Source organism: Battus philenor, unplaced genomic scaffold, assembly GCF_028537555.1.
Source record: "Battus philenor isolate CCGP_79_NKW_IND1 unplaced genomic scaffold, ilBatPhil1.0.hap1 SCAF_23, whole genome shotgun sequence".
NCBI classification, from domain to species: domain Eukaryota; kingdom Metazoa; phylum Arthropoda; class Insecta; order Lepidoptera; family Papilionidae; genus Battus; species Battus philenor.
In genome coordinates this window covers 5820758-6397473 of record NW_027181686.1, presented here as the reverse complement: position 1 = coordinate 6397473, position 576716 = coordinate 5820758, and the positions used below count along the sequence as shown (strand labels likewise).

At 32.4% G+C, this 576716-nt stretch overlaps 30 protein-coding genes across 42 annotated transcripts; 15 read left to right on the top strand and 15 right to left on the bottom strand.

The window, feature by feature from the left end:
* Positions 1-9820: 9820 nt before the first annotated feature.
* On the top strand, positions 9821-88217 carry LOC137924050 (zinc finger CCCH domain-containing protein 13). Of its 3 annotated transcripts, none has more exons than XM_068767362.1 (7): positions 9821-10100; positions 19337-19368; positions 64445-64640; positions 65836-66017; positions 78776-79032; positions 79427-79654; positions 86312-88217. In XM_068767362.1, exons 3-7 carry the CDS (start codon positions 64476-64478, stop codon positions 87433-87435), a joined length of 1956 nt encoding a protein of 651 aa, XP_068623463.1. In that variant the 5' UTR covers positions 9821-10100; positions 19337-19368; positions 64445-64475; the 3' UTR covers positions 87436-88217. The 3 variants fall into 3 exon arrangements, with proteins under 3 accessions (XP_068623463.1, XP_068623461.1, XP_068623462.1); XM_068767360.1 differs by having other exon boundaries at positions 78776-79047; XM_068767361.1 differs by lacking the exon at positions 19337-19368 and having other exon boundaries at positions 78776-79047.
* A 3301-nt stretch (positions 88218-91518) lies between these two features.
* On the bottom strand, positions 91519-99830 carry LOC137924111 (uncharacterized). The gene is made up of 6 exons (XM_068767436.1): positions 99624-99830; positions 97823-99198; positions 96436-97254; positions 94989-95195; positions 92721-92860; positions 91519-92052 (listed from the first exon to the last, which is right to left on the bottom strand). Exons 1-6 carry the CDS (start codon positions 99828-99830, stop codon positions 91802-91804), a joined length of 3000 nt encoding a protein of 999 aa, XP_068623537.1. The 3' UTR covers positions 91519-91801.
* A 41223-nt stretch (positions 99831-141053) lies between these two features.
* LOC137924167 (uncharacterized) lies at positions 141054-175207 on the bottom strand. Of its 2 annotated transcripts, XM_068767517.1 has the most exons (3): positions 173879-175206; positions 142378-142511; positions 141054-141508 (listed from the first exon to the last, which is right to left on the bottom strand). In XM_068767517.1, exons 1-3 carry the CDS (start codon positions 175067-175069, stop codon positions 141505-141507), a joined length of 1329 nt encoding a protein of 442 aa, XP_068623618.1. In that variant the 5' UTR covers positions 175070-175206; the 3' UTR covers positions 141054-141504. The 2 variants fall into 2 exon arrangements, with proteins under 2 accessions (XP_068623618.1, XP_068623619.1); XM_068767518.1 differs by lacking the exon at positions 141054-141508 and having other exon boundaries at positions 142374-142511; positions 173879-175207.
* Positions 175208-181253: 6046 nt separating this feature from the next.
* On the bottom strand, positions 181254-192783 carry beag (IC cytokine homolog beag). The gene is made up of 11 exons (XM_068767426.1): positions 192451-192783; positions 191181-191378; positions 189990-190053; positions 189651-189725; positions 189161-189268; positions 187847-187911; positions 185916-186159; positions 184482-184629; positions 183875-184078; positions 182738-182904; positions 181254-181513 (listed from the first exon to the last, which is right to left on the bottom strand). The coding sequence occupies exons 1-11, from the start codon at positions 192597-192599 to the stop codon at positions 181439-181441; spliced, it is 1497 nt and encodes a 498-aa protein (XP_068623527.1). The 5' UTR covers positions 192600-192783; the 3' UTR covers positions 181254-181438.
* Positions 192784-196831: 4048 nt separating this feature from the next.
* On the bottom strand, positions 196832-199534 carry LOC137924194 (macrophage migration inhibitory factor-like). The gene is made up of 3 exons (XM_068767558.1): positions 199288-199534; positions 198553-198725; positions 196832-197045 (listed from the first exon to the last, which is right to left on the bottom strand). The coding sequence occupies exons 1-3, from the start codon at positions 199393-199395 to the stop codon at positions 196967-196969; spliced, it is 360 nt and encodes a 119-aa protein (XP_068623659.1). The 5' UTR covers positions 199396-199534; the 3' UTR covers positions 196832-196966.
* Positions 199535-200543: 1009 nt separating this feature from the next.
* LOC137924106 (E3 ubiquitin-protein ligase sina-like) lies at positions 200544-209226 on the top strand. Of its 2 annotated transcripts, none has more exons than XM_068767430.1 (9): positions 200544-200799; positions 202452-202523; positions 204082-204297; positions 204370-204420; positions 204909-205124; positions 205197-205247; positions 206723-206984; positions 207072-207231; positions 207910-209226. In XM_068767430.1, the coding sequence occupies exons 1-9, from the start codon at positions 200762-200764 to the stop codon at positions 208392-208394; spliced, it is 1551 nt and encodes a 516-aa protein (XP_068623531.1). In that variant the 5' UTR covers positions 200544-200761; the 3' UTR covers positions 208395-209226. The 2 variants fall into 2 exon arrangements, with proteins under 2 accessions (XP_068623531.1, XP_068623530.1); XM_068767429.1 differs by having other exon boundaries at positions 202422-202523.
* A 4972-nt stretch (positions 209227-214198) lies between these two features.
* unc-119 (unc-119 lipid binding chaperone) lies at positions 214199-215996 on the bottom strand. Its single transcript, XM_068767283.1, has 3 exons — positions 215478-215996; positions 215019-215191; positions 214199-214554 (listed from the first exon to the last, which is right to left on the bottom strand). The coding sequence occupies exons 1-3, from the start codon at positions 215828-215830 to the stop codon at positions 214436-214438; spliced, it is 645 nt and encodes a 214-aa protein (XP_068623384.1). The 5' UTR covers positions 215831-215996; the 3' UTR covers positions 214199-214435.
* Positions 215997-216386: 390 nt separating this feature from the next.
* On the top strand, positions 216387-238048 carry vib (phosphatidylinositol transfer protein vib). Its single transcript, XM_068767162.1, has 8 exons — positions 216387-216571; positions 216878-216908; positions 221481-221592; positions 225025-225176; positions 227284-227361; positions 233656-233886; positions 234664-234722; positions 235745-238048. The coding sequence occupies exons 1-8, from the start codon at positions 216555-216557 to the stop codon at positions 235881-235883; spliced, it is 819 nt and encodes a 272-aa protein (XP_068623263.1). The 5' UTR covers positions 216387-216554; the 3' UTR covers positions 235884-238048.
* A 2953-nt stretch (positions 238049-241001) lies between these two features.
* On the bottom strand, positions 241002-249788 carry PIG-L (phosphatidylinositol glycan anchor biosynthesis class L). The gene is made up of 4 exons (XM_068767217.1): positions 249341-249788; positions 248234-248524; positions 246630-246723; positions 241002-245926 (listed from the first exon to the last, which is right to left on the bottom strand). The coding sequence occupies exons 1-4, from the start codon at positions 249654-249656 to the stop codon at positions 245752-245754; spliced, it is 876 nt and encodes a 291-aa protein (XP_068623318.1). The 5' UTR covers positions 249657-249788; the 3' UTR covers positions 241002-245751.
* A 451-nt stretch (positions 249789-250239) lies between these two features.
* On the top strand, positions 250240-254278 carry Vps37B (vacuolar protein sorting 37B). The gene is made up of 3 exons (XM_068767457.1): positions 250240-250577; positions 251601-251772; positions 252335-254278. Exons 1-3 carry the CDS (start codon positions 250458-250460, stop codon positions 252685-252687), a joined length of 645 nt encoding a protein of 214 aa, XP_068623558.1. The 5' UTR covers positions 250240-250457; the 3' UTR covers positions 252688-254278.
* Positions 254279-256666: 2388 nt separating this feature from the next.
* Positions 256667-259972, bottom strand: LOC137924245 (dnaJ homolog subfamily C member 30, mitochondrial-like). Its single transcript, XM_068767625.1, has 5 exons — positions 259857-259972; positions 259601-259777; positions 258847-258934; positions 258003-258156; positions 256667-257192 (listed from the first exon to the last, which is right to left on the bottom strand). The coding sequence occupies exons 1-5, from the start codon at positions 259881-259883 to the stop codon at positions 256925-256927; spliced, it is 714 nt and encodes a 237-aa protein (XP_068623726.1). The 5' UTR covers positions 259884-259972; the 3' UTR covers positions 256667-256924.
* Positions 259973-260385: 413 nt separating this feature from the next.
* sqh (Myosin regulatory light chain sqh) lies at positions 260386-263817 on the top strand. 2 transcript variants are annotated; one of them, XM_068767442.1, is made up of 4 exons: positions 260386-260494; positions 261045-261237; positions 262029-262167; positions 262864-263815. In XM_068767442.1, the coding sequence occupies exons 2-4, from the start codon at positions 261048-261050 to the stop codon at positions 263057-263059; spliced, it is 525 nt and encodes a 174-aa protein (XP_068623543.1). In that variant the 5' UTR covers positions 260386-260494; positions 261045-261047; the 3' UTR covers positions 263060-263815. The 2 variants fall into 2 exon arrangements, with proteins under 2 accessions (XP_068623543.1, XP_068623544.1); XM_068767443.1 differs by lacking the exon at positions 260386-260494 and adding an exon at positions 260770-260888 and having other exon boundaries at positions 262864-263817.
* A 485-nt stretch (positions 263818-264302) lies between these two features.
* On the bottom strand, positions 264303-285998 carry LOC137924373 (glucose dehydrogenase [FAD, quinone]-like). Its single transcript, XM_068767768.1, has 11 exons — positions 285642-285998; positions 275885-276127; positions 273286-273457; positions 272318-272505; positions 270014-270141; positions 269222-269399; positions 267818-268075; positions 266496-266647; positions 266254-266419; positions 265654-265843; positions 264303-264940 (listed from the first exon to the last, which is right to left on the bottom strand). The coding sequence occupies exons 1-11, from the start codon at positions 285996-285998 to the stop codon at positions 264816-264818; spliced, it is 2157 nt and encodes a 718-aa protein (XP_068623869.1). The 3' UTR covers positions 264303-264815.
* Positions 285999-286013: 15 nt separating this feature from the next.
* Positions 286014-310148, top strand: LOC137924372 (uncharacterized). Its single transcript, XM_068767767.1, has 12 exons — positions 286014-286025; positions 295563-296181; positions 296256-296328; positions 296407-296475; positions 296553-296633; positions 296715-297587; positions 298687-298778; positions 300550-300680; positions 306682-306734; positions 306808-307622; positions 308482-308744; positions 309926-310148. The coding sequence occupies exons 1-12, from the start codon at positions 286014-286016 to the stop codon at positions 310058-310060; spliced, it is 3216 nt and encodes a 1071-aa protein (XP_068623868.1). The 3' UTR covers positions 310061-310148.
* Positions 310149-311408: 1260 nt separating this feature from the next.
* On the top strand, positions 311409-314140 carry LOC137923979 (large ribosomal subunit protein mL44-like). Its single transcript, XM_068767260.1, has 6 exons — positions 311409-311556; positions 311639-311917; positions 312663-312823; positions 313210-313336; positions 313493-313666; positions 313926-314140. The coding sequence occupies exons 1-6, from the start codon at positions 311487-311489 to the stop codon at positions 314081-314083; spliced, it is 969 nt and encodes a 322-aa protein (XP_068623361.1). The 5' UTR covers positions 311409-311486; the 3' UTR covers positions 314084-314140.
* Positions 314141-314163: 23 nt separating this feature from the next.
* On the bottom strand, positions 314164-318522 carry LOC137923978 (uncharacterized). Its single transcript, XM_068767259.1, has 3 exons — positions 315284-318522; positions 314661-314865; positions 314164-314458 (listed from the first exon to the last, which is right to left on the bottom strand). The coding sequence occupies exons 1-3, from the start codon at positions 318460-318462 to the stop codon at positions 314327-314329; spliced, it is 3516 nt and encodes a 1171-aa protein (XP_068623360.1). The 5' UTR covers positions 318463-318522; the 3' UTR covers positions 314164-314326.
* A 386-nt stretch (positions 318523-318908) lies between these two features.
* LOC137923977 (nardilysin-like) lies at positions 318909-348173 on the top strand. Its single transcript, XM_068767257.1, has 24 exons — positions 318909-319141; positions 319501-319711; positions 328288-328428; positions 328748-328916; positions 331743-331951; positions 332615-332785; positions 333546-333667; positions 334862-334982; positions 335829-335906; positions 336007-336147; positions 336606-336735; positions 337692-337950; positions 338027-338161; positions 338869-338917; positions 339005-339106; positions 340179-340312; positions 341551-341680; positions 342348-342452; positions 343119-343262; positions 344563-344699; positions 344889-345033; positions 346883-346945; positions 347075-347176; positions 347259-348173. The coding sequence occupies exons 1-24, from the start codon at positions 318909-318911 to the stop codon at positions 347463-347465; spliced, it is 3438 nt and encodes a 1145-aa protein (XP_068623358.1). The 3' UTR covers positions 347466-348173.
* Positions 348174-350144: 1971 nt separating this feature from the next.
* Positions 350145-358276, bottom strand: LOC137924207 (apyrase-like). The gene is made up of 11 exons (XM_068767575.1): positions 358170-358276; positions 357743-357962; positions 356406-356597; positions 355950-356080; positions 354520-354664; positions 354316-354442; positions 354006-354160; positions 353581-353671; positions 352359-352517; positions 351206-351372; positions 350145-350270 (listed from the first exon to the last, which is right to left on the bottom strand). The coding sequence occupies exons 1-11, from the start codon at positions 358274-358276 to the stop codon at positions 350145-350147; spliced, it is 1620 nt and encodes a 539-aa protein (XP_068623676.1).
* A 4744-nt stretch (positions 358277-363020) lies between these two features.
* Positions 363021-372656, bottom strand: Cdc50 (cell cycle control protein 50A). Its single transcript, XM_068767453.1, has 9 exons — positions 372455-372656; positions 372249-372382; positions 371067-371269; positions 369237-369373; positions 368971-369090; positions 368313-368398; positions 367316-367451; positions 366624-366789; positions 363021-363758 (listed from the first exon to the last, which is right to left on the bottom strand). Exons 1-9 carry the CDS (start codon positions 372507-372509, stop codon positions 363713-363715), a joined length of 1083 nt encoding a protein of 360 aa, XP_068623554.1. The 5' UTR covers positions 372510-372656; the 3' UTR covers positions 363021-363712.
* Positions 372657-373222: 566 nt separating this feature from the next.
* Positions 373223-385004, top strand: Septin1 (Septin 1). Its single transcript, XM_068767480.1, has 11 exons — positions 373223-373417; positions 374297-374489; positions 376021-376151; positions 376280-376407; positions 377085-377202; positions 378298-378384; positions 378818-378978; positions 379979-380080; positions 380496-380589; positions 380803-380910; positions 381499-385004. The coding sequence occupies exons 1-10, from the start codon at positions 373394-373396 to the stop codon at positions 380890-380892; spliced, it is 1128 nt and encodes a 375-aa protein (XP_068623581.1). The 5' UTR covers positions 373223-373393; the 3' UTR covers positions 380893-380910; positions 381499-385004.
* A 665-nt stretch (positions 385005-385669) lies between these two features.
* On the top strand, positions 385670-398680 carry Rnp4F (RNA-binding protein 4F). 4 transcript variants are annotated; one of them, XM_068767204.1, is made up of 17 exons: positions 385670-385843; positions 386191-386300; positions 386466-386641; positions 387348-387519; positions 388401-388551; positions 388793-388869; positions 388950-389055; positions 389808-389933; positions 390436-390609; positions 390679-390790; positions 391900-392114; positions 392712-392994; positions 393157-393256; positions 393978-394098; positions 394676-394908; positions 395674-395868; positions 396705-398680. In XM_068767204.1, the coding sequence occupies exons 1-17, from the start codon at positions 385739-385741 to the stop codon at positions 396850-396852; spliced, it is 2604 nt and encodes an 867-aa protein (XP_068623305.1). In that variant the 5' UTR covers positions 385670-385738; the 3' UTR covers positions 396853-398680. The 4 variants fall into 4 exon arrangements, with proteins under 4 accessions (XP_068623305.1, XP_068623302.1, XP_068623306.1 ...); XM_068767201.1 differs by having other exon boundaries at positions 389724-389933; XM_068767205.1 differs by lacking the exon at positions 386191-386300 and having other exon boundaries at positions 389724-389933.
* Positions 398681-400918: 2238 nt separating this feature from the next.
* LOC137924035 (protein ABHD18) lies at positions 400919-409137 on the bottom strand. Of its 2 annotated transcripts, none has more exons than XM_068767335.1 (10): positions 408924-409137; positions 408722-408806; positions 408280-408462; positions 406501-406613; positions 406099-406237; positions 405489-405578; positions 404238-404778; positions 403622-404008; positions 402882-403017; positions 400919-401787 (listed from the first exon to the last, which is right to left on the bottom strand). In XM_068767335.1, exons 1-10 carry the CDS (start codon positions 409013-409015, stop codon positions 401721-401723), a joined length of 1833 nt encoding a protein of 610 aa, XP_068623436.1. In that variant the 5' UTR covers positions 409016-409137; the 3' UTR covers positions 400919-401720. The 2 variants fall into 2 exon arrangements, with proteins under 2 accessions (XP_068623436.1, XP_068623438.1); XM_068767337.1 differs by having other exon boundaries at positions 404361-404778.
* A 5898-nt stretch (positions 409138-415035) lies between these two features.
* On the top strand, positions 415036-426314 carry aspr (asperous). 2 transcript variants are annotated; one of them, XM_068767433.1, is made up of 11 exons: positions 415036-415076; positions 416266-416332; positions 419312-419524; positions 420939-421030; positions 421652-421733; positions 422153-422244; positions 423216-423380; positions 423901-424123; positions 424429-424562; positions 425529-425676; positions 425998-426314. In XM_068767433.1, the coding sequence occupies exons 2-11, from the start codon at positions 416266-416268 to the stop codon at positions 426243-426245; spliced, it is 1464 nt and encodes a 487-aa protein (XP_068623534.1). In that variant the 5' UTR covers positions 415036-415076; the 3' UTR covers positions 426246-426314. The 2 variants fall into 2 exon arrangements, with proteins under 2 accessions (XP_068623534.1, XP_068623535.1); XM_068767434.1 differs by lacking the exon at positions 415036-415076 and adding an exon at positions 415296-415314.
* Positions 426315-427337: 1023 nt separating this feature from the next.
* Positions 427338-429623, top strand: Exo84 (exocyst 84). 2 transcript variants are annotated; one of them, XM_068767469.1, is made up of 2 exons: positions 427338-429194; positions 429286-429484. In XM_068767469.1, the coding sequence occupies exons 1-2, from the start codon at positions 427431-427433 to the stop codon at positions 429394-429396; spliced, it is 1875 nt and encodes a 624-aa protein (XP_068623570.1). In that variant the 5' UTR covers positions 427338-427430; the 3' UTR covers positions 429397-429484. The 2 variants fall into 2 exon arrangements, with proteins under 2 accessions (XP_068623570.1, XP_068623569.1); XM_068767468.1 differs by having other exon boundaries at positions 427338-429623.
* A 964-nt stretch (positions 429624-430587) lies between these two features.
* Positions 430588-444178, bottom strand: car (vacuolar protein sorting-associated protein 33A). The gene is made up of 11 exons (XM_068767373.1): positions 443982-444178; positions 443622-443821; positions 443203-443382; positions 441988-442108; positions 441468-441621; positions 440352-440515; positions 438470-438640; positions 436741-436866; positions 435620-435805; positions 434431-434554; positions 430588-430972 (listed from the first exon to the last, which is right to left on the bottom strand). Exons 1-11 carry the CDS (start codon positions 444096-444098, stop codon positions 430689-430691), a joined length of 1827 nt encoding a protein of 608 aa, XP_068623474.1. The 5' UTR covers positions 444099-444178; the 3' UTR covers positions 430588-430688.
* Positions 444179-446211: 2033 nt separating this feature from the next.
* On the top strand, positions 446212-508193 carry LOC137924203 (small G protein signaling modulator 2-like). The gene is made up of 23 exons (XM_068767572.1): positions 446212-446243; positions 453703-453815; positions 454674-454826; positions 483270-483433; positions 495015-495234; positions 495720-495837; positions 496511-496617; positions 496946-497070; positions 497778-497894; positions 499986-500122; positions 500867-500964; positions 501295-501433; positions 502160-502338; positions 502532-502676; positions 502979-503138; positions 503590-503782; positions 503877-504402; positions 504594-504751; positions 504852-504976; positions 505628-505807; positions 506474-506600; positions 507014-507164; positions 507759-508193. Exons 1-23 carry the CDS (start codon positions 446225-446227, stop codon positions 507845-507847), a joined length of 3543 nt encoding a protein of 1180 aa, XP_068623673.1. The 5' UTR covers positions 446212-446224; the 3' UTR covers positions 507848-508193.
* Positions 508194-515958: 7765 nt separating this feature from the next.
* Positions 515959-527059, bottom strand: LOC137923996 (peptidoglycan-recognition protein LB-like). Of its 2 annotated transcripts, XM_068767284.1 has the most exons (6): positions 526903-527059; positions 525191-525283; positions 523909-524140; positions 517578-517696; positions 517110-517212; positions 515959-516201 (listed from the first exon to the last, which is right to left on the bottom strand). In XM_068767284.1, the coding sequence occupies exons 2-6, from the start codon at positions 525258-525260 to the stop codon at positions 516033-516035; spliced, it is 693 nt and encodes a 230-aa protein (XP_068623385.1). In that variant the 5' UTR covers positions 525261-525283; positions 526903-527059; the 3' UTR covers positions 515959-516032. The 2 variants fall into 2 exon arrangements, with proteins under 2 accessions (XP_068623385.1, XP_068623386.1); XM_068767285.1 differs by lacking the exon at positions 526903-527059 and having other exon boundaries at positions 523909-524151; positions 525191-525269.
* Positions 527060-531715: 4656 nt separating this feature from the next.
* LOC137924031 (peptidoglycan-recognition protein LB-like) lies at positions 531716-536068 on the bottom strand. Its single transcript, XM_068767331.1, has 4 exons — positions 535917-536068; positions 534862-535072; positions 532231-532349; positions 531716-532049 (listed from the first exon to the last, which is right to left on the bottom strand). Exons 1-4 carry the CDS (start codon positions 536005-536007, stop codon positions 531847-531849), a joined length of 624 nt encoding a protein of 207 aa, XP_068623432.1. The 5' UTR covers positions 536008-536068; the 3' UTR covers positions 531716-531846.
* An 18740-nt stretch (positions 536069-554808) lies between these two features.
* Positions 554809-557721, top strand: LOC137923923 (peptidoglycan-recognition protein LB-like). Its single transcript, XM_068767163.1, has 4 exons — positions 554809-554914; positions 555476-555683; positions 556686-556804; positions 557268-557721. The coding sequence occupies exons 1-4, from the start codon at positions 554845-554847 to the stop codon at positions 557465-557467; spliced, it is 597 nt and encodes a 198-aa protein (XP_068623264.1). The 5' UTR covers positions 554809-554844; the 3' UTR covers positions 557468-557721.
* A 7778-nt stretch (positions 557722-565499) lies between these two features.
* On the top strand, positions 565500-571243 carry LOC137924003 (peptidoglycan-recognition protein LB-like). Its single transcript, XM_068767291.1, has 5 exons — positions 565500-565603; positions 567273-567355; positions 568392-568599; positions 569865-569983; positions 570993-571243. The coding sequence occupies exons 2-5, from the start codon at positions 567277-567279 to the stop codon at positions 571181-571183; spliced, it is 597 nt and encodes a 198-aa protein (XP_068623392.1). The 5' UTR covers positions 565500-565603; positions 567273-567276; the 3' UTR covers positions 571184-571243.
* The last annotated feature ends 5473 nt before the right edge of the window (positions 571244-576716 follow it).

The following is a 576716-nucleotide window of genomic DNA, read 5'->3' as shown; positions in this document are numbered from 1 at the left end:
AGGGAACACTTTCTGTTTTATAATCATATACTCTTAACATATACCTTATAATCATATGTAAGTTTTGTGTTATCATGTATTACACTTTAAATGTAAGAGACAAACATTCAAAAAGAAATTTATAAATTGACACTGTCAAAATTATTAAAAAAATGTTTACACTTGTTGTTTTATTTATATCCTTACTATTTAAGTAACTTACTGCAAGTCAGAGATAAATGTATTTTGAAGGTTTCGTGTATTGGAGAAATTAAGGTCCTTTACAGCTGACAAATTATTTAGAACAAATAATAAACATTATAGGATAATTTCTGCCGTTAGACGTCTACTGTACTGGACTCAGAACCTCATTCATAGATTTCCAGAAGGACTTTTTGAATTCTTTATCGGATTCGATGTGTCATTTTGACATACAAAATCTGAAGTAAGAATTTCGTATTATGCGAGTTTAAGACCATAAGAATTTTTCTAGCATTTTTGTAATAGAGACATTACTATACTGTAGAAGTGCCCGGCACCTAAAGCGTCAAGTAAGAATTCTCTAGTAAATATATCTGGTACACGCCAAAAACCCTTTCCTTAAAATTCCTTTTTGCTGCATGAACAGCTAATTGAGGAGTTATCCTAAGATATAGTGGTGACATTATCATTGTATATTGCCATTTACATCGATCAGGGAGAACAAGAATTGACATGATTTTGTTAGTTCTTTACACGTTATTCCACGAACTTAGTTTTTCTTAACTTCTCACACTTGCACAAATGTTCATTAAATAAGATCCGGAAAATAAATTCGTAACGTCTAAACTTCGCCCAAAAGCTAAATTCTTCATTGGTTTGAGTGTACGCAAAAGTTTTGCGTTATATCTTAGACCTTTATTTTTTTTAGTTTTAAATCTAAAATTAATAGTATATATTGGTTTATTCTTTAATTATTTCTTATTATTTAAGGTTTTTGGTTGATCGAAAGGAAAGGAACTCGTTTTTTGACTCACTTTCTTTGTTTTAAAATGTGTACAAAAACTATTAAATTTCATTTAAAATTTACAAATTAACAGTCATGGCCTTAGGAAAGGGTAGCGGAGAAAAAAGGGTATGAACGAAACCGCCGCGAGTGATGACGGTGGACTTAAGGAGCAGACTCATCCCTCCTAGCCGCGTTAGCTCCTTCAAGGCGCGTTGCAGTGGATTTGATTACACACTAAGCGTTTGCTTAGATCTTGCCTCTTTTCAACGGTTTCTGCTTCGTCTGATGGAAGAGGTGAATTCTTACATTACAGCTCTTAGTGTACTAGTAGATGAGTATATTTCTATTACGAAGGTCTTAAACGTCTTTTTTATTTGGTCGCCGCTATCAGGGACCTCTCCTTCCACCTCTATTTTTGTGGAACAGGGTTTTATATATCTTTATTAATCGTAAACATCTTGTAACCTTTAGCCATGACTTGATTATCGACATCTATAAAAGCGTTGCTAAAAACCTCTGAAACTTACTGGCTATATCGGGAGAAAGCTGCAACAACATGAAATTGACGGACATAGCAAAGGTATGTGTACGAATTTTAGCAACATAGAAAAACTTTAATGTGAATATATACATACATTTAAAAGCTTAAGTCATCATCACCATCATTGACGTTCATTGTTGGACTTATCATATAGATTTCTAATATGACCAATTGGAAGCGGCTTGCATCCAGCGTTTTCTTTAAAAAGGATGGACACCTACGCTATGCAAGAAATTTGTGTTTTAATATTAATTTTAAAGATAAAAAAATCATGTCACGTGTTTTATTCTCCCTGATTACATCTAAACATGATATGCAAAAAATTGACATGATTATGCTTTTGTTTACGTTAAACCAGTAAGTAATCTTATGTTATTATAGGCAATTTGAATTATGAGTCGGAATAAAAACATAATTTATAACGACGAAAGGCAAGAACGAAAAAGAATGTTAGTTTTCCACATTGTATACGCTATAAAAAAAACAAGTAGCTGTCACTTTTCGTGCTGCGCAACGATAACATCTCATGTTTAATTTTTGGTATTAACACTTATCAACGTCAAGAACCGGCTGGAGTATGTTCACGGCAGGTTATGACCCACATAGAAAGCTTTCTTCAGACATTTAAAACTGATCTGCCCGGTTGACATTTTGAATAATTCTTAGCGCCCCGGGCTCTAAGCAATCCGTTATTTGACCGGACCATCACTATTTCAATTAAACTGATGCCTACATGTCATATAAAGAACGATTTAATGAGAAAATGATACAGCAATAATAAATGCAATGAAAAAATAACCTATAGGTTTCTGATCGGTACTACAATAGTTGTGGTACATAAAAATGTGCTCGTAATAATTGAATCGATGGTAATCAAAGATATACAGGGTTATAATGTTTCTGTTTGATATATTTTATTCGATCTCAAAGTTTACAGGGTGTTGTACTATACACTCGAATAAGATAATTCCCAAAAAATGCAGAACATTAATGAAATTGCTTAGTAATAAAGATTAGAATGAATTTACACGTACGCAAAATGCCAGTCAAACATACATACATCTCTTTTTACTGATATAGAGTGATTGCTTATAGGTGTTTAAAGTTTAAGTTATCACTGAAATATGTTACATTAAGTTATTTTTCTATTGGAATGCGCCAGGCCAATAATCTCTGTCAGTACAAAGTCTGCAGATACAGATAATAAACACAAATTCATTTTATTACGTGATATCCGAATTTTAAATACTGTTTTTCTAATTGTATTACCATTATGTTATTTAAAACTTTTGAAATTATTGATGTTTGAATAGTGTACCAAATATTAATAGCCAGCAAATGAGTTATACATTCATTATTTTAAAATTTTTATACCAGTCATCCTCTACAAGTAACTTGTGATTAAAACATGTCCTGGAGGTCGTAGTACCAAAATATATTACTTGGAAGATGAAATAGAAAATTTGTTGATCCTGACAGTGTATTAGGTGTTGATGTTTTTTATTGTATTAGAAATATTAATATGCTGCTAATAGTCGACTATATATTACCATCTGTCCGTTTCGGTGGCCTACTCTCACAGAGTCACTTTATTAACGCTACCAGACGATTATTATAGCATTTAAATTGCTGGTGGGCTTGTCAATATTTCTATACCAGAAAGTGAGAACATGACGGAGGCATTAACATAATAGAGTCAACCCTTTATAACAATGCGGTACTAAACAAAGACCTTCAATACAGATTTGATGATTGATAAATCAGAGCACAGATATTTTTACGTTTCCTTTTTGACATCTGTCATAAATATTTAAAAATTAATCGAAAAATAGTGAAACGTCAGTGCAACGAAAGTATATTGATTTATCTTAAATGAGAAATATAACTCCCAAAATATTTGCAGTTATTTTCATTCTGTTTTTTTTTTGGTTTGGTTATATTTCTTTTTAGTTACTTTGTATAAAATAACATAGACAATACTCATGATACACTACAAGGTTAAAAGCAAAATAATCCAATGGTTAATTTGATCACGAACAAGTTTGTCCTTGATAACTTGACTAAAAATTACTCGAATAGAAATACAAAAAAATAAATGTTTCGTTTCCTGTGTCTAGTGAGGCATGAAGTAAGATTGGGTTGTTGAAACCTGTAACCTATTTCAACATTATACGTTTATTACGTATATTCTAATGGTTTTATCTATAGACTATGCTGTAACGTTTCAGCTAATATTATCGACAAAGCTAACGAATATTAAAATATAATCTTACATAAGCAGTTTTCTTATGAAATGTATAAAAGGATATCTTGGATATAGTTTTACGTAACTATGAGAAAACACGGAATATCCTTCGTATTAGTTAATGAACATTAATATTTATCAAATATGGTACTCTTCGAATTCGTACAAATGACAAAGTGACCATAAATTTACATACAAGAGATTTCCACCTATGTCCTAACTCAACGCGATATCTCTCGGACTATATGGGTTAGAGACTTGAAATTATGTAGAAACATTCCTTTTCGCGGGGTAGAAGTTAGCTAAGAACGAATTTTATGAAATTCTACCTATTAGGGTAATAGAAGTGAGGGGTGGTCGTTAGTACGAGCCCCTCGTCCCGTAATAGATAATTCCATGTAAAGAAAAACACTTGCCGGATAGTTAAAATTATAATGTCGCAGAACAATAAATCTCACTCGCCACAGAAGACTCTCTTTAAATTCGCAAACCGAGCGATGAATTGCTGTTTTATATATTTTACAATGAAAAAATATTATTTTTATTGAAAATGAAATTGAAAAAATGAAAAGTAATGAATTTGACGTGTAATAAGATACTGTGTTATTTTGTTTGGCATTGACAAATGCGGTCCGTCCGATGGCCGTCATTGGGTTTGAGGTGAAAGAGTGCTGAAGGCGTTAGGCTATATTTTAGTAAAATAAAAAGTGAGGAGGCTATTTTTTATTTATTTAGAATAATCAAGTTTTTGTGTTTGTTATGTTGGTGCACGCAACTTAACTTTCTCCTTCAACCTGCGCGACAAATATTTGTTGAGAATGCACCCGATAACCTACTTAACAACACTAAAAGTTTTCAATATTTACTTCACCCAAATTAAGTCGAAAATTTACACTATCTTTGTTATCTTGAAAGTATAATGAAATTTCGGTTTGCGAAGGCTTTATATATATACATACACTAAAAAGTGATTTAATTTTTTTATATCCTACTAATATCATTTTAAATAAAACCGCCCATAGGCTCTTGCCTCAACCATTGCCTGATTTATTATCATATTGTAATTGATATAATTAATACAAAAATTGTTATTAGATTGTAATTAAATGACATAATTTGTAATCTTTAATGTTGTAGTAATGAATATGTAATTAAAAACCATATTACACGGTAGAGATTGCTCAATATTACGGTATCAAGATGTAGCAACCGTGAGTAATTTATGTCTAAACTGTTATTTTTTATATTGTAATCGGTGTAGTGTATGGATAACTATTCAATTTTATCGACTTAATAATTCAAAAAGTCTTAATGGATGTTGTATATAAATGTTTATTTAATTATTCACGTTAATTGTGCAAAACATTTGAAACAATTTAAACGTTAGGAGTGAAACGGTATCTGTAGCGCAATCTTCGGACGCTAAATAGTGGCAAGAAATATTAATATGTATGCACTCTTTCATAATTCTTTCTTCAGACATAAACTAGTATTTTCTTAATCAAAAATTATTGGATGGCTAAGACGATTACTAAATTATTGTCGAAACAGTCATTTACGACTTTATTTATAAACAAGTAAATCTTGCAACTTATTATAGATTGAAATTAATAAAAGTAATAAAATAGTGAGTTATGATCGTGAGTATCGTTATCAGTCAAACACATTGCACGTAAGGAAGTATCGCAAAAAGCATGGTATTATTTGTGATTAAAATATATATATATATATCATCTTTTAAGCCATAGGACATTACTGCAGGGCAAAGACATTCCCATAGACATCCAACGGGAACGGCTGGAAGCTGTCTGAATCTAGAGCCTTCCGACGAACTTTACAAGGTTGTGGCCGTAGCATGTGGCGGGACGTGCTTGGTAGAGTTTGCCATAAGTTATAAAGTAATAAAGTAAGTAAAAAATAATTTTATTTTAGAGTTTTACATGTGATTATGTAGAGTGAAAAAGATATGTTAACGTACTAAACTAGTAATTCAAAGTGTCTACCCTTAGCTTTGACGCACGCTTTTAAACGGTCGGACCATGCGTCGATGGATTTACGAACGGTTTCCATTGGAAACTTGGTCACTGCTGCCTCCAAAGATTTCTTGAGCGACTCAATATTTGGCTGACGCTTAGAGCAGACCATGTCCTCAAGCACAGACCACAATTTAGAGTTCAAAGGTTTATATCCGGACTAGCTGAAGGCCCATCATAGAAGAAGTCTGGAACATTTTGTTCATGCCAAATTTGGGTAGTGCGCTATGTGACCCGGGGCTGAATCCTGTTGGAATATCCACACTTCATTTATGAATATGGTGTTGTTAAGAGATTTAACTAACGCTTCGAACACGGTATGTTCATACACTTTGGCTGAAGTTTTCACTCCTTTTTCGCAAAAATGGAGTTTTGTAACCCCTTGGTATGAGACACACCACCAAACCTTGACGTATGCTGGATGATAGCCTCCCTGAACTTTGGACCTCGGAAGCTTCTTTAGAGCTGTGTGCATATACTCGATTATTTTGTTTGTTGTAGTGCTCCTCGATTATAATTTTTTTTCATCGGTAAAGATAATTTTTCTGTTTTTCGACCGCGTATCGAAGTTACAACTGTTTTAATCTTTCAACTTTCTTTTGTTTTAGTGCCTGATTAAGGTTATGTCCTGTGTATCTTCAGTAAGCCCCTAGATCTAAGTCTTTTTTGATAATCTGAATGTAGGTGGGATTTTCATTTCTCTGGAAAGGATTTTCTGCTTCCTAATGGGATTTCGACGAATTTAGACCTTGACTGCGTTAACCGCCCGGTTTGTTCGAATAGATCGCTTTCGGCCGGATCTCTCATATTCATCAGTAGACATGGTTTTAGTGTACCTTTGGATGGTACAATACACAAACATTCGGCTAATCCCTAGCTTTTTCAATGCATCAAAAATGTCGGCTGGCTTCTTTCCTACAACGTACTGTGCAATCCTATTCTCTTTAGTGCTCCACTCCATTTTCAAAACAAATAATTTCTAAACAAAAAATATAATAGAATGCCGGGAAAGAAGTCTTTTTCTAATCGTAGAAGCTATAGTTCGAAATTCAAATTAATATTTTTTTAAATGTACGAGTATGTAAACAGCCAGTAACAGAATTTATGGCTAGACTAGGTATTTTCGTCCGAAGCGTACTCGCAATTCTTTAAGAGTTTAAGTTTTTACGTAGCTGCCATATTGCAATGTCTCCATTAATTAGTAAATATTATACTTGCATATAAAACTCAGGTGTGAGAGTGTGAAAAAAGTAAACTCAAATATTTGATACAAACACTAACAACTCTTTAAGACATCTAATTATTTTTTCGAAAAAATCCTTTTTTTGTATTAAGTAATTTAAAAAGTGCTTTCATAAAATGAAGGAATCAAAAGCATGTTACAATATATTTTACGCGTGATGAATATATATAAATCTTTTGTAACATTTAATTTAAATAAATTTATTCATAAGACTGTCAGTTGCTCAAGATATAATTATAGTATCGACGAGAATTTGCTGAGCGTGTTACTAAAATGATCGAGATTGATCGTCTAAGGTACAGAGCTACTTATAACTCAATAATGATAACAGTATTTTGTGAGGTTCGGCCCACAAGTTAGATTAGTTGCAACAAATCGGAATTTTTCAATACACAACTTTTGTCTATATATTGTGAAGGGCAGTCTAGAATTTTTATCTTATTTATTTATACTTACACACATATTTAAAGTGTCTAGGTTCCCCCAATATATATTTATATATATTAGGACTGTTAAATGTAGGACCTCGTGAAGATCGTTACAAATTAACTATTTAAAAATTTTAATGGAAAAAAAACGATATTTTGTTTAAAAATTTGCAAGTTGTCAAATATTTTGAAAATGCCACGTTGTGAAAAATATTAATAATAATTATTTGATATACGATTTAGCCTGATGGCCTTTTAACCTTTTGATATAAGGACAATTTAATCAATTTTAAATACCTTTTTTATGACCAGCTCAAGAATTATAAACTCAAGAATAATAATCACAGGGTTTGGTTGGGTCTCACAGTCGACGAATCAAGGAAAGAGGAATGCTTGAATTCCTCTACAAGGTCGCATTAGGGTAAAAAGATTCTTAGATGAACTAAGGTAAGCGACCTATCTCAGTGGATTGGCAAGTTGACGTAACAGTAGTCAAGCCGCATTGAGCTGATAGTCACAAGGGCCTTTAGGAAATCGCAGCGATCGCACGAGGACTCACGAGGACACACGAGGACTCACGAGATAGACATTGTAATGTTGTTGACTTCTGGTCACATCCACCCTGTACTTGTGGAAATCTATAGGAAGGCCAATGTCGAGTCGGGTATTACCCTTTCCGACTACTCATCTCGACTAATCGTAATGGTAAATACTTTTTAACCGCGACAGTCCAAGTAGAGATACCCTTGCTAGAGCTTTTACTCTTTTTCCTATAGAGCAGTTAGCAATGCGATTCATGAAGTAATATAAGATTTTTTTTGTAATATCTACAGTGATAATAAGTGTCAGTTATATATAGACACTGGGTTATTTAATTTTAAGGTGATATCATTTACATATTTGTTAATTTATGTTAATGTATATATAGCTAATAATAGTAGTCAACGTGCAGCCATACAAACGACTTGTCGAAATGTATTTCTGTGGTAAATGAATAAAAAAGGTAAGCTGCTAGATCGCGTAGTTATCTCAAAATTGGTGACTCTGTAAATGTAAACGCCAAAAAGCTTTAAATAATAAAAAATTACAGGAAATTGTATTTCTAAATTGTCGGTGGAGTACTATTTACAATTATCCTGTCTATGATTTTAATAAATTAATAAAGAGCAACTGTTTTACTTTTATTTTATAATTTACTTTTCAAAAAGAATTCATGGACAATAATAGGTCTTTGCAGACTTTGGGACGTAAAAAGGCATGTAATAATTGAGGTAATTTCATTAAAAAAGCTCGCAATCTATAGTTATGAACCTCAGCACTTTTTTATAAATTTTATTAATAATTTTTTCACGGCCTTTTATTTTTTTTAGAATTTTTTAATAAATATTTATTGTATAAATCTTCGAGAGTGATTAACTTAAAATAATCTACAGTATATATAAAGTTGTTTTCAATAATTTCCTTTGTTGGAACTGGAAATCAAACCACTTATGTACTTATAAGGAGAACCTTGACAAACTACACCTTTCTATTATTTACTAAATTACCTAAGCTATTTGCAATTAGTGAAATATTTATTGATAATTAGTCTAATCGTAACCCCATCAGTGTATGTAAATGTTGAAAATATAGCTTGATAAACGTTAAAAGTAACATCGTCAAATCGCTGTAGGTTGTGAGTAGTTTTAAGTGAAAGTATATCAAGACATTGAGTTCAAAGGAACCAAGACGCGCTGAATTTAAGTTTAAGGCGTTTAATGAACATTTATTTAATTAATAACTTATCTTGACGAGTTTAGGAATACATTTCCAATGTTAAAGTACATTTTGACCAACACAGGTTTATTAAAATTACTTTATAAATAAATAAGAAAAATAATATTTTTTTTGTTTGATATGTAGTAGCCAGTCTTTTCTAAACAGTTCTAGCGGAACGCGTATATTAGTAATCGTTAGATGGAGTGTCGAAGTATGCGTGCGAAGATGAGTGTGTGCGTATGTTGTCTGAATATCGAGGTCGTGCCACGAGATGTCAGTGTTGCATTCGGAATTATCTAGATGCTTGATTACGGATTTAAAGTTTTAATAATTTTTATATATACCATTTACCTTACTTGTAACAATTTAAATATGTAAAAGTAAGGGTAATTTTTCATTAGTCAAGGAACACGTCTCAAAACATTAACAGTTATTTAAAGTAACTTATTGTATTTACATGTATAAGTATTTGATTTCTTACACATTCTCAAAGCATCAAATTTTGTAAGCACCGTATAAAACATAGTAAGTAAAGGTAAGCGAGGCGCGGGCGCAGCGAGTGACGTGTCGCTTCTCACTTCTCTTCCTCCAGTGAACCGCGAACCTCGGTGCGAGTAAGACGTGTCGTACGCATTACCGCATCTATCAACAGTAAAGTAATTACTACTAATTGGTGTTACATTCAACGTTGTGTGGGATCGCGTACTAACTTCCACAAGATTCGTTTAATGCGATTAGAAATCAAACTCTTCGCCTTAGACACGAAGTAAGCTTTTGATCACAAGGACAGTGTTTTGAAAGTTCGACTGCTGGATAGAAATAAAGTGTCTAACAAATTGGTGTTTTACGGGATTGTCGCGTGCAGGTTAACGGATCGATCGACGGGTGAGTGGCGTTCGTTGCTAATTGCATTTTATCAGGGTATCTAACCATTTTGATAGTTATGCTCACTTTCAATGTTTCAAAGGAAATCCACGGTTGAAGTATGACGGCATCGTTTTTGTAAATTGGACGTTTGCACCGTAATATTGGTATATTCAACATGCAAAAGGAAAATAATAGTCAAGAAAAGCTCGCAGATATTTCTGTACAACCGATGCATCAACAGTAAACTGTTTATTGATGGACGCAATTATGATAGCGAATAAGCCTTTCTATTTCTTGTAACTACAATGTTTTACATCAAATTATCTTTTTTAATTTATTACTTAAAATTACATCAAAAACTTTAAAGTGATTTTTTTTTATTTCGTGTATCTTGGGTTACGTCATTCTCAGTTTAACTACCTAAAATTTTATTGCGTAGTTGTACTTTTAACATTGACTTTTGCTAACATATTCTAGAGATATTCTAAAGTTATGTATTTATGGATAAAGATAATAACCACTATATTGTTTATACCAAATAGTATATAGTATTGTAAAATAGTACTAGGCTTTTAGCAATTAATAAAAGGAAGAAGAGATTACTAAATTGAGTAGAGAATGATTATAAAATATTTAGTCAGCAATTACAAATATGATAAAAAGGGTAAATAAATAGATTTAAGAAAACGACTTATGTGTTTCTTATCAAAACAATGTATTAAATAGTTTTTGATTACAAGTTTGTGATTAAAAATACTAACAATAAATTTGTTTATTAATAAAACATGTTTCTTTTTTTAAATTAAACGAGGGACTTAAAATAGTTTAAAGTACAAAATTGGTTCGCAGTTACTTTACAGGTTAATCCTTTAACCCGTCAAATTTTAAGAGGATTAAGTCATCCTAATATTGGATGTCCTGCATTTTATAGCATATTACTTTCCTAGGTATTTTAATCTTTACACATTGGAGATTATTTCACTACACACTATTATACTTTTGTCCAAGGATTTGAAATTTTTAAAAGCATTTAACGTCGTCCCTTATGCCATGTGTAACGTGTTGAAGTAGCAAAAATGTTCTCACCTATGTTATATATAACAAAATATTTGTGCAAATAACTAAGTCGTTTTCGATAGGTTAAAGAAATATGAAAATGTTTCTTTATCATCTCCTTTAGTACCAACTAGAATGTTGAAAACTGAGAAATATCGAGTTGTCATCATTGTTTTTTTTTTTATCTTTAACTTTAAAAACTTACGTTTGACTAAAAGTTATTTATAAAATTATGCCGTTAATCTTGCATGAGGTCGAATGAGAAGAAAGCAATAACGAATCTAACAAACCCTACATGATTATGTTTCTTAACACTATCATGGTGAAAAAAATATAAACAGTACAACCTTAGGTAATAAAAAAATATTCAAAAAAAGATATAAAACATTCAATCATATGACGAAACGGTATAAGAATGTTGTTGTATTAGTCGATATCAGAAGTTTTTATTGGGCATTGTTTTCCCTGATTCAATTATGAATGCGTTCAACAAACATCAAACGTTGATTGTACTGTTTGTTTGTTTATAGTCTGTGCCGGTAATAAACAATAATATTTCTGATATCCATCAATATCTTTTATGAAACGGTGAACATGATTTACCGTCTCGAAATGGCTAATACTATAACAATTCATATTATGATTAAAAACTAATTTTTCCACATTTTTAAAATTACTCCGGTGGTCTATATAAATAAAAATAAATATTTGGTTCGTGTAATTCTTTTATATTTGTGTAAGTCGATATGAGGCAGTAATTATTATAAACATGTATGAGGTAATTAGGAAAAGATCTATACAAAAGACATCAACGAGTTTTACAGTACATCTAAGTTAATGTTCAAAACTGTGCGACAGTTTTACTAATAATTATATAAAAGTGTACCCTGAAAATTGCACAACGAATTTCGTATATATCTTTTATAATGTCATATGATATCTAGTACTAGAACTTAAAGGGAAGTCATGTGCATACCTGAAACGTAAATCAAATTTAATTCTTGTACTAACACCATAACATCTAAAGTAATTTAACGAGACAATACCAACTATTACCTGACCACCCATAACATACGCAATCGTCTTTATTTTTTATTTCTTCATAATTACATTATAAATGCAGTGATTTTAAAGTCATTTACACTTCTACAATATTCATGTAAGCTCGAGTCTTATTTCTTGTGTCATAGTGTAGACAGTCATTCAAATTATTATCGCCCAAAGCGTCATTTAATCTACAAACGTCTTATGTTAATGTAAGTAAGCTTACCTTTCCGTGTTCCTGATGTGAGGGCTAATAAAATAATCTCTTTAATGCTATAAGTACGACATGACACTACAAAATGACGTTATATTTCTTCGATATATGTTCATATATCATATTTATTCGTTATAGTTCTATCAATTTTAAAGACCAAACGAAACAAAGTTTATTTATTTTATCGTTTCATTGATAAATGCTGTTTGCTGGTATTAACAGTTTCGCAGGCTTTGACGTAACAGAGCGTTAAAGGCGATTAGGTTACACCTCTTTATAAAACCTTATATCTATAAAACCTGCAGCGGGAGGCTCGGCTTGGCTGGTCTATATATTTCAATGAATTAGCAGGAGACTCAAAAATATTTACAGTACTGAAAAAAAGATATTGCAATAAAAACAAAGCGATTTGTTGTTGTCGTTCTTTCAGCGCTTAGATTTCCACTGCAAGGTATAAGCTTCCACCAAAGATATCTATGGGGAAATCTACGATAATCGCTATTCTTGGCATGCGGGGATTCCCGGGTTGTTCCTGCGATACAATGCGATGTATCGCGGGAATCAAACCTGCGATTGCAAGTCGCAGTCCTCTACCGCTAGGCTACCACAACTAGAAGCGATTATTCGTTATAAATATTTACTGTTGATAAATATGTGTTTTCTTACTGTAGAAATCTCAACAAAAGCAGTTACATTACTTTTTTCAACAAAGAAAACAAATAAGGAGACTAAAAAGCCGTTTCGTAAACTAGAGGTACGCTTAGAGACCAAGTTTTTGTGCACCGGACAGGGTCTACCTTAAGACTTTTTAAAATTTATTTAACTACGTATCTTTTTATGTTGTGTATTTGTAGTAGTAGTGTATTGTGTAGGTACTTATTATATTGCAAGAGTATTATTACGAAAGCATGGATTTTTTTAATTTCGAACTTTATTAATTTATGTATGTTATGCATGAAAATCATCGTTTTTCATAAATATTTACTATTTACTATGTGTGACTGATTCCAAAATTGAATTTGTGTATTTATGTGAGTTACACGCTCATGTATTATTTTAATGACGAAGAATAGAGGATTCCATAGGCTACATAATCTTAAAACTGCCTGAATTTTGGAGTGACTTTAATAATTGATTATATTAGTGTTGTTTTCATCACATTAGAAAAGATCTTGCGATTCCATTAATATTGGTATGAACAGTTTTTTTTGTTTATTTTCTTCTTTAACATGCTACAGATATCTTTCTTATCGGTGTTTAGTGTGGGTACGTCTCTAAATAGATATCGTCGGCGTTACCCGACGACACCCACGGGAAAAGGGTTGTTGCACTAACCGGTACTGCTCGGTCCAAACTGGTCACGTTGTCACTGATTGTGGCAGCGCTGATTACGTTTCTCTTATGTTCTAATATGCTGAAGTAAGTTAATGCTTTAGTTAGAGAAATTTGCTCCTTTTGATTTAAAGTATGTACCAAATATTTTATTTTATTAATGAAAGTTAATATTTTCTTTCATATTCTATATCCTGTATGATTTAAGGAATAAAAAAGACGAAAGAATTAAGATAACAGCAGAAACACTAAGTTGTGTCTTTATTTATATTTCTACAACGATGACATATTTGATTTTATGGTTTATTTTTGGTATAAAATGAGTATTTATACCTAAATAGCGATTAAGTAATATACTTTTTCAAATAAAGTTAATACACCCCGTGATTTATTAACACAAAGTAGCTACAAGATTATTAATATCATATAATTTTAGAGATATAAAAATGAATTGCTAAATGTGTTGTTCAGCACAAAAATTGAGATCGGTTGGACTAATTCGACAAATTTTTTCATACTTTATTTTATATTGTATATAGAAAATTTTAAAACAACACCAAAATAATAAGTAAAAACAACACTTTAGTATTGAAAGCACCAGGTTTAAAATACATGTCGTCGGTTGTCAAAAATTTTACGTCAATCCAAACCAAAAAGGACTTGTCTGGATGTATTCAAACAACAATATTACTATTAACGTATCATAAAGTATTACAATATATATATTCATTATTCATAGGTAGAGATTAATAAGTTAATAATAAAAGAGTGTATACGCTTAAAAACGTTTTATTTATTTTTTATTTCAAATAGTACTGACACAGACCAATGGACAAATGAAAACTTTTAATAGAACAAAGTCTGTTTGGACTGGTAATAAATAAAAATGATTGTTTTACAAGGTGCACGTTGCGTCAGTAAAATATTCATAGACCGTTTTATTAGAACAGTTTTGCAATACAACTTTCAGTTGGAACTGAACGCGGAATTAATCACGTAAAGTGTTACGCAACTCGCGAGTAAAACGAGATAAGTCGAAAAGTACTTACGCTTATGAAGAAGCATTGTTCCGTTCGCACCTTCAGTGGTTCATTATGACCCCCACACGAGTCGCGCAATTGGATTCGCCTTAAAATCTTTTTATACAGAATGATACATCGTACAATAATACTACAAAAGATAAACATCTACTTTTATTTCGTATACATAGACTTCTCAAAAAAAAACAAAAATTTAATTTGTAACACAGTTTTAAATGATGCTAATGATCTTTTTCATGTACAAAAATTTTGAGCAAGAAAGTTAAAAAAATAAAATTTCTATTATAGAAAAAAAATATTAACGATAACTCTATTAATATTGTATTGTCTCTCAAACTACGATATAATATAATAATACACCAAGTTTTCTTTTGCATTGTTGAAAATTCGATACATAAGAGCCAAGTGGTATTTTTATTTACCTTAATATTTAATTTCAGTTAAATGTATTACAGACATGTTAAATATAAATTTGAATTCTTTTCTAAAAATTGTAATAAGTTACGTCTTTTTATAATTTCTATTTATCGTAACACCGAATTCAATAAAATATAAAAAATCTAGAAAATACTTAACGTCCAATTGTATTAGTTACGTATTTTGTATATATACAATTTTTTTAATACCATCGAAATTTTGATCTTGTACATAGGTAACTCATTTCACAGACTTGGAAGTCTGCTTGTGACTTTACTATTTTTTCATTAAGCACTTTTTCATAGCAAGCGAGTGGTATCAAAGCAAGCATTGCCTTATTTAGTTTTCAAGTAATGTTAAAAACAGAATCATAATTTAGATCGCACGCTTTACAACTTGTAGTTGCAAAACCCCTGCGGGCATTTAAGTGCATACCACGGACCAGATTCATGCACCTATGTGAGAGTTGAACATCTAAGCATTGGCTGAGCATTGGTAGTAGTCGAGGTGAGTGCTCGGTCACGCTAAATATAGAAACGGACTGGGTCTGCAGCACTCCGCACCAAAGGTACGCCGGATTACAATTAAATAAACAATGTAGTAAGGATTGTAGCATGTTATTCTGTGCAATATAGTACACTTGCTAAATGACTATACAATAGCCATAATAAATAAACATTTGTCTATTTATATCTATATCGACTATTATTTAAATACGCATAAAAATATTCGTTGCCTCATAAACTGCCTCGAAAACACAAAAATGCGTATTAAAATCGCTTTAAAGTGTGACATATTAAACACTTCACGTATAATTATATTTCAACATACACTAATACACTTGTAAAATTCACGTATTCTATAGTTGCCTATGTGTATTTTTTCCATCTAATTTTATTATTAGAGATTATGAACTAACTGACATCTTTGCTGATAGTATTAATGGAAGTTCCTGCGGTGCTCATAACACAAGCTAATTATTACCAGGAGCAGCAAGGGAGGTTACTACCTACTTTATTTATCCACACTTATGTCAATATCAATTGTTTAATGGAAATAAATACGATTTACCTCACTTTTATCTCTCTGGTCATTGTGGTGTGTTCTCAGCTTTTATTTGTCATTGATTTTAAAGTTTTGAAACTATATCTCTGTCTATACGCTTCTCTAAAAGATCGCCATGACGACAGGTCTAACGCTGCCCGCATTCAGTGATTTCCCGCCATCTTAACTGTCTTCGGCCCACCTTGTGGGGGACTTACCCACGCCGCGTCTACTGGCTCGTGGTCAACACTTAAGAACCTTTCAGCCCCAATGGACTGCTACTTCAGATGAGCAATTCTTTGAGCGTCATCCATGGTTTTTGATCTTCTGCGGATACCCTCATACATGAAACTAAATATTTCGTTTATATTTATCCTGAACTATCTACTTATTTAATTCGGTATAGAATCAGTGTAAAGATTGGTAGAGATTTTTCATGTTCAACATAAGTTAAATGTTACAATTACATACAAAACATCAAATTGGTACAGACTTTAAGCAAGTTAACTTATTACATATTTTTAACTAATATTGTCGCTAATATTTTGATGTTTTGGATTTATTTTAAAATATTAAACTAGTTAATTTGAACATTCTATTAGCCCTAACTTATTTAACATGTAAACAACCGTTCATGAAATATTTTGTGAATGTCGCCGAATACAGGTGCCCGGCGTTCGGTCAATACAAGGTCGTTGACTATAATTTTTATTAAAGCTATCGATGTTAGAAATCATATTCTATAAGATTAAATTTTATATATCAAATGGAATTTATAAGTTTATTAAATATAAATTTCCTTAAACCTGAAGAGTTCGACAAAAATTAAATGTAATAATATTTCTATTAACGTGGACAATGTATTGACAAGATTAAGTTGCCGTGGGCTAGCCACATTTCTCGCAGAATAGATGGCCGTTAGGGCCTCAAGACTTGGAGTGGAGATCAAGGACCGGCATGAGCATTTTTGATATACTACTGAGAAAAAATAAATTTCCTAAAGAACTAACGTTTATATACAAAACAGAACACAAATAATTTAGGAAGCTTCATATTTTTCAAATCTATAACATTAAAATTCTCAAATACATCAGTTCTTTTGTTAGAAAATGCTCCAGGTAAAGCTGAAAACAGTTTGTTTTTCTAATTATTACACTTTTTCTCAAATAGTCTCGTATATTTAGGTACTATCATTCGTCAAAAGGTGAACGCACTGATTGTTTCTTTAGAATGTTGAAGATAAAAAGTTACATTAAGACAGCCGTGTGGATTAATCTATATCACGTGATCATATTAATATTATTTTGACGTAGATCTGATGGTTTATGATATCTATTTACCTTTAATGTTATTTAAATTCCACGTCGACGTAAATTGGTTACTTTATAAAGTTTAGTAAAAAATATTAGTTGATTTGAATATTTCCTGTCTTTAGAAATATATTTTTCTATATAATGATTTACACTCAAAATTCCAAAAGAGCCCTTGTGGCTGTCAAGGAAGCTCAGTTCTAAAACGTATGTAATCAGATAAAATCGTTAATTGACAAATGTTAGCACAGCCCGAATTATTATCATATAGATTATATATTAATGATTGTTTTTGATACTTTTCAGTATGAACGTCATTAAAGAAATAAAGATGTAAACTATTTAGATGTTGATCTCTTTTGCTTGAAGTATCCGAGAGCGATAGAAAAAGAAGTATAAGTAGCAGCGTGATTGGTTGCGAGTTTAGATAATTTCGTAATGATAATTTTTTTTGTAACTTGTAAAGTGAAACGAAACGACGCACACTTTTAGCGATCTCAATGATTTTATAGCAATAATTATTACGATGTGATTAATGGTTACAGTTGACGTAGACCTTTACCAACCGTTCCTTTTAGAAACCCAGGAGGTCCAGCAGAGTGCAACCTACAGCTGAAACAAATGAAGGAAAAAAAACAATTATGACAACAATTTTCTTAAAAGTTAAAAATTTGAATGGTTTCCTGAAATTTGGGTGAAAACGAGATTTATTTATAAATCAAAAACTTAAAGTAACGACGATGAAAGTAAACAGACTTTTTCACTTCTTATCATCGAGGTCGAAGCCTCTAACAGTTAGAGACATCTTAAATATGCAGGAATGTTAAACACACCGCCTCACGCACCGGCTGTCGCCGTCGCTTGCTTGTAATCACTTGCCATCGCTAACTCGCTGCGAGCAAATCTGTGCGTAAAACGCGTTCGTCTGCTTTCACCTGCGGCGAGATGATTTCGACAGCGGTCATTCGTTCTTTTACGTCGTGTTGCCAGTCGAAATACTGGTCCCGCTATGCCTACTTATTTTTTTTAGTTGATGTTTTATAGCCATCGGGCAGTAATAAAATTGATAATAATTTATTTTGAGAATCTGAGATGCGTACGGACGTTAATTGTATTTAAATCGAGAATTTTTTGACACATTGCCTTAAAGTTATGGCTGCGTTGCATTGATTTATTTCTGAAAACTTTTCATTAAAACAACCATTAAACAAAAACTTGTAAAAATCCAATTATACTGTAAAAGATTTTTAAGTAATAATAAAGCTTGGGAATGAGTTGCTATACTACTGTATCGGTTGTATTTTTATGTGAATTTTTTTGGTTTCCTTTAAGATCAGGGTTTGCGTTTAGAAGCCTCGTATTTTTAAGTCGATGGCTAAGATTATCTGTATATAATTTTGCTATCTAAATTGAGTCTTCAGACATTTCAAGACGTATTCTAGTGTTCGTTCTGAATAATAATCCTTGGTGAATAATATTTAGATAAAATAATGATATTTCCTTTAGGACAATCTTCAATTTCTCTAAATTGCTCTTTTTAATGCAATATTACACTTTTTCTTATTTCATAGTTATCAAATCTTATCGCTGTGTAACTCCACTAAATCCTGTTTAAAGTCAATTTTAAGAAGATAAATTTGACAAGAGATTAAACATTGCGACTCGGATAAACTCGGAGATGAGGCTCCATGTTAATTATGTTCTTTATCTAATTACGTAAGCGAATTAAAACGACCTTTTCAAATAGCCTTGTAGTCTTATGAAATTTATACTAAAAACGAAATATTTTTTTTCCAGATTTCCTGGTCCACTATTCGGCATATGCTTTGGTAAGAATGTTGATACAGTTATATATGAATATATTTCGAAATGAATCCGTGAGCTCAATACCTACTTTATTGAAATAATATTTATTTCTTTGACGTAAATTCACGATTATTAAATCTATTTCGATGGAACGATCCAATATAGCCTCGTTTTGAAACCAATTTAGAATGTATGTGGTATTATAAATATGTTTTATTATAAAATAAAACTATTGAGAAAGTGTTTTTCTATTTCATGGAACTTATTTAAATTTAAATCTTATTTATATTCGTTAGATACACATTTGCATTCGTTTTTTAAATTCATAGCACTGATATAAATGGAAAATAAATCATTGGTGTCTTCGATATTTCTTTTTTTATATTATTGCCTTTTATTATTAATAAATAAAGTTATAAGGCCCCTAAATTTGAAACGCGTTACAGGAAATAACTATTTTAAAAACGAAAGGATTAGCAATGAAAATACCGCGGACAAAATTAAACTGTTTCTGTAGATAACCCATCAAAATTATTACCATGAATAAGTTTAATGAAGTGCTTTCATTTTATAATAAATTGTCTACTTTTGTAGTTACAGTATTATGTTTATATCATGTAATATATTTATCAAGTTTGTCGTTTCAACCCATACATGGCCAATGTAAGGCACAGGTCTCCCCCAAAAATATATATGGGAGGATATATCTTAATCTTCACACTTGGAAGGCTGTTTGTCCAACACATTGTGGTATTATGGTACGCAGAGAATGCAAATACCTATCACTTGGAAACTTGTTTGTGCGCCGTGGCAATTCTACGTTATTAATGCACAAAGTGTGAATTATATAAGATTGTATCGGGAATCGAATCCGCAATCTATGACTGCTAGTCTCAGTTCTCTACCGCTGAGCTACCACTGTTCATTCTTATAAAGTTCAATAAACAGAAACTCGTTAAAAATACCTTTTAAAGTGTGTAGGACTTTTTAGTGATAATAATGCTTGGGAATAAATTCATCTGGCTCTTGAATAAGGGACTCACCCAAAAGTGAGTGAGCGTTTTTTGCTCTGTTTGACGACCCGTGATCTCTTCTTTAGATACTTAAAGCCTCAGCGACCGTCTGTCCTGCGCGCTTTATGACCTGCCCACTCTCACATCAACTCGTCAATCCGCTTGGCTAAGTACAAATTATTTTAGTTGTACATTTTAAGTTTGAGGGTACTATAGTGAAGTTTAATGTAATTATATTTTCTTACGAATTATGCTATTTTTTCATTATTCTGGGAAAAAATCAGCAAAATTTTCTCGAACGATCACTAGGAACGATCCAAAGTAGACAATAATATGAAGTATATGATGTTCGTCACTTGGAGATATGAAATCAAACGTTCTATTTATTAAGTAATGATTTTATACTGCATCCTTAAAACCTGACCTAGTTGTTCTTCTACATTACTAGTTTATAGTTATACATTGGACTTGAGATTAATTGTGAAGTCGAGGAATATTTCGCAAAGTAGTATAATGTCATTTTTATTTGTTTTTTAAATAGTTTATAATTCCTCTAACAATGTTTCGCTGGTTATCTTCAGGCCTGATGTGTTTATTACCGGAAAACGTCATAGATTCAATTTGAATCGTCAATAAGAGATGTAATTTTATGACGGATTACATCCAGCCACTGCTAGCTGTTAACATGAGCTGTCTCCATTTTACTATTATGCAAACACATAACGCAATTGTATAGTTACTTTGAAAACGTGTGAAATGCAAACGCTAGGGAAAGTCGCCTTCAACAAACCGCAGAACATATGAATAAAATTGTGTGACGCTTTAGAATTGTATGCGACAAAAGTATTTAAACTGTGGTCGCCATAAAACCAGCTGTTGACAGTTCTATGTACACAAGATTGTAAGAGTAGTTGGAGCATTATAAAGTTAGATAAAACTCCATGTCATTTGTTTGATAATTAGAATTGTAAAGCGTACTAATAGTGTGAGAGTAATTTGTTCATAATCATTTAATTTAAAGAATCATTGCCTATCAAAATCTTATTAACAAAAAGTATTTAAAAAAAACAACAAAGATAAAAAAAAATTAAACTAAGGACTATGTAATAAGAAAATACAATATCGTATTACATTTAAACTACGTAATACGTTCGAAAAAAATATGCGAAGAAATCCCTTTAATTATTATAAAATTGATTCGCTGATTTTTTTTTATCAGCCTTTTTAAAATGAATTATTTTAATATATTTAATATCACTGTACTGAATAATTTATATATAAAAAACTTTTATTTTAATTATTTTTGGGTTAATTTTGAGGTTATCTATATGGATTGACATCTGTCAAATGATATCTTCGTCACATGTATATGAGTACGTAATCTAAATCCAACGAACACATTTCCACTTGCTGCTTACTTTCACGACCATGGTAATCCGAAATCTGTTAAACTTTTGAATGTTAATGTTCTTTTAAATGTCGCTCAAGTTATTTAAGCGTATGAATTGGCGTTTTTTTATACATGTCTCGGCCTTGGTACGTTTACGAAGGTTATTGTCGAAAAAATGTCAGTTTAATATGACACTAGATTATTACTCGAGGTAATTTGTAATGATTTTGTCTTGGTAATTCTTGTCATAATTTTTTTTAATTTAAGCAATACGTAATAATGAAAATCCGTGACAATTAATCCACCTATTGTTAAACGATCTCGGTCCAATATCAAATTAGTTCATTATATATATACCATTACTTTAAAATTTTTTAAATATTTCAGTAATTCATTTATAAAAATTTGTCACTGAACAGCCAATGCAACTCAAGCCTGTTCATTAAACGACATTAATGTAAACTTTATTGAAAGTCTAAACATTGTTGCACTGTCCTTTTTATGTAACATTAGGTGACGAGACCACGTTCACCTGATTTTTCTGGTGATGTAGCTGTTCAGCATCATGCAATATGTATTTCATAAATACCTGAATTTAATCCTAAAACTGGTAATTATATTGTATGAGTATATATATATAATTATATTATATGAGTATATATATATGTATATAATTATTTTATATGAGTTACATCATAGATCGGCAAATATTTCTACCGGGAAACAATTTTATGCAAACTATTTTAAGTTTGAAAGTACGGTATAGCTAAAATTACTCAACTAATAGTCTAGTTTTCGTTAGGCGATGCCAGACGAGGCGCTGAGCAGAATTTTTTTATTTAAAAAATCTTATAAATGTACACCGTATTCAAGACAAGCAATATCACGTGTAAAACCGTTAGTAGTATCATCAACTAAAATTTTTTATCAGCTTAACCGAACTGTAAGTTTGACTTTTGTTTATTATACTTACAGCAATTTCGATATCATTTTGCATGCATTTAAACCGAAACTTATCGGTGTTTTGAGTGCGTGTATGAATTCAGATTTATTGTATCTAGTTTGCAATAGTATGAAATATACATAATGAGATTTAAATGAAGATTTATAATTTATTTGTTGTGATAGACGAACAAAAGTAACGGACGGCCGCTGGGCCCTTAAGGGTCTGGAATGGAGACTCCGGGCCGCATGAAAATATTAATATAATCGGTGTGGCTGAAATGGTAGTCGTGATAATATTAATATTTTCGAACACGAAAGGAATTTGAAAACTGATATATTTTAAAATAAAAAAAGCGGCGATATACACCTTTAAAAATGTTTCTTTTATTGCTGTATCTATTTTTTTCTTTATTTTCAATTGTTACACGTATAGTACCGCATAATGTATGAGGCATGCTTTACAATTTTCTATTGAACTTGGCACGGTTGTACGCACGTAAATCGTGATTACACTTATCTTGTTTATACGAATGAATTACATTAAATCTAGGTGAAAACATGAGGCACTAGCTTTTGCTATGAAATATTCTGAGCTTGGATTCTATAGTAAATATTAAATAAAGAAGATTATGTAAATTTATTATCGCTGTTCGAAAATCCATGATATAATTATCATTTTATGCAGAAAGAACGTCTTTTTATATTATCCTTGCAATACTTGTACCTACCTCCATACTACCATGAATAGGCATCCAAAAGCGAACGTTTCTTTAACTAAAAATCCAAATAATAATTTATAACATCTCATTTAAAAAGTTTCCTGGTTTCAGGCTAAGACATACAAAAGCAAAGTTTTTTCGAATGTGGATTTACGTCTTAAGCGCAGAAAAGGTTAAAAAGTTATTCAGGAGGCTATTTTTAACTGTAATAAAAGCTTACTATTAATAATTATAAATGTAACTCCTTTATACAGTCGGAATACTAAAACACGATAACCTGTTTTAGCTAGAGATAGAAATCGCAGAGAAAATGGTTGTACGCTTTATGTTAAAATTTAACACGACTTCATAGATAATTTATCTAGTAATCGATCTCTAAGGAAATGGCAGCCTGTTAATTGAATAATGAATTATTTGTCTCTTATATTAAAAAAAATTAGATATGTCTATGTCTTTTTTTTATTTGTGCAGTGGTGGCCCAAAGACAGAGCACTGACAGCAAAGACTAGCGATTGTATGTCGCAGGTTCGATTCCCGAGACACGATCTTATATAATTCATACTTTTGGCATTAATTCTAAAGTGACTGCTAATAAACAAGTTTCCAGAGAATGGGCAGCAGCCTTTGGAAACTTTTTGCCAAGTTGCCAACCTCTGTGTATCAAAATACCACATTGCGTTCGTCAACCTGACAGCCAAGAGTGACGATTAAGGTATATCCCTCATAGATAGTCTTGTAGTAAGCATCTGTGGGCTCAAACAAAGATGTCATATATAGTTTAAAAAAACCTAGCGCGCAATAAAAATACTATGTAGCAGACGTGCGGCTCCCGAAAGAGTCCGCAGGCTTTGTTACCTCAAACGAGGCTCAGGTTATTCGTCCATTACGTTCTGTTCCCTTATATTTGTAAATGCTAGTAAGGTAAAAATAAAAATCCGACAATAAACTACAAAAAAATTAGTTCTAATTTAATAAAAAAAGTTAATTTTCATATTGTATGAGTATGTACCTTACGCTCTACATTATGCTTATATATCATTTACAAATAATTAAATGCATTGATTATAGAAAGTAAAGACGACACTAATTAAAACATAGTATCACTCTCATAAATCGTCTTTCTTAGAAAAGTTTATGCAAAACTATATTATCTAACGCATATCAAATGAACAAACGATCGGAAGACCACGCAAATAACTGCACAATTATGAAAACAACATAAGAAAGTCGGCACAAAACATTCGATCGACGCCCGATATCTCTCACGCAGCTGCTCTACTGCCAATGTTCGGTTTCTACGTATACTACGCTTTGAATGTCGATGAATCAGTTCTATTCGTTTTCCATATTTCTTTTCCTCGTTCTGGGAAACTGGGACAATTGTTAGGAAGCTATAAACTCCATATTAGTAGATATATACACGGAAGGAAGGAAGTTTAGCTATGTTTTTAAATGTCTCACATATAGTCTGTATACATTCAAGAAAGCTGTTTAAAAATATACCAAAAGTTTTTTGCATTAAAAAAGTAAATCATAGACAACGCGTTACTTGCCAGCAATAATTTTGCTATTGACGTAGACGAGTTATATATCTTTTGTAAAACTTCAGATGTGTTATTAAATATCAGAAAGCGTTTATGAGAAAAAAATGTTATGAATTATTATTTCGATTGTCATTTTTAAATAGTGGGCCATACAAAACACTTCATTATTTACTCTTTTAAAAATATTGCTTTGCAAATATATCGTGATAAATAGCTGACTAGACGCTACTTGCCTTCCAAAACAACTAGAGTATTAAGAGAAAAATGTTTGCAAATTATGCTACTATTTATTTCTCAAATGTTAAACATAAATATCAGATATAGGTCCCTGCGACAAAATTAACACAAAAAATGTATTTTATGAAACTAGTTATTTATACAATAATACAAAATTTAAAGTAAATATTCAAGAATTTTTGTATGCTATAGGTGACTACATTGTAAATGACTTCATAGAAGATAGCACACCTTGAATATATACAAAGTATATCTTTTTAAAATTTTAAAAAATGTTTAAGGCTCCGCTGAACTTCTTTCACCGCTACTTCTCAACTGGGAGGCATTTATCATCCGGACTTAACTTGACAGCAATAACACAGACAGTTTGACTAAACTTGACAGCAATAAGAGATATAATCTGACATAATGTTGAATAAAAATTGTTGGAATTTGAATTTAGAACCTCTAAAATCATACGTTAAATATTTCTATTTAGAAGTTTCTAGATAAGTAAAGAAATCTTAATACGTTTAAGAATATCATGATCATCTTCATTTCAGCCATAAGACGTACACTGCTGGGTATAGCCCCACAGAGATTTCTAATATGATTGGTTGGGAGCGGCACAGTTATACATAGAAGTTAAGTTAAGAAAATTATAAGTGCTCGTTGCTATAGTGTAACGGAAATTTTATTTCTGTATATAGTTAAAATGTTGTTATAATTTAAAGGCGGTAAAGGAAAATTATGCATATTTGTGCCAGTTTGGCTATCATCAAAATGTTTAGACGATTTTTTTAAGTGTTACTACTTACTTTCTGTAAAAAAATATTAATGATTTTGTTACCAAATTATGAACGACCGCTAATTATACAGTTCTAGGACACGTGTGCGGTTACAAATCATCATAACACGGTAGTACATTCTCCACAAAGCGTAATTAATACGCAACTTCGACTGTACTTTAGTTGATTCACTTTTACTATTAACATTCACGCGACGCGGTGAAAACAATCGCTCTGTCAATGTGTAAATGTATAATGTATACAGGTACACTTTCACCGTGTTCTGTTCAAAATATTTTAATACTTGACCCTACCTTGGATCCTGTTGCATTAATTCGCACGCCTATGCGTAGTCTTTGGATTTTGTTCTAAGTATTATCTCTGTCAGTAGAAGTCGTCTTGCTTGGTGATGTTATACATATTAAATATCAATCCGTGTAGTTTATTAATAAACATGCAATAATTTTTTTTTAAATATTTTTTTAATTGATCAAAGAACATTGGCGGAAAAAAATATTCATTATTTTTGTCACCATAACATATGTTTTTGAAATAAAATAAAACGCTTTTTACTAAAGGATCAAGTCATGCGTGCATTTAGATATGATGAGCGTTTTCTTTATCTCCATAAATTTTAACACGATATAGAAACATAAGGCTGAGAGACTTGAAATTTGGTAGGAATATTTCTTTCGTGGAGTTGAGTTTAAGAATTAATTTAACGAAATCCCATTCCAGAAGGTATTCATTAAAATGCATATTGTCAAATATAGGTCTTACAGGTCTAAAATTAGACCAAAATTTTTTTTTGGCTTGTTTAAAAAAAGTGACATATGAATGGAATTTTTAAATATTTTTTGCTTGTTGGGGAAAGCTAATGAACTTACACATGTTTTCTATGAAAAATACATTATAGGCAATCCTATAAACCTGTTATTAATATGCATTAACAAGTACTATTAAATGATTGGACCGGGGCGTATTAACACCGTTTCGCCGTACCGAAGAGGCCGTGCAAGGAGAGTCGATGGTTACTCTTGATTATAGTGATTTCGTTGACTTCTTGTTGTCGTTTATACTATAGCAAGCACTGAGAGCGGCCTCAAAGCGCGGACCCATTACAGTAATAAGCAATGTAACTAAATTTTCCAGTCAATTTGTGCTTACAAGAATAATGAGGTGCTATTGCAGCGAACATTGCTTATATTAGTGATAGGTTTATGCAAAATAGTTTTATTTTAATCAATTTCTTATGATTTATTGTTTTGCTCTACAGGATAAATATTTTTTTAACGATGATGGCTTATTTTTTTTCCTGAAGGCAAAGTGACGTAAAAATAGACTCAATAAATAAAGTCCAATAGTACAAGAATTTTACACATTAAGATTTAGAAGTATATTATATTTTTACGTGTACGTGTATCTATGTTCGTCTACGACCAATGTGTGTTCTCAATGATAACTGATGGCACTAAGATGTAGTCTCTTACTCAACCTTATAGGCAAGCACTTCACTTAATGCATCATAGAGACGGTCATGCTCAGAATTACTCTACAAGATCGAATCAGAAAAGAGGAGATTGGTATATGAACTAAAGTAACAGACAGTCTAGTGGGCTGTCGAGTTGAACAAACAGCCCCATACAGTTAACGTCTCTTACTCTAAAATGATGTCGATGATAATGTTTTAATAGGAATCGACCCACCTGTATTCTGTGATCACTGAGTTACACTTTGAACATATTGATGTGTGAAATCGTACAGTATAATTTGATGTAAATAAAAACTTTTTTAAAAACACGATTATAACGCTACGAATATTTCAAACAAAGTATATTGTACGATCGTATGCAATTGTATAAAAAATAAACTTGAGAGTTAAGTAATAAATGTTAAACGTAACGTTAGGTAACGGCAGTTATATATAATTAAATTTAATAACATCTATTGTAATCGATCATCAAAATTTGTTATGTAAATCAAAATATATTGTTAGAACTTTCATGTTTTCTGTGAAATGTACATATTTTTATTTTCCTGAATCATAAGATCATGTAAGCAAATTCTAATCAGTTCCCTTTCGAATTCTCTATGTTTAAAAACATACCGATATTAATTTTATGTCGATATTACATTCATGATAGTATTTCTACATAAAATCATACGTGTCGGATTTTGAGACCTCTTTTTCTTTGCAGCTATTTTTAGAACTTTCTGGTTTTTCTTATTGTAATAAATATCTGTGTATTAAAATATATGATAGAAAAAGGATCATACTAAAAGAGCAGCTAAGGAATGGATTTGCATTCCGAATTTAAAAATATTACTTAATACGAGATGGTAGCGCAGTTAAGTGCAAGATTAAAAAAAAAAATTAAGTCGCTAATTATAATTTTTTTATTTTACAAGTAATGGATAATAGAGATATCTTATATATTTTTAATACAAAATGTCAAATATAATGCTCCAAATCTAAAATTTATTTATTACACAACGGACATTCCTCAAAAGAGTACCTTTAAACAGGTTCGGCTTAGATCATAATATTTTTGTACAGTCGCAATCATAAATGTTTTGAAAATAAACCAATTATTTTAATTTAACGTCTTCTATGAAAATATCATTAAAAAGCAAATTACTTGTTTATTATAAAAAGTTATTAATTATGTATAATGAATTTTGGATATTTATGTTTTATTTTATATTTTTTAAACAGAATCTTCGATAACTGTAACATAAAAATTTTTTTGGCTTTCAAATAGTATTTAAATCGTCCAATGTCGATAACGAAATTCAAACAAATAAAAATAAGAAAGAAAAGAAGAAATAAAAAAATAAGAGTCCCTGATAGACTCCGTTTCGTTAAAAGTTATTACCTTGTTATTCAATAGAAAAAATATTAAATGTGTTACCTTATTGTTGACACTTTATTTATGTAATATATTAAATACGACTATAGAAATTATTGACATTTTTATAGTGTCTTATGACAGACGAAGGTGCAAATGTATTAAAATATTCTGTGATTTGAATAACTAAAGAAAATCGTGATTGTACAATCTTCTTTAAATTTTTAAGTTTTTCTTTCCATAAGAAACTTCTTCGTGCTTTAAGTATATAAGTTTAAAAATCAGAAGAATCGGTTAGGCTGTTCTCGATTTTAGCGCTTAGCAACATACTTTGTGAATATTTTTTTTAATAAATATCGACGATTTTAAATATTTTTATCAATTTTATTGTTGTTCCTTTAACCAAAATACTTTTTTTAATTTATTTATAAAACAAATTAAATTTGGCAGTGTATAACAACAATTATATCATGAAATATAAATAAGAACAACAAAGTATTACTTTTTCAGTTCTATTAGGAATTAAATATTTTTCTTCTTGTCTGTACGTACTATCGTCTTTTTTCGTAACGCGTGGGTGTGTATGGCACGTTAATGGCGCAGGTTCAATTCCCAATCACGAGCTTCATGTTCCGCTTTTTTGTATCCCGCTCGAAATTCCCTTTGTAGTTTTTACATCACTTTTTATAAAATATTATTTTGTTGGAAGGTGTTGTAAGTGAATTCAAGGGACTGTGTACAGCGTAAAACGTATTGTAGCATTGAAAATATTTTTAGCTGAATTATAAATCAGTTTGACTTATTCAATTACTTATTTAATTTACTTTATTGTAAGTGAAGGTAAAGGTAAGGTACATAATTAATATTTATATATATATATATTTATATATATATACATATATATATATATATATATATATATATATATATATATATATATATATATATATAGTATTCGTGTGGGCATTTATCCTTGTTTGGTCCTGTCAAAGTAATTGTGATCGTCATGAATATTCGCCATAACAACATTTGAAATATATTTTGGAGACAAGACGCCAATCTGCAAAATCGTTTAGCCGCTTCTAACTTAGGTAGGTAACAACAAAATTGCGCGGTACCTCATGATGATGCACATACTTGTGCATACCACACACACGACAATTACAAGAGTCCGATTTTTAAGAAAATTTATTAATAATAAAATAAATAAAAGCAAAATATGGTGTCTTTGCGTAAAATGTGATTTATTTCGCAATGGTCCCATTCACAATTTTGCTGACCCAGAATACACCGAATCGTCGCTCTTCGTGGCACTTGGCCGACAATCGGTACCGAGTCGCCAATTACAATAAATCGATTCTTCCGGAAAATCGATGTAAGCGCTTGCGTAATAGAATAACATTTTTACCACTAGCACTATCGTGAGTTGAATGGACTCATTTTTTTATCAGATAACTAGGGAAGTATGTTGTTCCCCCATACTGTCAAATTTAAGATTAGAGAAATATCGACTAAATAGGGCGAAAGAGATAAAACTGTTGTAGAGTACATATATAGATTAAACTTTTTAGCACAGATCAAGACTAGGCAGTCTGGTTTGCCGCGAATTTATCAAAAATATTTTATTGCCTTAATTTTAGGCCAAATTTAATTTTTTCGATATGTTACTTTCCACCAAAAATGATATACTTTCGCGTATGTTCTCCATATGATGCGATTACACAATGGTGGCTTACGAAATAATCATAAAACCAAATTAATAAATTAGTGCGAAATAACTCTCGACAAAATATGTTTTGTGACATAAAATTTCAACAAAGTATTAGTAAAATAAAATAATTTAATTATAAATTATGTAAAGACTCAAACGTTCGTTACATTTATCTTTAATATATTCGTTTTCAAGCGCAGATTTATTCAAATTTTATTGTTTACTTAGATAGGATAGAATGCGAGCTTTTACCTATAAAATTTACAATATTGTCGCAAGATAATGTTATGCATTAGTCTTAAGATATACTAAATTGGACTTTGTTATGAACCATATTGTAAATAAGATACTTTATATGATCCTATTAAGTACTTGGTTTACTGTTAATTAATTATTCATGTTAAAATACTTACAGATATAATCAGTTTTGCCATTGTTTTGGTTTTTGAGTTAATAACACTAATAAACATACACACATACAGTAATAGATTGCTAGAGACTTTATTATCTAATTATTAGTAAGATTCCGTTTTTTTTTACTTTCCCTTTACACTCACTTTCTAATCGTTTCTTCAATTGCTGAAGATGGTTGCTTTTTTAGGTTCTGTCAACTACTTCATCGGTAACGTCCTTGAAGTTATTTTTGGCGCTTAGACTAAACCTCGGTTTTTGTAGAAAAGCCCTCGCCTTCCTTAAGCCTCAACTCTAGTTGATACATATTTAACCACTGGATTGGTAGACTGAGCTCTTAGCTTTCTTTTTCGGGCTCCCAGGAGTAACCTGGTGCAAGGGCCCCCGAGATATGATCTGTAGTTTACGAGTTGTCCTCGCCGGCGAGAGCTCTTGCTGCGATTTATTTTATATAATTCTTGTCTTATTACAGTCATGTCATCCGAAAAATTAACAACCAGGTCTGCGTAGAAATCTCTTATTTTGTTTTCTTTTATTTTCTTTACTTATGTACGAAAATAGTGTGTTCCGGTTTACGATGGCCAAGTCTATCATGTTTTCAGTTTTTGTAACTACCACCTTTTGTTTGCAATTGCGTGTCAGTATCTAGGTCCTATAGCTGTTCAGGTCGATACGAAACAAAAGTACGCGTATTACTTTCAATTATTTGTAATCACCGCAACAACGTACTGCGTTCGTCTTAGCAAAATGGGGACTCAAGTTCGCAAAGCTAGTCATTTCTGCGTCTCGTGATAACTTGACCTATCCACCTTAGCGAAAGCCTCCGCAAAATTGAGGTGATTCACAACACTTGCTCACAGCAGTGCTTGCCGTGACATTTGCTTAATATAATAGCGATGTGCAAATTGTTTAATAGTGTTTATTGTGAATCCGGATTCTGTTTATTATTTGAAATTTCGCCTTTTTTTCATCAGTTTTCTGTAAATACATCTGAATTGTAAATTTAAAGATTTTTTGTAGTTATTGCAGTAAAGATTTTATTTTTCTGTAAATAAATTAATTTTCTTGCTTTTTAAGCGTAATTCTCCAAAGGCAATCGGTGAATAATTGTTTCTGTTTGAAATATGCTTATAACGTCTGCATTTTATATAAATAAATAATGGTCCAATTAGAAATTATTAAAGTGAAGCCTCTGTCCAGCAGTGGATGTTCTGCCACTGTAATTATAAAGATAATAGATCCGTGTTTGTGAAATGATGATTGATTCTTAAAATTTACCTTTATGAAACATTAGGTAAAAAATCACGATATAAATCATTTAATGGTGTTAGCAGCTACTCAATTGTAATTATTCCGCTTTAACTATATTAATATAGCTTGATAAATTGACTAAACACGCACATAATAGTACACAAGTGTAAGAAAACCTTTCTATTTTAAAGCAATCGAGATGAAAGTCAATCGTCGAGTCCTCGGAGGGGGACAAAGGAGAAACGCTTCTTCACCAGTAATTGGATCTTAATAACTCCTATTATTCTCGCGGTGCAGGTGAAGTGAGTGGCAAACACTTTGATCGATGTTCACAGTTAAAGTCGACACATGCACTTGTATTGAACATGTAACACGACCAAGGTTTTCAATAAAGCGTCTGGCAACATTTGATTATTCACACGACGTTGAATTGCTATTTTCGATGACCTTTGCCATTCGAAAGAATGTATCCGTCAATGCCGAGTTGATAGAAGCGTTGGAATGTGATCGGCTAAGCATAAATCGTACACTGTACTATATATATGAATACTATATCAAAATAATTAAACATTGTTCTTTTAAAGTAGGCGAGCCAGACACAAAAACTTAACACAAGGTAATCAAAAACTGATTTGTCTAAATTTATCGGCGTTTTCGTGAAAACTACTATTGAATTAAAAATTAACAAAGGATATCATCTATTTTAAAAGGCAGGAACATCCTTTAGCGACGGGGAACATGCTTTCTAATCAAAATAACCTTGAAAGTTTTTTTTTCAAAAACTTATTAGGCCACGTCGAACGGCCATCATTATCGTTTCAGCCGTAGATGTTCTCTTGCTGGACATATAATTCTCAAAAGGACCGCATGCAAACGACCTGTACTCAATATATTCCGATGAACCTAACGAGGTCGTCCACCTTGAAAGCGAAGGTCCTAAACCGAACTTACTAGTCTATGGTATCCACATCAGAACCTTTAATCCTACCCTCTAAAGCCACTCGCAACCGTCAACACTTCAGTCGAAGGACGTCATTTGCTGGATATAGGTCTCCACATAAATTTCCAATAAGGTCTGTTGGAAGCGACCTAGATCTAGAGCCTTCTGACAAAATTAATAAGGTCATCTGTTCATCTTGTGGGTGGACGCTGCTCTTGGTAGTGAGCTCGACTCCGAAACCATAAGGACCTGGGAGTCATCTGTTCTGCGCGCTATGTGACTTGCTATTTCAACTTACCTACCACCTGGAATGTATCAATTGCATAAGTGATGTGATTTCGCAGAGAAATCCCGGGCATAGTCCTCTCAGTGGATCGTCAAGCGACTATGAGCTGTGGAATCTTTTCTTATTAATGCTGATCGCATGACGGTTGAATTCCTATTTCCTATTAGTGATGCAGGGAAGTGTGTACGTGTGGCAACACAGCTTTCTATCCGCGTCCATATGCAACTTCGCTAAGATTGTAAATTACATAATATTTGCATATTTTGATGCAGTGCAAAATTTAATAACACGTAGCTCACAGATTGCTGATAATTTTATAGAAACTACAAGGCCATCAGGGATATGCAAATACTGTAAACAACTTATAAATCAAGGACCGGACATTTCTTGAATTAATAGGTGAAACCGATAATTACCTCGATGCAAATTATTGCGCATGTTTTTATATCATTAGTAAAGAATTTCCGCAAGTTAAGACATAATTCTTCTAATAGCACCTGGTTTTAATTGAACTAGTTATTTGAGAATTGTTATATAAAAACTCATATCCACAATTTAATTATTATTTGATAAAATTATAAGTAGGGCCTATGTAAAATTTACATTTAGAATAGTAGATCCTGGATTGTGGTTTAATTGATTATAATCTTCTGATTTCATTCGACGATGTTCCGGTTTATGTCCATAAAGGAATCAATTTGGTTATACTCCTATTGTGTAGTTTATTCATAATCTTTATCATTTCATAGTAGCACGTCGCTTACAGGACATAGGTATCCCATTATATTTACAATAAGACTGGTTTTATACAGCCTGCATCTAGCGTCTTCCGACGACCTTAACAAGTATGTTTGTCCATCGCTTGCCGGTCTACTCCAGAATCTAAAGGTCCCGGCCACCATCTGTTCTAAACGCTACATGGCTTGCCCACTGCCCATTCAACTTGCTAATGTACTGAACTATGCATGATACCTTTGTTCATCTAAAGGTTTCTTCAATCCTCATTCGATCTTGTAGATAATTTTCGACTTCTTTCTTCATATCTCATTGAGTCTACTTCAATTATTTACTAGGCTTTGTTGTTATGGGCCACACTTTTAATAGAACATAAATATCCATGCGGATATAAACTTGTCATTCCTCTTGTCTAATGTGAAAATCGATTTGAGATATGTTCGTTTATACTACATGTTGCTACGTGACAAACAGATATTCTGACGACATCAAAATGTCGTAAAACAAATAAAAATCGTCGTAAATTTAATTAACGTTTGAAAGGCAAACCAATTTAAAAAATGATCTGCGTTAAATATACATATAATGCTACATAAAATCACTAAATATATTGAAAACGAATGAAATGGTGATAAAGGCCACTTTCCTTTATTTGACCCGGCAGCGAGAATTTACTGTTTAAGTTTAAAGATCAGTGGAATACATAAAACTGGTCACAAATACTTGATGTCTTAGCATTCAGTTCTTCCACTTTCCCTCTTTATGGCTTTGCACACTTTTGCTTATTACTTTTTTAATAATTCTATGTTAATATTAACAGCAATGTAACTTTGTTTGATGTTTCTCGTATTGCAGACAAACTATAAGCGTAATAAAATATCCTACTCAATAACTTAAACGATTAAAATTATTTGGTTTTATTATGACTAAAGATATCACTAAAAAAGGATTCCGAGTTTTTTCTATTTTTAACCAATAAATGTAAAATATTACATTATTATATGTTGGGGATTCCCAAAATATACCTTATGGGTTGAACTTGGTTTAGCGGTCGTCATTAACAAAATTGAACTTTGGAAGCTATTTTAACGCCAATGAATTAACATAAATTCTTACTTGAAACTTTCGAGAACAAAACTCGTGTTACGTGTGCTAACCTGTTATAAAAATGACTAATAACAGGAAGTTTCATACTTGTTGTTATTGTTTGATAAAAAAAAAACAAGACGATTAGCGCAGTAGCGCATATGTTACTTCGAGCGAGATGAAAATCTCGGCAATTTAATAAGCGTGTACACGTATATACATACGTGCAAGGTGTACGAGTGAGCAGTGATAGCCCAGATGTAAAGAACAGAGACTTGCGATCATAGGTCGGAGGTTCCACTCTCGGGTTACAATCTTAAATAATTCAGACTTTGAGCGTTAATTGTATAGTATTGCCAATACATACAAAACAAATTTACAGAGGATGGGCAATAGCGTCTTCTGCGTACCATAATACCATGTTGCGATTGCCATCCCGCCTGCCAAGCGTGGCGATTATGTTATATCCCCGTATACATATCTTTTGGGGTGGGCCATACCTTGCAGTGTCTATGGAAACAAAAGACGAATGTGTACTAGCGGATAAGTTTTTCAGGCACGCTTATACTTGTTCGGTACTTGAAATAGTAAGTTGACTACAGTGATCCGATCCGGTTCATTTTCAAATAAGTTCTCTTTCCAAAAAATGTTTGCGAATTCCTGGTTTAACTTTTCATTAGTCACAAATGTAGGACATGCTATCTTCGTAAATATTTCATAATGTCTAACGGAACATGTCTACAAATTATGTCTGATTCTAATAACATACATAGGCATTGATAAGAAGACATGAATAAAACTATAATTTCAGAATTATACTTGAAAAATTCCAATTCTGTTTTATTTTAATAAAAATGTCAACTTTTCGAGTTAATTATCAATGATTGATTTAATATGAAAATATACGAGAAATCTAAAGAAGATAAAAACGGACTAAATTAAACTTTATGCAAGCCTTGACAGTCATTAAGTAGACATTTTATTTCCTTTTTAAATATTGAGTTGTTCTTTCATTTAAATACATTATAATATTGTATATATATTCGAAGCATTTGAAATTGACTTATTCCTAATATCAATTGAGTATTTTAAGTAAATAAGTGGACCGTGAGATGTGTTGTTCTATTTACATAGAAATATCACGACTTCGTCGACCTTCGCGCGGAATGCGGACATTTAGCCATATTAATGCAAATCACTACGATTTATATCTTGTTCTTTTTTTAAATAATGTCGCTTGTGACATATGAGAGTATATTTCGTTGGTGTAATAAATTTTACATTCTATTTTCTACGTGTTCTTATTTGGCTATATTTGACCAACTTTTTAACATTATATCAAATTTTTATGAAGACAGTTTATATATATAAGAAGCTTAGTAATATTTTTAATTTGTAAACACATCGTATATTGTCGTTGTACAAATAAAAAGTATTTTTACTACAATAGTGAGTATGCAGATAAAAGTAAACGTGTGAGATATTAGTTATATTATATTTGTTAAACAGTCAATTATATATTCTGCTCTGTGTATAATAATATCCATATAAACTTCAAAAGCTACCGCTGGCAATAACAAGTATACAGTACGCCTTGCGTCAATTCTTTGTTTGATATCGAATTTCATTCGCCTCCTCGACCATGTACGCTGTACTCCCATGATCGCACGTATAAGCTAGATCGAAAGTCCGAACCGGCCTAGCAAATCCTCCATTGTTTAGTCGAGCGGCTGCCCTCCATTCAAGGTGAGGCAGTTGAGTGACCGGTTGCATACCGCTTAAGTCATCGACTATTTTTGTCCAATACGCTGCGAATCTACAACGATTAAATGTCAACGTGAAGATGATTAAACAAGCAGCTTAAAGTACACTCTTTTGTTTTCGACAGGTCACTGGAACATCTTGTATTGCAGTAGCATAATTATAACTTTCTAAGATAATTACTCTTTATTGCTTGCATCGTTTTTTTACCAAAAGTCGTAACCCTTTTTTGAAAATTTATCACGGATTATGTTACAACATCTGTACCGGTCTTCGGCATTGTATATTGTTTCTGCTATTGTTGTATCGAGCGTGATAAAAATGGTTCCTAAGTTGTCATCGTTTTACTGGCTATGTGACCTAAAACCCGAATAGCCTTTAAGATATTTACGGGACCGTAATTTTTATTAACGCAATCGAAGCACTCAAATTTTTGTGATAGCTTGTTGCTTCAAACCACTCCAAATCTGTACAATTTTCGTGCTTCTTATCTTTAGAAGAGTAAGTTTTGCAATACATTACTAAAATGTAAGCCATATCTATTTCCACACTTTTACTCGTCTGTGACGGTAGAAGTTGTTAAAAGATCATTCATATAGACCAGAATCGAAAGTACTACGAATCATCGATAAAAATTGTATTTAAAGCTAAAAGCGAATGTCAATGCATTATAAAACGCTCTAAAAATCTTATCTCGTTGTATCGAATTTAGTATATTTTGATATTAAACCTGTGCATTACATATTCCGTAGTTGCAAGAGAACTCTAAAATATGTCAGTATATGTTTTACGTTTTTTTTTAATTACAGATAATTTTTTCTTAACAAATTGAACCAATTTTCAACATACTGTTGTGAATGCATGTGTTACACCAGACTTCTGCTATAGAAGCGTACAGTGTTGTGAAGAAATATTTTGTAACTACCGTCATATTGTCTATAATGTCGGGACGCTTACGAAAACTGACTGCGGTTTGTGGTCCGTGGCCGTCGATCACGTTATACCATTTTGCAGTTTACTTTCAGTAATCTAAAGGAAAAACATGACGTGAATAAATTCCATTTCAATAATAAATTTAGGGATATATCTTTTCATGTTATTCCAACATCACAAATACAGCGCAGCGTTCATAAAGGAAATGATTTTAGAATAGGTCCTAAAAAAATATCTGATTACTGAAGAGTATTTTGCCTAAAGGGCAGTGGCTAGAATTATGCTGGGAGTTTCGCCACGAGTATGAATCATAAATTGATCTTGATTCTTCGGTAAATCTACTCAGATTCACCGAAGAATCAAAATCATCAACGTAGATCTTGGAATTGCTTGTCTGAAGTGGTTATAAGCGGGGCACATCGCTCGATTAACCGGCAGCTGTTGATGTCGAAACGATCTGGAATGGCGACCACCAGCCGGTAGACGCGGCATGGGTGGGCCTGCCACTAGGTGGACCGAGGACATAGTTGAGCGGTCATAGTGGAGATCTTTTGGGAAGCCCTATGCCTATAAATGATAGGTGATGATATTATTGACTATGATTTTGCCACCCAAGATCAAATTGGAAAGTGGTTAACAAGACTAGCCTATATTCATTTAAAATATTTTTTATATCCTTTTAAAAGACGTGGCATTTGCGCCTAAGTTATTTTACCTTTGATGTCCCTAACACATTAAGATAGTTGCGAAAGCAGGCACCGCATGATATCTAACTGGACAGTTTTTCTGCGAAAAACATGTATAACAAAAGAAAACATTCGTGCAGTGAAAATTTACAAGGTACTCGACCACATCAATCTAGCCGAGCGCCCTAGAGATCTGGTATATACACACTTTAGCATTATACGAGTATATTATAAGATATATATAACATAAATACGCTTTCAAAATAATAGCATTATGTACAAGAGTACTGAAAGCAACAAATGTGTGTTTACTAAGTAATGAAGAGAAACGGATTGAGGGCTCTTGGTATAATTTCACATACTACAAAATCTTCTTACTTCCACGATACATGTTTGTATTGATGAACCGTGCCACGTACACCGTGTATTCAAAATATAAAATACTTTTAACTAAATTCTACAATAATTATAATCTACAATTTCATTAATAAAAGTAGTGTATGGAGAATTTCGTATTTGATTTGGCATTTGTTTATCATCGGAAATATTACTCTTTCGTAAATACAATCTGTTTTGACTATTCTATAACCATTATATACAAACATTATTATTATATAGTCTAGTTGAAAGCAATTGTGTTCATAAAGGAATAATATTTACGTAAGTAATAATTGAACCTGTCCCAAACCAATTTTTTGGATTCTTAAACATAATATTGATACATTTCATTAAAAATCCTAAGATACTTCTTGTTGTCGTATGAGAATCGAATCTCGTACTCTTGCTGCGGCGAACACGTAACGTCTTGACCAAGTATGCAGCTACTTTACAGTGAATTGCAAGCGGTTCTTATCTAAACGCGGAGAGAGTACGCAAGCTGGATATATTGCAGATGCTAATTGACTTTCATCTGCCCATGGAATACTATTAGATATTATCTAAGAGGAGAAACCCTGGGAGCCAATAGATATAAATTGTTCAAGTAAATATAGTATTTTTATAACATCTATCTAATGTTAATGTATATTTAATAAGTAATCATCGACATCATTTCAGCCATAGAACGTTCAATGCTGGACATGAAGGCTTCTCAGAACTAAGAGGTTAGTGTTCAGCGTCTTCCGACGACTCTAATAAGATCTACTGTCAACTTCAAACGTGAACGTCTTACCCGTTCATGTTTATTTCTACAGAATTCTAAAGCTACGGCAATCTATTTTGCACGCTATGTGGACTCAACAGCTTTATAAAGAAGTCACCGAAACGACTTTAGTGCGAGATTTTTGTTTTATGATATGTGTTATACTGAAAATAATTGTAGTGATACCATATGTATAACAGATATAAAACTTAGTAAACCTGTTTAGCAGATTCTGGCTAAGTAAATTTACATGTCGATGTTACAATGCAATATAAGTTGTGTTACGTGAGTCTATACAATAGTTTAACTCATAGCGAGACTGAAGTGTGAAACGAAATTTTAAATATTTTCAGTTTTACTTTCTCTTGTAGAAAAAGATGCTAGCGGTACAAGACCGACAGCCCTATTAATTTTTTAAATATTTTGTATCCATTTCAAAATAAATATTATACTAGTTTCCTTGGTTTACCGGAAAAAGTTATAATAATTTAAAAGTTTACCCAATGAATCCCTGAAAAAATAGCTGATATATTTGAGTTTTCACTAATTTCAGGGTTAGTCGTATTGAGTATCAATATAGCTGAACCTTGGTAACTCAGCAGATATCTAAGTAACCAAAGAGCCTGGTAGCAATTTAATGAAATAATGAAACAGCTCAATTCTAGGTTTACGTGAAAGCTTTCGAGAAAGATATATAAGCTCACTTTTTGTGTTAAGTGTTTATCGCTAAGTGTTAATGACAATAAAGCATAAAATCAAACCGCGTATATTTTTAGCGTAAATTAATGGAATGAATATATACAAATAAATATTTATTTAGCCAGTTATAACATTAATTATTAATAAATATTTCTCCTAAAAGACGAATGATCTGTTTAAGTATTAGGTGTAAATGTTGAACTTATGGCAATAACGTGATATTTATCTTTTAGCTCTTATGCAAATGTGCATTTATCTTAAAGCACTCTTTGGTTCATATTTGCTGAGCGTTTCATAAAGGGAGAGTCGAGTATACTCCATTGGTTGTGAAGCCACTTACGCACTGTCATGTGATAAGTAGAGGATATCACATTGGTTGGACGAGAGTTGTTTAAATATTGAATGATCTCAGAGCCTGGGTACGTTGGTACGGTATTACAAATACTCATTTATCTTTTACAGCTAAGATATTAAAAATTTATTTTTATGATTTTTAAAGACAAGTAAAATTTTAAATTTAAAAGAGCCGAAAACGATTTATATGTAAAACATTAACTTTATAAATCCAGATTCAAAAAAATATTACACCTTAATAACGTATTGATAACGAAGATACGATTATTTTTCTCTATATAAACCGATACACAAACACCTATATTTCGCCCATAAACCCCAATCATTACAATCAAAGTATATGTTTAAAATTACATTTTTAAAAATTATTAAAGAATGGTGTGTTTCAATTGTTCAATAACAAACAGACTTATTCAGGGAAACTTATTACATCTTTTCGAAAAGAATAGAGGTTCAATTAGGTGGATGCAACCGATGTTTTAGGAAATTTATGGGAGGTGCCTATGTCTACTTGTGATCTGAAATAACTATCAAGACGAGAAATAAAAATCAAAGAAAATATTCCAAAAACAGGAAAAATGTCTACTAACAATGTTCCACGAGATTAACGTAAATATATTAAAGCGCGTACGTGTTTACCTAAGCGTGTATGAAGTTCGTGACGACTTTCTAAAACTCTGCACATGTGGGTACCGCGCCTCGTTATTAACATGTCTTCCAACATAGCGATGTCTTGACTTGTTTCAGATATTTCGTATGTTTTCAATTTCTATTGACTGTTTAAATTTATTACAACAATAATTGTATATCTCCAGCTTCGGAAACTTAACCAACACCTCCTCAAACCCTCTTCCGGGTAAAATTTCATTCAAAGCTAACATCTACACGGTGAAAGGAATTTTGATTCTTAGGCTTATGGTTATAATTTCTATAGCAGGAAATCTTTCATTTATATTTACCAAATAGATAGTTAAAAATATATACATGATCATGGTGCTAAGGGATCGTCGCATAAACTATTTGAAATAGTCTAAGTATACATTTTGTTATGTTTAAACTTTTACGACGCTATTCACCATCGGCTTTAATTATCAGCGTATAAGATATTTTCGTACTCCTATTCATTTATTTATAAACATATTATAATCTGTATTAAGAATATGTAGAAGAGCCGAATTTAACAGAAGCTAGAATCAAATAGAGATCCACTGTAACGACTTATTTCACCTCAAATCTACTAGATTTTTAAAGCGCTAAATCAGAAAAATGTTTAAGTTTAATAAATTTTTTAAGTTTATTACATTATAATAGAGTGACATTACACGAGAATGTGCTGTAAAATTGTACACTTTCACATTGCATACATATATGCAATAAAATAGCATGCAATACATATGTGCATTAATTTTTCAAAAAGGTTCGGACTCGCACTTTCTTCTGTGGAACTAATGTTCCTTTGCGGTCTTACCCACTATTTGTGAATTTCTGTTCCAAGCTATTTGTAATACCATAATACTGCGGTATTAGGTGCCTAAAAAGTATATACAAATTAATTATGTACATACAAATAAATTCCAGTATTATTTCAAAGCTTAAAAATTAATAGTCTATATGGTTGTAACTAGTTTAAAAAGTTATACTGTATTATTTAAGTTATTTTAAAAATATATTATTAACATATGGAAAAATCGCTTACTACAAATATTTTCCTCGTTTAACTCAAGGACAAAACACAAACAGAATTTAAAAATTTTATTAAAATTTATCACTAATGTGAAAAAATATGTTAATTTTCATTATATCTAAATTGAAGAACTGCGTAAGAAGGAAAATTAGATATTATTAAAGTTTTACGAATGACTTAATTTAAAATATTTTAAAGAAGCAATGTCTTTTATTACTAATATATATAAAATTTACGTTGATATAAAGATGTGTGTAAATTATTTGTGTTATTGGTATAAAGAGTCGTATAAAAATATTTAAAATATTATAAAGTTCTTTTTGACATTATTAATTAGTGTTGATATAAACATTCTACGCATCACCGTTTTATGTCTGCCTTTTTGAAACAGACTGACATTTCTAGCAATTTTTTAAAAATCTATGCACATTCTTAGTGATAACATTAATGAGTCTATATTTTTCGAAAAGAATAGTATATGACGATATAACAAATCAGTTTTGGTTTTTAAACAGTAATGATTTTATTTAACAAAATTAATACAATACAGTAGAGATCTTTTTATTGATTATGCTGGCACCTTTCATTATAAATAAACGTGACGCAATTTTTCCATCATTTACTACATTTTTTTAACCTTTTATATATATATAACAGTGACTATATATTTTGGAAATAAAATTAAGATTAATTATTGTATTTTAATACTAATTAAATGAGAATAATTACTATATACGATTCACAGTTTAGTGTAACTTATTCCTTCCATTTAAAATTACCACTAGAGAATGTTGACAGAATAATTCCAGAAAATCCTATTTTGCAGAATCTGGTATCAAGTTGAAGTCCTTTATATCATTAATATCTCTCAACTTAAAGCTTCGCGTGGTAAAATTCACATTGATCTATATTTATTTTTATTTCTTTGTTCTCTTAATACTGTTGATAGGGCACGTTATTTTCAAGATTTAAAAACACTTAGGACTTTCTTACCATTATTATTGCAATTATTATTTCATAAACGTTTTATATTTATCAATATGAGCGCGTTCAAAAGTCACTACCAAAGGTTATTTGACAATGTTTAGTGGATGATAACTAATATATTGTTTATTAATTATATTGTTAATGCTTTGATTTGATTTTTTCTGACTTTGCTTTAACACTTACTATGTTTCTTGTATTTGATTATGATTATGTAAATTAAGTTGATGATCCTTACAAAATAAATAAATTATGATCACCGTCATCACCTTTTCAGTCGTGGGGCGTTCGCTACTGGACATAAGCCTCTCCGAAGATTATCAATAAGACCAGTTGCAAGCGGTCTCTACAAAGACGTTAAGCCTTTTGACGACTTTAATAAGAGCGTCTTTCCATCTTGTGAGTGAACGGTCTAAAAATATTTGAATAAAATAGAATAAATATTAGTGAACTATAGTATGAAACATTTCTTGTTCCCTTTTATAGGCTCTCGTAGATTTTGATCGTATGGTCCAATGACCTTGATACTGAAATGCACCAACCAGTTATTCTTATGCCCAATACTAAACGTCTATCTTCTTGTTATGCTAATAGAACAAGGTGTCCATTAGAGATAACAGGCGGCACTAAAACGAGATTTTCTCTCGCGTTCCTTCACTTTGAGGTCACGATGTTTAACGAAACAACAGTGAGGCAAGCGAATGCAAATCGTATGACCGACTGAGATAGGTATTCGTGTCGAGAGGCAAGGACAGAAACTCTGTTTGTGTGTAGGATTAATCCGAGATTCCGTTGCTATATGGTTAATAATATTCGCCGCTAGGACATTAAGATACTGTAAGTCTGAGGCGGAAAGAAAATTTTGTATAATAAGAGGAACGAATTTAAATAAATTGAAATTTTATGAATTGAGACGTGTTGGTTCATGTGATATGATTATTGTGATATTGACGATAAAATAGTCAGAACTTAATATCGTCTTTTGACAATAACAGAGTAACGTGAATGAAAAGCATTTCTGGCTCATGGCAGCAAGTCCATCTGCAAGGTGAACAGACTTGTTTAGGTCGGAAGATGCTGGATGGCCCCTGCCGACAGGTAGTATTAAAAATTTGTGTTGGAGTCTTATTCCTTAAAATACATAGCTGACCTCTATTTGGATGATTCCTACCAATTTCAAGTCTATAAGCCTTTCGATTCCAGAGATATCGTAATGAGACAGTATGTGGGCGTTAATCCCTTATTTACATGTAAATAAATAAATACGTATGTAACATGCTTAGACGAGAGCTAAACTTAGTTCTTTACCCTATTTTTGCAACTAAATATAGTAATAACAGCTTGTTTATAAAGTAATGTCTCTAAATTCCCACAACAGGTTAAAAAAAGTTAACAAATAAGTAATAAAATCATTTTTATGGAGTTTAAAAGAAAAAAAAAACTATTTATATATTAAATTATTTTACTAAGTAACTAGTTACTATGGTAATAAATAGATTTACATGTAATTATGCCAACGGATCTCGCTGTATGTAATTGAACGCCTAACTTCTGCCACTGCATAATGGGTTCGTGCGGTCTTCGCCTAGGCGTACATCGTGACTGTAAACTCTATGTAAGTTGAAACATTGTTTCAAGTGAAAAATCAGCGCCTACTTAAGTCACGTTCGCAGCAACATCGCTTGTCGTTAACATTTTCAATTGGTCGGCTTAAATCATTTAAATTATACGTAATTAAATTTTAAAGTGACTGCAAGTAATAATAAAGTTCGCCTGTGTTTGTTGTAGGCTCTTTTATGATTAAGGCTCGTTTAGAAACCTCTTAGTTTTAAGTTAAAGGACTATAGGGAAATTGAGCTCTTTGGACAATCTACTCATGACGTATACAAGTTGAAGATGACGTAAAAATAATATAATTAAATGAAGAGGTATTAATGTAGCAGTTCAATCTCAAATAATTAAAACTTAAATAACATGTGATTTTTGATTGTTTATTTATACCGGCATTTGCATTTTACGTACAAGCATTAACTTAATTTTTATACTAAGTTACCTATCAATATAGTTTTTAGTCTGTACATTCATAATTGTGTTATATATTTTTCAATTGGGAATATTTAAAAACGATACAAATACACTTTTCGCTAACACATTTAGTGTTAGAATATAGGGTAATTTTTGTTCGAGATTTAATAAGTATTTAATGCTTCCTTTTTTCTGGAAAGTGTATTTTTAATGAGATCATATACAATTTAACTAACGTAGCCTCCGAAAAAGATTTGTAATAAAACGTTAAGGCCAAGTTTAAATTGTTCAAGACAGTGAAGATTGGCTACATAGAAATTCCTGAGGCACAACTGGAGATCTGTACGTCCTCTGACGTTGTACCACGCTCATCTCCAACCTCTTTTTTTTACGGGAGCTAGAGGCTTCAGCAAATTTGAGGTAATCCGTCGCAAGTATATGCAGGTCCTGTGCTAGCGCGTGAGTTATCATTGCTTGCGGCTTTAAGATAATAGAGACTTTCCGCTCTCCCCTAAAATATTGTACCACTAGACCACCGCCGTTGCATAGCTTCAGTGGCGGTGGTCATAGTACGCGAAATGTGTCGGTGGTACGTAAAAGCATTTCTATAGTTTGGACAAAAGGCGTTTAAGGAAACCGTAGGCTTTTAATTGGTAGAAATTTAGCATTAGGATCTCATTGCCCCTGAGAAAGAAGAGAAAATCCTATGAGACAGAAGCAATAAAAATTTGTTAGTACAATTTATACAACGTTGACTAATACACATTGAAATGAACAGAGCATTCGCAGTTTTTAGATTTTGTCACACATACATATTAACTTTTTTCAACAATGAATAAAGTACAGATTTAAATTATAAAATCTATCGCCTGGTAGGTAATGTTTCCAATTTTAGTTAATTATCTGACCCTATTGATTTTTATATTCGGGTATAAAATAACAAATTAAGTTTAATTGCATTTAGATGACAAAATGAACTAATTAGGTTATTAATATAACCTAGATTTCTTTTAACATTAAGGTGAGAGGAAAATTACTTAAAACTCACATTATAATAGCGTTGTTCTTCGTTATCATTATGACTTACTTGCACACTCTACTATCATTACTACTATACCATTCTATGTAATACATCTACTACTACCTAATATTATATGCATTCAACTTTGCTAAACATAAAGTAAATATAAATGACAAAAAAAAAACGTTACATATGAAAGTCATCGATGCCCGCTTTGTGTTTTATTATTGATAAATAAGATTGACTCGTCTCTCTGTCGACTCTTTAAGTCTAATCACACAACTTCGGTGTTTTTAATTAAAGATATAATTAGCTACTTAAAATTGGAAGAAGTACCAAAGCGACGTCTTTTTTTCTAGTCATTTATTTACTTTACTGTACTTGAGCGGATAGCCAAGCGGTAGAGGACTGATACTTGCGATCATAGTCAATCATAATTTATATAGAATGCCACTGCTAACAAAACAAGTTTCCAAAGGATCGGCTGCAGCATCCTCTGTATTCAATTATACCTCACTGCGATTGCCATCCCGCCTACCAAGCGTGGCGACTATGGTATATCGCCCCTAGATTTCTTTAGGGGAGGCTAATCACTTGCCGTGGGAGTCTATTGACTGAAACATTGTACTGTACTGAGTGTTTGCTTTTCAATACACTAACTGCAGTAACTATTAATCTATATCGTGCTATATTTTGGCCTGATATCTTTTGAATTCGACTTTCCGGTCTCTCCAGTCCAACGCAGACTTCATCGATATTTATTTGTAGTGTATAAGAAATTACTTGACTAATGTTATACACTATTTGTACAAGTCAGTGTTTACCAAACTTTTTACGTTCATTTATTTCTAAATGAATCACGAAGCACCCTATTCCTGATAAATCCATTTTGCCTTAAAAATTGCAATTTTTTTTAAATTTTGGTCTAATACATAAAAAACTGAGTACTTTAAAATTTTTTGAGAACCACAGGTTGGGAAACGCTGGTCTAAACAGCGAGTGCAGGTGCGACGGTGTTTAGTACGTTGTGTAACAACCCAATACTACCCACTCATAACGCACTATGAGTGGGTCGAACCATTTACTACGAGACGATTCTCATGAAATCGACTCGTCACTTTCTAGTATAAAGGAAATATAATTATTTATAAGCGATTACTCAACTACATTCTCTTTCACATGAATGCTCACCTCCAAGGCTTGCGTATGCTAATACATGTTACATAAAACAAATATGGATGGAGAGGAAGGAACAAGATTTCACACAACGCCTGCATAAAATTACTGCGCCTTTTATTGATTATTAATCTTGTATCTTTTGCTATTAACGCATAAAACCGTATATTTATTCATTTTATTATGTTGATTTGCTGTTATAAATTTTAGCCAGTTGAATTGTCACAACTTTTTCTATCCGATTCCGAAATCTTGTAAATTTTTTACAGTTACAATGACACTTCACCAATGTACAAATTCCTTTTTTATCGTGGAATATGATGTTATTTTTGCGCATTATTTTTATATAGGATTGGCACTGTTCGCCAAGTTTTGAAAAAGATTTGAAAATTCTTCACAACAATGTAATTGTATCATGGATTACCCAGGTTTTACGTACAAATATGCATAACTAAGTAGTCCTTCATAATTTCAAATCTTTTTCGATAATCATTCATAAAGTTTGCTCTATTCGTACTCTATAAAACACGGATTTATATATACAGCCATTTTGATAAAGATTTACGTCTATATTTTTTATTGTTAGCATAAGAATGCGTTCTAATGAATAATTTATAGCATTTGCCTTAAGTGAAGATAAGTGAACGGACATGCGAAGGTGAAATCTAACCAGGAACTGTAGACAGTAAAGTTTTGTTTTCAATTACACTTGATATAATTAAAGATCTATCATCTTTTTGATAAAGGCAAAAAAATATTGTGTAACAAGAAATGTGTGGTTATGGTGAATATTACAAATAAATAAGCTAACCTAATAAAATGTGTATGCCTATTAAACTTAATTTGTATATTTGTTTTTCGAATTTCATTGAAATTCGGACATCAAAACGTAAAGACGTAACGAACGTAATTTTGTTACTACTTTTATGATGCAAACAGCTAATGAATGGAACAACTAACTGGCGTCATTGTTTCCAGTTAGCCATAAATTGAAAGTCTTCAAGTCAAGGGTGAATAAAGCATGTGCCATCGTAGACTTCATCATCGCCTTAAATCAGACGAGATATAAGTCAAATGTTATGCCTACAACCAATTTAAAAAAACTATTCAAAGTAAAAACATTAAAATTTATTTTATTGTTTACTCCGGTTAAGTTCCAATCATCGTTAACGTTACATTTTAGGAACAATAAACCTATTGCGTATTATTTTTTAATCGCAAATGTTCATACGTTCAAGAATAGATATTTTTATTTCTATGTCTAGTATTTGTCTGTATTTAACTTTCATATAAAATATAAATGTTTCAACTGTTTTTTTTTTATTTAGTCGGTTAAGGTTAGGCATTGAAAACTAACATTATTTTACATTTATATTCATCATTATAATTATTATGATTTTATTCGTAAAACATCCACTGACTTAGGCCGCCACCATAGATGTCCAATAAGGTTGAAAATTGTCTGCATCCATTTTACGACGACTTTAACAAAGTCATCTATTCACCTCGTCTCCACTCCAGAACCTTAATGTCCCAGTGGCCACCTTTTCTACGCGCTAAGTATGGTCTGTCCACTACTATTTTAATTTGCCAACCCGCTGGGTTATGTCGGTTTTTGCTTTCGTCTACGGATCTCCGTTTTGTTATTGCAAAGTAATGATAGAAATAATCGCACAAAATTTATCTTTATGGTCTAATTGTAACATGACCAACATCACGAGTAACTACTCAATGATGCCTTACAAATAATTTCCAAGAAAAAATACTCACCTAACAGGAAATCGAGCAGGATTCTCGGTCTACTATACACCATGTACATTAAAGTCCATCGTCCCGTTACCTGAGCCCTAGACCGGTCTAGACTTGTACAAGAGCTAGATTTGTTAGCAGGAAAACAACGATAGTTGGACCTTGAATTAGATAAAGTTGTTCAGTCATTTAACTCGGCAGAGTTGAATTTTCTGATAAATTGATTCAATTATCTTATAATGCAGATAATCTGGTAATGGTCAGTTGGTGCGAATTACGCCTAGTTATTCTGGTTATTAGCGAGCGTGAAATTGCGATTATTTATTAAATAAAGGTTATTTTCTGCGAATATTGTTTCTTCAAAAGCGTTGTACATTGATTTGTGATAGTCTATGTACTAACTTACTTGAATAATCCACTCTATTACAATATTATCTGAACTCTGTAACAGTTAGCACAGACTACGTGACCTGGATATTTGTCATGACCAGACCACCTCATTCAAAACAAAACTCCCCGATGTATATAGTTCCTCTTGTTTATTTTGCTTTTATTATTGTCTTATAGTCTTTATGTTGTTTTTTTTTGTTAATTATATATTCAAGAATGATATCTGTTTTGTTGCTAACTAATTTAAATAAGAATGTCGTGCACGTTTGCCGGTATTACATACACGTTGTGCTAAGATTTGCTCCAACATTTTTTTGTATGTGTTCGTGTTCACGCTGTTAATGTGCTTTTAACGTAAAATAAAAAAAAAACAAAAGTTCTTTGATATTTAAAAATATAGATATTAAATTAATAAATTCCTTAATTATTCAATTTAAGCCAATTTACACATGAATAAACATATATGTAAATGTTTTTATATTAAACGTTATTTTTGACGTTTTAAAATATTTTACCTGGCAGAGGTCCCTTTAGTTAAAAGTTTTACATTTTTATAATAATATATGTTTATTTTAAATTATTTTTGTATAAAGCAGTCAATCGAGCTGAGTTAGCTACCTCGACCACGATCAAGACGAAGTTTTCTTTCGAGGGCTTTTACGCTTTGACTCTATATGGAATTTAAAACGATCTGAGAGTCAGGCGACTTTCCTATCCGGCGAAATAAATAATGTAACATCCCGATGCTCTAGATAGGTTAGCGTTCGTATCACCTTCGCATCTACCACCACATATCCGAAGAAACTATTAATAGTCTGTTGGGACTGACAGCACATGCCAATCACCATCAATCTCTCATCGAATATTTCCATCAATTTGACCCTCGTAAGAGCATAAAAAGTAACGACGTTGACTATTACCGAAACCCTTATTGCATAAGCACTTTCCCTTTTACCGAATCACAAACAAGAACCACATCGTTTATAAACATTTTAATAAATGAAATATCGCCGAGTAATAACTGGTATTTATTAACTTGTTTTATTCAATTCAAATGCCTGAGGTTAAATATGAAGATGTGATACTTTCACAAATGCTTTTGTACGAATAATTACATTTTGTTTAACTTTAACGTTTGAATTTCGAATATGCTGTCAAAAACCACGTTAATTTTTTTTCTGATCTAGATTATTCCAAAAAGCTGAAGCTAAAATATTAATTATTCTCGATACACAAAGATATGATTAGTAGTTTTGTCATCTAACAAAAATGATAAGTTTTATCTGTAACAATTCAATTAGAACATTAAATCTAAAAATATAAATTTAAACCGGCATGTAAAAATATTGCAGAATTAAAAAAAGATTCTGTAATATAATATAATATAAAATAACATATAACCTTTCATTAGCTTTAATAACCGATGTAAAAAATTTGTTTATAAATATTTTTTTATCATTGCTAGTGAATTAGAATATCTAGTACATCGATTATCGGTTTGTATGCCTTTGTAACACGACCGGACGTCGTTGATTACTGCTTCGTGGCGAAAACAGACTTTTCAAACAACAAATCTCTATTCTCTATCATCTCCACTTGTTTCTAAATACACCGATAATATTATTTTACGCGTAGCTATGATTTTGCGTTTTTGCCAATGAATTAAAAAGAACCTTTTTAAGTAGACATGCAAGATAATTCCATACGACATACACATCACTCACCACGATACAGTTTAAGCTGTGGTGAAAAAAACATCAAATATTTTACGTGCACTGTAAAAGTTTCTTTATATTAGTATTTACATTAAAATAACATGGTGTCTTAATATTTGAATAAAATGTAAAGAATATATGACCTCACTAGAGGATGAGTAAAAAAGTTTCGCTTTCGATCCTAAAATTAAAACGTACTGTACGTAAAGTTACGTGCTTTAATGTGAGTACATAACAGATTATAATCATATTTGCGGTTGCTAATGTCATAGTTAAAGGAGAACAATATGAAAAGTGATTACATATTACATCCAAAGTGTATCTTATTGTCGTCAAAATACCGCGATGTGATTGGAAACTTTCACTGAATAGTTTTTACGTTGTCATTTTTTCTGTTTTTGCTGCCGGTTTCTTAAGTTTCGCGCCGCAGGCAACTGCCGATTTCAAGTTTGGACCATGATTACTTTTATTCTTAAATATAAAACGTTAAATACACAATCAATGATTATTTTAACTCCACACGACTACTGGCTGTCCTTCGCCTGCTTCGCGTGGCGATACTTCTCTTTGGGGTGGTAATTTCATAAAACCAATTCTTGGTAATTTTTAACATTTAAGAAGATGTTCTAGAAAAGTTAGGATCTATCGTTCACCCCTTCGACGTTCCCTCAACTCCTCAATTTTTGGAATTTCAAAAAGTCCGTTCTTAACTTAATTATAACTCGCAAAACAAATATATTTTTTTATAATTTGAGTTTTTAAACGTTATTGTTCTAGAGATATCTTGATGAGTCAGTATATACATGGAGATCTCCATGTATGAAGAGATAGTCTTTTGCAAAACCTTCTATCTTCATGGGCACTCAACGTACGATCAACCTGTGATTTAAATTAAAACACGTATGATGATTAACGAAATCTTTCAGAAATATGATTTCCACACTCGAGTTAGATTTATTTCTTTGGGCGCGGACATTGCAATAACAATGATTGCTAGGTACACGGTCGTTTCGGTACACGAAATGAATGGCAATTATATTTACGTTATGTATCACACAGTACAACGTGACTGAACCTTGGACTAATTGCAATCTTGATACAAACATCTGAATTACGCACGCTCTCTCATGTTCTCCGCTTTTCATTTTAACAGTACGGTTATCGTTAAAAATAATGTAAGCGTCACGTAATTTCAAAATTAATCAAAATATATTTTGAAAAGCTCTGTTATAAAATCATCAATTTGAAATTTAATTTAGGCCAAATGCATACTATTAATATTTATGAATGTAATCACCACAAAAAACAAATGCAGAAGTTGTAACAACACATTGGAGATATCGTGATATTTTAAAAATATCGTATATTACTTTCAAAATACACATATCATTTGACAATCATAAATTTTAAATAGGTATTCTTGAATACATTTTAATTAGCAATGTTGTAACTATATTAATTAATATTGTAAATTAATAATAGTAAAAGTTTCGGAGTAATAAATTATTAAATTCTAACATTACGTATACGAATATTTTTAAAGACATTACACGCATGACCTCTGTAATATGTCCTGTGTTAAACCATTGCCAGTCACAAAATGGCTAAAAGATTCAGACACAACTGCTAACATCTCTTTGTTTACTGTCTCATCTCTTTTTAATTTAATTTGGTAAGAAAAATTTGATAAACGAATTAGTAAATTCACTTTCAGCAAATGTTTAAGAATATACTATTCAAGGCATTAATATGCAATCTTATAAGTATATTTGAAGGTTAACCTTTCTAGATAAAGTATATTTCTCCTCTCTCTCTCTCCTTAACAGATAGACTCCCTCGGGAAATATACCATAGTCATCACGCTTGATTCCGTGAGTTCAATTTCGACGAAGCTGTACAAAGCCAAAACGGATACCAGCGTAAAATTACACATATCACATACTGTGTTGTTTCTATAGCGGAAATTTAAAAATGGAATTCTCTAATTTCAAATTAGCAATTTTCTATTATTAGCAATTATTCATATCAGCAAGAAGTTATAGAAAAAAATACACATAAATATGTGGATATGACCGTATTTAATAAGCAAAAATTTTGTTATTAATAATATAGGAAACATAACAAATATCAGTTTAAGAACGAATACTTTATACTATTAGACAAATTAAATCTTCACGAGATTTACACAGATCTATTACAAAATTTTAGACTAATTGACATAAAATTGTCTCTTCGAGTATATAGTCACTATAAAATTATTTAAAAGAAAGCTTTTCATTCTGAATACGAAGGTTAATCAACTATTTGAAAGTACGATATTAAAGAAGCATGAGCTATAATTGTGCCTATGAAATGCGATTAGAATTAACACCCGAGAATTGGCTCTATTCGAACACGTAAGTAATAATTTAACAAATTATAAATCGTCTATTTCTTTCGAGATTAAACTTACATTAAAGCGATATCAAGTGTGTTTGTATGTTAATAACAGCTTATCTCCAGTCAATGACCCCGGCGATAACTTAGTCCGTGTAGATTAATTTTCGATTGCAGCAAAGTGCAGGACGTTTCTGTGTTCCACCGTATAATTTTTCTTTATAATTTGTGACGCAGTTAACCAAGACCTAATTATTGGTAGTTTCCTCTTGACTAGAGTTTATATGCTATTATAAATATTTATAAATGAGTAGATCTGTACTAGATTCAAGAGCTAGACAAATATGCCAGCTTCAATTAGCAGTTGTAATATAAAATAATATTACTTAATAAAATAGATGTCTCCAAATAGAATTCTTTATGCAGATCGTTCCATATATCAAGTCGAAAGCAAATAATGGGACAGATAGTGGCTAATCTGAGACATTTTCCTTAAAAAAATAACTTCAAGTTCTACAATTTCTCGTACTTCAAACTCACTTCATTGTAATATGATTTTTTACGTCTTTTACAGATATTTATAATTATATTAATAAAATACCACGGCACGTATAATTCACTTACTTCGCTGAATGACAATAAGTTTAAGACAACTTGATATGGATTTTTTACCATAGTACCGATTACGACTTGACATTGATTTATGGGCCACTTGAAAAAAAAGCCTAAAAAAGTTAGGTGCATAAAAATTGTTTAAATTTATGTTCAATATCCCCAAGTTAAACTTTGGTATATACTAAAATATTGAATTGAAAATCATAAGATGCAACTATAATATGATACAATAAGGAGAAAGTTTTCTTTCATGTCACTTTTATGACCTCTCTAATGCATCTATAAAGCATTATTGAAATTGATAAGTGTCATAAAATTCAATATTATCACTTTCTAGATGTAACATACGAAGCTTATTAAAATTAACGTAAAACAAGAAGCAATCTGTACATATAAAACATTAAATATTTTACATTTATAACTTTCGCCTATAAATCATCATTAATATATAGTTGTTGTAGAGATGAAAGTAAACTTGTATCGTTATAGCCCACTAGATATGACGTCACGATACTTCCGTTCCTAGTTACGTCATTTTATATTTAATATGACTCTTAGATAAGTGTCAGATACTCGGTGCAAATGTTTAATAATTATGCATTAATAAAAATGCATGTTTCTCTTTATTATTAAAGCTGTTACAATTTTATTATAATTTTATTCTGTCTTCACGGAATTATATTAATATAATTTATATCAGAAAATTAAAAATTACATAAATAACTCTCACATATTAAGATGTTATGTATCATCAACCGACAGAATTTAAAGTTACACAAGTGTACTTTTGTCAAAAATATTACTCATAAATCATCATTATAATTTCAGCCATAGGACGTTCACTACTGGAGATATTACAAAACCATAGATTTTCTTAAAGTATCTGTTGGACTATCATCTGTCTTTCGTTGACCATAACAAGGTCTTCTGTCGTACTTTTGGGTGTACGTTCTACGCTGTTTGCCAGTTCGTGAACTCCACTTTAGAACCTTAAAGACCCAGGAGCAAGCCATTCGGACTTCAATCTCTGACAGAAATTCCAAGCCTAGCTCTCTTCATGGCTCATTGAAAGACTGTGAGCTTGCTAATGAGACCAAGACTGTTGATAAATGTCCAACGCAAATATTGAATGTATAAAGACAGCAAATGGAAGTAAAAGATAAAGTAAGCAATATTTACACGCGACAATAATTGAACTACTTTTTACGAGCACTCAATCATTTATACGTCGAGGGCTCTACAAGTTTACCTTCAGTGCTTTAGCAATCTAACGGGTACTAGCCATCCATATGTGGAAATGACACTTTACTCCACATCGCACTGGCTTTTGCAAACTTGACCTGAATGAATAGTAAATTTAATTGCGGATAAATATTTAAAAGGAAAGGTAATTGCAATTTAAATGGAGTTATAACAGTATGGAGTTTAAATAGATAACAATTTAATCGCATAATTTCGGACCTAATGTTTCTTCACAAAATTTAAAACAGAAAATTTATGTATAAAAATAGTTTTTAACGTCCCATTACACAAAACTAGTCTTAAATTTATATCCTCTATTCCCAGAATGTGTAACACATATCAGTTAAATGCAAAAATAACCAATTTGTACACTTTCAGTGTGAGTATAAAATTATCTATTACTTTATATGATCTTGTTTATAATTAGATTAATGATTATTTTTTGTAGCTCGTTTATTATTGTTATTTGAGCCTATTTATTGTATTTTTTATTTATATAAATGAATTTCTGATTCATCTGCGAATGTATATAGCGTAATTGTTGCTACGGCTGTGTACACTAGGCAAACATATTGTAAATTTTGCAATATTTTTAATAAGGGACTATAAGCAGAAAATACAATATTAGATAAACAAATTTAGTTAAAAAAATCTTTACATTTTTGTTTCATGTCTAATTAGTTGAATTAAATTTTGTATATTTTCGAGAATATACGGGATCTATTTATCTATTGGTACAATTAGTAATTTAGTATAACTATATATTTAACTACTAGCGTATTAAACATTAAAACATCTTGTTTGATCGTTATAATATAATAAAATTTTATTCAACACTTTCTAACATGATTTATTAAGTTTACTGTTTTAAAAGTTAAGTAATAATAAATATATAACATACGAATAATATTTGTGCTTAAATTTTCATAATAGCAATGATAATTTTGCGTGCGGACACCACTATCATACGTGAACTTGACTATCAAACATATTACTATTTTAATAATCATGCTTAGGGATCATATTTAGCATAAATAACATTGAGCTTATCTAAAATTTAAATTCTGTTTAAGAACACTAAATAGATAATGCATTTGTGTGCAAAAGAATCTGCGATTTGTAGCAACAATGTTTCTCTGTTCACTACGCACCTATAAACGGCAAGCTACGTCGCATAATCAACACAAAAAAAGAAAATGCAGCACGGAAGATAACAAATAGTGTGCATTATTGAAACGCTTAAAATCAATTAAGCATATAGGCATCGCAACGTTATGGTTAATTAGTTAATTAAAAGGAGAGGATTTCAACTGTTTCCGACTTTCGTTTCGTTGCAATTGCCGTGTATAATAAACATCAACGCGTTCAACCGTAACCACTTGAAACATTGAACACTGCTGACTTGCCGCAATTTGAATAGTCAATATATGGACTTTTAAAAAATAATACAAGACTAGTTAGTATTCTGACGTTTAATCAATAAAAACTAATAAATAAATATAAATCATATTCGTAATACTAAGCACAACGCCTTGTAGCAGCTCGGTTTATTTCGCAAATTCACAACGAAATTTTTCTTAGAAACTGTACGGACTTATTGATTATAGATGCAAAAGCTTTAAGGAGAATGCCTAGCTCAGTTGGCACCGAAAATCTATAAAGCTTTCACATCTATTCAAAATTATCCTCAATATCATATGAAATGTTACATTATTGTATTATTTGTATTGCAATGCGATAGGCCACTAATTTCGAGCAGTAAATAGTCTGCAAGGACAAATAGTATACGAAAATTAATGCGAACAGCTTTTAATACATAGTAATTCGAATTTTAAATTTCCTTACTATGGACAGTAGTGTCTTCTGCGTATACATACATAATATCATACTGTCATCGCCAACCCCCCTGCTAAGCGAGGTGATTTTGGTATATCCCCCCATAGATATCTTTAGGCGAGGCATATCCCTTGCAGTGGGCATGTGTGCCCACTTGCAGTGGCCTTGCAGTGTGCAGTGGACTGAAGCGGACAAATCTGAATTTCAATTACGCTTTTTCTTACTATATACGTTTTTATATACGTTTATTTTACCTATTTAAACCTTATACCTATTAACAGTCAACTTATAACGAAAATTAAAAGACATGTTTACTTTTAACGTCAATTATATTAAAGTAAAAATGGTGTAGTGACGTAAAACGAATTTTCCGTTTTTTTCATAATGAAAGTGTTGTTATTAAATATTTATAAAAATTATATAAGTACATAGCTACGGTATATATGTACGTAGGGGCATTTTAAAGGCAACATTAAAGTTGACAGAAATAAATGCCTTGATTTTATAATACATACCAAAGCTATTTTTAAAAATACCATTGGCAAACATTTTAATGCCATTAAGAGGCTCGGCTATTCTTGTATCTGTGATCACTCCTACCCACGCATCAAGCCCACGTGTCGTATTGATTTGAAACGCGAGAATAGATTACCGTAGCTTCTTCAAGGTTATTTCAGTAGCTTAGTTACATAACAGTTAACTACAAGGTTAACGGTAGGTCTGTCTGTGTGGCGGGTAACGGTGAGCGCAGGTCGCGTACCTCAGGCTGCAATTTTACGATTATTAGTTTTTACTACGCGCGGATCGCGACGTGTGCTATTTTGACCTTTATGTTCAAATAGCGGGTAACTTAAAACATGTATGAAACGGCAGAAACTGTCTCTACGAAAGAATTGTTTGCGAACACCGCTAAAAATATTCTGTTGAACATATTCTTTTCACTCAGAGGTTAAGCGTAAGTTTGATAATCATAACGCAAACATTAGATACGCAACGTATAAACTATGGTTTAAAATAAAACAATTACAATCTCGCTGTACAATTTAGCAATAAAGAAAATGTCGTGAGCGCAAGGTGTCGATATTTCAATTCAAGATACTCACTAATATCATCTTAAACAATTTTTAGGAATGTTAAACTAATGTGTACAAGTTTTGAAGAATTTCTACAACATAATGATTTTTAATTTATTGCACATATCACTGTATTCGCTTAGTATAAAATGATAATAATTATATTTTAGTAATTATTACTATATTGTCATGGACAGGAATACACTCAAGATTTCGTATTCAAGATCGAATCAGGAATGACAATATCCGTAGACGAACTTTAAAAATCTCAGCAGCTCAGTGGATTGGCAAACTGAAGTATCAGTGGGCAACCCACATATGTGCAGAACGGATGACCGCTAGAAGCCTTAGCGTTCTGGAGTAGAGACTACAGTCTAGGAAGCATATTAAAGGACCTCTGTTAAGATACAGGCCGATTCTAAAAGATCTTTTTTGAAAATTATGTCAGAGGCCTATGTCCGGCAACAGAATTCCTATGGCTGAAACGATGTTGGTTAATGTTCTACTTACAATTTTGGACTTTATTATAAATTCGACCATAAATTTCAAGACTTGTTTCAAATTATACAAATAACTATTGTATATTAATGTCTTATTATTCCATTGATCTAGTCTCTTGCTCTAGTTCGATTTGAAAAACAATAATAGACGCACGATACCAAAAGCAGTGTTCGCTATAAGGAGGTAACGGACAGTGGGGCGTTGGCCCTAATGCTTAGTCATTGACGCCTTAAAAACTAAGCCTTACAAGAAGAATTGGGTTGAACTGTACTATATAACTCTCTCTCTTTCATCGTTAATGCCTGTGATCCTACGATTTATTGCAGTATATACGTGTAGTGTATTGTTTGGGTGTAAAACAAAGTTCATAGGCAAAACTAAATTAAATCTAAATTGAGGATATTAGGTCGGTTGATATTACGGGCCTTTGTTCTCTGAACTTTGAAAATCGCTCTGTATCATTCTAATAGATCATCAAATGTCATTCGGTTCGTTTATGAAAGGTTACCATTTCAATATAAATGCTTATATTGATTTTCATATTTTTAGGAAATAATAATCATTTTGATTCGATTGGATTGATGTTGTTACAGTTTTAAAATTTGAAACAAGTAATTAAATAAATATAATTTAAAATAAGATACAAAACAGTTCATTTACCTGCTCTTCAAGTGGGCAATAAAATGAACTTGAAATTGAAACTGTTTGATGTTTAATTAATAAAAAGGTTATAAAAATATTGGCCGGTCATAACCATTTATTCCTTAAAAGAATAAAAAATAAAATGTTTATATTTTTAAATATACGTACAGAAATCATAACGATTTTGTTGAATTTTTTTTTTCATTTTAACTAATTAAATTTAAATCTATGGTATAACTTTCAACAGATAAATATTAATAGTTTGTCTACATACGTTTGAAGTGAGTTATTAAACCTGTAAGGAAATATTATTAAGAACTCTCCACACTCAATATCATTTACGCTCGGCCCGTAACTTTGCGAGATTACGTGTTTACGAGGCCAGTCTTAGATGAATTATAAAGATAAGTGTCGAACCATTTACAATGTTTGAAAAAGATTTCAACTTTGCAAATTAAAAATAAATACTTTAAATAGTCAACGGTCTACAAAAATACCATATTTTTTTGCTACTTATTTTATTAACATCTACTACATAAAATTAAAAGAAATTTCACTGGGATTTCCAAATACATTCTTTACATGATAATTTTAAAAGATACACAACAGTCGTGAGAACTGATAGTTTTTAAGTTGTACAACAAAGTTTTAATGGTAAAAAACGTACCATCAACGGTACATGCAGACAATTGTTTTTAAATTTCCTCCGCAAACATAGGAGCAGTGACCTCCTTCCGTCCGGACAGAGCTTACATATGACGTAATTTTGAATCCTCAGCCAACAATATTGCGCACATTTACCTTTTTCTAACTTTATTGTTAAGATAAATTAAAATTCTCTTAGGTAAATAATAATGTGTTAATGAAAAGGAATATTTTTTTTCTCCCTAAATATTTTGAGTTGGGAACGGTGACTTTATAGTTTTATCTAGTGTTGTTTTATCTAAAAACATGAATGTAATTGTAGAGGAATGAGAAGATAGAAAGATTATAAATAAAATAAAAAAACGAAACATATTATATATTTATCTTGAATTATGTGTAAATTTACAGCTCCTAAAAACCATAAAATAAATAAAACTTATAGAATAACACATAAATTCACAAGCGATTGCCACTATTCTGCGTGTAAATATACGTTTTGATGAACGAGTGATAGTTACTCGATCGATTTAGTAAGGGTCAAGACTTTGGGATAAAGGTGAAAAAGTGCAATATTTAAATATAGATAAATTATTATCTTACAGACTCGTTATTGTAAATATTGTGGTAACACTTAGTGCATTAATTATATGGGATTGCAACTGCTCACAAATAAATTTCAAAAAGATGAGCCACAGCGTCCTCGGCATCCTATATACTGCGATCGCCAACACGTCTGCCAAGCTTGGTGATTATGATATATGCAACCGTAGATGTCTTCAGGAGAGGCCTATGTCTTACTCTACTTTGGGCTAAAACGACGACCACGACGAAGTACGTTTTATAGTTTTACAGCAAAGCTATATGAAATTCTTCAGGTCTTCATAATTAGGTTGTCTTTCACTAGCATCTCAAAGATAATGAACGACATCATAACCGTTCTCGAATATAATATCGTAAAATTGTTTCTTAGCCGACTTCTATTCGGCTAAAGAAATATTCTTCCTAGTATTTTAAGTCCCAACATTACTGTGATGAGTTGCTATTGTATATATATATATATATATACATAAACTTACAATTTCTCATGAGCAATTTTTTAGTAACTATACGAAGAAATACATTGAAAGTAACACTAAGCACGTATCAATACAAGAATTAAAAAGTTTAAAAGTGTAGGCAGCAAAGTATCTCATATATGAGAACATTTTAACCGTGTAACCTATATTCTTTGAAATTACTTTTATTTCTCTATTCAAGCTGCATTGTTAAGAAGCAAGCGCTGCTAAATTATCGTTAGTAATAATTGTTAATTATTCTGTCATTGTTGGACGAAAAGCGTACGTACAATGGCCGCTGTATAATTTGTTGATATTTTTCGACTCACGAAAATTATCTTCCATTCATTCTCTTTGTTTGCGCTTGAGTCTGTGAAAATATTTCCCGTAAGCTAATTTCTAAAACTTGTCGACAATTATCATCTACGTTAAAACATTTAAAGTTAACGTTAAAAGTAAAAACTTCATAGAATCAAGTGATACACAGAGATCGTATATACCTAAATATTTACATAATGTAAAGATGAATATATATATTTATATATATTAGGGGGACCTGTTAAATGAAGGACCTCGTAAAGATCGTTACAAATTAACTATTTAAAAATAAAAAACAAAACAATGACTTGTTTAAAAATTTGCAAGTTGTCAAATATTTTGAAAATAATTATAAGGCCACGTTGTGAAAAATATTAATAATAATTATTTGATATATACGATTTAGCCTGGGTGGCCTTCTAACCCTTTGATTTAAGGACATTCGACCAGCTCAAGAATTGTAAACTCAAAACAACCCTGCATCCAGAGATTACCTTTTGATAGATGAAGATATTTATCCATTTTTGTGGCGATACGACATAATTATTTAAATTTTCGACTTTAAAACCAATTATCGGAATAGTGAAATAGATGAATATAACAGTGCGTAATTGGTTACATTCAAATCATTAAATTTATATTTTATTTCTTCGGTTTTTCTTATAAAATATTTGTTACATCAAAACATGGAAGCCCTTAACTGATGCGACCGGTACGCAAGCCCGTACGCCTCGTAATTAAAGAATGTACCGTGGGAAACAAACACATGCTCACATATCTTCGTCACAATCTGATGACAACACAAAAACAATTGCCTTCCTATTGTTTTTTATTTGTGCTTAGGCATTGACAATTATGACGCAAGAAATCGTACAATGACATATTGTCAAGTTACAACCAATCAACCACGTAACGGATATTAGATAACATGAATACGCTGAAGAAGCTAATGACAGATTGTAAGTGAGCATCGCCAATGTTACATCTCTATATCTTTACCAACGCATAAATGAATATATTAACTTTAAGTTAATCTTTATTTACTTTAGGATCTCAAGAACTTGCTGCGTTTAAAATTAATAAAAGTCCTATAAGAATAGTTACTTTGCAATAGACTTTATTTATGTCAGATAAACGCCTACAAAAGCTAGCTTCTCCCAAATATCGCCACTATGACCTATCTTACACTAATGTAAACGATAATGAAATAATAATCATTATTATTATCATGATTTAATACTATTATTTGTTCTACATCATAAAATTTTGATTATAGGTTGATATGTGTTTCATATTAATTACGATATACGTTATAGTATTATTAGAAATGATTATTCATTGCGAGCCTTTCTTCCAATAATTATGTCACATTATGATCATCATCATATTGTGAAAAGACGATCACTGCAAGGCATAGTCTTGCGCTGCCCGTATCCAGTGACTTTACGACCTTAGCTGTCTTCGGTTGTTTCTAATAGGGGAACTTACACACGTGTCTCTCGTGGTGATCAATAACACCACTTGTAATTCATTGAAAATATTAAACAAAATATATTTTAAAATTCACCTTATAAAATTCGTGAAATCAAACAAAACCATTTGTTCTATCTATCAATAAAAGTATATTTTTTTTATTATTTTTTCCTTTATATTGTTGCTTAGTAATAAAATAAAAATATTTTTGGATAAGTTACGGTTTAGTTTTTAAAATTATTTATTATGCAGTTTGAATAACATAGATAATAGATTTAAAAGGATAGGTTATAAAATATAAATACTTTTTATAAACAAACGTGACTGTTTAACATATAGGAGCACTATGTTTCTTCACGTCTGACTTGCATGCAAAAGTATTCGCCGCATATTTCTTGACTCGAGATACCAGTTAACATTTTATATATACACGTACGGTACGACTTTGATTTGAAATGTTTATTATATCTGACCATTTCTAGTCAGATTTTTTTGTCAAGTTATGTTTAATATTACACACTAAATTATTTTTTTAATAATAGAATGATTTATTTGTATGTATACATTTATATATATTTGTATACGTTTCTATTCTTCGTGATTTTCAACATGAAAAATATACTGGCCAAGTTAAATGTTTATAGGGACTAGAGTTGAAAAATATGTATTTTTTTTATTCCTAACGGCCTCTCAACCCCTTTGCAGATGGCATTTAGAATCCTTACTAATGAAAGTCAACTATCGTAAACATAGTCACATAATAAAACAGTTCAAGATTTCCACATTTTCATGCAACTAAAGCGCTAGACTTGCTTTAAATTTACGCTTGCCAATTTAAAAAGGTGTCAAGGTTTGAGAACGAATGAAGCAATAAGAGCGTGAGAGAATTTGTAAACATAAACAAATCCTTACAAACATACACAACCTAACTCAGACACGCGGTGATCAACAATCAAAATGAAACAAACTTTGCAATTTCAATAGCAAGCGATTCTATTCGAAAAATTCTTTACTTTATTTAAAATGGCATTTTCTACTTAATATAAAACATATTAATCATTTATCAAATATAACTTCATTTTTATAAATTGTTTCTCATGAAATAATTATTTTTGTTTCAGATATTTAACAATGACATAGAAGCCTAACAAGATGGCGTTAAGATTAAAAAAGGACATCAAGAAGGCGTCGTATTACGTGTGGTTCCTGGGAGCGCAGGAGTCGCGCGGGCTTCGGGGCGAAGAGTTCGCTATACCCGCTATTAGACTTTTGGAGGAACGCGCGAGAGACTTGGAACCGTTTAAGGTTACTCTACAGGTAAATATTTTTTCTTAAAAATCAAATTTACGTTACTCATTTTAAATATTTTAGACCTATTTCATATGTTGATAGTAAGGATTGTTATATTCTCGTTTATATTAGTCGAATTAATTATACATGCAAACTTATGTAATATTTGCAGAGTAATAGAAACTAACAGAATTTACTGTTTCCCGATAAACAAAAAAATACCTAAAACACATAACTAATACATACTGTCCTCCATGTGACCTCGTTAAGACGTAACATCGAAATCTGCTGGTGGATTTGTAAGATTGAAAGGCAGATAAGTAGGATTGATAGGATTACATAAAATTTGGTGAAAAGTGATGAACCTCCAACCTTTGCCAGGCCTCTCTTAATTTGGTTTGCGAATCTTCAGCCCCGAGTTTCACCTCCTCTTCTTACAATGCGAAGGACCAGAAACTCGCATGGTGATATAAAATGTTACGTTTTTAATTAATTCCCTCGGGATGATAAGCGCATATGGATTGATTGCCGAAGCCGAGATCCCTTCTTGAAGGTAGTAACCCCCCAGCCACTTTAAAGAACGTCTGCCTAAGCGTCCTGAGAGAGCTTCTCGGCCTCCCATGTTGACAGAATACGTAAATTAATATCCTGAGCCAAAACTCTGAAGCTTCACTATCATTTCCACCATAGGACGTCTAATGACAACCTAGACATAGCCCTGCTCCATATAAATACTATGAAAAAGGCAGGAAGCGGTTTGCATTTAGCGTTTTCTCACTATCTAGAAAAGGTTGTCTATCTTATCGGTAAACATCCTACTCTAGGCTATTGATTGCCGAAGCCGAGATCCCTTCTTGAAGGTAGTAACCCCCCAGCCACTTTAAAGAACGTCTGCCTAAGCGTCCTGAGAGAGCTTCTCGGCCTCCCATGTTGACAGAATACGTAAATTAATATCCTGAGCCAAAACTCTGAAGCTTCACTATCATTTCCACCATAGGACGTCTAATGACAACCTAGACATAGCCCTGCTCCATATAAATACTATGAAAAAGGCAGGAAGCGGTTTGCATTTAGCGTTTTCTCACTATCTAGAAAAGGTTGTCTATCTTATCGGTAAACATCCTACTCTAGGCTGTTTGGTCGACACTATAACCTTAACCTAATGATATCAATCGAGTTTGAATTGTAAGCTGTTTCTAATATTATAATATTACTTCTTCAGGTATCTCATAAAGGGCTTAAGATCATCCAGAATGTGACGGCCAAGGGCAAACAGCAGACGATCAAGCACTTCATCCCTCATGGCAGCATCACCAGCGCGGTCGTGCAGGGCGACGTGGTGGCCTGTGTCTTGTTGCTGTACAACCCTATCACCGGCTGCCCAGTACATGTGCACGCATACAGGTATATACCCAAACACAGCTATATTTATGTTAACTAAATAATATTAAAAAATTAAAGGTCTGTTTTGCAAATACACATAGAATATATATTTTGCTGTAGCTTTGATAAAAATATTAGGTAGTGAATTTGAATGCATTTTTAAACATTAATCGACCATATTTATTCATACATACACATATATCAAACGGAGCGCTAAATAAGACATTTGGTTGTTTCGTTGATACCTATAAAACGTCTGTTTATGAACTCATACTCTGCAACATGTTTATAATCGAAGTAAATGTAAAAAATTATTAAAATTCACTAAATCGTTCACATTTTTTTTAATAAATTTATCATTATTGCTTAAAAATTAGAAATTTTTTCTTGTACAATTTATTAAAATGTATAAAATATTTTCTTACTTAATGATAAATATAACAAATATTACTTAATACATATGTATTGTATAGAATTTATATATTATAAATAACAGAATCCAATTAAATAATTCCGTCAGTTTGACAAACGACAGCTTTTGGACCTTTACTTTGAATATGCAACGATTCTTTTACCTAATGATTAGCTAGGTTCAAATATTATGCTACCAAACCATAAAGCTTACATGAGTATTACATATTGTAGTGAATTGAAATATATTTTAGCGTGAAAGTTTTTAGAAAGTATGCAATATTTATTTCATGTTAAACGTTATTCATTGCTGTCTTCATATGTAATTTTTATACGAGTCACCCGCGTGATATATGACCAGTTACAGGCCATTTTTCAAGTTCATTGTATCACTTTCCTTCTTTTATTATAAAAAAGACCACGCGAATTTTTTTCAAAAGTTGTTGACAAATAAGTGTAGCGTTTATTTTAAAGTTGATGTTTTTGCCAAATATTTGTGCGAACTGCATATCTCTTTAAGGAAAAATTATAAAACCTATCTTTATTACATCTACAAAATGAAAATACTTGCACAACAAGATTTATATAAAACGTAAATTATAATTTCATGTAACATTTATTGCTCGAAATATTTTTTCGTATTATATTTTAGCTTAAATTAAAGATTTATAAAAAAAAACGTCTTAAAGATTTAATGGTACTCGGAGACGACAACTAAATTACTCTTCGCAAACATTTAACCCACCCAAATAAATCAAACAAATGTCATTTTTTTACATCCACTCGTAATTATCCGCCTAAATTGGAGGGTCCGCTTAAAGGACACATATTTTCATATTAATAATAAATATTTGGTTTTAAAATGCTAATATAACTCCGACTGTATAATAAACAACTTCAAACGTAAAAGTCACATCCTTCTCCTGTTTCTATATAATTCTTTATTAATAAATTAGTGAAATATGTTTAGTCTGCCGAAGTTTTTACTTTCAAGTCATGTAATTGTGTTTCTGTGGTCCTACTATTTTTGTATAAATCCTTTCGGTTATTGTATTTATTAGAATAAAAAGGAAATTTGTATTCATCGGCACAACCGTCTCCGGCTAACCTGAACGTCTATGTTTTTAAGTCACCCAACGGGCCTCTGACATTACACGACTTTTGTACATTTTGAATTATAACTGTTGTAGAATCTCAATCCTCACTGTAGATAATTTGTAATGTATTTTTTTCTCAAATGTATTTATTCAATCTTCTTATTGCTTTGGAAATAGTGTTTTTTGGAATGTGTTTTACGGAATTTTAAACAAGCTGCGTAATTTATAACACATATAATACCGTCATCTTGGCGATCTTTGTGAAAAAGCCTTGCAATAGACGTCAATCAGCTTACAATTATAATTATGTTTATCACCTTAGAATTTAAAATTTTTGTTTATTTAAATCAAATTTACTTTTTATGTAAAATCATTATTATTTGTAGTAGATAGCTATAGATATATACATTTAATACATTTTCAATGTCATTTTTAAACGCTTCAATTATTCATTAGACTTTTATAGCATTATATAGAGAAAATACGAATAGCTACCGTTTTAAACTCGTTGCACGTAGGTAGTTGGGTAAGCATGGACTGATATACGCTTCTGCCTTACAAGGCACGTAATGTATAGGCAACTCGCCAATTCTCGTTGCTTGAAAATTGCTGATAGGTTAAAGACCTAACCACCTAACTCTTTACGTGACCTTCAAATAAAAATGTTCAATTGTTGTGTTCAATTCAGTAATTGAAGATATTATACGTTTTTACGTCGGAGTTGTTTTTTTTTAAATCGGGTTTTTATTTACCAGTGCTAGTCTATAATTTTTTTTTGTTACTATAATAATTTTTTATTTAAAATCTGTCATAAAGCATATTTTCTCTTTCATAAACAACGCGTTGCATACTAAACTAAATCCATTTATATATTCAACGTGAAAAACCTACCAATATCAACACGAACTTGAGCAGGTAATAAAAGGTATAAAACTAACATTGTTGATTTATTACAACACTATTCTCGTACGTGTTAATTTCTGGCACAATAATCATAACGTTGTTTTATAATTACGAAATTTCTTGTGACTGCAACCATTTGTTACCAAACTCCTAAATTACAAAATTTTTGTAAAATATAACTCTGTTTCATATCAATCCGTCTTAATATTACGAAACGATATTAACTTTAGTTTCAAAAACATTTTTTTAATAAATTTCGTCAAAGTTAACATAATTTCGCAATGAAGTTGATTCCACGTATATATTTAATACAACTATTTACTACTAGACATAGTGCGTTGCGAGAAACTTACCAGTGACTAATTTCGTTAATAAATCTACAAAGAAAATGCTCTCATCTTTAATAATACTGAGGTAATTCTTAATAAATACATTACGTAATCATCATATTATTATTTCAGCCGTAAGACGTCCGCTATTGGACTTATGCGTCTGCTATAGATTACCAACAGGATCCTTTAAAAGCCTGAATCCCGGGTCTTTGAGTGACCTTAATAAGGTTGTATGTCCTTTAAGCCCCATTTGTTTTTCGAACTATGTAGACTTCGCTTATTGCGACTTCAACTTGCCAATACGCTGGGCCATATTCGTTACATTCTATAAAAAGATAAAAAGAGGTTTAGATTAAAGTATTTTTATTAACATTTTATCGGCGACATTATTTACAATTACATTTTTAACTACACGTAATATAATTACTACATTATTTACTAATTATGACTTTTAAGCTTTTGTCCTTTATCCTGTAAGACACCTGGCGTAACTAATTCAACATTAAGGATATTATTTTTAAAGCGTGATAAATGAAAAAATATCACATGTCCTTTTTAAATCTAGTGGATATCCTTGATTATAATGTATGGATATTTTTTAATCGAATAACATAAAACATAATTAAATACCAAATTTATATTAAAAACCACATGTTTTTGGTCACTCATACACAAATTCATTTAAATCATTAAAGAAAAATTAATTTTCTGTTTCAACTGAGTTCTTGTTGTTGGAACATTTTGTGATTGTATTTTTAAATTTAATTCTTATTCAAAACCCGGATTTCCGTAACTAAAGTTTACACCTATCACGGATAACCAGTAAACAAATTTTGTAGTTAAAATTATTACGTAGCTTTGATAAATATCTAACAAAGATATTTTGTTATTGACAAGTATTAATACTCAGCAGTATTTATGTCTTCATTAGGTTAAAAGTGACAACCCGCTGAAGATCAAAAATTTAGACCTCTTTATAGTAATTGGTTACTTTTACTAGTTTGAGCACGAGGTTTCCTCGGAAGCACTAGATCAGGCCATTGAATTATTTATTTCAATTAGGAAGTGACAGACTTATGTCGCTAAGCATGGCGGTCGCAGCTGTTCTAAAGCCAACCAGCCTCGACGAGATCGAAGTCAGTTCGTTTATCGTGGGAGTCGCCAACCCCCGATCATTCCATGTTCCAGATAAATAGAAAGTCTTCTCCGTGACTTCGTCACCTAGCATTAACGTTTTCCGAAGCATCCAGCCAAGCTGAGGTTCGACTCGTTCGGGCGCTCTTGAGGCGGAATGCTAATCGAAGGGATCCTTGAACCTGGTCATTTCATAGAGCAGTCGCGATAAGCGATCTAAGACAATGGCGACCTCCTAATTGTAGTACGTAGCCTGTGCAAAAGAGCCCACAAGCTTCGGTACCTTAAAAGAGATTAGGTTGAGCGCCCTATGGGGCCTGACCTCTTGGACCCGCAGGATTTGCCTGGATTGTAACTGAAAACAGTTTCAAAATTCTATTTATATATTTATTTTTTATATATTTTTATATCTTAATATAAGATAGGCCTGGTACAATATAAAATAATCAGTATTTCATCAGCTGTGTGCAGCAAAATACGTGTATGATTGTATGTATGTATGTATATGTATGTGTAAATATAAACGACATTCAATTAGGTAACACTCAAGGTGACGAACCGCACAAAGCACGTAGATACCCTTTGTGAAAAACGACGGAGAATACATCCTACGGCTGACATTTAACGCAAACACTAAGGCTTAGCTACACTATAGAACAACATAAGTACATTTCAATGACCTCAATAATTAAAATTAATTCTACCGACAAACTGTTAATTGATTATTAAGATTAATATCTATTAAATATTTTTGTAAAGATATTGTTAATAATTCGTTTGTAAATACAATGTTAAGTCACTACGTCAGCACGTCACGTATTTGACACAGAAATTTAATTAACTGACTAAGATATCGATATAAAATTCACGTACACAATAAATCGATATTATATTATAAAATAACATAAATTGGTATTAACATACGGAATATATTAGTAGTACAATAATGATTTTAGCGGGTCCATTGATAGGGAAAAAGAGAAAGAATGAAATCGCATCGACATCTTGAAGATATGATACTGCAGAAGAACGTTGTTAAAGTCATAATTAAATCTGGCACAAATATCTATATTCTCCAGAAGCTCAAAGTTAAGCATAGCCTCTGAACTTTTGTTTACTCTCCAATTTTGTCTTGCATAGACAAAAAAAAAATACGATTCGACGAAGAGACTTGATGTTTAAAAATACAAACAAAGGAAATACGATGGTCGGAGCAAGTGAAAGCTCCTACGGAATCACCCCTTTATTTGTGCGTGCGTAACGCATCACTGAGAGAGAAATGGCATGAGATGGTAAAAAAGTGCGTGCAACGAACCCAATAACCACGATTACTCCGCAAACAGAACATAGTATAGAAGAAGATATTAATGTTAATAATGTAGACTTCTTGAAACATCTTCGCATAGTGGCGTGAAATAAAAATTGCAATATTATGATTTTATTATAAGAAAACATAAACAGACATCGGTTAGGAGAATCTTTTTATAAATGTGCATATTGATGCGTGTAAGCGAATACGTTGTTACGGACAATCATGTAATTGTTTTACAAAGTCAAACAACTTCTTTTATTTAAGGAACAGAAAGAACTTTTAAAAACTTATATATTAATAACTATATTTCATATCTATAGGATGTTTTATGCAAACGATGTAATCTACGTGTAATGACTTTTGACATGTTATAACCAATACGAGTACACAAAACCGTTTTTGTTTGCGAAATTTGGTAGTAATATAAACAAGAAACTAAACTTTACTTGTGAAAATCTAAAAATCGATGATAAAGTTTTGTCAAAATTGGACAGTGTCAAAATATTAACTAAACGTGTATATATTTAATGTTATTTACTTTTTCTTTATCTCCCTCTCTCACTCTTTTTACTTGTTATTTGATTTCAATTTAGTATTTTAATAGACAGTCTAGTTGGAGCAAAGATAATGTTACTTACTATACATGTACATCAAGTTATGATATAGTAAGTGTATAAACCAACTTTGTAATTGTGTTAGAAACTTTGTAATTAAGTTTGTTTGCATATTGAGTCCTCGAAGCAATCAACGATACTTCCGGTGCGAAACCCTTCATTTGCGGTTTATGTTCTCTGTTTACGCTGTTGTTAATGCAAAAGTTTCGTTCTTTGTCCGTCTTTGTTAATTTTCACTTGTGAACTTGTTTTATTTCTTTTGAAAGTTGTCGTGAGTCTTGGATACTACGGAGTAAAATCTATGAAAATAACACACGTTTCTTTTCACTTGATTTAATTTATCGAAGTAATCAAGAAAATTATGAACTAGTTTGATATTTATGAACTATATTTTTTTACAAGAGCGCATGGTAAAGTAGCGAAATTTTAGAACATTTATTATTGAAAATTAGACAAATGAAAAGTAATTTGTTATAAAGACTAATGATGGGTATAAATAACGATACACGAAGTCACTAGTGACTCCTTCTTTCAACAACTGACTAGATATCTCTTAGTTTTTACAATACGTCTGCCGTCAGGACTGTCGTAGGTATTTCTTTTATATATTAGGTCACGAATTCTGGATCAAAAAGATCTAATTGCAATTATCTAATTATGCCGCAAGTAAGTAGCCGCATAAATCGCTGGAATATTAGGATCTCTCAAAAAGCTATAATGTCAATGACAAATAAGAGAATTCTCCGAACGTGTGTTGTGTTGTAAGTGTGTTGTAATCAACAAAATCATATTTGTGAAGTCGGTAAAGCTGACGTCGCACATTCCTTTCAAAAGTACTACCTCGACTATTTTCTTCGAAGTATAAACAAGATAATGTTAATTTTAACGACACAAAATAAAATAAAAAAACATAACGACAATTGAAGAAGAGTTAAATGGGCGGCAAGCTTGTCAATATTAATTACCACCAATTGTGTCGTAATATAGCCTCACACGTTGTTTGGCAACCCTGCGTTGGCATATCACGCATCGCATCCGGTGGGGTCGGACAGTGACACCTATCTCCGACTCGCCAGATATTTGTGACAAGGCCCGTTCTAATTGCTAGACCTGACTTGGCCTTTACCGATGCTATAGGAGTATATAAGAAATAATGATTTTTATTTCAATCTCGATTATAAAATTACATAATATGAATTTAACCTTTAAATATTGTCGCTTATTGTCAAAAGTTAGCTTCATTTGTACAATTGAAAAAGTGTCCATTTTTAAATACAATAGACATCTTTTTGTATTAAATTAATCGAAACTAGATCTAACACCATCACTATATCTATGTAAGGGTACTATATCTACGACGTGTATTTGAAAACAGATATTTTTGCTAAACGTCGACTATAAGCGATATTATTTTACATTTAAAGGTTACAATAGGCTATTCTATATTTCTATAGATTTTGTTTCAAGGATCAAAACTAATTTACTAATATGAAGTTAAAAGGAAATATTATAGGCTCTAACCACAAATAACCATATTCTTTATAAAGAAGACCTTCGCAGCTTATTCAAGTCATTTCCCAAGAGCCCTTGTGCTAACGGACAGAACCCTAGAACCTAGCGGCTTCCAAATCCTGACATATAAGTAATGACCCAATCCCTCAAGCTTCATTATTATATAAAGTTTTAGACTAATTGCCTCTAGTACGAAATTATCGAAATTAAAACTTATATATTAATAAAAATTTAGTTACCCAGAGACGTTTTAATTAATAATTTGATATATGTAATGTTGAATTACGTGAATATTATTATCGACAGTTGAATTTTGTTGAGTTGAGTTGAACATTTTAGCACTAAAGGTAAAAACTTTTAAAAATGAGAAAACAGTGTTTCGCCGGTGACAACTACTCAACTTCATAATTTGACCGGGTCACCGACATAAAGCTAACGGCTTTGATAAATTTAAAATACAAAACCATATTGAGACTATGCATATTTTGATTATATTATGCCATTTAAGTTTTGTGTTACTTCCAACAAGAACCGCAAAACTTTTGCTATGATATTTAAATATTTATTGTAAATGTTTAATATTTACAAGAAAAAGAAGTTTGGGGGTATCAGAAATAATTTAATGTCAAACTGTTGACTATTTTAAACGTAATTCCACCTTCAGAAGCCTAAGCATATTAAGTATTATTTAGGAAAGATGAATGTTTTTCGTTTTAACACAGACGCCCACTACAAGGTATAGACTTTCCTCAAAGATAGAGGGATGTATCAAAATAGCAGGTGGATTGATGATCGCAATCCCATATAATTAATACTCAAAGTGTGAATTATATAAGATTGTATCCCGGAAATCGAACCGGCGACCTACAATCGCAAGTCTAAGGTCTCCATCGCTGGGATACCACTGCAAATGTTTACATGACCTAATTATATAATATTAGTAACGACTTACATAAAATTAACAGCAGCATTCAATAATTCAAGTTATTACGTGTGCACTGTTGGAAATAAATATCAACAATTATGTAACCGAACAATCGCTTTCAAGATCTCCTGACCTTTAAAATATTCTGTAATTGATTAAAAATGTTGGAGCAAGCGAGGCAAAAATTCGCAACAAGTATATTTTTTATTAAAAAACGTAGGATGTGTGTTGTTTTAATACTAAACATATGTTTTACTCTCTTGCCGGACAGATGTCGATGTCGCTAGGGGCGTAGAGGGAGCGGCTCGGTACCTAGCTTCACTTAATTGCCAGTCCGAAGTTTAACTACACCAGTTAGTTTAGTGTATATTGTACAGGACATCACAATATACATGCACATGTATATAGTTTGTGTAGATTATTCGTCAAAAGCCAACGTGAGGGAGGTTATGAAGTTTTAATATATTTTGAGCTGTTCAGGTTTCGTTATCGCTCTAGCAATTTAGTTTATTATCATTTCAGTTAACAAACGCCCTTTGCTGGATATAGGCCTCCCAGAAACATTCATTATGACTGGTTGGAAGGGGGCATCCAACGTTTTAGGAATGGACGTTTGGAATTTTTGAACAGAATTCAATAACTCCAAATTATCATCACAATTGACTGCAATGTACCGATTGCCATGAAAATTGGTATAAAAATTTATAGCCCGCAAATCGATTATAAAAATTAAAAAAGAAATGTTGCCATCCAAAATTAAATTTTAAACATTAAATTTTCAACTTTATTCATTAAAGTATTTCCATTCTGATCGTAAATCAGTTTTAATTTATATTTAAGCAGTTCCTTGTGTCCAAATCACTGCTACATTTTTTTTAAAAAGTTATTAGTTGTTTTAAAACAATATGAATTCTTAGTTGCAATAAATAAACTATTAAGACTAACGGCTGGCATTGCCAATAACATCACCAAGCATCACCTGCGCGAGCTTATACGGAAATTAGCGCACGCAGGCCTTTCACCTCTTGTGTATCAACCACCTGCTATTTTCGCGCGTTTTGTCAGTTCCGTTTTTGACAGTTGTTTAAATATGGCGGGCGTGGTGTGTAAAAGAACGGAATAACTTTCACCGACGTTTGTCACCGGGTAGTCTTGTTGAAACACAGTCCGTGGGCGGCCATAAAACGTGTTTGACCGCCAGTACTTATGAATGGGTCTCTAATCAACAGATAAAAGTAAATTAACAATGTTGTTGACGTTGATAATTAATATTGTGATAATAAGAAAAGCTAGTGCGCTGTCCGAGTAGCCATAAATTACGATAATCAATTAACATTTCAAATTTTATTATGTAACCAATCGTTCATTAATTCTAATGACTTATTACATATACTACACGTTATACTCGGGAAAACCTTTTATTGCTAAAATATATCTGTATCAAGTAGTTTACTGTGGAAATTTTTTTTATTGATAAGGTCAAAGTATTTGACCTCTGTCTCGCCTGATGTCAAATAATGAAGAAGTCTACGGCGGTGCTTACGTAAAAAAATATAAAAGCCTTATTTTAATGTATATGATTTCTGAAATCACGCCTTTAGAATGATTGTAATCATTTTTTATAATATATGAAATTTTATAGTATTCATTTGTAAAGAAAGTTTTGTTCAAACTTTTGATTTCGATATACGATTTGCAATAAAAAAGGATAGTTACGAAGAAAAAATAGATTTGTTGTAAACAGTAAATTCAAATGAAAATATTACTACTTAAACTTTTAACACCACAAAAACATTAAAAATATTTCATTTATCAATTGTTTCATTAAAATAATTAATATTATATAAAAGTATACTTTAAATGTACCCAAAATTATTTTTAAAGTAGTGAATCATTTGCAACTATTTATTTATGATTGGTACAAATCTACTACCAGATTTTTCTTTGACCGTATATAACTTTTTAACATGTAAATAAAATAGAAATATCACTACTTTTTTATCAAAATCAAAAATAACTAAAAAATCGATAAAAGATTGAAATAAATTTTTACATAGCTGGGTAATATATCTTTATAACACTTTTAAATATTTTACCTATTAAATTATGCCAATTTTGAAACAAAAATATCGATAAATGTGATATAAAATATGTAAAACTTTAATTTATAACTGACTTCTAAGATCTCTTTCCGAGATATTTCGAAACATTAACTATCAAAATCAATAATCAAACTAACAGTTTTGTTGTTAGCTTATATATAGCATATTAATCATATGATTACCGAAATGTCGTTACCGCTGTGTCTGTGACTGTTCGAGATGTATTCTTTCAACAATACATGAGACAGATTCCACAGCTTCTGATCTAACACTGCTCAAGATTAAACCATATCGTCAATAAAATTAAAAATTATTTGCTTACGTATCGTAAACCTTGACTTTTAAGCCGAAACATATAATGAATCAGAAGAAGCAAACAGGATGTTACGTAGGTCAGATTTAAAATAATTGATTATTTATGTTGAATTTATTTTAATTCTCATTAGTAACAGCATTGTAAATCACTCTATATATTAATTACGTTTCGTTAATATGATGAAGTACAAAAACTATTAAAAGGCTTCTCGAGATGGTTAATTCCGTACAAAATCTGTTTTAAAAGATGATACACATTAATGTCCCACTCCAATGAGAAATCTAAGCCCACGTCGGATTCTTGAGGAAGCCATAGAGCTTCAATATCATCATGTCAGTCGTAGAACTTTCATTGTTAGTCATAAGTCTCCCCCATTAATTACTTAGTTACTGTAAAAAGATCTAAACTCTGCATCTTCAGTGTTTTATCCTTAAGTTGTAAATGGTTTGGTCTAATTGCCAAGCAAATATAACTTTATCTTAAAACAACTCATTAATTTGTAAATAAAATTTAAATTAGCTAAAAATTTCTCTACATTACCTAATCAGGATACCTGTTTTCTTTTGAAATAAATTAATAGCTTGAAAGGCGTCGTGAAGACTAGATTTTATTTTATAATCACGAATTTCGTAACAATGTAGTTACAACATATAACTGTCACTTTAAAACAAGAGTTATTATTAAAACTGATCGGCATTACGTCAATAACTGTAATAGTGGACATAATACGTGAGACAGAACACGTTAAGCGATAAATAAACATACAATTTAGTTATTATCCTAATGAAAATTATATGTTTGGCGTGTGCTTTGCGACATTTTATGTCATTTATCGTTTATTTATTTTAAATAATTTTCATCCCATCATTGTTTTATTCGACCACACCTTTTTAAACATTTTTTTTTTGTGTAATAACATTCTATTTTATTTGCACAACCAGTTTTGGATACCGGTATAATATTATTTTAATGTTAGCGTCTCAGAAAGACGTAGGTAAATTAAATAAATTATGCGTTATATTATCTAATAATAAAGTAACCATTACACGATGTTATTCAAATAGTATTTCATGCAAATACTAATTTAAGGGCTGCTACGCTTGTTTTACAAGTCATTTAGTTCTGCTTCATCCATATATAGTACCATGAATTATTAGTGATATATTTGCAACATTGAAGTATGGATTTTCCTTCATTAAAATGGTTCAAGTTTTTTTTAAATGCACTTTATTATTTACCTAACTGTTCGCGAAAGATCCATTAAACTTTTTAGATAATAATATTAATAATTTTCTTTCAATAAAATTCTGTACAAAGTAATCTATTTTTCGTGTCAATTATTTACCCTTGTGTATTTATTAACATATGTCTATTCTATTTTTAATTTGGTAATCAATAATGTATAAGGAAAATAGAAACAGATTATTGATTGTTAATTATTTACAAAGAAACTACGAGAATACGTTTATAAATATAAAACAAAGCATTAAAATATGTATTTTTTCTTTAACTAACGTTGCAGCACTACATTACTCTTGATATAAGATTCGCTATTTTCATTAAAGCAGAACCGACGATGCGATGCTAAGCTTGAAGTGACAAGTGGCCTTGTTGTGAATCTTTCAACTTTGACATTCTCACAGTAGGCTACACAATACCGTGGCATGCGGTGCTTGTCGCGGCATATAACCAGTAATAGTCGTCAACAGTTGAACAGCATTCTTAATGTATACTATACTATATATATATTATGACCACACAATCTTATTTAAACTTAAAGTAATTGATCTTAAAGGTCAAAGAGTTGAATCAAATGAACATTCTGAGTTTTCTCCTTTGTAAATATATTTTTAAATCTTATTCCCGTGATTGTAATGATATTATTAGTGATATATATTTTTATGAATAAATACTTAATGAAATATTTAAAAAAATAATTGATATGATGGTCACTTTAAAAGTTCGTGACTGATAAAACTACTTTAAAATAATAGCAAAACGAGTCTCTAATAACAATAAAACCTGATTACACGAAACACGTTTCCCTCGAAACGACATCCTCATTGGCGTTTTTAAATGTCACTAGATGTTCGATATTTTAAATTGATTCCGTTTCAACAGATGCGACTCGGACCACACCGCTGAGATGCTCTACACGCACTTGCAAGCCCTGATAGAGAGGCCTGAGAACCAAAAGAAATTCGCTGACATTGAAAGAAAGTTGCAAATGCGCGGAGCATTGCCATCGAAGAAGCCGCCGGATTCGTCCCTCGGAAGTGAAGTGTCCAGAGAATCAGATTCCGGTAGCAATGAAGAGCGATGCGTCGCCAATCTGTACGACAGTCTGGCTGCTGAATTGAAACAGAAGTTGTCAACAGGTAAAAAAGGACTAGGTCAGTGTGGATTTTGGATTTGTTTAGCTTAGTCCTCGCTTCCGTGCAAATGTCTTGCTCCAGCTTTTGTATTGGTTTGTACTCGTTACCACACTTTTATTTATTTATTTTATCGCACGTATTTTATCACTGATTACACCTACATAGATCTCAGAATGTCCTTATTATTAATTAAATATTAGCATGTAATCTATCAAAATATATACTACAATCTCGAAGCCTTTTAGAATATATTTAGCCTTATTTCACTTTTGTTATATATTTAGTATTGAAATATGTTAAATGCAAGTAGTTTAGCTTTACGCAGTAGATATTGTGATCAGTTAATTACAAAATATCTTTATACATTAGTTATATAATATTAAATTGTAATTTCCAGGCAAAAGCCCAATCCTGCTTCCACCAAGAGACTACGATACGGTACACCGTCAGAAAGGCAATCTTAGCAATATTGACACTCGTCGATGCCTGAATCAAAACATCGTAGGCGTCAACGCAAGACGCAAACTGGAGTCCTCGGGTGGCAGCTCTGGAATCGGCAGTGATTTGGCGCCTTCGCCCGAAAGGAATGACTACACGAGACAGCACGATAATCACAGTACAAGTGGTCAGTTCTTTCTTTTAAATCTTACAATATATGGTGTTTGTTTTATCATTTGAACTGTAGGATGTGCATCGCTGGACATAGGCCTCTTCGTAGATTTACAATAGGACGGGCTAGAAGCGACCTGCTCTCAGAGTTACGACAATAAAAAACTAACGTGTTGGTCTATATATCTTAAGGCTCCAGAGTGTCTATTACAGACGCTATTAGGCCTGCCCGCTGCCACTTTCACTTGGGACTTTATCACTTAAATATTTTTATCGCCAATTTAATATAGCGCATCAGGTTACCGATATGTTTTAAAGGGTTATAAAGACCTTAAAATTTGTCCAAAAACACTTATTCACTTCCATTTATAAATTTCATTTTTTCGTAATAAATGGATGGAAAAAAGTTGTTAATGACAATTTTCTTTTGATTTGATAAGAATGTCCACATTGGTTAACAAATGCTCATTTAGGTAAACCATCTCTTTCTTCATGTGATTTTTGATTACTGGTATTATAACCGAGTTCACAATTTTAGATTCCCAACGCTAAATGGTAATGCTGCATTTAGATACTAAAGGTCCCATGCAAATCATTATTAACCACAATTAAAGTGAAGCTATTGAATAGAACAATATGCTATCCATAAACGTAAAGCACGACTTAATATATTATATTCCTTTGTTTTTGTATGTCACGATCGCATAATATATTGTCAAAAAAACGTTCACGTTCCTAACCAAATTATTAAGTGGCTATTAAAACCTTTTTTTGTAATAAATTCTACCAAAGTAATGATTCATATGTAAAGTTTTAAGTGACATCATTTAGGACACCTGATAACTCTAAAATTAGGTTTAATTATTTATTGTCGTATTTATCGCTACGCTTGGCAGGCGGGTGACGAACGCAGTGTGGTATAATGGTACACAGAGGACCCCGATGCCAATCCTCTTGAAACTTATTTGTGAGTAGGGGCAATCCTGGATAAGTAATGCACAAAGTGTGAATAAGATTGTCTTCCGGGAATCGAACCCACGTCCTGCGATCGTAAGTCTCAATCCTCTACCTCTGCGCTTCCACTACTCTAGTAATATATTTCGCTGACCTCTTTCTTTATAAAAATATTATCGTTCATAAATAATTTTTATTCAAATACTCCGCCACAGTTTTTTTAATTTACTCTCGAAATTATTGCTTAATATTTGCTTTTACGACGATGGACTTAATTGTAAAGAACGATGTAAATTGTATCTATTTTTGATTTCCAAATTAGTTACCAATACGTGTGTTGCCTTGCAGCGATGGCTTCATCCAAGTCGTGACCTGTCTAATAGTTACGTCATGGTTATTGTAGGCATTTAAGTTGTACACATACGTACAAGCCATGCGTAATTGACGACCGGTGTCGCCTTTTATATACAACGATAGTTAATACCTTTTGTTAGGAACCACTTCTAGTATTGTGATTATAATAATTATTCATTACGAAACTGATGTTTTATCATACAATGCTCTTGATGTCTAAATGGTATTTGTGTTTGCATAATTGATGTTTATTTTATTTTTATCTGTACCAGATTTTTCTACCTTCCCAGTCTACAAATTTTTAAAAAAAATTATTAAGAAACGGTCATAGTTAAAAATAAACATAAATTTTATTTTGACTCAACTTTTATATAAATGTTCAAGTAAATCTTATTTTATGTACAATAATTCTTTAATATTTAATAAATCATAGAGAGGCTTTAAATCGACTATGAAAATAAACGATCGAAAAATAAAAGAAAATATATACGCAGTTGAAACTCAGGCTTAAACTAGTTTTATAGCAGTAAACCCTTTAATAGAAAGATGGAAAAATATCTTTCTTTTCTTACTGGAAATCACTGATTCTACTCCTATAATTATTTAAAACCATCCAATTGATTTTTACTACAAGTCTATATATATGTATATATCACATACTTATTATAAGTAATACAACCTTTTAGCTGTTTTCTAATACGCCAAATGAGTGTTATGAATTCGCTAACTAAGAATTAAATAACATTACATAACTATCATATCATTTATTAATTAAATTCCTCTATAATATTAAAATATATTTAAATAAATACAAAGTTAAATCTAATAATTTTAGAGAAATCGATTTCGATATTTCAATTTAATCAATTATGAAGCTCTAGTTTAATAAATTTTAATTAAAACGATTGTAGATTAAATTTACATTATAATAGAAACGGATATTTCGGTTCTTGGTGGGAATATTCTTACGTAATCAAAGAATCATTAATATCGTCATAGAGAAGAGAGATATCTGTCATTAAAATCGATGTTAAAATTTATTAATGATCATAGATAAATTTGTGAGCGCTGACTTGAAATAATGTAAAATTATTATAAAACTAGTTAATGCAACAAACTGACCACCAAAAAAAAAATTTAATTTAAAAAAAATTAAGTAATAATAATTGCGTATCAGTCAATAAAACCGTTTACAGACTTTGAATTGGGTTGGTTCGCAGACTATATAATTTTTCATACATGTACGTAAAAATGAAACGGGAATGTGAAAGAGACGGATATTGTACTGGTTGAAGGAACGAAAGAGATGATGAATAATGACAGACAGTACTGCGTAGTTAATCACGATATACGAAGAACGATATATTCTATGACATTTTCATTAAAACGAACTAAAGTTATGCCCTCCAGTGACCCTACTCGATCTTTACATTTATATAGATAATACGTGTATGACTCTATGTACTGATTCACCTTGATATCTCAAGAATCATAAAGTCTAGAGACTTGAAATTTTAGTATAAATATTCGTTTTGTTAATTAGAAGTTAGAACGGATTTTAAGAAATTCTACCCGCAAGGAGGTTGTGGGAGCATTGATTAGGTACACGGCGCGGGCAAAGGACAGCTATTCACTTGTATATGACAGTCAAGCATTGTTTTAGAATTAGGCTTTTTATTAGACTTGTCTTTCATATAAAATAACGTGTAAAGAAGGTTATCTATATTGACAAAACCTCGAAACTATCGCATGACAAGTATCAAGGTGTGTTGTTTTGTTCTGTCGCAAATTAAGTAATTAAATCAAAGAGGGACGAAATTGCATTATTAGAAAAACCTTTATACTGTCCACTACCGTTAAATAACCGTTACATTCGATGTTCGCAATTACAAACGATATCAAGCATCCTTACCGCTATCGTAAAGAAAAACTTTACGTAACCAATTTGCAATATTTAACACAATCTTTTCGTTCGCTATAAATATAAATGTTTAATTTTTATTCGTGTTTTCTATTCAATATGTTAATTAAGCTTTTACATCAAAAGTAATCGCTGTTTTACAATATACAGTGACGAGTTGATCGCAACGTTCACGTGATAGCAATTCAAATCTTATACGAAAAAAAGTAACATTAGACGAATATTTCTCTGACAGATTTACAGTACAAATCACCGTTGTTTATGCCCATAAACGCCCACGGCAAAGTCTAGGCCTCCCCCAAAGATATCAATGGGGATACACCGTAATCGCCCCGCCTGGCAGACTCGCATGTATAGTACGCAACGGAGGCTGCTGCCCATCCTCTAGGAACGTTTATGAGCAGTGGCATTCCTTTATATATAATTAATGCATAAAGTGTGAACTATATGAGCTGGTATCCCGGGAATTGAACCAGCGACCTACGATCACAAGTATTAGTCCTATACCGCTGGGTTACCATTGTTGAAGCCAAAAAAAATTGTATACCAACAACAGGACTTCAACTAGTTAGTAAATCTTACTATAAGCAAGGTAAACGGCTTTACTATAAGATTCTAGATAATTTTGAGAAAGTTTATTTTGCTATATTAAAAAAAATAACAATGTTTGTTATAAGAGTTAATTCTATACTGTAAATAACTTCATAAACGACACAATGAAAAAGGTATTCGTCTCCAATGAAATGTTTATTAAATATTTAACTTTATATTATTTAAAAAAAATATGTAGTCTCGCTATGTTTCTTTCGGCTGTTCTTATCAAATCTAATAGGTTGTATACTCTACCTAACGTGAATACCTGTCGTATAGATCTATCGTATGTGGAATAAAGATAACATACAATATATTTTTTTGTAAGAGATACAGGTAGGCGATGTCGAAATTTCTTCTGCGATTTTTCCATTGTTTTCGAAATAGTGGTCGACGTACCTACTTCTGCTCCTCTGCTGTCCTAATCATCTTTGAAGTAGGTACCCATCAGGCCCGGACTGGCCATCTATGATCCTGTTAGATTTAATAACAAAAAACAAACCTAGCCTATATAAACTTATCCTGAAATCGCTTCGGTGATATGTCTGTCGACTAAGCATCAACTGTCTTCCGACCTTATGTCCGTACAATTTTGTTTTGGTCTAAATTTTCGACTAATGTATGCCGATGGCACAGTTATCTACATCCTATATTTATTATCAATAAAAATCTTGGCATTTCGCAGAGAATACATCAATGAGAATTTTGGTGAGTTAGAGCACCTTTAAAAGCATCACCTCCATCGACACGCTCTTTTAGCAATCTAAGATTTTTTAGTTATTTTTCATATTTTGTCCAAATTTCTTTTTTTTTGTCAGGGATCAGAGTATATATTGCCCCTAGAATATTAAATACGATACTTCATAACAGTTTCGTCCTCGAGAAACAATGCAAGTTTGGATTAATTTTATAGCATCACATTACTGCTCTTTTAAAATTTATCACGTCCTACGTATAGCAGTGAATAGCAATGGATAGTCACTACTGGATATTGGCCTCTATCAAAGATTTCGCGGGGAAGCGGCTATTTTTTTCATGGGAAAATCCTATATGGTATAATCATCCCCTGTGGGGGCAACGAAAGGCTTATGCCGGACTCCTACCGGCTAAAACCCTACGGTCGACGCCTTTCGTCAAAACTACAGGAGCGCTTTCGCATACTACCATAGTTTCCACGGCGGTGGCCTAATGTCTCCACTCCTTAGACTAGAGCTACAGTCCCCCGCCCATCATAAATACGCGAGATTTAGTTCGCGTGCCACCGCAGACTTACTTGCAGCGGATCACCCCGAACCCGTCGCCAGGGCCTTGTTAAGCATAGAGAAGGGACGCAGTATAACACCCTCCGACGTCCAGGTCTGGACTGCGGATGGGGAGCTCAGATGTTCTTTCTCTCCGTATCTCCGCAGCCTCCTTCTGAAAAACGGTGAAGCGACCTTCATTAACTGTCTTTCTATTACTAATGTTTTAATTTAAATAAGATCATTTTGCGTACAAGACATAGTTAATTGTAAATACTATCTGGTAATCTTTATTTGCGATTCTGTAGTAATTTTGAAATGTCCTTGGTGCATACGCCTTGTTTTTTGTAGCTGTAAATGTACTGCTTTCTTATCTGTATAAACTTAATCTTCGCGGTACTGTTGCTCGAAACAATAGAATAAAAATGGTAATTATTTTAATGCAGCCCGAAGGGAATTCGTTTCAAAACAATAAAGCTAAAAGAATCACGAAACCTTAATCTCGGGCGCCGTGAGCTTCTATTTGTGGTAAAGCTATTGTTTTATTCGCAAGCGAGTTGGCGATAAATAAATACTTAAAAATTGTTTTCAACTTTTAATACGTGTTTCGTGAAAATTTAAGATTTATTAATTTTATACTTTTATGATATAAAAAGCTAAGACCTGTTTAAGAATTAATTTTTAAGTATTTTATTTTAATGATATATTGTAATAATATATTTAATGTTGTAAGTTTTTTTTTAGTAGCACTATATTTATAACTTTTATTTTATATACCAGCAATATATAACATAAGTTTATATTATTTTAAATTTAAACAAAGTACAAAATTATTTATGTTTGCCTATTGTAGGCGTACACAGCGCTAAATATTATTATGCCTATATATAAACGTTAAAAACTGATTAAAACTGAATGGCAAAGTTGTGAAATTATAAATCGATACATCAATTTTCAATATTTAAGATTTTAAAAGTTGACTATAAATCCGTTATGATAATAAACTAATAGTTTGTCATTAGTATTGGCACTACAACATCTCTATCCTAGACATTAGGCCATCGGCAGTAAAACTAAGATATTATGCGATGTTTGACTTTAGTCACAGGTGTCAATGTTTTTTGTTTTGGGACCACCTAACAAAAATTATGCCAATTAATAACGTAGACGGATTTTTTTTGTGTCGTCTTGTTGATCATACAAGCAATCTAAATGCATTGATATTTTCGAAAAGAACTAGCAGAATGTAAATAGGCTACATTATAACACAAAAAATAGATACAATGATTGTTTATTAAATATAATAAAGAGATTTGAGTTTTTTTTAAATAATTACTCTGCAAAATTAGTTTAATTCTCAAGATTTTCAGAGAAGTTATCTTTTGAGAAGCTTTACTTCTCAATAAAATTTATGTTGAAAGGAAAATTAATTACTTAGAAGTGATGGGACAAAAAGGCTTTTAATGTCAAAATTATAGAGTCATTTCTTCTCCCTAAACTTAAGGCATTGTAAGTTGATTAAGAAAATACATTAGTTCGAGTATTTCAACCTCGTAATTTAGTGAGAAAAAATCTTTATTACTATTGCTAACTATGTTATATTGTATTCCAGAGGAGGACTGGGCTGAGAGCACGGCGTACATGATGCACGAGGCGTTCGAAGCGTCACCACCGCGGCGGGCGCCCTCCCCGCGCCGCGTCTCACCCGCCCGCGTCAGCCCGCCGCCGCACCGCACGCTATCGCCGCGCAACTACGATCGCGGCTACAACGACGACTTCACCGAACCCTACCGCGATCAACTCGCTCCCTTCCGAGACGCAACCTTTGAACGACGATTCCGCCACGAGTCCCTTGAACGCGTCAGCAAAGACAAACCGGACAAATACCTGGAAGACACACCCAACTACAGACGGCGGTACGTTCCCGACACCAAACCCTCCAATCGAAGCATAGACAGGGTTGAAGATCGACGCTTCGGCAAACTCCAGCGTGGAGCCAGCGAAGGCAGCCTGAAAATTGCCGAAACGTCACCCAAGGACCGTTTTAATGTCGCAAAAGAAAAGTTTATGAACTTGGAGAGGGAGAGATTTAACCGAGAACTGGAACAACACATGGCAATTCGGAGAAGCATGCTGGAAAGGAATAGTCGCTCCACTTCTTCCCCCGAGGAAGAGGTAAGGGACGAGCGTCAAGAGCGTCACCGAGAATTGAGCTCCCGGCGAGAACCTGATCGTTCTCATCGGGATATAGAACGTTCTCACAGAGAGCCGGAGAGGCGCAAAGACATCGAACGTGTCCGCGACGTGGACACCACGGACATGGGTCACAGAGTAATAGAAAGACTCCCGCGTGTCAGCAGGAAACGCGATGATCCCAAGCGGTACGAATACGGCACGGAAGAATATTTGAACAGGATCGAGCCCAAACCAATCAGAGATGAATTTGACCGATACAGAGACAGGAGGGAATTAGATCGGCGCATAGACGAAGATGAAATCATTGAACCCGTCATGGAGGACAGGCGGAGGGAGTGGACGGACAGGCAGCGTGCCTTCAGCCGCTCGCGCCTGTTAGACGAGCAGCGCCAGTCCTTCCCGGAAGGGGATAGAGATAGGTACTATGATAGAGAATACAGAGACTTCCGTGATCTGGCCGACCGGCAGCCGACGAAATTCCGCCACAGTTACGCGGAGCCCATACCCAGAGGCCGCCTCGGCACGGTGAGACCTTATTAATATGCCATAATAGATCTATACTTAAGCTAAATGACGAGTTTAAGCCAGAAATCCATAAGCAACAATAAACTATGAGAAGATCTTAATATTCTACGAAAAATCAGAACCACTTTTTAAAATACTCGTGGATCGATAAAAAATATTCACTTGCCATAAAATTTAAACATTAATCGCAAATAAATTTTAGTTGTTACATTTGAAATTTGTTGTAACAATCACAGGAAATAATGTAAAATGTTTTCTTCTAACCTAATTTTTTTTTGAATGCGGGTCTTTATTGTTCCATCAATTGCCACAAAAAAAAATATTTTTTAAGTCTCTACTATTCGTCATTGTTTGATTCTCTCAATGCAAACTCTTTGCAGTAATTTGTTGATTATTCATGTATTTATAAACATAAATAAATGTCCAAACGAATTGTATTACATAAGCCTATGTTATTTAAAACTTTAAAACTAAATACTCATATTGGGCTCCGAGTTACTTTCATCTATATTTGTAAATAAAAGTTATATTATAGCTCTTCGTAACAAATAAATAAACTAAAAAATATCGTGTACTATATAAATACTTTCTTATTATACTCGTAAAGATTAGCTACTAACATAATGAATAAATAGAATGTTTAAATAGAAATTGTTATTAATTTAGTTATCTTTATAAAATTAAGGAAGATATAACAGATGAGATTTTATAAGTATAACGATTGTATGTACGAGTATTGTTATATTTAACTTTAGGATATATACTGTACCAGTGACGAAAATATGATTACACTGTATTTTATGGGATGTTAATAAATCTTTACTTTATTTTGATTACGACTTTATATTCGTATTTGAAAATTTTTAATACATCTTCGTACACTACTTTGCTCACTTTTTAAATACGTCTTATGCATTTACACTCACAGTACTTTGACTGACAGATAAGTGAACATAATGTTAATTCCATTTTTGACAATTTTCTGACGTAATTACTCAGTATTCTGTGGATACACAGTGCGAATGCCCGGTCTTATAAATACAATAGCAATGTAGAGAGAGTTGCCGAGTACAGCGCTTTATGCTAACGATTCGCGATGTATTGTAATGGTAATGCATGTAACGATTTGCATGCATTACCATTCACCTTCACCGATCAGACTCCTTTCTTTACGTTCTTCTGCTACTTCTCCTTTTCAGTTGAAAGAAGCCCAATGTAAAGTATAGATTTAGACCATGGATGCACAGACCGCGGCCCGCCGGTCGAATACAGGTGGCCCGCCGAGAGCAAAAATAATACTCTACATTGTATCTTGTCATATCTCCTACCATGGTGTTACAAAACTCCATTTTTGCGGGAAAGGAGTGAAATCTTCAGCCGAGGTGTATCGAGATACCGTATTCTAACAGCGGCAGTTAAACCTCTCAACTACACCTCATTCAATAACGAAGTGTGGACATTACAACAGCATTCAGCCCCAGGTCATAAGGCGCGTACTACCCAAATTTGTTTTGCGCAAAATGTTGCAGACTTCATAAAGGCTGATGTTGGGCCTTCGGCTAGTCCGGACTTAAACCCTTTTGACTAAAAATTGTAGTCTGTACTAGAGGACATGGTTTGCTCTAAGCGTCACCCAAATATTGAGTCGCTCAAGAAATCTTTGGAGGCAGCAGTAACCAAGTTTCCAATGGAAACCGTTCGTAAATCCATCGACGAATGGCCCGAACGTTTAAAAGCGTGCGTTAAAGCTAAGGGTAGACGATTTGAAGTACTGGTTTAGTACTAACATATCTTTTTCACTCTACATAATCGCACATAAAACTTTAAAATAAAATTATTTTTTTAAAAATTATCGGGTATATAGTTTGTAACAGAACTTGTGGCTAGACTAGGTAGTCCCTGTGTACCCAAGATAGGGGAAGTACGAGAGGCCCCCAAAAACGGGAACCATACTCAAAAATAAAAATAATAAATAATGTCTGTTCAATGCAGAATCAATGTTATGCTATTATCATAGTTACGTGACTATTTATATACACGCGAGAATAATATCGTAAAGACTGTCGAAAAATCCTTTGTAGTGGCAGTCTGTTAAAGCGCGGCGTCCTCTTGCAGCGACGTTCTTGAAGGCAAGGCGCATGTCAAACATCCTGTCGTGCCTGTCGTAGGTCGGAGCCCGCGGGTTGACAGGTGTAACAAAGGTGTGTAGTTTCTAGTGGGGCAGCTACATAATAAAATAAAACTAATAATCATTGTGTATAATTTATTTCATAGACAACTATTTACATATCGTTATTAAATTATTGCACACTGCAAGAGACTCGATGTTATCTAGGATAAACGAGTTCTATTCAATAAAGAGAAATATTGCACATTCAACAATACAAGACAAACGTTATATTAAAGTAGTTAAAAAATCTAATATTAATAACGAAACGAGTTCAATTAACTACATAAAACACGAATCAAGTAAAGATTTGAAATTTTAAATCATAACTCTATCTTATAGCATAAATACAAAGTTGCCATTATTTCCGCCGAAATTAACCAATTATTTATACTTTAACATGTAATTAGCAACATCGTTTCGTCATTGAATATCAAATTATTATAAACAAACCCGAATAACAATAACATTTTCACTTAAACATTACTTGACTCGACGTATTGCACCTATGTATAAAGGTTATTTTCGTTAATAAATAACTACATACATAGATTAATAATTAAGAGATATCTATATACCTAATTAAAATCCTTATTTATTATAATAAGGTGGTATATGTTTGAGATACAAATAGTACAACTAGATGTTTGAGTTAATTACGATTTACGTTTACCAACTATGATGTTGGAAAGAAATCACCCACGTCATTCAACTCTCCTTTATCGATTGCAATAATTATGTTGAAAATGCTAAGTATGCTCGTATGTATATCGCTTTATTAATGGATGACCAATTATGTATCACATTAAAATCAAAAATTTGAAAAATCATGTGCACATATCAATGGCACGCGAAAGTAAGAAAAGATTTACATTTATAATTAAAACAAAAACACAAACATATGTATGTTTTATGATAAAATGAAATGCATATGAAACAAATTAGAAATAAATTTTAAAACGAAGAAAGGAGACCTTATATTTAAAGAAAATTACAAGAAGCTTAAAGATTTGTAAAAAAAGATGTTTTTGAATTCAAATTAAAGAAAAAATCATAGAAAGTTTAAGATGATATTTAGTTCCTGATATCGAAAAAAATATATATGAAATCTGTATACATACTTATTCCGGCAATTTGATTGTATGCTTGGTATAAGTTGAAATGACAATTAGAATAACTTAATCCGGTTATAATAGTCGTCGGCCAACTTAACATCCAAAAGAGCCAAATATAAAAATAATACTAAACTTTAGCGATTCAAAGAAACATTACTTTAAAATAAACACTTTATTTTCAGGATTTCTTTCTACACAAGCTTGGTTTTAAAGACATTGTCTGCTTTAGCGTTATTTTAAATAAAACTTTTACTATATCCAGACGACACAATTTATAAAATTCAAATCGTCTAAAATAAACGATTTACTTAAAACGAAAATGTACTCAATTCACTTTTAGAGTAAGTTTCTGAATTATTTTAGTAGCTTGTGCCGATTATTTTGTGAGGGAGCTGCAAGAATGTAAATAAAAGACCACATCTAACTTGAGAACTATTGTTTGCCGATCCCTGGAAATTTAGTACATGAAGGAAAACGAGATGCTTCAATAAACTGTATATGCGTACTCACTTTGATCGCAGTTCTCGAGCAAGGCTTTTGTATTTTACATATTAAAAGTACAATATACTCGTATGTTGATAAGAAACGCATGCAACAATTGCAATAGGTATGTCAACATTTAATTCGATATGTTTTTGGTTCAATTAGTTAACTATTCACACACTAAAAAATTATAGACAAAAACTGCATGCGAAATTGCCTATATAACTCAACCGAATAAACCATGAATTGAACCGTAACCTTATAACAACGGGATATATACAATTTGAGACAATGCTTTTTTTCGTGCATTAAATAAATCAATTTCCCCTAAAGTCGAACTCATGATTGAATGTTTTCGCATGTAGGGCTCTTAAAATTTAGATCGTTTTATTAAGAAAATTAAGTAATTTTTGCAAGTATTAGTATTATAACTACGGTGGGTGTCACACAATGCTGTCATGTGATCACATTTACATATAGTATTAATAGGGAAATAATTATAATATTTAAATTTACGTCATTTACCTTAATATTCGTTGTAAAATATAAAGGACATGATTTCATTTAATTAGATGTTTCCAAAACTTATATTTTGCCAGTTAATTTAAAATTCAATCTACGGCAAATATCCCAAAGTATCTTCAAGACTAGCGTTTCTACTCAAAGGCATGTGATCGAACATGCGGGCCAGTTGAGGAGCAGCTCGAGGAGGGGTGGGAGGTAATGGTGGAGGTCGAGATCTTCGCCCTCCGGCTAATGATCGTACGTCAGTTCTCTGAGAAAGGCGGACGTCTGCGAAGAGTGCCGCCATTTCTGCTGATTTCTTGACACTTAATGCATCATGGGAACCTGCGCCGGTACTACGAACTGCAAACATAAGCAAATGTTTTTGTCACTAAAAAAATTAACCACAAAAATGCTTCAACTAAACTAACTTAAATATTACATAACATTAATTTCGAATCATTATTTAATAAGAACCCGTATAAAATAAAATTTGTTTTTAGTTACCAATATTTCAAGTATTTTGGAGTACACAAGGAAGTGTATAAAACTGAAGAATTGGATGCCCGCGTGTCATAGTTATGCTGATACCTCTAAACTTATAATAATTTTTGTTCGGCGTTGTTCCGATCTGCGCATAATACACTCACGGTTTCTTTAGAATATTGAAATAAATTAAGATTTAATCTGATAAAATATAATCTTATTTCATCAGTTCTAACTACATAAATTTATTTATTTTCTATATATATATATATATATATATATATATATATATATATATATGAATAATGTATAAATGTTAACGTTTGTTCTATATATATATATATATATACATGAATAATGTGTTAAGATTACGAATATTGTGTGGAAATCGACCTAGGTGAAACATAACTTTTTTGCGGAGTGTCGAGTTCGGCGGTTCATTGTAAAACCTCAAACTATAAAGTTATATTATCCACCAATCCGTACATGGCGTACGTGACGAACTGAGTAAATAGTACACAAAAACACAAATTGCCTTTACTTACCGGTTAGTCTTTGCATATTCCTAGTCCTTGTGTCTCGAGCCTTATTCTGAAGTAACAGCTCATAATCCAGAGCTAAGCTGTCGGAGCTACGTGCTCGTCTGTTGCGCTCGTCGCGCCGTCTACTAGATGCTGCACTGGATCTGGAAGTAAACATACTTTTACATCAACAGTAAGTTTAGATTAATATATAGGTTTTACCAAGTTATTACCTGTTACTTTTATTAAAGTGTAGTGTAAAAATAACCGTTCAAAGAAATTAAAAATCATATCTAACCGAAAAAAAATTATCAATAAATAAGAATAAATCATCACCGCGGCTTTTAAATTCAGTTAAAGGCTTCAGTTATCTATTTATAAATAGTAGCAGACCCGACAAGCTTCACAAAAAAATAATCCAATTTCAAACTGATCACTTCATTTATTACTTAAAGGAGAACAAAATACATTTATCATTTGATTGAAAAATACTGAGCAAAGCAATAAGTTTAAAAAGTTAATTATAATTCTAACTGTAATTCAAATTTTTAATAAGATTTCCTGAACATTTTTAAGTTTTTCTATTGACTTTCCTCACGATTTGGTGGATGAAATCGGTAAAGTTGTTCTCAAGTAACGGTTGTGGCTAAGGTGCACATGATTACATTTTATATATAAATTCTTGTAATTCAAATGTGGCAATTAAAGATAAGTTCTGACAACTGGCGACGCTTACGGTTACATTATATGTAGGGGTACGGAAATTTCGTATTTACGAAATAGATGCGAATAAATGCGAAAATTTCTTATAAATGCGAATAAATGCGAAATGTACGCAATTTTTCTGTTTTTCAAGATCATTTTTAAATGAGTTAATTGATGAATATACACACTTTCATAGGTAAATTCAGTGATGTCAACCCCGTATCATAGACCCCTAAGGCCTACGGGATATATTTCTTGGCTTACTTATCAGTTAAGAAGCTCTTTGTTTTGTGTAAAAGACCTCTGGTCAGTTGAAAATCCCTAATTTTTAGAAAAACGCCTTATCTTTTTTTCGAACTCTGCCATCAATGGGCTAATCCATAACTCATTAATAAAAATATAAATCATAATATGCATGACAATTTGTTGGCCGTCAAATGCAACTTTTCGTCCTTTGATGGAGCAGAATTTAATACAGAGTATTTGACATCCAACTTTACATAGTGGACGCTTAACTCATCTTTAAAATATACAATGTCGTCGTAACAAACTAAAAAAGAACGCTTAAGGTTGCGAATATTAATTTTTTTACGATTTTTTAATTAACTAAACTTGTCAAATGTTAAGGCATGCACCTTTAATTTTGAAAATTTTTTTTCGAAAAATGCCTATTACCCCAAATTTAATAAGTTTTAAAGTATAAATGCGAAATTAATGCGAAATTTGCAATGTTTGAAAAATTTAAATGCGAAATTGGTGATTTTTTTTTGCGAAAATTCCGTACCTCTAATTATATGCTAAAAATGAAACAATAATTATTCTCAGATTACCATAAATAATGAATCTTTTGTTTTATAGTTCGTCTGTCACTGTGAATATCACTGGTAATATATAAAAAAAAAATATCCTCGCATTAAATTGCTTCGATTCAATCCCGTAAATAAAACAAATAATTGTTAAAAAGTAGATGTGCTAAATAAAAATCTTTGCGATAGAATAACTTCGTAAACCTTAAGACTCCGAAAAGAATTGAATTACACAGTTAAGCTTCATATGTTATATAAGCTATCTTAATCTGTCACATTCTGGCATTAAAGTAAATACAGTATAACAGTTATTCATTTATTTATATATGTTATGAAAACATTCTATATTCACAGGGACCCCTTGTTTATGTTATGAGAAAAACCCTAGAAATAGATATTTTTATATTATTGATATAGCCTTTATTCATTCATTATATATAGCGTATAGTAGGTTTTAGGAGTTTTTCTTTAAAGAAATTTCATACAAAATAATTACTAATGTTATGTGTAAGTGTCAATCTTATGTATATCGCTATATTTCTGACATTAATTATTAGTCCTAGGCATATGGAAAACTATCACATAATAATTTTATATGTAGATTATATACCATCATAATCTTTTCTTCGCGAAACTTTTCTCAGAGGGTATCTATACACACAGTATCTCATGCCATAGATTACATGAACTGCTGTTTTGAATAAACAAGTATCGACCATTAATTACTTCAGCTACTATAAAATTAAACTATTTAAATATACTTAAATTCATGACGAATTACCTGGCTCTGGTTACTTTGGAGTCGTAATCATCAAATGCCCGCTTCATTCGATCTGAATATGTCCTTTGCGAAGGACTTCGTAAGTACTCGAGGCTTTGAGAGTTCTGCATTTTGGTTCGTCGAGGGCTGGTGCAATAACATTTGTTGCTATCGGCACAGCTCTCAGAATCACAGGAACAGTAACTGTAGTCGCCGTCATAAACCTCTCTGAAACGCCAAAAGCACATTGTATAAACGTTAAATTAATGTCAAATACAGACTTTATGTAATAACGAAACCTACACTATATTTAAAATTATTTCATTCAGATAAAAGATATAAAAATTATTCTAGTTTCGGTTGATATTTATATTAACAGTTGATGTAACGCAGTTGTAAATATAAAATTGTAATAATGTGCCATTTTAACTTTCTTACTGACAAGTCTAACGATAACAATCTCGATAAGTATAAACATTAATAATCGTATTAAAATGTTAATTTTTATGTTACGCAAATGTATAAGAAACCTCTTTAATAAGAAACTACTCCGAAAAGAATTAAAATATTACAAATTCATTGGAAACGCAAATTCAACAGAAACCTCTTTGATATAAACCTGCTACGAAAGGAATTAGAATGTTACAAATTCATTAGGAACCGGATTTATAGTTTAAAACAAGTAAAAAAATTAAAAACGTTTAGTCATTTGCTTTTTAAGAAAATGTTGTAGATAGTTAATACAATACAGTAATGAGGATAGTAAAATAGGTAAATACTTAATTCATAGTCAACTGTAAATAATTATAATTCGGTTCAGTTACTCATAAGGCGTCGCGAGCCGCGGACGTGCCATGCTCTGATAATCACCTCACACATTTCATTTCTTCGTGAAACCAGTAAAACGTATAATGAACCATAAATTTTAAATAAACAAGGTACAAATTCCTTTGCTCAAATTGCTAATGATTCTTTAAATGTAATTAAAACCGCACAATCTCTTCGCTAAGAGGCATTTCTGCTAGTTAAGTGAATTGTAAAACGCAAACGAATGAAAGTTGAGAAAAGTTATTCTGTACTAAAAGTAACATTTTAAAAATGTTTACAATTTTATTAGCTTGCATTATGCAGTTGTTTCACTATTTTCTATTGTCTGTTATGACTATGACTCATAATATTAATGAGACATTTATATAAAAAAAGGAATCAAGATTTCGAGTATTCATGAATAGAACTGAAAAGTAAATAAGTAAATAATATATTCATTATTATGTGAAAGAAGAATAATTGCGTCACTTACAACTAAAGTTTCAGTGCAAAATCTATATAAAATATTATGTATAATGTATTATTTGATTGTATTGTTTTACTAATATAGAAGCTATTAGTCTTTGTGTACCATTTCACAACAGTAATAATAATAAAAAACGTCCGTAAACAGCAAGAAGTGAACATAAATCGTACTCACTTGGAACAATCCTTACAGCTCCGGCTAATGAGTCGAGTCTTAGAGGAATCTTTACATGCATCGACGCCCGAACAGTAGCATTTTGTTTTGCATTCTCCTTTCAATGAGCAATAACAACGGTCTACGCAACTTTCTGAGTCGCATTCCGAACAAGACACATATCCACTTGAACTGTTACGATTTTGACAGCCAAGCCTATTGCTTAGAGTCAAAAAATCGGAATCTTCTGAAGTTGACGTTCTCTCACCGGGTCTTGACACTTTTCCATTTCTTTTTGAAACATGGACTACTTTGTCGGATCTTTTTCTTTGTTTCATTGATGTTCTCTTCGGTTGAGATATCGAAGGTGGAGTTTTCGGTTTGAATTGTCTCAAATCGTAACTAGATGTCGAAACTGAACTTTCAGACACTGGTACCTTATTGTCGAGATCTAAATCAGTCGAAATGAATGGTTTTCTAACGTCTTTCTTTCTAGTTTGTTTGCCAAAAGGTAGCCGAAAAACCATTTTAAGGCCACTAGAACCTCTGAAAATTTTTTTTCTTTTATTTTGGATAGTACTGTTACGTCTCAGGACCTTTTTCTTTTGCTTTTTCATTATAGCCTTGCTATGTTGGAATATTTCATCTTTAGTTAATGTTACTGCTAATTTTAATAGAAATTCTTTATATATTGGTTTTAAATCATTAAACGACATTCCTTCTGGATCTATTATAGCATTAAGGATCTCATCCATTGAATGTAAATTTTCCTGTACTTTAAATTCGTTAAAAAGTTCATTAAATCCTAAAGGTGATCCACCGCCTTTCTTTCCGTTGTTTCTGTAACAGTGTAAGAAATTTTTGATAAGGCATAATAAAAACTGATCGTAAATAAAAACTTACTTTTAATTACAAAGGTCGACAAAAACGCGACTGCTATATTGGATCAGAGGAATGTAGCGGATGCGGTTGCATTGGCACGCTTACCGGCATGCAACGTATCGAAACATTTTGCTAAGCATGGTTTACACGTTCCTGTTATTTAGTTATTTCAGTATTGAATTCAGCCAGTGAACTGTAAAATTATAACATTTGGTCGGCTCCGGTTTTTGTACTGAAATTCATGTGTTACAATTTCCTCTAATGTAAAAATAAAATAATATGAAAAAAAATTATTTTCTTTAACGAAATTATTTTGCAAATGACAATATTAGTGTGGCACTCAAATTTAAAAATTTTTATATTGAAAGGCGCCTTTTTATTTGAAATACGCATAGATTAGATTTTATGCTGGATATTTCATACAAAGCCACGTAAAATTTTAGATATATTATTTTAGATATATTTAGCTCAATCATAATACTTCATTTCGCTATAAAAACTAAAATAGGGTAATAAATCTACGTACCTATGTCCTATAGACTTGTAACGCGTAAGTCCTCCAGCATTTAAGAAACTGCCAGATCGCGGTATGGCAACTTTGGTCAAAATATCCCCAGATTCACTTAAAGATTTTCTTCCACTTTGTGTACGTCGTAAAGTTTCTTTCGGCGGATCCGGTGGAGGTTGTTGCGGTTTTAAAGGTATGGGTGGCGGCAAATTTGGTGGCCTTTGTATACTTTTCCGTCTCTCTAACTCTCTAAACAGTTCGATCTTCTCAGACACCTGATTGCGTACTGAAGATTCAGTACTGGGTTCCGCTTTTGGTACACTTACGTTATGTGATAAAGATTTTTTTGACTCTTGTGTATCACTTCCACTAGTGTCATGTTTTATCGAATCTAATTTCGCCTTTACCTCTTCTACCGTTATTCGCTTAGCTTCGAGTGGAAGAACTGGCTGTGAAGTAAATATAGAAATATTTTCCGAAGACACGGCGTTCCTTTCCAGCCTCTTATTCTCCCTAAATGACTCGCTCGCTGAAAAACCATCGGCCCTGTCGCTGTCACCACTCAAAGACGACGTACTTCGCTTCTTGCGAGGAGGTCTCACCGGGATTTCATGAGCTATGCTACTAGCTGCACTCATACAACTAATACCATTTCGATTTTTTAATTTATTGTTATCAGAATGCCCTTGTCTACTCATGTGTGACATAAGCGACTTGTATAATGTGGCGGCTATTACAATAGCATCCTCTGAAGTTTGACATACAAATCCATGACACTCCAGTTGTTTGGCCACCCCAATCTTCCGCATAACTACAGCGAACAAAGGTGAGTATGAATTTTCATTGTGTGAAAAAATATATTTTTTATCCCCCGGTTCTAGCTGTTTGAACAAGGCATGACGGTCAATGTTATCTGGATCAGTAATAAGAGGCACAAAAGCATAACTCATGTCATTTTTATTGTCTTGTGAAGATTGTACAACAAACTTTACTGCAGACCACACTGCAATCGTAGGGAATGGATTCAGTTGTTCTAAATCTCCTTTCTCCCCTTTATACCTTACTTTTAAACCTGTGTTTGATATTTCTAGCCGGCCTGTAAATGCATTTTTGTGACGAAAATTTCTTCTGTAGGTGAAATACAAATCTTTTAAAGGGGTTTGGAGTCCAGATAAACTGGTGACTTTATTATGAAGAGGCGTTGAGCCTAAATAATGTACACTAAAGACGTGGACGCCAATACTTTCAGTCGATTTTCTTATTTCACCTGACATATCTGCAAACATTTTTTCTATTCGGTCTTGTACCGTGTCGTTGGTTTTTTTGACCGTTGCTTGCAAGTAATCACTCTCATCTTCGTATATCGCCGCTTTGCTGTCATGTATTAAGCTTACCTGCAAAAAATTTAAATTTTGTTTTAATCAATATGAAATAAGTAATGGTTTTAATATTTTTGGAATTTTTTCTACGTGGTGTAATCGGGAATGAGGAGATTCATAAGCAAATTACCTTCATTTGTAACCGACATAGTCCAGCAGGTTCAGTTCACCATTTTTAGCTCATTCAATATTCAGTTCCAGCAGACAGCATAGAACAGCTAAAGCGCTAAAGTTCTGGAGTCGATACCGAAAACCGGCACGCAGAGCTTATTAAGATGACGCAAAAATGGGATATACGACCTTGTAAGGTTGTTAAAAACTCTGGATGCAGACTCCTTTCAACCAATTCCATTGAAAATTTATGAGGAGGCATATATCCAGTATTGGCGTACTACTGCTAAAATAATAATAATAAAATACAACCCAACAATATTACTGACCTTACTGTCCCGTCTTCCTAGATCTGACATGGATCCATACCGAGGCAAACTTGTGACTGACCGGTTATCATCGAAAAGGGCATCAATCTTTTGTTTATAAAGAGATAGAGACGATACACTTGGTGCACGCGGTCGATGAGAATCATCTTCGCGTGCTCCCAAGTGAAATCCGCCGTGAGACGACCCTTCGTTATCGCAAGTTACCATCTGTAAAAAAAATTTGATATTAAACTTCCTTATAAAGTTATCAAGTACCGGACCGCTTAGGCCTATAATTCTAGCACTTATCGCTTTAAACATATTTATTTTTTATAATGCCATATACATTATAATCTAACTAATAGCTACAAATATCTTATCTATATTTTTTGCAAAGATATCTAACGCAATCTGTAAACAATTGATATCAATATATTAACTTGCTAGTCATATTTTAACTATGATACACATATCAGAATCTATTCTAATCAATATTGTACAAATAAATGTACAATAAAAATCTTAGTAATTAAATACCTATAATTTGAGACAAAAAATCTAGTCACTTGTGACAAAAATATGTCACCCATTACTATATTATACTTTGTTTATTTCTGCAACGTGGTTAAAACATTTTTTTTTCAAATTTTAAAGCTTTGTTCTTTACTTACATCGCCGATATTTGATTGCGCACGATGTTTCTTAACATTTTGATACACGCCGATCGATTACCTCGAAATTCTGTAATAAAAAAATAATCTGTGAAAAACTTTAAAAATTAGTATTCAAGAATTTTAACTTTTTACGAGGGTATAGGGTTCTCCTTCATCAATATCATAATCTATTTCAATCAAGTAAATTTATTTTAAATACTCTTTCCCCCGTCTTATTTTTCGGACCAGGACATACACCCACCTACTTTCACCTTCTCTCTCATCCTTCAGAATTTCTATCATTCAGCATACATTCAACATACAGCATTTACTCACATTACATTTACGCATCGTCTCCCATCCCTCGCCACACTTCCTGTTACATAGTTTTGTTTTGCCTAATTACGTCACCCGCCACCCTGCAACAAAACCACAAGAAAGCGTGGCAGCTCTCAAGTAATGCTCCTTCCCATTTCTCAACCAACTGAGTAATTACCATGTCACGGTTACCACTACAAGAGCACCAAACAGCAACAAATAATTCAAGTTCCTGTCACGGTATTCTAAAGCCCGGGTGATCCCTTATTCTCAAATACACTCGTCTTGTTAGTTTACGGTAAAAATAAACCAAATTCTGTTGGATTTTATTAATGCATGTGAAATAAACAAATATTTATTCTTTCAAATAAACCACGAAATTTCAAGACCGGATTTAAATGTGTATTTATAGTGTCCCAGTTTTTCCATATACTACTGCCGGACATGTTTGGAATATTGATTCTTTCGTGGAGAACTTAGCGAGAAGCTTGATAGTTACTCTTTTAATGCTAATGTTACAATTTTTTCATGTTACTAATTTTATATTTATCACTTGAGAATATACATGATAAATCATTATGGCATCTCTTTTAAAATGAATAATCTTCAATATAATAATTTGCTTGATTGTCCAAATAAATACATATTCATAAATACAAAATTGATTTTGTTCGTGTTAATATTTTTATCTTTAACCCAAATGTAACTAAAATTTTTGAAATTAAACTCTTGTTTTTTATATCTTTTGTTCAATTTATACTAAACAAAATTTGTAATTTCTCTGAAAATTGTTAATTTAAACAAGGAAATCTTTCAAAATATTGGTTCACATATTAGTTTCAAGTTGTAATACTCGTATAAATAAATACCTAAATTATTAAGAAAATACAACCATTTATTGTAGGAAATTATGATATTAAAGTTACAAATATACATGTATATTAACCTAATAATTATATTAAGTACATACATTGAATGAATTACGTGCAATGTTATAGAGCTACTAACAATTATAAAAGTGGAAAAAAAATATCCATGTCTTTTTAACTAATGTCAAAATTTACTTGTTTGTTAGGCTTTAAATACTGTATCTTGAGTTTACTCATTTACGTTAAGGAAGCTATGCAAATAAGATCGTAAACAGAGAAAGCGAAAGTGTGGCGGTAAAATAAATTTTGTTTCTGATTCAAATTGTTTCAAATTATAACGATTGTTGAATGACTACTTAAGAATATTTAAATTAAAATAAGAGGCGAAAACTACTTCAAAAATATTTGTTGGTTTACGCTTGATCCGTGTTACTCATGTGTCTGATCTTCAAATTGGTTACTTTCTAATTTATTTGAAAATGTTATTCCACGCTATTACGTTTTTTTAAAGCTATGTCAATTTTTTGACTCGTTTTATTACAATTTTTACAAACTATTAATTTCAAAATGATAGCGTTTTCAATCTTTTAAAATAATCTTTTTATTATTATTCTTATATTAATTAAAATATGATCCATGCAAAAATAGGAACAGAGAGAGAGAGAGAAAGAGCTATAAATGTATATATTTATGTATTATAGTAGCATAGTATGTAGATATAGTATAGTATGCATGTAGTATACTATAGGCATTATGTGTATGGTATATTTTCATAAGTAGCATAACGTTAGTTATTTAAAATTATTATAAGGCTTTTTTAGATCGAATCATGTATGTAGAAACCATGCACCGGTAAGCGCAGCGCAAGGCGTCCAACCACGTGGTAGACAGACGACCCTATTAAGGAAGCTTGCTGCTTCCCACTCGTCCTTAAGGATATCTATAGGAAAGGCTGTGTCCAGCTGTGGACTTCCATGATATTCCATATAAGATATAAGATATCCATATACATATATTCCATGATAGCGGCCCGAATGAAAGCTCCCGAAAGCGCTTCCGAGTTTAGCTACCTATAAAAGTGGTCTAGACTATCCCTTCAAACCTGCGGAAACTACAAATCCTACTTCCATAATAGGGATAATTCTGTCCAAAAAAAGTAACACGATAGATAGTTGTCTATCATCTTCTCTTTGAATATGATCAATCGCTTATCTATCAGTCTTACAACACTGTCGTTATCGATTAATACCATTATAATATCTAACTATCGTAGATAAGGACGTGAGTTTTTAACTTGCATCGCAACATGTAATGATGCTTAAGTAGAAATTAAAGCACGTTGCGATGAACAGATAAGATTAGGCTTAATAATGTCTTTCATCTAAACGATTGTTTAAAAAGATATTAACTTCTTATAACGAAAACTTTTAAATAAATTGTTTATAATGCAATCGTACGTAAATGTTAATTAACAAGATAAATCTCGAAATAATATTGCTTAAGTTTCTGTTAAGAATTTAAGCCGGTGAGGACATTACATTTCAAATTTAAAAGATTCAAGGATATGGCAAAAGAATTTGAATGTAAATAAATTCTTTAGAAACCACAGGCATCGGAATCTGCATTACTTAATTGTATTACAAATAAAATAATAGTGCTCATTTAGTATTACAATTAATAATTAATGCAAGTAAAAATTCTTAAAACAAGATTTACAAAAAATCAAGGTGTATGTAGGTGAATTGCCTTTATTATTTCACTCGTAGAACATACACTGCGGGAAATAGGATTCTCCATAGATTTTAAATAGGATCGGTTTGAAGCGTCTGCGTCTAGCATCTCCAACGACTTTAAAAATGCGACTGAAAAATATGTGCAAATATAAATAAAAATATGCATTTCGCTTATTAATTGCTTCGTAGTTGCAGTCCTGCAAGGCATAGGCCTCTCACCAAAGATTTCTATGGGGTATATACCATCGCAAAACTTGACAGGCGAGATGGCGATCGCAGTGAAACAATGTGGTACGCAGAGGACGCTAGTACCCATTCAATGCAAACTTGTTTATAAGCAGTGGTAATCCTATATAATTAGTGCATAAAGCGTGAATTATATCCGATTGTATCCTGCGATCTACGATAGCGAGTCCTTTACCACGGCTTCTCTTTTAGCTGCTGCCGTGACATAAATCACTTCACTCGTACATTTAAAACATGATTATATTGATTATCTCAAGAAATAATAGTTATATTATTCAAAAATCACTAAAAGTCTATACTATTAGGTTTCTGATTCTTTTAAAATCTATCATCTTAAATATAATGTACATGAGTATTTAAGGACGCCTCGTTATATATAGTTTACAATATAAGTGCTTTTAGGTTATGTCAATATTAAATTTCTACTTAATATACAAACAAAACATTAAACAATACATAAAATAATGATGTAATAGTAATTAATATACAAATATTATACATTATAATATCAATGTGTTGTAATGGCGCTTTGAATTTTAGTGCTTCCGCTGTACCGTTGTACTACGCTTTAGAAAAGCGCGCCAAAGCGGGGTCGGGGACATGATCGCCTTCGCTGCAGGCGTTGATGGACTCCGTTCTCCAGTATCGGCCGCTCCGTTTCGTCAGTCGTATCGACCGGACAGCTGATATTCTCCTCCTTCTCTTCGTCCTCATCCCACGGCACGGTAAATAATATATAATAAAAATTCGGTACGGGAGCCAAAACAATTTTATTTTATTATTTACTTCTTAAATTATTGAATCATACATCAGGTTCGCGCAAACAACAACTCAAAGTGTCGACTTTGCGTACTGCGTACTGCTATTCTGGTACCATAATTGGAAGGTATTATAACCATATTTCTCACTAGACATATTCATCTATCGTGCTTGGTAAAAATATGCAACGTTGAAGATTTTATGATCTAATTGGAACCGTACAGTGCACGACAACATATCCTGCGGTAGAAGTGAGAATTGTTTGGTTACTCGCTAAATATGCGTTTTGATCATAATCATCTTTTCACCAGGAAGATGTCTAAAGATTTACAACAGGACCGGTTGAAACTGACCTTTTCTTTTTTATATACTTAAGCATATGATGGTTTTGAATATGGAATACAATTGCAATTAAGAAAAAGTTGGCACCGCATCATATTAGCTGCCATATCGGAAGACGGGTCCAACAAGAAATTAACTGTGAATACTCTCTGTCCCACTTAAGTGTTCGCAGGATCATTAGTCATATCATTAAATGGGTTTTACTTGTATCACAAGATGATTTTACAAAACGTACTATAAATCTTTCGTAAGCTTATGTTCAAATGCGGTTTCGTTTATACAATCATCAACTCTACTAGTAGATTATAATTTAGTAAAAGCAAGGACATTTGACTTTCTGAAATAGTTGCTTAAGCTACGAAAGTATGCACGTCTTTAATGATGACTATCATTAAATAAGTATAAAAATAGAGGTCGTCGGACGACGATGGATACAAGCCGCTTCCAAACAGTCCTATAGGAGGAGGAATATATCTATAAGCTACAGACGTCCTATATAAGTAAAGTATGAAGGTGTATTTATAAAAGCAATGGACGTTGTACAGCTGAAATAATGATGAAAAGTATAATCGCAACACGGAAAAACTTCTTAACATCTTCTTACATCCGTAATAATATTAGAAATGTTACATAAGTATCTTAACGAAACATTGAGTGGCAAAATTTGCCTAATCATTACTTTTTACTAATACATTGCCAATGAATAGCGATGAAGTGTATGTTTGTAACCATAGTCAAATGAAACACGGTACCGACTTGTGGTAAGTGAGGTTATACTAAAATTATATATTTAAGAGAAATCGTGCATTCAATATGCCGGGCTTGCCGGTTTATCGTCTGCACTTTAAATGAAATTCTCATTGCCAGTATGCGGCATAAGTTATAGTTTCTGTGTTTAGATTATTGTACAATATTTTCAAACAGTATATACATTGTTCGAGAATATTCTGCGGTTACTTTCATCATGCTTTTGAATAGGAAAGAAATACTTGAAGGTTCATGATTATATATTTTAAGACCAATAGATAAAATATTTACCTTTTTTAATATAATAGATAATATATATCAACTTTAGTATTAGTTAATTACTACTAAAAATCGATTCTTTAAATCATTAATTATGAATGTAAATATATAACTGTAATGAAATGTTACACGTGGAAACTCTATTTTCATCTACATATACGTATATTTGAATACAAATTTGATTAATAACTTGAATATTTTTTTTTGTTTTATCCTTGTTCAAGTCGACGCTGGATTCAAGCCATCTGCAACCGGCCCCGTTAAAATCTATGACAGGACCTTTATCGAGCCGTGCAAAGCCTACGGCTGAACTAAAATAAATACGGCTGAATTAAATAAATTATTTATATATATTTTATTAAGTTTTCTTTTAAAAAAATATATAGTGAGATATATCCTAAATTAATATCAATTGTTATGCAAGGCTATGCATTACGAAATATAAATTTTATAAATTATAATTACTGACAACATCCGCAAAGATCAGATAATTAGGCAGTAATTTACATGATTTATTTATTCGGACTTACGTGAAACACATAAACTTTTCGTTAACTTGTCAAATTTCTTTCAGGTCGCGATGAATAATTACCATAGTTTTGAAGACATCGTTTTTTTTTAAGTCGAATATGGACTTGCCATTGTCGATTGGTAGATGTCGCGTATTTATCTGATTTTTCTTCGATTTACAATACTTACATTTATTTACTTTTTACACTTATATCTCTGTATGGATAAACTATACGTTTATAGATATATCACACATATATCTATAAACATGCTATTGTACCTTAAACTTGTAGGATGTTAGACGTAGAAAATAACGGAAACTTCCGAAGTATATAACGGGTAATCATATGTTCTTTGTTTTCCCGGCAAGTAAAGCTACGGTATCCGCGTTCCGATGTTTGTTCATATAGAGTGTCCTATAAATGAACGTCAAGCTAGAAACAGATGTTTAGGAATAAATTTATTTTTTAGAGTATATTCATTTTTTAAATTGTCAATAATTTCAAAAATACTTGGGACTTATCATTTTAATTTCTTTCGAATTATCCTCTACTTGTGCTGTCATCCGATTTTGGCTTGAAATTAATTTGTAGAACATACTGTATAAATAACTCTATATAATGAAGTTGGATGTCTGAGAGGCTTCTTTTGCGGCGTTTAACCTCACTCATGTATAAGTTCATTGAAAGTAATATGAAATAGATTCCTGAGCAGTTTTGCAAGGTTTATGCAATTTCACTAAAATCATTTGATAAATTGCCGCATAAAATTATTTATGAAATTGAATAAGGATAAGTTATTTAGATTTTTAAAGTCAGGTGTATATTTTTGAACTAAGTCAGCTGTTTGAATGATAGGCAATACAAATTTTATTTATTTCAGTAAAATGATTGACGACGTTACTAAAATAAGCATAGGATTATTGTAATTATAAGATTTTACACATACTTTGACAGAAAATAGAACCAATGTACCGATAGAACTGACGTCCAGTCCTCTAGAAACACAAACGATGTAAGAGCTTAGCAACCTTCCTACCTAGTAAAATATCTATTTAACTAACCCAATTCTATGAGACCGAATCAAATATGTGGAGATCCGTAGAAAAACTTCAGTACCACTGAAACTTCGAGCCTCGTTTGCAAACTAAGTCACTCAAAGAGCCATAAAAGGGATATACACAGAATTTGTCTACGAATTAGAGTGAGGAGATCCTTAGAAGAACTAAGAAACCGGACTGGTCTACGAACCAAGAACACTAGCATAGAATGTCCACCTACAATGTAACCTACCTACAGAATAACAGTCAGAAGATGCTGAATGCAGGTGGCTTTTGACATATCCTTTTGTGGACATCCTACCTCTAAAACGATATTGATTAATCAACCCAAGTCCAACCTCCAGTGGACGCCTGAAGCAAGCTTAGTTTTGATAACATTTAATCAGCACACTTGTTAAATTTAGTTAAATATAGGCTTTACAGCAACATCAATTAATCATGTATTAATACATTTTAACGCAGTTTTTGGCTTTACTTTTAACTTGTCATGTTCCGCTGTCTTAATATTGTACTTAATTGTACTCTGTTGAGACGCGAACATTGCTTTGATAAAAAGGTAAGGTTAACCCACCCAAAAAATGCTTGTCGAGAATTGACAAGATGACGCCGAAAGTCGGTGCGTATTGGCGCTTAGTTGTGAGCATATACAAAGTAAAAGTGCGCTGATCACGCATCCAATTGAATCGAATCGAACATATAACGGTGAGAAGAGCACCGCTAATCCACGGGCCACCCTGTTACAGCTGTGATGAACTACAGTTACGATTTACCCTACTTGCCCGTATAAACCGCGGATTTATTATGAAGAATTTCACTGTCGTACGCGGCGCTTCGACCATTAAAGTGAAACCTACTTTGCATGTAAATTGTTACGTACTCAACTAATTGCTAATATAAAATATATTGAATAATTTTTGAGAGGTCAATCAATTAATCAGTATCCGTAACGTCCGGATTTAATTTACCACTTTATTATTGCCTTTATAAATAACGTCCAGTGGAAGTTGTCAACATCGTAAAAGACTAATTATAAAAAGACACGTTGAATACTTCGCTGAAGAACGTGTGGAATAAAAACTAAATTAAAACAACGTAAGCTCAACAATTACACACGTGTTCATATGCAATTATTATGAAGGTGAGGACGTTATAATGATCAATTAAAACGATGTTTTAATGTTTAAGATGAAAGTCTTTCTTTTAATAACTTAGTTTTTATTGAAGCAAGGATAAATAAAAAATATTTTATACTTTACTCTCTTTTTATTTTGAGTTGCGATCGTAGATCGCGGGTTCAGTTCTCGGAATACAATCATATTTACTTCCCACTTTGTGCATAAATTATATAGGATTGCCAAAGCCCACTTACAAGTTTCCAGAGGATAAGCAGCAGTGTCCTATGTGTGTCGTACCATAACACCAAACCGCCATCGCCAACCCGTCTGCCATGCATGGCGAGATCAGGTTATATTCCATAGATATCATTTGGGAAGGTTGCAGTGAACGTCTATGAGCATACACAATGGCAATGACAATTGTACTTATCAAAAATCTAAAAACAGCTACAGATTTAATAGCACCAAAATAACGCAATATTACTTTTGACTATTGCTTTTGTATTTTCAGTACAAATCGATAAAAAACTTTTTACAGACAAAAACCTTTGTAAACAAAGGTAGGTTTTAAAAAACAGCATTTTAAAATTGGAAATGCTTGCTTTGCACTTGTTATCAATTTGTTTATTGTTTCCTGGAAACTTACAGATAAATTAAACTATAATGAAGCAGAACATTAATATAAAAAATTATTTAAATTTCTCAATATTGTTACAATTAAATTACAAATAAATTTTCAAATTGAAACAATACAAAGTAAAAAATCTCGGTATCATAAATTTATAATTTTGTAGTCTGTAAGTTAAAAAGTCAGTTATGTTGAGTCATAATTTAAACCTTCAACTTTTTAAATAAATTTGATTTAATGTTCACTAACTATGAAGTTGATGGTTAAACAAACTAACTTTTGGTTTGGAATCTGTTCTTGTTTGCATAACGGGTGGTCATCGTTACATATTAGCTAGTCTAACACGTAAGTAACCGAATTGCTAACATAATACACGTTCGAGTCCGGTGTTATATTATTCATAAGCGTGTATTTAATTATTTACATAATATGAGAGAGATAACGATATACATAAGGCTAGCAGTGTAAATAAAGACAAACTTATTTAATGTTTTCTCTATTTTGTACACAACGGTATACGCTTTTTATAATAAAAGAAATTAAAACAATTATCCGGAGAGTGATATGAAATCATTACATAAACATAAAGGTTTTTTAAGTAATAATACATCTGTAGAATGAATTGGTCTTGAGGTTTTTTGTGAAATCGATCACAACAAAAATCCTACATAATTTGTTGTAGGTGCATTTGGAACCTTCGTAACCTTATTGTAAGTTGAAGGATGCCTGAACTGGACGCTTCTGGAAGTTTTATACGCAAGTGAACGCTTTGAATGAAAAACCTGTTTTTATTCTCCATTTAAGTATTATTAAGAACAATGTTCATAAAAGAAACGCACTTCTAAATATAAGTGAGTTAACATCAACAAGTTAATATTTACGAGTTTTCTCGTATGTATCGTGACGTGGTTTACCCGCTTTCACTCATGACGGCAACTCTGTCGGTTTATCCAGATTGTATTATTACGCTGATTTTTGATGGTTGCTATATGCTAATGCTAAAAATTCAACAGATAAATTATTTTTAGCTCTGTTAACAAAATTAAAAATGCTCCATACGGGTTAAAGTGATGTTAAAAATTTAATGCCGCTGCTTGTCAATTTTCATTATTCATCGGAAGTTATAAATTATACCTGAAATATAAATATTTGTTTTTTCCTTACCTTTAGTAAATTAGATTCATTACATTAGGATTATATTTACACATGTTAAATATTTTTTTTTCTATGTGAAATATTATAAGGTATTAAACATATTAATACCCAGTTAATTTTATTTATATGGGTTTCAAAGCTTTAAAATATAACTTTGAGAATTGCAATGTGCTTATTAAGTGTTGTTGCATAGTTTCTCTTCCGCGCTTTTAAGTAGCCATTAGCATATTTAACGTCAAAGGCACTAAAAACTACATATCATATATTTTGGCATGTCCTCTCTTTAAAGTGGTGTAATAATTTTACTAATGAAAACTAAAAAAGAATTAATGAAATTATAAATTAAAACAATACATTATCCACAATCGTTTCCACAGATAACAAGATTACTTGCTATTAGCTCCTTAACATATATTTAAAAGCGGAAATAGCAATAACAAATAACGATATCCGCGATCAATTTATGTTCTTTACCTATGTATTATTTTATGTTCAATTTATACGCTAAGTATGCAACAATACGATTAATATACAAATATATATCAATAATCTGGTCCAAACGCGAGCTGTCAAATTCAACATCCAGTTATTAAAGTCTCACCACGGGCGTTCATAGTAAGCGTTTCAAGCTACTTGTCCCGTTACTATTAAATGGATAACGCGTTCAAGTGATCTTAAATACTGTAAATCTGGCACAATCTAGGTTTATATGTTACTCTCAATCTGGTTTATCTATTGAGGAATCCATTACTGCGAGCATAGAATGTCATTAAGACACAACCGTTTTTATTCATATCAACATGTCTTGTTATGATACTCTGATATAATAAAAAATATTTTGTATACTCATGTTTGTTTTGGAAACAGTGTGAATATACAAAACAAAGCAATATTTATTTATTATATTGCTATATTCATTAAAGATAGTTTAAAATACTTTCGTTAATAAAGTTGGACAGATGAAGTTGTTTTACTTTCTGTCACGTAACTAAATCAGTTAAACCATTTATTTTCATAAGAATTTTATATATTACATCCGTTTTATTAACACTAAGTGTATAAACCCGAGTGTCCAATTTATCTTGATGTGATGCATAGCTCACAAAGTGAAACGAAACTTGTTTCCTTTGCAGATTACAGATTTGCTATGAAATTAATGAAAGCCTGTCCAATGTATAATAAACTAGACCAGTCGAGCTACCTTTAAATAGCAGGCTTATTAATTACTTCATCGTTAAAACACTTTACGTTTAGATTGTTTGAGATAAAAATGTAATTAACACTGAAATAAAAATCTTTAACACGGCTCTCAATTTCGTATTGTAGGTATTTTATTTCAACTTTCTCTAAACCGAAAAAAAAATCATTTACATAAATGAATGCTTCTTTCAAATGAACTTTGAATGTTCTCGTTATTTTTTACTGTTTATATATACGTTAAATATCTTACCTAAATACGATTCTAACACTATGGTTGCACAGACTTATTAAGACTTGGGGCCACTAGGGCAAATCATGAACTGATGGCGGGCCGGCCGCCAGAAGTATAGGTAATTAATTTTTTTTTGGTTTTATTCTGGAATAGAATACAATTTTTTTCGAATGTACGAAAGTATTATTTTTGCTGTCGGCGGGCCACCAGTATTCGACCGGCGGGCCGCATGCGGCCCGCGGGCCGCGGTCTGTGCATCGATACTAACACTGTTTACCTATATCACAATGATTTCTAATATAAAAATTGTACCTATGCATATAATTTTAGGGTCCCTTATTTAACGTAATTAAGCCCGTGGGCCTGACTTAGCTAATTCAACGCACTCTTCTTCAAATCCAGCGATGTTGCAAATGCCAACAGACCAAGAGCATTCTACAATGATATTATTCTTAATATATTTCCAATACTTATTACGTTTCATCATCATTATTTTAGCTGCCGGACGTCCGACTGGCGGAAACAAGCGTTTGGGACCGGTTGGAAACGTCCTATATAAGGTCGTTGTGAGGCGACCTTCACAAGGTCGTCTGTTCACCTTGTGGATGGACACAATACGCTGCGCTTACCGGTATATATCTCTACTCCAGGACTTTAAGGCCCCAATGGTCATCTATTGTGCGCGCTGTGCAGCTTACCCCCTGCCAATTCAACTTGTAAATCCGCTGGACTAAATAGGAATTTGATTACGTACAAATATCTTTAGCATAGTCCTACGAATATTCTTTTCGTTTTCGTTTCGTAATTTCGTTTCTTTTATAAACTTTCAAGAGAAATGCATTAATTGGCAATTGAAATAGTTAAACAAGAAAAAATGACGAATTTGTCAACGATGAAAGAATCAACATAAAGAAGATATTTAACTTTTTGATATAAAATTAATTACATTTTATATTAATTAATTATATTTTATATATGATATTTTTTTAACTCAATCCCTTTTTATTTTAATGTAACACTGCTGTAATCAATAGTATAGCAAAACTATGTTACATCAAATTGTCCAGGGTGGATCTTAGTACTTACAATTAGAGCATCGCTCGCACAGACTTTTAAAATATTTTGTATTCTAGTCTTAAGTTATTAGCGATATTATAGAATTTTAACATCGTTACAGCCAGTGATATTATAAAGGTTCCAGTGCCTCCTTGACAAAATATTGATTTAGATTTTCTCCCTATCAAATTCTTAATTTTTGAAAAAAAAGTTAACTACAACAGCAGATGTAATATTACTAATTCCGTGTAACACGGTCCAAGAACTGGTTGTTTCTTATGCAAATCGATTAAGCATTAGAGAGAATATGCAGATTAGTTTTAGAAATACGAGCTTTTCTCGATAAGTAAAAGTTCCTTTATTATTTATCGCTATTATAAAGAAATGCTGTGCGTTAGTGAAAGTGAACGTCGCCATTTTGTGAAGAATATTAATTCTATGATACTCTGCCGTATGTAAAGTCAAGTATTCAGAACGAAATTGCTTTAACACGTACAGGGAGTATCACTTATATTTTTCGATGTTGAAATCAAAAGTATAGATATTTTTAACAGTAATTACAGGACCAGAGAAGTGGTTGCTTACAAGTAGGCCTTATAAAAAGGCTCAAGGTCACCCGGAGAGCGATGGAGAGAGCTATACTCGATTTCGATGCGAGATCGAATTAGAAATGAGAAGAACCGCAAAAGAACCAAGGTCACCTACGTAGCTTGAAGAATTACTTGGCAGTGGGCGGATGGCCGTTAAGGCTTTAGCATTCTCGGCATCCGGCTCGATTCGACGTAGTTAGACCTCCCATTATGTGAAGTGAAAACATAATTGAGATTGCAATAAAAAAATCTATGGATGCGTGTCGATTTTTAAAGGATTGCCATGTCTTGCAGTACGCGTCTATTGGCAGAAAAAAACAGATGATATGGACCTCTTGACGTTATACTGCCAGTTGATCTCATTGTGATGCTTCAGTTTTTGTTCTTTACTATCTTTCAAAATATCGCAAACATGCCTATCATCTCAATATCACCATCATCATCAATTCAGTCAGAGGCCGTTCACTGCGGTTAGACATGGGTCTGCCCTATAAATATGAAATAGAACATCTCAATAACTCAGCATCTTCACTAGCTACCGGTGTAAAGCAAAACCTAATCTGCTTCAAAAATAGACAAGCAACTGTAAAAAACCATTAGTTCATAAGTGGTAGTTACGCCCCCTATTGAACGTTGAAGCTTAATAAGACGATGAAAGCGGGATCAAAGGCAAATAGAATTATGAAATACCTCTATATACACAAAAAACATTCAATTCACCTAACACAAATGTTACACATCTTATTAATATGATGTAAATAAACAGTGAAAGGTTATTGGATTATTTTCTTGTAAAGAGGTGGTTGTTATTCATACGTTAGGAACCTATGATGTTGAACACTAACCTAACCTAACCAAAGGATCGATCACCAGTAGAAATGATAACAACTGTCCTTATATTATTACCAAAGAAGTTTTTTCTTTTTTTTAATATTTTTGCGTTAGAATAGACAATTTTATTTATAATTTCTTCGTATTTAGGTATGCAACATAAAATTGATTCTTTTATTTCCCCTAAATGAACATAAAGTCGAAATCGAGTCACAGAACAAATAGTAGCTTATGCAGACAGTAGAGTAAATGGTAATATTCTTTCTATTACTATGGCTACAAATCACTATATGTTTTTACTTTTCTGTTACCATGAGTAAGTCTTCTGTAAACGACAAATCATATATGTACTACAATGGTCTCATTAAAAAAAAACGCTTCAAACAAACTCATACTATTTACTTAAAATTATTATTTCGTCTAAGTTTAATCAATTGAGCTTGATATTGCTAGACAATCTATATAAGAATAATAATCGCAACGAACAGAAAATATATCTTAGTCGTAGTGTAGGTGTCATACGTCGTCTTATATATATATACCTACTATTAAACGTCTTTGCTGTTTAGTACAGTTGTTTTTAAGTCGTACCCTCGTTTTCCGAAAAAATAAATAAACCTGTGGAAATTTGGGCTACGTAAGCCATAAACTGTTTTTTTTGTGTTGCGGTATTTATAACAGCATGTAAAATACAATGACTTTCAACTAATTGAGATCGAAGCTTTAAATTTAGATTAATAATTTAATCGACCTCAAAATCCAAAAACTTATTTCCGTAACATATGTATTACATTTTTAAGCGATTAAATAATTTTGATATTTTGTTTTCTATTTTATCATCTATGTATAAGAGAATTAAATCTATGTCTAGAACCATGACACTTAAATACTTGAAATTCGCCAGAGATATTCAACTACGAACCGATATTACTTAAGGCTTCCAAAGGTTTATTATTTATTTTGTACTTTTAGTAGTCTATATATATATATATATATATACACACATATATATGTATACGTATACGTATATGTATACGTATATTTTCCTATTCTTAGCATGTTTCTCCCCATTTCCGATTGTTTTGTTTGATTTGTGTGAACAAAAGCCTACGTTTTTCTACCATATAGAAGACTGGGCATTATGTAAATAACCAATATAGTTTTATTAAGAGTAACTGAACAGTCTCTTTTTATAGAAGTATTTATTTTAAAGACCATAATTATAGCTAAGCGCTGATTGGAAAACGTTACATCGTTACTTATTTATTAAATATTTTTTGCTTTCATAATTATATGTAGTGTTCCACGAGTTTGGAGCCCCATTTCAATATAATATTCTAGCTAAAGTATCTTTTGATAAATAATACTTTATATATGATGATATGTATTGTAATGAAATATGAAAATATTACAATTATTATGTCAGTAATATCTTTAACCATTATATAATAATTGCACTGACAGTGCTTGAGTAACATTTACAAGAAATAAAAAGTTCCACACAAATCAGAGAATATTATAAAATTTCACTAATTTTTCGCTTTAATTACGTAAATATGCAATATTCTAAATTATGGATATTGTTGTTGTATTAGTCATGCGACATCACAATAGTTAAGAACCATCAAACCATTCTGGTTCAGCCAGTATTAATTATGTATGCCGATTCACCTCATTTTAATTATTTTTTCTTAATGAATAGTCACTGACAATCACTAGCATTTTATCGCCCGAATGAATCTATCTATGATCATTATACGTTATTTGTTACGAACATTATAAATTATAAAAATTATACGTTCTATAGGCTAAAAAATGAAAGAGTAAATAACTGAGTGCTTTTCACTTATTTTAAATAAAGCTATAAAGGTTTACAAAGAATTAATAAAGAACTTAATATTGGCAGAACAGATGACTGCTAGGATTTTAGGTTCTGAATTAGAGATCACAGATTGGCAAGCGCAGTATAGGACATCACAAGGCAGACAGCCAACCTTTTTAATCATCATCATCAGTCATTAATCACTGGTCCTATTTTAATTCTGTGGGTCTATGTTCAGCAGTGAACCTTCTGTGGCTGTTTTGAAAAATTACTTAGCGCTTCTCACTAATTTTTAAAACTTAAATATCTCAGTGAAGATTGTGCACTGGCACACATCCTGCTTATCTTCACGACTAGACATCAGTATTTCGCGTATATCTATTTATAATATACTTTGCGTAATTAATATTTTAAATTAAATAGCAATGACGAGAACTTAACGGAATGTACAAAATAAATGAACAGGACAGTAAAATAAGACGGTGATAAATGAATATTCATAACATATGCGAATTGCTGCCACATATTGTTAATTTAAAAGATGTTTGAATAAGCATAAATGTTAACAAAGTAAATCAATTTGTAACGATTTGTTTATATAGTCGTCAAATAGTATGTGGTTTTTTGTAGACATATAATATGATTTGCATACATTAAACAGCATCGGCGAAAATTATGTATAGGTACAGTTTATAGCGGTCAATGAACCCGCCTTTCCAAAAAATGATGCTCATCACTCGACTACGAGAAAGGAAATGATTTCAGCCCGCTATCTTTCAGAAATATTTTTATTTAAACGACGTGTGCCGTAAGAACTCTTGTATAAATGTTAACGTGAGTTCTAACTGTATATTTTCTAAATAAAAAAAAATCATAAGCATACAAAAATGTAAATAATTCAGACTATCGTATTTGTAAATAACAAATGTTTTACAAACAGACTTTATACTTCAAAGCTTAATAAATTATCTCGCGACAAGAATTGCCAAATTGCTAAATGACCTACCTATGATAATTAAGAATTTTGGGAAAAAAAAATTAAGTAATTTATCACAATTGAAAGTTTATCACAATATAATGTAGTAAAAATATGTTTGATCCAACTATGGTTCGTACCTTAACGAGCAGTGTTAGCTCAGCGGTAGAGAACTGAGAATTGCAATCATACGTCGCGGGTTCGATTCCCGCGATACAATCCTATAAAAGCGATAATATAATTCACTGCTTACAAAAAGTTTCCAGAGGATGTTCCACAGCGTTCTCTGCTTATATTATACCACATTTTACCACATGGCGTTCGCCGACCCACCTACGATTATTGTATATACCCCCATAGACACCTTTGGGGAGACCTCAGTCTTTAAGGGAGCGTTTATAGACGGAAATGACGCTAATCAATAAATATAAAAGAAACCACATATAATCGGCCAAAACCGTAAAACAATGGACTACATTAAATTAAAAGAAAAGTACTATAAAATGGTACAGTGAAAGTGTAATCACAATACTACAAGTACTAAAGTCTTGCATTGTATAAAGTGGATATCACATTTTTGTAATTAGTTGTAATTAGTTGTAAGCTAGTAACTTTTAACGGTAGATATTCTATTGTGGGAGTTTTGAATATCATATTTGTAAATAACAGATTGTTTAATAAAAGCCCTTAAAAGTCCAATACTTATTCACCTATCTTGCTAAGATATTACCAATAAAAAAATCTTACAGACATCGGTATAATAGTCTTTTTTTAAAAAAATCCTCGTTAAAAATAACACATTTGTTTTTTGACATTCATCTATCACTCGTTGTTAGATGAACTGTCGACCAACACGATAATATTCACAGGAGGGGCCTTTCTGAACGACAGCATGTTTAACTTGACGTTTTATTTCACATTAGTATTTCATTACATAAACACGTAGCTGTCGTGTTCGTATACGCGTTCTAGTAATCTCCTAGAATTAAAGTCACATTACACATAATCAAGTGTATAAACAGCGAGGCTGCTTACACGCTGCAGGCTTTTGCGGAAAGTATTAATTTTCCGACATGCTGGAAAGTTTACCATCTTGACTTTTACATACAGGAGAACTTGCAGTTAACATATTTAACAGTTAACAGTACTATATTTCTGCAAGTTGCAGTTGCAACTTGCAGAAATATAGTTATAAATTGACTGTATACGATATATAATGGCGGACTTAATGTCTTATAGGCATTCTCTACAGCCGTAAAGAAGTTACCAATAACCTTCAAATGTGTTATTACGTAATAAAACTAATTCAAAATTGGAATTTTTTCAAATTAAAGCATTCTTTCAACATAATTTCGGCCATACAGCATCCATTGCTGAACATAGACCTCCGCCATAATCCTTATGGGACCTTTTGAAGCGGTCTGCATCTTCCGACGCCTTTAACGAGGATTTTGGCCACCTTACGGGTGAACGTCCTAAGCTGTTCTGCCGCTCATCGGTTATACATAATACTAACTCCAATGATTGTCTTGTAGAGATCGCCTCGAGCGGTAAGACCGCCTCTTGTACGTCTATATAATGTTTCTTTATTAGATATTATCTATGTTGTATAATTATTGCAATTTAGAATAATATTTAAAATAAGTAACTAAGGCGTAATGTAAAATTTTCTTCAGTAGAGTAACTGATACGAATACAAGAAGAACTAAATTTGCCATCCTATGTACTATGCACAAACAAAACTACCCGGAATATTATGGTGCTAATGAAAATTTTTATAAATGTTTTAATATCTTCTACAAAAACTAACCAACCGTTATACAGGATATGACGTTACACCAGAGAATACAGAAACATCACGAGCAGTGGAAGCCAGCTGTAAGGACTGTGACTTATATTATAGGTCGCACAATAAATACCCGGAATTCAACTTTATACAAGTTACACATTATACATTATAGAATTAATATGGTTCCAGTTTCCAGAGGATGTGCAGCAGCGTCTTCTATGTACCACACTGCGATCGCCAACCCTCCTGCTAAGCGTGACGATTATGATAAATACCCCGTTTAGATATCTTTAGGGGAAGTCCTATGCCATGCAATAGGCGCCTTTGGGCTGAAACGATGAATTATGACAACAGAATTATAACATCTGATTGCTGTATGTATATGTATCTACGAGCTAAAGTAAATTCTTCTTGGTAAGTCTAGAATAGTTAAAATAGGAAAGACATAACCAACATTTAATTACGCTGTTTTTGAATCAAACTCTTTAGTCAATAAAATATGAAATCATAAAACACAATGGTTAACAGAACAATAAAATGACATATCATAAAAGTCATCATATTTTTTTAAAATTGTATGATAATCTTGCAATCATCAACGCGCTCAATTTCATTGTAATTTTTTAATTTATTCATGCGCGAACCCTGACCTCAGCTTTCACTTGTGTTTATTATTACAATAAAGAAAAAGACAATAATATTTCCGCTTAGTCACTGCGAACTTGAAAATAAACGGAACGCATTCAATCTTTGACCGAGCTGAAACATGACACGTTGACAGCCACATGAAGCACACACGTAAATACTTGACGAGTGTTTTCTTTTTTTCTTTTAGACATTTTTAATAGGATACGATATTCGTTGAGTTAATATAATATTCTCGTGATATAATTAAATAATAATTTAATATTAAAATGTTATAAATAAATTAAATATTTATCGTAAATAATTTAGATTGTCACATGCAGACTACATGTTATATATGAGATTTTGGTGTTTTGTATATAACCTTTCAAGTATATACGAGTTTCGGGGGAGACAGTAAGAAATCACTTGTATATGATTTTTTTTACTTCTTAGTAGATGGAGAAACGAAAGCATGTGGTAATAAAGTTGTATATATCTAATCTGTAATAGGGAAAGTTTAAATCATGATTGACACAAACACAATTACAGCGACTATAATACAGCCTTAGTCCAAATTTGAACGGCGTATGAATTTTAATTCGTACGAGCAATAAATAAAAAAAAAAAAGTATAAATGCCTGTAGTGCCTAGAAATAAGGAGCATTCTTACTTGCACATTAGAAGAATTATCGTTATTAATATATTCAATTAATTTACCAAAAGTTAATCTAGGCTTACAATTACATACGCTCCGTATTAAGAAGTCGTTTACAAAGCTATGTACCTATTAATTATAACGTCAATATTGATAAGCGTGGCGGATAAACGTGCGAGTGAGTAAGAAACTGGTTTCATGAACTAGGATTTTTGCTGACATATAATTTTTATGATTTATTGCATAAAAATATATTTTTCGTCTTAGAAATAAAGAAATTCGGTTTTGCAATGGGTGAATAATATATCTCTACAGTTCATCTTTGCCCTAGGCGCAAAGGCTTGTATTGCATCAGAGGATCAGGGGATGTTTCATTATTCTCTACGTTGCTTAAAAAGCAAAGTGGTTCCTTAACACGTAAGTTATATAGGTGACCGTATTCCACCATCCACGTCCGACCATACCACGTCGCCGGAAAACGTTGGATGCAGGCTACTTCCAACCGGTATTATTGAAATTTTATGCGCAAGGATTATGACCACTAGTGGGCGGCGTCTTACGGTTGAAATGATGATTATCTTGTTTAATACAGCGATACAAAACACGTCAAAAAGATTTACAAACTATAGTACTGCATTGTAAAAAAAATTATAACACTTTCATTATTCTTCATAACTGTATTAAAATTCTTTTATAAGTTTCAACAATAAGTAATTTTAAAACCCAATAACGTAAGGCTCCGTCTGTGTATTATGAAGCGAACGCTGCTCAGATAGGTCCGCCAAAATTCACAAGTCATACCGAAAGTGTGTTAAATCTGATTTCAAAGTGAACACGAGTATGGTATGTAATGAGTGTATTACTTTTTCTAGTGAGCACCGTTGTGGATAAACGAGCACAAGCTTTTGAATGGAGCTTATAATGTAGACCTCTAGGGCTATAAATGTTAATAAAATGACGTAGCAATGAAAGCTTTTATTCCAAAATTTCTGTTTGACCTCTGCAAAAGTAAACCAGCTTACTTTTAACCCATAACCTATTTTAATAAGTTTTTTTATTAGACGGATAGTTAAACAAAGATACAATTACATGTTATTGTAAAGTGACAGTTGAATAAAAAAGGTAACTTAAAAGCTACACGGAAATATATGTAATATTTTTTCTGTAAATGTAATTTTTAAATCTGATCACTGGGTGACTTATTCTCTATTTATGTAGGTGCTTTTAAAGATTCATTTGAGCTGAGTGCATGGAACGGTAGCGTCCTTGAACTTAAAAGTCACTAGGTGAAAAGATTTATAGAATTAACACCTGAACATGCTGCCATCGCCAAGATGGTATAATATTGACTGTCGTCATCATTATAGGCGTAAGACATCCAGGGCTGCATATAGTTTCTCCCTTCAGTTTTCTAATAAGATTGGTTGAAAGCGGCCTGCATCAAATATCTTTCGACGACCTTCTCTTGCAGGTCCGCAATCTCGATGGAAGATTTTTCATATTAATTAAAAAAATAAAATCTCACTGAGGATTATCAGGCCTCATTGGCAAGCTCATAGTCAATCTACAAGCAGCGGAGAGGGTTCGGGATTTGTCAACGAGATCAAATCAGGAAGAAAAATATCGACAGACAAACGTAAGTAAACAATAGAGCCTTGCGTATTGATAAATTGAAGTGACCACCTAACGTGCAGAACAGAGGTCATTGTGGCCTCAAGGATCTTGAATGGAGACCGCAGACGGGCAAACGCCCGGACCAAGAATATGAAGAGACTATCTATGATGACAATCAAGACAAACAAGATCTACGGAAAACGCTCATGTTCAGTCTTTTGTCCTACGGCTGTAATGATGATGACATTGAAATACATTTCCAATAGTACACTAAGCAGTTTTCTGTTGGAGATCCTCACAGTCAGTCCTTACATAAAGCGTCCGAATAAATCGCCCAATGCTTGGCCGCCTATTAATTCTGTTAAATAAATAATCTAACCACCTTTAACGTCTTAACCACAAATCCGTTAAATTGTTTAATTGGCAACCGGCGCAAAATAAGCAGTTCAAGACAAAATAATTCAAGCTTCTAAAAATATACATATATTTCGTCATAAAAAACACTTTATTTACTGTATCTTAATGTAATATTCTCAAGTTAATAATTAAATTATGAATATCGAAGGTATTTAAATAAATACTGATTTTTTTCTTTAAAAATTACGATCTATTACGACAACGTGAATATTGCAACAGAAGTTTTTTCGAAAGCGCCGAATTAACCAGGGCATCAGTGACAATTATATTTACTTTGTGATTTAGTTCACAAAAACGTTTACATTTTACACATAAAGCACGTGCACGCAATGTGAGTAAAAATCTTGTTTTTAGTGTTAAACGGGTTTGTTTTATTTCTTAAACATATTATTTTGCTACATATCAGCCTTGTAATGCTTTTGAAGCTCATATCTCCTCTCAGTCTGTATATAATGAATAAATAACTACTCACGCGAAATGGAAGATGTTTTTGGATTTTTTTGTTTTTGTTGGTGCCGTTTTATTTACGATGTTTTCCATCACAGCTTATAAACAGTTTCTTATATATATAAAAAATAAGCGCTTTAAACGCAACATTTCCCAACTATTAGACAACCGCTTCTCACTATTTTACTATATATTGCCATCATTTCCTTAAGCGTCCCACAGCTGGGCATGGGCCTCCAATTTTCAATACGACCGGTACTAGCCAATGTCAGAGAAGGTGTACGGATCTCCCCATCCCTACATCGATCTAGTAGAGCTAATTGCGAACATAGCTCTCTATGCTTATGCTTGTTGAACGGCTGAGCTAGCATATGGGACTCGAAGTGTCAGTGCCGTAGGTCATCGCTGGTATCGCACATTCGTCGTAGATCTTTGCCTCAAGGCACTGAGAAGTATTTAATGTGGAGATGTTACGTAATTTCCCAAACACGAGCAGTATCAAATTCCATAATTGACCTCTGCATATAAACAAGAAGAATTTCCAAGCACAATTCCAGAATCTCGGAGCTAATACGGTAAGATATGATGGCTATTCTTATTCATTGTGTATTCGATTAGCTCGAAGCTATGTATGAAGAGTCTGAAAGCATTATTATTATAAATCAGTTGAAAAAAAAAATACATGTATTATGCTTGAACATTATTGCCGTAAATTAGGTAAAGGTTGCTTTATATGAAAAATATTACCGTATCTAGACACTATATAGAATATAAGCAAGAAGTCAATTATTAACAATTTCCTTTAATAAATATGTTCTTTTGTCATCGTTAGACGAGTTTTATTAAACTTTCAATTTCTCATTGGAAAATGACGACATGTAAAATACTTAATTTCTGCTACCAACTTTAAATAATACATTCATTTAATGAAAAACGTTGAAGGTTATTCATTTTCAAATCCTGCTTAACACAACGGTTATGTTCTCATGTCATTAAATCATAATGCATTGCATCTCTAATCAATTTTCTTCTTAAAGGACAATAAAGATTCTTCTATTGTCAAAGATCGACCTTCTTTTTTTCGCTTTAGTAATTGATAAAAGAACAAAGAGGCAATTGTATAAACTAATAAAATGATCTATCACAATCTTCTTGATCGATGGATAGGCGTTAAGATCATCCTCTCGGAAATCATAGCAGTAGTGTTAAGCCATGATTTAGATGAGTGAAACAAGGCGAGGCCGGGCACGATAACGCCTTTTTACAGTCAAGTGTCAAACTATGACTGTGATTTTTTTAAGAGACAGTTTGCATACAAAAGGTAAATACTTGTATTTCGGGACAACCCATTTGTAATATAAATGTTTTTATGCCATATCACGAGATGTAACTCTTAAAATGTTACTAGTTTACTTTAATAATATTCATATATTCGTGAATATATCCACATACGATCATACAATGACCACTTGTGTAGATCATAAAAAGAATGCCAAACTAGAATTAGATTGAGCTCCTCTATAAAGATATTCTTCAACTTAAATCTAAATCTACGAGGTTTTAAACCTTTAATCACAACTTTAATCGTGGTTACTTTAAGAATATTCTTAATATAGTAGTAGTATAATTCATTCCCAAGTTTAATTATGACTAAAAAATCGTTCACGCTATAATAGGATTTTTGTACGAGTTTTTGTTTTATGGCCTTCTTAAAGTTAAAGGATCATCCTTTAACTTTAAGAAGTTAGTTTAGGGTAGGTTTAGGTAGTTTAGGTTGATGACGAATTTAGATAAGTTACAAAGAGTGTATTTTTGTAATACCGTTCACAGTAGCACACAAAAGAGGCACTAATTTTATGAAGCTTGAAAAAAGATATAGCGACAATATTTATTTCTAGTTCTATAATTTGGACTTTCCTGTTTTCTGTTTGCTTTTTTCTCAAAATAAATACGAATATTTTTCTATAAACATTTATATCTTTAACTTTATCTTCCTGCATCATTTCAGATGTTAAATACTGGACGTAGGCGTCCTCCGTTGACCGGTTTGAAATCAGTGTTCAGCATCTTCCGATGATCGTACTACACTGTGTTTGCCGGTCCGAAGTCTTCTCTCCAGAACTTTAAAGCCTCAGCAGCCACACGTTTTGCGTTATATTGCCCACCGCCACTTCAATTTGATTATTCGCTGAGCTATGGCGGTTACTTTCGTTCGTATACGAATCTTTTCATCTCTAATTCAACCTCGTAGAGAAATCCCGAGCATAGCTCCCTTCATGGATCGTTATGAGAACGTGGGCGTGCAGTGAGGCCCAGAGTGAGTGAACACAATTACGAGAGAAAGAACGATTTCTTAAATATCTTGAAACTCTGGAATTTTAGATTTATAATCTGCAGCTAATGTAATACAATGTCAAGTGCATTATATTATAAACAAAACCATTACGATTGTCAAGCACGCATCAGAGATCGCAACAGTTGGCAAACTGAGTAATGATTGAAACAACTATCACGAAATTAGCATTCTTCGCACAAGGAACGCAACCGTAACATGATGTCATCTGAACGCAGAAGTTATTCAAGTATTTCAAGAAACACAAGCCTCGCTTTCGTGCGTACATTTGTTATTCAAATTTGGTTCAGAGAGCACACTTTTAGTTTCTCGTTGCATTATTAAGTGAACACGACCGTAGGTAACAAACACTTTTTCTTTTATACATGCCGGCAAGGATGCCAAGTCATACAAAATTCATGGCGTTGAGATGTTCACATTCGATACAAATTAATGTGCTTCAGAAAAGAAACGTTGCACTTAGACATCTACAGAAACACAGACTTTCGCTTGAATCTTTCTTAAAATTACAAAACGACAAGTAAGTGGAATTGAACATTACGTTTCTCTCATGACGCATCACATTAATCGTGATTATTTAATTATAAAAATTGACAATGATTTATTTGACTTTTCGTACCAGCTGAAACTATCGAGTTCTATTATACTAGAATCTCCAGCACTTTATATTACAGCTTTCTCTTGATGTCTGCTTGTAAAAATTCACATAAATGTTTATATGCAAGTTCAAATTATGCTTTCTCTGAATCTACAAAGTAAAAATATTTGTAATTGGTCAGTTAGCAAGTAGGTCTCACACAGATAGTCTAGTAGCATTGCTTTACTGTATTAAGTGGATGGATAAAATAAAAAACACGCTAACTTAATTTCACAGTAACGATATAGCGGAACATTTTAATATGAAAACATGAAAACATTTTGCTTTTGTTTACCACTCTGGACAAAAGTGGAGAATGCATAGCGAAATCACAATTATAAAGAGGTTTTTTAATATTACTTGTAAAATAACCACAAGTCGATTTAACTTCGAGAATACAATAATATTATACGTCAGATGTTATTGTGAAATTGTATTAAAAAAGTCAAACTCGTTTAATTTTTAACCAGTTTTCGCTTATTACACAATCACTCATCTTCACTTTTACTCGCGATGAACTTGAGTCTGTATGGAGAAAGGTAGAAAAAATGTAAATACGTTTACATATATAATTTTATTTTGTAATGTCCTAATTAGAATTTTGATGCTATTAATTTAATTCAGTTTGTAATACCATTAAAATACAAAAAAAGTATAGTATACGTCATAAATGTGGAAAATAGAAGAAATTCAATTTGATACTAAAGCCGACTTTTATATAGAGAATTACTAAAACAGTGCATTATTTACTGATTAAAAACTGACGTATTCAGTAAGAGAGTTCCATTCAAGTAGGCAAGGTCAGCATGATTCACCGCAGGAGTCCGAGTGTCGCGGTTAATCAGTCCAGCCAAGATGATTCAAGATAGGACAATGAGAAAATCTAATCATAAGTTAAATCTATAATCAATAAGTAATTATATTTAAAGCATGCCTTAACCGCAAGCATTACCGGAACTGGAAGACAGCACCAAGTCTGTTTTTTAACTGTCACTGTTACCCAAATGGTATTAGCAGAATCCACAGGCTTGAGTTGGCAGGACGCAAAAGGCGCCTTAGCCTAAAACCTCCTTTAAGGTAGCGAAACTCGGAGGCCCCCGGGGAGCCCCGTCTCGTGCCGCTACTTGTTTTACCGAATTTGGAGGCTGCCAAGCTCTTTTAATACTTCGGTGAACCCTCAATGGAGTGACTAAACTCAAGGGCCCCCACAAGGGGACCTCGCCTTGGGCCGTCATTTGTCGATAATACCTGCGTAGCATTCCGCGAAGATTATGAACTATTCTTTCTTCTAGATTTAATTTTGTATATCAATACTATGCCTTAAAGAAAAAATACTTAAAAATAGTTAAAAAATTAAGCTAAGATACTTTCAATATGTAATCTGTTAAATATTTATAAATAGTACTTTCTCTGAATATAAAAACAATTATGATATCTTTGAAAGTATAATTGAATTTAGATACGATCTTCATATCTTAAATTAATGATGGCATAAACTTGCGTTATTATTTATCTATTCGTTAGATTTTTATGAACATTTCTTTCTGTTCTTTGCGTTCTCTTTTTATTTTCTTTACGTGGGAAACCCACAAAGACGTTCACGGACCCCTCCGTTCCGTTTCCGATGAAGCTGAAAAAGCCTTAGGGCTAACAGCAAAAGCTTCTCAGACCCAATACAATATAATACCACAAATACAATGATAAGATAACATCATGAAGGTTACTTTCATGCTGAAACTAGACCTTCAAAACAAGAAAAAGTGCAAAGAAAAGAAAGAGACCTATACTACATATACAGTTGACGAAGACTGAAAAAGAAAATAGAACGAAGAACTCAGAAATACAATACATTATTATTTCCAATTTCATTTTAAACCAAATAGTTTAATACTATCTTCAAATTTCATCGTTTGAGTGAACATACATATAACCTCGCATATTATACGCGTGATTGATCTTTAAGTAAAGTAATACGTATTTATTACTTTACAAATATATATTATTATTTTGAATAAAAAAATCTCTACTTAAAATAGTTTGTTACTGATGACATGAACATTTTCTCTTAATTAGAAACGGATTATTTGTAGGGGGAGGATATTTAATATTGAAGTTCTTATTAATATTGAATTGAGGCAGGTGGTTCTCCTTTTTGTGTCTAGTTAGGAAAATTGTTTATGATAACAGTGGTATAATAATACACAAATAACAAAATGGTATTAATCATATATCAGCGTATCTACTTAAGCCGTAACTGTACAGCCATACATCACCAACAACACTCTTTTTTTTTTAAATATTAACTTAAGATGGATTTTAAGATTAAACCAATTCGTGTAACACATGTATTTTTGTATGATTTATTTATTTAATAAACTACTGTTTAGTATAAACTTCGCGTACATGCTAATTATAACTTTTTATAAAAAATTATAATATAATATGTATAATATATTATATATCCTAATCATCCTATAACAGTTAAATTTATTTATATTATCTTAGTGACTTTATTTAAAGCGTTATAATTTTTCATGAATATACGTAGCTTCCGTAATTTATTAATTCCTTTAAAACAAATCTTTTAACGTAAACTTGTACATGGAATAAAATTGTTTAACAGTGTATAAGGAACGGTAGTTATATAAAACGAGAAAAATACTTACCATAATAGACAGCTTAAATCGTTGTCCAGTATAAAAAATCCAGGAGTCATTGAAGCCAGTCCAGAGTTATCCAGAGTTTTAACTTTAAATTAACTTGTATTAAAACAAATATATATAATTCATAACAGAAAATTCACGATTTATTAAGTATCACTGGTGCCACATCACATTTCAAATTCCCGCCAATTAAATAGTAGCGTCAAACATTTTTTTTTTTTATAAATCGCGTGGCAATGGAATGCAAGTTATAGATCCGAATGCCGTTTAGGATGCGTGCTATGTTCTCGCCGGACGGTGGTCAACTGTCGAACATACTGACGCATGCCGCGTGCCGTAACGTATGAGATGTGCGATGCAGTTGTTTTGAGCTTGAGACCGTGGCAATGTATAGTACAATGTGAAATTCAATTATATTTTTCTTTCCAGTGATTGACACATTGTATTTAAATATTTTGAACTACTATTATAGACAATGAACCTAATCCGTAAACATGACTAACTTTTATATTTTTGCAATATCCGTTTCTTTTTTCACGATTATAAAAATATTACTTAAACAAGTTTTTTTTACTATCTTCTAACTGTCATTCTGTTAATAAATAACCGTAAACCATGTTTTCATCTAGGACACAGCGAGCAGATTGTTTTTATGATATCGTCTAAAAATCAACTTTATTATTGATTGGGTATATGTATCTCATTTGATGAACGCAAATGTTTTATCTACCTATGCTAATAAAATAAGAAGGAGAGTTTTTTTCTTTTGAAGGGGAAAAGCCATCGCAAACCCACAATTTCAGAGGCAAGGACAGATGTCACATTTGCACCGATTATAATCCTCTCGATGATACTCAACCATCGCGATACATGTATATATATATATATAAATCATATTATAATATATTATAAATCATAGCCAAAAAACTATATAGCCTTTCTGTCACTACACTCCTTTGTAGCATGCAGAAGGGAATGCACCCACCTTCGATAAAACGCGGTCATACCCGGCTCTTCAGCTACTTGAGACTCGCACACTCGTCTGATCACGCTAGTATGAAGTTCCCCTGCTTGCAGGAAAGTGCGGAGGCGGCAGAGCTCTACAGGAACAAACTCAGGTTGAACAACTTCTGAACTGTATTCTAGGCAGAGCTGAGCTGGCGAAACTTAGAAACTCACGGTTCACCCTCAAAACTGTCGTTAGATCTAACAGCCTCCATCTCTTATCGTTAAGAATAAAAGGAAGTATAATGAAGGCAAGAGAGAAAGGGAATGGAGTAAAAATTTATTTGGTGAAAGCGCTTACGGTTTTGGAAGGTAATGGGAAGACAAGCAGCTGGCCAAGGACGCGGCCTTGAAGACCAAAAGGTGACCAAAATATTTAAATTGCACTGTTTCGTTCGTCGAGCGACGAGATACCCTTAACAAATAGAACAGGAGATTCATGTTTTCCTGGACGTAAAGTCGGCCTACAGATATCAAAGTCCCTGTGGCAAAAAACGAGATGTCGCCAAAAGAGGAAACCTTTAAAAAACGCACCCACCTTTGCTCCGCAAACCACCTGCTTGAAATGCGTGCGTGAAATGAGTTAATTGTATCCACTCACATCAGGCTTAGGGTGACCGATGATCAGGCCACAGCGACTGAGCCAAGCAATGATAATGCGAGGACCAGATTTATGGGCGCAGGAAAGAGCTAGCTTTCTCACTTAGTGCGCACATTTCACCTAAAAAATATCTAAGTTAATGTGCTAAAACTGACAAAGATATCTAATCATCATTTTTTCAGCCGTAGGACGTCTTCTGCTGAACATAGGTCTGCGCCACAAATTTTCAAGAATAATATAAAGAATTGATCATAGATTTCTAATATTAAGTGATATTCCCAATATGGTGTTACACTTCTAAAATACATCGTGCAATAACAGTCTTGATTCTTAATGCTAATTACTCTAAAAATTTCAATTGCTTTGACGCCCATCAAGTTGGAATATGTTATAGTAAAAAGCTCATACTAAAACGCTGTGATTCCCGCATACACGCCTACTTACAATACCTACGTAAAATATATAATAAGTATTTTACTTTAACTGACAGTACCATTAACTCTTTGTTCAAAAGGTAAAAATGTAATCTTTTATCGATTTTTTTACTTAAAACAGATTTTTTTTAAAAATTTGAGTTAAGTTAGTAATAGGCTATATTGACAACATGGCATATACATATATCATCTAGTACTTATTAAAGTTATTTGTTGGAACTAGAGCTTTTTTGTGAAGGTACGTGCCAAGGAAATTGTTACATAATCGTTGGCATAAAAATTGGAAAAAGAAGAAAGTTTAAAGATAAAATTAATTTTGGTCATCAAAACAAAGATTTTTGGACTTTATTTAAAGGTTAAATTTTTTTACTTTAATTTAATCTATTTCTGAAGACATATGTCTATAGTAGGATAACAAAAGATTGCAGTCAAGTTCCGAGAATTAGCGTGGCCCTCAAAAAAGATGTGACCAAAAAGGCCTCTAACTATCGATCTAGAGTATAATATTATGTCATCATATTTCGTCTTTTTGTAATCCGTTAATAAAAATTAATTTTGAGAAAGTATGCTCTTTATTATAAGATTAACATTACGATTTTGGTATTAATGTTTATTACACTCGACGACGTCTGTTTATCACCAGCCTTGTTTCGTTTTAAGATTTCACTTTATAGTTTGAGAGTGTTTTGGTGATATTCGACGTGCAGTTACAAATCGAATAAATTATAACAATCAAATAACTTAAAACACTAATTAAGTATATTTTGTTAAATTTATAGCTATAGCAAAGCTTATTCTGAACAAAAGTTTGAATGTATCGCATTAATATTATATTTAACTCTAGTTTTATATGTACATTAATTTGCTGTGATCGATCTGATTTATTTAACGCATACACGATACGTTTACTTTTGTAATACGGTATTATTACTTAATTCGAAGAATCTCACAAAAGGCGCGTGAACTGTCGCTATTTTTGGAAATACATCAAACTGATCTTTTAAAATTCGACATTCATTTTAAAAAAATTAATAACTTTTCATCGTAATAATAGATATGATCTCAATCCTAATTAAATTAACTTGAGTTAACACTGCTGCCATATTAACCTATCTGCTGCATACGAAATGCTTTTATTGACAGAAAAATAAATAGCGTAGTAGACGCTATTTATTCACCCGCGGGAATAGTATGATAAAGGATTTTGACTTCAATCCTAGCGTAATATTGCTCCTGATCCGCGAGGTATCGACGCATAACTTCTAGTATGACAGCTATAATACTACCGTAATTTTAGATACAGTAAAAGTCAAGCACACAGGGTTCCCACCCAAAGACGTGATAAGTCATACTTGTAATAGGTTTACCAATTTGTTAAGCAATATCCTGTGTGGAATATTATCTACATTAATCATCTTTCGGCTTGAGACTTGATTACCATTAACCCAGTAATTGCACAAGCCATGAAGTATTCAAACCCACACTAACGCTGTTTTAAAATTGATGTTAAGTTATAAATAAGTCACAACAAAAAACAAGACCAACCAGAACAAGTTTAGGGAAAAATATATTAGTAGTCGTCTTTATTTGTATTGTCAGACTTTGTATTCTTAATAATCATCATCATAGTGTTAAATGGACGCTCTCTACAAGATAAAGATTGCCATAATGAACGGTCCTCCGCTGCTTGCATCCAATAACTTCTCGCAACCTTGGTCAGGTTGTCGTCCATCAAGTGGGGAACCTCCACTCGACAAACATTCGACCCTTGTATTATATAATTATAGTGAATTATACTTGAACTGCTTACGTTTAAATATAAATTTTTATGTAGTAATTGTTGTATAGCTGAATACACTCAAAATTACGGAATTCGAAGCGTTTTGTTTTATGTCATAATTTATGTTTGATTTAAATATTTTAGTAACCGTTTCTGGTGACTTTAAACAAATAAATAAAATAAATAATCATTGAAAAAATAACCCTTTTCCTAGCATTTAAACGTTAGAGTTTCTTAAAACTACTTACCTTAACTTACCTCTTAAAACCTCTTAAGGTGTATTGATAATTTAATTTTGGACAAAGTAATGCTATTCACATTTACACACGTCTAGAGTTTCGCTGCTAGATCGATCAGAAATGAGAAGATCCGCAGAAGAGCCAAGATCACCGACATGGCTCGTTGGGCGTTGTGGCCAGATAGTTCTAAAGTGACCACGACCCAGTAGACACAGCGTGGGTTGGCCTTGCACTAGGTGGACAGACGACATAGCGTCGCGAGAAGTCTCTGAATGCGGACAGTCCAGGACCGGTCATCGTGGCGTTCTTTGAGCCCATTGGCTATTAAGAGGGACATAAGTTACTATTATGCAGAACGCAACTGAAAGAACGGGCGTATAAGACACAAGCCAGGCCTAATTTAGACGCCAATGTTAACTTTGAAACTGTGTTTGTTTGTTATTCAGTTTATTGTTAATAAAAGTATACTCAGACGAATGCAGGTACTCTTGTCAGCCAAAAGATATAATACTAAATACGTAGTATTAGTAAATAGTCTTACCATTTAGCAATAAACATACTGTAATTCTGCAAGCATCCAAGATGCTCTGATTCTACTCACGGTCCAGATGGAAGTTTGCAATATTTTTAACGTTTTTTTTTTTGCAATAAGCTGGAGCGTACAGGAATTTTTTTTTTAATTTTCCTAGGGTCCGATATTCGATATTCGAAAAATTCAATATGGCGGCCCGGCTGCAAATGCCGAATTTTATTATTTCGTTTACTTTATAATATTGGTGGCGTTTACAGCTAATTAGTAGACAGTCAATTCTAATGAGAAACTATGAGGGTCGCACAGATATTTGAGTCAGCCTATATTATTAATTTATACTATTCAACAATGTTTAAATGCTTATGTTCAAATTAACTATTTTTTTTAATTCTTAAAATACTAAACTGTGACTGACATAGCTTTTAAGAGAAAATTGACAAATACTTATATTCTATGGACACTTGAGGCTTTAAAAAAATTAATTACTTGTTGTTTTAAAAAATAAAACTATATTGTTTATGTAGGTAAAGTTATTACAACAATGTTTATAACTGACAACAAAAATACTTGGAATTCTATTTTGTATTCAATATAGATTTCCTGTTAACGTACAATGACATTTATCTAAAAATAATTTCATTACTTATCTACTACATATTGGACGCGTCTTTAATTCATATCACAATGAATCAATTATTAATTTTCTACATAGTTATTTAATGTAAATAAATAATATTACTACTTTTACGTCTCTCCGGAATGAAATAATCGATTCGGTATTTAGATGGTGATTATATATTCTAGTGATGGGTTGAGACTACAGACTGCGGCAAGTGCAGCGTAATACGATTTTCTCCAGGAATCGCTTTTCTGAAATAGCAGTGAACGGGGCACATTGCCGAAACGTTCTCGAATGGCAACTACAAGCCGGTAGACGCAAAGAGAGTAGCCCACTAGGTGGATCAACGACAAGGCCAAAGTAGTTGGATACGGGCAGCGTAAAACTGGTGACCATTGCAATCTTTTAGGGAGGTTTATTCCTAACAATGGGCGTCTATCGGTTGAGATTATGATGATTATGATTCTCAATAAAAGGAGATAAGCTTCTTCTTAAAGAACTTGTGATGTGTATGTTGATGCATACCAAGACAGTAGTATGAACTGGAGGATATCACAAATCTTTCGAATTTTTTATCATTGATACTGCCAAAGTGGAAGACTTGACTTATAATTATCCTGAATACGTAAACTAAAGTGATGTTATTCACAGTTTTAACTTTATTATGCAAATGCCTGACTGTTTGTGTTGTAGAGAAAGCGGCCGGGTACGGTGGTCGAGGCTGTCGACCAGCGGAGCAAACTTAAGAAGGCCTCCTTGCGATGCGACTTCCGACGTGAGCCCAGTGGAGATTGATCAAGATCAATTACCTTTTAATATAGTTCCATTATATGTCGGTTCCTTTTTTTAGACAGGACTTTCATTGCTACAGGAATCTCAATCTCAATCAAATGCCATTTGCAGATTCTGCGGGTTTGATATCGATTTACTTACGATGTTTTCCTCTAGCTTAGTCAGTAGTATCGGTGATATATTTTTAACAACTCCCACAAAAAATGTTTGCCGAAAATAGAAAAAGGGGGGAGTAGAGATCGCTTGTCACAATCTTTACTTATTAGTAGTATCACTACCTATTCACTAGAAAGTATTTGATACTTTGCCAAAAAAGTGCGTGTCCTTATACGCGCATTGACTTTTCATCACATAACACAGTGCCGACGACAAAGTTTCACTCCATACATCAATAATACATTTACCAATCTCAATTTTCATTCATCGTAAAAAAGTATTTTCTTTTATTGTATTTGCTGCTTGCTTCAGCGACATTTATAGCATTAGAGTTGACAGAGGGCAGAATGAACTATGTAGTAGAGGAAACTGCGAAGTGGGACAGAGAAAAAACATCGGAGGTCGTCATCCGCAGCCGGAGACCTAGACATTGGAAGACGTTACACCATGCACTCTGCCAAATCATATAACAAGGCCTTGGCGGTGGATTTGAGGCTATTCGCAGATTTCGTGTGGTGTTCCGGCCCTATCGAATGACGTTGAGACACTAAACCACCGCCTTTGAAATTACGGTAGTGTGCCTAAGATAACTAATGGTTTTGACAAAAGACATCAAAAAAGATTACTAAGCAAAAAAATGCCTAAACCAAATTAAATAACTAATCAAGATTTATTACTAAGCTCCGGAAGTGGACGACAACAAGTACTGCTGTTTTTTACCCGTTTTTCATTTTGTTTCAAAAGTGGCCGGCATGGATTCCTATTGTCTGTTAACCTACTGAGTCTGCTTCATCTTTGACCACATCATCGCTTCCCAACAAGCGAATTGATGATCAAAGACGGAATTGGAAGCGATAAAAATGGCCCATGCTAATTAAAATTGTAATCCGCGTTGTGTAATACATTACATAAATATAAAAATAATTATTATTACAAAATTTCTAATCATAAACCAAAGACTCTCTTAGAATTAGACTTTTTTGTAGATCTGAATTATCAAGGATAAATTTAAAAAGTTCACTTAACAAAAACCAATGAGACTCCTTTTACAGTGGGAAGGATTTTTTAGTCATAATAAAGCTTGGGAATTAATATCCATACTACTGTTTAGTACGATACTGAAATATTTACTACGAGACGATATTAAAATATTTACTACGAAACAATAATAAAAAATCTGCTATAAAAAAGAAAAAACCAAAAGCTCGGGGATCGTTGTGGACTTTCGTGGCTTTAAGTTTAAAAGAATAATCAGTCTTATTCTAGTTTCTATCATAGTGGAATCTGATATCTCATGACATACATAAGTGGTTACTTTAAATGATGGCATACAGATAAGAATATTAATAAATTGATAAAATAATAATGCACATGTATAATAAACGAAAAAGACGATTATCATCTAATTTTCGTAAAAAGCTTCCTCGTTTAACGGTTACGATGAATAAAAAAAATTTATTAAAAATTATAATATTCTCGATACATTTTACATTTACCAAATTTCGCTCCAAATCACGTAATAACCTAGCCTACTTTTAACACAAACAATTTTTAAATCGAATATTTGTTTAAACGTGCATTATGCAACGCATTAAGTTTATGCATTTTACGTAATTTTGAAATACATTCCTTTATAAAAGTAAAAAGATATCTAAGCGAAGGATTTTAATTTGTATCGATACATTATAGATAAAATACCCTATGTTATGCTTACAATATATTATTTTCAAACAAAGTTACATAATCTGTCAAGCAACCCAAAGTTTATAATATACTTTAAGCTGCAATTAAATATAAGTAAAAAATATAAGTTAAAAATTATTTTTGGAATAACAAGAATAAGCCTGAATGTTATAAAATAAATTAATGCTTGTACTATCTTCAGAATAAAAGAATATTCTCACTCTGATATCTGATAGATGATTATAGAAAATTCTATTCAATAAGAAGCTTGTGTTTTGGGATGTAAAAATATTGCAAATTCATCACTATATACTAGTGTTTTTGATGATGCCCACTTTCTCTTTTAATATTTAATTCGTTTTGTATAAAACAATTTCGGTAAAAAAAATTAAAATTCGACGCTGCTTTTTATACTTACACATTTTATCTGATAGACATACATATAATAGTGGTTGAAACTGAATTTAATAATCAGATTAATAATATAAAAAAAATTACATAAGAAATCATTTAATGCCCGCTCCACTTATAAATTAACATTTAAAATTAACCCGGATATAATAAATTAAAAACAAATTTAGGAATAGTTTATGTAAGTTCCGTGAGATGGCGTAATTTTTTTATTCATCGTACAAGAAAGTACATAAAAATAACGTCAAAGTAGAAACAAAAAATGTTAGACTAGTACAATATTTCAATGATAGATGGTGTTTTACAACAAAAAGATTTGTGTATTGGTTATACACACTATTTCAAGAGAATAACATTTCTGTCTTTATGTGATATATATAGTGAATAACGTCACACCTCATTAAGTGTGACGCAAAATCCTACTGCCTATTATAGTCTAATAGTAAGAAATTACATCCTTTTTCTTCCTGCCAATAAAGGCGAAATTAATATTTAATTGTACCAAAAATTATAGGCCATCGTAAATGTTTCACTGAAATTGTATATTATTTAGTTTTCGATACTTATTCTTAGTCATTGGATCACGTTTCTACATTTTAAAGTTCCTAATATAATTTCACGTTGTGTCCGACTTTTGGACACAGTGAGGTCGCACTGTCTTATCCTCAGTATTACAATGATCATTGTTTTAATTACACAATACTTTATTTTGTTCGTTTCATTGTAAAAATATTTCTTGCAATGAATACAAATATTTGTTCTGTTCACAACGGGGCTTACCACATTCAGACCCAAAAATTGAATATATGGACAATTTTCGCGAAAAACTTAATTCTTTTAAAAAAATATTGGGAATGTTAATTAGTGTTTAACTTAAACGATAAACATATGATTATTACTATGTAAGACTTGTTATCTTCCCGTTTCTTTTAAAAATAGCATTTCGTTCATATTCAGTCTTGTTTGCGGAAATTTTGTAGCCACCAGAGACTCCGTCCGAAAATTATAGAACGATTATTACATTGTCCAGTTCAATTGTTTTCAAGCGAAACCAATAATAGTTATATTTGAACAATTTTTAATTTAGGTTCTTTGGTGTTCGTGCTGTCAATAGCCATCAGAAAGTCTAATTTTAACTGTTCTCCGGTCAACAACTTCATGCACATTTTGAAGGCTGTGCCCAATCCGGAAGATTTTATAAAAACGTCGTATCGAAAAATCGATTATGATGTTACCAAACTATATTAAAATATTTTCGGTAAGTCGGTAAAACCAGCAGTCGCTTTGTTTTACTATTGAACCATCTAAGAGAAACTATATGTACAACTAACAGGAATGAAACTCATTATTTTTCACTCTGTATTTTTCTTTTCGTTAATGAAAAGGATCGACACACATCTTGCTATGTTGAATGCTGATAAGCAAGTAACAACAATACACAAAACACATGCTTTTTAATCTGTGGTAGGTTTTGTGTGACCCACAGATATCAATAAAGATTTTTTACATCATATTTTTAAAGCGGTATGGAAATTTTATAATTACTTTTTTTTATTATCATTGCCTATATGCATGTTTGCATCCGAAAATAAAAAAGGATCATAATTGAACAAAAGTTATGATTAAATTACTTATTTGTATTACTTAATCGATTTCATTTTCGTATATTTACTTTTATAATTATTTTTTAACTTTTAAAAAGTTTAGTTTCAATTTTAAAAAAAGGGTTATTTAAATCGTTAACAGGATTATTGTGAAACAAAACATTTTAAATTTGACGCCTTTTAACTTTTCGCGTCTCTCATGCTGCACAACGATTTGTCAAAGTAATCATTTATTTTGAGACATCAGTATTTAAATTTTCTCATAAATATAGCAATAATTGTATACAAAAAAGCTACTAAAGTCTTGCAAAGCATACAATGCACAGTATTTCAATAACAATTAAAAATTTAATTGCAATTGCGTAATCAGTTTGAACTTTATTAGCATATCGTAATACAGCAAATGACCATCAGGGAAACCATAAAAAGTGTGTGTCATATTATCACAAAAAATTTATACATAATCATGATAAAATACGAATGCTCACACGCATGCATAAACTGATAATGCTAAAAAAACTAGTTTCTATCCAGACATGCGTGAATAATCGTAAAAGTAAATATTCTTACAACAAAAATATTAGGCATGCATTGTCTGACGTTTTTGTTGCCGCGTCTTATATCTCATAAATTTATTTTGTAATATAATTTTTAAATTTTGTATGTAATAATTTAATGTGAGATACTTCTTCGCAATTTATTCAAAAGTAACACTTGAATAATTTACTGCAAATAAAGACCTATAAAATTACTTTATCGATATGATTTAAAACTACATAAATAATCATCATCAACTTCCATACATTACGTCCCTATATGGTCCAGTTTACGTACGTTTGTTGGTTCGTGTTTTCCACTCCAAAATCTTAAGTCCCCAACATCTATCTGTTAAGCGCGAATTAAGTGGCTTTTCCACAGCCTCAGTTTGCCAGTTCGCTAGGCTATTCAAATTCAAAATTTCTTTATTCAAGTAAGCATTATTGACATGCACATTTAAAGCGCCGATTATTTTTTTAAACATCATAAATAGTAAGTAAAAACAGATTCGGATCGCTGATCTGTTGAGAAGAACCGACCAGAAACTCAACAGTCCAAAAGGAAATTTAACCATTGTTCATGTGTACATATCATATCAAAGTTAATGATTTAACATTTTGATCAACTAAAAACTTTTGAATGCTATAATAATATTTATTTAATAATGTACTTATGATTTTACGTTGAAAGTTTAGAAAAGTAAGGTTTATAATATTTTGTACAACCTTATACATGCATACCAATGAAGGGTTTTTTTTAATTTTTTGAAGACGAATTTTGGGCATTAAAAATTCGTTTTTATGCTGTATGCTAGTAGTGCTGTAAAATATCTTTTCTGTACAGCAAAATATTAATGTATTTAAATGTTAGGCTCAATATATTTAAAAAATATTAAAATAGTATTGTTCTATAAGAATAACAGTTAATCAATGTCGATGTAAACGTACAGAAACATCTGACTAAATTAATGATGTATTTCTAGGTAATCAACATTTTAAATTATATATGTAGTATTGTGATAATTGCAGTAATTATGAAGGTATGGTTTGAGCACAGGTGGGGCACAAAATAATTATAATTCAATATAATATTAAGGGCTATATTGTAAGTAAAATAGACAATATGAAGGGAGTACATCGTTGTTACACAACTAATTACGATTAACAATTCCACGCTATAAATAATATAAAGAAGTTTTGTAAATTTATTTCGTTGCATTATTGAAATGTTTTAATAACTATTTACGATACAGATTAAATACGATATTAAAGTTAATGGCACTCATAGCCTAAAGTATTTTCATGTGCAATGCAAATATTCATTTAATTATTTACATTTCGCGTGCATATAAACTTATATTTAATAATTGTTTGTCATAGCATATTATTGGAAGAACATGTTTTATTTGTATTTAAAACAATGTGGTAAATATTAAAAAAGAAAGTAACCTATATTATACATTGCTTAGATTTAACTTACACAATTATAAATCTATATTTGTACAAATCCTTATGTACAAAACGCCTACATAGGTAATAACTAAACGTGAGGTTCTATTATGTACTTTATAACGGGTATTTGCCTCGTGCTTATATTGTAGAATTTTCCAGAAACAACTAGATATTTCTCTTATGATAAAAGTTATCGGCGCCTAAACCTTAATAGCTTTTACATTTAAAATAATCTATTGACACCATTTGGTAAATTTGTAGATAAGACATATGAACTTTCTATTAAATTTATTAAGAAATTTATAATTATTGGACAAAAATTTTATCAGCATCTATAAAAAAAAGTAAAACTATTTCATACGGCAATAAATAAACAAAGAATTGCGCAGTCATCAAAGCTATTTGAATGTTTGCTCTTTGGCCCTTATTCAGTATTTGATACAAGAAAGCGTATTTGTAAGTGAAATTTGGAAGTAGTTTTAATATTATCGAAACGTATATTTTTTTAGATTTTTATCCTACAATTTTCCGCTGAAATACAATTAATAATCATATATAACCAATAATTCATTTTTGTATATCATAAACTAGCAAAACACACTGCTTCATAGTTTGACACAAGGACGAAATCTTAATGTCTAAACGCGCTATTATAGAAATGGTCTTTCCTTATTAGACCTAGAAATGAAAATATAGACAAAGTTATATCCGTAAATGATATATTACAGTAGATTCGTTGCATTCATGAGATAGAATCACATATGTTATATTTTTATTAATGAATCTTACAAAATCAACATTTTATGTTACATGAAATCGCTTTAAAAGTAAATTAACGATTTACAATGTAACATTCGTAATTTAAAAGGCATTAAGGGTAAATGTAATCATTATTCGCTTCACGATCAATTAACTTAATTTCATTGCATTTGTAATCACTTATTTTAGTCAATCCGGTTCTTTTAATTAGTTAAACCTTGATTTTATAATATTTCGTTACGTTTTCTACTTTATGGCTTGAAAACTTTATATTGGACAACATGTTCAGTCTCTGTTTCGATGTAATCATATAAACAAACCATTCAAACAAGTAAGTCTTCATTATTCAAGTATATCACCAATTATTACACACATTAAAATCAATTATTTATAAATTATTTTCCACTTGCTTCTTTGAATTAATTTTTAAAGAATTTTTAATACTATAGTGGCGGTTTGCGATATACATATGTTGTAAAAAAATTTATAATATATTGAATATACACATAAAGTATGATTTCAAGAATTTTGAAGAAAATTTCTTTTACTTTAAGATTTAATTAGATTATGAATTAGACGATAGAATTAGACTTTAGATCCTCTACAAATGAAATGAATATAATAATCCTAAAAAAAACCTTGTGAAAAGACGATTATATTAAAAGCTCACAGCTATTTGGAATAAACCATGTACAATGCATTCTTCGAAAGTAGCCGCGTTCGTGACAAATGGATGTACATTCGTGGGTATCGATTACTACTCTCCCACGAACAAAGTTATTCATGCAACTAACAAATAACTATTTCGCCTGAACGTCAAAGATCTTAGGTTTGTGACAGCTGCAAACGATATAGTTGTTATATGTCGTAAATCGAACAAGAATCGAGGTAAAGTGATTGTCGTTTCCGGTAGAGACGCACGTGCAGTGGAAGCGATACACGACCTGGATGGCACCGACGTTTCCATGGCGAGGTGTTATCTGAAATGATCGTAAGAAAGTGTTTTATTTAAAGCATAAATAGTCAAAAAGCCGTCACGATAAATAGTTAAAAAAACCTACAAAAAAAAGCTTCCATATTTAAAAACTTTATCCAGTGTTAAAGAAAATTATATTTCATAATATAACAGATCAAAAACTAAAACTTCCGTTTCACTTTTAGCAAAATATATAAAATCATCATGGAGTAGGTACATTTGGTTAGTAACAAAAAATTAAAAATACTGTGTAAAACACAGGTGTGCCAGAAACGAATACAAATTACAAAATCGCATTGCTCGTATTACGTATGCGGTATCTTGGAAACTAAGTCACCGTGGAGCGTTTTATTAGTAAGCTAAACTAAGCTAAGCTAGTATAAACTTTGTAGTTCTTTATTTGCAATCATTGGGGTGTGAAACATTTAGTTGTAATATAAGTTAGTTTGAATCAAAACTTAAATCTTAAATAGAAATATCGTTAAAAATCATCGTAAAATATATTCTTTGATTCATACTTTGTGTGTTAATAATATAAGGCTGCCACTGCTCACAAACAAGTTACCAGAAGATGGGCGGCAGAATTCACTACGTACCATAACACCACACTACGATCGCCGAACGGCCTGTCAAGTATGGCGATTATAGTATATCGCCCCACAGATATCTTTGGAAGAAGACTTTGCCTTGCAATGATTTTCTATGGGCTGAAACGACGACGATGACGAATACAAATTCCGTAAGAACAGATATTAGATCATAAAACGTTGTCTTAAAATAAGATTGATTTGAAAGTTCTTTCAGTTTGGCAAATATTTAACAAAAATAATCTAAAATTAGTACAATAAATATATTAAATTTTAATTTCATTACCTAGGTGCGTGTCGAGATCTTAGCATATGCGGAGGCACCTCGCGGCGTTCCACTTCGTCTGAACCAAGCTGCAGACCGGCCACTAGCTGCATTATTTCCCTCTCTTTCTTTAATTCTTCACGACCTGTCTCCACCTGTAATTTATGAGGATAATTAAACAACAATATTTAAAAGTTATTTTATATTTAAACTCTTACTGATAAACAATTTCCGACGAAAAAATGTTAACATTGTTAAATAACGGAAAACTCCCTGTAGATAAAGGTTGTTGAAAAAATTATTCATTATTTTTATTTCAGACGTAATGTCTTACGTAATATATATCTGTATCTTACGAAATATATACTATATATATATATATATATATATTGCATAAGCCTTCCGCAGATTTCGAACAAGAACTGCTGGAAGTATATCCTGCGTTTTCCGACAACTGTAGCCATATTGTAGGTGGAAATCCCGTACTGCGCTGGCCAGACGTAACCACTCTAGATCCTTTAGACCACAGCCTTTTATTGTACACACTATTTATCTGCTTACTGCCACTTTAACTAGCTACTTTCTTTCATCTTCGGATCTCCTAATTCCTTATTCGATATGATTGAGAAATCCCTAGCATAGATGTCTTCATGACTCTTGAGCGAGTGTTAATTCAGCAAAGAAAAAGGAAAAGAGTACAAGGAAAAAGAGAATATTATCATAACGCATTAGAATTATATATAATATTAAGAAATATTTCATATAAAAAGTTATATTGTATAAGTTTGTCCTAAGAAAACAATCAGACAAGAGAACAATCAGACAAGAGAAGATCAATACAGACATTCTACAAGATAAGACCTTTAAATAACACTTCGTATTGATTAGATAGTTCGTCTAATCGAAATATTCGGACGACCCTCAAAACACAAATGTTATAGTTCAAAAGCATAAACAGGAGGTCAAACAAGATTGGCATTGTGATATTAAATCAAAATGTTAAATTTTAAATAGGTACCAAACCAGTTTTAATGACTGCTGGCTTCCTAATGAATTACATCATGCAGTTCCGATTTTCGACATTATATCTCTTTAGAATTACACTACATAGAGGTAATGTGACTTTATCCTAAATCTTACACATAATTAACGCCAATTGTAAACGCATATATAAAAAAATTACCGGAGCAATTTACAGTTAATCTTTTAGATGGCAAAAAGTTAGCAATTGACTTTATTTTTTTCCATAATAAAAAATCCTTAGTGCATAATCATCGCATCATTTGTTACCGCGAACAACATTAAAGGTCAAGTTACTCAGCGGTCGACCATTAGCATAATTTCTAAGAAAATAAATCAATCAACAACCTTAAATTTTATTACTTTTAAATATTGAATTTATTTTAATAAATGTTAGTTGTTATTAGTTTGTTAATCGTTATTTTTTACGCTTTCGTTTTATATTATTACAATTATATTACATACACATTAACTTATAAGTTCGTACCATGAACCCATTCGTATATTTCAGTAAGGATATAGGATTTAGGGTGAAATTTATAATACAATTAAAGAAAAAGTCAAATACATTCGTTGTCTACTATATTAATAAGTATGTAGCTAATTTCCGAGAGCTAAAAAATGATTTAAACGAATAATTTTCTAAGTCGTGAACTAAAATTATTTTATACTTTCAACGTGACAGATTTCTGGCTTCAAAGCGCAAACTTTAATCACTTTGCGACATTTTCTTTAACACCGTCTCCTCGTTTGTTTTGATATACATCACTATTTAATTTTAAGTAGATTATAAAGAAACCGTTCTTCGTTTTAAATTAACTGTACCAGGCGGTCTACTACGTCAACCTATTGTGTTGCTAGACGTCCACGCATAGGAAATTAATGATGTTATTCATAATTGTTTCAGAAAAAACATTGACACACGGATTTACATTTTTTTAGCAAATAGTTTTAGATAACTCTATTATACTCCTAACAACAAAATTAAAAATTTGACAATTTAATGGCCGCTGGAGCCTCAAAAGTGGAGACCACCAACCGGCGTTTACACGCACGGTAGCCAGATATCCTTGTTACAGTCGTCGGAAGACACTGGATGTAGACGGCTTTCTACCGTTTCTATTGAAAATCTTTAAGGGAAACTTCGTCTAAAAGTACTCCTGCGACTGAAATTATGATAACGATGAATGACTGTAATTAAAACGATTCTGATGTTGAGTTTGCTAGTATACAACCCTGATATCACCATCGCACCTGTATATACATTCGCAATAATACATGTGTCGTAGATAGTTAAAATACTGGTTTAGCATAACTTACTACCTCATATCTTAAACAGGAGTACAGACTTAGTGCACTAAATATGATTTTCGTTCACAAAACCGTACCATGGGCGGAGTACACCACAGATATATTTTTGTAACATTAATCTCATATCTCATTTGTATTTTACACTAGATACCCCCGCTTCACGAACAATAGATAATAGAATAAAATCTAAATAAAATCAAAGATAAAATCTACTCTAAGCCTATGGTTATAGTAATGAATAAATACAAAAATTGAAGGCGCAGAGATTAGAAATAAAGAAGGGATGTTCCTTTCCGAAATTCTACCCAAAAGAAGACTTGAAGAGTCAGTCACTTTAAAAAAAGTATATTTTCAAACTAAAGCTATTCTAAATATAAAAATTAGCGTAAATATTTTTCTGCTTTGTTAAAATTACCAAGATAAGGTTTTTTTACAATAACACCCATAAAAAACAGTGCGGGCCACCCGAACCGAGAGGTTGATATGTTTTTCATAAACCTAAATCTTCACTTAGTTTTTTTCAAAATCGGTCGGGAGTTTAAAAGCATGACATTAAAAACTGCTTACCAGTAACCAACATGACTTACATTTCATACATGCTGGCGCAGACGAAACGAACGGTAAACGAAAAGGCGAGACGTAAAATTGTCGAGTGGTCGTGTGACTGCGTACGGTAGGACGCTACGTAACTTATTGCACAATAACGCAAACGTACCGAAGCGATTGCAACGCGACGCCATCGCTTCCTTATAGACCGCTTAGTTTCTGGACCAGAATTCAGATCACGAGGAATGTAGACTCTCGGAATCGTTGCAAACTAGTTCACGTGATTATGAACATGACGCTTTGAATTTCCGCTATTTTACTTCGACATCGACTCGCTTTTATGCAAGCTTCGTAACGGAACTCAACTCAGTTTCTTTATATCATTTTCGGAAACTTATATTGGTGATAGTAACAAAAAAATCAAGGACCTGGTTTATCGCTATTGTAAATAAATTAAAATTAATTCTTTCCCTTCAGATATTATTTATACATTCGTGAAGTCACGTAAAAGGTTCTTCGTCATTATCACCATTAGAGTCCTCAGATGTCCACTGTTGAACATAAGGCCCATAGATGTCAAAAAGTTTTTACAAAGAGATATTTATTATATTAGAACAATTTAAAAAAAAATAGTAACACAATTATTTACCCAAACAAGCTTGGTAAATTAAAATATCTGTTCTTAGCTGTCAAAAACCTATATGTTCAAAAAATATCATAAACCATTACAATAAAAATGTCTTCGCGTTTTTCTTGTAATCTAAAATCGAAATAGAACACATTTTTGAAAGAAATACTTAATTGAAACGTCTACTTTCCTTGCGTGGTATTATTACGGAAGATCGTGACTTTTTTAGCAGTTCCTAACCTCGCTCGATGCCACAGGAGCTAATGGGATACACTCCACCTAAGACCCAGAAGGCGTAACATAACTCTACAAACTCCCCGAAAGATTTTAACTTTTTTTAAATGTTTTTCTGTATATTTTTTATTACTTAAATAAACATTAATTCGCCTATTGTTTTTCATCAACAACACATTAAGCACATTGTAATAAAGTGTAATAAAAAATAACACTGATTTTTTCCCCATAATAAAAGTCGCTTATATGTTTATTGCGATAATAGCAAACCATAAATAGTAATAATAACTATAAATGGAATTCGAAGAGATTCATATGAATTTACCGACAATACTCCATAGGCGACACACTAGACAGTGTTGAAAGTGAAAAGCATGCCGTCCGCTAATCATTCGCCTTTATTGGATATGAATGAATCATTTGTAGATGGTTCAAAGCGAAATCAGTGGTGAAGACACCGTAACGACATCGTATTTTATTAACACATTTAACCACTGTAGCGTTAAAAATGTCTCGTCGACCCTTGTTTGTACCGTGGGACAAAAAGCGGGGAAGAAAAGCAAATTTCTCTAGGTAGAGTTCTCTAACCGAACTCTGTTACTGAGATACATAGTGTATAGAACAGTAATCCCACGGAACATCTTATTATATAAGTTATACACTAATAAATATACATGCGATGCTTGTGAACAGTCGCATCATATACAATTAATACACAAAGTATGAATTAAATAAAATTGTATCCCCGGGGATTCGAACCTGTTACCAATGATCGCAAGTCTCAGTCCTCTACCGCTGGACTGCCACTGTTTATGAATTTAATAATTGGTCTAAATAAAAATATAAATATAATAAAAAATATGAATTGTAAAAAAGTTAAACACATAATATTTTCTTCTAATGACAAAATTTAAGCAATTTAAAATATTTACGTATTCTTCATATTACTCTGCAAAGAATGTACGAGTTTGTAGAAAGCTATAACGTTTGAGGAAGACAGTAAAACCGCAAATTTTATGAGTTGGTTTTAGTGAAAATTTTCGTAAATGAATCATTAAACAGATGCGACACTTTCGCGGAAACACTATTAGTTTTGAGTTTGTTTGTGGACTTTGTTAGAACTACAAATATATTATTCGATGATTATAATTTTTTTATACTTCTACATTGTACAAAATGCGAACCAAACAAGCGCATTTCAACGAAGTTGACATTTTGCAACATTTTATGGCGCATTGTAAGCGTTATTGGTATTTCAACTTCAACACAATCACTAAACTCTGTTCATATCGCTTTGGAAAAAACGAACGTGTTTATTAATGTTTCTTTTGTTCTCTAGAGTATTATCTATTGACATGCTACTGAAGCATAGTATACATATTATCATGATGATATAATATAAAAACACAGTATTAAAAAGAAGTTTTCCCATAAATCAACTCTATGACGTAAGCTGGCAAGAAGTCAGGTAGTACTTATACCGAGAATTTTTTTACCTTTTGTTGTCAGTCGTTATGTATCGTCGTTATGTTTTAAACATTTCATTTGTTCGTTAGTTCAAAGTTCAATACGGTGACGATTTTTGATGTTACATCTTCATCATCATATCAGCCAATAAGAATAGTTACTAGCAATATAATATTAGTTAATAAGAAAAAATATTCTAATACTCGAAACGTGCAAGCTGGTCAACTTTCTGAAGGAAATTCCCTCACTATTCATCTAAATGGCTCAATTATGCATAAACTGGTATTTAATTCATAGAAAAATGTAATTATCTTGTGCCATTTTTCAAACTTAATGTTTGTTAACAAAATTACTTTCCCTGTCCACTTAATATTAATGATGTGAATGCGATATAACACAACATTAATGCTGTTCTCCTTTTTATCTCTCAATACCTAAAGATATGTAAAAGGTTTACAATCATTGTGAGTTACGAGTGAAGACGTACGCTAAATCTTAGTCTATCATTACAATAATTATTGACAAGCTCACAGTTGTACAACTAGCCATAAGTTACCGAGTACGAAATAAAAAGATTCGGAGACGAACGAAAATTACCAACATAACCTAGCAGATTCGCAAATAGAAGTGGCAACATAGTGATTAAAACACATGGCAACGTAGAAAGCAATGCGGCAAGCACTGCGTACGGCGTCCACCCACAAGACCTTCGCATGAACGAATGCCACGGATTCCAAGCGAGCTTTTTGAACATCGCACGGCTAAAATGGTGAAGATGATGTTTTCTTAAAGATTCCATGTTTACTTGTATTACATTGTCTATTATTCTATTAATAAATTAAATAAATAAATAAAAGACGTAGATGTCTTGCAAGAAGCAATATTATTTAATTTACTTTTCGTGTAGAAAACTGTTTGTCAGTTGGCATGTATAGCTACTTTAGACTTGATATGTCATAATGCTGAAGACGCTTTATCGTAGCTATCTCTACCTATTAACTAACTAAACCTATTTATAATAACTAAACACGAAATTCCAGCGAGAGTGAACTTCAAGTCGGGCCGCTATTTAATACTGTGGCCTCAGCATGGCATCTAAGGTGACTAACCCTTATAAACATTTACCTAATAACATTTTTAAAATAAGCGGATGTTCATGGTTCAAACCTCGAATATGTAACAGTTAATGAGGTCCCACAAGAACGGCTCACTTTCTACGAGTGAGTAAAATGCGTTTGTTTGCATACAATTTAGGTTGCTAGTGTTAATAAACACTATATGTACCGCTGCATGCTTACAAAGACAGTAGAGAGCAGACTTGTTCATTTCATTTTCATTTTTACTATTATTTTGTAACTTGAAGAATAATTTCTATACCGCTTCTTCTCCAATTATAACATAAAATAGCAGTAAAAAGACTTTGTAAGAGAATGTAACTTTAATATTATTTAAATAAACAAGTGTAAATATTTTTATTTCCTTATTACTAAAATGGATACAAAATATTTTTGGTCAATAATAAACAATATATATACATGCTCTCCTCGTTCTTCTACGCTCAAGGTTAATGTAACATAATAAAACAATACACGACGAAAGCCGACGACCGTGAAATGTTAACCCACGACGCACGAACTGGGACGCACTGTGAATAGTGTGGAAGAAATTTTTTAACTTCATATGTTAATTAATGCACAAGATTTTTTTTTGACTTTCGGCAACCTCCAAAGAGAATCTACAGAAACGAAGCAATAGAGTTGAAAAATAAATTACATAGAAAATTAGCTTAGTAGAGATGTAATTGACTATAATAAAAAACGATATCAAGTATCTAGTAAAATATCTACTACGCCGTTAAAAATGTTATTACAACAGATCAATTAATAAATTATTCTTCGTGTGGATACCGGATGTCTGCCAAAATAATCCTCAAAACATATGGCAAAATCAACTACATTACAATGCGAAAAAATCTTGTGTATTTTTATTTAAATAAATACATTCAATCGTAGGAGGTCCATTACTGAACAGGCCTCTCCCATGAATTTCAAATAAGACCGATTGGAAGCAGTCAGGTTCCAGCGGGTTACTACTTTAAGAAGGTCGTCTGTCCACCTTGTGGATAAACGTTCTATGCAGCGCTTGCTGGTCCGTGGTCTTCACCAGAACCTTAAGGCACTAGCGGTTATTAGTTCTGCGTGCCATATGGTGTGCCCACTGTCACTTCAACGAGCCAAGCTGTTGGCCAAGTTACTTTCCTTCTTCTAGAGATCTCCTCATTTGATCTCGTAGAGATATTCCTATAGCCCTCTTGGTGACTCGTGCGAGGCTATGAGCATGCCAATAAAGCCTAAAGTAAGAAACCATGTGAAAGCTATAAAGCATGCTACTGCATATATTCATAGACTTAAGCAACATTATTTTAAGATATACGTTTTCCAAATAAATACAGCAATGTTTATTAAAGTTTCATTACAAAAACCATGTTAAAGGAACAACATGCATCGGTTGCATACAAGGCACACTCGAAAGCGAAGGGTTTCGTGTACTCATTTGTGAAGGCAGGCGATGTCTCTCCAGCTACGCCTTGGTATGTGTAAGCAATGTCGAACCATACAATGTTGGAAATAGTGCAATCGAAAGAAAGTTTACGGCCTGTACTATCGTACTGGTACTTCTCAGATGTTTTTAATTGAAGAATATATTACATATGCTACTTGAATAGCTTTTACAAAAACAAATACATAAAACACAATAAAAACATTCTCTTAATTTAAAATACTAATTTTTATTTGAAAAGTATCTGTAATCAATTTTTAATGATTCATATATCTTCGTTTGATAGATTTAAAAATATTTAATATATCTCGTATAAACAGGATAGTTAATATTTTTGTCATACCTTGAAATGCGTCTAATGAACGCAAATTACAAAAATAATTTGTAATTTATGCTACTAACTGTACTTTATCGCTGTAAATATTTACGTAACTTATGTAAAAAGGGGTCACACAACACAAATATCTCGAATTTTATTTTATAAGAATTTTATGATAATATTGTAGACAAAATTACTTACGCAATAATCTTTAAAATTTTAATTAAACGGTTATTGAATTTTAAATTGAATAATTCGTTTTCTAATTCTATAGTGTTAAGTATTTAAATTCGAACACCGGTACAGTCACGTCGACAAGTTAATAGCGACGTTTGTATGTCGTCGCAGTCGATCCATTCACATAGTACCACGCCGCCCGTTCAAGTTTGCGCTGCTTTCATGCTGTCAGCTGTCTAGTCGGGCGTCATTTGCTTTGGTAGTGTCAGCATGGAAAAAAAACTGGTTGGTTTATCTAGCTTATTAAATTATTGCATTTTAGTTAAAACCTAAATTTTTTACCGAATATTTTGATATACAAAACTAATTAAATATTTATAATTTGTGTATTATAATTCGATTACCTATAATAATTGAGACAATTAGTTTTGTACATTCTTCATTATCCTCAAAACAATTATTAATACAGTTAACGTTTTGCAGATTATTACACATAATGTTATTAAAAATGTTTTAATTTGTTTCTTAACTAATTTTATCCTCCAATAACAGTATATCAGCAAGAAATTTGAATTGCTTTTAATAAATAATAGATACGCACTTCTGTTGTTAATATAACCTAAAATGCATATAGTAAAATTTACATCGAGAGTGAAGCTAAAAACATAATTTATGGCATTTAATCAACGAAGTTATAAAACCATGATACAAGTCTAATAAAAAAATTAAATATGAATATGCATGTCGATCATTTGTAAATTCAATAGCGAAGTAAATACGTTATATTTAACAAAAATGTATCGTACGGACTGCATAAAATATTACAGCATACGTTTATTAATATTGCAATTTGTCGCGCCTATACAATTTGATTTTGAATAAAATTCTCACACTGACTATTTTGCTACGTACATCTAAATGTCATTTAGAACGTTTTACTGCCGATTAGAGCACTACATTTGTTTTAATAGAAAAGGGAATATAGAAAAAATGCGTGAACAACACCTTTTTTAATTCCAATTTTATATTTTACATATCCAACGATTCAAATTATGAGGAGATCCGTACTTCGATGAAACTACTAAAAAAAACCTTAAGTTAGCAGTGGTAGCCCAGCGAAAGAGGTCAGAGACTTGCGATAGTAGGTCGCGTGTTCGATTCCCCGGATGCAATCTTATGTAATTCACACTTTATGCATAATTTATATAGGATTGTCACTGCTCACAGATGTCAAGAGCATCGGCACCAGCGTCCTATGTGTATCATAAAACCATACAGCGATCGCCAACCTGCCTACCAAGCACAGTGATTTTGATATATTCCCTCCATAGATATCTTTAAGGGCGGCCTATGCCTTTCTTTGAGCGTACATCAGTTAATTAGAGATAGAAAAGAAAAATGATGGCGGCTATGGTCGGGCGGCATTTCTTTACGAGACTGAATCAAGAATAAGGAGATCCATAGACGAAAGAAAGTAAATGACTTAAACCATCAGATTGCACAGATTACTTAGAAGTGGACAGGCAACATAGAGCATAGAGCACGTGATCGCTGGGACCCTAAGGTTCCGGAGACGAGACCGCGGACTGGCAAGCGCAAAGTAGGGGACGTCCCCCTATACGGTGAGCAGATGACCCTATGAAAGTCGTCGGAAGACCTAGGATGTAGGTATCTAACAGGTCATACTGAGAATCTATCGGATCGAGACGCCTATTGTCCAGCTGTGTACAGATGGCAGATATGATGTCGTTTATAAAAAGAAAGCAAAACACAAACACCACGCGTTTTCCAAAACATCAGGCGGACCGGAAATGTTATTTCTGTCAACATATTTTACAGAAAAACCGTTTGATTTTCACCGCTCCGGCATTGAAAATTTGTATACTAGATGAAGAATATATAGAAAGGTGGTTGATAGCGAAGGTGAATATATTATTGATTAGAAATAAAAACTTGTTAAAAATGTAGATGTGTGAATTTAACTTAAGATAGCAACATTACTCTTTCTACTCTATTTCTTATTTTAATACTTATAATAATAGTAATTTTTTTTACACTTTTACTTTTTTTTTAATTACAAGTACAATACCTCAGAAACAACTAGCGATGATCGTCTGAAGGAAAATAACCGAGCCTATCGCTTGCTACAACATTTTCATGCTTTATAATAAATAAACATAATAATATAGGACATCTAAAAATATTATTTATGATAATGTACATCTTTTTCTTTGCGTTTAATTGAGATTACGAAATGCGCTTAGTCGTTCTATCAATATAATAATTGTAAACTAGCGCAAAAGATATTCCAGAGCACCAGGACGACGATGCCGCAATTATGCGATACAAAGGTTCCTTAATTCTTTATAGCATGTTGTAAACGTTGATGTACTAAAAGCTACTTATATTATGCACTAAAATGCTTAACTATTTGAAGAAATGTTAAATAAAGTCAAAGTATTAACAAAAACTGTTTTAACGTCTTTCTGTTGATACATTGCTTGCTGTTTCCCATGTTTTAACTATAAATATGTTATCTGTTTCGCTGCTACAGCAATGTTTAAAAATCCTGTTCCTTAGTCTTTTTAAATCTATGTAATAAACATATATCAATACATATTTATAACGTTTATTGTGTATTTTATTTATGAAGTTTTAATGACATTCATACTGCCATACGTTTGCAAGTCATCTCAGTGAATTTATGTCTGAGATTTAAATTAACAGCTGAGCAATAACAGACTTATATGAATTGCAGACTTTTTTTTCAATGTCGGATTTTATGAGCCTGACAGATCTATTCTGTTAAGAAATATTCATCTGCAGCAAATACAGAAAACAATTGTTGGTTTTCCTCAACATAATAGGTAAAAAATAGTGAAGAACAGCCATTTGTAAAAAATAAAATCGACAATAAAGATCGCAATAACATTTCGAATAATATTGTTTAATCTTTTTGTTTATTTTATTGTTAAAACAACCGCGCCGACCGCGAGCGACCAAGATTCGGAGTTCGAGAAAGTAAAATATACAAAAAGTCGCCCGTCGAGTTTCTCCCGCCAAAACTGATGTCACTGACCGATTGACATTCTACAATACCCACCCAATATTACAGAATCAGGGAACCATTCAATAAAAGAAAGTATTTTGAACATAACAACACTAAATGAAAATAAAACAACATAATCGCAATAAAAACGAATTAGATCTGAACAACCAAATGATGTAATTTGGTATTAAGAACATCGATAATTTGAATAAAAATTACAAATACGCGTCCATCTTTAAATTCGTTATGATGTAATGGAGAGAACAGGTTATACACTATGTTCTAACCTCTTTGCAAATTTGTTACTACAAGATTTCAAACCCACGATACAATTTAAAAAATTTTAATAAGTGTCCTTTACAGCCATTGAACTTTTTTATTTACAAATAATAATCTATGGTAAATAAACAAAACAAGATTAAGCTTTTTTTTTTAAAATAATGCAAAAAATCGTTCATGGGTTTACCATAAAATTTATACTCTCCATTTTAAATTTTGCACATTCATCAATTAACCTTTCTGAAAATAGCTTTTAAGATGATATTTAAAAGTTTTAACGTTAAGAAATCACGCTTGACAAACAGAGGTATTCGGAACGAAGCGGGCTCGTTCGAAACCCGCATTCCAATCGAAACGTGCCACTTGCGTGACATTTGCATTAACTTAGAACCTACATATAGATATGGTAATCCTTCGGCGTCGTTACAGACGACTACACGGGTTATAGAACTCACAGTTATAATTAACAGTCGGTCCAAGGTATCATGCAATTCTAATGACACACATATATTTAGCGCATCGTGTAAAATTAATTCATACGCGTCACTACAATCAGCTTGTGTAATACGTATAGGTAAAAAAATCAAATAAATTACGTTACTTGATTCATTCTTAGTAACGTTTTTTATATTTTTAATTAGTAAAACTGTCAACTTTCCTTTTAACTTTTTTGTACTTCGTGTGATCCAAATATTATATAAATGCCTTTAAAAAAAATAATAACCGTATCTGGGACATATCATCGAAAGTTATTTTAGTTACGTCCCGTTCACACGCAATTAAGACGTTTAATTAATAAATGAAAAAAAATCTATGTAACACGTAACATGGCTACGACATTGTTACACAACCACCACGCATGCCTGAGTAAAACTTGTCTATACATAATACGTTTACTAACCGTATAGAAAATTAGAACACTTGTTTTGACAAACAAGACCTTCTGCTGTTAATTTTAAGGTTTATTTTTAATTATTAATACGAGGCATTCGTTGTAATTATAATGTGATCAAATAGCTATAAAAGCCTTGATGCATGAGCGTGGCAAATTGCAATATTCGGTCTACATGTATGGTTGTGTATGAATGGAAATACTCGCGAACATTTTCATGTCTCACCGCAAACACTTACTTAATTGTAGTTAAGTCTTTAGATGTGATTGATGAAAATTTATTGGCTTTACACAATACACGAGAACATTTGTATATGAGACACTAATAAATTATTATTAAAAGTACAGTTTACTGTTGCGCCATTACTGTTTTATTTGATTATAATATTTAGATCTTGATTAAAATCACGTTATTCAATGGGAATATTAAAATATTAAAACGAACTCAACCATTTTTCCCTCTCAATTTTCGTGAGAAACTTGGGGCTTTTATTTGTCAGGATATAACAAAATTTTTATCATTTATTTATTGGTCTTACACCAAGTATCAATTTTTTTTAAACCTTTCCAGGAATATACCTAACAATTAAAACAAATTTCACTAGGATTGGTAGTTTTCGATCGATCTATCAAATATAGACAGATATTCAGACACACATTCATTTTTATATGCTACTTTACTCTTCTAGTTGGCCTAATTCAATATGTTAAACTTTACCTGAAACCGATTTACCTATCTAAAATTTTACGGGATTTAGCAACTAGGTGCTCAAAATTGTAAACCAATTATTACAAAAGTGTTTCCTAAATCTTGCATTTCATCAACCACGAACGAGCAAGCTTAGTTCTATCGTCACACAGACGCAAAATTCACTTCAGCATGTAATTTGATTTCCAACGAGTAACGCAACATGATGAAGCAAATTTGTGTAGTCCTATTCAAGAATTATACAATTTTACGGCAAGCCGCGACTTGCGACCCGTGAAATAAAATAATTCGCTGATTTCACGAAATACAAATGTCATGATAAGAACTATGCAAACGAAACAAATTGCTTTAACTAATACTTCATAGTGTCTTTAACTAACTTTTAATTTATTTACATTTTATTATAATAGGATAAGTTGTTGAGCACAGAACACTAGATTGCGGCAGCAAATTCTGACTGTGTAGCATCTTGGAGTGGACAGAAATCTGACGTGCCAGTGGATTTCGAACATTATTAGAGCAGATACACTACAAGAAGAAGAAATATTCATTATATTTGTAACTAAAATATTTAAACTGGACGCGTGTAGACGCAAAGAAACACGTGTAAACTAGGCAGTTATTAAAACCTTAAAAAAAGGCGCAGGTATAAAAATAATAATAAAGCCCACATATTTTATCAGTTTTGAGAAAGCGAAATTAATCGAAGAAAGTGCAAATAAAAAATGATAGAAGAAAATCAAAAAATAAATGCGGCAGTAAATGGAAAGGAGAAAAGGTCCACAACACTATGACATATGTTCATTTATCATTGATACCCGTGAAACATGTGTTTGATAAATGAAAAAAAGATAAATACTTACAATTGTTTTTATAGATATTTATCATATACATATTGGGTATATAGAGAGGGATAAACAATTTTTCAAAATTTTCACAACCAGTTAAACAATGAACTTATAGAAGCACATAATAATTATATATTGATATAAAATTGTCATTTAGTATAGTATTTTTTATTAACTCTAATTTTTATCGCTAGGGTGTTTTGTTTACAATGTTTTTTTACGCGTTTACTGTACGCAGACTATTGGGCGAGGGATTACCGCTATTAGCCTAAATTCAGCACATAGACGTCCACTGTAAGGCATAGACCTCACACAAAAGATACTTAAAAGAGAGAATAAATAACAATCACCCAACTGGACCAGTGTATTGGTGATCGCAGTGTGTTATTATGATACATAGAAGACGCTGCTGCCCATCCTCTGGAAACTTTTTCGTGAGCAGTGGCATTTCTATATAATAATGCGGGGCTTCCATTGCTCAATGTATTACATATAAGCTGTTAACCTTCCATATAAATAAATAATAAAATAAACGTCTTAGCCACCTTACCCATTTCTCGTAGAAAAGGGGAATTAAATAGTACTTAGTATCTTATGTTTACAAATAATTTATTCATCACAGCTCTATAACGATACGTTATTTTGCGTGCATTTAACAGAGTAAATAAATCGCACATAAATCAAGTGAAAAACTGACATCGAATCTCAATAATTCTTTATCACCTTTATAACGGCATAGTCACGATATTTTCTCGCTTTCACGTTTTTATAATAGCAGGGACAGTGATTGATCGTCATCTTCAAAAACGTGCGATGAATACTTGTATTATTATCTTTTTTCGATACAAAAATTGTACCTCATATCTAAAGTGAAATATAGCTACTTTAAACCAAGAGATCCTATTAACATCTACCTGGCACGTATAAATGGTTAATATTAACAGTATTAATTTTTTTTTCCAAAAAAGATCTGATCGCTGCACTAAGCAGAATGGTCAACTGTATCTAGAAATTCAAACTTTATTGTCCTAAATGACGTTTTGACAAACTTTAATTCTTCTCCTAACAAACAGATTTATTTACACAACAAATCTGTATTTTAACATTTCAAAGCTCTTTGGTTTAATATTAAGGGTTATCATATTATTAATTACTCTTACGTTTATGAAAAGTCTTTGCGCTGCATATTTGCCACATACCAGAGCGAGAGAAATTTCTCTGTAACCTTCTTAAATAGGCTTCTTAATAGTCTTCTAAAGCATTAATGGGATAATTTAAAATTAAGCAGGGAGAGGAGTCTGGTTATTAAAGGTGAACACCAATGCTTTGTAAAGAGAACTCCTTAAACTTGCTGCACGGGTCAAAGATCAACCTAGCACCCACATAATATATCCATAGAAAATTAAAAAGTCACATCTCTCAAAAATATAACCAATAGACCCCAAGTCCTATTTCTAACAGACTACTTCTTTGAACATCATTTTAGGTTTTAAATAATTATTTATGCGTAAAAAAAGAACAAGAAATTTAGCAACAAAAAGTTGAACTAAAACTTTTGAAAGGGAATATTGTCCACGTATTAAAAATAATAATAATCGTTTAACCCTTAATTAGGCGCATGGGGTCAGAGCCACTTGAAATTCAAAAAATAATGGCTTACAGTCTTCAGAGCGTACTAATGCTCTTTCTAGCTTCCTAACTCCCCCCGGGGTACGCGAATTAGTCACATCCAGAACATTAACTCATGAGTTTGCATCGCTGTCCTTTAGAGAGCTGACCCCATGCGCCTAGTTACGTTCCCTTTTTTGGCGAAGGTAAGTTTTTACTTTTGTGATTTTTTTGTGTTTATATTAGTATATTGTTTACTATTTATCTTTGTTTGTGTGTATTTTGATACGGTATGATTTATTTATGTATTATTGAAATTTTTTCTATGCTTTTTCTTTAGTTTTTTTTTTTTATTGAAATGCCTAACGACAAACAAGTATTGCAACGGCTGAATGAAATGCTTGATGAAGAGCAAGATGTCGCTGGTTCGGATTCGGAAGACGAAACTTTAAACGATGCTGTCATTGATAGTGCTCATAATTCAGAAAGCGAAATTGAGGAGTCTGAACATATCCAAGACATCCCTGTATCAACGGAAGGTAATTATTTTTTATCTCGACAGCCCAAAAGTGAAATGGTGTAAAGTACCACCATCGAACGCAGTAAAGACCCGAGCATAAAATAATATTTCACATTTACCTGGAGTATAAACATATCTGGCATCAACGCATATGTCACGCACAAAGGGAATACTGAGAAGACTATGACATATACAAGACGGATTTTCTTGAAGAAAATGCTGCGTCACTTGTGGAGGATCACCAAAAACGTCGCATACAACTACGTGCTGTATCAGCGACAACAAAGAAACGGCTTCGTGAAGTTTATAATGTGAACAAGGCGGTTTATCAATCGACTGCTAAGCGCGGACGCTGTTCATCATGTCCTAGAAAGGACGACGAAAAAGTGCCAACAAAATGTTTCAAGTGTCGTAAATTTATTTGTCAGCAACACTCAAGGACTTACTGCGTCGGATGCAGAACAGAAGATTCCGCTGATGAGACTGAATAAACTTTATTTCTTAAGTTGATCTCGGCTATGCCAAAAAATTAGTTTGAAGAGAGGTTTACTGTTTTTGTTTTTTTTTTTAATATTTTTAATGTCACAGTAAGTATTTGTTTCTTAAAGTTGAGTATATTAAACTTTATTAATTACTATAGAAATCCATTAAGTTTAATTCCTTTTTGATACTCCTTTCCCAATGTTTTTTTGGGGTCATTTAAGACCCCATGCGCCTAATTGGGTGATTTTTTTAATGCGCCTAATTAAGGGTTAATGTTCAACAATAAATATTCTCTTCAAAATCCTTACCGCGTTCATAGAAATCTTTCCGAACAAACGTGTGTATTGTTGTGTTAATGTATGGGTTGGGTATAAATATTTGCTTCGGCTACGGTTGTGTATTTACGCTTTCAAAAGTCATAGAAACAGAGAAAGTTCTCAGCAAATAATAAAACAACGTTAGATTTTATTAGATATGAAGATTTAACTGAAACTTTAACAATAAATATCAAACAGGAAATCGATAATATATTATTTCGCTCGTTATAAATTAATGATATACGATAATAAATAATTTGTGGACATTTTTTATCAATCACCAGATTAGTATCGGAATACAATGTTACTAAACAGTTACTGAATTTTAGGCAAAAATGTGCCAAAGGGAAGATATTAATTATTAGACTATTTCATGTTTACGACTAAATGGTATTCTACCACATTTGTTATGTGCCATAAATAAAAAATATATGTTATTGACTAATACGGTTTTTGACTGTTTGCGTTCGTAGATTCACAGGTTTTGACGTACCAGATCTAAACACGCTTAACCTAGATTAATTTTCATTCAATTATTTATTAATATCAACCGTAGCATGTCCACCACTGGGCATGGGCTTCCCCTTCCGATTTCTAATAGGAAAGCGTTCCAGCGTCTTCCGACCTTGATTAGATCGTCAGTTCTCCTAGTGGACGTTGTAAGCTGCACTTGCCGGTCCATGACCTCTACTTCAGCATCTTAATTCAAGGCCAGGATCCTCGGCTTTTTTTTTCATTTCACGGGTTTAAGTAGCCGTAACTGTAAAACGAATACGCTGACGCTCCGTTGAGTTACCAGGAGCAAGGGCCATGAAGAAGCGACTCTCCCTGCGCTGCCACCCGAAATACGTTTAACATTCCAATTTGAGGAGAAACAGAGACTTTATATATTAAGATATTATATAAAAATTAAGACTCAAGGAACAATGACCATGAACCTTGTTTTGAATGTATTCAGAAAATGGAGCAAAATGCTAAACATTCACTTTATGATTGTAAGAAATTTTGGTGGAATTTCATATAATTTGAGGATTTTTTTTGCGCCCAGCTAAGAAAAAAGTGCTTAGAATTCGTTATTTTTCTTACTTTCATGTGTTCAAAATATATCTTCTTAATTACCATACGATTTTTCATCGTAACTAATGAAATCCGTAACCGTGTATCGATACGACCGCTATTCAAGGTCCGTTGTCAAGTCGATCCGTTACATAGTTAATTGAAACAAGAAAACTATACGATATGCTCATTTATTTTGTAGCGCGCACGAACTGTGGATGCGAAGATGTCAATTTATAACTGTAGGTCTACTGTTAACTTGATCTTCCATCTCTTTCGCTCTACCCGAATATTCACTACGCTTAACACACGTCAAGATTGCATGACGAGCATGATGGCTATTAAAAAAGTAATTTCATTGTGAAAGAACCTCAGAAACACAAAACTTACAATTAAACCCTTGACTCTTATTAAAATTGTTTCAATGCTCTGGGTCTTAAGACTTTCGTCACAGAATATCAGTCAGGAATGTAATAAACTACTTTTATTATTATTTTATTTATAACATTATCTTAAGTTTTATTTATTTGAGAACTACTAAAGATGTAACATTTATAGATTAAAAACATTTTAACTACAAATTATCTACAAGTTTAGATTATTTACATTGCATATTTTTAGTGGATGAAGAAATGTAAAATGTATCAATGCAATCAGTATCCATAAATGTATTATTATTCTTCTTTTATATAGGAAGTATTATTTATAATTTCATAGCTGTGCTATACATCTACGTGGGCGGTCAATTCACTTATTGATCTATATCAACATTACAGAATACATTAAAAAGTGAATCCGGCACATAGCTGTAGACATCAAACGCTTGCGTGCGCATGTTAAACTAGTAACAAATGTCACGCATCTCGCACTCATTCCACCGTGAAACAACCTTAACAGCTCATTATTGCACACCCAACTTACTTGCTAAAATTTGCTAATCGCCCAACACTAAGATGCATCTCTTTTTCTCAAATTTAAATGCATCCTTCATTCAACTAATATATAAAATTCTCGTGTCACGGTGTTCGAACTTGAACTCCTCCGAAACGGCTTGACCGATTTTTACCAAATTTTACATGCGTATTCAGTATGTCTGAGAATCGGCTACTATCTATTTTCCATACCCCTAAGTGATAAGGGTGGTCCACCCCTAAATTTTATTTTTAATTTTTTAGACAATTTTTTTGGTTTTTATTTTATTATAATACAGCATATAAAAATACATACAAACCTAAATTTTCATCCCTCTACGATCAACCCTTATCTTACATTTGTTAATTAAAAACTTTAATTTTTTTGCAAAACAACGTTTGCGGGATCATTTATAAGATCGCCACACAGATCGGTCTCGCGCTGCCCGCATCTGGCAACTTCTCGCGAACTTAACTATTTCGTCGGTCCTCCTAAAGAGAGGCTTACCCACGCCGCGTCTACCGGCTTGTGGCCATCACTCGCGAACCTCACAACCCTAAAGAGCTGCACAAGCGTTGCGCCTCGCCCAATGCTACTTCAAGCGTTTCTTCTATCTACATCTATAATTTTGATTTTATTTATGGTCTCCACATTTCTAATGATCATACTAAATTGTTGGTATCGCTTCTGACGGTACCGCCTCGGCTATTTTTCACCAGTCAAATAGCTTTACGTAAGTTATATCATCCCCTAGTTTCAAGAACGTCAGTGTTCTACATCAAGATTCTAATCCAAAGCTTAATAAATAAGGTTCAAGCGCAGTTCTGTACGTTTTTGTAACGTTGTTTTCTTATTGACATTCAATGTCTGCTACACCGTTACTTAACTTATTTAAGCACATTGATAAGCAACGAAGCTGGAAGGTGTAAAAGTCCACGATAAACATGGGACTTTCGTTTAAGGTGTCGTTCAAAGCGTGGCTATCATTCTGATTGCAAGGATGCATAAATACAACCATGGCTCGATTATTATAACATTTTATTTCTGTATATTAAAACCTTTTTACAGCGCACTATCGAATATAGGTTAGTTCTTTGACTTGTCAATATTCCATTCACTTTATTTTGGAAATGATGACTAAACTATTGAAAAATAAATATAAAATATTTTCAACACTCTCTTATATACTTCAATGTTACATATCTTTAAATACAGACAAAAACGTAAGACGGTTTTTAGAATTTTTGATAAAAAATTAGATATCTTTTATTATAAATTCTACTATAAAGGTATAAATATACCAAACTACTTTTTTGTACTAGTTGCGTTAAATATATTTGTTGATATCCCTATAATTGTTATTAATTTTCCACATCTTGTTTTAAATTTTGAGTAATGACAACATAAAAGATAATAAGTAATCCGAATTATAACTACATGATTATAGAGTTACCACCGTCGACCAGTCCTCAAAGCATTTTAACCAGTAAGGCAGTTAACAAACAGACCAAAATCGTATAAAAGGATTAGTTAACTTCGTCATCCATCAAATATTTTGCCTCTAAAAAATGCCAAGAGCACAAAACGACGCAAAGAATCTTTGAAGGCGCAAAAAGCATAAACATAGGTAATAACAATTGTAAATATGTATAAACGTTTATATGAAAATACGCTTCGCTTGATCGTGCAATGATATTTAAATCGATGTATGTTGGATTATTCATCGTAAATCGTGTATTTTGCAGCGCAGTCGGGTTTACTATGACTCAGTTTTGCGTAAATAATTCGTAAACATGTACTAATTATACGATCGAAACTTATTACCATATATATATTTTTTTAAATTTAAAGGTATACAATCAGCCGATAATTAAGCGAAGCTACACAAGATTTCGAAATTTCAATTATAAAATTTATTAAGCAAAGTCTGTAAATAATTTAATAACCTCAGAGTAAAGATCGCATAACATTAAACTCAAACTGCTAAAGTTATTTTATTCTTTTCATTGTCCGTTTATTTCTTATTTGTTTTCATGGAAATTAAATAAGTTTTTGGGCAATATAAGCTACAGGCGGTTGATCTCAAGTGTAAAACTTTCTGAGGATGAAACATACTCGTAGCTCTTTTGGTGTCAATTAACGTTTAGTACTCCTTAACTATAAATCTATGTCATAATAAATGACATAGTGATAATCAGATTACTATATATTAAAATAAATTATAGACCCGTCGCACTGAAATAGCCTAGTTGTAAGCCAAAAGACTTAAAGCTTTTGGCTGGCAAACGAAACACATTCACCTCTAAAACTTTTACGCCTATAACTTATTACCCTTTATGATAACAATACTAAATTTAAAATATATAACGCATTGATAAGAATATTTACCTACGGAATGTGATGAAACATTTTTATATGAATTCGAAAGACACATACGATAGACTGGCGAAGTTTACCCCTTTATGGTACCATATAAGCAGGTATCACGCGGCACTACACAAACAATTATTGGATAGTCAATAAAACCATTGGTGATTTTGTATGAGTAAATAGTAGCGGCACTTTTTATACCACTTTTCAAGGGTGAAGAAATCATATATGGCATTACAAGAAGGTAGTTAACAGCGACGTTTATTGTAAAAACATAAATACAGGAATCCTTTCTGTGTAATTTCACTTATCCACATAGCTTTGTAGCATGGATTCCATACTGGATTGCAAAGCTCAAGCATGCCCTTAACGTAATAATCGAATTAGGAGACCTCCAAGCTCATAGATCGCTTTGGCGACAGCTTCGTGGAGTTACCGAGCGTGTGAGCTTTCTCAACTTTGGCTGTCACTCGAGTTGCGTTTAGTATTTCCGTTCGAGTTTATCCGACAAGGCACTATTGCTTGCCCTATCCCTAGACGATCGATACCAATACAATTACACCAATGACGTAGATACCACCACCCGTAATTGAAAAATTTATTTATATATATATACATATGCGTAACGTGCGGAATTTTTATTCTTTTTACTTCATACGTGTAATGTTATGAATATTGTACAAAATTTTAAGAAACAGATTAATCAGTATTCGTAATTGTTTATTAATGAAAGTTGTTACTATTTTTATGTATGTTCTTCTAATTTGTTTCTAAATATATAAATAAAATAAATGAGTAACAACATATAGCCGCTGGGACCTTAGGGTTCTGGAGTGGAGACTACAGATCGAGTAAGTGTAGTTTAGGATATCCACCTACAGCATGGACAGAGGGAAAAAGCTGGGGAAATTTAAAGATACTTGGGAAAGGCCTACGTGAAGAAATAGATGTCACACAATTGAAACGATGAAATTAAAATTGGAGAAGTATTAAAATTGGGCCATTTTCGTTCACAGCCTTAAAATAGGTAATAACTTTTTAAACGTAGACTTTTTACATAGATAGAAAAAAAGACATGCATGTCATGTGATTAAAGTTAAACTGTTAACTGGCTTAGGCTTTTGGCAACTTCATAGATATTGAGCCAGCGGCGGAAACAGGAGGTCCGAGAGCCATTAAAAAAAATACAATAATTAAACCAGTATGAGTAATGGTTCAATTGGCACGTTCAACTAAAGTTACATTAGCAAGCCACGTGGTCTACAAACAATGGATCAGACTAGTTTCATAAAAGAAAGGAGCAAAGGAGAACAGTCGCATTAAAATGAACACATAACAAATGCATAAAGCAACACAGAACAGGCCAAGGTCGATATTCTTTTGTACGTGGCTACATTGTGTGCAACACTGAAACATACAAATGTAAACTTTAGAATTTTTATTGCAAATACCAACACTAAGGAACGGGAAAATTAACAATTACCGATTTTACGCATTCTTTTTATGAGAATTATTTATTTAAAGTGCTTTTCATTGAAGTTAACTTATATATTTTATTTTTATTTAATATTTATCTCAAATTAAACATTATTATCATTATTTCAGCCGTGAAACGACAATTGCTAGTTATAGATCTCCACACAGATTTTTAAAAACACCAATTGAAAGCGGCTTGCATCCAGCGTTTCTTTAACAATGTCATCTGTCCACTTTGTAGATATCCTAAGCTACGCTTGTCGATCTGTATTGTCTACTCCAAAAACTTAAGAAACCAGCAGCCATCTGTTCGGCGCGCTATATGGCTTTCTTCTGCATGATATATAGCATTTACTTCCAGTCTATACTTACTATAATGAGTCGATTACATGAATTTTAGTATGTGTAATTAAAGTATTTTTGTAACGAATGAAATATATTCACTTAACAAATAAGAAAAAAATCCACGGTAACTTTCAAACATTTACTTAAAGTGTATATTTATAAACGGATTGCAGACATATAGCGACGTCAAAATACTTGACATTAAAATGTCGTCTATACGAACTAAACAGAATTCTTATTGACGTCACGTCAATATTGGCACATTAAATGCAAAGAGACGAAGCAAGAGAAATCACTATTACAATTTATATTCAACCGGCGTATATTGACGACAGTGACCGCTACCATCGAAGTACTATCGAACCTATGTGATTGGAATACAGCCTATAATTGAATAAATAATTTGAAACCTATGTTTATACTTAAGCTATGATATGCTTTACCCGCAGAGGTTGCAGAATTCATTGACCGTTGTCGAGCGACCGCTCCGCGTGGGATTAAAGATACCAAATCAAGTTTGCGCTTCAGTCAATCCCTAACGGAAAGGTATAGAATATATAATTGCTTGCTGCAATAGTCAAACTAGATTGCAAACAGTGACAATGGAAGAGGGTCACACGCGTGTTGAATCACGGTTGTTAAGTAAAGTAGTGCAGTGTAAGTGTGCCCTGAGATCTAATTGTATCTATATGTCGCATTAATTCTATTTTAAATATTTTGTAATTGATTTAATACATTAAGAATATTTTAAAGTGTTTATATTAAAAACATCTATATTAAATCTTTTATTAATTTTTAATAGCCCTGCAATAATCCGGAACTGAAATGTTGCCTAGTTTAATGACATAATGACATGACTTACTATATAATAATAACTTATTAATTTAATTCAAAACATGTTTATTCAAATGGGCATTTACCTGCACTTTTAAATCGTCGATTATTTTAAAATTATGTGGTAAACTACCACTAGCTCAGAAAGCTGATCTGCTGTAGTAATAGTTGCTCTTTTAAAATGATATATAACAATTTTTATATGTACATTATAATATCAAACATGCAAATAAAATCTACATTTCGACTATATGTATATATTATATTTTCACCTTTTGCAAGTTTTTTTTTAATATTATTTGGCACGAGTTAACTTGGCAATGGTACTGTTATTTTTTTAATAACATTTTTAACGAGTATAAATCATCAAAATAATAAAACACATAACTTCAGGCGTACATTACTCAAGTGCACCTTTTGAAATCACATATAAAAGTTACTTTAATGAAATAAGATCAATTTGCTTAAACATAAGATATGTACAATTTCAAAAGAATTATCTTTCTGCTATATGTTATATGAACGTACAATGAATAATTGAATCTGTGCATTTAACATCAAGTTTTAATAATGAAAACTGGAATCGCTAATTGAACAGCTAATAGCACCAACGCTTTCAGCTGTGTACCATCTGCTATTTTATTTAAATAAATAGGTAAACTGCTACTCGGCATGTTTTGGCGCCTTTTCTGTGAAAGATCCCCTCCTATAACACAGACATAAACTGCACGCAACTCTCAGTTTTTCTATAATTGCAATAGATAAGTATAAACTGATATTTTTTTATTAATTATGACAGGCACACGTCAACCTTAGAGCTCAGAGGATTAATTAATTGTGGCTATAAAATAATTTCTTTGCTGACGAGATTAACTCTTTCATACCCTAATAATGAATTGCTATTTGATTAAATGCCTCAAAAGTTGATAAATGATATCTTGAGTAGATCTATGACCAATATTAGACGTCCTATTCCGGAAATAATAATAATGATAAATTTGAAATATTCTAGACTAACGAAAATGCATCACGGGTTCTACCAGACACACACTAATGCCAAAGCAATAACATAGCTACCGTGCTTGCTTATGGTGAATAAGAACACCGAGTAAACCCCTATCTTAATTATTTCAGCCAGATAACGTTCACTACTGGACATATGCTACTCAATTAAATTTACAATATAAACGGTTGGAAGCGGCCTGCAGCCTGCATCAGACCCCTATACCTAGGACCAAAACTACAAAGATAGTGACAGGTACGTATCCGTTTAAATCCCAAATGGTACATAACGGCCCATACCCTTTCCAAAAAAAAATTGTATCTTAGCATTAACAGCGATAAAAACTTTTACATCTTTTAATATTTATTACAACGACATTTAGTCCTTTAACATGAAACTGCATTCGCCATATTTAATTGACTCCAATATTAATCAGGTTTGCCTTTTTCTTCCATCTGATAACCATTAATTAAATATTAATTATCAGATGTTCACTGTTCACCGTCACACTTATATTCTTCTTTGGCTACCGTATTATGTTTTTGGTGGATATATAAATATCATTTATCAAAACAATTTTGGTTTATAATCAGAATTTAAAAGTTTATATCTTCGATTACATGCGGGGAAATCCATACTACGACACGTCATACCGTTTCAAGTCAAAGGAATAAATTTAACTTTACCTTAGTCATTAAAAAATGAACTAAAAATAATACTCGTACGAAACGGAGAGCTCTGATTAAAGCAATAGTTTTTATTAAAGCAAAGGTAAGCATTTCCACAAATTGTCGAGTTATAATAAATGGACAAATATCATATAATATATATATGTTTTTAAAAACTACTTAATGTTTTTTTCTAGTTGTATACATTATATTGGTAATCGAATACGCTTTAAAGTCACGGCAGAGATAAGCTGAAAACGTGACACTGTCGTAAAAAATTAAAAAAACACTGTTTTGTTTTAATATCATAGTTAAAGAGCATCTGTACCCTAACACTAAATATTATTATTGAAAAAGGCCTTAGGTAATTTGATTTGTTAATTATTTTAACATTAGACAAAAAGGCCAACGTAGTCACTCCATGAGTAAACCCGACTCGGAATGCTGATCTGCTTTAAAGAACCGGCCAAAAACTAAACAGTTGCTCTTTTTAAATGCAAGTTATTAATGTTTGATGTATACATTACAATATCAACTCTGCTAATGAAACAACAAACTAAGTTGCATACATACCACATATTTAATAATATTCTTCGAATTTTAGGTTTAAAACTAAAAAGAGGACAGTCTAATCCATCTTTGGAAACTTTATTACTTTTATATGCGTACATTTAGACCTATGAAATATTTGTTATGTTTTTGTAAACAAAACGTATGCGTTACCGAGTTTATTTTTATTATTTGTATTTATAGTGTGTCTGTCGTGTGTATATTAGATCAAAAAGTAAGACAACTATTTATCAAGAATAAAAAAGGTACAAGTCAATGGGTAGTACAAAGCTTTTCCAATAAAGTTAGTTCAAGATAGACCGTCACTCATGTTAGCGCTGAAGTTAGCAATTCATGTTCAAATTAACCGCTTCCATGGTTGTGCGGACTTGCTCAGCGTCCTAATCGCCGGCATTGCCGAGATAATGAAGTCCTCGACTTTAACCGTAATTTGAATAAAGAAGACATCTATGGAATAATATACACGATTTTATTACATACATACGCTAGCACATTGATGAGCTTATTATACCTTTCCTGAGCCTTTATAAAGTGGTAACTCTTTTGTTGGCAGCCGTGTACGGTAACTGTACACTCTCATGTAATGTCTCTGAATTATCATGTACTAAAAGTTTATTAAACAAAATCATATTACAGTGTGAAGAATTTTTAAGAAATAATAAGACTTGGGAATGAACTGCTCTTCTATATATTATTCTCCTTCTTATTATCAGCTGATAGACGCCCACGGCAGGGCATAGACCTCCCCCAAAGATCTTATTTATTTACTTGCCTATTTCCCCCCCCCCCCCCAAAGATCGCCATAATGACCGGTTCGGCGCTGTCCACATCCAGCAACTGGTTTACCCAAGCTGCGTCTACCAGCTCATCGTGGCCATTCAGAACCTTTCGGCCCTATCGGCCATCGGTTGCACGAGCAATGTGCCCCGCCTACTGCCATTTTAGACGAGCTATTCTTCAAGCTACGACGGTGATCGTGGTTCTTCTGTGGATCTTCTCATTTCTGATTCGATCTCGCTACGAAACTACAAGCATAGCCTTCTCCATTGATCTTTGGTGACATAAAGCCTTCTTATGAGCCCTGTCGGAAGTGACTACATATTAAGGATATTGTGAAAGTGACATAAAAAACGTAATACTATGTGTGCTTGTTGTGGGCTCTTCTTATATCCTGGCGCGTTTTAACTCTCGGGTCTTTCAATTAAACAACGCTATTATACAGAAGCTAAATCTGATTCTAGTCTCTATCTAATTATTTTCTTCTAGAATTTTTTCCGTAAAGTACATACGTGGTCTCTATAAATAACCTTGAGAGATAATATTAAATAAACAAGTAAACATTCAAAACAAATAGTATTAATGTATTGTCATCGAAAATATTTAATATCAAACAACAAATTCCTAGTAACAAGCTTCTTACGCCAATTTAATTAACTGAAACAATCAAAATGTTTTCTTATTTTATAATTGCTTTTTTATACTTTAGTCCGATTATACCTATAATAACAGATCGAAACGGGGTTACTTCTAGTTGGAACGCTGGACGCATTTTAATTGACAACCCTGTCATGAAAGGATCTTTTTCTCGGAAAAAGGGGCGCCTGTCTCTAGACCCTGCCTTAAAATAACTAAAGAGAAAACAAAATAGAAATTACTTCGGAATTAAATGTAAGCATAATTATAAAAATATTAATAGTTAAAGGTATTATTTAATCCTCGTCGACTTTTAAACAAAAGACTTCAACGAATACATTCTCAAAATAATAGAATTCAACGCGTTTTGGAAATGAAACTGGAATAAAAATTGTGTTATTAAAGCGACCGCGAAAAATTCACAATGTTTTCTAACAATTACAAAGCTGTACACCGAGGCTTCGTGTTTACAAATACAGGAATCTGATTAAAAAATTTCAACAACGTCCTTCCCGTTGCATAGCATAAAGAATGCAAGGATATTCCAATAAACCAAATATCCTCGGTATGTAAATAGGTTGTTAGTAAACTTTAGTGTATGCGGTTTTTTTTTTTTTTTTGTAATAACCAATGAAAAATATTATTGTGTAAAATTATTGAAACCGGAATTAACTTTTATTCGTAAGTATACTAATTTGCTAAAACTTTGAATAATTAAGACTTATTCAAAGTTTTAATTCAGTTCAATTTTATTTTTCATGTCATAAAACGTGATACAGTATAATAATAAATACAGAATTTCCTGGTGGAATCAATTTTTGATAATTATATCAATTATCATCTTCGTATCTATTGTTTATAATAATATTTAAAAAAAATCGATAACTGAATGTTTTTAAAATATCGGTTACCGATTTTTTTTTCTGGTCAATTGCTGGTTTACTGGCAGGAGTAGCCACACTCACACATGTCAATAAAAACTATATGATCTTTTAATCACTATATTTCCTATACACGTACATTGTTCCTATATTTCGATCATGTATTGGTTATATTTGAACGTAATTACCATAAAGACCTTGTTACCTGCATATACTTTCACAATTTCAACATTATTTTGTCAGTTATCGTGTGGTATCACGATACTTGGGTATTTTAGCTAGACTGCAAAGTTTGTAGATAGTTGTTAGAATACAATAGTAACATTTTAATACAAAATTACTGCGTTTGTGATAAATTATATGGTTATAGAAACACATCTTTTCTAACAGTTTTTAAAATATTTAAATTATGACACTTTTTCAAAAAATAAAATATGCTAGCTGGAGAAGGCTCTTACCAAGAGGCTCACCGAGAATAGCAATATTTTATAAATTAAACTGTTTTATTTCTTTTTGTTTCTAGGAATAAAATGCTCTATTGTTATTATTATGTACCAACCTAAGAAAAACAAATGATTTTTCATTCAACTAACATTGTTTTGGCCGGTTTTTAATTCTACATAAAAAACCACGATATTTTTTGTAATTGTATTTCATAATAAGTAATAAAGTAAGATTCAAATAGATTTATTGTGGTGAGCACGCTTTATAGAAAAGCTGATAACCGCAGTAAAATATTAATGAGATACATAAGAAGCTGCATTAAATCGTTGGTTATTCATGGAGCCCCGGTTTTCTTTAATGCTTTAAATACTATGAAATGATGATGACGGTGTGTTAAAGATGCTAAACTCACAGATTGCTGATTATGATTCTATGAATATTTACTTGAACTAAGTTTTAACTTAATTTTTTTATTATTTGATTTATCCAAGAAAAATATGAAACTTTTGATTCACTCATATGAGTAAGATTCGATATATGTTGAGCTTTGCATTGGAGAAGTTTTGTTTTATTTTTAATTAACGTTATTTTCTCATTAGCATTTAACAATTTAAAAGGTTTGTCGTGGTAGAGCGCACCGCTTAGCCTGAATCTATTTACTCAAACTGAACACGATGTCTCCCTTTACGATCTTGCCCGACAAATCACTTAATTCACAGGGAATTGTATGAACGGATTAAACGTATTTATTTTATAAAAAAAGACGTAAAGATGACGAGAGTTTATTATGACGTTTTTGTGTGGTTTTGTACACTCGCAATAATGTCTCTGATTTATCATTTAATAAATTTAAGAACTTGGACAAAATCCTATTAGTGTAGAGGGTTATTTAACAGATAGTAAAACCTGGGAATGAACTGCTTTACCATTCTGTTAAAGTTATTGTAAAAATGACCACAAAATACCCCTCAGGGTTCGTTGTTGCAGTGTTCTGCGTTTTGAAACTTCGTAGCTTTAAGTTGAAAGATGATATAGGAGCTCAATCAAGTTCTTATTTCTATCAAATGGGGCTTTCCTGCCATTAAAATTCAAATTCAAAATATTTTTATTCAAGTAGGCATTTATACCGCATTTGAATCGTCGATTATTTTAATATTATGAGTAGTAAGCTACCACCGGCTCGGAAAGCTGATTTTTTGAGAAGAGCCAGCTCAACAGTTGTTCTTTTAAATAAGATTCGATATTTATATCAATCATATAAATAAGTCAAAAAACCAAGTCCACACATTTCGATCCACTGATATTCTTGTGTGCTATAATAAGATTTATTTGATTACACACTTTTAATTTTAGATTGAAAACAATGTGACAGCAGATCTAAGATATGCAAAAAAATTGTTTTGTGGCTTTTAGATCACCACACCCATTTATATGATTCATTGTTCAAAGTTAATTTTACAGTTATTGAAAACTATTATTGTAAATGATATTAAACTAATTTTAAAGACACTAATTATAAAACAATAATTTTAAATATAAGACAATAAAAATGAAAAATCTAGATGTTCAATAGGTAATTAAATAAATTGTTACTTAACATCAATTAAAATTTGATGATATGCGTGAGCGTGTTAAATAAACAGTTTTTATTAATAAAAAAGGGGCAAAACATTTTACATACTGTAAGTGAATTAAATTGAATAAAATCTCTCGCATTAAGCCTAAGGGACTGTGAGGCCAACTGTTGTAATATCGACAGCATTTCTAACTGGTTTGAGTTCGTGTGACGACAAGCCCCTTAATCGACATAACCGCAAATCGAGAGCTGACTCGATCACAAGCTATGCCTAACGTTAGTGAACATTTCTTTCTTGTGCCAACGTTAAAATTTCACCTTAGTGTGTGTAAATAAATAATCCACACCTAACTTTTTACTAAAAATAGCAAAGATTTTTTTATAACGTAAAAAAATGTTTTGTATAGTACATTCTGCTATTTACTCATTAAACACAGTCATCATTTTATTGTCCAATAATATTAATACCATTAACGTAATGGGTACAAATTCATTTACAATTTGTATAAAAAATGTCGAAAAACAGTCGTTTAACAACCAAATTATTCACAGTAACTGTGAATAATTTATTTATTTTACTTAACCTTACGAAACGATTGCCAATAATGGCATTAAAAATTAATAATTATTGACGCAACGGCCATGTGACCCTGATATTTAGACCTTTTTGAAGCTACCCGGCCTACGTAACTATAAATTACATAATTTTGTGTCCTTGTTTGCAATAGACCGACTTGATGGACAAGTCGTCAACAACGTCATGATTAGTTATTTATATCCTGGTAATATAAATGATAAAAGCGAAAAAAATACGACATGGCGTGACATTGCATACAGTTTCCGTAAAGTTGACACTAAAAATTAACTTTGATAATTAAAAGTATTATTGAAGTGAACAATGCTAAACTGCTAGGGAAAAATAAAGTAATGTAATAATCATGGTAACGTTACCTTAGTTATTCTTTTAATATTTTGTTAATTTAAATTGCCTAATTAAAGTTTTCTCACCTCTGGAGGAGCAGCGAACTTTAAGTTAGCGAGGGAACCGTGCGATCGACTTCTGTGTTCTTGTCTTATGCTGTATGAAAACGCTCGTTCATTTAAATGTCCTTTCTTCCTGTATATTCCTCCAGCATCTTCTACGGCTTCTAAACCTGTCATGCTTTGCGCTGCCTTCATGGCACTAGGTGGCGGTTTCGAGCGCCGAGGATCTACAGTAGCGTATTGCAGACGGCCTCTTCCGGGCGGAGGTGCAACAGGGAAAGGACCGGGAGCCAAAGCAGCCGGTACGCGTCCTCTGTGGCCCAACGTCGCCGGTCTAGCGTGAGGTAACGTAGCGGCAGGATGAGCAACCAGCACCATCGGATGAGCCGCCGCCCAAGCTGGTGGCGCCCGACCCAAAGACCTCCCATTCATAACCGGAGCTGGCCCCGGCATCGTGGCATACATCTCATCGGCTGACGCGGATGATTTCTTTTTACTCTTTTTTGTTGTTGATTTCTTTTTCGGTTCCTCGGGCGGCGGTGGCGGAGGCGGTACGGACGCGGGCCGGGTGATTTGCCGGGGTCGCGGCGCTCTGGTCGGATGCGGAATATCATCGCTCGCATCATCCCGCTCCACTTCCCCGACCCAAACCTTATGGTTTTCATCTCCATCGTATACTTCAAGTTCCTCTTCAGGTTCGGGGGGTAGTTGTGAAGGCGATCTTTCAGCTTCTAATCGCTTTGCGTAAGAACTATCAGCGTAAGCATGGAAGCAACACCTCACGAGTGCGTTAGCCGCAGCTTCACGGCGGCAAATAAAAGCGTGACATTCCAGAACTTTGATGCCTTGCGTCCTACGTAAAACTGCCGCGAACAAAGGCGGTCGCCGAGGAGCAGGGGCTCTGGCGAATGGAGAATCCAAGGGTAAAAATCTCGGCGCGCCTTCAACGCTTACACGACGAACGGCTGCGCAATAGTGCAAACTAGATATAGGAAAAAAGCGCGCCACTCGAGATCCGCTTTCATCGACATTCTCCAGCAGGATTCCATTGGACCAGACCGACAACCACGAATCTATTCCGCCACTAGTCGCTCCCTTTTCCGGATACAACTCGCGTAAGGGCTCTTGGATTCCTTGCAGACCGTCTTTACTTTGCTGCGGCACCGCCGAGCCCAAATATAGCACACGGCACCGACAGATCGGTGTCGACTCCATTTTGACACTACACTATCACATGACACTAAATCACTTGAAGACACTGCAAATAATTATTTAATATTTTGTTGCTTGTGGCGTAAACGTGCGCTGGCCGCGAGACAGGCGCGGGTCTGAGTGAACGGAATTCAAGATGGCCGGGCGAGTCGAGGGGGAGGGGAGAGGGGGGCAGACCCGTACCTGCGCTTACGCACCTGTGAAGACGCTCTACACGGCCCATAGGACGGGTAGGCTCGTCATGGCGATGAACCGTCATTGTGTCAAATGAATCGTCGCGAATTCGGACGCATTTCTCTTCAACGTCGCGTCATCCGTACCGACGTGAAGGAATGCCATACTTTTAGTCTGCACTAGTGAAAACTGAAGGTCGGTTAGCTGAGCGATGGGAGATAATTATACCTGTATATTGCCAATACTCGCCAATTATATCCGGGTTGTATTTCTTTGTGCACACAACGCTTCAAGATTGCCAGGATCAACTTCCTACTATGTAATTACTGTACATTATAAATAATAAAACTTTCTTTACGCCATATAATTTAAGTGACCTTAATAAAAGTACCTTGCGGATTCGTAAACAGGTTAATTCTGCATAAACAAATCTATTGGTATGCGGAATAAATACATAACATTCCAAAGAGTTTGTAACAACTTACTACTCGACTTGTTTCTACATAAAAGCCAAGTTTGGTGATAATTAAAATTCAAATTACACAACATTAAATCACTGTGTTTCTTCACTCTGAGTACACGACTATTAATATATTTATACATATAAATATGCATATTGATACTAATGAAACAATTATACGTGCGTTATAAGATCATGTTCCAAAATATTATGTATTATTTTATTTATTTATTCATATGGTATGTCAACGAATCAAACACTTGCATTGTATTAACAATGATTCTATGTCCTTGTTGAACTGTGGTAGCCTAGTGGTAGAGGACTGAGGCTTACGATCGTAGGCCCGGGATACAATCTTCAAATATTCACCCTTTTTGCAATATTATACATTATTGCCACTTCTCGCAAACAGGTTTCCAGATGATGGACAGCAGCATCCTCTGCATTCTATAACACAATACTGAGGTCGACAATCCACCTGTCAAGCGAGGTGATAATGGTATATCCCCATAAATATCTTTGGGGGAGACCTATGCCTTGCAGTGGGCGTCTAGATACTGGAACGATATGTCCTTATTACTAGCACGAATAACTACTACATACACGCATAACTACTATACGATATATCGTACAATATTATACTTATAATAATTTGCAATCGATAATAGACTGACGTGGCAGGGGACAGATAATCTATGTTAATGGTATGTTAATGTTAGTTTTTTTTTATCTTTGAGATTGAATTGAAGAATCTTTTGCGTAAATGCAATAATTCACAAACTACAATAATACATGCACTTTGGTATAATTAATAGATGCTATGGCATGCCAGTGTACATTATATTTGTTTCCCAAGACTTCCGTCGCATGATTGAGTTCTATATTGTGAACAATGAATGCGTAAAATGTCAATTATCTATTAAAGAATAAACAGCTATAAACATTGACTCATTAGTTCACACCCAATCGTTAAGCTTAATAATATAATAACGTATTAAACCATTTAACTTACCGGCCATTTATACTCACAATGGGTTTAAAGATAACCCTGAATAATTAATCTATTGAGGCGACAATAAAATTGTACTATTATAGTTTCTCCTACAAAAACACGTGATACATGAGATATATTTAAAATTAAAACTATAATGCCTTCTATATCCTAAGAGAAAATTTAAAGCATCAAGAAACTAGCTATATTAATAATAAAGTACATAAAGTTATTTAATACTTATGTACCTCATTATTACGTTTTTCTAAAATCGTTATGGAGCAAACATGAAAAACAAAATTTTTTGATATATTTTTTTTATTTTAAACATACTAGTAGATCTCGTGAAAATCTTGTTACAGCACATTAGGATGAAATCGCAGATGATTTAAATTTACCCAACGACTTTTAAACTTATCTAGTTGTTAATAGTACGCTAGTATAGTTACTCTATGTTAATAGTAATAAATAATACACCTGTATTTCCAATAACCTGAAAAAACATCCTTGGTAAAGATCTCCGGCGCAGCCCAAATTACCGTTTTCTTCTCTTTTTTTTTCCATTCCTTTCTTACTATTATATGTAGGTATGTATATTTATTGATTCTGTTACGATTATTTTTTAAATAGTAATAATACGAAATAAATTTTAATTTACTTATCGAATAATCAGCGCAATATCTCTTAGTTGCGGATACCAATTCGTTGAGATGGGAAAAAACAAGATAAACTCCTGTTTCATTACATTAAGGATCTAAGAGATCCCGCAGTGAGATGTTACCGCGCAATATGACATGCTTCGACACACGGAAGGGTGCTGTGACATGCCGCTAGGTTCTTCGCACTTATTTACTTTGAAGAGATACGACCAGTTTTCCAATATAAATCATGATCATTATTTCAGCCGTATGTTCTGGCTGCTTAGATTTTCAATTGGTCTGGTTAGAAGTGGCTAGCATCTATCATATTCCTACGACTTTAACTACATTTGGTGGGCATGGCCAAAAATGTGGTATGTCCACTGCCAAATTCATATGCCAATTCAATGAACTAATTTAATTATTTTCTTTCGATTATCTTAAAGCCGTGTAGGTTACTTATATAATAATTTGTCGTGTACATTGTCCGGTAGCTTTAAAACGCCGCCTAAGTTAAATACTGGCGTAGTGCCAAAATAGCAATTCTCGAACTTTGCTGTATTTCGGTATAATTTTTTTTATTATAGAAAAATTTAAATTGCCAGTTGTCGTAGTTAAACTGTCAGAGTTATTGAAAAACAGCGATGAAGATGCGTAACATGAACTATTTACAGAAACTGAGCCACGAGTACACCTTTGGAAACCGCAGCTCTTGACGCTACATAAGACTCTTCACCTCATTATGAAGCTAACAATTTATCACGTCACTCAGTACTACCGAAACCGTTGTACCGCGCTTTAAGTGTGCGTATAGCGAGTCGGCTAAGTATCGGCCTATTCGTTTCAAAAGTCTGCTCAAAAGGCTGGCAACGCTCTTGCTTTTTCCTGTTCACATCGCGTGGTACGTTCAGTAGCACTATAGGCCAAGCCTCATAACAGAGGTCATTGGACCGCTCAATTTAAAAAACAACGTGAGGCATAGAGCGGATACTCCCAAATGAGCCTTCGCGTTTAGCTAACAAAAACCAAATCAAAGCAACAGACCCGTCGTCTTTTCACCTCCAATTTATACAATCAACACAACAAAGGCGAATTTTGACTTTTTATCAAAAAATGCAGAGAGCTAAAAATAACTTTTGCGAATGTTCTTAATCCGTTTTTTTTTATTTCGTGGTAGAAACTTTCTAGAAGTTTTAAATACCCTGTCCTCTAGGAGAGGACAGGATTGTGCTGATCCCTGGATACTTAACCCTTTTCGGTGGTCATCCTTTGCGCCTAGTGAAAGACCCTAGACTTACCCTAGTTGATATTATTTCTGCTGTGCAATTTCTATATTTATTAAACACTTTTAAATTCATTAATTTGCAAAAACTCTTTGCTCTAACTCTACCACTATAATATTAAAAATAATTACACTTCGGGTTTAGTCACTTTACGGTCTTAAAGTGTTCTATATTAATTTCGTTGTTTTTTTTCTCTCTCTTAAAGAAATAATGCTATTTTATTAGGGGTATCTAAAATAACTGCAAATAATTGAATTATCATGATGTGTTACATTAGAAAAATAAGGATTGCATTACGATGTTTTAAGTTTCATATAATTTTCAAGGCAGCTTTCTCAACTAATTTGGACAGTTATCTACTAAAACGCGAATATGTGTCTGTTGAACGCTTCTGCCTTGCATAGGGCAATAGGATATGTGGAAGATCACCAATAAAATTAAGTCAGGGTGGCAATGGACACCACCTCGATTTCTGTGCAAAGAAAGGCGACAGATAGCACGAAACCATATTAACAACCATGATCTACTAGACAGTGAAACAATTTAACAATTGTCTTTTTACATAAGTTGTAATAAACTATCGATTAGTAGGCTTTCAAAGATCCAGAACACAAAGTTCTATGACTATGCTATACCATCTGTGCTATGCGCTATGAGACCTGCTCACTCCCACTTCAACTTGCCAAACCTAACTCATCAGTTACTTCTAACATATTTAAATATATGTGTTATATAACGATATACATTTAAAATTATGTTTAATTAAAAAATTTAAATTGACTGTTGTATTTGCGTCATTGATATAGGTACATCTTTGCATAATTGACTGTTAAATCCAATGATTAAAAACATTAATAATAAGATGACAATCTTAAAATAAATTCCACTTTAAGATGTAAAAAGTATCCATTAAACAATACACACACTAGTATAGATCCTCTATGCAGTGGCGTACCTAGGGGGGGGCGGTGGGTGCGGTCCGCACCGGGCGGCACTTACCATGGGGCGGCATTTTTTCTATTTGCTTATAGTTGTAAAAAGCAACTTTTTCATTTCAAATTTTTTTTCATTCTTGAATAATAAATGATTATTATAAGTTTAATATTTGATTTATATAAATTATGATTAACTTTATGATTTCGAATATTATTCCTCGGTGTATATAAATGCATTTTAGTGTAAATTTTGGATTCTAATTCAAGAACAAGATAATAATTTTAATTTATTGTATTATTAAAATTCGTTGAATTCGCAAAAGGATCTTTACGACTTTGTTCGTCAATTTTTCCTTACTACAATTTTTTGATGTCAGTTTATAAATGTCATTTCTTTTGAAAAGTTTATATGATTACTTTGAAGTGATATATCAATATTTTTTTTAAATCAAAAACCACTATTTGATTGACATATAATAGAAAGGGCGGCAAACTGGAGATCGCCCCGGGCGGCAAAAGTTCTAGGTACGCCACTGCCTCTATGACACATGTATACATTATCATATATTTTTTGGGACCTGTGACTTTCACATAGAATGGTCACAGAAGTCAGAGGCTCACAAGAAGATATCAAACGACGGATAACAATAACTAGGTCTACAATTTTAAAAAATATGTATTTTTTTACTCTTAGTGAAATAACGGACTTAATGGACTCAAAATGTTCAGCACTACTTTCAAATTAATGTTTTCAATTCTTATGCAAACTTTTTACATTAAACTTTAGAAAACGTCAAGGCACCAATTAATCATAAAAAGTAAAATTACATTGTCTATTTCAGTATACAAACACGCTTACGAATATGATACTAAGCCCTTATGAAATGAACGAACCTAAATGGTTCATTCACTTCATAAGAGCCAAGTAATCGTAATAGGTTTCAATTTAAATTTGTGTAAAGTTTAAATATTCGGTTATAATCTTAATTTCAAAGGCGTCTGGAACACTGACGTAATTTATGAGTCCATCAGTGTATATATACATGACAGATAACATTATATAATAAATTGTAAACATCATTTTCTTGTGGATCCGCGTTTAAGCACAAAAGTCAATTTTTTAGTCTTAAGTACACAAAATCTTGAATTAAGCAAAGCTTTACTGCGATGTCCATTTAAATTTTCAATTATATCACGTAACCAAAAAGACGTGTTAGAGAGACATGTTCAAAGTAGAATCAATAGCTCAAGAGCCAAGGCCATACTTTACAATGGATTACGTAAGTCACTCAAGAGTCCCTCTAAAATTTGCGGTAAAATTCCACGGTGAAAGAGAAATGGTCTCTCAGATTAAACAAAAGGCATCGACGGTGATAAAGCGCATAAAGATTATGTAATTCCTATATTAAGGGTCCTTTAATGACGTCATATGGATGGCCTAATGGCAGCACAAGTGCGTATTGCGGAAGATCCTTTCAAAAGAGTATTCAACAGAAAACATAATTGTAGTATTGAAATTTAATAAATAATAACAAACAGAATGATAAAAAATATATTTATAGCGATATCACAACAAACTCCGAAGGTTACCCAGACTGAAGAGCCTTCTTTTTCGTTCAAACTTAAAAAGTTTGTCAAAAGTATGAAAAAGGAACACAGTAAATCATTTCTATCGATTGTAATCAGTGTAAAAGAATAAAAACACGAAAATGTTATAAATCGTTTATTAATATGTATAAACATATATTTTTTTAATAAATCATGTCGTTCGGACAACTCTCTAAGAACGTTGAACATGAGATACTTAATGTACTAGTATTAAGACTTGACGCCCGACAAATAAAAAAAACATTATGCTATCTCTAATCTTCCATAAAAATCCCCGTAAATTTTAAAATTTCGGGGTCTTGAAATTTGGCTCGTCAGCTGATTGTGGGGCTTTCCTCTTCTGTATTATATTCTGGATCTGTAAATAAAATTTTCTTTTATAAATGAAATGTCGTTTTAAAAATATACCTAAGAACATGGAACTAATATCTAATAGATTCAGGCGTTACTTTGCGGAAGTCCATCCTAAGTAAGAAAAGGACTAATATATAGCTACTTCCGCTATGTAGCAGTAGTCGTACAATAAAGTGCACCGCCCGCCAGCCCGCTGATAAATGCGCATGCGGCAAACAATACGAATTACACAACTACCACCTTTAAATCACTCAACACATGTTTCGCCTCAGCCACAGGGCATCCTCAGGAGTAATGTTACACCGATTAGTGCCAAACACTCGGTGTTTTTTTTAACTAATTTTGATTTATCAGCGGGCTAGCGGGCGGTGCACTTTATTGCACGACTAATGCTCCGTAGCGGAAGTAGCTATATATTAGTCCTTTTCTTACATGGAACTAATAATCGCATTTTGCTGTGTCCGAGTAATAAAATGGCAAATTGCTGTTTGGCAAGAGGATTGGTAAGTTGAAGTGACAGTTAGCAGGCCATAGCGCGCTGAACAGGTGGCCGCGAGTCTTAAGGTTATGGAGTGGAGACCACGGACCGGCTACCGCAACGGAGTACGTCAATACACAAGTTCAATAAACGACATTCTTAGTCATCGTAAGACGCTGGATACAGCCCCATTCTAAATGGTTCTATTGGACATTTATATGGGTATTGTCTAAGGCTCAAATGATGATTATGTTCAAATCCAAAACATTTTTATTCAAGCAGGCATTTACAAGTGCTTTTGAATCATTAATTATTTTGACATTATAAGTAATAAGCTACCACCGGTTCCGAAAGGAAATTTAGGCGTTACGAATTTTTTTTTAATCATCGTTTTTATCATGTGTCCGTTTTCAATTTTGATATAAGATTTTTAATTATGGCTTATATGTAACATGTTATTAAAGATGATTTCGGGCTTTTTTAAGTTTTATATAAAACGAAAAAAAATATTACAATGTTCTGATTTTTTTTGCTATTACGAGTATTACCAGAATAACATGATAAAACGAATAAGTTTTTCTTTAAAATACATATATTCAGAAAAAACTAAAACAAAATTTATGGCTTTACTTTTGAAGTCTAAGTAAATTATTTTAAGAACACAGGTACAATTTTTATTAATTTCTCAAAAAAAAATAGCCTTACATTGCTCGAAAACATCAATTTAACTAGATAAAAAAGATATATGACCTGTTGCCATTCTCTATCGAGCTCAGCCTTCTCGCTTTTGTCCTTAGTTTTCCTGGTCTTGCGGCCATCTTGTGTCTTAACGCCATATTGGAAAGCAGCCTTCGGCAGCGCTTCTTTACTGCTCATATATGCAGAATATTCTTCCTGAGTATCGAAGTCCCAGCGTCCTTAAAACAGGTCAAACATTGATATAAATGTTGTTATCTCGGCAAATAATAATAACATCTTTCCATCGCTTCTTGTAGAAATTGTTACAAAATCTGCTAACACAAACTCAGATATAATATTGTGTTATTTCTGTTATTAATTATGTAAACAAATAAATGTACACATTTATTTTGCGCGTTACTGTCAAATTTGATACGATTTTATATTATAATTATTTATTTATTGACTAAACAATAATACAGTGGATATAAAAAACACAAGAAAATACTAATAATTCGCTAATATATATGCTATAGTTCAGAACCATGTCTCAAATATTAACGCAAACCTCTGAAGTTCAATGGGAACAAAATAATTTTAGCTCAAAAAAAAACTTATAATAAAATATCATTAAATTCTCGTTTTAAAGTTATATTATTTTATTTCAAAGTTTTCTCAAGTGATAAAAATAAACTTGATACAACTAAATTACTAATAAAATAATTAATATATCGATGATAATTCATTATATTAAACATAAAACTCTTAAATGACTTGACTATATCGACTAAAGAATATAAGAATAAAAGAATATGCAAAATTCTAAATTGACTTATTAATTATTTTAATTTCTTTTAGAAGCATAATTGTAATATAAATAATCATTATTTATTAGTAAAACATCAAATAAACAAATTAAGAAATTAACCTGAAAAATATTTATTTTTTCTATTATACTTTTGACACAGTCCTACAGAGATAGAGATAGTTATACCGAAATCGCTTCAACGCGCCGTGGAGTATCAACCGCTCTATTCTGTCAGTCCACCTTCAACGCTAGCCGTGGCTCCAGAACGCCACGATTTTTTAAGTCACAGCAAAGCTTTTCAGAAGTACAATAGCAGGAAATCTACCAAAATGACTAGCCTAAAATATATTAAACAATACAAAGCGTAACTCAATAAATCTACATTTCAAATATCTACTTACCAATTGGTCCCTTTTTGTTCCCTGCGTCCATTTTTGTATAGTCGACTTCGTCATCGGAATCGTCTATAGCATCGTCCATCTCTCGCAGCCCCGGGTAACACTCGGCGTAGCCCTCGGGCTCCGCTGCCAAACGTGATAGCAATGCGGCTGAACGTGACTCGCGCTCTGGACCCGCTCCGCTTGTAGTACGTCGAACATTTGGACCTAAAAATATAAATCTCTAAGAAAATACTATATACGTATTACTTCTGAAATCTACAAAAATGTTAATATAAATATTGTGATGGATACGACATAAAAATAAAGTAATAACCCTGTTACACGATACTCTTATAACGTTTCATATCCCACATATAATAAGTGCATAATAAATTTTATGTACCTTGGAAATTGTATCTATTGTGCTGTTTAAAATAAAAATATAAGAAAGTGCCTAATAGTGTTTCGAAAATAATAACTTTAATAAAAACGATCAATTGTTTAAAAGAATATTGGTTATGCTCTTTATTTCTGTTATGTCCTTATAACTCGGTACTAATCTAGCTTGTGATAGGAGTAAGTACTGTAAAAAGAACATTTTTTTTATTTATTTAGTATTTTTTGTTACCCTCTTCCTTCTCGGTCTCTAGAGGCTTGTCGAAGTATCCAGTACGAGGTCGTTCATCGCGCCGATCGCCGCGACGTTCACCCGCCACGTAGTCTCCGATCTCGCCATAAATGGAGTCGTCATTTCGACCCTTCTCCATCAATTTATCCTGACATAAATGAAACAAACAGTTGTATTTTAACTAAAACATTACCAATAAAGCTTGATTCACTGTGAAGTTGCATTTCAATGTTTTATAACATATGAATCTGAGTCGTGGCCGCTTACGATGGGCTTTATAATAAGACATATATAGTAACATTTTTATATTTATACATTTATAGTAACCCAGAGAGCAATGGAGAAGGCTATATTCGGAGACTCATTGCGAAATTGGATCAAAGTATTTCGTAGAATTCTCGTCTGAAATGGAACGTCACTCGGTCAGAATATAAGTCACTCGATTTTCGATATAAACTTCGGAAAACGCAGCAGCAAAGAAAATTGAACGGCATTTATTTTTATAGAGTTTGAATTATTGCGTTGCAAGAAAATATTTTCAGAAGTAGCCACATGACGATTTCGACGATCGATCACATTGTTAAATAAATGTCAAATAAGTAAATTGATTTTATGACCAATATATACTTACCGGCTTTTAAACGGCAATAGAGATTTGCATCGTGTGAACTATCAAACGCGCGAATTTCATAGAAAACATCAAGTTTCTATAGTGATCATATTTTCGAATTTATCAAGTCTGTGCAATTTAATTTTTTTTACATGAGAACCTTCTAAAAATTCTTAGAGAAGTCATAAAATAAAGATGAATGAAAGCAGTTAAATCGTGTTACAGCGTTACCAAAGACCGTAGGTATTTTTATACATATAAGCTCACTTCCGGAATTTAATGGGCGCCCCCCTCCTACCACAAAACCTCTTACTGGTGGAATTTTGATATCTGGTCTTAGCTAATTTGTCGAAAGAAGTAATCCTAACAAAATTCGTCTCATAAGACAGACATCGTAATGAGACGTTACATAAACGAAAATATTTTGTATGTGTATTATTTTATATATATAAATCATCGTTTCAGACTATAGACGCCAACTGCAAGGCGTAAGCTTCCACCACCAAACATTTCTATGGGGGATATACCATAATGGCAACGCTTGGCAGGCGGGCTGACGATCGCGGAGTGGTATTATGGTACACAGAAGTCGCTGCTGCCCATGCTCTGGAAACTTGTTTGTAAACAATGGCCAATCCCGTGTAATTAATGCACAGTGTGAATTATACAACTCGTGTGAAACGATAGCGCGAGTCAATATACAACTAGCGCCATCTATCGGCGTCTTCCAAAGTTACAGTGCTCGTCATATATATATATATATTGGTGAGTGGTACGTAAACTCCGGTTTTCGTTTCATTTTCGTGTGATAAAAAAGTTATTACCTTAGCCTTCTTCAATTTCCTGTGCCTTCCGTGGCGTAAATAAGAGAAGATTTGTGCTAGTTTATCCAGCACTACGTCGTTAGCAGCGGCCGCCGAACTTCTCTCATCTAGCTCCGGAACGTCAGCTTTGCTACGAGTCAGAGTTGTCGGAATATCGCTGTCCATGGCGCCTTCTTCCTCTAACTCCACCACGTATGCCATTCGACCAGGGGCAAACAACTCATTGCGCGGCACCTTCTTATTCCTGAAACCATAATTAACGTTCGTCTAGCACTAATCTCTAGTCAAATTAAAAAAAATATTCCTTTTCATTAGCTTATTTTTAAAGAACAGGTTTCAATCCATTCAATGTGTAGAGTTCATATTAATCTGCAACTTGTACATCTCATATTTTGAAATTTGATGCAAATTATTTACATAAAAAACATGTTTTTGTTAAAAAAGATGTGTTGTAGTGTTTCTTTCTGCATCTTCTCTACAACTATAACGCCTTGCGAATCAGAGTCAAAACTTAAAAATAAAAAAGTTGTCTATCAATAAAAGTCATTAAAAGTTTCAATGTTGAATAAATTCTTTTTTATCTTTATCTATAAATTTTTACATAACTAAACGTCATACAAAATTAAGGGGGATATTTGTTTGCAACACAGTCAATTTAAATTAGATGTAGTAATAAATTTGATGATGGTTGGCGCGTACACGTCAAGTTACGAAGGAGGTTTGACATTTGTCTACCTTCGTCCTGCCGCTAATTGCAGGACGTAACTAGCACTTACGCATTGCGGTCGTTTCGTTATGCTTTTTTTCGAACTTGCATAGCGGCTTAATTAGTAATAATTTCCACTGTGCATCGTTAGATTTACGAGGTTGCGTTTGTGTTGGTTTCGAGTCGTAAATTCTTTTTCAACTTTCTTTTTTTTCCTTAAAGATGGCCACACTTTTGTTTCTAATGGAGGAGACCGGCATAAATGAATGGCTAACCTCTCACAACCAAGAATTCTCTAATGAAGAACTATTGCAACTGAAGTTGTAGTTTGCTAATGAAGATGACAGTGACCGTTCAATAGAAATCTCCAAAGAACAAAATTTAACGTCCAAACAAATTTCCAAAGCGATGTGTTTGATTGACGAAGCTTTGGAGACTTTTTAAAAAAACGATTCTGACAGCAAAGGGGGTTTGAAAGTTAGCCGGGTCGTAGCTACGATTATCAATTGCTACATGCAAACTTATTTTACGTCGAAAAAAAAGCAGCTGAACTGTATGTATTAAAATTTTATTTTATCCTTGTTTTTAAATGTTTGTTCAATTTTCTTTTTAAAAAGTAATATTTTCATTACTTAATTTACTCTAGAAAATCTTAATTTACTTTGCGTCATGTTCTAAAGAACGGAACCACGACGCAAAGTGAAGTATTGTTGTAGTCATAACCTTGAGAATGGTCGTCGCCCATTGAAAAGTATTAGCCTCCCCCAAAAATCGCTACGAGGACTTACGCTGCCCGCATCCAGCGACGTATGTCATCTGTCCACCTAGAGGGCCTATCCACGTCATGTCCACCAGGTCGTGGTCACCACCCGTGAACCTTTCGGTCTCGCCATCGGTTACACGAGCGATATGCCCCACGCAGTACCATTTCAGAGAAACAATTCTTCGAGCTACGTCATTAACTGGTTCTTTTGTGAATCTCCTCATTTCCGATCCTCATTCGATCTTGCAGTGAAGCTCCGAGCATAGCCCTCTCCGTTGCTGGGTTGCTGCCTGGACAACTGTGAGCCTGGCCAATCGTATGTGAACACGTCTTCAGAATAAGACCATAGAGACAAGCAATGCTTGAACAATAGCATTAATTTCTAAACATACCTCATTTACAATTTATATGAAGCAATAATTACAAACTAAACATTAAAATTTTAAATTAAAATATCCTCACTTTTGATCCAATATCATGTTGTAAATATTTTTTCCAATTGTTGTTTTAAATTGTATTTCTTCTTCCTGTGAACAACAAAAACTCTGATAACTTATTGTATTTTATATTTCTGTAAATAATTATGAAATAATATAACACTTTCATAATTTCCCAATCTTTCATTAACCAGCTTCAAATTTCACTTAATGCTATTTACTCAATGTCATTCTAGTAACTATCAAATTGAGTTGACACAAATGGTCACAGAATTATCTTAAGTGTTTAACAACATGAATAAACGAAAATAAATAACATATCTTAAAGCCTCATATGAACCCCATATGAATTCTCTCCAACAATAATGTGGTGTTACTAGACCTTAAGAGTTACTCAGTTAACTCTGGGTTAATATGTGAGTTTCATACGCGTCTCATGGAGGTAAATATGAATAACCTTGTAACACTGCAATAGATAAAATATCACAAGTGTCTCTAGAGGAAACGATGCTGCTGATGAACTGGCCTGAAGAGGCTCCAGCATGGTGCATAGTCAACCCGGAACCCATCATCGCCCTAGCCATTGGAAAGGACACAATGAGCAATTGACAAGCCATGAGGAGTACCGGCCAGCTAAGTTGGCAGTGCCTACCATAAGCGGTGGGCACTCCAATACCTTGCTCTGTCACGACGCCGCCTGCGTCTGGTGGCAGTGTCCTTAACTGGTCATAATGTTTTCATAAACTATCTGTTTACTTTCAATGTCATAGATAGTCCTCTGTGCAGGGCATGCCTGGAAGAAGACAAAAATGCTGCTCAAGTAGTACTTCAGTGTATGGGTATAGCAACTTTCATGTGTTATCTCAGAGAACCGAGGTTCGTCTCCAGGATCACGAGTCAAGGGTCTGCTGGGATTTGTCAAGGAGTTGGGTTAACTTGAATGAAATTAATCCCCACGCAAAATGAGCGCAGTACTGCGTGGTTGCGGAGACCAGCCCGCAAAGACATGACAAAAAACCATAATAACAAGAGAAAAATTTTATACAGCTGGATATAATGTATTTTAATGAAAATAGAGGTATTTTCTAACATCCACTATTTTTCTTTGGACTACAATTAATTACTTGATATAAGTTCATCTACTGCTATACATCATTAAAATTATTTTTCTTTCCTGATAATGAATTTATTTATTAAAATGAAAAAAAAGTTTGTCAAAATAGCTTAATCAAAAATAATCCTAATCCATGGCTGTTTCCTACTAATCTATATAGCAACACCTTACTGGTACAGAAATTATAACTTTAATGATACAATGAAACAACATTTTTTGACTTACCACAGGAAGCTCTTTTTTCTCTTTCACAGCTTCAACAATGGGTGCTGCAACTAATCTCTCCATTTCAGCTTCTTGTTCTTGCTCGCGGTTTTGAATTTCCGAACGGACCTGTAAATTATCAAAAACATATTTTAATTTTAAATTTCATTTAATTTGTCTTTGCACAACGGATTTTTTATATATTAAAGTCTTGTACATGTACTTTTTTGCTATTTTCCATGCTTTTTTACATTTTTGTCGGCATAAGAAGCTTTCTTGTGCCCTAGCTGAAATAAAAAAAATTGTCGTATTGGTAGATCCGATTGGGAGTTATGACATTTAGCCTTACATTTTTGTACACATTACATTACTTATCACATATACCATTTTCTATGATCCATCAATCCATCTCTATTTTTAATGGTAAAAGGACTTAAGACTATATTATTAATATACACCACATGTTCGTATTCTATTATTAAAATTGTATTAATAATATTGTATGACTAACCTTTTGCAACAAAGCATAATCAAGACCTTTCACCAAATGTGTATGCTCCATGTCACCACCAAGATATTTGGATTCCTAAAACAAATTACATTGATGTATTATTATCATTGTTTTAAATAGCCATTGCTCCGGTCTCCTGATGGAGGAGGTATTTTTTCTGTAGATAGACTATTCAACTGTAACATGGTATAAAAAATCAGGTAGTAACTTAAAGAAATCGCTGTGGATTTTACGTGTTTATGGAATCACATCCCTTAGATATGACGAAAACAAGGAAGGAGGATTGAGAACTCATAAAAAGCACCAGAAATTAAATACTAAAATAAAAAAATGATATACCTGAATCAACTGTCGTCTTCTTTCCTTTGCATCCATTCCTGATTTTAGATCAGGTGCAACAGCCCTTTAAAGAATGTCAATGTTATCAATGAAACAATTTTATTTTATCAACAGCCCTTTAAAGAATGTAAATGTTATCAATGAAACAATGTTTTTTTAAATAAAATAAGATGCTACTTTTCCATGAACTTCATTCATGACATGATTTTTGTGTCAGTGTCATTTACTCAATAATATATACCCAAAAGTATTTATCTAAAGTTTTCAAAGGGTACATTTTAGTCTATTTTTCAGTAAATATGCTACATAATTCAGTACCTGTATATTTTGTTATCTGCAACTTTCATTGTAAAACATAAAGGTACCAAAATTTTATATTGAAAAGTTAAAGATGGCCAGAAAAAGTCAAACGTGGACAAAAATGCATACAAGAGTTAATAGCTATTAAATTAGTGAACTATAAAATTAAATCATGGTATCACTTCTTACATTATTATTTTTTGTAAAAAAAAAATATTGTCAATCAAATTTATAACAAATTTGTATTAAATAACAGTAAAGTTATCAGACTCAGATAAAACATCATCATGAAAATAAGTAAAATAACAGGCATTTGATATGGCCCACCCGGCAGAAGAGTAACACTGTTCATTTTTAGATACTTCTATTATGGTCAATCAGTGTCCAATTTTATCCCACATTCATCATCTCTATATTTAATAGCATATGAATAATATGCCATAATTTAAAATCTGAAAAACAGTGAGAGACTGGTAATAAATACAAGAAATAACAATAAACTAGTAACCCAGTACCCCCCTAGTAAATAAATTTGTTTGTCTACACTTGGTATATTGAATCATTTACATGGTTGATACTATAATGCAGGGATCATAAAGTTTTGTTAACATAGGGATACTAAATTTCATTCCAAATGAACAAATGTTGGGTTTCTGGCTGGATCTTCTCAGCAGATCTGCGTTCCAAGCCGGTGGTAACTTATTACTTGTAATGATAATATAATCTAGAATTCAAAAATGCATGTAAATGCCTACTTGAATAAAAGTATGGTGAAAATAAATTTTTTGTTAATCATACCCATGTGACCATGATATTTAAAGAAAATTTGGCTATTCATAAAAACATATTTAATTACTGTGAAATTTGTGACTACTTTAAATGTTTATTCACCTATATGCACTACTAGTGTTGCTAGTAGGATCTGTGGGTCCAATATCATTAAGTCCATCTCTCCTTTCGCGAGCTCTATCCCTATACTTTTCAGCAAGCTCTGCTAATTTATTGTCCTCTTGTTTTTTCAGTGCTGCATAGTAGGATTTCTTTTTTCGCCGTAATTCACTCTTGTTTTCTGCTGGTGGTGGCATTGACCTTAAAAGACATTAAATATTACATATTTTTACCAAAAGCTATATCCATCCTAAGCTTAAATTAAAAGAAATTATAAAAAATTAAAAGGCTGACAAATCAACTTGCTTGTATTGTTGTGAACAAAGCTTTAGGCATTATCACTGTACTAAGAAATAAAATATTTTAGGTTAATCACATTGAGTTAAAAAATTAATTAATTTACAGAGCTATAACTGTCTAGTTACTTTAATATTATTATAACTTTTTGTGCTGCAATCACTTGTCATGTTACATGGTAATTTTATTTATTTTACTCAAGGATTTGTCACTGGAAATCAACAGTATATGGGTTAGCTTATGCCATAGGACTATTTCCTATAAGATATCTTTGGGAGTAGAACATGTCTTATTTAAAATTGAAATTAGGATGATTACTTTTTTTAATTAAAGCAAATTCCAACAACAAAAATTCATCCTTTTTGTCTTTTTCTTTCGTTCAGAATTTACAGATACAACTTAACAATGTCTGCTCAAAAGTTGTGATTAGTAAACTTTAACAATTATGCTTAATATAAAGTGCACACATTCTGTTTTAATTAATTGGAGTTAAAACCTATTGGAAAAATAATTTTGAAATTAAATACAGATACAGGAGTATAGGAACAATCATTACCTTATCTTTTTGGATTTATATCAAAAATATAAAAAATATCTAATACTCATTTATTATATTAAAAAGTTCTTAACTTAATGTTATAAATAATTTTTTTGTAATAAATATTACCGTATGTTCAAGTAATGGATGTAATTTGCAATAGATGGTAAATATCAGGGTATTTCTTTAAAGAAATCCCCACACATAAGCTTAATTTCACAAAATTTCATGATTTTTGAATTAATAGACAACAATAAACAGTTTTACAGCATAATAATATATTACAAATGTTTTTTTTTAATAATAATACTAAGTATACATATAATGTACTAAAATACAATTTTTTGAGACGGAAAGAAAACAATGGATTTACTTTTTACTTCAATCCATAACAAAAGACACCAATGATATAAAATGTGTGAAATATCTGAAATTTACCCTGAATTTGCCATGGCTTCCCGAACTGATCCTACCGGATGAGAACCTCCTGAGGGCGTAGCCCTGGGAGTCATCAAGAGTTTCCTAAAGTCTTCATTAGTTAGCCTTTGAGAAGCAGGTGTATCTTCTACACTTCTATGTTCATCCATGTTCGATAAATGTATCTAAACAGGCAGAGTAGAACAAGAAAAGTAAACTATTTACTAGAATTGTTAACTAGTTCCGATTAACGATTTACTAATATAGTAACGAAAAACTGGATGTAATAGTATAGTATACTTAAATTTACAAATAATTATAACATTCACACTTATTCATTAAATTGAAAATAAAATTGACAGCTAACCATTGACTAGTGTCAACGCTTTTTAATGTTACCAGTCAAAACAAGAGAGTACAAAAATACATAGTGTTAATAAATATACGCTGCAATTTCATATTAAAAAATGTAACATTGTAATCATTTATTGTTCAAGAAATGCATTTCCTCTCTAACATCTGAGGCATACGTACCAACCGATAGTATTCATCATCATTTTAGGAAATGCACTGCGAAACTTCCCGACCTTATCCCAACCATCTGTGTCTCTACAGAAGTAGGAATTAGTCCGTTTACCACCCTTAACACAATGATGTTTCCTTGGAGTTTCGATTCAACTTTTCTGATCCGCAAAGCCGTAGTATAGAATGATCAAATTATAACCAATAATATTAGACCACGTAGCTGCTTTCCATGAAACGAGTTGAAAGTCAAACGCTGTTAAATAGGCGTTGTTATTATCTAAATGATCTATTACATTTTTAAGTTGCTAATAAAAAGTTATTATTTTATTACGAAGAAAAGACCTAAACTCAAAAACCAGTGTGACGGCATTTGTTTTCCTCGCTTTCATATATTTAAAGTATTTTTAAACTAAAATTTGAAACACGATCAATCGTAAGGTAAAAAGGTACAATCAATGTAAGAGAGAAGTAAAGAAGAGAACTCGTTCGTGCAAACGAGAGATGTATGTAAACGTATCTTTGGCTTATTATAACTAACCAACCAAGTTGTTCAGGTTCTAATTTTTTTTTTCTGGGCCTCCGTTTTTGGGGATCTCTCGTTCCATCGCTATTTATGTGGGAACAGGGATTTTATTTTCTATTTTAAATATGTCACTTTTTTATATTTATCACAGTTCTTATTGTATATATGACAGTTCCTTAATTTATCACGATTACAGTATTGTTATTGTTTTTACTTTTCCTCATATAATTAATTCTAGTTCTCATTTTTTCTTGCCTGTTTTACTTATTTATTTTTATTTATCACAGTTTTTGCCACCAAGCTGCAGAACTTGAGAAAGGCATCTCTTCCTTCTTCAATCATGATGGTCGCCTCCTCAATTTTTTTCCCCAAACGGCACTCGGTGTCGATTCGGAGCCCTCCAAATGCGGGGCATTCGGCTACAATTCGATCACGGTCTGGTCAACGCCCGGTTCACAGAAGCAAGAGAGATACTCTTTGAGCTTCAACCTATGAAGGTACTCAGAGAATCCTGAGAATGCCCCGTATAGAGCTGGACAAGACCGCGTCCACCTCCATGCTGCGGAGCGCGCAATAAGCCGCGACGGCGTCCGGGAAAAATTTCTGCGTTGTCGATACCGTCGTTCCTTTCATATACCTCCTATTCTTTTCGTCAAGCGTACCCAGCCTAAGCTGTCGCTTGACGAATGAGATAGGGAATTCCTTATAATCCGGTCTTCTTTTACACTTCAAGGCCGCGTCCTTAGCCAGTTGCTCCCTCTCATTCCCCTCCGTCCCCACGTGCGCTTTCATCCAATAAAGCCTTACATTCTCCCCATTTTCTCTTGTTTTTATAATGTTTTATTTTACTCTTAACGCTAAGAGGTGCATGTTGTCCGGTTTTGTGACTGTTTGAAGGGCGGACCGCGAGTCACTCAGTATAGCGCATGACTGCGCCGACCCGCCGGCCGCGTACCCCGTCGCTTCCACTAGTGCTAGCAGCTCTGGCTGGTATATAGTGCAGAAGCTGCCCAACTAGAGCTTTTTACTCTACAGCTGTGCGGTGTCTCGCATAGCGCAGAACACTGCACCCACCTTATCCTCTATGCGCCTGCTGTCGGTGGCTATTGGGGTTGCTTCCTCATCTTACCCCAGGCAAGAGAATTCCGCACCTGACTAGACTTTAAATTAAATAAGCTGCTTCATAGACCCGTAGGTGCAGAGGAAGCAGCCCGGCAAGGATAAGGGCCGAGTGCAGGGGTGCGGTCCTGTGAGTCCTCGCGATCATCTGAGAGAAGCCCCTCTGAACCGCACCCAACTGCCTTCATACCAGCAGTTTCCTAGCCGCCGGCGTCCATACAATCGCTGCATACAGAATCGTCGGCTCGAGCACCACCAGATACATTGCTATGATCAACTCCGAGTTCAGACCCCAAGATGCCTTAGCAGCCTAGCACAGCTGACGATAGAGGCCTTGGGCCTTCCTGCTCACGATCTTCACATGGCTAGTGAACCTAAGCCTATAATCAACTGTGAGACCTGGTGTCAGGATCTTCTTAGTCAGGCCAAGCGGCTCACCTCCCATACTCAGAAGCCACCATCACCTTTGTTTTGAGAGGGGCGAACCTAAGTTTAATTCTGACTCCCTATCTATGTACATGGGCGAGAACTTTGTTAAACTTACTCGAGGTATTCTGTGCCTTCTGCCCCGAGGAGACCAGCACGATGCGAACGTCTGCGAACGCGTGACAATGTGTCCCGGTCTTCCCCACTTCTTCCAGGAGAGACAAGGCGCCGTAGATTTACGGGCCAGCGACTCTGTTAGTCTGCACCTTATAGCGGACCATCTTTCACCTCGTAAGGAAGTGAGAGAGACCGAGACAACCGGTTGGAGAACGTGACCATCATAACGGCGTTCACTACAACTGCCGCACGGCAGATATCTGCAATAAGTCCGTCTGTGCCAGGTGCCTTCTTGGCGTTAAAATTCGACACGGACCATCGGAGCTCCTCCATCGTGAACGTGGGGTAGCATGTGTCATCATGGCCACCCGCGTTGACTTCATCGGATTTCGCTCTTACAGCACTATGGTCTCACTATACTATATGGTATCACTATAGGAAGACCTCCGCCAGCAAGCTGACTGATCCCGTTGCGTCCAGCACTTGACCTAACTGGACGAAGGGGACGTCCTCTCGCCTCATCTCCATGTGACGTGTCACTCGATAGGTCTCGTCCCACCTGGTCTTGCGATCCTGCCTCTCACAGAACCACTTCCAGCTTTGAGTATGAGCGCATCTAGCCTCGAAGAGGTAGACCTCCTTTGCGTCGACATACTCGCGTCAGACTGGCTCCTTACGGACTGGTCTCGCGTACCTGATCCGTCTCTTTTTCCTCAAGACTTTAGCGATGAGGTTACGGAGCTGTTCCGACCACCACAGCAATTCTGCCCTCCTGCGCTTGGAGACCTTCAGCAGGACCAACTCGCAGGCATCACCCACGGTTTTCACATACCGACCGACCATGCTATCCATCGCCCTCTTTTCGTTGATCTTATTCACCTCGGTAGGCGTCAGACAGCGACCCGATAGCAGCCGATCGACAATTAGATGGAACTCGCTCCAGTCTGTCCTACGGGTAGTGTACTTCCGTGTGGTTCGCTCGACGTCGGTGCCTTGGGACCTCACATGTTTCAGACTGAAAACAATTGCCCTGTGGTCGGATGAAGATACATTATCCACGAGGCTCCAACCCTCCATTCGATCGAGCAAGCAGTTATGTCTACACCATTAGAGAAACGTCGCCCACTCCGATAGGTATCGTACGTCGGCTCAAACCCCCGGTTAAGCACGTGCAGCTCCAGGTTATCCAATGCAGCATTTGGCAGCCCCACTAGATGTTTTGCCGATCTGGTCCAGGTATGGTCCAACGAGCGTATTTGGCTCCAGATAGACGGACCCCACCCCTATCTCCCAAGCCCCAGTTCTCAGCCTGGCCGCCGCAACGTCGCACGACGTGAGGTGGGGACATTGGGTGATGTTGATGGTGTCGTCGAACAGTACAATGGCCGTCTTAACAACCTCTCCGTTGTCTCGGGTGAAGCATAATACCACTCTTGTCCTTGGGTAGTTCACAGTCCTGAGGCCACGGGTTGTATGTTATAATTTAGCTTTTACACCAACTGTCATCTGTCAAAGATTATTCACTCATTTTCTTGAATTGTGGCTTCGTTCAGGACGTAAGTCACACCCGATTTCAGTGCAGGATATACAGTCTAATATTTAATTTTTTTTTAAAATATGTGTCATAAAAGTTTTCAACATCCTCATTTTTCACAATACTTGGGAATACAAAAGGCAAAATTAAACAATATATTTATGTTAAAATATTTAATATAACATTTCACACAGTTGATTATATGTGTTGGTGGGAATGAGAATAAAATAAATAAGATCAAGGAAAAAGGAACATTAGGTTTGTTTAGGTTGTTAAATGAAGATTAGAGTGATTTATCCAAAAATGGCATGGAAAGTAGTGCCCTTGAACCCAACATTTCCTGTAGGCTCATCTTGGAAAGTGATGTACATCCTGCAAAAATTAGCCCATTAAACAAAATATTCTAAATTACAATCCTCTCACTATTTTATGAAGCTTATGTCATTTTAATATAGGGTCTTTCAAAATGTTTTAAGATGTTTGAGAAAGTGTACTAAGTATATATACTTTCAAGCATATATATGTACCATGACAATCAATGTCTAGGATAATATATCATATAATAGTATCATGCAATACAGTATCATATGCATAATTATACCTTTTTAATCATTTCAACATCTTTGTTAAGGCTGCTGGAAGACTCTTCATTAACACATAAATATTGTATTTACCTTACAACTAATCACAATAATGTTTACAGGCAGTTTGGTGTCAAGTAGAAAGTTGCAGTGATACCGATCTAAACGGAAGAAAAGAGAAGAAACACCAAAATACTAACATTAATTGTTTTTACTGAATTTTCATCTACAATGCAAAATGAATGCAATGTCATTTTCTTGTGGAAACCAGACTGTTGTGACAAGACAAGAACTTCATCTGTTGGTTCATTATTACTAATATAAATTTAATATTGCAATTTAAAAATTTTGCCACCACCAGTTTTTTATTATATTACATTAACTTCAGTGCAAGTTGTTATGGTAAGGGTTTTGTGCTATTTCATTCTCAAATGCTGTTTTCACATTGGTCTTTGTGGCTTTACATGGTTTTGTGGAGGCAAAGAAATTGTAAACTTGATCACTTTTCAGTAACTGAGCCTGAATGCACTCTCAGGAGCATCATTTTATGATACAAATCTAATTTGTACATCTGAATAAAAAGTGGTTTGTCCGAACATAGCCCAGTAAGGCAAATTATTATGAATGTTTACATAAAAAATACTTTTTTTATAGTAGTACACTGCAGCTACACAAAAGAAAAGTTAAATTAAAAAAATAAACTTTACATGCTGATAATAACTAACTAATTACAAACAACCACAGGTTGGAAGATAGTTCAAGATGTAACACCTAAATTACATAATTCCATTGATTTAAAAATAAAAGATAAATTATTTTATCAATTCTAAGCTAATAAATTAGATGTTTATCTGTTATTTTGTTCTTGTGTTCAAAGAAATCTAAAAACAATTCTATTTTCAAATTATTAAAGTAATCATAACTTTGATATTGATAAATGTTTCTCATCTAGAAACATTAATGTGAAAGTAGTTCACTAAAAAAAAGTACTACATATAAAAACATTACAATTAATGTAGTCTTCTAATTTAGTTTCTTTGAAATACAGATGACTAATTGAAAATTTACCCACTAATAGGTTTTTACTGTGCACCATGTGGGCCCTAAAAACTTATGTAATTTTATCTTACTGATTATTTTTCTCAATTTGACTTTTTTAATATTTTTTTATCTTTCATTATTTTATTTTGTTTCACTTATCTCTGCATTATCCAAATGGTGAAGTGGTAGAGAATACCTTTGGCAATAAGGTTCAATTAGACATAAATTGTATTAAGTTTTAAATAAATAATTATTACCTGTCCTGTGATACACCCAATTCCTTCTCAACCAGTTCAAAAAGAACTTTGGCATGTTTCTTGTTTTGTTCCACTCCAAGAGCTCCAATTGACATAAGATTAGCTATAGCACATGGTTCAGTACTGCCACCAAAACTCATAGGAACATCGGGAATGACAGACACCACACAATACTAAAAAAAAACTTTCGTTACTAAAAAAGATGCACTGTGTAAAAATTTCTCTTTAATAATGTTTATTAGACTTTGCTTGGTGGAGTTCATCTTAAGAATGATGCAGCTCCTATTTACCTTGACAAACAATGAATATGTGAATGTTACTATATGATGATTTTAGGGCATCATTATCCTTTTAATTACTGGAATGTTAGACATGAGACATACCAACTTATATCTAAAATTTATGTGAATGAGAAAGAACATTGTTTTCTTTCTCATTCACATAAATTTTCATGTTCAAGAAAATTATGATTACAATGCCAACATGTGATTACAATTTGAATCTTTCTTTTATATCAATTTTAGTAACAATTCTGCCACAAAATAAATTGTCAAAAATTATTAAATATAAGTAAATGATAGGTATAGTTATAATAAAGAGTTTTTGAACTAATATAAGAAAGTAGGAGAGAAGCTGTGGCATACTATGTAAAGTGACCTAGTCTTTAATCAAAAAATCTATTCTAACGGCAATTATTTGATTTAACAATAATGTACTAAAACAAAAATGTCATACTTGCTCAGGTTTACCAAGAGCTTTAGCAAGAACTGGCACTGCTTTCGTCAAAAAATCTTTTGGAATTTTGTCTTTGGGGACATTTGTTTCTATTCTGAAATGAGGCATTTTAAATATTTTTTATACTCGAATAACACCTTTATAGTCACAATTTCACTTGGATGGTAAAAATTCTTATGTAATTATATTATACATAAATCTAAAACTTATTCACGGAGTTCATTTCGCAAAGTAGAAGTGTAACACAAAAAAACTTTTCCCTATGGGTAAATTTTCATGGCAACATTAAAATATCACTTTTCCAATTTTATAATAAAAAAAATTACTAAATTGTAGAATAAATATGGAAGAACCGTAAAACTTAACGAAATGTTTTTTCAATAGCAAAAACTTTGGTCTCATGTTTAACAAATATTTTTTTATTATCAATTCATTACTTTGACTCTGACGCCGAATATACAAAGGCATCGAAGAAACCATGGGGTTTTAGTCAGTAGGAGTATGTACGACATAGTCCTTTCATTGCCCCGGCAGCAGAGGGGTATCCCATGCCGGATTTGCCCACGAAAAAGATAAAAGACGCACCGCATGCCCAAAGTATATGTTCTTGAAATATTTTTTGATTTTTTAATAGACACATGTATGAAGAATTTATAAAAAATTATTTGAAAAAAAAAATTATCAGCGTGAACCCAAATCACCAATGGATATATGAAAGAAAACGCACACTGCCGACTGTTTGTAAATAATTGTGTCTTTCCAAAATCTTTCTGACACTAATAGTAAATCTAACTTAAGCTAACCAAAATTTATATTTCCTATAGGCCAAACGTCTTTCGGTATTATAAAAATGTGTTTTACATCGTGTCATGTATTCTACATTTATTTATTTTTTATCTAATAAACGAACTGCTTCTTATTTTTATTCTTTACGTTTACTAATAATTACTTCCTATAACAATTAAATATGTTTTAATTTTTGTGACCATTTCAAAACATACTGAGTTATGAAATATGTATTGCCGTTATAATATGTATATATACAGTTACAAAGTTTATCTGTAAATGAAAGACGATATTCAAAAGTATTGCACAAACCTTGTACCTGAAAGTACTTTTTTAAATATTTTTGTCGTGAACTTGTGTTTTAAATTGATATTTTTCTATATATAGTTCTATGATTGATACAACCTTTAAATGTCTATGGTTGGTACTTTTCCTAGTAGATACTTTGTCTTTGTCTCTTCCTACCATATTGAACATTGCTTCAAACACAGTTTCACTTATTTCCCAGTTTCCGACTTATGAGTTCGACTCGTAAAAGCTTGTGGTGCCCAAAATCATTCGAATATTTTTCGACCATTACACAAGCCTACCGAATAATATTCGTGTAATAAGATAACTTAGATCAATAAATCAAGTAAAAATATAATAAAGTCCACGTCGGTGATAACAGCACTACATTGTAAATACAATGGGTAATCAAGAGTCAACTACAAAGGAAATGCAAAGGTACGTTTTATTGTTTTTTTTTTTTCAATAATAATTGTTGATTTGAGTCAGATGCGAGTAACACACTTAGCATCGAATTTCGTGTAAAATTTCAGAATGAGTCTTTTGAATTTCACTTTTTCACTGTCAAGAAAAAACCATAGTAGTCATTTACTACGTATGACTTTTTCTTTGAATTTACTGATAAATTTTAAAGAATTCTAAATGTATTACACTCATATGCTATTTTTATTGGAGCAAAGCGAAATGGCGTTCTGGTTTCTATTTTTTTCCCTTCTAACTAGGTAAATTGAACATAGGGCTAAGGACATCCGAAGATTCTTGCAAGCAAGAACAAATAGGTCGTATTGGATATATGGGGGGATCTATCTATCTATATCTAGCGGTGGACGTCTTTCGACTTAAATAATATATAATAGCTTGTAATGTTCCTTCTGCTGGGATATAATTCTCATAGAGATTTTTGAGCAAAATCTACAATGTGTGCCCAGTGCATACAGTGATGAACGATTCTAAAGCTTTTATTTTTGTTTAGAATTCTTTTTAATTAAAATTTAATTTAGCTTTTATCATTTAGTTGAGAATAAGCTTGTTTCCTCTACATATAGTTGTAAGCCATAATTAAAAAGTAAGGTAGCCTATGTTATTAAAAATTTAGGCTAACTCAGTTTCAAAAGTGGGCATTCCATTGTCATTACTTCATTAATTCTTTTTTTCCCCATGGTGATGTCAATGTGGTCTGTATAATATAAATTTTTTTGTGTAATACATGTTTTTTGTTTTATGGCATAAATGCAAAGTTGTACCCACAACAAGAACTTTGTTTAAACATAGTACATGATTAAAATCAATATAGCAAATTTAAATGAGTAGAGACTTACTAGTATAGACATATATGTTTATACCATAGTTTTGTATATTAATTACTTTTTTATCAAATTGCATTTAGTTATCATTTCAAGTTTCTATTTTGTTTGAGTATTGACAAAGTGTGCCAATTGTTGAATAACATGTAAATTGTATGTGCATAAAGATATTTTTATTCTAATATTACTTGAATCATTTTGAAAAATAAAAAGTTTTGATATGATAGAGGCCTCTTTTAAATTTAATCATTAATCATAATTTTCATCACTAACGGTTTGTCTGTTTTGAAAATTTTGACAGAATCAAGGCCAGATAAAGTCTTGCTTTATCCCTTAAATGCATAATGTTGAAAAACTGCAACGCACCGCTGAACACACACAATAGTGTGCAGTACATGCATAGTGTTTTATGTCTACAACATGAAGTTTTTTTAATAAATAAGTATAAAAAATATTATAGTATACCCAAGCAGGTTTATAAGTGCCCACAAAAATCTGTTGTCACCATCTTCTATCTCTACAACCAGTACTTTGTCGAAGTTATCCAGTTTATGGGTTTTGTCGCCAAAACAGTAAAGAACCATTTAGGTTAACTATTGCACAGATAGATAGTGAATGAGATTCGTACAGATAGATATGCAGTGAATTACATTTGTTTAAATTTCTAATAATATGAATGGCCTTAGGAGTTACCTCATACCCAATCAAAGACATGCTTTTGTAATATTGTAATTAAACTTTAAATATATGTTCAAGGGTTGTTAATAATGTGGATTCTTTACAAAGAACTTTAGAGAAGCAACAACAACTCTATGAAAAAAGATTCCAGGAAATTCAAAGAAACGTGGTTATAAGAAGGTAATAAACATAACACAATTTATTTATTTTTAACAATTCCTAATATATAAATATCTGTATTTAATATGATCAGTTCAGAAGGCATTCTAAATAAAATTTTAATTATTATCTTCAACTACAATTAATATGTTTATGAATACAAGTTGCCGTCGTACAACCCGGTCTTGCTATAACACGATTTGTAAATTGCTAAAACCCTCCTACAACAAGGCATCCTATAACACGGTTTAGCTATAACATGTTGAGTAAACTGCAAATCCTTTGTAAATATAGCAATGTATGAACTTCCACAGCCTTGTCGAGGTTTGCGAGTGAGTATCTTTAGGACAGATACTGCGTTCGGGAAATGTATCCAAGTCCTTAACCATATTTCTAGCCTAAACTATATAGGTACGCACATACATTGAGGTACTCCCAGTCAGAGCGGGAAAACCTAATTGTTGTTTAATTATTAGGCAATGCCTGCTATACTTCTAGTTTAAGATGCGTGTGTGATCCTCGAAGAGTCGGTCAGTCAGTTTTCCGAATAGTTTTGCCTACGGTATTTACTTTCATCTCCGTGGCCTGAAAACAAAAGTGTCTCGAGCTGGTAGTCTACGTCGAGCCACGGTTTGTTAATGAACAATTTTGTCATCTGTAAGACATTAAGCTTCAACGCCAAGCAATGTCGACTAAAGATAAAACAACGTCCAAGAGAAAATTTATTTCTTTAGAAGTAAAGATACAAATCTTTGATCGTTTATTGAAAAGAGAAAAGCATGTTACGTTGAGAAAGATCTTGATTTGAATGAAGGTCAGTCAGGACCATGAAAAAAAAATGAAAAAGAAATAAACGCGCAGTTGTCGCAGGGTCTTTAACATACGCAAAACGTTCAACTCGCCCCGGAGCATCAATAATCGTGAGAAAATGAAAAAGGCAGTCCGCATTTAGATTGATGATTGCTGTCAAAAAGTAACTAAAAATTCACAACCATCTTAAAGAACAAAGAGAATCCTCTGTCAACCCAGATTTTACTTTTTTATTTTATTTTTAATATATTGTGCTATTCCCGTTGAGTGATATGCGCACTCACTGACTATTCAGTGTTTTTAAAAAATATATATTCACACCCAATTAATTTAATATTTTTCTATTTATATTTGCAACAGTCCTTATTTCATTTTCAGCAGTACTTTTTTTGCAACCGCCGTGGAAAGTCGCCATGGCTGAAAGGGAATGGCTCAAGCGTTTTAATTTGTAAACTTCATAGTTATATCAAAAAAATCTTCAAAATTCATATACTTGCCTTTTATAAAGTAACGATATACTCACACAAATGACAGTCTATGTTAGTTCATATACAGTACCGGAAGTAAATTAAAACGACCAATTTTTAAATTGGTCGATTAAGTAATTTTCGGACGAAGAGTTTATATCCGTGGATAAATCAAAGTGGTCCTCAAAATATTACGACGTCAATATCTTATTAAATTTTTAAACTAATCTGTTAACTCTACTTGATCAAATTTTATTAATTCTACTTACTGATGAGAATATTTATGTTTATATTGTTTTAAGTGAAAGGGCAGCGCCTGTGGCAAATAACGCAAGTGGTCACCATAATAGCATATACCCAAATCTTGGTCAACACTCTACGGAACCGGGAACTTCTTCTGGTTTTACTGTTGGTACTTGTAATTCCATACCAGCACAAAGTGTAAACACAATAAATAGAAATCAAAATATCGCACCAACTGCACAAAATTTACATACAAAAAGTAATATTACGACGAGGTTAGTTAATTATAAATCATTATTAATACGTGTTTATCCAAAATAACGACTAATGTTTTCTCTTTATTGCAGTGCTACTCCTTCCGCTCCTCCGGCACCTTCCAGTCAGTTCAATATGATACGGTATTTATTTTATTATACAGAATTATATGCGTAAGCGCTTTAAAGGAGTGATTATGTGTGTGGCTCATTTGCCAGCAGTAACGTTTAAAGCTTTTCCGGCTATTTCCAATCACCCTGTATAAAATGAATGCCAACATATTTGTTTCTTTCTCATTTTTAATTTGTAAACTTCATAGTTATATTAAAATAATGTTAAAAATTCATATACTTTTCTTTTATAAAGTAACGATAAACTCACACTAATGATAATCTATATTAGTTCATATACATACCGGAAGTAAATTAAAACAACCAATTTTTTAATTGATTGATTGATTAAGTAATTTCCGGATGAAGAGTTTATATTCGTGAATAAATCAAAGTGGTCCTCAAAATATTACGACGTCAATGTCATATTAAATTTTTAAACTAATCTGTTAACTTTACTTGATCAAATTTTATTAATTCTACTTATTGATGAGAATATTTATATTTTATATTGTTTTAAGTGAAAGGGCAGCGCCTGTGGCAAATAAAGCAAGTGGTCACCATAATAGCATACATCCAAATCTTGGTCAACACTCTACGGAACCGGGAACTTCTTCTGGTTTTACTGTTGGTACTTGTAATTCCATACCAGCACAAAGTGTAAACACAATAAATAGAAATCAAAATATCGCACCAACTGCACAAAATTTACATACAAAAAGTAATATTACGACGAGGTTAGTTAATTATAAATCATTATTAATTCGTGTTTATCCAAAATAATGGCCAATGTTTTCTCTTTATTGCAGTGCTACTCCTTCCGCTCCTCCGGCACCTTCCAGTCAGTTCAAAATGATACGGTATTTATTTTAATATACATGTGAAAGCGCTTTAAAGGAATGAATGTGTTGCTCATTTGTCAGCAATAATGTGTAAAGCTTTTCCAGCTATTTCCAATCACCATGTATAAATTGATCACTGCGAAATATGTTATACTAGTTTATCTTTTATATAGGACTTCGACTGGCTAATAACTTTTAGCCAGAAAGAAAATTTACAAAGACAGATAGTAAACATATTTCATTTGAATATGTAATAATTCGAATTTTGAAAATTCTTTTTTTAATATATTGGGTTTAATATTTTTAACAGCAATAATTAGATATACATTCACCCATATAAAGTATTTACATTGATATTAATTAAATTAAATTTTTTGGACTGGGATGTCACTGCCTGGCTGATATCACTAATAACACTTCAGAAAGCGTTAGCGCTGGGAGAAGTGGCAAAAGACACACCAGCAAAGCTTCCATCTAGTGTGATCGGGGGTTGGCGTCCCCTGTGGTATACGACTATGTCGAGACCGGTTGGTTATCGAATAGCGCCGATGACAGTGTGCAGTGTACGTGGCTTGTCTTATATTAGGAGGACCGGAGAGTAATGTCATATCTGTCGACATATTTTGCAGGAAAACCGATTGATTTTTTACCGCTCCGGCATTGAAAATTTGTATACTAGATGGCAAAAGGATGTTGATAACGTAGGTGAATATATTGTTGATGAGTAATAAAAACTTGTTAACAATGTAGTCATGTGAATTTAACTTTAGAAAGCGACTTTACTTACCGGTCCTCTTAATAGTTGTCGCGTCTGAAAATTCGAGTCAAGGTACGTGTTTCGATCTCAGGACGGTGGATAGATCTATGCACGTGGCGTGATCATATTGTAGGTGGCGGCACCTACAATCAATGAATTTATGTGTTGAACACAGCAGAGTCAAAATTATGAATTGGTGGTTATGTAGTTGCATATCAACATGCCGATTTCTATTGCGTACATATCATGCACCCGTTGCCCTCCGTATAAACCTGATCTGTATGACCTGGAGTCTGAAAGGCGCGCAGATCAGCTAGCGCGAAGCACGGACTTGCATATGTGAGGGGTCTGATTACAGCTTATGGTGTTACTTTGTTCGACATTGACATTTTACTTCCGCTGTTTAGTAATGGATAAAGGCCATCGAGTACGAAGGCCGCCTTTTTCGCGTGCTTTCCGCAATAAACGACATACTTGAAGTAATGCCACCTTAACAGGTTATTAGAGAATAACAAATGTCTTTAAAATGTGCTATTCATAGGCTGTGTGACTGTCGCTCCCTTTTTCATATTCCTGCGATTATATAAATAAACATGTAATTCCAATAACTATTCTGTATGAAACAGCTTTAAATTTACTTCACAACATTACATTTTATTTCATTTAGAATAATAACCATTCTACATTTAAATTACACTCCAAAAACCTATTGTGTCATATGTTACTAATGTTTTAGGTCAACAACATCCAAGAATAAAATCGGCGGTAATGAAATTAATTGCCCTTCATGTGGAAATAAATTCGGTTCAATTATCTTCCAATGTAGCATTGGCCATAGTTCTTGTCAAGATTGTAAAGATGCATCTGTTAAATGCCGTATAAGCAATTGTGGTAAATTGATAACTGATATAAGAAACAGAACTCTAGAAGCGTACATTGCAGAGCTGAGTTGCTCTACGGAGACAAATGAAAAGACATCCAGAGTTTTTAAAGCTAAGGTGACGTAAAAGCAATACACGAAAAAGCCTATACAGATAAAACTAAAACGTTTGAAATTTTTTGTACCAATTTTTATATATTTATAGGTGAACATACATGGTATCCAGAAAATCTATTGTCCAAACAAAATTGACGGCTGCAAACTATACCTCAACACAAAAACAATGGCTATTCATTTAAAAGAATGCCCTTTTAATGAAATGTCGTGTCCGCTTGCCTCTGTTTTTGGACAATGTTTCTGGCGAGGTAAGTTGTGAATAATTAATAACTGTTCTGTTTTCGAAGATGTTAAAGTAATACAACATTTAAAATAAATTACTACAACTAGTAACAAAGTAATACAACAATTGTTACAAAGCATTAAAAATGTCTTTATTAAGTAAACATACCGTCACGTAATTAATCCGCTAACATACGCATACTACGTGAGTTCTGAATCTCCTTTTCTAGATGTAATTTAAAATAATAATCTAATATTGGTAATTTTAACGCAGCTGAAATTAATGTTCTGACCAAGGTTTAAGTAAACTTATAAAAGCTATCCATAAAGTTTAAAAGGATTTATTTTTAAAAGGAACATATCCTTAACAGACCTATCAGGTGGAATTTCATAAAACATCTTGATAGTTGACATCTACTTGGCGAAAGGAATTTACTTATCAAATTTCAAGTCTTAAGTTTTCATAGATATCATGATATCATAGGTAGCACTTACATTGGTGGCTTCATTGTAGCATAATGTAAAAAAGATCAGAGTTCATTTGATGGCATTCATTCCTTTGCTTGTGTGATCTGTCTATAAATAACCATAACCATATACCCAAGGCTTAAGTTTTCTTTAGAATGTATATTATTGTAAAATCAGTGTTTAGTAAAAGGGCTTTTTATGATAACTTCTTTTTATTTAACATTAAATATTTTTAGGTAAAATAAACCAGTTATCAAGTCACTTCATGGACTCTCATCCTGAACACTGCCAAGCGGATGTTAATACTGAAATGACCCTTTTGAATATCAAATGTGACAACAGAGCTATTTATTTGGTATTGGTAGGAAATTACAATTTTTTGGTTAATTTAAAAGTAGATGCTGCTGCAGGTATGATATACATGGCTGTTCAGCTTATAGGCACCAATCTGAGTGCTGATAAATGGCATTACGAATTACATATTTACAACAAAAATACACCGAAAAGAAAATATCTGTATTCAGATGCTTGTACATCCAATACCGTTAAAATAGAAGATATTTTTAAAAATCAAAAATGTGCAGTCATTCCTTGTGAATATGTTGCCAGTTTTGTAAATCAAGGTTCTTTAAATTATAAATTCTATATTAAGAAACAAGTACATGGTAATAACATAAAACCTACACCTCAAAAAACGACATTATCTTCAATTGATTCTTAAAGTTTAAGTTGACTGCATTAAACCTTTTTTTTTTACTATATTACTACACATATAACTACTATATATCATTAAAGCAACTATATTTACTTAGTTTGTTGAATAGTGTTATATCACAAAAATGGTATTTTGTATCTTTGGATTTTAAATGATTCTTTACAGTATGCAATTTTGGTATTAGTTCCTAAAACGGGGCCTCTTTGACACGTGTATAAAAAAGAATTCTTATTGTTGTGTTTTTATTGGAATACGCGAAGTCTAGTAAGTGCTAAAGTGTTAGGGTGTAATTAAAAGATGTTTGTAACACTTTATCAATTTATTTAACGCACGAACAAATATTTGTTAACGCTTGAGGGCGAGTAAAAAGAACGTGCATTCGCGGTGGGATCCTGGGGCGCACTGAGCTCCGCGACCGAGCGACAGCGGGCAATAGAACAAAGCTGCGCCTTTGTTGTTTGAAACAAAAGGTCTGCGCCCGCGTCACCGGTGCGTGCGCGTGCCCACTGCACTACGTCGGCACACTAGGCTCGCCCGTCGGCTCCGCTCGCCCACAAAATCTTACACCAATTATTCATCCAGACATCACATTAGCGCATCTACGACTCCCACAGTGCTAATCTTGTCTTAAAATACGTTAGCGATAGGATAGTGGAAGTAGACAAAGTAGAAGTGTCCTCATATATCTCGTGTGCGTCTTGTCAATAGTGCCACATACTTAGGGCCGAGGCTCGCACGCACACTAATATGTAAGTCAGTTTTTTTATATTGTCATTCCTTTCGTGTCCATGTGTTATGTTGTTGAATTGAAATATAAATTAAACTGTCTAATCTTTAATGTTGTTTTAATTTAACTTCTGTTCCGCTTTGGTGTATGATGTTTAACATCTAACTTCTCCACGAGTGTCGCCGCCATACACATTACATTGTATAACATACTACACTAAGACTACTGTCATAAACAGTGTAATCTACAATCAATCTGCTTCGCATTTTAACTTTAGGTTCAAATAGACACAGACTCAACACATGTAACTGAACCCGCACTGACACACGAAACGCACTCGGGAGTCACCAAACTGTGCACGGCTCCCACACGACGGGCACGCCCGCTGCCAACTATGCTCCAGCTACTGAAGTCTACCAATTCATATCACTACAGAGTAACACCGATAGCGAAACAACCAGATCCACCTAGGAGTCCCAGAAACCCAGGTACGGCTCCCATATTTAATAAACAGGTGAACCCACTGTCTCAAGCATATCGGCCTCTACCTAGGTCACTCAGTCTTTCCCAGAAGTCCCAGAAACCCGGGCACTTTGACTATGGTAATACCACCGTGGATAATTAATCCATATGGTGACATAGAAGAAACGAATGTCATAATACAAGAGGAACTGACTAAACTAAGTACAAACGAAGAACTTAAGGTTCAGTTTAAAAATGGATATGAGCTATTCTGACTGCAAAACAACAACATACCCGTTATTTATGCCGTATTAAGGAATACAGCGAGGAAATTTTTAATTTCCTTTCCATAGTCATACCTAGTGGAAAGGGGGTTCAGCGCTGTTACCAATCTCCTAACGAAAAAACAGACTAGACATCATTAGCCGAGGAGATTTAAGATTAACCCTTACAAAATTGACGCGAAATGTTGATAATTTATTATTAAAGCATCAGGTTCATCCTTCTCACTAAAAATATTAACTTATTGTTTATGTTGTTTTATACATAGTTTATTTTATGCTTATTTAATATTACGTATATTTTACATAACAGATACAAAATTTAATTTTGAGTAGTTTTAATTTAAATTCAATTAATAAATGTATAAATTAACATGTGTTTTTACTTAAAATTTTTAACACTAAACTTCACTACAGTTTGAAATTTACAGGAAATTAATATCAGGTAAGTAGGGGGTCTACCCAACCCGGAAAAACATGGCAAGGGATCTACGACACAAAAAAATTTGGGGATCTCTGAATTACACTAACCACGCGTCCAAAAAATCGCACATTTCGCGACGAGTGTTGAAGATAAACTTTAAACATTTTTTATCTCGTATCCCCCCTCTTTCTCGGAAAGAAAGCACATGTCGCTATGTACCAGGCATGGCCTGTGTTCGGATATTTTCGTATTCCCTGAGACACAAATTAGCGACTCGTGACATTTTATTTAAAATGGCTTTTAAAAAAATAAACAAAAAAACTAGAGTAAGCCATATATTTTATTTATACAGAAAATGTATTCGCTAGTTTTGTGGGCGTGCGGAAACATCTGTTACTTTCTTATGAAAATCAAATTTGTAGTTAAACGTTTTTCTATTATTATCATACATAATTAAATTAAGACGGTCTTGCACCATATTTACATATTTCGGGCGAAGGTTGGGTTTAAGAACAACGCTCACATTCTTCTGATTTTATAGAAATTATGCATACAATATAGTTTTATGCTTTCAGCAAAAACAGATTGAAATAAAAATTCAAAATAAAATGGAGAACGCTTCCCTTGGCGCTAGCTCCAAACGCCACACAGAAAACAACAATTTGGTGCTTTCTATATATGCACACAACTAAGGTGTTTAACTTAAGGTGAAATATTAATCAGAATTAAAAAAAAACGCCTGACAGATTTAGTTTTTGTAATAATTTTTTTTATTGTAATTTCAGGACCTGATGGCCTGTGGTAAGTTTTAATGGTGTCATGTTTACCCTAAGTCATACGATATACTTTTTATATACATACTAACTACTACGTTGAATACTGGAGGTTCCCATATTTGATTTCACAATGACATACGAAAATATTCGCATTTTCACATGATCATACTTACGTTATAGTTGTGTAGATAAAAAAGACTGTAAAAGTCCAAGGGAGATGGTCGGATCGAATGGAAAAATAATAGGGTAATAATTAAAAATGCTTATGTCAAGAAATAATAATGTATTACAAGCAAAGACATCTAACACTACAGGGTGAGATCGTTTACATTCACGATTTTTGCAACACGCTTATTAAACAAAAAAAATTAAGTTTATAGAATAACGATGTAAGTAGTGAACACATCTTAGTTCGTATTATAAATTTTTACTTAAAGCAAGGACACTTGTTAAACAAACAAGTATGGACGGCATTAAGATTTTCAAATCAGTAAATTTAAATATTTTAAATTTGAAGCCTCAATATATTTGAAAACTGCCGCCCTTTTCAAACAAACGTTAAATTAACTACAGTTTTCTTATTGTAACTTTGTTTTTCAGTTCTGTAAGATACTTTGTTCACGACCACAGCCCAAAATAACTCTAAAAATGGTTTTGAAAATTTACAAAACTTAAAATTTTGTACGAATACAGTTGGATATTATATAAAAAAGTTCATTTCCTTAGTATAATTTGAAATTTAACATAATTTCCGGAAACCATTGTTAGAAGGAAAACAACCATGTTTATAAATTCGCATATGTAATAGTAATGCATATAAAAAATAAATAGATAATGAATATGCATCATTTGTAATAACTGTGGGATTCTTTCTAGGGCCGGTAGGTCTTGAGGTAGTATCGACACGAAGGCCGAAGTAGAAGTTGCTGGACGCTGTTAGGCGTTTTGGCTTTTACAGCTTCATCGGACTGGGTGGTGCTCGCGGATCCGAAATCTCACAGAGTTTTTACAAGAGAATTCACAGAGCGGAAGGGTCTGTGAACTAGATGTGTGATATTCATACGAACGACGCCCGTATTTATACCAGCGTAAATGAATAGTTTCATTTCCATGGAATTCCCCTCTTCGATGCGCCGCTGACGATGACGTAATGTTGCCTCAACATAACTAATATTTATATTTGTTAGATTTGCCCAAAGAACTCATAAACAATACGTTTCATCTCCATCATCATTCCAGACGTGGACGTTCCATCAACCATGACACGTACACGTCTGGACATGTTTGACAATGGCCTTCCTTATTGATTTCCGATAGCACGGGCTAAAAGCGGCCTGCGTCTAACGTTTACACCTTAGTAAATAATATATCTGATAAAAATTATTTGAATGTTTTAATGTTTATATGAAAATAATAAATTTATTAACTTAATACACAAAAATATTTTAACGTTCAAATCCTGTAATTTTCTGTCACTTTTTTTTACAACTACCGTAAATTTGTAGTCATTATTTATAATGAAATAATATAACGATTATCGGCAGTTATTATTAATAAAATGAATATAACATAATCTAAAAAAAATTCACATTTGTGTATAACACTCGCATGGTATGTATTTCGTGTAATTAAGTATTTGATGTTAAGTTTTCATTGTGACCCTTACACGAAGATTTGAATCCGATATTTTCAGATGGCGGAGGCTTGGTGTGGCCCACTATCACTTTACTCCATAGCATTGGACTCTTAACGTTCAGTTTATCTTTTCTGTATAATTAACGTGTTTGGTACCTACAACCTAGCAAGTAAACTAGTTAAAGACAAAATAGGACTATTCAGTCCAACAATGGGCAAATCTAACAACATACATAAATAAATAGTATTAATTATACACAAGTTATTGTAACATATTTCGTTTACTAATTTCATGTACATAAGAACACTTCTATTAATTTTATAAACTACCAATATTTGGTGTTAAAATTACACTTGACATTATTGATAAATTACTAAAATTTCATTACTGCTTCTCTTTAGTTAAATTTTTAAATTTCATTATTCCATACATTCTATAGAAGACATTTCATTGACAACAACTTCAAAGTTTTAAAGTATAAACCTAAAAGTAATAAAGGTAAACCTTAGAGTAAACTTAAAAAAATAAACATGTTTCCGTCAATTTAAATGGAAATAAAAGCCATGAAACACAAACTAATTTATCATTGTACAGCCAATTCCCAATCCCTGTAGTTTATCACCATTTATCATGCTGGTATCACATACAATTTCCAAAAAACATAGATATTATCAATAAATAATTTCATTTAGAAAAATTGTACTGACCGACTAGAATAACAATTTATGTGCTAACAAACCGCTCAATTCACAACTGTGTTTAATCAAGTAATAATTATTAAATTTGTGACATGTGCTCATTAAATCGAAACCACACCAACATTTACAACAAAAATTGAACCGTTACCACACTTGCATATAAAACTAGATTCCTTAAGTTGTTGATCATAAATCAATTAATCTTTGGTATAACCTGTTTTTCAAAATCATAACATGCTTTTTTGTAATCAGAATGATGTTTAACGGTGTATAATACCTGGTGTTTGATTTGACACATTGCACAGAAGAACGAAGCTTACAACAAATTACTGTGTTCTGTTTTTTTTCTTTATGTGTCATAAAGAAAAAAAAACAGAACACAGTGCTTATAATATGTTATAGATACAAATAATAGAAACATTGATGTCCATAAGTCTATATTTATATCTGTAAGTAAGAGTGCTCAAATTCTTTCTGTTGATTTAGCAAAGATAATAGATTTAAAAAAAAACCAAGTTGACGATATGGCTTTTGTTATCAATGTGCCAAATTAAATTCTGGGTACCATACCACTTAAAAGGTATGAGACATATCTATTAAACAATTCCTGTCTTCTGGTAGCCTTTTAAAAAGCTATGTTTAGTACAATGATTTATTAAAAATAATAACACATTGTGCTCTTTTTAATAAGAATTCTTATTACTTAGTTTATAAAAGCATTTGTTAAACACAAGCGCTTTTTTATATTTGAACACATTGAAGTCTGAGCATAAAATCACCTTTTACATGACTATAAACAAAAGTAAACATTAATTTAATTAATTGTGGAATGTTTATGACCTGCATTAAATAAACTAAAATATCCTTTTCAATATTCTTAACTTATAAACATTATTTGGCTTACTAGCAAATTATAAAAATTAAAATAAAAAATCTGAAATTACATGTCAATTTTGTATCAATAGTTTTTAGTAAATTTTGTGTAGTGCTTAATTTGTTAAGAATCCGTGCCATTTGTGTGAATAAATTAAAATAAATCCACTTTACTTATTTAACCCTCCATTATATGCATAATCAGCTTTATTGTGCATTACCAAATGGTTGTCCACAAAATAAAAACTATCAGAACAAGTCTCAAAAGGTGCGGCAATCATTTCATCCACTGGAAAGGAACAAAGAATTATGTAGATGTTTATAAAAAATTGACAGAGGTTCCTATCAGAACAATTTTATTTTAATTACAATCTGGGTCATAACAACATCTATTAAAATATATAATTTCAAATAATATTTTGTTCACCAAAGTTTTAACATGATTTATTTAAGTAATTTTGGAACACTTTTTTTTCAATGTTATTTATTTCAAAAAATATGCTTAGCCATTTAAAAAAGTAAAAATGAGAAATGATTAATACCGAACAATATATTTCATGGCCGGCATTGTGTTAAGATGACTGTCTCACTTATTAAGTCATGCTTTTTATTGAAAAAGTTGATTGTTTTTAAATGCATTTTAAATTTAACACAAACAATAGTTGTTTATATTAAAAATGTGATGTTTACTATATACTAGCATTATATAAAAAAAAGTTTTAAATCCTTAATAAAAGCAAAAAACATGTTTACCTAAATCAGGTGGTAAGGATGGAAATTCATATATGTGTTCACAAGTATTCCTTGAAAATGGAATGCAAAATCCAAATTCAAAGTCAAATGTTTTGAGCAATGTATCTCTGAAGAAATGCTTCTCTATCATTCGAAAGTGGTTGACAGGACGAGCACCCACTGTAAACTCAACCCTGCAATTTTATAAAAGGGAATTAGTTTGAGAATGTAACAAATAAACTATTTATTTAAAAAAAAAACTAAGAATGAAGGAAAAATTTTTTGGATGTTTTTTAATTCAATAAATTCAATATAACATATAACATAAAGTGTAATAATTAGTTAAATACTATTAAAATATCAAAAAATAAAACAATTCCTTTTTATAGTTAATAAAATGCAATAATAATAATTCATGTATAAGCTTATAGTTTTTTGAAATAGTTGTGCTTTACGGATTTTTTTTTAAAATATACTTACGTAGCTCCGACAGTTTTTAATTTTAGAAATTGTGGGGTAAACTGATATCGCACAAATCTTCCGGCATTTGGATCCAGAGGTTCCTCCGTGGCGTCGTCTCCTCCTTCATTGTCGACACCAAAGTCAGTAGGAGGTTTCGCTATTTCAAACAATACTGTACCCGTTTCTAAATCCCTAATTTTAAACCTCGTAAAATCTATATCGTATATGTTAGCTTCTGGAGTGCAGAGGTAAGTATCAGTTATTTTATTCAACCTGAGAACGTCCTCCGGAGTAATTTCACTTGGAATAAGATCGTCTTGGTTTGTTTCAGAAAGCGATATCGATTCGCACTTTTTTCCGACTAAACTCATTATTCTGATAAAATAGTAGTCAAAATAAAATTTATAAGGTTGAAAATTATTCGCTACTAATGAAAATAAGGACGCCCAAATTGCAAAGGGTCTAAATAAAAGACATTAAAGCATTTCTATCTAATAAAATACAGGCAGAGAAAAAAATTGTTACTAAAAAATTCATAGCAAATCACTTTCACTGTCACTTTGACATCTAATTAAAATCAGAAAGAATCACCTGCCATCTATACCAATATTATAGATACAAAAGTGTTTCTCAATTCCCGTATTTTTTACTATCCTGGACATAATTTTAAATATTTATTTTGTATTGATTAATTTGATTATTAGATACCTTTTGTGTGTATGATTCAATTATCTCATCATTAATTTATTTAGTTAAATTATTAATTATTAGCCATTACTTCTAATTTTAAAATATCTGTATAATATTGGGATTAAATATTACATGTCCTTTATAAATGTTACGGAAACTGTTATATATTATCATACTGCCATAAGGCTTAAAAAGAACGCAACAATAACTGTTGACGTAATATCCGTTGCATCATGAACTGAAGCATGCGCCTTGTCATTTTCAGTCATTGGTTGATTAAAGATTTTAAAATTACAATATTCGGATTATCGGGGCATTGCTCAAGTGTTGTATTGTGATAAGAACTTTATACTGTTGTAGTGAATAACCTAATGTGTATTTAAGTGAAAAAATACATAAATCAATATGCTTATCAAAGAATAGTAAGTACAGGTTAATTTGTGTCTTTCGGAATAAGAATCGATTTTTTGTCACTACTAAAATTTTAATATTATTTAACATTCAATGCGGATAAGTTGTAGCAGTATTGTGTCATTAATTTCTTACTCATACAACGATCATTCTAAACTAGTAATGTCGGAAGAGAATTGATCTGACAATGACAGTAGGATCGAGTTAAGACAGAGCAAATGAGAAATATTACTTAAGGGCATTACTTGACATTGTTATATCATTAAATTCAATGATTAATATGAGTTTTATTAAAAATAAATATTTTTTTTTTACAGTCGAGTAACTCTTCCTTTAACAGTTGAAGAGGTAAGGGAGACTTTTTATATTTTATCCTTATGTACTAACGATCATTCATAAAATAAATAAAAATGTAGCAACAAAAAATATATGACAAATATACTTTAACTTGAGATTCAAAGGTTTTTTCTAATGTTTCTAGTATATAAGTATGCTATTTAATTAACTCTGAAATAACAGTATAAAAATATAATATCATTATCTTCTAATCTTTGATAATCATAGTAGTTTTAAGAAATTGTATTTTACAATTTTCTGTTTCTAATCTTTCTACGTTTTGTAAATTTTATTTTTATAATTGAATTTTAATTATAATATCTTCATTTTTGTATTTAACTCTTAAGGATGAAACTTATATACCAAGTAAAAATTTTATAATTCTTAAATATGTCATTCATCAGATATCCAATATTTGAATGCATACTTACTTAAACTTAGTGATAAACTAAACTTGCTTTTTAGAACTATGAAAAGGGTCTGTTTTGTTAGTAGTAACTTAGTAACTCATTAAATCTGATTTCATTGTACATTAACCAAAAAAAGAAGTAAACAATGCATATTTGGATATCTAATTTCTAGTAAAGAGAACAAAAGAACAATAGATATATTCCATATTGTTTGATCCTGCACATAAAGTTAATATTTATATTTTTAATTGTAAAAAAATGCATGCGCTCTTGGTTAATCTATGTTTTCCTTTATTGACTTTGATAAGGTCCTTAAAAGACACTGGATGTAGGCCACTTCAATTTAGTTCAGCCTTTTAAATATATGGGGGCGGCCTAAGTCGAGCAGTGGTTGCCATACATCTTAAAAATGAAAGTCCTTTAAATGTTTTTGTGTAGATTCCCAACCTATGCATGATAGATTAAAAAATCATACGGATTTAAGTGTTTTGAATAATTTAAAAATAAATTATGAAAATTATCCATGCAAGAAATATGTTTTGTGCTATTTATAACATCCTCAATGAGCACTAAAAGTACACGAAAGTGTTGTGTAAATTAGTTTCCTCTGCTATTATATAATTTAAAAAATATTGTATAATCCACTGCATTGCACTGCATTTCTGATGTGATATAACTAATGTCTCTGAGAGATTTATTAATGTCTCAATCATGGAAACATTAGACTAAAAATAAATATGGTTGATATTTAAGTTTTAAATCATCCATAAAGTTTTGGTTAAATAGGTCAATGTCTGACTTTGATACAGACAATTTGGTTTTGAAACATATCAGTAATATTTGCTGCCTTTACTAATATTTTTGTACATTATTATGATAATTTATGAGTTGAAATAAAAATTAAGTGGTTATAAAAGTATATTAGTGGAAAAAATAAGGTTTGTTTAAGCCCATGTTAATATTTCATAAAATATAATACATTGAAACAAGGAAGTCTTATTGTTTTTTGTTGGAATATTTTGTGATATCCATATATATTTATTCAAAATGTAGCAATTAAAATTTTTGCTTGATACTTTAATTGAGGTATTATTTTTTGTACATTTTATTTGTTGAAAAAACTAAGATTTTTTAGTTTATATGACATTGAATATGAATTTTTAATTTTATGTTAATTCCTTTCTTGTATTTAATATTCTTGATAAATAATTTATCAATGTTGCATATTTTTATTGCCACTATATGTGCAATAACAATAAAACCTTGAGTATGTAATATAGATAGAAATTTTTATGGTATGAAATTAAAATATGCATAAATTTATACATAATTCTTTGTAAATATGTGGCTAAATATATATTGAAAGGAATGAAAATTTAAATTAAGAAATAAATTAGTTTCAACAAAATCTATCTTCCCACTATTGTCAAGTTATTAGAATTAATTTAACAATCTTTTACAAGATAATTAACTATTTTTAAGTTTCCTAATTAAATTACACACTAATTATTCGCTCTGACTCAAGATATGAGCCGTGTTAAAATTTTTTTTTTTTTTGATTTGAGGCGAGAGTATAGATTTCATAATTAAATGTACACGAATAGTCATTAATCGCAAAATATGCACAACGGATTGAACTGGTGGCCGACTGAACGAACGAGTTGCATTATGTCGACACTTCACCTTATTCACGACCCCGAAAGCTTTCATCTCGAATTACGCAATCGTTATAAACGTCAATATGAACTCTAAATAAACGAACCGAACAACAAAATCTCTTCACTCTAGTTTTGGATGGTAAAATAAAGAAAAAACAAAACTTTTTTGATGTTTCGCTATTTAAAAAATGTTTGGTTTTTTTCAGTACTTTTTCGTACGAAGGAGAAGTCGCTCTTATTCATAATAAGCCTTAATATTTGCGTAAAACCGTTTTGTTCGGAATTTATCAGCATTTGTTTGCAACCAAACCTAATGGTTCTAAATAGAAGCCAGCTTTCTTTTCATTGCATTAGTGAAAGAAAAAATAATAGGTCCAAAAAAACTCCCACCTTAATTTCACGTTTTGTTTTAAATATATTCGTTGAATTCTCGTGAATAATCCCTTAAAACGCCTGATAACACCAAAAATTTTAAAGATCTCATATTAATTCTAGTATATTGTAGGGCGAGCAGGAAATAATAATTGTAAAGAATCGAAACATCAACATATAAAAAATTGCATGTAATAGTCTCTTTAGTATTTTATATACGATTTTTTTTGTTTGTGTCAGGCTAACGGAAAACTAGCGATTTTTTGAAATTTTTTTTACGTCATTGTAGTAGTTAACATTTTTGTCATAACAGTTGTGTGATACTTAAAATCAAAATAGTAGTCAGTAAATATAGCTGGTTTAGTACAATAATATAGTTTCCTATTATAATGTTTTATGTTGATAGATCAATTATCTATACTCGTACCATCCTTATCGGCGAGTTTGTACCATGTACAATTATTTTCTTTTAGCAAACTGTGGATTATTTTACTATATTATAATTTTTTTAATGTCGGATAATCTAATAAATATTTACCGGGAACAAAATGGCTTACTTTATTACCATTTTTGTATCAAAGGTATCTCGAAATAAGAATAGAAGAATGTGATAATTATAATAATTTTATCTACTTATTTAAGTAAGACGACAATCAACACCTGCTAGTGACTTCGTAATAAGAAAATAGTTTTTTTAGTTAATTTATCTTCTAGTAGTTATTTGCAGGCTTACATAGTCTATTGGCGCAAAAAAAAAACTAGGTAAATATGCATTCAAATATCGCAGCTTGCTAGCTTAAATTTTGAAGCATGGATACTTGAAAAGTGAAATGATAGAAAAGAAAAAAACAGAAATGACAATACCTCGTGCTGTAATAATATATACCTGCAGGATGTATTATTTAAAGAGCAAAACCTGCGAAAACTTAAGTCTATGCCAATCGATCAGACTGTTTTATTATCACGAGCATGGCTGCATCATTAAACACAGAGAGACTAGTGCAATATGTGAGGCAGGTGTAACTGTCTCAAAAGCAAAAATCAATGATCATAGAAACAAATATTTTTATTTTGACTAGTACATTATAATAAACATAATATATAAAGATAAATTATTGTTTATGTCATGATACGTGACATCTCTCCTTCGATCTTTTCTATTTCGGGAGAAAAATCCTATTAGGATGACGACTGGGCCGCAACTTTGTTCATATCGGGTCGCGAGTTTGACACCCTTGATGTACACAGTACTGTTTAAACTTTGATTGTATTTCGCACGATGTCTCGATATAATCACTGAAAGTGGTGGGCTGATTATAATTTTTAAAAAATTGTCAAGATTGGTTTAATTTTCATACTACATAGTTATAGACAAATTCATAAATTTATTGTGAAAACATTTTTTTGATGTCTTTTTCTTTGGGATTATAATTTTTTAATTTGATTAAAAGTTTAGTATTTTTAGATTGACTTAGAATTATTTGAAGAAAAACATAATTAAAATATTTACGTAAACTTTTATCTAAAGACGACAAATGCTATTACAAAAACCAGTTTCTGTACTTGTTTGTAAAGTAGTTTTTATTCAATCGCTCAATTGTTATTGTTTCCCCTATTAAATATATTCTTTGATATTGGCTTCCTATTTTGTAATAGTCTAGGTGTTTACTGAATGTATCTTTTATTGACGATGTTACGTAATTTTCCGTTTGTCGTGCGCAAGCAAAAAATCGCCCATTAATATTACTTATATTCCTATCTATTTTTAAATTTATTCTAAAAAAAGTACATTTAACGTTTTACACAAGTCCTCATTTATTGGCCAAAAAATTGAAAATTTTGGATTTAACTAGAATTGAAAATTATGCAATTTTTGTTTTCAAGAAATATATATATGTTTTGTAAAATGTTGCACTTCCGATTCGAATTATTAGGTTAGGTTTTAAGTAATATTATCGAATTCTCAACAAAATAGTTTGGAATGAGGGAATTAAAGAATGTTTATTATAAATACGTTTAATACACATCTAGACCCTTTTGCTCCCGGGTAACCGAATATTACCTATCTCTTTTTTTGATTATGTTGAACATTTTAAGTTTTAATAGTATTTATTGCTACTAAAACATTTATATACTGTGTGCAGTACCAAGTTGCTCAGTTGTACTGTGTGGCGGAGGTGTCCAAAAATGAAACGGGCGGTGGCGAAGGCATCGAGGTCATCAAAAATGAACCCTTCAGTGACTATCCCTTGCTCGGTATGTACTCTTGTTTATTAATTAACATACATTTACACTCATTATTCATTTGACAGCCATAATATAATTTGAGGCGACGTAGGGTTCCGTTTTAAAATGAGTAGCAGTGTCCTTTGCGTGCCATAACACCGCACTGCAATCGCTAATCTGCCTGCCAAGCGTGACGATTGCTGTATATCTCTCGGAATTTCGGAACTAATCAAGAGATCCGCAGAAGAACCAAATTCACCGACATAACTCGAAGAATTGCTCGTCTGAATTGGCACCAGGCGAGGCACATCGCTCGGGCTACCAATCGCCGTTAGGGCCGAAAGGTTCTGGAGTGGCCACCACGAGCCGGTAGCCACGGCGTGGGTAGCCACCACTTTAGGTGGTCCAAGGATATAAATGTGATGTAAATGAGATGTAAAGTCTTCTCATAATAACATATAGGTTATAAGTAATTTACCTAACTTGTGCTTACTTAGAATTTGTTAGTAGCTCTTAAACAGTTTATTTTCAACATTACAAGAGAAAGTATTTATTCGGTGGTGTTTATTGTTTTAAATAATTAGTTTCATCTTTATAAAAAATTCTTTAGCATCAGCGTTAATACAGTTTCAAGTATGAGGTGATATTCTCTAAAAAATCCATGACGCTTGCCCTTGTAGTCGCTCGCGCCCTCGACCTTAGTTCATGGTCCGACTTAACAATTTATATCTCGGCGAGTTAGTTGAATGCTAAAACGTATCAGCATATTATATTAGTTTAATTTCTATAGATATGACTTAAAACTGTAAATTGATGTATATTATAACAAAGCGTTCATGTACGAGTATTTGAATTTAAAATTAAATTAACGAGTAGTCATTGAAGCTGAAACACACCTTTTATGCACTACTGATCAGAATGTCTTCTTCTAAATAAAATAATAGCGGCTTATTTAATGCAAATCACAATATTCAATGTTTAATTTACAAAAAAAGATACAAACTGTTTCATTGTTACAGTTAAGAATAAACCTAGAACCAATCTGAAAAATCCTTCTCTAGTATTAGCATGTTAAACAAAATATGTTACTGAAATAATCATAGTCACACACAATCGGTTTCAACAACAAAAAATAGATACATAATGCAGGGTACTATAACTCCATTTTTTTTTCATTTTTAGTCTTATTATGTGCATAATAATACTTTGTATTTATAAGTGTTCTCCACCTATCATCGTTGTCTTTATTGATAAGGGTCGTGACACGGAGTAAAGAATTCTCCGTGTCCAGCCATCCTCATTATGCTGCCGCCTGTTTCTATTTAAAGCATCGTGGGTGCAAGAATATTGGTGTCAAGTGACTAGTGGACGACGACCTTTTGAATATTTGCCCTCGACTTTTCCAATCACCATCAATATTTTGAGGTTTTGCCATCCGTATGTGGCAAAAAAATCTAGTACTTTGCTGGCTGATAAAAGCTAGACTTTGTTATTAAGATTCCTATTGAAACGATCTCTATATGCTATCTTTAAAAGGTAGTAATCAATCCCGTAACTTAATTGGAAAACATTAAACAAACGACCAGTTTTTTTTGTCCTTCCTAGTGATATATCGGAGATAATATTAACTACTATCAAATATAAAGTACAGAATTTGTAGCTCTTTGGTAGAGAACTGAGAAGCGCGATCGTAGGTCGCGGGCTCAATTCACAGGATACAAACTTATATAATTCACACTGTGCGAAAATTAAATAAGATTGCCTCTGCTCACAAACAAGCTTCCAAAGGATGGGCAGCAACGTTCTCTGCGTACCATAATTCCACAATGCGATCGCCATACTGCCTGTCAAGCGTGGTGAGTATGGTATATCTCCCCATAGATGTCTCTGGGAAAGGCATTTGCTTTGCAATAGGCGTCTTGAAGGCAGAAATGACTATCCTATCCTATACTCATATTTACTGCATTAAATATATTTTAACATTTTAGAGTTTTATTACATGTTTATTATCATTCGCATTTTTACTATCTTTGTTTGATAAATCTAAAGATTATAATTAATATCTTTATAAAGTAATTTGGCGGTATAGCTATATATTTTTTAACCTTCAGTACTGGTTAAAAGACAGTTACAGCAAGTTATTGAGATATTTTAATTCCACGAATAGCAAACTTTAAATTAATTACGATTGATTTACATTGTTATGTCATTGCATCGAATAAACATGAACTATCTTCCCCTTAATGGATTTGCCGTAAACAAATCGTCCAATAGCTAAAGCAGATAATACAGAAATATGTTATTCTCAATGGAATTATAAAACATAAAAATGTAAAACATTGGGCTCATGTCAACAGAACCTTCGTTCGTAACAAGCCGTAGTTATGACGCCACGAGTATTTATTCAGATGTTACAACGTCTACGCACGTCACCTAAACTAAACAATCACATAAAAGTTCTCAAGAGTTTTTTCTTGAGAATAACCTTGTGCGGATAATATAGCCGAGTGAACTGGTTAGTATGACCACATAATCAAATTATTTAAATGTAATGGGAATTCTGATTAATAACAACTTTGCCTAGAAAAATATTATTCTAGATAATAATATTTTTATTATCCCCTATCCCCGCTTACTTCGCGAGGTCTGTACGTTCTTTTCTGGGTTTATTTTTATAAAATCTGTTCTTGATAATTTTAACGTGCAAAAAAATTTTCTTAGCAAATTATACCAACTAGAGCGATAGTTTTTAAATTGGGATTTTTTTTAATAAAAGCCTCAATAACTGCGCTTGCCAATGAAGTTTCATAAAATCGGATATTAGTTGAATTTTATTTAGCTAAGGAAAATTCCTTTCAAATTTCAAGACTCTAAGCCTCATTCATGGTTCCAAAGATATTATGATGAGTCGTGGTATAGTTGGAAATGTCTTATATGTATAAATGAGGTACGTGAATTTTTATGCTTTCTTGAAACATTGCAATTACGACAGAAGTGTTTGCGTTAGGAACAAAACCTTAACGAAACCCGTTATATCATTAAACTGAAATCCGAGAAACTCCGTTTATATTAGTTTTCTGACCCCTGTAACGACTTTGATGTGAATCCAACAGAATTTTAACTAAGCCCTCAGTTATATACACGTTTCATAAATATAACAATCGGAGTATACACATTTACTATAGAGAAAACTTCACAAATTGGAAATTAAAACATTAAGGCCATACTCATTATATACCGATAAGGACGCGTGTATATATGTTATTCCAGAAATATTAAATTTTTTAGAAATAAAATTATTTCATTATTTTAATTTACAATAATAATCGACCTTAATAAAATTATAATTTTTGGTCGTCAGTTTTTCTTAAAACATGCGGTTAAAATTTTTTTGCACAGTCATGATAGTAGTAAGTGTTAGCGGTTTACTTGAGTGATCTAAAATTAATTATTTTGTTATAGGTGGGAAATACTCATCAGGGCAGTATACATACAAGATTTACCATTTGGCGTCGAAGGTGCCTGCCTTCATTAGGCTGCTCGCTCCAAAGGGCTCCCTCGAGGTGCATGAAGAGGCGTGGAACGCTTACCCCTACTGCCGGACTGTGCTCACGGTGAGTACACTTTGGTATGATAATTGCGTTCATTTAGTGTTCTAAATTTATTTTAGAAATTTTATCAATAAAGCCCATCTAATTCATAAGTTAAGTGGCAGTGTGGTCATATAGTGCACAGGTCGCAAGGACCTTAAGGCTCTAGAGCGCAACATAAGACGTCCACCCACAAGGAGATCAGACGATTTTGTTTAGGTCGTCAGAAAAAACTGAATGCGGGCCGCGGATGGAAATCTATGGAGGAGTAAGTATGTATATGTATATCTAGAGAGATAGTAATATTACAAAAGCAACAAACATTCGCATGTTATATGCAGAAACGTAGATCTTACAAGAGAGACAACAAAAAGCATCGATGCCTTTGAAATATAGTACTAAGGAAAAATGTTTCAAATGTCATGAAGTCAACCTCGTACTTTTATCCTATTCTCAAGGACCTGAAAATTAAGCAATGCCTGGGCAATGGTTCACCCCAAAGTTTGACCACTGCTCTATTATGCGAAAAATATAAAAACTTATTTTTAGTATAACGTGTAAGTTCGCCCGGCATCATTTCTAAATTTGCACTCGCGAAACATCTCGGTGAGAGATTGGGTAAGACTGTAGAAAAAACCCATACATTGATTCCTTGGACTGTGACTGATGGCTCCATAATATAAAAAGATCCCGCGTTTCAGTCCTGCCAGGGATTCAACCAGTCACTTGATGGAGCATTTAACGAAGCGTCGTAAAAGCTTCACGATTTTCCAATCCGGTATATCTATGTGACAAACCGAGTCCAGATTTGAAACGGCCTTTAAATTTTGTTACTAAATAGGAGATAGACGCCTCTAATGCTCATCTAATATCAATCCACGTAATATATACTTCAAAAAGAAAATACACAAGAGAAGAATGTGTGTTTGAAGCTTGTAACCTTAGTATTATAATCATTGTGCTCGAGATGGGCTACTAATATAAGTTATAGAAGCTGTTGATATACGATACATCATATATTGTATGTCAAATCAAACAAAATCTTTAGTCATTGTACTGTTTGCTACTTGAAATCCATGGAAACTAAATGCTACTTACGCAAATATTGGACGCCCGTCATTAAAAAGAACTGCCATCACTACTCGACCATGAGCGACGATTGAGATGATAATTATATATTTAATTAACCTTAGCAACTTCATGCATCATTTTTTGTTAAATGTTGAGAAAATGAAATAATTCAGACATGACAAAATTAATGTCAATTTTTTCAATAGTGTCTATTCAAAAATATTCATAGAGACATACATTTGAGGCAAGGTATTCTAATGCAGTGTACGATTCATCAATTAGTATCCGTTTACTTCTCACGTTAAGAACGGGTGAGCGTATGGCCGAGCACAGTGTCCATATAAATAAAAAGTCACGGGATCTCTATTAAATCACTAAACCCCTCCTTCTTCCAAGCCGTGTCCAAGTACTTCATTTACTGCTACCGTCTTTTTTTACTCTGTTTTATACTATAAAAGTTTTAAGAAGATTTTGAAATTGCGCCAGTCCAGCACGTAGGTACCATCCCCTGCCTCTTTTATCCTTGACATTGCCGACAAATATTAGATTCTTCAGTCTCCAGATTAACCGAGTTCTTCCGTGCAACGCGGCAGAAGTAATAGTCTTAGGAAAAACGTAGAATCATAACTTTATCACAACTGAAATGAAAACGAAATATTTATTGATTTTAATTAATAAAACATGTTCGTTTTAGTTTCACACACATTGTAGCTTGTATATTGGGAATTTGATGTAGTTGAAATGACTAAATCACTCCAAACTGTAGTAGACTGCAAATTTTGTACATGTATGATTTTCAGATAGGAAACTGATTGAAAATTACAAAAAGCAAGAGGCAGTTTTGAAAGCATTTGCAAAAGTCAATTCGTCTATAAAAGGAGTACCTCCAAATTTTGTCTCTGTGAAAGTATAACGGGTACAGCGTTTCAAAATCATGGTCAATATTCAAACTAAAAACAAATATTTCTCACTGCTTACAAAGGGATTACGTAACTATTGCAGTGTTTCCGAATGTACAATAGTAAACGGCTTGTATTCTTAAAAGTGTATTTATTTCCAGAACCCCGGCTATATGAAAGAGAACTTCGTCATTTGCATAGAGTCGCTACATTTACCCGACGTCGGTGATCAACATAACGTAAGTGTTTTGAATACATAATCTGTTTCCCGCTATTATCGTAAACGGATACTTCAATGTTTAATACTTAGGTTCGCCATTGTTCGTATGTATTTTGACAAAGTTCCGTCTAGGCCTGTGATTGTAAACGAATACTTCCAAATACACCGTGTCATGTATGTAACATACCTTTTATATATACTTGTGAGTGTAAAATAAAAAATGTAACCAAAAGACCAATATGTTTGTTAAGAAACTAATTTAAAGATATCTAAAAGAAACAATTGTCTTATTGTTTGGTTAGAAAATATAGAAGCACTCTAAGAATTTCGTGGCACAATAATTGATAATAATTGGCTTAGATGTATATGACATGTATATACACATAGTTGATAGCGGTGGTAACCCAGCCGTAGAGGACAGACTTGCGATCGCAGGTCTCGTTCGAGTCCCGGAATAACAATTTTACATAATTCACTTTATATACTAATTAATAGACTTTATATACTAATTAATAGAATTGTCACTTTTCATAAACTAGTTTCCAGAGGATTGGCAGCTGCGTCCCTTGCGTACTATAATACCAGAAAGCACTGTAATCTTTGGAGGACGCCTGTCTTTTAGAGGGCGTGAAACGACGACGACATATAGTTAAGAGTTATTGATTAACAATATGTTTCATTTTTAGTTTTGACGTGAAGGACATAGTTATGGCAAAGAAATTTATTATTTCAAAACTTGGACACAACATTGTTTTTTTAGTATGTGATAAATTATGTCATAAATGAATACTCTGCTCCTCTCATGTTACTTATAAAAAAATGTTAAGATTTTGTTGAGTAATAATAATATTTAAATACATAAACCATTTGATAAGCATTGTAGGTAGGCCCCCACTGTTTGGATCAACGACATAGCATTATCAAATATACACAACATATTGCACACAAACACGCGTGCGATGCAAAAAGATCAAACACAACCTCTCACTAACCGATGGGTTTCCGAGGACGGCGGGCGGCACCTGCGATCGTATATAGCGACGAGGGCGATCCAAAGTTGGGTCCGGATCCCAACTTCGAACGCCGTGTAACTTCTGCTGCCACCTAATATTACGCACTTACATTCGCTGGACCCTTTAGTTCCGCGAACTCAATTCCGATGAAGCTGAAAAACTCGGGCTAACAGCAACTACATCTACAGAAATAATGCAATGCAAGACCGGTCATTGTGACGACCTTTAGCCTTTTATGCCTTCCAACGACCGATATGGCGATGATATATAAAGCATTAATTCTTATCCATAGGTTGACTTTATTATTATCCGCTTGAGCGTTGTTTCCTATACTTTTAACCAGAAATTCGTTCAAGCAACGAATTTATTTAGTGGGCGCCTATGTAGAAAAGGCATTCTATTTTTAATTTAGAGTTTATAGAACATGTTTTTACACATGGTAAATTGTTACCTATTATACTAATGTTATGTAAATCATGTATTTTATACTTGTTGTTATCGTGGTAACTAAAATGCTTTACACCTTAAACACATGCCGATAAGTAAAAAAAGAAAATACCTACTAACCTGTGCGAATCAATGTTAAGTGAATCGAATTAATACTACAATTTGTTAAGGAAGTAGATAACGTTTCATATTGAAGTGCCTTAACTTTGGTATATCTTACGATTAAATTACAAGTCTGAAGATAATAATTCACTTAATAAATTTATCTTTTGAAATTTACAATACACGTACCTGACTCAAATTGTTATAAGTCATATAGTCGATAAACTTTTATTAATGTATAATAACACTAAATATAAATGTTTGAATAATATGGGTAGTTATTTAAATGTTTGAAACTGAAATTTAAGTACTCGTAAATATCTTATTGTAAATGTTTGGTATAGTAATTACGTATTAAGAGAGCTAAGTTTAGAAATGTCGTCTCTTACTTTGTTGACAAGTTTGGGATTTCTCTACGAGATCGAATCACGAATGAGGAGGCCACTTAGCGCACAGAACAGATAGCCGGCCGCTGGCCCTTGAGGTTCTGCATTAAAGATTACAAACCGGCAAGCAAAGTCTAAGACGTCCACTTGCAGTGAAATAGACAATTTTGATACAACCGACCGAAATGCAAATCTATGGAGAAGCTCTATGTCCGTCAATGGAAGTCCTACAAGCTAAAATTCAGCATTCGCGCTTTCCCATTTTTACTTTGAATAGTTCTATGGACACGTGGTGTCTTTGAACCCGTAATCGATCTGATAAATTTTCGTTTTCAATAAACTAAAAATTGTCAACAGAAACGTTAATCAATCGTTTCATCGCAAAACAATTTTTAATTCAATGGCCTTTTCCATTTAAATTATTTATGTAACACGTTCAGGTAATTCACCTCGGATTATTTTCACCGATTTATATATAAAACTGAATGTTGACTCACTGTAGATATGAGTATCTACGAGTATGAAATATAATATCATTATCGCGGTACGAAAGGAAAGCGCCTTAGTCAACGGCCTTGTTTCTGATCCTTTGATAATGGCGCGAATTGTTCACAGTCCGAAAAGTTTGTCTTTGTTCTTATTTAGAAAGTTTTTGCTTTTTTAATCTTACTACAAAGTTACAACAGAGTACTAAAACTGAAACCGTTTGGAAAGTGGATCGTGACACCGTGAATAAGATTTGTACAAGACAACTGGTCACAAAATCCGACATCGGCACCTAATACCTTGAGAAGTAAATACACATGTTCGCATTTAGTTTAATAAATGTTTAAAATTGCACAAAAAGGATCGAATACTAGATAAACTGTGCACGTTTGTTTACTTGTAATAGTCTATATATAACGACTCGACCACGATCTAAATATCACTACGAATGCAAATGAAACTGCTTCAGTTACGACTTCCACTTTCATTATTAAAATAGTCAAAATAGCTTAGTGAAGATATTACATAATATACGTTATAAATACGCACACTTTAACATTTACATCTTAAGTCATTAAAAATATTTTTGTTTTGCAATAGTATTATTTAATAAATATGATTTAAGTACTCGTAGAATTTACATAAAGTTTACATTATTATTTTATATTAAGTATCATCACTTTTTATTTTGATATAGAATATCTAAATCGAGACATTTCAATATTTATTAATGTCAAAAATAAAATAAACCATTGTTATGACGTAAGATCGGTCTCCAAAAATACAAGATTGTAGACAGCCAAGCTCTTCACACCCGACGAGAGGTGCCCCACTAACACAATTCAATGTATAAAGCTTAGCAACAACCTTCATATTACGTAACACTAGTGAATCAAGATGTTTATCTTATAACACTTTTTTATTTATCCAATTGTCACTAAATTTCGTCTACTTCAAATAAAAAGTCACATTACTCGATCTATATCGTTAAAACCTTTTATTTTGAAAGGAAGATTTTTTTTAATTTCTAAATTGTATATGTCGATTAACGGTGTATATACCGATAATTATGGCTTATTATAATAACTGGTTACATCAAAGCCATAAATTTATATTTGTCATTGACATGACGTGGATCTTTCTTATTTCCTTAAGTGATATGTCAAGTCCAGTATAATTATTTTCGATTACACAACAACTCGCTAATTAACTTAATTGAAACAAAGCATATTATTAAAATCGCAGCGCAAAACTTGTTTTGTGTACGACCAGCAAGGGTTATTTTCGCGTGTAACGGGGTCGTAATACCGAGTCATTAAAATTATAATAGATATGAATATTTAATAAAAAATAATGAATATGTTAAGAAATAACAAAGTAATGATTTTTTTTTAAATCTGACTTATAGCAAACAGCTATTCAAAATTATATTTCGTCAAATTCAATGCTCAATTCCTATTAGTGCAATTCTTCAGTTTTTTGTAATCTCATTTTGGGAATTTAAACTAAAAAATAATGTTTAAAATGGCATGTCATCGGATTACATGTTAAAATTCTAAAGAACCCCTGCTCATTTAAAACGTTACAATTCTTTCATTTTTGTGTTTTATTTTAACAAGTCATATTTGATATGATTATGGATGTTCCTTATTTTTGGCCGCAATTATGGCTTCTATAGTTATCGTTTTAAATTTTTAAAGCAACAATTATTCTTATTTTATTAATGCTTTGGCTATACTTAAACTTTTCTCTATACTTAAAGCACTCTGTATAGCTAACTTAGATTAATGAGATAATATGAGTACATGATTTTTTTCTTATCAATCTATTTTCATACGTCGTACACAATTACAAATGTATTTCGAATCGTCCATTACAATTAAAAATATTGTCGATTTTTACTTCCAACACTATATCCTTTGCTTTATTATATTCTAAATTTAACCGCAATGATCTAAAGCTACGCCATTACTATCTATATATGTATATACCTTTTTTAATTAGATTGGTATTAATGTTTTTTATATAACAAATTTTTTATTTAAATAAAAAAAACGGATTTTTATGTTACTAACGTTTTAATATAAATACTTAACTTTTCAATTTTATATAAATTTTATATTAGTATGTAAAACAGGGTAGTTCTATTTATGATTTGCTCAGAATTTCTCTGCGAGATCGAATCGGGAACGAGGTCAAGGAAGCGATAGCCAAACTTATGGATAAGACAAGTGGCAATAGGCGCGGGCGAAACAGGTGGATAGAGACGACCACGGTCCGGCAAGTGCAATGCAGGGCATCCACCCACGAAGTGGACAAACAACCATGTTAAGGTCGTCAAAAGACGCTGGTTGCACGCCGCTTTCAACCGAACCTATTGGAAATCCGTAACGCCTATGAACCGCACCGCATTTCTTATGGCTGAAATCGTGATGAACTAACTCCTAAATATTATGCTAAGTATCTTGAAATAAGATTTTAAATCATGTCAGTATGTCATCTCTATAATTGAATAAATGATTGTTCGATTGAATGGAAATCAAATTAAGACATTTATAAGGTTAACTCCGGGGTGAAATGTTTAAATGAGCAGAACAGCTCTAACAAATGATTAAGGACAATTTGTATATGTTGCTTATACTACATATACATATTCACAGATTATTAAAATGCACTACGAATACCATTAGTTTGTAATAAAGAGTTAAGGATGCGTTTATACAAAATGAAAAAAATTGGCGCAAACATGACATGGCTGTCTACATTTGTTGTTTGTAACGATGCAGTTGCGTTTTCCTTCTGTTTAGATTGTTCCTGTTTACCCTACCGCACGGATGTTTTGAACTGATTTAGGTTTAACAACTGTTTAAAACTGTATGTTGCATGAATGTCATGAACCATAACACGGAAACAATGTCCAAAAGTTTTATCATTAATGTAAAACAGTTAGACGGTAGATAAGATAATTATATACTTTTACATTGTATTAGGTGAAATTGTTACTTATGCTATTTATAAAAAAGTGTAACTTGTGAATGAAATTTTAACTTTATTTAAAATTGTAATTCCATTCTGTATGACTGTACAATCTTTTTTGTAATTTGGCATGAAAACGAAAATAAACTATAAATACATCTTATATAATACCTTTTAATATAATTATAAATTTGTAAATAATTTTAAAATAATATATATTGCCTTTTATAAAAAATCTACGATTTCATGTTTTATTAAAAGTTATTTTTTTGTTTTTATTGGTGAACTAATAAATTTTAGGCCACACTATTGTTATAAATTATTAATGCCAATGGTTATGCTACTATACATCAGCATATTAAAAACATTTTTATTTTGGAGAAATCCTACAGGGGTCTCGGTCACTCTACCTATACGGGTAAAATCAACGGTTCATGCCTGTTACCTCCTGGCTAAAATCCGTGGTTATTGTGATCTGTGTTATCGAAATTACGGGAACACAATACCGCACCGACGAATACCGTAGTTCCAACGGGGGTGGGCCTTTATCTCGATCACTTAGGCAGAGCTGGACCATCAACCTTCCCTAATAACCTACGCGAAATTAACTTGCGTGGCCCTAATATTAGGAGAGCCGTAACATTTGAGGAGTTATAAGAGGGCATGGTGTAACTTCTACCGTTGAAGCCTCCGGCTGTCGATCGTAACAACTTCTTGTCGTCATTACTTACTAAACCTAAGCCTAAGTCGAGGTCCGGTCGAAGGGGGCCATTGAGCCTAGTTGAGATTTTGTCGCGATCTTAAAAAAAGGATTTAGCCCTGTGCTCTCGAATTCTTGTTTCCGAACGTATGTTTTTTTAATAACAATTATTAATACAATAATATTTATTATTCGCTCCCTAGGTGCACGAACTTTCAGCTGAGAAATTAAAGAACCGCGAGGTGGTTCACATCGACATCGCCAATGACCCACTGCCTTCCGCCGACTACAAGCCCGAAACGGACCCCACCAAGTTCAAGTCGGAAAAAACTGGCCGCGGACCACTCGTCGGCCCCAGCTGGAAGAATGACGTGAAGCCCGTAATGACTTGCTACAAGCTCGTCACCGCCGAGTTTAAGTGGTTCGGCCTTCAGGTTAGTTTAACCGACAAAGTTGTTTAGGGATGATATTGGGATGAATAGGTGATAAGCCATGGATAAGGTATAAGTAGATGATAAGCCATAATTCGATAAAAGCAAACGATCATGCCGAAGTTGTGAATGCTACTTGATCCGTAAACAAAAACAAGTGTTTTTGTTTACGGAACATTCTAAGATGACATCCTCTCTCGGGGTACTTTATTCATGAAATGGAAGGTAACAGCTAATATATTTAGGTAATCAACACAAATTTTGTGTTATTTGTAATTGAAACCTGTATATCTTAAGCGCCCGGATGCCGCTTCGTTTATTGTATTAGGGCTCACATAAATGCTAGAGTCATTGTATTAGGTTCTTACTTTGTTCTAGAGATGTACACGTATCTTGCTTATTTATGCTACTGAGGTATCTGTCTAAGATTCTATTGTTTCTTGTGCGTCTTATAAAAATATCTATGTGTAAAGACATTTTTAAATTTCTTTACAATAATCATCTATTTATTTTTCTATCACAAAACTGCGGTATAAAAAACGAAAAACGGATAAATTCACTCTGTCAAATATAATATAGCCTTTTTTTTCTACAAGAACCTTTCAATGTATATATATAAATGCGTATATAGATATATATAAAGAAAGAGAGAGATAAATATGTAAATAAAGTTATAGATTTGCTGTGTTGAACTTCTGTTTTAAGTACATCAAATACACCTAAGAAGAACAAAATTCTTTACGTTCAAAAAACTTAACTTGAATTTTATTTATATTTCAGAGTAAAGTCGAGAATGTCATCCAGAAGTCAGAACGACGGCTCTTTACTATCTTCCACAGGTAAGAGAACTCTATGTTTTATAATTACCCTATACATTACGTACAAATATATCCAATAAATTTAATAAAAGTTTCTTTTATAAAGAACAATTGTAAAAAGTATTTAAAAAATGTATAAATTGTGAATTATAATTTGCTACTTAAAAACAGACATTAATACCATAATAGAAAAATAGCCATTATAGAGCTAAAAAACTATATTACCGTTTATAATAATAAAATACCTAAAGTTTACTAAAGAACCTGTCTCATAATTATGGACTATATTGCATGTCATAATTATGTAATGTGTACAGAGCATGTTCGGCATAGACCAATAAAATGTTTTTTTATATTTATTACACAGCTGTAAAATATAGGTAATTGCAAAGATTAGATTAATTTGCAATCTAAAGAAGGCATTATTCACTACGTTTACACATTTTATCTATATGGAAAACAATATTTGAGTATTTATAAACTGGACAAGATAATTTAAAATATATAAAACGATACAGTTTACACTTTATACGAAGGTTGCGCCCTGGTAGAATATTTGACGAATTGCTTCCACACGTTTCTATGACCTGGTTTTCTAAAAGCTTTCATTATTGTGAGGCTCGCCACCACCTTCACAGAGTCCACTGCATTAGTGATGGCCCTCTTGGTCTCTTTCCTTCTACTTTTCCTATGATAACCAGCTTATCGAGATTCTCTGGTTGTCTCCGAGTTGTGACCCAAGTAGCCCGGAATCTACTTGTAGCAAATGGTTCTCTTGGCAGTCTGCGCTTTGCGTAGTATTCTTCACTAGCACCACGTTTCAAAAACGTCAACTTTTCTTTTGTTTGCCGTGCGGATTGTACTATGTATATTGTTCTTTATATGATGTTTCTGAAAGTTGTTATTAGCTTAGTTATCATTCAGGAAGCCATTTTGTTGTAATCGTAATCATCATTTCATATGTATATAGGCCTCCATCTAAAAATTTCCAACTATTAATACAGTACATAATAATAAATAAATGTAACTATTGAAAATTGCAGGCAAGTATTCTGCTCCATGGATGATTGGTACGGCATGACAATGGCGGACATTCGGGCCATCGAAGATCGCACTAAGGAGGAACTGGAGAAACTGCGACGCGAGGGCGAAGTGCGTGGCATGCGTGCAGACAACGAGTAAACGCTGTGGTGTGAGTGCCCGCGTGCGTGTGCGTGTCACACGCGCGCGCGCACAGAGCGGAGCGACGGCCGCCCGGACATATATGCCGACGTGGACGCAATATTCACATTTATCGATTAGCATTGCGATTGTAAAATTTTAAACGTAGCTGATAATATTAATTCTGTTTCAAGGTTGCTAATATCTATTACGCGCCATGATCTGAATTAAAATCTAAATGTACCCCGTACATTGCTAACTGCTAACGCAGGTACAGTCGCATAAGAAATGAGATACAAAAATCTTCATGTATTACTTATTTCAACAGAAATAAAATACAATTTTAGAGTAGTTTAAATTTGTTGGTACGCGTTCTGCGCTCGGTCGTTACCTCGCTCTCGCACAATGCCCGAGCCTCGACGTCCGAGATTGCCGTCTGGACCGCGGGAACCATTGCTCATTTAACTAAGACTATTACATAAAATTATGGTGGTGCACCATAATGTCATTTTAATTTTTGTAGATAAATAATTATATTCTAAACACAGTCCCAATACACTGTGCCCAGGGATAAGTTGTATATTACTGCAAATATATTCCATGTATATGACTATATCTAAAAGAGTTCTAACATTTTTTTCAATAACTTTCCACGTGGTCTGTCGTACGATCGGAGCACATCTCGGTCTCGGCGAGGGCATGGTCAACCGTTAGCAAAATGATTTCACTGAGATGAATACTATTTAAATAAGTCAATGTAGTCAGTGGTTGAAGGTAGTGTTGTCGTTACCTAAGGAATTACATTCGATATACATTTTGGACAGATTCTTAATGTTTAGCAAGATTTGATGGAGTTGTTTACGTCGATTTTAGATCAGATTTTTCGCATATTAAAAATGAATTTATCTACGTGACCGCCCAATCCAGGGCGGGCATTGTTTGGCTGTTGTGTAATATAAATTGTCATAGATTTACTAAAGCGTATTCCTAGTGATTTTTAATAGTTTGGTCCGTTTATTGCATAATATGTTGGTGCAATATATTTTTATTAACGACAACCTAAATATTAATGGTAGCTCGATTATCTAATTTATTTCACGGGTGTTGCAAGGTAAATTAATTCTTGTTAAGAGCTCTGCCTTGGGCCTCCGGGCATGTTACGGGGACATAATTTGCTAGTGTGACTGTTGCAGATTGGCTACCATTCAAATTGCAACATCCATTAAACAGATTCATGTTTATTATTATTTAAGTTTGTTGTTTAACAAATCAGTATTTTAAATATTTGTGTGACATTCCAGATTCTATACTGATGTAAAGATTGTGAACTATAATTGTATTGTTTGCCAACTAAGAGAATTATCTATATTTATAGCTCTCTGTCATTTTAATAAAGGAAAATATTCCATATTCTTTGATGAGAATTATCAATTATTATTTGAAATATTAAAATTGTGTATATTGTCACATTGGAATTCTTGTTTACTAAAATTATCTGCAGATAGAATGAAAGCGTATTAATGATGTTCCTTTATTTTTTAATTATTAAACAGTGTCATTAGGTGTGTTTTAATTTTTTATAATTTAACTATGGTCGCGGTACACAGATGGATATAGTATAGAATACATATAATATAGAATGTCATCTTAAAAACTTTCATCTGTGCGAGCTGCGACGTTAGTTTTTTATGCTTGCATTATTGCACTTTGTATAATTTTTGAAACTGAATGTAATTAGTTTATCATCAATTAGAGCGATTACGTAACGCTTGATTACAATCTTTCACTATAGAGATAGCAACACCTGCTTGTAGCGTCGCATAGTGCTTTTATCCATTTGGTTTTATATTTTTCTAAACATTTTTTTTATCTCTATATATACATATTTATCTAATGTACTTAATTTTCTGTCTGTTCTTATATTTCACCTTGCCGTTGAATGTTCACATGAAATTTAGGCGTCCCTGTGAGTACATCTTTAGTACGAAGATTTTCTAACATTGTGTTACTTCTAGAATTAATTCACAAGTCCATTCACACAATGTTAAACAGGATCTATTTTATGGTGTAAGAGTTTGAATTGGGCTTTATAATAAATAAATATAATAAAATTAATAGAAGCTTCCAGCGTTGGTATTGTTAAAGCTTATTTGTTGCAGTTACCAAATAAAATTAAGTACACGACATTTTTTTTATTTATTTTTTTTCTGAACTGTGATCACCCTGCTTTTTCATGCTTAAATTTCCTGGTTGCATGCTAGCCAATTAGTTGTTTTAAAAAATTATACACTTCACAGATCAATAATATGCAAACTGATTTTCCTATTTTTTAAAGAGTAATCACAATAAAATTATATTTTTGTCCTTAAAGAATTTCTAAGTTATCGAAATAAGTTCGCTTATATAACGCCTTTATTTTAGCTTTTTTTCTTTAATCTTTTATTTTACTTTTTCGCCTAAATTGACTACATATTTCTTCGTAGAGAACCTTTAAAAGATTGATCGATTGCACGATTGATAGCAAAATATTTAACACAGATAGAAAGCTAAAATCGTCAATTTTAAATGTTTAGCTAAACAAAAGTTTTGACAATTTCTCGCATTAAAATGTAAGTATAATGTAACAAAATAACGTTTATTGTAAAATGTATTAATGAGATTTTGAAGGCCAAGAAAATAAACCAGTTTAATCGAATTGTTGTTTTTGAATTGTTAAAAATCTTAATCATTACATAAAGTTGAAGTGTTGGATCAGTATGGAAGGCACTTGAAAGTCGCTTAGCGAATGGACAAGTGTCCACGACTTGAAAGTGAAACGATGAACTATAAATAATTCCCTTTAATCTCTCAAATCGATTGTACATTATTGAAGCAATCGGCCAACGAGCAATGGCATGGGCCATGCTCGGGATTTCTCTGTGAGATTGCATAAGGAATGAGGAAATCCGTAGGAGAATGAGAGTGACTGACCGAGTCGTTGAAGTAACTTGTTAATGTCTTTGGAAAATGTTGGGTGCAAGCCGTCCTCAACCTATTGGAAATCTATTGTGAGGCCAAGATCCAGCTGTCTACACACACGGCTGAAATGTTGATCTTAACCATTTTAGCTGCCTATGCTTGGTTTGGTTTCGGTTGAACTTGATGCTGTTAGCCCGGGGGTTTTCACAGCTTCATTGGAATTGAGTTCACGGAGCGGAAGGGTCCGTGAACTTAAAAATAAAAGTTGCTGGACAGGGGAATTCCAGTTGTACGATGATGTTCGTACGCAGTAAACCGCTCTACCCGAGTAGAGCTGAGTAGTGTTGCTTGGGACGGCAGCGTGGACCACAGGCGAGCCTAGGATGGATCCGGGTCCTACCTCAGTTGGCCCACGCTGTTTGCGGTCAGAGAGCGGGCGGCCGCCTGGGACCGGGTGTTTTGGTGTAGTAAGTAGTATTTTGTACTATTGTGTGTAACGCGATGTCCTGTCGCTGGTGCTGTGTGGTTAACGCATGCAGTGTTGCGAGTGTCTGCAGCGGGTGTGGTGTGGTGCGTGATTTGTGGGAAACTTGTGATTGGCGTGAGGAGTACGTCTTTGGGACCTCTCTTGGCCTTTGCTGAGGTACGGGGAAAGTAGCAAGAAGCACTCGCTATGAGAGGGTTTTGGTGAGAAGAGGCCGACTCAAAATAAATCTCTGAGCAAGCCTTAAAGAATTCTTGGACCGTTAGGAGTTTAAGGTCGCTATGAAGATTTACATTGCGCTGATACTACTTCGCGGTTTTTGAGCCTTTGTAGTAATTTGAGAGCGATTGGAGCGGCATGCGCGAATACAACGCTTGTGTAAGAAAAGACTGCTCTTAGGCAAGTTTTATACAAATGCAGTTTATGTCTGAGGGGGAGCTTATTTGGAGAACAGATTAGGGGATAAAGCCAGTTGAACACGTGACTGGCTTTAGTCCTCACCTGGCGTATATGTTGGCGGAAGAGTAGTTTGGAGTCCAAGATGACACCGAGGTATTTGATCAAGACTTTCCATGGGATGGGACGGTCGAAGAGAGAGAGAGGGTGCCCCGATCCGTGCGACAACTTGTGTGCACTCGGGAGGTTTTGTGTTTTCTTGTGAATATTATCACCTGGCTTTTTCAGGATTGACGTCGAACTTCCATTTTCTCAACCACTCGCCCAGGCGGGTGGCAGCAGATTGGAGGTGGCGTGAGATAAGGGACTGAACTCTACCTGTGGTTTAGAGAGCGGTGTCGTCTGCGAAAAGTGCAAGTTGGACATTGCTGTCTTTGGGGATGTCGTTTGTAACTAGCGAGAAGAGTAGCAGTGAAAGGCAGGATCCCTGAGGGTCTCTTGCGCGGACGGGGCGGGACGTGGAGAGCACGTCCTCCGCTCGATAGCAGAAAGTGCGGTTCGTCAAGAAGGCTCGTATGATCTTAACGAGTCTGCGTGGAACGTTTAGTTCGTACAGCTTATGTAATAAGCCGTTGTGCCACACTTTGTCGAAGGCTTTTGTGATATCGAACAGGATGGCACCTTTGTCTCTGGGCCTGCGAGGTGCGAAGCCGGTGAAGATAGATTCAATGAATCTATGTGCTTGGTTGACGCACGAATGGTGGTTATGAAATCCGAACTGTTAGAGAGAACAGAAGGCGACTATTACTGTATGTACAAAATTTCAATCCTGTGACCCCCCATGGTCCGCAAAACACTCAAATTTTCGGTAGCATACAAAATCGATGTCAAAACATTTGTTAAACCCAAGACTTGCTTTTTATAACATTGTTTATAGTTCAGTCATTTCTGTGTGCAATGATGCTGCATATGCTTTTACAATAGGATCCCAAATAATATTGATAAAATCTCCAATGGATTTAAAAATTGTACACTGTAAATGACTTCATAGTAGATAGCACACTTAGGGAATAATGTATTCGCCTCCAAGTTGTTAATGTTCATTAGTGTTTAGCTTGTAGCGGAAATTAAAAATGTTTTCCCTTATGCATAATATATCTTAACAATGTCTTTTCATATTATATAATCAAGTAATTTTTAGGGAGATATTTAAGTAAATAAATGCCAACGACCTTTCAGTAAAAAACTTTATTTTCAAAATAAATAAAATCATGAAATTTCACAATACGTAATTAGCACATTTAAAGACTAGAACCTTTTCACCACAGAATAGGCTATTTTACAAGAGAGATTTCAGTAACATGTTTTTCAATTTTCATACAAAAATATGTTTGGATCTTATTAATAAATTTTATATAAATTCGACGGACAGAGACAAACGACAGATGATAGTGTAATGTTAATTCCATGGCATTCATTATAGGTTTTACGAAATCCACATATCTCAATTATTGCGATGTAACATTTTTCTCTAGTTTGGATGTTTTTTTTGTGTGAGTGTTTTCGTGAAAGGGACGGAAATGTGTTATTGGAACCAGGAAAGCCCGTTCTATTTAATTTGAACATTGGTAGCTCAGTTGAGGAAACCCATGTTCCACTGAAGGCTAACATGCGTGTATGTAACGAGGAAGAGGAAGGGCCAACTTGTCCGATCAAGCTCACGCCTTAATAAAGAATTACATATATTTCCGTGCTCAAAATATATTCGAACTTATATTTAGTACCAACTATATAGTAGGAAAATATCTAGATGTAAGGTTTGTAAACAAGATCAATCAACATAGGAAGACGTCACGGTATATCCGCGACGAGCATCATATAGATCCTAGGCGTGGTCTTTTACGAGGCCTCATAAGTTTGAAGGTCAACCAGAGAGCAATAGGGAGAATGACTACGCTCGGAGCTTCGCTGCGGGGTGGAACCAGAAATGAAAAGGTCCGTAGAAGAATCATGACCGCCGACGTATGTTTCCGAGTGGCGACCAAGAACTCCACTATGTAAACTGATGACATAGTCAAGATTACTGGATGCGGGCAATGCAAGACCGGTCATGGCTATCTTTGCGGTAGTCCTAAGCTTTGCTAAAAGAAAATTAGACTAACCAATGACGAGAGTTTTGCATTTTGAGCTATTGACTCTGTCCGGCGAAAACAATGACTATTTAATATATCATAAGTCCGACCAGAGCTGATTCACCGCGCGTTAGGTATGCAAGGTTACCTAACGTGGAGTTCAATAATGTATTCTACTTGTAAAATTCACCTCGGACGTTACCATTATTACTATAATACGAGGTCCCATAAATCAACGTCAAGCCGTAATCTACTAGCAGGCCGATAACAACTCAACCCAAAAAATGATTATTAATATTTGTACCAGGCATTTGTCAATTATAATAACTATGGAACTTATGGGTAAATTTTCAAATTTGTTTCAACTTTAGCTTTCGGCAATAGCCTGATTGAGAGAAAATATTACTTTTTATCAAACCATACAATCAATATTATAACAATGTACAATTTTATTAACTTTAAAATACGCAGAATGTATATTTTTAATCTATATCCTGAGATTAGCCGTCGGGCTAAATAAAAATGTATGTAACACTACGTACACTATCACTCAATTCATATCTGACGTTGATTTACGGGATACCCTGTATATACGAAAATAATACAAAACTCAACAATTGCACATATTTGTGAATGGCTAACACATTATGCATGACCCGGTGGCACCCGTTACAAACTAAATACTATTTGAACTGTACAAACCCATCCTATCCATGCAATACATACGCTAGGCTTATATACGTTCGTGTTACTTTTATAGAAAAAAAATAATTATCGTGTCAATAATTACAAAACTTTATATTTAACCTCTGTTGTTGTTAGAAATACATAATTAATTGTTACTGTTGACCATTATATTTAATTTTGATAGTGCAAAGTAGACCTTTAGAAAAAAAATTCAAGCCTGCTGTCACTAAACTTGAAATTGAAATATTAATCAATTAACTGTGGCGCCCTCGTTGGCGAGAGCGCACTGTTTTGCGACGACAAAATAGAGCCATGACGAGTATACTCGGCAATCACAGAGTAAGTTGGGCTGGTAAGATATTGGACCAAACAGATGCGTTTATTTTTATAAAATTGACACCTTTATTATTAATATATATTTATCTGGTTAACTTAAACATATATTACATACTTATTAGGCAAAAAACGCAAGAAAAATTAAATTCATTGCAAAAATTTAAATTTTTGTTGTGGCGAGGTATTCCGCAAAATAGGGCGTTACACATAATGGAACATTACAACTGACACACTACTAACTGGATTCTTTTCGGATTTTGCATTTATAACACGTACACCTTCGGGTAGGAGTTTTCGTCTTTGAAGTTGCGGGTATATGCTCCTGAACTTAATTCCCGAGGACTAGGCCTGGATGGGCGAGTTTGTGTACATTTTTGCCGTGCTATTCGATGTAATTGTGTCCTCAACAAGTTCCAGTAGTATGAGATTAATATTACCCAGATTTTGTAAAACTTTAAATATGTGGTAAAAATCTACAACATTATTAGAAAATCGTTATGTTATCAATTGCATAGATTTCATAAGTCAATGTCACCATGTAGCCACAAGTAACGGTTATTTATTTATTTACACTTTATTGTTCATGAATATAATAACTCGGAATATGAAAATAAATAAAATGAAATAGGCAAAACACGGAGTACTAAGAGCAGTGTCATCGCAAATAGCGATTCCTTCCAGACAACGAGTAAGTGACCACATTTTAAAGTTCCTCCACATAAGGTAACTGCAGACTGGATGCAATGAGCAAACCATACAAATCAATCGGCAAAACGCAGATACGCGCATTTTTCTAAATTTAATCGAGTGCATATGTCATGATAAATATAAAACTGTACAGATATAAAGAACCAAGACGTTGCAATGACAAATTTGACATCAAACTATATTTAAGATCATCTCATCAGCCGAAAGAATCCTGCAGCAAGGTAACCAGGTGTACCGACTAAATAGTCGCAGGAAGTGTGACGTGGGTGGCGCAAGATCAGTCGTCGGGGGGATCTTTGGGGGAAACCTATGTCTTGCAGTAGGCGTCTATTGGCTGACATTAATAGTAAATATTATTTAAAAAAAACGATTTACAAGTGGTTATTGGATTGTTGTCGGACACCAAGAATGTAATTAAATTCTTACAAATTAGTAAAACACTAACTTACAGTGTAAATAAAAACTGACGTTGATATTTTAATGCAAAGGGAAAAAAACCGAACATCATTTAAAAAAATGTATTGTTTTGTAACCAATGTCAAAGAGCGAAATTTCAATTTACAACCTAAGAAGCCATAACTAAGCTTGTTATGTATCCTATGGTGCTAGCGCTATTTTTATGAGCATAGGTGGATATCTCCTAGAGATTATATAACACCATATACTTACAGTACCCGGCGATAAATATTGTATATCGACCTTTGGAAAGAGACAATCGGCTTGGTACCTATTGTTAAAATGAGACATTGTAATAAAAATTGATATAATGGAGTTTATTATGTTCAGTTGCAATTTTCCTTAATGTGAACATGTGTTTTTTATTTTAGTCCTAAAGCCACCACTTATTAAAAAATATATTTATATTTTATACAAAGAATAAAAATAATTATCAAAAGAAGCAAATGATACTGCTATAACCGCTCCTAATAGATATCGGACTTTTGTATTTCGTGCGACGGAGATAACGCTCTACGAAGCCGAAATTAACCGATTGTCTCTTTCCAAAGGTCGACGAGCAATATTTATAGCCGGGTACTGTATTTTCTTGTATAAATTGATTTTAATGGCCACATTTTTCTAAGATTTAAGGGTTAGTTACGGAGAGCACTAGTGTCAAATATACTGGAATGCAAATGGGCGAATCATACTGATAACCTGCTCGTGTGACCATAATAGCAAACTGAACCCGTGTATATGTAGATTCTGGAAATAGTTTCTTTGAATAATGTATCTAATAGTAGCTCATAGAAGCCGCCTCCATAGTTTTAGTAAACAATAGGTACATATGCGAATGAACAGCAAACAACATATTTACACTACATAATGTTTTATGTTATTAATTAAATGAACGCTTTTTTAATTCCCACGCGGATAAAATTTCGTAAAATCCTTTTTAGCTGACTTCTCATCGAAAGGAATATTCCTTCCAAATTTCAGTCCCTAAGCTATGTGGGTCCAGAGACGTCGTCATTAGTCAGTACATAGGTGAGAATATATATATGCATACACATATATTAATAAATGTGTATGTAATATATAATTTGGACACTAGAAAATAATATATTTTTGTCCGCAATCCTAGAAGTTAAAAGTTTATGATAAAAATCATTTTATAATAAAAACAATAAGACAAAATTAACTTTTTGTAGATAATATTAATAAACGGTCTGTCAAGAATGTGCATACGTGAATGCAAGATTTATGTTATGCAATATTTTTTTTAAATGCCGGTTTTTTTAAATATTTTTCGCGGTATGTGTGGACTATATTAGCGGGGCAGTTATATAAACTATGCGGTATGAATACTATGTAGCGTCAGTTTGTTAAAACAGGAAAAGAGAATAGAAAGAGACGAAGCTATGGGCCAAAAATGCCAAACTGACAGCTACATTAGTTATTTAATAAACTTCGAATGTTTTCTTATTGTAAATATATATCACGACGTAAACAATATTTATTACCTATACTGTTAAGAAAATATAATGTTGGCATTAAATACACTATGTAATTTTGTTACAATAAAATTAATATTTTATTACATTCCATAGAAACAAATTTTAAATTAATAACTAATATAGTCATTCTAATTTGATATGTCAAATTAAACCTAATTAGAAAAACAGGAAACATGAAAATCAGTGTCATATTTAATTAAACATCAATATAATAAGTTATGTATGTGTATTTTTCAGTCGTCAACTTCAAGTTCTAGTTCTATATCAGCCAAGTTGATTTTTCTTAATGTATTTATAACCATATAACGGGAAAATATAACATATAAATACCGGAACCATACCATTTGTGACTTATGCTGCTTCATAGCTCTTACCACACGGCGACTTTCTGTCCATCGAAGAAAATATCTAAAAGGAATACATTAAATGATATATTTAAAAATATTAGGGGGATCGGAAAGTAATGTCGCTTTGTTAAGTTAAATTCACACAACTACATTTTTTTAAAGTTTTTATTTCTAATCAACAATATATTCACCTTCGTTATCAACAACCTTTTGCCATCTAGAATACAAATTTTCAATGACGGAGCGGTAAAAATCAATAGCTTTTTCTGTAAAATATGTCGACAGAAGCGACATTACTTTCCGGTCCCCCTAATATAAAGCAGCTAAAACATAAAAAATATCCCTACATGTATAAACAGTTTAATTCATCTAGTACGCCAAAAGCTTGTACAGATAGTGACTGTGTATCACGGAAGCTAATGAAACTTCGAGATCGACGGCCTTTTTTTAAATACTTTAGTAATTTATTAGAAAATTTTATTAGTGTAAGTAAATGTGGCAAGGGTACTCCATGTTGCCAAATTAATATTTTCAGATATTGCCTTTAAATGCATCGGATTATTCAATATGTTAATTTCTAAGAAATGCACATTATATACTGTTTAGCCTAGGCAAAAAAGACTGACAAACTTGTTCTGCTGATTTTTTTTTGACCTGGCTTATACTGCTGTTTAAATTGTCATTGCAGAATCTGTACAATTAATATTGATTGAAATCTCCAGTTATTACATAAAATTAGTAGTACTTCAATTATTAACACCAACCTTTTAGAAGATAATACAAAACTTAATGGCAAGTCTAGGAAACCCATGTACTTTCTCAATATATTTACAGAATCCAAAGTGTAAACCGTGCACCCTGAAACAAGCACAAGCTGTTATTAATGCCAAGTAGTTGTGGACAATTTCTTTGTCATATTATATCTTGGCAGCTTACACTGAGATACTTATTTGTCATATACCAGTCTGCTATAGCTTTTGAAATACTATCATATGTATACATATATATATATATATTTATACAATTATTTTATACAATTTATTACAATTCCCCATAGCATTACTACTGTAGCTGTTTCACTAGAAGCTACACATCTATCATCCTGCTTCCACAGTATCACTGTAATCCTGCTTGCCCGACCAATGACACAGATGTTCCTCAAGAACAGCTTAACCTAAACAACAGACTGACAATTGACACAGCACACAACTGTTGGAACCCTTTTAGATAATATACCTGGGGGTGTATAAATAGTCCTAAAATTTTGTAAATACAAGCATTCCATACATATAAAACATATTGTTTACTTTGCACATGTGTTAATTTCAGTTATGATAGAGAACATTTCCTATCCAAAACTAGCAAATCTTAATATTTTTTTCTCAGTGACTGAATGCCCATCTTCACTAAATTCGTAATAACAGATTTGCTGAACTGTATGTGGAAGACAGCTAAATCACTTTTTTCTACACTTGAGGAGGCATTGCTCTGACAGCTGTTGGCCTGGACCTTTTCATAGTAACTAAACTTGTGTGAAATATATCCAAACTGCAAAAAAAAATCTTTTCAAGCCTGTAGACTTTTTTTATGAGACAGTAGGAACATATAATTCTACCAATAACTAAAACAAATTCTGCAGAATTCACAGAAATAAACTCAATATTAAAAAGATTTCCACATTTGAGGAGTGACAGAACAGAACATGATAATTCCACTTAGTATAAAAAAAGTTAGCTATGGATATTCAATGCAATACTGTAAGATTACATTGACTGCTAGGCTGCTGAGATTATCTTTATACCTGTAGTGAATAGCCTCTTAAGTTGGAAATATGACAAAAATCATAAGACTACAAAATTTCATACCTGGTATGCAGTACTTTTTCAAGACGGTTTGATAAAAATCACGATATTTTTATGCAATCAGATCAGAATATGATAATTCCATTTTTATACAAGATTTGATGATTTGTGCATTTGGACCCATTTTTTTTTAAATTGCACTAAGGAAAAATAATTACAGACTTTTAATTATTAGTAAGTTGGACATCTTGGAATTAACATGGTTTGTTCTATCACTCCTTATTTATAATTGAAATTTAATTTTATTTAAATGTTGTAAGTAAAAAGTTAAAGTAAAGTGTTATAAATATTGATTAAGTCAAATGACAATAATAAACTACCAGAAAAATAAGAAAATTTAATAACTTAATAAAGGTCTGAAGATTTTGGATGATTTAGAACCAAATATATTTATCATATAGCAAAACAATCACTAGTTTATATATTTTTATGTAAGTGTAACCTAATTATAATCCATACTTTAGCTGTAGTTTTTGAACCTTTCTATATATTTGATGTTTACTTACTTTTGGGCATAAACTTCTCAACAAACATGTAGGCAATTGCATAAAATACAGCTGAGTGGTTGGGATGAGAAGAAACACCTCCTCTATCAAATGTGACTAGGGTATCAACTTCCAGTGCTTCCAAATGATGATGTACAAGTTTAGCTATAACTTGAACAGGCCATTGTACTTTAGGTGTATCTCTTAGTCTAGTGTCATCAATGAGACAAACATTGCCTTCAGGAACCCCCAGCACTCTGCAAGCACTCCATAGCTCTTCATGTCTAATATTTCCTTTACCCTCATAGTTACCTAAAATGATACACATTGCTTATAAGTACTTACATATTAAAGATAAGTAAAACATGAAAAAATTCAATTTCATCATTTCTTTCCAGATTAGATGAGATGAATGCTTATAGTTAATTTTGCTAAGAAATCATACAGCTGATTTCTCTAATTTAATTCTAAATTAACAATTAATAAAAATTTTCCATAACAGTCAACATATAAAAGCAATTAAATGTATATTCAATTTTGTCTTCTTAATGCTTTCTATATTAAGTCATTGGTTTAAGTTTACATACATTTGTACCTATACATAAAATTTATAAATTCTTCTAGAATATGTGTGTATATTATCTTGATGCTCAGAGGATGCAGAATAAAGGCATTAACATTTTTAAATAGAGATTTTTTAGAATACCATAAAATACTACACTTTTTTTAAAAAAGCTATCATTTAAGTGTCAATTTAATTTTTGAATAAATTGCTGGTATCATTTGTGATAAATATTTAACACGCTACACATTTACATTTTTCATGAATTTATCAGACCAGTAAAAAAATAATTTATAACATATTTATTACAGAAAATTTTAACGTCTTTCAAAACTATCAATGAATTTTAGTAATATCTTTTTTACAGCATATTAAGCACATGAGATACTAGTCCTAATAAAAGAATAATTTTTAAGAGACGAAGATATTTTCTTTACAATATTTTTACAGTACTGCACTTGTTCTCTGGAGAAAAGTAAAAGCATACGTCGATTAATATTTCGATCAAAGATAATTGAGATTGAATGGTTAAATAGTGAGCAAAATTTAGTTAATCTAGTACTGACCATTTGATAAGCATAAGAGATACACCTCAGCGCCTTGTTCGCATAATCTAAATATTGTAGGTCCAAAAAACATGCATTCATCATCCGGGTGCGCTATCACAATAAGAACTCGTTTCGCTCCAAGTGCTCCACGGATTCGTGTGGGCAATTTTCTGGCGTAACGACGATACACAATGCAACATACACACAAATACCCCGCAATCCATAAGCTTATGTATAAAATAAAATTTCTTAGATAAAGCAAAGTTTCAGCGATAAATTTTAAGTAAAAATGGTAAACGATTTCTAAGTTAAAGGACAAGTCATTAAATGACATTTCTGACTAGATAGTAGAAATATTTTTGTAATGCGGAAGGTCGACTATTTTGCTTCATCAGTCTAGCAATACCTTACTTGTATTTACAATTTACTAAATTAGTTTGTTACTTTCTTTACTATGCTATGTGAACATTTTGACAAAAAACGAGTAAACGTTTTGACAATAACAAAATTACAATCAATGTTGCCAATTACTAAGACCGAGTACGCAATTTCAAATGCAGGCAAAAATTACATAGTTTATTACATATAATCGTTTCATAAATCGTGAATCTGTACTGTAATTTGGATACAATTATATACAAATTATTAAAATATAAAAAATACCATGGCGTTTATAAAACTGCTTCATTTAAGAATTAACTTTAAACACGCACTAGACATTGATGAATAATAGTGAATAAACTATTGTTTAAAATTTTAATATAAGTAAAATATAACTGTTAGTTTTGTATTAAATACATATATTTTATTAATTTTTAAGAAATAAGTTACGATTGATCGAATATTTTGTGACATCTCTAGAGTGATAAGGAATAGAAGGCACAGATTAAACACTTAAACAAATTTTGAAGGTTGATTCTTTCCATTGTTGAGAATTTAACTTGAATTGGATGTTGTAGATTTTTATTTAATCCAAGTTCCAACTACCAGTTACATAGTACATCGTTTATTCGTAGATACTGTTGTACTCCGTAAAAATAAGTTTTATGTGATTTAAATTTCTCTGTGTAACAGTTAAGCAATTATATACTTCATATAATTTCATTGTGACCGCTATTACGAACACAAGAACAGGATGATTCAACCGGACTTTTCTCCGGCCATAGGTTTCCTTGATCATTTAAATTCCGATGAACTGAAGGAAATACTCAATGATGACGCGAAATTTGATGCCGTCTTAAAAGACGTTAAACAGGTATGCTCCCAAGTATATCATAATATGTATTAGTATTTTTTAAATATTTCATTTTAAAAATAAACATATTTGTTTATCATCTAATCTCAGGAAAAATTGAGGCAGTTTCTTATTGTAACAGTTACTTACTACAGTTTACTATCTCCTATCTATCTTATACATATTATCTATTTTATTATACATATCTTATACAAAGTACAACAAACTTAAATTTCTATTTTTTTAAATGTGAATGTTTTTAAAATTTCTGTACATTGATAATTCTGGAAGTATATAATTGAGAAATTAAAAATGATAAATTAATACTTTGAAAATTTGATTTTCCTTTACTGTAAGAAATCTATCACATGTATATTGCTATAGTTAAAATATATAGTAAATATACTAATATTGGCTTCCAAGAAATTGTTAAAAGTTATGGTACAATATTGTTTGAATTTAAGTCAGCTATATTTTTATCAAAATAATATGGTGCTTACCTAAACAGTAAAGTAGTAGTGTGGTTGTCTCTAGACTTCATAAAATTTGTAAGTCTTTTGTGGGCAACTGTGTAAAATATAACAATGCACTTCCATATAAAGTCTTTTAATTATCTTGTAATAAATTTAAGAACTTAATAAAACAAAAACATAATTTTTTTTATTATAATATGAAGGATTTTTGAGTGATTAATTGTTAAGTAAGTGATTAGTTTATTAACAAAGCTTGGGAATTAATTGTTCTACTACTGTATTGCAAATATTGTAAAAGTAACTACAAAAACAACCTATCTAAGTTTTTGACTTTCTTTGAACCCTCATAGTTTTTAGGGTTAGGATTCCTTTATAAGGAAGTAAATCTGATTCTAATTTCTATCAAATTGGGCTCTTCTGGCATTCTTCTGTCCTTGTCATAGTGTACTCAAGAGGTCATTGTAAATGGATAATGATATGAATAAAATATCCATATAGATAATAATAAGAATTAATAAACCATTAGTCTACATACTATAACATTTCAAGTTGATGATTTTTATTATTACAGGTAAAAGACTGGGAGATTGAGAAAGAGATGATGATAGCCAGCAACCGGTCCTTGGCTGAGTTTAATCTTAACCAAGAACCAGAATTAGAAGAGTTAAAATCTCAAGTACAGGAAATATCAGAAACTGGAGAACAGTTGTGCAATAGAATTCAAGAACTTCTAGAAGAATATAGTGAGTAAACATTGCTTTAATTCCAATCAAATATGAAATAACAAAAATTAAAAACTTTCCATTCTTTAATTTAAAATGTTTTTTTTAAGATTTACTACTTATAACTAAATTATTTTGGCACATTTTATGATTAAAAATTCTGTACCACTCTATATCATCATCAGTGAAGTAGACACAAAAAACTACATTGTTGTGAAATTTTTAACACATTACTTTCAATCATAGGTTTGTGTAAAAATTATTTAAAATATTAAAATAAACTTTAAAATAACTGCCTATATAAAAATACCTCTTCATTATGTCTTATATCTATAAATTCTGTTACAATACAATCCATTAAATAGATTATTATAATGTTTTTTAATAAAAACTATTGCAATGGATAAGAACTTACAAAAATAGCCATGATTTTTTATATAATGTATTCCTGTAAAATTGTGACTGTTGATACCTGTTTGCCTTAATACTTTGCTACCATCAATATGATACAATTCTTTTATATTCCATTATTCCTTACCATATTTTGTCAAAAGTAATAGTGAAAAAAAAATCTTATTTTTAGAGACAAAGTCAGCTGGGATCTCTCCAGACACAACATTGGCTCTTCTCCAAACAGCTGCAGCAGAGTCAGAAGAGCAGTCAGAAAATATTGCACAAGACTTTCTTTCTGGAAAAGTGGATGTGGATAAATTCCTTGAAGATTTTGAACCAATTCGCAAAAAGATGCATCTCCAAAAATTCAAAGCAGACAAAATGAGTGAACTGCTAAGAAGTGGCAGTCAAAGTTCTTATGGTAATGGTCTAGCCAAGCCATATCTACCTTATCCTAGTTATCCGCAAAATGTTCCAAGTGTACCATACCCAGTTGGACCTGTGAATATGCCAATGCCTGGAATGTATGGCAACCACTTTTGAGGTTTAGGAAGATCTTAGTAGATTCCGATGTTTGAACTTCTGTTAATTGTGACTGTTTTTATTACTGTTATAAGCAAGAACTTCAGACGAAATACTTTGCTATGAAAACTCCAGCATGAAAAATTTTATCACTGCTTAGTTTGTTACATGTTAACATAATGTTTAAATCACTTAATTTAATCAATTATAATCAAAATATCTGAGAATTTAGAAAATAAACTTAATATTTATTTTGATAATGACCAGTACCAAGTAATATTAGGTAGCTGTTTTGCAAAAACACAAATATGCTCATGCATAACTTAAATACTTGAAATTTCTTATTCACTAAACATATTTTGTTTTGGGTTAACTTTGAAAATAATTATATATAATTAAAGTAAATCTGAAATAAAAATAATTGCTATGTAATTTCTTATCGGTGTTAAATATTTTAAATGATGTCAATTTCTATGAAAATAAAGGTAATTTTAATTTGTAACAGAATTTACTGTCCGCTTGAAGTGGTGCTTTAATAGACGTAATGTGATTCTTAATGTATTAAGTAGATAAAAAAAAATGTAATAAAATATACTTTTATTTTATTATGATTACACTGTAAAATTTCATTTGGAACCTGTGAAAATTATTTTTTAGAATTGGTGTTAACTGATTTTATAAATTTATTGTTCATGGTGCATTTTTAATCGTATAAAGGAAAGAGAATTAGAATGAAGTTTTGTGCAAATTCCTTGTGAGGGATTTAGATTTTTTCTAAAGGAAGGAAATAGTTAAAATGGCTACTTCATGAGATCCATACCAACAAACACAGATTGGATAATATGATGCATATTTTTTGTTATTCATTGCTAAGAAATTAAGGAGGTGGTTATAACCAGATATTAATATCAAGTTTAGTAGATAAATGAGCAAATGTAACTAATTTTGAAGTCTACCTGTACACAAGCAGATGTAGTTTGTTGTCTCACTCGCACAATTATAGCTATCTGTCTCACTCGCCCATTCAAAAAACCCTTTTCAACATTGTATTCTATAAGCTAACACTTGCCATATGTAAATGTGCATCCAAATATCCGATCTCTGATAAACTATTGTTAATATAATTATAATTTCACATAAGCCTGTTTATTCTTGATTTATATTATTCCACTACTAAAAATCATTTAATTAAGAAGTGGACGCCCATATTATTACACGTGACCCTATAGAAGGAATATAAAAAATTCAGGTAAGAGCAATTTAAATTTTCATTTTCTTTTAATAATCTTTGTTACTTCATGGAGAAGTCACATTATTTATTATAAATAGTAATAGCATTCATTTTTATAAAATTTCAATACCTGGATTTGTTTTATATACCCATTGTAAAAAAATATTATAAATTGATTATTTAATTGATCACAATTTTTTTCTATCACACTTCAATATTGATCTTTTGTCCCTTTTATTTAATACCAATAGTATAATAATTTTTGTTTGTGATTGGACCTGAAAGTGCATATATAAATTTAAATTTGTACATTACAGTTCTTATAATTTGAATTTTGTGTAAGGATATGTATTCAATTTATGTACATAGTAACTATTTTTAGATGAGCAATTAAAGTATGTATGTTTTATTGAGATGTCTTTTTATGTTATAATTATAAAATGTGAACAGGTGTTATTTTTTATCCTAAGTTATTTTTTAAATCATTTATACTACTTGAGAGAAACTTTGGGTTCTGTTCTGATATGTGAGATAATCATATCAAGGTTCGACTTCATTCATCCATGTTGGTAGATAGACTATGACCGATTTAGGTTTGCCCGCATCCAGCTATTTCGAACCAATTTATGTCGTCGGTTCGCCAACAACGTGCCCCGCCCACTACAACTACAAACGAGCTATTCTTTGAGCTTTCAGTCAGTAACTTCTACAGTTATTTGAGTGACCTTGGGCCTTCTAAAAACACCCATCACTACCGCCCAAGTTTGGAAGCACGTCTGTTATTGGCCAAAACAAAGGGATCATCGGCTCTCATTAAACATGTTTTACCAATTTCTTAGATTTTGACGAAACAGGACTTCAGGATCTTAGGACTGCGGTTGCACTCTTTTGTGGTTTGAGGTGTTGCTATCGGTGTTATTTTTAATTTCTAACTTTTTTGGTTCCTGTTTAGTCGCACTTGAATATTAGAACGCGCAAATTGTGACCATAACATTATCTGTATTCGGAAGTTATTGACTACGGCTTTTCCCGAATTTTTTATTCTGAAAATGGCAAAACGCAAGCTAATCACGCTTGAACAGCGAAGTGCTATTTGTACGCTACGAGTGGAAGGATACAGTGAACGTCAAATTGCAGCAAGGCTTAGAACTTATTACAAAGGTGTTCACTACAGTCTTGCAAGAAAACAAGAAACGGGAACAAACGCAGACAGAAAAATGACAGGCGGGGTTAAAACCACAGCTATTCGAGAGGATAACTTCATCAGAACTAAATGTCTAAACGGAATCGACGGTTAACAGCGCCACAAATTATTACAACAGTGAATAGCACGCGAGGAATCTAGTTCACGGACCCTTCCGCTCCGTGAACTCAGTACCGATGAAGCTGTAAAAGCCTTAGGGCTAATAGCATTAACATCTTCAGAAACAATACACGCAAGAAACGCCCATCTTAGTAACAACTGTTAAACGACGACTTCTGGCTGTGGGTCTAAGAGAATGTGTTGCTACTAAAAAGCCCAAATTAATAATTCGACACAAGAAAAATATACTAGAATGGGCAAAGACACATAAAATTGACGTTACAGATCAAAGGGAAAATGTTCTATGGAATGACGAATCGAAATTTTAAAAAACTGAAAACGTCTATTGACGTGTGTTTGTACGCCGATCAAAAGAAGAAAGAGCTTTAAAAGCGTGTAGTGCCAACAATGAAACATTGTGGTGGTAGTGTGATGGTTTGAGGATGATAACTGGAAAAATAACAAAGAAGGTTATTTAAAAATTATTCGGAACACGGCCGTACCCTGTGGACTCAATATTAATTTTAAAAATCATGAAATGGCCATCGCAGACACTGATCTGTCTCCAATAGAACTTGTCTGGCATGAACTAGATTGGAGAGTGAAAAATTGCTCTCCTTTTAGCTCCGAACATTTATAGCAGTTATTAGAGAGTGAATAGAACAAAATAGATGAATTTTATTTTAAGAAGTTAATTAATTGAATGCCTAAATTTGTGCACAAATCATTAAAGCAAAAGGTGGTCACTTTGAAGATAAAATTTTATTGTTTCCCCATAATTAATTAATATTTTCTTTGATTTAAGTTACTTTTCGTTAAATTTTTAATTTTATATCAATATTAGTAATTGAAAATAGTTAAATTTTGTTTATTTGATTTTACCTTGCTGCTTCCAAACTTTGGGACGGTAGTGTATATATATCAATTTAGCCAGATTGCCATATTCTCAGAAGGGACAAAAAATGTGAAGATTTGATCTATGTAAACTTGCGTTGTGTAAATGTACAAGTTTTGTGAATTGCTGAAATTCATAAAATATCTACTGATAAACGAAGTCCAACCACATTCTTCACTATCAAAATAGATGAATTTCCGTGTCTCCGTTAACAAATTGTGAACTACCATTTTTGTTACGTCTTCGTTATCCTCCGTCTCGCGTGGACCATCTGAACCACTTTAGGAACCTTTGACATAGACAAAACTTGTTTGCAATCTCACCTAATTAATTTTATGCCAATTTCGATACAAACTTTCCAGATTATGGTATTAAGAATTAATACGACAAGATGTATGATTCAAAGAATTAGTGAAGTCAGTGATTTTATAATGCTTTATTATAACAATATTGAAATATCTATAATATGTACAAACATACAACAACTATAGCTTTTTCTTAGCCATGAGACTAAGAACAGCTTTTTTCACAGAACATAAAATTCAAATGTAAAAGTTGTAAACCAGTGAATTTTAATTAAGAAAAATACTATAATTGAATTTATTCCTTTTATAATATATTCTGTACTAAAAACATTAAAATTGAACTATTAAGCGTTAATATTAAAAAAATATTGGATTCATAGATTACTAATTAAGAGGTTCATATCTTGTTTAAGATTTGGTTCAAGGTATGATGCAACCGAAATTAATACTAAAATCACACGATTTTATAAGACAACTAAATATTTGAAAAGTTTTCTATCAGTTTTACTATTAATTGAGAGTAGTCATTGACTTTTTTGATTCATCCCCTTCTGAAAGTTCTGCTGCTGTTCATTCATATTACTGTTTTGTGTTCTTACTTTATTTGTATCATAATCATCTTGGCCATATACAACTAAGAACATGAATAAGCAGCCAAAACCAAATAATGCTAAAATTAAAGCTTCCTGTTGACTTGATGTATGTCTCTCTACTAGTTTTGCATTTTTTTTGTTGAGGAAGTCCTTTTCATAAAGAGATTTTTGTAATAAATCTCCATAATGTTGTTTGGACCTGTGAAAGTTTAAACATTTACAATTTATTTGTACACAATTGGGTTCACCTTACCCCACCGGTTATTTAAAAAAAGCTTTAACAAGAACACATCGGGTGCAAAAACATTCATCATCATCATCTACGCCAATGGGGCTTAGTTGTGGCTAGGTCAAATAGTCTGCATACAGCATCATCCAAAGACCTTAATAACAATCATAATATGATGTAAGAAAGCATCATAATTCTTATTCATCTTCATTTCGGTCGATAGATGCCCACTGTTAAGGCACATCGTCGGTCCGCTAAATGGAGGGCCTAACAACGCCGACTACCGGCTCGTGTTTATTTGAGATACTTTCGGCCCCAAGAGCCATCGGTTGCACATGCGATGTGCCATGCCCACTGCCACTTCAGGTGAGTAACTGTTTGAGCGACATCAGTAACCTTTGCCCTTCTGCGGATCTTCTCATTTCAGATACGATCTCGCAGCAGTACTCCGAGCATAGCTCTTTCTACTGCTCTTTAGGTGACCTTGAGCCTTCTTATAAAGTCTACAACAAGCGACCATGTCTCGGATCAGTAAGTTATCACTGGCAATACACGCTGGTAAAACATCTTTGTCTTCAGGTATTGTTGTCTTTGGTAATCATTACTGTAATCTTATTAGAGTGCCATAACTAGTAAATTTACTTTGTAAACAATACTATTTTACATCTAAGACAAAATATATGTTGACATATTTCTATCAAGGATAGTTTGTTTAGCAAAACCTTTGGACAGCATCGCTTTACAAAGTGAAAAGATATAGAAAGTACATGCTTTACATACCATGCATCAAAATCGTAAATTGGTGTTCTTCCATCCATTGTAGGAGCTACCTGTCGCTTTGTGTGAGACTTGTAAAATTTGAGTGTTGGGTCTTCTGGTTCAGGATCTGGTTTATAATCCATACGGCTTGTGTTCTCCCTACCTACTAGTAGACCTGGAGATGTGATATTTACAATTACTTTTACCAGTATTATTATATTAAACTACATAGAATACAATTTAACATTTTTTTAATCTTAAAAGGTTGGTAGCAGGATGCTGAGTTAGTTGTATTTATTCTCTGCAGGAAAAAAGTTGTGTATGTTTATTATGATAATGTTATTTCATGCCATTATACCTCTTATTTCAACCTTATCATGGTCTTTCTATTGTCAATCTCTCTATAGATGTAGTTTCCTTTTTTAGCAACTCTAATCAAAATTCTTCTTTAATCAAGCTTATTACATTACTTTGTTCCATGGTAATTAGGATCATAGATCATAAACTTAAAAAAAAACAAATTGAGTATGGTGGCTTATTAATTTCAGATAAGAAAGTCTTTCAATTCAAGGGATTTTTTTCAGACCATACCATTACACAAAGCCCACCTCAAAGTTACAAAATGTTAATAGTTATTGCCACTTAGTTATGCAGTAAACCAAGTGGTTATCTCAACGAGTTATCTTTTGAGTTGCAACATCAAACCAAATGTTGTACGAGACTGACTACTTGAGAGCAAATGGGTTAAATTATAATCAAATTTAGTGTTTCAACTAGTCCTTTAGCAATGGCATGGAATAAAATTTTAAAAATACCCTGTGCTGGATAGCCAGCTATGTATTTAAGCTTGTGAGATTACACATACCTTTATCATACATTTTTTTTAATTTAATATTTCCTAACACTTCATACGCCTCTGTAATTGCTCTAAACTTCTTAGCTGATGTTTCATCCTAAAAATAAAATATATGTTTGATTTTATGAATTTGAACCTGATATTTTCCCTAACTCTATTTTTATAAATCTCTATGAATTTATTCATTCATTGCTTTGGTTTTTTGTCTCTTATCAATGGAAATTTATAAGAAGAAATAAGTTTCATTTTGATTATAATAAGAACTGCCAACTGTTTTGATTTAACTAGTCAGAATCACTGACAGCTATCGTGCCAGGCATTATGCGGGTGATTATTAGTCAAAATCATGGTTTATTAGCATAAATTATATTTTAAGGACAAAAAACAGGTATGTCAATATCAAGTCTGCCACAAAGATCACAACAATGACCAGTCTTTCAATACCCACATCCAGCGACATCCATTAAGATTTAGGTTGAATTAACAATATTACCTTGACTTATATAATGAAAACTGAATTTTATCAAAATTATGAAATATTCCTAGATTAATACTAATGTTTATTCCATTTTTTGAACATTTTTCTAGCCCCCGATCTCCACTTTCTACGCAACTTAAGGTAGTGCTTACATTAACAGCCACTTGCATGAGACATATATAACCTTTTTAGGGTGTCAATTAATTTTAGTGTTTGTAACATTATACCGAAGAGAACGTATTAATATTATGTGTATATAATAGAAATTATTGTTTGCATACTTACGGTGGATTTATCTGGGTGATACACCTTGGATAATTTGTAATAAGCTGACTTAATGTCATTCTGAGTAGCTTTTGGGGTAATACCAAGAACATCATAATGGTTGGCATAGAGCCGAGGGCTTGTAGATACATTGCGTATAATGCTAGAAACCACTTTGGACTTACTTTGCCTCAGCATCTATTAAAAAATGAAATACAACATGACCATGTCAAGAAAATATAAAGTTTAATTATCTTACAAATTATTCTGAACTCACTTGTTGTGGGAAAAAATAACTTAACATGTACTTTATACGTAAAACCTTTTAAATATTATTCTATTGTAAGAACATTAAACCTGTAATTTTGTCATTGTTTTGAACATGGACCTTGAAATTACAGGTGACACTGACAAGTGACAAGTAAAATATTATATAATAATTTTATCACTGTTAATTTTAATTGAAAAAAAAAATGGTAGTTTAAAAATATAAACATAAAAATCTTAGGATGTTATTGTATTAAAATTTTTACTACGAAAAACACTGCATTATATTAGAGAGTTATTTATTTAAACCATAATAAAACTTTTATTTCGCGTTTTTCGATTACAACTTTTTTCCACCTTTTACTCTATCGATACAAGTTTCGTATTATAGCAAGTATTATAGCAAAATTTGTGTTAAAATATTGTGAACGTAATATTTTATATTTGTCATTATTTAATTATAATTAAATTTTGAATGGTAAGGATTTTCATTTTTGTCAAAAAATAATTTAACTGAATTACAACGTTGTTTATCTGTGGTTAACTGGTTAATAGCGTACGTATTTTGAATGTGTTAGTCATTCTTTTTACGGAATAAGTGGAGGTTTTCAGTTGATTATTAAACATTTCAAAGACTTTAAACATATTGTAAGTATTATTTTTGTATTTTGACGTTAAAAAAATAACAGATGGTTTTATATCTTACTATCCTTGAGTAAACAAGGTGTGTTAAATTCATTTCCTTTTATGGTATTCTTTAGTGTTTGAGATTGTGACATTATGTCCCACATATTTTACATTTGAAGTTCGTTGCTACAGTAGTTCGTTGAATATTTTTGATAAAATACGAGGGCATGAGTCACTTTCTTTATTAATTAGAGTTAACGTGTTAATTGACGAGTAAACTTGTGTCGTGTGGTTTCACATTTTATTTTTAAACTTGTCAAGATAAACGAGCTATCTAATTTGTAGTTAGAAAAGTCGTGCTGTTCGTTCTGATAAATAGTCATCACCCGAGTTGTTAACAGTTAAATAAAATTCAGTTAGAAATTTGATATTTTGAGTTTGCTTTTTATATGTCTTATTGTTTGTTACAAATCACTTTTATAAACCAAAACCATCAAACACTAATTATTCTTGCGGTTCCAAAGGTTGTTCTCTTAACTTTAGAATATTAAGTATTTCTTTTCCTTTTCAGAAAATGTCGTCCCGTAAAACAGCCGGCCGCCGTGGCACCAACAAGAAGCGTGCCCAACGTGCGACATCAAATGTTTTTGCCATGTTTGACCAAGCACAGATTGCAGAGTTCAAGGAAGCTTTTAACATGATTGACCAAAATCGGGATGGTTTTGTTGACAAGGATGATCTTCATGATATGCTAGCATCTCTTGGTAATTATGTTCCTATCCCTCAAGTGTGATTCTGCTCTTTAAATGTGTTTTTAGCAATAGTTGTACATTTTCCTGCCTAATTTATCATATAAATTTTAATTATTTCTAAAGTTTCTTGAAACATGTGTGTTAAAATGTGTACTTAATTTTGACTAGTGATGTATAATTCACATTTACAGTAATATTAAATTCAATCCTAAAACTAAAGTGGTTTCATATTAAACACCACAAGAATTACCTCTGTGTTCATGATTAAACTGAATATTAATTTATAAATATGTATTTATAAGAAAATATCCTTATAATTTTTGCTGCATAATCAAATAAAAAATGAGAAAATCTGCAGAATAATCATAGTCAACAACATGGTATAAAAAAATTGCTTGTTAAAAGTGGGTAGGATTCATGATTCATGATGATGATGTTAATGATCCTTTTAGTATACCCCCATGAAAAGGTGTTCTCAATATCATTGTAGGATATGACTGGGCTCTAAATGCACTAACTTTTTAAAATCGCTACAAGATAACTAAGTATGGTGAGCAGATGTTCATCAGTGAAACTGTTTATTTTCATAAAATTTTATTAATCACATTTTTCTTTAAGTTATGCAATCTTGGTAGAGCTCATAGACTCATGCAGCTGATTCTTTTTACCATCTCATGCCATTTCTACCTTTTCAAGGTATCAAAAGGCTAGAGGTTTCAGTGCTTTCTCTTGATTTGGTGATCATAAAGGGAGGAGGCAGAGCTGTCTCCAGATTTTTATTGTTTTTTTTTTATTTTCTCCAGGCAAAAATCCCACAGAAGATTATCTAGAGAATATGATGAATGAAGCTCCAGGGCCTATTAATTTTACCATGTTTCTAACACTTTTTGGTGAACGGCTACAAGGAACTGATCCTGAAGATGTTATAAAGAATGCATTTGGGTAAGTGATTCATAAGATAATATAATTAGGTTTTAAATGTGTGGGAAAAAATAAAAGTCCGTCAGTGGCAAGTGACCTATTTTTTTAAATCTATTTCACCCAAAGATTGTTTGTAGTGTGAAATATAAGGTATTCATTAGAAGTACTTTAATTTGCTATATAATTTATAGTGATTATTTGTGTACATCATGAAAATGCATAATAAAGCATTCTTAAAAAATTAATTACCTTTTTAAATTTCTTGCATTATAATTTAGAAGCATTACTGGGGAGTTTATTGTTGAGTTGATTAATGAAGACATTAAAGGGGCGAATGTATAGTTCATTTGTTGTTATTTATGGCACACCTTACCTAAAAGTCTAAATAGTATATAATGATAATATGTTAAGTGTTTTCAAAAATCAGATTAATACATATTAAAAATAATTATTGTTTAGTAAATGTTCTAGCAGACTTCATTGATAGATGTTATGAGCCTGTTTCATTCCAATAAAAAAATTTAATAAATGTAACATGTTTCGGAGTGATCAATTTTTACTAGGTGATTGGAAATATGAGTAAAAACTTATATTTACAATAACCAATCACCTGTATAATAGCTTATTTTATGTCAATCAACGGTTTTTATACTTTTTAATAAGATATTAAAGAAAAATAAATGTATTTTACTTCTTTAATAACATTAAATTTGCCAGATGTTTTGATGAAGAAAATAATGGTGTAATTGCTGAGGAGCGACTCCGTGAATTGCTTACAACTATGGGTGATAGATTCACTGATGATGATGTTGATGAAATGCTTCGTGAAGCCCCCATACGTGATGGTCTTTTTGATTATGTTGAATTTACTCGCATTCTCAAACATGGTGCTAAAGACAAGGATGAGCAGTAAAGCTGACTGATGCAGCAATTATTACATGTAAAACCATAAAATTGTTATTGGTTAATACTTTTCTAAGTCAATATTATCAAAGCAGAATAGAATGAACATATTTTCATCAGTTTTCTTAACTGAAATCAAATGACTTGAAATGTGATTTATAATTTAATTTTCCAAACAAAAAAAATAGTATCGACAAATGTATTTAATTCATCATGAAGTTTATTTCATTGCATTTTTTTAATTCTGTGTTCTCTGTATATGCACTATTCTTTATAACATAATAATAAAAATAATTAATACAAATGATAAAAATGTTGGTTTAATATGAATTTGATAAATATGGATATTTCTTTATGAATTGATTAGTTGTCATTTTCATTGACATCTAAAAATGTCAGTAATTGCCAATATTGGTATAAGTTTAGAAATAAGTTTTAACACGGAAGACATAATTTAATCTCTTTAGACACTGAGGTGCTAAACAAATTAGTTTCTAAGACAATTTTGCATTTTATGAAAACATTTCCAATAACTATCCATAATTTGCTTTACATTGTGTTATTTTCGTGAAGGCATTTTGATGTATTTGTTTAAGAAAAAGTATTATCATTCCTGAATTGGTTAATGAAAAAATTGTTAGAGAAGTTTTTATTTAATTGTATTTCTATGTAGTTTCGTATTTCTATTAATGGATTTAATGCTTTATGTACTCTAACCTACTAATATTGTGAGCAATGTTTGTAATCATGTATTTATTTGAATACTATTATATGGCATAAATTTTGTCAATATACACGAGTTTTATTTAAAACATTCTCCTTTCTTTTACTTAGATCCTGCTTCGTAAGTTTGGTTTGCAAGTAAATTTTAAAATTTTGTTTAGTTAACATTTTAGAAGTAGTAACAAATTGTTATAGGTAGAAAAATTAATTTTAATTTCAAATAAAATAGGAAAAAGTGTTCTTTAAGAGGACAGCGCACATTACATGTGTTGATGGAGGTGTTTATTAACACCTATACCTGCTTGTTAAACTAACAAATTGGCGAAACTCCAGTTTGATAATTACCAATTAATAATTAAGTCTTTTAATTAAAAGTCAAATTTGGGGCATTCTGCAAGGATTTGAATAAAATAGGATAATCTCATTAAAGAGCATTACCGTGCTGATAATTTGATAAAAATGTAAAGATATTAAATACAATAAAATATGTATAATTATATTTACATGATGATAATCATAAAATATCGCAATTTTTGTCATCGCTACCTTTTATTCATCGTTAAAATTTAGGTCAAAGCAGCATTGATGCTTTAAGGAAAAATGTTTTGAGCGTGAGTCACCCAACGTTAACTGGAACTTTAATAGCATATGTAATTATTGACGTTTTATTTTAAATTTGCATTACTAAAAAATCTGTTGTTTTTGAGTCATTACATAGAGGAAGCACATTCGGGTATAGTAGCATATCTGACTCGGAATGTAGACATTAATTTTATTATACTATTATTATATCATTAGATTGATTTAAAATAAATTATTATGATCACTAAATCTAAGCTTACATAAAATAGCATTTTATTCATAAAAAAATGGACATTTTGTACTCGGTAGAAACAATAATTAATATAAATAGTAATAATACTAAAAAAAGTCGAAAAATATTTTATACCCGTATAACGAATGGGTGAAAAAATAATTTAAATATTTAAGGACTTGTTTGTATATATGCTGTATGATAATAGCATTGTAGGAATAGCGTAATGTTATAAATACGAAGACCAATGTTTTTTGATAAAATCTGCGCCTCTTTCTGCTACCATCATTATGGCACCTTGCGGATTGCCTGTTGGTTGTGTTGTCATCGAGGATGCGTCGATCACGCGCAAACCTGAAACACAACAAAATCGTATGTTATATGAAGCAAAAAGTTTATTAATCATTTCGCTCCAGCAGTGTGCTCCGTCAGAGTGACACTGCTGATTCGAACTGGATGGTTATCGATGTATGCTAAACGCTTAAAAAACACATCGCAATATTCATGGTCGTCAATAATGTCTATGAACGACGCTTGTACACAAACCGTGGCGCGGATGTCGTCTATAAGTGGCCCTCGTACACACGGATGTCATTTATAGGCTACATTCCTATCAAAGGGTTACTACGCACATGCTAGAGATTGTTTCATAGACCTGACATTCTGGTAGTTTACCGAAACCGTTTACAACTGTAACTACCATATTGCATCAGTATTAAAAGCAAGTCGATCCTTTTTATATATGCGACGATTAAGGGACTAAGGTTGATGGTTTACTCCAGAAAGTATCTGAAAATTCTCTTCATAAACCAAATCATAACCACCTCAGATAGTTTAGGTGGGTACAACATGTAAATACCATTTCTCCATAATAATATCATTTCTGTGCCTTTGTGACACCTCCTTTGACTTTTACCATAGCATCTTCACTAGGTAGATTAAATTCTACATAAAATTTAGACGAATCACGGTCAGATTACCAAGACACGTCTTCGAACACCTGTCCAAACGTATGACTGACATGCTTTCATTAAGAGCGTAATATATAAGTAATGATTTTAGCTAACCGTTGATATGGTAGACGGCTAACGCATGATCCACTACAAGGCCCATGGCGGCAGTACCCAGTTGATGGTTTTGCGGGTCGGTGGCAACTCGGGCTATGCACTCTAGCCAATCCTCGGACCATTCTTCTACTGGCGCGCATTGCGGTGCAAATGACGGGTTCAGCTTTATACCATATTTCTCTTGTAGTAGCTGTTAAATTAATAGAAATATGTTAAAAATAAGATTGATTTTGAAGTTTTGACACATAGTTAAAAATCATGCATTGTTATTTAGTAATAATAATCGACTTTCGAATAACAGTTGCTTGATCGGTCGGGCTAATGAGAACGACCGTACCTCGCCGCACTTGGCTGATCGCCAGTCCGTTTCGGCTCAGGTATCCAAATTAATGCAGCACAGCCTTTTGATATTTTGTGTTCGTGTATATAATAAAACTGTAATCACAATATACATGTTATTCTTTTACCTTTTTTGGTCTGTTTTATTTTAGACAGAATTTATAGAAAGACATTTCTAGTAGCGATATCAATACTTTATAGTATTTGGAATTTGTGATCGGAACACAAAATTATTTTTTGGTGATTAAGTTCTATACTTACTTTACTATTAAATATTCTTTGTACATATTTAGCGGCGTCTTTCACCATAACCATGTCGTCTGGATGAGTGAAGTATTCCGGGTAAAACAAAGGTCTCTCCCTGGGATCACTTGAGTTCCATACCATATAGCCTACACTACGTGGAAGTAAAGATACGGCATTTATTCTGAAAACAATAGTTTTGATTTAAACAAAGTGCTCCTCATTTTAAATGTCAAAAAGTGAAAAGAAATGATTCTTACGTGATATTAACGCCGTTTTGTGTACAATTACCTCCTGGCTCACCTATTTTCCCAGTTTGAGAACATTCAGCGTAGAAGCCGTTGAAAAAAATTTGCAAATCGGGTTGATTGAGGGTTTTGTTAGCTAGGCTTGAGTAAAGTAATCCAGATAACTAAAAATAATCACAAACAGATCAGATAGATATAAAAAAACAAGTTCAGTTTATTTTTTTCTTTAGTTAATTGAAATCATTTTAAACATGTTATTGGTATATTGGCTGGAAGTTCCGACTTTTGTACCGCTCGCCACTGTTTCGCCACCTTAATTTAGACTTATTATTTAGTCTGTGAAAAGACTTGTTGTAAAAAGGCAAAATAAAAATAGTAATTTTACCCTAAAGAAGTAAACTAATATAGTAGTTCACTACAGTATCCTCCTGCTTTAAATTATTTCATATTTAAAATGAGTTTCACAAAATTTACTGGCGATGCCCGTTTAGGTTAAGGATTTCCCTAGATTTCACCAACAACTTATTTCTGCATCGAACAGTAGAGGTCCCCTCTCGGGGGCTCTTACGCCAGGTTATTTCATGGAACGCCCACCTAACCAATCTTCTTAGATTGGGAAGTTCTTGCTTAGCGAAATTCCATTTCCGTAATACAGTAGAATATAGCGGCCCGAATCAATTCCCACATGATTACCTTCGAGGTTTGTACATATAAAAGAGGTTTACGATAAGCCACCATAGCCTTCGAACATGCGAAAACTGTAAATGCCAGTTTGGCAGTTATATAGCCCAAAGAAAAAACAACGATAATTTTTTGCCTCGGTTTACCCTACTGATTTGTATTTTCGACGGATCAAACTTCAGAGCGTTCAAGACGCTCAGCCCTAATCTTATGTATTACTACTGTTCCTATGTAAAGATGTTTCAAGATGCCAGACAAAGAATGAGTTTGATGATGGTAGTTGATTAGTAAGGTTTTAATTAATTTTATTATTTATTAAGATTATTAATAACTTAAATGTTTAACTTAAAGATTAACATTTTTTGGATGCCATAAAGGGTATCTTTGGGGGGATATATCATTATCATCACGCTTGGCAGGCGGGATGGCAATCACAGCGCAGCATTATGTTACGCAGAGGATTCTCTGGAACCCTGTAATTCCGAGAACAAAGATTGCTTGTTTCAGTCCTCTACCGCTGTGTTACCACTGCTCGATTCCTATTCAATCTTTATTCTTATCTCAATAATATTAATAGTGACCACATTTCTTTAATGACATTTCTGTTATTTATATTTTATAACACAATAAATTTATTAATGTGATTATAATACCTGTGTAATTCCTGTCGAGCTCATCGGTCCATCCCTGTTGAGCAAATATTCAGTCAAAACACTCCAATCCAGAACACGTTTGTGCTTATGTTTAGTTAACACGAAATCGATAGTAACTCCGAAATGATTTAATAGGCTCTGACCCACGGGCAAATCAACCACTACTGGTATGTCGAATTCTTCTAACATATGACGAGGACCAATACCGGAGTGGAAAAGAATATGGGGACTGTTGAGTGCACCCGCACTTAGTATAACCTGGAATATACATAGTATAATTTATTTCATGACATCCAAATGACGGAATATTAGACATGCTTTTTTAGATTTTCATGGTTGCATATATGTTAACTAGGTGTAGCCTTAAAATTAAATACTACTGTAGCTGTTACTCTAGAAGTTACATGCAGTCGCACAATAGCGCTATTTATAATATATATAGCGCTATTACTCGTATATCTATAAAAGCGATGAGAGTACAACAGTCTAGTTTGACATTCGACTTTAAGAACGCTTCCACAATGACCTTGTTTCAAGTAACGCGGCAATAAAATTCGGCTCAACATGGTGTAGTCACACTTGAAGCTATATATGTTATCGCCGAATACCTAACCCGCGAGTTTCGATCCACGACACACTTTAGGCGACATTATTAAGCGAAGCGAATTGTCTTATCGACCAACAACGTACTTCAAGTAACGCCTAAAGAGCATCATATTGACAAACGTTGCCACGACGAGCCATCAATACGGTGTGCGATTATGGGAATCCTTTTTGATATTAATCCCACATATGAATAAATAGCCATGTAATTCTGTCAATATAAGCACTCCGGAAAAGCTATTTATCTCGAACAGCCATTGTTGACTCTACCTTCTTTTATTTCTGGATCTCTCTATAACAAAACTGTCATTCGATACGTCGTGCGACTGTCGGAACCCTACAACATTATTCCTGTGGGCACATAAATAGCCATGTTATTCTGTTAATACAAGCATTCTGGACAAGTATTCCGCGTGGATCAGCATTGCGGGTTTTTATTTAAACCTGATAATCATCAACTACCATACAGCAGGAAGTTTTTATTTATTCATTTTGTCATTTTAGTCAGTTTATTAATTATTATAGCGTAACGTATTTTATTTACTTTTTATTTAAGACTTATTCAGTGGCCGCGTATTTATTGACTGGAATCTGATTAATAGTGTCGCTATTTCCTTCATATTATTTTTCCTTCATTTGTTTTTAGTTAGCACACGTAATGTATTCTTTAACAACAACCCGTTCTATTGGAGATCTATAAAGAAGAACTTCATCTAGCTGTTGGACTTCCAGCGAAGATGATGGTGAAACAACAATCTCTTTAAATTTGAAACTGACCATCTGTATAACGAAAAGACTTACTTCCTTCGATGCAAAAACAGTTTTAATTTGTCCAGCTGCGTCGAAGTATTGCACACCGTATGCTCCATGTTCGTCTATTAATACTTTGAAAACATGTGAGTTTAGTTTAATATGAAGATTTGGTCGCACTGAGCGCGGCTTCAAGAATGCTCTTGCAGTTGTGTACCTTTGGCCATTTCTGAAATGAATAAATATTCTAATAAAACCTAAATTTCAAGGTATTATGGAAGGTGTTAATGCGTTTCTTATGTTTACGTCTTGATATATAAATAAACAAGTCAAGTTAACCGAGTCTAGACAGAAAAAGGACAGTCTTGGCGGCTAAAAATTATTTGCAATGTAGGGGATAATTGATTATAGGTGTAAAAGCTTTAAAGATGTGAACGTATAGTTCATATGTTTTCAATTAATTTATGGTACATAAGTATATTCAAAAATCAATGGTTTCAGAAATAATTAAAGTATAATGATTATGTTAAGTGAGCAAAAAGCATTTTCAAAATCTGGATTACTTCATATTAAAATTGTATATTTTCACTATCTGCAGACTTTGTAATGCCAGAAGTTTTTAGCTTGTCACATTCCAACAGAAAAATAAATTAGTGAAACATATTACAGAGAGATCACTTTATACAGGTTGATTGGAAATAAATATAAAAACTTTAAATCTTTTTGCTGAAAAATGAGCTATACGTCCATCCCTTTAAAACCTTTAGTTGAATTACCAATCAACCTGTGTAGTGCGAATGATGCTGTGAAAATTTCACAAACCGAGTGCATAAAAGTACTTACTCAGAAAACGTTTGTGCGATAGCGAATCCTTCAGGAGTGTTAGGGTTCACCATGTCGTCTATAATCGGTAGTCCAACTTCTTCTATTGCCCGCATGAGCTCATACAAAAACGGAGGTTGATGTTTAAACTGTAATTTAAAAAAAAATGTAATAGACATAACCAAAGCTGATAGCAAGTGGAAGTAGCAGTGGATGGACACATAATGCGCAGAATAAATGTCCTCTGGGAGTCCCCAGGTTCTTAAGTGGAGACCGTGGATTGGCAAGCGCGTCGTATGAGCTGGACAGACAACCTTTATAAGGCTGTCCGAAGACGCTAAGTGCATGCCGCGTCCAACTGTATTTTTTGGAAATAAGCAGGCGTAAAAATATATAAATAAAGTACGAGTAAATACGAATTAATAATATATATACGAATAAATAATAAAATGATTCTTGATTTTATAGTAATTTTACAAGCTTTTAATTTTTTTAATAAACAAGCAGGCGTTTGCACGCGCCTATGTTTATTCGATTATTTTAACATTACATGTATTAAGCTTACACCGGCTTGAAACGCTGATCTGATGAGAAGAGCCGGCTAGAATCTTAACAGTTGCTCTTTTAAATGAAATTTAACTTTTTTTTTTCCATATATACGTTCTTAGTTTCAACTATGTACCCGAGTCCACTAACCAAGTTCCACACACTTTGATCAACTAAAAACTCTTGAATGCTCTTAGATTGATTTAATACATACTTTTAATTTTAAATTTAAAACTAAGAAACTGAAGATCTAAAATATCTTGTTATATTTCGTTATATATGGGCACACCGATATCAAAGAAAGTATTGTTAACTTTTGAAGACGAAATTTAGGCGTAAGGAGGCCATATTTATTTTGTATTTATGATGTGTATGTCACAGCTATTCATATAAGATTTTATATTATATTATGGCGCAGAATTAATATGGTATTAAAAATTCATTGCGAAGCTATCGTTAGAACAGTAATATCTTTAAAAACGCCTCTCAGTGGATCTCTAGCTTATAAGTTATAAATAGCTCTTTTGTGTAAAATAAATATAGAATTAATAGCGGTGGCAATGCGCCATAATAAACTACCGTAAGAGAGAACGAGATGTATTACCGTTCGTTTTCTTATTTTTTTAATTGTAACGGCCGAGCTTAGTGTATCTACGTTTACCTGCTAAAATATTTATTATAAAAATTAGATGTAATTTTATTTTCGATGATGTTCATGTAAAGAAAAATCTAATATGGTTTCAAAAATGTATACATTCTTGACTGTTTTATTTTTGCTAATTTTAAATATATTGGATCTGACTAAGTTCGTTTTTTTGCTATAAAATATCTCAAAGACTGTTTTGTAGACTGATTTGAGAGAAAATGATCACGATTTTGTATAAGGAACTCCTTCCTCTCCTAACTTCTGTCCTTCCTCCTCTAACCTCATCAATATGTAAGTACGAGGGCTTCCCCGGGAATATCGAATCAAGTCTTTATATTACATATTGATGTATCACAAAAATGTTAGATCGATTGGGGGGATACCCCATAGACTTTTTGAGTGCAGGTCCAATTCAAGCTTTAGCAGGCCGAACCAATCCTTAACCAGTCGGCTGTTAGCTATCTATCTGCGTATATATTAGTTTTCCCGTAATGAATGCATAATCTTGAAATGTCTACAAAAACGCAACAAATATCATTAACTTTCGTCCAGGCTGGGCATGAAAGAACAGTAGGGTTAATAAAAACATATTTTTTTATGAATCATCGTATTTTAGACACCGATTGGATATTTTTGGAGCTCTTCATAGCCGAACTATGAGACTCTCCAAGATTAATCCCCATTTTATTACCAGACATCCTGTATAAGAGATCTTCACCTTTGTACTCTTACGTGACTCATCACGATATCTCTGAAACTATAAGGCTGAGAGACTTGAAATATGGTAGAAATATTTATTGCGCTAAAAAAACGTCAGCTAAGGACAACTACAAAATTCTACTAACAAAAATGATTGTGAGTGTTCATTAAATTTCTATCTGGAATAGCGTAAATACGATATATTTTGAAAAAATGCAATTTTATTCCTATAGAGGTCAAGTAAAGTTTTTTAAAAAAATTACCGAATTAAAAATTACCAATAATGAATTTTATGAAACGACATCCATAAAAGGCTGTGCGGGGCATACGAAATGGGTGGGGGATAGATAGTAGGATTAATCAGTGTTAGTTTGTTTAGAGAGCTGTCAACAATGATATTAAATATGTTAAAGTTTAGTGTAAAAAATACTAACCCGTTGAACTGGCAAGGGTCCACTATTAGAATGATATTCAGAGCTATATGTAGACCCAATTTCTCTGTTTCCTTCTGTCATGAAGAAGTAGGGCAAATTTTTTTCCCATGACCATTCCTCACCCCATGACGCATAGTCGGCAGCGTGACCTCGGTGGTACATCATTCCATTAAGCACACTTGTACCGCCTGTAAAGCATAAATTTAACTTTGTAATATTTAAATATTATATTTAAATCTCATATTAATTTCATATTTACAGTCAGTTATATCTATATTCTCGACGTTAAAGGCCATGAATACGTCCTGGAAAGGCACAAGCCAAAAGATATCTATGGTAGGATATAGCATAATCACCTCGCTTGGCCACCAGGCGGGTTGTGGCGGGTAGCGATCCCAGTGTGGTACGCCGCTGACTATCCTCTGGAATTTTGTTTGTGAGCAGCGGCAATCCCAAATCATTAATGCACAAAGTGTTTTCACAGAGAAAATTACTTCTATATAATCTTATTTTTTTTCTTGTAATGGAAATTCAATAGGTCACGGGCATGTTGAGTGCTCCCGTTGATATATGAACGTAAAGACGTGTAAATATTAACGTTATTCAACTTTTAAGGTTTTTATAGTTTTTTTTTTCTGTTCTGTTCTGTGCGAAAACCTGGATAAATAATAGAGGACAAAATATTTTGATCCCATTGAGTTTAATTTGATGCTGGAGAAGAATAATGTAAATATCAAGAATTATGTGTCGCAAAATACAATGTCGCACGACAATCGTTCACTCTTGGATTTTGATGTTCTTTGCCACTTATGCGAAAAGAAAGACACTTTATGATTAGACACTTTAGATTAGACTTTATTCTAGGTTAGTGTGGCTCAAGATTTATGGTATGCTACGTTTCACGATGGACGGATCGAGTGAAAGCCCACACGGTATATCGCGCTTCTGTATTTTTAAGTATTACTTACCAAGTACTTTTCCCCTTGGCCATAAACATCCTTTCTCGCCTTGATCGAGGCAATAGTCTCCAGGAGCCGTGCGGAACGACCAGTCTATGTCCTCATTTGACCAGAAATTTCGATAAAACGACGGCGGCCTTGCACCGATTGGCTCATCACCTCCTGCCTCTAACAATAATACCTGCGTTGATTATAAAAGAAGTTTTAACAATTATTAACAGGATATGTATTATCTTCGATTAAATCTATTATAAGCGAAATGAGAAGTGGTTCCGGATTGGACTTATTAAATTAAGTCCAATTTGGTTAAATTAAGCTAAGAGACGGAACTTCTCGGCATTCCAAGGATTACCCCAGCGAGTGCAGCCTGCGCCGTGTACGAAAAAAGCTTACAAATTAAATTATGGATAAATCATTAGAGTGTACAAAATAGTAAGTTTGTTTTTATAAGTAATCCTTTATTTACTATTTCTGTATAGTACATCAACACCAGAAATTAAAAGATTTATACAATCTTTATTATTCACAATCAAACGTGTGGTATTATGGTACACAGAAGACGCTGCTGCGCATCTTTTGGATATTTAACTGTGAACAGTGGCAATCAGTGGCGTACCTAGAACTTTTGCCGCCCGGGGCGATCTCCACTTTGCCGCCCTTTCTATTATAAGTCAATCAAATAGTGGTTTTTATAAATTAATAAATAAATAACTTGTGTTAATTACACATAAGTAAATTATTAAGTTATTTAATCAATATTAATTAATACACAGAGTAATTTTTTTTTGACATATTTGTATGCACTCGTAAATATATTTATATAATATCTACTCTTCTAGCTTTCATTCTAGAAAAATTGTGTATAATGCTCTCAAAATTTATATTATTTGTAATTTCTTATTCTATTGACAATATTGCAAGATTTTGTAGTCTTAATTGACTCATTGTAGAACGAAGATAATTTTTTATCAACTTCAATTTTGAGAAGCTTCTTTCGCAACTAGCGACACTGATTGAAATTGTTAAAAAAATTCTTAACAAAATTACAATGTTGGGAACAGAATTTTTCAACTTATACTGCTGAATAAATTTTAGCAGATCAAGAGGGCCCTTCTCCCCGTTTTTCTAATGTTTTTTGCCTCTTTTTTTAGTGTAGGTGCAGCCATAAGGATTCCTTTTCTTTTAATATGGAACTGTTCTTTATCAATGTCAATCAAGTCATTTATTTGACAATCAAATTCTTCATTTAGTAGGTTACACGGTATTATACACGAATATTTTCTTACAAGGCCATGCAACTGATCGAAGCATTCTTTTATTCCTTTATAATTCTGTCCATAGATGAAAACATTTTTCTTCGTACTTCTTCTTCTAAGGATAGCCCCCACGTCTCCACGTCGAATTTTCCCCACTCATATTTTTTCTCCTTCTAACTCGACGCTTAGTCGATATCTCTAACTCTTCACAAATTATTTTGGCTGCTATAACAGCGTTTTGTACTAGCGTATCTCTTTGTTCCATGAAATGTTTGCAAAGAATTTAGTTTTATGTGGCATTGGTGGACATTTAACCCTTTTACTTGCAGGTATTTTTGAGCGTCCTTAATTTCCAAAAGGACGGGTTCCCATAAATGAAGGTAACATAGAAAAGAAAAAGATTACATAGAATTGAGTAATATTACAGCATCTGATCTCGTTTTACAATTTTCTTCTTCTAATAATCTACTTCTAATAATAATTTATTATTCAAGAAAGAAAAAATATAAAATGAATAAGTTGCTTTTTACAACTATAAGTTGTAAAAAATGCCGCCCCTAGGTAAGTGCCGCCCGGTGCGGACCGCACCCACCGCCCCCCCCTAGGTACGCCACTGGTGGCAATCCAATATTAATGCACATAGTGTTCGAACGTGAACGTGAATCGAACTCGCGATCTACAATCGCACGTCTTAGTCCTCTACCGCTGAGCTACCACTGCTTAGTTTAAACTAATTAAATGTCTGGGAATTTCTAATTTAAGATTCTCTGACAATTGAAAACTTCGAATTTGAATGGTATCGTTATTAATAATAAGACATTTTTTACATTGAACTGCGAATAACTCTTTTAAAATACGAAATCGTTTGGGAAGCTAATCTACTTATAAATATTATATGCATAGGAGATTTCCACCATGTATTGACTTATCTCGATATCTTTGTATGGCTTAGAGAGATTTGCGATTTGGAAGAAATGTTCCTCTAGTCAAGTAGAGGTCAGCTAAGAATTAAAAATTCCTATCACTAAAAGTAATAAGAAGGCTTTCATTAAGTTCGCGAAGCGGGCGAAGGACAGCTAGTAACACATAAATAATTTCTTTTTGGATAGTTAACTGTTCGCTGTAATGTATGGTAAACATTATCCAAAATTCAATGGTTACAGAAATATTAATAAATAAGCGTTTTCAAAATTGGAATTTCTACATAATTAATATTGCTTAATTTGTACTGCCCGGAGTTATTAGTCTGTCGTTAATAGAATAAGTAAAAATTTAAGAGTGATTACTTAATGCATGGCCATTGGAAAGCTTTTACATCTAAAACAAACCACATTGTGAATGCAATGGTTTACCTTAAAGTGTTCGATTTCGCTTAATCTTCCTGCTACTATGGACCCCGCGGAACCAGCCCCAACAACGATGAAATCGTATGTTTCGTCTGTTTCTTCAACTGGATCGACTCTGCTACATGGTGTTGCGATATCACAGCGTCCTCGTAAATAAGCCTCCAGCATTATCATGAAGAGGACTGCACCATTACATACCGTAGATTTTGAGAGCGATATTCCGGTTTCGATAAGTGGACAGGCACATGACTGGTGAAAAACATTGTTATCTTTTTATTTAACATTAAATTTACAATAATTACTTACTATTTTTAGATAGACGCGTGAAAACAACTTGGTTTCATATGAAACCAGTGCTATTTATATTAGTGTAGTATTATTGTTGTAGTAGTATTTATAGTTGTGCTATTAGAGTTGGCAGTGAATAAAAAATTAAATAATTTGAATTAAATGAAGATGAAATTAAATGGTAAGTGGCAAAGAAAGCTAGTAGTAACTATTACAATAAGTGAAAGAAGATAAATCTCTGTATAGAGTGAATACCGGGAGTCTAGCTTAGTATTATATTTAGCTATGTAATGTTTACGTAGAAATCTTCTCTAATATAGAAAACAGGCCTTATTTTTTATGCGGGTCTAGCATGAATATTGGATGTCACGTATCTTTTGTATTTTTGCTATTTAGAGCGATAAATTTCTATTTTACTATTTATAAACAGCGTATATTATGTATATTATGTCACTCAATGTACACGCCTGCTGCTCAATTGGAACTTACAATCCCAAACCTACCTCATCATAAATAATAATAATAAAATTAATTAATAATTATGATTTTACTTTATTTGATACTCCTGTGGAGTGTTCGTAATATGGAATATGTGTCAATATTATTTATCAATTAATTTTGTAACTGAAAAATCGTCGTTTTAGCCTATAGAGGTCCACTGCAAGACATAGGCCTCACCCAAAAATATCTATGGGGGAATATGTCGCCACTCTTTGCAGGCGGGTTGGCGATCATGGTGTGGTATTATGGAACGCAGAGGACTCTGCTGCCAATCCTCTGGAAAATTGTTTTTGAGTAGTGGCAATCTTGTATATTTAATGCACACATTTTGAATAATAAAAGATTGTATCCCAGGAATCGAATTCGCGACCGCAAGTTCACAAGTCAAAAAGTCTTAAATATAATAAAAAAAGCGGAAATAAAGAAATCGTGGCTCATAATTATACAATAACGATAATCCAGCTCTTATATACATATCAGGAACAGTTACATTTAAATTACTAATTTCTGTGTAGACATTTTCTTTTGGTTATTTCAAACAGCCTGATATAAATCAAAACGTAATTTGAAGCACATTCGAGGAGTACAATTACTAGACTAATTGTTTAATAGACTTTTAGGTACACCAAAGGGAATTTGACTTTAAAAGTGATATAGCGTGTATGGAGATAAAAAAAAGATATTTACCTCTGCCGCTAAAATCATCTTGAATGTATTCAATCGGTTTTTCTTGTCGATCCGTTTATTCTGTAAATGTAATATTATAAAGATTAATATTAACAATTTTTTTTCTGAAGTATTATTCTTGCAATCAAATATTTATTATTTTATTTCACGCATAGATTATTTTTAGTTATTTTCTATATCGTCAATCAACCGTAGCACTGAAAATTAAATGCATCAATGGCAACCGACATGCCTTAGCTTCTACTTATATATTTAGGTATTCCGAATAAATACGTACCTAACCTATATACGAGGACATGGTACGTTTCATACTTTACTTGAAGTAACGTTTATTTTAATTTTCTAGTTAAGTAGTAGACTAACATGTCTAGCAATTATTTGTCAAATGAAATTATTTTTATAATACGAGTAAATTAAGTTTAACAAATAAATACGCTGTGATTCTATAATATTTATTGATAAAAATCTAAAGAAAAATATCCAGTTATAACGTCCTTTAAAATGTTTGTTATATTAATAAAATATCACATTGTTATGCTACAGTGCGTATTTAATATAAAAAGTCACTATTTTATTTACAGTTTTGAGTTATTAAAACCGGTATTTCGCACTGGCTTCCCAGCATGTATTTTTATATAGCACGTAATTTATTTCAATAGGAATGCCAGGAACATATAACCGTTTGGAAACTAATAATAAAAATTATATTTTAAAAAAGCCAATATGTAAATATGAAATTTGGTAGATTAATGAATTAATTTTGATAAGTTATTTCTCACCAGTAAAATCGTTTGATATATAATTATTGTCAAACTTAAGTGAATGAATGGTGTCCAATATAGCATTTTTCCACGTGGAAAAAATTTTCTTCATCATTTGTGCAGAAGGACGTTCACTGGCTTAGACGTAACCTATTCTCTTAGTTTCCACAAAAATACTAGTTGGAAAGGGTCCGCATCCTGTGTTATACGCCAAAAATTAAAAAATTATAATCGTCTTTCCATCTTGTGGGTGGATGTCCTATGCCGTACATGCCCGTTCATGATCTCTACTCCAGAATTAATGCCCAAGCGCCTATCCGTTCTGCGCATTTTGTGGCCTGCATACAGCCATTAGCCACTTGCCAATCCGTTTGACTATGTTAGTTATTTTCATTTTCATCGGGTTTCCTCATTCTCTATACAATCTCATAAAGAAGTCTAAGAATGCCCCTCCATCAATGGTTAATGATCAATGAGAGACCGTAAATATTTTTATATATTAGGTGGAGAGGAAAGTAATATCGCTTTTTAAGTTAAATTCACACGACCAAGTTTTTTACAAGTTTTTATTTGTAATCATCAATATATTCACCATTGTTATCAACAACCTGTTGCCATCTAGTGTACGAATTTTCAATGCTGGAGCGGTAAAAATCAATTGATTTTATTGTAAAATATGTCGACAGAAACGACATTACTCTCCGATCCCCTTATATATAAATAAATCTTGGTTATAACTTAATCTTCTCTATAAAAAAATAATTAAAAAGAATAAGTTACAACCAACCTTTTCAATTATTTACGTCAGTGATAATGTAAATTACATAACGTAGGATTAAACGGCTGTTTATTTTTACGTAAACAGACTACACCCGTATCAGTTTAAAAAGCAATGTAGATAATTTTATTTTAGCAGTAATCATTGTTGAACATCATTACGTATAATAAGAAAATACGATGAGTCAGACATCCTGTTCCGTGTATGAACTGACAGTCAGCTATAATTATTTAAATGTAATTTCGATTAGACATCGGTTATCCGGATGATTTCAATCGTTTGTTTTTATTGTACCTAAAAATTATTTCCAAATATGAGCCATATTGTAAAAATTACGCGTAATTATTTTAAAAGGGTTTCTTGAGCATAATACGCATTCATTTCAAAAATAAAACAATAAACATTATTATATACTTACATTTTGTAATCTAATTATTTATGTATTGATCTATTAGGAAAAATATTTTAAAATATTCATTTCAGCTGCACGACTTCCACGGTTAGATACAGGCGTAGACCGGTTGGAAACGGTGGGCATTCACCGTTTCCCGATGACTTAAGATTTGCGTAGGATGTTTGCGTATATTACGCTACACTTGTTGGTCAGAGGCCTTCATTTCCCTCCCCATATTTTTATAAAATGTTGATCGCTTTTAAGCACGATATTATAAATAATATTGTAATGTTATCGGAATATTTAAAGGCTTCTACTGTTGAAATATACATGGACTTTATACAGACTTTTTAATCTATCATGCATAAAAAAATAAGAATAACTGTAATACTGCAAGTGACGGCAGACTGTTGTTGCATATAAAGGTATTGCATTTAAACTTAAAAGTTAGCCATTTACGAAGAAACACAGTAATGTAACATTTCAGATTTCAGAATTAGTCACCGATAAGAATTGATCCGTGTCCGAGATTGCAAATCCTGGCACGATTGCCGTCGAATGTCCGAGATTGATTCTTGGATTATTGCATTACAGGTGAATAATGAGGATCTCATTTTAAGAAATAATTCGAATATTTACCGCATAATGCAAATGTATTATAAATAAATATATAATGTTTTCATATCAGCACTGTATTATGAATGTTACGTAAAACATAATTTTGATCTTTGAAATCAAACTTCAAACGGGGAATAAGTGTATATAAATACAATTAACTATATAAATTTCTTGTTATTGTAATTATTATATGCCGGTTTATCAAAATAAAATTTGATGTTAAAGCTATAAAACATGTAATTAATGTTTATGGTTTTTAAACCTTTTCATTTTCCTTTTCATCATAACTTGTGATGAAATAGTTTACATTTATTTAAGCTATATTGCAAGTTAGTTTACGTTAAAATAAGTTTTATATTAGTGTTTCAATCGATATACTTTTCGTAGGGACGTAATAATCGCGGATTCAATAACGCATATATTATTTTAAATGTAATACAATTTTCACTAAGAGATAAATAAAAGGGACTCTCTCTCTGTATACAAAACATATGTATACACATATATTGTACATATACATTATACTGATATAATAAAAGTTTAAATCACAAAACGATATGTACATCTTGTATAACAATTCCTACTTCTCTTTGCGTCATTCGCCTCAATTCTGAGAGTCGTAACCACCTATTAGAGGATGGTTTTCTTGGGAAAATAAATATTATTTATGATAAGAGCTAACTCAGAATATGTACAATATTATATCAAAAAAAATAAGAATTTAAAAGTTATTATGTTGATCAATATAAAAATTGATTGTCGCCAACAGCGTCATTATAAAAAAAAACTTCTTATTAACAAGTAAGAAGTTTTTTTTACATAATCTATTATATTTTGGGTTTAGTTATAACTTTACAAAGATGTATTAATTTAAGTCAAGAGTTAGTAACTGAAGTTCCGAGTTAACCTCCAGTCCTTTGTTATCGTGAAGAAATTAAGGCTAAGTGCCTTTTGCTATACCACTTTACATTAGGTGAAAGTAAATGCCATAGAACAAACGGCGCCAATCCGCGATAAAATGCAATTTATTAATACAGATTAAAAATGTGTTTTTTTTGTCTTCTCTTTTCGATCTTCTTTTATTTTACTGTTCTCATAAAAAATAGCCATTATCTAATAAAAATAATATTATCTACGCAGTAATGTTCATTAAAACAAATATGCCGTAAATGTGTAATCTGTTAATATATAAAGATATAATTATATGACAGCACTAAATTCGATTGACAAACGAAAGTATCCACCATAGTCCTGCGAATTGGCAATTTTAAGTAACCGTGGGCCAGCCCCAGAGCACAGTAAAGATTCTGTAGACGAGATGTCCATAAGGTATGGAATATGTAAGATGTAGAGCGCTTTCAACTGTTCTTATTGGAGATTTACGAGGAATATGTTCAGCGTTAGAGCGTCCTACGACTGAAATTATGATGTGTGTGACCTTAATTCAGCAGTACCTGTTTGAAATAGTTTAGTACATCTAAAACTGCCATTATTATTATGGCATTAAATAACGAATTTAAAGTGCCGAGAGCTACGCGTGCAAAACTAGTGTTGAATAATATTATACGTAATATAATTTACATTTATATTTATTTGAATAGTTGATGCAATAGAGTTGTTTTTCTATTCGCCGATATCCTAAACGATTATCTAAGTTAAGCAACCATTTTATTAGTGGATGTTCTCGAAAGTTGCGATATTTAGGAAGATAGTTAAATTTACGCAGCGCACAAGCAAACCCCTGTTAGATCGAAGGCCAGGTCCATAAATATTAGCAATTCATTTTGTAAATTATTTATATAATAAATAATTATTGTTATTTATATTCTATTAGATTTATTTAGAATGTCACGGATGATTTAGGTTTTATATGTCTGAGTAACATGATATTTATAACCATGTTAAGTTCATTGGAAGATGCTGGGATTTCTGCTGAATCCAACCGGTTGCATTGTAAATGAATTATTAAGATTCAGTAATTATTGAGATTCTGTGGCTTAAATAATAAAGATAATAAAAATAATTTTAAGTTGACTATTCTAATAATGAAAATTATGATGATCAAATATGGGACAGTCCTAATGTCGTGTAGTGTATGTAATATTTAGATTTATTTATTTACTTTTTATAGTACTTCAATAGGACATGAAAAAGGAATCAAATTTAATGGCAAAAAAATTAAGTACAAAGAGCGGTCTTACAGCAAAACGTGATATCTTCCAGACAATCATTGTACATAAAATGACATGTAAACATTGATAAGTAAATCAAGTATCCATTTAATATTACAAACATTACGATTTTTTAAGATATTCATGATTATTAATTTTTAAACGCACAGGGCATTGACTGCGAACTGACGGAATGGAGCGGCCGAGAATCTTGCGGTCTAGCCGCGCACATCCATAAGGCGCGGTGCAGCAGTTTTGGTAGCATACAGTTTGTGTAGCGTACACACGTACTTCAGTAATATGGTACTATTTTATCTATTAATAATTTACTAATAATGTTCGTGAATCAAATGTTTCCTTTAACCCTTCGATTACTAACAAGTAAGCTATAACACTCATAGCGATTGGCGAATGTGATGTACACTTAGACACTCTTGAATCGGAATGCTAAACGCGTATAAAATGGCGGCCCATTATTATTTCAGTTGTTGGACGTTCTCTACTGTACATAGCTCCTTTAGAGCTGTGCAGCTTATTCGGGTGTTATATATAATGTCCTCGAACATAATACTCGTAAAAATTTTGAGTAAGTCCGGTGAAATTTTAAATGCCTAATGAAAAACAGCGGCCATTGACGAAAAATATAATTAAATGCAGTATATATATACGTTATTAAAGAAAAAAGGATTATTGATTGGATTAAAAAATTAAGCCGATAAAAAATGTTCTAGTTCACTCAATTGTTAAACTTTCCTCTGACGAAAATAATTTAATTTGACAGTAAATTTCAGGCAAGTACTAGTAGACTCTTCAACAATGGTATTTCGTGAAATTTAATTATTCAAATCCGACAGCAAAGTAAAGATAATGAAGTAATGTCAATAAAAGTAATCCCGCAGGTAAAAGCCCGTGTTAATTATTGTTTACCTGGAGATATTTTAGTTCAACAATAACAACACATTTATTTTTTATAACAGTACTTTAAATTAACACACAAGCAGAAATCCTATTATAATTTGAAGGATTATTAAATGACAATAATTAAAGACACGAGATAAGAGAAGAGAGTGGGTTCTTTCTTTTCAAGCCGCGTTTGAAACTTTTATAACTTTAAATAGGCGCTAAATCTGATTCTAGTTTCTGTCAAATTGGGCTGTTCTCGCATTCTACCCCTGACGTACACGAGTGGTCATTGTTAATAATCCTAAGTAAACATTACTGTAAACAGGTGAATATACATGTACCTGCTTTAGTTGGCACAAATTGTAATAAAGAAATAAAAATTTCTTTTGAGACATAAGCGATATGATATGTAATTATCATTCTTTATGTAAGAGTTTATATAAAATAATGTTATTTGAATTAATTTTAGACAGTTATGTGAAGACAAACGCTATACAAATATTTTCGTCTTTAAGGATACGGCGAGTTTCTTCTTATTACGCATTTTACAGTGTGTTTTATATTGACTCATATGATACACTTTGTGAATAAAGTAACGCAAGTTAATGCTGTGAGATCATATGAATTCAGGCATAGATTAATGCTTTAGGCGTGACGGTTGTGTGTAGTGTTCATTAGTTTTTTTATTTCGTTTTGTATGTAAAGAAACAGAGATAAATAAGCTTCGTAGTATTTACGTCGAAAAATATACGCTTCCGTCCCACTCGACTTCTTTGTAATGCTTTACAAAAGCTTGACTTAGGTATAGCTTCGTAATTATAAACATTATATAAATAAAGTAATAAGGAGATCCGCAAACGAACGCAGGTACCAACATAGCAGTGGCAAAATGATGTGGCACTGGGCAGAACATATAGACGCTGGAAACTTAGGGTTCTAGAGTGTATCACACATCACGGACAGGAAAGAAACTGAATGAAGGCCCCTTTTAATCGGACTAACGGGAAATCTACGGAGGAGGACTTGTCTTATAGGCAGCAGAGAGCGTCCTAAAGCTTATATGGTGATAATGAAAACTCAAACACTTTTGTATATAAGCCATACTTCATTTTAAACTTAATTACTGCTGTTGTTCTTTTCCTTTCACTAAAAAGTAAGTGTAATGTTTCTGATAAAAATCTAACTGTTCCAAATTATATAGATGTATATTTTAATATATTTATGTACTTAAGACTAATTTTAGTTGATGTATGAACCCATAAACGCCCGTCTTCTAGTGGGCGTCTATGGGTATATAACTCCTTCAAAGATGAAAGGATATACCACAATCGTGATACTTGGCACGCGAATTGCCGATCAAAGTGTGGTATTATGGAACGTACAGAAAACTGCTGTCTATACTCTGGAAACTTGTTTGTGAGTAGTGATAATCCTATATAATTAATGCATAAAATGTCAATTACACATAAGATTGTATCTAGGCAATCGGAACCGCTACGGTAACAAGTCTCAGTCCTCGTGTCAAACAAGTCGACGTGATCAAACATTTCAATTCTAGGATTACTGCTTACTTCATTGGAATAATCTTTGATCACCGTCTTTTATCGTTACAAAAGATACTTTTGTATGAAAACTACTATATCTTTTCTCTAATTATATATATTTTATATTTCTTAAAGATTTATATAATCGTTCCGGCGACGAAGTAATTGGTTTATTTGACATTTATTTTTTGTACTTAAAATTTAAAATTTTACATTTCTTTTATTTTAATTTTATTTACTTAGGCAGCATAAATTTAGGAACTTCATAATATAAATGATACAGAATAGGCCTAGTTTAGACTTTAGAGCTAATATTATAAAATAGTATATAATTCTAGTATTTTTATAACATTATAAGAGCTACAGGACTCTCTCGCTGTGATATTGTAACAACATAATATTAAACAAGCCAAAAGTTCGCAGTTTTAGTTGTCAAACTTAACGTAATGTTTGTTTATCTGTCTACATGTTTTAGTTCTGCGGCCACTTTGTAATATTAATTAATATTATTGAAAAATTTTTAAACTATATAATTTCACTCTGTTACATTTGAAAAATTATAATTAATATGCTTCTAATAATTTAGGTAGGAGTTTAAAAGAAAGTGAACTGAGGTTTGATAAAATTTACAAATTTGTATGTCGGTAAGAAAGTAAAATAAGAAAATGTATAAAAAAGAAGAAACGCTTGCTAATTTCTATTGAGAATTCTAATGCCACTTTATTGAATTTTAGCGGTCAGTTGATTTACAGACCACCGCTTCTTGTAGCCTTTCGAAAGAAGGAATTGTGTAACAATCTATTAATTTTTGGGTCACGGATGTATTTTGATTGCGAACTGTATTCGTACAATTCGGATTAACCGCAACACTATTTTCCGCAACAATTCTTAGCTAGTTGTGCTACTTGCTAAATTGTAGTCTTTCTGCTCAATTGTTTAGTGACGAGGTCTTTGTTTTTAGTGAAGTTACACTTCTCGCATATATATTTATGCGCAGTGAAGAACATCCATCTACAAGGACAGATGACCTTGTAAGCTTATTTTTTTTGCACTTCAATAATTAATCCTAATGTTCATGTCAGCTTCATTGGCAAACTCACATTCGTTCAACAAGTTACGGAGAGGATTTGGATTGGAGACCATGGACCTGCCAGCGCAGCGACGGTCGTCCACCCACAAGGTAGACAGACGACTTCCTTAAAGTCGTCGGAAAATTGTGGATTTAGTCTGCTTACAACCGGTCCTCTTAGACCGATTTCTAAGAAGACAGATCCAACTATGTCCAGCTGCGTGGAGGGCCGTGGCCTACTTCTGTATGACAGCCATGGTCCAGATTGAGGCGGCCGAACGCGATCGGCAGAGGACAAATCTCGATCGGAGACGACGCCGTCAGCGCAGGGATCCGCTTTTCGAAAGTTCTTCTCTAGAAACGGGGCCTTTGAGGCGGACGATAGATCGATATGGTCTCGAAACATCGTGATAGCACCAAGATGGCTTCGGGGGTAACGTGGACAATGCATAGCCCGGGAGAGGCTACCTAAAATAGCAAAGAACGAGGGAAAATCGCGTGGTGATTCCTGGCCCCGGTAATACTGCGGTCCTTCATACCGCGCAGAATGCGATCACCGGGGTGGTTTAGTGGATAAGAATCCCACATAACCCTGTCCTCCCCCCAGAGGCAGGCTATCTTGAACATCCGCAATATTTCTGCCGAAACCAAAAATAAACAGTATATGTCAAGCTGCGAATGTCCTACGACTGAAAAGTTGATGCTAATGACAATTCTATTTACACCGAAAGAATTGTAACCCTATCTTTAGCAATTGTCGTCATCGTTTTAGCCCATAGACGCCCACTGCAAGGCGATCTTAATGTGGTTGGCACGCAAGGACGCCGCTACTCATTCTCTGGAAACTTATTTGTGAGTAGTGTCCCTAGTAATCCCATATATTATTATCCTATTAATCCTATACATTAATGCGCAAAGTGTAAATTATATAAGATTGCATCTCCGGAATTGAACCCACGATCTACGATCGCAAATCTCAGTCTTCTACCGTTGAGCTACTACTGCTCGCCATTAACAATATATTTATGTAATTAATTTTCAACAAATCATTTTAATAATGCTCATATTTCAATAAAATTATAGTTAGTGATTTTTAAAACTTTATCGTTTAAAGAGCGAATATCGAGCATCTAGAAATTTATGTCTATAACATTATAATTCGTGTTAGATGTGTTTCGCGCCAAAATGTATCTATTTTATTGTTAGATATTTTTGCAATTTAATTATTATGATAAAACTTATATAATCTACGGGAAGAGATCGTGGAATATCTTTTGTTTGTTGTATATATCTTTGTAGAAAAAGTACCTACTACCAAAAATGTTTTTTTTTTTATCAGGGGAAAATGGTGTTCTCCTATTGCCATTAATAGCTTCACTCAATTGTTTGATCTCTTTATTATAAATAAGCGGGAGGATACTCTCTGGATCTCAGTGTCAAATATAATAACATAATGGTGAATATTATTTTTTTTACCAGATTGAAATTCTGCCAAGCTGAGATGGATTACGCGAAAATTTCAAGCAGTGATTGGGCGCAAGGGATTGCATTTCAAAACACATTAATTAATCAGATTCAAGGGTTCCTGAACATGGGAACCTAAAATTAGTTTTTCAACACAGCTATTAATAGTTTGACAAATAAGTTCCACCCAACAAGACCATTTTTGTCACTAGTATAAATTGTTGTTATCATTAAAAATTGTATACTGTTAAGTTTTTATATTAAAAGAAGCCTTAATTTTCTTACCTGCTTTTAACACTGTATCTACACCTTTCGACTCGTATCTAGTATCTGTGCCATCTTTTTTATCTACATCCGTACCATAAAAGCATGTAAGCACTAATCACACACGTTTAAATAAAACAAAAATGTTCTTTTATGCCGTTATATAATTACAATATTTAATTAAAAGTTATCAAATAAACTTAATAAAATAAAACTTTTTAAATCACGGACCGAATATCGAGGCAGAACCGTCGTTACTGTGAAGCGTTACAAGATGTTACTGTCTTGTAAAGACCGTATAATTAAAAACAAAAGTATTTCGCGTTTACAAGGCAGTTTGAGAGTTTTATTGTATTAAGTATGCAATAGGTCATATTTTATTCGAAAACAAATTAAATAATTTTTAATAACTTCTTAACACTCAATAAACTGATTTTTTTGTAATACATATATTTTATTTAATTATGTTTATATGTGGTATTTTGTGTTTGTTTGTAATTGCTTACACGACTTATGCTGAACGAAATTGAATTTAAATATAAATCAAAAATCAAAATCGAAATCAATTATTTATTGATTTTAATAGAAAAGCGAACGAAGAAATTAAGTTTATGATAAAAAAGAAAACGATGCGAAATAGCGGAAAAATGGACATTGAAATATTGCGAATTATACACATAATTTTATACACATTTTAATCTCTTTTAGTCATTTCATTTATTACATTTATTATAATATAATAGTCATTGCTTACATATATATTATGTTAATAAAGAATCAAATTGATTTATTAAATATTTATGCAGAATGTAATAGGAATGATGGATCAAGCGTAGCCCAGATGTGTCAGACCTCGTTCGTGTATGTTGACCTATTTTCGATGGTTTGGCTAGTATTTGACAATTCGTGATTTTTTTTAATGATTCGAATTTCGAAATTTGCGCCATGCTTAATTCAACGGTCGTGTTATACCGAGTACACAAAGCGAATAAGTTAACGTCTTTTATTTAACTTATGTATAAAGAAAAGCGATTACACCAACAAAATATTTTTACAGAAAGGTAATTCGACGTAATGATGGCTTATCTTGTATTTTGAAGTAAAAATAAAACCAGCATAGACAAGAACATCACACTAGAGACAATCTTTAATAATTAACCTATAACCGGAATGTTTTTGCTGATTTATATGTAACCTATTAATTGGTGTATTCTTGCATTAGCCCGATTATATGAAATAAATTAAGATTGAAATACCAAGAAGACGGTGTTAAATGGTACATACAATTTCAAAAAGACACGTGACTTAGTTTTTGCTGTTTTTGTTATTATAATGCTACTTGATTATGCAGAAATACTTCCATATATATTTTTATGAGCATTACCCATAGCTAACAACAATTTTCCCCATATTTATAGCGACTATCTATAAGCCACATTTCTGTCTCCATATGTTCGGAGCCCCTGATCAGCCAGACTAAGTGCCATCGAACCGAATGGATGGATAGGCCTTATTGGTTTGACTTTTGCTTTTTTTAAGTTGATACCGTTCGTTTCAACAGCTTAATTTATAACGTCGACATGGTTTCACGAATTACAAAGTAAAACAATTGCAGTATGAATGGTAGAACCGTCGACGTTAAACCTTGACCGGGCAGTCCCCATGACTTTCTTTTCTTTGGTTAGTTGTTTTGAATTGACTTCTCATCACCCGTTACTATGCGATTAAGAATACCCTTACTTTTTTGGGACTGTAGCAACGCTAAACATCCCTTGGGTAACGTTAAATACTGAAGCTTCTTTTATTTGGTTCAGATCCTTATCGAGAAATTTCTCCAATTCCGAATATATGATGTTTTAATTTCACTAATTTTTGTACATATAAAACGTGTTTCACACTGGTGTCGAATTATGTTGGAGTAAAAAACACATCCTCTTCAATTATGAAAAAAACACCGTGACGAACGCTTAACAATAGCATGATAGGAAGCAACCGACGACTATTCAGTTCATTATAAAAAAGAATGTTTTTGTATTTGAAAGTTGGCGCATTTATAAGATAAATAATTGAATTCGAAATTGTCCTTTTTCGGAATCCGAGTCTCCAGCAAGTGCGAAATGATTGATGTCATAATCTTAAATTTGTTTTCATCAAAACGAACATCAGTTAATACAGGTCGATTGTAAAAATAAAACGCCTGTATAAAGTGATCACTCTGAAATTTGTTAAATTAATTTTTTTCTTCTATTGAAATACACTTTTAGTAGTACGAAGTCTGCGGGCACAAATAGTAAATAATAATTAAAATCTAGTAATCCTAATTTTTATATAAGTTAACCTAAAATGTACAAAGCAAATCTGCAAATATCAAATAGCAGCATTGTTCAGTAGCAAAAAAAAATATGGATGTCAAACAGTAACGATAATATCCATGCATCATTTCTTTGGTTCAGGCTTACCAATCAATAGTTTTATATTAAACAAGTGCAACCGGGTTATTATTATTAGTCAAGGTCGCGGATTGTCGTTGGATGCGGATAGAATGTGAAGCGGTCATTGTAGCGATCTTTAGATGAAGCCTATGCGTTGCAGCGGGTTGCGTCTATCGGACGTAATCATGATGAACCGGATTATCCGGTTGTACAATTATTCAAATAAAATAAATTAAACAAATAATAAAGAAAAATTTCAAAAAAAAATCTGCAAAACATTAAGGAGTAGGGAACCTTAAGCACTGTTTAAGTGTTACAACTACAAAAATATGAGTCAAATTGTGTTAAGTAACGGTTAAAAGGAAAAAGACACCTTTCCTTTTAAATTTATATGTTGTATACGGCGTTGATTACAATTTCGATGAAATTTTTAACCAACCATATATAAAGGTATGTATTATTATGACTTTAATTTTCTCAAGGATAAAGATAAAAGTCTCACCACATACAGGACTAACAACCAGTTTTATGTTACTAAGTGCTGCATTGATTTTCTTTTTCATTACAAGCACTACAATTAATTACGCCTATAACATGTCTACGCCGATCTCTCCCATACATTTTCTATATGACCAGAAGGAATTATCGAAGAGTGACAGCCCAAGCCAAGGTTCCTTTGGCTTAGTCATTCCATGAAGCGTTCACAGAAGTGAGCAAAGAACTCGGCGGCCTCAAAGTTCGGTGAAATATTAGAATGTAAGGGTCCGAACTTCGGCCTGCCCCGAACTCTAGAACTTCGTTACTTTATAAGAGATCTTAAGCAAGGCGCAGAGTGCCCCTAGCATTAGTGTAACAGTCCGGTACAAAAAGTCTTCCAACGAATTACGCGACGCTTGCCGGTCCGTTGTGGGCTTTGTGACCTACCCACTACCATTTCAAGTTGCCATTCTGTTTGGTTATATCATTTGCTTTCATCCATATAGATCACCTCATTCTTGATTCGATCATCATGCGACTTGCCACTGAGGCCGATGTGAAAATCACGTTTCACTTCCGTAAGTCATCACATAAGGTTTAATTATTGAACTGAAAATAAATCCAAGGTAATTACATATGCTTAGATATTTTTGGTAAAACCTAACCCTCAGCTATAGCCAATATGTTAAATATGGTCAGCGTCTATCGGTAAAAGTATAACAAACTTTTAAAACCTAAACTGATGCTTTATAGCAGTGGCGTAGCTAGGGGGTGGCGAGCGGGGCGGCCGCACCGGGCACCACAAGCAGGGGGGGCACCAAAGTTGAAAATAATTTTTTTGAATGATGAATAATGAAATGTTAAAAGAAAAATGATAACCATAATTTAAAGTAAATAAAATAAAAAGAATATAGAATTTTACTATTTTTGTGCAAAAAAAGTTGTTAAATAATATGAACATTAAAAAAAAGTAAATGTTTACAAAAATATAATATACACAGTGTTTAATAAGCCTTTCATTCGCAAAACACATAGTGTTTTTTAAAAGGGCCCTAAATGACAAAATAATAAATTATTACATTATTGCAAGATTTTTTTTTTCTTTTAACATGAACTAATCGACTATTGATTTTGAAAATGTGATTAATGACTTTGCAGTCCAAAAAGCGAAGAATGTTCGTTTTTTAATTTTCCCAGTAAATTTTATTATGATTTAATGTTATTTTGTATATCTATTATTATCTATTATTATTTTGAACCAAAAATATATATATTAACTACATTCTGTTCTGAATTTTGAAATTATTTACTCTTTAGCGGGGGGAGGGCGGGGGGCACCAAGCCTCAATCTGCCCCAGGCCCCAAATACCATAGCTACGCCACTGCTTTATAGTATAACCAGAGTATCTTCGTGTCGTCCTATATACAACACTGTTAACGTTTGTTACCATTGTTATTTAATTTATTCATTAACTGCAAGTGGGACGTAGTGTTAATTGTCAAACTCAATGCTGATAAAAGTAAAATAAAATTTAAATAATTTTTAACTAATCTAATTTTGAACTTTTATTGAACATCAAAATATTAACTATTAGTTGTGTGCCAAGCGTCGATGAGGATAACGACGTTCATTTAAGTAGAGTAATTAACGACGGTTACTTTCGCTGACATAATCATAATGACTTCCGTAACACAGTTTTACGGTTTAATTTGAATATTCCAAAGTAAATTGCAAACTCTTGTTCGACTTTTTTTAGCATTTGAAAAACGAAGCTCCGGTTTATTTTAGTCATGAGTACATCGAACGTACTTGATGAGTCATATGATACATTAGGTCAGGTTTTTCTAATAGGTAATAAACATTAAACATTTTATGAGGGAATGGTTTTTTGTAATGACATTCAGCTAATAAATTTTGAAAAAGGAATTACATGATTTCTAAAAATAAAACAACGTAATTGATTTAATTCTTTATTTAATCTACGTTAATTTTACTAAATCTGAATGAAATTAAATAACCTGGTTCGTTTGGGATCATTTGATTGGTCTCAATCACATAGACTAGGTTTCCCTTCATTCAAGAGTGTAGCCCATTCCAAAATATTATAAATGCGCATGTGAGGGTTTTCACTTTTCGCTTAAAAATAATTATTAACTGTCAATACAAATTTTTACAGGTAACAATAATGATATATGTTACAGATGGCGTCAAAAGCTAAAAGAGATTCGAGAGTTTTTAGTTCATCGAAATATGTAGAATTTGTTTTGTTAACTCATTTATATGGTTGATATTATATGTATTATGTGATGTATATATCAAGCATTGCTAAATTTAATTAAAATAGAGCAATTGCCGTGTTTTTCGCCAACTCTTCGCAGAAAATCAGCAGATCCGAGTTCTAAAGTTCCGAGCAGGTGGTGGCTTCTTACTTATTAAAATTTTAAAATTATCGATCATTCAAAAGCACATGTAAGTGCCTACTTGAATAAAGATATTTTGAAATTGAATTTGAATTAATGGAGTGAATGTTTAGCACATTTGTCAGCAAAAATCACCCATTTCTAATCATTCTGTATAAAGTTATCACTCTGAAATATGATAGATTAATTATTTTTCTATTGGAATGTGGCAAACCAACCACATAAAAGCATTGTGTTATTTATTACCTATTATTACTATTTTATTATTACTTAGGAAACCATCGATTTTAAGATCATACATTAATTAAAAACAAATGAGATGAGCATTCACCACTTTAAAGATTTCACATCTAAAACTAATCCCTGTTATACTTAGGAGGATTGAAACTTTTGGCAAGAACGAACTTTACTTGAAACACCTACATTGTCAAATCCACCAATTCTAAATACATTTATGATTATATTAAATAATTATAGATAAATTTATACCATGAACTCTCACAAATTCTTTAGTTGGTAAATCGAACGGCTTCCATTTTGGGCGACCAAGTTGAAAATAAGTAGTTGAAGCTATGCCTTTAGGTAATTCCTGGAACATGTTAGGGTTCACATAATTTTTATGATAAATTGCTATTACAAAGGAACGATTGGCCAAAGTTGTGGCTTAATTAAAATGCAATAAACAATGTAATTTAGCTGAATATAGGATATTTAAGAAGGGAAACAGAAATATGATTGAATTACAAAAGTTTTTTTGATGGTAGTGATATCCCTTGTACTAATTCCGTGTTAAAGAATAAGTTGAGATTATGTTCGATTGAGATAAATTTCGAAAACAAAAATTACTTGATCCCAAATATTCTTTCTTATGATTTCAGGCTCTTGTCGATCGGACCTTGCTGATTTCGGGTTGTAATCTGGTGGATGGTAGAGCATATCGTACGCGCATAACCCGGCGGTTTTCGCATGTTTCGTGTTAAAATATGATTGTTTTGAGACAGGTATTACCATCTGGGTAATTAAACGATCTTCCCTTGACATTTTACCAGACCTAAATATTTTTTTTATATATTCGTAACTAATCTGGTTGCACAAGAATTTGTAATAAATCAAAATGTTGCAAATTAATTGTTACATTAATTTATGGATTAAAATTAAACGAAGTGGTCATCTGATTTAAATCAAAAATGACATCTGCCGTTGACATTGACACGATGGACGTTTTAGTATCTCCTATCTTGTCTTAATTTAAAATGAATCGCAATGTTAACATTTTAATCTTTCGTTGTCTATGTATATATAAAGTTTCATCTAAGTACTGACTCATCAACACTCATGGAATTATGATGCTGCGCAATACAAATAGCCAATAATAAAAATTTTCAAACCCTTATTTTTAAAGGGTTGAAAATTACCAAAAACAGATCTTATGAAATTAGACCTACAAAAGGCAGTTCAGGCCACGGGCGGGGTATAGCTAGTAATATATATATAGTAATAATATCAACAAGGTTTCAAGTAGTATATTTATCTGTTTATTCATAATTTCATGCAAAATAGAAACAGAAAAGATTTTCATACGTACGCGTTTCTATGCAAACTTTTAGAATGCATTTATAGAAATGCATTCATATTCAATTCATATGAATATGATTCTACACTGGGACATTTTACCTTGAGATATAAAACGCTAGTAGCCTCACTTCCTTTGAAATGGAACAGATTTCATACAAATCTTTGGCGATATTTATCACACGAGAATCTTCTTATAAAAATAAAAAATGTAACGTTTACAATGCTGATGATGGCCGCGCGGTTTTGAGGTTTTGGAGTGGAAATCATGGACCGGAGTGCAGGACATTCACGTACAAGGTGGTCAGACGACCTTGTTAAGAACATCGGAAAACGATGGATCCAGACATTTTTCAACTGGTTCCATTAGAAATCCAAGATGGAGGCTTTTGTCCAGCACTGTAGACGTTTCATGATAGATATAGTGATGATCAAAATCAGTACTCTAATTAAAATTTGTTTTTTATTATTCAACTACTTTGTCCACATTACGTACTTAGTAACATTTCTTTTTCTAAATTATCAATTTAAATAAATATGTTTCAGTAACGTCTAAATTAAGTAAATCAATGTTCCACATGCATTTTAATAGGCTAAAAAAGATTCACTTATTATAATTAGCTGTAAATAGAGTAGCAAAAAGTTTTAGCTAATAATTGTCTATATATCTAAAGTTTCACATAAAAATACCTATTCTATATATTACAGTTTGATAAAGAAATATCTGTTTTCTATGAATAACATAAAACAATTATAACATAGGCACGTTATACTGTCAATATGACGTACATTTAAAAAGTAAAATGAAATTGTCAGTCGGCAATATGAACGGCAAGATATTATTTTTGTAATGAAGTATTACATATATTGTCAAAATTAAACCACGTAATCACAATTCATGTGGTGTTCAATAATTTTCTTTTAATAATTCAAATAAAATTTACAAAATGGCTTATTACAGTGTCGAATCAGATATACGGGGTCAGTTGTGAAATTGAGATTGGATAATTGGTGCTTTGTTAATTTGCATTTTATTTACTTTTTGATTTTTTTTTAAAGATTCTTTAGATTTTTTAATACACCCAGTGAAAAAAACACGCAGAAAGAAAGATAAAGAAAAAAATTACGTTCCTGATTTAACCAGGCAGCCCGATAATTATATAATTAGAAAATTTCGCAAAACTAAACATACCAAACACAATTCTACTGAAGCTACAGATGGGGCAACTTCGACATCTGTGGTCATTAAAAAAGCCATAGCGAAAGTAAATAAAAAGCTGATATAGTTCTTAAGAAATAAAATTGACTTATCGTTATAACATTTATATTTTTCATTTCAGATATCAAAAAGGAAATTTATTACGGATACTATCTTTAAAGACGACTCTCTCAGCGAAATTCCTTTAATTAAAGTTACTGTCATTCCTAAAACGGTAGAGACGCAAACTTCACGTGTGTTTAATAAAAGAAGACAAATTGTAAAACGAGTACAAAGTACAATTTCAAATCAGGAAAGCTCACTTCGTTCAAAGAATATTTATTTAGTAGTAACCGGCCGAAAAGCTGATAAAATATACGAGATAAAAACAACGGGCAGTGAAAAATTATCAAGTAGCCAGACTTCAAGCCGAGTAAAGTATGAAGACATATCCCTCAATAAATTAAGTAATTACAAAAAGGTAATTGAGTCATTAAATATGGACAAAAAGAAAAAGAGAGATAAAAAAAAGAAGACAGGTTCACCACAACGTAACGATTCAAGGTCGTCGTTAATCAATGAAATATTTGGTGGTGCGGGCATAACGTTACAAGAATGTATTTGCTCGAATACAAAACGAAAAGACACTTTGAATAAACCGACCAAACGTAGAAGTCGAGTGAGGATCACCGGACAACTTGGCGTCTCGAATGATGATAAATATGTAATTAATTATGCGGCCACGATAGATGACGAGCCAGGTGTTTGAAATTATATAAAAAAATTAATTTGACCATTAATTTTAATATTGAGCTTAATCATAATTTATTTTCAGTTATACCGAACTATATTAAAATGGATCAAAAAGTGTCAGCCGACGAAATGGCAGATTCAAGTAGCAGACTACCGTAAGGTTTTTGGGCTGAATTAGCTTTTCATTAAGGAAAAAAAAACATTTTATATATAGTATATTGTGGTTATTTCAGAGAATCTACAAAGTCCACGTCATGTTTTAGTACAAGTAATGATATGTACAATAATAAGAAATATTTTCGGTTAGTTCACTCTACAACATCATGATTTAATTTTTTTCTGTGTAAATTATCAATACAAGTAACAAAATTTTTATTAGAAACCAGCGAGATTGTAATATACAAGCTAATCTTTTGGAATCGTCGGTATATCGGCCTTTTTCTAAAAATCGTTCAACTAGGTAATTTTTTAATGTCATACATTTTTTGATTGTAACTTTAATATATCATTACGAGATTAATGACATTGCGTTGTTTTTCAGACTTGAATCACAGGCTATTCAAGTAGATCTGGATAAATATTTGCCACTGGATAAAATAAGAAAAAACTCTAGCAAAGACCAAACAATGCAATGCTACTGCAATTGCACTAATGTGACTGATGAATTAAGTACTACAACAGAAGCTGTTACCAGAAGTAGCACGATAAAAGAGATTAAAAGTCCTCTAGTGATAATATCAGTTTACCCTAAACGGGAATCAGTGGAAAATGTTAAAAGCAGCCACACTCTGATAAATAAACGTCAAATCTCACCCAATCGAAACACCCGTCCAATTTCTCCGCAAGCTAATAAAAACAAAACAAAGCCAAACATACAGCGCAGTCGCTCCCCGTCACCAGCAACTAGAATTTACACAAAGGATAACAATCTTAATCAAGTCGTTGATACTAGATTTTTAAGCACCAAAAAGAAAATTTTTAACTATAGATCAACATCACCCACCAATCATAAAAAAGATTCATCGCGGACTGAATTAAGCAACAATACAAAAAAATCTAAAACACGAGCAGAGTTTTTTAGAAAATTCCCTGTTAGCTTTGGATCTCGAGCATCTAAAGACATAAATATTAATTCAGTAAAAAAGAAGAATTTTGTAAACAATGCTAAAACATCTACAGTGAGTAAAAAAGACGCTGGGAACGGTTCCTCCCTCTCCAAAAACAGTTCCGTGGTGAAAAGAAACGATGACGAAAATGAACGCTACGTTATGTGGGACCAACGCAACTTGCATCGCAATTTAGGGCAGCGAAAGATGTTCAAAAAACAAGAATCACGTAAATCAAGCGATGATGACTATGGCTCGATGGAAAATTTCCTAATGTTATCGGAAAAAAAAGGAGAGCTCAACAAAGGGTCTCTATCGCAAACGCTTTGCTTTTCCGTAAGTTTTATTTCTTTTCGGCTATTAAAATTTAATTCCTCAGTAATTAACGCATAGTATATACGTTGAAGTGGCCAAACGTCCACGTTGGCGTTTTCGATTAAGTAAATTATTTATTTAAAAAAAATCGCGCATCAATTTTAATTTTTAACCATAAATTATGAGCAATTACATCAGGTATAAATTTTAAGGAGTCTTTAATATATTTTCATCCGAAGCTCTCATACAAAATTCTAAAAGTAGTTTTCACTAAATAAAACAGGACAATGCACCGTCGGCGTTTGGCATTACGGGGTGGTCACTCAAGAACATTTGTAATTCAACGGCTGTCAGTTCTACAAACTATGTGGCCTGCATATTTGATTTTAAGGTTTTAAAAATTATATTTACTAAAAAGTCAAGCTATATTTTAAATGCAAAGTAATTTGTCCTGTTGGAGTAGGCTAATATATTGATATTTCATGACCCTTTTGTTAAAGTTTGGCTTGGTATGAAACCTTTCATAGCTATGAAAACTTCGAATCTGCATTTATTATAGCTTTCAGATAGAATTCTTCAAATTTTTTTATTTCATTTGCTGGTTATCATTATGCTATTAATATGTCTTAAAAAGCTTATTCAAGCCATGTCAGCCAATTTTGTTTACAGCCATCTTCTTCAGCAATATATGAAACGTCACACCACACTAATGCAGACGCTGTAGGTAATAGTGACAGGTAGATTTTTTTCATTGTTATTTTTTATTTTGTTTCTAGATTAAAACACAAGGAAATTGTTATAAATGCAAACATTTCATTAATAGCTAATATTTATTTTTCGTTTTGAATGTTAATAATAACAAATTTTGTTCGGTATGGTCTTTTCAATTTTAGTAGATACTTTACCAGCCATAATACCGTCCAACCATTGCATTATATTAAGCATATTTGATTTGAAAACAAAAAAGGATTACTTCAGCAAATATATATTATTATTTCATAATTATTTTTAGAGCTTGATTTAACCTAGTCCATATAATTAGTTCAAACGCGATGCTTAACAATTTGTTGCATTAAAAATTACACTTTGTAGAAGTAATAATGACGCAAGATGCATGAAATTTACCCAAACCAGTCGCAGCTACGACAGGCTGTACGATTCGCAGAGTAACTCCAATTTTTTTGGTGAGAGTTTTAATAAAATGTTTTTTTTTTTAATACACCTCTTCAACTACCTCAGACTATGGATTAACCAAAGGCTATTACAAAATAGTAAATATCTTCCTAGAGCATTTGCATCTGTTACTATCAGTATTGTGGAAATTAGACGGAATCTTGGCGACTTAATTCTGAACTGTTATATAAGATGTAATTTTGCTACTATTGTTTCTGTTGTTGTGGCGGTTAGCCCTCCGGGCTTCTACTGCTTCCTACAAAAATGGATTACTAGTGGATCAGACGTATTCCAGTTGCACAATGACGTTCGCACGAAGGCAGCAGCCGCATGTGTAAGTGTATGTAACTGTGCGACTTTGGATAGCAGACTGGTCCTCGCACCACTTTGCAATCGTAAAAGGTACGTTACGGATCCTACCTCGGATCGCCCGCGCTGTTCGCGGAGGCGACGGTCCTTGCCCGAAAACAAATCGCTAACTTTGCTTTGTCACAAATGACGATTTCTTAGGTACATGTTCTATTCATAATAGTAGTAGCTTTGATTACTGTTTTTTTACATTGCATTTGCAGATTCTACATTTTTAATTGTTCACACCTTATTAACAAAGCTGGTGCACACAAACGGTGAAAAAATTATCGCGTAGGAACCGACATAACGTAACCTATGTTTCAAAAATTGATAGAAATAAAACGCACGTTATGTTTTTACTGAAAAGAAACTTGTTTAAAAATATGCATTATTTTCCACTGTTTCATATCACAAATACCATCTCCTCATTTTATTATACAATTTTATAACGATAAAAACATATTCGAGTTTCAAACACTTTTAATTATGTTAACGTTGAACATGTAATTTAATATAATATTTTCTTGTGAAATACTTACGTTGTCCGATCATTTTAAAGATAATAATATTTTTATTTTTTACTGGCCTATCATAAAATTCTTTTGTTACGATTCAAGTTTCCTCTGAGATCTTTCTTAGCAATCTCTTAATTGTGATGTACTATATATACATGTATAACTGTTTATGTAATGCCTTTAGATTTGTGACTGTCAAGTATTTATAGCCTAGAACAAAGCATCAAGATTTGTAAAGTTCCCAAACTTGGCCCTGTGTCCTCTCTTGTAGAGAGAGAGAGAGAGAGAGAGTGAATAAATCTTTTACACTCGTATATTAATATTGTGTTAAGTGTTTAAACTTAATACGAAATGTGAATTCTCTTCCTATTAAACAAGTTACCCGATGATATAAAACACAAATCGAAGAGACCAAACTAACATTTAAAATATGTTTTCTTCAAAAAGATATACAAGCATGAATTGATAATAAAAGGTGACCAATGCTTTATATGGACACAATGATTCCGCTAAACAATATCGACAAGATTGCTCGTACTCACATATAATTTTAATATTAAGGTATTTGTGGGTAAGAGGATTGTAATACTAATAATTATATAATCTTTCTATCCCATAGAAAATTTATGGAGGATACCCTATGGCTATGTCTTGGCTTCCTATGACTGAAATGGAGATGATAATGATCATAACTTACACCGACTAATTATCTCTGGACCACCCTGGGTTGACTGGTAGTGTGTGCATAAAGGCATTAAGTCCTATTAATAACCATATTCTGTAAGAAAAACAGAGGAACAATAACGATTCCAGATATACAGAAAAACTTAATTTAGTTCACAATACATAATGTTTAAATTAATTTTTAATAGTATTTTCATAATTGCAATAACAAAATCTGTGTATTATAAAAAAGAATTTACAGCACCCATCAAGCATTATCACGGGGACAGTTGCAAAGTCATCGATCCGTTTGAAAGAGACAAGGAGATCAGAAAATTGCTCGGTCTTCAATGCCGTCACACTGTTCCTGAACCAGTAAAACAAGTAAGAGATAACTTATATTTTGTGGACATTTTAAATCTCTAGTGTGACTGTGAAATTTCCAATTAATTTATTATTTTTTATACTTTCACAATTAAATATACACACATACCACATTAAACTATATGTTTGCTTCAAAAAACAATACGTGCAAGTTTGTCACTTAATTATATAAATATAAATGAAAGGACAGCCACGATGGGCGTCTGTGACCCGGAGATAAACCAAAGTATATAATATACGTAATAACCGGCTCCTCTGTACAATATAATAAGAAATAAACTAAAAACTGATTTTAATGTCCAGATAAATAAGACATTGTAATAATATTGTTATATAAAAAAGCCGCCAGATGTGAAAGTTCCCGCGGACGTCGTCACAACGCTCAACCTTTTGTTTGTCTCGCCCACTCGTCTCGCTCACTCGCACGGCGTGCACGATACGCGCTCTTGCTTGCTCTTGGCAGGTAGCCAAGACGCGCAGCACGTGCGCCCGCGGCCGTTGGAGTTCAGAGAGTCGGATTTGAGCCATGGTTCGATGCGCAACCGCGCGTAGGCGAATTATTCATTTTCCGCGCACCAATTGTTTTAATAATTAAATAAACGTGTTTCCACATCACACTGGCGCCCAACCCGTGGCCTACGCGCTAATTATCGACGAAATCGCGTACTCAACCTTTCGCCATCTTAGCGTCGTAGAAGAATCCTATCGAAAATTTAACAATTGTGCGTTATCGGAGTGAATTTCGTCAGTGGTTTGCATCTGTTGTTTGCGATGCCGCGTTGCAAGGCTACAGGCGTCCGTAACAACGTCGAGAATGAGGACTCGGACAGGTTCATGACCGAGGGGCAGCTATCGTCGTTCATGGCGGCGTTCGCCAAGGCTCAAGCGGAGTCAAACCGCCAGCTAATAGAGAGTCTTTTGCTGCGATCGCCGGCCTTCACCACAGGAGCGCCCTCACCATCACCATCGCCATCGTCGTCTTCGGCTCATCCGTCTCCGTCGGGAAACTTCGCCGGTTGCACGGCTCATTTCAAATTAACACGAGAAAGTGTACAAAGCGATCAGCGAGCAGGGAGTGCGGGCTCGCGCGCGCGTGCTACGTGCAACGCACGCGCCGCCGCCGCCGCCGCCGCTGTACCTGCTATGGTAAGCGCAGCGAATGCGCCGAATCGAGGTAAACGGTTTTGTGTTTATTGCAAGAAGAGTGGACATAATCGCGATGAGTGCTCAAGGCTTAGATCTAAAAGTGATCCGCATACAGTTTCGTGTTACGGTTGTGGTATGAAAAGTGTTATTCGTGCTAATTGTGTTAACTGTAATACAAAAAAATACGGACACTAAGGATTCGTTCTTTGCATGCGATTTTATGTCAACAAATAGGCATTTATATTCCAAAACCGAGGCATCGCAATGTCAAGCCCATGTTTCTTTTGATTGTAATACTGTTTTTTTAAATTCTGTTTGTAATGTATATGATGTGCCTGATGCGCGGTCAGTGGATAACTCGCGTACCGAGCGCTTGCGTCCGGATGTTTGTACCAAAGGCCGTCCAATTTTGGACATAGAGATTTTTGGCTATCGCGGTACCGGTCTATTAGACACGGCGGCTAAACGTAGCGTTGCCGGATCCACGCTGTACTCCTTGTTGCTTAAGTTAGGGCAGCCGATGCGTAGTAGCGTCATGACTGTGAAACTTGCTGACGGTGTAGTGCGTGACGTGACAGTCAGACTGGTGGACGTTGTGGTGATGCTCGCGGGGGGCATCAATACCTATCACATTTATTATTTTTCCAGATGCAGTTAACAATGAAACATTGCTAGGCATTGATTTTATACGTAAAGCTGGTTTGGTTATTGATATTTTTAATGAAACGTGGTTCACAGCTGATCAACCTCAGGTCATTCACCCCTTGCGTTGTGAGAAATCACGTAACTTCATCGGGTGCGCCTCTGCCGACATGTTGCGTTCGGACGAGGGTATGATGCTGTCACCACCTGAAAGAGCAAGCCTTGCGCAGACATTGCAGGAATACGAGGACATTTTCCGAGAAGGGGGAGGACCGACGTCGTTCGCTGAACACCGCATTGACACCGGCACCCACCCGCCGATCGCCGTCCCGCCGTACCGCTTGACGCCTGCGAAAAAAGAAGTTATGGAGGCTAAAATTAATAAGATGCTGTCGGAGGGTGTCATCGAAGAGTGTGAGTCTCCGTGGGCAGCACCAGCGCTGTTGGTACCTAAAAAGGATGGGTCCTACAGATTTTGTGTGGATTATCGCAAATTGAATTCCGTCACGAAGGTTGACTCCTATCCGCTTCCGGTGATCGACGATCTACTACAGTATACTGGCAAAAGTTGTTTCATGAGCACCATCGACCTCAAGGCAGGTTACTGGCAGGTTGCTGTCAAGGAAGAGGATCGCGACAAGACCGCCTTCGTGGTGACCATTTGGCGTTTTCAGATTCAAGCGTATGCCTTTTGGCTTGCGCAACGCTCCAGCGACGTTCCAGCGTCTGATTGACAGGTTTCGTTCAGGGTCTGCTTTAAAAGGCGTGACTATTTTAGGTTACATAGACGACCTCATCGTGATCTCTGAAAACTTTGCTCAGCATCTACAGGATCTTCGAGCTGTTTTCGATCGCCTTCGTGTCTTCAGCCTGTGCGCCAATCGAGCTAAATGCGTGTTTGCTAGAGAAAGTGTTAAGTATCTAGGTCACGTGATTTCGTCTCAAGGGCTATCGCCGGACCCTGACAAAATCAGCGCCATCGTCGATATGAACGAGCCGACGAATGTGAAGCACTTGAAATCCTTCTTACAGACGTGCTCGTGGTTCCGCAAGTTCGTGCCGAACTTCGCAAAGGTTGCGCAACCATTGACTATGCTGACGAAGAAAGATCAGTCTTGGTTGTGGGGCGAAGCTCAAGTCACCGCGTTCTTGGAACTTAAGAAATCACTTACCTCTCCTCCAATCCTCATCCAACCAGATTATAGTCTTCCTTTTGTGCTTAGGACTGACTCGAGCAGCTATGCTTTAGGTGCAGCTCTCTTGCAGGGGGAGTCGCCGCGCGAGGAGCGTCCGATCGCGTACGCCAGCCGCCTTCTGACTTCGGCGGAACGAAACTACTCAACCACCGAGCGCGAAGCTCTTGCAGTTGTGTGGGCAGTCGAGAAGTTCCGCGGCTACATCGATGGTCATCCCGTGCGCGTCGCCAGCGACCACCAGCCCCTGAAGTGGTTACTAACCTTGAAGTCTCCTGCAGGTAGAATGGTCCGTTGGGCTATGAAGTTGCAGTCTTTCGATCTCCAAGTGGACTACACCCCAGGAAAGGCAAACGTCATTGCAGATTCGCTCAGTCGACCGCCATGCGTTGAGGAGGCTCGAGATGCATGTGGCGTCTGTACGGTGGTGGTTGAAACGCCACGATGGGAGGCAACCGCTCTTCGTAAAGATCAGCTCGCAGATCCTGAAATCGCGAAGATTATCCTGGGCCTGAAGGGAAAGGAAGAAGTGGAGATTGGTAGGTGGATAGATAGAGGTTATCATATGTCAAAGGGGATACTTTACCGATATACGGAAGCAGAAACGGAAGAACCGCAGCTTGTTGTACCAGTCAACCGTCGGAAGCAAGTGATGGTTGAATGTCACGATGCTGCAACAGCTGGTCACGGTGGTGTTGATAGGACTTTGCATCGTATTTCCCAGCGGTTCTATTTTCCTGGAATGCGTCGTTTTGTAGCGGAGTATCTCAATTCTTGTACTGAATGTCAGCGTTACAAGCCTTCGAATGAGAAGCCTTCAGGCTTGTTGCAGACTCCAGTACCCGCACAGCGCTTCGAAGTTGTAGCAGTAGATTTGTTCGGTCCACTTCCTAAGGGTCCCAAGGGTGAACGTTGGGTCCTTATTGTCGAAGACACCGTCAGTAAGTGGGTAGAGCTGTTTGCGCTTACTGAAGCTACTGCTGAAGCTTGTGCTAAGATCTTGATAGAGGAGGTTTTCCTTCGTTTTGGTGTTCCTAGGCGATTAATTTCTGACAATGGTGTCCAATTCGTCGCCGATGTTATGCAGAAAGCTATGTTTGTTTTGGGTGTTAAGCAGAATCTGGTGCCCCTGTATCATCCAGAAGCGAATCCTGTGGAGAGGAAGAACAGGGACCTTAAGGTGCAAATGGCTATCCTCGTGGAAAATCACCATCAAAAATGGCCTGAAGCTCTGCCCTTTATTCGTTTCGCTTTAAACACATCGTTGACAAAAGCAACCCAACAGACTCCTGCATACCTGACTTTTGCTCGCGAACTTCGCTCACCAATTGCAGCTCAGACGGACTTGCGTGCAGTTGTCGAAGCGGAGAACTACGTGCCGCAAATCACACCTTATCTGCTAAGACTCGCAGATACTCTCCAGTCCAGCAAAGAAAGTATTGAACACCAGCTGTTAAAGATAAAATTCGTAAAAGTGACAGTCTCGACGTCGGCGACCTCGTATTGATGAAAACGCACGTTCTCAGCAACTCTGCAAAAGGAGTCAGCGCTAAGTTCGTACCTAAACGAGACGGGCCTTACGTCGTTCAGAAGAAAGTTAGCCCAACTACGTACCTGTTAGCGTTTCCTGATAAGTCCGACATTACCATTGGGAAGTATCATGTCTCTGACTTAAGACGCTATCATTCGCGAGAGGGTGAATGCACTGAGATTCCTGAGCCTGTGGCTCCAAAACGTCCTCGCGGCCGACCGCGAAAGCTTGTGTCGGTTTGACCAGTTGTGAGGTCACTGGTCCTGGTCAAAAGGGGGAGTATGTAATAATATTGCTATATAAAAAAGCCGCCAGATGTGAAAGTTCCCGCGGACGTCGTCACAACGCTCAACCTTTTGTTTGTCTCGCCCACTCGTCTCGCTCACTCGCACGGCGTGCACGATACGCGCTCTTGCTTGCTCTTGGCAGGTAGCCAAGACGCGCAGCACGTGCGCCCGCGGCCGTTGGAGTTCAGAGAGTCGGATTTGAGCCATGGTTCGATGCGCAACCGCGCGTAGGCGAATTATTCATTTTCCGCGCACCAATTGTTTTAATAATTAAATAAACGTGTTTCCACATCACAACATACAAATTGATTAGCAATAGTGTATACATAGATTTATAAAACTATGAAAATAGCCAACCAAGTAATTAAGACAAAGAAATAAGGAATTTAAAGTAAGCGGTAGCATATATATCATACTTATAAGCTACATGCCTAGGGTAATATGATTTGCCTTTTTAATCATTATATATAACTGCTGAGCTAGGTTTTGTAACTCAGTTCTGCAATTAAATTTAATTCAATAACGGTTTGTGTACACTTTGGTTTGACGTCATATGACGCCGTAAACCTTAACGGCATATGGCTTCAAATCAATGTACTTTTGATGCAACCTTAATAAGGGTGTTTACAGGTTTAGCCTAAGGGCTGTTCTGCCACCTTTAACCTGGTGCAACTGTAAATGCCAACATGTAAATAACATTAACGAAACAAAAAATATTTAAAACTTATAAATGGTACAAAAAGTATAACACCGATATGCGTTTAATTTTTTTTTATTTATTATTACAACGCCAACTTCCTGAACTTAAATACCAAAGAAATAATCTCTTTTCGGCTCTTTATTTTTTATACGGGAAACAATAACATGTTTTTACGTTGAGCGGCATATTTTGTTTTTCATTGGAATAATTAACATAAATTCTCTCGTAAATTCAATGCTTTGTATAGTCGATTGTAAACAATTAAAAATAGCTGTGACTTTTTAGCAAGAATGTTAATTGTCAACAATCTTAGTACAATCCAATGAAACACGTAAACTACAACTAAAGGGTGTTCAGTGCAGAATTCGGATTTGAAATTCAAATAAAAAAATTTACTCTAGTAACTCATTGAATATAACTTTTTCAAATATTTTACTTATCGATGGTAGTAAGCAATGAATTAATATCTCTGGTTCGAAATAGACATCTTTTAATTTTTCAGGATTGTTATTCTGGAATGTTTAGCCGTGATACACCGCAACGATCAAAAAGAAGGTAAATGTCTTTAATCTCTTCTTATAACAATTATGAAATTGATTTTTCCTTTAATAAACACCTTGTATTGCAGTGAGGTAAAATTATCTAAAAAAAGTTTGGCAGCATGCATGTCAAGAACATTAGAATGCAAATGCTGTAATTCAGAAAGAAAACCACCTCCTAGAAATAGACAATGTAAAATAGTTAAAACTAAAACTACAACTACTCAATATGATTTGAAATCGCTTAGCCCTCCTTCTAGTAGTTCTCCACTATCTCCTCGTCAACCTGAAATATCCGACAAACAACAGCTAATACTTAACAGAAATATACAAGTATATCTACAAATAGAACAGTTCACAAAACAAAAGCCAATAATGCTGACACGTAAGCAATATGATAAATTAAAAAAGACAATACAAAGCACAGTAAAATTAAAACCTCCGAAACAAGACAAATCTATAAAGAATATTTTCAAGACATACAGCATAGTGTCGGAAGGGAAAGTAAAGAAAGCTCCAAAGAACAAGAACAGCGTCATTCGGAACAAGGGAATGCAAACCCACAAAGGTGGAAAGAAATCACGTAAACAGCAGATGAGTGCTAAATCGAGTAATATTAACACTTCCAAAAAGAGCTCGTGTGTTTGTGTTGAGGTACAAACTATATGTAGCCAATTGGATAAAAAACCCTTGCTTAATTATATGCTATTCGACAAGCAGGGCGGTTTAGAACCCGCAAATACATCTAAAGAAGACATACCGAGGCAAACGATGTCTTCTTTGGAAATCAGATGTGCTAATGTTGCATACAGGCGGGTAACCTTTTCATCCACTGGCCAGATCGCGACAGAGTCTCTTTATTCCGACCAGATAGAGAATAACTCGTTGCATTCATTTTTCAAAAGTAAGTTGGAGTAATATCTATTAAATGATTGTTTAATTTCTTTCATTTGTACTGCCTCAGACATTAGTGTCTTTGTAAGAGTAACGGGGGTTTACTATTAATAAAGAAAGCTTCGCTGGTGTTCCTACGACAATTTTTTTTATATTATATAAAAATGAAAATATTTCTAATATCTAAGAATATAAGGTCCTCTCATATGAAACTATGATGAGGAGATCCATAGAGAAACGAAAGTAACCGATAAGGCTTAGCGTACTGGCAAGTTGAAGTGTGAGTGAACAGAAGGCCTCTGTGGCCTTAACTTTCTTGAGTGGACGCTATGTATCGACAAGCGCATCGTAGAAAGTCCGCCTATAAGGTAGGCAAATGACTTTGTTCATTTTGTCGGAAGATTCTTGATACACGCAGCGTGCAAATGTTCGTTTTAGAAATCTATGGCGAAGGCCATATAGTCGTATCGAAGCACAACCATCTTTACGAAAAAAAAAAAAACAAAGTCACAGAGACATGAAAGAATGACTGCAGATACGTATATCTGGTATAGGTATTGCGGTAGTATTTACTCACCTGCAAATGATACTTAATATCTAACAGTCTGTGCTGCTTTCTTTGTTTCCTTATTGTTATCTATGTTATATTTATATGAGATTAATACCTATGTACTGACTCCTCGCAATGTCTCTGGAACTTAGAGGCTTCAATTTGCATAGGAACATTCCTTTCGCGGAATAAATGTCAGTTAGAACAGATTTTACTAAAATTTATAAGAAAAGCGATTGAGTGGGAGTTAATTTCGTTCGCAAAGCAGGCGAAGGACATCTCTTCTATGTAATTTTAATATTATATCTATTTCTTACAGGACAAAATAGACCACATAGCCCAAATATAGGCATATCTGCGTATTCTGTATACTCGGAAGCAACTGGATCACGGCAATCACTCAAACATTTACTCTCTTCGCGAGATTCTAAACAAAAAAGACCGTTTCTGAGAAGACTTATGTCTTGTTTAGTAATGCATTCTGCGAGAGCGTCGAACGTTAAAATTCCATGTGGATTGACTGGTAAAATCTCTGGGGTTAACAGTTCAATCGACTCATACTACATAAGCACTTCTCTAGGAGTAAGTATCTTACTCTGTAGAACAAGATAATAAATATTAGCAACATTTGTTTTGCATTCATTTCTTTAAAAAAATGTTTATACGGTAAAAGCTCTTTATACGCGGGGTATATGTTCCATAATTATGCCGCGAATACAGAAACCGTGTATACGGAATGGTAATTTTCATGGGGATACATTCCTAAGCGCTAAAATAAAAAAAAACAAATATGATAAAAAATCTGCTTAATTGATGTTTTGGAACATTTTGATTAATTATTTTAAGGCTGAAATAATGGTTAGAAGAATTTTGTAACTTTGTCTTGCTTAACAGTTTTTAAAAACTCCTTCAATTCGGACTGATGATAAGAAAGCAGTCACATTAGGCGATTTGCCTTTTAAAAATAAGATTTCATTCCTTGAACGGATTAAGAAATCGCCAAGCTCATTTGCCATCCTTAAACCTTCACTAAGATTTTTCAAATTAAAGGTCAAGTTTCCTGTCTTTGTTGAAGCATCTTCTTCAATGGGCTGTGAATTTAACATTTAAAAAAACATTTTTCTATTTGACTATTTGACGGCCTTTACAAAAGATATTGGGTTGGATACCTACTGGAATCTTTTTTGTTATTAATATGTATTTATTAGATTCGCGAAAAAATTTTGAGGCGCGAATATAGAAACTGTGTCGCATTTTTTCAATCTGTGAATAGTAAAAACGCGAATGAAGGAAATGCGAATAAGGAGTTTTTACTGTATTGTTTTTTCTAATAGTATGGCATTTTTTTTTAAAAAATCACTGCTTTTGTTCATATTAATAGCGACATAATGCTGGTTTTACGCATAACTGCTAAAAAGATAACGTATGAACGATTTTTGACTAATTAAAGGATAGGAAAAGAGTCAGCATACATAGTAAATTTACAATCGAATCGGGTTTCTTAATTGAGCTTATTTAGAATATAATAATTTATATGTAGTTAGTCATAACACTTTATGGAAGTTCGTAGTTCCTTCGTTTTCTCAGCCCATCCGCTAAGAGGCCGACCAATCGGTGTACCAACCAATGAACAGTCGAAACAAGTATTCAAAACTTTGGGCTTATCGCACCAAGTATCCAAATATTGCCGTTGCGTGTTTTTTACTTTACTTTTAAATTTTAATGCTTTCCAATGACTAGTAATTGTTATTTTATTGTTCCAGGCAATTGAATTGTCGTCATCTATGTACGATACATCTGCTTCATTTTACAGTAATCACACAATTTTCCCGATAAATAAAATCAAAAGAGGGTTTTTAAGTTCAGTCAGAGGTTTTCTAGCCAATCGGAGAAGTTGACAGTTAATTAAATTTAGAACTTGTATATTTTTTCTCATTTTAATTATTATACTCGTGCAGAGTTACATGTGTTGCAACTAGTTATGGATGTAAAAATGGTTGAATGTTTCAATAAACATTTTATTCACTATTTTAAGTAGATGGGACAAGGAAGCTGCTGAATAGCACGACACAAAATCTCAGCGTGCACAATAAAACAATTGAGCAACTAACTGAGTAAGTTTTTATTCATTGTGAAAATACGTATGTATAAATCCTCCAGATATTAAATCAAAGTATGATAACCTTCTACTTAAGGACAGTTAAATCGACTGTCTGATGCATACACAACTTTTACACGTGTTCTAGAAACTTAGACGAACTTAACGGAAAAGACCACGTTACCTATTGGACGATTTCGTTGATTTATTATGTTATCTTTTGACTTTTACACGGTTTTCGTATTTTTTTACTATGTATATTTATCTTTTTACAATGTATATTGTTTTTAGTTGTCAAATTAAAAATAAAGCTTCTTGCTTGGGCATAAGTTTTTGGCGGTTTTATTTTGAACCTATACACATAATAAGCGTAAATCATGAACACAGACAAAAAATGTAAACAAAAAAAGTGTTACAAAGGTTGGCTAAAATTGGTGTACATATGCTTTCAAATAACAACCCCTCGGAACGCAAAAAGGCAATTATTTACTACTTGGTAACACAATAAAATGAAAGAGGTTCTTATGAAATGGATAAGACGACGAAAATTGTATAGAAATCTTAAACTGCTTTTACATGAACCTACTCTTTAAAAGGAGTTAAAGTATTATTTTAAATATAATATAATATTCGTCATTATTTTATCTCAGTCCGTCTGTAATAAAACATAAAATAGAGTAATATTATAGATAAAAGTTGTAGAAATTATATATATAACTTAAAAATTAAAGTTGAGTTATATTTTTAATGGTGTAAAAAATATTACATGCAGATGCCAAATTATTATGTTATATTCCATAAATTCACATAGCTAAACTGAATAATATATCCATTCAGTTAACTCTTAAACATCAATTTCGGAAAGGTAATAGATATTAAAATAATCCTATTGAAAATCAGATTAGTTCATCGACATGACGAATATTTCGATATTTTAAATTTAAGGTTAATATGACTCTGTTTGCAATTTTTTTCTGACGCAGTCTTAGTAGTTTTCCATGTATAAAATAGTTATTAAAAAAAGGAAACACATACCAAAAAATATTTCATTATTTAGTGAATTTTTTCAATTTTTTAATGCTTCAAAAATTATACAAATTCATTAAGAGCTAAGCTGTAGGATCTTAGTTCTTTGCCCTATTAAAAAAAGAAAAAATAACCTCAAAAATATTCCTGAAATTTGTTTTGGTATTTATTCTTGCACAAGATATGTTATAAAAACCGATATGTCTCTTTTAAGAAAATCTGCACCTTTTTTAAGAAATGCTATCAGATATTTTCCTGTGAATATTCAAGGTAGCTAAGTATTTCCATTAATGTTTTTCTATTATAGCAATTGTTGTTAACATAACATTAATTTACATACTTTTTATTTTAGCACAGAAAATCCACCGATGGGTGGCGCCTACGTTAATGGAACTTAAACGACGAGAAGACAAGTTGGGCGGTAAAAAAACTAACCCCAGAAATACTTTCTTGGAATGGAATTTAGAAGCTGAATTATTTGCTTTCGGGAAAAGACTTAGTGAAGAATTCGACTCAGATTTATTGTTACAAGCTTTTACTGATAGATCCTATGTGATAAAAGAGGAAATGAAACAGAAGGAAATGGAAATTAATATAAAAATGAAGGATAATAAAGAGTTAGCACAAGAAGGTAATTAATATTTTTTCTTTAATTTGTTTTATTGTTCGTTAGATGCAGGCGCTTCCAACCGGTCCTTTAAAAATGTATGGAGGAGGAGATCAAGCAGCGATATGAGCGAGATACAATGATGATGGATGGATTTGTATTTATCATAAGTGCAATTGAAATTTAACCAACAAATCTCAGTTCTATTGATATGTAGTAATAATTATAACACTCTATGGGTCCTTGTAGCAATGGAAATATCTTCTGATTATTACTTGACTAATTGTGTATTCACACTATCTATAGTATATATTGCCAATCATATTTTATAATCAAAGATTTGATGTACTGATTTATATATATTTAAAGTAATTTTTGATTATGAAGATGATATGATATGACAAATGAACAAAAATAACCATTTTAGCTGTATCTACTCATGGACAAGCAGTTGTAGGTATCTATCTAACTTATCCATTCAAATCAAAGAGAATTTTATAAAAGATTTCTTTTTTAACTGGCCAACACTTCAACTTAAGTTAAATATGCATAGACTACAATAGACATATCTGTTTAAAACATTAACATAAATGCCCATATGATCTAACAAGCTAACATTAATGCGTTTCTGTCACACAAAAAACTTTCTGTATGCAATTCTAGTTAATCTCTTTCTCTGTTGTTTACTTTAAGAACACCACACTCTGGGTAAAATAACTTCACATATATTTACTTCCACAATAATAGTTAATTTTTGTTTTATTTTTAGGTGATCAATTTATAAACCACTATGTCCAATTGTATCTCGAAAATGTTTTACCAAAATACCCATTAGAGGGAATAGCAGAAATTAAGAAACATCTGACAAGTGAGGAGACCTTAGCAAATATATCTTTACATCTTGGCACGAAGGACATTATTTTGGCATCTGTAAGATATTAATAATTTTCTTTTGTGGTTAACATTAAAGTATTAATAAACTTATAGAAATAAAATTATAATGTATTATTTGGAAATTTGATCTGCTGTAAGAATCAAAGACAATATCAGTAATATATCCTAGCATTTTGGCAGTGTACAATAACCTGCCCTAAAAGCTTGGATAGTTTTTAATATATGAGATATGTTTGTGTAAACATCTTCAATGTACAATAGTAAATGCTTGTCATGGTAAAGACAAATAAAACAGTATTTGATACCTGCAATTGAGTACAATATTATATTGATATAAAGGTATACATAAAGAATCTAATATTTACATTTTATGCATCTTTATATACCTGTATAAATAGTATATACATAGAATTTAATTTCAGGAATATCCAGTTGACAACTTTATTTTAGCTAATACATTTAAAGCTGTAGTTGGAGCACTTTTAAAGTCATCTGGTGAAGAGAGGGCTGCATATTTTGTCAGAGATTTTGTTATTACACAATTACAAGGTATATTAATTTGTTTATCTTTATAGTATTTATCAAAATATACTATTGATGTAAAATTTTACCAAAATAAAAGTAAGATTCCATTTAATTCACTGTTTTTATAAATGTATTTTGTTACATGTATTAACTAACAATTTGTATTTTGTTAAATTTCAGGAAAGGATGTTAATGAGTATTGGAAGATAGAAGATCCTTGGGCTATGCTTGTGGGGATAATGGATAAACAAGGGGTCACACTAGAACCCAGACTTATTGGAGAAGTTGGGAAAAGTACATTATTAGCTTGCTATAGAGTTGGGCTGTATGTTGAAAAGAAAATGTTTTCTTCAGGTATTGTAAGCTATAAACCTACATCCTTCTCTCGTAAGTTTTGTCCCTTACTACCGAGGATATTGACCTTCCTTAGAAAGTTTATGGTGCATTATATCACACCAGCTAAAAAACTTTATTGAAGAATATTTAATGCATTATTACATAAACATTTTAGTATACTATCATTTTACGTTTTCTAAAATTTTGTTTACTTGTAGAGTCTCTAATCCAGTAATGATGTATTTCTTATAATTCAAAAAAATCTTTAAATTTTCAGGATTTGGTGAAACCATTACATGCGCTAAAGAAATGGCTGCAATTGAAGGATTAAAAAAAATATTTGGCACTGAAGATAATATGGCTCCTATTAACTTTAAACTCGAAAAAATCGCAAAATTGGAACCTAAAATGCAAAAACATATTTCTGCTAGTTAAATATAATCCCTAAGTCTTAGTCATAGAATTAATAATGTATTAAATGTTTTAAAAACGTTTAATTTTTTTCATAAATTCTAAATTACAAACATTCAATAATAAAATTCATACAAATCATAATAGGTCAACATCAACATTTACACATTAACACTAAATTCGTTAGAGCAAATAAATCACTTTTAAATTGATGCAAAAAAGTAATATAAGATCTGTTATTCCAATATCACATTGAAGCCTATAATATCAACTAGCTGCAGAGTCCATTATAAGGTTTCCATGTTTGTCCTTGATGCGAACTCTGCCAGAAGAGTAACGTGTTTCTGCAGTTCCATCATTATAAACCAATTTCACGGTACCGTCGGGAAATTCGCGACGCTGAAAAAATTAAAATAAATAGAAATTATTAACATAATTACAAACTTATAGACCAGGAATTATTGGTACAAATATGTGTTCCAAGTTATATGTTATAAATTACACTCTATTTTTTAAAGGAACAACATTAAATAAACACATGCATCCAAATGCACACTTGAAACTAAAACTTGAAAAATAATATAAAATAAATAAGAATTACCTTGTGGTCTTTGGCATGCACTTCAATTTGCCCATTATTAAAAATGACACGCTTTTCGCCATCTGCAGCGATTGTGAGAGTGGCACCGTCAGGAAAACGCCATTCCTCGCGCACATGTTCATTCTTAGGGTCAAAGTATCGAACACTGCCATTGGGCAAACGAATTTCGGAAGAACCATCTTTGTACCGTTTTTCTACTTGGCCACTGAAAAAAAAAACCATGTGACTGACTGAATGTAACATTATTACATACTCCTTTATTTTAAAATTTTATTTACATATTACATCTTAACTCTTAATGTAACTTGAGCAAGAAACATGCATATTTTTCAAGATTAAAATACAATTCATAGTACTTAAACCACATTTTCTGGAAAACTGAGATATTTTTATATGCATAAAGAATACTGTTCAACAAGCAGAAAAATGTAAAAATGAGTTTGTGCTGTAATGTTAACACTACAGCAGTACTAAGCAGAACTAAAATGTGTTTTAAAACTAATTGTTAGTAAGAACTTAAAACCACTTGAAATCCGTGCGGTTTATTATATGATTATTATATTATATATTATATCATAACATGATTATTTATAAAAGAAAACATTTTTTGCTAATTTGCTTACTCTGAAAATTCCAAAATTTCTAGTCCATCAGCATGTGTAGTGTGAAATGTTTTCGTTTCTGCATAAAAATATTTTATTTTACCCTCACTATAAAAATTTTCTTTTACATCACCATTGTAGTAAAGGAATTTGCTATATTTGCCATCTGGGGAAATAAATTTGATGTTTCCATTTGGAAACCTCAATTCTCTAGACCCATCTGGTTTTTTAGTTTCAATAGGATTTAAATTAGTCTTTGTTAAGCTGCTTTTGCTTGTAGAGGGTTCAGGGGTTATAATCATTCTGGAATCTTGATACTGATTACTGTTGTTAACTGCAGCAAAGTTTTGGTTATAACCAAAATTGCTTGTTATAGGAGGAGTTTTTGTCATGGTTCTTGAATTGTTTGCAGAATTATTAGCAGCACTTTTGGAAATTAAATCAATGGATTCATAAGAGGTTGTTCTATAACTTTTAGGTGAATTACCTGAAGATCTGTGGCTTACACTAGAACTATGAACATTAGATTCTAAGCTTTTGTTTTCGATAATGTTCAAAGGATTGGTAGACCTTGACTGATTAGAATTTGATTTATGTATAAAATAACTACTAGCATTGTCAGTTAAATTGCATTTATCACCAGAATCATGCATCACATCTTTTGGTGATATGCTTTGAAACCTCTCTATATAAATCTTTTCTAAATTATTTTCGTCTTCGGTGTCACTTCCACTTTTTTCTGAATTTACAACAGACTCTTCAAAATTATTGTCTTTGTCATAATCTACAAAATTATCAACTATTGATGAAATGTGTTGTTTCTCACTTAATGTATCCTTTTGGCTGAAGTATTTAGCATACCTAGAGGTTACATTCAAATTTGGAAAACTCTTTGCCCTTCGCCTTATACCTTTATTGTCAGTTGTTACTTTTTTACATCTATTTTGTCTTTCAATTTCATAAGCTTTATATTTTATGTTAGGGTCTGAATAAATATTAGATTGGGAGTCCTTAGACGTTATGTCAGACAGTTTTTTGTTAATTTGTTCAAGATACTTTAAATTTGTTAATCGTCTTGTGACATCATTGCTGTGTTGAATGCGACGGATCTCTTTTTTGAGTTTGTCTACTTCCTCTTGTAAGTTCTTTTTTTCTTTCTCCTGTATTTTTAATTGATTGCGGAGTCTTGCTATTGTCGATGTAGATTTTGCATCTTTTGTCCTTATATCTTCTTTGAGGTCATTTATCTCTTTCTTCAGATTTATAACTTCATCTTTATCTTTCTTATTTAATCGCCCACGCAAATCTCTAACATGTCTTTCATATAGCTGTCTCTGTTTCATAAGTTTCTCTTTTTCTTCAGCAATGTAATATTCTGAGAGAATTTTTTCTTCATTAAATTTTTGTTCAAAAGCTGTCTTTTCCTCAAAGAATTTTTGTCTCTCCAAATCAATTTCTTCGCGCATTTTTGTTAAATTAGCATTTTCTTTTCTAAATGTTTCAATTTCATCTTCTAATTCACTAAGTCTATCTTTAAGTAACTCACTAGTTGCTATCAACTTTGCATTCATTTCTGCCATATTTGATTTAATTATGTCAGTGTCATTACTGGCATCATCATTCAAACTTTGTTTTTCTTTTGTATCTTTCAGACCAGTAACATTTTCTGAGTTAATAGTTTTTATACTAGAGGTTCTGACTGTATCCTTTTGTTTATTCATCTTTGTTTGGATTTCATTAAAGCATGCACAGTTAGAGTTTACTGCTTCAAATGTAGTGCATGAGCAGCAGCTTGATAAAGATGAACATGTCTCCACACATTCTGTGCAGTCAGTTTGACAAATTTCATTGCACTCAATATTTTCATCCTTTCCTTGTTTAAAGTTGGGATTAATATTTATTAAATCAGGATTTTTTGAAAGACATCTTTGCATTATAAGAGGTGTACTTTCTCCAGAACATTCTAACTTGTTTTTCTTTAAAAACCGGTTAATAAATGAGTTTTCTATATTAAAACTTTCGTGAGTAAATTTATTTTCAAGTAATTCAAATATCTTTTGCTCAACAATTTCTTTTTCTTGTTGCATCTTAATCACATTTTCATCACAACTTACCTCAGATATGAAACTCTTTGAAGGAGAGCTAAAATTTTTATAATAATCACTTTGTTTTATTTTTCTTAAGAAATCATCCTGTTCTTTAGTAAGTACTGCTGCCCAAGTTTTTCCCTTTTCTACTTGAAGTGGATGTTTTCCTTGGGGAATATTGTTAATTTTTCTTTCTGATTGTTCTTCAGACATACAAATACTAGTTTTAATTTTATGTCCCTGTGAGTCATTTTTAGATTTGTCTGGAGACCTTATAGGGATTTCTCTTTCAACTTGACCATTTACATTCACTTTATTTGAGGAATTCATTTTTGGAACTATCATTTTAACATCAGGTTTCTCCAAATTTGTTTTTACATCTGTACTCTTCTGCTTATTTTGTGTGTTAATTGATTCCAATTTTCTTCTACTTTGATGCCACGGTAAGGATTTTGTTGTTTGTATAACAAGATCTTTTTTCTGAACACCAAAACGAGACATTCCTTCACCTTTTTTAAGAAATGTTTTTTTGTTTTTGTTAGGTAAATTGTTTTGTTTATGATTCCTCTTATCTTTTTCTTCATTTTGAAGTTTCTCAACAATCAATGCTTCAAAGTTTTTCTTTGGATTTAAAATAGGCATTTCGTCTAATGAAATATGTTTACCAGTTAAAGAATTTTCATTTATTTGGTTAGAAGGTGCAATAATAGCAACAGGTTCATTATCAGAGTAATTTTTGCTTTTTATGGAAGTTGGGGAATTCAAAATAAATTCAGATTCTTGAGAAAGGTTTAATAAGGATATTCCATCTATGAAATCCCTTTCTTTTGGTTTTCTTGACGAAGAAGCTGCAGATATTGAAGGTGATGCTTCATTTGAAGAATGCGGAGTAGTTTGCAATAAGCTACGAAATGTATTATAACTCGTGCTGTTACTGAAGTGACTTACAAATTCAGTAATATTTGAAGAAATTTCAGGCGAATCTTGATACAATAATTGTTGTTTTTGCAGTTTCCCGCGTTGCATTAACTGTAATTGTCTTAGAACTTGCAGTCGTTCCAAAATTTGTGAAGGGGACATTGAAAGATCACTATCGGAACATGATTGATCCATTTTATATATACATCGGTATCTAATTGCAAATTACACAACTTCATATAGTGACCGATAAAAAGTTTTTAATTTAAACAGTTTTGAAATGAACTGTATGTTTGACAAGTACAAAATGTGTGACCAGCATATTACGCAAATGCCCAATAGTAAAAAATATAATCTATTTTCGCTACGCTAAATTTTATTTTATAAAAAATGTTGGTAGCATAGTATAATTTAAGAGCTTTCAGATAACCTCTTTATGTCTGTCATTTGTGGAAATAAATAAATAAAAAAATAGTTAAAATTTCGAACAACTCAAAAATTTCAGTTTATTATTCAATTTATGTTAGAAAAATTAGTCGATGTTAGGAAATTTAGTGAAAGTTTTAAAAGTTTTTTGTAAGCACATGGTGCACAATCTATTTTTAAATTTTAAATAATGGCAATATTCAGTCACTAGATAGATGTCAAAATTTTTGTCCATTTTTATTCAAAAAACATTTGGTCTTCATCAAGCAAAACACATAACAGTAGCAATGTCTAAAAGAAATAGTTTTCATAAATCCCCAAGGTTTAGACCTGAAGTAAAAGTGGTTAAGAATCATTCAGGGTTTTCAGTTAGTACATTCAATAGAAAAGAGAAAGTTGAAGTTTTACCTGAACCTGTAAAATCTGTGTCTGATAAAAAACTTTACAAGTATGCTTTCTTTTTATGCCTTGAAAGGACTTTATTTTTATTATTTCTTCATTTAATCAAATATTTAATTTTGTCCCAATGTTATAAGAATCTTAACCCCAAATTTTAGACCCTTTCAAAATATTATGAATAGTATTATTTTGGCAATGGATTTGTAATACTACCTGGTTATTTTTACAAAATTATTGTTCATGGCTTTAAACTTCTTTTTGTAAATGTTTCTATTTTATATTTGACTATATCAAATTCAGGTAATGGTAATGATCTAAACATTAATATCAAATAATATCTATATTTATGTTTAATATGATAATTGTTTAATGCTCTACTCATTATTTTTTATTAAATTTTCTCTGTAGGACTATAAGGTTACAAAATGGTTTAACAGCACTACTGATATCAGACCCTAGCAGACCAGTTGAAAGTGAAGAACACAGCTCAAGTGAAGAAGAGAGTAGTGCCACAGAAGAAAGTTCAGGTTCTGATAGTGATGGTAGCAAATCTGCACAGTCTGGGAGCAGTGATCATCATGGCAATAAGAGAAGAAATGAATTTGATGAAGAGAAATTGGTAAGTGGATTGATTTCATAAAACATTACAAATAACAATAAATATTCCTTCATTCAGCAACTATATAAAAAAAAAAAAAAAAAAAATATATATATATATATATATATATATATATATCTATAAGTTACTACAGAGTGAAATTAATTTGTAGTAAATATTTCTTTAAAAGTAAAATGTTAGTATAAATACATTTACTTCTATACATATCCATGTAATTAAATATGTTTATATGTGTATATATATATATATATATTTTTATACATACATAATGTAAATAGTATAGGGTAAATAAATTTGTGTATTTATATGCAGGTATATAATGTTTTAGTGTTTTTTTTTCTAAAAGGTATATATATAAAACTACCAAAGATTGTTTCATATCATTTCTATGTTGACTACTCTATATTATCATAACTTGAATAAATTGTGTATAATACAATTGGATTTTAAAATTTAGGTGCATACATTGAGGAATAATAGGAACCTGTAATGCTTCTATAAAAAATATGACATTATGAAAATCACTATAGTTGTATGGTGTATATGAAAATAGTTAACTCTTTCATTATGAGCGCCAGAGTTAGCCGGCTTCTACTGGATGCCCCGTGTGTACCAGTGGTGGAGTTTGATGGCATCCAATTACTATTCTTTATATTGCATTGTTATTGAATTGATTCCTCTATGACTACAATCATGTTATTGAATGCGCCTTTACTTAAAAACAATTTTTTGAAAGAAAAGTATATATTTAGGAACAAAAATTATATAATAAGTATCACCGCAATAATAATCTACTAAGGTTGATGGAAAGATGTTTTACTTTCAATTAATAAATCTAAGTAGAAGGTGTGTTATTTGCAGTGCAAATGGCAAAACATGAACCTAAATATGGATGTAAAAATTGTAATGTCGGCTTATGTGTAGATCCCTGTTTTAAGACATCACAGCCAAATAAATTACTAAGAATTATCCTAATGTCCATTTTTAATTAATATACCAATAAAACCTTTAAGTGTGTAACACTTAATGGGAAAACATGAAAATCAGTTTACCGCCATGCAATGTGTGCATTTCACAGTGTGCCTGGTTTGGAGCATACTGTGGTAAGAAAATGGTTAATAATGTAGTTGGTGTTAATTTTTTACACTTATCTTTTTATCTATATATAGTAGAAATCCAATAAATCAATGTTAAAAATTAGTTGACAAGGCTAAAAAAATCCTATCTATCCTAATTTTTTTCATTTGCTTTTATGTTATTATGAGTACCCCTATTTGTATATATTTTATTTGCCAAAAATCGTTAGATTGATTTTAAAAGGAAATGCTATTTTGAAAAGTCATGCAATCAAGATGACTACTGCATATAACTTTACAAGATAAACTATTCTACAGTTCCTTTTTTGCATGGTTAATTCACCACTTGATTTAATGGGTAAACAGTGAAGTGTAAAATGTTTTTGTGTAAATAATTCCATTAATCGATTACCTAACAAACAAATTGATTCAACAATCTAACAATCCTATATTTATGTTACATAATATTGTAATGATAAAAATAATAATATAATGGGAAGAAAGGATATACATACTCTTTTTTAATGTGGTAGATTAAATGTGTTACTAAGAAAAAGGTCAAATGAGACATGATAAAACTAAATATTTCTTTCAAAAAAACAATGTAAAAGAAGTAAACATTCAATTCATATTACATAAGTTTCATCAAAACAATTCATTTTTATTACAAATAAAGGAGGATTTTCACTGTGCACTAATACTAAATGTACAGTGATAATTCAATTTATTTATACAAAACGTAAAAAAAATAAATTAGGATTATTAATCAATTTTGCAACTATTCATTGTTTCGGGATAAAAATATGGCTATGGCCTATGGACTGGACCAAATTGCTATCTTCAATTTTGTATTCCTTAGACATATTTAGCACAACTGTTTTTAAGAATGTTCTTAATGGCTTCTGTTAGTTATTTTAAGGTTGTAAAGCAGGGGTGGCAAAGCTCTTTGATAGTGCGAGCCATTTATCGAAATTTGAAATTTTTTGCGAGCCGCAATTGACTACGCTTTTAAAACACGCAAAGAAGTGTTTTTATACAAAAATTATATTTATTGAAATTATTTAAACAAAAGTACAAAATAAGTGTATTGAAGGTAGATATAATGTCACACGTATATATGACAGCTAAGCTAATACACAAGATGTCGGTTTGTTAATTATGATCGGTATTTGGATTTCGCTAATTTTATGGTAAAATAATAATTATTATTCACACCATTAATTTGTTCCAATTTCTCAGGAGCTGACATTGGTAATGTAAATTAAAATATTGAAATAATTCGACGATAATAATCGTTTAAAGAGCCGCAAGTGGCTCGCGAGCCGCAGTTTGGCCACTTCTATTATGAAGTTTGTTATGTCTGTTTTTTTGTTTCGCGTTGTTTATATAATTTTTGTATCCAACCACGAAAGCTAAGGTTACAAATTTAATGTATGCTTCATGTAGAATCAAAAATATATTTCGTGGCCTTCTTCTAGGTAGAACAAAATTTTTTTTGTAAAATAGTGTATTTATTCTTTTAGAAGAATTGCGTTATTTCAAAATCGAAAGTCGATCAAATGAAATAATATAATTATTTGATATTGCTATGACTGCACATGGGTATATCTGTAACTGTAAAATACTGGTTATAAAAAGCGTTGAGAACAATTGAAGCAATTTTTAAACGTTGAAAAACTGAAGTCTATTTCAACGAAAATATTTAAGACAAACGGCATATACACATCGTGTGGTTCAACAAACATATTAATTAGTTTCAATTGGTAAACGACATGTTATTAAATGCAGATCTGGTGTATTGTCATCATTATTATTTCAGCCCTAAATCATTAATTGCTTAACTTAGGTCTCTCCCATAGATTTTCAGTAGGACCAGTTGATGCAGCATCCATTTCTCACAGCACCTTAGCTAGGTCGTCTGTCCACTTTTTGGTAATTTCTCCTTTTTTTTCTATTGCGCTGCACGTGGTCTCCACTCCAAAAACTTATGACCCGTGTAATCTGTTCTGCATGATATGTAGTCTGCCCAATGTCATTTCAACTTGTCTATGTAATGAAGCGTCGATCACTTTCAGTCACCTACTAATCTCTTTATGCCTGATTCTATCTTGTAGAGAAATCCTGTGCATAGCATACACTCTCCATGGCTTGTATAAAAATTGTGAGTTTGCCAATGAGACGCGAAATTAGTGAAATTCAAAGAACTTTACAATTTTATTATAGGAGTCGATAATTCCACTTTAAAAATTTACATCGACAGAATAGTGAAAGGAAAACGTTAAATGAAGGTGAAATAATTAGATCGTGACCAAACTTGAATCTGACTACAAACGATATTCCGTATTTGTTTTGTCACGGCAATCTATAATTTAGAATAAAAATGTAAAATTGTCTATGATTAGAATTATTTTTTATGCTTACAAATAACGAAAAAGCATTGTTTATACGATAACAGGAACTATAATTTACCCTTTATCACAAAAAAAAATTATACTAGGATTAAAGTACTAGCAGACGAACCAACCAGCATAAAATTTTTGTATTAGTATTACTATAAAATTGCACCGTTAGTGGAATTTTTGTTTTTATATTTGGAATATACTTATTTGAAAGGTAATCATTGTAATAAACCGTGTTATGAATATTTTCCTTAGAAAATAATATAACACTGAAAAACCATACCAAAACCGCCTATAAAAGTTAAATAAGTCCCTAAAACAATGCGGGAGAAGAATCTTTTTAAGTTTGTTCAAATTATACACCTAAAATTTCAATAGAAAAATTCCAAATTTCATTGAAGTTTTAATTGAAAGAAGTTATTTAAAAAACAGTGAACTTTATCTTTTGACCCTACCCACCCTCTGCAAATGTAATGACGATTCATCTATAAATATTATCATTGTTGAGCATACCAGTAATATCTACGTCGATGTATATTTAGAGCGTTCAGAACAAATCGGACAAAAAGAAATTGGTACACAATTTACTGCCAGTCTCTTTGTGTTTTTACATACTAGGCTATATTCTAATGTTGATGCATATATCTGAGTATACTGTGTTCCTAAATTGTTTTTGAAGAATGATTTTTAAGATGTGCGTTCGTTTTATACTATAGATTTCATTTAGCGTGCAGAGTTTCATCCGGTTTATTTTGAAATTTTTTTTATTAATTACTTGATGATGAATATAATTATTGCACATTAAATTTCATTAAAATATTAAAACCCATACTTATAAATAAATGGTCTATGATGTTAAGACATTGCATGCTTTCTACAGGTTCGTTATCGCCGCAGGCTAATAAAATTTGTGAAGGACGCGTACGAGAGGATAGCGTGTAGAAAGCGATGCAAGCTTTTTAATAAACAACTTTCACTTGACACGGTATGAGTTGCCTCGTATCTATGGCCGTCATTGACACCATAATGTCCAAAATACGAGACAGAGTTTTACGAATTAATTTTCAATCTTATTCCATTGTGTTGTAAGGTATAGATTATTTCATCATATAAGTAAAATCATGTTTATTATTTTGATTAGCGTAGACCCGTCGTTTCTAGCGCATTGTATGAATACATTTATCTTTTCACTATTGGTTCCGATTTATAGAATTAGATTTTTTGAAATAAGAAGGTCACCATAAATTGAATTTTTTATATAGAAAATGATTCAATGGCATGACCGTCGAACGGAATCTAAAACCGAGATTCCCAAACTATCGCAGACAAGAGACTAACCCCCATAGCCAATTTACGTTAAAAATCCTCTGTTTTTTGTTGTATTAATACATGATACATACCGAATCAAAATTGTTGTGAGACATGTTTGCTGTTGGAAATGTTATCAAAATTTAACAAAATGTACAGACATAACGTTAATAAATTAAAATATATGTTTACATATAAATAAATTATGTAAATATAATTAAGTAGATAACGTTTTTTTCACAAATAAGACCAAGTGTTTCATCTCGCACGTACTTGTGTATACTTGTGACTTGAGTTTTTAAAATATTGCAAAAGCGTATAAAAACGATGTTTCTTAAAACGTTATCCTTGCATATAACAAATTCGTATACGAATCATTACTTATAGTGTATCTAGCAAGTTAGAAGAAATATTAGTTTTTTATAATATCTGTTTTTTAAGGAAGCAATTCGACCACTGTGAGTATCAGGTTTAACAAAAAAGACCGTACGAAAACAATAATCTTCTAATATATAAAATTCGCGTGTCACGGTGTTCGAACTTGAACTCCTCCGAAACGGCTTGACTATAGATGTAAGGCCGGTTTAAAACAAATTAAACCAAACGGTTTAAAACGAAAAAAACTGTTTAAAACCGAAAAAACCCATTTTTTTCGGTTTTAAACGTTTAGTGTTGACGACTATATTTTTCTTAAATATAAACACATTATCTATTCCAAGCGTAGACATTACCTAGCTAAGTTGAAAAACTATTACCTAGTTAACTATATAGGTTATTTTGAAAAGATTTATCAATCAGTTTCATTCGGTTTAAAACCAAACTCACACACTTGCACTTCTCACGCGGAGAGACGTCAAGATGCAACGTTGCCAGCTCGCCTACTCCACACCACACACACACATACATAGCGTGTTGCGTGCGGACATGTCAGTGTTGCCAGTATTGTAAAAAAATGTACAAATTTGAATTCAATATAAAGGTACTCGTACCAAAGATGCCAAACATTACTAAATAACTAAAATGTAATGAGCTGTTATAAAATTAGATTATTAGGTACCCGACTTTTTCTTGAAAGTAATAAAAAAACTGGCTAATCTTACACAGTCCACTCGACAACATGATGATCATCCAATCAAGAAAGTCATGAAAATTTATGAGGCGCCACTATCTTTGTAAAACTGACTGACATTTCTGTCCTAAAATTAAATATGGCAACACTTTATTTCTTTTCAAGACTTTCTTGACAGACTGTGTGTGTGCATAGCAGTCGGCGGTGGCTCTCTGTCGGCAAACTTTTTGAACAGAAATTGAGGAGTGGACCTTTAAGTAGACCTTAACTACTTGGAAATAAAGGTCAAAACTCCTATCCACAATTTCTTTATTATTTAGATACATATTTTAATCTATTGTATGTAATATTGTTTCTTTATAATTATAGTACTTTATATGTAATATACTTACCTACATAGGTATAAACTGCATAGGTAACTAACACAAGACCAAGTATTGTCGATAATGATGTGTAAAAACACTGTTCTTATATTTTAGTAGGCGAGTTTTAAACCGTTTAAAAAGATTTATTTGGGGTTTTAAACCGCCACTTTTGGTTTTAAACGTTTTAAATCGGCTTTTTTACATCTATAGGCTTGACCGATTTTTACCAAATTTTACATACGTATTCAGTATGTCTGAGAATCGGCTACTATCTAGTTTCCATACCCCTAAGTGATAAGGGTGGTCCACCCCTAAATTTAATTTTTAATTTTTTAGACAATTTTTTTGGTTTTTATTTTATTATGATACAGCATACAAAAATGCATACAAACCTAAATTTCCACCCCTCTATGATCTACCCTTATCTTACATTTGTTAATAAAAAACTTTAATTTTTTTGCAAAACAACGTTTGCGGGATCAGCTAGTATATAAATAATAACATTTTATACATGAGTTACGGAGATTTAGCCGGCCTCGATTCATGTTTTTTGAAAACATTAATTGAGACTTACATACACATATTTGCAATTATTTTATGTGACGTTTTTGGCGATTTTTTTTACAAATATTTCATTATATAATTTTTTTTCACAATTACGAAGGTCTGCTTATTACTATGGCATATTTCTTTTTTACTTTTGGGCAATTTTTTTTTATTAATCATCTTGAACTCGTAATATTATGAGGGGAAAAAGTATTTTGACAAAAATACTTTTTCACCCACGTATTATTAAATTTTTTATATATTTTTTTTAGTATGTATAAATTTTTAATAAAGTATAACATTCATACTATTGAAAAAAACAAGTGAGTAAAATTTCATTTCCCGCCTTTTTATCCTATGTAAAAAATTTTGAATGCAATAATTTTTTTATACATTTTAAAATTAAAAAACAGGGCAATGTGTTGGATGACCATTGTAAGGGACTTTGTGGGGTCATGATTCTAAATTCCGACTTAACGAATATTGAACATGCTCAAATTCTATTACACAATATTATTATTACACATAGGTATATTTAAGGTGGTACAGGATGTCTAGTGGCAGGTTTATGTTTTTAAATACAATTATATCAAAAAGTAATTAACGGTGCGGTAGAGAATGATGCCGTTGAAATGAAATGGATTTTTCAGTCACGATGTTGCAGTGGTCAAGTGAGAATCGGATATTTTTTTAATAGTAATTATTCTAACGTAACTATACTTACAACGATATAGGGCTTATTTATCAGCTTTGTTGTTAGGCCACAATGACTGTTTATGTAAACTTCTGCGCAGAAAGAGGAATGGTGTAAAAACATTGCTTATATTTTGTATATAAAACTTGAATATCAGTTTCACTGTTGTTATAATAGATATCCTGTCGAGCAGAAAAGTATGACTTTCGGAAATGACCGGCTTGCTACCGTTTTGCAGAATGTTAGCTTCATCCCCTTATCCGATTATTACCACTTTGAAATTTTTACTTGGTTATATATATTTTTTTTATATGAATAGAAAATTTATAAAATTGATATTAAGATCCTCCATGTAGTAACTAAGCTCAAGTGCCCCCACGAGGGGACCTCGGCATAAGCTGTTAATAGATAATACCTGCTTAGCATTCCGACACAAGGGTGTCGAAACGCGGCATGGGCACGTAGCGACATTTGGGAGAGGCCCATGCATTGCAGATCGCATCAATCGGCCGTTATGATGTTATGATAAAGGGTTATTACAGAAATAAACTTAATAATTAACTTAACATAGACTACTCTGTTAAGGTCGATAGATGTTAGACGCAGGCCTTATTATGATAAAATAAATTTTATTTTAAATTTCGCCATGTGTTACCAAACATGTTCATAATAAGGATAAAAACAATCGAAAACACTAATTCATTGGCGACCTTGAATAAAAGATCGCCTTTGGAAAAAAAAGTAACAAAAAAATTAAATCGAATCTGCTTGCGTAAAACTACGTAAGAAACATAACAAACGTAACAATAATAACTTATTACACTTGAACTAGTTTTTGTTTGGGCTGTCAGTTATTTTTTTTATATTTTAATTTTGAGTACATTTACAGGGCTATTTTAGAAAATAAATGTCATTCATATTTCTATATATATTTCAATTTCTCGAACAATTGTCATCTTTAAGACTATGTTTTAAATACTGTAATCTAGTTTTTACATAAATTATTAGTTTGACAATGTTAACACTCCTAATAAAAGTAACAAATAAAAACAAATGTCTAATTATTGCTCGTACTTGTATATTGTCGATGATTAAAAATTTCAACGTGTTTGTGTGCAGGCGGCGTGTGCGCTTTGCGTTGGTGTGGGTAGCTACAGCGACCCACCGGACATCCAGGGTCTGGCACACTTTGTCGAGCACATGGTGTTCATGGGCAGTGAAAAGTATCCCAAGGAAAATGAATTCGACTCCTTTATCAAGGTAATTAAAAGTTTTAAGAAGTTACGTTCAGGATTATTACAAGTGAGGGTACAGAGGTTATCTATCGCTTTTCCATCGACTGCTGGGTGTAGAACTGTCAATATTCCATCACGTGTCTCCTAATTGCCCTCACTTATCCACTATCGTATAATTCTTTATTTTGACAGTTTTTAATGTCAAAAAAGTCATATTAAATAAATTTTTATAGTAGGTTAGACTGAAAATATCCAGCCAAGATGAATCTGACTTTTTCGATATTCAAATTTAGTACATATGTTTAGTATATTCTCAGCGTATATATCTCAAATTTATTAAACAGAAAAAAGGAGGTTCTGACAACGCGTCGACAGACTGCGAGGTAACGACATTCTATTTCGAGATCCAGGAGAAGTACCTGCCTCAAGCCATGGACATGTTTAGTCAATTCTTCGTCAGTCCGCTCATGAAGAAAGAAGCTATGCAACGGGAGCGGGAGGCTATAGAATCTGGTGCGGAATTTTCTATAGTAATACTTTTAGTATACTTTATATATAGATAAACATATATATGATTTTCACCTAGGCACTGATTCATCACGATATATTTGGAATAACAAAGCTTAGAGACTTAAAATTGGGGTAGGAATATTTCTTACGCTAAGTAGAGGAGAGTCCACCGATCGATGTTGGGGGAGCATTCATTAAATTCGCGAAGCAGACGAAGGTCAGGTAGGAGTTATAATAAAGGGCGATGAAATTATTCTCACAAAAAACCTCCTTTATTATTTAATTTTTTCCCTTCGTTTTATGTGAGATAAATGTCCTCGCATTTTTACTTTCGTAGGGGGAAAAATACACAAGTCACGTCTTAAGTAAAATAACAAAAATTCCTATGATGTACTTCTGTATGGTGGGATTACCTGAACTATTTTGCTCACATTTGCATTTCTCCCAGTGACCTCGCGGCTCGGTCTACGTCGGGAGAGATAAATCTCCCACTCTTCTCTCACGGATGGGAGTGTCAAAACAAAATGCACCTTACTTCTCTGTCACTTGACCCCTTGCAGGCAACTGAGTGCCATGACATCGCCAGCCAAATATCATAAAAGTTAGTTTCTATAAGTATAAGCTCTTCTCTTCCTGCGGCGGATGTGGACTTAAATTCAACACCAATAACGATTTGGCCGAGGAAAATAAGGCAATTCTACACCGTGTTTAATCCCGGAGGACAACGGGAAAGCAATACACACCTTCATTTTCCAACATATAATATACAATATAGCAAATATGTTTATGTATGTCATTGATGTTTCGTCGTATATGATAAAAAATATTTTTGATTGTAATGTTCCACAAACCTTTTTCTCAACATACACCGCACAGGCCGCACCGTAATACAATGTCAGACTAAATTGACCAATTATTTCCGCCAAGCTTAAACCGAATATTAGACAGTGATTTATCAAACGCCAGAAGCGTTACGACAATATGGAAAGCGTTGTAACTATTCTATCACTTTGTTTTGTATCCGACACGAGTTTTGTTGAAATATATAGCATTACCAAATTTTTTATTGTCGAGCATTGACGGTGCCCAGCTTAATCTTCACTGTAACGGGGTACCTTGGCTTGTGTTGTCACTTGAAACGCGGTCATTTCAAACCTGGGCTCTCGAGGTGACGCAACCTCGGCTTGATCGATATTTCATTGTATTCACACAATCCTACGTGGGATGGATAATATAAGCAACGACAATACATCTACATAGTTAGTTTTATTAAATAACCACTGCACCTGCGACATTCCACACAGGTCACCAAATTATACTAAGTAGAATCAAACGCTTCTTACATCTCAACACTCGTTTTTAGAGAGCGACCGCCCGCTCCCTAACCACGAACAGCGTGGGCGAACCGTGGTTGGATCCGGATCCCTTCTTGGTTCATCTGTGGTCCACGCTACCATCCCAAGGCGCATGCACACAACATCAACACAGTCAATACACAGCTCTACACGGGTAGAACGCTTTGCTACGTGCGAACGTCTTCGTGCAACTGGGACGCGCCCTTTTTTTAGTTTTTAAGTTCACGGACCCTTCCGCTCCGTAAACTCAGCTCCGATGAAGCTGTAAAAGCTCTCTAGCTATCAGCAATAACATCAACAGAGAATAAGTAATAAGTTCATTAAATAATTCTTTTTTACTGTGTGGAACGCGTAACGCATAACACAACAGGTTGGTATAAATTTATCGCTGAATAACGTCAGGCAATTTAGTAATCGAAGTCTAGTTACGTTAAAGAGCCATTTGTATAAACAATTTATTTTTGAATAGTTTTGTTTAGTGGTAAACCTATTCTGTCGCCAGAGTCGAGAGTTCAAATTCATTTTTTTTATATTTTATGATATAGTTTCGAATTAGGTTTTCATTTTAAATATTTATTTTGTTAAATAAGATTTTATATTCTTTACTCAAACAATAACCTACATAACTACTTGCGCAGTTGGTCATGGTTATTTTGCCACTTCCAAACAATTACAATTCGACACGTTTTAATTTGCAATATTGTTGTAGTATTCAGTTGGGTTGTCTTTATGTAGGATAGTGAAGTAATGTTTTATTGAGATTGCTATGACAATGAAGCATGCGACGTGAACAGGCAATGTGTGTTGTTTCCTAATTTTCAAATAAATGTACTAATTATATAAGAACATAATTTAAAAGGCTTGTAATTTACATTCATCAATATAGGTCTCTCCTAATGAATTCAGTAGGCATACCGTAGTTGTACCGGCGCATGGTATAGGCCTGCTTCTCTGAGGTTGTTGCCATAAGAGCCGGCTAGGAGAAAAATATTCATCATCGATGGGTAGCAGCATCTCCAGATTTTTAAATACTAAACAATTCGAACCAATTCCATGCTTACGATTTACAAAAAAATCAAGCCAGGAATAGAGTAGTTGGTACTATCCATGGTAACGACGGAGTACTGGGCGGCTAGGCTATTGGTCAGGGGCGAGTAGGGTGGCATGGTTGAGCGTATCTTCCCTTTGAGGGATTTGGGATTACTCCTGAAGGCGAGATAGTACGGTTTATTTTAAGTGATGGTGTTTATATTTATCTCTCGCTCCGGACTTGGGCAGTGCGTTCTCTAGCTATGACTTAAAGTTGACGCATACCATAGCATATTTTTAACCCTCTTAACTTAAGCTAAAGGAAGTTGTTATAAGGGAATTCAATCTGACTCTCGTGTCTGTGAAATTGGGTCAATTTGATAATTTTCTCAGAAGGGACAGTAAAAAATGCTTTATATTTATAAATAATATTTATTTTAAACAGAGTTTGCAATTGCTTCTCCGTCGGATTCGAACCGCAAAGACCAGCTACTGTCAAGCCTGTTTCCCGAGGACCATCCCGCTCGTACGTTCACGTGGGGTAATCTGCGCAGTCTCAAGGACGACTTGCAGGATGACGAGAAACTTCACCTGGCCGCACATGAGTTTCGGAAGCGACATTACAGCGCGCACCGCATGACTGTCGCTGTACAGGTTGGTTATGACACTCTTTGAATCATTTGACTTTATACTACACTGCCTATAGCTCGCTTGCGTTATTCATTTATAGGAAAAATGCCAAAAGAATCCACAACAAACTCAGACGATTTTTTGTGGTCATTTGACAGCAAAATGATTCATTCCCAAGCTTTATTCATAATTTTTTGTAACTTAAAAATCTTCACACCGTTATGGATTTTTTTTAAATATTTTGTTTAATGAACATCTTAAGATAATTATAAGTATTAATAATGCAATAAAATATTATTGTTTGCCAGTGTTACAATGAAAACCTTTATTAAGGAGTTTTGGAACAATAAAATTTTGATAGCACTGTGCTATAAGGGATGGTATAGGAAACTTCGCGGAGCTAAACCGATATGGCTCTCAAGGTCTACCAATTAAAGTGATACAAGGCTGCATGTATCCTATAAGTAATGGCAGATTGAGGAAGGAGTCTTGTAGAGGAGAAAAGACAAAGGGGTGTAGGACGCCCTCCTTTCAAATGGATTGTCACCCTAGAAAAACGGACATAAATGAGTGGGTCAGGAGAGTAGAGAATCGCAAAGCGTGAAAAGTATTGAAGAAGGCCTACACCCAGAAGCGGATGAATGTAAGCTGATAACAATGTTTATTATTTTGTACATTTATTTACAGGCGCGAATGGACCTCGCGGCTTTAGAAAAGTACGTAGTTAACACGTTTGGACAAGTACCGAACAACAATCGACCACCGAATAACTTCACGGAGCACGCCTTCAAACCTGACGCCGTGACGCCCGAATTTAGAAGTATTTATTACGTTAAACCTGTTAGTGATACAACCGAGGTGAGTTGACCTATGGACGTGTAACGGCTGAAGTGATGATAGTAATATCAAATATACATTTTAGCATGGACATAATATTCTTAATCTTTGATTTCCAATTGAAATAAGTACTAAATTGTGTATATATGTACAAAAAACTTAAATTAAATATGTAGTAAATTAACAACATTTAATGTCCTTTTATTCAGTCATTTTAACAAATAATTACTTTTATAAACAACGTCTACACTAAGACTCGATTTTTACAATATTAATTTTAGCAACCACCAATCAAGAAAAAAAATTAAAGATTAACGGTGAGGTACACTAGTAAAAAAGTGTAATATTTTTCTTTATACGATTGTGATAGATTGCAAAGTTCCAAAATAATGAATTAAACAGGCATATATTATATTTTGTTCTTGGAGATGAAAAATCCGTTCCATCAGACACCTACAATGAAAATTAAAAAAAAAAAACAGTTGTTTATTTTGACTTGTTGCACGTGTTAAAAAAAACGTACGTTCTGTATAACATTATTATTAATAAACAATCGTTTGTGATAATACCGTCGTCTATGCTTTTGTCTATTTTAAATTGTTTTCTTTTCCTGTCTTGATATATGATAAAGTGTCAAATAAATAATGAGTAAACTATAATAACTGACCCAAAACGTTCTCATTCTTAGTATCAAGGTGACCGCAATAGCGGTGAGAGAGACCTTGATATTCACGTTTTGTTACAAAAAATAGTATTATCTGCATTTTTTTTTAAATTTCAGGTTCATTTGACCTGGTGCATGCGATCTCTAATTTCCGAATACGAATCTAAACCTCATCAATATATCTCCTATCTATTGGGACACGAAGGCAAAGGCAGTTTACTGTCATATCTTAGGAAGAAGTAAGTTAACATGCATAATTAACAATAACAGTTAAATTTAAAGTTGAAATTACATTTTGTATTTTTAATCCTTTTGTCAAGAGTTATCTGTACATCTATCGGCCCTCGTACATTGGTGAGATAAAAATTTCCTCCCAGAAATAGAGTACGTGCCTATATAACAATACCCAAATCTAATCCGAATTGAAAATTGTCACGTCTCTCGTAATTTTTTTAATTGAATATGTAAATTTCATAATTTTATTTTCCGGTATAGATTGTGTTTAGAGATAATGGTATAAATTATATCAAACTCTAAAAGTGTGCGTTAATCTAGGATTCTTCAGGTCTACCCTGTTCTTTTTCAACTTTCATAGCAAAGCTTTTGCGGCAGATTCGAGGTGGTTTAATTCGCGTTTGCCCGTTTTTGATAATTAGGAAAGGGCTATTTTACATATAGGATTTCTATAGAGACAAAAAGAAACGACTTGAAAGGTCGTCCAAATTATAAGGTCACGACCTATCAGATCAGTGTATTTTAGCAGGAATTTTGTTTTTTGATTTAATTTGACAAGCACTTCTTCCGAAAAAATAACGCTACTTCAGGATTTATAACTTTAATGTTGTATTTGTATGACTAAATGTACATTTAATTAAATTCATGTTGTATATAATAGCTTACACCTTAAATTATAGATATCTTATCTTATGTCGAACATCAATGACTAATATGTGTTACCAGTGATGTCTTACGGCACTGAAATGTGGGCCTGCGAAATGACATTGCACGGAATTGTTCTATGACTTTGAATCAAGAATAGCCAGAAATAGCAGTGAGCAGGCCAAATAGCGGACAGAATAAATGGCGACTGAGGCGGCTTAAGATTCTGAAATGGTGACGATGAATTGCACAGGGCAATGAAAGACATCCATCCACAAGTTGGACAAGCGACCTTGTGAAGGTCGTCAGAAGACGTTTGTTGCAAAACGCTTCCAAACAGTCCTATTGAAATGATAGTGATGAATTTTCTGTTTTTTCTTTGCCTATAACAAGTCAACACCTTAAGTAACTGTAATGTAAAATTAGTAAAAATGTGGGGTTTGTTGAGAAGTCGTTTCCATCATTTAATATTAAAAAAACTTAGGCAAATACATAATTATAATAAATGGTGGTTATGCATCAATCTAAAGTATCATTCACTCTGACATTTTTAGAGTATGGGCGTTGGGCATCTACACTGGCAACTCGGAGAGCGGCATAGATTACACTTCCATGTATAGCTTATTTTCAACGCAGGTGGTGCTGACTAAAGATGGACTCGATCACATAGACGAAGTAAGATAAGTAGTAGTTATATATGTATATATAAGTCCACCATAGTATTGACAAAAATTAAAAGTGTTGATCCAGTATCGAAGGAAATAACTGTTGTAATAAATATCAATAACAGACATGAAGTTCATCTATTCGGCACTTGTATTATACATTTCGCTATAAAGACAATATATTTCGTCATATGGTCCTGCGTTCAGTCATGCATTCAGCCATTCATTCATTCATGTAACGGAAAATAAGTACAATCAATAAGTAGTGTAAATTAAAATTAGTATAAACCACTGTAATATAATAATAAAACAAATAGTACTAGTAATAAAAATAATTCATAAAAACAAAATGGAGAAGAAAAAAGAAAGTAATACAAATAAGAGACATAAATAATAAAAGACATATGTAGTAACAGTACCCGGCGATAAATATTGCACATCGACCTTTGAAAAGAGACAATCGGCTAATTTCGGCTTCGTAGATCGTTATCTCTGTTACACGAAATACAACGACTGACAAAACGTCACATAGGTAGTGTGGGACAGAGATAGTCCCTTACGAAGTCAAAATTAGCCGATTGTCTCTTTCTAAAGCTGTGCACCGGGTACTCTAAATTACCGTTTCTTAAAAGACTGTCGAAATATATAACCAAAAACAAACATAATAAATAAAGCATTGACGCACAATGTCTAATACACATATTACATATACAATATTGTTTAAAAAAAAACAACTTACGGGACTTTTAATTGAAAAGGTTAAAGGCCAGTCTCTTAGCATCTCTGATTCTTATTTAAGTATCTACTCACCGCTGTACTGCTTTAATATTATTTTAAAAATAATTAATATTTTCAGGTTTTAGAAGCTATATTTTCATATATAAATATGTTGAAAGAAATCGGACCTTCTGAACGAATATACAATGAAATTAAGGTATGTTAATTTTACTGAAAACCACATAGAATGTCCTTATCCAATATAATTTTTTTGTGCTAAAATGAGCTGAGCACTGAGATTAATCTTTTTTGTACAGACTATAGAAGAGACAAGTTTTCGCTTTGAAGAAGAATCGCAACCTTCTGACTATGTGGAAACGCTAGCGGAAAATATGCATTTTTTCCCACCGGAACACTACATTACTGGAGATAAACTCTACTACAAATACGATCCTAAGGTCTTTTACGATACTATTTGTTCTTCTCTTGTCTTCTTTTTAAATCATTCCTTTATATTATACATTATTCAGCGGACAGAATTGTCATAGCACATAGCACTTTTAGAAGCAAATGAAAGGAACAGGTAAAGATGAGTTTACATGCAGCGTTTTTAAGAACTGCAAGTAACAAAAAAATTTAATATCATTCGTGATCAATACTGAATATTTCCTTTACAGATTATCTAACTCTTATATTAACGATGAAATTTAAAATTAATTTTAGTATTTCCTTCCTTAGAAATGAAACAACACCGGTTGTATTTTTCTAGACAAATGTTAACTTACATATTGCCACCAATGTAAATACATTGTTGTATAATTTTGAATAGCTAATAAGATTATTTGTACATTTTTCGGTATTAATTCTGTCTGGCGAATACTATGTAGTAATTTTAAAGCATCTTTTTTATGTTTAGGGCATATCGGAGTTGTTGAACTGCATGCGCGCCGATACGGTCAACGTCATGATACTGTCCAATAAATACACTAAGCCTATAAAATACGACGCCAAGGAGAAATGGTTCGGTACCGAATATAAAAGACAAGGTAACAGCTAGTAATTATTTTTACATTCAACTGTTATATTTTTATGCTGGTGTATTATTGTATTATAATGTTTTTGGAGTACATTGCCGAAACCGGTGCTATGACTTAAAAAATAACGGTGAGGTGGCATACCTGCGCTTAAGCAGATGTTTTTAGTCTCACTCGCATAAGAAGATAAAGCTATGCGTCTCACTCGCACATTAGCACCCGAGATTTTTTGATACAAAAGTGCTTTCCATAAAAGTAAAGAAGGCCCTTAATCCAAATAGTTTTTGTTAAAGTGTATGTTAATGTAAGATTTACAACAATAAGGGGTTGGTAAGTTATTTTTAATGGAAATTGTCAATTGAAAATTTTAAGATGTTAAAATATAATAGGGTTTAAGATTTCAACTAATTTTAAAAGATACGCTTTTGCTAATCAGTTTGCGGTTATTGTATATGACTGTCCACCAGTGGAAATAGCTCTGTATTATTTATCTCAATAAAGACCATAGATAACTAGTTCTAATATAATTATACGATATTGACAACTTAAATTACTATAATTATATTTTAATTCATATTATTACAAACCAACTATAATTTATAATGACCATTTATATACGTCGAGCCCAAATTAAAAGAAACTTGAATCAGATTAACGTCCTCTGTAGTGACGTCCTTTAATATAAAACTATAAGGTTCCAAACACGTTCTGAGAAGGGCTCACAATAAACTCAGATGGGTTTTTTGTGGTCATTTTATATGCTTTATACAATAGTAGAGGCAATTCATTACAAAGTTTTGTTATTACTTATGAAAACTTTCATATTCTAATAGGATATTTTTACAAGTGTCTTTTTAAAAGACTTTTTAATAGAAAGGTATAAATTTTTATTTCTAGCGCTATCTTCATGTACATCTCTATAATTTTTTACATATATTTAATAATATTTAATTATTGAACTGCTACAGAAATACCAAAAACATGGCTAAACCGATGGTTGAACGTAAAGCCATATTCAAACTTCCATCTACCTGTTGAAAACATATACCTGACAACCAACTTTGATCTGATTGCGCCGGCGCAGGCCTACGTGGAGACTGCAGATCAACTGGGAGTTGATCTCAAGAGCAGCTCCTACAAGGATATACATAGGAAGGCCTCTGGTGCTCCTAAGGTTAAAAAAGTACTAAAACAAGGAGATTTGATTGCTACTGTTAACAACTTTAGGTCGGTTTTTCTGTAATACATATTTTAATTTTTCATTCATATAACTTGTAAAATAATGCAATTGTTTAATTTGAAGGCTAGATCAACCTAATCTTTTACGCAAGAACCGTCACATGGAGTTGTGGTACAAACCGGACTTTAAGTTCAGATTTCCGACTGCGCTGTTGTATTTCTATTTCATTACACCGCTCAGCCTTAAAACGCCGAGAGAGTAAGTGACCATTAATTTATTTAAGTACCTTTATTGTGTCTAAGGGAAGTGTCAGTGGGCAGACCATATACCGTGCAGAAAACATGGCCGTTGACGCCATAAGATCCTTGAATGGATACCATGCACCTAGACGTCCACAACGGAAGTCGCTAAATGCCAATCCCTATCGGTCTACTTGTATGTAGCACCTGTCGTCCTACGGCTGAAATGATGGTGATTGATGTAGTTCATAGGTTCTCCCTAGATTATAGATTACCGTCACCTTTACAATATGATTTTAATATGGGATACTTTCCTAAATAAAAGCATTTTACTCAGCTGAAATGTTTTTTAAGACATTTTTAATACATTTTGCCTTTCTACCAGCAACCAACCGCACTCATAAAAAGTTCCACGTCCCCCAAGAGGGAGCTACCGTAGCTATAATGATTATATAATTGAAAACTATTTAAGAAAATATTTTTAAAGTAAACTACAGATATTTTTATCTTATCATTATAATGTATATACTGTTGCATGTTCACATGATCCTTAGAAATTAGGTAAGGGTAACTTCAAAACTGGTTAAGACTTTACATTGACCGTGTTTTTTTTAAATAATTTTCGTAGCTTATTCTCAACATTTTTGAGAAAGCCGCAAATAAAATTAATAGTACTGTGGTTTGAGGAAAGTAGTTGTACTACATAAACTTCAATATATTTTCCAGATCATGTCTCCTCGATTTATGGACGGATGTACTACAACAAGGTTTAAAAGTATGTATGATTAATATGTGTAAAAATATACTGTTTTTGATAGAATATTATGAATATGATTTTTTAATCTTTATAATATTTTTTAAGGAAGAAGTTTATCCCGCTAATATGGCGGACCTGTCGCATTCGCTATACGTTTCGGATAAAGGACTTGTTTTAAAAGTTAGCGGGTACAGTCAAAACCTACACGTAAGTGTATAATCTTTAATATTTATATCGTTCTCAGATTTCGTATGTACCATATCCTTTGTTTTTATACACATATAAATAAAATAAAAAGAATTACACAGAATTATAGATTTAATTTTTAATCATATACTCAGTTGAATTTTCTGGACAAAATTGTGTTGTATTGTAGGTAGTATTTACGAGATCTATGCTATTTCAGAGTTCATATTAAAGTTTTATTATAGATTCGGAGATCTTTCGTTATAAATCAGTGTCAGAGATAGTTACGCGATGTTACAATATAATTAGCAAACGTCGCATTACGTTTACACATGATTTATTAGTCGTAAGGGGTATTGTACATTATCATAATTATCATTTCGGACAAAGTACGTCTTCTAATGGATATTGGCCTTCCCCGTAAATAGGACCGGTTGAAAACGGCCTGCTTACATCGTTTTTTCTACGAGATCGAATCAGATATGAGGAAATCTGTAGACGAACGAAAGTAACTTATATAGCTTAGCGGATTGACAAATTGAAATAACGGTGGGCAGGTCACCTTGCATGTATAGCAGTAGGCTGCTGGGACTTTAACACATTCCATGCCATATGGGGCGTATACGACCCTCGCTGCACTTTTCGTTCAGGCTATTAGCAGTTCTCATTGAAAAACTAATGATTTATAAAAAATGAATTGTAGAGTCGAATATAGATAACTTTTCACATTACGTTTACTCGTACGTAATGCATATTAAAATTTACAAGTTTTTCCTGCTAATTATAACTTTGTAGTATTTAAAAAGTGTAAAGCAGAGCATACATCTTAAATGACTTTTTTACTTTTTAAAGTGTGGGTCGTTTACTCCCCACGCGACCTGAATGAAAAATCTTCGAAAATTGTCGTGGTACGGAACCTGTTACAGTTCTTGAGTGGACCACCGGTTGGCAAATGCAGCGTACAACGTTCATCCACAAGCTGTAAAGGCTGTAAGCCGTCGACCTTGCTAAGTTCGTCAGTAGATTTTGGTTGTCCATTAAAAAGACACCATACCACTGAAATGATGATGATAAAGTATATATACTGTTCTAGTTGCTGGTGGAGCTCATTACGCGCGAGATGCGTCAATCGACGGATGCCTTAACATTGCCGATGTTCGAAGCGGTCCGCGAGGTACGCGCACGCAATTACCACAACGTGCTCATCAAACCGCACAAACTATCCAAGTAAAGTATCAATTTGATTTATTTTTATTTAAACACCGGCTCCGAAATACTTTGTACTGTCAAATCTTTTTCACCTAAAGTAGTCTAATATTTTAAAATAACCTATAACACATGGCATAAAAATCTCAACTTTAATCTTATTTTTTTTTATTATTATTGTAACTTATAAACACAAACCAATACATAAATCATTACAGGTTAGTTTAAAACCAGTTTGAAAGAATTCTTAAGTACAATAAAACAGTTATTCTCGTAGGAAATATAGATATGTTAAGGACAATAATATTTAAAAATTTAAGTATCTTACATAAAACATACAATATAAATTATGTATTAGCCAGGAGCTTTTAGAGCAGTTTCAGGAGCCAGCTAAAATAGATGATGATGCCAACTTGATATATAGAGTTAACCAAATTCTATGATAATCAGAAAAAATATTTTTTAGGATTGTAATTGACATCAATAGTGTTTTTAATTTAAATAGTAATCTTAATATTTAGGTTTTGATTTTAATTATCATTTACAATTTAATGTACATTTCCATAATACATTTTAATTATAGATGAAGTAATTGTAGTTATAATTTGTAATAAGTTATAGACTAATATGAGCGCTGTATATTTTTAATATGAATAATAATTCATGTTATGTATATAAAATAATATGATTCATGTATAACCATTGTTAATAGAATGTTTTCTTATAATCAATATACTAGGCTTTTGTGAAGGTGTGTCAATAATTTCTTTGTAATTTAATTTTTCGTTGTAGTAATTTTTTTTACTTCCTGGTTTGCATGGTAAATGGAATGTTGTCATTACTACATCCTTGTATTTTCTACATTTGCTCTCCCATCCTCGAACGATGTTGAAATGGATCTTCCTCGTACCATGTTGAAATGGTGAAAAAATACCGTAAAGGCGAATCGGTCCAGCCATTATCGATTTTTACGCTTACCGATACATTTGAACGATTCGTATAAAATATTAGATAAATCTGAAGCTGAATGTCAGATCGCTAATTATCGGTCGCAAAAACGACGAGGATAGAGGTGTACCGCTGAAGCGAGTTAAAAGTTCGGCGGCGTCCCAATCCGGCCAAATTGTAGTACGTAGTGGTGCTGCTTTGCTAGCTTAACCTCGGCGCCCTGCCAACCCGTATAATGTGCAAATGCCACATGAGAGTGAAAGTCAGTTCAAAAAATAGGAGAAAAAATTTAGTTTGTTTTTTCTTTACAGAGACATACGAATGGATGTATTGCTAGAACCGTACATATCGCCGCGAGGGAAAGCGGCTGTCATACACAATATTACAATTGAAGAACTGAAAAATTTCAGCTCACAATTACTCAGCAAATTGTACTTACAGGCAAGTGCTTTTATAGTTTATCCTATGGAGGCGGTTTCACGACGTTGTTATCACATAAATCGTAGGCATCTATTTTAGTGTCATAGATTTAGTTCAAGAGCATTTTGTGTTTTTTATTTTCAATCCATTACATACATCTCATGTAATATTAGTTCCATTAATTATAATCTCAACGAAACCTCTGTTAAGCGGCTTAGGAGAGGCACATTGAGGCGGGGGACGGAGAAAAACTAACATGAACTCCACCGCGCCTCAAGCGTTGACGGCGCACTGACAAAACGGAACGGCTATTACACCCTCCACCAATCAGCTGCCTAAATCGTGGTACTGGGGTTTCGGTAGCATTACCACGTATTATAAGTAACTTAATTTAATCTTGAATACATTAAGATAATACTCGGAGTCACCAATGACCATGGATCGCATTTTCGGATGCATAATTACCTAAATATATGTTGGCTAAAGATTATGGAGACAAATTAATTGATTTACCTAAATTTTAAGTAATCCCTTAAATATTTGTGAAATTGTGATATTTAGACAAAGGTATACATGTTAGTAAGGTGTTGGTAATATATTATTGTTATTTTCAAAAATTAATTATTTGATATCGAATTAAAAAGTACTGCTTATTTACTTTAAATGGGAAATCGTTTGACATTTTCAGGTTTTGATACAAGGTAACATAGAATGGCATTCTGCGATAGCTATATCGGAAAACGTTCTGAAAAACATCAAGTGGGAGGAGCTAGCTGAATCTGAAATGCCAGAGGTATGGCTGTAACTAGTTACTGAATGTAAAATTACTGAAGACGTTGATTAAGCTTAAAGACTATACCAAAAAATAATATCATAACTCGAACCGGTAGCCATTTTTTTATAAGTTAAAAAAGAGTTTTTTTTTAAATGTGTATTTGAAAGTGATGGGTTGATGACATTAATTGGAAAAATATATTGCTTAAGTGGCCACCGTCTGAGTTGATGCCTAATTGCATTTGTTTTACGTCATTTTGAATTGTTGCTCTCAAAACATCTGGCTCCAAATTGGTGATATCTTCTTCAATGTTAACTTTCAGGGCTTGTACGGTACCTGGTTTGTTACGACGAGCTTGAAAATTTCAAAAAGCCCCAAAAAACGTCTCGTACACAACGACGTAGTACGTCACGCTGCGTTAAAACAACAGACTATAAATTCATCAAATAAACAGTAACAATAGTTTCCCGTTCTTAAGGTGTTTATCGCTCCGTCGCTTATTGACAACTAATTCTCTGTATATCTACTTCATAAATGTCAAAGCATAGTGACATCTGGCGCCATTTGTTAAAATTAAGACACGTTCACATTATTACGCTAGCGCAACCCTTTTTTGGGATAAATGGTTTTATACTTTATTGATGTTATTAATATTGATTTAAAATTAGTTCTTTTAATGTTTAGCTGAGGGTGCACCAGCTGCCTCTCGGTGAGAAAAAGCTGCGCGTATTAAGTCTCAACCCAACATCTACCAACAGCATCGTCACCAACTACTACCAGGGTGAGGCGACCACTGCGAAAGACACCGCTATTCTGGAAGTTTTAATGGTACGTCAGTACTTATAGTTTTCCTTAATCTTAGTTACCTAATTATATTCATCGATTATTCTTTAATCAATTTGAAATAATTATTTCATTCTTTGTAAATGTCCTGTACATCTTACGTATGTCATGCTACTTTCTCATGCTTCTTAAAATCTTCCATTCACATCTCTTTTTTGCTGCTTACAATTTTTTTTTACTTTACTTACCTTTTTTTTATATCGCCCCACTTCCATCGCCTTCTCTGCAGGATTTCACATTTAAATTTTCATATTCAACTGTAAGATACACATTTTTTATAATTTACCTTTGCTCTTTTCATTTATTTGTGTTAGTTTAATAGAAATTGTTATAATAGAGATCGTTACGTTTCCTAATTATCTATATCACAGTTTTTTTAGTCGACCTTTAAAATTATCACAGTTTATTATCACTTTCTTGTGTCTTTCAACTGAAAATTAGAGCATGATTTTTGTGATACAATTCACGTGTATATAACAAACATCGTTATCATGTCAGCTAATAGACCTCTAAGATCGCTTCGTTGACCAATCATTCGCTACCCGTATCCAGCGACTTCACACAGCCTTGACTATGTTGTCGGTACATCTTATGAACGGCCAATTCACGCCGCATCTACTGCCTCGTGGTTACCACACAGGAACCTTTCGACCCCAACGGCCATTCGGTTGCAAGAGCGATATATCGCCGACTGCCACTTCAGACGAGCAATTTCTGGAGTAAATTGTATACAGATATTATTTTGTCTATGCATTTATTGTAGTAATTATTTGCCCTGCAACATTGAGGTGGACGAGCCGGCGAAAAGAAAGATGGATATTGTGTTTTAATTATTGACTGGTTTGTAAATGTTATAGAAAAAAATATATAATTACATAATAATATATACTATGCTAGCCCATCGACAGCAGTTAAGCGGTGGCAGTCCAGCGGTAAGGACTGAGACTTGCGATCGTAGGTCTCGGGTTCGATTCCCGAGATACAATATTATATAATTTAGACTTTGTGCACTCATTTTATAATAAATAACAAACTGTAAACGCCAACTCGCTTGCCGAGCGTGTCGAATACGTTATATCCCCCCCATAGATATTTTTGGGGAAAGCTGTATGCCTTGCGTTGGACATGGGCAGAAACGACGATATACATATATATAAATATTCTTTGTTGCCTATATTACAGATATTCCTAATTATTCGGGTCCAATATTTGGTTTGTGTTAAGAGACTCATGACTGTATTGCAGTAGTATTCTATATCGGTGTGTACTTACATGCTACTGTCAGATGCTGATGGAAGAGCCCGTGTTCGATTCTCTGCGGACCAAGGAGCAACTCGGTTACAGCGTGTTCAGCATGATGCGGTACACCTTTGGCGTACTTGGCTTCTCTGTCACCGTTAACACGCAAGTTGATAAGTTTAGGTAAGGGCTTTTATTTAATGAATATTTTATAAATAAACGCATGTGTTTTCAATATGAACTAAGAATCTGTCTAATATATTTTTCATAAGAACTAAACTTGCTCTTTGATTTGTAAACCAGAGTTCAAAAGACCTAAGTAAATCTTAAAAAAACTCTCGTAAATATGACTTGCATTTTAATATTGGACAGCGTTCAGCACGTGGACGCACGTATAGAGGCGTTCCTCAAGAAGTTCGCGCGACACATGAAGCGGCTGAATGAGCGCACGCTTGGCACCACACGCACCGCACTCGTCCAGCTGAAGCACACCATCGACTATGAGCTCAAGGAAGAGGTTCGTGCAGACATATGCATCTATCTTTTAACTTCATAACCAGCACCATAAATCAACATTGATTACGTCAAATAAAATTATAATGCTATATATAAAATTGTATCTACCAGGGTGAATCAAAAAGTTCTTAGAAGTGCATATATATGAAATCTTTTTGGATCAAGTTCGATATTCAAAGTAAAGAGTGTCTATCACACTATATTTATGCAGACTGTCACTTGTTTTTGTCTGTTCGTTCGCATGTAATAATTTTTTTTGTGCAACGAGTTGCTAAAAAGTCAAAATTGTGGATAAAAGTGAGTTACTTGCGGTGATAAAATATCTGTTTGAAAAAAATGTCTATGAAGGAAATTTTTTTGGACATTCAGCAGACATTAGGGGGTGATGCTGTACCCTATTCTACGGTTGCGTACTGGGTGGCTGAATTTAAAAGAGGTAGATCAAGCTGTAAAGATGACCCGCGTTCTGGGCGGCCTTCAACCTCCGTTACAGAAGAAAATGTCAAAAAGGTTGAGAATCTGGTTTTGGAAGACAGAAGAAAGACTATAAAACATATAGCTGAGATCCTAAAGATATCTTTTGGTAGCGTTCAATCCATTTTAATTGATTCACTGGGGTTCAAAAAAGTGTCTGCAAGATGGGTGCCACGAATGTTAACCGACGAAAACAAAAAGCAACGTTTGGAAATTTCCAAGCGTAATCTCGAAATGTTCCAGCGTGATTCGGATAATTTTGGCCGTCGTCTTGTCACCATGGATGAAACGTGGGTCCACCATTTTGATCCTGAAACTAAAAGACAAAGCATGTCTTGGAAACGACCATCCTCTCCATCCATTAAGAAATTTCGAGTTGCTCCTACCGCTGGCAAAGTTATGGCCTCTGTGTTCTGGGATAGTGAAGGAATCCTTTTTATTGATTACATGCCAAAAGGCCAGACGATTACTGGACCCTATTATGCAAATTTAATCCCGAAAGTGCGTGAAGCGATTAAAGAAAAACGTCGTGGAAAACTGTCGTTGGGCGTGTTGTTCCTTCAAGATAACGCTCCTGCTCATCGATCGGAAGTTGCGCTCAACGCAATCCGCTGTGCTGGCTTCAATCCCCTTGACCACCCACCATATTCTCCGGACTTAGCCCCAAGTGATTTTCACTTATTTCCAAAATTAAAAGAGGAAATTCGTGGAACAAAATTTCACGATAATGACGCGGTTGGTTATAGCTGCCGTAGAGGACTTTTTCGAGAGTCAAGAAAATAATTTTTTTTCACAAGGAATAAGGAAGTTAGAAACGCGTTATTCTAAATGCATTGCATTGGAAGGAGATTATGTAGAAAAATAAAATATTATTATTTAAATCTTTGCATTTTTCAATATTGATTCCAAGAATTTTTTGATTCACCCTCGTAGACTTGGTTAGTACTAAAGCCTAGGCTGTTTTTAGCAAAAAAAAGGTACATCGTACCGCAGCTATTGTCTGCATCATTCTTTCCTTCTAAACCGTCAAATAACTTAAGCAATAGTAATTCATATAACTACGTCTGTCTCTTTTCCTTTAACGTTTCCTCTCCCATTCTCCCTCTTCCATATTTAAATATTTCCGGGCGAATTTCTATTCGTGAATGCGAAGCTAAACTCTACTACCAGAGAGTACAATTGGTTCATATCTCTCTTTCTCTCTCTCTCTCTCTCTCTCTCTCTCTCGTTTATATCTCTATCCCTTTTAACCTCATATAATGCTCCTATTTTTTACTGTTTTCTACAATGGTTCAATTTTAAGTACGTATGAATGAACTAAATTTAAATTATTTAATATTGACTATTAATTTTACAATACTTTTGTAATATTACAGGTTGAACGAAACTGGCGAGAAATAGTGAGCAGAGAATATCAATTCCAAAGACTATTTTCAGAGGTACATTTTTAAGAGGTCAAAATTGACTTTTACTTTTTAATACAATACCAGGAATAACAGTTAGTGGTGAATAAATAACATTACCAATTTTATTTATGCGAAAGCATATACTAATGATTATTTTCGCAGGCCGATGCAATTGAAAAAATTAAAGTTGCTGATATAAAAGGATGGGTCGACGATCACTTCTCTACGGGCAATAAATCTCACTTCAGGAAAATTTCTGTACAGGTATTATAAAAATATCATTGTTGGCTGTTATAAAAACATTAGCTATAATATAACCCTGATTCATATTTTTTTATGTACATAGGTGATGGGTAATCTGGCCGGGAAGGACGGCAACATGACAGCGGTCGTCGACGCACAGCTAAAGGATTACAACCTGACTTATTTGGTCGCAAACAATCCTATAGGCGACTCCACTGAAAACGACGCCGACTTTATTAAAAACATCAGCGAATTTAAAAAGGAATTGCCGTTTGTAAACGTGCCTCAAGTTGAATTAACACAATGTTAACAAACTTAATCGTAAACCTTTGTTATATGATTTTATTCATTTATAATATCTCGTTAGGTCTCAATTCTAATGAAATATAAAATTTTTGGGTTTTCTACAGTTTAATTTAGTAAATATTGAATTTATACTATTAAATGATAGAGTGAATATAACTGCACACATTATTTAATACAATATAATTTTAATTAATCTTTATGTATATACAGCTTACTTGGTTTATAATTTCTGAAGATATTCTTCAGAAACTCTATCATAAATACAATAATATTATAAAAAATAATAATATTTAATCATTATTGGCTTACAATCTGTATTATGCTCTAATTTCACTTATTTATAAATGGAATGAGTATTTATGAAAAATATTTTTAGTTGATAAATCTATAACAAATTAGCGTAACTTAATATGACTGGTGTAGATATTGAACCTACACCTCTAAATAATACGACATAATGCTATTACATAGTGCAATTTTTTAAATTTATGTTTTGACTGAAAAGACAATGTAATATTTATAGTCCATAGTTTGACCTCGTTTCTTTTTATGTACCGATATCATAGCGTTAATATCGTGTACATCAGAGAACTTACTACTTAATATTATGAAGTAATATTTATTATTGCAAATATTTTTATTTCAGAATTAATCCTGCTAATAATATTATATTAAATTATAATAATTGTTGGATTGTAAATATAAACCTATATAATGCGTATGTTGAAATAAAACAATTATTTGTTACACGGTTTTTTTATTTTACATTGGCATTGTTTATGCCCTCAAACGTTATTGAAAAGAGATATAGTAGCAACCTCTTCTAAGAAACGGCATTTACTAAGATTGAAAATTTTAGAAGAAAATATTTAAAAATAAGAATGACGTTAGCTATAAAATAGCGTGACTGACATAATTGTAGCATTCATTAGATTTCGCGAACTTTGCGTGTCATTCACTATCTCCAAGTCATTTAAAATAGTATCAATAATGTAGATCTGTAACGTAGGCATGGAACTGCCATCGATCATCCAGTTTTTAAAACTGACATCGATTCATTAAGTTGACACCTTCGTTAAACACAAATACACTGAATGTAGGTGCCGCCACCTACAAAACAGTCATACCCAATACATTCTGACGCCGCGCCGACCCGAGACCGGGACATGCGCTTAACTTTCCAGACGACGCGATAGTATTAAAAAAGACATCATATAATACATTTCAAACACGTTCGAAATCAAACCCAATTCACCAACCGCTAATCATTCTTGATAGAAGTGTTGCTAAAGTTTCTTCCGCCACTACTCCCAGCGCTAACTCTCCAAAGAGGTAGTAACGTAAGCCAGGTAAAAGCTTCCAACCAAGTCGAGGTTCGGCGATCTCGGATGCCCTTAAGTTTTCAGAATGATTTCCGGGTATTATCGACAAGTGACAGCCCTAGTCAAGGACACCTTGCGAGGGGACCCTTGAATCTAATCACTCCATGGAGCGTCCACCGAAGCGAACTAAGAGCTCTAGCAAATATCATACTCGTATGAGTAATAGTAGAGCAAGTCATAAAAAAGTAAACCTACTCAATTAGCCACGGAGAGGGCTCTTTTCAGTATTTCTAAATGAGATTAAATTAAGAATAAGGATGACCCTAGACAACGAAAGTAACCGGACAAAGCCCGGCGAATTAACGAGCTAAGGGCAGTGGGCAAGTCATATAACGATCAGAGCAGATGGCCGCTAAGACCTAAAGGATGTTTTTTAAATACTCTTTCGCCTCTCTTGTTTTTGGGACTGGGATATATACCTTCCTATTTTCACCCTCTTTCACTCATCCTTCTTCCCTCTTTCATCCTTCATGTTTTCTATCATTTTCACAGCATTCACCTATATTACATTTCTTGCAACACGGTTTTGGTACGCCTAATTACATCACCAACCACCCTGCAATGAAATCGCAAGAAAGTGTGGTGTCGGTCTTCCTCCACCAAAACGAAAGCGATGCTGCCGCAAGCAATGCTCCCACCCATTTCCACTGCGTGCACCACAATCTAGTACATCTTAGGGTCATAGATGCACATGGGATTCCTTTTGTGCTTAAACCTATACACATACTCCGAGAATCTCACGTGCCCCGTGGAAATTCGGGTCAGACACGTGTCCATCTCCATTGTGCGCAGTACGCGGTTGACCGTTTGGGACCAAAAGATTATAGAGTGGAGACGAACACGACGACGTCTACCCACAAGATGCACAGACGATCTAAAGATCGTCAGAAGACGTTGAATGCAGACCACAACCTTTCGATCCTGTTGGAAATCTATAGGGAAGTCCAATAGTAGAACATCCTACGGTTGAAATGACGACGGTAATTTAAACTTAACTTTTACAAACAACAACTGCATGACTTATTCCAAGTTATTAAATGGCACTGATATACTAAACTAAAAATGCAAGGGATCGTCATATTTTACAAAAGTGACAAAACAGCCGTTTATCATTTTCGTAAAACATGGTCATGTATTATGATTTAAGGTGTTTCGGCGATTCATTATACAAGATGGATCAACAACTCGTTAACATTTAAATTTCACATCCTTAGCAAGCACAAGCCGCGCGAGACGCGGGGAGAGGTAAATGACATGTAATAAAATTAAAACAATATTCATTATTTTAGGATCAAATGTATTTAGTACACAATTTGTATTCTACCGTCGATATCTTGAACGACGAAACCTTGTTTTCTCATGAATCGCTGCAACATCACATAGTCCACTTCCAAGTTTTCTAAGTTTTGTCTATTTTGAGATAGCATCTGTAAGATGTAATAACAATTAATAGTTATTCAAATTTGTAGTTTTTATTAAATAACGCTGGATGCGGGCAGCTCAAAACTGGTCATCGTAACGATCATTACGCCATGCGTTGCAGTAGGCTTCTATCGACAGATATGATGATTATTGAAACAACACATTACTATAATATTATAAGGAATATAAGGATGCATAATAACCAAACATTGAATCGATAGCTTAGTATGGAAAGCACTTTTATATCGGAAAAATCCTATAAGACTGATAAGTACTTGCTTATTCGCAAGTAACTCCCACAAGTTTTATATGTTATTAATTTACTTAAGCAGCCTCAATAAATTATTAGCTTTAGGCAAATCTGCATTTGATCTCAAATCGGCAGCAAAGTCAAACGTCTATAAATATTTGCCATTGACACATGAATGCATACTTAAATTCTAAAGAGGTAAGTCATAAAAATCGACCAGATTACATGTGCTTGTAAACTTATCATGCTCTATCCACGCGTTGGACACCGAAGCGTGTTCTCACACTTCAGGCCTCATTGGAAAGCTTGCAATAGCTCAACGAGCCATGAAGAGGGCTGTCTACGAGATCGAAACAGGTATTAGATCTGTAGACGAAGGTAAGTAGACGGCATCGGTCAGCGGGTTCGCAAGGTGTAGTAGCAATGGACAGGCCAAATGGCCGCGGGGAACCCCACAAATCGCTTTACAAGAAATTCATTGCTTGGTGTAAATCACGCGTGACGTAGAAACATGGGGCGTTGTTTACGTCTTATTAGACATTAACTGATATTGCGCGGCCTCATAATGAATAAAACAATCCGCAAGACACCCCTATCGACTAATAAAAACGTATACGGGATGCAATTTCAGTTTATGAACAAAAGTCTTCCGCACCCCGAATGTGAACTATAAAGATAATAGATTCTCACCGTGTAGCCGCCGCCACCGTCGCCGATGTAGTTCTGAGTAAGCAAGCGATAAGTTTTGTTGGGGTCCAGAGGTTCGTAGCGCGGTACGTCGCAGTCTATGCAGCGCACGCTCGCGGATACAACGCGCGCGCCTGTTGCCGCCGAAGCGTTATACACAGCACGCAGACCTGTATCATAAATAAATAAGAACTTCCGAAACGGCTACTTTGGTGTACTTACTTGGTTTTAATAAACAATATGGTATGTGATCATACAGAATTAACGTCTATAACTTTATACAGAAAGTTTCAGGTTACTCATCTTGCATTAGGATCTTGCTTGCAAGAGGTGATGGCTATATTATAAGTAACGGCAAGATACAGCGATCCCTCGCTGCGTAGACCAAATATATTCAATAAATTGGAAGATACCACGGAATAATATAAACGTTCGACACCGCAGTCCTACAAGGGACCATGGATGTTGCAAAACACTTGAAATGAAACATAAAAGTAAAAATAAACTGCGGTGTAATCCGTTAAAACTTTTAAGACTAATATTAACGTAAATCTATGAAGTCGTAAGTTACTTAACTAAATTGTATATAAAAAACATACGCTTCTGCAATTATCTGTGTTAGAAATTACAAGGTACACGTTTGTCACAAGGAAATAGTTGATTCTGTTTGTTTCCTATTGCTTTAGCCCCCAAACAATGCGTAAGGAAAACACACGTAATATGAAAGTATAATAAAATTTAAAAATAATGAAACGATCTTCAACAGGTAAAAGGACTCATAACTCAGCGATTTCAACCCACGTAGATATTTAATTACAACGTAGGAAATATTTTTTAAAGAGACGTGAAACGTGATATTTGCTTTAGTTTTAATTTTATAGCCTGGCGGAAAGCGCATCCTTAGCATATTGAGTGCCGTTGAGAAATAATTATTCTAGGGAATTAATTCAAACTACTGTTTAAGACACTAGTTTTAAAAGAGCAGTTGGTTTTATCGCAACATCCCAATAATCTTTGGTAGTGCGTTTAAAATTAAGAACATTTATCTTCCATGAAGTCCGATGCGGGCAGCACAAAACCGGTCATCTTTGAGGAAGGCGGCCTTGCAATGGGCGTTTAGTGGCTAGCATGATAATTATAATGACTGCTAACTAACCGCCAATTTGCAGCATTCGGCGACTGTAGAAAGAGCCTGGAGTCTGCACTGGACCAACGGAGAACTCGAGTGCCTCCAGTAGATATTTGCCTTGCAGGTCATACACTTGAACGTAGTTTTCAAAAGGTATGGACATCAGAAGAGCTTCTGTTGTTACATCTGTTGATTGATTAAATTAATTTTCTGTGTTAGAAGTCAAAGGAAAACCTTTATAGAATTACCGTGTTTTACAATTAAACAATATTAATTAATTGCTTTAAGTATAAAGGAAAACTAATTGAACAAGAAGCATTATCTGGACTTAAAACCATTTTGTAGTTTTCTTTAACTAGGATTAGGTGGGTTCTGAGTTGTATGTTTTTGGCGGAAATGTAATAATGGTCGTTGCGTAGCAATTCCTTTTCTCGTTATCTTTATACGAGTATATGTCCATAGAAAAGGCAATAAATTTCACACGAAGGACATAATAAACGAATGAAAACAATAATTGAACGGATGCTAAGAAACAAAATAGGATCGACAAGAGAATAAGACAAGGCTAGACAACATTCTCAAAACTCGACTTCGTATTTAAGAATCAGGCAGCCCACCAGAATATACAAATTTTTGTCTAGTGCAATCTTTCTGTCCTATCATGGAGCAGAATCTCGAGTTAGCAAAGAGCAATGGAATGAAAGCTGTCCACTTTAAGGGACTGAAAGATAAACAAGCAAGTTTCAAATAGGTATGCGTTAGCCATATTCAGATGACAAGAAGTTACCAGAAACGACTCCTGATGCAAGCTACTACTAAACCGGAAACAACCAGACTAGAAAAGGCCACCGGTAAGACCATAAATGCTAAAGAAAGACATCATAAAGGTCGGACAGCAACTAGATCCACACTACCGAAAACAGGAAAAAAAGGAAAGAAATAAAAGATACTTCCCGAAATACAGTTTAACACAAGAAGACTAAAAAAGAAGAAAGAACAATTTTATTTTTTATTAACATAGTACGATACTCTGAAGCAGCACTAAGCAATTCGCTTGCATATATAACGAGTCTCTAACTTGCTATAACATTATCATTCTTCAGAATTAACACACTTGCGTAAGTACCTAATAATATTATCTAGGATATTGAACGTATATCTTTTTATTAATTTGACAACTTTATTTTGAGCTCATGCTTTTAGGCTTATGTTAACTATAAAATTCACACATTAAGAACTTCTTTCTCACCTCCTGGGTCTATGCGCATCCTTAATCCTCCAGCGTTGATTAAGCAAACATGAGCATCGTTCCAAGCGTTCCCTTGTGCTCTCACCATCACCTTGAATAATATTTTCTTTTTAATATTCGGATTCGGACAAACAAGTACTTTCCAAGAATTTTTAATGAATCGATCTAAAGAGTCGAACGTTACTAAAGGTTCCACTAAAGGATCTAGAGTCTATAGGTCCTCGAGTGGAGACGGACCGGCAAGCGCAACATCTATTATCTATTAGAATGTCCAGACACGGATATCTTACGGCTGAAATTATCATCATTACTTTGCTTCTGCAATTTGTACCGTCAAAAATTATATACCACAGTGATTTCAGGGTTTAGTTGTACAATATATACTTAAATTTATTCTTGTTTCTCAGCTTCGAATTAAATGTTACCTGATCGAGCAATCCATCACATGCCCAGTTGCCTAAGTTACACTCCGAAGCAAAACACGATCGGCTCAGTGTTACTAGAGATTTTCCCAATACCTCCTTCCCTACAGCGTCTACTTTCTGTCTCCACGGTTCAAGTTCGTTTAGTATTCGCGGATCTGATAGGAACAATGAATAAACAATTTATTAAGGGATAAGAGTGGAACATGAAATTTAAATAAGTGATATTCGAATATTTCAAGTTAAATATTCAAAAAAAAAAAATTAAATAATTAAAAAGTTATGCCGCTACTGTCCGTTGATTTTGACTTACCTTGAACTATTGACGTTCCTAAATAAACAGGTTGTCCCTTCCACGCCTCTATAACTCCTTGTTCGTTAATATACAGTTTTATATCGCCCAAATACCTTGTGTAGCAGTGCGCTTGCACTATTAGGATCTAAATTGAATAGAATTGAATTAGCTTCAAAGTTATTTTTGAATTTATAAGGTTATGACAAATTTTCGGACACTTACTCTGTGGCCGTCATTTCTGTTAACGACGGTAGGGTATTCCCCAAGGGGTGTGGTTCCATCGGGAGCTTCGCCATTATAGAGCAAAGTGTGAGAATGCCCGCCAACAATAATGTCCACTGATGGTGATATCCGACGCGCTAAATTTCTGAAAATTAAGCATTAGCGATGAGTTCTACACAAAACTACTTCAAGGATTGATTTCGTAGAAAAAGTAAAGGTTATTTTCATGATTTAAATTTAGAATAAAACACAACCTTAATATTTCATCAACTGGAGATAATCTTGTCTGTAAACATACAACTTCAGTGTTAGGATTAGAAATTCTTTATTACTAAAATTATATACATGTTCATCTGTGGTACACCTTGAAGATTTCGTATATATGAACGTCTCTAATATTTTCACACATTTATTTACTTTATTTTCCATTGTGAATTACTCACAGTAATTACTTAAGTACGTCTAATAAAGGATGTCACAAAAGCTTCTATTCATACAGGTTCAAATAAAAAAATGAGGCTTGTCTATACAACATCTCTGCACGGTCAGAGTGAAAGGTACATATTACGTCTGTATGCTTCATCTTCAACCACTTTCTTCTATCACGTGAATTAGTGGTCAACCGCGGACGAGAAAGCGTTAAAAGTATACTTAATGACTACCAAACTTAAAGCCATAAAAGTTCAAAACTCGACTTTATCTAAGAGCTCACAACAAAATCGATCGAATTTCATTACCATTTTTACAAATGTCATCAATATAATAGTAAATCACCATAATTGAATCGTAAGACTTTTATAGCGGAAGATATGCCTCCTCTATAGATTTTAAATAAGACCGATTGCATTCCGCCTGCATATAACATCTTCGGACGATCTTAACAAGACCTGCCCTGTCCACCTCGGATGTCTTACGTTGCGCTTGCCCACTGGTACTACTTGCTAATCCATTGGGCCATGCCAATTATTTTCAATTTTGTTGGATCTCATCGTACTTGAATGTATCTAGTAGGGAAATCCATAGCTTAGCTATCTCTATGGCTCGTTTAACAACTGTGAGCTTGCCAATGAAGCCGTATGAGACCATATTTAAGCGTCGCAAGACCACACTGGTACATTTGTCGTAGACCTTCGTTTTAAGACATTTAAAAATACTGTATGAATAGTTATAACAATTTATTCCTTCCCAAGTTTTATTATCACTTGAAAAATCTTATGAACAAAATGTAGGGATTTCTTTTAAATATTTTATTGGATTTAACATTATAAATTTATTATATGATAATTTATGGACATTAATTAAATGAATGTATTAGGCAAATTTACGAATAAAGACTCTACTATTCGGGACTTAACAAGGGAACACCTTAAGTTGAATATGTTTTAAGATAGATTATATTTTCGGCTGTTTTTCTGCTTTCAAGTACTTACAGATCGCTGGTGTAGCCGACGTGGGACAGGAGAATAATGATATCCACGCCCTGTGCCGTCAGTATCGCGGCTTCCCGATTTACTGCTTCCAGCTCATCTTCCATTATAACTTTTCCAATAGGCGCTGAGAACTAAAACATGTTTAAAACATATATACATGATACACATAGTAATATTAAAAATAATCCCTCATTAATTTCATCTGACAGATAAATATAAAATTCAATAAAAATTTAAATATTTCATTAACTTCACATTTCAAATTAAAGCAGACAAATTATGTAATGAATATTAAGGTGAAAATATTACGCGAGATTTGTTAAATTTGGCTTGAAAAAGTACTTGTTACTTTCATGACATACTTTTAATTCTATTTATATTCTACTTTCTATAACACTGTATTTGTTTTATACATTTTATAGTTGTGATTTAATTCAACTATATATAGAACTATACCTGACGTAGAAGTACTCCAATGATGCCGATTCTCCTTCCCTTGCGCGTAACCACCATACTGTTCTTCACGTACGCCCCGAGCTCGGGTTCAAAGGTAGTATTAACATTAGCACCCAACATTGTAGAGTTCAGCCGTTCTAAGTAAGGTAGTAATCCTTCCACTCCATGGTCAAACTCGTGATTGCCAAGGACCTGATTTAAAAAAAAAATAATACTGCTCAATTAATGAATATTTAAAGAGATTTCGTTACATTATTTAAAAAAAAATAGAATAAAAAAAAACTTTGCTGCTCAACACACAAATTCATTGATTGTCGGTACCGCCACCTACAATACAATCACACCCGCATTCGAACGCCACACCGTACTAGAGTTTCTGGACGGCACGACGAAAACAAGATCAGGCGCTTAACACCATCATCGTCGCCATTCGATAACCCACCGGTCTTGTCGGAATCGAGGTCGAATAATATATCTAATAGATTCAGGTGTTACTTTGCGGAAGTCCATCATAAGTAAGAAAGGGACTAATACATAGCAACTTCCGCTATGCAGCAGTAGTCGTGCACCGAGTCGGTGTAACATTACTCCTAAGGATGCCCCGTGGAGGGTGAAACAGTGTTGAGTGAATTAACGGTGGTAGTAGTGTAATTCGCATTCTTTGCCATATGAGCATTTATCAGCGGGCTGGCGGGCGGTGCACTTTATTGCAAAACTACTGCTGCATAGCGGAAGTAGCTATATATTAGTTCCGAATGATATACCGCAAGCCTACCCTCGATCATACTAAATATACATAATCGACAAGCGATATCTCAAGCCGAGCGTCCAATCAACCGAGCGATCTAAGAATTCAGCGGTTTTCCAATCCGGTGAAATAATAATATGAAGCGACCCCAGCCGTGGTTACCCCGGGAGCCTTCAAGCTTCGCTACTTTAAAAGAGGTTAGGCACCCTCTACACTCTACCACCTCCAACTCGCGAATACTGCAAATTCCTTTTGAGCAGGAATGACAGTCCGGTCAAAAAGACGTAATATTTATACCGAATACTTTTGAGGCCTGGCTTTCAAATAGTTTGAATAACCGTAACCAGAACATACACCCAATAGGATGGATAAGTATGTTTCGATTACCAAGATGTGTTATTAAAATATAATTTAAAATGTAAGACCTCTTTTAAGAAGTAACATAAAACAAGTCAGTAGGCTTAAACAGACTAAAACAAAATACAGTGTTAAATACACTTAAAAACTGCTAAATCTTAAATAAAAACGAAAGAGCAAACCAACACAACAAAAAATAGTAAGATTTGACAAATATATGTAAAATACAAACATGGGCGTCGTGGGGCAGCATGTTCATGAAGTGTTGTGTCACATTCCATCTGAGAAAATTGTACCAAATGGTACCTTGGAATGTATCCCCGGCATTGAGAAGCAAAGAGTCAGGTTCAGCCTCTAACAATTGTTTAACAGCTGTGTATAAGCGAGCAAAGCCACCAATGCACGTTTCTGTTGGACTGCATACACTTCCCGATGGGCTAATTTCATCGAAGCTGGAAAAAATATTTTAACTAAACGGTCACGCTTATAAACGTTTTTACATTTAACAATTTACTCTTAAAAATAATAAACATTTGCTTCATTTTTAAATTCGGAACTAAAATTTATTGGAATCATGACTGCTATAAATATCTAATAAATAAGTCAAAATAAGAAGACTTCCAAAAACATCTAAGTATATAATAAAAAAAATTACTTACTGAGCATGAAAATCATTGTAATGAATTATGTTCAATTCAAATAATCCAGTGTTCTGACCAAGCGCAAAATTCAGCAAAATGAAAAAAAATATGACACTCTTTTCCATCATTTTGCTCTACTGTTAAGCTTCTGTAATTAATATTTCGCTGATGATAAATGATAAAAACATAAGTACACTTAATACATTGATTGAGTGATAAAATAGATATTGGCGGATAATATTTGTATTATAGATGTATTGACAAAAGCAATCGCTTATCTGTAAAATATAATCTCTTTCAAACGACCTATTCTTTCTGTCTCAACTGTTTTAACCTTATTATATTATCAATATTTCAGTCGCCGGACGTCCACTACTTGACAGAAGCCTCTATCAATTATGTCGTTATAGACGCTGGGCTATATTCGATAGGTGCTGGTTATAGACACATTTCATATTGGATAACGTGAAATAAAATAGTTTCACTCTTACTCCGAGTCAATCAATTACGTTACTGCCGATATAATAAAAAAAAAACTAACGCAAATTCTTGGTAAGATATTTTAGGCGCACTCTTGTTATGACGTCTGTAATCATTATTAATTAATCTTATCGTAAATGAAGTTTTTCAAATGATAGTGGTTTAATGATAAAGTACGCGGAAATAAAAAAAAACTGTTATTTTATCTCTTCTATCTACGTTGATTCAATTTATTTCTTTTTCCTAAAAAATTATAACTACGTTTTAAAATTTTGAAAGTCAATAAAACTTTTTAGTGGTTTAATAAAAATATCCGTTTTTTTTAATCATTTCTATTATTACAGCTTGATCTAACCGTGTAAGAAGTTAACATCGTAAAATCATGCCCATGGAAAGATTAAACTTGTGTAATGAAACCTAAGTCACCTCAAACAATAAATGTAATAACAAATTGGAAATAAAAAATAAAAAAAACTAGTGCTTTATTATTTATCTGTATTAACAATAATTGTAATAGGTATTTGAAATTTGCATGGGCGTGTAGCTTGTGCGTGATATTCACACTTGGGCGCGGCGTACATACGAGTATGGGAGAATTCAGTAGATACTTAGTAATAATTATGGGAGCAGTGCTGTTTTATAAGTTTTACTGTTCAGTTATAATTAGCTGTAGCAGGCAATCAATACGTTTTTTTAAGGCAGTATGCCTTATTAATTAATATTTCATAATTAAATACTTGGCTAATTTTTTTAAGTTCATTAAGTACCGCTAGACTGTGGTTCTATGAGTAATTTGATCAGAGATTTTGTTTCGGTTTTATTTCGGTAGATTTCTTGTATCAAAACGTAAATTAACTTGTCTCATAAGGATGACATATGGTACAAAAAGCTGACGAAGCGATATCTTTTATTCAAATAGAACAATGCCAGAGTTGATGAATCAAGACAGCTCTTACACACTAATGGGAGCAAAGCTGTTTTGAACGCCGCCTTCGTAATGTGAAGCAGTAACATAAAATTTACTGACGCATAGTATATATAGTTTTTTTAGTATTTTTATTGTAATACTATAGTCAATAGTAATGTAACAATTTCTATATATATAACTCAAAAACTGATTTTAAATAATTTTTATATCCGTATAGATACATATATTTGCATGAAACTACAAGATAACACTACTTTTATTTTTTTCCAACTGCAGTTTCATTTAATTAATATTTACCGATAAAAAAGTAATAATTTTTCTTTACAGCTAAAAATAAAAAAAAGCCGTTAAAGCGTGAATTTTGTTTATTAAGTATCAACTAGTTACAGAACCCGACAAAACAAAACACAATATAATTTTAACATTAATTACTTAAAAATACTAAAATTAAATAAATTAAAGGATTCCTTTAAGTCGAAGGAGTCTTCGAACGCCAGTGCTACGTATTTGTTATAATGCTATATAGCTGAAAATTTGTCAAAAATCTTCTCGGGAATATACCTAATTTTCACGGTTATTGAATGGTACGCTTTTCGAATCTATGGATTATAGACAGACATACATTAAATTTTACATATAATAGGTGGTGCAAAAGTAACGTTATAATGTGAATGTGTCTTAATTTTTACAAATGGCGTCAAATGTCACTGTGTTTTGACATATATGATATAGATAATAAACTCTACTGAGAACTAATTCTCGATACATTGTCATTACTTTTGCGCCTCCTTTTATATAACAGGGGTGGGCAAGCTCCTTGATAGTTATCATGAGCTACAATTATGTGTTGTATTTTGCATGAGTTGTATTTAAAAGTCTATAGAATTTTTTAATAGTAACTAAAATGATTGAAAACATACATAATACTACAAAATACGTGTTACATAGTTGCACGGTCTTTCATAGTTGTTATCAATAATAAAATACATTTTGAAATATATGTGAAACAACAAAAATTGAAAAGGTATATACATTTATTCAGAGCTAGAAATACTTCAGCAGTAAGACAATTTTGACATTTCCATTTCCTAGCCAGACATTTGACTTAATTTAAACTTTCAGCTTCTCTAGTTTTAGCGTTCACGGACTCTTGTACTATAAAATAAAAAAAATGCAATTGACTTACAGTTACATAATATTTGTGAAATATATTAAGTAGTTGCAAATAATACAGTAGATAATGCTGAATAAATGTTCAATAAAATATTTAATAAATCTTTCACTATTTCATTTGAACATTATGAGAATATTAAATATTATGAAACTACATATTATTATTATAGTAAAGATGCTATTTATCAATTTCAAAAAGTCTAAAATCTACAGCAATCTACAGTTAGTGTACAGATATATGTAAATCCTATAAGAGATAATTAAAAACCTACGCAAGTGCAAATACGTCTAATTAGATAAGTGGTCTTATATTTTTTATCTATACATTGTTAAAGGCACTTGATATTTATATATAATATTTTTCGTCACTTAAACAAGAGTGAACTAATAAAAACATCAATACACTAACATTATTAAAAGGCAACTGCTATATAATATAATAAACTTAACAGAATACTGAATCATCACCAAAAATTAAATATATCACAATACACAAGTTGTTACTGTCAATAAATAAAAATGATATTTACATTTAATTTCATGAATAATTATTCACTATCAGTGAATCAATATTCTCAATTATTAAAGTGTACTTAAGTGGGAACTGTAAAGTATCAAAACAGTGCAAAAATGATAATTGTCATGGTATAGTCAAATGATATGACTTAATAGAGATGGGATTTCGAATGTATATTTGTCTAAAGTTGGCGTAAAAAATCTCAAGATTTTTTTGGTCAGTTTGTTATTTATTCGACTAATAATAAGGGGCCCGTGATTATATGCATCCATTAACGCAGTGTTGGTCTATTATGAAAAGAGAATTTTTAATAATTTGTAATTTATTCGATTGTAATAATCATAGACAGGATATTCGGATGTATTTTTATCTAAAGTTCAAATTTTGGTTTAGTATAGTAAGCACTCAAAAGGGCAAGTAAAACGTGCTAAATAGGTGTGTAACTAACTATACTGGCTAGTATGAGTGAGATGATAAATAAATGCACAAAAAATAAAAAAAAATATCTATTAATAGTTGGTACTATTAATAGATATATTTTTTTTAATAATGTTTAAGAATATGTTTTCATACCTCGTATCTAATTAAAAGTATATATTTTTCCAATTGGGTGTTGCCATCATAATTACTTAATCAAAAAAGGCGAAGTATACATTCGATTATCCCATCTTTGTTTAAAGTAGTCTAATAGAAAAATTTATAACAATTTTAAAAGATAATATGATTAAAAATATTAAAAATCTGTGGAGACCATCTGTGCTAGCACATCTAGATATATTTTTATTTTTTTTAGTTACAACATCCAAAGAAGCATTATTTTTTAATCAAATCAGATAGATATTATATGAAAAATAACAAAATTAAAAAGTAGTACATGTTGCATGTTTTTCTTCAAATTAATATTCAAAATATGTCATACATAACAATAGGCAAAACGAGTGACTTTTATTTTACTAAATTTTTGTATTACAATTGCATATATATAAGTTTTGTACAGTGCTACCAAAACCCTCGTACTGTTTCTTAGATAAGCAAGGCTAGGTGGGGGCCCCAGAAAAATAGGGCATCAGTTAGCATGAGATTAATATTGTCTATCGATTTTGGAATACGATATTTATTGATTTAGGAATTATTAAAGTTGTGTGATAATTTCAATTCATTTGTACTAAATAATTAAACATGGTATGGAAATAATTAAATCAGTGTACTTAGAACTTTTTTAAAGTTTTTTTTAATATTTTTCAATCGGTCCAATTTTTCAGACGATTATTTGGCCTACCAGATTTTATCACTTCCGACGTTTACTCTTCGTAGCCTCTGTCACGATTTTCGCAATTATCTAATATAACAAACTAATTTTATACTCAAGTCTCCCTGCCTGCCTTTCTTTTCTTTAAATATTCAAAGACTTTGAACTTTGACAGTCTCTTCAAAACGTGATAACCCATGATCTATCTTTATATATTTATCTCATGTGCGTCCGACAAAGTCCGGTACAAACAATACGCGGACTATATTTCTCCCCGTCATGCCGCATGCGATCAGCGATTTCAGTAGCACGATAGTTATATTGCAAATTATAAATGATGAATATACTACAGGATTATATCATAAATCATTTTAAATTATCATATAATACTTAGTATAGAATAATTAATATGGAAATATTTACCCACAGTGTTATTTTATAACATAAATCAACATCAAATTTAAGCTTTGCCTTTGTTCATTATTGTTAATAACGAATGACAAAATTTCAATTATGTTAATGCTACACGGATATACATAATATTAACCACTTTGGTACGAGCGTCGACTATAGTCGGCGGCCAAAAGGTAAATGCGCACAGCCGGCTCTTACCTGTCCGTCTTGCTAATTAAACACATTTGTGATGAGCGTTTTACGTGAGTGTTAATAAAATGCCGCAAAACATTATTGTACTATCATTAACAGAATTCAAAAAGCATATTAAAAATAAATTGACGGAACAAGCTTATTATTCTATAAAGGAGTATCGAAATGATAAGAATCCTGGGCAGTAATGTCGCCTGATTATTTTGATTTCATTTAGGATAAATCTTATAAAGTGTAAATGTAAATCTGTATTGTTAAACATTATTAAAAGATGTGTTGTCGTGGATTTTCTTCCTGCTTTTTCTCCACAACTATAATACCTTGCAAAGCAGAGTGGTCAAAATTAAAATAGATTATAAATTGACGATCGATTACTTCAGTTAAAAATTCTAATTGTTGTATAAACGTAATTTATCTTTTATCTTTATCACAACAAGCGGAAATTACTTCATATTTCGAGTTCATCGGCCGTCGAGCACCGTACCGAAGTAGTTAACAGATCAAAAGAAAATGTAAGTACAAATTAAAATAACATTCACTACTGAACAGTTAACAATTGTTAAACACTACATTTGTTTCAATTTATATTTTCTTCACCATAGAGCGGCTTAGGAATAAGGTGTTCGCGGGTTCACATTGATCATCTCAGTTGTGCTGAAACAGATAAAAATTACATATCAATAATAATTTTCCTAATTCACATAAGTTTGCACCACAGAAAAATTACTGATAATACATCTGCTAGTATTTATTCTAGATACTATGTATATTTTACTACGTAGTAAAAGCACCTTATTTGCTCTTCCTTTATTCGCATTTTCACTATTTGTGGATCTAATAAGTACATACACAATAATAAAAGGATTCTAATGGGTATCCAACCCAATATTCTTTGTAAATGCCGTCATATGGACTAATAAAAATTTTAATAGATCTTAGTACAACTTAGCCTGAAGTATGTTGCTAAATTATATCGCTGAGGACTTTAACATAAGCCCCCTTCAACGCGATCGGTGTTTTTCATAATGTAAACAAACAGAATGAAAGCAACTCTATTACTCAAGAAATAAAGTATACTATTAAATGTTGCTATTCCGTTCTATGATTAAAACCGATAAATCGCAAGATGAAGTTTTAACTGAAACGGACTTAGAGGAAATGTTAAATTCAAAGCCCATTGAAGAAGAGGCTTTAACAAGTAGTTGAAACGCGAAATTTAATTTAAAAAAACCTTAGTGAAGGTTTAAAGATGACATATGGGCTTTGCGATTTCTTGATGAACATTGATCCTTCTATAGAACAAAGTCTTATTTTTTAAAAGGCAAATTGCTAATGAGACTGCTGCGCATCAGTCTGAATTGTAGCTTTTAAAAACTGCCAAGCAAGAGAAAATTACAAAATTCTTCAAACCACTGTTTAAGCCTTTATTTATCAAAATGTTCAAAATCTTTTAAAAATTGCTTTTTTTTTAAATATTTTTTTTTTAATGAGTCGCTCAGAAATATATCCCCTATAATCCCATATAAATTATCATTCCGTATTCACGGTTTCTGTATTCGAGGTATATTTATGGATTATATACCTTGTGAGTGAAGAGCTTTTACCGTAGTTTATTCACTGGAGAGAGTAAATATATTGCTCAGTCAGCCATACTTTTGTAAGGAAATGAAAGGGTTAGAAAAAATGTAAAGATGCTTTTACACAACTGATTATTACTATATGTACACATGAAACTATTTTTTTTGTAATATAATCCGAAAATACATCTTTATCTGATTTACAATGATGTCTTAAGGTTTATTGCTTTGACGCGTTGTCGCAAACATAGATTTCATTTATATAATCCAGCAACTGGTTATTCGAGCCATATAATGTATCCACGGAAGTTACTAAGAAATAAATTCAATGCTACACTACGCTCACATGATATTTACGACTACTCGATACATGTATATAAAAATTCTAGTATATTTATGACAAATAATCCAACGTAATCTAAGAAATAAAGATAAACTTGCTGTACCCGCTATTGGACTCCATAAAGTGTATCGCTCTTACGTAGGCCAATGTATAAGATTTTATAATAAACTACCAAAAGTCGCGGTAAATTTATCTCTTAGTAAATTCAAAAATTATACACAGCTTTCGCCAAGATGCTTATTACTTTATTTTAGGGTATATTAACGATAAAGATGTTTGAAAATGTATTTTTTTGAAAATTAAAAATTCTTAATATAATCCTCAAAAAAAATTACAAGCTCCTCCTACTTTTTTTTTAGTTCTTTTTAGTAAGTTTGCCTTACAAACTAATGTAAGCTTGATTTTAAGCTGATGATTATAAATTATTGTAACGATCTGATGTCATGATGCAATTATAACTTTGGTATGTGAACCGACATTTCACTATCAATGTAAAGGCATCCTTACACCGTTGTAACTAACCAATGGGATAAGTTTATTTTCCAGTTATTACTCTATCCGTCAAATATTATATAACAATTACTATGATTTAATTTATAACCACATATTACTATGTATTTTAAACATACTGAAGGACAAGGTAATTTATTTAACACGGATGGTTATTAATATACAGACTACATACAAATATATACCCTAAAAATATACAGTAAAAATTCGAATTGTTACTAATATAGTTATCTAGAATACATAGGATTCAATTTTCATTTAACGAAAATAAAAAGAAACTTACGAATGCACATTGATATTGAGAGAGGTTGTTTGTTCTTCCACAAAGAATTGTGAGATAGGTTGTGGACATCTGATTTTAACAAGATCATTATTTCTTAATTTATATTAATTTTAAGCCTTAGTATATTACGTTACAGGTTTAGTTATCAATTTAACTAATCATTATTATTTATGTGACTAATAATGACTGCAATCGCTCCTATAAGAAATCTATGAGCGATATCTAAGGGGGAGTGAGCCTACATCTGAAATAATAATGATGTCACTTTGTAATACTTTAGGTAATTACTACAAATCCATTATTTCAAATTATATATTGCAGTCTGCCGCCCATATATCAGGGAGCCCGGAAAGTATTGTCGTTTCAAACGGCATATTTTACAGAAAAACCGATTGATTGTTACCACTCTAGCATTGAAAATTTGTATATTAGATGGCAAAAGGTTGTTGATAACGAAGGTGAATAAATTGTTGATTACAAATCAAAACTTATTAAAAATGTAGACTTGTGATTTTAACTCAAGAAAACGAAATTTTCAACTATTCACTAACGTCCTAAGTTTAAGAAAAGTAAGTTGTAAGTGAAGCAGCAAATTAATATGTTATTAAAAAAATCTGAAAAATGTTCAAATTATGGAAAAAAATATTCGATTGTTTTAGCAATACAAAGCCAACCTGTTTATTGATTCTATTAAAAATCTAAGATATTTATTAAATAAAAAAGATAAATACTCTTATACATTATAATGTTATGTACATAAAGGCAGCCAAAGTGTTATGTTAAAATGTGTATATAATAAGTCTCACCTCCTGGAGCATCTGACGTGAATAACAAGCAGCACAATGCCCAGTAGTAAGCACAGAGTGCCAACCACCACATACGCGACACCAAGGAATGGATTCTTTCCGCCCAGCAGGGAGGTCGTGGAGATGATGAAAGACTTGGTGCCGTCAAAGTCCGTCACTGGATAGTCTAAAAAAAATTGTAAATAAAAGTTACAGGTTCTCTATAGCTTTGACTGTATTGTAAAATATTCTCATCACAGTACAAGGTTAAATTAATTCCAACAAGGATTTTATGACCTCGTTACACTTACTCAAGACATGTTTAGCTTTATAATTCAAAGATATCCATAACTAGTATTTTTGCTATTATGAGATTTATACTGATGTGTATTAAGGAAATGTGAAGTCATTCTGATATCAGTTATCTAAAGCAAGTCATATTATTTTATCTGTGAATATGTTTTTGTTTTTAAATGATATTTTTAAATAATAACCTGCCATTTTTAGGTGAGATTAAAATCTTTAAAAATTATTTTAAAACATGCAACAACTTGATGTTTTTGTTTTGTGTTCATCAACTTACAAATTTTATTTTCTTTATAAGTTAAGCGTTAAAAATAGTTTATACAGTACTTTCACGAAAATAATACTTACTATAATCCTACTTGACATTACCTAAAAAATAAAACATCTAAATTGAAACAAAAACTTACTATATTCAACTCGTAATATGTAAGGTCCTTTCACAAGTCCAGTACCAAAACCAAACTGAGAGTGGTCGACACGCCTGTAGAGTTTTCTAAAGGTCGGTAAGGCAGCAGTGCGCATCCATACAATAAGGTCTTCATTCTGTAACAATAAACTCAATGTTTTTGACCCATGCTTTACAACATCACAATATTATTAATATAAAAAACAGAAAGAAGTATCCGGAATAGAAGCGATGTGGTCTTACATCGTAACACTAGACCGCAATTTTTTTTAGACCGCACACATTACATAACATCATAACATCACTAGCCACATCACTTCCCTTTTGGAAGAATAGAGCCGTCACACTTTGCTGCGGTTTTGTTGCAGGGTGGTGGGTGAAGTAATTAGGCTAAATAAAACGATGTAACAGGTAGTGTGGCGAGGGTGCGAGGAATGCTGTATGTTTAATGTGTGCTGAATGATAGAAATTGTGAAGCATGAGAGAGGGAAGGTAAAAGTATGAGGCTGTACATCCCTATCCTGAATATAATATAGAAGAAAGAGTACATAAAAAACCACTAGCTATTCAACAAAAATAAAGAGGATTTTGCTGGAAGGTTCCAGAATCAGAAGGAACAGAATCCCCACCCAACAGATAACTCTTGAACCTACAAATTTCTATTTGTTTCAGACTCTTCAGAATTTTCTAGACAAAGTTGGGTTAATATCAAGATTACTATAACTCTTTGTCGCTTTTAGCCTGAAAGCTCAAAATTTCTACTGCAAGGGCATTATGTCACTTATAAACATGTTCTTTTTATATTTTATTAAGCAAAAGGCAAAGTAATATTTTCAACCAACCTATTATTCAAAACGGAAACTCTTTTAAAAGGCTTACTTACATTTGTTTTACCTTTTTTTTATTTAGTATGAGTATTATTTGATTTATAGACATATTTGATTACAGTAATGATTAACATATGTAACTACATATAGTTTTAAAAGTGAATCACTTACTTGGAAACCATTATTTTCAGAATTGTTTAAATCTAACTCCCACACTGGTTTTCGCCAATTCACAGGTTTGGTAAAATTAGCGAATGCTGAAAACATGAAATTAAATTCATACTAGTATAACAATACATTAATGTATACATCAAAAATAAATGTCATTAAAATGTGATTGAATACTATGTAGTCAGAAAAAAATTCCCATTCATTTTATTTTTAAAGGTCATCAGTAATTTATGCACACACATTTACAAAAGACTTTAGAGCATATTAAAACTAGTTCATAAATTAATGAGAGATATGCCCAACATTTTTATGTCAATTATGTTCAAAAAAACAGTTGTCCTAATTAAATCTATATGTGCAATAATAAGAGAATAATGCATAAATACAATGATAATGGCAGAATATACAGTAAATAAACAAAAGGAACTATATTATGACCAGTTTCACTTTCTCTGAATTGTGTGGTCTAATCTATAAAATATCCAGAAGCAGTGACAATACCACTCCATTTTAAAATCACAAAGGATTTTATATTGGCGAATAAGAAAACAGAATGAACAATCATATAAAAATGACATTCCAAATTCAAAACGAATATATCGTTTATTTTTAGTTATAACAGTATTTAGGGCCAGAGTAAGAATACATAGTCACTTACCCGTTTTAAGATCTCCAGGAGGGTTCCGAAATTTAATATCTTTGTCAGACGTCCATGCAATACCAGTGCGTAATACTGGTACATCTTTATTTAGATCAGGAGAGTGCACTGTTAATGTATCTGTGGAATGCAATAGTAAATAAGTAAACATTCATATTAGTTTACATTTAATAATCTTTCAAAAAATTTCTCATTAGTGACATATGTTAAAGAAAATATTGTTATTTAGGTAATATATTAAGCCTTGGTAATAAAGATTATTTTACCATTGAATAAAGAGTTTGCAATGGCGCCACATGGAGCAACAGGTTTTAACTTTCCATCTTCCTCAGCATATGCAAATGGTTCACAGTCTGATGATGGAGTCAATGACATTTTACGTCCAAGAAGTTGACTGTCATCTCTGTAATTTTTCAATTGCTTTAATTTTTCAAAAATGGACAATTTCTCTGAATATTAAGTAGCGAAATAATTGGGTAAATAAATTGTTTTTAAATCACTATATTCATATGTTTAATTACTATCAAGTTAAATAAAAAATTAAAAGTATAATGTACACTATTAATATAAGCTTAAGTACCTATATAAATAAATACAAATAAACATAAAAGGATATTACATACATTAAACACTTAATAATAATGTATGTATAACCAAGATACCACATCTTTTCCTCATTTCACTTAAATTATTTGATAGAGTATTGGCTGCAATTTTATTATCAAGATCCAACATGCCAAATTTGCCAAGATAAGTTATGCCCAAAGAAAGAACCGAAAAGAGACTAAAATCTGAATCATTATTAGATAGGCGATAAATTCAAGTACATGCAACAGTACCAACTGGATATGTATTTAGAAAATTAAATTGAAAATTCATTCCATTTAGTTCTCTTGATTTTACTGATTATTCAGAATGCATATGATATATGTGTACGCCAATAATGTGCAGAATAGCACTAAAACTTTTAAGCATGCTTCCTGAATCTTTGTCATGATGGGTACTAGCAATATTCAGTTGTGTAAAGAGTCATAAATCATTATACAATGAGATATTATTCACAAAATGTATTTTTTAAACTTAATGAGAAAGTAAATAAATTCATTCAAGATATATATTCAAGTACAAAAATATCAGATCCATTTTCTTAAAACCTGAATCTGCCATTTAAGCAAGTATTTTTCATAAAAAAATATAGTCACTGCAATTCCAGTACCAAAAATGTAAATATCAGTTAGATCAGGGCTTCTTAAACAATTTCATTCACAACCTAATTTATGATTAGAGTTTTTTGGCAACCCCATATATATTTTTGATGATTTATTTATTAGGTAACAATATACATATACATATGAAAATTTATAGTTTTAGAATTTGTTGTGAAACATACAAAAATATAAAATTAAAATTTTTTCTCAAAAAACTAAAAACTCGTTACAGTTACATTTGACTACACCAGAAGAGCGTCAATACTATTGCAGTCAGGATTGTTGAATCACTGCCTCATGTATTTGACATTAAAATTTCTCAAAACCTAAGAATTTTGGTATGAGACCCATAGTTTAAAAAGCCCCGAGTTAAATCATTGTATTTCTTCTTATTGTTTTAAAAAGTACACAAAGGAGTGAACAAGGATCTAAACCAAAAAAAATTCCTGTAAACTTTAATTACTCCTATCCTGAAAAATGTAATAACTACTAATATATTTTTATCATAAACCATTTTGTTATTGGAACTATAGAAAACTAGTAACTGCCATGCCAGACATTGTACTGTGAAAAATAATCCAAGCCTGCCTGTTGTTAAACTAATTTATTCTCTGGTTTGAATGGGAAAAAAAATGTTTTTACTATTTCTTTCATTGTCTCTCCATAAGAGCTCCTTTCTTGTACAATAAAATATGGAAAAAATATAGTTAAATGTCTGATGAATTATGCTAAGGAACACATGGGCTTTCTTTTTATATGTACAAATTAGCTATTCCCTTTTTTTCCTACTCTTAAAAGACTTCATAATTAAATGCATGTTATTATTTTTAATTAGATTGATCACATTTAAATAATTATACTATTGTTGTATAATAGATTCATTCATACCTTGACTTGACATATCTTCGGTGATTCTGATAATAATTGCTCAATCCATAATAGAAATACACATCTCCTTTGAAATCTTCAGTTAAATTAAAATTTATTTGACAAATGCATGCTTCCATGTCATTTTGCTTGATGTATTCAGCACAAGTTATATTTTCATCCTCTTTTATGCAGTTTGTATAGTCTATTACGTGTTCCTTGACCTTAATTTGATACATTAACTTGTATAATATAAGTCACAAAAGCTGCATGTTACAGTAAAAATAAACATTTTTAATTGTAAAAAAAAAACATGTACTTTAATATTTTTTCTTTATTACTACTACTTTGATTGTAAAAAAGTTTTTACATTATCTATATTTTTCTAATAACATTATTTTTGTGCTATAGTTTGTCTTATAAGCAATAAATTATTAATAAGTTATAAATATTGTGGATTGCAGCTAATTTACACCATATATAATATGTTGAGTGCAACATCAGCCATAACTGATATGAGACTTTCCATTTATGCTGTATTAGCCATCAGTGGCTGACATAAGCTTTTCCATTTGAGTTGTAGCAAGGACCAATGGTTGACAACAGGTAAAATTATATACAGCAATAAGGTGTACATTGTTTTCAGAATTACAGAATAATTATTTAAAACATTATCATTTTAAAACTAACATAATTGATTTTGACTGTGGCTTGAGAAACACCGGCCACAAGTCTTATCTAGTGGCCCAAGCGGTTAAGAACAAAACAGACTTGTCTGTACATATCATATTGAATGAATACCCATAGGAGGAATTTAATTTCAAATTTAAACTACCATTTACTGCAACAGGAAACACCGGCCCTACAATAATGCAACTTCAAAGAGGAGTGCATGGCCTGATCAAAATTGTCTTAGAAAAATGTGCAGCACACAATAGGTTGAAGGTATTAATACCTTACTTTTACTTTATTGACTATATGCATGTGTGGAAGATCAAGACTCACAATCACTTTGGGCTTTGTGATCCAACAGTTGCAGTTGAGTTTATGTTTATTTAATTATTTTATTTCAGCATATTGCTGTGTAATTATTAAACTTGGAAATGTCTTAATTTCCTTAATTTTGCAATAAGTGATTAATAAAATATTAATTTTACACCATAAAATAAAATTAAACGATTATGAAAATGTAACTTTACATACCTCATCCGAGAAATAAAGTAAGCCAATCCCAACAGGTATAAAAGCTATTCCTATAACAAAAAACGTAGGTAGAACCGTTCCTGCTGTCAGTATAGGTTGCCAAGCAGGTAAACGTTGCTGTTTAAAAGCTGATTCTGCGAAAATATAAAAATGTTACCACTTATGTTCAATGAAACAAATATTTTATGTATTATAAATGCTTTTACCAGCAGGTCGTCTTGATTTTACGTTTTGGTCGGAGGTGTCACTTGAGGTAGCCATAACAAAAACAGTTTAGTAGGACACTTATATTGATTTTCTCGTTTAATGATTACCTACACAGAAAACAATATGGCACACAAAATACACAAAGTATATAAATAGAATTCAATTTCTATTAAATTAATATGACATTTGCCAAAAGACTAAGTGATAACACATTCTATAAGGGTAGCCAACGTATGTTCGATATATTTTATTTATAATGGCAATAATGTGAACGAAGAATAAATGGTCCTAAATTTTAATTTTAATTTTAAATTTATACAAAAATAATAAAAATAATATAGGTAGCCTCAAATTTCTGTGGTCGATTTAGTTATAAAATATTTAGTAAGGATTAGTTTATAGATGTAAGAGGTAAATTAAATATTAAGCTGAACTTTTATCTTACAACATTAAGTCATGTATAATTACAAGTAAAAAAGTTGCATTGATAATTCTATAATAATTCTTTGCAACAATCTATTGTGTAAAAATATTTCAATTCAATTATTAAATTTTAGTATATTTGCTCTTACATATGACAAATTCGTAGTTTTTACATAACTTTGTTGTGATAATTAATGTAAAAACATGTCAATAAAACAAAATAATTTTATATAACGTTATCTTAATTGATTTAAGAAAATAATAAGTTTCAGATACAAAATGTAGATAAGTTTTTTATTTGTAAATATTGTTTTGCTTTACTCTATTTTGAATCACTTGTCAGTGAAGTCAGGTCGAATCGAGTATTGTTAGTGAATGAGTAATGGTCTCTATACTCTGTTGGTAATTAGTATATATCTTACTTTACTTAAGTATATTAATAAAATATTAAATATAGACGTCATTAAATGATCATTAGTTGTATTAATCAAACCAGGAAGTAAACTTTTGTTACAATGGCTAGCGAAACAGCTAAGAATGTAAGTATGTGGTATATTAAAGTTTTTTTTTGTAAGCAAAAGAATTCGATGCATTCTCTTTTGTTGAAAACTACTTATAATTAATTATAAACGAAAATATGTCAAATATAAAATATATATATAGCTTTTAAGCAACTTTGTTAATGGTGCCATGTATTAGAAATTATGTTATTTTTATGGGGAATTGGATCTCGATACAGTTAGCGCCGGATGTGTGTCAATGTTTACGTGTGCTGTCTGAATATTTATCGAATGAATGCAAGTTACATTTTAACAGATATCTAGAGGGAAATTGAGTTATTAAATTTAATTCCTATTACTTAAAGTTCATGGGACCTTGTTTATCAATCATCCTTAATTAGTCTCCTAATGTTTAAAACAACATATGAGTCACAACGTATGGGTCTTTATTAAATAGATCTCTTATAATAGTGTCCTTTTTGTTTGAATGATATAAACATTTTATTTATCTTTAAAAATTACAAAACATTTCATCTGTTATTTTAAACTGACTTGTGAAAAAAATGTCAATTGTTATAAGCGCGAAAATAATTACATAAGCGATATATATATATATATATATATATATATATATATATATATATATATATATATATATATATCATTATATAATTAAATGTTCTTGACAAACTGTAGGAGCAATAGCACAAGATATAATTAAATCTGATAATAATAGCAATCTTTTGTACCAAGCATTTCATGCAGAGTAATCTAAGTGACTTTAGAGCCCTTTTTGTCTATGGAAATGAAGCAAATACTACTAGAAAGGCTTCTCAAAAGCCCTCTATTAGTTATTTTAAAAAGTCTGAAAAATGCTTTCAGTGAAGTATTTTCTGAAATAAATATCTTTTCCTGCAGTTTTCAAATTTGGAAACTCCGGGTTATGTTGGCTTTGCCAATTTACCTAACCAAGTGCACCGGAAATCAGTGAAGAAAGGCTTTGAATTCACTCTTATGGTTGTTGGTGAGAGTGGTCTTGGGAAGTCAACTCTTGTAAACTCTCTGTTTCTTACTGACTTATACCCTGAGCGTGTTATACCTGATGCCACTGGTAAGTGTTACATATAAACATTCTTAATTTGTTACTAGATAAAACTATTTTTTTTATTGTCTTAATGTATGAAAGAAGCAAGGTTTATAAGTTCTTGTGAGTGTTATCACTTCTTGCTATGCCTGATATACATACGGGTGTTGCATGAATTAATGCCAAGCTGAAATCAGATAGCAGGTCAGATAGTGGCTAAAAATGCCAGTAAATAAACTAATAATCTATGCTTTATTATAAGAGGCTCAATTAAAGTTAAATGAAGTTATTTTTATGGTTCACAAAAAGGGATATTGTATTTCAAAAAAAGGTTATTGTAGTGAATTCTTACCTATCAATTACAGAAGGCCTATATATAATAAGGGAGATGAAAATATATGAAGAATAATTAGTGATATTGATTTTTTTTAAATTTTCAGATGTTTAACATGAATCTAGACTATTATCTGATTTTGGCTTTTTGTTGATTTATGAACCAATCAGAATGCTTCTTTACCCTTGAGTTATGCCTCCTGAAATTAAACAACTTGTACACATCATATACATTATTATGGGTTTTATAACAAATCATGAACAATACATATGAATTCTGCTTATATACATATTAAACAAAAGATATCTATGGACCTTATTCATTGTATTTTTTAAGAATGCATTTTTATTTCAATGTGTTTAAAATTAAACTACATATGAATTGATGGTATATGGGTCCTTTCACCTTGTATGCATAAATCAGTTATGTAATTGGAGTGACAATTTTTTTCGACTTTCATTACTAAATTGATTGATCATTCTTTTCATCAACAAATTCTGTGCACATACTTCTTAATAGTCTATATTTTCAAATACATTACATATCTAGAGGAGATAGAGCTATTGAGCTCTATAAATAAATACTGTTATCAAACTATGAACATTTACTTTAACTTCAAATGGTGTTATACTATTTAATTGCAGAAACAATTTATTTGCATAGTCAGTGCTATTTATTTGCTATTATTTTTGCTTAGAAATTATTTAAGTAGCTTTGGTAAGATAGAAATAAATAACACAAACATTTATTTTAGACATGCTTATGTGCACAAATATAATAATAGTTACATTATTGATTGTCTCTTTCCAAAGATCAATGTGCAATATTTATCGCCAGGTACTGTAATCATTGCACTCGCCACTTTGCATATGGGGATATTTATACAATAGTGTTTTACACAATAAGTCAATGTAGCAACTTTAGGTTATACATCCATATATATGCAACCTCTAATTATAACGAAAATAATGCAGATAATTTAAGATGCTTCATTGTTGCTATGATGATTATAGTTGGTATACATGAAAAGTCATACTTAGTAACTAGAAGAGTGTTCAATTTCAAAATGGCTATCTGGTAAACTACATATGTATAAATTTCTATTCTTAAACTTTATATGCTAAATAAATAGATAATATCTTGATGATCAATAAGAGTTCTAATCAAGGTTCCAATGTTATATAAATAATACTGTGTTATGTATATACATTGTTTTTATCTTAGAAAAGACAAATCAAACTGTCAAATTGGATGCATCAACTGTAGAGATTGAAGAGAGGGGTGTGAAATTACGTCTAACTGTTGTGGATACTCCTGGTTATGGTGACGCCATTGATAATACTGATTGCTTTCGTGTAAGTTGTTTTTACTCATTACCATAATTTATGTTACATTAATGTAGTGGCTACAAATCCAAACTTGTTCTGTTCAATAAAAATAAAACTATAACAGATGTGTGATATTCAATATATGTTTATTACAGTCAATAATACAATACATAGACGAGCAGTTTGAGCGATTTTTACGCGATGAAAGTGGACTTAACCGACGCAACATTGTTGACAACCGCATACATTGCTGCTTCTATTTCATATCGCCATTTGGACATGGGTTAGTATTTTTTGTGTTATCTGAGATGGATCTATTCTGTTATCACTCTCAGTTCTTTATCAGTCTGAGTCTTCAGACGCTCGCTCGAAAAATGATTTGAACTTTGTAAAACCGCACTTTGCGGTCGGTTACGATGTTTGATCCTTACATATTATAAATTTTTGAGCAGGTTACAAAACACGAAGTTCCACCGTGAAGCTTTAAATAAAATATAATGATTTTTCTTTCTATAGTTAAAAATTGTCAATTAACAAATGACACAAAAGCAAATAAATTAATGATAATGAAATAAAAGTTCAATATGAAATACATCCATATTTAAAATTTAAAACAAAGATATTTAAGTAGTTCAACAATTATTAGTTATTTTATAGAGATATTGTTTTATGTAGTTTTGAATTGTTCACTGTGATGTTTTGAGCCTACTTTAGAAAGTATTATACTGTCTACTGCTGTTTAGGGTACATGGTCGATACCTAACCTACAAACAATACAAAAAGTATATGCATTTAAATATCAGACCCCAGATACAGTTATTAATCAATTTTCTACCAGCACATTAATGTTAAAATATTTACTTTTTGTGTTTACATTAAGCTTTATTTATACAAATGGCTAGTTTTGTTGTTAATTATATTTATTAGTTCTATATTACTTTACAAATGATTATCATACAGGTTGAAGCCACTGGATATAGAGTTCATGAAGCAACTGCATAATAAAGTCAACATTGTGCCAGTGATTGCAAAAGCTGATTGTCTGACCAAGAAGGAAGTTCAGAGACTTAAGTCTAGAGTAAGTTGTTTTATCTGTAATTTAAGAGAATTGTAACAATAATTCAACTCATCAGACTTTAGAAAGTAAACGTATATAATGTGACTTTAGGAAGTAATATGAATTTCTATCTATAAAAATAATAATCTACAATTGTAACTAGCGGGTTCTTTACATTTTATGCCAGTACATATGTCAACTATTTTATAAGACTGTATCTACCTAGAAGCATTCCTCTCCTGATAATTCTACTTGTGATTCATAGATAGTTACTTTAGGAGTTTTTTAATGTATATGAACCAAGTTGTAACTTTTTATATATGGGATAGTCTTTTATATATGGAATAATCTTTTAACGGTTGCTGATTCATGGTTCAATTCAAAGTACATATTGTATATATAATATAAACAAATGAAAAATATGAAATGTACTGTCTTAACTTTCTAATATTTTTGCCATTACTAATAATTTTTTTAATCATAAGGTATGCAATAAATGATATATATATATATATTTATATATATTTATATATATATATATATATATATCCAATGCCTCATTAATGTGTTAATATCTTGTCATGTTCAACATCATTATAACAGTTTTTTATGGCCCCCATTATAGCGGCCTCTTTTTCTCCGACATCTCGTTAAGGGACATGGAACTTAGTTTTTAATCAATTATTTCACATCCTTCTTTTTACTTCTTCACTCCCCTTTCAGTCTTCTTAAGATCATTCATTCGGTATTCCAACATACTTCACATTATCTTACATACTCATAAATTTTTAGTTTCCACCTTTTCATCACCTTTCATCCTTTACTTCACCTCTTAAATCGTTTTTCTTATTTTTATTATCACATTTTGATTAGAACCGATAGAAGTGTCGTAGATGTCTACTGGAGGGTAGACACAGATTTCTTATAGGACCAATTGGAAGACTAACAAGGTTGTGCATCCATCTTGTGGACTTTCTCTGTTGCGTTTGCCAGTGGACACCATTCTAGTACTACATGGCCACTAAGTCTATCTATTCTGCTTTTCTGTGTCGCCTGTCTGCCAATCATGGTTCTCTCCATTTATGATTCGACTTATGTATTTAATTTTTTTTTCAGGTAATGGAAGAAATTGAACGTGAGGGAATAAAAATATATCCTTTGCCTGACTGCGATAGTGATGAGGACGAGGACTATAAAGAACAGGTGATTATGTATTAATTAATGAATAAGTTAAACATTTTCGAAAGAAGTTACCTGAGGTAGCTGTACTTGTAGCCTAGGAACTACGTGATGTAATTTATCTCTCTCCGAGTTAAGGATGTGGGCAGTAATCGTTGATCACTTCTTGTCATCACATAGCGACGAGTTTGTAATTTGTTAATTCTAATCCGTGCAAGTGCGAACTGGACCTTTTTAACGCCGCAAGGTTGGCTCTAATCGGCTCTTACGTAAAATATGGAAAAAAACAACTTTACTTTCTAAGGCGGCTTGGTATCAATTCATGTAAAAACTTGATTGGAGTATTTTAATATAACCCATAAATAACAAATAAAAAGATTTATCGTCCGAATAAATAAATAATAGCTTTTTAGCAGCTCTACTTAAAAATGTTGACTGACTGAATTGTTTTATTTAGGTTCGACAGCTGAAAGCAGCGGTGCCTTTCGCGGTGTGCGGTGCTGGCCAGCAGTTGGAGGTACGCGGTCGACGTGTGCGTGGCAGACTCTACCCCTGGGGCGTGGTCGAGGTCGAGAACCCTGAACATTGTGACTTCATCAAACTGAGGACTATGCTCATGTAAGTAATACATCTGTCACAAATAGAAATCGAATATTCGGACTTATAGTTATCAAATATTGTAGGCTTTCTCACAGGTAAATTTAAGTATATACAAAACCAAGAAGACAATATTAATAATGAGATAACTATTTCATAAATAACAAAGTGTACTGTGATGTGCGGTCGTTCAAATAAGATAATATTCCTGCTATGCGGGGCCAAGTCGGATTGGCATTTGAGTGCAGCCAAGTAAAGGACTGCCTTTCTTAATGCCCATTGTGCTAAGTGTTCCATTAACAAGAGTTCCTTACCCCTAACTCTCATATGTTAGATTAAAAAATACCATGTGTCCTAGAAAATTACTTTTTAAGAAATTAGGAATTTAGCTTCAATAAGTTTCTTATAGATAAATTACCAAATGAAACAATTTTTTTGGCTCTTCCTGCATGCAAGTAGATATAGTAAGTTATCTTGCTTATGGGCTCGTTTGCATTTTGGATTTAACCGATTATTGATTATGAGTATTGTAAAGGTTGCATCTCTAAGAGTCAGGTTTAAAATTAAAGTTGTTTAAGGTCTAGTACATCTACGGAATTAGAAACATTTGGTCTGGCTATAATACTCTTACAATTAAAAAAAAACAAGTCAATCTTAATCCACTGCATTATAATTTATGGTGAGTTTTAGAGAGTAAAGCTTGCTCAAAAAGCAATGACAATTTGGAGTCCCTAAAACAATCAAAACAATTGGCAGTAAAGAATTTTCCTGTAGAAAATGTGATTGGTGCTATTGATAATGGCCTCAATGTTTAAAGGAAAGGACATTATTGCAAACAATGGAGATCACTTCAAATAACCTTTGTATATTTTTTTAATGGTTTTATGTTAATGTTTTAAACTTACACACAAATAGTAATAAATGTTTTTTTGTGTGTACAATATAAAATTAATAAAAATTATTGTTTAACTCTTGTAATGAACAGAATAAAAGTTGAAAATATTGCCATCTATTTCACTAGAACCCACATGCAAGACCTACAAGAAGTAACTCAGGAGGTGCACTATGAAAATTACCGATCAGAGAGACTGGCTCGCAACGGACAAGTTCCCAAACGACATACGTAAGCTTAAAACATATTTATAGTTTAACAGATAACATTTAACAAGATTAGAAATCAGTTTAAAGACAACTGTAGGAGATTGCTGGTTTTCGACTGTTAAACATAATTTGCACTTGAGATATTTGTACAATAACGAACTTAATATTGAAATTGAACATCACCCGTCTGGATATTCATTGCCAGCGAATAATACATGTGGCCATACAATCTTTTAATACAATTGGTCTACTCTCAAAATCGAGTCTTACTTCCTTATCTATGCATTTGAATATATATATACTTTTTACTCCTGGTGCCACTAAAAACTGGATTTCCTATCTTATTCTCATTTTTATCACAAGACGTTATCAATTATAAAAATTATTGTTTTGTATGCACATAATTTTATTGTATTGAATTATATGTCTAAATCTAGGTCAACAGAGAGTGGTTTGAGTGAAGTAGAGTCTAATGGACTTAATGGTTCCAACGAAGATTCTTCTGAACGTGAACGCGCGCTGCGTGAAAAGGTATTCTTATTTGTTTTTCTCCTATTTTTGAGTAAAAAAAAATTATGTATAATCTAAAAAAAATAATTCATGGTTTTAAATTGTTGATATAAACTTAATTCTGATTGAAATTCTTCCTTTAAATGGTTAAGAGCCTTTGGTCCTGTCTACTCTCGAAGGTCAAGTTGAGGTTGATTCTTATATTAGAGATATATATTTTGCTGTTACTTTTAGGAGGCTGAACTTCGTCGCATGCAAGAAATGTTGGAACAGATGCAGCGTCAGATGCAGCTCCAAGCGGCTGCCAGTACAACGACTGCATAGTGTTCAAGAATCCAACAGGTATACATATAATTGAATATGGATACTATTTAATAATTATCAAACAGCAGAAAAGTTGGTTGAACGAAATTGGTGAAGCCGAGTGATACAGTTTGCAATAGTTTCTTGGTTTAGAAGTCTGGTCGCTTGGGCCCCAAGATCAAAACCCGCAATATCCGTCGTGAATTAGGCTTAATTTTAAGTACAACACGTTTCTTATTATCTACCAGTTACATCTGTTTTTTAATAAATTTTCAAACATTATGAATCAACGTCAAGCTGAAATCAGTATGTATTTGTTACGTAGTAGTGGTGCCACCTGTCCTACATATACACACACATTATATGTGTATATATGTAATGTTTGAACACACACACTTCTATGTGTGTGCGTGTCTGCGGCGCGCTAAGCCCCTAGCGTTAAGAGGTCGTGTCACATTAATTAAATATCTATATTATACACACACACGCCTGTGTCTATTTATTAAATATGCATCTAGATATGTGCTGAACACGGAAAACTTTTCCACGGGTTATGTTAAATTTAAGTAACAATTCTTACAGTAAATTATGTGTGAATAAGTATTAATTGTTTATGATTGTTTTCAGTTGGACAATAGTACGGCTGTCCAACTGCCGGACGCTTGTGACGTCGTCAACTCGATACTGCGAGCCATCCCGTACTGTGTAACCACCAATTAATCACTCATTTAATGGACAGATACAATTATATAACCATTCAAAGTTACTATGATGCTTCCTTGTTTTTATTGTAAAAGTAGTTATGGTAACCGGCATATGATTTGGCACACCGCGCAGAGATTTACCGTAAAGCATACATTACAGCCAAGTATTTGGTTTTTTACCTACAGCTTAGTATGCATGTAGTGTTGTTTCAACCGATTGTGCATTAAAATATACATTTTTTATGTAATCTATTTAGACTATCACACAAATAGTTGTCTAGTTTTATTATAGAAAAAATAATGAATTAATAATACGTAATTAATGTGTTTTTTTTAATTTTTATAAATATACCATATATTTTTATGACTGGCGGTAATTGTTTTTGATATAGGAATAAAAACAATTATTTTTTTAATCCTTATCAAAAAATCTTAAATTATTTTTGAATAAAGAATTAATTATCTTAACTATCTACTTCGTTATTGATGATGACAAAATCATCGTTATTACTACCAGGCTTATTTCTATTTATAAGTGAAACTATTAATACTTTGATAATTGAGATGGGACATATATAATGCCTTATTAAACTGAACCTGGACGCAAATCTTAGTCTTATTGACGACGTGCCAGATCAAGTGCCGAGTATTATACAATCATTTATCATATTGTTTATGGGTAAAATACAAAACATAATACATAAAATATGACAAGTTGATTATATTGTTAAGCATTGGTATGTACACACGTACATGTATAACACTGTATGTCAATATTTGCTATTTTTATCATCTGGTTGAAGACGCGTATATTATAAAATAAATCGATTTATTACTGTAGTATTAAAAGTATTGGAAGTATTCACAAATGAGTTAGTCTATAAAATAATTACCCATCGATTTTTTTCATGCATATGCATGGTAATTATGGTTTTTATGTTACATATGGTTTTATAACCCCAATATCTTTCATGTTATTTGGTACTGTTAATATAAGAATTTTAATATTTTTTCAGGATATTGCATGTTAATTAAAACTTAAGTCAACAAATAATCAACGAAATATAACTTGTAAGCTAAATATAATGCATGAGAATAACATAATAGTTCATTTTGACGTGGAGGCGAAAACAAGTGTCAATAGATATTTAGTGTTAATATAATCTCATCTCGCTTTATGGCATGTGCATGAATGTATTCTATGTTACAGTACTTTATTTTATTTATAGCTATAAATTGACTGATAAAAAGGAGACGTTGATTGCAATATATAATCTGTTACAGGGGTGGCCAAAATTGCTCATTAGTAGAAGTCGTTTTAAAAAAATTAAAATTAAATAGCGGGAAAAAGTTTTAAATCTTAATATACATTATTTACGCACATACGTGAAGTTATCTATATTCGACCCTCTACGATTTATTTTTTAGAATCTTGTTTTTATTGAGAACTGCAAATTTATACGCCCCATATGGCATGTAATGTGTTAATCACATTTGTATAATTTTTATGACAATTCTTTAAAATTTTATTGATAAATGGTGACATCAATTTTCAGTGATTTTTAGACGGTGGTTAGTAATACTGGCCAGTGCTTAATTTTCACGACAATATTTTTTACATAAAAAGAAATGGGAGCTCGCGTACATTTGTCGCAAAGCAAGAGCCACATGTTGGCTACCCCTGAACTATTAGGTTCCTAATGTTAGTTCTGTGTCAATTGGTAAGAATAATGTTACATAGAAAAATAGCAATCTCTTATGGCCCTTTTATGGCTTTTAAGTAAGTATTAAAATGCAATTTATATTCCAATTACTCTTTCCAATTTAGACTGTATCTTTAAATCATGTGTGTAGTTGTTATTTCTTAATCTATACATAAATATAATTGATACTTTGTAGTAACTCGAGAAATAATAGTTTATATTTACACTGAATCGGCCGTTAAAAGTTTTTAAAGAAATGTAGCTTCAATTATATCAGCTATTTGAAATTAGATCTCACCAATGCTTTTTTACATTGAAAATATTTGATCATCCAATGTAGTGCTTTACTTGCTTTAGGGATTTGACTATACTAAATAAAGAAATCTCACTAGAAACTAAATATATACTTTATTCACAAATATCATATCTTTGAAAACTTAAACAAAGATTGTATGTATTTTGTCCAATTGCAGTAAATTTTTCTTTTTAATCCTTTACATTTTACTTTAAAATAAATACTGTTCTGAATACTTGTATTAAACGCAAGTTAAAATGTTATAACACAATATAAAACATATTTGTATATAAAAAATTATAGTTTCCTATTTTTAATGAGAGTAAAAACAGTCGGGCCTTTTCACATTAATTTCATATATTCTATTTATACTGACTGAGTATATTTTCTTTGTTTATTGTGCCATTTTTACTTGTCATTATTTTTTTTTAATAAATAATAGATGACAAAGAAGTTTTATCTTATATTATTTTTGTCTGTATTTAAATAAAATCAAAATAGCTCTCTTGTTTGTATCGTCCATTAAAAATCTGAGGCATTGATGATAGAGAAACCTTTGAAAAAATTTGTGAGTGTAAATTTCATCAAATTGAAATTATCGTTTAGATTTCATCAAGGACTGATACTAACCACGTATTTTCTAAAAAATGTCACTTTTTTGTATTAAAATTAAGTTTTATTACATTGTGTAATCATAGTATTATATTATAAACCGAAATTATTTAATTGTACTGTTGATAGATGTAACGGATAATAAATGTGATGACCACTGAAAACTGTTACAGACTTAAACATTATTGAAATATTTGATCAAAATTGATTACAGTACTAAAATGCTATGAAATTTAAGTATCGCACAAGATTACGCTTATTTAGTTTAAATTACAAATGACATTAATTGTTGTTTTCAAAACATTCGAATAACACAAATTATATGTGTGGCATTAAAAATTTCTGTCCATAATACTTGATTTTCGAATTTAATGTTGTCATTTTACTTTTCGATGTACATACGTAATTGAGTAGATTGAGGGATTGTATAGTCAACAAATGTACACTTAATTTTACTGTCATTTTTCAACATTGTTTTGTCTTATTTTTATTTTGAAGAAAAAAAGTGCATTTAATATTTATGGATATTATGTTTTTAAAATTTTCCATATTGGTGCATTTACTATTTTAAGCTTTGATGTAAAAAAAAATTTCTTATAGTATTGAACCCATGTAAAAACTTTTTATTCCAACATTAAAAGCGGTAATGTTAATCATTTTTTCAACTTCAAATTGGTGCCAAAGCTCTTAAAAAGGAAACATGTAGTTGAAATAAATAGTTTGGTTTCTGTTTTCCAATATCATCGAATTCTATTGTCCATGTTAATCTAATATTGCATGTATCAAAAGCTATGTAATCATATTTTTATATTAAAACAATAAACCTTATGATATTTGTTTTATTGCTAAAAATGATAACAAACATCGGATGAAATTAAAGAAAACGACGTGCAGTCTTAATAATATTAAATGTAGCAACTAAATATTTGTTTGATCATACACAACAGATGCGCGTTGTATTCTCGCTAACAAAGGTATATATGTTAATATTACTACTGTTTATTCTAATAAGTAAAAGTGTATGTATTCTTATCAAAGAAAAGGCAGTGTCTTAACACAAGAAAAATAATTTTTAAAAAAGGAGAGTAATCACGGTTTTATGAAGTGTATCTTTTTATTTTCACATTAATTGTTAAGAAATATGAAAATGACCACATTAACCCATTTTTTTCAATAGTTTTTTTATTTAAATATTACATGGATGTCTTTACGTCTGTCCATTTTCCTTAGTAAAAAATATCACTCAAAATATAAAGAGGAAATCACGATGTTAAAAAAATTTTTGTTGTTCCTAGAGTTCGTACGCTAGTATCAACAATAATATAATTTAAATCATATCATGAAGTTTTTGTATAATTTATATTGATTTCTTAATTATTATATATTCGCTGACACGAGTGAACTAAACAACATTAAAGTCTACTGAAATAGTGATTTGGTTAGGAATCTAGCAACACCAATTTTCCTGACGTAGTGATCGTATATTGTGGTTCTGTTGTCAAATAGAAATAGGAATTCGCTTTTAGCGATATTTTTGTTTTTGTCCAAAAGCCATGGCTATTGTGGAAGATGAGGTGCGAAATGATTCAGAAGAAGAGAATGAGATCGAAGTTTATGTGGAGGAAGACGATGCGGATCAAGACTCAGATGATTCAGAGGTACGTTCTCAATGTATGTGCGGAGGATCTTATCCTAGACTTTTTTTATTTAACTGATTACACGTTTTCCTCATGTTTAAATTTTTTTTATATTGAGCATATTTATTGAAACCATCAAAATACTGATTTGAAACTGTATAATCCATGTATTTCGTTATTGTATTATAGTATTTTGTAAAAGTTTAAAGAGTGAGTATTAATAATAGTTAATTTGCAAAAGGTAAAAACAAATGTTTATCTAAAATATTTTTGTACTTTTTTATGAAATATACTTTATTATACATGTGGTGGGCTTATATTTTAAAAAGGTCTTATAATCTTTTCATAGACTTTTTTTCTTTTAATAGATCGATGATGATGATGAATTGTTGGAAAGAAAAGTGGCAGAATTAGAAGGACGGATAAACGAAGATCCATACAACTATGATGATCACATTGATTTAATACAAACTCTGTGGTAGGTAGAATATTAACTTTTATTTTTATGAATGATTTACATTAAATCTGTGTTAAACTTACTTAGTGAATTCACAAAAGATACAAAATTTGTTATTCTAGGATCAAGAGTTGGCTTCATACAATACTTAATGTATTTATATTTTGATTACTCTGTTTATAACAGGAGTTTATCAGAACTTGATAAATGGCGTGCTGCATTTGACAGACTTCAGCAAATGACTATATTACGTCCTGAACATTGGCTACTACGCCTTCAGACTGAAGAAACACTTGCACATTCTGAACAGTCGCATGACTTTATGGCTTATCTTTTTCAACAAGCTTCATTGGATTGTTACTGTAAGTATAAAGCTATCTAAGTAGTATTAATTAGGATAATTAATGGTCTATTATATATACTGAAGAGGCATTTACAAAATAATAAGAATACAATACTTTTATTGTACCTTCATAAAAATATGCTTCTGTTGAACTGATTTAAGATATTTATGTCTTTTTAACACCAAATTAAAACAATATAAAAGTTGACTATATATATAAAGATTAGATAAATAGTTACCAGAATTTATAAATATACATTTGTATGTACATATTATTTTGTATTTGTATGTACAGTATAAATCATGGTTCAAAATAATGAAAAAATATATTTTATCTATGCAATCCACATTAGCTTTGGTATCACTGATAGCTTTAGTATGGTAATAGAAAACCAACCTTATTAAAATGAATATTTATCATTCATGTAAATGAAAAGTTTCCTTTCCCTATCTCATCACTCATAATCATCAGGTAGTGACTATCACTTCTGTAGTATATTACACTTTGATTACTGTCAGCAATAAAGAAGAACAGTGCTTATGTTAAAACCATTGAGACAAGTTTAAAATTAAAGTTTAAAATAGTTCTAATTCATGTAATAGTTTTAAATTCATTAGAAAGGACATAACAGATCTTAAAATATGAAAATTATTTGACATTATAAAGCGGTTAGTGTAGTGTCTGGGTTTTATGAAAATTAACACTTATAGGTAATACTTTACAGCAATACCAATTCTGAGTTTGTGGTGCTCTTGGGCAATGAGTACGGGAGCTCCTGATGTGGCACGTGCACAATTGAGTGAAGTACTTAAACTGGCAGGCAGTAACCCTTTTTCGGGTAAACTCTTTTGGGATACCAGACTAGAACTGGAGAAAACAGAGCTTGAGACTTTGAGGTAAGATTAAGTCATATAAGTTTGATATATTTTTAAACACTATGATATTTTAGCTATTATCAATGATTGTTTTTGGGAAAAGCCAGAAATTGCATGGTGCTAAATCTGGAGAGTAAAGTGGGTGCGGAGTAGTGATTTGGGCTATGGTGCATTGTCGAATTCCGCATAGACCCAAACAAGATGTTTACTTTTTTGGCAAGCTCTCAAATCGTCCCTCGCCTGTTTGATCGTTTTTTGTTGACGCGCTGTTCAAAATCAACGATAAGCGAGTATGACGTCACTCTTTTAGCTGTCGAAGCTGAGAGACAAGCCGCAACTTGTTCAAATCTTTTTTAGACTACCTCAATAAATCTATATAAAAATCTAATACAAACGGATGCAGATGTGGTAGTCCCTGGATTAAAATTTATTTGTAGTATTTTTTATCCCTTCTTGCAACCAGCTGACTTAATACTACTAAATTAATGCTACTAAAACCTAATAAATTAATGCTATTATTTATTTTACAAAAGTATATATTTAATAATAAAAGATAGCTACATGCAAAGATGAATTTTTCATATATTGCATGACTAGTAATAATGTGATCATATGTTCTTATGATAAAATATTTTTTTAATTATTTTACCTGATATTGCACGGTTTTTTGATTTTAATTAATGTGGAAAAATTATGCCGAATTATTCTAGCTGTTTTTAAGTTTAAATGAACTTCCTAATTTATTATTCAACCTGAATAGTATTTTAGGCGTTCTTTTTTTTACACTACAGTGGAAAAAAATTGTTATATTATGGCAGATTTTTTTTAAATAGTTCATTTTTGACATTGAGATGTTAACTATTGAATTTATATTCAACATAATTTTTTTTATTTTTTAATAGTGAAGACGAGGAAAACTATAAAGCCCAGAATGAGCGTGTGCTGTGGTGTCTAGAAGAGATGGTTTCTCGGCCATTGCTTAGAGGTGAAGAGGCATGGCAACAATTCAATGAGTTAGCACTAACTCTTCACGATCAGAAATATGTTGATAAGGTATGGGTATAATTTTTTTGTTTAGGATAAAGTAGAAATTATAAATAATGTTTATACATACAAGATTCTATATAAATCAACATCAAGATGAAGTTCCTCTAATTTTTTAAAATTATTACCATTTAAAAGAGTAAATGAATTTTAGGGTGCATCTGTCATGTTCTTTTTGTTTATGCATTTGTCTCACTTTTATGTAAATTTTGTATGTTTTTAGTTAACATGACATTTTATTTGTTTATAGGTAAAGAAGCAACATGATGCGGCGGTAGATTATTTACAAAAAATCACTCCATATGAGGACAAATTATTGACAACTGAGTGAGTGGAGCAGTATTATACAATTATTATTTTGTTTTAAAACTTTAAAAAATTATTTATCTCTTTATTGACATTTTCAGAAGTCCCGAGGAGAAATGTAAAATATATCAAGAATACATTCAAGTTGTAGATGAGCTGTCTCAGCAAGAGAAGTATTCGGAATGCGACAGTAGTCGTATACTCATGGTAAATTAAATAATTTAAATTTTAAATCTGAATTAAGAAGATAAAATATTTTTTTTTTAACATTCTAACTTTTAACATGACTCCTATTGATCGTCAACTTTTACTTTAAACCTCATTTTGCTTCGCAAATTGCTCTAGTTGTGGAGAAGAAGTAAGAATATAGATACTCCACAATAACACACCTTATAAAAAAGGTTTAAACAATGCTGATTTATGCATATACTCACTGTCAGGTATATCCTAAATGAAAGTAAAATAATCATGCAATATTCTTGCCAAGGAATCCTTTAATTTAAATATCCCATTGAATAAATATTTCTAATCCGTCAATTTACTTTTAATATAACTTTTGCATTTTATTAATTGTAGTCCAACAATGTTTTGAGGATTATTAGTAAAAAAATTCATTCCGTAATACAGTAGATACAGGTTATGGTGATTTTTCCAGTTGAATGTCTCAAATAAAACAATTTATAATAAAAATATTAATAATTTAATAACAATTGTTTTTTATGTTGTACCGTCATTTTTCAGCCTTACGTTGTATATAGTAATTATAATCATCAGAACCTTAAGGCCAGCGCCCAACTGCTTTGAGCTTATAGAGTCTATAGTTCAGTTGTGAAACATTTTATATGGCGCTAACATTATTAATTTATAAATTGCAGGTGTTATACGATAGGGCGACCGCAGAGTGTCTCTGTTGCGAGGAATTGCATGACCTTCTGTTACAATACACCAAACTTGTTCAGGAGTCAGCTTCGCGTGCCACTATACGCAGAGTGTTGGACGCCTGCGTTCGCAGATGCCCAAGGAAACATACTTTCTGGACGCTGAAGATGCAGCAAGCTGAACACGAGGAGAAAGACTTCGATGAGGTGACTTAATAAAATTACCACACCGATAACCACCAAACATTATTTGACTACCATTTATATAATTCAAAATGCATGAAAGTAAATTGAAGAAAAAGGTATATTATTCAATAAACAATATTTAAATGATAAGAATACTTGGCAGTTATTGCGCTTGATTATTTTTTTAGGCTATATTTGGCAAAAAGTTTATGTGCCTAAATCCGTAAAGTTAAACCTTTTTAAAAGATGTTTTGTTGTGGAGTTTCGTCCTACTTCTTCTACACAACTATAACAAGCGACGCAGGGTCAAAAATAAAATAGATTAAATAAAGTTGATAAATAGGAGTTCTGTTAAAAATTCCTTTTTGAATAAAGGAACTCTATCTTTTTGTATTTTATAGTTTCGAGGTGTAGTACTGCGAATACCTCGTTACGATAGTCATTCACGCGGCGGGCGGGGGGGGGGGGGTATCGCCCTTTCTTGCAAATATATTTTTTACTATATTTACGTGTTTATATCCAGGTCAAATCTATATTCGAGACGGCCCTGTCTAAAGGCATGGAGACCTACCAGCAAGGGGAATCCCTTTGGATGAGCTACCTAGAGTATTGTAGACGACAAACTAACTTTGACAGCGAGTCGGATGTGGAACGCCTGCGTCGGACCTTTAGACTTGCCTGGGACTCGCTCGCTGAGGTGCCATTTGATTTAATTTTTTCACTGACAAAAACTCTGTCGGAATATTTCATGTACAAAATGTTGTAGGCTTGGGGAGACGAGGCGAATGACTGTGAAGTACCTTTATTCTGGGCGCAGCTCGAATATAAACGCATGAATGATCCAAAACAGGGCAAGGAAATATTTGAAGAGATATTCAGTAAGTGTTCATGGTGTCTTATTCAAATATATATAATAATAATAATAATTTAATTTTGATTCAACTAAGAATTAAACTTTACTAGCATCTTATGAATTAAAATTTATTAGTTTTACACTTCTAGAATTTCAAATTCTAACTCAATGAAATTAAGTAAAATAGCTCAATTGGTTAAAAAAGAGATTGTTAAAACGATCTTGAATATTAAAAAAACAATGAATGAAGTATATAATGATGATATTCTTCGTCGCTTCCTCATGACTCGGGCTCTTAAAAACGTCAATTTCTAATACTTTCTTTTTCCATGCTATTGTATTTTGCAAAAGTTTTAGTTTTTAAGGAGCCGAGCACGGTAGTGTGCACGCCTATGATTTATTGATTTGATCTAAGCACACTTTAAGCAATATTCCTGAACACAACACGTACATTTATAGGTGTATTCCATCTTAAGATATAATTATTGCCAAGTTTTTCGTTTTCTTCTTCCGTCTTTACCTTAAAGTACCCTAATCAGTCTATCCATATCTATCTATGGGTTGTTACTAAAAGATTTTCACCTATGTACTGCCTCATTAGGACATGTTTAGAATGACTGCGAAAGACTAAAGAGGTAAGAACGAATTGCAAGAAAATTCCACTCGCAAGGGAAGTTAAGTCGTAAGTTAAGGAATCACAAAGCGCGATAGGGAGGACTTTATATAATTTTCTCCTACACCCTATGGTACTATGAGAACTCCCTGGGGTACAAACAGTACAAATTTTGTGTTGCGTGTGAATTGTTGTTGTAGAGTAAGTTGTATCTTTTAGTAAATTTAAGAAACTTTTAAAACTCAGCTTCTAAAAGACATCGTTTATATCATGATACACGGTACACGAGATATTAATAAAGATGTTTGAAAATTAATTGTTCTAATTTTAAGGAAAAGAAAATGTTAAAACAATCATAAAAAGAATTACAGACACCACTGAGATTTTGGTTAGGTCTTCTCAGTAGGGTGAAGCGTTACGAACTTAGTGAAAATTAATTTTAAGCTGACGGTTATAGGTGATTGTAATGGTCTTATATAAAAAAAACTCTATACTCTAAGGACATAATATGACTGATATAGAGTATGGAGAGAACAAGAGCATGTCGAAGTATTGGGAGGCGCTGCTGCAGCTGGAGAGCACGCGCGGCGGCAGCGAGCAGAAGCTGCGCGAGCTGCACCGGCGCGCACTGCAGTGCGTGCGCGACTACCCGCCCGCCGTGGCGCGTATGTGGCGCGAGCTGGAGCGAACACGCGGCCCGCTGCCAGCTGCCCGCGCCTGCGCACAGCTCTGTGACGTACGCACTCATACTTGTATTCTTCTTATTCCTCACAGCTGTTCGAAAACCAACCGGCTGGTGATTGGATTATTGGAAGATCCCAATAGATTTTAAGTGTGGATTGTAATAAAATATATCTATGTCAGTCTATTCGTCCACTGCTGAACGCCTGGTCTTTCAACAAGGTCTATTAACTTTTGTATACACTCATTTGCCGCTCTTTTGTGGTCGTTTCATCTGGTAAGCTGTTAATATGCAGACTTTCTAGCAGAATTTCCATTCATCTGCTTCCATTGACATGTCAGATTGTGTAATCAATATATTGACTAAATTCGATGAAGAATTTAAAAACTTTAGCTCTCCGTCAAATTCATTTGTTCTAGACTTGATCGCACTCTCTTCACACTCTTAGCCAGTGCACAAGTACAAGTTATTTCTGGGAATTCATGCTTATTTTGTATTGTCATTAATCATATATGTGTCGAGAACATGGCGGAGTTTTTCAAATGTTGGGTCTAATGTGTTTATAGTGAAGGCGGCAACTGGATTTGGAATGAAGAAGTCAATGTGCCTTAGATGAACGATTTTCATTTATAACGCAATGCTTTTTAACAGGCTAAATTGAAGGAATGGAGAGAAAACTACCAAGCCATGAAAGATAAAATGATGGGTTCAAAGCAGAAAAGCAAGCAAGGTCAGGGGAAGAAAACAAAATCCGACACCAAAGTGAAGAGCAGAGACAATAAGGACTTGAAAGGGAAGAGGAAGTCTGTGGAGGAGGAACACGGTGAGGGAAGCGGGGTGAAGAGGAAGAAATGTGATATGGAAGTTGGTGATGGAACAAAGGAAAGTGATACTGGCGGTGGAGTGAAGAGGTCCCATGAACAAGATGATGAAGGTATATTGGTTAATTTAAAAAAAAATAATTCAAATCTAACAAATAATAATTGCTATTGTTATTTTTTGATTATTAAATAACGAAAACAATAAAGCTGTAACCAAACTAGCAGGTAGTTGTAAATTAGTTGAAGTGATTAAATGTTATAATTATTTTGAATAGACCCAGATACAAAACGGCAAAGAAGAGACAGTTCATCAAGCAGTTCACAACCAGCGAGTAGAGAAGCGTGCACTCTGTTTGTGAGCAATTTAGAATTTAAGTAAGTTATTTTTGTTGAACAATTACCACAAACACCAATAATCATATGCTTATTTTCATCCTTGCGTACCCAACACGTTAGATGTGTATTCAAATAAATTAATTACAATTTTATTATTAAAAATAACTACTGCAGTTAGTTTCCGATGAGGATGCAGTGAATCTCCGTCCAAATTCTTCTTCTTTTCAGTACATAAACACCCTCCGCAAGGCAAAGGCTGCTTACAAAGATAGCCACTATGACCGGTCTTACGCTGCCGGTAATCTACGACTTCCTGCGACCTTAACTACGTCCTGTGTCATTATGTAAGGCGCCAGCCTGCCTACCCACGCCGCGTTTACCAGCTCGTGGCCACTCAAGAACCTTTCGGCCGCAACGGCCATCGCTTGCATGAACGATGTGCCCCACGCTGCCACTTCGGACGAGCAATTTTTCGAGCTGAGTCGGATACCTTGGTTCTGCAGATCTCCTTCTAATTCATTCTGTTTTTTTTTTCTCTGGGTGACCTCGGGCCTTTTCATCACCTTTACATTGAGAGGACTATGTTCGGAGTTTCGCTGCGAGAATAATAATTGGGCATAAATTGAAATAATTGAGCAGACACATCGCGAGTATATCCGACGCCTATTGGGGCCCTAAGTTTTTTGATTGCCAACCATGCTGACTTGATGATGAAATGTAAAAATAATTTTGAAATTGTAATATAATTTTTCATTTTAAGGGTGAATGAGCAGCACTTAAGGGATAAATTATCTGAATTTGGAAACATTGTATCCATGAGAGTGAAGGCAGGCGTCAAGGCATTTGGCGGGTCCATTTGCTACTGCCAATACAAGACTCCGGTAAATTTACTACATTATTTAGCTAAATAATTTATAATTAACTTTGGAATGATTATAATTTTTTTGAACTGTTATAAAATAATGAGGTTTCATTAGCTTACAATCTTTATTAAATCTGTCTCTTCGAATTATTTTTTTTATCAATCTCTATAGATCTAAAAAATTTACTTTGTGATTTTGTCATTAACATTAGAAAGATTGACTTGTCTGTACCTACTGCATATTTCCCGAAATTCCCGTCAAAATGTCACTATGAAAGAATATGCATAAATTTTTTTTTGTTATTTAAAGTCATAAAAATTTATTAGTAAACAGTAACAATTAAAACAAGTTATAAATTTTACACGTCACTATTTTTCTACTTTGAATTAAAAGCCAGTCAAAATTACAATCAAGTGTTAATTCAATTAAATGAAATTAATTACTTTAAATATTTAATTTGTGAAACATAATTTTTTCATTTTCCTATGTCTGCACTATTAACAAAAATTACTTATTTTCTTAGCAGTTTTGTGTAAAAAAAAATGAATTATTTATATTTAGAATTTAGTACAAAAATGTTTTTTTAATGGTCTAGGATTCCGTAGAAGAAGCATTAAAGCATGATCGCACGCCGTTAGACGGGCGGCCTATGTTTCTGTCGAGGTACTCTGCAAATAAATCAAAGTCTTCCTTCAAATACGCGACCACTGTGGAGAGGAATAAGCTTTTTGTAAAGAATCTCCCGTACGACCAGTGCACTAAAGATGCACTCACCAAAACATTTGACAAGTATGGAAGTCTCAAGGACATTAGAATAGTAACATTCAAGTAAGTTTTCATTTTACATCACCATTTCTGTCTTTTTAATGATCTAGTTCTTGTTTTTTATGTTTTATGAATTGTACAGTATGTAATAAAAATGGTGGACCAAGTGGCCCAGGGATAAAGAACCTGAATTATCCAGCTGATAAAAAATTTTCAATTTTGAGGCCTACTGAATGTTAAACGGAATTACATTGGAAGATCGAGAGTGATTGCATCTCCTCCCTGATGAGGGAGGATGTATGTCACCGCATATGACAGTATTGTAAAAAAGTGATAATTTTTTAAATTTAAATTATAAAACCTGGGGTCGGATAAGGAGTAAATATATAACTGGATGAAACTGGATAAGGAGTTAACAATAAATATAGTCATGAAATCTGTGATTAAAGCTTAAAAAAATGTAAAATGTTAAGTAATATTGTTTGGAAGAAGACAGGCAGAAAATATGTGAATAAATACCGAAAAAAAAAATTATTCCCTGTTCTAAAAATATTATAGGAGAGTGAGGGGCTACAAAAACGGGGCCATCATATAAAAGGAATTGTTAAACCTACACTCGTGACGTTTTGTCTCAAATTAGCTGAATCCAAAGCCTTCTGTATCAAATAACCGCAGTTAATCATTGTAAAATTTGAAATTACATTAGGACCTATATTCAGTGGACTTCTTATGGCTGAAATGTTTGATAGTGATGTATGGGAAGTATCGACGATCATTTACTACGAGCTATTCCATCTAAAAGGTAATGGTAAATTTTATTATTATCAGGGATGGAAAACCAAAAGGATTGGCGTACATAGAGTATGAAAACGAGGAGAGTGCAGCAAAGGCGCTTAAAGAAACAGACGGTCTGCAACTTGGGGACAGGAAACTTCAGGTGGCCATTAGCGAACCGCCACCTAAAGCTGCACCCACGTCTACGCCCACCCTAGGGCAGTCTAAACGAGACAGTGGCGGTGGAATGTGAGTATAAATACATACATGTTATCTAAAACATTTGAGTGTTTTTGCTCTGAAGTGAAATTGCCAGTGATATCTTGCGCCCAATTGAACTTTATTTATTATTTGGGTGCTTTATTTAATTATACATTACATTTTTCAGTGTAATTTTTATATAAGGAAACGTATTCGATGTGAGAAAAATAAAATAAAAAATAGTTTTTTTTTTTCACAAAAAAGTTATGAAAATTTGTGTTATCTTTGCTGTAAGTGTAGAAAAAGCGAGTATTTTTGATGCTTTCGTTGTGTATTCTAGCAAAATACTAATCCGGTAATATTGACCCTAACTCATGTCTATTAAGCTTTATTTAAAAATCGCAAGCACATTATTTTGAATAATTTTTATTTTTTAAGTAAAGTACTTATTTGGCTTTTAGTTGGTCGTTTTCGGTGGTAATAATTAGAATATCCTTAAAGAAATTATGTAAAATAAGGTCTTGCATGCGTTTTTAAATTTATGTACGCTGATGTATTCAGAAATGAGGAAGTCCACCGAAGAATTATTTGTCTGAAGTGGCAGTGGGCGGGGTAAATCGCTTGTGCGATCAATGGCCTTTAGGGTCGAAAGGTTCTCAAGTGGCGACCACGGGCCGGTAAATGCTCCACTAGCTTGGACCGACGACATAGTTAAAGTCGCTGGATGCCGACAACGCAAGACTGATTGTCGGCGACTATTGGCTGAAAAAAAGTAGAAAACCTATTGTATTTTTTAAAAAAAAGTTTTTATGTTTTTGTGAACACTACATATTTTGATTGTTACAGTAAATACATTTTATACGTTGATATATTTTTCACCTTAGGCGACGGACGCAGCTAAGCAGTTTCATTCCGAGCGTACTACAGAAACCGTCTACAAGCAAGTCGTCAGTAGCCAATGGAAGTCACGCCAACGGAGAAGAGAACCGGCCGCTGAGTAACACCGATTTTAGAAATATGCTGCTAAAGTAATGGTTAGGTTATAATCCGTGTAAATGAGCCGTAACCTTTCGTGTGCTTAAGATGTAAATCCACGATATATATTGTGATTTTGTAAATGATTCTTCGGATGTTTGGTTTAATGAACGTTCGCCTTACTCGCGCCAATTCAAAGCGGTATATGATATACATGCTAATTAATTAGAGGTGTAAAAGTTTTAAAGGATTTTATGTATAAGTCATTTGTCAATGGATACAGAAATAGTAAATAACATAATGGCAATACAATAAGAAAAAGGGTTATCACAATTCGGATTACTGCACATTAACATTAATATTTGTTTACTATTTAACCACGCAGACTTTGTAATGCTACAAGTTATTGTGCTGTGGTTTTTCAATAGAAGAATAAATTATATAATATTTTTCAGTGTTCACTTTATTCAAGGTAATTGAAGTTAGGTGCACAAGGTTTTAAGGTTGTTGATAACAAATGAGATGTACATTCACCATTTTAAAGCTCTACACTTTTAAGCAATCAACCTGTATACTGTAGGACGACAGGCACACGAATGGTTAATTGGATTCCGTATAAAAATAGCATAACCCTCGTTGCTTATTTTTGACTCAAATATTTGGCTTCAGACGTTTAGTTGCTAATCTTCTAGCCGATTGTCAATTTAACTACATAATAGATAACGTAGAAGTTTGAAATATGACACGGAGAGTTATTTCTTTTGCTATTTTTATTGCTAATTGAGGAGCGATAGAACAAAACATGATAATTCCACTTTTTGTGAAAAATGAAGTTGGCAATGACATTTAACAGAATATTACATTATGTTGCTAGCTTAACTGGCGTGGTTCAAATTGATCTTATTCCTATAGTAAATAGCTTCTGGAATTAAAAGTTTGACAAAAGTCAACAATTCCATATTTAAAAATATTAATAAACAAAATCGGAACAAAACATGATATACTTATTGTAAGCAGTACCTTTTCAAAACACGACATTTCCAAATAGTTTGGTATAATATAATTTCTTCAGACCCGATTAGAATTTATTAACATTTTTTACATAAGAAAGTTTTATAATTACGACATTTGAAATAAAAAACATACTTGATAAGCTCATACACTTGTCTATTCATCAGAACTAATTTTTTACGGCACAAACGCCAGTTAGCTGTAGGCTTCTGATCTTTTGTGAAGTTAAACACTATGAAATTATCATGTATTGTTCTATCACTCCTAAATTATAATCAATTTTATCGATCCTTGTCCCAGTTTATTTTGTGCTGTTTTTTGTAACCTTTGGTTGATTTTTTATAATCTAATTTAAAAATTAAAAGCTCATACGAGCTTTAAAAATCATTTATTAATTTCGTTATTGTTTCTGTGTTTTTTCAAAGCAGAAATACTCATTTACTGTTTATAGGGTCTATGTTTTCTTGTCAATATAACTTATATTTAAAGTATTGAAACATAAAAAGTTTTCTTATTACTACTTAAAACACTTCAGTGTCTTAATAACTGTTCTTAGTAATAATTTTGATGATATAGAAGAGCTTAATGTAGGCGCCTAATTTGAATATTGGCTTGTTTTATTTAAATAAGCTTTGTACTTTTCAAGTATAGGTATCGAGGATTTATTCCACAAGTATAGTGCCGGTTTACTTTGGAAGTTTTTTAATTAGGACTAAAATAGTTTAGACTGGTTGTAAAGCAATAAAACTATATCTTAGGCACTGATTGATTCGTATTAATTATAAATTAAATATTATTAGAGTACACATACAAACATCAATTTATTTACATTTTATTGTGAAGTTCACTTGAGAAATGGCTAGCGTTAAGAAGATAATATTGGTATAAAAGAATATTTGTTTAATTACTGTTGTTTTATTTGTACCTCTTATTGCTATAATTATATTATTAATAATCATTCACGTCTACGCGTATTACTTTTATTTAAGTGAAATATTTGTTTGTTTCATTTATTGACATCAAAGTGAATGTTATAACACAAACATTTGTGTAAAAAACAATTCTTCCCTAAAACTATTCTCTATCTGCTCCCACACTAAAGAACTAATTGACTGATTCTTTAGAGTGGAAGCAAATAGAAATTATATACATAAGATATCTTATATAGAATATATAAGATATTGGAAACCAAAGAATCCGATGAACAAAACCGATTGGAGTTTGAATTGGGTAGTCCCATTCCCGACGGTAAAAACAGCTATTAACTGAAATTAATTGGTCATATTTTATTTTACTAAATTAGAACGAGTTATTTTAATCATGCTTGCGGATTGGCAAGTTCAATTGGCAATGGCTGGGGTCCTTACTATGTAGACCGACGACATAGTTATGTTTGCCGGAAGCGCGCAACGTAAGATCGGTCATCGTGGCGATTTTTGGTGAAGAAAGCCTATGCCTGGCAGTGAGCCTCTTTCGGCTGAAAAGAAGAAGCCCAAATAGCGAGCAGAAGAGTTGGCCGCTGGCACCTTCAGTTCCACGACCACGGACTGGCAAAATCAGCGTAAGACGACTATCCCGAGGCGGACGACGGTCAGTCGTAATGGTCTACGGAAGACGCTGGATGCAGACCGCTTCAAATCGGTTCATTTAAAATCTATGAGAAGCCTATGTCTCGCAGTGGATGTGTTGAAGTGTTGATGATGATTACTGTTAAATCTCATCTGAAAATTTTATAACCTTAACCTAAATAATAGCTATACACCCTAAGGATGTGGTTTGTTAAGACAAATTGGTAATTTGTTGTTGCTGTACGCGGAGAATCAAAATGGCATTGGCGAGTATCTCCGCAACTTTTCGATTTGTAATAAAGTAGTATTTGATAATTCATTTAAAGCTACCACATTGTGAATGTAAAATATGATTCTTGAGAATGTAGACGCAAAGCAATGTCCTGTTATTGTCTTAATCATTACTACAGTCGAAATGTCCACCGCTGGACATATATCGTCGCTCCCACTGAATATACTCGTATTATGGTATTGCGGGCTTATTCCGTTTGTTAAATTCGGCATCGACGGGTAATTTATTAGGATTTTTTTAAATGTAAAATGAAGGAAACGAAATTCTCGTAAACAGAATCGTAAGAGCAAGTACAATATTATTTGCTGGAAAAATGTTCGATAGGATTACCGCCTACATTTGCACTTTTTTATGAATACATTAACGGTACCGTCTTAATTATAATCTATTTTAAAGAATCGCTCGCAAACTAAACCAATCAGACTCGAAAAACTAAAAAAGAATTGCGGTGAAAGAGCTGCTGAAATGTTCATTTGAATAATATGATATTGCAATCTTACCGATGACGGACAATATAAAATTACGCTCGAATAACATCTTAAAAGACATTACTCTCAAAAAGGTTTTTGAGAGTAATGTCTTTTAAGATTTTAAATTTAATTATAGTAAAATCTAATGCAGAAAAAATACTTTTGATTTTGGTATATAACCCTTGTTGGTTGAATATACAGTAAGTTATTTAAGAAAATAGGTTTATAGTTTCTTCCGCAAACTTTGATTCTTGTTATTACGTGTTAATTCGGTGGAGGCGACGATATTTTCATCATAGATTTACAATAAGTTAACCTCCAGGGTCTCCCAACGATCTTACCATGGTGTACAGATAACTTACTAATAAATACTGTAAATCGTTTAGACAGGTTACACCTAATTTATCAAAAAACCCTCTCGGTACATTCAAGAGGTCTTAGTATTATCATTAAAGAGGTCACGTATAAAGACGTGAATGGACTTTATTTCAAAGCGAAATGCCTTAGGGAATCCATGTTCTTAAACATTTTTACAATTGCACGAAACGTTGGCAATTTAAAAACAATATACATTTTAAGTGTGTATTTAATTTAACAGAAAATGTATCAAATAATAAACGTGAATAATAGTAAAATAAACTTTATTTATTATAAAAATAACATCTCAAAAGAGAGTATAATCTATATACACAACAAATAGTTTAATGGATATCTATCTATAAGCACTGTTATTAATAAAACGTGTTCTAAAACTACACAATAACAAATTTGTACTCATGAAACTGTAAATAAATTACTAATATTTATCAAAAAAAGTAACTCAATTCATTAAAATACGCACAACATTTTTATTGCATTTTATCACAAATTTGCTTATACATTGTTTTTTTATCCCGAAAATTATTATCGATGTTTTTTTATTGCAAGCACATCACAAACAAATTATACTTCCATCCAAAATTCTTTTTTACTTATAACTATTCTAATATATTTTTATATTTGTATATACGGGTTTTAAATTTATATGTTGGCACGGTCTAATTGCAACTGTAAGCATCCATCCACTTTTTTATTATAGATATGCATTCTTAGTGGTTCCATATAGCACCCTTAACATTTAAATTTTAATGTTTTAACATATGGGACTAGAAATCTAAACATATTTTAAAATATAAATAATTTAAGCTGTTATATTATTAACTTTCGTGTATTAAGACACGTGACAATAAAATTGTATTTAAAATTATACTACGCATATTACCTTGTCTATTATCAAAGCTTTTCAAGGAAATATAGATATTTTTAACGACATTTTTATATAAAATATTAACAAACGATGAATATTTAAAAATTAATAATAATTCATAATTTTGAATGTAGGAGTTATGAAATTATTTTATAATAATATGATTTATAATCACTTGATTTAGGTAAAAGTATTAAAGAGAATTACTTAATTTGTTGTAACTATGTCACCTCTATGAATGTGTTACATTATAACATTGAGCAAATGTAACAATTGTATTCCCGTAACATACTGGCTGGAACAATTAATTTCATATTTTATGTTTCGTTTATCCATTGTCATTCGATGTGCTTGCCGTCTTTCCATTTTTTCTTCGATCTTTCGAAAGCTTCTTTTATACAGGCCCTGTGATAAAAAATTCTTCTTAATAAATCAATTTATCAAATAAAACAACTCATACAATTAATATATTTACATTAAAATGGAGGACAGTCTCTCGTTTATGCATGATGCAGAATATTAATATACGATATATTCGCATGAATATTTGCCTAAAGTAATTTTGGCAGACTTATACGGACAGCTTCAATTGTGGAATGACACAACAAAACAAGGTAATTCCGTTTTTTTTAAAAGGTTAAAACCCGCAACTACTTTCTCTTTATAAAATTAAAAAAATGTATGAGTTCTAATGAATAGATAATTAAAAGCCTGTTAAGTATGTTTTTAATATTACTTATGATTTTAAATTATGTATCTATTCTTATGTGAAAAATGAAAATAAGTTCTGAGCAGATTTGACGAAAATATAATTCGAACCAACTGTTATAAAATACCGTATTTTGAAAAGGTACTGCTTACAAGTAATGTACCATGTTTTGTCCCGATTTAGTTTATTAATATTGTTATATATGGAAATGTCATAATTTGTGTCAAACTTAAATTTATAGACTGTTTAATATATAAATAAGCAAGTTTTGAACCTCACCAACCTAAAGGGCGACGTAATGTAATGGCATTCTAGTGAATGCTATTTTTTTAAAAAGAAAAAAAGGATTTAACCTATTTTGTTCTACCACTCGTCAATTATTATTCTATATATATTTTCAACATTTGTGCTCAATACCATTTCCTTATAACAAAAGGGGTTAGAGACTAAGTGGGAATATTATTTTGATTTAAGCTACGGATATTAAGAAATTCCACCCACAATAGTGGTAGAGTCATTAAAAATCGACATTTTTACAGTGTAGCTCTTATATAGCATATAAAATTTTGTTTGAATATGTTAAAAATTACCAAGAAAAAATTTTAGGAAATAGACCGACAAAAGGTAGTTCAGATCACACAAAGCGGGAGGAGCACAGATATAATTAAGGTAAATTAATTTTTAATTAAGTCTATCAGTCAGACAGATGCATAACATTAATTACAATTCATTATTCTTTAAAAAAAACAAATACTTTTGAACCACGTGAAGTGAAAATTTCATGTTTTACCTGAAAACGGACTGGTGTAGAATGTAAGCGGAGACGTGACCAGCGTCGACGTAGCGCACCTCCGCGCCGGGCCAGATATCCTCAAGGCGGCCCACGTCCTCGCGTGGCACATACGCGTCGTGCTTGGCGCACACGGCTGACAAATACCCACACAATTTACATTTATTACTAAAGTCCCTTCGCGTTATGAGTGCTACTAGTCACGCCTACATCAGAAAGCAAAGTTCACAGTGACCAGATTGGCGAGGCCGGACAGTAATGATTCACATTATTCTTATTGGAAATAGAATGTGTAATGAAACTTTCGCAGTCTTTTTATCAGCATACATATTATAATAATTTTTAATGAACTTATACTAACTTATAACTTATACTAATCGGTGATTTTTTAAACGTATAAAATTGTGTTTAGTAATCATAATGATTTCATAAGAAAAACGACATTTTTCTTTTTTTTTCGATAATTTATTAAAAACTTAGTACTAAAATAATTATGATATTGGACTGACTATTCGGAGCAGATTATATATTATTCCGACGAAGTAATTGTTCATTAAATTAGCAACGGATTTCGTAATATTCATAATATATAAATATTTATGCATAAAATGATTACATAATAGAATTTCAAATTTGAATATGGCAATTTTTTATTTTGTTTTCAATATTTGTCGCTTTGCGTAAATATTTATTATAGCATAATGTGAAATAGTTACGGTTTTCAACTGTTTGCTACATACCAATAATTAAAGAAGTGTCATATGGCACGGAGAAATTACTCAAATGAGTACACTCATCCATTATTCCTCTCATAAACTGCAGCGCCTCTCTGTCTCTCCAATGGATCTTGCTTATGTCTATCTTTTTTCCTGACGACTTTATAAATGGCAAACTTGTCCACAAATCGGACGTAAATTCATTCCATGATTTTTTCTCGGGCTTTTTTTCAATTTCGTTAACTTTTCCTATTGCTATAGCACTGTCTGTGATTGTAGAGCCAGATGTCTGCAAGGGCGGAGATTCTTTGTTGGATATGTCGTTGTTTAAATTTTTCTTGATGTCCGCTTCGGTATTCACGAAAAGGGATTCATTTAAAATCTTTTCTTGTTCATCCGATGTTTCGCCTTCTAAAATAAGCAATTACAACTGTTATACATAATTATTATTACTCGATAGCTATATCTATAAGTCAGCGGAACTTCCTAGGATGTGAGATGATGTAAATAAAATATTGTTTAAAAACCATGAAAAAGTATGAAAATTACAAAAAAAAAATTATTTATAATGTTACCGATAGCCAAAATAATAAAAATAGCTGAACATCAGGAAGCTAGGCTAGTGAGTAAGTCATCTTACCAACTCTAAGCATCACTAAGAGATGTTTCAACTCGTTTTTATTAAATTTATTTATCTCGGCAATATCGCGCGCGTCTAGCTCGAACGCCGTGTTAGAAGTTAGCTTATCATATAAAATCTTACTAATTTTTTTTTCACTCAGCAAGATTTTTAGCTCTTCGGTTAGTTTATCAATTTCTGAAACTTCTTCTGACTTGACAACTCTCACAGGCACTTTTGGTCCTAATTCTACTTTACTTCCATTTGCATCGTCATTTTTATTTATTAAGTTTGTGTCGACATTTGTTTCCTTGTAAGTTATATCAACATTTTTATTCGAATCGTATTTCAAGCTGTTTATCAAGTTCTCTTGCTTTTCTTTTTGTGCGGTAGTTTGCGTGTCTGTTTCTACTTTCTCGGAGTACGTGCGTGCAAATTTTTTTCCCGCTAAAAACGCCTCGTCCACAATAGTGACCATTTTTGATAATTTTTCTCTGTAGGCACCGTCTGACAAATATTGGTCCTCGAGAAGATCCCAGTTTATCGAATGTGACATTACTCCCTGCAATGTTTAAAACAGTTGCAATATTGGAACTTGTAAAATAAAAGTACAATTACTTTTTTAATCCATTTACCATAGTAAATAAGATTTATTGTGTGTGTTAAAATAAGGAATACACGAAGTGCACATTTATATATTCAAATAAATAAAATTTAGTGTTTATATTTAAAAACAGTGATCTTTCTTTTTACGAGGACTTCGCTGTCTTAACTAATCTTGTTTATAGCTTAAGTAATTAAGACAAAAAAAAAATACATTAAAACACAATAGAAAAAATGTAAATATTTAAGGTTACGTTTTAACTAATAAAAAAGATTTAACGACAAAATTTGTAATCATTATTCATAAATACATATATATGCCACTACACAAAAGATTTGGTCCTTTAGGCTGGACTTTATAATATTTATATGTCACAATATACTAAAATCAAAGAGGTACAAAATCAGTGCGGCGAGTCAATGTGCAATTTAGCGGAAAATACGATGTTTAGTATAGTGGATAGATGTGGAAGTCTATAACCAACAATTTAAATACAAGGGAACAAAGTTAACTGTGTTGCCATCAACATATTGCAAATAAAAGTCCTGTATACGAGTCGCCGTTATTTACTTACAATGATTCAGATGTTGCTAGGATTTATTTATTGAAAAACCAACGGCTAACAAAAATAATAGGCAATTTATAGGTTTTTAAGAACTATAAAGTACCTGTAGGAAAACGGCAGAAGCAGTTGACCATGACAAACATGGAACGAGCACCAGTGGCTTGGGCCAATTAGTAGCTGCTAGAGACGCCATCTAAACATTTTGATCTGTTATATTAGTTTATAAACAAAAATCAAATAAACTTTATCATCTAAAGATATTTTTGACTACAAATTTTCGAAAGCAACTTAAAAAAAGTTACATGATTATAAGTAAATATTTATTTAATTCGATGATAAAGGTATTAGTACCAAAAACTTGTGATATTTTTGATACATCGGTTTAAATAATAAGCAAATTCAACTTTATGTGCATAGACTAACGAAGTTTAATTTTACAATGAATCAATAACCAGTTTTATTTACTTTTTTATACAAATTATAATGATGAATTTAATGCCGAACGTTCTTTATACCAATTACCTAGGAAACAACTACAATTATATTAGGAAATAAGTAAATATTATAAAAGAGAAAAAAAATTAAGATTAACGAAAAAAGTAAGATAAAAAAAGTTTTACTCGGGCTTAATTGTGTTCGGACAAAAAATTATTAAGAGCTAACAGAAAGATTCAATATAATTTAATGGGAAGTAAGGAGGGATTGATGCTTACATGACCACCCATCGAGAGACCCGTGACTCCCAAAGGGCCTAACCCATTTCGTTCGCACCAATGAAAAAGCACCAACGATTCTAATATCAGACATCCGCCCATCACAAAAATATCCGAAACATTGTGCAGGGAAGATCGACTGTAAATAAATTGTTTATTTTTAATTAAACATCGTTTGTTGTTCTATATATGTTTAGTATCGTGTCCAAAAACCGTCGTTATTGCTCGATACTCGCGACGGAAATAAAAAAAAACTTTTTCTTTAAATCCACATCTTTCCACTACGGTTCCAGGTTGTATAAAGTACAGCATTTGAGTTACGATATGGACATTATTTATGATTTATTAAAGTTATTTACAATTTCATATATAAGTGTCAAATATTTCTAGAATAGGACTCACATCTGATCTGTGGGTTTACGCAGCCCGTAAAACGGATTTTCTAATATTATCCCTCCAATGCCCGCTTCTTTAAGCAGAGGCTTCACCATTAGATTTCTGCGTCGCCAGAAATACTATCAAAAATAAAAACACCCATATATGTAGAAGTAGACCCTGAAATGTGTCATTTAACAGCCAACGAGTTTTAATATCTTTCTAAGTGGCGTACATTATACTTTTATAAATGATTCAGTGTAAAACTTCCTAAATTGCTTTATTTGGAACACTACCATAATAATAATAATATTTATTTTATTATAATTAGTGATCGTATAATGGGAAAATAAGTGTATTCTTATCTCGAGGTTTTCTCATTTAAATAGTTATCAAGTGCATAATAAATCAACATGTCAAATTTATTTATATCCACCTAATATGCATCTCGAATCTAAGAGATGGCTCTGATTATAAGCTTTTGCCCAGATACATAACTGCTTGTGCCCAGGTGCATTTCAAGAAGCAGAAACGTTAGAAAGTGAAAAAATAATAATACTCAAAACCTAATAAGCCTCTGCATGTTTTTGGTGTAGAATCAAGATTATTATTTAAATTATAATAAAGAGCCAATTAATTATTAAAAGATAAGTGTACTTACGTTAAAACATGATGAAATAAACTACAATAAAAAATGTTAAGGGATGTTAACAATAAAAAAATGACTAGATTTCTTTTTTAAGGATTGTATAAGGTTTTCTCTCTTAGCTACATACACTTGAAGCCCAAATTTGTTGCTATTTATCAAACATTCTGAGATGTTTTCTGCCAAAATTTGTACCCAAGCTGTTTTCCTTTTTTTATAGATTCCATTAACAACTTTTAGTTGTAGTATGCATGTTTGCCATTTCAAAAGTGTCATTTTATTTGATCCCACAATACTCAAGTTTAGATAGTTTAAAGTTTAAATCAGAATTTCTTGCTGGCCACAATAACACTTGACAGCGAAGGTCATCCAGTGATTGTGGGATTACTTGAGAAGTGGGCATTGTCTTTCATTAACAGAAATTTCAGACTTGTCTAATTTAATATTAAATGTATTTCCTTTTGCAAATAACAATGCTTAAACAACGGTGTGAGAAAAAAAAAAACAAAAGATTTAACAAAAAAATATTTTTTTGTTTTGTTAGTGATTAGGTCACCTAATCTCTGGCAAAATACTACGTTAATGATTGTAAAAATTACTAAATTTTATTATATTTACTTATTAAAAATTTAATAAAATTAATTATCTTAAAGTTACTTTAAAATATGCAGTTGTTGCTCTTATTTGATTTTAAGTTGTATATATGCAATGAATCAATTTATAATTCTTTAATTCGATTTATAATAATTGCAAAACTCATGGAAGTTATTAAGCTTTTTTTTCAGACTATGACCTCATTACACACATTTTTGTCCCTTTTGAAAAAAAATGAGCACAACTGACATAGACAGTATCTTCCAAAACAGATTTGTCACTAGTTCATTATTTTAGGAGTTATAGTTCATAATATTACCGTTTTAAACAATGCATGCTTTTTATATTTAAGAAAATAAATTGTTTTTATTATATGTCTTGTTTTTTTTAAAGTCCAAAAATTGGAAAACGTAATAATATTTGCAGAGAAACTTAAAACCAATAACAAGAGTTTTAGTTGAGTCCTAATTTTAGAATTATAATTTATAAATCATTCAAATATATTAAAAGTTTATACAACTTAAAATTACATTTACTAGAGCAAGCAAATTGTTATTTATTCTTACATGGTCACCTGTACCAGCTAGATGGAGGCATACCGGTTTACAGTCACGTTCAGACCAATGCACTGGCAGTAGAACTTGAAAATGAGCTCTCTGTGCAATCTTAGGAACTATTCCCGGGAGATATCTTTCAAGTGGTGTCAGAAAATAGCCTTCTAAGAGTTTACAGTCTGACAAATTTTGTTCCTTAAATGGAAAAAATAAATGTTAATTTAGTACTTAAAATTAGATATAGATTGCTTACAATTAACTTTTTATAAAATTGATATAGGTACAGATTGTTTTGAAAGAGTTGTAACTTTTTTTGTAAATTATATTAAGATTATAGTGATTTGAATATATAAGCTTTCCATTAATTACCAGAACAAAGCAGTGCTGTCAACCATTTAAAATAGATACTTACACCTGCCAAAGATGAGAAACAAAGTTAAAAATAGCAAAATACCTTGGTTATAGTAACAGGATAATTTCTTTCTACTAGATTGAAGCATTCTTCACGTTTCGATACTACTTTTCTGAATTCGAATAACCTAAAAGAATATTTGTATTCAACATTTTTTTTAAATATTTAATGCAACAACAATCTTTATGTATTAGGTAACAAGGTACTGCACGAATATAAAGTAATTGTTTATATTGTTGCATACCTGCGTAAATTCTCTGGTTTACCCCAACCCTTGGTGAAAAATTTGGTTATAAGTATACTTCGGTATACAGCGTCAAGTCTGCTAGCAGACATAATGGGTGCAGTGGATGGATACTTATATTATCCTATTTATAAGAAACTAAAGTTTCTAATTTTACGTCGTTGTTAAAGCCATTTATACATTTTTAGAGAATAAACTAAAACTAGATGTCATGTCAAATACATTTTGTCAATGTCAATTGTCAAAAGGTTCAACATTTTTAAACCCACGCGGTCAGCTGTTTTTGATTACGTCACTTCGTTCGAAAACTATGATCAGATTACATTATGTGACACTAGTTTTAAAATTATTGGCTGACTCTAATAATGTTCACGTTTTAAAGAAGACAGAAAGTAAACTTTGTGTAAATAATCACAAAGAGTCATTTAAATATTTCTTGAATAAAGTTAAAAAAGATGTCACTTGAAAGATAATAACATTCTTTATCACATTTCTCGTCGTTTGTAGCTACCACTTTTAAAGCTACATAATTGCTTAATGTTTAATTGTCGACAATCGTATGGTTGACAGACGACGTACTTTGAGAAACGCCTAAAATATTTTATTACTAAAGCGCAATGGGACATTGCGTCTATAAGCATCGCCTCATAGAGTCGTTCATACGCCACATTACAATAACCTTTGATGATATTATTCTTGCAGGTTTATACATAGCTATCTAATTTCTTCGAAACTAGCATTCTGAATGAGCATTGCATTTGGAACAGCCATTGGGTTCATCCTGCGTAACAATGTTTCATTTTAGTTAGGATAGAAAATCTCCATTTACTCCCCAAGCCCTTCTTCTAAACTTCATTTTCTATGAATTTCCTGCTCAAGAATAACTTTACATACAGATATTGTGGCCCTGGTGGTAAGTAATTATTTTCATTTTTATCAATTATGAAATTAGACGTGGAGTCAGTTTTAGATTTATTAATTAATATCTTTTTTTTCCATCTATTAAAATTTTTCTGTATTTAATTTTTTTTGTCAAATTTTGAACGTTACTTGGCGACAATCTTTTTTTTTAAGATATATGAAAAAAAAATATAAAATGGTTTCTAAACATTACTGATTAGTAAATATAATATTAATTTCTGATTAAAATGACTGGGCTTATTTGACTTAAGTTCCTGTCTCCATAATGCGTTGTCATCTTGGTCAGGTCTTGAGCCTCGCGTTTTAACTTTGTCCACGTATTACCTGTTCTGCCTCTGGCGGGGGTTCTTTATGAGTGTATATCATTACCTACCCGAGTATAGCGTTTGGTCTGTTGGTCTATCGGAGTCTCCTTAAGTAAAATAAACTTAAGTAAGAAAAGGACTAATATATAGCTACTTCCGCTAAGTAGCAGTAGTCGTGCAATGAAATGCACCGCCCACCAACCCGCTGATAAATGCGCATGCGGCAAACAATACACTAATTAGTGCCAAGCACTAATTGGTGTAACATTACTTCTGAGGATGCCCCGTGGAGGAGTGAAATACGTGTTGAGTGAATTAACGGTGGTAGTTGTGTAATTCGCATTGTTTGCACGACTACTGCTACATAGCTGAAGTAGTTATATATTAGCCCTTTTCTTACTTAGGATGGACTTCCGCAAAGTAACGCCTGAATCTATTTGATATTTAAAATAAACTTGACAAAAGCTAAACAGAATGAGGAGACTAAATACCCTAATTATAAAGCGATTGACAATAACTGGCGACACAGTTAGTTTTTATTTGCATCCGCATCTACATCCATATCTATATCAGATATCCGGGAATAGCTCTGTTTAACGCCCCGAGCCGACGTTCCCGCGAGATTCCTCCAATTTAGTATAATTGTTAAAAAACAGGTTTAGGTTAACCGCCTTCGATCTATCCCTCCAAATCGCGAACACTAACTGCCAGTCACAAAGTTTTCTTATTTACGGTATTGTCCAATCCGCTAATTCTGTTTTCTTTGTAGGGTATACTGGTCATTTAGATCTTCATACTTTATAATATATAACAACTTTTCACACACACACACATACATTCAATGTATTGTTCTGCGACTCATTACAAGCCATCACCGCATGGTCCATTACAACTTGTTTAAAAACTATATGTTTTAAAATTTGCATTTACTTACTTACTTTTCTATTGTGAAAAGTCAATATAATTTTATGGGTTTACATCTTTTCAAGGTTTTCGTAATAGAGTACGTAATTAATAATTTTTGGGATAACATTACCATTTACTGTCGATTTCGTTCTGTAGACGCATTGCGAGTGATAAATTGTGAAAATTGTAAATGTATGAATTATTATCTATCTTGTACCCATCATTAATTAAACAATGCAAGTGCCACAATTTCCTATAACATGACGCATGGAAACCTTTCTTTATGATAACAATGCGTATTCAATTCAACAATTCAAAGACTAACAAGTGATTAGACAGATTACTTTCCGTTCGTTGTGTATCCAAATATGGAGCTTTTTTAATCCAGTTAAAATTGTTTTGAGCTTAATTTTTAATTCTTCATATACATCGTTACTATTGATACATATACTACATATATTATTGTTCATTAGTATCTAAAATGGGGTACTAACATAAATACCTTTTTCAAATCTCGAGAACTACAACTGTTCTATTATCGTAATCTAAATTGTAATATTTCATGAACTTGAATTATTCAAAATAAATAAAATTTCATTTTGGTTAAAAAAACATCCTAAAACCAAAATCGTATTGCAAACGTTGTTGACGCAATTACTACCACAGGAATTCACAGAATTTTAAAATTAACATTGCTCGTTGATGGTAGCCTGTTACAAAAAGTTTTTTTTTTGATGAGGATAAAGTTTGTATTTCGACAAATATTTGAACCATTTTCAAAATATCTTTTTTTTTGGTTAATTGAAACTATTTTTTTTTCTTATTTTAATGGGTTAATACAAATAAATTAATTTTGTTAATACTATATAGGTATAACTTTAAAAAGAAAATAGAGCATTAATTAAGAGGTAGTTGATATCATCAATATAATATTACGTAATAATGTGGGCTGTAGACCGACTGACTTCGTACTAACTTAATGAAAATGTGTTTTTATTCCGCAAGCCAAAATTTTATGTTAAGTTTGATATTTAAAATGGATAATGGGCGTGTTTTCCAAGTTGGATCTTCTCTGATTCGTATTAGGTTTTTATTATTGGAAGGAAATCCTTTTTTCGGATATTGGAATATTAAACTATATTATCAACCTGTTTGTAAGTTATTGTAAATTTATTCGTCGCTAAACGCATTGATTTGTCTTTTCGAACCATTTGAGATGATATTGTTCGTGTTAAATGAGTAAATATTATAGGTAGTTCGTAAAATTATATTTTAAATGTAGAGAAAACCATAGTTTTCTTTTTATATATAAAACATGATATTTTGTATTTTTAACGTTTTATACTGTCATTACTTGCTATAGTTTTTCATTTATGTAACAAAAAATCTTAGCATCAAGGCCCGTTGGGTTTCTAGGTGGCTACTGTCATGGTACACTTATTTTAACGTCATTTAATAGATGCGCTGGTAATGTATTACCATATTCTTATTTTAAAGATACCGTTCCATGTTTTTACTTATTAATTTAATTAACAATTGAAAAATTTTTGGGATTATTTTGGCAAGAATGGCATCAATAGCCGTCCTCAGAGGTCTCCTGGGGTGCAAAGATCTTTATAAAATATTCCGACAAAAAGACAATATTATACACATCACGTAAATTAATATTAAAAACAAGCTACATTTTAAATTATATAGTTAAAATAGATTTGTTTCATTATTGGTTTTGATGATCTTAGAATGTATTTTAGGAATGGAGAATTTTAGGTTTTCTATCCTAAATAAAACAAAAGACTATTGTGTAAAGAAAATCGCATGACTGTTCCATACGAAACACTATAATGGCATACTTGTATTATTTTTACATGGCTATTTACACAGCGGGTATAATATCGTGAAGGGTTCCCACAGGTGCGCAGGGCATGAATGGCTCGTGGTGATGACATTTGTCAACTCGTATTCTGTTGCACTTTAGGCGTTGTTCAAAGTCGACGTCAGCTGATTATTTTCTCTTTGGCTGAAGTGTGCCGTCGGTTGGCACTCGCGGGTCAGTAATTGGACGATAACATATGTAGTTTTATGTTTTGCAGCTACAGCATTATCATCAGCATCATATCAGCCGATAGATGCCCACTGCAAGTCACGGGCCGCACCCAAAGAACGCTACCATGACCGATTAGAATATTATAAACTAATACAATTTTTATTCTTCTTGGGGCTTATTGTAATCAGTATATTATTCTAGGAATAGCAAGCATAGTCAAGCTTCATCGAAATTCTGTACATGTCTAACTTATAATCTGTTAATGTTACTAACATCGAGAAAAAGGAAGTGAGTCAAGACGTAAATAGAAGAAAGATTTCCTGTTGGCGACGTGATTCGAATTTAAAGTGTTTAACCTTAGGTTTAAACAGATTTTGTATTTATACATCTATCTCCAATTGTGTTTTATTATTTTCCATAAGGAGACAGCCGGCGTGATTTGGACGGCTTACTTTGTTCGTTCGTTATAGTTCAGCTACGACTATTATGTCCAGTTGCAAAACAAGTGGAAATCAATGTGATGAGGAATTTTCTATATTCTTTTCTGCGCTGGTCTGCACGATAACTGAATTTTGTTACAAAACTTTTGCATACCACTATACTATATTAGCATTCATGACATATTAACATTTCATTCACGATAAAATTTATGAAATAATATTTTGGATATCAGGCTATTGATATATTTTAAATAAATAAGTGTGATTCAGCATCCACTATAATGGTGCCGCTTTTTGGGTGGATCGATCTTGAGGTTGTGCTTCAGATAGCTCTAAGTTGACCAGGCGTTTCAAGTTGGTCTGAATGTTGCATCGCCATGGTTTATATACATATTTACCGTGGTAATTTTCAGACTATCAGTTGCAGCTTTAAGTCACAAAACCTTATTTTTGTTTGCATATTGGTGAGACACATGTGACAGGTCATCAGCGTGGCTCAAGTCCAAGCGTCTTCCATGACTTTAGTTAGTCCCTACTCGATGCCACTTCACCCAGCGTTAATTTTTTCTATGATACTGTCAAGGGCAACGATAAAGAGATGCGGTGAGAGTAATTAGCCATTTAACACCTGTATGTTTTTTTCAATTATTCAAAAAGTTCAATTTATGGAGATGGTTCTACAAAGCTTGGTTATTACTAAGATCTATTTTTCTTCCATTCTGGACTGCCACGTCTGGAGATGTCTGATTACTGTAGCGTAATAATGGCTTTTCCGAAGTGATCCACAGAAATACGAGAATGAGGCAAATCCGACCTTTATCCCTCCAGCTATCACTATAGTGCTACCAAAACCGCTGTACTGCGCCTTAAGTTTGTGCGCGGATGGACAGGCGCAGCGACGGCCGAGAGGGGGGGGGGGGGTTATATCTTCAGATCTATTTCTTCAATAAATGACCGCCTATGTGCTTATATCCTCAGCCCATCAGTAGTGTTTCTATTAAATATATCTCTCAAACCATCACCAGTAGATGCGATGGTGTGGCGACAAAGCAGTTTTCAAGCTGAGTCCGGGTTTTCATGGCCTCCAATGCTTAATAAAATTCCAAGTCCAGATCCCACTTCCATAAAATGAACATCAAAGTATATTCAGAAAAATTAATATAATATTTTGAAAGCCAAAATTAGATCGTGCGCGATTTTAATTCGCGGAATGGTAAAGTGACATCATTTATGATTAACCATGAAGTTTGAGAACTCCATATTTGGCGTGAGAGTAAAAGTGTTCTTCAAAGTTAAAAAAAAGATCTTTTTAATACATATGTATTAAAAAAATATTAACCCCTAACCTTCAACTCAATAGAATTTTGTATTAATAAAATCTGTGATTATTACAGTTTATAAATTAAAATATATTTTTATTTATTCGGAAGTTACTCTACTTACTCTAAAGTAAGCGTAGGCGCCAAGAGTCAGTATAAGGAGGCCTAGAGTCTCTGGCGAACATGTTTTCCTTCTCGACTCACGCTAACGAACAGATGTAAGTTTGTGATTATCGCTTAAAAATTGTGCTAAAATAACGCCGTAGGTTGTATATTTTTTTTATTAATTTTAATTATTAACAACATGAATTAATGTAACATATTGAATCTAAATATTTTTAAATTAAGTTGAGCTAAAGCTAATATTCCAGTTTAATAATTTTTTGTATATATAAATGTAACATAAATAAAATAAATAAAACAGTCAGTGACAAATATTAACTAACTAAACTAAAGGTAAGATCAAGGGAATGTTCGCAATAGTATATTATTTTTATTAAGATATGTTCAGTACGTTTTCTAAATATTTGTAAATGGGTCACCTGTGGTTAATTGATAATCTTTGTATAGTTTATTTATATATATATTGAAAGTAGATAAAGATATAGTCGTTTAATATGTATACTACCCTTTGTCATTGAGATATGAATGTCCTTCATTTACTGTTACAATACTATAAAGCAGTTTATAATGTCGTGCATCAATATAATTAATTCCAATAATAATAATCATTACAATATATTTTTTATTGTATTGGTTATAAATAGCTAAAAAAAACTATAAAGATTTAGTTGAAAATAAAATATAAAAGCTTTTTTCTTATTGTACCTATTGGGTATGACTTTACAACAGATTTAAACAATTCTTTTCGCGGTATTTTCAAGTCGTTTTTAGCCACAGATACACTAACAAAACCCAAAATAGTGGTTATTTGAAGTAGTCTCGGTTTTCGGAAATCTATTTCTATATTCGGGAATTTCCGTCGTGTGTCCATATTAACACAGACGTTTAACGTCATTTTCCATAAATCATTTATTACTTAACACTAACCCAATACTATTATATGAACTCATTACGTCATGTCGGTCAAACCCACTGGCATGCTTTTGCAAATAATGTTGTTCGTTAAGCCTTTAGTGAATCATTTAACTTGTTATAAAATTTAAGGTCATAGTATTTTTTTCATTGCTGATTTCTGCAGAAAAATATGACGATGTGTATTTTAATATTTGTCAATGATAATGATAAAAATGTTATCTTACTAATTAGATAAGTTTAATTTCTTAAATTATATTTATCGATATACAAAATTTATTTTTGCAATATTTTTTTTTGTTAGTAAGTTTGATTCAGTTTTGATTATTTTTGTTTGAAAAAACAAAATGTAACGAAATGAATAATTTACAGATGGAGAGCAGGTTGCTCTATTTAGCACCATTGGTGCTATTCGCTTTTCTTCAATCTTGCGTTGATGGTAAGTTTTTAAATATCATAATTTTTCTGCATTTTATTTTCAAAACTGTTAACAGAAACATGTATTATTATCTTGATTAAAGTAAGTTATCATTACTTCTACATTTATAGATATTCAAGGAGTGTTATTTATATAATCGTAATTATTTGTGTTATAATATGTTGGGAAAAGGTTACTTCGCGTTTTATATTGAAATTCGATACATTTTATTCATAGTTTATTTATATAACTAAAGTATATATATAAAAAATCGAAACATGTAGTTATAGTAGTCCTCAAGAGATTAACTTGAAATTATTTAATGAGTTCCGGAGAGTCCAAAATAAAATGGAAATCGGAAAGTGCAAGGTCAGGGTTATGTGGTGGATGTTTTGTAACTTCCCAGCCAAACTTTTTTAATTTTTGATGGGTGACTAAAGACGTGTGGTTTAGCGTTATAATAATGAAAGACCACAACCTTCCTATTGATTAATTCACCTCAGTTTAAAATTGCAAATGAGTACACGGTTCATTAAGTTTCGTTTAGTACTTTTTCAAATAGGCCGAAATTATTTTGTGGTCAATTTTCAATTCTTTGGTTACGTAATAATCAAGATCGGTATATCTAAATATCGGTCTTGATCCACTTTTTATAATTATTACGCTCAATTTATCCGAAGCTGGGTGACTAGAGCGAGGTGCATTTTTGACATTACAATTTTCGAATTGAAAACGCTTAAAGCATTAAATCCATAAACGTCACCAAACTTTTCGGCCCTAGCGTTGCATTTTTTTCTTTCCGAAGTAATAATATAAAATCGAATTGTTTGATTACATTCACTCATTTTCACAGAAATAAAAATATGAAATATAACTCGAATAATAATTTATTAACTTGTTTCTTTTGTAAAATGTAAGCTTTTTAATATGGATAAAACCAGCTAGACACAAATAGAGATTTTATTTCAAATCAACACACACATACTACTTATGAAAAGACTTCTTCGATCTAGTAATATATATGAGATTATGTTGTACTTACTTATCACCATAACTCTGCAACCATATGACTTACATATTTGAAATTAAGTAAGAATATTTGTTTTGTCAATTGGATTTTACGAAATTCCCACCACAATGGGGAGAAAAGGGTGGCGGCATACTTTAAGTCTGCGTAGCGGGCGGATTGTCTGTTAGTATGTACAAAAAAGTAAATATATATTATATTTACATATATATAATAGGTTATAGCTTTTTCGAATCACCCTGTGTATAGTATTTACTTTCTGAAATTTTTAAATAACAGCTGCCTAATAATTTCTGGCAGTTCTGTCTACAATGATTATAATTAATTTTAATATGTAGTAATCCAAATTCGAAAACGTCTTTTCTTACTTTATTATCATTACGTTATTTATTATTTCTGAAACCATTGAGTTTTTGAGTTTTAGATAGAGTGTGCCACTGACAGAAAATAAACTATTCATTGACTTTTTAAAGTCTTTACCTAGAAAAGCCATCACCCAATCATCAAGTATATTGTTTGGAGAACAACACTTTAGTTTTTGATTGTAATTGAACTTGATAATGAATCGTTAATTCCGGTCACAAAGGACGCGCGTGGGCGTCGCTTAGCCGCGTGCTTATAAGGATCTCGTCAAGGCCTTGTTAGTCGGTGACTTGTAGGCTGTGCGGTTAATCAAACTTAAGCTTGATTAATGTTGTTTATTTTTTGTATCAGTTCATAAAACAATGCACGTAATGACTTCTGTAATATTAAAAAAAGTACATTGTGTTCATGATTACTTAGGTCAGTTACTTATAGATCAAATCGGAGTAAGATTGCAATAATGGAAGTACATTTGGTACGGTTACTTGAACAATTTTGTCATAATCAATCTTGAGTACATGAAAAGTTTCTGTTTAAGAAAAGTATTTTAAGTGATAAAGAAGCTTTGGAGTGTGTTGATCGAACTGTAATAAGATTGTAATGTTTGTAGGTCAGAAAGGGGTCTTGAAAATAAAAACCGTACAGGGTCATAATAAATATAATATTTATTGCAAAGAAAGAACATTTAGACGTAAAAACTTAACTAAGACTGATCAGAGACTAAACTATGATTTAGCTGTAGTGCTATTACGAACGGACTGACTTCACTAAAGGATAGAGAACTATGTATAGTCGCGAAAACAAAATAACTCAATGGACTTTGTTCTGGCAAACAATAAGCTATCTAAAGTTGCTTAAATTATTATACAAACATCTTTAGATAAATACTGTTAGCGTTAACAACCCATTGGTCTTTGTTCTGGAAACAGTCACAAAACAATCACTTCCAATGTATGACTTCTTAATTTGGATAACATTGAGTACTTACATCAATCTAATAGTACATAGACATCATTTAGGTACAAAAAATATGAGAACATTACAAGATTACTTGTGACCCTTCTTAAATCAGATCATGCTACATTTGACCTTCTTAAATCAGATCGTGTTTTGAACCTTCGTAACAGTGTAAGTATATTGAGTAGAATGTCATCAAATAAGAGCTCCTAGTTTCTATTAAATTTAAGATTGACTCTTGTGATATTCTTCGCATGTTGTTCACAAGTAATCATTGCAAATGTTCCAAAGTGAATATAAATAAATGAATATTGTAACTGTTCACAACGTTGAAGGAAAACTGATAACATCTAAAAGACATATGTCATTCACGATATCATATTGAGCCCACGCGTTAGACGACTACCTTACGAAAAAGTACTTTTACAAAGCCAAATATATTAATGAATAAAAATACTTCATTTATTTATTTATTCATTACTTAATTGTATATTTCATGAACAATGATAATGCAACTTTGAAAGATTTAAAAGTCCAAAGAGGTTTGGTTCTTCTAATCGAAACAGGTCGCTTCATATGCAGCTCGTATGTAAAATGCCACAGACGAGCAGTGTGTTACACTAATATATTAATAGTTTTGTGTTTATCAACAGCGCAAAGATATTACAACTATTCCCCAAGAGGGTACTACGGGCAGAATCTGTACGAGCATGGGCGATCGATATCCGACGAACTGGTGAAGTGCGGCCCTCACACGTGCGGTGTTGGTGCTCACTGCACCCACGGCAGTGTGCGGCCCGTGTGCGCCTGCCTGCCCGGCTACTCGGGCGATCCATTGTCGCAATGCATAAAGATTGAGTGTGTTAGTAAGTATTAGCAGAACTAAGGATATAAAACACTCTCAACACACTGGTAACACTGCTATAGCGTGTAATCGAAACAAAAGTAAAGTACGCCTATTAATTTCGCTATGATACTTAGAAAGTTTTAGATTGAAAAATTGTTATTTGATTCATCAAAATATCTTTCAACATTTAATGACTACTTTGATCATTGAAAAGTTTTAAGAATTTCTTTGCATTATATGTTCACCCATAATTTAAATACATTATAATATTTAAAAATTCGAGTCAGGAATGAGGAGATGGCTTATTGGCATGTTGAAGTGGCAATGACCACCATGCCGCATTGCGCGCCAAACAATTGCCGGGGGTCTTAAAGTTTTTGAGTGTAGACCACCCACTAATTGGACAGACAATCTTGTAAAAAGACGTCGGAAAACATTGAATTCAGGTCGGCAGTTCGACCGGTCTTTTTGGAAATTTTTGAAGGAGGCCGATGTGTAGCCGTAGACGTCTTACGGCTGAAATGATTATGAATGATGATAATTAAAAAAATAGTAATCGAAATTCATTTTGAATTAAGTTTTTAAAATAAGCACAAAATTCTATTTACATTATCAAATGCCTAAGCGGGCTACGTGTTATAAAATAATAATTAAACTGTAACTAAGTTTAGTATTAAAAATAGAAATGCGTTCGTAAATTTTATTCATATTTTATCAAAGTGTGCTTTGTTTTTTTTTTTTTTAGAAAAGAACTAAAACAAACCATTTAATTTTTAACAGATTTCCTAATATAAATAAAAACAATTTTCTAGACATAGCAAAAATTATAAATGAATATTCATTATACAAACAGGAAACAAAAAAAAATATGTGGAGTTGTTTTTATCATGGTTACATCATTATTATTCAATCAACAGTAAATTGGTATACGTCAATACAGATTTACTATCCGTTTCTAAGTCGAGATGTTAGCAAAACTTGGTCATACCGGTGTGGGTTTTGTCTTATTTCCGCGTTACAATTGCAAATGTTATAACTATTGTGTGTTGATCCTTGGTAACTGAATGCGACCACACTTATTCATATTTATTGGTAACGCCTCAATAGAATAGTTCACTTTTATGTGAATTAATTATAAAAAAGTTTTGACGGATGTCCAGTTTTACAATTATTACAATTATAAATGAATATTGAATTACAAATTTATTATTATTAATAAGCTCCTTACAAAGATTATTAAACAAGCTCATGATGCACATTTATACTAACTAGAAATAAAAAGGTGCTTTTTGACTTGATATCGGTTTATTTAGAAGTTGCGTAGATATCCAACAGGTCTCATACTGCCGGGCGTATATATTTTTCTTAACAGGACGAAAACAAAATATCAACTTAATAAGAAAGTATAGGGTTGTAAAGAAAAAATGTTTCAGGCAACGAGGAATGCCGTGGACACCAGTCGTGCGTGAACCAGCATTGCATAAACCCATGCGAAGGAGCTTGTGGTGTCAACGCCAATTGTGACGTGAGTATTACTTCATCATTAATTTGTTATTTAACATCAGCTGCAGAGTCGATTCTGGAAGATGTGGACTCTTATGTGTATCTGAAGCAAACAGTCTATGTCCAACTTTGAGAAAAAAGTCTATCGTCGAATTCATCTCGCTGCTGGGTAGCGTTCGGAGATTTTAAAATATCTTCTCGGCCAATGTCCCTTAGTATCAAGACGAAGGTCTACGACAAATATGTGATGAAACTTGGTTCCTCGAAGCTCAAAATCGCTTAATGAGCAATTGAGTGGAATATGTTCGGGATTTCTCTACGACGATCTCGTAAGATCTAGAACGAGGAGACTCGTACCGACATAGCACAACGAATCGACTAGATGAAGTACTGACGAGTAATACATATAGCGCACAGATCGCATGTGCCTAGGCGAATAGGCTCCGTGGGTACAAGATTGTAAAAAGACGTGGAAGTCTCCACAGCTCATGTTTTAACCTGTTAATAAGGCGAGCTAATGATTTAGCTGGATTAATCAAGTAATCAGATTTTAAAACCTGCTGTAAAACTTATGTAAAACTTATCATATTATTATCTTGCTAATTCTTGTGAGCTTTCAATACAGGTATTAAAAATATTCCAGGTCCGTCAGCATATCCCTGTTTGCACCTGTCCCGCCGGATATACTGGTAACCCATTCACCGCGTGCAGGATTGCAGACCCAGGTATTTTTTTATTAGTACATTTATATTGTTTGTACTTTATAATGATGAGCAGCGATAGTTTTCAATAAGATTGATTTTGTTTCTTTGCTTACATGCTACGTTTGCGAAACAATTTATTACTTTGCCATTTTTTATTATTATTCATTACTTTAATTCTTATAAAAAAAGTATTTAAAAAAATTTACGGTTTACATTTTACACTTTAAGCCTATAAACATCAATTTTTATAACATTTAACAAATTTTAATATGCTAAATATGTTATTTAAGTATAATTAGATTATTGCGCGCTTTTCTAAAATCAAGTTGCGCTTGGAACTCGTGTAGTTTGATTTTAGATTGAATATCATTATAGGAGATATATAGTATGGATAAATAAAAATAATAAATGAACATGTAGACTGTTGTCATTTCTTTCAGAGGAGGCGTGTCATCCCTCCCCGTGTGGAGTGAACACGAAATGCCACGTCGCTAACAATCAGGCTGTCTGTACTTGTCTCCCTGGATACAGAGTAAGTATATTTATTTTATGGATACTAAAGGTATCATCGATACTTTAAGATATAACGTGTCAAAATTTATAGGCAACACGAGATTGAATATCTTACATAATAAATAGTAAATTTTAACAGTTTCAAGCATAGATTAATGAATGTTTTGTCTTCATCTTCATTTCAATGGAAAAAATTTAAAGTTTTTTAGGCATTTTCTTCTGCGTTTATATTGAATAGCAATAGTTTGTTCGGAATAAGAAAGAAATTAACTTTTAAGCTGTGTCCTGTTGACAATAGTGCTGCCGTAACGCCCCTTAATTATGCGCGTGGTGAGAAGAGGAAGAGTATTAGCCGTCTCGTACCGTCAGTCATCCGTCAACGCTCATGGCGGAGGCGTTCATGGTCTTTATTCCTCGGTCCCCACCTTTCAGCGGTTTCCTAAGCTGCAGTACAGCGGTTTCTGTAGCACTACAGCTGAAGAGTTTACACCAAAAAGCATGAATACGGTTTACTAATTTGCTATGATCTAATTGATAAAGTGTACACGCTTAAAACAGCGACAACAGTTAGATCCTATTTTCGTCACGTGAGTAACCTATAGTCCTTAAATTTGTTGTAAACTTCGATATGTTAATTGAAAGATATGGCGAGAAGTGTATGATAAATTTGACTTTTCCTAGGTTATTGATTTCATGAAATTTTGTTTGAACATAATTAACATATTCTGCTTGCTCATTAGTGAAGCTGTCACCGTGTTTTAAATGGCCTAGTAGTCTTGACATCGGTAAAATGCTGTGACGATTCCTTTGAAATCATCGTACCAGGCCTTGACATTCCGCCACATTGCTGTTTAAGTCGTTTGGGACGCCTAACCATCCGTGGATTATCTGAGCGTAAGCGCCGGGAGTATCAGTTTGAACTGTAACTCGATGCGTTTGGTGTTCCGATAATATCTTGAATGTGTTAAAACGTGCTTGATTGCTTTACAGGGAAGTCCCCTGGCAGGCTGTACGCATGAGTGTGAGTCGGACAGCGACTGCGGCACCCAGCAGTCGTGTCGCAATTTCAAGTGCACGAGCCCTTGCAGCGACTGCGGCGTCAACGCCGACTGCGAGACAGTGGCGGCGCATCGCGCCATCTGCAAGTGTCCACGGGTAAGATCACTAATACTTATATTATAATTGGTAGATAAAACCTCGTAGCGTTTTCTTCTAATGCTCAGTCTCCTGTCATCTTTCTTTATTGGACGACGACAGCGGTCCCTCTCACTCTCACTTATTTGTCCATCGCAATACTTGGGCTATTCACTTTGCTGAACAACAAATCCCTCCATAGCGTCACGTAACCTCTTACCCTATTCTACCTCATACAGTAATTTTAAGGCCGCCAGTAGATCTTAAAATCAAACTTATAAATTCTAAAAGCATATGATTTGGCACTTCGGAAATATTTAATTTCATGTACTGTAAATGTACATACAAATTGGGCGCTTATGTCGATAATAAAATGAATAAATTATTCGGAAAGTTAAAGTTCTAAAGTGGAGAACAACGGTGGACCGGTGACCTTGTTAACATGGTCGGAAAACGCTAGACGTAGACCGCTCTCAACTAGTCTTATTGTAACCCATTGTCCTATGGTTGAAACATTTATGATGATGAAATAAAACCGCAGGGTTACTTCGGCGACCCCTACCGGATCTGTACGGCGGAGTGCGAGTCGGATAGCCAGTGCCCGAGCTACAAGCCACTGTGCGTGTACAACGCGTGCGTGAATCCGTGCACCAACGCTTGCGGTGTCAACGCGGACTGCAACCTGCGCGGCTTAACACCCGTCTGCTCCTGTCCCAGGAACATGACCGGCGATCCTTTCTCATTCTGCAGGCCTTTTGAAGCGCGTAAGTAACATCTATTAATATTATTTCAGAAGTAAGATCTTAAGTATCGAACGAAATGAATGTTTCAGACTGTTCTGTCTGTTATCATTACCAAAGTAATTCGGCTAATTTTCTCCTAGCGGGCAACAGCAACCGACCAAGTTAAGGGTAGGCAGTATTGCCAAAAGCAGTCGATATATAAAGATTGGATTGATATGTAAATGTCTTTTTGTTTTATAGCCGAAAGAGACTTCAAAGTTTAAACAATGTGTTTTTAAACATATCGATTTTATTATAATTATATTTTCATAGGAATTTGTTTGCAGGTGATCTTTGCGAACCTAACCCCTGTGGTGCGAACGCCAAGTGCACTCCTGGCCACGACCGCACGGGCGCCGAACGGCCTGTCTGCACATGTCCTACCGGATACATTGGAAACGCACTAGTTTCTTGCGAAAGGGTTACTATATTTGATTATAATTTTATATATTTATAATATAATTGTACAGCGACGTTTACCTTGTATAGTACATAAAAAATATCTGCAAACTGACTTACCAGGTTATCGCCGGAACCAGAAGGCTTACATGCTTGAAATTAGGTACGAAAATTGTTTTCACTGGTATGAAAAAGCTTCTATAAAAAATGCATCTTTTCGAACCTCTATATTTTTGCCAAGTTTTATATCTATAACAGATAATGTTTTATATCTGTTATAGATATAAAACTTGGTAAGAATATTTTTTTGCATGTTGAAAATTACCAAAAAAAGATTTTATGAAATTACACAAAAGGCTTACTGCCTTTGTTACATACAAATTAACGAATTCCTATTATAAATTAATAACTAATCCTTTTCATAATCCGTGCTTTACTTATTATGGCAATAGTTGACATTTATGCAATTTCATCGTACTGATGATTCATTGGTATGAGGAACATAACTATACAAACGTAATAAGGTGACTATATCTAATAGAAATGTAGTTTTTGTTCGCATATTTAATAAATTAATTGGTTACTTATCGTGGCTTGCGGACAATGACTAATCACTGATAGTTCTACATAAAAACGTTACTAGAGGTTTTTCCATCATTTCTTCTCCTAGCGCAAAATGTTTACGGGGTGGTCTGCCCCCTCAAGGGCTCTTGAATTGGAATGCAAAACGGGTGTTATCGACCAGTGACAGTCCACATAAAGTCCCTCCGAAATGGCTCTTGAGCCTAGTCACTCTATTGAGTGCCCGCCTTTACGATCTAAGAGTTCAGCGATCTCACAGGTAGATTACAGGGTAAACACTATCTGCGCCCTGCCCTCTTGAATCTGAATCTACAAATGTCATTTGAGCAGTAGTATAAGTTAAGTAAAAAATTGAATAAAAATTAAACGACAGTTTAAAAAAACATCGCATATTTTATATTTATAGGGTGAGTGTGAGCTGGACTCGCAATGCGCTGATCATTTGGCGTGCGTTGGCTACCAGTGTGTGGATCCATGTTTGGGTAACACTCAATGCGGCTCTGGGGCAGTATGTATGGGCCGCCGCCATCTTGCCGTGTGTACATGCCCTAATGGTGAGCAGTTTTGTGTTTTTCCTTGTTTTGTTTTTTTAACTAATTTACTTTGTCTAAACTTTTACAAGGAAAGTTGATATGTAGTTGTTACGCTCGTATTATCCGCTTATATCTGACAGTTTGTGGGAAATAGTTTTCATATTGGAATTTTAACATTGTTTAAAATAAATTTTGGATTATTTATAGAAATTTAATAACAGTTTTATTGTCATCCAAAAATTAGGCAATAATTATAGAACTTATTCTCTTCATATGAATTTTATAATTAAGTCTTAGTAATTATAAAAGGTAAACACAATTAATTGATATAATTTTTCGTAGGTCACCATGGAGACGCGCTTGTAAACTGCTACGAGACTAATTCAGTGGCCGCCACGTCTCGTTATTACTATAGATTCAAACGTGACGGAAACTACACTTCTCAACCTGAAGCTCCGTCCGTCACAGCAACTGAACTTGTCGTTGAAGCCTCCCCTAAGCCCAGTACCAAGGAAGCTGAAACAAAACAAGTGGAAACGGAGCCGAAACAAGTGGAAACTGAAAAAAACGATACCGAGAAGAAAGAATAAAATATATTGCCGTAAATCGAAGTTACTTATAAATAATGTATGAATAAAAACTTAACACATGCAAAATTATTGAATTGTTTTATTTATTTTGATAGTATTTTTCAAAATCCGCACTCATGAAATTGATTTAGGATTGACTAATTTTATCTAGTTTACTATAGTGTGCGTAAGAACGCAGAAGAGAACTAATTAAAAAATTAATAGCTCAAGATAAATTATAAAAAAGTTACAACGAAATATAATTTGATAGTTCTAAACAAGAGAGGAGAGAAAGGGTGTAAATTATCATTCACTACACTTAAAGTTCTATTGTGAACTGGTAGGTGACATTGTTTAGATTTTTGGGATACATCGATTATCTCTCGATGCTTTATTTGATCGACTGTCAAGCAGTGAAGTTATATAGTATGCATTTGACGTAATTGGAAACAGCCTATAATAAATAAGATACCTTCACCGGAACTCTTTTTTTAGAAGAGAACGATATCAAAACAGTTGTAACATTAGTAAAGCTGGTAAACCCGTAGGTGGAAAACTTATGATTGATCAATAGTGTGGGTATATATATATATATATATATATATATATATATATATATATATATATATATATATATATATATATGTATATATATATAAATATATATATATATATAAAATAAAGGAGTTAACAAGAAAAAAATCGCAAATTAAATTACCACGCGGACACAAAAATGCTATTTTGCTCATTTTAAAAACAAAATACAGTTGTATAATTTTAAAGAAATTAGTCTAAATAGTAAGGATGTGAATTTCTTTAGCTGACGACTTCCCATTTTTTTATTACCGTATTTTATTAAAACAACATTAGTTATTTTATGATACAAGTCGATATTTTTTGTGTAATAGACATTTTAAATTCTTTCTTAAGCTCATATTAACATTAATAGCTTCCTTGTGGTATAAATTTAACAATATATATTTTCAGTCACATATTAACGATTGTGAATTTTACTTTTGAAAATATACGCTGCATCTGAAATAAACTACATGTTTTACGTTTATCAAGAAACTGCTATAACGGAACGTATTTTTGACATTTGGTGGGTTGATTGATACGTCCTGTCGTTCGATTATCGAATGATGAGCGAAACAGTATTTTTTACAAATTGTTATTCTGCGAAATAGTAAATATTAATGCGAAACGATGTCCGATATAAACATGGAAAAATTTGCTGTGCCAGAATTTGTACCCGACCGCTATGTAAAAGAATTAGCGAAGTCATGTGTCGGAGGGGAGGAGTTACAGCAGCAAAAAGAAAAAATTCAAACCTTAGCCGATGAGACCGCCAGTGCCCTCAAGAAAAATGTTTATGAGAACTACATGCAGTTTATTGAAACGGCCACGGAGATATCCCACCTAGAGGCTGAAATGTATAAATTGTCTCATCTACTTAGCGAACAGCGTACTGTTCTTACGACGTTATCACAAGCGTCTATATTGGGTAACGATAACACAATTTCTCGTGAGTCTTTAGACAATCACGACTTAGAAGCTGAGAGAGCTGAAGAACAGCGCAAGAATAAGCTCAACCTTATTACAGAGAAGGTGGAAGGCTGCTTAAACCTTTTGGATGTGCCCGACAGGACGTTGCTTCATGAGGGCGACTTATTAGAGATTGATGCTGAAGAAAATACGGCGTTACAGAGAATGCATGTTTATTTATTTAATGACTCTCTTATGTTAACCTCATGGATTTCAAACCGACGTGGGCCTATGAGATATAAATTTCAAACCAGTTACCCAATCAGCACTCTAGCAGTAGTGAATGTACGAGATCTAGGTACAGTTAAGCAGGCATTTAAAGTGTTAGCTTTTCCTGATACTAGAGTATTTCAATGCAATAGTTTAACAATAAAAAAGGATTGGCTGGATAAGTTTGACATAGCAAAAAAGATGCACATAGAAAAAGAAAATTCTAAACAAAAGAAAAAAGAAGGCCTAGATAAGCCCAAATCTGAAAGTCTAGACTCCCCTAGTTTATCTGTTGAAGAAATGCCATCTCCGCAAATAATGCCATTACCAGATTGGCTACTAGATGTCACAGAAGAGTTAGATGTTTTATTTGTTGAAAGACATTTTCAAAAAACTTATGAGTTAATGGTGTCAGCTCAAAATACTCTCAACACAGAGGATTTCAAAACCCATCCACAAAGAGCAGATATCCTGAAGAAAATTGAACAAAAACAAAAAGCCTTAACTGAGATATTACTTAAAGAACTTAATGTTAGTCATAATTGGAGCCCACGAGGAGGACTGCGGTCCGCCCGGCATCCGGTGTTAATACTCAATAAGTTTAACATGACAAGTCAAGCGTGTGAGTTATTTCTGAACATATGTAGCCATACTGTAAAAGCTCATGTTAAAGCCATACAGTTGGAAGGCTCTATCCACAGCTATGTTAACCAAGTAGGGGAGGTTTTTTTTTGTTCACTAAGTGATGCCTTAACAGAATTTATTATACTGTTCCCTAAGAACAAAATAAGTGCTTTTATAGTTTGGGCTAGTATGCAATTAAGAATTTTAATGAGTCAAATTATAAAACAAGTGTTCACCCCTCAATGTGCATTGGACTCTGTTTTAGAATGTGTTCAGAGTTTGAGGGACCAATGCAGTCTCTTTTGTGAGTTTGGTCTAGACCTTAGATTTCAATTGAATAGTTGTGTGAGGACTCCAATTATAAAGGCTTTAAGAGAGTATAAGGAAAAAATTGTAGATTCAATGAAAATGAAAGTGTCTGAAGATAAATGGACTCCTGTAAATATGCATACAAAGGCAAATGTTAATAAATTCTTATTACAGATGGAAAATTTGGGCCTTATCTTAGCTAAGTTCATAATTAATGAGACTTGGGTAGATTTGTCTAGCAGTACCATATGGTTTGCTCAGTCTGTAATAACTGTACAAAAGGTTGGTCTGAAACTAGTGACTAAAGATATGATGGATGTATTAGATGAGTGTATACATGCAGTGTTTAATAGTCGCCTTATGCTCTCCATAGGTAATGATTCAAGTTATGCTCAGAAGAATTTCAAGTTTATTTTGGACACAGTCATGCCACTTATGCTTAGATGTTACAAGGAAGAAATTGGTTATGACAATGAAAAGTTAGTTGCCTTAGGAAAGAAGTTTGGTGTAAAAACACCTCCAAAGAAATCAAACATCACAAAATACACTAGCAATGAATATTTATGAGAGTAAAATTACTGAAATATGAAAAGTGTGGTGACCGAAGTTTATTTTTATGCTGAAGCTTTAATACTGTAATATATAGTTAGTAAGCATGCAAATTTTTTGTAAATTTATTTAAAAACTGATCAAATTGAAATTTATATTATATGCAAGTTAATGAATATGAAATTTTAATAAACCAAGGTTTCATGGTTTAAATGGTGTTTATTTATCACTAATATTAACATTAAGGAAAAGTGCCATTCCAATGATTTGATTCAGCCTTCCCCACTTTGACTATAAATAATAAAACATTTAATTTTGCATAAAATTTAATAAGTTACAATTTGTTTTTAAACATATTGGGCATGTGTACATGATAATAAGAAAGGGCTAATTGATGTGAAGATGAAGATGTCTCATTAATAAGATTTATATTACTATGAATTTTCAAAATTTTTGGGATTAAAAATTGATAACCCTGCAATTTATTAGACCTGTGATGACAAAAATAATTTAAAATATTTACTTCATGGGTAAATTCACATTGACAATTGGTATTTTTATAATTAGATGAAAATGTCTCTCGAGGTTTTGGTATCACTTTAAAGATGCCTTAACAATGTTTGATATTTTGATAAATACAGTATATGGTTTCAATTGAAAATATTGTGTTGCCATATTTTCTCTAAATATTAGTTGATTCCTAGAACCCATGTTTGCTGTTACAGTTTTGTTGGTATTCAAGCTTAAAACTTGTTTTAAATTTAGAGCTTTCATCCAATGGCAAATGGTGGAGTCTTTTGTAACAATAACATTTAACAAAGTGATTACAGTCTGAAACATTAACATAAAATTACTATTCTACTAGCTTCATGGCTGTGTAGGAGCAGACAACCACAGCATCTATTTTTGGAGAATATTAGTGATTTGCGAGTATTTTTTTCTGATTGATGGATAATTTTATATTTCAAGGCATATTTTTTGATATTATATAAAAACTGTTGATAGAAGTAGGTGCTGCAGTAGTTCCCTCTTTAAAAATATCATGTAGAAGAATAACATGTCATGCATAATGTTTGAAGTCATTCAGTTTTTAAATAGGACAGTATTTTTTATAAAATAAAAAATCTTCGATTTATATATTTATTGGAAATAATGTACATATTTAAATTATACATCTAGTTATATGATACACAAAGTGAAAATAAAATAATAATACATATGAAACAACTATTCATTTTCCATAAGAGATTCAATGAATGTGTATCCATTAATTAACTTTGTTGTTAATATGACATACTCGACATTGGAGTCCTCTTGCTGACTCAAGCTTCTCAGGGCTGATATCTCGTGGTACGTACATCCTCCTATGAAGAATACAAGGATCACTCTAGGATTTTCGAGAGAGGAGGAGTTTTCGCTAGAAATTGAGTTCCGCCGAGCCATGCGTGGCTGCAATGTTTGGAGTTCATCGACGGTAGGGCCCGGGAGTAAGCTGAGCACGTCTGCAATACCTGAAAGAATTAAAATAATTACAATTTTTAATACTTTTGTATTTACGAATACGGAATAAATGAACGCTGGTAAATTAAAAAGGCTCCGCAGAAAACATTTTTTCTTACTACACGTAATATAATGTCTGTATCAAAATAACTTTAAAGTACTTTAATAAAATTTAGTTATTAGTACTTTCTTTAATACTTTGCCAATTTTACTGATTTTTTAGCTAGTGTGGGCAAAATTGACTCTGGCTCTGTTTTATTCGAAGACACGAAATTTTAAAGTCTAGTTCCAGTAAATATATTAATTTTACATTAAACACTTGTTAAATAGGTAATAATATGTATTAATTTCATTATATTTTAGTTTCTTTTGACCACTGTTCATTACATTTTACATTTAATTTTGAAAAAAAAAAGTTCATGACTTTGAATTGATGAAAAAGTTTAATAAGAAAATTAAATTATTTACACATGTATGTAACTGCATCTATTACGTGCAGTACAGTATGAACCTTCTGAATTAATTAGCCTTGAGCTATGTAGAACAGCAATGAGCAAATGAGATGAGAATATTGTACGCGGTAACGTTATAGATTGTGAAACGCACTGTATGTATTCGTTTAATTATACTCTACAATTCGACGAGAACTTATATTATAAATTCTTACTAAAAAGAACTTTACCGCCCCTCTTGTGATAAATAATATAGTGAATTTTTGAGTCTATGTAAATCTCTAATGAAAAATATTTATGATCGCAATATATTTTAGATAAGCCTTGCAGACCGTGTTGCATTCATTTTATGAAAATAGAATCATCATAAGCAATACATTTTTTTTCAATATTTTCATCGGCAGTGAAAAAAGGTTCACAATATAAAAAAAATTGGTTTTTACAAACTATGCTATGAAATAACCGTTAAAGTTAATTAGTTTCGAATAAAAGATTGGTTAGAATAACAGAGATTCTGATACGAAACCGGAGACCTGAAAGTCAGAGGTTTAACCATGTTTTCTTCAAGCCTTTGCGGCGAGTTCGGGGTGAAGTGTACGTACATCGTAGCCCTGGGATTATGAGTGGGCAGCTTCGGCTCTACTCGAAGACGTTGAGGCACTAGGTCAATGTTGTTGAAACTACGGAAGAAAGCGAACGCGTTTCCGTAGTTTTACAAAATGGCGTCAAATAAGTTTATGGGATTTTAGTCAGTAGGAGTATGGCAAAACTTTTTTCGTCTCTCCAGCAACAGAAGGATACCATGTAGCAATATCCCACGAGACAAAAGTATTTTTGTTGGTAGTTTTTGTCATTTGAACCCAGCTAACGGAAAATACTTATTATTTGTTCGTTTGCATCTTCAGCCCGATCAGGCCTTATTACTTTTACAATAACTTCGAGCGCAGAGAGAAGTATTAACTCGATTTGCGTTAAGTATTTGAATTCGCAGGTCCCCGAGAAATTCAAACATTTGCTAGATTTTTTTCTTTTATCGGATTAAGCACTGATTACAAATAGACATTTCTTTACTATTGTTGAATGAGTGAAAACATTCTAAAGAACCGGCTGAAGACTCAATATAATAAAATTGGATCACGCCAGGCACACTCAACAGCTACTATGTATGTTTTCCAAATAACTTTAGTACAAGTGTTGTGACTTTGACCTGATCATCTGTTCAGCCACGAGTTCAGAATGTCCACTGCTGGATATAGCAAGCCATAAGAAATAGAAAGCGACCAGCATCAACCATCTTAGGCTGACTTTAGCAAGATCATGTGTTCGTCCACTTTGTGAGTGGACGTTAGTCTAATCAAAATATGATATAATTTTTTTCTTCTGTTTGCAATTTCTTTCTTGATACAGTCATTTTATTACGTCCATCTTTATTTATTTGCTATATTGTTTGAATGTCCTAATAAAAGACATTGTCCGAACGAAAGTAAAATCTCTAGAATTTATATTTATTCTTTGTATGAAATAAAATAATGTAAAAAAATGTTATTTTATGAGCCTTTATGCTACAAGAAAACGTATTTAATGTAGCCATAACAATTTTTTTAAGATCTATAATTTTATTCGAAGAAATTCAAGAGACGAAAAAAAAAAACGCATTAATTATTAAAAGTTATTTAAGCTCGTTTGCACAAATAGAACTGATGGACTTATAACGTGATTACTATATTCATATATAACAGAGCAAAAACATGATAAAGCTGATATTAATAACGGTTTCGTTGCAATGCAATACGTGCGTGTACGTACAGATAACGAGTTTATAATTTAAACATAATTTTTAATTGAATAACCGTTTTCCATTGAGATGAAATATTTACACCAATAATCAAAGTAATATATAAGTATGTATGTGTATGTACGTTTGTTTATATATATATATATATATATATATATATATATATATATATATATATATATATATATATATATATATATGTTTTGTACACGTTCACTATAATTATATGTACTTTTAACTTTTCCATACTGTGGTTGTCTGTAAGAGATTGCCTTGTGTGATAAGACCGCCCATTGTACTCCTTTGTTTTTTTTATAGTGAAACTATTTAAATGTATTCTAACGTGTACAATAAAGATTATTATAAAGATAAAAAGACGCCGTAGCAATAGACGTTTATTAATTCATCGAAGGCCTTAATTATGATTTCAATTACAGGTATCTATATTTCAATCTTAATGTGAAAACTATATCACATTAACAATTCTGTAGGTGGGCAAACACATTTTTTATTGTGGATATATTAAATACAACTACTGAACTGTAATTTTATTATTTTTTCGTGTTATTTTGTAGTGTATCTTCAACAGTGTGTTTAGTGATGTCAGTCTATATATATCACAAGGTTCATCATCATTTCAGCCGTTCACTGTTTAACAAAGGTCTCCTTCATAGACTTCCAGTTGGCAGCGATCTGCATCCAGGTTCTTCCTTACCAAGGCCGTCTGGCAACTTTTTGGATGGCTGTCCTATGCAGCGCTTGTCAGTCCATGGATTCCTCTCCAGAACCTGAAGACACCAGCGGCAGTCCAATCTGCGCGCTATCTCGCCTGCCCAATGCCACTTAATTTGCCATTCCGCTGGGCTATGACGGTTACTTTCGTTCCTCTACTGGTCTCCGATTTCCAAAGCGTAGACGATGGCTCTTTGTGCGACTATGAGCCCCAAAGTGAGAGACAATATTCGAGAGTATTCAAGGGAGATTGCAGAATTATTTTAAAAATCCTTTTCCGATAAACTTAGGTTTGTATACGGTTATTAACAGAATATTATTAAGGTATATTTCTCGTTTAATTTGTAGCTTTAAAGCACGTGTCGCTTTAAGGAGCTTGCAATCAAGTAGGTTTCTAAATCCATCGCCATCCACCTAACACAAGCTTAAATTTAGTAACAGAAGTAGTAAATTGTAGTAAAATCTTTTTTTTATTTATTGCAACACTCACCCGTCCACGCCTTGTTCTTTGTAACGTGCTCGCTAAGTCGTACCGCCAGTGGTATATATTTGCTGGACAAGTAGCTTTTCTCGCTGTCGTCCAATTCTGATTCATCCATTGTTAAATGTAAAGTCTGAAAGAATCACAATTTATTAGTTACATAGTTCTACTTGTTTTTCTTTTTAGCCGTTATTCGGCTACTACAAGACAAGGGCCTTTCCCAAAGATCACTAAGATCACTGGTATTACGCTGCCTGTATCCAGCGATTTCCCGTGACCATAATAATATTATCGGTCTACCTAGTGCAGGACTGAGGCCGCGTTAACGGGCTTGTGGTCGCCACTCGAGAAAGTTTCGGCTTCAACGGTGCTGCCACTTCGCACGAGTAATTCTTCGAGGTAGCTCAGTGATCTTGGTTCTTTTGCGGATCTCCTTATTTCTGATTTAATCACGCAGCGAAACTCTAAGCATTGCTCTCTTGGTAAATTCTTAATTATTTATTATCAGTCATAAACATATTATAGATTATTAAATTTTATGGATAAGCTTTTATAATATATACATCTACACTTCTTATTATGATTCTTTTTCTTTGGACCCACTGTCGATGGGATTTTAGAATTTGGAGGGAATCAACGTATGTAAGATGCCGTTAGCAATCAAATAAGGCGGCACGACATATGTATTGTAATTTGGTCTGAAAAAAACGGCCATATTTTTTAACAATTTTATCGACTTAGTGATGCAATGTTAACAAATGCAAATAATTTTTACCACATATAAATATTTTAATAACAATGTAGAAGTAAATATTAACTATAATTCAGTAATTATTCTCCCACATACATGTATATAAATCATATAAAATTAAGCACAAACTTCGTTTTCGTTTTTATAAAATTAAAAGAAAGAGTTTTATATTAAAACCAGATATATATATATATATATATATATATATATATATATATATATATATATATATATATAATACTATTGTTTACCAGCCAGCATGTTATAATGTATACGTAACGGCGATTAGATAATAAAATTATTAAAAATATCACTCTTTATATTCATTTTGGTCCTTCACATTGGTATATTGCTGTAATTGTTCCATGTGATTATATGTGTGATACTAAAATTACGATCTTTATTTAAAACTTTGTAAATAAATATATAAGAATATCTTTTACATACCTTTCTGAGCACAGCGTACTGCCGTGTGCCGGTTTGGGGGCGGAGCAACCCGCATTTCTCCAAGTTGCATAGAGTAAGCCACGTCTGCAGACCGTACACTTGGACGAGCTCACGCTTGTAGTACTCGAGAAGTTTTGGTTTAAGCCCTGAACCCGTTGCGCATTGCAGGCATATCAATCTAAGAACCTGCGAACCAACAATATTTATAACCTAGACAATAGACTCGCTAATCTAAATTTTCCATTGTTCAAATATAAAATTGTTGTGATATATAATACGCTAAAGAAGTTTAAGTATCAATCTTAGTTACAATGAGAATCTTTACATTGTATGTTCATTGTTTAAACTTACAAAGGAAAATTTAATTACTAGCAAACTAAACAAATCTTATAAAACCATTATATTCATGAAACCACTCTCATGTATGTTATGTATGAGAGGTCTATTCTTGTAACTTCATTATAATATCAGTCAATAGGCGCCCAATGCAATGCAAAGACCTAAGCCAAAATTTGTAAGTCTTGCTTGCATCGGTTCTCCTAGTAGGGGGCGTTACCCAAGCCGCGTCTACAGGTTCGGTATTGTCATTACATTTATTACGAACGAATTTTTCACTACCGATACATAAATTTTCACATATAAATATTAAATTAAACGCAACTAAATTTAAATTTTATGTAATTACATTTTACTGATCGGATTTGGGCATTGTTTTGCATGAATTCTTTTTGGGCACAATAGTTTATTTTGTTTAGAGTTCATTAATATTTGTTTATATTTTGACCAAATGCAACGAATCTGAGCGTATGCTTGTCTCAAAAAAACCATGTTTTTCAGTTAGGGCTAAATCGCAAATAAATAATCTTTTTAAATATATAAAGGTTAGAAAAAAAAGGTAAAATGTACTTTGTTTTGAACGAATTTAGCAAATAGAGCACATGCTTTCAAACTATGCCTTTTGTGATTATAATAAATTTGGAAATGTTATATTGTTTAATGATATTTGCTTGCGCCCGGTTAATAGAAAAGTATCCATTATTTATATTCAAAGTTAAGAATTTGTAGAAGTAGGTTTTTAAAAAATGACATTTGATTTGAATGTTTGACGCTAATTACGTTACCTTAGTGAGCGGCGCCTTCTGCGCGATGAGGTCTTCGATGAAGGGACACGCTTTTTCATTGTCCACGCAATTGAGAAAATCTTCCTCGCATTGAATTGTGTCGTGGAATTCGAAGGAATCTGTCGTCTGATATACAAATAATAATTATTTATAACGTAATTGCGTTTACATTAAAAAATCTTATTCATTTTTATGTCGCCTAAAAGTGAAGCTTAAATATTACTGTCAATTGGTTTGAGATTGCAGTAGCAATTACTTGTCGTATGAATCCATGGGGAGGGCTATATTGAGCATTTCTCTACGAGATCCAATCAGGAATGAGGATATGGATAGACAAACGAAAGTAACTGAAATAACCCAGCTGAAGCGCGCGGAACGAATGGCTGCTGTGTCCATAAGGTTTTGGAGTGGGGACCACACCACAAGGTGGACAGGTTTGAACTTTGGTGGAAATCTACGGGAAAGGCTTCGTCCAGTAGTGGGCATCTTACGGCTGTAATGACGATAAATTGCAACTCTTGCATGTTTTTTTATGATAAAAGATTGAATATAGCACAGGAAATTTCAATACAAATCCGTTTTTTTTTGTCACGGACAATGCTGCATGTCCGTTGAAATTTTCAGCTTCTCAGAGGTAGCAAAATGCTCCAGGCGCTTTGTTTAAACATATCATAATAAAGTTCGTGAGCTGGCCCGGGAGCCAATGCAAGAATGTTTCAATTTATTCCACAAGATTAACCGTTATTTATTCAGTTATGGGGTATAATTCACGAAGTGATCGAGTCTTGGGACCTCTGCTTGGGCTACTTGAGACGCGAATTTTAAAATTCGTTTGTGCTACCCGAGAGGGCTGAATTTGTACTCGATTTGTTGCTATACCGGGCTATAACAAAACTGTGTTACCTTACACTATTATAGGTAGATCGTATTACTTTTTGATCGAATGATTATATTGTCAGATACTAGTATTAAATGTCAAATTATAATTTTCTTCTGACATGTTTTTAGATAGTTTACTAATATCTACTATATGAATGTAATTGGGGTGTTGTAGTTGGGATTCAAAGTCAATCAAGCCAAGTTGATCTAAATTAGCTACCGGTGACAGCAACATGAGAATCTAATTTTGAGTGACTTCTTTATTATTTAAGCAATAATGCGAAGTTTTTAAATAGCTCAAGTATATAATCTTACTTAACAAGTCTCATTGTGTCAGTTGCATTTTGAAACGAAAACATTCGTAGCCAGAAAATGTTTTTATAACTCCTTATGATGTAATAGATAATTGACAATTAAGATTGAAAGAAAGTATTTGAATATTCATAAGCAGTCCGCCAAATAGCGGGAAGTGGCGTTTTGAATCCGTGATGTCATACGCAGTCTTCCGTTCGCATTTCCGTGGTTTGTGGCGTGAATACACAATAGTTGATATAAAACAGGAAATTGTTTTTCGTTATATTCAATATCTGCACTGGACTTATATTGTAGGTTAGGTAGCATTTACAAATTCCATGGGTCCGAGGTGGCAAGACGCGGACAATGCCTGAGACCTCTTTTGAGATATCGAATTTTCAAGCCTCCCGAGGTATCTTCGGCCCGGGCCGCAGCATACAACTGTTTTGCCGGATTGGAGGCCACCGACCTAGGCTTGGCCTGTCACTGGTCAATAATATTTGTTTAGTATAAAACTCACGGCTCGAAAAAATCGTCAAGGTTCTGGTTACTTTACCTCTTTTATATATTCCGCGATGGCTGTGTGCGTAGCAAGGGACTGCTTGTTTGCGAGCATCTGCGGCAGTCGTGACACGAACTGCTTGATCTCTTGCACCGACTTGTCATTGTGTCTCTCGTCTAACTGGTTCTTAATGACGCGCGCCTTCTTAGACAACGCTGCCCCGACCTAATATGAGATTTTCAAGTATACAGAATGCCCCATAAATCAACGACAAGCCGAAATCGTATGATGCCTTTACAATCATTTACTAATTTAATAAAATATGTAGGTGTAAAGTGTAAATAAAATTGATTTCATTTTTTGGAATGGCAATAATTTTAAAAATGCACTACATGGAACGATGACCGCGAATAGTTTTACACATGTGAACAAATATACATTGTTGTGTAATATATATATACATCATCAATATATAATGTGCGTACACTTGAAATTTTCAAAAAGTAAAAAAATAATTAGTTTTAACTGTTTTTTATTAGCAATAATTACTGGGTTATTAAATTAATTCTTCAATTTTTTTTTGGATTTTATTATTATCGAATAAATATACATGACAATTAGCGTTAAAATAAAGTTCAGATATTATTTTATTATATGATAAAATCGACAACGAAGCGACTGGCCTATACAGCACATATATATATTTTAATTTGAATAGTACTAAAAACATACTAATAAACCATATCAAGTGAACCCTTACACATGTTGATACGATAACAAAATGTTTTATGATTTGTGTTGTATTTATGTACATAATTATCATAATTTGTTTCATAACTTCGAAACGGGTGTTATAATTATATATAGCCGATAAGGTTTTGGTGTGTTGAGTAAATATTTATAATATATGTTACCCCCAAAGCCACCATGAGTACAAATAATCGGCTAATAAGAAATTTAGCGAGACTATATATATATTTATTTATATATATACCCACATATATATATATATATGTGTGTATATACACACACACACACATATATATATATATATATATGTAACAAGTCATTTACAATGTATTATTACTTACCAAAATGTTTTTGACATTTTTTTAAATCTAGAAAATTTAGTCTTCTGAACATTATCTATGATCCAATTATAAATGCGTATATATTGGGCATAGAAAGATTTATTCTCCGATGTAGTTGAACCCTAGGTATACAAATTTTGTTGTTACCTCTGCTTACATGGTTACATTGTATAGAGTGTGTTGTGAACATATAATAAATATTCGTACATGTGTCAAACGACGAAAGCATATGACTGTAGGGATGGAAACTTTATTTTATTTATGATTTTCGCAAAACATGCAGCTAGATTAAATAATAATTAAAGAGTATCAATGTAGGAAGGTCATTTAAAACTTTTCACAGATATACAAAGACAACATTGTTAGGCTATTGGTATCATAAATACAATTCTGTTATTTTCTACACACTTATTAAAAATACTATTAGTGATGACTTGTTGATTATCAAAGTAAAAAAGATAATGAAAATAAAGATAGTTTAGACTTAAAAGAAGAATGAGCCCAAGGTCATCGACGTAGCTCGAAGAGTTGCGCATCTCAAGTGGCAGCGGGCGGGGCGCATCGCTCGGTTGCACCGACCATTGGGGCAAACGGTTCTCAAGTGACGACCACGAGCGGACAGACGCGGTAGAGTGGGCGTCTTATTAGGTAAACCGACGACATAATTAAGGTCGCGTTATGTCGCTGGAGGCGGCAGCCCAAAACCGATCATAGTGACTAGCTTTGGAGTAGGCTTTTGTTTTGTGGAAGGCGTCTATCGGCTTACACGATGATGATAAATAATACTTTTTAACTTTATTTTTTTAATGTAAAATTTTTTCAACAAGTCAACTTTAACAACTCACCGACGTAAAGTTACAGTCGCGCAGTTCAGCGAACAACTCTTCGCCGGAGTTGAGTATGACGCGTTTCTTCTCCCGGGCAGTGACTTCTGGGGTGGCATCATCAGCACTAACGAACTTATCACCCGGGAAGGTCGCGGTCGTGCTTTTGATTCCGAACAGCTCGTCTGGTATTCAAGTAATGACAAATTACTACGTACGAACATGTTGTTGGTTATATTATTAATTTTACATTAATGGCGGTACAGTAATATCCCTTTAACATAATACCTTTACATCGCGATTGCACATTACGCGGCTTCTAGATCTTGGTGTATCGTTTCATGCCCTATAATTTTTCACGCTATCTTTCTGTACTTTGATATTTATAATGATTTATACGCACTCATAGACGACAACATACTGTTAGAAAGTGGCGAATAAAGAGAAGGTGAAGAATATACCCCTCCACGGGAAGCGAAGAAAAAACCAAAAAAATTACCAATTGAGCCTATGACCAGAGTCTTAACATCTTAAACACGAAATTTAAAAAATAAAGTACGGCGACGAAATTTGCTTTCAGGCTATTTCAATGTTTAATAAATATCATTTGTTTATTTACACCAAAATAAGAAAAAAAAACACATCTAATAGGAAACGTTACAACAAGAAATAGGTATTAATATATAGGTGGGCTTACTGCTCGAGGCGATTTATACCTTAAAAATTATGGATGGAGATGACACGAATAAAAATTCAATTTAGGTTGTACGTAATAGAAAAATATATGATTTCATTTTCTTTTAGAAAAAATATTTAGTCTCGCTGAGTTTGTATCGCCTGTTTATTTCAGTGGCAGGCTCATCTCGACATCAGTAGAAGATGTAATCCATTCCATGTAGAATTAAATAATTTTTGAATTTGAATATTGCATTTTTTTCATACATCATTAAATTTTGTTCTTTATTTTTATAGTTAAACGTAACGAGAAAATATCCTTGTAAAAAATAAGTACATAACGCGTTTTTGTATACCGCGGAAGTAATGTAACGCGTTATAGGGGAGTTACAACATGCTAAATCAAATACATTCATGTTGGACTCTAGTTTTATGGATATGACACAAGGTTCATGTTTGTACCTATAAGTCCTTCGTATGTAAGTTGTGTGGCCATTATGCTGGTGAAATCGATGGCACGATCTACTAGTAACAGCTGGTCAATGCAGGACGTAGTTGAACCTTTTGGAGGTGACCCCTGGTCTTCTTTGTTCAGTCTACACAGAAGGTCCCAAACCTGGCAATTTATTTGAATATTTATGTTAACAAAACGTCTAGCGTAGCGTTACACGTTGTTAAAGGACTGATAACCTCATTAAGGTTGTTGGAAAGACACTGGATGTTAACCCCTTTCGACTTGTCTTATTGGAAACCTATAAAGAAACTATGTCCAATAGTGGAAATCCCGAGGCTGAAGTAACTATGACTTCTAATTTTTCGTATTATTCTTATTACTTTATTTTTATTTATTAAGTTATTTTAATTGCTTGTGACAACTTTACTGTGGAAAACTAAATGAAGAATTAGAAAATAAAATATTTAACCTTACATATACAGATTGTTTTAGCAGGCAAATGAAGGTGTAAAAAAATTGCTAGCAAACCTGTTTAGCAGCAGACCCTTTTCCAAAAACTCGAGGAATAATTCCATATAAGTGTTGTATAGTGCGCAGAGCTTGTGCTGCATTATACAGGCATGTCGGATCTCCTTCTAAGTAATTCTCTCTATTAAAAAGTACAAAAGGTACAGTGTACAAAATTGACAAATACAAAAATTAGAAATATCATGCTCAATTAATCAGAGATCAGCACTCAGCATTGCACATTCTTACTTATTTTACATGCTAAAAACTATTACATATTTACAATGCATATGGGCTAAGAATCGGAACAATATTTTGGCATTTTTATCTTCCTTTCATAGTAAGAAGTTTTCATTACAGTGCTTTCGGTAATATTGTCTTAACCTTTTTATTAATAAAGGCCATTTGCCTGTTGGTATTTACAATATTGCTAAATTAATATGGCAGTTTCCTAAAAAAGCTTTGGTTAGGCTTAAATGCAACAAAATCAGTTTAGTTCGTATCTTCAGTCGTCAGTCTTCAGTCTTCAGTTTCGTTCAGGTCATTTAACTATTTATTTCACTTGATTTGAAGACCATCAAGATCTTGTTTCTTACACTCCATGGAGTAACTTCAACAGGAATTCTTACACAATCCACCATTGGCATATTCAAGAATGAGAGGAACCAAACCTTGGCTTAATTGCTTACCTTCATTGGATTATTTACAAAGAGTAACAAGTATAACCAAGGTCAGTATATTTTTAAAGATTACATGTTACCTAACTATCCGCTAAAAACAAATTAATGGTTAAAAAGTAAAATGAAATGTTTTTTTGTTAATTAGTGTGTACAATTATTTTTAAGTCCTAAAACTTTCAAGTAAACATTAGGTTAATTGTAGCAATACAGTTTACTACCTTACCACATTATAGAACTTCTGTTTAGTTAGAATTTCATTCATTGCTTTAAGACTACATAAAAGGAAAATAAATATGACAAGATGCTTATACAAAATGAATTCTATATGCACCTTACTCTTAATTTTACTGTATCAATTGGTCACTGTGTCACCAGCTATACAATGTCAGCAGCAGGACAATGCCTCCGGGCTATATGCAGCATCTCTTGACAACCTTAACAAGTTCATCTGTTGTTCAGATTGTATGTTAATACTACTCTGCGCTTGCTGTTCAGTAAGTAAGTGTGCTGTAGCTTTTATATTAATATAAATAATATGAAGCAAAATTTTCTTTACCTAAAATCATTTTGTAGTTCCAAAGACATGATGTCACTGTCAAATGGAAATATATCACATTTGAATTCTTGAATGGATAGATAAGAAAGAACTCCTCTATCTTTTAAGTGTTTTTCACATAGTTCACTTTTCCTTGGGACAAAGAATAAGTGAAATTCTACAGGGAAATTTTGCTTTGATCTGTAAATAAATAGAATATAATTATATAGTTGTGTAAACATTAATATAACTAGTTATAAAATAATTAGCTGTAGTTTCTGCTTTCTTTTAAGTAAATTCTTCATAAAAATTATGCAGTTAGCTTCCATTTTAATGCAAGATGTTTACTAATAAGATATCTTTGTAGCAACTAGTCTATGCAATAACAACTGAATAATATAACATGATTTTCAAAAAAATTGGATGTTTATTTTAATTACCTAAGAGATGAAATGTAATCAGCAACTAAATCCATCAACACAAGTTTTGGACGAGCAATGAACACTATGTGCTTGACAGAGATGGTGGGCAAACTGCCTGGTCGCAAGGGAAACATATCAGCTACTTCATGTTCCTTCAAGAGCGAGTATTGTGCCACAAGACCAACGGGACCAGCCAGCCAGTCATCCCATATAGTCACCTTGGTGCATAATGATAAAGAAATTAGTCAACGTTTGATTATAATCACGATTATGCATATCAAAGTAATTTAGCGTCAAAAATTTTGTGGTTGTTTTAATTCTGTACATCTGTGTTCTAGTACTTTATTTAGAAAATGAACATTAGTAATATCAACTTACTTTTGGTCCTTCGCAGAGCTGTAAAAGATTTAATAATTCTTTTCTCATTGATTCTTGCAGCAATGCAACATTTAATCTGCCTCCAGATAAATGAGTGCTCATTTTTGTCTCTTTCATATTAATGTTATTAATGAATGATTAAAAGCCTATATATTATAATTGTTTTATATTTTTACAGAGATCAATAACAAAACTAATGTCAGTGTGACAGTGACACTGCGGAAGTGTTGGTTGCAGAAAAAATATTGAAACGTTTTTTTACAGATAGGGCTAAATGTTTTTTTTTCTTTTTATATGGCGGGCGGTGCACTTCATTGCACGACTACTGCTGCATAGCGGAAGTGGCTATATATTAGTCTCTTTCTTATTTAGGATGGACTTCCGCAAGGTAACGCCGGAATCTATTAGATATTCTCTCTTAGATTCACCGAAATTAACTTGGTGCTAATATATTGTGACTAAATAACTTAAGTTCTGAATTTGTTATTTTATTGGTAATGGATTGGGATTACGTTGGTTGTTTGTTGTACAGGACGAATACCACCAGAAATTTCAGGTGTTACAACTGTAAAGCAAACCCGAGATAACATTAATTTTAAATAATGAGACAACAAAAAGTTAACGTTATTACATTGTTGGTATTTTTATATGACCCCTTCTTGTGGCGATCTCTCGTTCTCTCCTTGTTAAAACAAGGACTATTCATAGAATTAATAATTTTTTGCCGAATATAATTATTGTTCTGCTTCTCTCTCGTCCTTCTTAATATGTCCCATACATTTCTTTTTTCTTCTCTTTCCAATATCTTGCATTCCTTTTCTTACCTTTCCTTACAACAAACAACCAACGAAATTCCAATACTAAAGAAATAGCATGGGTGTTCTATATGGTAAAGAGTGGATAATATGGGAAAAGACAATGTGAGAAGGGAATTATGCATGTAAAAATATGTATGAACTAACAATTAATCTCTGTTTATTCTCTCAAGAATTCGTACAGCCTTTTATGTTTCCCTTTTTATATTTTGCTTTTTGGCATTAATATCCTATATATATATATATATATATATATATATATATATATATATATATATATATATACATACATATATATATATATATATATATATATACATATGACATATATATATATATATATATATATATATATATGTATATGTATGACCAATGTGTGCTACCATACAGATTCGAGACGTGATCTTGTCCACAAAATTTAACAATGTCTGATAAATACTTATATCGGTATGTTGTGTAGCATAGGACTGCAGTTGTGGATGGAAAGTTTTGAGTGGCGACCACGATTCAGTAGACTCTTTTTGGGTAGTTGGATGCAAACAGCGTTAGACCGTTCATCGTGGTGATCTATAGGGGAGGCCTAAGCCTTGTAGTGGGTGTCTATCGGCTGATAAGATGATGATTGAAATGAAATAAATGTACACAGAATTGAAAGTATAATCTAGATTAAAGATATTTAAATTGTAATCGATAGCGTGGATTAAACGAGACAATTTCTCTGTATACTTTTATAAAACAGCCATTTCTGAATATTGTTATAGCGTCGTGAACTTGACCACCAAAGAAGCTTACAGAATACTTTAATGATACCATAGTGTTTTACTTTTATATTTGTGTAGCGATCGTTCTCGAATGGTCAGTGCCTCTATTATTGAGAATCGTTTAAGTAGTCTTATAGCTCACAGCATCAACGTGCGCTATGTAAAAGAGCTTTATTCTTAAATAGACGTCATATTAGAATCAAATGAATTATTTTAAATTAGTTCAACTGATAGAATGAATTCAGTTTTAACGAACCGTCTTCGGAACATTTGAACGTTATTTTTTAAATGTCTTCAAACGAATAAAAGAAAACAATGCATATTATTTCGACAAATATGAAATCTCTGTTAATAATAGAATCCTTCTCTTTTTTCGTCTAGATGAGTGTTTGTTAGAAAATTAAGTTGATCTTGTAAATACATATATATGAATACAAAATAGTTATATTTCCTCGGCAGGCGCCTTATCACTTGCGTAGCTTCAGTGGCTCACTGCGCGCGGCGCCACATCGATTTTTCCACTAAACAAGCCATTTTCAACCATCAGTGACATTGTAAACACGTTTTACACAACTAGTTGCGCTCGGGGATGGTTCCGAAGATGTTATCTGTGTATTTTTAATTTTCTTTGCTTTATAATGCAACAATTTTCCCGGTCAAAAAAATAATGGCTGCTCAAAATAAAGGTATGTATTCAGTAGAAGTTTTTACATATAATTACGAACGTATTTTCGTTTTTTTTTTCTAAAAATTACTTTTCTAGTTTTTATGTAAATAGGCAGATAAAAGAGTGGAGTAGTTTTTGTAAAACATTTTAATCGTTTTGACTTACCGATAACAATAAGTGTGGGCGAAATACGGCCATGTGACCGTGTTTGGGAATACTTTTCGACCTTGAGTTTATGAATTTATTTATTTATGTAATTATATAAAAACTTTTTAATCTAGGAACTGTGCAATAGTACTTATTGTTATCTATAAAAATATATTTTATTAGAATACTATCAACTTTCATAAATCCACGTTTGAATTGTGTTTAATTATTACTAAATAAGGCAGATATCATTCATGGGTAATAATTTTTAATTAAGCTGTTAATATATATATTTTTGAACGTTATTAGGCATTAATAAAAAATTATATTTATAATATTGTAGAGCTAATTACATGATTTTTAATGGAAAGTTTTACTCAGTGAAACGGACAGGATTTCATAAGTTTATCGATTTAAAGTAATCCTCGTTCTATATTTTACATCCTATGTTTCTACAGATAACATTACTTGTCGTAATAATTAAATAATTAAGAAATTACATTATCTTTTTTAAATATTTTCCACACTAGGTATTAAAATATATATGTGTTAGGTATAAAGATGTTATATAAATATTTAAAAAAAGTTTTTTTACCTTTTTTCCGAAGAAAGATATCTGATGTTATTATTGGTCATACTAATATTAGTAAAAAGATTAAAGTAATGAATAATTAGCCACATAACTCCTTACAAATCGTAATCATAGATGTTTTGCTGCCAAAACCTTGAAGATTCGACTTGAATATGTTATCTGTCGAATAAAACCTTCTGAAATCGTTAAGCTTTATACTATCACAAACATTTCCGAAAAGTAAGAAGAGAGTCCTTCAGGAACTTCGTAATGATCGCAATTTGATTCGTTAGGACACATTGTTACAGCTACAAGAGCGGAACATCTTAAGTCCCGGAAAAGTTTTTTTTTTTGAGAAAATTGGAATAAGGTTTTGTATTTTGTATTGGCTGTTTATCTAGTAGACTCAAACTTTATAAATTTAATTTGTGAAAATAGTTTCCTTTTCTGTTAAAGTCTTTACAGTATGAATTAATTGCTTAATTTAAGTTGGACAATATTATCATAGTTTTTTAGGCTTTAAAAATATTATTATCATAGATCGCTTCGATTAATAAAAAAATATATGTACACGGCTTTACATCAGTGGTAGAGTTCCTGCGACCGAGGTTTACATTCCAATTTTTTATAATATAATGTTATACACAAAGGTATTTCTTACAGACGAAAGATTGTTGTAAAAAACTCGAGAATTGTGTAGTATTAAATATTTATTTATTTAGCTGTATCAGGGCAATAAAAATTGCAATCAAACACAAAATAAATGACTTCCAGCACCAACATTGTAAGTGGACACAGGTATAAAAGCTAAGCGTGGCGATTATGGTATAAACCTTCATATATATGTTTGGGGAAGGCATAAGCCTTGTGGTGGCATAAGCCTGAGACGACGACGACAGCTATAAAATTTTTTTGTCATAAAAATTATGACATAAATCGGATTAAAAAAACGTTAAATGGGAAGTAAATAAAACTTAATATCATTAAATGTTATTTAAATACTATTATACTAACAACATGAAATAATATAACTACACTTAAACTAACAGAAGCTAAGTTTTAGAGATACCTAGCTTTTCGTACAAAATCGCTAAAAAGCGCTGTGTAAAACAGTTGTTACAAAATAATATATTTACTTTGAATAAAGAGAGAAAGATCAGAAAATACTTGAAGGTCGCTATTAAATTTCTGGCAAAGGGTATTCGAATGTTTTTGAAGTTATTATATTAATCGAGTTTCCAAAAACTTTAGAATTATGTTCATGTTCTCCCCGTATTGCTGTCCTCGTAGCTGAAGGTTATGATACTCCGAATAGGGAGTAAGTACTTCTCATTGTGCCCTCCAATTATTAATCCTAAACCCTCTATCATGAAGTACAGCATGAAGTTTGGAGTCAAGAATCGAGAGTACGTAGTCAGATCATCTGATAGGATTACGAATTTACGGATCAAATTCAGATATTTGCTATTGAGTTTTACAGTTGTAATCAGTTATTAGAGGTTATATCTGTCCTTGCTAGCTATGTGACTTCAAAACTTCAGTACTCAACATAGGCAGATAATAGAAAGCCTGCGTTTGCTTCTATGAATTCAATTCGAAAAACGGCGAGTTGGTGCGGAATTTAGGCCACGGAATCCGTAGCATTTTATTCCAGCATCACATCTTAAAAGCATATATATAACATAGATTAGCTGTTTTCATAGGCCTACGTTTATATTATGTACCCGAAACTAAGAAAACCTTTTTGTAGGGAAGTAAAATTAATCAGTCTGCTAATAAGAACAATCCCTTATTGTAAATAAAAGTATTATTAAGACATTTGAGAGATATGTTACAACATTTATTTATTAAAGAAACATATCTAATTTATTGGCGCCAATCAACTTTCTTATTCAACTTACCACACCCATTGCCACCCTAGCTACGAAAGAAAAGAAAAAGCGGAGCTGGAAAAAGTTTGTTTTTATATTAATGTTGGATTCTTGGACCCTCTGACAGCACTTTGCGGTTTTCTTCGGGAGTTGGCTACGTGAATTACTTTCTTCAGCTTTAATAGAAAACTTTTCTAAATATATTTGATTGACAGGCAAAGTTTATCCACCGCTCGCAGTGCCAATCGTTTGTGGTTTTAATGCTTCTAATTGACATTTCTGTTTGTTAAGTTTATTCCTCTCCTTCATTTTCTTCCATTCATCTTGGTCATCATCGCCACCTTTTCATCCATAAGATGTACACTACTGGATGTAGGCCTCCTCCATAGATTATTTACTTTCGTAAGATCACTTATATATCTGATGAAAGTGTATAATACATTTGATTTAGATTCAATACTTTCGTACAGAGATTATTGAAATTTGTTTTTTCTTAATTGTTTATAGTTATCTTTCGCAAGAATGAGAATATAAACATAATTAATTTTGTTAATTTAATAATGTTTGTTTCTGTATTAATTTATCAAAAAATATACTTCATAAAATTTACTGGAGCATATAGTGTATACATTTGTGTTTCCGATATTATTTTAATTAAACAACAAAATTTCTTACAAGGGCTCACCATATAGCCACTTTGATAACTGCCATTTGAGGACGAATATCTTCTTACAAATGTTTCAAGGAAGTCGGTAGTCGTAAACTTTAGAATGAAAAGTCAAAGAAAAAAAAACGATGAACGTTTTTTTTTCTCAAGACGCCATTGAAGTTAATTTATTGTATCAATTGGCGCTTCTCCTGATGTTCATTTTGTCAGAGAAAATTTTATATACCTGACAAACACATATTGAACATTTATAATCTAGCTTCAAACTACGAGAATTATGTTCTTAGGTTATAGCCACGCAGTTCAGGTTCCATAAGTTGGATTTCATTCAAGCAGTAAGCTAAAGAAATATCACATTGTCAAATGCAACATAACGTGTGATATCTTTTGCTTAGTAAAGTATTTTTATTAAAATCGGTTCATCGTATTAAGTATAAATGTCAATATACAAATAGACATGTTCACGCGTTAATTGTTGTGTTATTTAACACAGAGTGCTTAGTTACAACATAATTTAAAAAAAATAGTCTAGTCCTAGTCCCTGTAGACATTTGTTTTAAATAATCTTTAAACATTTCTCTTTATTGTAATTGTTTTTTATTGATAAATAATATAATCTAATCTTCATTGAATTCCTTTAAACGCATCGATCCTTCCTTTAAATCGTCGATATCTTACGCGGCTCTTATAGAGTCTTTAAAAAACCATCTTAATAATTCACTGTATCTATAAAAAAGCTTAATTTTAATTTAATAATTTTAGCACACAGGCATGAAGAAGATTGCGCGCCAGAGGAAACACTTTCAAATTAAGAGCTCTTTTGGTGTCTAAAGTTGTAAGCCAGTTGATTCCTCTTACGTGCGGTCACTTTTCTCTTCAATCTTTTTTTTGAGGTGGTCTGATCTTCCTGCAATGTTGTAAAAAGTTAATTTTTAATTTTGTGCCTTCTGTAAAGGAACAAATAACGGAACCATTATTTATACGGTAACTTTTAATGTAACTTTAATTTTGTGTACTGCTGGTGTACCTGAGGGGTGGTCGTTAGTACAGGCCCCTCGTCCCATAATAGATAATTCTATGTAAAGAAAAACAGTTGCCGGATGGTTAAACTTATAATATATTATCACAGAACAAGAAATCTCAATCTGAGTTACAATGATTTCTTTTATTGTACAGCGGTCGAAGCAACTCGTCCGCTCGGTAGCGCGGCTCGTCAGAGAGGGCGAGATGTACCGAGTGTAAGAAGGGGCATGCAAAAACAGATGCGTTCTTATATAACAAATTTGGGTGCGTTCTAATGAACGCCACACCCCTTCGGAGAAAAGAAACCGATTAAAAAATAGTAATAAAAAATTTGTAATGAGGGAGGAATTAATCATAGGTCGAATGGAATTTCGTGATTTCGTGTGAGTTGAGGCGGTGAAGTGACAGATGGCAGTTGTCACGGGCGCGTTTACGCTTCAGAGTTCCGAATTAAGCCACGTGTGTCACGACGTTGCGATGTTCTGTTCTCTGGCTTCGTCGAACCGCAATTGTTCGCTAGATGCCACGTGTACGTTGGTCACGTGAATGACGTGAAGAAAAACGTTTCTAACTATGTTGAAATTCGCAGGTTACACCGTAAACTTTCAAATCGCTTGTAATTTCACGTCGATGATGCCACGATGCGTGCGCTGGCTGCTGAAGAAAACCGATCTGAACTTGATTTGAGTAGATATAGTTTCCAATCACGTCGGGGTCACCAATTGAGGGGTGGTCGTTAGTACAGGCCCCTCGTCCCGTACTAGATAATTCGATGTAAAGAAAAACACTTGCCCGATGGTTAAACTTATAATATAATATCACAGAACAAAAAATCTTAATCTGAGTTACAATGATTTCTTTTATTGTACAGCGGTCGAAGCGACACGTCCGCTCGGTAGTGCGGCGCGTCAGAGAGAGGGCGAGATGTACCGAGTGTAAGAAAGGGCATGCAAAAATAGATGCGTTTTTAGATAATAAATTTGGGTGCGTTCTAATGAACGCCACATACCCTAATAAGTGAATTTGATTTTAAATTTTATGAAATATAAACATGTTTTTCACTTTTACCGTCGATATGAAGTTTTACTTGCACTATTTCTGATATTACGATATAATTTCAAGAAGTATAATTTTGAACGCATTTTAAAGCTTTTTATTTTATAATTGAAGTAAATGTCAAAATATGATATTACCCTTACGACCGTGGAAAACAGATTTATAATATACATAACAATATTATGTTGTAAGTGCAATAACCATTTAATTACAGTAGCTTGATATTTTTTTTTACTAATTGTTATTACTTGCGGTATTTATTTGTTAATTTTAAACCATACGCTTTAATTAATGTTCAATTTTTACTTTTCGTTTCTTGTGTTACTTAATATCAAAAAGTTTTCTAAAAAATCTATGAAAACTTATAAAAATCGTGTATTTATTAAGCTTAGGCTACATAGCTTTTAAAGTATCATGTTTAAAGGTCCATTTGTATCGCATGTATCATGAGCGCCTCGCTTCCGTTGTTTCTATTAATAATTAGTGTTTTAATCACCCATTATGTAATCATAGGACCATTGTAGTATTTGAACCAATATATATTTTTTTATGCAAATATTGCAATAATGCATTATCGACGGCTAGTACGAAATAGTTAAATACATATTCAAAATATAATATTAGCAGCCGCATCACAATCGAATTCACACATTATATTTTTGAACAGCTAACATTTACAAAGCTTAATCCAATTATTTCAATTGTTGTGGATATCTTCTATAAAACGAATCACAGATATAACAGTTTAATACAGAAACGTTATAAAGTATTATATTTTATTCAATTTCGTGTATGATATGTGTTACATTTGTCATAGTTCTGCTATGTTTAGCTACGCTTTAAATAATTTTTTTTTAAATAAAATTTACTACTTTTCCCGATTGTAATCTATTTTCTGTGAAAGTAGTTAAAGGAATACGGGCTTTATTTGATTTTGTCGTTAAGTTCCTCAAAAGATATTGACGGGGTAACAGTGAAATGTAACACGCTAATATATATACGAAGGTTTCATGAACCCAATCTGACGTGTCAGTATAATGAGGTTAACGGTGTCATAACTTGATAGCATCTGTATGAACATAGACAAATAGGCCAAATACGATAATGCGACCGATGTTTTTTTTTGAATGATCTTTATATATTTTTCTGTTTTTTGTCTTTCAGAGCGAATGACTAGCTATATATTTTTGAATAGGCTATTTAATAAGCGGTTTTAATTCATTCAGTCAGTTTAGTTATGTAAGTGCATTAATATTTACAATATTACCTGCAGCTCGTTCACACGACTATTTTAGTGGAGAATCATTATTTGTCAAATATTTATATACGTAGAAATTAATGTGTTTTGCGTTTGCTTGCGTATTGAAACCTATTTAATTATTTTTACGTGGCGTGTGTTTGTCATTATTATTAATATCTTAAATGAAGTTCATCACCATGATTACAGATATAGGACGTCCACTACTGTACATAAAATGCATAGGCACTTGGATTTCCAATGGGACTGCTTGAAAGCGGGCTGCATCTATGGTCCACTTTTTGGATGGACTTCGTACGCTGCGCTAGCTGCTCCGTCATCTTTGTTCAGAATCATAAGTCTTCAGCCACCATCCGCTCTGAGCGCTATGTGGCCTTCAAACTGCCACTTCAATTTGCAAATCGATAGCCTAGCAGGCTACATCGATTGCTTTCGTTCGTAAACGGATATTCTGATTCCTGATTCGATCTCGTCGAGAAACTCGAATTTCCATAGCCTTCTCCAGCGCTGGTGGAGCAACTGTGCGCATGCCAATGAGGCATGAAATGACGGACCTCGTGTCAGTGTCATAATTCATCTCTGGTAGAATTACATAAAGTTATACATATTGCAATAATTCTCAAGTATTACATATTTTCAGTATTTTTAATATAGTAGGTCACAAGGATATTACGAGTACAAGCCAGAAATATACTAGTATATAGCAGACTGAACTGAGGCTCCTGAGAAAGCCCTCATGGTTTGCTGCCAAAAACGAGATATAGACTAATCACTTTCTGCGCCCTGATCCTCAAATTCACGGAATTTGTAAATGCCAGTAGGAAAACAGTGATCACTTATAAGAAAAAAGTATATTACGAATGATAGTTTGAATTTTTGTCGTAGTTGAAAGTGAATCCGAAGACATGCCGGCGGCAACAACGGCGGATCCGAGCGCGGAACAGAAAGAACGTCTCATTGCGGCCGTAAAAAAGGAAGTGAAGCAGTTAATGGAAGAGGTAGGCATAATCCGTACATGATACTGCGTTTTATGACGTAATGATGTTTTATTTAACCTTACATACATGTACATGCATTTTTAAATAGTAGAAAGTGTAACATAGGTAGTGCAATGACCTCATGTTATGTTCAGTTGTAATACGAAACCTTTTCGTTCAGTATCCGGTATTTAATTTGGCACATCGGACAAAGTAAAACTTACTGCAAAAATAAACTGGATTCCTTTTTGTAGTTTTGTATTGTCGCACAGTGGTTATGCAGTTTAATATGATATTGAGTAATTAAAACCGAATGTATTCATAACGGATCAATATTTCCGTAGAATGATATTTTCGACGTTGTAAATGAAATGCCGGATACGTTAACATTTTATCCACGCTTCATACTTTGCAACGTGATTGCATAGAAGAGTCATAGTAAATGAATCTATGATATAATATCTATGATAGGTTTGAGAAACGGTGTATTTCTAAAGTACAAAAATGATGACATGGTTCTATAAAATATTTAATTCAGATTGAAAAAAAAATTTTGATACTTGTTTAAAAATTGCAAGAAAACATGAGTACAATGTTTAAATTAAGCAGATTTGAATATAATAAATATTAACACTTTATTTCCAATGTAAATCAATGATATTGATCACTTGTTTAAGTTAGAAAGAAAAGGAGTTCCAGAAGAATCCAATTTGATTTAAAATGATATCAAATTAAGATTCTGTTATTAAAAAATTGAGGTCGATTTTTTGGGTATCGCATTTACAACCATGTTTAATACAACCGTCTATCAACACCATCTGCAAAAAAAATTTTTTAGATGACCCGATTAGTATAAGAAGTACAATTGTCCCATGACAGGCTGTCACAAGAAAGTTCGTGCATGAGGAAAGCGGAGGTGTTACTGCATTATGCGGCGCCGTCGAAGCCTGCCTCGGTCAGGGTCTGCGACGACGTGCACTCGGACTCTTCAAGACCAGCTCCACTACTGCACTCCTACATAAGATTGCTAAGGTGAGTTACAATAACAATACAGCTACACTTTGTTTGCCGGAGAGAGTCATTGCTATTGCTTTGACCTGATATAAGCCGCTGGCCAAAAGGTTTATGTTGATTCCTTGGCTTTCAAGGGGCTGAGCTCAGGGATCGCTTTTCCTAAACCTGTTTTACGGAAATAAAGCTGGAAGGCCCCCTGGAGAACCTTGGTCCGAGTCACTTCATACAGTTGCACCTAAGCGTTGAATCGCTTAAGTGGGATAATCGGGGAGAGGTGCTTAATACATGGAGTGCGGAGTTTTGCGGGCTCTCTTAAGGAGACTTCAGCATAGGCTATTACTTTTTTATAATACCCGTTTAGCATTTCGACACTCAGACGCTCAAGAAGGCGGAAACTCAACATAATCGGTTGCTATTACTTGGCACATGATTACCATTATTATCGATGCACAGTTTAACTTATTGGTAAGTCATAACGGGCTAGAGATGTGTTTACATGTATTAGAAGTTTGCACTGTGCGGAGGCATTCACACTCATAGCACGGAAACACAGCAATAAAGAGATAAATTCATTGGCAACCGAGCAAAAGAAATACATAAATAATTGCATCCGCACGTTTTTTTTTAAAGTATTGTATGTGCCCATCTTTTAATTAATTTTCTTAACTCTTATTATTAACATTTCTATTTCAATTTTTTAACCATGTTGCGGTTGAAAGAATGATATAAATAATAACTGTCCACTTAATAAAATAAATGATGATAATTTAAAAAAAATGTAGTATTCCAAAAACGTATTCAAAATATTTGCAATGTGATTTATTTCTAAGTTAATTTGACTCTCGTGCGTTTTGTATTGGCGATTTTCTTAAATAAAAGGGTTATTTTAAAAATTGTGAAAGTAATGGGTGAAATACGATAAGCGAAAAGGCTTTAAAATCTTTTTTTAAAATTAATTAGGATCTATATTTATTTTAATTATCACACTAATAGTGTGCCATAAAATCTTAATCGGGTGAGAAAATCCTGTGTAGAACCGAAACATCATATAACCTGCAAATTTTTTTTGTGTTATAAAAATTAAAACAGTAAAAAATAAAAGCTCCACAAAACGATTATTCTAGTACTCATTGAACGGAGACTACAAAGAGGGTTTCGAGCGCTCGAACGATTTCGAAGGACTCTCTGTTATGCAAAAGGTTCAATAAAGAATTCTAGTCGCAAGAAAATTCCGTTTCATTCCGCCCCGCCACACTTCGAATACTACTCGACTGAATTTATTTGTATCGTGCGCGAAACTTTCCACTTATGTTTTGTACACATTTTATAGATCGTTAGGCGTTACAGAATGACTTGCTATTTACTGCTATTAAATTTTACTTATACTTAAAATATTTGATGTTGTAATACACCCCAATGTAGTCTATAGATAATAAAAAATATTTCCGATTAACTAAAATAGTGTATTTTATAAAGCTAATAAAAAAGCTTCGTTTTAATATGATGATTATCATTGAAGCCGCGGGATGTCCATTCCTGTACATAGGCCTCCCGTATACATTTATTAAAGGACTGGTAAGAAGCCGCCTGCTCCATCGTCTTCCGACGATATCAACAACGTCCTACAATATGCATGCTTGTCCTTGTCATACACTCGGAAGAATTCGTTTATTAACTTTTTACTTCAAACTATTCTTAAATTTATCATCTAATGCTACTAAAATGTAGCGTTCGCAAAAATCTTAATTATATCCAGATATTTAAGAATGAAAAAAACTTATCCATTACTCAACTAACTTTATAACAAAGGTCTAAATTCATTATGAATACCCAAAAGCGGCTTATTTCTCGACGCAAATGGATTATAAGGGCGGCTGGCTAATGAGTTCAGGCTGCTGTTACATAACATTAGGTCTTAGCTTCTTCCAAGCGGAAAGTTTTGTGAACGAACATAAGTAAATTAATTTGAGAGATATGGCATTGTGACTTGCTTAAATTACTTTTATTGATTTGCAGGCCTTGACCCTAATACAAAGTTCGCTAGTAGCGGAACAATACAAAAATGTTGAGCAATGTTATTGCTTATTGATTTAATAATCAATTAGTGGTAACACTATCATTTTAATAAAATTTAAAATAAGACAATGAAATTGGCTTTAAATAGTTATGTTGGTGTTCGACACATCAAAAACAAAAACTTTAAACATCAAGTTCAGTCGGTTTATTGTTATTCCTTATTTGACTAAGATTAAGGTTAAAGTGTGTATAAAAACACATTGTCCATCATCACAATCATCATCATTTCAGCAGCAGGAATGTTCATTGCTGAACGTCGGCCTCTTCTATAGATTGCCGATAGAACTGGTTAAAACGGCTTGCATCTAGCGCCTCCTTATGAACCTAGCAAGGTCAGGTCGATTAAGAGTCGCATAATATGATTATTATTTTTTACTCATATCCACTTTCGCACCATATCTTAGAAGAGCGCGACAAGGTGGTTTCAGTACTAAAATACCACAATGAGATCGCTAACCCGCTTGCTAGAAGGATATTGAATAGCAAAGTAAACATGTAGGCCAATAATAATAAAAGTAATAAATACCTGTATCTGTAATAGTTGAGGAACGAGGTGACGGAAGTGAGGCGACGCATGGAAGGAAAACTTGTATGGTATGGTATGCTAAGAAAAATGTAGAATATAAGGTGAAGAAAGAAAGATCATACGACGAATGAAAAATGAGCAAATAAATAATAAATTATATGAAAAAGTGAATAAGATTGTAATGCCCTGTCCAATAAATACGATAGGAGAACGAGAGCCCTCAAATAGCTGGGGTCGTTAAAAAGTTTTAAGAAAACCCGCTTGTCAAGCGCTGCGATTATGATATACCTATGGCCTTACTTTGGGCGTATCTGGTTTGGAACGACAAATATTTATGGAGCTCTAGGCCTCGGGTACTCTAATCTGAATGTTAGAAGTGTATTGAGTCCACTCCGTGGTAATCTGTCAGTGTCGTTTTTGCCCAATTAATCAATGAAATATTCCCCTTAGCGACTAAAGATCTTCGCGGCCTTCCAATCCGGTGTAATATTTATGAACCAAAGCCGTGGCGTTCAGAGTTTTTAAGATCAGCTATTGTTAAGAATATTAAGTTAAGTACCTGTAGCCCGCTATCTTAAAAGTTATGAATATTTAAATGCTGAACAGCAAATATATTTGTGACAAAAATAGATAGAGAAAAGCTGCGGTGCATTGATAAAAATTGGAAAGACTTATTTTCTTTGTGTTATTTAGTAGTCTTGCTTACACAAACTAACTATAGAGGAAAATAAGAAAATGTAACGAATACGGAGAGTGAAAAAAGAAGAGTTTTTGTTATGATGTTTATACAAAAAATATTATATTGTGTTTTTGCACAAACACTCGTAAGTTATACCCATTGCTCTACATTTTTCGGGTTAGTATTGAGCCCGTCAGGACTAGTAAAACGCTCCGCATAATTTACGACATCGCACTCATGTGAAGGCTATATAAGGTATAAATTTTTATTGATGGAAATAAATATAACTTCGATGGGGACTTTTTGCTATTATTTGAATAGCAGCACTAACTTACGAATACAATGTATAAAAATAGTTTGTTTTATAGAAAACAATTACATATTTGAATGTCTTTATTTTACAAAAAGAAGATTTTAGATTATTTGCATTAAAAGCTTAAGAAAGACTGAAAAGAATAATCACGTAACATAATTAAACATTACATACATTTTTAAAGTTATGTAGTCCGGTCATAATGCCTAAATATATGCATAAAAATAGATTATTATAAAAATGTTTCAAACACACGCTTTTTTACTTAACGCTTCCACAATATAATATCGTGTGTGTTTTTATATTTCATAAGAATTCTTCGGCATTCGAAATGGTCGTTAAATTGGAAAGCTAAATGACACTCAGTTCTGACAGCTCAAACTCCTTTCAAAAGCCCAGTCATTCCATGAAGCGCCCTTCGATATTACCTGAGAGCTTAGCGGTATCCTAATCCGGTTGAATAAATAATGTAAAGAGCAGAGCCAAGATTTCTAAATTTGTTCTTTATTTTCGTTATTTTATATCCCGTGGACCTGTAAATGCCAAAGGGCAAACAAATGTATTAGAAGTGGTGGAAATGAGATTCATATTGATTGCTCCAAAACATTTACACCAAACAGCAGGCAAGTGAAGTAAGAATTAGTTACATAAAGAGAATGAGTTTTATAGTTTCTAAAATTTTATTAGGAAATTCTTCGCGACAAGATATCATGTTCTAACTAAATTAATTTAATATTTGTAATTACTTTTCATAAAATTATAAATATAAACATTATAATAAGCGTATACTAGAATAACGTTGAAAAAAGATAGTAATATAAACATAATTTGGAAACTTCAATGACTTATAATCTCTATACGACAAACAATAAAATCGTTTTTTTTTTAAATAAGTTAGCTGTTTTATTATTCCATGAAATACAAATGTTATATAGTTAATCATAGTTTATGTAGTGAATACGGTTTATAGAGGAGTCTAATGATGTAAGTATATGTTTACTCATAAGTCGATGTCATAATTTTCACTTAAGCGTTTTATGAATAAGATGTATAATTAACAACAATCTTGTGTGTTGCTGTGATATACGGTGAATTGATGCAAATAGGTTAGTTATATATATAAGGAGGATAGTTGTCAAGCTTGATGATATTTTTCCAATTTATGGTACATGAAATTTGACATCGATTTTTTTTGACAGCTGAACCGAATCAGGATTAACAAATACAAATAATTTAAATTAGTACGTCATATTGGTATAATACGCAAATAAATGTGAAAACGAAAGCTTAAAAGTAATTGAATATGTACTGACCCACATGTACATTCATATTAAAAATCGGTAAAAATACGAAAGTTTACAAATAACTCTATTTACACTGCTATTTCTGTTTATAAATAATTTGTAGCGTAAAATTTGACAGTGTAAGAAGCATCGAGTTGAATGTTCATTATTTGTAACGGATATTAATGGATGGAGACGAAATGTTCAGGAGCGTAACTGACAGCTAAAAGCAGCCGATAAATTAGTTAAATTTTTTATAAGCCCAAATATGCTATTGTGTAGTTTGGAAATAGATTATTTAAGGACAACAAACATTTGTCTTTTGTATTGTTATTATAAGAAATAGCCTGCTCCCACATTTAAATAATGTAATTTTTGATTTTTTTCGGTCGTCCATGTACAAAATTCTTGTTCAGTCTTCTCTCTTAGGCAAGCGGATAAAGCTGAAGCCTCACTATACTTCGCAATATGTGCCAAATTTTAAGATAGGAGCAGCTTCCAATTTCATGCAAAGCGCACATATAACGCGTAAAGTGTTGCACACACAATTTTCTGTTTGTTAATATTAACTGAAGGTTAATATACATACTACATATATAATGGATACATATATAATATACACTACATATATAATGCATACTGCTGTACCGCGCTTTAGAAATTCGCGCGGCATGAAGGTCAATGTTCGTGATGGCGGCGACCACGCTCTTTCTATCTCGGCACCCGATTCGTTGTGCTTTCTTAAGGCATAGTACAGCGGTTTCGGTAGCACTGTAACTTTGCACTTGGTTAATAACTTGTATTAAGACTTAGTTGAGTTATCTCCACTATTATCATAATTTGACTGTAGCAGTGATTCCAGCCATAAACTAATCTGAATGGTAAACATATTTCGAGTGATAATTCAGATCGGGGTTTTTGGTCTTCTCTTCTTGTGACTACCAAGAGTTTGGTCCAAAAACTCAGCAGGCTCCTAATCCTAAAAATTAAACGTATTAACAGCCAGAGCGTTGTCGCCTAAGGGAACTGTCGAATTTACATAAAGCAAAAAGGTTTGAGCCACTAAAAACTCTTTGATTTTTTTTTATATATCAAACAAAGGAACTGTTAATTTTAGCCACTTAAAAAGCATAGTTGTAAATAATACGTAAGTTAAATTTCTCAATGTTTTACATAATGAGGAATAATAGAGATCACTGCGAAATTTACCTAAACAGCTTTGGTTTAGTTGAATGGTCTCTAATTCAGTGCCAGAGGAATCGGTCAGTAGTGACTTATTATTTTATGTTTTGAAATTGCAATCGTAAACGTGTTTTTGTGAAGGATGTTCCACTTCGTTATCTCTGGTATCTTCAAATTTTAATGAAAGGTATTTAGAATCAGGTAAACGCCTATATCGTTTCAATTTGTAATAAAATAATAGAACTCGTGCACAAAGATTTTAATTTGACAACATTTAATACGAGTTTCTTGGAATCCGAAGCTTCGAAATTTAATATTGAGTAATTTTGCACATTTACGTACTTTGAAAGTTCGATAAATTACTTCGGCTACCATTCAAAGTTAATCGATGAAAGGAGTATTACATTGCTGAAATTTTGATCGTTTGGAAGTCAGACATTATTAAAAAACTTATTATTAAGTACAGCATGTGTTTAGAAGTTGGTGGATTAAATTAATCTTGTACACAGGTTTTGATTGAACGAAAAGTCGAAATCGGTAAACAGAGTATACAGTAGCTAATCACAGATAACTTAAATTATAAAATCTCTCACTTATTTTTAAGATCATTGTCACTCAAAACGTTGTTCTTTCTATAGTCATGTAAAGAAATACTTTTTTCATTACTTGTCACTGTAATTAATTATTCTTCGTCTGATTTTAAAAGAAAATAAGTACTTTTTATCAAAACATGTACTTTAAAAACCGTCTGAATAAAGTACTGTGCAACGTTGGAAAGTGACATCAGAAGATTTTGAAAGAATGTGGCAATTTTGGTCACAAACCATATACTTAAATTTATTACCACATCTAGTTTTAAATAACCATATTGCGAGAAAAATTATAGATTTAATTAATTTTATTAGACTTTTAATGCGATTTCGGACTGTCAATGATTTCATGGGACAAACTGTGTATTATTTTTTGAAAAAGATTTTATATACAATCATAACTATAAAAGAAAATATTGATTTAAAGACAAGTCTTTAAAACAAACACAGATCTCGATACGATACGAGTCCATGTATTTGATCGTGCTGTTGTAAAAGCTTTTATCCAGAGCGATGGAGTATATCGCAACCTTAGTGTTTGCACTTAGCGAACGCCCCTCCGGGGCAGCTCTTTCCTTTCATTAACTTCGCAAAGAGAGAAATGTTCTTTATTAGATAAATCGAGCTTTTATTTTCCTTTATAATTACAACACTGATTGAAATCTGTTTCGCCGTCTCTGATTTAAGGTTTGTACATTTTCGGATTATTTTTTTTTAAATATATTTTCCGGTAATAGATAACTTTCGCCTCACAGAAGGCATCGAAATTAACTAGTGGTGTTGATTTTCCGTTTGGGTTTTTATTATTTTTCTTTTGATAAATTACTGAAAATCCAGCACAAACGATAGTCCAATAAATTTCATAATTGAGTTTCTATAGCTCGAAGTTTGAATGTTATACAGACTGAAACCCCCCTCGTCCTAGGATAAACATGAAGCTTAGTGTTGTCTGTATTATCAATGACATAAATATGTATTTTTATGTATTTATATTTGCAACAATAGTATAAATGGCAAGCGCGGCGTAAGGACGTCCACCCATGATGGTGTTGATAATTATATATTTAAATAAGTTGTTCAGAATAAGACTATCCGCCTTATCATCATGCCCGCGTGTCTCACTAAGGAGTAATATTAAAGTTTTGTAGTATTTTGGGTTAGAGAGTGCCGCAATTTTAGTATATTTGCTTGTTAGAGTTCATATAACACTCATGTCATATGGCGACTGTTCTTAAAGCTTGCAAAAACTTGACGTACCTTTGTAAACAAAGGAAAATGATAGATGGTTGTGTCATTGATTGGGCAAGCGTCAATATTAGTAAAGAAATGTAAAGATACGTGCACTCATGGCTATTTTGATGCGCAGTGACAATGTTTTAGTGTTATGATATAAATGTCTTTTTCTGACGCACTCTCTATTTCTGGATTTTTATAGTAATAATAAAATTTTTAGAGATTTTTTTTTGTGTGAACGCATTCTTAGCTCATTATTAAATAATGTGATGTAATATATTACATAATATTAACTCTGTCCAGCGAATGCGACTTAGTGCTGGGGTAGCGAGATACATCGAAGAAAGTCGAACAGACTAGTGATTACAGGGGGTAAATAAATATCATCACATTAAAGTTTTGTATTTCAAGTCTCCGTTGCTTTCGTGTACCGTCTTTATATGGATTGTCGCTTATGTATTTAAAATTTCTTTACTAATAATTTGTAACAAAAAATATTAATATATAGATGGATTTTTTTTAATTTAATCTATTGAACATGGTCAACTTAAGCGAAAAATTATATTTCTAGTTTTCATAAAAGCAATAAACAAACATTTCTCGACGAAACCGTAGATAGCATTAAGTTATATCAATGGATTCAAAAGGATAAGCTGAGATTAAATTTTGCTGTACGCGAAGTTATTCAATGATATTTTAGAATAAAATTATTTTGCGATACGAAAAAATTTAAAACTATGTTGCGAATAATAAATGAAAATAAAAAAATTAAATTGGAATATTTTTCTCTATAAAGTTTAGTAATGCAAGTATTTATGGAATAAAGAGGTTTACAGTTTTGGTTAACTATAAATAAGTGTAGTACCTCAGTTCGCCATTTATTATATAAATTGCGAAGTCAAACTATAAAAGAATTACAATATAAAAACTGGCTATTACAAAGTAAAACCATTAGGCGCCTGCTGCTTTATCTCTGTTGTGCGCTACTGCTATTACCCCTCGAAAACTATTTTATGTTTTTAAAAAGTAGAAAACAATTATGTTCTTTATGTACGTTCCATTTGGCTACGCGCCAATGTTTAAAATCTGAAATATCGTGTCAGTTGCCAATAAAAGGCGATATACTTTTTAAATTTATCGTTTATCAAAAATGCATTACAAAACTTTGGACCAATATCTATTAAAAATAGTAGTAGTTTAATTTAGTTCTTCTTTGTGCTTTAAAATTCATTTCGAATAATGGATTAAAACGCCACATTTCGCGCAGAAAAATAAAACCTCAGAAACTTAAGACTCTGAAGTGAAGACCACGGACCTGTAAGCCACCATAGAACCTCCCACTCTTAACAACGTGGACAGACGACCTCATTAAGGTCGTCAAAAAAGCTGGATGCAATCTGTTTTCAACCAAACTTATAACAAATCTGGGAGGTGGCCTAAATTCCTATGGCTGAAATGACAACAAAAATAAAAAATGAATGAAAAGAACAATCTTGAAGTATTTAAAAATTCAACTTCAAGATTTTATTTCTTGGGATTCGGAATTTATAATGTGCCCAGTTGTTAAATAAAATTCTGTCCATCGTTCCTGCAATATTATACAAAAACGTTATTTTTTATCATAAAACATTAAAAACAACGAGGGACTTAAAAGCATTGGCATGATTTTAACATTTTATCGACATCGGAATGAAAAGGGTAGTTCAGAGTGAAGTAAAACAAAGCGGGGCGTTAGGTTTTAATGGAGACAAAACACCATTAACCTCTAAAAGGTTTTATGTTTGTCTCCTGCACCTGCGGGAAGGGTATTGGATGGCTTTAGTAAATTAGAGTGGATGTGACCGACCTCGAAATAGGATAGGTAAACGTTTTTCTACGGGAAATAACCTCCGCTCTGCGGTATTAACGATTAAAATGAGACTGCCACTCATAGTGGCGAGATTGAACATTTTTATTAAGTTTCTTTCTGGAAATATTTTCAATAAAATTCCTATTTTTTTATGAATGAAAATTATCGATTTTCAAAACAATGTTTTTTTAAATTTTTTTTGCGTATTTCTTAACAAGATTATTAATTTCATTTTAAAATTATAAAATTTTAGCAAGATGATCGTTTTTTTTTGAATCTGTAAACATATCATGCAAAATGTTATGTACCATTTGATTGATACATATGTTGTTAATTTTAAAAAAGAACCGATAACATGTAATTAATATGATTTCTAAATTTATTTACTTAATTCTCCATCGATATTTTCTTAATCTTTTAAGAAGACAATTTATTACAATTGCATTTATTTCAATAAGTAAAAAAATTAGTTGAGGAATATTTAATTTCGTTGTAAATAATAAAAAATAGGTACGAGTTTAAGTTCTAATATCTACGTATATTTTTCGTCAATGCATGTTACCGCAGAGCTTGTCTTACCAGCGGCTTACGAGATTAATTCTGATAAATTATTTTCATTTTGCTGGCACAGCGAGCACGCTTTTCTATGTGTAGAACGAGAACAGAATATATGCTATACAAAGTTACTAGTACATTGTTTAAATTTTAATTTCAAATGAATTTGTTTTATAATATTTAAATTGTCTTATAATTTCATCGCTACTCATCATCATGATCATTATTTCAGTTGTATGACGACAGGAGACAGACCTCCCTTACAGATTTACAATAGGATCAGTAGGAAATCGCTTGCATCCAGCGTTTTTCAATAGTCTTAACTAGGTTGCCTGTTCAAATTGTGTGTGGATGTCTTACGCAACGCTTGCTGGTTTGTGGTTTTTACTCCAGATTCTAAAGGTTCTTGCGGTCATATGTTGCCTGCCAATCTGCAAGTCTATATTTATTAGTTTTGTACGTCTATGAGCCTCTTAATTTCTTCAAAATATCTTTATGACGTACTTCAAAAAAAGTATTATATTTAATTTCATACCAGAAATCGTATTCTCGTAAAAAGCTTGAACCTTCAAGCTCAAATAAATTTATTACTTACAAATTTATATTACGGTTATCTATCGGTAATGTAAATTTGTTTTTAAGGTAAAATAAGGTTAGAGTTTATCCATTAATTTGTGTTGCAAATACACCGTCAATCCTAGAGTTAGTGATGCGTTCAAGGGCTTAACGGGGTGCATTAAATTAATGTCTTCTCACGCAGACCCTGTCATTACTGCCAATGCTGAATAATTTACATATTACGTTGTGTGACAAAATTGTTAAGCTGTAGTGTATGATGTTAGAAATTAATTGGGACGCTAAATCTTGTATAACATCTCGACGGCATTGAACACTGGTTAGATTGAGTGTTCATATATATTTCACGATGTCTTTGAAAGTACAGGTTGAGAGATTTGTAATTTGGTATGAATATTCCTTTCGGCGAGTAGTCAGCTAAAGGACTTTACAAAATATCGTCCACCCTTGTGGGCCATTTGCTGTTCTGTAAAAAAAGATTTGATCTTTTATCGGTATATATATAAATGTACCGACCCATATGAGATTAAATGTGAAACGAAATGTTTTCCTGTGAAATAGATTTATTTTTTTCTTAGCGAGTAAATTTTAGTTCTAAGCTAGCGTATTTTAGGATACATTTGTAGGATAAATGTTGTGGTCGTCTGTGCGGTGTATCGATTTTCTTTACCCTCTGCGGCGCGTGTGACGTGTGATTGAAGCAAGCCGCAGAGATTTATGTTCGCTTTGTACATCTTGTAGAGTACCAGCTGCCTTTGGTTGAAAGCAAATGATCGTGTGTGACAATAAAAAATTACTTAATTACGTGGGACGTTGTGAGAGCGTAGTGTGATACAGAACAATACCTGTCTACCGCATTTTATCATTTCACTCCGACGTGTAGCTAATGGATTAATTTTGTTATGGTGCTCTTTGTATATTGTGAAAATCATTATTTAATATATGTTAAAATTTAACTCTTTGTTTTCATCATTTCTTTTACTATCATTTCAGTTGTGGGATCTCTATCGCTAGACATAAGCCTTCCACAAATATAGCCAAGGCCGGTTTGATAAGCTCATTTATCCACCTTGTGTAGTGTAGTCCTCAATTGCACTAGCAAGTCCGTAGTCTTCACTCCATGACTGGCCATGTTTTCGTTCATCTACAAATCTCCTAATTCCTGAACCGATCTCTACAAACATAAGCAATTGTTAAGGAGTCATCTCATTACCGTTCTCATAATAGCGCATTTACACCATTCGTCGAGGATCTAAGAAAATCTCTATCTGATTACATTATTGTTTTCATTTTCAAATAATTAAGCTCATTCTTAATTTCTACTACTAAAATGTAGCACGAACTTGCAACATTAAGATTGTATCATTATACATATACAATTGTATAATTTGCATTTTATACATTCGTCTCTATTCCGGCCGAAATTTTTAGATATATTATAAATAGATATAATATACGAAATAATTCTGCAATTTCCAGTAAGAAAGGAATCAAATAATAATGGTGACAAACAAAGCCGCGTCGACTCTATTAACTCCGCCGCCCGCTTTGGGAGATCAAATATAATAGAAGTGAATTATAATCGGCTCGTAACATACAATATTGAAATAAAGCGTAGAATCGTCTTACAAATTATTAATAGCCGATTAAAATTTATGTAGTATATTTATCCGCGAAAAATTCAATGCTTATGTTTTTACATATTTCTTTTTAATTTTGTTCATATTTATCTGTCAATAAAAAGTGCATAAAAAATCGCAAAACTGTAACACAGTTTTTTGGCGAAAATAGGCGCTCTTATAAAGTATATATATATATATATATATATATAAATATGGTAGATATGTCATCCACACGTAAGAAATGTGTCTCTAAGTTTTTTGTTTAGAGTTCTAAAGCTAAGGTGATTGTTAACATTTCGTATGTCTTTAAGTATGGTGTCATATATTTTCTCTGTTTAAACTGTGAGGCAAGATATTTTGACTTATGGGCTCCTTGAATTTGTTTTATATAATATTGTTCAAAAGCTAGGTTATATTTAATTTTCGCCCACTGAAAGTATTTTACAGATATTAAATATTTGATTATAGTTCGGCTTACGCTTTAATTTTATATTTTTGTTTACAAGCTATATAAAATTAATCTGATTTGTAATTGTTTTATACGGTCTATTTGTGTTTTAACAGTAAAGTATCTACTTTTCCCATAATTAATTAATGAGGACTCATTGGCTCACTACCTCACTCTAGCGGACGCCAGTGCACAGTCTCGTACATACACGATTTTCTTGTTTACTAATTTGCTGAAGTGAAAGAATTGCCTTGGCACTGACTGCAGTTTTCCACAGAACACATTTACGTTAATATTGTGGTATTTTTTTTATATCATCTCGATACAGATGATGATGAGACGTGATAACGTGCCGAATAAATGATTGAGAACAGAAAAATATTATAAAATTGGTTTTGAAAGAGTAACAGTCGACGTTCTTCCTAGGTTTTTCCCGATGGAATCGACATATTTTGCGGTATTCTATGTATAAATGCATATTTGACTTTGCGCAACATCAATGCCTTGACTTTTCGAAAGTGCTTCGAATAAATATTCCAAAGAGTAAATATTTGTTTCATTTGTATCTTTTACATAAAATGATTGGTTACAAGCGTAACAAGGGTGAATGTATAGCTTATTGACAATTAATATATGGTTCACATTATCAGAAATTCATTCAATTCAGAAATAATGAATAACGTAACGATAATATAGTAAGAAAATTCATTACAAAATTTGTGTTACTGTATATTGTTTATTATCTACATCTGTAGACTTTTTACAGCAAGACTTTATTGGTTTGTTGCAAAAAAATAATTATTGTAATATATTTCAGAGTGCTCACTTTATAGAGATAATCGGCAAAAGGTTTAAATGCTTTTAAGCTTTCTATTTTTCAAATGACCTAAACTTCTACACCTACAAATCATTTACACAAATAACCAATCATTAAGTACACAGTTTATTTAATTGATCATGGATAATACTTTCTGAATTTTTCTGTGGTTAGGCAAGAAGCCATAGTATTACCTGCATTTTCCTGCCTGAGCGTCTTAAATAAAACCACATGGGAGTTAGGTTTCTTTCGCAAGCGGTTTAGGTAGGATCACAACGACATCTATTGTATATCTCCCCTTCAACAATAGTGTGTAAATAACAGAAAAGAAAAAAATGGTAAAGAACAGGTATTCCTATGCTTGAGGTATTTAATAAAACCATTCGCACTGTGTAAAATTCACCTTACATTGATAAGTATTTTTCATAATCCCGAAACATATTTGTTATTTTGGTTTATAGTGCAAAAAGTGGAAATTTGATTTTCTAATACATTTATTTTCGTATAACAAAATATTATTTGTATAATCGTCGTCGGCTCCCCCAAAGATATCTATGGTGGGATTTGCGATCGCGGTATGGAAACTGGAACCTTGAAACTTGTTAGTGGGCGGTGATAATCCTTTTTAATTAATGCATATAACAATCAATCAATCACTGTGTTTGGCACTAATCGGTGGAACATTACTCCTGAAGATGCCCCGTGGAGGGATGAAACACGTGTTGAGTGATTTAGCGGTGGTAGTTGTGTAATTCGCATTGTTTGCCGCATGCGCATTTATCAGCGGGCTGGCGGGCGGTGCACTTTATTGCACGACTACGACTGCATGTGCGGTGGTAGCTATATATTGGTCCTTTTCTTATTTAGGATGGACTTCTGCAAAATAACGTCTAATTCCATTAAATAATCAATCAGTCAATCGCAAGTCTCAGCCCTGTACTGCGGAGCTACTACTTACATATTATAAATATTATATTTAGATTTTACTTTTACGGAATCCATTAGTGACAGTTTCAAGAAAATTAATATTAAAATTTTTAAATATGCCATGAAAAAGAGAAAGAAGATTTTTATAGTTAGCTTAGCTTAAAATAACACAGGCAAGATGGTAGCAACAATGTGACCGTATGCGAACTCAGCTACGTATATGTATCTACAGTATATACTCGAAGGTTTACGTATTATATTATGAGTCGATATATTAATATAGAACAACAGTGATTTACGCTTGTTTCCCATAATCTAAGTATTAATTCTACAAGCCGGTAGATGTGTAGAGCGGCGTGGATAGGCTCTCCACGAGGTGGACTGACGACATATAGTTAAGATCGCGAGAAGTCGCTGAATGCGGGCAGCACAGTACTGGCCATCTTGGCCATCTTGGCTATCTTTGGGTAATGCCTTGCAGTGGGTATCTATCGACTGAAGAATGCAAATTTAAATATTTCTAGCAGTACACAAATTAAAAAAATCAAATACTTTGTAGCCTGTATTCGCTTTTAAGGCCAATCCAAGATTTTCATAGTTAAGATTTAAATCTAAAGTGCCAGTGAAAGTGTTAGAGTAAAAGGACCTTTCTAAATTTATATTTACAAAGACATAGTTTTCAAGAATTAAATCTTAATAATCAAACTTAAAATGTGAATAAATTGTATAACATTTTATATTAGTATATCTTGTTTTGTTTATCGACTTACTTTTTCATTGTTTTTCCTTATTTTGTGATCTATTAATATCATACCGATTCCACTACCTTTTAGCATGTGTGTTATTATAATATGTGTAAAATTCTTTATGGGTCTGAGTGTACGCATAAACACAAGTTCTTCATTATGTCTTAGAACAAATTTCTTTGTTTTAAATCTAAAAAAAGTATATTATTAAGTAAATATAATAGCATTCGGGAGTTTAGTTGATCGAAACGTGTGGAACTTGTTTGTTGATTCATTTACATAGTTGTCATTTTTAAAAAACAGTATCTCGAATGTTTGACCGGCTACTCTCAGCGGATTCAGAGGCGGTGGTCGCTTACTTCTTATAATATTAAAATAATCGATGATTCAAAAGTGAGTGGAAATACTCGCTTGAATAAAGATATATTGAATCTAAATTTTAGTTTTGAAATCTGTGAAAATTATTGTGAAAAAGCGTAACGCTTTTCAGTGGCGTACCTAGAACTTTTGCCGCCCGGGGCGATCTCCAGTTTGCCGCCCTTTCTATTATATGTCAATCAAATAGTGGTTTTTTGATTTAAAAAGTATTGATATATCACTTCAAAGTAATCATATAAACTTTTCAAAAGAAATGACATTTATAAACTGACATCAAAAAATTTTAGTTAGGAAAAATTGCCGAACAAAGTCGTAAAGATCCTTTTACGAATTCAAAGAATTTTAATGAATACAATAAAAAAAAATTATCATCTTGTTCTTAAACTAGAAACCAAAATTTACTCTAAAATGCATTTATATACACCGAGGAATAATATTCGAAATCATAAAGTTAATAATAATTTATATAAATCAAATATTAAACTTATAATAATCATTTATTATTCAAGTAAGAAAATAAATTTGAAATGAAAAAGTTGCTTTTTACAACTATAAGTAAATATAAAAAATGCCGCCCAAGGTAAGTGCCGCCCGGTGCGGACCGCACCCACCGCCCCCCCTTAGGTACGCCACTGACGCTTTTGTTTTTTATACTGTCATAAATATTAACGGGTGACTGTTTGTTAGTTCCTAAAAATTACTTGGGCTCTCAGGAGGACCAATAATTGTAAACATTGACTTTTAAAATAAGTATGCCGAAAGATGTTAGGTAAGCACTACCAAAAAAATCGTGGATTACTTAATGAGAATTGAGGAAAACAAGAAAACAACTTGGCAATAAAAGGTTTAATTAACAGTATATTTTAAAATGTTTCTACTTCAGTAAAACAAATATTTCGCTTCGTTAGCACTGTTGCCGAGCTGGATAAATACAAAACAAACTGACGTGTTTGTTTCAAATGAGGGGCGTGACTGTAGCTGAGATGAAATGAATTAATTGGTTGCTGCTTATTCGAATGCAAATAAAAGTTCATTTATTGCATTTATCATTATTATTTGTTTTATTTGATTTTTTAAATCTTGTTTGCTTTTGTCTTATCTTTTTGAAAATAAAAGTATTATGAAATTTAAAAAATTGATCGTTTTATGTAATGTATTGAAGTTGTTTTTCTGATCGAGATTAATTTTATAAAAATTATTTATTTATACTCTGTGGTATTAGGTACGGAAACTATAACTTGTCCGTGAAGGTTCGAAAACTTATAATAATCATTTATATTATATGTTTTAATTTATTGTTGGTTAACGGATTATTTAAATTATACCAAGTGTGTAAGATCAATGGGCTAATGAAAAAGGATTGTTGATTATGATAGGTTTAGTGCCTGCGTCTGAGAAAATCAGTAACAAAAAAGTCCCAGTATCCCAGGATTAAGTCTGTAAAAAATATACACAATTGCCCTGCGGGTTTTGTCTCTCTTTGATAAATCCTGTGTTATAACAGAGGAAAGATTATATGACTAAAATTACATACGGAGTTATAAAATTTCTAAACGAAGATGGGCAAAGACCCAATAGATTTCTGGAGTAGACAACTTTGGCCGCATAGAGAGGATCCTTATCGTAAATAAAATAAATAACTATTGTGTGAAGTAAACTGCATATCAGTACAGCTTACATGGCTGTTTATGCTCCTAAATCATAGTCGAAATCCGTCATGCGTCAGTAAAATGATTATTCTCTCTTTGACTTATGGGATGGTAATTTGGTAATACAATATGAAGGTTCAAATGTGGTAACCACAAGGTTTAAAATGATTTCGTAGTTAAATGTTCTATATAACCGGGTCTTTGTTGATTCTTATTTTTTAATTGCCGTCCTAATCGTGCTGTGCCCTTTTGAACGACCAACGACGGCAACCGATAGCGCGAGGCAATAAAATTACCAGCGCCATCTATTGATGCCGTCTAAAATAACAATAGCAAGTTGTAGTTATACATGTATTGTCTCTGATGATGTTATTGCTGTTAGCCCTAAGGCCTTTACAGCTTCGTCGGTACTGAGTTCAAGGAGTGGAAGGGTCCGTGAACTAGAGAGTTATACATAAAATCATTTTCGAAGTATTGTATAAGTGTTCGTTACACCACCATTGCGATACACAGCCAATAGCCATATATTCACTTTTTAAAGATAGAATTTATGTCATTATCTACTACGTGGAATTGCTGTCGTGGAGCAAAATGGTAGATCAATGTAAAAAGTCTCCTTTAGAAAATTGCCTATTATCAGTTATGGCCTAGTAATACATTTGTGAATACATAAATGTTACCTATTATTGAAAATGATATTTGTCTGGTTGTTAGCTGGTTTTTGATAAAGAATAATAGCGATGAAGTTTTAGCCCGTTATTGTATTGTAAATAAGGGTTTTTGACCTGAAATCGCAAATAAATTTAAGTGGAGATTATTGTTTAACATCGAATGTTTCATGTTGTTTGCATGTTATTCATTCGAATGACGAAGACGAGTTGATATACGCGGTGAGGGTAGGGTCCCCATTAGATAAATCGACGTCATAGTCAAGGTTGTTGGAAGTCGCTAAACATGCGGGCAGCGCGAAATCGGTATCGTAGCAATCTTAAGGGGAGGTTTACGCCTTGCAGTAGGCGTTTATCGGTCGATATGACGATAATAATAATGATTTTTGAAGTCTTAAATTAAAGGATGATGTGTCTAGTTTATATTACCCTGAGCATTCCTTGGTCACTATAAATCATTCTTTGTAGATATTAATAAAGAGATAAACTAAATAAATGTTTAAATTATAAACCCTCTGCTTATGCCAGACTAAAGAAATCCCGAACCGTAAGTACATTACGTATTCTGAGCAAATGCGTGCCGCGTCGTTACGCAAAATCGATACAAACAACATACGTAGACAGCTCTGTAGTATTTACATTATAGTATATCATATATATAACCTTATTGTGATATTAGATTTGTATTGTACACAATAATTTACAAGTGTACTCGAGAAACAGAAACGAGATAATATAACCAAATGATTATTGTATCATATATATAGCAAAGCCACATGTCATTTGTATTGTCGAAAGAAGTAACATTAGAAATGAATTGCGAGTCTGTAACAAAAGTTTTGCTGTCGTAAAAAAAGGTTTTAATTCATGCTTATAATAGATGACTGTTATTACTGCTATAAAAGGGTTTTCAAGAAATTTGTTTTCTATCAGATATGTATTGTAATATGTCACAGTAGCCGGCTGTAGCGCCCGACTGCACGCTTTGAGCGATGTCAGCGAATTTGTCTTTATGACATGCGATTCGTATATAAAAGCGCTTTTTAATATTTCTGAAAAGTGGATCTCCTTTTAGTAATCGCTTTTATTGTGGAACCTCTAGTTTATTTCAATAGAATGCTTTTACTGTAAAATTTTGTAAATGTATATGTGTATGTCGTCTTTATAATTGGCGACGTTGGACTGTCTCATTTCTAACGACTATCCAGATTAGTAAGTGGAATTTAGGTATGCCTTTAAATTTTTATTACTTTTTAATGTTACATTCTTGAGTATAATGAAAACAGCAAGTAAATTTCGCGGAACCACGGAGTAACTTCTTCGGAACCCCAAAATTCCGGGTTTAAGTTAGTAAGTTACAGTTTAAAAATCGTTGATGCCGCTGCAACTAACGATGTGCTTCGAGGAACGATGTCATAATAGGACACTACAATAAACGACGTACCAATGGATACTCGCGACTGCGGGAACTATTTATGGCATTATTTCCGCAGGTGTATAAATAGCTATGTAGTTTTGTAAATGCGACCCACTCCTGAAACAGATATTAGGTTTACTTCGCAGAATAGTGTTACATTTTTGTTAAGATAGAGAATCGCTGGAATTGGCATGTTGTCTCGGAGTATGTCACAAAGCCATCTGATCGCAATATTTCTCAAAATTTATTAATTAATCGGCTGATCTGATTTTTAAACGTTAAAAAGTTTAAATTAACTACATTGCAAAGTCAATAGGTTTTGTAATCTTTAGACATGCCAGTAAAAATTTTGATATACATTCAACATCTGTGCTGGCAGTCGTGGTAACCTTCAGTAATATTTTTAATTATTAAATGTCAAACTTTGTTCTATGAAATATAATTAAATTAAATGAAATGTTTTTTAATTCTTTTTTATACAAAACAAGTGATATATAACGGCAGTTGAAATTTTGTCAAGGCTCTTACCTTTTTAGTAAAATGTAACCAATAATGATGTACCATAATCATCATCACATCAGCCGATGGAAGCCACCTGTAAGGCACAAGCCTTTCCCAAAGATCGCTACGATGAACAGTCTTGTACTGCCCGCATCTAGAATTATTCCAGTTTATTTATTTATTTACGGTGAAAATATATAAATATAATAATTGTTATGCAAAAACATAATTATAATTTTCTTCAAGCCGACACGATGGGTCAAAGGAAACAAAGTAAGTGGTACGCACTCGGCCACTTTACGTAAGAGCGTTGGTGCGAACACAGACAAGTGTACGGGTTAAGGCTAATTAACCAACGTGTGCTTAAACAGCTTTATTTTTATTTGTTAAAATATTTCATGAACAATAATTCGAAAACATAACTTTGTATAAATTTTACTATTTATACGACGTTTTTATATTTTAATTTTTATATATTATTTTATAATTATTATGATTTATTTATATGTAGGGTTATGTCTTACATTTAGTGACAGAATATATTTGAAAACCGGTGACGCTAGCATGGTGTGATTATAAATTATACGAAATAAATTTCAAAGAATGCGAATATATATAATAGTCATTAAGGCTAGGGTAATATAACTATAATAATACTTTTACATATTTTTAATGATTTATGTCATTGAAATGTGTCTTCTTGCTTCGGGCCTTGTGCACATAGTACTCAGGATTCTTCTATGACATCGAACCTAGAATGAGGAGATCAACAGGGTACGAAAGTAATTGACATGATCCATCGGATTGGCAAGCTGAGTAGCCGTTGGCTGGCCACATAGCGTGCAGAACACATAGCCTCTGGGATATTAAGATTCTGGGATGAAGACCAGGGGCCGGCAAGGCAGGATCACATCTACAAAGTAGACAGAAGGTCTGGTTGGGGTTGTCGGAAACGCTATATGCAATTTATATATCCTGGAGGTCTATTAGGAAATATGTGGTCGAGGACTATGTCCAGCAATAGATGTCCTGCGACTATAATGATGATGATGGAATCTATTTCATTTAATTTACTATTTGTTCAATCAATACTTGGATAAAATTGTAAACTGCAAAGATCTGTTCAATTTAAATCGTACGACGACATAATATTTGTACGATAAAAATTCTCTTCGACGCTCAATGCATTATTCAGCGTACGGGAAGGAGATTTTATTGTGTTTTCGCTAATTCAGTATTAATATATGTAGGACCACTTGTAATTGCAAATTGACTACGTCGTTGACAATTTTCCTTTGTAAACGGCGTTTGAAAGGTAAGCCCTCATGTACATATATTTATCCTTGTATATACTTTTAAGTTATTATTATTAAATTAATTTAAATTTCCCCCAAATTATATTTTAATTATTATAGATTATATACATATATATACAGGGAAAAGTTTATTCGATCTATAGTCTATCGCCAATATATATCTTGAATGTGATGTTAGTTAATCAAATTTGTTTAGATATTTATTTATTATTTACAAGGCATGGCAACTATATAAACACGTTCTAGTAACAACTATAAATGGCCCTTTCACTTTCGTACTCGTTCGAATTTCGTAAAATTCGTTCATGGATAATCTTTATTCGAGAGATATCTTGATGAGTAAATACATAGGAGGAAATATATAAATAATGTGATACTCGTATTTTTACTCTTTTTAAAGCCTATTTTCAATCATTATGTATATAATACACAATTATACATGTAAAATATATAACCATCAAGGATATCCCATAAATAATTTTTATTTCTGTCTGCCATAATATTTTCCTTTTGTTAGAGTATTTTCGACTATAAGGCGGATGATACCTTCTATTATTCGGCCAGCATTTATTTCTTGGAGGCGTTCCATTATGTTTGCGATTCCCGCCTTTAGTGCAATTAGCGCCCCGCTAAGGCTTTGTTTGTCGCGCCTATTATTAAACTATTGTATCATGGAGGAACAACTTTCTTTGTCTCCAGCGGGGAATAGCCACACTAGAAAGCGGCGATACGGACAGAGCATTCACCTTGTGATGTATACGATTTGCCCACAACAGTACCGGATATTTTATTTAAATATATTAAGAAAAGTAACATTAATTCATAATTAATTATGCTAGTAAAACAAATTTAACTTTCGACGTGATCGCTCGTCGTTTAAGCCCATAAACGCTAACTACATGGCATAGATCTTCTCCAAAGATATCTACGTGTTGATTTACCACTACCGCTATGTCTAGCAGGCGGGTCGGCAATAGCAGTGTGGTATTATGGTACGCAGAGGACGCTGCTGCCCATCCTGTGAAAATTTTTTTATAATGTTAATTATTAAAGATGGTATTCCGGAAATCGAACTCGCGACCTATAATCGCATGTCGAAGTCTTCTACCGGTGGGTTACCATTGCTCAATGGTTTATAACTTTAACATAGGCCAATTATGTGTTTTCCTAATTTATACATACATAATTACTAAGCGCTGTACATCCATTTTCTCGAACGATACAGCCATCTCCTTTTTTTTGATGATTTTTCTGATTACTCAGAAATTTAGATCTAGTTAGTTTTACCAGGGTAAATGCAATTACTTTTGTGTGTTTTTTGTATTTATGAGTGAGCGTGTGTAAGATAAGGTAATAAGTGTATATCTAAATGTAAATTACTATTATAAATACCTGATACTGTATTTAAGTGTATAAGAATATATGTTATAAATATTAGTAACTATAAATACTTTACTATAATATACTTTTATTAGATTGGTTAGTAGCTAAGATAGCTTCAAGCACTCTCGTCTAATTACCAGCTTTAAAAGGAGTTTCGCTATTTATTTATATTATTGTCCAGTTGGATCATTTACACTTAGAGTCACCGTTTAGAATCTATGTTAACTTATGTCTAAGCTTTAGATATAACTTAACATAATGATGGCCAGCGTCGTGTACGCCTAATAATAGGCAGTCTTTATTTTGTACTTTGTTAAATTAAACTAATGTAAACTTATGTATTGCTGTTGGCGTGCTTATTTGAAGTAAATCAAATAAATTTACAGTGACCACCTGTGTACGTCATGTAAATAATTCTGAGTATAACTTGATGAAAAATAGAATCAGATTAATCAATAATGCCATCTTTCAACTTGATGCTACGATAATTCTTAACGCATCCTGACCTATGAAGGGATCACTGCAATCTCAGACGGGATTATTACTTCGTAATCTCTTTAACAATATCACGGTCGTTTCTATCTCTTCTGCATTATCATAAAAGTCAAATCGTGTGATCTATTTCGCTATTATACTTTTTAATCCTTTGAATATTTTAATTTATATTACAAAAGTAACCAAATAAACGGCTACTAATTATATTTGCCACATTTTCGACGTATGTAAAGTGTCAAGTGGTGACATGCAGTTGAAAATGTCGATTTTATTATGAGAAAAAAAACTTATTTATACTTTGAATTTAATATTTGTTTTTCTGTAAGAAGTACCAGAAGATTTAAATTTGATTGGATTTAGTATCAAAAATGTAATGAATTCTCACAATAATGATACGACGGTGGTACACAGCTAACTTGATTAGATATTTTTTTGTGGTTTCTTTCACAAAAGTCATACAATGATTAAAGCAATTCAATCCCAATTTTCATTATACTTAAAATACTTTGCACGATAGCAGGATTTTACATCAGTTTTGGTTTGCATTAAAAAGGGTTGCATACCTTTACCATGTTTGGTTAATTATGTACTTCGAATAAAATATTGTTGTTGTGAAATTTATTACTAATCATTGCCATCAACTAGATTCGAATATAAGTCCCGGTACGAAGAAAATAAATTAAAAAGGGAATTTATGTTCTTCTTTTATTCCATCGGGAAATATAGTCTTAGGTTTCGATGAATTCGCAAATGAAAAGTCGCCTATGTTTGTATTTTTCGTTTACATTTGGTGTATTGAGTGGTCAACGTGTGGTAATAATAAAAATATCATTCCATTTTCTCAATTTCAATTTCACTTTCACCCTTTCGATTGGATTGCGAGTCACATTTTTTTTTGTTCGTGGCAATTTTGTCCCTTGGGATAGAGTTTTGTTGAAGGTATTGTGTAAAAATGTTTGTATTTTTTTAAAACTAATCGCAAAATGTTTTTTCTTAAATAAAAAACAGTATTGTTATCGTCCTAGTAAAACCTTTCACACTTTGTACTGTGTTCCAGTTTGATATGAATATCATATTTTACTAACGTTTCTCAGTTTTGATCATAATTTTCTATAGTATTACTGTTTAAATAAAAATAATGCAGTGTATAGAAGAGATACGAAAGTTTTCCAATTACAGTTTATAGAGTTTCTTTTTATGAATTCGTATAAATAATATTTTTTTTTATTTCAGTGGCTAATTTAAGTAATTGATATTTTAAACGTGATTTAAACTTGATTGAAAGGTTCATCATAATGTCAGCGTATAGACTGACGCTACAAGGCATAGGTCTCCCATAAACTGCGATAACCGGGTCTCTCGGTTGAATTAAATAAATAAAACCAGAGGACACTAGGCGGAGTTTTGTTTATAATATGAAGCACTGTTTTATAATATACACAAACTTTGGATAGATATGATGCATGGTCGTTTCTATAAATGACTAACGCCTGACTGGCGATCGGCCGAGTGCGTTTTAACTCTTCGTTTCCTCACGACTATTAGATAATACTATCATCAAGTAATCTGTTCTTCGAACAATAGTGTTCGACGTCATTGCCTTCGTTTTAGACCATTGACGCCCACTGCAAAGCATAGGCCTCTCCCAAAGATATTTTTGGGAGGATATACCATTATCGCTAGGCTTGGCGGGGCGAGTTGACGATCGCAGTGTAGATGGTGATCGATTCGGCACGATTCTTCGGACAATAATTACAGGAAAATCTAGTATTTTTAACAATAGTAGCGTGCAGGTTATTTTAGTTGAATATCCAGAGTCCAGACTATCAATACTATGAAACTTTGTCAGGATTGTTAGGAAATTAGGAATACTATGAAATTTTGATATAATGTATGAGTTTTCGGTATGTGTAGTGTTTTTTTCGAAAGATATTTTGAGTTCTGTTGTTATTATACAAAAACTCGAGATGGTCAATGCAGTAACTTGATTGTAAATTAATACGTTTGATTGTTGATGATCATGGCTCAATTTTACTTTGCCAAGTATCTAACTGACAAGAAATATACAACTTTAGCGCAAAGTTTTGATTTTAACTTTAAAAATGCAACCAAGAAGGAGCTTACTGTCTTTCCTAGATCTGTTTGATTTTCACTGAATAGTTAAGATCTTGACGCTTCACTTTAATAATCTGTTATCGGTGATGTCAAGGGAAAACCAGATTTTAATATAATATAAATGTAATGGAGATTTTGACGTGTTCATGAATTATGCAATCACATTAAGAATCCAAACACGAAGGCATTAAGATCTTCATTAACTAGAATAATATATTTATCGTTCTGATTAGTAAGGTATTACCATTTACTCCTATGTGATGTCTCTAAATTGTCATGTAATTCTATGTATCCTATTATGATGTGAAGGATTTTTTAAGTGGATACAAGGCTTGGGAATGAATTGCTCTATGTATTAAAGATATTGTAAAAGAGTCTATTAAAAACCAGTCTGAATTTGTTGTGCGCTTATCACAGATCAGACCGTATTTCTTTGTTTTCTTTGTATAACGGACTTTCGCTGGTGCCCAAATGCCATTAGCAATTTACGAGGGTTTATAGTGGCAAGGTGCAGAGGGCACTTAGCCTAGGCATCTTTTAAGGTAGTAAAGTTCGAGGTCTCCCGGGGGAGCTTCGGTTGGGACCGCTACATACTACTATTTCACCGAATTTTAAGGCCGCGGAGTTCTTGTCACTTCGTGGAATGACGAGGCTCAAGGGTTCTACGATAGGATCTCGGCTTGGGCCTTCACTCATCAATATTATCTGCTGAGCATTCCGAAACACGATCACCTGTAAGAGTTGAACCTACGTACGGTCGATTGCTATTATCTAATTAATATCAGGCGTTAGCACCGAGTAGAAGCGAAGATACAGATAATTTTTTTATGTAGTTAATAAATTGTTTTGTTTTCGACAATCCGTAATGAAATATAACCGTTATAATTAAGGTAAAATATTGATTGCGTTTATTATGATTTAGATATTTTTTGCACACGTGTTATGAGTTTCAAAAAAATTATGTGCGACACATCCGTCACTTCAAGTTGAATAGAGTTTACATTTTCGTCGTCGTCGTTTGCCAGGCAGGATTGCAATCGCGGTGTGGTATTATGGTACGCAGAGGACGCTGGCGCCCATTCTCTAGAAACATATTCGTGAGCAGTGAAAATACTATATAGTTAATGCACAAAGTGTGAATTATGTCTGATTGCATCCCGGGAATAAGACCCGTAGCCTACGATCTCTTTCACGCTTTACACATTTTACTAATTATTAATTTAAATTACGATCTGTACATTGATATATTATGTATAGTTATAATCTTTTCTGTTATTACAAATTTTAGATGTAATATCTAATATATAAAATTCTCATGTCACGGTGTGCGTGATTGAACTCCTCCGAAACGGCTCGACCGATTTTCGTGAAGCTTGCCGTGCATATCGGCCAGGGTGGAGAATCGGACAACTTCTATTTTTCATCTCCCTAAATGTTATGGGTGGTCCACCCCTGTTTTTTTATTTATTAAACATATTTTTTTATGATACAGCATACAAAAATAAATACAACACTAAATTTTCACCCCTCTACGATTAACCCTTATTTTTTATTTGTTAATAACATAAACGGTAAAACAACGTTTGCGAGATCAACTAGTTATCTATGTAATCAATTTGTAATGTCCTTAACTCTAGAGTATATTGTTTTCTTTAAGTGAAAACTTTAGGCTGTTCTTCTACTACTATTATTAAAATGAAAACATATATAAGCTGTAAGTCTCCCATTATGAATAAAATAAAAAAAAACATGTGATTTATTTAAAAGTAATCTTGATATTATTGACACATAAAATGTAGCATGTTAGACAAATAAATTAAAGCAATTAATGTACGCAATGAAACCTTAATCACCTAAAGTGAGCAATCTTATAAATTGAACTCAACTTAATGTCATCAAGTCTTTCTCGGCGCTGAGGCTGATTGTCTTTATTGTTTAATTTGTAATGCGGGGAAACAAACAAATTGACAACTTAAAGAAAGTAACTCTTTCGACTCTACTACCTGTACACATTAGGTCAACATACCATTTAACATAATTTTATATTAGCGTTTGCATATATAAATATGTAAGTAGTATTTAAACAAGAAACAAAGAACTAGTTTATTATTTTAAGCAATGAATGATGCTCCTATACAATAAAGCCTCATAGGCCTTGCAGTGGCCGTCTATAGGTTGAAACGACTACCACTAATGATAGATTCTGTGACTGTCTTTAACAAGTGGTAGAATAATAGGTTTTACAATTAATAATTGTTTGTATACATAAATGTTTGCATCCACTACAGGCAGTTCTACTTTATTTAAAGTAACTCTGTTATTATTAACGGTGAACCACATGTAGCTCATTAGAGAGAAATACTTTAAAAACTCATCGCAATTAATGAACATTTTATAATTCGAAGGTTTTTGAAAATAGTCATATTTGACGTAAAACAAGAAATACCAAAAGGTTTTTTTCATATTAGACAATAATTTAAAATAAATAATTGCGTGCATTATGAAATTTTTTTTATTTTATTTACCGTTGTGAATTATGAAACACAAAGTAGAGAAAGTGCATTAATAATTAATTCTTTATTAATAATTTTCTGTAAATAAGCGGCGATAGCGTTTTTAAAAAATGGAAAATAATCGTTTAATAAAATACGTAAAATTTTAATTTAGAATGTTTATTTGAATCCAAATAAACATGAATAAAAATAATGTATCGGATAACGTTAAATGCAGAATGCTTCCAATCGGTTAATTATGAATCTATGGGAGAGCCCAATGTCTAGGCAGGAAACTTCTATGGCTGAATTGAGGATGAGGGCATTATTTTAATTCTCAACTATGATCGATTCTATTGATATTAGATTATCAATAGTCGACTTGATCTGATTTGAGAACTGACTTAATAGGTCGCATTAGCGAAATATAATAGTGACGGTTTTCCTAAATCAAAATACTCCTTTCTGTCGATCATTTTGGAATAGCAACTGATCAAGTCGTTGCAACACAAGCCAAGGTGCTTACGGGCTCTTAACCATAAAGAGTGGTCTACCTTTGAGATGTAGGAGTTTTGAAGTATGGCTTTGCGGTCGAGTAGATAAAACTAATTTTGAACTTTTTTAGCATTGTCCGGAAGCGGCGTTGGTATCCGCTCGGGTGTTGGCCGCAGAGGGCGCTCCGGCGACTCGTTCTGCTTCCGGTGTAGAGCGTCGGCCGTCCGCACCTCGCCCGCCTCTGAACAAGAGAGGCTCTGGCTCGCTGCTGTCGCAGCCGTCTTCGCAATCTAGGTGAGTCTGTGATAAACTGTTTTTTAATAAATATGATAGACTAATGCTTGCTAGACATGTGTCACTGGTTATAGGGGTAAGAACTTTAAAGAGGTGAATGAATAGCTTTTTTGCTGCCTAGTTGGTTCAAGCTGTGTATTATTTTGCTTAAATTTTATTAGCAAAAGAACACATTACTCAAACTGTCTTATTTCAAATCGAGTTCTTAATCGTGTTATATGTTTTTGATGAAACGATATACAGGGTGATTCGTTATAAGTGTATAAACTTTTAAGGATAGAATGTGTACAATGAAAGTTTACATTAGTTACGTAAAGCATTGTAAAAATTTAAATGTCTACCTTTCGCCGGCGCAAAATTTTATAATTGTATTATAGATATAATATAGTAAAAATCATACACGAAAAGTGTTTACGCATCCTATCCTTGAAAATACTACTATACATTTAAATTAAAAACTAAAATTTTCACAGTTAAAATGTTTGAATGATTGAAATTGAGCTTAGAGCTGATTGACGATGTAGGTAGGCTAGCCTAAGTAGAATGAACATATTCGAAATGTCTCCCGAAATAGAGAAGAGATGTGAAATATCAGGACATAAACAATAAATTAACTTCATACATGTTCTTTACAATGTACTATCCAAAATAAAAATATTTGTTTCTATGCACATAGATTTATTTACGGCTCACCTATAGTTAAGCATTGTTTGTCTGGCCCTAGTTAGTTTTTGAGATAGAGACGTTTAATTGTGTAACATTCAGACCCTAGAAGGTGTTAGTAAAAATAGAATATATTTACATTGGCAGGAGTTGTACTATGAAGTCTAACAGAGTTCATGATACGTACTGTTTTAATCTTATAAAATATTTATCTTAGTTAGGGACGAAAAGATGGTCTTAACTTTGTCACGTAAAATGAAAAAGACTTTCATCTCGTCTAGACCATCGCATTCACGAGAACGATAGAGCAATAAATAAAATATAAAATTCCGTCTGTCATTATTCTATTATCAACTACCATCTGTAAATTTATAACATTATAGAAATATTTTAAATTAATGCAGGATCTCCTGCGGAAAATTTATTGCGAAAATTAAATTGTTGGCGAGCTACATCGGACTCGGGAAATGGATTTAAGCGCCATATTTTTATCCGGCAGGCCGTGCCGACTCATGCAACAGTTTTTAATTGCTTTTATTTATGTTCATTTGTTTACGGATAATACAATTTCTTTACGGGACTGCTCGTTCCCTGATAGCAATTATAAAATAATTAACGATTATTCTGTTTGAATCGTATTAATAATTGTATAAAACTTTGCAAGGATTTCGTTTATACTCTCGTTGGATTAAAAGGTATTGGGTTATTTTATTGTTTTTGCATATAAATGTTGACAAAAGTTAAACATTTTTATTGCAAACATTGCAAACAACTAATTGTAAACATTACAAATAAATTGTATAGAAAATATCTGCGGCTAAAAGTATCTTCAATATTGTCGATATATTATACTATTAAGAAGATTTTGCGAGAAATTAACTTTTTATATAATATTTATATTTCAACTAAAAGAAATCGAAAACCGCGATTGTTGTTACTTTGCATAAAATAAAGTCGCACTTGCAGTCCTTCATTAAACTAAGTTTTTAATTTGCGGGTACAAAGGGAGCTGCTCACGGTCGGGCTCTTCAAATTACACCGTAATTTTAATACTCAACTCGCCACACAGAAGAGTTTTCTATTTTAGACCTCAAAGCAAATACCCGTCCAGGTATTTTATGTTCCTGTAATTTTAGGGAATTCTTTTGATCAAAATGGAGGGAATTTTTTTAAAGGAATAGTTTATGTAAATTCACTAAACTGGATTTTTTATTAGAAGCTTAACAACGTTTATTATATTCGTTATTTTAATTTTGTTTGGGTTGAAAGTAATTGTAATATTGAATGTAAAACATTAATCTTAACTGGGTGAGCAATGAACATAGCATACAAAATCTTATATAATTCATAAATAAAAAATGATTAGCGAACTGTGTGCTGAGCGCTAAACTCGGGAACGGTTCAATCGGTTCAGCTTATTCTATTTTTTATTTTATATGATTATTTATTATTCGAGTCAAAATTTCCAGCTAGTTGAGTCGAAGTTCTAGAAAGATATCACTCGTCGAACTCAAGTCTCAGTCTGAAATACCGTAATGCCTGAAGACAAACGTCTTTGCAGACAAATAAAACAGTTTGTGCTGCCAGTGATGAGTTATGAATCTGAGGTGTGGGTGTTTACGAAAAGCCTTATAAGAAGGCTCAAGGACACCCAGATATCAATGAAGAGGACTATGCTTGGAGCTTCGCTTCGAGATCGAATCAGAAATAAGGACATCCGCAGAAGAATCTTGGTTACCAAGATAGCCCGAACAATTGTTGGCCTGAAGTGGTAGGCGGTGCACATCGCTCGTGAAACCGATTGCCGTTGAGGCCAAAAGGTTCCCACGTGTGACCACATAGAGCCGAATGCGGCTTAGAAAGATGGCGGTTTTTATGGTACTAGAAAAGAATATTTCCTATACAGAGACAATATTAAAAATGATGATAAAAATAGTAAATAATCATCGATAGAAACCATAAAAGGCGAGTTAGGATTATCTCCGGCGCACCTTTAAGTTTATTACAACTTTTTAATACACAAAGTCGAGAGAACCAATTATTTCCGTTTTGAATTTGAACTAGTGAGATATGACATTTCTCTTGAGTATCAAAATACCTAAGAGAATTGCTATAGCTCTCTCGTTCAGTTCTCGTGGTTGGCAGAACTTTCTACTCAATAGTTGTTAAATGTTAACACAAAAAAAAAACTAAAATAAGAATCATTTACTTAACCTTTTATCTTCTTATTACTAAAGCTTATAATGCTGAAATTAAATTAATTAAAACTTCAAAGCAGTTTGTTCAAGGAAAACATAACTGGGTCTCCATTTCAGTAGGCGCTTATAATGAAGATAGGATTTGGATAAAAAGAACAGAGAACTTAAGAATTTTCAAATAGATAATTTTGTTCCGCTATTTGAGAATCGTTGTTCTATTGTCCCTTTGTTTTGTCGAAAAAGCTGGTTTTTTATACATTAGTAAAGTCAAATTAAGAGAAGTTTACTTGATGTGATATTTGTAAAATTTGAAATTGTTTATTAATACACAAAACACAATGGGCAGTAGCAGTATGCTTTTAAACTATTATAATTATTAAGAGTAAAAACTTTTGTAAATTTTTAAATACATGTTTTTTATGATTAGACTATTTTTATAAAATCCATACGTTTGTAATAACAAATAAAATGTATATTTAATGTGTATATATATATATATATATATATATATATATATATATATATAACATTATTAAAACTTATACGGGTGGGTCCTCGATTTGTTGCAAATACAATTTACGGCACGATGCTCGAAACCGATACAATGTCAGCGCTTCATTTACAAGTTAAATTCACTTTACAGGGGATGTAGTAACGAGATTGAAACAGGGAGAGCACATGGTATGACATTATTCAATTGAAACCTAACTCATCGTTCTCTCTGTGAAGAGTTCATTACAACACTTCTTCCTCACTGTTAACTTTAACTCTGTATACTAATATACATAGTATATATATAGGTTCAGTTATAGGTCAGGGCATTGCAGTTGCTCTGTATGTCGGCAAACATTAGCATACAATCCTTACAGCGGTAACATTGTAAGGCTTATATGCAAAGTTCTCTGTAAAGTTTAATGCGGCTATAACTATAGTAAAACTATCTATCTCGTTAGGGGTTCCATCTCATGAAATGTTTCATATCACGAACTTTTTATTCATTTATTCACATGCAATCATTTATAACGAAGATTTGTGTATATCAAAAGGAGAATGCCAGAAGAGTAGAAATTGATAAAAACTACAATAAAATTAAGTTCCCTTATAATGACATTCTTCAACTTAAAGCTATAATGGTTCCTAACGTCCTCTGAGAAAGCTATAACAAGCTGATACTACGCTTGTGAAAATATATGCGATATAAGTCGTATCTGCGAAATGCAATCGAAAAGCACAATTTTAATTGAGTAGCCTTTGTTCATCCGCGATATCTACATTGAAACGAATTTGGAGAACTTTAATTAACAATTTTGTGTTAGAGCTAGAAGTTTTTAGATTTTACGATTTTTGAATCTCAAACAGAGATGCGTTAAAACTGACTGTAATTATTATATAATCGTGCTATTTTTATGTAATTTTTTGGTTTCTTTTATTATTTTATATTAACATTAGAGGGTTATTTGAAGGATAACAAAATTATTATCCTCATAGATTCTAAATTCACTTAAACTTTTTCTTCATCCAGTATCACTTATATTTACTTACGCCAGTTTTTATAAGAAAGTAATAAATGTGGCCATTAATCCATTTTTTTGACCTAAAGTTTTCTTATTCGAGATAAATCATCGCTTCTTTTAGGGTAAAATCTGATTTATGAGAGGTGATAAATAATATCGCAGTTTCGAATGAGCAATATAAATAGCAATTTCTAACTCAAATTGAGTTCTTTGTTATTTTAATGTGTAGATACATACGAAATAGGTAATTTATTTTATCCCTTTGAATATTTAATACATACAAAATCTCTTTATTTTTATGGAAAACAATCTCTGATAAAACTTCGGATAAACCGATTAATATGATCAAAGAGTAAACGTTGAACTAGCTGCGGGAAAATATTTGCTTGAATTTCAAGAGTTTTGCTTTGACGACAGAGTTGATTTATAAACAAAAGGCTAGAAAAATGGTCGGAAAAGGAACGTAACAAACATATATACTTTACTTATTGAAATTTACATAGGGGCTTATTATTTTATATTTGGGCTTTATTGTTTTTCTCTTTTTCATTTATTTTACATGTAAACAACTCCTTGAAACATAAGTGATTTATAGTAAATTTTATAGCAAATTTGTTGTGTATTCGGCTATACATGATGGAGCTTATATTCCTTGGTTTTGCTATGGGGTGCTAAAATCGACGAAAAACGGTGGATGCCAGCCGCTTCTAACCTGTGTTATATATATATTTATAAATATGTATATATATAAAAATAATATTCTGGATAATTCTGTAAAAGCAATTGAAATAAATTGATACTTGCAGAAGATCAACACGTGCTAAGTTTGTTATTTGTACTCTTCGCTTTTAATTTATTAGCTTCGTACACATGGTTTAGCAATTCATTACATTACCGCAAGTTTACTGGGTTAATAATTGCTGTTATAATGAGTTGACTTACTTTAACTTTTGATTAATGAGCTGAGTTAAAAATAAAAATACTTGCGTAGGACACAGTTACGAAATTTTATGTACGTCAACACAAACCGATATTTTAATAATATAAATTTCAAAACAATTTTATAGGCGGGCGACAACAGTAGTGCCACCGAAACCGTTGCTCTTCGTTTTTGGTACGTGCCGAAACTTGACTTTAAAATTAAGATGTTTCGCTATTTTCCTTACGAGGACTGATTTTAGGTAATGAACAATGTACTTCTTAAGAACTTTTTTCGCGGAGGTAGACAAGGTGGTAAAATACTATTAGATTTGTAACTGCCACTTAAACCTTCATATTATATCGGCCGCTTACTTACTAACCCGCGCACCCCGACCGGCGACAAAATAATCGTCTAGTTGACAGTCTTCAAGCAATGTCTGAAGTGCAATAAAATGACAGCATATGCGCCCTGCGACTTTAGGAATTTTTAACGAAACTATTCCTGCAGGTGTATAAATAGGTATATAACTTTGACAAATACAAGTATTGCTTAATGGCGTCCCGTTTAGAGCAGTCATGGGGCTTACTTTATTCATATAGACATTTATAGAACTACTCTCTTTACACCTAAGGATTTCTATAGCTAAAGATTTATAGTAACATTCTGGTCGATCGCGGTTATTACGCTATTTTAACAATTCATAGAAATATCAGACGCTATTTCCATTCCATTTACTTCAAATACGGGCTCTGAATAAATTTTACGTTCGCTAGTATTGCTTGGTCTGTTTAGATTTTTTCTGGCCAATAATACGACCCACACGTTCGTACAAACTGGGATCAAAATAAAATGGTGGACTACGTTTTCGATATCCATGTATCGCGAAATCGGTTTTGTGTTTACGCTCGGTAATCGAACGCTTTATGGAATTTGAATTACATCTGGAATTTTAGGCTTTAAATGTCTTGAAGTAGGCAAAGCTCATTCTGTTATTTTGTGGGTAAGATTTTATGTTTAAGATAAATATGAGTATTAACTCCGGATTGTTGACGACATGGAAGTTCTAAAGGAAATAAAGTCCCTTTCGTTTTACGCCATTGGGGTGGACGGTATGTCCTCGGACATGGTTAAGCTTATTTTACATAAAATTCTCCCGAGAATTATCTTCAGATATTAATCAGTCCACAGTACCACATATAGGCCAATTCTCAAAAAGTTCGTCTACGTCCTTACATGACTTGCGTCCTGTTAGTATATTACCCTTCATAGTCAAAATCTTAGAAAAGACAGTCGCAAACCAGTTGTGTGAATACTTACACCAAGCTAAATAATACGAAGCCTGCAATCTTGTTTTAGGAATAAGTACTATACGACCGCCTTTGTTCATGTGATCGATGTTATAACAGACGTCAACGACGGCTATTTACACTGATCCCCGGGAGGTTAAAATATAGTAAGGCTAGGTTTTTGAGAAAGAGGGAAGAAGCAGGTATGGCATAATGGATACGCTACCCACCTGATGCGCATGTTAACTGTAGGTACAATTTTGTGTTTAGTTTCAGGGTCGTGTTTAACCACACGTAAAACAAACCAAGCTTCATAGGTAATAATTTTGTGGGGAAAAACAATAGTTGAACTAAAAGAATGAAAAAACAGGTGAAGAATGGTTTTATGGATTTAAGAAACGACATTCTGAGATTGTGCTATGTTCACCAGAACCTATTTCTATAGCGCGAATAATTGGTTAATATTAATTAAAGTTTAAACTAAATACACCCATAAATGATTTGATCCAATGCTTTCAATGTCGTCAGAGGGCACACAAATCTTGCACATTGAATGGGGTACGAGGAAGTTACTTCTGTAATAAATGCTACAATGTATAAATCATATCTATTTTGCCCGTGGGGCAAATCCGCTTTGTCCGGGCAAGTCGGGCAAAATGTATAATCTACAGGGTCTTTACATTCAAAAAGTATATTAAGATATTTTAATGGCGATTTCACATAACCAAAGGTGATTCATAAGTGAAAATGTACATAATGAGAGAAATCTCTAGCTAGCATAATTACATTGTTTTCTCAGCTTTTTCGTAACGCATCCATGTTGCTACTTGCATACAAATGATGCAGTTTATGTGGTTGTTTAACAAAATAACTATCAAAGTTGAAAAGTAACTTGTAAAATGATAATAAAACATCATAAACAAGAATTTTTAAAGAGAATTTTGATGACAAGCGTTATAAATACTCTTAACTAAGAACCGCAAACAAAGGAAATAATTGCTTTTAAGTAGCCAATCAAAGCTTTGATTAATAGGGGAATTGCAGGTATCCGTCTAAAGTTTTTTGATGAATTCTAAAACGTTTTGTGTCGTTTATACTCTTAAGTTTAATTAAAGTTATTAATTTTAATTACAAATTATTAATTTTTATTAAGAAGATCGATTTCACTTTTACTATGCAGGGTTTTAAAAAGTTGCCTCTATTATTATTTTATAATAAAATATATCGAGCAGTGGTAGCGCAGGCAGCGTAGGTTGCGGGTTCGATTCCCGGTACGATTTTGAAAGACACTAATACGTACCAAAGCACTCGCCGTACAAACTTCTGCGAAATAGTAGCAAAATTAAAATGCTGTCGAGGTGTTAACATATTGTTTTTTTTTTAATTATAGCTAGGAATTTTTATTTTGATTACATTGTGCATGGCTGGAATGGTGATAGTTCTCAGTTCTCTTACTTAAACAATTCTGTTTAATTCTAGTTTGGTTACAAGATAGATCTACTATACCTTTGTGTACCTTTCATAAATTAATATTTACACAATCATAATTATAATAATAATTAAAATTATTTTAAATAATAATAATTAAAATTATTTTTTTTCACGCGATGGTAAGTAAAGTATATCTATAACGTAAATCAAACTTATTTTAACTTAAAAAATTGCATCCCTATTATCGTATATAATTTTAGCCATAGGGTGAACAGTGGTTGTAATAAGCCTGTCCCATATATTTCCAATAGGACCGGTTGGAAACCTCCTACATCCAACATCTTCTAATGGTCTTTACAAGGTATGTCCACTATTTCTTATGTCCAAGTAAACTTACAACAACAACTGATCAAGCCCGGGTTTGTTAAAAAAAGTTCGTTCAACAACACAAGCTTTTTGCTAATGGCTTTTACACCATGTCTGTTATACGTTAAGCATTGTTATTGTAGAGGTCTAGAAAAGCTACAAAAACTACAAAGCGCCTTATGTAGTTTGCTAACTTCAACTCAGTGAATCTGTAGGTGGTCAATGGTTAATAGAAGCTTTCAATCATAGATGAATGGTACAGTGTTTTTTTTTTAATTTATCAAAACGAATATCATCCAATTAGTGATTTTAGATACTTCTAGTGATTATTTGTATAACTGAGCATTTTAATCGTTTGTATTAACATGAAAGTAAAGTTTTTGGCAGCTGTAACAATAGTTAGGTACAAATGTGGCCATGCAGTTATCTAATTACGGTTAACCAAGTAGATTAAGTAATGGTCGTTATTTGATTTTCATTACGTAACAAATTAGAGTAACAAATTTTAGAATTTTCACGGCGATTATAATTTTTGTGTGTTGCGGTCGTTGACTTTAAAAAGTATTTACCTCGTTAATTCAGAGCTGTATCCAGTCGAGTGTTTGAACTTGAATAAAGGACTCTATAGCGCTTTGTTAAGTATATTAAGTTTCATTATTCATATTCAAGTGGCAAGTTCAAGTGACACTAGGCGACCATGTTAACAGATAGTCACTGGGGCTTTAAGTTTCTGCAGTGAAGACTACTAACGGGCGTCTACTCACAAGGACTTGATAGAAGCTGACCTTGTTAAGGTTATCGGGCGACGTTGAATAGAGACTTGCATGCTTACGCTAGCCCAGTCCTATTTAAAAACTTATGTCTAGGCATATCCTATAAGTTTTTAAAGCAGTGATGCATAAAAAGTTTATTAAAAATTTAATTTACATTAAATACATTAAATCATACAAAATAAATAAAATTGTGTGAAATTATTTAGCCATTTACTCTAGGTACCCAAACTGGGCAAGGCTTGTATTTTGTAACTAAATTTGAGTTAAGAAATGTTTGGTTTATATTGCTTATTAAGTGTAGACAAAAAAATACCGGGAAAGAAATTAAATGAATAATAGACTAGTAATGAATAAATACAGACAGTGGACACTTTAACAAGTGAAATTTTTTTAATAGACAAGCTAATTATGGTTTTAATATCAACGTAGTCAATACTTTGCAACCAAATCACTAGTGTCTTTGTACTCACATATATTTTGATTTTTTTTTTAATGTAATACATTTATGTAATCTAACAATTTTGTTGTGAATTGCGACATGCATAAAACATTTTTTGTTAACGGTTCCTTGTATTCATCAGACTTAATTATAGTTTGATAATACAGACTTTGTATATTTATAATTGACTAATGTATATTAAGAATACATTTTCAATGAAATCCGTAATAAATCTACTAATAACTCAACATTATATAGAACACTATTCGCTAAGCCTTTGCAAAGGGTTGTGTAAAATATTACTTTGTATCGTTTAGTGTGCTGGAAGCTAAGCTTTAAAAACAATTTCTGTTAAGTAATCTGTCGTAATTTATAAGTCTTTCTAAAATAATTCTTTTTATTGTCGTAAAATATTTCCATTTGTTGTTTAATATTACTAGACAGTGTCGAAAAGAAGTGTATATCTGATTACTATCCGATGACATTTGTTTTTTACGCTGATATTTGCTATTGGCTTTTATACGTCGACCAAATTTATTGTCGTTATACGCTCTTCTATCTGAAACAATAGTCGTAAAGAGAGCCTTTCTTTATCATTAATGTTGCGGATAATTTCGTTTGTCTATGTCGGACTTTATTGCCAGTTTATGAAAGCTCGTAAACTAGGACAATAACCACGAAAATCCTTGCTCGGGATCCTTTGTTTGGAATTCCCAGTAAGTTTTTCGTCTATTATTTAATATCATAGATTTATCAATATGTCACACTAATTCTTAAAATAACAATTTTATTATATTAGCATAGAAAATATTATTTAGTCATTCTCATAGGTATCGCCTTGTTAGAGGTAATGTTACATTTTACTCAACGAGTCCTATATAACGTACAAGGCTTTTTATAGATGTTGATTACGTTACCAAGATTGTGCTACGGTATAGTAGTAGATATTAGCATAACTTAGCAATGTGCTTAATTATTTAAAAATGAAAACAATAATGTTGAATTTCGACGCAGTTTTATTAGATAGAAATATTCCGCGATCTTCGACGAAGCGTGTAAATGCGCTATTATGAGAACGGCAGTGAGATGGCTCCTTCACAATTACTTATGTTTGTAGCGATCGGTTTAGGAATGATGAGATTCGTAGACGACCGAAAAGATGCAAGCATACAGAATAGATGACCGCTAAAGCCTTAAGGCTCTGGAGTGGAGATTACGGACTGGCAAGCGCAATGTAAGACGTCTGCTACAAGGTAGAGAGACGGCCTTGTTGAAGTCGTTGGAACACACCGAACATATGAGTCTAGTGGACGTCAATTTTGGTCGTAAAATTTAATATTAACAACTATAAATATTATTACTTTAAAAATGGTTACAAAATCGACATGTAAATGAAAATGTTTACTCTATGAAGACACTAGCTAATTGACTTAAGAAAACGAATGTGAAACAATTTTAATACGATTTATTACATCATAATAATGTTATGATATTTTGTGAAATCCCCCCTTAGAAAATTAAATAATTAATCATAATAATAAACCTCATTCATTTTAAAACTATTGTTTATTTACTGTAATTGATTGCGAGAGCCACTTTTAACACTAATTATACCAACACTTATTGGGTCCTACTAGAACGTATGGAATATGGTAGTTAGGAAGGAAATACAAATATTTTTAGACAAAAAGGTACGTTGATCATTTCTTTTACAAACGCAAAATACAAAAATTTTTGATCCATAGCTCATCATGTTGTTTAAATTTTTAATGCAAAATATCAAAATGGGTCATTTGACCCGTAATGGTATATTTAGTGTTAAGCATTAGTACCTGTTTCAGGAGATTCCTACTTAAAGATATTTATGTTCAGCATTATCTATTTTACAGATATATAGTTTTAAATATAACTTGAAAATTTGTTTTTTCTAAAATACGTCATGAAGGTATATAAGGTGGAAAATTAAATGTTTGATTGTTTTCTGCACAGATATCTCTGGATACGGATCGCTCTGTTCGAAAGGCAATTGGCGAAGATAATAGAGCACTTGGTAAATAATGCATCGAGGTATTATGAAAGGGATGCTTTGGTCGCGGATCCAGACTTTGGGAGCATACTGAGCTCGTTACTCGTTGGACCTTGTGCGTTGGAATATTCAAAAGCTAAACCTCCCGCGTGCTTTTGGACAGATCCACCGGCTGATGAACTTGTAAGATCTTTTTTATTAAGTCAAACCCTATACACTGTAATTTATAATATTATAGCATTTGATGATTTGTTATCTTCCACTTTCGGTAACCTTGTTTATAAACCTTAAAGTTGTCAAAGAAAATATAAATTAATATAACAAAATTAAAACTGTATGAGAATTATGGTATCGCTTAGTATTTTTTATGATACGGTGATATATGTATATATATATAAACTATTTATATTTATCACGATATCTTTGCAACCATAAGGTTTATAGACTAGGAGTTCTGTGGAAATATTTAGTCCATATAGTCCGAGAAAAATTACATTTTCATACTTATAGTTTTTGAAGGTAAAACTTGTCCGGTTTATTTTTTTGGCGTGTTGGAAACTACTTAGATTTAATTTTTTATATTACATGTATAGGCAAAACAAAGGCTGTGCGAGACATGTAAAACTGGTGGGTGAGTTTAATATAAAGTAATAATGTATTAACGTTAGGTGCAGAGACATCGAATGTCAGCCGGCACTACCACACCACCGTCTGTTCGAAGGCCAATTCTTAATTTCAGAAGAAGTCTAAATGCATCATCGGATGACTCTGGCACTACCAGCACAGGTAATGTTTATTGTACACTTTTATCCATTTCATTACGCAAATATAATATCATGTTGAATGATAGTGGGATTTTCATTGTTTTATTTAGATAGTTGATGTATGCAATATCGCAAAGTGAATAACTAACTAATATAAATAAGTCTGTTTTTGGACAAAAATTGAATGGAGGTTGAATACGCAACATAAAATTTTGTATTAATTTAAAATTTATCGGCTGTAATATGTACGGTGGCTACTAAAAAATTGTAGCCATAAAGGCAGAATAACACATTGTAGATTTAAATCCCAAACTCGTTAACTATAGACTTTTGTTTGAGTTTTATATCTGACGGATTTGTAACTCTTGTTGAGATATTAACTCTGCACTTCTGTCGACCATCATTTCAGTAATTAATTCCGTAACACGAAAATCGGATTAAAGTTGTACCCCGATCAATCATACCGTCAATATCAATTTACATTACCAATTGCCTGAAGATGTATCATTGAAGGTTTAATAATGAACAGCCTCCACAGTTATAAATATTATAAATTATAAATTTATATTATCATAGCTGTTCATGAAATATTATTTACCATAGTTAAGTTTATATACAGCTATATACTCGTTTGTATATATATGTTATTTTATAGTGTAAAAAAGGTGTATATTGAATTTTATTTACTTCTTTAGCTACAGGCAACACAACGGGATCGAGTGCTAAAGATTATGTTGAAAGTTTGCATCAAAATTCTCGGGCGACTTTGCTGTACGGAAAAAACAACGTTCGTGTTCAACCGGTAAGTTATATATGGTTTTTTAAGCTTGATAATATTCATTTTATTAACATCGAGGGCTATAGAAGTCTTATTATAAATATTTTAAAATAAAATTAGCGTATGAGGTGGACAGATGACATTGTCTAGGTCATTGGAAGACGCTGGAAGGAGGCCGCTTGTTATCGACATTACTATAAATATATGGGGAGGCCTTACTTCAGCAGTGGGCGTCTTTATACTGAAATGATGATGGTGATGATGATGAAGAAAATAATTTTTTTTAATTAGGCATACGTTTTTTGCCACATTACCAAAAATAAAAATATAAATGGGACTTCAACCGTTGTAGAAAGACGTAGAGGAGCCGATGCCTGGATACTTGAGCTTACATCAAACAGCGGCCGGCCTTGTTATCAAGTGGACTCCCAATCAACTTATGAACGGTTACGCGGAAAGCGAAGGTGTTGATAAAAGGTACTTGAAACAACCGGCTTATTTTTATAATGGCTTTGTATTTAACGCTTCGTAGACATCTTGTTTGGTGTATTTTTAAATTTTTAAAATCTTTTTTACTCTGTTGTAGCGTATATAAAAAAGTTGTTTTATTTTTTGTGTAAATAAAAGCATAAAATCAGAGTTTAAGTTTTGTTGTTATGGCAAAAGAGAACTTTCGAAAATCTTGCTAATTACCAATAATAGTTTATATTTATTGTGATAAATGATCAGATACAAATATGAGAAATATATATAAAACATTTGCAAGTCTTTCCAATATAAGTGGTCTGAAGTTTTCGATAGGTATATGCTCTATTTTTAGTAAAACAGTTGTAATATAAGATATATTATAACATTGTTTTTTATTAAATGACGCTTGTGATCGTTGCACTGATATTTTAGACTCTGTAATTTAAGCTGAAGTTTCTGATTTTGATTATACAAAATTGCTTTGAAGAATAAGAGTCCAGGAAAAAGGAATAAAATAACTTTTTTTTTTATCTATTCTGTATGTGATTAGTATTGTATTAGTTACTGCTATGACTCTACGTGTAGCGTTTTTTGCGAAAATCACATGTGTATGTTTTATTAGAGATTATAAAATTGCTAGTTTGTGTAGAAGTGTGTGTAGACTGATTTTGTGCAGCTTATGTTCTGTTAGCAGTAGAGTGCATGTTTGTGCGTAGTTTCCGTTGTCATCTAGTGCACGCGTCAGCTTGCCAACACAAGTGCATTCTGTGCAGCGTGGCGGATCTCTGCACTGTGTACAGGAGGCGGTGCGCCGGCCCTTTGTGCATAGATTGGTATGTTGTCTGTATATTTGATATTTTTTAAAGGTTTATCTGCCTGTACTTATATTTTTTAAAATCTTTTATGTTTTATATATTTTGTGTAATTACAGACATAATATTTACAATTATTTATATCATGATTTCAATATTTGGTAAAATATTAGAAATTAAAAAAAACATGGCCTTCCAAATCGAACCCATTTTTCATCTATTGTCAGCCTCAGTCCGTACCGTAATATTTTATAAAAATACTATATTTTAAAATGATTAAGGCCTCCTTCGCATGAACAAGTTTTAACTGACTCAATGTTGAAATGAAAGAAATTGATATCCACGTGTTTAATTCTACATGAAAGCGGTTTAAAACCCCAGAGATTTCCGGTGTTGCGCGGAACGGAACTCCGTGTTTTTATTCTGACGGGAGTTAAAAAACCGTCGGAAACTATTAAAAATCTCATTAGAAAGTTTTAAAAAACGACACAAACTGTTCTATAAATATCTTGAATAATCTAAGGGACAGTATGATTTTATTACCTTTTCCGGGCTTTTCGCAGAACAAATGGTTATTGCCAAGATACACACACCGCAGTAACTCCGAATTACAATGATTTTTTACTGTCACTAGAAACACAAATATTGGACTTGGTAAAAAATCGCCAAAGTTGGATTTTAACGCCATACTTTTTACGTGCTTTTACGAATACTATCCTTTTATCCTTTTATGTGGGGAAATTCCTTTCGTTTACCCACTCTTGTGGTGGCGAGGTTAGATAGTATTGGACTTGTATTGTGAAACCCCATCCATGTTCCTCTAGAAAAGTTATATGGCAGAGCCAGATAAGCGTTTTTAAACATCCGCAACCCCGTCGGTGATGGTCGATAGCAAATCTTTTTGTAAAAAAATTACCAGTAGACATTATTTTTAAAAACAAGAAGAGTCCACAAGAAACTCATTCGTAATCTTTTTGTCGTTAGGGGAAAAATCCATTATCAAGCTTTATTATTACTTCAAAAACTTTAATATTCTATAAGGGTTTTTGGACGACCTTTAATACGCTTCTTGTATTTATTACACGATTATTAATATATAACATGGGGGAGTATTTTGTTATCGTATAAAGTTGCCACCAAAAAAAATTATTAATTTTATAAAGAGTGGATAAAGGTATAACAAACCTATATTTATTTTTAAGGCTGGCCGAACATACTAATTTTTATATATATATATATATATATATATCTTTCTTTATATTCTACGTGAACAGTGGGAATGTTATATAAATCACATAGATTATTCACCGCGAATCTTAATACAAGACTTAAGATAGTAAGTCGCGATACGCAACAACTAAGCCACTACTTAGTTCTGCTTATTTTCTAGGATACCACATAAAATAATTATAACTGGCCAATGTAAAATATTTATTTACACATGTTATGTTTAACGGTGAACTTAATGCCGAAGGCATTCTCTACAAGTTAATCGTTAGGCGGTGCAGAGCTAAATTGATAAAGGTAGGTGCAACAAGTTTATACCATAAAAGAAAAAAGAAAAAAAAATTGAGAGGGAAAATAATCACATAAAAACACATTTTAGTAAGTAATACTAAGAAGTACTACTAACTAAATATATAAATATACCATAATATATAAATATATATATATATATATATATATATATATATATATATACATATATATATATATACATATATATATATATGCATATATATTTATTTAAATATATGGATATACTATTTATATAAATATAATTTCCGTCAGCTTGTGAAGCAACAGCTTATGAACCTTCGTTTTAAATACGCAACGATACCTGATTATCTCAGTAACGAGAGGGGGCGTATTTCAGAGAAGAATATATTGCGAAGAAGAAGTGGATAAATTTGGTACTATGTGGGGGACATCTAAGTAGACGGACGATTGCCCGAGTAGCAAAGTGTATTTTGGTGTGTACTGGCTACGAACTGGAATTGAGATGTAATGTAAAATATCTCACGTGTCATATTTTTTTTAAATAAAAGTAGTTTTAAAGATTTGGATTGGAATTTATTTAAAAAACATCGTAAATTAATTAATGAATTTCAGCGTGTACTGGGCGATGTCGCTGCAGGTGTGTGTGTGGGAGGTGGTGTACGTGCATGTACATCGAGCACAGGCAAGCGACTCGCTCATTCTGGTGGGACAGGATGGAGTACAGCGCCCACCCATTCATTTTCCTAAAGGTAGTTAGTAATAATTAATAACAATTAAGTAAGGCTGAAATCTGTGGAGCTTTGGCCATTACACTTAACATAATTTTGCATAAACGTTCCCCTTTCGCATCCAGATACATATATGAATGTCCTTCTAGAACTCCTATAAAATGATATTGGTAGTAGAGTCAGGGGTTCCTCAATGCATATATTTAAAAGACCCAGAAGAGAGCATTATTTACAAGATATTAACAAATGGGAAGGTCCATTTGTACTCACGAATTCTTGCTGGTTTGCTGTTATATCGGCCTCTTACAGTAACTCCATTTTATTGGAAGCCTACTTGCGAAAATTCAAACCACCGGACTTTAGTAATTGTATTAAGTCCTTTTATAGTTATTTATGTCATCAAGACGCTTTAAGAAGATTACGATTTACGTAGGATTATCGGCGCGAATCCGACATAAGCCTTATGTTGGACCCGTAGCGAAATGGTCGGAAAAAAACATCATTCTCTTGACTAGATAAGTAAAATTCACTGATCTATTGGTACTCGTATTCTTATGTATATGATATTATATCTGAATGTTAAAATGGTAACAGAAGTCCATTGCAACCTTTTATAACACAGTACGGACATAATTAAAATAAATTACCACCATAACAAATTGATTTAATTAATTAAACAAAAATAATATAACCGTGTCACGGTCGTGTTGATTTATTAATTTTCCTTTTTATTTATAATTATTTAATCATTGTATTACTGTTTAGGTGGCCATCTACTTTCGTTCCTGAGTAATTTAGAAACGGGACTGTTACCTCACGGACAGTTGGATCCGCCTCTATGGTCACAAAGAGGGACTGGAAAGGTATCTAACTTAATATGATTTATACTAAATTTAATTTTGTTATTTAAAATTATTTCTTAAACAACTATAAAAAGAGAAATTAGTTTTAGTAGCGACTTACGTATGATAAAGTGTGTAAAATTATAAAATTTTAACTAATTAAAATAGAATAAAAATCCCTAAATTAACACTAAATATAAACTTCTTGAAAAAAAAGAAGGAAAGACTTCCTAGTCGTTTCAAACGGAATATCGTCCGCGTGTACAATTGCAGACATAGAAGTTTTTTTTGATAAAATGTTATAAAGAAAATAACGGTATTGTGTCTCTAACATAAATTTTTACTAATAAGGTGTTTGGGCGCGGAAAAGCACGTCGGCGACCGATGCCGAGCTTATGCGAAAGTGGAGAGACGGAAGAAGCGGAGTGGGAGGAGGTGGCAGGCGATTATGTATTTCGTATTGTTAACAACGCAATTGCCGACAGAGAAGGTGAGTTAGTATATGACGGTAATATCCTATAACAAATGTTTCTTATTATATAAACTTGAACTTCCTATCATAATTTTATCCTTTCTGATGTCATCAGTTATATTTATATTTATGGATTAATTAAAGGAACTAAAGTTAAGATTGGTAGGTGAACTTTTAAAAAATAAAATGGAAATGTTGTGCTGTTATTTAATAAACAAGTACACTGGTATTGGTAAGCCGACTTTTGTAATGATGTTTAACCCACATAATTGTATTTTATTGTTATTTTTATACATTAAAGTTGATGGGACTGTAAAGCAAAAATGTACAAATTATCTCATTGAAAACGGACGTTTATACGTCGCGTGCTTTCTCTTAATGATTTTTCTGTTAACTTTACGTTTTGGCATATTAGAAATCTGATTTTGAATTTGAGATTTCTTTTTGACATTAATTGGTGACTCTTTTTTACATGAGAAAATTCATCGATCCCAAAATTAAGACGGCAAATTTTTTTCAGCCAAAATTAAAATACCTTTTAAAAATAGCATCAACATCTTCAAATTTCTTCTCATTTATTAAAACGCCCAAAAAAATTTGTCTCTTTTATTTTCTTATAAGTGTGGTTGATTGAGCGCTCTAATAACTATGTCTTGTTAATTAAATACTATGTTTAAAGACTGACGTATACTTGACCGAATGTAATAGGAAATTTTGTATAGATAAATTTTTTCTTGATTTCAGCTATGCGACATTCATTACTAGAGCGAGCAGTGCAGTCACCACCGAGAACTCCTCGACGCCCACTTGCCTCTACTTCTACTACTTCATCAGACTCGTCCACAATGTCCGTGGACTGCCCACCCTCTGCTACCATCAATGGACCACCACTTACACCCGCTCCATTGCCTACTATCGAGCAGGTGAGAGTTAATTAGGAGTAAATAGTTCCCCATCCTAACTGAATTAAGACACTATCGTGTGATTTTGTGTGAAATGTGATTTTGTACTTAGTCACGCGGAATAGCACGACGTTTGTTGTCGCTGTGTCTTTACAGTAACATAAGGGATGTTACTGCAAAGAAGACTAAGCTTAATAACTTTTAATACTTGCAGGCTGCTTCAATCGAACTAGTTTGCAGTACGATGCGTCGTCAAATAATCTCACGAGCATTTTATGGCTGGCTGGCATACTGCAGGCACTTATCAACGGTACGAACACATCTCAGCGGTTTGGTGCATCCCAATATTGTACCGAGAGGTATGTTTTGTGAAATGTTTTGAAAGTAACGATTTTAAACTATTTTATTCAACTCGATGTAATTTAGCTTTGGATTTCATTTATATTTTAATCAGTGTTTTCTAGTATTTTCTTTTTTCTAACGATTTTGGGGCTAAGTATATTTTTCAATAAATATTATTTCTTCCTAAATTTTATCTATTTTATAGTTACTGAAAAAAATTAACTAAACGAAGAAACCTCGTAACTTGTTACAAATATAATCTATTATATGTAGTAAAGAACAGATAAGTGAAATTTTTCGTTGTAATTAACTTGTACAGAAAACGCGGAGTCAGGTCTGACGGAAGAGATCTGGCTTTCCATGATGGACGAAAATGGCGCGGTGCACGACCGTGACGAGGTGTACCGGCTCGTGTACTACGGCGGCGTGCAGCAGAACATAAGGCGCGATGTTTGGCCTTACCTCCTTGGATACTACGAGTTGGTATTCCCTCGTATTGTTTTTTGGACATAAATAAATATTAGGAAAAATTATATATTTGCTGACTGCTCATTATATATTTACCACATTTGCAATTCGAAATTGTCTACAAAAGAAGAAAAAAAATCTTTTGGCAAGCCCGCCCATTGTACTTTTTATGACTTTTTATTACTCTTATAATATTAAATAACTAAAGATTGTTTTTAAAAAGGGAAAAACTTCCAATAAAATTCTTTAAAAACATTAAGACACTATTAATCGATTACAAAAACGACAGAAAAGATTACCAAAATCACAGTAACTGATGACTTGTTGATATAAATATAATCTTGCTCTGAACGAAACAATTGATGAAGAATTTTGAAAAATTATTTTATTTTAGATCATTCATTATTTAAAGTAATGACTGTTACAAAAAGAAAAAAAGGTTATTAATGATTTTTTTCTCAGGTTTGGCTCAACAGCGGAACAGAGGAGCGCTCAGGATGTTGCTTATAGACGTCAGTATGAGACCACAATGTCGGAGTGGCTTTGTGTGGAAGCGATCGTAAAGCAGCGCGACCGAGAAGCCACCGCTGCCTCTATAGCACGCCTTACCGAGGCTTCAGGCAGAGTTAAAACTGATGGCGTTGAATCTGGGGAGGTATGTTTTTACGTAAACGAAAGCTATATGTAATATTATCAAGCTAAATGAGCAACAAAACAAAGTTTTAGCTTAACTGAAACACGTTTTTCAGGTATTTGAAGATGATTGTAGTGTAATATCGGACAATCCGCCAATAGTGTCACCTGAGCCGAGTGAAAGAGAACAACAGAAACCTGAAAGTAAACCTGTGCTCTCTAGAGCGCCGAGCATAGACGAAGTAGATAACATCGAAATGGATTCTGAGGAAAAAGAAAAGGATGATTCTAAAGTAAATGGAGAGACTGAGACGGACGATAATAGGGAGCATGTAGATATAGACAGTCTTACCGATATTGATGACGACGAAGTATATGTTAAAAGTGTTGTAGAAAATCCTGATATGCGCCGTGAAAGCATAGCGGAAATCAAAAGATTGGCAGAAGGCATAGTTCAGAAGGGAGACGGCAGGGGATTATTATGCAGTGTTGATAGTGGAAACATGACTATAAATGGTAATGACCTTAAGGCATCCATGGATGAAAGCCAACCGCCACACCAACAACACACTAGTGTAATTATCACAAATCCCTCTGTAGATTTAGCGCCGTCAGGATCTCCAGCATCAGGGGGCACTACAGGTATAACAAGTTTATAAAAGTTTTTTTTTTCGTTATCATTAATTTCCATCTTTAAAGTTTATTTATTTCTATTATTATTTTTCCTCCTTAAAGTATATTTAAGATGTACCATTCGTGTTGACAAATAATTTGTAATGAATAAAGATTTGAAGCGTCAAAACTTAGTACGATGGTAATTTTTTGTTTTAAAGCCAATGTTAGCCCTGCTCGGAGTCCATTGGGTGTGGTTCGTGAAGAATCTCAGTCAGCTGGGGCGTCTTTTGACACATTGGAACCCAGTGGTGACGGGAGGCCAGATAACCGTTCAAACTGCGTATCACCAGCTAGTTCTAATGGTGGTGTTTATTCTGTAAGTATTGGCTTTGGTATTTGGTTCTTTAAACTTGTTTTATACTCTGTTGTAGTTACTTAAGTATGTAAATGTATCTTTAAAATTGCTATTGTTTTAGAACGAACTGGTGGAGAGCTTTGCTTTGAATTTACACAGGATAGAGAAAGATGTACAAAGATGCGATCGCAATTATCCGTTTTTCACAGACGAGAATTTGGACAAACTAAGAAACATTATGTGCACGTAAGTTTTTGTTCTAAATTTTATAGCCAACAATGCGCTTAAGAAATTTAATACATATGAGTCGTGCCTTGTTCTGTTTACATTGCCTTGTAGTTCTAAAATCAAACAATAAGTTCCAAGTAAGTACCCAAAAATGGTATTGGGTATTAACTTAAATTATTCGTTGTTTACTTATGTTGAAGGACTTCGTTTCAACTTTGAAATACTTATTCTTATGTTATTGTTTTGATTAACATAGTAATAGATTTTTTCACATTAACCTTCATTTTGTTAAAAAATAACAAACTTAAAAATAATTTGTTTTTTCTTTATAAATAATGTTCGAAGAGGTCGGCGAAATTGTCATAAAAGAGAGCTAAACATCGGAGTTATGAAATTGAAATGAATATGAAAAGACCTTTCGACCTTTCATCAACCTTTTGTTCTATGTATAAATAACCTAAAGATAATATATATTTGAAAATATCCAAATAGTGCCTTGTATAAAATTTATATTCTGTGGCAAAGTTCCTCACATTGGCGCAGCTTCAAAACTTTACATTTCACTTTTACGTTTTTGAAATCTGCTTTTAATATTTTGGCAGAGAGCCACAAAAATTGATTGACTGATATATATTGACAATAATATTAAGAATACATACGGTATTGCAGTTACGTTTGGGAACACCTGGAGACGGGATACATGCAGGGCATGTGTGACTTGGTTGCGCCGCTGCTGGTGACGATGCGTGAGGAGGCCGCTGCGCACGCGCTTTTTGCTCGTCTAATGCAGCGAGCTCGCGATAACTTCCCCACTGGGCAAGCCATGGACGCGCACTTTGCCGATATGCGGTAAGTACACACAGTTACATAACATCTAATATACAGCTTCAGAAAAGACGCTATCGTGTCGGAATTTATTTTATATTACAATAGATACTTCAAAATCTATGCAATTATTTTCCTTGTTATTATTTTAACCAACAGAATAATTGTAAAACAGTTAACATTGCATGCAAGCTATCGCCAACACGACAAAAACAGAAATTGTATCGACATTTACTAAAATCGTTCTAAAAGTTGTTCATCTAAATTATAATTTTTGAGAGTATTGAAGCATATTATTGAAATAAAAAAAATGTAATTCTGAAGAATTTCTCGTGTGAAGCAGTGTAGTATAAAGCTTGTATATGAATAGCTTTAACTAGTGTACTGAGGTTATTTTGTAATAATTAAATAGTACGTTGTAAGATCAACGTGCGTTTGGAACTCACTATTTTAAATTGTAGGATGTCATTATAAGAGAAAACAATTTCATACTAGGCACAATTAAATCTCTTCTAGCTTTTTCTCATAACGTTTACTGGTGATCATAGTATATGATCTAAATTGGATAGTGATCATCATCATTACGTCCGTTGCAAGGTATAGGTCTCCCACAAAGAATGTATTGATGACTGGTATTATGTTATCCGCAATAATTATAATGATATAAATAAAAAAAAACTTGGATTTCAGGTCATTGATACAGATTCTAGACTGCGAGCTGTACGAACTAATGCATGCCCACGGCGACTACACTCACTTCTACTTCTGTTACCGTTGGTTCCTGCTAGACTTCAAGCGAGAGCTGCTCTACCAAGATGTGAGACATATTCTGTACTTTTACTAACACTTCTTATTTCTTTATTACTCATAATAACAATACCATAGAAACAATTATAAGTGTAATAGATTTATACAGGGAGATTTTGCATTAGTACTAAGTTTCGTTTTAGACTATTAGTGCAAAGAAGTCGAATATTGACAGAATTAAACATGATAATTCCAACATGCTTACAAATATTAATGAAAATAATTTAGAGGTTTAAATTTTGAACTAAAAAAAGAGTATGCACTGCAATATACAAGGATAAATATTGCTAATGAAACAACACCTTGAAATAAATAAAATTTCAATCCTTGTTCACAAAGACATATGAATCATCTTCTTTTATTTCATCCAGTTGATTTGAAAGAGAATGTGCATAAATTTATTTTATTTTTATCAATCACTAGGTATTTTCGGCATGGGAGTTAATATGGGCAGCCCGCTACGTCGCATCCGAGCATATGGTTCTGTTCATAGCACTGGCGCTATTAGAGACGTACCGCGATGTCATACTCGCAAACACAATGGACTTCACTGACATCATCAAGTTCTTTAACGGTGAGAGTGTTTAAATATTGTTTTTTTTTTAAATAAAGAAGACTTGCAGTTGGCGTTTGTTGGCCTAAAAAAAGAAGACGAAGGATGCTCTTTAGATCTTTATTTGTATATTTATTATTAAGCTCGTCTTATTAACATTTTTAGTAATAGCATGGATATTTTGCATATTAAGAAATTTGCTGACTATCATAAATTATTGTCTTGGAGCAATTCAGTAGAAAAAATAGGTAATTTAAATGTTTTTCAGAGTTATTAGTTTATTTATTGATTTAATATATTAATAATAATCAACGACCAAAGTATAAATCATTTTTAGTTCAATGCAGGACTTAGTCAGCATTTTTTGTTGATTGGCATCAAACATTATAATGTGACAAGTATTTTATTTACTCTGTGGTTTATGTATGAAAAGAAGTCTCATTATTACTATTTAATTTTTTTATCAGAACATCCACATGCCTTGACAAAAACTTGAAAATAAATTAGGGGAACCGTTATAGAGTTTAGTCCAAATTTTTCTGTTAATTTTGGTGTTTTGATATTAACAAACACATTTAGCGTTTCATCTTTATTTACATATACATTTTGTTACAGAAATGGCGGAACGTCATGACGCTGCGGCGGTGTTGTCACTTGCAAGAGATTTAGTGTTACAAGTTCAAACATTGATCGAGAATAAATAATAATTACCATTTATTTTATATCAATAGAACATATACATGTATAGGATTTAAAAAAATATATCCTGTGGATCACCACATTCATGCGCTCTCTACCTTGGCCTCGCATGGTCTGATACGCCGGGTAAACCTAATAATTACTTATTCTAGTTACAATGCCCTCTTACTGGAATACAATGATGTTTTCACACTACTATTTTACGGCAAATCTAGGTGCAATAGTAAAGTACTCGGCATTTAATTTGCATTTAGAAGTATAGAGGTTCTATATCTAGAGTGAAATAAAAAAAAAACTAATGCCCAAAGTAAACCGCATGGCTATTCCATACTTGTATTAAAGTTGATATGGTCTCGGATGAAGTAAATTCTGTTAGTCTATGCAGCTTCATCGGTCGTTGGTGGAACAGAGTGGTCCGCGCGAACTTATCACTAATGTTAATTAACTTACATAGCTAATTATACACCCGCGGAAGTAATATCACAAATGGTTCCGACATGCAACATTTGCACGGCGTATGAATAGTGCATTTTGCCGATGTTCTGCAGTGGCAGTGTTCCTGAAGGGTACCCGCGAAGAACGCGAGTCAAATAAGATCTTCTTTTCTTCGCTCAAAGCGTTCATCTAGCTTCTATCTGTTCTATATATCTAACTGTTGCACCTACATGAACTACGAGTATGAGTATAGCATTGTCATTACCGCATAGTACTCCAACAGCTAAGTATATATATATATATATATATATATATATATATATATATAGAATATTTAAGACAGGCGTGAGATAATTTCGACGTGCCAATTGAAATGTCGGGTACACTACTTATACTAAGACGGCGTTAAATAAGGCACCAGCCACCAGCAGTAGATAGTGACTTTAACGTAATTTAAACTAGTTTAATGTCACAGTTAATATTCGAATGAATTCCTTTCATATGAAGCTAGGTTTCTTTACGGAGTGAATTTTGCTGGAAACATAACTAAGAGCGCTGTGTCCAGTATATTTCACTGTCTCTAAAAAAGCTTAGCTTTAGTAAATAAACTAGAATGTCTGATGTTAAGACCATAAATAGAAGATACATAAATAATATTTTTGTCGTGTTTCCTACTAGCATAATTATTTTTAACCAGAACTATTATTGTAAGCGTAATGGCTACAAAAGTTCTATAAATATACATTAATTAAAAAATATAAAGATCGATTCATTGTACCGCATAGTTTTGAAAGAATAAAATTACCTCAAATTGAATATATTTTCCAACCGACGCCTTTGCTGATTTAGTTTGCTATAGTATCTTTTTTTGTAACCGGAGCTTAAAATAACTTTATTAACTTGCAGATAATAATAACAATATCAGTTTGATTTTAAATATTAATATTACACATATTTTAATATGAACTGATAACGTTATGTCTTATTTATATAAATGTAATGAATAAACCTCGATAATTTTGGGGCAGTGATGTCAAAATAGGGAGTGGGAAAAAAAGTGGGAGCAATCGTCAGTTTGAAATGTATTTTGAGTAATTGTTATTTATATCAGCAGTCCTAGCCCAAGCGGTAAAAGGCTGAGACTTTGAAGCGATCGATTCCCACGATACAATCTTGTATAATTTGCACTATGTGTATTAATTATATAGGATTGCCATTGCACACAAACAAATTTCCTGAGGATGAGCAGTAGCGTCCTCTGCGTACCAAAATACTACTCTGCAATCGCCAACCCGACTGAAAAACGAGGCGATTATTGTACATCCCGCCATCGATATCTTGGGGGGGGGGGGCTATTCTTTGAACCATAAGATGTCCACTGCTGGCATGGGCTCTCCATTGTACTTTTTTGTGCATTATACTTTTATTACACTGTTTGAAAGCGGCTTACATCCAGTAATCTCCGATGAGTCTAACAAGTACATCTCATCATCATCCACTTTATGAGTGCACGTGCTAAATTACGTTTATTGGGATTGCTAATAAACTTACAATAAATGTCATTTTTATTGTTCCCATACTCTTCTATTTTGGCCCTTGGGACATTGCTGCTCTGAAATAATAAGGTCTATTAGTGAAAGGATGATCAAAATATATTATCGCTTAGGTTGTATTTAAAAACATCATTCGTACAATTACATGTATTGTACATGTATTTTGCGTCGTATAGATGTAATGTATTTATAAACTCAACTTAGAGTTCAAATTAGTCAATGTGTAAATGCATTATGTCGTACATTACACATGGTATGTACCGTGACAATTATGTAGATGATTGCTACAGACATTATCACCCAAGTAAACTTGCATATACATATAAAAGTACCGGCAATCGAATACTAGAGATGCAGTAAGGAATTAAACTCTATTAAACTTTCCTAAATATATTATAATAAAAAATGAATATTTTAATAGTATTTTATACAAATTGCATATTTACTATTTATATTATATCGATCTATTTACATTTAATTACATTTTTAAAGGTATTTTCTTTTTATTTATATTAATTATCACAGTCGAAGTCCAGATAGGTGAAATTGTACTACAGAAATAATGTAATTCATAATTGTTTACGCAATTTAGAACGAATGATACATAATTAAAATTTTCCGCAGCTAAGAAGCCTAGATAGATTAAAATTTTAGACGGATAGATTTTTGCTAAAGATGGTTTTGATAAATTAATATTGATTCGATGTTTATGATAATCAATATTTAATTTTTCTTTAGATATATACACATTTTTTGATTATAAACAATAATTTAATAATTTAGACATTTCTTCACTAAATAACTTTAACTTTGGTCAAATTATATCATTAATACTTTCTTCGTGGGCCGTTTTAAAATTTATTTCTTAAATTACGATTTTTTTAAATTACGTTATTATATAATGTAATTAAAGTAATAATAAGTAACCCTTTGAGTTAGTAAAGCGAACTTATTTTCTGAAATTCTACAAAGGTTCTTTCTACAAATTTCATATTTATTAAAAGTCCGTTAATGGAGTAAAATGTGCGACTTTGTTTCAGAATCGACAGAATTGTTGACGTAATTGATAAATTTTTCTTCAGTTATTGTTTTTTTTTTTTTTAATTTTAATGTATTTTGTTTTTCTAACAGCCAACGACAACTAAGGTGTCTATAATACGATTGTGTTTTGCATTACGAATAATTATCCTTTGGATCAAATTACATATACATAATTTTACATTTGTGAAATATTACAGTGTACCTATGTAATCCATTTATTTATTAAATTTATTATGAAGGGATTCTTAAGTAGCATATCAGAATTGGACCAGAATGTTCATGACAAGAATAGCTACATGCTTAGATAGATAAAACTTTCGTACAGATGGCATGTAAAACATATTTTACTTCATAACTAATAATAAATGTTATTGCAGTTTTTAATTTTATAAATGTTTAAATTTATCTACTTTTTACTATTACGGCGAAAAGCATAAATTTATTAGTAAATTGTGTATCTGTTAATTAATGTAGTTATACAAAATTACGGACTGTTAAGGTTATCAGATCTGTCTTTATTTGAAAGCTTCAACGGTAACAGATGTAACATCACCGTAAATGTTTTTCGTACGTATTATTTTAAATTTATTAACATATCGTGGAATATTTACAAATAGTTATGAATAAAAAAGACATTGTAACGTACAAATTAGTCAAAAAATGTTTTTTTTTGATAATGTGCTTGTTCATGAACAATGCGATTTGAATTTTTTTCGCAGCTTTCAAAGTACGGTAACCAAACTTTTCGACTAAAAGTCAAACATCGGTGGATTGTCTGGGTAAAGTAAAATGAATTAGTAAAAGTATTAGTAAAAAAATGATAATTAATATAGTAATACAAATTAACGGATTGTTAAGACTTTCGCCTTCAGATCTGTTCTTATTTGAAGCTACAGTAGGAAGTAGTTTTTCAAAACGAAAATGATTTAATTTTGGCTTATCAATCCGTTAACTTGTAACCCCTTATATATACTATCTTGTATTGACCTCCTAGAATAAGCTGGTTTCTCAAAAGTCTATTACTCAATAGAATTGCAAATAATTACACGTTATCCAGCGCTATTCTCTGCCGGGGAAGTACTCGTCGCCGTCAACACGGTCATGTGGTTTAAACACGTGCCGTTTAGCACTCGATTATAAGTTGCACACACTGCGACGCTCGTGTGAACTCACATCGAATTTCCGGTTTATGAATGGCGAACGCAAATATTACGTATATCATTAAATCGCGGCTCCATAATTTAATTTTTTGTCTATAACTTAAGTTAAAATGTTTGTCCCGTCGTACTTCAAATTTCACTTTAAAGACTCGACATTTTATTAAAATCGTGTTTTTAACAAACTAATATTTAGACTATCAAGTAATTAACATAACAACTAAATAAATAATGATAAAATACAATCTATTTCAGTATCAGTATTGATTATACTTCAAGGAGTTTTGGCTATAATTACATCAACAATTCCATAGGTACATAGAAAAATATCCGTGTATAATATAGCTTCCAGATTCAAATGTATGTGATAAACGTTTTTTTTATTTGAATGTTTACTAGAGTACTATAAAATCGTGTAATTATTATTAGTAGTGGTATTTTTTTAAATAAAAATGCTTCATATAATAAATGGAGAACAAATTTAAATCTATAGTTTTAGGAGACCGATGTCGCGGTTTAAGCTTACGTAGAGAAATGTATTTTTAAGTTACGATATCTAAACCCGTGGATTTAAGCAACTTGTTGTGTGGCCTGTATTTCTTATTCTATTTATTTTTAACGAATAAATTTAGGGGCGTCTCCAGACGTAATATTTTTATTATTAAGGCTTTTTAGATGTTACGTGTATTAACTTCTGCCTTATCAAATAAATTATTCCAGAAGCTCGGAACGTCTACCGTAATGTGAAAAGGTATTTATCGAAAATTACAAGCCAAGCTTAATAACAGTGTTTAAAACACGCATCAGTGTCAAATGTAACTAAAATGAACAGATCTTAAATATATCGAGATGTTTTTTAATTCAATATATGTAAAAACTATGTATCGATTGATTTATAATATTTCGCACTTGTTAATTAAGAGATGTTTTTAAATAAAATTATTTGTGGAAATCGATGTACAGCTATGTTTTATTTTATTGCTACTGCTACCTGTTTTTGTACTTACATATGTAATAACTTTGTTCATTTCATAGTATTGGTAAGTAAAACATAAATTGCAGCAATGTTTTTTTTAATACATTTGGTGTTCTTATAAGTCGTCCGCTCATGTTAAACTTTATGGAGTGCCTGCACCAGCGTGGCGTCCAAGTCTTAGTTTTCTTTTATGCCTTTTGTTTTTAAGGCTTCAGCCTAATCATCATTGATAGGCCTCAATCATAATTGTTCAATATCATTTACCGAACTCTTTGTACTGCATCCAATGTCGGATGCTGGTTATGGAAATGGAGGATCGAAGTTAATACTACCTCATTGATCGTCGTTTACTCAATATTTCCATGTAATAAAGACACTTAGGTGTACTCATTAAAAGATGATTTAGGTTTCATTCTTTAGAGCAGGCCTATGCCTTGCAGTAGCCGTCCAGCGAATGGATAAATGAATGAATGAGTTCTACCAAGCTACTCTACTCTACTTGCAATCCACAATACTGCCATTGCATTAGTTATATTCTAATCATAAAAAAGATGAATCTAAAGGTTGGAAATGAATTGTTTTATTACCGTATTAAGCATATTGTAAACGTGAACACAAAAACCTCTGAAACTCCCAGCTTTAAGTTGAAGTATGTTATTACACGGGAAGCTTAACATAATTTTTGTTTATATTTACTTGGGCTCTTCTAGCATTCTATATATGACGTCAACAAGTGGTTACTGTACGATCCCATATAGATAATAATTTTAGATAATGAATATGCAGTATAAATTTTCTTTTTATTACATAAAAAAAATATTATTTATCATGTGTTTTAATGTAACTAAAAAGTGTAATATATAAAAAATTATAATAAAAACTACAATGCAATATACAGTTGTGTTAATTTATTCTTGGCAATATATCAGTCAATTTTTCGATCAGTATTTCATGAAGATATAATTTTTAGTAATATATATATTAATGTTTTATTTTGTAACTATAATATGTATGTACAGTGGATAACATATTATTATTTGTAATATTTATTCATAGAACTATGTTGCTTGACCGTCAACAATAAAAATACCACATGTTCACTACTTAATTAATTTTTCTAAAACGTTCCGGCTAAATTGTTTTATTACGTAATCCGAAATGTATTTCGTTTGCGGTTATTTCTACGATACCGGACCTCTTGAAATCATACGGATGAAATAAATCAAAATAGATAAATATATTGATTATCTTAGATAAGGTAACGTTAGCAGTTTCAACTGGTTTGGAAGTATTGGTTGCTAGTTGTGTAAATGGAGTGGCATGTGCTTTTAAATAGGAGAAACAAGATTCTACTAAATTAAAATTTGAGGGCCATGATGACATCTTTTTTGTGCGTAATTTTAATACCCATAATTTTTAAATAAATATGTCAATTACCAAGGTTTTTTTTAATTGATTTTAAAGTAGTAAAGAATTCATTGCTTGATATTTGAATGAAAAGAAAGTTATCGCAAATTACTACAATTTATATAGTATTGAAGTGAAATTTCATAATAATCACAACATTTCCGACTTTAAACAAGGAAAGTTTAGATTTGGGAAAAAGTAGATATATCAAATTTGTTAACGATAAAAATACTAATGTTTGGCGCTAGTGTAAATCACGAAAATTTACATATTAAACATGTTATGATAAAGTATTTAATAAAATTTAAAAATTCAAATTCTAATAAATCAATAAGAACAAAGTTTAACTTGATTATTAATTCTTCTTTGGACTATTTATCTCTTGCATAAAGTGATATAAGCTATATAAGCTTCATTTCACTCCGTGTAGAAGTCAAGTCTAAAGCTCTGGTAATCTTACCCAAAAATTTTATGCAAGTGATAAATAGTCTAAATAAGAATTAACAATCAATGAAATTTTTGTTCTCCAATCTTTAAAGTTTATTAAATCTCATAACAGAGTAAACTATATGCTCACCTGTAAAACCTGCCAATACGGTTACAGGCAGGTAATAAGAAGTAAGCAATTTAGTATGCTTAATCGATAAGTAATCGAGTAAGCATTGTTAATAACCACGTACAAAATTAACATTTATGATGATCTTTAAAACACTCATTATTTGAACATCGTCACCAGACTTTACAGAGATATACGATAAATAAAAAGAAGGTTATTTGTTTCAGTATTTATTAAAAAGTACGCAGTGTGGTCAATATTTTTATACAGTTTTAACAGTTTAATCCCAGGCTCCTTCTCCGAGGCCCATGCGCCTGGTCATTTTTATGAGCATCCTACCAAGTGATATAAGAGCCATCTTTTACTCCAGTGAAACATCTGATACCGATACTGGAAGAACCCGAAAACTTAGTTAACAAATAGCATGATTGGACTAATCATTAAACTAAAGAATTTTTTTACAAAAAAGTTATTATAAATAAAAATACAATGGACACAAACAGATACTTAGTATTGATTCGAAATCATTAAATATTAGTATCAGATAACTTTCAAATATATATTTTTTTATGTAGGAAAAGAGATATAGGAAAAAATGACAAACATAACAATAACCAACAGTAAGTCGTTAATAACGATTTGATGTATATTTTTCAATAGTAAACGTTAATCTTATATTGATTCTCGTAGAAAACCACCGAGATTGCATCATGTTCAGTAAGAAAAGGACCAATATATAGCTCTTTCCGCACATGCAGTCGTAGCCGTGCAATAAAGTGCACCGCCCGCCAGCCCGCTGATAAATGCGCATGCGGCATACTTGGCAAATGTTACATGTAACATTACTCCTGAAGATACCCCGTGGAGGGGTGAAACACGTGTTGAGTGATTTAGCGGTCGTAGTTGTGTAATTCGCAATGTTTACCGCAAAATAACGCCTGATTCCATTAAAACATCGTGTTTATTACTGAAAAACTCACTATTCCTTAAACGTAACTTACAATTAATATTCACATTTATGTACAGTCTTGTTTAATAAATAAGTTCTAACAACGACGTTGACTATTATTCTACATTTGTGCAGTTTTCGTTTCTCAGCAACGCCTTTACATTTTCTGGTAATTCTTCGACCATTATAAGATCTTTATATGAGGCTGGAAAAGGCACGTAGTGGTCCCAGGCCTTTACATTTTGGTACAACGTGTTCCCCGGGCATTCAGTATTTCGTACTTGCCTAAAAAAGTAAGCATGGATTTGAATAATATTGAAATTGATATAATGAACTGTGCTCCTAACTACAATAAGATGAATAGAAAACAATGTAATAAAAACAATAAATTGATTAACATTGAACATTGTAAATAAGGACAAAATAGTATGAGGAAAAAGCATATCAAGATTAAATACAGTGATGAAGGCAAATAATACGTTTCGTGTCGAAATGACATGATTACTATTTTTTACTGCAAAATTATATCAACTTGGTAGTTGAAGATTTTATAAACACTATATTTTTTTAGAATAGAGATACAATTTCTTACAATATTTTCACAAAGGCTAAATTTGTGCTCTCCTATTGCTATTTGTTTTTTTAAATTAGGCACGCCGAAAGTAAAACATAATATACGTTTACATAATTATCATCTAAAATTACAAAAACGTATAAATGATTGCTATCGGAAGCTTACACAGCCCTGGTCATAATTATACAGGCGTTTGACAAAATGTAAATAAATAATATAGCGAAAGCCCTCCACTAATAATAATATTATGTAAGGTAATATAACATTTTAAACTTAAATTACAGTAATCTTTGAGAAAATTATGTATATTATATAAATTATTGTGGGAGGATAGCACTTTCGGTTTCTAAATATGTCCAACTCCGCTATTTCTGCAATTAATTGATCGTATGTGTTACACATTAATGTAATCGGACTTTTAGTCCGAGGTTGATTTTGAACCGTTGGGATAGTAAAAATTATGCTATTAGATGACGGGGCACGATATAGAACACATATATGAATATCCTCTGGTATATACGATGATACATAAGGTTTACTTTTAAAATTATGTGAAGGAATATAAGATTAAAAATATTAATTTGTGAATTGTATAAGTATATAAAAAATATGTACAAACCTGTGGCCCACTAATTTATATTCGGGTTTAATATAACCTAGTTCAACGCCCGCTGCTATCAGAGACTTAGCTGTTTTAATTTGTTGAGGCGGTGGCAATGAATCTGAAAAAAGTTATTATATGAATTAAAATATCGTTAAGATTATGCTTTAAGTATTAATAGCATTATCATAATGATATCGGATATAAGACGGACACAGCTGAACATACGCCTCCCCCATAGATTCCAAATAAAAGCGGTAAGAAGTAGTCAGCATCTAGCGTCTACTGCCAACCTAAATTTTTGTTTACCATGTCGGTGTACATCTTACACTGCGCTTGACAATCTGCGGTCTCTAAACCACAACATGAAAGCTAAGATAGGCGCGAAAGGAGAGAGGTATCTTCGAATATTCTTTGGAAGTTCTCTTGGCCTACTACCAACCAGCAATGCAATTAAAAATTATGTAGATTAGGTGGAAAACTCACTGGACCAATCGCCGATCAAGCATATTCCAATGCTTACAGTATTGAAATGCAGAGCGTGTGCACCTAGTATATTCCAACCGCGACCTTCGTAAGCGACGCCATCACTACCCACCGCAAAGCTGAAAGAAAATGAAAGAAATAATTTAACTAAACGCCTTAATCTTATTTTGAACGTATATATAATATATTTGGACGCATGACGCAACGGTGTCAGGTAATTGCGTTCATATAAATGTTTCAAGACATATGAAAGTTACATTCGAATATACGATATTAAAATCATTTAACAATTGGTTTCCAAAATGATATTGGCGCTATTTATTTACAGTTCTTTAGTTTTTTTATAAATGATATTACGAAAACAAGTACTGAACCTTGCTTTAACGCTTGTTACAAATACTCACTTGTGTTTATTAACATTTGTCGTTCTTAAGTTTTATATGTTCTTCATACAAGTAATTAATCAATCCATAAACATTATATTAAAAGAATGCTTGGCTCAAATAGTTACTCGCAGCAATTATGAAAAGATGTTGGTAAATCGCCCATTACATTATTTATTTGATTGGATTAGTAAGCGAACGTTCCGGGAAGTAACAGCGTAATGCGTAAGGGCTTTCAAGATAGAACATTAGATTGGGCGGTCTCAGAAAACACGTTCATTCAAATGTATCAGAGAAGTTTGTACCCGGAGTAGGCAACTTAAAAAAAAAAAACTTTTTACCGAAACTTTGATTATTGCCTGCATTTTTACGAGTCACCAAAAAAATTAAAAAGATGTGTCAGAATCCTCTACTGTTAGTGAGAAATTGCATCTACAATAAAAAAATCTGCATGTTTTAAAAACATTTATTTTTTCTCCCTTAGTACTTCGTACTTTCATCAATAGTCATTGGTTATTTGTAAAAACGTACATAGATAGCATTTAGTTAAAGAATGACAAATAAAAAGTTTTTTAGTTTCGACAATAAAGTTGTTGGTAGACCTCCTTATTACATAAATCAGATGACAATGATATCTGGTTAAAGGGGTAATGCTCATTTAAACACAGCGACGGGAGACGTTCTTAATAATTAATAGAAAATCATTGCTCTCAGCACATGACTTAACTTTTATCGGTTGAAACAATAATAAAAAAAAAACTGTGAATAAATAAGGAGAAAATCAATTAAATGGTATTATAAAGTTTTAGGTAAGTGATTGTTCTATAAGTTATACATACTCACGAAAGCAATAAAGCCGAAGACTGGCTAGATATCGCAGTAGTTATTGTAGTAAATAGATAACGGTTTATTTTAACTAACTGCTGAACTTTACCGTTTAACATAACTGCATGGTCATAAATTATGTTAATAGTTTAATTTTATAGCACAGTTTTAATCACTTTTCAGACACAGACCTTATTTTAAGGCTTATATTTTTATACCGTTTACTGAAGGAACATATGTATGCATGTGTTTAAATAAATGTAAATATTTATTTCCCTCTTTGAGTAATTATCTATTTATCACAATCTAAAATATTTAGTTAAATGTATACTTGGATTACTGTATACTGTGCTAACTCTATGTAAGCGCATTTACCAAACTGTATAATATACGTTGTAAATCAACCTCACATCGTCATCACCTGCTAATAGAGTTTGAGGTCTATGTCACATTGATTATGAAGAGAAGTATACATTGCAGTCAAACACGTGTTTCAGGAAAGAGATAATGTATGCATCTCATAATTTCCGATTTAAATTTAGAATCTCTCTAAATTTTTAAACCTTTTCTTTAAAGCGGATGGAAGCACACTGGGTTCCTACTACCTAATTGATCATTCTGATGTCAAATTTCATTAAGTAAACTACGATTAAAACCCCTATTATATAATTAATGAAAGAACAGATACATTTTAGCGTATTTGCTTAACATCCGACCTTAACCGCTTCCGTTTAAGTTAATTTACTATTGATTAAACGAGGCGACCTTCTTTTTTTCCTTGTTATGCGCGTTCATTTCCTTAAGAGTTTTTTTTTATTTATTACGTGATGTGATTTTTTTAATTCTAATTCTATTAATCTCTTGTATTTATTTAAGTGTACTTATTAAATAACTTTCAAAGTTTTAACTGTATTAGTTATACGAAAAATTTCAGTTTTATATACCGTTTAGTACTAAGTTTTAAAACGAAACTAGAATTGACAAATCAAAATTGACTTAATATTTAAAAATAACAAGTTGTTATCGTTTTGTTGCTGCCTCCATTCATGGAAACCAATAAAACAACGAGACGACAGTTAATAATGTGATGATTTTAGTGTATATTGCAATGCGCTGAATCCGTTAAAGTTAACTATAACAATTTTTCGTATACTTTACATAAACGACATCGTAGATTGCTTGCATGCAAGTTCCCATACGTGGCCTGGTATGAACTTGAATTGACGACCTGGCTAGCGGAGATTTCCTTTTTGAACGATGTTTAAAGAAAAAGTTTCTAGAACGTCTGTTTTTCGTACAGCGTTGGACTTTCGGTGTTTCTTTTCGGCATGATTGTTAAGCCAACTATATTGTGAACTAATGATATACAAACAATAGAATTTCTCCTGCAATGATAGTAAACATTACCAGAAAGCAAAGCATAATATATACAGGGTTATTGGTTAGTAGTGCCCATTATCTGTCATATTATTTGATACACCCCATCGAAAAATTAATAGTTTCAGAACATAATGATAATATAGTAAGAGATTTTTTTTAAATTGGAAATATTGCATATTAAAATTGATTACTGTTCGCTATCGGTTTCTACAAAAATAACTGTCAAAAGTTATTGCACTGTCGCAGTACAATAGGATTTCAGAATAATTACTTTATAGTGTTATTAGAAATAGGTCTATAAGCTTTAAAACTATGCCGACAAATGAGCTATCGCTCTACATTCATTCCTTTAAAGCTATTACATGTATAACCAATCATCTTGTATTCTTAACACTGATATTTGCAATCATCATCACCATAGATCATCTACTGTTGGCAACGCCCATAGATTTCCAATAAGACATGTTGGAACGAGTGTGTAGCGTTTTCCGACGACCTTAATGTTTGTAACAGCTAGTAGTAAATAATTACGATTTAAAAAATTTTAGATTGCACGAGATAATTACTTTTTTATCGTGACCACCTCGCTTAATTGTGAGTACCAACTTAAAAAAATAAAACCACTAAGTCGGCAGACATCGTTCTCTTTTTGTAAAAAAGTCGAAGTTTTATATATTTTTTAATGACATACCGAGTTATCAATAAGAAAATATTTTAGGCAAAGGGACCTAGTACATTTATATTGTTTGCTTAGCTTAAAATACATTGATTTGAAGGTATTTACTTATATTATTTGTTAATGTAAGATATAATAAGAGTACAAAAATCGGGAACCGTTAGTCAGCTATGTACGCAGTATAGCTTAATTCGTACTGCAGTATTGCTTTTGCAGTAAAGGACCAAACTTATTGTATTTTTGTATTAAACGTTACCATTCGCAAACCGTAATTAAAATGAGGGATTTGGGTATAAAGTACATAAGAATTTGATTAAATTTATAAATGGATAAAAATATTGACGCATGCATATAATTTTAGCCGACGTACTAAGGTTGAATGAGGCCAAGTACGCAGAAAATGATTCCTTTCATTTGATTGAAAATGGATGATATATTAGAGTATACATATTTAAAATCGTATTTTTTATTGCTTTAAGTTAACAAATTACACCTTTATTTGTTAAGTTATAACAAATGCAGATTGTAGTGGAATTAGTAGAATGAAACGGTAAAAGTTTACTTGGAGATGGAGGTGGGATGTTGATGATGATGTCCCAACAGTGAGTGGCGGCATGTTTTAAGAACCTCCTAAATGCAGTGGTTCTGTTTCGAGATCACTAAAAAATTCGTCGCTGTAAGTGATATATGTAAGGTGATCCTGCCTCCATGCAAATTTATGTTAAAAGTATTTGGTTTTGTTTGAGTATTTTATTTACGTTGCAGATGACCTCGTCTTAGAAGTTTCGGACGAAGTGTGAATGACACTCGACTGACATTCGGACATTCACAACTACAAAAAATTTAGTTTTTTGTTTAAAGATGTTAACGTTATTATTAACCTAATAAACATGTATTAGTTTCAATTTTACTAAACCTTGTTTCAAGAGAGAAGTTCACGAAGTGATTATTATATGAAATGTAATCAAGAATGTGTCAAGAATGTAATCATATATGAATTATGAATTGTGTTCGTTGCAAATTATCAACGCATTATTTCTTATGTAAAATATATACATATTCGGGCTTTTAATAATTCTCGAAGTATTGTTTTTTGTGAACGTAAGTTATTGTTATCCTATTGGCATTTATGAAAGTTTTAGGGCTCTGTCTGCGTCAGTTCAGGTCGCTACATAGTACCGAATTTGGTTCTATTTCGGCTCGGCCGCTAGTTATCAGCGCTGTTTGTATCATTGTATACGTTACCAATTATATTATTCTTATCGGTTCTATTTGTGCTTCATAGTAGGCGAAAAGTTAGTTTAATGTCCTTGTCCTATGCCTTATCTAGCTGTGATTAGTCAACGTATCACGTTGTTATTTAAACCGCTGTATTTTTCCATTATGAATTTGTTTCTAGAATATTTCTAGAACCTGGTCGCTGTACAGGTTTTGAATAAGAACCCAAAATTTATAAACAATGTTTTGCACTGAAGGTCAAAATATCACTTCGTTTTTTATATAATATTTTTCGATACGAAAACGAAGTTCTTTTCTTTTTTTAAAAAACAAATTAGGTAATAACTGGTATAAGAATAAGGTTATGCATATTCACATAATTTTTTAAAAATAAATATTACCCATATGAAAACACCAAGAATAAAAATATATTTTTTTTACTGATAATAATTATTTATGCCTATATTTTACCAGAAACCGGCTTCTAATAAATACATTGGTGAGGCACCACCGCAGCAACAATATTTACGGCCAAACAATATTTTAATACAGTTTTTTCTTTCATATTAATATCACAGAGGATGATCTACAATGACCACTTGCGTTTGAAATCTCTATAGCTAAAATAATAGCTGGACTAAGAGAGACATCATGTCAAGTATGAAAGTGAAGAACTGATATGGAGTTACGTGGGTTTATTTCATTGCAATCCTGTATAACATCGCGCTGTGCAAAAGTTTATTTTACTTTCGAATTAGCGCAGCATATTTATAGCATTTTCAATTGGCATTGGAAACTTCACTGGGTATAAGGTGGTAGAATGCTGAATGCCACTCTTTCTATTAACCAAGACTAAGCAGTTCTCTAAGGATCGTAATATATTTCTACGAATAGGGAGGCCGCTAAACACAAAGGTCCCTAGAATGGATACTCTTCTATGGGCAAAATTCCTTTGAGAGAGGACCTCTGCTTGAACTGTCACTTAAGGCAGTCAGAATTCCGGTTCAAAGAAACTCACAAAGGCGTAAGGCAAACCATAAAGCTCGATGAATTATTTTCGGATTGTTTCGTGATATTCTTTCCGAATTCATCTTCTTTTTTTTCTCATATTTATACTTACTACTGTTATCATGTTTATACTTATATATCTATACTTATACATACTCATACTTATTTTTCTCGTCATTTAGTGGTATCGAAAACGCTTTATACCATTGGATTTAATCTATCTATTCAATATTTTATAATTATCTACCTATAAATTGACTCAATGATATCTCTAGATCCATAAAGCTTAGAAACTTGAAATGGTTTTGGAATATTCCTTTCACCAATTAGGGGTCAACTTTTACGGAATTACATCCGCAAGGGGGGATTAAGAGGGAATCCATTAAGTTCGCGAAATGGACGGGAGACAACAAGAGTTTATAAAAATTAAAAAGTATATGTAATTTATTACATATTTAAACTCATAACTTAAATAAAAACGGATAAATTTGAAAAGAGATACGGTCCTTAAGTTAAGCGCTTTTAATTCTACCAGGAAATTTATTTAAAAAGTCTATATAATCATTACTACTACAGGTAAGGACATTATAGCAATTGTCATTGAACTGCACATACTCTAATTTACATGTATAGAAACGGAAGTAAATTCTAAAATAACCAACTGTATCACGGCGAATTTTAATGAACCGCACACTATAACATCTACTTGAATCAAAACCGTCATAAAAAGACTTAAAAATATATTAATACAAATCGACAAATGCGAATTATTGTTTAATAATGCTATGAAACAATATGACTTAAGAAGGTTGTTTAATTAAAGTAGATTTTCAAAACTTACTGGTATCCGATATCCCACCATCCTCTACCGTCCATATGAAAGTCTTGCATACTTCGCATAGCATTCTTGCACTGTGCGCTTTCATAGCAGGCTGGTGGTATATATGAGTGATGAATCACAACGTAAGGAACAGGAGCTTGAAGAGGAAGTCTCTGTTTTGGTTTCCGCGCTCCCCATTTGGACCTCGGTACGAAAGGGAAGTCATACGTCGGCACTTCGTTTTCTGAGGGTTCTGAAATCATTCTTAATACGTTGGATTACATTTATTATTGACATAAAATTGAGTATACTACCTGATCAGATGATAAATAACTCAGTCTCAGTCAAGTAAAAAAATGTGTCTTAAATTACAACGTTTGAAACATTAAAATAGCTTGAAGGCGAACATATTAATCTGGTATGCTATCTTTTACTAAGTCATTTACAGTGAAGTAACCAGTACATAGATGCTCTGACAGTTTTTTTTAATCTAGTAATTTCAGATATATATATATATATATATATATATATATATATATATATATATATATATATATATATATATATATATATATATATATATATATATATATATATATATATATATATATATATATATATATATATATTATATATTTACTAACTCGATAAAGTCCACTCTCAGATATAAAGACCCTTGTTACTATTTCTCGATATATTTTATTTGTTAATAATTTTAGTAAATATCATAGTTAATAGTACTAAAAACTTATCCCTGTAAAATTTTAAAATATTTTTTCCTGCAATATAGTTAAATCGTGATTATCAGCTCTGGCGTTTACGTAAATTGTGTAATAAGATATCGGCGGTATTGAATATCAACATAATCTGCAGCGACAACAAAATATAAATCCAATAATCTGTGCAAAATAGAGCTGGTATTTCACTTTACTTGTAAGCTGTAATTATTATATACGCTATAGTACATTTTTTAATAAAATATATGTACATCCCTAATCTCATTTTCATTCTTCTTCTCAATCCGATACTTTCGACTATTTTTCGTTGATTTCTTTTCGGTTTAATAACTTCGTCACGCTAGCCTATCCCGTGTCTATCAACCCTTTTTTTCTAAAAGTCATAATTGTTTTTGTATACTATACAAGTCGTTAATGACTAAAAGAACTTTGAACAAAGTTTTAATGTTTTCATCAAAATTACTTTCTTTAACACATATAACAGATAATTTTTAAAAAGATGATAATAATTAATGAACACTAAGTACATAGTGGCAAAGATATCTGTATAGAAATAGAGCTCTTACCTGGCAAAAGAGCCGGCACACCGACGGTGATGCCAATGATCCCTAGTATCACAACAACAAACGCGAACATCGCGTAGACTTTCAATGTTTTGACTGTGGAAACAAAAACAGGTTGAGGAAACATCCACAAATGTTGCGTGAATAGTGCAAAAATATCGATTCAGCTGTTACATAATCTTATCGATATTTTTTATCACATATATGTGTAAAACTAAACATTCGCCGCTTCTAGTTACTTCCATAGATTAAAAACAACAAAAAAAATAACCGTTAGAAAAAAATCAGGCTTATTAAATCATTCTACAAAGTGAATAAACTAGTTATTTTTTATGACACAAAGATTCTATTCTTTATTTATTTTAATCAATTTATCCATTACTTTTTTTAAATTTAAGCTTCACAGTTTAATTTATTTGTTATTGTTTTATTTAACAATACATAAAAAATACAATAAATAATGTCATAAATTGACGAGGCCGTTAAAAATTATCTAGTCATGACGCATTTCAGACATACTTTTAATTAAAAATAATAGTGATACATTTTTTATTTAAAATAATAATGTCGTTGGCGGTTATTGCTTTTAGTGTCCTTCTTAATTAGCGAAATAATTAAATGATACATTTAAATTAACTAAAAAAACAACAAATAAAGTTCAAACTCATGTTAAATAGTGTTTTACAATTATTTTATTGGTTCCTTTTATATTTGTATATTCCTATTTATATGTCATGAAGTTTTTTACTACATGCCGAGCAGGACATTCACCTGATGCATAATCATAAAGAATATGCGGTGAACATGATAATGTGATTTTATGTAGCCAATGAGAACAACTACAAATTTTAAGATTTGATCTTATCTCAATGTCAATTGTCTTGGCTTAATATGTGCATATCATCACGATCTATATTATTAAACTCATTTGAAGTTTAATGTTAACATCGTCGTCGTTATTTCAGCCCATAGGTGACCACTGCTAGGCGTAGACCTCTTCCAAAGTTGTCTATGGAGGGATATAACATAATCGCCACGCTTAGCAAATGGGTTAGCGATCACAGTGTGGTATATCCACTGGAAACTTGTTTGTGAGCAGTGAGCAATTGTATATAAAACATCATCCCAGGAATCGATCCCACGACCTAAGATCACAAGTCTCTGTCTTCTATTGCTTGGCTAACACTGTTGATCAAGTTTAATGTACTTATTAGTATCTATAAAATAATAACAATAACTACATTCTTCTAAAAAAGTATGTATTGGACTACTTTAACTTAAGTTTTTAAAATTTTTTAATATATTTTGGTTTGTAATGCGACGGGTCGGAATGAAACTAGGTATTCAATATATAAGTGAACAAGAATATTTTTTTTCTAAATTTCATAAGTATTTATTTTCTTTCAACATTCTTTTAAATTCAAAGTAATATTCCGATATTTATTTAGCACGCATTTCGATTGACAGTATCCCGCGGAATTCTTTTAGTTTAATATTTATTATAACGAAACAAATAATAGTATTTTTGATGAAACTATTGTCAGTCTTTAAACAGCTAAATTGTTCGGATTAATAATAAAGAACATAAAAACCAATTTAAAAATTCATATGAATATGTAGAATAAACGAACTTAATTTTTATATAGTATAAAAATGTATAAGATATAAAATATATGTAATCTATTTATTTAAACTGTAACAAGATTAATACTCACTAAGACGATTATTTTTCAGTTTCTTTCTGTACTCTAGTTTCTCTTCGCCGTAAATAAATAATATCAAAAATACTGTCGCCAACAAAACTATTATGATTAATATTATACGGATTTAACACCTTCGGAAGGAGCTTTTCAGATGTTACTTTCGCGGCGGCTGCGTTGGAACTATTTAAATTACTGCTCTTACATCTCTATATAATTCTTTATATAGTCAGTTAGGACAGAGGTTATTCCCCGGTCGAGTGAGAATTGATCGAGTCGAAAACGGTGTTATAAATCGGACTTAAACGCGAAGTTTTATTAGGAAACTACGTACTTCATTTTTTGCTGTATAATTCTTGCGTGTATTTTTATATTGTTATTGATATAAAATTCCACTTTAACGATTCAGACCAACTTGATGAAAATCGTTAAAATTACAATCGAAAACTTTTTTAACTATTATATGTATGTCAATAAGATATGATATAATTTACCAATTAAATTTACAAAAACTTACATATGAATTTTGTATTACATACAGACCAAGCTTCTAATATATATATAGTTATAATGACAGTGAAAACAAAATTCAAATGTTTGGTCTCATTCGTTTATGAAGAAATTAATAAAGCGTACTAATAAAAAGAAGTATTTATTTAATATATGATTTAGGTCACATATAGCTTGTATAATATATAAAAACAATTTTACATAAGCCATCGGTTAACTTATCGCTAATTATAATTACGTATCATCACATCAGCCGATAGACGCCCACTGCTGGACCTTCCCCAAGGATCTCCGTCGGTCGCATAGTGGGGGGATCTACCCACGCCACGTCTATCGGTTCGTGGTCGCTACTTAAGAATCTTTGAACTCAATATAAACTACTCGCATACTGCTACTTCTTAATACTTTGAAGGTCTATAAAAATAGCAGATCCAATAATATAACTACTAGATTAAAATAAAAGTATAATTAATGTGTCTCTTTGGATATTAATTGTTTGTAAAAGATTAGATAAAATATGCAAAGTAAGGTGGTATCAATTTTTTTATATATTAGTAGTATCGTTACTAAATATTGGCCTCCCCCATAGATTTCCCATAGGACCGGTTAGAAGCAGCATCTTTCAAAGACCTTAACATGGTCCGTTGTCCACCTCTTAGATGGAGGTTCTATGCATCGCTTGCAAATCCAATCTACACTCCAGAGCCTTAGAGGAAATTAGTTCTACCTATTATGTGGCCTGCCTAACTTCATTTTAACCTTTCAATCTGTTGAGCTATGTTTGCTTTAGATCTTTTTGCGAACGACCACAGTGTTGTAAATTATTGATGGTCAAGAACTCACATTGGTCGTAGTCTTTCGTCTTAAAGCACTTTTCTTCTCGTCTAACATTACTCATGTCAGAGGAGATGAAGTTGCTCAAAAGTTTCTCAGCTAAGTTGTATACGACGATTGAACTACATAAAATTTTAAAATTTTGTAACTTATGACCAAAATTTTGTTATAAAATATTTAGAATTAATAGCAACTTGCTAAGATATTATAATAGATAATTGATAGAGTCGATGTTTGTTAAAAGTACTTAATTTAAGTGTTCTTTTATCCTTATTGTGAAGGTTCTTTCACATTATGGTAAAAAGTAATTCACATTATTTACCAGTGCGATGATTCATTAATATAGTTGACCGCTACTCGATACTATTTCTTTCTACACGTTTGTACTTTCGCGCAAACGTTTATACTGAATAACGATGTCAAGAACGTCGTGTGAACGTGTCCTATATGGCAAAACGGTTAAAAACAATCATATTTTCTATCATTGATTTATTTTAAATATTTTTTTTTTTGGAGAAATAAACAATGAGATAAGCTCCAATAATAAATATTACACATCAGTATTGTATCGATTGAGTGCAGAGTTTAGGGAAAGACGACCCTTCGAGTAAAAAAATCAGTCGATAACAATGATGGTTTAATTGAATAAATTATGTACTGAATTGTTTACTTATCCAGTGTACGCTCTAAATTTGCCCCATGCGACTCCCGGGTTTTGAAAAGATGCGATAACGAAAAAAACTTTTAAAAAAATGAAAAATTTCTTGCCGAAAATAATTCAAAAGCAATGTCAAAATGTTTTACATTGAAGGTTATCGAAGGGTTAAAGTGAAATTTGTGAAAACAAAATTTGTTTATTTGAAACAAAAACTTTTTGTGTAATATGCTATTAATTAAATTCTTCTTGCTGGGTTATACCGCTGCCTCTTTCAATCATTTCAACATTGTTATGTTGGTGTATAACCAATAAAATTACCGAGCCCCTGAAATATCTTTTCTGAAAGCTTGACTAAGTGCTGAGCACGATTTTGTCGCCCCAGCAATGCGTTATATTACATTGATTTTCATGAAACGCTTTAATTAATGCACTTTTATAGAGGCTCAGTCTCTAAAGGAGAGGCAGAGTGAGAAATAAAGAGAGAGAAAGAGAGAGTCACACGGGCTCAGTCTAACGATGATGTTTAATCATTTTAAAAGGTGCCAGAAAACATTCACTTTACAACTACCACAAACAATACCATCTGTGTAGAGATTTGAAGGTTTCTAATTTTAGAATCTCCTAGATTGGTGTTAGGATTACTCTTTAATGAATTTGAACTAAAGGCTAATCCACTTTTTATCAGCTTAGACAAAAAACAATCAGGTACAGGCACATTTAAGATATAAATTTGTCTGTAATAACGTGACAAATCTTTATTTTATAGCCAATTTTTTTTAACATAAATCTTCTAAAAAGTAAGATCTTTTTTATTTATTTACTCTTTGTTTAGATACGGCAAAATTCATAACAAATCTATTAACATGATCATTACAGCAACGCGACGTCGGAGGTTATTACTATATATAATTGTCTTCGTGCCATTTGATGTCTTACTTATGTCTTTGAGTGTGAACGTAATAGCTGGCCGTCAATCACTGTTTTTGTAAACCTTTGAAACGCTTAGAACGTTCCAGTGGAAAATTTTCATAAATTTAATGACAAACATTATAAAGATTTTGTATAGTTACGTTTGCAGAATAGGTTTGTTTTGTATTTTTAATTTGTTTGGACATCATGCAGTATGCATCCAAGATTAAAAATGAAAAATTTAAAATACGCCATCATGCGCATCACCGAGTATACACAGGTTAACATTGTGAGATTTCGTTTTTATACTGTTAATCCCGTTAAATCCCCGGTCAAAATGATCGCCAAACTTGGAGTTCTTGCGAAATTTTAAGATTGGAGCAGCTTTTGACTGGCTTATTGTGTGAAAATTTAGATATAGGTTTTCGTTTTAAATTTATGCATTTCTCTAGGTAAGCGTTCCCTTAAATTTCCAATAAGACCGACAGGTAGCGGTCATCGACTTTACCGGGTCGTCTGAAGATACAGGCCTTATTAATAGACGTTTTAGTCTACACTTGCAGGTCTGTGGTCCAGAACTATAAGGCAATTTATTTTGTGCGCTATGTGGCATGTTAAATACTACAACAATTTGCCAAGCCGCTTGGCTGTTTCCGTTACATTCATTCGTCTACGGACCTCTTCACTTCAACTTTGTTTTCGTAGAGAAATCCTGGGCTTAGCCCTCTTTATGGCTCGTTGAGTCGCTGTGAATTTATTTGAGAACAATCTTATGTAACTGTTTGTTACCCGAAAGTAAAAAATGAGACCTATGCCTTTCAGTAGAGGTTTGTGGGCCATAACTAATAATAAAAAGAATAAGGAATTACTGAAACTTATTAATATTATTAAAACGCAAACTAGTGATTAAACTTTATTAATAGACAAATAATTACCGATGCATTATTGCTTGTTTATTTATATTCCTCTTAACACGGAACTAAGGATGTAATACGTATGGCACATCTCTCTCTTAATATTCTCTTCCCTAACTCGGGATTGAGACAGAATGTTACTATAATTGTATCAAATTTTACAAAGTAACACGAAAAAACTAAATAAATAAGATTATAATATGCTAATATACACATTGAAACTTAACATTTAGTCACATAGTTTATTCTCCGACAGTTTAGATGCAAAAAGATATAGTCTTTTTTGCAGTAATATATTTTGTAATATCGATCCAACTAAATTAATAATACTTCGTAATGTTCAAACAGGTTTTTATACAAGTGTCACCGCTTAAGATATAATTAACTATAACACATATCTAATCATTCATAGGTAAATAAATATAAATGTTAATACTTAATGGACAAGAATAGCGACTTAGGAATCTTAACAAACTTAAGGTAAAAAATCTACAATATAAGGAAGAGTGATTTGAAATACCTAAGCATATAAGTATGGATAATTAAAAATATTAGTCTTCTAATATTATTTTCCTTTGAGTAAGTAATAATAAGTAATAAACAAATAAATAGGTAAATAAGGAAAAAAATTACTAACGTTGATCTAGTTACTAAGAATATGAAACTGAAAATCATTAAAATAAAATGAAAATGCAGACGTTTTCATAATTATTTAAAAGAAGACTGTGTGGACTGCCAAATTGTCATCGACACAAAAGTAGATTATTTAATTTGTAAAAGTAAATTTTGATGGTTTCTTTTATCTTTCGATCACATTGTAAACCACCTTTAAACTTAATAATCAACTTTAGTAAAACTTTTTAGAGTTTATTACGTCTTAGTTTGAACACTAGTGGACATTTAAGTGCCGACGATGACAATCTGAAATTATCGCTACGAATCTAATTATATATAGCGCTATTTTGTTATTATCCAATAAGTCAATGGTAATTATAGACAAGCGTAAAATAAATAAAGCAACGATTTTATTATTGTTGAACAGATTAAAACTTAGAAATTAAATAAGTATACATTATATTATATAAGTAAGGATTGTAGCTAATAATATGTTTTTTACAATGTATATTCTGATTTCTAGTCCGTGGTGAAGTTCGTGACTTCTGTTGTGAAATGGTCCCATGTTGAAATTATATTTAAGAGAGCAGTCCCAGGACATTCGGTGGCCATAATCTGACTGTGGCCAACTAGTTTGTATGTAGGACTGAGAGATCCATTCTTCACTCCAACAGAAATAAGTTTCTTAGTTGATTTCAACATTGCTTTAGGTGGTGTGGCTTCTGTAAAATATTTCTTAATTTAAAGTTTTACATAAACAACATTTAATTTCGCTGTAACAAAATCAATGACTAAAATGGAGACTAATTATTATACAAGAATAGTGTTAGCAAAAAATATATAATGACAAGAAGTTTTATTATCAAAATGATTTTCAAAAAAAGATTTAAAAGCTTTACGTACCTCTCCAATCGCCGATCAAACATATTCCAATACTAAAGTTGTTAGCGCGCCCCGCGTGAATACCCAAGGTGTCCCAACCCCGACCCTCGAACACTCCGCCGTTGCTTCCAACACAAAAACTAAACAACAGAATAAATCACTTATAAACAACCATTATTTTTTTAATCGACAACATAACAACCATAGCAAACTAATGTAAAAAATGTAAGACAATTAATTAATAAAAATCTTGAATGAATTAGCGGTTGAATGTTAAATCCGGCACTGAAGATAATAATTATGTATTTAGTGCGGTTTTTCCCGTAATGCTTACAATTTAATATTATTTTATATCAACTTTAAAATTTATGATCCTTATTTATATTGACATGTGATTTTGAGTTGTTAAATAGAAGCATCCTAAAGCTTATAAAGCAACAGTAAATTTCACTATAGAGCGTCCTAAACAGCTGTACCACGCCTTATGTATGCGCGCGGTGAGACGTGGGAGAGTATCTACCGCCCTGATTCGTCAGCCCCCTTGTGGTTTTTTTTCCTCGCTCCCACCTCTACTACTCTCACCCGTACTGCATTGTCGGTAGCACTATAAAATCTTAAATAAACTTCTTCGGTACTTTACCCAAAGTAAAATTTTAATTATGTCCCAAAATCTACAACATTAATAATCATGTAACAAAAAAAATGATGAAGATCTATTTGGAATTAATCGACTTATTAATCCTTCTCATGGTCGAATAATTTATTTCGTCCTTATAATATTGTTTAATAAACATGTGATTCAAGTACAAAATTCCTGTGATATTCACTACGATAATCCACTAATATTATTTATAAGAATGCTCCTGAGCTAACTGTAACTAAGTGAAAAATTATAAACGAAAATTTGTTAGCAATAATGAAAGTTATTTTATAATTTTAAATAATAATCACTTTATCATTATTTTAATCTTAATACGACTGATTAGCTTAAGAGATTAAAATTACTTAGTTCATTCATGATATAGGAATACAACCGAGCGAATTTTTATAAGCGCCCAAAGTATTTCTTATCAGTGATCCTTACTAATACATTGTGACATTTATGTCATTAACTGTCATTATATTATTTATTACCTTTTTATTATTAATTGTTGTATAATTTATCTCAGGGATTCCCCGCGGCAGAGGACTTTTTTGTGTTTTATTACGTGGACTAAGGCATTGATCATAGATCGCCAATCCGAATAATATTATGGGCAAAGTTTATAGAAAAGGTTTTTTGCATTTTTAGTAGTCTTTTACAGATATAAATGTTTTTTTTATATTTATGGATCAAGGTATTTTCGTACATGGGAGACAGTAATATATTTTGGAATGTTAAAACACATGATAAATTATTTAATGTTTTAAAGTAATAAGTTTCCTATGTCAAGTTATAAACACTATAATTAATTGCAGATCTTGTAGTTAATAAGTCAATTTATATATAAGGTAATACGACATTGTCGATTTCTGTACATTATTTACAAACAGATAAGGACCATCTATTTCCAAGTCCATTGTATTATCATGATAACGAAATAATATTTGTGATTAGATTCATTAAAGACCCTATGCATAGAGTTTATTTGCATATTATCACATTATTAAATTAATTTCTTTATTTGCATTTGCAAATTCCTTACATAATGTATAAATATTTCTACTGTATTTTAGGAGCTTCTTGCTTATAATAAATAGCTTTTTAAAAATAACAAATTATAAGTTGTCACTAGATTTATTAAAGGCCATATGTAATCTAAAGTTTATTTGCTTATTTTAATGTTTTTGTTAATGCCAACATTGTACACATTTGGTGCTCAGTGTAAATATGATTGTCCCAAATATTTCAAGAATTGAATTGAGTTTCATCTTAAAATCTCGATTTGGTTAGGTTTAGGTATAGGTTTCTGAAGAGCATATTAGTTGTGATACCGTATATAGCAAAATAATTGTTATGTTAATTAAACGTACTATGTGAGAGAGAGAGACATTTTTGTTGAAATATGATTTTAGTCGCTAATTTTGTGGTGGATGTAACAAGAACATATTAAGAATATTATATTGCACATTGTTATGTGCGAAAACTCATTTTCTTTCTCAACTCATCAAATTTCGTTCGGTAGGAAGAAGAATCTGATTGGTGAAGGTCAATGCGTTACAAGGTCTCCTTAAACCTGTTACACAGGTCATCAGGCTCGACATCAGCACCTGGGCCCGCTTTCTACCATATGATGGACCCGGCACCTCCACGACGAACCCATGGAATATTAAGAAGTTGCATACGATCACAAATTGTGCCTTTAAACAGCTTATTTTTGCAAACGTGAGGAAATAAGAGATAATGTTTATTAAAACCTTACCAGCATTTCGGCATACTGTATATGTGTCTGATCGTTTAATCCGGTAAATTTGTTACCGGATCGGCTAGCGCAGCTTAAAACGTTCACCAACAAGGTGGGCAGATTACTTAATTCAGGTCGTAATTTAATCAGGACATTTCCAACAGGTCTTATTGCTAATCTATCACAAGGCATATATCCAGCAGCAGAGGTTCTACGGCTGAAACGATGATGATGATGAAAAATTCAACTGTAAAAAATAACAACTTACTGATATCCAATATCGCCCCATCCCAAACTGTTGTGATAATTCTGCATAGATTTCATGGCGCTGAAGCACTGCTCCGTGGTGTTGCAAGCGGCCGGCAGGTACGTGTGGTGGATGACAACGTATGGCACCGGTTTCGTAATGGGTCGGACCAACGTCGCCTCTTCCGCACCCCAATCTTTCCGCGTGAAGAATTTGTAGGAATGCTTCGAATCTAGATTAAACAAGGAAATTGCTATAAAACTAAAAAAAGCGGACTCCAAATATATTTTTTTTAACAAAAAAATAGGCTTGTGAATAAAAGAAACTACTTTGATTTAAATGTATTCAGAAAATAGAGCACACAATTATAGACAAACCTTTTCTGTATAATTATAAAAAAATGAGAAATTCACATATTGGCAACTTTTTATTTGCGCCCGGCTAGTAGAAAATAACAAAAATATATAATACCGCTTTTATAGAATACATAAACATTGTGTATTTTTATTTACTACTTATAAAGGGGATAACTGACGCATGATAACTGATAAATGGTATCCTATCGATGTTTGAAATTATTAACCTTTTCACCTCTCACCGATTTATCGACCTTTGGGCTCATACGCTACATACGTATATATTATACATACAATTGTTAGACATACTCATTAAATTATTCACTGTGGTATATTTGATTTTCTAGAAGTTAATTTGTTAGACAAAATATATAACTTTAAAGATGCATACATTGTTTATTAAAAATTACGTAAATATTGAAATTATACGTAATTTTTAATTAACCATGTATGCATCTTTAAATTTGGACTTCACTTATAGACACGATAATCGAGGTTAATTTTTTTTTAAAGTAGGTTTCAAAAATTTGAAAATTTGAAATCATTTAGAAAATTTTTTTTTATTGATATATTTAAATAAAATATTAATTAGTGTCACTGTACAGTGACTTTGATAAATTATTAAAAAAAACAAAATTGTACAAACCAGAAAAAGTCGCATGAAGGAAAGTAATTGAAGTAAACAATGAAACTGTTTCACACGAAAATGTATAAACTTACCGTGTGTTTTTAATTTAGGATATCCGTTCACCAGGCAAACGTAAACATTTAACACAAATAAGATAGTAATGGCACAAAATTTATAAGCCATTATTTAATTCGATGTATGTCAGAAATAACTCAAGGAGGAATTGTTACCAGACCAGACCTGAACATGAAGTGGTTTGCGTCTGCGCTAAAAATGTTATTTTATAGCCAACGTTTAGTGGCGGTACTTTCCCATTTGAAACGTAGTGCTGGACGATAAACAATTCCTACCGAAAGCCGATTAACTACACGTGGGCAAGCTCAATTCTTAGTACAAAACATGAGTACCTATTACATCACAATTATGTTAAATCAGTTTATAGCTTTTAATGATCAAAAACGTATCTTGAAATAAGATTTCACTACAATCTTTAGTTTGTACCATTTCTTATTTCCTCCACAAGCAGTTGTTACATTAAATTGCACATTTTGCTTTAAAAATTTTCATATTATAAACTATATGTACAATCCAATACATAGTAATGAACAGGTATTTACTTGTTAACAAGTACAGCTTCATATATCTATGTATTAACACAGTAGATCCATAAAAATAACTAATTAATCACGGTACTATCCATCCGTTAAAATATTCGCAAATCATGTATGTATCAATAAAACTTGTTTTCTTGAGATGGATTGAATAAAATATATTTTGCTTTTACAAAGTATTATGACATTTTCTAGCCGTGTTATTTTTTTGTTGTATACACATACCTAGAGTTAAATGTGTATGGCCGATTTGTATAAAATTGATTTTTAATTTGTTGATTGTGGTATGCCCTGTACAACGTGACCCAAATGCAATTCTACTTTTGTGAGTGAGTCGAGGTTAATAACGTGTACATTATTTAGTTGTAAGCTATTTAAATTAATATGAAAATAGATAAAGCATTACGTATTATTTGCAGGAAGGGAAAATGGTTGTTTAAAGGAAGTCTCGTGACATCGTTGTCACGATTGCGCTTCTACATGTTCTTTATAAATTGGTATTTATTTTATTTTATTAACATAAAATACTTAACGTTTGTAATATGAATGCGTCACAAAGGTTATCTGTCAACCGTACATGCTACACGAGTAGGCAGGCTATCTTTAACTAATAACTACTCATTACATTAATCACTGTATTTATCACACGTTTTCATCAAGTAACATTTTTTTGTTCATGGAAAATTACTTCAAGTAAAGTACTGTCAGTAAGAAGAAAATATTTAAGTTCGTCTTAAACTGAAGCTTCGTAGTTCTGTACGTAAAATACACAAACTTCTAACCCTATCACTGGTAGGGAGTGATCAATAGAATTTAACAACTAAAACAAGAATTGTATATGTTACTTATTTGTTACCTTATTTGTACATTTCACACACATTAAATGAGTACATTACTATAACAAAACAATTTGACAAAAACTACCGTTGGATAGATTGGAAAACATTTGTTTTTTAATAGACAGATTATACGAAAAAAGAAAGATGTAATAGTGTATAAAGAATAAAGATGTAGCCACTAGTGTAAAATGACGTAACCATGTACAATTAATATTATAATACATATATCAAATATCATAACACCTAAAAACATACAAAAATAAATATTCCAAAAGTATTACTGAAGAAAAAAAAAATTCAAACCTCTGACATTGACTTTAAAATTTTAAAGAGATTGGGCTCTTTTTATCGACACAAATAAATCGTTTCAATGACGCAATAAGCGACTTGCTGACAAATTATGTGAAATACATAATTGTCAATTAATCTGAGAAACACCATATGACTGAGAAAAAAGTGATGAAATGGACATAGGAGTAACTCGGAGAAAGAAAAGTTGCAAACGTTTGGAAAATATATTCTCTTCAAAGTAAGACATTTTTGACGTTCTTTGAATGTGAACTAAATTTGGTCCAGAAGCGTAAATTATACTTTATAAATAATTTCATAAATAAGCACTAATACAAATGTAGAAAGTTCATGTAAATTATTTTATGTTTAACTCGAAATATTTTAATATAACTTATTTCATTATGTTTTCCTTTGTCACTAGCCTCTTGATGTTTTACTAATATCAAGACCGGCACAGTAGAAAATCTGAGAAAACCTTAGATTAAGGCATTGTGGTAGCTGTATTAACATGGAATTGATTACTGAAAGATATGTGCGGTCTGTCTTAATGTCGAACAAAACTACACATTTATAGTTAATATTATATTTTTTATCTCCTCTATTTTATTCTCTGTGTCGTAGTACACATCTCAATATCTTTTGACAGTAGTAATGTTGAAATTGTATTGTATTGGAGAGAGCTTTTCCTATGTCGCTAACACATCATTACCAAGTTGGATTTATAAAGGTTTGACTATTATTAGAACCTTATCCTTCCCCTTCAGAACTGCCCTGGTCCTGACATGTTTCGTTAATGGAGGGTTATTTATTTGTTGTGGGTGCAAGCTTGGCGCAACCTCTCCTTTTTTCTGCAAAGTATGCGAAGGAACCACCCTTAAAAATAAAAGAAAATATGAAGAAAAAACTGGTTTGACTATAGCCTTTATCTTTTTCGTACATTCTTGCTATAGTTAATCCATTTATCACCAGTAACTAATCATTTAGGAAATGCTTTGATTCGCGAGCAAGAATACGATTTGATACGTTTTTCGGTAAAGTCTAGTAACACATTATATTTACTTAAAAAAACAACAGAAAAATGGCGAAGACTTAGTTTTATTTGACTATTTTGATTGTCATAAATTTTTCAAAATATAACAGGGTAATATATGTAATATGGTAATAATATGAAAAATAAATGATAAATTATAAACAGTTACAAAATAAATAATCTAACATAAATTAGTAATCAATTGTTATTTTTCGAATAAGCGAATTTAGAACAACAGCAACTTACTTATTGAAAACTAGGTTTTATGATAGTAAATCGCCTGGCATGATCTCATGTAAGTGCAATTTATGTTATTCAAATATCACTTTAAGGAAAAGGTCGAGAGGAAATCGACATGACCTAGGACTAAAAAAACAAAATTTATGTAACCTACATTACATCACCCTGGAGTCGCTAGGCCAGATTGTAGCTAGAATAACAACGTAAAAAATAACAACATAAAATTATCTTCGTCTACATAATTATTAACGATCAACCAAAATCTAAATAAATTGTTCAATAATATAATGTCATTATATTACTTTATTAATTATTAACTTTACTTTCAAACATCCAGATCATTTGTGTAGGAGTGAGCATTGGTAGCCCAACAGCAAAATTCTAAGACTTGCAATCCTAAGGCGCGAGTTCGATTCTTCAGATACAATCCTATATAGTTCACAATTTGCACATTAGTTATATCGCCTTATATTGACTTGTATTAGTCAGTACACATTGTTACCGAAAAAAAGAATGCCCGCATAAAGTGAAAAGGCCACGTACATAGCAAATTGCTACACGATCTGGTTTACTTTTCATAAAAAGGGGAAGAGAAAGCAGATCTTTCTCGAGCTACATGCAGCCTTAAAGTAGAAATCTTCTGTAAATTTCAGTGAGTGTAGATTTTTACGTAATCTGTTTTCATCTTGGGTATGCAAAAAAAATTCCCCTCAGCAAAAAGATAAGGTTGTGCGGGCCGTATTTAAGCCGTTAATTGAAGAGGAAACTACATTGCCGGTTCGTAATGGATAGTGTCGATCGATATGTGGATCATCTTATCTCTTTTTTGCAGTCAGGATGGAGTCAAAGGAGATGAAAACGTCATAGTAGCAAAACGTCGCTCTTACTCTACCACTCCTAAACGTAGAATGCATTGACAACGGCGATGCGGCTACGAGAAATGAGAATCTTTTTCGACGGAATTATGGTAAAGACATCGCAGGAGTATACTGACAAAGTCTTTGGTTTTATTAAAAAGCTAGTTTTCACAATCCACGAAGGCTTAGAAATCAGAATACAACCCATTCGGCCGCAAACACATAAACGGCCGTGTCGAGCGCAATAAATGCTGACATTTTTCTCCACATGAAGACAAGAACTAGGCGCAATTGTTGTTCCACATTTCTTCAAAGCTTTAATAAAGAAAACACGGCGTTGACGACGCAAGAGAACGCATCACATGCGTGCCGACAATATTTTATTATTTACTTTATTATATATATTAACATATATTTACGAGTTTATAAAACCTTTAATTTTTATTTACATAAATCAGGCCTCAATATCTTCTTTCGCTGGCGATACTATAATTACTGAGCAAAATTCTCGTTAGCGTTTCATCTCAAGGTGATGAATTCCTTACTCCTCTGATCTTATACCGGTATAAAACTAGACTCAAATTTAGCTCTTCTCTTAACAGAGACTTTCAAATTAAAGCTATTTAGATTTTCAATCTTGTTCTTATCGGGAAAGAATCCACAACAAACATTCTCTGGTTTTTCTGAGGTTATATACACAGCATCTTTATAACAATTCATTCGCAATCTTTAATATTACTAAAAATTCCTGTATTGTAATACAGTGCTCAAATTAAGGGTCGTTTGGCCCCCAAAAAATTCAGTCGGGTTTTTTGTTTTTAATACATGAATAAACCAATTTACTGCCTATCGTTTTTAATTACTTAATAATCTATAACGTTCCGATTTAAATATTGATTTTGATTGACCTGACATTGAATATTTCAATTAAATATTAAACAAAACGTGTTTTAGATACACGTCATTGTATTAATTTTCCTATAAATAATCGAGTCCATATCTTAATTACAGCAACGAATGTATCATATATGTATTATTTTACTTGAAATATTGAAAAGAAATTTTAAAAATTTATCATAAATATTCTGGTACCAGCGACACTGCAACCCACATTATTGCACCAGACGGACCCTCCCGATTATATCATTCTTCAAGTAATAAATTTGCACACTCCTTTGAAGTCTATTTCTAACCTTCTGTTTTTAATGAGACATCAAAGTTAAGAGGTTTTGCTAAAAGATATTACAATCAAAACCTCTTCATATGCCATAGTTTGCCGATTTTCAGTGCGATATACATTTGGTAAAACTTAATCGTATACCACACGTTAAAGACGTGATGGTAGTGGCCCAGTACTACCTTCACGTCCTAGTAACTAAATATATTTTTTTAAATATGAGACAATTTATACAAGTCTTTGAATTGTATTTTATCTGCATATAGTATGTATTGTTTTAAAGGAAGTAGAAATTTTAGATTAGATATTTTTTATTTTATTGATTCTTTAGGATTACACATTTTTTTCTAGATGCAGTTTACTTTCAACCGGTTGGAAATCTTTGGGAAACCTTCATCAGTGGAAAACCATAATAATAATGGTGATGAATGTTTATAAATATGTTACGTCATTTAGAAGTTCAAGCACGACCTAATAAGCAAATACTTCTTCAGTTCCTATTAGATGTATTTTTGACAGATAAACCACAAGAGATTGTTCAATTAGTCCTTGTCGTCACAACACTTGAACAAACTTGTAGATAAGATAAAATTTATGTGATTAATCTTCTTAGCATTAGCAGCTTTGTTTATAAATGTTACGACGATTGTCGAGTCACTCACTACAGTCGATGCTCTAACTTGAAGTATTCGAACGTTTTAAAGCCTATAAAAATTACCATATATATTTAAGTAATTAATCATATACTCTGATGATTATATTTAATACACTTTTTCTAATACAAGCCCCCTGAGTAATAATAATTAGATATTTTTTTATAACACAAAAACCTCGCACTCAAATGTTCTTAAAGGTTTTTGATAGACATTATTAAATAAATTATTTAATTGCATAGCATTAATGTAAGTAACATCGTGATTGGTTCATTTATTGACGCCTTAGAACAACTTCCCGCCTTCACAGCAACTCCTATTGGTCCAAGATACCGCCGTGTTGCTTGTCTGTAAATATTCTAAGATAGGTAAAATGTGAATATAGAATAATGAAAGCGCACAAAAATTTCTATATATTACTGAACAAATTAATGACATTGTCTTTAGCTTAGGCTATGCTCTCATGTCAACGTTTATTTTTTATTTTATCTTTCATTCCTTTATCTGTTTTCATTACGGTTATAAAAATGACAAAATTATTAATATCCATTATTTCTGGAGTCCATGCTTATATGTAATAAAACGTGGAACCTTATTATCAGCAAACTTACAGCCTACCTATTTAAGTTTTAATATTTATTATTAGTTTCATCTGTAACCTTTACTAAAATTATAATATAAAAAACTTTATTTTGTAATAAAAAATTAAACTTTATTAACGCACCTCGTATATAGAATTAACTATGGCTTATACCATTAATTTTCATTGGCTAAATTAATTTTTTTCAATTATACAGCGGCTTTGCGATTATAATTATCAATTTCTCATAACGATTGAGAGTGCTCAAGGAGAGTGTACATCCGTAGCAAGGACCGATTGCGGATGGCGGTTATAGCAAATCGTAATATAATTTTCATCGTTATGCGTAGCAATGTTATATATTCATTCAGATAGAGACTAAATAAACTACCACTGAATTATTTCAAATCATCATAATCATTTCTATCGTAGTATGATCCACTAATTAACAAAGGCCTCCTTCAAAGATTTTCAAAAGAACCAGTTGAAAGTTGTCCAATGTCTTTCAACGACCTTAACCTAGTATGTCCATACACTGGGTAGGTCCCCTACTATGCTATACGCTTGCCGGTCCGTGCTCTTCACTTCAAAATCTAAAGGCCTGTTATTACGCTATGAAGCCGGTGAACTGACACTTAAATTGCCAGTCCGTTGGGTTAACTAAGTTACATTCGTCTTTCTACTGATAAGGATCTTCCCATTCACGAATCTCGTGGGGGAATACCCATAGCCCGCTCCATAATGCGTTGACCGACAGTGGGATTCCCAATGAGGTCCGAAATCTTCGACCACGTTTTTACTTTCACTGCTTCCACACGTTGCACTGCGGCCGCTGAATCGGTGATTTACAGCGACGGCAGCCGCACTGGGGATAAGGTGGGTACGGCGTTCTGTGTCATGCAGAACGCCGCACGGTTTTACTGCAAAAAAACTCATGTTGGGCAACTTGTGAACTGTACACCAGGCAAAGCTGCTGGCTTTGGGGGAAGCGACAGGACACTAAGCGACTTAAAGACATAAAGAAACGAACTGTAATAGACTATTAAATCTGTACAGGACCAGGCCTAAGAATATTAATAAAATAAAAAAGAGGAACTAAAGAAAAACGTGAAATTTAAAATAAATGCATAATGTATAAGAAAGAAAAAGACAAAAATAAAGTAATGGAGAAAATGTAATACTTGTAAAATTCGTATGAACGGAAAAAATAATAAAAAGAAACGAAAGAATATGTGAGAAATAAATGATAGAAGAAAGGTGAGGACGTAAATAATAGCATTATCTATGTACAAATTATTATTGTTATATTATTCCTGTGTACACAAGATAGGGAAAATGCGAGAGACCTTCAAAAACGTGGGCCATAAAATTGCTTCCAACAGAATGAGGTCGATGTCCCAGATCGTCCGTTTTAAAAATGCTTATATTATTTAAAGTATTAGTAGTACTTTCATTTTATCTTTAAAAAAGGTTGAAAACAAAGAAAATCTGTATCCCCATAAATATTTATCAATTTCAGATTTCATGTTCGTAAAACATTAAAAATACATTTGGCGTGTATTTGTTTAACGAATGACTGTTTCTATGATGATACGTACTTGAAACAGTCATTTACTACTATAATCTTTAATCTTTTGTAAGGATCAAAATATAGAAAACACTCCGGTGTCTTGCGTTGTTAGGCTTTAGTATGCTACGTGACACAATTTATTTTCATGGATACCCAACACTCATTCAGCAACAAATCTAAGCTCTACATCTTTCCGCCTTTTCTAATTATCTGTTTCCGTTGTATCATCTCCGTTTAATTCAGTTCAAAGTCGATCATGCTATAACTTTGTGGTTTCTTCAAACTAGCGTTGAGTACGTATTTTTTCGTGAAAAAATTGTGTACTTAGTGATAAAAATAGTCAGCGGGCTGGTAGAAAATCACCTCTTGTATTTTTTATATCGATATGTAAAAATTTATTGAGTACATTTGTACTATATATGTAAATTTTAAATAAATATGCCATTAGTAATTTCCTATAATAGTATTTAAATAAATAACTATTGACAGAATAAAATATTGTAAGAAGACTTTCACAGTATTCATCATTGTTATTTCAGCTGCAGGATATCTGTTACTGGACATTGGCAATCTTCCTAGATTTCCAATAGGTCAAAAACGCCCAGCGTCTTCTGTCTACCTTTACAAGTTCCGTGGTCTCCATTCCAGAACCTTAAGGCCTCAGCGGCAATAGTTCTGCTAGTTAGAGTCCAAAGCGTTGATGTAAAATCCTTATTAACGATAAGACTTATTCTCTAATTTATTGCGTAATCGTTATTGAAGAGCTAGCATAACAAAGAAAAACATGTAATAATAAAGATTAAAAAAAAACTTTACAGTAATTTCAATCTTTATGGTGACTACTGACAAATAAAACTGAAAATTTTACTAACTGCATTAAATAAAGAAATTTCAAATTCAATTTAATACTTACAAGGTTATCCATTGCCTTAATCATAATAAGTCTTTTTCTTACGAATTCTTTTCTTAAAGTAGAATATTTTTAAATAGCGTTTTATAATATATCATACGGATTTATGATATTTTTTGTGCGTGGAGCTCTCCTAATCCGTAAAACACCTTTAAACTGTCGACGTAATTGATATGAAGAAAAATGCTCTGTTATCACAGGAAAATAAAAAAATATTTAGTCACGACGGGAACGTAAAATATTTTAATCGTTTTAAGCGTTAATAAATAGGTAAAATCCATCAATAACAATCAACTTATTTTTATTATCTTATTAAAAAGTCGATACATATTAATACTGATAAGTTATATGTCAATTCGTATTATCGCATGAAATCAGTACAGGGCAGAGGATTTAATTCTACTGCAATTATAATAAACAATTAGGGGAATCACTTGTGACGTAGGTCTTTCGTATGCGAAATGTACACTTCTTGAATCCAAATTTTTAACATATTTATTGAAATGGAAATTTATTAAAAAAAAACAATGTACATACAGCTTTATGATTCAAGAGCGGAAGTAACCTGGAATAGAGTAGGCTCAAACATGATGGAATGGATGAAGTTAGAAGAGGCCTTTACTGATTCATAAACAGACATACAAAAAATAATAAAGCAAGAAAAAAAAAAGGTTAGGTATACAGTTTAATTTTAATTGTTATGTTCGATAAATGTTTCTTTTTCAACGATCTGAAGAAATCGCTACATTATTATCGTTATAGATTGCTGAAACCTTTGAGAAATAATATTAGGTTTTGCTTTAAAATGATAATAATAAATAATTTTTATTATAAGCTTCTAAGTAAAGATGTAACTTCTTAGCATAACATGCGTGGGCCGTGCAGATTTTGATTCATCGCGTTGTAGGAAAAGGCCCGGATACTCGAGGCTGACGGATGATGGACGCCTTCTTACACTAAATTGGTGTACACATGTATCGCCCAAACTCCTATTCCTGCCTTACTAAATTTATGATGGTTCTAGTAATGCTACCTTGACAGGCCAAAGTCCTTTAGCAGGGTAAAGAGAGATTTTCCTAATATACCACTCATCCATGCCTCCACCGAATTTTATTATATTGTACAGGACGTAGCACGGACGGGTAAAACTAAGATAAGTAGTGGCATGTGACTTGTTTCGTCACTTTAAGATAAATATTAACACTAAATTCAATGATTCTGATCTTAACCTATGTAAATTTAAACAGTTCAAATAAATCATTATAAACTATGCATATAGATACTAAAAGCTATATTTCCTCTACAAACTTTCGTATTGTTTGCAATACTTTTAATTATAATAATTATTAATGGCATATAAGTTGCCTTTGAAATATGCTTTATGCGATAAATTGCCAAAACAACACATTTAGTATTCTATAAGAAAGGTCGTAGCTGGACAAATGATAAGGCTAATACCACATGTTAAGATGGTGTACTTAAATCTAACGTTACCTTAATGCGTGAGAAATATAGAGAGGCCTCCGTTGATATGAATAGAAACAAAGACAACTTCAGGTTAGTGTGAGTAGATAGAGATCCTAAGTTTTAGAAACTATTTTTGAAAATTAATTCTTTGTAATTTCAGGCTACTTAGTACTTTGTAGCTACATAATCGCCGCTAAAAACACTTTACTCCCACACAGACATTCTGATATTTCTCGATTACACGTCATTCATACATATTGACACTTTACCTTTTCTCTATTAGGAAAATGTTCTCTTACATTCTGTATTTTTAATATTATTAACAAGGCAATCCTTCTCTCTGATAATAACTGGTTAAAAGTTGTATTGTGACCGTGTTTTTTAATTAAACATTATAGTTAGAATAAACGAGAGGTTTCTATCTGTATCACTTCCCAAAGAGGTGACCCCGACGTGATTTGAATACGCAACCTGATTTATTATTTTATTTATGCAGCGCAAAACGACAGCAACAACTCTACTACCGCTTGGAAAGAGGATTGCTCCTTCCCGAAAATTCCCGAAGGGATGAAGAAGTAGAGTACCCGGGCCCCAAAAATGCTCAACATAGAATCCAAATGGCGCTCGAGAACGGGCAGAGAAAATAGTGGGTTAATTTTAGCTCGAGCCCTGTGGCCGTCGTAAGTGTAACAGACCCACAAGGCTAATAGCAACGAAATCTTACAGAAACACAAAGTGGTATATGGTTACTGAATTAAACAGTAGAACAGCATCAGGTTATTTATCTATATTAAACATATATAAAAGACTGTTTTGCTTGACGGGACTTTTCGGAACTGATCTCATTTGATGTTGAAATTGTTATAATGTTATAAATCATTTGATTATATTTATCGTGTGCTTATGTTTGTTTAGTTTACTGTTTGTTTTAGTGAAATGAAATGAAGAAAAATGAAAAAGTGAATAATCATTTACTAGATTAATTAACGAGAAACATGCCAAAAGAGTTAATTTTCATAAAAACTAAACCTAGTGGGCGAATCGTTTTATTGTCATTCTTGAATTACATAAATATGTTTCAAATGTAAAATCAGTGTTGTGCTAGTTATTACATACATTGACAGCAAAAGTACAGTCAGACTTCTTGAAATCAATGTCAAATAACAATAAGGTACACTCCCGAAACAATGTCAGCCCTTACCCATCCACATATCGTTGATTTCCTGGAAGGCAAGATGTTTGTTTATAAGGAAAATGATATCACTAAACGGTTATTTTCAATGACATGAGTTTCCCTACAAAATAAATATATGATTAGAGGAAACAATAGGCGATTTATTATTATACTAGCCAAACTATTTTATTTATGTAAAACATAATACTTTTATGTCAGAATTAGTCATGTTACGACTACAATTAAAAGCATAACATTATATATAAATATGCTATTTTTCTGACACAAGAATAAAAGTTATCTCTAAATTTTTCCTCTGTATCTCAGTACATACTCAACAATGTTTTCTATTTGCTTGAAAACAAATTAAGATATACGTCTGTATAATCTAAAAAAGATTCCTTCTCTGCGGAAAATCTTTCTATCTAAAAAATAAACTATTCTCTTTATCTAAGATATAAAGAGACATTTATACATTTTAGAAACGACATCCTCTATGTTTACACTTTTTTGGCCTCAATTCATTACAGTTTTAGGCGGCCGGTACTGCGTCGACATTGACCTTAGATTATTTATCATAGCTTTAGGTACGACTTTATTTGTTAAATATTTAAACACTCCAAACAAATATCGATAAGCGGAAATAATATCTAGTTGTTTGTATTCATTTTGTCACTTTAAATTGTGAATCCCCTAGTTACACTCAAATATTCAATTTTATAAATTTTTTCTATGTCTATTATATTTTTTTGCTAATGATAATCAACGTCAGTCGCCGGATATTATTTATAATAATGAAATATGTTATAACAATTAATATTATTACTTTTCTTATATCATTAATACACAATTCAACAAACCGTTACATAAAAAGACAATAAATATGGGAAATACGTTTTAGAAAATTTATTCGAATCGATATCAACGTTATATACGAATCATATCCAACGCAATCGTATCTAAAATCTATATAAATAAAAATGAATCGCCAAAAACGCCGATAAGCGTAAAATTTAACAATGGCTCTATTAATTTAGGTAACATCTTTATAATATTTTCGTTAAATCTCAAAGTGCGTATGAAGAGAAAATATGGAAAAATTGTATTAACAAAAAATTAATAAACACATGCTAGCTGTCCCAGCTTTCAAGCCACATCATGAATTCTAGATCCAAAATATATTTAACCACGAATTATTACAATATTTATTTATTCATATAAATAAAGTCATGATAGTCTATTATAGGTAAGTTATTTTTCAAGCAATGGCTATTTATTGCTAAGATGAAATTTAAATCGACAAATAAATTAATGGCCCTGACTTCAGAATAAAAAAAAATTACACGCAAATACATTTGCATTTCTTTTTTTTTTCTATAGGATAGTATCTGGACAGTTGTTTTGAGTCTTTATGGGAGATAAAAATGAGTGTGATTAAGATATTCAAAACTTTATTTCGGAGCTATACTTTATACGAAAATAATTGCAAATATTTAGTACTAACATGTAACGATTATTCTAAAAGAAGAAAGTTCCCTATAATATTTACTTGTCTATTCCAATATCATCATTACAACCATAAGAGGACATTGGTCACCTTCATAGATCTCAAAAAAGACCGGTTGGAAGCGGTTTGAATACAGCGTTTTTAGGCGACCTTAACAAATTCATCTGTTCACCTTGAGCGTGGATTTACGCCGCACTTACTAGTCCGTGTCCTCCTCTCCAGAACTCTAGTGTCACAGTCGCCATCTGTTTTACTACGCGCTATCTACCCACTGTTACTTCAACTTGCCGATCTGCTGGGCCATGTCTGCGTCTTTATTTATTACGAATTATTCGCATTAAATAATAAGCAAAAATCTAAACAATTTAATGCAACACAGAGGCAGTAATGAAGTGATTTCCTAACTACTGCGTTCAACCTTGACGATTTCGGAAAGGAAAAGTTCAGTGTAATCGTCGATAAATCGCAATGTCATAATCAAGATAAAGATCATTCGGAAATAGGAACACTAAAGCACCGCCACCGTTATCAAAATATGCGGCAAAACATCTCTTGTTATCTCAAGGGTTCTTATAGATTTATATCATAAAGTACATATAAATTTTAATCTTTTATACATTCATCAAATTTACTTCAAAATTTAGTCTCGTGGAGAATACATCTTTATACGGTAATTAGTCTCGATTTTCTCTCGATCAACTCCGTATAAAGACAAAGACCGGGCTCTCCACCATCTGTTTCTAGGCTAATTCAGCTATAAGGCTAGAAGCTACCAGTCTCCACAAGCTGGTTGTTGAGTTCTTTATGGGTCTGGGTATACGAATATATAATAAAGTTCCACTTATATTTCCAGATATCTCAATCTCTTTTCTTAGTTTTCATAGAGACCTATAAAGGCAGTCCATTTCAAGGCTTTTTACACGACCTTCAGCAATGAAAAACGACCAAGAAGCAGATATAGTGGATATCTATGTGCATATGATAAATAAGCATAATAAAAATAACTATCTCTACAAAGTTAGTATACGAAAGAAAGACAAGCTTACATATTTCTTTTTTTGAAAAAGTGTTCGGTATTAATTCTCTCTGCAAATGTTGTAATAGTTACCACAAGAAAATTACCCAGGTTTGTTGCGGGCTTTTCTCAGATTGGCGCGCGTTAGGAACCATTGAAGATTTAGAATGTAGTACGCCATTGCAAGGATTTCAATAAAAATCTCAAATACAAAATATACCAAATAAGAACACTTTACCATGGAACAAAAGCAAAAGGTAAACGAAATTAACACGTGCGACAATCAAATTCGATTCTTTTTTTAATTAACCTCTCCTTTTTATAATGGAAATACGCATCTTATATTCATCTGTTGGTATTTTCGGCTTTATCGGAATTAAGATGACAGAGCGCCGAACATGCTCAGTTTAGACTTGTTTACAGTAACGAAGCTGAAGGAATCCCCCAGGGGCACTACTTATTTTACAGGCTATCTGTGCAGATACTGGTCACTGCATAAATACTCGGTAGCAAGTAAAATAGGTCAAGTCCGTCTCCAGGGGTTGGCACAGAGACGTCTGCTAGGGTTGTCACTCCACAAACAATAAGAATGAATCTTCGTTCGGTCGGCATGCTATAATCGGTTTAGAGTCTCCCTACATAAGTCCGTCCAAGGGAATATTAGGGCTCAAAGGTAGCCATTTTGGATTGAATTTCCCAGTACCGCATGTAATCACCATTATACACCAGAGGTGTGTTTCGACAGAAAGGATTGTGTAGCGCGCTATATCGATATCGAGTTCACTTATACTGAATTGAACAATTGAAGAATTTTTTTGAAATTAATATGTAATGTTATAAATATATATATTTTTACTATTTACTAGCCAATAAAAACTTTATCATCTTCAAGCACATTATTATGTGAATTATTAAAATTTTTGGTACATGTAACTTTTACCCAATTTGATTTTAAATTGGCGGCGTTGAAACTACATTTATGTAGTTTTTTAACATCTCCAACACACTTAATTTAATCTAAAATAGCCAAATGCGTCAATAGTCTCTTATTTATCTTTGGTGCAGGCACAAATGGTTTACATAGTTCACGCATTGAAACCCTGTTTATAAACTACAAAATTAAAGGGAAATTTTATTATGACTAAAGATTCGAGTTCTTTATAGTAGATGACGAGGTTATTACACAAAGGTCGGGGTTTGAAGGTAGGGACATGAACAGACGATAACTTACACGGCTGGATCGATACATCACAATATTTATGTATAGAGATTTTGTCTATGAATGTCGTATGTTAACTATTGATATATTTTATTTTTTAAGACAGGTACGAAATTATATTAGGCAGAGCTATAGGAAAGCTTTCATGATCCGCGCTGGCTTCCCACGTTGCCCCTTTTCAGTAGAAAACCAAGAAAACGAGTAACTTACTGTTTCCACTCCTTGCGGATACCAGATCACTCCTAGCTAGGCTATATATAACTTAACGTAAGCAATTCTAGAAGTCATAACCCGTTATAATAAGAGTACACGAACACGAACTTAATTAACATTGGTGACTTACCGTATATCCATATGTTGATTTGTTTTTAACGATAGCTACAAATTGTTTTGGTTACAAGGGACATACCCTTTAATAAGCTTGAACTAGCAAAGGGGAAGAGATAACATGTTTATGATTAGAGTCAGATTGAAACTAGATTTTTATGTAATAAAAATTTAAATATAAGACATAATTTAAACGAAATTCTTCTTGTTGTTCTTTTATGCTTATAGACGACCACTGCAAGACTTAGGTTTCCCACAAAGATCGCCAGCATCCAGAGACTTACCACGATCTTAACTATGTCATCAGTCCATATAGTAGAGGGCCTACCAGTCGCAACTGAAGAACCTTTCGGTCATAACAGCCTAATCGTGTACACGAGCGGTGCGCTTCGCCCACTGTCACTTCTGATGAGCACTCCTTGGTGCTTTGGTAACCGGTTTTTCTCAAGAACATTTTTGATTCGTTCTCGTAAAAAAAAAGAAACCAAATTTATCAACAGTAAATTAATATCTTTTTTTAGTTGCATATAGAGTCCTTGGTTATAAGTAAAAGTTTAAAACTGTCGTTATTTATTATTTATAAAACTAATAATTGTTGGACAGGGTGTAACTTTAAATCTCTTATACGTAAAATCAATCACCCGGTGTATTTATAGTTTTTTTATGTATAAGAAAATTTGTTTCTGTTATACTTAATTTCAATACATAAAAAATTTTAATACATACATTTACCATTGCAAGCACGAGTTTTAGAATTTAGCGTTTTCCGTATATATTTTTGATGACGTTATTTATTTCTTTATAGGTATATAATTTATCGTGTATATTATTTTATTTAACGTCGAAATTTTACGATTTTTCTACAGGTCATTCAAGTTAATAAAAAATGGGTTCTAAATATGCTACCATTTAGTACAGTAGATGTTTAATAGTTTATGTGTGCCGGAGAAATCACTTTGCTTATAATTTGTATCACAATGAAAACAAATTTTTTGCAGTGTTGAAAAGAACTTCAATATCCATACACCAATAGCTGATTCGAGAAATTTATATGACAAACGGATGTAACCGTATCTATTACTTGAATATCTCGAATCAATCAACTGGCCCAGTAACAACGATCGCCATTTCGAAGTTTTTCGCCATTTCCTAGAAAGATATGTAAGGCATAGGCTTTCCTCGAAAATATCGGCAGATATAACAAAGATAGCACACAAAGGACGCTGATGACCATCCTCCGGAAATATGTTTTTGAGCATAGGTAATCCTTTATAATTAATGCACAAATTATGAATCATAAATAAAATAGTGTCTCGGGAATCAAACCTGCGACCCACGGTCGCAAGTCTTGGTCCTTTTCTGCTGGACTACCACTTCTTAACAACAATAACAAACAACAACGCACAACAGAAATGTCCAAAATTCGCAATGATGATCGCAACATTCAGCAATCCCCTTAATTATTATCTAATGACGTATTTATAATCAGTGATTTATCAAGTACATTACGTAGGAAGTTATCGTGCCTATCATTAATATATATATACTACATTTTCAGGAGGTATCATAGAACGTAATTGGTTTCTAAATAGGAAGTTTCTTTCAAAAAGCTCAACACAGAATATTAAAGGGGTATGTACGTATATCATATATTATGGTAGACTGTTTTTAGCATAAAGAGCAAATGTTAAAAACTCTAATGCAATTTGAAATAGATTTTTATAAGTGTTTTTGTTTTAATATAATTATATTATACCAAACATAATAATGATTACAAAATAGCTAAAATACGCTTATTGCTTAATTTATGTGTAGGTTCGTCGTTATAAAAGCTACATATGCAAATAATCGTTATTTAAGTAGGCATATACGTGTACTTTTTAATTGTATATTATTTTATGTTAAAAGTAGTAGAAGGTCCGCTATGAAGAGATACATCAGGCTCAATAGTTGCTCTTTTAAAAATCAAATTTAACAATTTTCGATGTGTACATTATAACATCAACCACGTAAATAAGTCAACAAACCAAATTCTTCATATTTCGATCAACTAAAAAGCTATAAAAAACCTAAATCTTAAATGCTATAAAAACATTTAATTAACTATAATTTTATTTTTTTTATTTATTATCATAAAAGAAGGGTTTAAGATGGGTTATGGAACTATATTATACGAACACTAAGACCCACTAAGGATTTGTTATTTTGTCTTTTTGAAGACGAAATTTAGAGTGCAATAGAATTAAAATTAATTAGATAATAAAATTTCAACGTAACAAAAATATGTGAATTGCTATTTTAGCCTATTATTCGTTATGTAGGCTAGATAATAATAAATATATTTACCTATAAAAAATTTTGTTAATTTAAAAAATTAGTTTTCATTTATTATCATTCATTACCTGATGTTACTTTTAAAATAAATTTAAAACTTGTTAAAACCAAAATAAACGATGAAAAGCGTGAACTAAAAAAAATATTACAACATTACAACAACCGACTACGAAAATTTTGACTATTCGTCGTCTGCATAGTTTCGGCCCATAGACGCCTGCTGCAAGACATAGGCTTTACCCAATGGTATCCATGGGGGGATGTACCATATTTGCCACGCTTGGCAGGCGGGTTGACGACCTCAGTGAGGTATTATGGTAGGCAGAGGATGCTGCTACCAATCCTCAGAAAACTTGTTTATGAGCAGTGGCAATCCCATGACATTAAAGCTCAAAATGTGGATTACTTAAGACTATATCCCAGTAATCGAACCCGCGTACTAGAATCATCAGTCACAGCCTTCGTCGCTAGGCTACCGCTGTTCGTAGACTTGGGAAATTACTACTTTTTTCCTTTTAAATAAAAAAGAATTTTGAATTGAAAGTTTATATATAATTAAACCGATGTTTTTCCTTCATTATAAATATCCGACGTAATTTATTAAATCATATGTCAAAAAATAATAAACGGTTCACGTTCGTATTAAAATAACATTGTTAATACTAATTGTAACACACCCACTCACAAGTTGAACATGCAAATTTGTTAAAGTCGTCAGAAGACGTTGGAAACAGGCAGCTGCCTACCGATTCTATTGTAAATCTGTGGGGGTGAGCAATGTCTAACAGTGATCATCCTTCGGCTGGAACGATAATTATAATTATGATTATTATAACGATCATGACATCTTTGGTCTGAAACCAATAAAGAAAAAAGTCTCATCAAAAATCATGCACACAACAAATCATGGTTTTCGTGCATTAGCAGATAGACATTATTTTCACTGATTTAATTTTTCCTGTTATTTGTTTCCTGTTATTTGTTTTTTAATTGCCGCACTGTAACACCAATTTGCCTCATAAGCGCTTATGTAAATAACGCTCAGCAAGGTTATCTTATCTTTGTTTCTTACTTCTTGTTTCTATTTTCAATTAATCGCTAAAGATCCTATATAGTTTAGTCAAATCAATTTCACAATAAAAATTGAGTACTAAAACTATGCATTTACGATTTGTAATATTAACCGCACGAAATTTTTTTTTCAGAAACCACAATTAAAATGTTGAAGTGCTTTGTTATCCTTGTACTCGTTGCTGGTTGCCAGAGTTTTCCAAAACCTCGTGATGAAGGTAAATAGTACGCTACTTTTTCTGTTTTATTAATGGCCTGTTTCATGATTTTTTTCAGCCTTAGCTTTAAAAAAATTTAACGGTACATTAAAACATCCGTAACACGTAATAATTTTCTTCGGAGTTTTAATTTCAAAATTTACTTTCATGATATTTCATAGCACAAAATTATGAAAAACACAATTTTACAACATATTCCAATACATAAATTTCAAAACAAAGCGCGCAAAATAGATGGCCACTGGGACCTAAAGGTTTTGTTGTGAAAACCAAGCGCAAACGCAGCTAAGAACGTCTGCTCAGGAAGTGGAAAGATGGCCTTGTTAAGGTTTCTGGTAAACGCTGGTTATAGGCCGCTACCAACTGGTCTTATTTAAAATCTATTAATAAAGCTTATTGCCTACAGTAGACGTCTTGCAGGTTTTTTTATTTATACTAATTATGATAATGAAAAGACACAATAAAATAATTTATTCTCTCATAAAATTTATTTATAAATGGATGAAGTCCTCCATAAATCATGTTTTGTGTGTTAATGACGTTTCATGATATATTTTCCAGTGTACCAATTTCCCTTCATGTCACGCCAAGCTTGGGGCGCTCGGCCACCGGTAGCAGAGAGGCCTCTTGCCACTCCCGTCCCATTTGTGATCATTCACCATAGCTACCAACCTGGCGCTTGCTTCACCACGGAACAATGCGTTCGAGCTATGAAAATCATGCAAGACGTGCATCAGCTGCATCAGGGATGGGATGACATTGGTTACAAGTAAGTCATTACATTATAATTTAGAAAAATGGGAAGAAGTTTATATCCATTTTAATTATAATGTTATTAAATACATAAATGATGAACAGAATGATAGAAATGATCAGCTCACAGATGCCCAACGAGCCACAGAAAGGGTTCTCGTGATTTCTGTACTAGATGGAATCAAGAATTAAGATATTCATGGATGAAAGAAAGTAGTCGACTTTGCTCAGCAGATTGGGAAGTTAAAGTGATAGTGGGCAGGCCACACAACACATGACCACTAGAACCTTAAGGTTATAGAGGGGAGATGACAAACCGACAAGCGCAGCTTAGGACATTCACACTTAAGGTAGACAGATGAACTTGTCAAAGTCGTCGGATAACTTTGGATGTTATTGGAAACCTATAGGAGAGGCCCATGTCCATCAGTGACTATCTATAACTGAAATTACAATATTACGATTATTTTGACTGTCAATGTCTGTTGCTTATATATTTCTAAATAAAAGCAGGGACTAAGAAATGTATTGTGGAAAAAATCATTTAAATACAGGAACGTAAATATGTTCTATTAGCAGTAATATTTATGAAATAAAATATAAACAAATTGTGTGGACAAAGTGATAGGAGGATTAGCAACGAATATTTATAATTAAAAAATATTTGTACATAATATATAATAATATTATATGAACATATTATATTTAAAATATATACATACGAATACAGTTCCAGTGTGAACGATGGTCTCCTTTTTCTCCAGTACATTTTTTTTATTTTAATATTAATAATAATAAAATTACCAAAATCATTTTAACTTTATTTTATTTCTTTACAACTAGTAGTGCAAGCTGTAATTATTACTAAAACAGTTTAATTTACCGCGGAAAACTAAGATTTAATTTGCGGTAAATACTTCTTCACGTCTATATGTCTAAGATAGTAAAAATATTTTTTCCTTATAACGTATAATGATTGTTTTATTTACCTTTTACTTATAAACTGTTTATTTTACAGCTTTGCTGTTGGAAGCGACGGAGTCGTGTACGAGGGACGTGGCTGGAAAAACATCGGAGCACACGCCCTTGGCTATAATCCTGATAGTATTGGAATTGTTCTGATCGGTGATTGGATATGTAAGTTTAAATAAGAGTATAATAGTTGAATGAAAGAAATCAGACAGATCAACTCATTAGCAAGTTGAAGTGGCAGTGGGGGCAGGTCACATGGGGAGCGGAAGCGTTAAGGTTCTAGAGTGGAGATCATGGGCCTTGCCGGCCCTTGACGTCATCTGTGCGTGCACCCACGGGTTGGACAGACAACGTAGAACGCTTGATGCAGGTTGCTTTCAACCTGTCCTCTTGAAAATCTACGGGAGAGACCTCGTACAATGGATTCAGCCGTAGGACATCCATCCAATGATAAAAATGATGAATGTACCGTTTTGCACTTACTTTTCCTTTAGCTTTTTTGAGCTATAACTGTTTATATAAAATGCTCGGTAACATAATATTGCACCGCCATGATGTTTAATTAATGTTCGTGATTGTTTGAATTCTTTCTATTAAAGATCCTAATGTAATATTAATTTCTCTGTAGCGGAAGTGCCGCCTGCGAACCAACTCGACGCCGCGCAAAAACTGATAGCTCTAGGTGTAGAGCTAGGCTACATCAGCCAGGACTATGTGCTAATGGGTCATCGTCAGGCTGGACCAACTGAGTGTCCAGGGGAAGCATTGTTCCAAGAGATCTCCTCCTGGGACAGGTTTCTACTACAAAAGTCATCTTTAACGACATGAATAGTTATTATAACATAAATTCAACAAAATACCGTTTTCATTGCCTGAAAACATATTTATGTATAAACTGCTGACTAACGGTTAATTTTATCATAAAGTTGTTTGGTAATTATTGCATAAGCCTAAAAACTAAAAGTGAATGACGCTGCCGAGGAACGATTAACTATAATGATTGGCAATAGTTTGTTACCTGAATATTTATCTTTTTTGTAAATAGAACCTATCAAGATCCTCAAATAAAACGCTTTCGTATATTTTAGCTTTTTAATATTTACTTGTTTCCCTGCACTGTGAGATTTTTTAAAATATCGTCATCAGTTATGAAATAGTCAGAGGTTAGCCACAAGATCAGTTTGGTCTATCAAAAGAGTCTTGATATATGTACAAAGCAATTCGTGCTACACAACCTCATTATATGAAAACTAAAAAATGTCCTAAAATGAATGTACAACTCAATACCAAGGTAGCTAGTGTAATACGTACTATTCTTTGTAGCTTTTCTTGGTCTAACCTTGACGCAAAATAACGATAATGCCCTTTATTTGTCATTTATTGTACAAGCTCTGTTTTACAACATATGTAATCAAAAGATTTAAATTCGGACACAATCAAAGACACAGTCGGTGCCTTAGTTTTTGGGACAAAATGAACAGTTGTAAATAGGTTTTATGTAATATTCAAAAACAGTTTTAGTTTGAAAATAAATTTGCAAAAACAAATTTATCAAGCAAGAAAGGATATTAAAAAAAAGAAAGTAGTCCTTCATTAGCAAGACAATGCCTCAGCACACTCGGCCAAATGAACAATCGACTATCTGGCGACAGAAAATGTAGAATAGTTTGTCCACTGTTCTCATAACCCGGGCCTTTGATTATGAGACAATCGCTTATTCCCAAAAATAATACAAAAGGCTGTAGTAAAGACTCCCAAAGTCTAGTATACTTCCTACGTTTTACAGTAATTTTACAGTCTGCGCCGATATATAAACTGTCAAGGGGACTTCTTGAAAAACAAAAAAAAATCTTTCATGACTTAATACTTAGTTTATATTTGTATTTTAAAATTTTCACTGCTTATAGAACTTAATTTAGGAGTACTAATGTAATCGTAATGTTAATCCTGGTGTTGCATCTTTATTTTCCAAAATTTTATAAATAACAATTAAGAGTACTCTAAAAATGTTTGTAAAAATTTTTGAATATATTCCCTAAAATTACTACTACAAGGTGTACACCTAATAATGTATAATAATGTGCATAAAACAAAATTTAAAAAAATGTATTTAAAACACAATATTTTCCGATAACTATCTACATGGGCGGATTAAACCGCTTATCAACAAGTAAACGCCCCGTACGTTTCGTAATTAATTTATTAATTTTAATTAGTATAATAGTAATTATCTTCGACCCTGGTGTTCCCCAGACAATATTATCAAATGAAAAAAAAAAACCTTTTCGAATTTTAAATCAAATCCACCAATCTTTCATTTCCTTATTAACACGCAAATTAATCAGATACGATTATGATAATGTGATAAACGGATTTATTTTTGATCAAAGTTAATTAAACTATGCAAGATATGAAAAATTAAATATGATATGATGATATATTTTTTTCATCATCATCATTTCAACCGTAGGATATCCTCTGCAGGACTTAAGTGGCTTAACATGTCTTAAGTGGCTCCACAGATTTCGAAAAGAACCGGTAGGAGGCGGCAACCATTCAGCATCTTTCGGCGACTTTCACAAAATTATCTGTCCACGTAGGATCCACTCGGTCTTCACTTTAGAATCTTAGGGCCCCTTTAGCCATCTATTCTGCCCACTATATGGCCAACTTATAAATCCACTGGCTTTTTTATGGCCCCCGTTATTCGGGAACTCTTATATTACTCCTGTCTTGGGTTCATAGAGACAGTCTTTGTATAATCATTTATTCCAATTTTTTATTATCTCATTCTTGTTACGTCCTTTTTAATATCTCTCAAACATTCCCTTTTACCTGTCATGTTATCTTCTATTCACAACCATTCCTTTAGCTTTCATTCCTTGCCTTTTATTCTTCCCTTTTCGTTCTGGGTTGCTATTTTACAGTTTTCAATTTATGTATTTGTTCGTCTAGGGACGTAATTCTTGATCTCGAACTGAAATGAGTAATCATAGCTGTCTCTCTGAACTGAAATGAGTAGTCATAATTCACAGAAAAATATTTCTGTGCCGTAAGTCATCACTTATTTTATACTATATAACTTCTTGTGTAAGGGAAGTCCTATATGTCGTAACCTTCCCGTGCGGAGACAACAAAACTATTATCCTAAGTTCCTAATGCTACTTAAAAAAGAAAATAGATAATACTCAGTAATCTAATTTGCATAATACGGTAGTTATAACGGCGCTGGTCATGTGCCTTATCGATTTAGAGTAAAATAAAGAAGAATTATAGAATGAAAGAAAAGGAAAATAAGACCATATGACGAATATAAGAAAAGTAAAGAAAAAAAATGTATGAAAAGAATTATTAAAATAAATGTGAATGTCCTGTCCTAAAATCACAACGACAACAACATCAAATTACAATTCGTGTAAATCAATTTTTGCGGTTTGTTGAAAGGGCTACAATATTTAGAAGATGGAACCGAAAGTAAATAATATTTCGTTTAAGTTAGACAGAATGCCTCAAAGATCAATTGTCCGATATTGTTTAAAATTATAAAGGTTACGTAACAATATTTACACTAGTGAAAAAACTGGCTGCTAAGTTGGTGATTAAAAAAGTACAATTTGAGGGGAACTACCGCGTCGCTTACATAACAGTTTGCCGTTAAATAATGACGTGATCTTTTTTAAAAAAAAGAGAAAACACTACCGACTTATTTAGATTGAAATCTTAAAATGAATCACAGGAAAAAAGTTCACTGCTCTTGATTGTGTACTCATTTTAATGATGTGGTTAAACAAAAGACTGAAAGGAAAACGTTATTGTTTATTTTTAAGTGCCCAAAATAAATATATATTATACATTATCTTGAGTATTTTGAGCAATTTGTAATTTGTTTTGAAAGTTTTAAAAATACCATACTGATCCAATAATAAATTAATTAGAACTTTAAAATTCTCGTACAATCAATTATGAAAAAAACATTCATTTGAGAACAATTATTTTGGTTTTTAAATATAAAGGAAAAATAGTGTAAGCAATATTTTTATCAATGTGGTGTCAACAACTCTAGCGTGACTAGTATTGATTAGTGATTACAACACATTTCCTATGTAACAAAAATTAGAAAATTCTTCTTATTTTTGTTACATTCAACCAACGTAATAATGTATTCAAAGGTTAAAAAGACGAAATTTACCATCTTGCCGTCTATCTGTCGTTATCTATATTTTATACGCACCAACAAGCAACTTAGTAATATTCATCCCCCGTAAATAATTACTTTATAACAATCTAAGTCTTAACATAAACATCATGTTAGGTCCCCTGTGTCAAAGTTACCGGTTCGTTCCGTGCAAGTTGTTAGAAACTTTCAGAGTCACTTTGAAACAGTGACATGCTTTTCGTCCAGTCTAAGGGGTTTTATAAGTACTTATATATTTCTGTCCCTAAAAGATCTTACAGTGTAAAATTCTAACTATTTTTGCTCATTAATTATTCTACAATTATGTCAAAAGACATTATATGACGATGCTAAAGCTCAAAAGCTCGGTATTAATTTATGAGAAAAAGTTTACCGCTACAGTGTTTACAAAATAATATTAAATAGTGTAAATATTTATCAAAGCTTGTGTCATGAACAATATTATACTGACATATATTAGAATACATCACCAATACTTGCAATGTTTAAATTAAAATAATATCCCCATTAAATTGTCTTTCAATTTCCATTATTAAAAGAACCGTGTATGTATGTACCGAGGTTGTATGTAAATATAAATATATACATACAACCTCGTTGTATGTATATATTTATATTTAATTATATATAAATTACATTTATCTATACATACATAATATTGATAAATTTTGTTGTATATAATTGTTTTGTATATTTCAGACTTATTACTATATAACATAAATTTTGAAACATTTTCAGTAGTATTCCAAAGCGAAAATGATAATCTTCGTAAGTATAAAAGTAAATTTTTCCGCTGTTATATTTTTCTTAGTCGTTTTCTCGTGACTGAGGATCATGGCCAATCATGTTAGTCTCTCTTTGTTTTTTCTCCAAACGATCTTTTATAAGAATATTTAGTAGTGGCGTGCATGGTGATGTTGCACTCTTTGGTAAAAGTGTTAGTCCAACGAGTAGTTGACGTCCTTTAGACTTTAACTTACAATTTGCCGATAACTATAAGCTTCTCCTTCTAATCTCTCGTGAAATGTGGCCGAAGTAAGTACTGTTTTCTAACAGTTTTCTTGCATAGAATCTACACTTGTGGTTCAATGCAAGAAAACTGTGGATGGTTGAGTCCCTGTTTTAAACTCGTTGAAGATAGATGAATTAGTCCGGCTCTCTGTCTACTGGATTCTCAACATTTCTCAAATCACGAATGTGTCGATCTTTTGCCTTGTACGAAATTTCAGCGTCCAGGTTTCACATTCGTTCCAAAATATTAGTAAGGTACGTATTAGTTTATCTTTAGCGCTTTCCTGGATCAACCTGTTTCTCTAACCTTTTTACTACAGCTTTAGGTATTTGCGCTCTCCATAATACCTAAGCTTAAAAATCACTAACTAGAAGCTATAAATTAACTGAGATAAATAAATTGATTGACTTATTTGAGGTCTTGTAGCTCGTATTTCTTCGTTAACATTCCAGTTTGATCCACAAATGTTACCTTCGTTTAGATTTATTCGAAATCCTTACTCACCGTATAAAACTTTTTCTATTTGCAGAACTTCGAATTGATTAATAGCACCAGTGATAGTAGTGTCATCTGCATAGCATATTTTGTTGATGATATCAGGTGGGTATTGGAGGACTGAAACATCCTCCGTTTCCCTCCTCATTTTTTTTGCTTTAAGGATTGAAAAATTATGGTGAAATAGTGCAACCTTGTCTAACTTCGCGTTTCAACGTGAAAGGCTCTGAAATTGTTTTCTATCAGAACCTTGGAATGGTCATTGGCATAAAGATTCTTTGATAGAGAAGAAACCATCTCACCGAGTGGTCTGGTATTCCCATCTCCTTTTTTCCCAACCTTTGTCTTAATATATGAAGCAAAGAGACAGAAACAATAAACTCTATACTCTTCTCTGTATTGTAAACGATATTAAAAGCATCCTTCGCAGTAGATGTTATCTTTTATTAGATATCATCACTTTCGATTAGCATTTAGAGTATTATCAGTTAAAGAAATGGAGTTACTAAGTATTATATATTATGTATTAAAATTTCTTGTAAATGATGATCATATTACAAAATATGATTAATTGATATTATTTAGCGAAGATAAGCTTGTCACACAAATCATGATTCATAATAAAAACCTAAGATATTATTAGGAGCTCGTCGATAATATTTATAAGTAAATTGGAAAGTGAAATAAATAGGAAAGCGGATTATATTTAGATGTCTCCCAATTTAGCCACCGTTTAACTATAAAAATTCTATTATGCAACTTATCAATTATTACCTTGATAAATTGTGTCGATAATGTATTAAAATAAACCAAAAATACGTAACTATAAATTATATTATTTAGGAAACAAAATCACAAAATAATCATTGATTTGTACCTATAAGACTTAAAGCGTGAAAATATATATATTTTTTTGGTAAAGGCCCTTAACAGAAAGTGTCAGATGGAATTTCGTACAATCTGCAAACCGTTAACCGAGAAAAGGAATGTTTTCTATCATATTATAAGTCTCTAATCCTTATGATTATAAGTACAAAGATATCGTGACAAGAATATAGTACAATGAATGAATTAGCATTTTCGCTTCTCGGAATGAAAAGAGGCCTGTTCAAAATAATACAATTAACCTAAAATAACTGCCGAGTTTTAAAAACAGTTAAGAAAGATCAATTATCATATTTTAAAAAAGAAAAAAAAATTGCGCAATGTTTTTTTACATAAAACTTGAAAATATAGAAATAATCAAAATAATTACAAACTTCTGTTTTTGATAGTATCTCCAAGTTGAAAAACCGTTATTGAATATATAATAATCATTATTTCTACTGTAGAAAGTACACTGTCTGGTACACCTCATCTATAGATTTTCAATAAGATCGATTTAAAGCGGTTGGCATAAAGCGTTTTCCGACGACCTTAAGTCACATGTTCACCTTGTGGCTGGACGTCCTATTGCACTTGCCAGTCCGTGATTACTACTCCTGAACATTTAGGATACAAAAGCCATCTATTCTGCGCGCTTTTTTTAGTACCTAGACAAGAGTAATTTTGATAACTTATCGAATATTACAAAGTCAGATAATTAGTTTTATAATTAAATTATGAGGAAAAAAACAGTTGTTTGATTATTATGACGTTTTAAGATATTTTAATGTATGATTTTGATTTCTTTTATGATATAGTACAAAACATTTGATTAAAGAGGCCATTAATGAAACAAATAAATTGCTTAGCGAAATTAATTACTCGTATCTCGGAATTTTGGAAAACTCTGACAACCAGCAACGAGCCATTTCAGCCGTAGAACGTCCAGTTTCGACATATATACAAACTTTTCCGACCGACGTCTGGAACAACGTTTTCTGTTCACCTTGTCAGCTTCCATTGCCGATTTGAAATTTCCACTCCAAAATCTTAAAAGCATCACACAGTGCACAGTACTAATGGCTGTTAGGACCTAAAGGTTATAATAATATTTATAATGAAATAACATCATATCTTATTGTTACTTCTTAAATATAATATCTAAATAAAGCCCCCACTCAGCTTTGCGTACTTAGAGACGGCATTAAAAATAAATCATACAATGTGCACTTCCTGGCAAACCGCAGTTTAACCTTTATCAACTTCTAAGGACATCTAACGTATCTATCATAAAATCTCCAAACAAGTTTATATACTGTAGATTAATTCTCGACATTGCAATGTTTAATAAGTTAACTAAGCATTCGTATTATATTTGTATCATTGATTAAATAACAATGGAAAAAAAAACAATCTTCACTAAACAATAAATATTTTCTCATATAATAAAAACATAATAATCCGCTAACCATAATAAAGAAAAATATGACGACAACCATTTGTTTTACGCATTATATATGTCATAGGATACACATTGCTGCATATAATCCTTTCCTAAAGTATATCAATAGGACCGGTAAGAAGCGGCTAGCATTAAATGTATTACACTGACCTTGGAGGTTAATGTCCTATGCTTCGCTTGCCACTCCGTAATCTCCACCCCAGAACTTTAAAGACCCTGCAGTCATCTTTTCTTCATGTGATGTACCGCCACTGCAAGTTGCCAAATCGTTGGGCTCTGTGTTTACATGTATGCGCAGAAAACTAAAGTAAGGGTATATAACCTTAATATATTCTATTTAGCCAATTTATAAAACTAATGATATTATATACATTACATAGCTATTATAAATAAATAAATATAACATTTTAAAGCAGTATAGGTAGCCTAGTATCAATGAAAAAATGTTTAAAAATACGTTGTTTGTGGAACTATATAACTTGGCCATAAAATATTATATATAACCACCTCTAACGTTAATATTTATTAAATCAAATATACTCTGATAATAATAAATTCTAGCTGCGACTTTAATCTATTGATATAAAATAGAATAGTTCAAGGTTAAACGTTCACATAAAAAAATCTATCATTTTTAATATTCATTAAAATTCAAGAAGTTTAAATAAATAACAAGTTTATACAAAACTCTAGTTAAAAACACTTCTCGTATCGGTAAATACCCTTCACTAAGTATCGAATGATTTAGCAAAAATATTATATAATATTACAACGCAAAGGTCCCCGAATTCACTAGTGAAGAACCTAGGACGTTATCGTGTGATTTCTGTTCCGTATATATACATACCAATCGCGCTGCCGGTCATTAAGTATAGAAATCACAGCGAGGACGACGTCGGAAGTAGTTGAAGATTTTTCGAGTACTAAAGCAAGTGGGTAAGATATCTAAACACTTCATTCAATACAATATTTTAATACTGAATTTACATATGTGTGTTAATTTATTAAGTATTACGTAAAGACGATATTCTGTTAATTTATCCAATGCTTAGTATTTTTCCCATGAATAAATAATATTTGCCTGATATAATTTACAGTTTTTCGAGTTTGAGGTGCTTAGTCAAGAGGTTTTTACAATAACTTAACTCGAGGCCTCTCGCAGGAATATCAATACTAGGAAAAACCTCTTAAATCTCATCTCATACCCGGAAGGATATCATCCCAAGCTGCTCAAAATGCGTTTAGCATTTCAGTTCCATTGTACCCAACCGCATCGATCGGTTGCTATTTTCAAAGTGTTACAAGAACTTCTAAAACTAAAATTACCACTTTATATGAGATATTTCTTTAGCAATCAGTGCCTATAATTACCTGTCTGAACTACTAGTTTTAAAGGTTTGTCATAGTACAATTAACGTAATTGATTAGTATTGCACACAACGACTACCAGCTTACCTTTTGTAAATGTTTGAATGGCTTGAAATTTGCTATTAATATCTAGAATAAATATCGATAAGATTAACAGAAAGGAAAAAAATATGTGCAATATGGATCAACTTTGTGTTCTCGAATATTATTGGTTTTGTATTATGACACAAAACTGTTTTCTTTTAACGGTATTGAATTAAAGCAGTACGGTCAAAAGATAACTAAGTTACCACCATAAGTCAACCGCAACTATACACTCTACTCACGGATAATCCTACTCCTTTTAAGAATATTATGATACGCATTTTCCTAGAGCCAAATATAACTTTACCCACATCACATCCAAACCCTAAGCCTATATCGAAGAACCCTACTTTCCATTCATAAGTGCGTACATGTATATATTGCCTTTGGTTTTGGATAATGAACAGTTGGGGGACTTGGAAAAACCCACTAATTTTTAATTGAATTTACTGCAAGAAATGTGTTCGAACTGAACAGTAGCATACGAGTATTTGCTTATCGAAAGAAACAGGCGCCGGTGTATGTAAGCAGGCAAAAGCCGGGAAAAATTATTAAGACATATTTCTAGTAGCTTTTTAAAATGAATAACGAATTATTCAAATAATGTGCCGAGATTAACACGATGTTTTCTGGCGTTATATGAATTGCTCTACCTACAACATTTGTAAAATTCAAAATCCAAGATAGCGACATTTTTGCAGTCTTCACTTTGTTTTAAGTATTAAACATAACAGTCACCTACAGAATATTCGAATCTAGAAGACTAACAACTGCTTTGTGTGCATCAAAAATGGTTAAAGGCAACACAAACAAAAAAACTATTTACATTTATATAAACAGTAGTAACAATTTTGAATGGTCATCTTTCAGTGGCAATCAAAGGAAACGCGTTGGTTAAAAATAACAGAGATCTTATTAACATAAAAACTACAATTGCTAACTGCTCAGAAATATATACAAAATACTATTGACAAAAAAACTATGATTCAATCTTTCTCGGAATTATAAATACATCAGTAAAATTGACCAAAACAAATTGAATAAAATTCGAAAAAAGTTTATCTTATCCGATAACAGTGTGTAACAGTAATCTTTTAAGATCTATGACCAATTTAAATTACCAACAAACCGAACAAATAATTTTATATTGCAGTAACATGTTGTACGCGTTGCTGTTATTCAGTTTGACTGTATCTACGCATGGATTCCCTAAGAGCTACCGTGATCGGCAATTTGGTAAGTAAATCTAAAATTTAAAAAGAAATGGTATAAATTAATTAAACAAATCAATCGATAACATATCGTTTATCTCTATATTATTAAATATCACAGTGATTGCAAATACGTGCAGTGAAATATAATCTTTGAAACATTTTTTTAAACATAGGTAAGAATGAAATGTAACCACTGAATCAAGTTAAATGTTTCTCTGTTAACATATATAAGAAATTAATTGTATAATAGGTATAATAAAAAATAACTAAATAACTCTAAAATTGCTATCTGCATGAATATGCTAAAACTATATATATATATATATATATATATATAGATAGATAGAGTATGTATGTGCACCCTTTTTGTAAAAATCCGTTAAATAAATTTATAGTATTATTATATAAACAGGCCCCACTCTCCTTAATTTAATGTATAAGTCACTTGCAGAATCAGTAATATCATACTACATCACAAACAATAAAAGCAATAAAACGAAGCAGATAAATCCAAAATAATAAAATTAGAAATTGCTCGGTGATAACTCGGTATTTTTCTGAATTTAGTATTTATCCCACAGAATCTCTATTATATTCCTAAAGAATTCGCATTTCAACATTCTTTTGATTAAAAATTTAATCTGACGCGGATAAAAATAAATAGAACAGCTTCTGTAGCGTGTGAGCAAGCAGAAGTAAAAACTGCATTTGCATGATTCTTCAACATTCATAGTGAGAGGTTGTAATGCAAATTGTTATAAAAACTATTTAAAAAATAAAAGATTTAGTTGGTAACTCCAACTTAACGATAATGAAACTGATAATATGCCAGAGATAAGGTCAAAATTTAATTTATAAATTAAAACATACGCAGGCGCACAAAAACAATTGCCCCATGTAGGGAACTCGGAATACTAAGAAACATGTTTCGACGTATTTTGGTTTTCTAGTAACTCACAAACTATGTACTTACTACATAAAAATTGTAAATTAAATGTATTTTTCTTTTGTTTAGTTTATCAAGGAAATGTTATAAATAAATTAAAATCATTTTATAGACTTGTCGTTTACGTTTAAAACGAGAAGCGAGTGGGGTGCACGGCCGCCTAGCGGCGTGAAAGCTCTCGCGCTCCCGGTGCCCTACGTCATCATCCATCACAGCTACATACCCGGCGCCTGCCACACCGAGAAAGAGTGCGCGCAAGCCATGCGCTCAATGCAAAATGCTCACCAACTGACAAACAATTGGGAAGACATCGGATACAAGTATGTACATTTTATTAGAAAAATATCTCCTTCTTAAAGATCGTATTTTCACACGGCTCTTGTCATATCTCCCACTCCGAGGCACTTCGCTCGGCACTTTATTTATATCATGATATTCATCACCATCATAAAATCAACCGCGAAACATCCACTGCTCAATGAGCTTTGTGGCAAACGACCTGCGTGCAGTGTCTTTCGTCTACATCAATAAGGTCGTCTGTATACCTTGTGAGTGTGCTTGCCAGTTCGTGGTCTTCGCTCCAGAATCTTCATTTCGTCTATAACAAAAATATCTACAATATAACTATGAATTATCAAAGTTTAAACAAAAAATTACTTGATATGGTTTTGCTATAGCAAGCAATTACTTAGTGCATGTTAATACTGCCTAAATGCCATCGTATGTCTAACAAAAGAAATCGTAAACATTTTTTTAAGTCACAAAATCCATGAAAAATATTTTTTTCGGATTATAAGACGTACGTAATAGTAAGTGTTCAGAAGTGCAAGTGCATTGCCTCAAGTATCTGAGCATCGAGACGGAGTTAAATCGATTAACAAGGCGCACATGAGATATTTGACAACATCCCTTGTCATGCCACTCATGCCACGTGAAATGATTAGTACTTGCTCACTATAACTTACATTCCGGGCGTTTTTCATTTTATTCTTAACATTACTCCTTTAAATATTGATGTTATTACTTTTAATAAAATTAACTACTAACTAAAATAAAACATTAATGAGATGATGAACAGTACAGATTTTACTACGCTCTCGTAGTTGAACTGCATATTGTGTTGTGTTATCAACATATGATTTAATGAATACCTTTAAAATTGAACTTTTAAACACTTGTTGGTGGGATGAAAGTTGGGAATAACTACTATAATCCACCTGAGGGAAAAATCTTCACACACGTATTCACCGACAGTGGTTTCGTATTCTTTGAAGAGGGTTTTCGGTTTGAAATCACGTGAAGTTATCAATATATGATGAGTTTTGCAGTGAGAAACCACCCGTGCTCGTATACTTTTATTCGTCGACAAGAAAAATGAAAGCATATTGTTATATATGTGGTGCATATTACAGAGATTATATACAATCCTGTTTGAACCAAACACAATGGCAGCGAGTACCTTACTGTCAGATTCCGAATTCAAATCAGCGTTGAATTTGAATTAGGACAAGCAATGATTAACATTAAAGAGTGTTGAGGACTGTAGCGACCAGTTATTTTACTTGGAGTACAAATATGTTTACAGTTTTGCTGTAGGAGGTGACGGCGCGGTGTACGAGGGACGTGGATGGACCAACGTCGGCGCACATGCCTCAGCTTATAACCCTTTCAGTATTGGCATTGTTTTAATCGGGGATTGGGTCTGTAAGTATCCGCTTTACCTTTTTTTATTTAGTTTCCCGCGTATAGTGGAGGATGTGCATACTTACCTTGTCATGCAAAATTAACGTTGTAACTCGCACAATAACTGCACGGGACAGTGTTTGGATCATCGACCTCACCATAATCTATCTCTTAAACACAGTGACTGCTGTAACAATGTAAACATATGAAATAAATTCGAATTTTCATTGCTTTAAAACAGTGTTTTCCAACCATTTTTGTCCCATACGTAACGTACATAATTTTTATTTTAAAGCAAAAGAATCCGCGTGTGTCGACTCCGCTTTCGAATTGCCCTCCTTAATAATCAAATTGCCCCCCTGTTAGGCGTTTGCCCCCGTTTAGGAGACACTGTTCAAATAGATTAGTAACACGTGTAAATTTTGATGTCGGTATTTCTTACTTACACTATTCTGTACGAGGTTGCTGGTTATAGGTGTAAAAGCATATTTGTCAGTAAAATCTTTTATACTTAATTCCTATTATCATGTATAAAATGTTCACTCTGGAATTTATAATGCTAAGTTATTTTTTTACTGGGATGCGGTTGGCGAATAGCTTCTGACTGTTAAAAATCTTCATAAGCAAATAGTAACGGTAATATTTTTTAAAATGTAGTTATCCTAAAATTAATAACCTATACTATAAATTAATAATTTAACCGGTCTTATGAGAGATACAATATTATGTTTTCATTCAGTCATTGTTTTACAAAATTAACTACTATAGAAAGAAGTATTATTAATAAATAAGTAAGTAGCTAATTAAAACATGATAATTACCTACTAACCATTTTTAAATTAGATTAAGGTTTTTTTATTTAATGATTTTTAATTTTTTAAATAAGTTTTTTTTATTTTTGCAATTGGTCCCTCTCTTTCTTTTTATTTAATTACTTTATTTTGTTAATAATTTTTGTTGAATTTGTTACGAATGTCCAATAAATAAAACAAAAATAAAATTAAATTAAAACAAATTAATATTTTTCAAGCAACCGTCCCACCGAAACATCAACTGGAAACTACGAAAAAGCTGATCGCGCAAGGCGTGGAACTAGGTTACATCAGTCAAGACTACAAGCTAATTGGCCACCGACAAGTTAGAAATACCGAGTGCCCTGGCGAAGCCCTCTTCCAGGAGATCTCAACGTGGAATCAATTTGAACCAAATGTTGAAATGTAGTTAGCTCTGACCTCGTTCTTGAATTAATTTATAAGGAGTAATAAAAGTGTTATGTTTTCATTACTATCTTTATTTACAACATAATGAAAGAAGAAGAAAAACTTCAATCTCAAATTACAATTACAAAGAAATATTAACTTAAAATCAACATCGTTATACATTTTAATGTACTATAAATTAAAAAAGAGATAAAACTTGTCTGAGAGAAAACAATGATGGTTTTTTCGATCTCTTAAAGATACTTTAACCAAAAAATATGTATTAGCTTAAAAATCATAGCGGATAGAATAAATTACAATTATAAGCAATTGCTCATTTCCTCTATGAACTAATAACGGACAATACTTGTTTTCTGCATTGATGCTTATCGAAAGGTGTGCCTAATGGCATACGTGACAAGGGCTGTCACAAAGTAGAAACAGAAACTATAAATATTTCACGCACTGTGTAATGCTATAAAGAAATCATCAAGTTTAATCTTAATTTATGGATAATAAATCTATGTGCCTATTCCGAACTATGACACAGCATGATTTTATACCTTTACCGGTAAAATAAAACTTTCATGGCTATTTCTAATTAACTTTTTGGAACTTCATAATATTGGTCTATTTTGTACATCTTAACCAATAATAATTTTTGTATGGCGTTAGGTTAACATCAATAAATAGATGTCATTATTGCCTTTGTAATATCAGATTCGCCTTGAACCGGAAACTATCATTTGTATGATATTTCATAAGTGTATGTACAATGCAAATGTATGTCCACACAAATAGTCCTAATAAGTTATTGGTGAAGGTTAATAATACATTCACCGTAAAATGTAAGCCATCACCATTTGTGAGACATTATATGTATAGAGACATTATACACCGAGTTCGAATAAATCTACTTCCTTATTTTTTTTCGTCTGGCCTCTCACTGCAATCCAAATGAAATTTATATATTCCTAGGGGTGGAGGCGGTATGGCTTAGGTGGCGCCTAGTGGGCCTCGGTTTGACTTTTGCCGATAATATCTGCTAAGCATTCCGACACAAGGGCCCCAGAACTGAGCATAAACCTTCCCGTGGCTAATTAAGCGACTGTGAACTTGGCTACGAGGCCAGAAGTAAAACGTGGTCGCAGTGTCGTCAGACATCACTGGTCAGCATAGACTATATAAACACTTGTATTATTTTAGTTTAAATGTTGAGTACTTTAATAATAAATATACATTTTTTTAATGGAAGAGAGCCCTTTTCATTATCACTCTAACAAACATTAATTTTCTTTTTGTATAATTCTAAAAGTCGTAAAGTCACCGTTGGGATGTTTAATGTGCCCTTGTGATAAACGCTTAGTCTTTTACTTCGCTATGTTAACTTTCTTTCTGTATAATATTTCAGATTTTCTTAAAAGTCATTTAAAATATAAAAAAAAACAGGTAGGCGAATACGGGAACTTTTGCGAGCCCCTATAATGTCACGCTTGCGCAAACGTGGTGACTAGCTATGGGATCGGCGCCGAAACACAGATGACCAAGATTAGAAACAATGCATGATGTAATAAAGCTACAATACTACCCAACCCTTTTTAGTAGGGGCACAAGCACGTGTTAGTCCACGAATAATTAAGTTAAAAAGATTACAGCACTATTTTTAGGATTTTTAGATATTGTTAGAGATATATTTAGAAGAGATAGAGATATAAATCAATAGCGCCATTTTTTTGGCATTTCCCATATTAACAACTGGTTGCTGAATTCGTTGTCGCAAGCAGTTGTTAAATTCAAATTTTCAATCATCGTCTTTTTATTGACGCGGTTTATTATTAACTCCATTTATTGTTCTGGTAATACAATGTGCTTTATAATCAAAATTACTTAAACGACCAGAATAGTCTAGATGCTTCAAAATTTCAGCTTCTACTTCTAACATAGATACATTCATCGTAAATGCGTACCTAGGATGAAAGCCCGACTAAAATGTAAATATGAAACTAAAAGTACCTAGCACCTATTGCACAAATGTCGGGTGTCTCTTATTGCAAGGCTTCCTTCCTTAACAGTTAGCGATGACTGCTTTATTATCGTGTCATTCAATAGACGCCCCGTACAAGGCACAGGCTTTCCTTAAAGACCGCCACAGTAACCTGTCTTGCGCTACGCGCAACGAGCGATCTTGATTATGTTGTAGGTCTACCTGGTGGGGGCCGACCCACGCCGCAAATACCAGCTTGTGGTCGTCCCTAAAAAACCTTTCGACTCCAACAGTCGTCGGTTGCAAAAGTGATGTGCTCCCCCCTTTGCCACTTCAGGTAGCAACGCAGACCGCTTCATTTGGAATTTTCATTACCGGACCACGTCATTCTGGAAAGAAAATATTATGACTGTTACAAGTTTGTTATTGTTTATGTATCGTATACTTAGTTATAAATACAGAAGACAGCTTATTGCAGAATAATGCGCAAGCTAGCCAGGAGACAATATCTATTTCTTATACTTCTCTTTGACGAATAACCTGTCTGCAACGCTATGTAAATGTCCGACGTCCAATTCAAGAAGACCATTCCAACAACGCGGAGGATATCGGATGGTAATAGTTTCAATTCTGGGTTAGGCTTCAGGGGAATTGCTGCTCACCAGAGTACTAGCACAGACTCACAGAGGCCCAAAATCGACTCTTAATAAGTTAAACACGTTAGTATAAAATAGTAATAGCGTTTTGTTGTGTTGTATAACTTTTTAATAATGAAACTTTACTTGCTTATTGTTGTATTAATCTATTATTGCTTTTATGTTTATTTTTTGTTCTGCTTTTCATTTTAATGAAAACGAAAACGTGAACAAATTTTAAATGTTGTGCACAACTGTCACAGACGTATATTAGCATTTACGTTATAGATGTATCGTAAAAATAAAAACTAAACAATCTCCGAGGCCCTCCAAAAAATCTTTTTTACATAAACGATCTGCCTATACCTCCCATGTATTTCTTTTCCCATACAAACAGGACTAAAGATAAAATGATAATTTATGGCGTCGATTAATAATTCCAAGCAGCACTATTATTGAAAGCACCCCTCTATTCTATGTATTAAACACTGTTATTAAATACCAGCTGTCCCTCATGTGCATCGCATGGTCTTCACTGCCTTATACAGGTGTAATTTTATTAAGTACATTCTTGGTAATTTTTAACATAGCAAACAAAAAGTTTTGACTTAATGAATATAGATATTAATAAACCCAGCTCAGCCGTCCTTTCCAGTTTAATTTCATAAAATATGTACCTAGTTGCGCTTTACTTGGCAAAAGAAATATTCCGACCGAATTTTAAGTCTTTAAGCAATATGGTTCCAGAGATATCATTACGAGTACATAGGTTGAAATCTCTTATATAAATATTAACATAACAATCTCACTAATGATACTTCTAAGACAATATACACCGGATGTACATAAATACGCGTTTATAATGCAATTTCTTTAAAAGAAACATTTTGGTAGAAAATTTTGATGCTCCTTCAGTAACCTTTACAGTTTTACGGATTTAGCTCTAAGATGATTGGCGCATATCCAACTCGTAAATGTTAATGAAATGGCACGTTCATAGATAAACGCTGAATAGATTAAAAAAAAAAAAAACTAAAATTAACCGCATACAAAAAAAAACAAGTTGTTCACTAATTAAAAGTATTACAGAATACTGCGTACATTGTCTATACCTAAACAGAGTATTAAAGTTTAGATTTAACGTTAAAAGTAAAATTATCTCTCTCATATTCGCTCATGTAATTAGATAATACACATTACTCGTGCAATCGTCGCCATCTGAAGACGAAAGTTTCACGGGAAGTCTTTAGTTGCGGAAGACGCAAGACCGGTTATCGTGGTTATCTTTAAATGAGACCTATGCCTTGCAGTGGGCCGCCTATCGGCTCAAAAGAACAAGAATACCATACACGTTGACATATGAAAATATTACAAGCCTGTGAAACTTCATAAATTATTTTTTATATATTTTACATAGAGAGTATTAAATGTGTCAGTATATTTCGTGTCATCTCCTCATTATTGTTGTCCTAAAACATATTTCTTATTTTATTACATTAAGTATTAATATAAAACTACTGGAGTTTCTTTCTGCTTCTTCTCCACAACTATAACGGCTTGCGAGAGAGCAGAGTAGATTCAAAAATAAAATTGAAAAAATAATAAGTTGTCTTTCAATAAGGGTTCAGTTAAAAGTTCCAAAGTTGAATAAATGGATTTTAAACTTATTTTGTTTTAAAATTTAAAAGAAAAGTCAAAGAACGTTTATAAGAATTACTACGCTGTAAATAATTTCATAGAAGACACCAAGTACACCTCAAAAATTATGCGTACACATCCAGGCTATTCTGATGTTTATTAAAATGTGGTTTTAAATTATTTAAATAAAATATGTAGTTCCGCTGAGTTTCTTTCACCTGTACTTCAGGCTTGAAGCATTTCTCATCCAGTGATCAACAGATGGTTTTTTTTTTTACGTTAATAAGACATGTAATCGGGATGGATTGCTAAATAATGATTTTTTAATTTGAATTTGAATAAAAAAATAATGCAGTTTGTACATGTCGTCTATATTTCCATCCCTTTCTTTAATAAACAAAAGATTCTCTTTCTCTATCGACTAAGTCAGTCTAAACGGCGGGCAAGACAGGAAAGTTTCAAAAATAGAAGCGGCTGACGCGGGACCATTATATTTAAAACTCATCCGGTCGTCACAAACGGGACAAGATATGTCTTACTTTTTTATTATACTTTTATATGTATTACCAAAATATTTAATAGCCAACTTATATACATAGGATCCTTTTTAAGCAACTGTTTGTAACCAAGAGATAAGAAAGTTTGATTTTTTACGATTTTGTGGTGTAAAAAAATTGTTATTGATCCGGTAATATTTTTATCACAAACTTCAAGTTTAAGTTGAATGGAAACATATCACATCTAGACTAATATAAATTTATACAGCTTTATAGTTGATTGCCATCATTATTTTAAATTTCGGAGACAATCAATATGTGAATCCATAAAAGAAACAAAGAAAATATAACCTTGCACAAAGATATCGTTTTAATTAATCTTTTTTGGAAAAAAGACTATTCCAGGTTTGAAATGCCGACAGAATTATCAAAAACCTTCTGAGATTTCATTTGTATTTTAAGTGCACTAAATAGTTATAAAAAAATGTATTTTAATAATAATCATTGGATGGCGTTAAACAAAATTATTCATACATAAATTTTATTTGTCTTTTTGTACGGTTACGATTCAAATTTGTTTAAACGCGTCTACTAAGTCCCAATGGGATATTCATTTTAATTTTGTTTACATTACTTTATTTTTAATATTTATTCAAATGATATCAAAATATTAGAAGTTTTTTTCACCGCCACTTTGTTTATACAACTATTTTTACCAAGCTATATTTAGTTATTTCCTCGTTTTGATTCCTTCCTCGTCATTCATAGTTTTTTTTCAACACATTTTGTGATGAATGTTTA

Bases quoted from the DNA above. Each gene is read 5' to 3' on its own strand.
- LOC137923978 (XM_068767259.1), bottom strand. From the start codon at position 318,462: ATGGATCAATCATGTTCCGATAGTGATCTTTCAATGTCCCCTTCACAA. The intron at 314,866-315,283 runs GTAAGCAAATTA...TTTTTTTTTCAG, and splicing joins GAAATTTTGGAATTTTCAGA to TGGCCAAGTAGAAAAACGGT. The intron at 314,459-314,660 runs GTAATTCTTATT...TAATTTTTTCAG, and splicing joins TGCATGCCAAAGACCACAAG to CGTCGCGAATTTCCCGACGG.
- LOC137924245 (XM_068767625.1), bottom strand. From the start codon at position 259,883: ATGTTAAGTTATTTTTTCCCACAACAA. The intron at 259,778-259,856 runs GTGAGTTCAGAA...ATTTTTTAATAG, and splicing joins GTTATTTTTTCCCACAACAA to ATGCTGAGGCAAAGTAAGTC. The intron at 258,935-259,600 runs GTAAGTATGCAA...TTTTATTTTTAG, and splicing joins ATCACCCAGATAAATCCACC to GATGAAACATCAGCTAAGAA.
- LOC137924111 (XM_068767436.1), bottom strand. From the start codon at position 99,830: ATGGTAACTTGCGATAACGAAGGGTCGTCTCACGGCGGATTTCACTTG. The intron at 99,199-99,623 runs GTCAGTAATATT...AATTTTTTGCAG, and splicing joins TAGGAAGACGGGACAGTAAG to GTAAGCTTAATACATGACAG. The intron at 92,861-94,988 runs GTAATTCGTCAT...GTTTACTTCCAG, and splicing joins TCCAAAGTAACCAGAGCCAG to ATCCAGTGCAGCATCTAGTA.
- LOC137924203 (XM_068767572.1), top strand. The intron at 483,434-495,014 runs GTGAGTCTGTGA...TTTTCTGCACAG, and splicing joins CAGCCGTCTTCGCAATCTAG to ATATCTCTGGATACGGATCG. The intron at 505,808-506,473 runs GTAAGTACACAC...CTTGGATTTCAG, and splicing joins GCGCACTTTGCCGATATGCG to GTCATTGATACAGATTCTAG.
- Cdc50 (XM_068767453.1), bottom strand. From the start codon at position 372,509: ATGGCTACCTCAAGTGACACCTCCGACCAAAACGTAAAATCAAGACGA. The intron at 369,091-369,236 runs GTAAAATAATCT...TGCATTCCACAG, and splicing joins TGCAAACTCTTTATTCAATG to ATACATTAACAGTGCACTCT. The intron at 368,399-368,970 runs GTAAGTGACTAT...TCATGTTTTCAG, and splicing joins TCCTGGAGATCTTAAAACGG to CATTCGCTAATTTTACCAAA.
- beag (XM_068767426.1), bottom strand. From the start codon at position 192,599: ATGGATGAACATAGAAGTGTAGAAGATACACCTGCTTCTCAAAGGCTA. The intron at 186,160-187,846 runs GTGAGGATATTT...TTATGGTTTCAG, and splicing joins AACATGATATTGGATCAAAA to GAATAAGAAGGTGCCGCGCA. The intron at 184,079-184,481 runs GTAACAAAAAAT...TTATATTTTTAG, and splicing joins AGAGACCGAGAAGGAAGAGG to GTCCAAATGTTCGACGTACT.
- car (XM_068767373.1), bottom strand. From the start codon at position 444,098: ATGAAAGAGACAAAAATGAGCACTCATTTATCTGGAGGCAGATTAAAT. The intron at 441,622-441,987 runs GTTTGCTAGCAA...ATAAATTGCCAG, and splicing joins AAGGGTCTGCTGCTAAACAG to GTTTGGGACCTTCTGTGTAG. The intron at 434,555-435,619 runs GTATGTAAAAGA...TGATTCTTTCAG, and splicing joins AGTACGCTGTGCTCAGAAAG to ACTTTACATTTAACAATGGA.
- LOC137924031 (XM_068767331.1), bottom strand. From the start codon at position 536,007: ATGGCTTATAAATTTTGTGCCATTACTATCTTATTTGTGTTAAATGTT. The intron at 535,073-535,916 runs GTAAGTTTATAC...TGTTTAATCTAG, and splicing joins TCCTAAATTAAAAACACACG to ATTCGAAGCATTCCTACAAA. The intron at 532,050-532,230 runs GTACGTAAAGCT...AATATTTTACAG, and splicing joins TTTGATCGGCGATTGGAGAG to AAGCCACACCACCTAAAGCA.
- vib (XM_068767162.1), top strand. The intron at 233,887-234,663 runs GTTAGTTTAACC...TTTATATTTCAG, and splicing joins TTAAGTGGTTCGGCCTTCAG to AGTAAAGTCGAGAATGTCAT. The intron at 234,723-235,744 runs GTAAGAGAACTC...TGAAAATTGCAG, and splicing joins CTCTTTACTATCTTCCACAG to GCAAGTATTCTGCTCCATGG.
- LOC137924373 (XM_068767768.1), bottom strand. From the start codon at position 285,998: ATGTTTCGAGACCATATCGATCTATCGTCCGCCTCAAAGGCCCCGTTT. The intron at 269,400-270,013 runs GTAAGTACTTTT...TATTCATTTCAG, and splicing joins ATCGCACAAACGTTTTCTGA to AAATGGCCAAAGGTACACAA. The intron at 266,420-266,495 runs GTAAGAATCATT...TATTGTTTTCAG, and splicing joins CAAAACGGCGTTAATATCAC to AATAAATGCCGTATCTTTAC.
- LOC137924003 (XM_068767291.1), top strand. From the start codon at position 567,277: ATGTTGTACGCGTTGCTGTTATTCAGTTTGACTGTATCTACGCATGGA. The intron at 568,600-569,864 runs GTATGTACATTT...ATATGTTTACAG, and splicing joins TGGGAAGACATCGGATACAA to TTTTGCTGTAGGAGGTGACG. The intron at 569,984-570,992 runs GTAAGTATCCGC...ATATTTTTCAAG, and splicing joins TTTAATCGGGGATTGGGTCT to CAACCGTCCCACCGAAACAT.
- sqh (XM_068767443.1), top strand. From the start codon at position 261,048: ATGTCGTCCCGTAAAACAGCCGGCCGCCGTGGCACCAACAAGAAGCGT. The intron at 261,238-262,028 runs GTAATTATGTTC...TATTTTCTCCAG, and splicing joins TGATATGCTAGCATCTCTTG to GCAAAAATCCCACAGAAGAT. The intron at 262,168-262,863 runs GTAAGTGATTCA...TAAATTTGCCAG, and splicing joins GTTATAAAGAATGCATTTGG to ATGTTTTGATGAAGAAAATA.
- Vps37B (XM_068767457.1), top strand. From the start codon at position 250,458: ATGATTCAACCGGACTTTTCTCCGGCCATAGGTTTCCTTGATCATTTA. The intron at 250,578-251,600 runs GTATGCTCCCAA...TTATTATTACAG, and splicing joins TCTTAAAAGACGTTAAACAG to GTAAAAGACTGGGAGATTGA. The intron at 251,773-252,334 runs GTGAGTAAACAT...TCTTATTTTTAG, and splicing joins AGAACTTCTAGAAGAATATA to AGACAAAGTCAGCTGGGATC.
- LOC137923979 (XM_068767260.1), top strand. From the start codon at position 311,487: ATGTCTCTTTTAAGAAAATCTGCACCTTTTTTAAGAAATGCTATCAGA. The intron at 312,824-313,209 runs GTAAGATATTAA...ATTTAATTTCAG, and splicing joins AGGACATTATTTTGGCATCT to GAATATCCAGTTGACAACTT. The intron at 313,337-313,492 runs GTATATTAATTT...GTTAAATTTCAG, and splicing joins TGTTATTACACAATTACAAG to GAAAGGATGTTAATGAGTAT.
- unc-119 (XM_068767283.1), bottom strand. From the start codon at position 215,830: ATGAGTTTAGTCGGAAAAAAGTGCGAATCGATATCGCTTTCTGAAACA. The intron at 215,192-215,477 runs GTAAGTATATTT...ATAAAATTGCAG, and splicing joins TTAAAAACTGTCGGAGCTAC to GGTTGAGTTTACAGTGGGTG. The intron at 214,555-215,018 runs GTAAACATGTTT...GTTCCTTTCCAG, and splicing joins ATCCTTACCACCTGATTTAG to TGGATGAAATGATTGCCGCA.
- LOC137924050 (XM_068767361.1), top strand. From the start codon at position 64,476: ATGGCGTTAAGATTAAAAAAGGACATCAAGAAGGCGTCGTATTACGTG. The intron at 64,641-65,835 runs GTAAATATTTTT...TTACTTCTTCAG, and splicing joins CGTTTAAGGTTACTCTACAG to GTATCTCATAAAGGGCTTAA. The intron at 66,018-78,775 runs GTATATACCCAA...CCGTTTCAACAG, and splicing joins GTACATGTGCACGCATACAG to ATGCGACTCGGACCACACCG.
- LOC137923923 (XM_068767163.1), top strand. From the start codon at position 554,845: ATGTTGAAGTGCTTTGTTATCCTTGTACTCGTTGCTGGTTGCCAGAGT. The intron at 554,915-555,475 runs GTAAATAGTACG...TATATTTTCCAG, and splicing joins TCCAAAACCTCGTGATGAAG to TGTACCAATTTCCCTTCATG. The intron at 555,684-556,685 runs GTAAGTCATTAC...TTTATTTTACAG, and splicing joins TGGGATGACATTGGTTACAA to CTTTGCTGTTGGAAGCGACG.
- LOC137924207 (XM_068767575.1), bottom strand. From the start codon at position 358,276: ATGGAAAAGAGTGTCATATTTTTTTTCATTTTGCTGAATTTTGCGCTT. The intron at 354,665-355,949 runs GTAAGTACTTGA...CTTAATTTTCAG, and splicing joins GTCGGCTACACCAGCGATCT to AAATTTAGCGCGTCGGATAT. The intron at 352,518-353,580 runs GTGAGAAAGAAG...ATCAATCAACAG, and splicing joins GATGCGCATAGACCCAGGAG to ATGTAACAACAGAAGCTCTT.
- PIG-L (XM_068767217.1), bottom strand. From the start codon at position 249,656: ATGTCATTTAATGACTTGTCCTTTAACTTAGAAATCGTTTACCATTTT. The intron at 248,525-249,340 runs GTCAGTACTAGA...GTATCATTTTAG, and splicing joins TCTCTTATGCTTATCAAATG to GTAACTATGAGGGTAAAGGA. The intron at 246,724-248,233 runs GTAAGTAAACAT...TGCTTGTTTCAG, and splicing joins TGAGAAGTTTATGCCCAAAA to GGTGCACGGTTTACACTTTG.
- Rnp4F (XM_068767201.1), top strand. From the start codon at position 385,739: ATGGCTATTGTGGAAGATGAGGTGCGAAATGATTCAGAAGAAGAGAAT. The intron at 392,115-392,711 runs GTACGCACTCAT...GCTTTTTAACAG, and splicing joins CCTGCGCACAGCTCTGTGAC to GCTAAATTGAAGGAATGGAG. The intron at 392,995-393,156 runs GTATATTGGTTA...TATTTTGAATAG, and splicing joins CCATGAACAAGATGATGAAG to ACCCAGATACAAAACGGCAA.
- LOC137924035 (XM_068767335.1), bottom strand. From the start codon at position 409,015: ATGTCTGCTAGCAGACTTGACGCTGTATACCGAAGTATACTTATAACC. The intron at 408,807-408,923 runs GTATGCAACAAT...ATATTCTTTTAG, and splicing joins AAACCAGAGAATTTACGCAG to GTTATTCGAATTCAGAAAAG. The intron at 401,788-402,881 runs GTAAAACATGAA...TTTTTATCACAG, and splicing joins CTACACCAGTCCGTTTTCAG to GGCCTGTATAAAAGAAGCTT.
- LOC137924167 (XM_068767518.1), bottom strand. From the start codon at position 175,069: ATGGAGTCGACACCGATCTGTCGGTGCCGTGTGCTATATTTGGGCTCG. The intron at 142,512-173,878 runs GTGAGAAAACTT...CATAAATTACAG, and splicing joins AGTTCGCTGCTCCTCCAGAG to GTGGAGACAGGTCGTGAAGA.
- Exo84 (XM_068767468.1), top strand. From the start codon at position 427,431: ATGTCCGATATAAACATGGAAAAATTTGCTGTGCCAGAATTTGTACCC.
- LOC137924106 (XM_068767429.1), top strand. From the start codon at position 200,762: ATGGGTAATCAAGAGTCAACTACAAAGGAAATGCAAAG. The intron at 205,248-206,722 runs GTATTTATTTTA...CTAATGTTTTAG, and splicing joins AGTCAGTTCAAAATGATACG to GTCAACAACATCCAAGAATA. The intron at 207,232-207,909 runs GTAAGTTGTGAA...AAATATTTTTAG, and splicing joins TGGACAATGTTTCTGGCGAG to GTAAAATAAACCAGTTATCA.
- aspr (XM_068767433.1), top strand. From the start codon at position 416,266: ATGGAGAGCAGGTTGCTCTATTTAGCACCATTGGTGCTATTCGCTTTT. The intron at 421,031-421,651 runs GTGAGTATTACT...AAAATATTCCAG, and splicing joins GTGTCAACGCCAATTGTGAC to GTCCGTCAGCATATCCCTGT. The intron at 423,381-423,900 runs GTAAGATCACTA...ATAAAACCGCAG, and splicing joins CCATCTGCAAGTGTCCACGG to GGTTACTTCGGCGACCCCTA.
- LOC137923977 (XM_068767257.1), top strand. From the start codon at position 318,909: ATGTCAAAATTTTTGTCCATTTTTATTCAAAAAACATTTGGTCTTCAT. The intron at 328,429-328,747 runs GTAATTAAAAGT...TTTATTAAACAG, and splicing joins AATTCGACTCCTTTATCAAG to AAAAAAGGAGGTTCTGACAA. The intron at 331,952-332,614 runs GTTGGTTATGAC...ATTTATTTACAG, and splicing joins GCATGACTGTCGCTGTACAG to GCGCGAATGGACCTCGCGGC.
- Septin1 (XM_068767480.1), top strand. From the start codon at position 373,394: ATGGCTAGCGAAACAGCTAAGAAT. The intron at 373,418-374,296 runs GTAAGTATGTGG...CTTTTCCTGCAG, and splicing joins CTAGCGAAACAGCTAAGAAT to TTTTCAAATTTGGAAACTCC. The intron at 380,081-380,495 runs GTAAGCTTAAAA...GTCTAAATCTAG, and splicing joins CAAGTTCCCAAACGACATAC to GTCAACAGAGAGTGGTTTGA.
- LOC137924372 (XM_068767767.1), top strand. The intron at 296,329-296,406 runs GTAAGGTTTTTG...TGGTTATTTCAG, and splicing joins GATTCAAGTAGCAGACTACC to AGAATCTACAAAGTCCACGT. The intron at 298,779-300,549 runs GTGAGAGTTTTA...ATTATAAAAAAG, and splicing joins GAGTAACTCCAATTTTTTTG to AATTTACAGCACCCATCAAG.
- LOC137923996 (XM_068767284.1), bottom strand. From the start codon at position 525,260: ATGTTCGCGTTTGTTGTTGTGATACTAGGGATCATTGGCATCACCGTC. The intron at 517,697-523,908 runs GTAAGTTTTGAA...ATTTTCTTTCAG, and splicing joins TGGTGGGATATCGGATACCA to CTTTGCGGTGGGTAGTGATG. The intron at 517,213-517,577 runs GTGAGTTTTCCA...AACTTTTTTCAG, and splicing joins CTTGATCGGCGATTGGTCCA to ATTCATTGCCACCGCCTCAA.
- LOC137924194 (XM_068767558.1), bottom strand. From the start codon at position 199,395: ATGCCTCATTTCAGAATAGAAACAAATGTCCCCAAAGACAAAATTCCA. The intron at 198,726-199,287 runs GTATGACATTTT...GTTTTTTTTTAG, and splicing joins CTCTTGGTAAACCTGAGCAA to TATTGTGTGGTGTCTGTCAT. The intron at 197,046-198,552 runs GTAATAATTATT...TAATTTTTGCAG, and splicing joins TTGGGTGTATCACAGGACAG to GATGTACATCACTTTCCAAG.